Source organism: Ranitomeya imitator, chromosome 4 (assembly GCF_032444005.1).
Source record: "Ranitomeya imitator isolate aRanImi1 chromosome 4, aRanImi1.pri, whole genome shotgun sequence".
Lineage (NCBI taxonomy): Eukaryota > Metazoa > Chordata > Amphibia > Anura > Dendrobatidae > Ranitomeya > Ranitomeya imitator.
The window spans coordinates 718,952,805-719,507,364 of NC_091285.1; the positions used below are offsets into that span (position 1 = coordinate 718,952,805).

The 554,560-nt window shown below is 46.7% G+C and overlaps 3 protein-coding genes and 1 long non-coding RNA gene across 10 annotated transcripts; 3 read left to right on the forward strand and 1 right to left on the reverse strand.

Annotated features, from left to right (window-relative positions):
* The first annotated feature begins 3,620 nt into the window (after positions 1-3,620).
* ACTL6B (actin like 6B) lies at positions 3,621-93,924 on the forward strand. 2 transcript variants are annotated; one of them, XM_069767550.1, is made up of 14 exons: positions 3,621-3,726; positions 11,812-11,888; positions 12,053-12,215; positions 36,887-36,987; positions 37,322-37,419; positions 38,017-38,111; positions 38,187-38,293; positions 38,597-38,686; positions 62,878-62,939; positions 76,519-76,633; positions 76,718-76,798; positions 77,241-77,336; positions 93,350-93,436; positions 93,586-93,924. In XM_069767550.1, exons 1-14 carry the CDS (start codon positions 3,702-3,704, stop codon positions 93,664-93,666), a joined length of 1,278 nt encoding a protein of 425 aa, XP_069623651.1. In that variant the 5' UTR covers positions 3,621-3,701; the 3' UTR covers positions 93,667-93,924. The 2 variants fall into 2 exon arrangements, with proteins under 2 accessions (XP_069623651.1, XP_069623652.1); XM_069767551.1 differs by lacking the exon at positions 38,597-38,686 and having other exon boundaries at positions 3,637-3,726.
* A 1,972-nt stretch (positions 93,925-95,896) lies between these two features.
* On the forward strand, positions 95,897-317,168 carry TFR2 (transferrin receptor 2). Of its 5 annotated transcripts, none has more exons than XM_069767553.1 (19): positions 95,897-95,924; positions 189,094-189,134; positions 206,891-207,065; positions 207,179-207,365; positions 221,275-221,415; positions 240,350-240,461; positions 245,125-245,247; positions 245,322-245,399; positions 245,987-246,126; positions 272,189-272,349; positions 274,584-274,703; positions 274,777-274,859; positions 274,931-274,994; positions 275,170-275,237; positions 276,278-276,354; positions 314,660-314,744; positions 314,842-315,069; positions 315,439-315,579; positions 316,312-317,168. In XM_069767553.1, exons 2-19 carry the CDS (start codon positions 189,102-189,104, stop codon positions 316,543-316,545), a joined length of 2,250 nt encoding a protein of 749 aa, XP_069623654.1. In that variant the 5' UTR covers positions 95,897-95,924; positions 189,094-189,101; the 3' UTR covers positions 316,546-317,168. The 5 variants fall into 5 exon arrangements, with proteins under 5 accessions (XP_069623654.1, XP_069623653.1, XP_069623655.1 ...); XM_069767552.1 differs by lacking the exon at positions 95,897-95,924 and adding an exon at positions 95,944-96,090; XM_069767555.1 differs by lacking the exon at positions 95,897-95,924 and adding an exon at positions 243,106-243,163 and having other exon boundaries at positions 189,097-189,134.
* A 198,044-nt stretch (positions 317,169-515,212) lies between these two features.
* On the forward strand, positions 515,213-523,379 carry MEPCE (methylphosphate capping enzyme). 2 transcript variants are annotated; one of them, XM_069767559.1, is made up of 5 exons: positions 515,213-515,302; positions 515,548-517,035; positions 520,975-521,193; positions 521,917-522,043; positions 523,177-523,379. In XM_069767559.1, the coding sequence occupies exons 2-5, from the start codon at positions 515,764-515,766 to the stop codon at positions 523,257-523,259; spliced, it is 1,701 nt and encodes a 566-aa protein (XP_069623660.1). In that variant the 5' UTR covers positions 515,213-515,302; positions 515,548-515,763; the 3' UTR covers positions 523,260-523,379. The 2 variants fall into 2 exon arrangements, with proteins under 2 accessions (XP_069623660.1, XP_069623659.1); XM_069767558.1 differs by having other exon boundaries at positions 515,245-515,410.
* A 1,029-nt stretch (positions 523,380-524,408) lies between these two features.
* On the reverse strand, positions 524,409-529,762 carry LOC138674402 (uncharacterized). The gene is made up of 3 exons (XR_011320610.1): positions 529,636-529,762; positions 525,873-525,965; positions 524,409-524,604 (listed from the first exon to the last, which is right to left on the reverse strand). It is a non-coding gene; the product is annotated as an uncharacterized lncRNA (long non-coding RNA).
* Between the last annotated feature and the right edge of the window lie 24,798 nt (positions 529,763-554,560).

The window sequence follows — 554,560 nt, forward strand, 5'->3', positions numbered from 1 at the left end:
CGGTGTGACTCGCTACACTCATCAGGAGGGCGTTAAACTAGAAGAAGAGGGGACGGGAAGAAAAACATTAGACTCGAACAAAGAAGAACCAGGAAAACATACTCAGAAGGGAGGTAAGAACATTTCTAAAACAATCCACAGCAAGGTGATTGGAACAAAAAAAAATCCTCTAAACTGCATGCTCGCAAACGCCAGAAGCCTGACAAACAAGATGGAAGAACTAGAAGCAGAAATATCTACAGGTAACATTGACATAGTGGGAATAACCGAGACATGGTTAGATGAAAGCTATGACTGGGCAGTTAACTTACAGGGTTACAGTCTGTTTAGAAAGGGTCGTAAAAATCGGAGAGGAGGAGGGGTTTGTCTCTATGTAAAGTCTTGTCTAAAGTCCACTTTAAGGGAGGATATTAGCGAAGGAAATGAGGATGTCGAGTCCATATGGGTCGAAATTCATGGAGGGAAAAATGGTAACAAAATTCTCATTGGGGTCTGTTACAAACCCCCAAATATAACAGAAATCATGGAAAGTCTACTTCTAAAGCAGATAGATGAAGCTGCAACCCATAATGAGGTCCTGGTTATGGGGGACTTTAACTACCCGGATATTAACTGGGAAACAGAAACCTGTGAAACCCATAAAGGCAACAGGTTTCTGCTAATAACCAAGAAAAATTATCTTTCACAATTGGTGCAGAATCCAACCAGAGGAGCAGCACTTTTAGACCTAATACTATCTAATAGACCTGACAGAATAACAAATCTGCAGGTGGTCGGGCACCTAGGAAATAGCGACCACAATATTGTACAGTTTCACCTGTCTTTCACTAGGGGGACTTGTCAGGGAGTCACAAAAACACTGAACTTTAGGAAGGCAAAGTTTGACCAGCTTAAAGATGCCCTTAATCTGGTAGACTGGGACAATATCCTCAGAAATAAGAATACAGATAATAAATGGAAAATGTTTAAGAACATCCTAAATAGGCAGTGTAAGTGGTTTATACCTTGTGGGAATAAAAGGACTAGAAATAGGAAAAACCCAATGTGGCTAAACAAAAAAGTAAGACAGGCAATTAACAGTAAAAAGAAAGCATTTGCACTACTAAAGCAGGATGGCACCATTGAAGCTCTAAAAAACTATAGGGAGAAAAATACTTTATCTAAAAAACTAATTAAAGCTGCCAAAAAGGAAACAGAGAAGCACATTGCTAAGGAGAGTAAAACTAATCCCAAACTGTTCTTCAACTATATCAATAGTAAAAGAATAAAAACTGAAAATGTAGGCCCCTTAAAAAAATAGTGAGGAAAGAATGGTTGTAGATGACGAGGAAAAAGCTAACATATTAAACACCTTCTTCTCCACGGTATTCACGGTGGAAAATGAAATGCTAGGTGAAATCCCAAGAAACAATGAAAACCCTATATTAAGGGTCACCAATCTAACCCAAGAAGAGGTGCGAAACCGGCTAAATAAGATTAAAATAGATAAATCTCCGGGTCCGGATGGCATACACCCACGAGTACTAAGAGAACTAAGTAATGTAATAGATAAACCATTATTTCTTATTTTTAGGGACTCTATAGCGACGGGGTCTGTTCCGCAGGACTGGCGCATAGCAAATGTGGTGCCAATATTCAAAAAGGGCTCTAAAAGTGACCCTGGAAATTATAGGCCAGTAAGTCTAACCTCTATTGTTGGTAAAATATTTGAAGGGTTTCTGAGGGATGTTATTCTGGATTATCTCAATGAGAATAACTGTTTAACTCCATATCAGCATGGGTTTATGAGAAATCGCTCCTGTCAAACCAATCTAATCAGCTTTTATGAAGAGGTAAGCTATAGGCTGGACCACGGTGAGTCATTGGACGTGGTATATCTCGATTTTTCCAAAGCGTTTGATACCGTGCCGCACAAGAGGTTGGTACACAAAATGAGAATGCTTGGTCTGGGGGAAAATGTGTGTAAATGGGTTAGTAACTGGCTTAGTGATAGAAAGCAGAGGGTGGTTATAAATGGTATAGTCTCTAACTGGGTCGCTGTGACCAGTGGGGTACCGCAGGGGTCAGTATTGGGACCTGTTCTCTTCAACATATTCATTAATGATCTGGTAGAAGGTTTACACAGTAAAATATCGATATTTGCAGATGATACAAAACTATGTAAAGCAGTTAATACAAGAGAAGATAGTATTCTGCTACAGATGGATCTGGATAAGTTGGAAACTTGGGCTGAAAGGTGGCAGATGAGGTTTAACAATGATAAATGTAAGGTTATACACATGGGAAGAAGGAATCAATATCACCATTACACACTGAATGGGAAACCACTGGGTAAATCTGACAGTGAGAAGGACTTGGGGATCCTAGTTAATGATAAACTTACCTGGAGCAGCCAGTGCCAGGCAGCAGCTGCCAAGGCAAACAGGATCATGGGGTGCATTAAAAGAGGTCTGGATACACATGATGAGAGCATTATACTGCCTCTGTACAAATCCCTAGTTAGACCGCACATGGAGTACTGTGTCCAGTTTTGGGCACCGGTGCTCAGGAAGGATATAATGGAACTAGAGAGAGCACAAAGGAGGGCAACAAAATTAATAAAGGGGATGGGAGAACTACAATACCCAGATAGATTAGCGAAATTAGGATTATTTAGTCTAGAAAAAAGACGACTGAGGGGCGATCTAATAACCATGTATAAGTATATAAGGGGACAATACAAATATCTCGCTGAGGATCTGTTTATACCAAGGAAGGTGACGGGCACAAGGGGGCATTCTTTGCGTCTGGAGGAGAGAAGGTTTTTCCACCAACATAGAAGAGGATTCTTTACTGTTAGGGCAGTGAGAATCTGGAATTGCTTGCCTGAGGAGGTGGTGATGGCGAACTCAGTCGAGGGGTTCAAGAGAGGCCTGGATGTCTTCCTGGAGCAGAACAATATTGTATCGTACAATTATTAGGTTCTGTAGAAGGATGTAGATCTGGGGATTTATTATGATGGAATATAGGCTGAACTGGATGGACAAATGTCTTTTTTCGGCCTTACTATGTTACTATGCCGTGATGTGAAGAAAAGTGCTGCTCTGCTCATCCTGGGCCCTCCTGATGCATGACTAGAAGTCACAGCTGTGAATGCATCAGGCTGCGATGGTGGTCCTGTGAGGGGAATCTGAGAATCCATCGTTCTGCACAGAGGCAGGATAGCAGAAAACCAGCAGGCGGGCAGTGGGTGCATGCTGAGAGTTGTAGTTTTCTACTCAAGATCCCCAAGGTGGAGGAGGTGGAGCTGTAATGAGAAGACGCACAATCCTGATAACAATTCTAGAAAATGAATTAGAAAAGACTCATTGGCAGAACTCACTATTGTGCAGCTTCAGAGCTGAAATCTGACACTATACACTTTATATTCCTGCGTAGTACCCGATGCTGCACTATGTCAGCAGCAGTGTACAAATGGCACAGTGCCGCTTTAAGAGCTCCCTTCTCCTCTCCGAATTCTTTAAAATCAGCCGACACAATAGTTTCTTAAAGGGTTCATGAGTGGCATTCCTGTAAGCCAATGAGAATGCAGATATGTGTCAGGCCCCCTCTCTCATTGGATCCTCCCCAGAGCTGGCAGCAGCAGGCGGACTCCTGGTTAAAGGGGCAGGAGGTGATGATCAGAGCTGCCCAGACATCGTGTCCTCAGGTGTCCAGACAGGATGAGTGGAGGAGTGTATGGGGGAGGTAAAGCTGCACCGCACCCCACTGCATGCTGGGAGCAAAACCGGCTGTGTAGCATGAGCTGTGCCCCCACCTGCCAGAGCTGCCATCCCATGCCACAACCTGCTCCACCTGTGCAATGCACCCTGCTCCACCTGTGCAATGCACCCTGCTCCACCTGTGCAATGCATCCTGCTCCACCTGTGCAATGCATCCTGCTCCACCTGTGCAATGCATCCTGCTCCACCTGTGCAATGCACCCTGCTTCACCTGTGCAATGCATCCTGCTCCACCTGTGCAATGCACCCTGCTCCACCTGTGCAATGCACCCTGCTCCACCTGTGCAATGCACCCTGCTTCACCTGTGCAATGCATCCTGCTCCACCTGTGCAATGCACCCTGCTCCACCTGTGCAATGCACCCTGCTCCACCTGTGCAATGCACCCTGCTCCACCTGTGCAATGCACCCTGCTTCACCCGTGCAATGCACCCTGCTCCACCTGTACAGTGCATCCTGCTCCACCTGTACAATGCACCCTGCACCCTGCTCCACCTGTGCAATGCATCCTGCTCCACCTGTACAATGCATCCTGCTCCACCTGTGCAATGCACCCTGCTCCACCTGTGCAATGCATCCTGCTCCACCTGTGCAATGCACCCTGCTCCACCTGTGCAATGCACCCTGCTCCACCTGTGCAATGCATCCTGCTCCACCCATGCAATGCACCCTGTTCCACCCCTGCAATACATCCTGATCCACCTGTGCAATGCACCCTGCTCCACCCCTGCAATATATCCTGCTCCACCCATACAATGCATCCTGCTCCACCTGTGCAATGCACCCTGCTCCACCTGTGCAATGCACCCTGCTCCACCTGTACAATGCATCCTGCTCCACCTGTGCAATGCATCCTGCTCCACCTGTGCAATGCATCCTGCTCCACCTGTGCAATGCATCCTGCTCCACCTGTGCAATGCATCCTGCTCCACCTGTGCAATGCACCCTGCTTCACCTGTGCAATGCATCCTGCTCCACCTGTGCAATGCACCCTGCTCCACCTGTGCAATGCACCCTGCTCCACCTGTGCAATGCACCCTGCTTCACCTGTGCAATGCACCCTGCTCCACCTGTGCAATGCACCCTGCTCCACCTGTGCAATGCACCCTGCTCCACCTGTGCAATGCACCCTGCTCCACCTGTGCAATGCACCCTGCTCCACCTGTGCAATGCACCCTGCTCCACCTGTGCAATGCACCCTGCTCCACCTGTGCAATGCATCCTGCTCCAACTGCAATGCATCCTGCTCCACCCGTGCAATGCACCCTGCTCCACCCCTGCAATACATCCTGATCCACCTGTGCAATGCACCCTGCTCCACCCCTGCAATACATCCTGCTCCACCCATACAATGCATCCTGCTCCACCTGTGAAATGCACCCTGCTCCACCCCTGCAATATATCCTGCTCCACCCGTACAATGCACCCTGCTCCACCCCTGCAATATATCCTGCTCCACCTGTACAATGCACCCTGCTCCACATGTGCAATGCATCCTGCTCCACCTGTGCAATGCATCCTGCTCCACCTGTACAATGCATCCTGCTCCACCTGTACAATGCACCCTGCTCCACCTGTGCAATGCATCCTGCTTCACCTGTACAATGCACCCTGCTCTACCTGTGCAATGCATCCTGCTCCCCCTAGGCAATGCACCCTGCACCCTGCTCCACCTGTGCAATGCACCCTGCAACACCTGTACAATGCATCGTGCTCCACCTGTGCATTGCATACTGCTCCACCTGTGCAATGCACCCTGCTCCACCTGTACAATGCACCCTGCTTCACCTGTACAATGCACCCTGCTCCACCTGTACAATGCACCCTGCTTCACCTGTACAATGCATCCTGCTCTACCTGTACAATGCACCCTGCTCCACCCATACAATTCACCCTGATGGGTGGATGGGGTCTACAGACGCTGTGCGGTTAGGGGGTCTTCCCTTGTTTGTTTGGCTTTCACTTTATGAATATATTAATTATTTATTAACTTCCCTATAAAATCCTCATAAATCTCGGCGGCTTCATATCCGCCCCGACGCGCGTCAGAGGAAGAGGCTGAAATGCAGCATTAATCAGAGCAAATTGTTATTGTGGTTTGCTGATCCTGCAGTATTTACGCTCTGTGTGAACAGATTAGCGACCCCCATCCAGCCTCCAGGGACACCGGAAGGTGAGAGATTCACAGCCTCCCATCCAGCCTCCGGGGACTCTGGAAGGTGAGAGATTAGCGACCTCCCATCCAGCCTCCGGGGACTCTGGAAGGTGAGAGATTCACAGCCTCCCATCCAGCCTCCTTGGATACCGGAAGGTGAGAAATTCACAGCCTCCCATCCAGCTTCTGTGGATGCTGGAAGGTCAGAGATTCGCAGCCTCCTGTCCAGCCTCCGGGGATGCCAGAAGGTGAGAGATTCGCGGCCTCCCGTCCAGCCTCTGGAGACGTCGGAAGGTGAGAGATTCACAACCCCCCATCCAGCCTTCGGGGACACCGGAAGGTAAGAGATTCACAACCTCCTTCCAACCTTCGGGGATGCCAGAAGGTGAGAGATTCACGACCCCTCATCCAGCCTCCAGGATTAACGGAAGGTGAGAGATTCACTACCCCCCATCTAGCCTCCGGGGATGCCGGCAGGTGAGAGATTCACAGACCCCCATCCAGCCTCGTGGGGATGCCGGAAGGTGAGACATTCACAGCCTGACATCCAGCCTCTGGGGATGCCGGAAGGTGAGAGATTCACGACCCCCCATCCAGTCTCTGGGACACCAGAAGGTGAGCAATTCACGACATCCCAACCAGCCTCCGGGGATGCAGGAAGGTGAGAGATTCACGACCCCCCATCCAGCCTCCGGGGATGCAAGTAGGTGAGAGATTCACAGCCTCCCATCCAGCTTCTGGGAACACTGGAAGATGAGAGACTCACAACCTCCCATCCACCCTCTGGGATGCCGGAAGGTGAGAGATTCATGACACCATATCCAGCCTTCGGGGACGCCAGAAGGTGAGAGATTCACGAACCCCCATCCAGCCTCCGGGGACGCCTGAAGGTGAGAGATTCACAGCCTCTGAGGACTCAGGAAGTTAAGAGATTCACAGCTTCCCATCCAGCCTCTGGTGACGCCGGAAGGTGAGAGATTCACGAACCTCCATCCAGCCTCCAGGCAAGCCAGAAGGTGAGAGATTCACGTCCCCCCATCCAGCCTCCGGGGACGCTGTAAGGTGAGAGATTCACGACCCCCATCCAGCCTCCGGGGACGCTGTAAGGTGAGAGATTCACGGTCCCCAATCCAGCCTCTGGGGATGCCAGAAGGTGAGAGATTCACGGCCCCCCATCCAGCCTCCGGGGATGCCGGAAGGTGAGAGATTCACAACCAACATCCAGCCTCCGGGGACGCTGTCAGGTGAGAGATTCACGGCCCCCCATCCAGCCTCTGGTGATGCCAGAAGGTGAGAGATTCACAACCCCTGTTGTGGATTCTGTTTTTGGGCTCCCTCTGGTGGTTACAGATGGTACTGGGTGACTTGTGTTCTCTGCGGTCTCTGGTGTCCACCTGTTCTATCAGGATATGGGAGTTTCCTATTTAACCTGGCTTTCTTGTCATTTCCTCGCCGGCGATCAATGTAATCAGTGTGTCTTGTTACCTCTGCTTTCCGCTTCAGTAATCTTCAGGACAAGCTAAGTTTTTGATTTTCCTGTTCCACGTTTTGCTTTATTTTTGTTTTAGTCCAGCTTGCAGTTATGTGATTCCTTGTTGCTGGTTGCTCTAGTGGGCTGATATTACTCCTCATGTTCCATGAGTTGGCACATGAGTTCAAGTAATTTCAGGATGGTTTTTTGTAGGGTTTTTCGCTGACCGCGCAGTTCACTTTTGTATCCTCTGCTATCTAGTTTTAGCGGGCCTCATTTTGCTGAATCTGTTTTCATTACTACGTATGTGCTTTCCTCTCATTTCACCGTCATTACATGTGGGGGGCTGCTATTTCTGTGGGGTGTTTCTCTGGAGGCAAGAGAGGTCTTTGTTTCTTCTAATAGGGGAAGCTAGTCCTTCGGCTGGCGCGAGACGTCTAGAATCATCATAGGCACGTTCCCCGGCTACTGCTAGTGTTGTGAATTAGGTTCAGGATCGCGGTCAGCTCAGTTTCCATCACCCTAGAGCTTGTTCTGTTTTTTGTGTGCTTGTCCTTTTGTGATCCCCTGCCATTGGGATCATGACAGTATCGCCGGCCCGAAAAGTGGTAATCGTATTGGCTGAAGTAGGAGGAAAAGTAGTCTGAGGAAGTTTTTTTTTTTTTTTTTTTTCCTTCCCTCAGAGTTTGCTGCCTAGCCTTAATTGCAGCCTGGCTGCGTCTTACCTCCTCTTAATCCTTGAATGGCTCTGACCTCAGCTGTTTATCATGGACGTCCAGAGTTTGGCTTCCAGCCTGAATAATCTTGCTGCTAAGATGGGCATTGATTTGTCCTTTTCGTCTGCATTCCATCCTCAGACGAATGGCCAGACGGAACGAACTAATCAGACCTTGGAAACTTATTTAAGGTGTTTTGTTTCTGCTGATCAAGATGACTGGGTTACCTTTTTGCCGCTTGCCGAATTTGCCCTTAATAATCGGGCTAGTTCTGCTACCTTGGTTTCTCCTTTCTTTTGTAATTCGGGGTTTCATCCTCGTTTTTCCTCTGGTCAGGTGGAGCCTTCTGATTGTCCTGGAGTGGACATGGTGGTGGATAGGTTGCATCAGATTTGGAGTCATGTGGTGGACAATTTGAAGTTGTCCCAGGGGAGGGCTCAGCAGTTTGCTAATCGCCGTCGCCGCGTGGGTCCTCGACTTCGTGTTGGGGACTTGGTGTGGTTGTCTTCTCGTTTTGTTCCTATGAAGGTCTCTTCTCCTAAGTTCAAGCCTCGGTTCATCGGTCCCTATAGGATCTTGGAAATTCTTAACCCTGTGTCGTTTCGTTTGGATCTCCCGGCATCGTTTGCTATTCATAATGTGTTCCATCGGTCGTTGTTGCGGAAGTATGAGGTACCTGTTGTTCCTTCGCTTGAGCCTCCTGCTCCGGTGCTGGTGGAGGGAGAATTGGAGTATGTTGTGGAGAAGATCTTGGATTCTCGTGTTTCCAGACGGAAACTTCAGTATTTGGTCAAGTGGAAGGGTTATGGTCAGGAGGATAATTCTTGGGTGGTTGCCTCTGATGTTCATGCTGCTGATTTGGTCCGTGCATTTCATAGGGCTCATCCTGGTCGCCCTGGTGGTTCTCGTGAGGGTTCGGTGACCCCTCCTCAAGGGGGGGTACTGTTGTGGATTCTGTTTTTGGGCTCCCTCTGGTGGTTACAGATGGTACTGGGTGACTTGTGTTCTCTGCTGTCTCTGGTGTCCACCTGTTCTATCAGGATATGGGAGTTTCCTATTTAACCTGGCTTTCTTGTCATTTCCTCGCCGGCGATCAATGTAATCAGTGTGTCTTGTTACCTCTGCTTTCCGCTTCAGTAATCTTCAGGACAAGCTAAGTTTTTGATTTTCCTGTTCCACGTTTTGCTTTATTTTTGTTTTAGTCCAGCTTGCAGTTATCTGATTCCTTGTTGCTGGTTGCTCTAGTGGGCTGATATTACTCCTCATGTTCCATGAGTTGGCACATGAGTTCAAGTAATTTCAGGATGGTTTTTTGTAGGGTTTTTCACTGACCGCGCAGTTCACTTTTGTATCCTCTGCTATCTAGTTTTAGCGGGCCTCATTTTGCTGAATCTGTTTTCATTACTACGTATGTGCTTTCCTCTCATTTCACCGTCATTACATGTGGGGGGCTGCTATTTCTGTGGGGTGTTTCTCTGGAGGCAAGAGAGGTCTTTGTTTCTTCTAATAGGGGAAGCTAGTCCTTCGGCTGGCGCGAGACGTCTAGAATCATCGTAGGCACGTTCCCCGGCTACTGCTAGTGTTGTGAATTAGGTTCAGGATCGCGGTCAGCTCAGTTTCCATCACCCTAGAGCTTGTTCTGTTTTTTGTGTGCTTGTCCTTTTGTGATCCCCTGTCATTGGGATCATGACAGACCCCCCTCCAGCCTCTGGGGACACTGTAAGGTGAGAGATTCACGACTCCCTGTCTGGCCTCTGGGGATGCCAGAAGGTGAGAGATTTGTGGCCTCCCGTCCAGCTTCCGGGGACGCTGGAATGTGAGAGATACACGGCCTCCCATCCAGCCTCCGGGACGCTGGAAGATGAGAGATTCACAACTCCCCATCCAGCTTCCGGGGACATCGGAAGGTGAGACATTCATGACCCCCTGTCCAGTCTCTGGGGATGCCGGAAGGTGAGAGATTCACGACCCCCCGTCCAGCCTCCGAGGATGCCGGAAGGTGAGAGAGTCACGGCCTCCCCTCCAGCCTCCAGAGACTCCAAAATGTGAGAGATTCACGGCCTCCCATCCAGCCTCTGGGGATGTTGGAAGGTGAGAGATTTACAGCCTCCCATCCAGCTTCTAGGGATGCTGGAAGGTGAGAGATTTGCGGCCTCCCATACAGCCCCTTGGGACGCCGGAAGGTGAGAGATTCGCGACCTCCCGTCCTGCCTCCAGGGATGCCGGATGGTGAGAGATTCACGGCCTCCCATCCAGCTTCTGGGGACACTGGAAGGTGAGAGATTTGCGGCCTCCCGTCCAGCCCCTGGGGACGCCGGAAGGTGAGAGATTCGCGACCTCCCGTCCTGCCTCCAGGGATGCCGGATGGTGAGAGATTCACGGCCTCCCATCCAGCTTCTGGGGACACTGGAAGGTGAGAGATTTGCGGCCTCCCGTCCAGCCCCTGGGGACGCCGGAAGGTGAGAGATTCACAACCTCCCATCCAGCCTCCGGGATCATCTTTTACACCTCGTTTCTTCCATGGGGGCGCTTCGCCCTTGCAGGCTGCATGATGCTGGTGACTTGGCTGCTAGGACCAGGTGTTGAGAGGTCCAGTGACGGAGAGCACCTGCCATCAATAAACGTCTCCTTACTGAACGGCATCTCGGCGGATGATGAGGAGCAGATGGCGGTCACAACGTCACCAACGTTTCCTCCAGAACATGGAGCATATTCTGGCACGTTTTCTGCTCTCCTCGTGGAGGTCTTTTGCCTCAGCCGGCATCTGCACCGGTCTCTCAGGTCTCCAATAGCGGTACCACCATGCAGTAACAGAGTCCTATACTCATTCTCCAGCCCGGGGAACGCCCTCTCTTCAGCGCCCATTCTTGGCTCTGTCCTGGTCATTACATCTCTATCCCGTTCTGCAGGCGGCCCGTGCTGCTGTTGACTTGTACTGCGGTTGGGCTGTCCCACACCTGTCTCCAGTGCGTCTCTGTCTTTATGTTGCTTTTTCTCGTCCCTTTCCGGATCTCACCATCCGCTGCCTCGGTCTCCTCTCACATCGGGGATACCCAAGTAATGCTGCTCTGCTCAGTGATCAGATAGTAGGTCTGCCTCTATTGCAGGCTGGGCCCTATCTGATGGAAAACTGTCTCTGTCCCTTCACTTCAGCTCTTCCCACTCTGAGCTAGTCCCAACTATTAACCCTAATTGTACCTGTTTACTCCCTGCTGCTGGACAACATATAATCTATCACTAATAACGAACATTACTAAACACATTACACATCAAAATACACTACAACAATCCACGTGTCTTTCAGGGGGAATGTGGGCAGGATGTCCTTCTTATAGATTCACAACCTCTCGTCCAGCCGTCAGGGACCAATGATCTGGACCGGAGTCCTGGGAATCGATCCACTCCTCTCAAGTCCTGGATACAATGGACAGCCCAGATCCGGGTCTACGTCCTGCAGTCTTGGGCATCTGCAAAGCGTCATGCACAGCCATCGCCCTTCTGACATGTCCTCCCACCAGGGGAGGAAGACGTGGCTCTGGGTGTGGTGGGAATTTGCCACATTCCATGACTTCTGCTAGGTGGGCAGGTGTGCATGTCTGGCTTTAGCAGCAGCTGCATGGCACTGTGTCTCCTACATAATGGCCGCCGCCGATCTGTCTGGCAGGTGTATTATAACCCTATAATGGACCCTCTGCCTCCTCTCTTGCAGATGAGGTCGGGGCGCTGGTGTTTGACATCGGATCTTATTCGGTTCGGGCCGGTTACGCCGGTGAAGACTGCCCCAAGGTATCAACGTTCTCAGGGAGCTCTGGAGGTCCTTGGTGGGCATTTCACCAGTGGGTCCCACCTTGTATGGACTAAGACTGGCAGAGGGCATATCTCCACTGGTGACAAATGTGGCCCCTCACTGCACCTCCATTATGACCCATCTCTCTTCTCCCCCCATTCAGGCTGACTTCCCGACCACGCTAGGGGTCTTCTCTCCAGATGAGTCTCTGTCTTCGGAGCTGGAGAAGGATCGGAAGCTGAGTCGAGTGTATTACATCGACACAACATGTCTGCACGTCCCGAGGCCGCTCGCCGAGGTCACGTCGCCACTGAAGAACGGCATGAGTGAGATGCCAAAACTCAAGCAAGCCATGTGTTGTCTGCAGCTCCGCGCTCACCGTGTGCCATCTTGTGCTTCCCACTGCGCCCGGCCGTGCTGCAATCATTACCCATAATTCTTCATTATTAGGGGTGAGGGTGCGAGAGGCAAAATACCATAATTCTACACCAACCACCTCGCTGGGAGACATGACTGTTGCTGAGGCATTGCCATAATATCTGAGAATATAACTAATGAAAAAACAATATTCTAAACTCCAAATGCAAAAATCAAAAAAGAGGAAACTCGCAGTCAGGTTTAGTGGCCTGGAATGTGCCTCCCACAGCTCGGGCCACTGACCTGAGACCTCACCTACACAGAGCGTCCTCTAGTGGATGCAGACACCCTCGAAGCTCCCTCTACTGGAGGCTGTAGATAGTAGAGACCAATCCTCAGTGCTCCCTCTACTGGTGGCTGCAGATGCTAGAGACCCATCCTCAGTGCTCCCTCTAGTGGTGGCTGTAGATAGTAGAGACCTGTCCTCAGTGCTCCTTCTAGTGGCTGTAGATAATAGAGACTCATCCTCAGTGCTCCCTCTAGTGGTGGTTGTACATAGTAGAGACCAGTCCTCAGTGCTCCCTCTAGTGGTGGTTGTACATAGTAGAGACCAGTCCTCAGTGCTCCCTCTAGTGGTGGCTGTAGATAGTAGAGACCTGTCCTCAGTGCTCCCTCTAGTGGTGGCTGTAGATAATAGAGACTCATCCTCAGTGCTCCCTCTAGTGAAGGCTGTAGATAGTAGAGACCTGTCCATAGTGCTCCTTCTAGTGGCTGTAGATAGTACAGACCCGTCCTCAGTGCTCCCTCTAGTGGTGGTTGTACATAGTAGAGACCAGTCCTCAGTGCTCCCTCTAGTGGTCGCTGTAGATAGTAGAGACCTGTCTTCAGTGCTCCCTCTAGTGGTGGCTGTAGATAGCAGAGACCAGTCCTCAGTGCTCCCTCTAGTGGTGACTGTAGATGGTACAGACCCGTCCTCAGTGCTCCCTCTAGTGGTGGTTGTACATAGTAGAGACCAGTCCTCAGTGCTCCCTCTAGTGGTCGCTGTAGATAGTAGAGACCTGTCTTCAGTGCTCCCTCTAGTGGTGGCTGTAGATAGCAGAGACCAGTCCTCAGTGCTCCCTCTAGTGGTGACTGTAGATGGTACAGACCCGTCCTCAGTGCTCCCTCTAGTGGTGGCTGTAGATAGTATAGACCCGTCCTCAGTGCTCCCTCTAGTGGTCGCTGTAGATAGGAGAGACCTGTCTTCAGTGCTCCCTCTAGTGGTGGCTGTAGATAGTAGTGATCCTTCCTCAGTGCTCCCTCTAGTGGTGGCTGTAGATAGTATAGACCCGTCCTCAGTGCTCCCTCTAGTGGTCGCTGTAGATAGGAGAGACCTGTCTTCAGTGCTCCCTCTAGTGGTGGCTGTAGATAGTAGTGATCCTTCCTCAGTGCTCCCTCTAGTGGTGGCTGTAGATAGTATAGACCCATCCTCAGTGCTCCCTCTAGTGGTGGCTGTAGATAGTAGTGATCCTTCCTCAGTGTTCCCTCTAGTGGTGGCTGTAGATAGTATAGACCCATTCTCAGTGCTCCCTCTAGTGGTGGCTGTAGATAGTAGAGACCTGTCTTCAGTGCTCCCTCTAGTGGTGGCTGTAGATAGCAGAGACCAGTCCTCAGTGCTCCCTCTAGTGGTGACTGTAGATAGTATAGACCCGTCCTCAGTGCTCCCTCTAGTGGTGGCTGTAGATAGTATAGACCCATCCTCAGTGCTCCCTCTAGTGGTGGCTGTAGATAGCAGAGACCTGTCCTCAGTGCTCCCTCTAGTGGTGACTGTAGATAGTACAGACCCGTCCTCAGTGCTCCCTCTAGTGGTGGCTGTAGATAGTATAGACCCGTCCTCAGTGCTCCCTCTAGTGGTCGCTGTAGATAGTAGAGACCTGTCTTCAGTGCTCCCTCTAGTGGTGGCTGTAGATAGTATAGACCCGTTCTCAGTGCTCCCTCTAGTGGTGACTGTAGATAGTATAGACCCGTTCTCAGTGCTCCCTCTAGTGGTGACTGTAGATAGTATAGACCCGTCCTCAGTGCTCCCTCTAGTGGTGACTGTAGATGGTACAGACCCGTCCTCAGTGCTCCCTCTAGTGGTGGCTGTAGATAGTATAGACCCATCCTCAGTGCTCCCTCTAGTGGTGGCTGTAGATAGTAGTGATCCTTCCTCAGTGCTCCCTCTAGTGGTGGCTGAAGATAGTAGTGATCCTTTCTCAGTGCTCCCTCTAGTGGTGGCTGTAGATAGTATAGACCCATCCTCAGTGCTCCCTCTAGTGGTGGCTGTAGATAGTAGTGATCCTTCCTCAGTGTTCCCTCTAGTGGTGGCTGTAGATAGTATAGACCCATTCTCAGTGCTCCCTCTAGTGGTGGCTGTAGATAGTATAGACCCATTCTCAGTGCTCCCTCTAGTGGTGGCTGTAGATAGCAGAGACCAGTCCTCAGTGCTCCCTCTAGTGGTGACTGTAGATAGTATAGACCCGTCCTCAGTGCTCCCTCTAGTGGTGACTGTAGATGGTACAGACCCGTCCTCAGTGCTCCCTCTAGTGGTGGCTGTAGATAGTATAGACCCGTCCTCAGTGCTCCCTCTAGTGGTGGCTGTAGATAGCAGAGACCTGTCCTCAGTGCTCCCTCTAGTGGTGACTGTAGATAGTACAGACCCGTCCTCAGTGCTCCCTCTAGTGGTGGCTGTAGATAGTATAGACCCGTCCTCAGTGCTCCCTCTAGTGGTCGCTGTAGATAGTAGAGACCTGTCTTCAGTGCTCCCTCTAGTGGTGGCTGTAGATAGCAGAGACCTGTCCTCAGTGCTCCCTCTAGTGGTGGCTGTAGATAGTAGTGATCCTTCCTCAGTGCTCCCTCTAGTGGTGGCTGTAGATAGTATAGACCCATCCTCAGTGCTCCCTCTAGTGGTGGCTGTAGATAGTAGTGATCCTTCCTCAGTGCTCCCTCTAGTGGTGGCTGAAGATAGTAGTGATCCTTTCTCAGTGCACCCTCTAGTGGTGGCTGTAGATAGTATAGACCCATCCTCAGTGCTCCCTCTAGTGGTGGCTGTAGATAGTAGTGATCCTTCCTCAGTGTTCCCTCTAGTGGTGGCTGTAGATAGTATAGACCCGTTCTCAGTGCTCGCTCTAGTGGTCGCTGTAGATAGTAGAGACCTGTCTTCAGTGCTCCCTCTAGTGGTGGCTGTAGATAGCAGAGACCAGTCCTCAGTGCTCCCTCTAGTGGTGACTGTAGATAGTAGTGATCCTTTCTCAGTGCTCCCTTTAGTGGTGGCTGTAGATAGTATAGACCCGTTCTCAGTGCTCTCTCTAGTGGTGGCTGTAGATAGTAGTGATCCTTTCTCAGTGCTCCCTCTAGTGGTGGCTGTAGATAGTATAGACCCGTTCTCAGTGCTCCCTCTAGTGGTGGCTGTAGATAGTATAGACCCGTTCTCAGTGCTCGCTCTAGTGGTCGCTGTAGATAGTACAGACCCGTCCTCAGTGCTCCCTCTAGTGGTGGCTGTAGATAGTATAGACCCGTTCTCAGTGCTCCCTTTAGTGGTGGCTGTAGATAGTATAGACCCGTTCTCAGTGCTCCCTCTAGTGGTGGCTGTAGATAATAGTGACCCGTTCTCAGTGCTCTCTCTAGTGGTGGCTGTAGATAGTATAGACCCGTTCTCAGTGCTCCCTCTAGTGGTGGCTGTAGATAGTATAGACCCATTCTCAGTGCTCCCTCTAGTGGTGGCTGTAGATAGTAGTGATCCTTTCTCAGTGCTCCCTCTAGTGGTGGCTGTAGATAGTATAGACCCGTTCTCAGTGCTCCCTCTAGTGGTGGCTGTAGATAGTATAGACCCGTTCTCAGTGCTCCCTCTAGTGGTGGCTGTAGATAGTAGTGATCCTTTCTCAGTGCTCCCTCTAGTGGTCGCTGTAGATAGTAGAGACCTGTCTTCAGTGCTCCCTCTAGTGGTGGCTGTAGATAGCAGAGACCAGTCCTCAGTGCTCCCTCTAGTGGTGACTGTAGATAGCATAGACCCGTTCTCAGTGCTCCCTCTAGTGGTGGCTGTAGATAGTATAGACCCGTCCTCAGTGCTCCCTCTAGTGGTGGCTGTAGATAGTAGTGATCCTTTCTCAGTGCTCCCTCTAGTGGTGGCTGTAGATAGTAGTGATCCTTTCTCAGTGCTCCCTCTAGTGGTGGCTGTAGATAGTAGTGATCCTTTCTCAGTGCTCCCTCTAGTGGTGGCTGTAGATAGTAGTGATCCTTTCTCAGTGCTCCCTCTAGTGGTGGCTGTAGATAATAGTGACCCGTTCTCAGTGCTCCCTCTAGTGGTGGCTGTAGATAGTAGTGATCCTTTCTCAGTGCTCCCTCTAGTGGTGGCTGTAGATAGTAGTGATCCTTTCTCAGTGCTCCCTCTAGTGGTGGCTGTAGATAGTAGTGATCCTTTCTCAGTGCTCCCTCTAGTGGTGGCTGTAGATAATAGTGACCCGTTCTCAGTGCTCCCTCTAGTGGTGGCTGTAGATAGTAGTGATCCTTTCTCAGTGCTCCCTCTAGTGGTGGCTGTAGATAGTAGTGATCCTTTCTCAGTGCTCCCTCTAGTGGTGGCTGTAGATAGTAGTGATCCTTTCTCAGTGCTCCCTCTAGTGGTGGCTGTAGATAGTAGTGATCCTTTCTCAGTGCTCCCTCTAGTGGTGGCTGTAGATAGTAGTGATCCTTTCTCAGTGCTCCCTCTAGTGGTGGCTGTAGATAGTAGTGATCCTTTCTCAGTGCTCCCTCTAGTGGTGGCTGTAGATAATAGTGACCCGTTCTCAGTGCTCCCTCTAGTGGTGGCTGTAGATAGTAGTGATCCTTTCTCAGTGCTCCCTCTAGTGGTGGCTGTAGATAGTAGTGATCCTTTCTCAGTGCTCCCTCTAGTGGTGGCTGTAGATAATAGTGACCCGTTCTCAGTGCTCCCTCTAGTGGTGGCTGTAGATAGTAGTGATCCTTTCTCAGTGCTCCCTCTAGTGGTGGCTGTAGATAGTAGTGATCCTTTCTCAGTGCTCCCTCTAGTGGTGGCTGTAGATAATAGTGACCCGTTCTCAGTGCTCCCTCTAGTGGTGGCTGTAGATAGTAGTGATCCTTTCTCAGTGCTCCCTCTAGTGGTGGCTGTAGATAGTAGTGATCCTTTCTCAGTGCTCCCTCTAGTGGTGGCTGTAGATAGTAGTGATCCTTTCTCAGTGCTCCCTCTAGTGGTGGCTGTAGATAATAGTGACCCGTTCTCAGTGCTCCCTCTAGTGGTGGCTGTAGATAGTAGTGATCCTTTCTCAGTGCTCCCTCTAGTGGTGGCTGTAGATAGTAGTGATCCTTTCTCAGTGCTCCCTCTAGTGGTGGCTGTAGATAGTAGTGATCCTTTCTCAGTGCTCCCTCTAGTGGTGGCTGTAGATAGTAGTGATCCTTTCTCAGTGCTCCCTCTAGTGGTGGCTGTAGATAATAGTGACCCGTTCTCAGTGCTCCCTCTAGTGGTGGCTGTAGATAGTAGTGATCCTTTCTCAGTGCTCCCTCTAGTGGTGGCTGTAGATAGTAGTGATCCTTTCTCAGTGCTCCCTCTAGTGGTGGCTGTAGATAATAGTGACCCGTTCTCAGTGCTCCCTCTAGTGGTGACTGTAGATAGTAGAGACCTGTCCTCAGTGCTCCCTCTAGTGGTGGCTGTAGATAGTATAGACCCGTTCTCAGTGCTCCCTCTAGTGGTGGCTGTAGATAGTATAGACCCGTTCTCAGTGCTCCCTCTAGTGGTGGCTGTAGATAGTATAGACCCGTCCTCAGTGCTCCCTCTAGTGGTGGCTGTAGATAGTAGTGATCCTTTCTCAGTGCTCCCTCTAGTGGTGGCTGTAGATAATAGTGACCCGTTCTCAGTGCTCCCTCTAGTGGTGGCTGTAGATAATAGTGACCCGTTCTCAGTGCTCCCTCTAGTGGTGGCTGTAGATAGTAGTGATCCTTTCTCAGTGCTCCCTCTAGTGGTGGCTGTAGATAGTAGTGATCCTTTCTCAGTGCTCCCTCTAGTGGTGGCTGTAGATAATAGTGACCCGTTCTCAGTGCTCCCTCTAGTGGTGGCTGTAGATAGTAGTGATCCTTTCTCAGTGCTCCCTCTAGTGGTGGCTGTAGATAGTAGTGATCCTTTCTCAGTGCTCCCTCTAGTGGTGGCTGTAGATAGTAGTGATCCTTTCTCAGTGCTCCCTCTAGTGGTGGCTGTAGATAATAGTGACCCGTTCTCAGTGCTCCCTCTAGTGGTGGCTGTAGATAGTAGTGATCCTTTCTCAGTGCTCCCTCTAGTGGTGGCTGTAGATAGTAGTGACCCGTTCTCAGTGCTCCCTCTAGTGGTGGCTGTAGATAGTAGAGACCTGTCCTCGGTGCTCCCTCTAGTGGTGACTGTAGATAGTAGAGACCTGTCCTCAGTGCTCCCTCTAGTGGTGACTGTAGATAGTAGAGACCTGTCCTCAGTGCTCCCTCTAGTGGTGGCTGTAGATAGTAGAGACCTGTCCTCGGTGCTCCCTCTAGTGGTGACTATTAGAGTTGAGCGACCTTGACCTTTTTAGAGTCGAGCCGGGTTTTGCGAAACCCGACTATGTCCAAAGTCGGGTCGAGTGAAATCGGCCGATTATGACGTAAAGTCGGGATCGACCGAAACACGAAACCCAATGCAAGTCAATGGGGCAGCATAGTCGGCAGTGAGTGGGGGCCAGGAAAACACCTAGAGTGGCCATTTTAATGTCAAAACCATCCATTCTTCTTAATGAAGCTTGTCAAGCGTAATTTACCTTATAATAATTGGAAGGCATTTGAAATTGGGGGTCATTTGGCTAAAGTTGTGGGGGGTAGGGCTGGTTCAAGTAATTAGTGGGCCCAGGAAATCTGGACCACGTCACGGCAGTGGAGCAGGGAGAGGTAAGTATTTCAACTTTGCAAGTGCTGTGAACCTGAGCAAGCAGGGGGGGCCCACTCGTTGGCATTGGCACTGGCACAGGGCCCCTCAAAGTACAGCGGTGTGTTTGCACGGCGGGGGCGCCTCCCACCGGCAGCAACACTTTTGCGTACTATGAGAGGCCCTGTGCCAGTGACGTCGCCAACTAGTATTCCTCCCCCCACCTGATGAAGGAACCTGCACTTTCATCTGCACCTTCCTCTTTGTCCCCGTGTAAGGTGGTATGGTATGCGGGAAGAGCAACCTGACTTTCAGCAGGGTCACAATGTTGTTGTGTAGCGTGCACGGGGAATGTTGCGTTATGGGTCAATGTACCAGCAGACTCATCTATCACTGGCTGGGCAATGGGCACGATGAAGTGGAAACACAGATATAGGCCCAAAGAAGAAAGTGGGCTAAATGCAGTTCAAAATTGGTAACACAGGAATAACCAGGGGGCATTGCAGTGGAGGACAACTGGAATGAGAGGCTGACACAGAGAGTAGGGCCAAATCAGTAAGTAGTCGAAATGCAGTTCAAAATTGGCAACCGTAGTAAACAGGCGGCACAGCTTTGTTCAGTGGAGGAGAACAGCAAGGAGTGGCAGACACCGATAGTAGGCCCCAAACCAACTAGTACGCCAAATGCAGTTGTTCCATTTAACCACAATTTAATGAGAGCCTGAAGATAGAAGCTCAGGAAAGGCAACCTGGGGAACACCTTGGAGTGTAACACACCATCTCTCTCCACCCCATACCCATTTTGTATGGCCTAATGCAGTGTACTTTTCTACAACTACTAAACGAGAGTCGGAAGACCGAAGCAATGGCAAGGAAACCTGGGGAACACCTTAGAGTGTAACACACCCTCTCTCTACACCCCATACCCAATTTGAAGGCCTAATGCAGCGTAGTTTCCAACAACTACTAAACGAGAGCCGGAATATCGAAGCTCAGGAAAGGCAACCTGGGGAACACCTTGGAGTGTAACACACCCTCTCTCTACACCCCATACCCAATTTGAAGGCCTAATGCAGTGTAGTTTCCAAGAACTACTAAACGAGAGCCGGAAGATCGAAGCTCAGGAAAGGCAACCTGGGGAACACCTTGGAGTGTAACACACCCTCTCGCTACACCCCATACCCAATTTGAAGGCCTAATGCAGCGTAGTTTCCAACAACTACTAAACGAGAGCCGGAAGATCGAAGCTCAGGAAAGGCAACCTGGGGAACACCTTGGAGTGTAACACACCCTCTCGCTACACCCCATACCCAATTTGAAGGCCTAATGCAGCGTAGTTTCCAACAACTACTAAACGAGAGCCGGAAGATCGAAGCTCAGGAAAGGCAACCTGGGGAACACCTTGGAGTGTAACAAACCCTCTCTCTACACCCCATACCCAATTTGTAGGCCTAATGCAGCGTAGTTTCCGACAACTACTAAACGAGAGCATGAAGATCGAAGCTCAGGAAAGGCAACCTGGGGAACACCTTGGAGTGTAACACACCCTCTCTCTACACCCCATACCCAATTTGTAGGCCTAATGCAGCGTAGTTTCCGACAACTACTAAACGAGAGCCGGAATATCGAAGCTCAGGAAAGGCAACCTGGGGAACACCTTGGAGTGTAACACACCCTCTCTCTACGCCCCATACCCAATTTGTAGGCCTAATGCAGCGTAGTTTCCGACAACTACTAAACGAGAGCCGGAATATCGAAGCTCAGGAAAGGCAACCTGGGGAACACCTTGGAGTGTAACACACCCTCTCTCTACGCCCCATACCCAATTTGTAGGCCTAATGCAGCGTAGTTTCCGACAACTACTAAACGAGAGCCGGAATATCGAAGCTCAGGAAAGGCAACCTGGGGAACACCTTGGAGTGTAACACACCCTCTCTCTACACCCCATACCCAATTTGAAGGCCTAATGCAGTGTAGTTTCCAAGAACTACTAAACGAGAGCCGGAAGATCGAAGCTCAGGAAAGGCAACCTGGGGAACACCTTGGAGTGTAACACACCCTCTCGCTACACCCCATACCCAATTTGAAGGCCTAATGCAGCGTAGTTTCCAACAACTACTAAACGAGAGCCGGAAGATCGAAGCTCAGGAAAGGCAACCTGGGGAACACCTTGGAGTGGAACACACCATCTCTCTACACCCCATACCCAATTTGAAGGCCTAATGCAGAGTAGTTTCCAAGAACTACTAAACGAGAGCCGGAAGATCGAAGCTCAGGAAAGGCAACCTGGGGAACACCTTGGAGTGTAACACAACGTCTCTCTACACGACGGAAGGGCTGATTCTTAGGAAGGAAGGCTGTTGGAAATAAGCATTGCGCGTCCGAGGGTGATTATATTCTTATTAGGTATATACTCACCCTCGGACGCGCCCTGCTTCTTTATTTGGAATGAATGTTTATTTGCAATGTGGTGTTGACTTTCTCTATTATTTTGGTAATTAATGATTTTATTATTTTCATTATTTTGCATCTTCTCGGCAATAATATAAAGAAGACGCGACAGGACAACACTCGGTGGATGCCATATGTGTGTTTTCAATTTAAAAAAACTTTCAGTTAACTACTTGCAGGAGAAAGTAATTGTAGCTGGTGGCCATTTTTAGTACTGTACCAGATTAGAGTTGTGTGTTTGTTTTTAATGTTAAAATGTCTGCATTTGATATCTCACCAGTATTTTCTTTTTTATAAGCAAAATACTTATTTTTATATTTTCTGATGTTGGTTCCAGGGGTACACGGCCAGCAGTGCCCTGGTCAGTGTAGTAGTAGTTGAAAGAATGGACCGCAGACAGGCATCGAAGGCCTAAAATAATAACACATGGCTGTAGGCAATTTTAAATTGGTTCCAGGGGTACACGGACAGCAGTGGTGTGGTCAGTGGAGGCCTAGTGGAAGGAGTGACCGCAGACAGGCATCGAAGGCCTAAAATAATAACACATGGCTGTAGGCAATTTTAAATTGGTTCCAGGGGTACACGGGCAGCAGTGACCTGGTCAGTGTAGTAGTAGTTGAAAGAATGGACCGCAGACAGGCATCGAAGGCCTAAAATAAAAAAATTGGGCTGGCTGTAGGCAATTTTAAATTGGTTCCAGGGGTACACGGGCAGCAGTGACCTGGTCAGTGTAGTAGTAGTTGAAAGAATGGACCGCAGACAGGCATCGAAGGCCTAAAATAAAAAAATTGGGCTGGCTGTAGGCAATTTTAAATTGGTTCCAGGGGTACACGGGCAGCAGTGGTGTGGTCAGTGGAGGCCTAGTGGAAGGAGTGACCGCAGACAGGCATCGAAGGCCTAAAATAATAACACATGGCTGTAGGCACTTTTAAATTGGTTCCAGGGGTACACGGGCAGCAGTGGTCTGGTCAGTGGAAGTCTAGTGGAAGGAGTGACCGCAGACAGGCTTCGAAGGCCTAACATAACAAAATTGGGCTGGCTGTAGGCACTTTAAATTGGTTCCAGGGGTACATGGGCAGCAGTGTATGGTCAGTGGAAGTCTAGTGGAAGGAGTGACGGCAGACAGTCTTCGAAGGCCTAACATAACAAAATTGGGCTGACTGTAGGCACTTTTAAATTGGTTCCAGGGTAACACGGCCAGCAGTGGCCTGGTCAGTGTAGTAGTTGTAGAAAGAAGGGACCGCAGACAGGCTTCGAAGGCCTAACATAACAAAAATGTCAAAACAATGGTATTGTCAGTGCCAGGCATTGAAGGATGTCAGCGGCTAGACTACACATTGGTGAAGCTGTGAGAGATAATTTTGCTAGTGGTAGAGCACTGTTTGAGCTGGGGGGGGGAACTGTCTTGTGGCCGGCGGTACAGGCACAGGGCCCCTCATATTACAACGGTGTGTCTGACGTTGGGTGCGCACCACCACCGCCAGAGACACTTTATTGTACTATGAGGGACCCAGTGGCAGTGCCGTCGACCAAAAGCGGCCACACCCACCTCTTCAGACAAACAGCACTCTCAAGGGTCCAAGCGCAAAGTGGCGATAGCACGGCCCCGTGTGGGGAGTTTGGCCATTTCGTGAGGTGGAAACATGTCGTATGCTGGACAATCAGGTGAAGAAAATTACGAGATTGGAAAAGTCATTCAGAATAGTCCACAGGCAAGACCTTTTCATAGGAAAGCTAGGTGTCAGCCGGGCAGGGTGGGGCAAAAGATTTTGAAATCCAGTTGTGGTTCATTTTAATGAAGGTTAGATCATCTACATTTTGGGTAGCCAGACGAGTCCTTTTTTCTGTTAGTATTGAACCTGCAGCACTGAATACTCTTTCTGATAGGACACTAGCTGCCGGGCAAGCAAGCTCCTGCAATGCATATTCTGCCAATTCTGGCCAGGTGTCTAATTTGGATGCCCAGTAATCAAATGGGAATGACGGTTGAGGGAGAACGTCGATAAGGGATGAAAAATAGTTTGTAACCATACTGGACAAATGTTGTCTCCTGTCACTTTGAATTGATGCTGCAGTACCTGTCCTGTCTGCGGTCATAGAAAAATCACTCCACAACCTGGTCAGAAAACCCCTCTGTCCAACGCCACTTCTGATTTCTGCCCCTCTAACACCTCTGGTCTGCTGGCCCCTGGAGCTCGTGTGAGAACGATCACGGGCGCTGTGTGCAGGGAATGCCAGAAGCAAACGGTCAACAAGAGTTGATTGTTTTGTTGCTAATATTAGTTCCAAGTTCTCATGTGGCATAATATTTTGCAATTTGCCTTTATAGCGAGGATCAAGGAGGCAGGCCAACCAGTAATCGTCATCGTTCATCATTTTTGTAATGCGTGTGTCCCTTTTGAGGATACGCAAGGCATAATCCGCCATGTGGGCCAAAGTTCCCGTTGTCAAATCTGCGGTTGTGCTTGGTTGAGGGGCAGTTGCAGGCAAATCTACGTCACTTGTGTCCCTCAAAAAACCAGAACCCGGCCTTGCCACGCCACCAATTTCCCGTGCCCCCGGGAAAGCTTCCTCATTAAAAATATACTCATCCCCATCATCCTCCTCATCCTCCACCTCCTCTTCGCCCGGTACCTCGTCATGTACACTGCCCTGACCAGACAATCGCTGACTGTCATCAAGGCTTTCCTCTTCCTCTGGTGCAGACGCCTGATCCTTTATGTGCGTCAAACTTTGCATCAGCAGACGCATTAGGGGGATGCTCATGCTTATTATGGCGTTGTCTGCACTAACCAGCCGTGTGCATTCCTCAAAACACTGAAGGACTTGACACATGTCTTGAATCTTCGACCACTGCACACCTGACAACTCCATGTCTGCCATCCTACTGCCTGCCCGTGTATGTGTATCCTCCCACAAAAACATAACAGCCCGCCTCTGTTCGCACAGTCTCTGAAGCATGTGCAGTGTTGAGTTCCACCTTGTTGCAACGTCTATGATTAGGCGATGCTGGGGAAGGTTCAAAGAACGCTGATAGGTCTGCATACGGCTGGAGTGTACAGGCGAACGGCGGATATGTGCGCAAAGTCCACGCACTTTGAGGAGCAGGTCGGATAACCCCGGATAACTTTTCAGGAAGCACTGCACCACCAGGTTTAAGGTGTGAGCCAGGCAAGGAATGTGTTTCAGTTGGGAAAGGGAGATGGCAGCCATGAAATTCCTTCCGTTATCACTCACTACCTTGCCTGCCTCAAGATCTACAGTGCCCAGCCACGACTGCGTTTCTTGCTGCAAGAACTCGGACAGAACTTCCGCGGTGTGTCTATTGTCGCCCAAACACTTCATAGCCAATACAGCCTGCTGACGTATGCCAGTAGCTGCCCCATAATGGGAGACCTGGTGTGCAACAGTGGCAGGTGCGGATGGAGTGTTTGTGCGACTGCGGTCTGTGGACGAGCTCTTGCTTCTGCAGGAGGACGAGGAGGAGGAGGAGGAGGGGGTGCGAACGGCTACAGACAACTGTTTACTAGACCGTGGGCTAGGCAGAACTGTCCCAAACTTGCTGTCCCCTGTGGACCCTGAATCCACCACATTTACCCAGTGTGCCGTGATGGACACGTAACGTCCCTGGCCATGCCTACTGGTCCATGCATCTGTTGTCAGGTGCACCTTTGTGCTCACAGATTGCCTGAGTGCATGGACGATGCGCTCTTTAACATGCTGGTGGAGGGCTGGGATGGCTTTTCTGGAAAAAAAGTGTCGACTGGGTAGCTCGTAGCGTGGTACAGCGTAGTCCATCAGGTCTTTGAAAGCTTCGCTTTCAACTAACCGGTAGGGCATCATCTCTAACGAGATTAGTCTAGCTATGTGGGCGTTCAAACCCTGTGTACGCGGATGCGAGGCTAAGTATTTCCTTTTTCTAACCATAGTCTCATGTAGGGTGAGCTGGACTGGAGAGCTGGAGATCGTGGAACTAGCGGGGGTGCCGGTGGACATGGCAGACTGAGAGACGGTGGGAGATGGTATTGTTGCCGCCGGTGCCCTAGATGCAGTGTTTCCTACTACGAAACTGGTGATTCCCTGACCCTGACTGCTTTGGCCTGGCAAAGATACCTGCACAGATACAGCAGGTGGTGCGCTAAATGGTGGTCCTACACTGCCGGAAGGGATGTTGCGTTGATGACTAGCTTCATTGGCCGAGGGTGCAACAACCTTAAGGGACGTTTGGTAGTTAGTCCAAGCTTTCAAATGCATGGTGGTTAAATGTCTATGCATGCAACTAGTATTGAGACTTTTCAGATTCTGACCTCTGCTTAAGGAAGTAGAACATTTTTGACAGATGACTTTGCGCTGATCAATTGGATGTTGTTTAAAAAAATGCCAGACTGCACTCTTTCTAGCATCGGATACCTTTTCAGGCATTGCAGACTGAGCTTTAACCGGATGGCCACGCTGTCCTCCACCAGGTTTTGGCTTTGCCACGCGTTTTGGGCAAGATACGGGCCCGGCAGATGGAACCTGTGGCGATGTTGATGCCTGCTGCGGCCCCTCCTCCTCCTCTGCTTCAGAACTGCTGCCGCCTGCACCCTGTTCCCCCAATGGCTGCCAATCGGGGTCAAGAACTGGGTCATCTAATAACTCTTCTTGTACCTCCTGCGCAACTTCGTCTGTGTCACCGTGTCGTTCGGTGGTATAGCGTTCGTGATGGGGCAACATAGTCTCATCAGGGTCTGATTCTTGATCAGCACCCTGCGAGGGCAATGTTGTGGTCTGAGTCAAAGGACCAGCATAGTAGTCTGGCTGTGGCTGTGCGTCAGTGCACTCCATGTCAGATTCAATTTGTAATGGGCATGGACTGTTAACTGCTTCACTTTCTAAGCCAGGGACGGTATGTGTAAAGAGCTCCATGGAGTAACCCGTTGTGTCGCCTGCTGCATTCTTCTCTGTTGTTGTTTTTGCTGAAGAGGACAAGGAAGTGACTTGTCCCTGACCGTGAACATCCACTAACGACGCGCTGCTTTTACTTTTACCAGTTTCACGAGATGAGGCAAAAGAGCTAGAGGCTGAGTCAGCAAGATAAGCCAAAACTTGCTCTTGCTGCTCCGGCTTTAAAAGCGGTTTTCCTAATCCCAGAAAAGGGAGCGTTCGAGGCCTTGTGTAGCCGGACGACGAACCTGGCTCCACAGCTCCAGACTTAGGTGCAATATTTTTTCCCCCACGACCACCTGATGCTCCACCACTACCACTACCCTCATTACCAGCTGACAATGAACGCCCCCGGCCACGACCTCTTCCACTAGACTTCCTCATTGTTTTAAAAACGTAACCAAACTAACGTTATTTGTTGCAGTCACACAACTTACACGGTGAGCTATAACTTCTGTATGATTTAGCTACCCCTTTACAGGTTGGTGAGACCACAGCGAAAATCAGGCCCAATGTTACACACTCTTTTTTTGGTGGCTGCAAATTAGAGAGATGCCCCACACGCAGGACTGTCACTGAAGCACAAATGTTAATATTAATGTCACACTATTATTTTTTTTTTATTTTTATTTTTTTCAGGAACACTTTAGAAACCCCCCAAAAAAAAAAAAATAGATTTTTGCAGGGAGAATTTAGAAAACAAATGTAACAAACTATATGCTTTCTATGGGCCACTGAGTGAGAGATGACGCACACAGGAATCAGGAGTGGCACACAAGCCCAGAGGCCAATATTTTTCTACCAATGATTGATGGAGTTATTTTCTCTGGTAGATTTTGGAACCCAAATCAAGGAAAAAAAATGTAGGCTTTCTATGGACCACAATTGGAGAGAGAGAGAGAGAGAGATGGCACACCCAGGAGTCAAGACTGGCACACAAGCAGAAAGGCCAATATTAATCTCCCACTGTTTTTTTTGGTTGTTTTTTTTTTTTTTTTTTTTCAGGGAGACTTTAGAAAAAAAAATAATAAAAAAAATATGATTTTATCAGGAAGAATTTAGAAACCAAATAAAATAAAATGATTTTTTCAGGGAGAATTTAGAAAACAAATAAAACCAAAAATAGGCGTTCTATGGCCCACTGACTGAGAGATGACGCACACAGGAGTCAGGAGTGGCACACAAACCCAGAGGCCAATATTTTTCTACCAATGATTGATGTAGTTATTTTCTCTGGTAGATTTTAGAACCCAAATCAAGGAAAAAAAATATAGGCTTTCTATGGACCACAATTGGAGAGAGAGAGAGAGAGAGAGAGAGAGAGAGAGAGAGAGAGAGAGATGGCACACCCAGGAGTCAAGACTGGCACACAAGCAGAAAGGCCAATATTAATCTCCCACTGTTTTTTTGGTTGGTTTTTTTTTTTTTTTTTTTCAGGGAGACTTTAGAAATAAAAATAATAAAAAAAATATGATTTTATCAGGAAGAATTTAGAAACCAAATAAAATAAAATGATTTTTTCAGGGAGAATTTAGAAAACAAATAAAACCAAAAATATGCGTTCTATGGCCCACTGACTGAGAGAGAGAGAGAGATGGAACGCTTAGTACTGGCACACAAGCCCAAAGGGCAATATTAATCTCCCTTTTTTTTTCCAGGGAGAATTTCTGAAACCCAAAAAAAAAATAAAATAGGCTTTCTATGGCCCACTATTTGTGAGAGAGATGGGACGCTCAGGACTGGCACAGATGGCACGCTCAGGACTGGCACAGAAGCCCAGAGGCCAATATTAATCTCCCTTTTTTTCTGGGAGAATTTATAAAACCAAAAAAATATTTAAATAGGCTTTCTATGGCCCACTATTTGTGAGAGAGATGGCACGCTCAGGACTGGCACAGATGGCACGCTCACAACTGGCACACAAGCCCAGAGGCCAATATTAATCTCCCTTTTTTCAGGGAAAATTTATAAAACCAAAAAAAAAATTAAATAGGCTTTCTATGGCCCACTATTTGTGAGAGAGATGGCACGCTCAGGACTGGCACAGATGGCACGCTCACAACTGGCACACAAGCCCAGAGGCCAATATTAATCTCCCTTTTTTCAGGGAAAATTTATAAAACCAAAAAAAAAATTAAATAGGCTTTCTATGGCCCACTATTTGTGAGAGAGATGGCACGCTCAGGACTGGCACAGATGGCACGCTCACAACTGGCACACAAGCCCAGAGGCCAATATTAATCTCCCTTTTTTCAGGGAAAATTTATAAAACCAAAAAAAAAATTAAATAGGCTTTCTATGGCCCACTATTTGTGAGAGAGATGGGACGCTCAGGACTGGCACAGATGGCACGCTCAGGACTGGCACAGAAGCCCAGAGGCCAATATTAATCTCCCTTTTTTTCAGGGAGAATTTATAAAACCCAAAAAAAAAATTAAATAGGCTTTCTATGGCCCACTATTTGTGAGAGAGATGGGACGCTCAGGACTGGCACAGATGGCACGCTCAGGACTGGCACAGAAGCCCAGAGGCCAATATTAATCTCCCTTTTTTTCAGGGAGAATTTATAAAACCCAAAAAAAAATAAAATAGGCTTTCTATGGCCCACTATTTGTGAGAGAGATGGCACACTCAGGACTGGCACACAAGCCCAAAGGCCAATATTAATCTCCCACTGTATTTTTATCAGGGAGAATTTATACACCCCACAAAAAAAAATACAGAAAAATGAAAAGGCTTTCTATGGCCCACTATGTGAGAGAGATGGCACACACAGGGATGGCACTCTAGCAGAAATGCCAAATTGCCAATCTTAATCTCCCACCAAAAAAAAAAAAAAAAAAAAAACAGGGAATGTCCTACAATTACTATCTCCCTGCCTGCAGTAATCTCAGCCAGGTATGGCAGGCAGCTACTATCTCCCTGCCTGCAGTAATCTCAGCCAGGTATGGCAGGCAGCAATAAGGAGTGGACTGATGCACAAATGAAATAAAAAGTGTGGACAAACAAAAAAGATAGCTGTGCAGAAAGGAAGGAACAAGAGGATTTGTGCTTTGAAAAAAGCAGTTGGTTTGCACAGCGGCGTACACACAGCAATGCAGCTATCAGGGAGCCTTCTAGGGCAGCCCAATGAGCTACAGCGCTGAGGGGAAAAAAAAAAAAAAAAAAAATTCCACTGTCCCTGCACACCGAGGGTGGTGTTGGACAGTGCAAATCGCTGCAGCACAAGCGGTTTTGTGGTTAATGGACCCTGCCTAACGCTATCCCTGCTTCTGACAAAGCGGCAGCAACCTCTCCCTAAGCTCAGATCAGCAGCAGTAAGATGGCGGTCGGCGGGAACGCCTCTTTATAGCCCCTGTGACGTCGCAGACAGCAAGCCAATCACTGCAATGCCCTTCTCTAAGATGGTGGGGACCAGGACCTATGTCATCACGCTGCCCACACTCTGCGTTTACCTTCATTGGCTGAGAAATGGCGCTTTTCGCGTCATTGAAACGCGACTTTGGCGCGAAAGTCGCGTACCGCATGGCCGACCCCGCACAGGGGTCGGATCGGGTTTCATGAAACCCCGACTTAGCCAAAAGTCGGCGACTTTTGAAAATGTTCGACCCGTTTCGCTCAACCCTAGTGACTATAGATAGTAGAGACCTGTCCTCAGTGCTCCCTCTAGTGGTGACTGTAGATAGTAGAGACCTGTCCTCAGTGCTCCCTCTAGTGGTGGCTGTAGATAGTATAGACCCGTCCTCAGTGCTCCCTCTAGTGGTGGCTGTAGATAGTAGTGATCCTTTCTCAGTGCTCCCTCTAGTGGTGGCTGTAGACAGTAGTGATCCTTTCTCAGTGCTCCCTCTAGTGGTGGCTGTAGATACTAGTGATCCTTTCTCAGTGCTCCCTCTAGTGGTGGCTGTAGATAGTAGTGATCCTTTCTCAGTGCTCCCTCTAGTGGTGGCTGTAGATAATAGTGACCCGTTCTCAGTGCTCCCTCTAGTGGTGGCTGTAGATAGTAGTGATCCTTTCTCAGTGCTCCCTCTAGTGGTGGCTGTAGATAATAGTGACCCGTTCTCAGTGCTCCCTCTAGTGGTGGCTGTAGATAGTAGTGATCCTTTCTCAGTGCTCCCTCTAGTGGTGGCTGTAGACAGTAGTGATCCGTTCTCAGTGCTCCCTCTAGTGGTGGCTGTAGATAGTAGTGATCCTTTCTCAGTGCTCCCTCTAGTGGTGGCTGTAGATAATAGTGACCCGTTCTCAGTGCTCCCTCTAGTGGTGGCTGTAGATAGTAGTGATCCTTTCTCAGTGCTCCCTCTAGTGGTGGCTGTAGATAATAGTGACCCGTTCTCAGTGCTCCCTCTAGTGGTGGCTGTAGATAGTAGTGATCCTTTCTCAGTGCTCCCTCTAGTGGTGGCTGTAGACAGTAGTGATCCGTTCTCAGTGCTCCCTCTAGTGGTGGCTGTAGATAATAGTGACCCGTTCTCAGTGCTCCCTCTAGTGGTGGCTGTAGATAGTAGTGATCCTTTCTCAGTGCTCCCTCTAGTGGTGGCTGTAGACAGTAGTGATCCGTTCTCAGTGCTCCCTCTAGTGGTGGCTGTAGATAGTAGTGATCCTTTCTCAGTGCTCCCTCTAGTGGTGGCTGTAGATAGTAGTGATCCTTTCTCAGTGCTCCCTCTAGTGGTGGCTGTAGATAATAGTGACCCGTTCTCAGTGCTCCCTCTAGTGGTGGCTGTAGATAGTATAGACCCGTTCTCAGTGCTCCCTCTAGTGGTGGCTGTAGATAGTATAGACCCGTCCTCAGTGCTCCCTCTAGTGGTGGCTGTAGATAGTAGTGATCCTTTCTCAGTGCTCCCTCTAGTGGTGGCTGTAGACAGTAGTGATCCTTTCTCAGTGCTCCCTCTAGTGGTGGCTGTAGATAGTAGTGATCCTTTCTCAGTGCTCCCTCTAGTGGTGGCTGTAGATAATAGTGACCCGTTCTCAGTGCTCCCTCTAGTGGTGGCTGTAGATAGTAGTGATCCTTTCTCAGTGCTCCCTCTAGTGGTGGCTGTAGATAGTAGTGACCCGTTCTCAGTGCTCCCTCTAGTGGTGGCTGTAGATAGTAGTGATCCTTTCTCAGTGCTCCCTCTAGTGGTGGCTGTAGATAATAGTGACCCGTTCTCAGTGCTCCCTCTAGTGGTGGCTGTAGATAGTAGTGATCCTTTCTCAGTGCTCCCTCTAGTGGTGGCTGTAGATAGTAGTGATCCTTTCTCAGTGCTCCCTCTAGTGGTGGCTGTAGATAGTAGTGATCCTTTCTCAGTGCTCCCTCTAGTGGTGGCTGTAGATAATAGTGACCCGTTCTCAGTGCTCCCTCTAGTGGTGGCTGTAGATAGTAGTGATCCTTTCTCAGTGCTCCCTCTAGTGGTGGCTGTAGATAATAGTGACCCGTTCTCAGTGCTCCCTCTAGTGGTGGCTGTAGATAGTAGTGATCCTTTCTCAGTGCTCCCTCTAGTGGTGGCTGTAGATAATAGTGACCCGTTCTCAGTGCTCCCTCTAGTGGTGGCTGTAGATAGTAGTGATCCTTTCTCAGTGCTCCCTCTAGTGGTGGCTGTAGATAATAGTGATCCTTTCTCAGTGCTCCCTCTAGTGGTGGCTGTAGATAGTAGTGATCCTTTCTCAGTGCTCCCTCTAGTGGTGGCTGTAGATAATAGTGACCCGTTCTCAGTGCTCCCTCTAGTGGTGGCTGTAGATAGTAGTGATCCTTTCTCAGTGCTCCCTCTAGTGGTGGCTGTAGATAGTAGTGATCCTTTCTCAGTGCTCCCTCTAGTGGTGGCTGTAGATAATAGTGACCCGTTCTCAGTGCTCCCTCTAGTGGCGGCTGTTTGTGGCTGCAGGCTTCTGAGCACTTTTCAGTCTAGATAAAATTTGTGTCTCAATATTTGTGGACCCTTCAGGATTTTCCATATTTTCCATCAGATTTACAGAAGTCCTAACTGTAGAAAAAGAAGCAAACTAAAGAAATGAATCAGAAATCTGAGACTTTGTCATTTTATAATGAGGGAAATGCTCCAGTATCACCTTTGATAAAAGTATGTGACTCCTTGGCTCGGTGTCTGCTGTGTCCCTCGTACAGCAATGACGGCATCTTAACCTCCCCGGTAATGGCCGATTACTCCGGCCCTTTGGATGGAGGCGTTTTCGCCGCATTCTCCCTATAAATCAGCTTCTCCTCTGATGTTGGTGGTTTTCTCCCACGAACGTCTCTCTTCAGCTCTGGATGAAGGATGGGATGTGACTTGGCAGCTGCAGAACTTCTTCTTTATTCATCTGCAAAGTGACTTGTGTCTTTGCGTCGTTGTTTTGCTAAAAAACGGAAAAAGATGCGGTGTCACCAAGAGCAGGGGAGATACCAATGCAGCAGCAGAGGGCGACAGGCAGACCCCCGTGATACTGGCGGGGGCAGCACCGGTGCCACAAATTGATGCAGACAGTCATCAACCTCCGAATCCACAGAGGGGCGTCTTATTGTGGGGGGCACTTATATAGCGCTGGGCAGCTGGCTGATCTAACAGTAGTCTGTGAGCTGACACCGTGCACCACACATACCTGTGTGACTGGCGTCCAACACAAGCTCCATCCGGCCGCAGGTTTAATACTACTCAGCCCCTCCATGACTGGGGGGGGGGTGGCTGGACCGTCAGTATTTGGCATCAGTGCTGCCCCCACCTGTATCGTGGGGGTCTCACCTGGTGTTAGTCAGACCCCGGCACACATCCTGGTGATTCCTGCACCGGAGAAACCAGAACTGGATACGTTAGTGTGACGTCCGTGTGCTGTCCGTGTGACGTCCGTGTCAGTGTGACGTCCGTGTCCGTGTGATGTCTGTATGCTGTCAGTGTGCCGTCCGTGTCATTGTGACGTCCTTGTGCTGTCAGTGTGACGTCCGTGTCCGTGTGATGTCTGTATGCTGTCAGTGTGCCGTCCGTGTCATTGTGACATCCTTGTGATGTCAGCGTGACGTCCGTGTCCGTGTGACGTCCATGTCAGTGTGACGTCCGTGTCCGTGTGATGTCTGTATGCTGTCAGTGTGCCGTCCGTGTCAGTGTGACGTCCTTGTGCTGTCAGTGTGACGTCCGTGTCTGTGTGACGTCCGTGTCAGTGTGACGTCCATGTCCGTGTGATGTCTGTATGCTGTCAGTGTGCCGTCCGTGTCAGTGTGACGTCCTTGTGCTGTCAGTGTGACGTCCGTGTCTGTGTGACGTCCGTGTCAGTGTGACGTCCATGTCCGTGTGATGTCTGTATGCTGTCAGTGTGCCGTACGTGTCATTGTGACATCCTGCTGCTGTCAGTGTGACGTCCGTGTCCGTGTGACGTCCGTGTCAGTGTGACGTCCGTGTGATGTCTGTATGCTGTCAGTGTGCCGTACGTGTCATTGTGACGTCCTTGTGCTGTCAGTGTGACGTCCTTGTCCGTGTGACGTCCGTGTCAGTGTGACGTCCATGTCCGTGTGATGTCTGTATGCTGTCAGTGTGCCGTCCGTGTCATTGTGACGTCCTTGTGATGTCAGCGTGACGTCCGTGTCCGTATGATGTCCGTGTCAGTGTGACGTCCGTGTCCGTGTGATGTCTGTATGCTGTCAGTGTGCCGTCTGTGTCATTGTGACGTCCTTGTGCTGTCAGTGTGACGTCCGTGTCCGTATGATGTCCGTGTCAGTGTGACGTCCGTGTCCGTGTGATGTCTGTATGCTGTCAGTGTGCCGTCTGTGTCATTGTGACGTCCTTGTGCTGTCAGTGTGACGTCCGTGTCCGTGTGACGTTCGTGTCAGTGTGACGTCCGTGTCCGTGTGACGTCTGTATGCTGTCAGTGTGCCGTCCGTGTCATTGTGACGTCCTTGTGATGTCAGCGTGACGTCCGTGTCCGTATGATGTCCGTGTCAGTGTGACGTCCGTGTCCGTGTGATGTCTGTATGCTGTCAGTGTGCCGTCTGTGTCATTGTGACGTCCTTGTGCTGTGAGTGTGACGTCCGTGTCCGTGTGACGTCCGTGTCAGTGTGACGTCCGTGTCCGTGTGACGTCTGTATGCTGTCAGTGTGCCGTCCGTGTCATTGTGACGTCCTTGTGATGTCAGTGTGACGTCCGTGTCCGTATGATGTCCGTGTCATTGTGACGTCCGTGTCCGTGTGATGTCTGTATGCTGTCAGTGTGCCGTCTGTGTCATTGTGACGTCCTTGTGCTGTCAGTGTGACGTCCGTGTCCGTGTGACGTCCGTGTCCGTGTGATGTCTGTATGCTGTCAGTGTGCCGTCTGTGTCATTGTGACGTCCCTGTGATGTCAGTGTGACGTCCCTGTGATGTCAGTGTGACGTGCGTGTCCGTGTGACGTCCGTGTCAGTGTGACGTCTGTGTCATTGGGACGTCCCTGTGATGTCAGTGTGACGTCCCTGTGATGTCAGTGTGACGTGCGTGTCCGTGTGACGTCCGTGTCAGTGTGACGTCTGTGTCATTGGGACGTCCCTGTGATGTCAGTGTGACGTCCCTGTGATGTCAGTGTGACGTGCGTGTCCATGTGATGTCCGTGTCAGTGTGACGTCCGTGTTCGTGTGACGTCTGTATGCTGTCAGTGTGCCGTCTGTGTCATTGTGACGTCCCTGTGATGTCAGTGTGACGTCCCTGTGATGTCAGTGTGACGTGCGTGTCCGTGTGACGTCCGTGTCAGTGTGACGTCTGTGTCATTGGGACGTCCCTGTGATGTCAGTGTGACGTCCCTGTGATGTCAGTGTGACGTGCGTGTCCATGTGATGTCCGTGTCAGTGTGACGTCCGTGTTCGTGTGACGTCTGTATGCTGTCAGTGTGCCGTCCGTGTCATTGTGACGTCCTTGTGATGTCAGCGTGACGTCCGTGTCCATGTGACGTCCGTGTCAGTGTGACGTCCGTGTCAGTGTGACGTCCGTGTCCGTGTGACGTCTGTATGCTGTCAGTGTGCCGCCTGTGTCATTGTGACGTCCTTGTGATGTCAGCGTGACGTCCGTGTCCATGTGACGTCTGTGTCATTGGGACATCCCTGTGATGTCAGTGTGACGTCCGTGTCAGTGTCAAAAAAAGCGTGTGCACAGCTCCCAGGGGTGGTGCTCAGGTAGGTTCCAAAACCTTGGTAACATGTAACAAAAACCTGGCACTCAACTTGTAGTAAATGCAAGCGGTGTGTTTATTCCAAATGCAGTAACAGCAAAATGTTTCGGTCATAAACAGCGACCTTCATCAGTTACGTATTTTAAGTGAGGTAAATATCGTGGTGGAATCTGCGTCTGCAGCATCACCAAGGTCGGGCTGCGCTTTCATTAATGTCCTCATACCTGTGCCATCCTGAATTGGGCCGCACATTCCCTTGTCTGCTATTTAAGACTCATGGGCACAAGTCCGGACAATTTTCTTTACAACTTACTAATATAAATTCATCGACCATCCTGGCCCAGATCCAGTCCAGTCCTGATGCCACCATGACCATGAGTCACAGACGGAGGAGGTTGTATCCTGTAATGCGGTTTTCCTTTCTCCAGACATAACTTTCTTTTATACCAGAAGTTTCCATTTTGGTCTCGTCCACAGAACATTGGTCCTGGACCTTCTGACTTGTCCAGTGCAACAATGTTCTCATGGAGAGTAGCAGCTTTCACCTTGCAATCCTGCCTTGCACACCATTGTTGTCTTGTGTGCTCCTCATGAACATTGACACCAGCTGATGTCAGAGAGTCCTTTAGTTGCTTAGAGGTGACCTTGGGTTTCTTTGTGATCTCGTGGGTTACTATTCGCCTTCCCCCTGGAGTGATGTTTTTTGGTCGCCTGCTCCTGAGGAAGGTAATAATGGCCCCAAATTTCGACCATTTATACACAAACTGACTGTGGATTGTTGGAGTCCGAAATCTTCACAGATGGTTTTGTAGCCTTTTCCCCGGTGAGCACCAACATCTCTTCTATAGACGTCTCCTTGGTTTGTGCCATGGGACACTTCCACAAACATAGTGCCATAGTTATACAGGTTATAAACATCGGGCCGATAGATCCTGAGCTTTATATATAACAGGTCGCCCACTCTCACCCGACCGTCGTCCCATTGATTGAAAACAGCAGACTCCAATGTCACCTGCACATGACCAGCTAATCCTGAGGGTTCACATACTTTTGCCGCTCATAGACATGTTATATCCGGTCACTTAATGACAAAGTCTCAGATTTTTTGCTCATTTCTTTGATTTTGGTTAGGTTTTAGGTCAAATTTATGCAGAAATCTGGAGAATTCTGACGGGTTCACAAACGTTCAGTGGGTGCTGTAAAAATGCGCTGATGGTGACGGCTGTGTCTGTGCTGCATCACACGCCCTGTATCTGAGCCTCACCGCGTATCACCTCTGCCCTCCACAGTAGAAGACTGGGACGCCTTTCAGGCCATCCTGGACCACACCTTCACCAGGCACCTGAAGTCGGAGCCCGCGCTGCACCCCATCCTCATGTCTGAGGCCCCCGTGAGTAACTGGTGCTCCCTACATGTCACCCTGCAGGGGGCAGGGCCAGCTCCCAGTATCACTATCACCCTGCAGGGGGTGGAGCCGCCTCAGTATCACTGTCACCCTGCAGGGGGTGGAGCCGCCCCAGTATCACTGTCACCCTGCAGGGGGTGGAGCCGCCCCTGTATCACTATCTCCCTGCCGGGGGTGGGGCCGGCTCCCAGTATCACTATCACCCTGCAGGGGGTGGAGCCGACTCCCAGTATCACTATCACCCTTCAGGGGTGGAGCCGACCCTTCGGTATCACTATCACCCCACAGTGCGGTGCTTATTTTGTGTCTTGTTTTGCAGTGGAATGCCCGGGCGAAGCGTGAGAAGCTGACAGAGCTGATGTTTGAGCACTACAATATCCCCGCATTCTTCCTGTGTAAGACGGCCGTCCTCACCGCGTATCCTGCCCAGCGGATGCTGCACACTTGCCACATCTCGTGGGATATTGAGGGTGATGTCCTATGATGATGCTCTGGAGTGGGCTTCTCAGGGGCGATGCGCTGCAGGAGGCTTCTCAGGGGTGATGCTCAAGGGCGGTTCTCTGCAGGGTGATGCTCAAGGGCGGTTCTCTGCAGGGTGAAGCTCAAGAGCGGTGCTCTACAGGATGAAGTTTGGGGGCGGTGCTCTACAGGGTGAAGTTTGGGGGCGGTGCTCTACAGGATGAAGTTCGGGGGCGGTGCTCTACAGGATGAAGTTCGGGGGCGGTGCTCTACAGGGTGAAGTTCGGGGGCGGTGCTCTACAGGGTGAAGTTCGGGGGCGGTGCTCTGCAGGGTGAAGTTCGGGGGCGGTGCTCTACAGGATGAAGTTTGGGGGCGGTGCTCTACAGGATGAAGTTCGGGGGCGGTGCTCTACAGGATGAAGTTCGGGGGCGGTGCTCTACAGGGTGAAGTTCGGGGGCGGTGCTCTGCAGGGTGAAGTTCGGGGGCGGTGCTCTGCAGGGTGAAGCTCGGGGGCGGTGCTCTGCTCATTCTGGTTCCTTAACCTTTCTCTGTAGTTTTGCAAATGGCAGATCCACAGGTTTGGTACTAGACAGCGGAGCAACACACACCACTGCCCTGCCAGTGCATGATGGGTATGTTCTGCAGCAAGGTGAGTGACATGACACCCCCAGCACAGGCCGTGTGCCCCCCATCCCAGTGATCCGGACCCTCTTCTCTGCTGCAGGTATTGTGAAGTCGCCCCTGGCCGGAGACTTCATCACGATGCAATGCAGGGAGTTATTCCAGGACATGGGAGTGGAAATCATCCCCCCCTACATGATCGCATCCAAGGTGAGGCCAGGAGGGGGGCGCCACACCGCGGGTACAACAGAGGCACTGAGTGTATACAGCTAAAGGGGGCATACAGGGGCCACACTGTGGGTATAACGCTACAGGGGCCACACTGAGTGTATACAGCTACAGGGGCCAGACTGCGGGTATAACGCTACAGGGGGTATACAGGGGCCATACCGCGGGTATACAGCTACAGAGGCTATACCGCGGGTATACAGCTACAGGGGCTATACCGCGGGTATACAGCTACAGGGGGCATACAGGGGCCACACCGAGTGTATACAGCTTCTCTTTATCCAGGAACCAGTGCGGGAAGGATCACCCCCAAACTGGAGAAAGAAGGAGAAGCTGCCGGCTGTGACCAAATCCTGGCAAAACTACATGAGTAACGTGAGTGTGTGATTGTGAGTGAGTGTGTGATTGGATGTGTGGGTGTATGGTTGTAAGTGTTCATCTATGATTGAATGTGAGTGTATGGTTATATGTGTGCATGTATGGTTGTATGTGTGGGTGTATGATTGTATGTGGGTGTATGGTTGTATGTGTGGGTGTATGGTTGTATGTGTGGGTGTATGGTTACGTGTGAGCATGTATGATTGTATGTGGGTGTATTGTTGTATGTGTGGGTGTATGATTGTATGTGGGTGTATGGTTGTATGTGTGGGTGTATGAATGTGTCACAGTTCACGGGGAGGGTACCTTTATCATCCCCATCACTAACACTAATAATAATAATTATTATTTTATTTATATAGCGCCAACATATTCCGCAGTGCTTAATTTGTCATGAACCGGGGTTGTTTGGTTGCCTCTGGTTCTTTCTGAAGGGGATTTATCTATATCCCAGTTCTCAGTTCCGGTTTGGAACCTGCAGCTTTCTGGCGCCCCCCTTACCCTAAAATCAGACAGGGTACTGCACCTAGGATAGTTAGTAGCCAGAAAGGCTGCCTTACTTTGTACTGGCTAATGGGCACACTGCAGCAAGGGCAATATAACTACTCCCACTCAGGCGGGAACAGTAATTATAAATGCCGCCAGTCTCTACAAAGACTCCCAAACGCACAGGACAAATTCGCTGCCACCAGCTCCGATTTCTTCATTATTAATGGGTCAGGAGCAACCCAGATTAGTAGCGTAATTCACTTCAGAGGACGCGACAGTTCGTTATAGAGCAAGGAGAGATAAAGCTAGTAAATTTGATATATTTTACTCCAAAAAAGGTAGGCAGTGTTTACAGAAGTATAAAAATATATTATAAAGAAGACAAGTATAGTATGTACAGTACAATTACAAATAAAATGGGACTAAAGATGAAAAGAACACTTACATTGCGTTCAGATCATTTCATCTCATGGCTGACCATGTGCTGTGGGGGATGGGCGACACATCTAGATGCATATCACACATCTGTATAGCAGCTAGACCCCGGACAAAAGACACTGAAAAACTGCTGCTTCACTCACTTATTTCCCAGCCTAAAACCAAGACACTCCCCCTGTGATGACCTCACTCAGGGCTGAATCTTCCTCTTTCTTAGCGCTGTGTCAAACCATTTTTATGCCTAGCTCATTGTATGAACCTTGTATACGAATGACACAATGATCAGGAGGTGCACCACGTCAGGGGGATTCTTTTAAGTGTAAACACGGTGTAATTACATGACAGGAAAGAGAAGGAGATCCAGCTCAACGAAATCATGATTAAGGGTGCTTAGTCACCGGAAACACGTTGACCTTGGTTTTAATTTTTTTGTATGCTGATGTTTTGTCCTTTCACTATATTTTAAGTGAAATAAATTATGGATTTTTCACTATTTCGTTGAGCTGGATCTCCTTCTCTTTCCTGTTCGTCCACGCCCTGACACAGCGGTTCCGTGCTCCGAGCTCTTGGGAATGTCGGTATGGTGAGATGGATTTTGTTTTTTCCTGTAATTACATGACCCATTTACGGAGAAACCCACTCCTTGCACTCGTTGGGTTTTGCTCCTTGCGATTTCCGAGAGCTATATATCTCTCGATGGACATCCGGAATATATAATGCTTTTATCTCTAACCCGGATCGGTGCCAATATACATAACCTTAAAAGTACAATAGAGTCCCATGCTTGCTGTACCAATTTTAGCCAGTATCAGGTGGGAGGGGGGAAGAGAGGTTTTACATAGAGTCTGGCTTTCACAGCACCAAGCCATAAACATTCCTGAGGGAGGGGAAAATGAGGGGATTACGATTACACATGCAGGCACAGGAAACTGCACCTGAGAGCTCCGTATGTGTAATTGAAGTAATCAGAACTTTCCTATTTCCTTACAGGTTCATGTGTGGGTGTATGGTTGTATGTGTGGGTGTATGATTGTATGGTTATATGTGTGCATGTATAGTTGTATGTGTGGGTGTATTATTGTATATGGGTGTATGATTGTATGTGGGTGTATGGCTGTATGTATGCATGTTTGGTTGTATGTTATTTATTATAACTATTTATTTATATAGCACCATTGATTCCATGATGCTGTACATGAGAAGGGGTTATATACAAGTTACAGATATAGTTTACAGCAAACAGGTTTACAGTGACAGACTGGTACAGAGGGGAGAGGACCCTGTCCTTGCGGACTTACATTCTATGGGATAATGGGGAAGAGACAGAAGGTCAAGGGTGCAGCAGCTCTGGCGATGGTGAGGCGGTGGCTCGGGTGGTGGTGAGAAGGCAGAATGGTTATTGCAGGCTCTAGGCTTTCCTGAAATGATGGGTTTTCGGTTCCGTCTGAAGGATCCAAGGGTGGTGTTGCGTGGAATTCCAGAGGATGGGGATATTCGGGAGAAGCCTTGGAGGTGGTTGGGTGAGGAGAGGATAAGTGTGGTGGAGAGTAGGAGGTCTTGGGAGGATCGGAGATTACGTGAGGGAAGATATTGGGAGATTAGTTCAGAGATATATGGAGGAGACAGGTTGTGGATGGCTTTGGCTACTTTCACACATCAGTTTTTTGCCAACAGGCACAATCCGGCGAATTTTGAAAAAAATGGATCCGGCGCAAATTGTGAAAAACTGATGCGACGGATCAGTTTTTTTGCTGGATCCGTGTTTTTTTTTTTTTTAAAGCCGTTGATAGAGTTTGGACTTCCTGTTCCGGGGAGGAGACAGAGGAGAGAGAGACCAGAGAGACCAGAATGGAATATTCATGATTTGAATGGAAAATGCATGATTTGTGTAAAAAAAGCAGATTCGGTCGCCAGATTCGATCATATCATCTCACCTTTCATACGTTTTTCGCTGGATCCATCACTGGCCGTTTTTTTGCCAGACAAAGAAAACGTTCCTATGTACGTTTTCTCCGGCCGCCGGGAAAAGAATTTTCGACGGATCCGGCAAAAAACGGATGAAACCTGAGGCCATCCGGTGCAATCCAGCTCAAGCCTGACTCATCAGTAGCTCCAGTGAACACCATGTAGCCGCTTAGTCATGCTCCTCCAGGATATACCCGGTCCCATGGTGCAGTGGGTCCACACCCACCAATGCGACAAAAGTAAACAATGCCTGACCAATGTGTGGAAGTGAACAATTCCTGAGCTACTCAATGCGTGACCAATGTGTGGAAGCGAACAATTCCTGACCTACAGTGGGTACAGAAAGTATTGAGACTCCTTTAAATTTTTCACTCTTTGTGTCATTGCAGCCATTTGGTAAATTCAGTAAAGTTCATTTTTTTCTCATTAATGTCCACTCTGCCTCCATCTTCACTGAAATAAACAGAAATGTAGTAATTTTTGCAAATTTATAAAAAAAAAAGAAAAAACTGAAATCTCCCATGGTCATAAGTCTTCAGCCCCTTTGCTCAGTATTGGGTAGAAGCCCCTTTTGAGCTAGTACAGCCATGAGTTTTCTTGGGAATGAGGCAACAAGTTTCTCACCCCTGGATTTGAGGATCCTCGGCCATTCTTCCTTGCAGATCCCCTCCAGTTCCGTCAGGTTGGATGGTGAATGTTGGTGGACGCCATTTTCAGGTCTCTCCAGAAATGCTCAGTTGGGTTTAGGTCAGGGCTCTGGTTGGGCCGGTCAGGAATGGTCACAGAGTTGTTCTGAAGCCGCTCCTTAGTTATTTTAGCTGTGTGCTTAGGGTCATTGTCTTATTGAATTGAACATCTCTGCTACTCGCTGTTATCTGCCGCCCCTAATCCTGCACCCTTCCCTTTAATGGTACAAACATCTCTGCTACTCGCTGTTATCTGCCGCCCCTAATCCTGCACCCTTCCCTTTAATGGTACGAACATCTCTGCTACTCGCTGTTATCTGCCGCCCCTAATCCTGCACCCTTCCCTTTAATGGTACAAACATCTCTGCTACTCGCTGTTATCTGCCGCCCCTAATCCTGCACCCTTCCCTTTAATGGTACGAACATCTCTGCTACTCGCTGTTATCTGCCGCCCCTAATCCTGCACCCTTCCCTTTAATGGTACGAACATCTCTGCTACTCGCTGTTATCTGCCGCCCCTAATCCTGCACCCTTCCCTTTAATGGTACGAACATCTCTGCTACTCGCTGTTATCTGCCGCCCCTAATCCTGCACCCTTCCCTTTAATGGTACGAACATCTCTGCTACTCGCTATTATCTGCCGCCCCTAATCCTGCACCCTTCCCTTTAATGTCCCTGCTGACTGTATGCTAAATGCATTTGTTGCATTGTATTACTTACTGCTGTCCATCCATGCTGGGGTCACAGGAGATATTATTGTGTTCATGGTGTTAGAGCAAATGTTTGCAGCCAGGCTCAGTGCCTTTGATCTTGTAACTTCCCCCGGGGTGTTGGCCAATTGCTAATTTATCCCAAATAAGGACCCACAATCCCTCTCACCTGATCCTTCAGTCAGTCCAATAAATTTAGTAGCATCTTAAGGGGTGCACGTGTGTGGGGTCACGCGCATCTCTGCAGCAAAGCATCACGGCAGCTAAGCATACAGACGCCGCAGTTATTTCAACGGCAGTTAGTCACGGCAGGAGTCAGGACCCCACTCTATGTTCTGTTTCTTCTGGGTGTGTCTTCCGAGTAAGCACTTCTTATTACTTGAATCTAGCTTTCTATTAACCCATCTTACTTCTTCGCCATGTTTACCTGTGCCCCTACATTGTTTGCTCCACTAGTCCTCTCTCTCCTTCGCTATCACAAATCCCAGCACTCCCTAACCTAATAATCATCTCCCCTTCCCTCTTACCTCCCCACCTGTCCTCCTCTGCTGACCTGCTCCTCAACCTCAAATCTGTCCAACAAACACATAAAACAAGTCGGCCACTCTCTTTCTCCCACCTGCTCTCTCTCTCTCCTTCTCCTCACTGCTGGAGACATATCTCCCATCCCTGGACCCCCACATCTCATACCTCCCATTACTACTCCCTCCTATCACTCCCTATCCAACATGAACTTCCGCACTCTTTCCAACATAAAACCCGTGCCCCTGACGCCCACCCCCCTGCTCCCTCTCTCTGGAGCAGTCTGGAATGCCCGCTCAATCTGCAATAAGCTTCATGTGATTCACGACCTTTTTCTCTCCCGCAATCTTGCCTTCCTTGGCCTCACAGAAACATGGCTAACACCCTCTGACACAGCCTCCCCTGCTGCGCTGTGTTACGAAGGCCTCCACTTCACCCACACCCCTCGACCCGGCAACAAACATGGTGGAGGAGTGGGTCTTCTCCTTTCTTCAAACTGCACCTCTAACCCAATCCCACCTCTTCCCTCCCTTATCCGTCCCTCTTTTGAAGTCCATTCTGTCCGCATCTACTCTCCCTCCAACCTCCAAGTGGCCGTCATATACCGACCTCCGGGCCCGGCCACTGCCTTTATTGACCAATTCTCCACCTGGCTTCTTCACTTTCTCTCTGCTGACACTCCCACCATCATCATGGGTGACTTCAACATCCCCATTGATACCCTTCAGTCAACAGCCTCCAAACTTCTGTCCCTTACCTCATCCTTTGGACTTACTCAGTGGTCCTCCGCAGCCACCCACACGGATGGGCATACACTAGACCTGGTATTCACCCGTCTCTGCTCTCTATCTAACTTCACCACCTCCCCTCTCCCTCTATCCGACCACCATCTGCTCACCTTCTCATCCCTGTCCTCCTCACCAATCATCCATATCCAGCAACATGCGCACCCACGCAGAAACCTTGCACACCTAGACACCCACACACTCTCTGACTCCATCCTACCGCTGGCATCCATATCCTCACTCCACGACACAGACGGTGCTGCTGCTTTCTACAATGCCACTCTCGCATCAGCTATTGACACGGTTGCCCCTCTCGTCCATGGCAGAGCGCGACGTATCAATAGACAACCCTGGCATAATAACACCACCAAAAAGCTAAGGCAAGTGTTCAGGGTTGCGGAGCGGCGTTGGAAGAGAACACAATCGCAAGACGACTTCACTGTATTCAAACAAGCAACACTCGCTTTTAAATCTGCACTCACCTCTGCTAAACAGGCCTACTTCACAACCCTCGTATCTTCCCTATCCCACAACCCCAAACAGTTATTCAAAACATTTAACTCCCTCCTCCGCCCCCCACTGCCCCCTCCAACCTCCCTCATCTCTGCTGAGGACTTTGCCACACACTTTAAAAATAAGATCGACCAGACAAGGCAAGACTTAATTGTTCAACCACCACAACCCCTTTGTATACCAGACCAATGCCCAAACCCCATAACCTCCCTATCCAACATCACTGAAGGGGACTTAATTGTCTCCTCTCCAAATCGCACCTCACCACCTGTGTGCTCGACCCCATCCCATCCCACCTCCTCCCCAACCTCACCACCACACTTATCCCATCCCTAACCCACCTCTTCAACCTATCACTAACTTCTGGCACCTTCCCCTCTGCGTTCAAACATGCCACAATCACGCCTATCCTTAAAAAGCCAACCCTCGATCCAACTGCTATGTCCAGCTATCGCCCAATATCGCTGCTCCCATTTGCTTCCAAACTCCTGGAGCAGCACGTCCATGCTGAACTCTCCTCCCACCTCTCATCTAACTTGTTGTACGACAATCTACAATCTGGTTTCCGCCCCCATCACTCAACTGAGACTGCCCTGACCAAAATCACTAACGACCTACTTACCGCCAAAGCTACTGGACAATACTCTGTACTCCTCCTTCTAGACCTGTCCTCTGCTTTCGACACAGTTGACCACTGCCTCCTACTACAGATCCTCTCCTCCTTTGGCATCAAAGACGTTGCCCTTTCCTGGATCGCCTCGTACCTTTCCAACCGCACATTCAGCGTCTCCCACTCCCATACTACCTCCTCATCCCACCCTCTCTCTGTTGGAGTCCCCCAAGGCTCTGTTCTAGGACCCCTACTCTTCTCAATCTATACACTTGGCTTGGGACAACTCATAAAGTCCCATGGATTCCAGTACCACCTCTATGCTGACGACACTCAGATCTACCTCTCTGGCCCAGACGTCACCGCTCTGCTGTCCAGAATCCCAGAGTGCCTATCAGCCATATCCTCCTTCTTCTCCTCTCGCTTCCTCAAACTCAATGTGGACAAATCTGAACTCATCATCTTTCCTCCATCCCACAAATCTTCCTTACTTGACCTATCTATCGCAGTCAATGACATCATGCTTTCCCCTGTACCCGAAGTCCGCTGCCTCGGAGTAACCTTCGACTCTGCCCTGTCCTTCAAACCACACATCCAAGCTCTTTCCACCTCCTGTCGCCTCCAGCTCAAAAATATCTCCAGGATCCGTCCTTTCCTCAACCCCCAATCTACTAAAATGCTTGTGCACGCCCTCATCATTTCCCGCCTTGACTACTGCAACATCCTTTTCTGTGGCCTCCCTGCTAACACCCTTGCACCTCTCCAGTCCATCCTTAACTCTGCTGCCCGACTAATCCATCTCTCTCCTCGCTACTCCTCCGCTTCCCCCCTCTGCAAATCTCTTCACTGGCTCCCATTCCCTCAGCGTATCCAGTTCAAATTGCTAATACTGACCTACAAAGCCATCCACAACCTGTCTCCTCCATATATCTCTGAACTAATCTCTCGATATCTTCCCTCACGTGACCTCCGGTCCTCCCAAGACCTCCTTCTCCCTCCACACTTATTCGCTCCTCATCCAATCGCCTCCAAGACTTCTCCCGAATATCCCCCATCCTCTGGAACTCTCTGCCCCAACACGTCCGACTATCAACCACAGTCGGATCCTTCAGACGGAACCTGAAAACTCATCTCTTCAGGAAAGCCTACAGCCTGCACTGACCCCGCTGCTGCCTCATCACCAACGAAGCTACCGCCTCACCAACACCGGAGCTACTGCCTCACCAACACCGGAGCTCCTGCAACCCACAACCTACTGTCTCCTTCCCCATAATCCTGTAGAATGTAAGCCCGCAAGGGCAGGGTCCTCGCCCCTCTGTATCAGTCCATCATTGTTAGTTTGTTTACTGTATGTGATATTTGTAACTTGTATGTAACCCCTTCTCATGTACAGCACCATGGAATCAATGGTGCTATATAAATAAATAATAATAATAATAATAATAATAATATTGGAAGGTGAACCTTCGGCCAAGTCTGAGGTCCAGAGCACTCTGGAAGAGGTTGTCATCCAGGATATCTCTGTACTTGGCCGCATTCATGTTTCCTTCAATGACAACCAGTCGTCCTGTCCCTGCAGCTGAAGAACACCCCCATAGCATGATGCTGCCACCACCATGTTTCACTGTTGGGATTGTATTGGGCAGGTGATGAGCAGTGCCTGGTTTTCCCCACACATACCGCCTAGAATTATCACCAGAAAGGTCTATCTTCATCTCATCAGACAAGAGAATCTTATTTCTCATAGTCTGGGAGTCCTTCATGTGTTTTTTTAGTAACCTCTATGCGGCTTTCATATGTCTTGCACTGAGGAGAGGCTTCCGTCGGGCCACTCTGCCATAAAGGCCCGACTGGTGGAGGGCTGCAGTGATAGGTGACTTTGTGGAACTTTCTCCCATCTCCCTACTGCATCTCTGGAGCTCAGCCACAGTGATCTTTGGGTTGTTCTTTACCTCTCACCAAGGCTCTTTTACCACGATTGCTCAGTTTGGCTGGACAGCCAGGTCTAGGAGGACTTCGGGTGGTCCCAAACTTCTTCCATTTAAGGATTATGGAGGCCACTGTGCTCTTAGGAACCTTGAGAGCTGCAGAAATTCTGTTGTAACCTTGGCCAGATCTGAGCCACAATTCTGTCTCTGAGCTCTTTGGCCAGTTCCTTTGACCTCATGATTCTCATTTGGTCTGACATGCACTGTGAGCTGTGAGGTCTTATATAGACAGGTGTGCGCCTTTCCAAATCAAGTCCTATCAGTGTAATTACACACAGCTGGATTCCAATGAAGGAGTAGAACCATCTCAAGGAGGATCACAAGGAAATGGACAGCATGGGACCTAAATATGAGTGTCTGAGCAAAGGGGCTGAATACTTATGGCCATGTGATATTTCAGGTTTTTCTTTTTTATTAAATTTACAAAAATTTCTACATTTCTGTTTTTTTCCAGTCAAGATGGAGTGCAGAGTGTACATTAATGAGGTAAAAAAATGAACTTTTTTGAATTTACCAAATGGCTGCAATGAAACAAAGAGTGAAAAATTTAAAGGGGTTTGAATACTTTCCGCACCCACCGTAATCAATTCCTGACCAATGTGTGAAAGTGAACAATGCCTGACCTACTCAATGCCCAACCAATGTATGGAAGTAAACAATGCCTGATCTACTCAATGCTTGACTAATGTGTGGAAGTGAACAATGCCCTACCTACTCAATTGTTGACCAATGCCCAATCTACGCAATGCCCAACCAATGTGTGGAAGTAAACAATGCCTGACCTACTCAATGCCCAACCAATGTGTGGAAGTAAACAATGCCTGACCTACTCAATGCCCAACTAATGTGTGGAAGTAAACAATGCCTGATCTACTCAATGCTTGACCAATGTGTGAAGATGAACAATGCCCTACCTACTCAATGCCCGACCAATGTATAAAAGTGAACAATGCTTGACCAACTCAATGCCCGACCAATATGTGAAAGCGAACAATGCCTGACCTACTCAATGACCGACCAATGTTTAAAAGTGATCACTGCTTGAACTACTCAATACCTGACCAATGTGTGGAAGTGAACAATGCCCGACCTACTCAATGCTCGACCAATGTGTGGAAGTGAAAAATGCTCGACCTACTCGATACTTGACCAATGGGTGAAAGTGAACAATGCCCGACCTACTCGATGCCCGACCAATGTGTGAAAGTGAACAAGGGCTGACCTACTCAATGCCCGACCAATGTGTGAAAGTAAACAATATATGACCTACTCACTGCCCAACCAATGTGTGAAAGTGAACAATATATGACCTACTTAATGCCCAACCAATGTGTAAAAGTGAACAATGCCTGACCTACTCAATGCCCGACCAATGTGTGAAAGTAAACAATTCCCTACCAACTCAATGCCTGATCAATGTGTGAAAGTGAACAATGCATGACCTACTCAATGTGAAAGTGAATAATGCCTGACCTACTCAATGCCTGACCAATGTGTGAAAGTAAGCAATTCCCTACCAACTCAATGTCCGACCAATGTGTGAAAGAAAACAATTCCCTAACAACTCAATTCCTGACCAATGTGTGAAAGTAAGCACTTTCCTACCAACTCAATGCCTGACCAATGTGTGAAAGTAAACAATTCCCTAACAACTCAATGCCTGACCAATGTGTGAAAGTAAACAATTATCTAACAACTCAATGCCTGACCAATGTGTGAAAGTAAACAATTCCCTAACAACTCAATGCACTGCCATTATCTTAGGTAAACTATTCCAGATCAATTCTACTCCTCCACTGTTAAATTTTGTAATTGTGTATTAACTCATATGAACTTTTTTGTTCAGAATAGTCACTATTTCTTCCAGATGTAAAAATCTTTTTCCACTAAACAATTTGATCAATTTGCCCTCTTTTCCAAAAATGTTTCATGGGGTCACATACGTCTTGTATTGATGGCCGAACACCTTATATTATTCATGCTTGTATTGTGAAAGGAAAGCTGAACTGTAGGATCCTGAAAAACTCATCAAAAACAGAGCAAAAAAGCAGCAAAAAAAGGCAGGAAAACCTGGTTATTTACTGTAGAAATAAAAAGCAGCAAAAAAGCAACATGTGAACATATACTAGTAGTAGAGAAAGCACCAAATGAGTCAGAAATCTGAGATTTTGTCCTTTTTTATTGTGGAAAATGCTCTAATATCACTCCTGTGAGAGGCAAAAGAATGTGAACCCTTAATCTGTTGTTTGTAATAAATTAGATGAGAGTGGGGGACCTGATTTACTGAGCCACTTACAGACCGCCCTAGACTTTTGTGACCTGGGTGGTCCTGCTCCTACTCCTTACATAGAGGTCATGTGATCGCTGTGTGTAAGGAGAGAACAGGCAGACTCCGACAGGAGGTGGCATTTCTCCTGTAACTGGGGCTTATAATATACCAATCACAGTTACAGGGGAAGTAAAGAAATAAACAAAATCACTATTTGAAATGTGTAAAATAAATAAAAATAAATAATAATAGCAGGTAAAAAACAAATAAAAAGATAAAAGTTCCATTGTCAATCCGAGTCGCTGTTTTTAGCCCTGGAAAAAAGTGTCCGAGATATAAAATTATTAATTACAGACAGTGAAACCAATTCTCACATGTATTCTAGTGACCTGTGTACTTATAAAAAATAGGAAAATCTGACGCTTATTACCATTATTGTTTCACCCCTCCCTGTCATGAAAAGGGGTGGTGACCTTTGGCCGACACACGGCTATCACATGTGCAGGGGACTTATCTTAGTTATCCCTCCGCTGCTAACAATGTGATGAAACACAAACAAGGCTATTGACCTATCAATTTACCGTAGGGGCTGATTTTAGATATCCCATTGCTGCTACAATATGTCAGGAACTGCAGGGATTTATGTATATCCTGCTTTCCAGTTCCGCGTTGGAATTTGCAGCTCTCTGGCGACCCCCTTTACCTTCAGGTCTGGTTAGGTACTGCACCTAGGGTAATTAGTCGCCAGAAAGGCTGCCTGCTATGTACTGGCTATTGGACACGCTACAGCGAGGGCGATATAACTACTCCCACACAGGCGGAAACAATAATTATCAACTCAGCCGGTCGCTGCTAAGAAGCCCAATCGTACAAGACAAAGTCGCTGCCACCAGCTCCGATTTTCCCAAGGATTAACAGGTCCGGAGCCAACCCAAATTAGTAGCGTAATTAACTTCAGGCACGTGTAAATTCGCTATAGAGCATAGAGATGACAAGACTAATAAATTTAATATTTTACTCCAAAAAAGTTAGGCAGTGTTTACAAAAGGTATGAAAAGATTTTACACTATGAGACAACGTATGTACAAAGCAATTACAAAGAAAACAGGGATTAAAACAGAAATGAACACTCACATGTTGCTTAGATAATTCCAGGCTCACCATGCTGGTGGGAGGAGCCAGACATTACAATGCATTGAGGGTCTTGTTGCAGCAGCTGCCCAGGTAAAACTGAAGGCTGGGCTGAGTGCAGTGACTTATACTTCTGGGCTTGTGACATCACTAAAGGGGGTTGAGTTACCACCACCCTCCCCTTTTCTCAGAGTTACAGATTTGCTAGCAATACTTATAATTATCATAACTTGGCTTGAGAACCTAGCAGAATAACAGCACACACATCACTCATATTATATTGAAATTAGCTTTCTAATAATTACAAACTCGGACTAGCTATTCCACTCGCTTTCTCAGGTTCTTTTGGTGCTAGAATTTAGCAAAAGGCGCTGTAGCGAAGCTCTATCAAAGCACGTTCCAAATATTACCTGTCATATTTCTATCATACACTGGCATCACATTATGGCTTTTCTAATATTTCCCCCCCATACAGCAAGTACCATGGGCTTTTTAGACAAAGGACTGCTCTTTTGCTAATTAACATTCCTGAAGGAGGAGGGAAGAGGAAGGAGCGTAGAGTTACAGGCTGTGTGTGAAGAAGCTAGGGAGAACAGCCTGCTGGCGGGGGGGGGGGGTCTGGGAGGAATCCATCAGCCGCGCTGGGACCTGCGGCAGCAGTCGGGCCTTCTCCCCCATCACTTTGGGGGGCGGGGCCTACGCGACAAAGCCACCAACGGCCGGAGCGACGTTGTGGCGGGCCACCGCGGTGATGACCAGGCCGGGCGGCCTGCTTCCTGCGGCAGCACGAGACGGCGGGGGAGCATCCCAGCGGCAGCTGTTGTGAATTCTGTTATCAAACTCCCTCCTGTGGTCATGAATGGTACTTCGGCGAGTTCTGTCTATGGACTCCCTCTGGTGGCTGTGAGTGGAGCTGCTGCTTCTGAGGTTCCTTCCACAGGTGATGTGGTTTATCCTTTGGTTGGCTGCTCTATTTAACTCCACTCAGATCGTTACTCCATGCCAGCTGTCAATGTTCCTGCATTGGTTCAGTTCGCTCTTGGATCTTTCGGGTGACCTGTCTACTCCAGCAGAAGCTAAGTTCCTGCTAGTTATTATTTGTTCATTGTTTCCTTGTCCAGCTGGATATCATGATTTTGCCTTGCTAGCTGGAAGCTCTGGGATGCAGAGTGGCATCTCCGCACCGTTAGTTGGTGCGGAGTTCTTTTTGCACACTCTGCGTGGTCTTTTGTAGTTTTTTGTGCTGACCGCAAAGATACCTTTCCTATCCTCTGTCTGTTTAGTAAGTCTGGCCTCCCTTTGCTGAAACCTGTTTCATTTCTGCGTTTGTGACTTTCATCTTTACTCACAGTCAATACATGTGGGGGGCTGCCTTTTCCTTTGGGGAATTTCTCTGAGGCAAGGTAGGCTTTATTTTCTATCTCTAGGGCTAGTTAGCTCTTAGGCTGTGAAGAGGCGTCGAGGGAGTGTCAGGAACGCTCCACGGCTATTTCTAGTGTGTGTGATAGGATTAGGGGTTGCGGTCAGCAGAGCTCCCACATCCCAGAGCTTGTCCTGTGTGAGTTTAACTATCAGGTCGTGCCGGGTGCTCCTAACCACCAGGTCCATAACAGTACAGCTGGCCATAAGTATTAATGCATCTCAATAGAGGGATAAGAGAAGTTCTGAGACCATTTTTTTTTCTTTGCACTGTGTTTTGTCTTTCTTTTCCCCTTAACCTTTGGGTGGTTCAGGACACAGGTGTAGATATGGACATTCAAGGTCTGTCCTCTTGTGTGGATCATCTCACTGCAAGGGTACAAAACATTCAAGATTTTGTGGTTCAGAATCCGATGTTAGAGCCTAGAATTCCTATTCCTGATTTATTTTCTGGGGATAGATCTAAGTTCCTGAATTTGAAAAATAATTGTAAATTGTTTCTTGCTTTGAAACCTCGCTCCTCTGGTGACCCCGTTCAACAAGTGAAAATCATTATTTCTTTGTTGCGTGGTGACCCTCAAGACTGGGCATTTTCCCTTGCGCCAGGAGATCCGGCATTGCGTGATGTTGATGCGTTTTTTCTGGCGCTTGGATTGCTTTATGATGAACCTAATTCAGTGGATCAGGCAGAGAAAATCTTGCTGGCTCTGTGTCAGGGTCAGGATGAGGTAGAGATATATTGTCAGAAGTTTAGAAAGTGGTCTGTGCTTACTCAGTGGAATGAATGTGCCCTGGCGGCAATTTTCAGAAAGGGTCTTTCTGAAGCCCTTAAGGATGTCATGGTGGGATTTCCCACGCCTGCTGGTCTGAATGAGTCTATGTCCTTGGCCATTCAGATCGATCGGCGCTTGCGTGAGCGCAAAGCTGTGCACCATTTGGCGGTATTCTCTGAGCATAGGCCTGAGCCTATGCAATGTGATAGGACTTTGACCAGAGCTGAACGGCAAGAACACAGACGTCGGAATGGGCTATGTTTTTACTGTGGTGAATCCACTCATGCTATCTCCGATAGTCCTAAGCGCACTAAGCGGTTCGCTAGGTCTGCCACCATTGGTACGGTACAGTCTAAATTTCTTTTGTCCGTTACTCTGATTTGCTCTCTGTCGTCCTATTCTGTTATGGCATTTGTGGATTCGGGCGCTGCCCTGAATTTGATGGACTTGGAGTTTGCCAGGCGCTGTGGTTTTTTCTTGGAGCACTTGCAGTATCCTATTCCATTGAGAGGAATTGATGCTACGCCTTTGGCCAAGAATAAGCCTCAGTACTGGACTCAATTGACCATGTGCATGGCTCCTGCACATCAGGAGGATATTCGCTTTTTGGTGTTGCATAATCTGCATGATGTGGTCGTTTTGGGGTTGCCATGGCTACAGGTCCATAATCCAGTGTTGGATTGGAAATCTATGTCTGTGTCCGGCTGGGGTTGCCAGGGGGTACATGGTGATGTTCCATTTTTGTCTATTTCGTCTTCCACTCCTTCTGAAGTCCCTGAGTTTTTATCAGATTACCGGGATGTATTTGAAAAGCCCAAATCCGGTGCCCTACCTCCTCATAGGGATTGCGATTGTGCTATTAATTTGATTCCTGGTAGTAAGTTTCCTAGGGGCCGACTGTTTAATTTATCTGTGCCAGAGCACGCCGCTATGCGGAGTTATATAAAGGAATCCTTGGAGAAGGGTCATATTCGCCCGTCGTCGTCACCATTGGGAGCAGGGTTCTTTTTTGTGGCCAAGAAGGATGGCTCTTTGAGACCTTGTATTGATTACCGCCTTCTTAATAAGATCACAGTCAAATTTCAGTACTCTTTGCCGCTGCTGTCTGATTTGTTTGCTCGTATTAAGGGGGCTAGTTGGTTCACCAAGATAGATCTTCGAGGGGCGTATAATCTTGTGCGAATTAAACAGGGTGATGAATGGAAAACAGCATTTAATACGCCCGAGGGCCATTTTGAGTACCTGGTTATGCCATTCGGGCTTTCTAATGCTCCATCTGTATTTCAATCCTTTATGCACGACATCTTCCGAAAGTACCTGGATAGATTCATGATTGTATATTTGGATGACATTTTGGTCTCTTCGGATGATTGGGAGTCTCATGTGAAGCAGGTCAGAATGGTGTTCCAGGTCCTTCGTGCGAATTCCTTGTTTGTGAAGGGGTCAAAGTGTCTCTTTGGAGTTCAGAAGGTTTCATTTTTGGGTTTCATTTTTTCCCCTTCTACTATCGAGATGGACCTTGTTAAAGTTCAGGCCATTTATGATTGGACTCAGCCGACATCTGTGAAGAGCCTGCAGAAATTCCTGGGCTTTGCTAATTTTTACCGTCGCTTCATCGCTAATTTTTCTAGTATTGCTAAACCGTTGACTGATTTGACCAAGAAAGGTGCTGATGTGGTCAATTGGTCCTCTGCGGCCGTAGAGGCTTTTCAGGAGTTGAAGCGTCGTTTTTCTTCTGCCCCTGTGTTGTGCCAGCCAGATGTTTCGCTCCCGTTTCAGGTCGAGGTTGATGCTTCTGAGATTGGAGCAGGGGCTGTTTTGTCGCAAAGAAGTTCTGATGGCTCGGTGATGAAACCATGTGCCTTCTTTTCTAGAAAATTCTCGCCTGCTGAGCGCAATTATGATGTTGGCAATCGAGAGTTGTTGGCCATGAAGTGGGCATTCGAGGAGTGGCGACATTGGCTTGAAGGATCTAAACATCGCGTGGTGGTCTTGACGGATCACAAGAATTTGACTTATCTCGAGTCTGCCAAATGGTTGAATCCTAGACAGGCTCGATGGTCGCTCTTTTTCTCCCGTTTTGATTTTGTGGTTTCATACCTTCCGGGATCTAAGAATGTGAAGGTTGATGCCCTGTCAAGGAGTTTTGTATCTGACTCTCCGGGTGTTCCGGAGCTGGCTCGTATTCTCAAAGAGGGGGTAATTTTGTCTGCCATCTCCCCTGATTTGCGGCACGTGCTGCAGAAGTTTCAGGCTGATAGACCTGACCGTTGTCCAGCGGAGAAACTGTTTGTCCCTGATAGATGGACTAGTAGAGTTATCTCTGAGGTTGGCGGGTCATCCTGGAATCTTTGGTACCAGAGATTTGGTGGCTAGATCCTTTTGGTGGCCTTCTTTATCACGGGATGTGCGTTCTTTTGTGCAGTCCTGTGGGACTTGTGCTCGGGCTAAGCCCTGCTGTTCTCGTGCCAGTGGGTTGCTTTTGCCCTTGCCGGTCCCGAAGAGGCCCTGGACGCATATTTCCATGGATTTTATTTCTGATCTCCCTGTCTCTCAAAGGATGTCGGTCAGTTGGGTGGTTTGTGATCGCTTCTCTAAGATGGTCCATTTGGTACCCTTGTCTAAATTGCCTTCCTCCTCTGATTTGGTGCCATTGTTTTTCCAGCATGTGGTTCGTTTGCATGGCATTCCGGAGAACATAGTCTCGGACAGAGGTTCCCAGTTTGTTTCGAGGTTTTGGCGGTCCTTTTGTGCTAAGATGGGCATTGATTTGTCTTTTTCTTCGGCTTTCCATCCTCAGACTAATGGCCAAACCGAACGAACTAATCAGACTTTGGAAACATATCTGAGATGCTTTGTTTTGGCTGATCAGGATGATTGGGTGTCCTTCTTGCCTTTGGCTGAGTTCGCCCTTAATAATCGGGCCAGCTCGGCTACTTTGGTTTCTCCTTTTTTCTGTAATTCTGGTTTCCATCCTCATTTCTCTTCAGGGCAGGTTGAGCCTTCGGACTGTCCTGGTGTGGATACTGTGGTGGATAGGTTGCAGCAGATTTGGACTCATGTGGTGGACAATTTGACATTGTCCCAAGAGAGGGTTCAACGTTTCGCTAACCGCCGGCGTTGTCTTGGTCCCCGACTTCGTGTTGGGGATTTGGTTTGGTTGTCGTCTCGTTATGTTCCTATGAAGGTTTCCTCTCCTAAGTTTAAGCCTCGTTTCATTGGTCCGTATAAGATTTCTGAAGTTCTCAATCCTGTGTCATTTCGTTTGGCCCTTCCAGCTTCTTTTGCCATCCATAATGTGTTCCATAGGTCGTTATTGCGCAGATACGTGGCGCCTATGGCGCTTATGGTTCCCTCCGTGGTGCCTATGGTTCCCTCCGTTGATCCTCCTGCCCCGGTGTTGGTCGAGGGGGAGTTGGAGTATGTGGTGGAGAAGATTTTGGATTCTCGGGTTTTGAGACGGAAACTCCAGTACCTGGTCAAGTGGAAGGGTTATGGTCAGGAAGATAATTCCTGGGTTTTTGCCTCTGATGTTCATGCTGCCGATCTGGTTCGTGCCTTTCATTTGGCTCATCCTGATCGGCCATGGCTCATCCTGATAGTCCATGGACTCCATCTGGTGGCTGTGAGTGGAGCTGCTGCTTCTGAGGTTCCTTCCACAGGTGATGTGGTTTATCCTTTGGTTGGCTGCTCTTTTTAACTCCACTCAGATCGTTACTCCATGCCAGCTGTCAATGTTCCTGCATTGGTTCAGTTCGCTCTTGGATCTTTCGGGTGACCTGTCTACACCAGCAGAAGCTAAGTTCCTGCTAGTTATTATTTGTTCATTGTTTCCTTGTCCAGCTGGATATCATGATTTTGCCTTGCTAGCTGGAAGCTCTGGGATGCAGAGTGGCATCTCCGCACCGTTAGTCGGTGCGGAGGTCTTTTTGCACACTCTGCGTGGTCTTTTGTAGTTTTTTGTGCTGACCGCAAAGATACCTTTCCTATCCTCTGTCTGTTTAGTAAGTCTGGCCTCCCTTTGCTGAAACCTGTTTCATTTCTGCGTTTGTGACTTTCATCTTTACTCACAGTCAATACATGTGGGGGGCTGCCTTTTCCTTTGGGGAATTTCTCTGAGGCAAGGTAGGCTTTATTTTCTATCTCTAGGGCTAGTTAGCTCTTAGGCTGTGAAGAGGCGTCTAGGGAGTGTCAGGAACGCTCCACGGCTATTTCTAGTTGTTGTGATAGGATTAGGGGTTGCGGTCAGCAGAGCTCCCACATCCCAGAGCTTGTCCTGTGTGAGTTTAACTATCAGGTCGTGCCGGGTGCTCCTAACCACCAGGTCCATAACAGGCAGCGGCGGGCAGCACCCCAGATCCAGCGGGGCTGCTGGACACGGCCAGGGAGCACCATTCCCCTCCCACACCTGCGACCGGGCCTGCATCTTTTCGTGTGGCGGGGACAGACGGCAGCGTTTCGGATGGCGGGTCCGGGTCTGGGGCTACAGGACACCAGGCTGCCCCCTCGGCTGATGGGGTCATCACAGTCCCCTCTGCAGGGGTCAGGTCGGCTGGAGCTGCATTGAGGAGTGAAGTTCATGTCCCAGAGGGCCCAAGGACGGCTTCAGGATCGAGAGACGGCTGGATGGCGACAGCATCTGTGGCTGGGGGGATCACAGCTCCCCTGCAGCCTGGTGAGAACCCATCTATGTATCGTTTGTCCCCGGAATTTTCGACGCCTACTTCGATTTCTGTAGATTGGGTTGGGGGGTATGTAGAGTGGGGTGATGGAGTCGGTATGCGGGCGGATGGGAGTTGTGAGTGGGTGGGGGAGTTGTTGTCGGGTGTACGAGAGCTGTTGTAACGGTTGGGCAGTGGTAGGCCAGGGCCGTCCCCATTGTCAGCCTGGGTCGGATCGTCCGATGTGGGGTTGGCGTTGTCCGGCAGCGGTTCTACGGAGCGGGGCAGGTCGGCTGAGCCGGTTTTGGTATCCGTGCAGACAGAAAAAGAGAAAGAAGGGGGCATTCGGCTGGATGATAAGGCGCGTGGTGAGGTATATGTTTGTTTTGAGGGGCCGTTAGGGGCGCATTTGAAGGAGGTGCATGAAAAGATTTGATAAGACAAGTACGTGGAGATATTTTCGCTTTTGCCGCTGGAAAAATTTAACCTTGATAAGAGTAAGAAGGAGGATAGTAAGAAGGAGGATGAGGAAAAACGGCGATGGCGCCTTATTCCTCAGACTTTTGTGAATTGGCTTCAGGCATTCGGGATTTGGCGAGCATTATTGGCGAGAAGGCTCCTGAGAATTGCTCCGCTTTGTTTTGCTACATGGATTCTATAGATGAGGCGCATAGGGCCTATGGAGGTCAAGCATGGTTATGGTACGACGAGCAGTTTCGGCAGCGGAAGGCGGTTCGTCCTGCGATCTGGTGGGATCAGAAGGACATTGGTTTGTGGTTGTGCGTGATGGCACCAACGAAGTTTGGTCACTCCTTTCAAAGCGGGGCCGGAACTTCGCAAGCAAGGTAGCTCTTCAGGAACAGGGGGTCAATCGGGACAATCCGGCGGTCAGAAGCACGGTGTGTGCTGGCACTTCAATGAGGACCAGTGTAAGTTCGGAGCAACTTGTAAGTTCACGCATTTGTGCTCGCACTGCAACGGTGCTTCCCATGGACCTTCCAGAAAAAAGGGAAGCCAGAGAGTAATTCAAAAGGGGGTGACGCCGGTGAGGTTGGACGCGATGGCCCCTTATCTAAATAGGTTCCCCAACAGGGAGAGGGTGGAGTTGCTCCGGGCCGGTTTTAGTGTTGGTTTTTGCATACCTGCTCCGGCTTTTGTGGTACCACCGAGTTTGAAGAACCTTAGATCGGCCAAGTTGCAAGCATCGGTCGTGTCAGAAAAGTTAAGCAAAGTGGTTGCTTTAAGTAGGATGTCTGGACCTTTTCCCACTCCTCCTTTGGATTACTTGGTTGTGTTGCCTTTGGGCGTGGTCCCCAAGAAGGAGCCTAATAAATTTCGGCTCATTCAGCATCTGTCTTACCCAAAAGGGAGGTCTGTGAATGATGGGATTGATCCAGAGCTTTGTTCGGTAGTTTATACGTCGTTTGATGAGGCAGCCAGGTGGGTGCGCAGTTGTGGTAAGGGGGCATTGTTGGCTAAGACCGATATTGAGTCGGCCTTTCATTTATTGCCGGTTCACCCCGATAGCGTGAGGTTGTTAGGCTGTTATTGGGACGATGGGTTTTATGTTGACCGATGTTTGCCGATGGGCTGTTCGCTGTCGTGCGCTTATTTTGAGGCCTTTAGTTCCTTTTTGGAATGGGCGGTTCGGGATGTGTCCAGTTTGGATTCGGTGATTCATTATCTGGATGACTTCTTGTGCATAGGTCCTGATCAGTCTCAATGTTGCGAGGTCCTGTTGAGGACGGTTGTTTGGGTCGCTGAGCCATTTGGAGTCCCGCTAGCACCAGGCAAGATTGAGGGTCCGTGCACGAATCTGTCCTTCTTGGGTATTGTCATCGATTTAGTGAAGTGGGAATTTAGGTTGCCGGTTGACAAGGTGCTGGGCTTGAGAAATGAGGTGGCCCACGCTAGACGTTTGAAGAAATTGCCGCTGCGCAAAGTGCAGTCGCTCCTGGGAAAATTGAATTTTGCATGCAGAATTATCCCAATGGGGAGGGGTGTTTCACGCAGATTGGCTAGCGCTACGGCCGGGATTACCGCCCCACATCATTTTGTTCGTTTGTCGGCTGAACACAAGGCCGACTTGGAGGTTTGGGACCGTTTTTTGTTGATGGAGGAAGCAGTGGGTAACGCTGACTTGGATTTATTTACCGACGCGTCAGGCGGTATTGGCTTCGGGGCCTTTTTTGGGGGCCGTTGGTGTGCTGCTAGATGGCCGGAAGACAGGTTTGAAACAGGGTTGGTACGGAACATTACTTTGTTGGAGATTTTTCCGATTTTGTTGGCGGTGCATCTATGGGGCGACGATTTTCAAAATAAAAGGGTTCGTTTTATTTGTGATAACATGGCGGTTGTGTGTGCCATTAACAGTTTTACAACAGCTTCGCCCCCTGTGATCAGAGTTCTTCGGCAGTTGGTTTTGTCTTGTTTATCCTTGAATGCTTATTTTACGGCATCACATGTGCCCGGTGTTAATAATTGCATTGCCGACTCTTTGTCTCGTTTCCAGTTTTCGGTCGCTGGCTCCGGATGCCGAGGAGACGGGGCTGGAATGTCCGGCGGAGCTTTGGAGCGTGGTGTCTGGGCTGCAAAACCTTTAATTCAAGCGTCCTTGGCTCCTAGTACGTGGGCGGTTTATCGGTCGGTATGGAGCACTTGGGAGAGTTGGTTGGCATCATGTGAAGTTGCGGATACGGGTCGGGATCAAGTGGGGGCGTTGTTGTTATGGTTAAGACATGGGGCGGATCATGGATGGTCGGCAGCAAAGGTTGACAGGACAATAGCGGCTTTGGCTTTTGGTTTCAGGCTCCGGGTTCTACAGGATTTGACTAAGTCATTTTTGGTAAAGCAACCCGCGAAAGGGTTGAGAAGAGTAGGTGGCCAAGGCGATTGCAGGCGCCCGGTGTCTTTTGAGATGTTGGAGCAGTTGGAGTACGGCTGGGCGATATATGTGTTTCCAGTTTCGAGGCCGCGCTATTTCGCCTAGCCTTCTCATTGGCATTTTTTGGAGCTTTGAGGATTGGGGAGCTGGTGTCTCCTACTACTGTTCGTAAAGGGGGGCTTTGGGCTGGGGATGGTTTTGTTACCGGGGGGTCGCTGCAATTTTGGATTCGGAAGTGTAAGACCGATCAGGCGGGATGGGTTAAAAAGGTGGTTTTGGGCACTGTTCCGGGTTCCGTTATGTGTCCGGTCCGTTGTTGGCAGAATTTTGATAGGCTTCAACCGCGTGGTGATGGACCTTTGTTGCGTCACGAGGATGGGTCTTTTCTTTCTAAATACCCATTTGTAGCGGTTTTTCGGCAGTCTTTGGAGGCCATCGGTGTGGATTCTTCCAGGTTTGCCTCTCATTCTTTTCGGATTGGGGCTGCTACGGAGGCAGCGCTGAATGGTTTGGCTCCTGTGGTGGTACAGAGGATAGGTCGGTGGGAGTCCGGCCGTTATCTGAGTTATGTGAGGCCTTGAGAGGCGTGGGCAGATCGGTTAATTTATTTGTTGTTCGCACTTGTCTAAGTTGTTTATATTTTCCAGGTTCATCCTCGCTGTTGGTTTGGATTGTTGGCCACTCCTACATGTACTGGGGCGCAAAGCGGGCAGACGTCCAACAGGATGGAAGACAGCTCGGCTTTTCCAGGAATGTGGCCGTCATCAGGTGGCTGGGGTTTTGGGGCTTAGGTTGGAACACAGTCATGCAGGAAGTACACAATGGCGTTCGCTTGGACAGACCCCCCGATATTTTGGTTTTGCACATTGGGGGGAAACGACTTGGGTGTTTGCCCTTGTAGTGAGTTGATTTGGGACATTAAACATGACTTACTCAGGTTATGGGTTTCCTTTCGGGAAATGTCTGTTGTTGTGTTCGGAGATTTTTGGAGATTGTTCCCCGAAAATCCTGGAGGCATGCTAGGTCGGTGGAGATTAATATAGCCCGCATCAAGGTAAATCGGGCTGTGTCTGATTTTGTTGTGCGGAATGGGGGCTTGGCCGTGCGCCATTTTGAGTTGGAGCGTGGGGTGACGAATTTCTTTTGGGTGATGGCGTTCATCTGAACGCAGTGGGCATTGATTTGTGGGCCCTGGGGCTACAGTCTGGAATTGAACGAGCCATAGCGGTTAAGGTTGGTGGGATCTCAGATACTAGTGGTATCAAGTATCCTCGTTGTGGCAGGGGGAGGGGTCCTTGGAGTTGGTGCTAAATTGGCCTGGGGGGTCCGCCGGGATACGGATTCTCCAGTTGGTATAAGTTTTGGTTGCGGGTCTGGTGATTTGGGGGAATCTTGGTAACGGTGGGCCAGATTCCTAAGTTGGAAGTAGACAATGGTAACCCTCCGGGGTATTTTGGTGCTCTCGAACCTGTGGGGTAACGGCTGAGAGTAATCTACGGTTGGTTTTCCTGTCCACTTGTTCATACTATGGTTAACACCAGACTTTTAGCTTCAAGGACCCCTTCCCAGCTCATGTTACGGTTATATGTTTTGTTTGTTTATAATAAACGCCGCTGTGGCCAATTATATCCAACTTGAGACTCATGTCGTTATTCGGGTTGGGAAGAAGGGGGGTCGGAGACCCCATAGGGAGGCACTTACTGTATTCGACAATACCAATGTCAAGACCATGCTGGAGCGAGCTGCCCCACCCCCTCCCCCGGGCGGTGTACGTGAAAGCTGCCATGACAGGGGGTTTGGAGCAGGAATAAGGGGGCGTGGGGTTCGCTGTATGTGTGAGGGATCACTCTACGTGCGAGTGTGCGCGAGGGTACACTGTATTCGAGTGTAGAATGTGTGCGAGGGTAATCTGTATGTGCGAGATATGCTCTATGTGCGAGTGTGCGTGAGGGTACGCTGTATGTGCAAGTGTGCTTGAGTATACATTGTGTGCAAGGGTGCGCTGTGTGCGCGCTGTATGTGCAAATGTGCACTATGTGTGCGAGGGTGCTCGCTGTATGTGCGAGTGTGCACTGTGCACTGTGTGTGCGAGGGTGCGCGCTGTATGTGTGAGCATGCACTGTGTGCAAGTGAGGGTGCGCTGTATGTGTGAGTGTACACTGTGTGTGCGAGGGTGCGCGCTGTATGTGCGAGCATGCACTGTGTGCGAGCGTGCGCTGTGTCTGTGAGAGTGCGCTGTATTAGACTATATGGCAGTATGTCAGTGTATGATTGTGTATGTGGGATAATGAAGGCAGTAGTTGTCTGGGGATTTATGTAATGTCTCCTCCCACTTGTATCTTCAGGAGGTGATCCAGGACTTTCAGGCTTCCGTCCTACAAGTGTCTGACTCCCCCTATGATGAGCAGTAAGTGTATTCTTCATATCTATCACCCGCCTGGGCAGGACAAAACACTACATGCCGTTCATGATAGTATAAGTCCATATATACAGTGATCATCATAAATTAGTACACCCCAACCGATGTGTCGGAAAATTTTTAGTTTCCTTTCTGGATCACCATTGTCTATGGGACACTGTACTATAGAACACGCCACAAATGTCAGCCATTGGGACAAATAAGATTTGTTATTCTCCTAACAAATTAATTCCAGACCGTGTTGCAAAAGTGAGTACGTCCCAATCAACGCTAAAGTTTAGACTACAAAATTCAAATTAACAAGAATTCCCCCCAGGTCAGTCTGATCATTCATTACACCGGTGTCCAGCAGACGGGCAACTATAAAGCATGATACCTAACACAGAAACCCCCCCTGCCCATTACATGTGTCAGCAATGGCACCACATGGAAGAGAAATGTCATTAGACCAAGAAAGGTGAAGGCTTAAAGGAGATCAGCGAAGCTTTACTTATCAGTCAGATACTGGAGATAAAGTGATAGAAAATGGAAGAAAGATGGAAGTGCAGCATCTGACAGAGACGTCCAGCGACCATAGAAGCGTCCACCAAAATACAGTGTGTCCGTAAAGTCATGGTGCACTTTTGACCAGTGACTGGAAAGCAACAAAAAAACGACAGAAATGTGAAATCTGCTCCAAATAAAAGGCAAACTCTCCCAGTTTCATACCTATTGAGTGCAGTTCGATGTGGGCTCCAATTGTTGCCCTACACACATCCAAACGATAGTGAAGTTCTTGCCACACACGGGTGAGGACGTCTGGTGTAACACCGTGAATAACATCCGTGATTAAGTGATTAATGTAGTTGATACGTTAAATGTACACATGTTGCTTCACATAACCCCAAAAGTCTATGGGCGTCAGATCCGGGGATCGAGGTGGCCATGGCTTGACAGAACCCCTGCCTATCCACCGCCGGCGGAATGTTCTATCCAGAAACTCACAAACAATGGTGGCATAGTGTGGAAGAGTGCCGTCCTGTTGAAAGATGACACCTTCTGGAAATTGTGGCACTGCGTACAATTCCAACATGTCAGGATATATGTTTGCCGTCATAGACCGCTCCGCGAAAAAAAATGGGCCTATCACCCCGCATCAGGCCACACCACGCGTTCACGCTCAACGTAGGCATGAGGATGTTCAGCAGCCCATATTCGGACATTATGGCGATGAACGTGTCCACAGATAAACACAATCTTCTGCAAAAATCTTGCATCATTATCGATCTCATGAAGCATATCTGTAGCAAATGCGCATCATTTGTGTCTATCCGCCGGTTTGATAGCGTGCAACAGCCGCAACCCTGTAAAACAGAGACATTTCTTTAACAGCTTATGAACTGTAGTCTTGCTTAGGTGTAATTGTCGAGCACACGCACGCACGCACAGATTTTAAGCAGGTCTGATATGATTGGGCCAGAGAAAGGGCACCAAAATGTAAACTGTAAACAGATTCTGTGACTGGTCAAAAGTGCACCATGACTTTATGGACACACTGTAGGAGCGTCTTCTGATAAAAAGGGAAGAAAATCCACATGTAAGTTCCCTGCAGTCATCTAAAGAAAGCCGAACTTGTCCGATGCACACTGCAGAGGAGCTGCAGCATTGGGGGCATCCACGGAGGAATCACTCCTAAATCCCAAACGCAAAGAAGCCGCCCACAATGGCAGATACAAATTGTTCTATGAAGCCCAGAAAATGTGGAAAATCTTCTTATGTCCAGTGAGATAATGCTGAAAATTTTTCCTCTTCATAGGGGGTGTACTCACTTATGCGAGCACTGTGTGTTTGTGTGTGTGTGTGTGTATATATGTATATAAATATAGACATGATTGAAAGCGTTGGCACCCTTGAAATTGTCCCAGAAAATGAAGAATTTCTCCCAGAACATTATTACGATTACACACGTTTTGTTATGCACAGGTTTATTTCCTTTGTGTGTATTGGAACAACACAAAAAAAGAGAAAAAAAAGGCAAATTGGACACAATTTTGCACAAAAAAACTCCAAAAATGGGCTGGACAAAATTGTTGCCACCTTTTGTAAAAATTGTGATATACATCTTTGTTTCCTGCATGTGATGCTCATTCAGACTCACCTGTGGCAAGCAACAAGTGCGGGCAATATGAAAATCAAGTGCGGGCAATATGAAAATCAATCTGAAACCACATAATTAAGGGAGAAATTGCCTCAGTCTTTGCATTGTGTGTCTGTGCGTGCCACGCTAAGAATGTAGAACAGAAAAAAAGGAGAAGAGAACTGTCTGAGACATGAGAACTAACATTGTTCAAAAATATCAACAATCTCAAGGTTATAAGTCCACCTCCAGGGATCTTGAAGTTTCTTTGTCCACGGTGCGCAACATAATCAAGAAGTTTACAACCCATGGCACTGTAGCTGATCTCCCTGGGTATGGACGGCAGAGAAAAATTGACGAAAGGTTATAACTCAGGATAGTCCTGATGGTGGATGAACCGCCCCTGTCAAGGTCCAAAGAAATCCAAGCTGTCCTGCAGGTTCAGGGGCAACAGTGTCAGCGAGATCTATCTGTCCACATGTGAATGAAATTAAACGCTATGGCAGGATACCCTGGAGGACACCACTGCTTACACAGACATGAAAAAGCTAGACTGCAGTTTGCTAAAATGTACATAAGCCAAAATCCTTCTGGGAAAGTGTCTTGTGTACAGATGATACCAAGATAGAGCTATTTGGTAAAGCACATCAATCTACTGTTCACCAAAAAGAAATGAGGTCTACAAAGAGAAGAACACAGTACCTACAGTCAAATATGGTGGAGATTCAAAGAGGTTTTGCGGTTTTACTGCCTCTGGCACTGGTGGCTTTGACTGTGTGCAAGGCATCATGACATCTGAATATTATCAAAGGATTTGGGGTGACAATGTAGTGCCCAGTGTCAGGAAGCTGGATTTGTGTCCTATGTCATGGGTCTTCCAGCAGGACAATGACCCCGAAAATACTTCAAGAAGCCCCCCCCAAAAAATGGATGGAAACAAATCACTGGAGATTTCTGAAGTGAAAGCATCAATTCCGGATCAAAATACCATTGATCCCCTGTGGAGAGATCTTAAAATTGCTGTTGGGAGAAGACACCTTCACATATGAGAGGCCGGGAGCAGTTTGTAACAAGAGTCATCTGAAATTCCTGCTGAGATACACCTCATGTGAGGAATTGGCCACTTACTTAAGACTAATGGATGAATACCCGTAGCTTGGAGTTCACTGCTTTGCAGGATGCAGACTTTTCCAGCACGGAGCACCATTTGCGTCGATATTGTTGTCTTTTATTAGATTTTTGCTTGCGGTGTTTTATTAGTGATTTTCTTGCTCGTCAGTTCATCCTCCGGAATCAATGTTTACATTCATTGACAGTAAGCGGAAGAAGACATGAAGGTTGGATCTTATGTAAACCTAAGGCCAGACAGGAGGTTGCTAGAGGTAACTGTAATGGACAAGGCAACTGTTAGGTGAATTCATAACTGGCTTCATGATCGGACCCAAAGAGTGGTCGTAAATGGCTGCACATCCAGTTGGAAGAATGTCTCAAGTGGGGTACCACAGGGTTCTGTCCTGGGCCCTATATTATTCAACATCTTTATCAATGATTTAGATGAAGGAATTGAGGGTACACTGATTAAATTTGCTGATGACACAAAGCTAGGAGGGATAGCTAATACTAGAGAAGAGCGAGAGAGGATTCAAAAAGATATAAATAAACTGGAGCAGTGGGCAGCAACTAACAGAATGATTTTTAACAGGGAAAAATTCAAAGTACTAGATCTGGGCAATAAAAATGAAAAAAGCATATACAGAATGGGAGGAATAGGGCTAAGCAACAGCACATGTGAAAAAGACTTGGGTATACTAATAGATCACAGACTGAACATGAGTCAACAGTGTGATGCAGCAGCAAAGAGAACAAATACAATTCTGGGAAGAATTAACAGAAGCATAGAGTCTAGATCATGTGAAGTCATTATTGCCCTCTACTCCTCTTTGGTCAGACCTCGTCTGGAATACTGGGTCCAGTTTTGGGCACCACATTTTAAAAAAGACCTCAACAAACTGGAGCAAGTTCCGAGAAGAGCGACCAGAATGGTGACCGGTCTGCAAACCATGTCCTGTGAGGAACGGTTACAGGATCTGGGAATGTTTAGCTGCAAAAAAGAAGACTGAGAGGAAACTTAATAGCCGTCTACAAATATCTCAAGGGCTGTCACATTGTAGAAGGATCATCTTTATTCTCATTTGCACAAGGAAAGACTAGAAGCAATGGGATGAAACTGAATGGGAGGAGACATAGATTAGATATTAGAAAAAACTTTTTGACAGTTAGTGAGATCAATGAGTGGAACATAAAATAACATATATAATCACTGCACTCGTACAGGATAAGGATTGCTTCAAGTGAATAATTGTGATCAAAGCCACTGATTGGCCAAAACGTAAATTTTTTCTGTCGCCTTACTTTTCAGCAATAAATTATTCACTTGAAGCAAACCTTATCCTGTACGAGTGCAGTGATTATATATTCTATTATCGATGGGACTACTGGCTCCGATCACTAGCACCCTCACCTCCACAGAAGTCGAGTGCTAGCCTTCTTCTTCTCCTACAATGAGTGGAACAGGTGGCCACGAGAGGTGGTGAGTTCTCCTTCCATGGAAGTCTTCAAACAGAGGCTGGACAGTCATCTGTCTGAGATGATTTAGTGAATCCTGCTTTGAGCAGGGGGTTGGACCAGATGACCCAGGAGGTCCGTCCAAATCTAACATTCTATGATTCTAACGCAATCCTTCTATTAATCTCATCTGTATCTCAGCATCGTTCAGCCATTGTACTCCCAGCCCTAGGTCCATTGTGTGGATGGACATTGTAGACCCAGGGGAGCCGTCACCAGAGGGGGGTCTGTCACGGATCCCAGGGAGGAAACCTTTATCATCCCCACCGCTCACACCAATATGTCAGGAACCAGGGTTGTTTGGTTACCCAGTTCTTTTCTGAAGGGGATTTATCTATATCTCACTTCCCAGTTCCGGTTTGGAACTTGCAGCTCTCTGGCGCCCCCCCTTACCCAGAGGTCAGACAGGGTACTGCACCTAGGATAATTAGTCACCAGAAAGGCTGCCTTACTTTGTACTGGCTAATGGGCACACTGCTGCAAGGCCGATAAAACTACTCCCACTCAGGCGGGAGCAATAATTATCAACGTCGTCCATCGCTGCCAGTTTTCCCCTAAAATGCAGGACAATTTCTGCTGCCACCAGCTCTGATTTCTTAATTAGTAACGGGTCCGGAGCCAACCCAAATTAGTAGCATAATTCACTTGAGAGGATGTGACAGTACGTTATAGAGCAAGGAGAAACGAAGCTAGTAATTTTATATATTTTACTCCAAAAGATAGGCAGTGTTTACAAAAGGGTATAAAGATATTATACAATGAGACGATTATTTATATACAGACGATTACAAATAAAAAGGGATTAAAGTTGAAAAAAAACACTTACAGTTCTCTCATATCATTTCAGATCATGGCAAACCATGTGGCTGGGGGAGGGGTGATCATCATAATGCATCGGAGCAGCTTGCAGAGCTGCTGTTAGCTCTTTTCCTGGGCAAAGACTGACTCATAACCCAACAGGGTTAAGATATGCCCTCTGGTCGTGACATCACTGAGTGGGCGGAGCTATGGAAAGCACTCCTACTTTCTCAGAGGGAATCAGAGTTATAAAACATTCATATCCACCGTAGCTCCAGGATGCAACCTCGTATAGCGAGGATGGAATTACCATTGATCTTGTTTTGCGGTTAGCATTCTATTAAGACCAAACATGACCTGGCTATGTACTGTGAGTAAGCAGTAATTCGTTTCTCGGATACCAAGGGTACAGGAAATTGGAAAACGCACTGTGTGATAGCCCGGCCAATGCACATACCAAATATATAACTTTCACATCTCTGTCACTAATTGGGGTCAAGTTAGGCCTTACTATTAAGTTTGTACAAACATGAACAAAAGAGCACATGGTTTCAGACAGAAGACTGGTTTTCGGCACACTCCTGCTTCGAGAGGGAGGGGGGACAGAGTCCCACACTCAGTGGCGTAGGAAGGGGGGTGCGGGGGGGGCGGGCCGCCCCGGGCGGCACACTGCGGGGGGCGGGTCGGCCGGCGCTGCAGAAGGAGGAGAAAAAAAAAAAAACGTGGGCCCTTTAAGTCTTCGGGCGCCCGCCCCCTTCCCCCGGTGCCAGCGCTAATAATACTCACCTCTCCTGGTTCCTGCGGCTGCGCGGTAGCTGCAGCCAGCGTCTTCAGCGCCCTCTGACTCTGCGACGTCTCAGGGCAGAGGGTGCGATTGTATCATCACTGCGCGCTCAGCCTCTCTGTCCTGATCGTCGCAGAGCCGGAGAGACGCTGACTGCACCGGACCTGCACTGGGAACGGGAGAGGTGAGGATTTTACTTTTTTTTTTTTTTCTTTATGTCTGTCTGGGGGCAATGCTGGAGACCCTGGGGCAGATTTCTGGACACACTGGGCAATGCTGGACACTGGGGCAGATTTCTGGACAGACTGGGGCAGATTTATGGACACACTGGGCAATGCTGGACACTGGGGCAGATTTCTGGACAGACTGGGGCAGATTTATGGACACACTGGGCAATGCTGGACACTGGGGCAGATTTCTGGACAGACTGGGGCAGATTTCTGGACACACTGGGCAATGCTGGACACTGGGGCAGATTTCTGGACAGACTGGGGCAGATTTCTGGACACACTGGGCAATGCTGGACACTGGGGCAGATTTCTGGACAGACTGGGGCAGATTTATGGACACACTGGGCAATGCTGGACACTGGGGCAGATTTCTGGACAGACTGGGGCAGATTTCTGGACACACTGGGCAATGCTGGACACTGGGGCAGATTGCTGGACACACTGGCGGCAATGCTGGACACACTGGGACAATGCTGGACACACTGGGGCAGATTGCTGGACACACTGGGGCAGATTGCTGGACACACTGGGGCAGATTGCTGGACACACTGGGGCAGATTGCTGGACAACATGGGGGTAATATGCTGGACACACTGGGGGCAGGACTTGAGGCATGGGCAGAATGTAGATACGGGGCATGATTGGAGACACGGGGCAGAATGAAAGACATGGGGCAGGATGGATACGATGGAGACTGATGGGGCAGGATGGGGAGATCATATGGGGTAGAATGGATACTCATGAGGGCAGGATGGGAGAACATATGGCTGGAGCCAGGAATGAGATAAACGGGGCCAGGATGGGGGATATTACCATAGGGGCTAATTAAGGGATATTATTACTGCAGTGATGTATTTATTTTATTTTTTGAGTATACTGTTTTAAATGGGGGGCGGTCCTGTTACTGTGCAGAGTGACACTATATCGCCTTTTTTTCTTCGTGGTGTAATGTAGAAGTTGTTAAAAATTAAGTAATGTGTTCTACAAGCGGAGCTCGAGATAACTGTGTTATTTCCTGCAGAAACGAGTCCTGGCTAGAAGAAATGATGGCGGTCTGTGCTGGATAAAAGATGAAGGACTTCATCTAGAGACGTCACTGGTGAGTCAGTGTTACCTATACACTGACACTATATACTGTATACTATATACAAAGGTCCTGTGTACAATGTCACCAGTGATCACTGTACCTATACATTATATGCAGAGCTCCTGTGTATAATATCACCAGTGATCTCAGTATTACCTCTACACAGACACTGCATACTAAGTACAGATCTCCTGTGTATAATGGCACTTATGGTGATAGTATGGTGCTTTTTTTTTATTACTGATCAGTATTGTAGTATTCAGTCACTATGTGGTGGTAATATGTGGTCTGGAAATGGTGTTGTGGTATTTGTCCCTTGTATGTACTATTTGGTCACCAAGTGGTGGTAATATGTGATCTGGTCATGGTGAGGCGGTATTTGTCCCTTGTATATAGTATTATTTGGTCCCTATGTGGTCTGGTCATGGTGTGGTGGTGTTTCTTCCTGTATGTGATATTATTGGTCTTGGTATAGTGGATTCTGTTGTGTATGGCGGTCATTTGTTCTCTCTGATTTTAATTATTTAAAAGTCACAGGTTTGGCATGTGGGGGTGACACCATTAGGCCCAGTTTAAGTTCTACAAAACAGGAAAACTATTTTTGGTACCTTTGTGTGTATTGAGCAGGGGGGGGAGGGGGGGGGGGGGCGCCAAACTCGGGAGCAGCCCCGGGCGGCAAAAGCTCTAGCTACGCCTCTGCCCACACTGGAGTTTCATGTTACAGCTGTATTGTCAGCAGGGAGCAAGAGTTGGGAGGAATGGGGGTCGGAAAGCCCGCAGCGTGTGTCTGTGCTCAGCTTTAATGGATGTAGCAGAGCTCAGTGTGCGTGATCATAGACAATCAAATATATCATATTCCTGACAGGATCTCACATACAATACCAGGTGAAGGGGCTCAGGCTGAGTGAGACACCCCTACCAATGCACATTTAGCTTTGGGAGGAAAATGTTTCTTGAGGGCCGGGCTCAATTATGGGGGACGGCATGAGGACAGACGAGGAAATATTGTTGTTGGAGTGATGTTGAGAGAATGTTCTAGGCTGTGATCCTGGAGACATAGATGGATGTTCTGTGGAGTTTTGGAGATCAGTTGCTGGCTGGGCTGGATCCTCCTGCCACGGTAGAGGGATCTGCTGTCTGGATTTCGCAAATTTTCTGAAGGATGGTTGGTCCTGGAAACATAATAATAATAATAATAATAATAATAATTTTATTTATATAGCGCCAACATATTCCGCAGCGCTTTACAAATTTATAGAGGGGACTTGTACAGACAATAGACATTACAGCATAACAGAATTCACAATTCAAAATAGATACCAGGAGGAATGAGGGCCCCGACCACCAGATACAGGAGGAATGAGGGCCCCGATCACCAGATACAGGAGGAATGAGGACCCTGCTCACCAGATACAGGAGGAGTGAGGGCCCCGATCACCAGATACAAGAGGAATGAGGACCCTGCTCACCAGATACAAGAGGAATGAGGGCCCTGCTCACCAGATACAGGAGGAATGAGGGCCCCGCTCACCAGATACAGGAGGAATGAGGGCCCCGATCACCAGATACAGGAGGAATGAGGGCCCCGACCACCAGATACAGGAGGAGTGAGGGCCCCGCTCACCAGATACAGGAGGAATGAGGGCCCTCCTCACCAGATACAGGAGGAATGAGGGCCCCGCTCACCAGATACAGGAGGAATGAGCGCCCTGATCACCAGATACAGGAGGAATGAGGGCCCCGACCACCAGATACAGGAGGAATGAGGACCCTGCTCACCAGATACAGGAGGAGTGAGGGCCCCGATCACCAGATACAAGAGGAATGAGGACCCTGCTCACCAGATACAGGAGGAATGAGGGCCCCGATCACCAGATACAGGAGGAATGAGGGCCCCGATCACCAGATACAGGAGGAGTGAGGGCCCTGCTCACCAGATACAGGAGGAGTGAGGGCCCCGATCACCAGATACAGGAGGAATGAGGGCCCTGCTCACCAGATACAGGAGCAGTGAGGACCCTGCTCACCAGATACAGGAGGAGTGAGGGCCCCGATCACCAGATACAAGAGGAATGAGGACCCTGCTCACCAGATACAAGAGGAATGAGGGCCCTGCTCACCAGATACAAGAGGAATGAGGGCCCCGCTCACCAGATACAGGAGGAATGAGGGCCCCGATCACCAGATACAGGAGGAATGAGGGCCCCGATCACCAGATACAGGAGGAATGAGGGCCCCGATCACCAGATACAGGAGGAGTGAGGGCCCCGATCACCAGATACAGGAGGAGTGAGGGCCCTGCTCACCAGATACAGGAGGAATGAGGGCCCCGATCACCAGATACAGGAGGAATGAGGACCCTGCTCACCAGATACAGGAGGAGTGAGGGCCCCGATCACCAGATACAGGAGGAATGAGGGCCCCGATCACCAGATACAGGAGGAATGAGGGCCCCGATCACCAGATACAGGAGGAGTGAGGGCCCCGATCACCAGATACAGGAGGAATGAGGGCCCCGATCACCAGATACAGGAGGAATGAGGGCCCCGATCACCAGATACAGGAGGAGTGAGGGCCCTGCTCAACAGATACAGGAGGAATGAGGGCCCCGATCACCAGATACAGGAGGAATGAGGGCCCCGATCACCAGATACAGGAGGAATGAGGGCCCCGATCACCAGATACAGGAGGAATGAGGGCCCCGATCACCAGATACAGGAGGAATGAGGGCCCCGATCACCAGATACAGGAGGAATGAGGGCCCCGATCACCAGATACAGGAGGAGTGAGGGCCCCGATCACCAGATACAGGAGGAATGAGGGCCCCGATCACCAGATACAGGAGGAATGAGGGCCCCGATCACCAGATACAGGAGGAATGAGGGCCCCGATCACCAGATACAGGAGGAATGAGGGCCCCGATCACCAGATACAGGAGGAATGAGGGCCCCGATCACCAGATACAGGAGGAGTGAGGGCCCCGATCACCAGATACAGGAGGAATGAGGGCCCCGATCACCAGATACAGGAGGAATGAGGACCCCGCTCACCAGATACAGGAGGAATGAGGGCCCCGATCACCAGATACAGGAGGAATGAGGACCCTGCTCACCAGATACAGGAGGAATGAGGGCCCCGATCACCAGATACAGGAGGAGTGAGGGCCCCGCTCACCAGATACAAGAGGAATGAGGGCCCCGATCACCAGATACAGGAGGAATGAGGGCCCCGATCACCAGATACAGGAGGAATGAGGGCCCCGATCACCAGATACCAAGAGGAGTGAGGGCCCTGCTGCTCGCAAGCTACAAACTATGAGGAAAAGGGGAGACACGAGAGGTGGAGGGTAACAATTGCTTTAGTTATTCGGACCAGCCATAGTGTAAGGCTCGGGTGTTCATGTAAAGCTGCATGAACCAGTTAACTGCCTAAGTATGTAGCAGTACAGACACAGAGGGCTATTAACTGCATAAAGTGTATGAGAACATGATGCGAGGAACAATAATTTTTTTTTTTTTTTGAATGGGCCACACAGGGATAGTTCGGTTAATGTGATGAGGTGGTTGGCCAATCTGAACAAATGAGTTTTTAGGGCACGCTTAAAACTGTGGGGATTGGGGATTAATCGTATTAACCTAGGTAGTGCATTCCAAAGAATCGGCGCAGCACGTGTAAAGTCTTGGAGACGGGAGTGGGAGGTTCTGATTATTGAGGATACTAACCTGAGGTCATTAGCGGAGCGGAGGGCACGGGTAGGGTGGTAGACTGAGACCAGGGAGGAGATGTAGGGTGGTGCTGAGCCATGGAGGGCACGGGTAGGGTGGTGGACTGAGACCAGGGAGGATATGTAGGGTGGCGCTGAGCCATGGAGGGCACGGGTAGGGTGGTAGACTGAGACCAGGGAGGAGATGTAGGGTGGTGCTGAGCCATGGAGTGCTTTGTGGATGAGGGTAATAGTTTTGTGCTGGATTCTGGAGAGGATGGGTAGCCAGTGTAATGACTGGCACAGGGTAGAGGCATCGGTGTAACGGTTGGTGAGGAATATGATCCTGGCTGCAGCATTCAGGACAGATGGGAGCTCGGAGAGTTTGGTAAGAGGGAGGCCGATTAGTAGAGAGTTACAATAGTCCAGACGAGAATGAATAAGTGAAACAGTAAGAGTTTTTGCAGAGTCGAAAGTAAGAAAAGGGCGAATTCTAGAAATGTTTTTGAGATGCAGGTAAGAAGAGCGAGCCAGTGATCGGATGTGGGGGGTGAATGAAAGGTCAGAATCAAGGATGACCCCAAGGCAGCGGGCATGTTGCTTTGGAGTAATGGTGGAACCGCACACGGAGATGGTAATGTCAGGCAAAGGTAGGTTAGTAGAGGGAGAGAACACGAGGAGTTCAGTTTTTGACAGGTTCAGTTTCAGATAGAGGGAGGACATGATGTTAGAGACAGCGGTAAGACAATCACTGGTGTATAATTGGGTGTCGTCAGCATAGAGATGGTACTGAAAACCAAATCTACTGATTGTTTGTCCAATAGGGGCAGTATACAACGAGAAGAGGAGGGGGCCTAGGACTGATCCTTGAGGAACCCCAACAGTAAGGGGAAGGTGAGAGGAGGAGGAACCAGCAGAACATACAGTGAAGGATCGGTCAGAGAGATAGGAGGAGAACCAGGAGAGAACGGTGTCCTTGAGGCCGATGGAGCCGAGCATAGTGAGGAGGAGCTGATGATCCACAGTATCGAATGCTGCGGAGCGATCCAAGAGAATTAGCATGGAGTAGTGACCATTAGATTTAGCTGTTAGTAGGTCATTAGAGACTTTAGTGAGGGCAGTTTCAGTAGAGTGTAAAGAGCTCTACAACATGGATGTCGGTTGTGATATTTGTCATTTGGAGGCGCCTGGACTGTGACTACAGACTATACTGGCAGGAGATGCGAAATCTGTGGGTCAACCAAATGTTGGAGACAGTGAATATCGCCTGGTACAGGGGCAGTGGGACTATAGGCCCTGGGGAGATGATCTTGTGGACTGAGGACATTGTATTTTGGCTATCGACCTGGATTTGTTGTAAAACCATAGATGTAAGGAATCAAGAATAGCTGCATCGTTACCTGCCTAGCTGATTATTACAACCCACAACCTCAGATCTTCACAAAGAAGTTTGTGATGGTTATAGGAAGGGATTGATTGCAGTTATTTATTCCAAAGGGAGTGACCAAATATTAGGCTGTGTGCACACGTTGCCGAATTGCCACAGAAATTTCCTCGGCAATTCTGCAACTCTCTGCCGCGGGTATAACGCATGCAGAATTGGCATGCATATTCCCGCTAAACACTAGCGTTTTACAAGCGTAATTAGCTTGCAGAATTCTAGCATTTTCCGAGTGATCTGTTGCATCGCTTGGAAAACTGATTGACAGGTTGATAACACTTGTCAAACATAGTGTTTGACAAGTGTGACCAACTTTTCACTATTGATGCTGCCTATGCAGCGTTTTTTACAGAATGCGATTCCACCGCGGAAAAAACGCAGCATGTGCACAAAAAATGTGGAATGCATAAAAAATGATGGGATGCTTATGTAAGCTTTTTTTAGCGTTTTTTTCGGCAGAAAACAGACAAAAAAACTCTAAAAATCCTGAGCGTGCGCACATAGCCTTAAGGAAGGCGCCAACAATTTTGTCAGGCTCATTTTGGGGGTTTTGTGTGACCTTATATCCAATTTACATTTTTTCTATTTTTTGGTTTTTTTTTTTTCCAATAAACACAAAGGAAATAAACCTGAGTATAACAAAACATGGGGAATTGTAATAATGTTGTGGGAGAAATTCTTCATTTCCTGGGACAATTTCGAGGGTGCCAACACTTTTGGCCATGACTATGTCCTGGTGACACATAATTCAGTTTCATTACGACTCCTGTCTCCTCTCTGAAGAGTCGCTGCGCAGATGCCAACTGTCCATTATGAGATGCCCAACGGGTACAACACGGACTACGGAGCCGAGAGACTGCGCATCCCAGAGGGACTGTTCGACCCGTCCAATGTAAAGGTCTGTGATTACACCCATCGCCATAGCGTAGTACGGACCCCGTGTGATGTCGCACATATCATGCACAGCTGCTCTATTCTGCAGGGTCTCTCTGGGAATACAATGCTCGGCGTGGGACACGTGGTCACCAGTAGTATCGGCATGTGTGATATAGACATCAGGCCTGTAAGTGTCAGACACCATATATGCAATGTGTGTGTATATTTATATATATGGGGTAGGGGCTGTGCATTAGGGGCCACTAGGAGCAGGGCCGTATTTGCCACTAGGCACTCGAGGGCACGTGCCTAGGGCGGCGACATTGCGGGGGCGGCACCTGAGCTAGGGTTTTTTTTTTTTTTAGTCCTGGGTCACAAACCCGACCGACCGCCCCGCCCTCCCGCTCCCCCGCCTCCGAGTCCCACCCACCCTCCTTGAAGAGTCTAGGAGAGTCCTCGTCACAGATGATCAGACATGTCGCCTGCAGCTGTTTTTTCATCAGGTCCAGACAATATTATCCCACCTGCCCCAGATTGGGGCGTCTGCTGGAGGTGACAACCCGTGTGCTCACTGTTGGTGCTCTGAGGAGCATGGGAAAGTCAGCTAATGTCCTCATGTTGTTCCTCAGGGTCTGTACGGCAGCGTCATTGTTACTGGGGGGAACACTCTGCTCCAGGGCTTCAATGACCGGCTGAATCGGGAGCTGTCACAGAAGACCCCACCGGTAAGGTGATCAGATGATCAGGAATGTCTTGCTGATGGGCTCCCTGGGTCTCGGTACTCCTCGTACCTGCATGATTTCCACAAAGATTCTCTGCAACCTGAGAGCCACAGTCATCGCTGATCTGTATCCCTGATGACTTCTTCGTATCCCACGATGTACTGCTCAAGCCTCACATAGGTGGGGGTGAGCGGACCCCAACTATCAGTTCAGTCCACGTTACTGGCAGCTACATAATAGGAAGCAGAGTAAAAAAAAGGTAGCACTGACCAGTCTGAACAGCATCATAACCTGTAGGCATGGATCCCCCATAAAGCTGTGGATCACAAGGAGACTGCATGGGACATAGGGAACAGCAAGAAACACAGAGGTTATAATGTTCTTCACATTGCATTATGCTGACAGGACAACAATAAGGCAGATCATCAAGCTTCCTCAAGACTCTGAATCAGATGCATCCACACTTCGTAATTAAACCTTGATATCAATTATATCCGAGAGAAGGTTCATAAGAAAAAGAGGAAAAACCCATAAAATAAGACACAAAATAAATTTCAAAAACATTATTTATCATCTATTATCTATCTATCTATCTATCTATGCATCTTGTCATAAAAAATATAAAAATCTCTAAGCCCTTAGTGAAGGGGGCACTGATTCCTCTGCCTCCTCCGCTGTCACAATATGTAACGACCCAACAGGGGTCGGTGAGCGGACGGCACAACAAACACTCAACAGGATGGAAATGGGGAGAGGAAGGCCTTACCTATAGGGAATGAGGGATGGACACCTCCTGTGCTCCAACCTGAGTCTGTCCCTGCACTCCCCTAACGTCATAAGTGAGTTCTTCCCCCCCGCTGCTGTCACGAACCTCATCCCTCGCTGTCACCTTGCTCTGCCCTGGCTAGGTAACTGGCCGGCAAGGGCACTAGCCTCACCACTGCAGATGGTGCAACACAGGGGGTGTGGTGACAAGCACGAAACAGATAAAAACACCACACTTAGCTTCCAGACTCCACTGCCAAGGTCCACATCGCAGATGATACAGAAACAGGATTCCAAACTCCAGAAGTAGAATGTAAGTCCGCAAGGACAGGGTCCTCTCCCCTCTGTACCAGTCTGTCACTGTAAATTTGTTTACTGTAAACGATATCTATAACTCTGTATGTAACTCCTTTCTCATGTACAGCACCATGGAATTAATGGTGCTATATAAATAATAATAATAATAATAATAATAATAATAATAATAAAGTAGCTGACACCAGAGAACTGCAACTGCAAGGCTGGTCTCCATAGAGAAACTCTATCACTTACGGAATGACCTGGTTGTAGTAGTGATATTGCAATCACAAGGGGCAGTGCCGGGCAGGTAGTGCAGTCTGGAATAGCCAAGGAGTCAATACACAGGAACAGCAATGTAGTTTGAAGGAATAAGCAGGATTTGTAGTCATGGATAGCCAGAGGTTGTTTACCAGGAGCAGTAGTGTCATTTGAAAGAATAGCAGGTTGAAGGAGGATTGACTGAAGGCAGATAGCTCAATAATCACGCAAGGAATTGAGAGCAAGGCCAGGTTTAAATAGGGTGTGCAATCAGAATGAATCAATCAGGAACTCAGGGTGGTAACCATCAGGAAACTCAGGGAGGAGACATCAGCAACAATATAGGTTCAAGTATTTGGATAAGTATGGAACTGTCCAGCGAGCTGAATAGCTCAGAAGGAAGAGCTGCCGACTGGTGCACAGGAGCTGCTAGGTTCGAATCCTGACAATCACCATCAGTCAGCTGATGCATCAGGTGACCATTTAAAGGATGGTGGGAGTGGCCACGACCCACGTCAGCTGACCGAGCAGCTCTGCAGTGGCTGCCAGCAGAGGAAACTGACATTAACCCCCGCTGGCCTGAAAGGAAAAAAGCTACATTTAAATCATAGTGGAACCAGAGCTGCCATGAATCCATATATGGATCGTGAGTGGCACTATCCCCCTTTCAATGAGGAACCTCTGGACCTCACTGGAAAGGACGTACGGTGAGGTCACCTCAATCCACAAAGATTCACCTCCGCAGTCACCTGATCATCAGGTTTACGGCAAACGCAGCCCAATGGAGATGGCAATAACATAGGCTCCGGAGGCGCAACAAATCTCCAGTGCGCCGACCTGTGGAATACGTTGGGTACATGCATTACTGGGGGTAACTCCAGCTGGAAAGTTCCCAGGCTGAGAATGGCCGACATCTGATCACCCTACAACTCCAGGTCCTGGAAGCATACTTCCACCTGATATTTTGGTGGACACCCACACGTACTTATTCACACATTGGTCCGGACCTGCATGTTTATTTCCATGCATTCTTTTGCCAAAAGACGGTGAACTCTTTGAGGAACCGACAGCAGAGGCTTCCCTCTGTGTCGCCAAACTCATACCCTCACTACATACAGAGGGAACCACCACCCTCTCCTGATACCTCCTCAATCAAGGACTATGAGACTCAGGGTTTACTTGTGGTGAGGGTTGAGTCTTGCCCCAACTCCCTGGCAGCACCTCAGCTGCCCCCACCAGAGAAGAAGGGGTAGGTTCGAGAAGGATGGCAGAGATCGCAGCTCCCATGCAGCAGTCCTTACACGACTGGTCCCTACTGACTACTTCCCTGGACCGCCAATTTATGACCAGGTTGTGTCTCTTCAACAAAGGAATGCATGTAGAAAAGCCGCGGAGACACCATCACATGTCTCTCAACGCAGGCAATAAATAGCCAGGTCTTTCACCGGGAAGGAACAACCACGGGAAGGGCAGCATCCAAAAAGGAAAACCACCTATGCCAAAACATGGTATCCATCCACAGACAGCTGTTTTGGGGTATTTGCCCCTCATCAGTGTGGAGTAGGAAACTGGCTATTAGGAGCAGTGCCTAGTAAAAGGACTATAAACATAAGGATGAATGACCTCGGGGAGATCAAAACATCCAACACCACGGAGACACCATCACGTGTTTCTCAACGCAGTGATCCAGAACACTGCTCCCATCCCTTATGGGAAATATGCAAATGCATGTAGAAAAGCCACGGAGACACCATCACGTGTCTCTCAACGCAAGCAATAAATAGCCAGGTCTTTCACCGGGAAGGAACAACCACGGGAAGGGCAGCATCCAAAAAGGAAAACCACCTATGCCAAAACATGGTATCCATCCACAGACAGCTGTTTCGGGGTATTTGCCCCTCATCAGTGTGGAGTAGGAAACTGGCTATTAGGAGCAGTGCCTAGTAAAAGGACTATAAACATAAGGATGAATGACCTCAGGGAGACCAAAACATCCAACACTGTTGTTTATAATCTTCAACAAAGGAAGGCCTAAAACGATGGGAGTTGGCATACCCTCCAAGACGTAGCATGACAAGGACTCCTCATGAAGAGTCCCTATGCACAGGTTAATTGTTATGGCTGGCAATCAGGCAACACAGCGTGCAGTAATCAGCGCACATACAGAGATCTGGCAATAACCAAAAACAATAGGACGAGCTCTGAGACGTGGAATCTCTGTAGACTGCAGTACCTGATCTATCCTCACACAACTATAAAGCAGCAGTGGATTGCGCCTAACAACTACCTATGCAACTCGGCACTGCCTGAGGAGCTGACTAGCCTGAAGATAGAAATACAAGCCTGACTTACCTCAGAGAAATACCCCAAAGGAATAGGCAGCCCCCACATATAATGACTGTTAGCAAGATGAAAAGACAAACGTAGGAATGAAATAGATTCAGCAAAGTGAGGCCCGATATTCTAGACAGAGCGAGGATAGCAAAGAGAACTATGCAGTCTACAAAAAACCCTAAAACGAAAACCACGCAAAGGGGCAAAAAGACCCACCGTGCCGAACTAACAGCACGGCGGTGCACCCCTTTGCTTCTCAGAGCTTCCAGCAAAAGTTAATAGCAAGCTGGACAGAAAAAACAGAAAACAAACTAGAAGCACTTATCTAGCAGAGCAGCAGGCCCAAGGAAAGATGCAGTAGCTCAGATCCAACACTGGAACATTGACAAGGAGCAAGGAAGACAGACTCAGGTGGAGCTAAATAGCAAGGCAGCCAACGAGCTCACCAAAACACCTGAGGGAGGAAGCCCAGAGACTGCAATACCACTTGTGACCACAGAAGTGAACTCAGCCACAGAATTCACAACAGTACCCCCCCCTTGAGGAGGGGTCACCGAACCCTCACCAGAACCCCCAGGCCGACCAGGATGAGCCACATGAAAGGCACGAACAAGATCTGGGGCATGGACATCAGAGGCAAAAACCCAGGAATTATCTTCCTGAGCATAACCCTTCCATTTGACCAGATACTGGAGTTTCCGTCTAGAGACACGAGAATCCAAAATCTTCTCCACAATATACTCCAATTCCCCCTCCACCAAAACAGGGGCAGGAGGCTCCACAGATGGAACCATAGGTGCCACGTATCTCCTCAACAACGACCTATGGAATACATTATGTATGGAAAAGGAGTCTGGGAGGGTCAGACGAAAAGACACCGGATTGAGAATCTCAGAAATCCTATACGGACCAATAAAACGAGGTTTAAATTTAGGAGAGGAAACCTTCATAGGTATATGACGAGAAGATAACCAAACCAGATCCCCAACACGAAGTCGGGGTCCCACACGGCGTCTGCGATTAGCGAAAAGCTGAGCCTTCTCCTGGGACAAGGTCAAATTGTCCACTACCTGAGTCCAGATCTGCTGCAACCTGTCCACCACATAATCCACACCAGGACAGTCCGAAGACTCAACCTGTCCTGAAGAGAAACGAGGATGGAACCCAGAATTGCAGAAAAATGGAGAGACCAAGGTAGCCGAGCTGGCCCGATTATTAAGGGCGAACTCAGCCAACGGCAAAAATGACACCCAATCATCCTGGTCAGCGGAAACAAAACATCTCAGATATGTTTCCAAGGTCTGATTGGTTCGTTCGGTCTGGCCATTAGTCTGAGGATGGAAGGCCGAGGAAAAAGATAGGTCAATGCCCATCCTACCACAAAAGGCTCGCCAGAACCTCGAGACAAACTGGGAACCTCTGTCAGAAACAATATTCTCAGGAATGCCATGTAAACGAACCACATGCTGGAAGAACAAAGGCACCAAATCAGAGGAGGAAGGCAATTTAACCAAGGGCACCAGATGGACCATTTTAGAAAAGCGATCACAGACCACCCAAATGACCGACATTTTTTGAGAAACGGGAAGGTCAGAAATGAAATCCATCGAAATATGTGTCCAAGGCCTCTTCGGGACCGGCAAGGGCAAAAGCAACCCACTGGCACGTGAACAGCAGGGCTTAGCCCTAGCACAAATTCCACAGGACTGCACAAAAGCACGCACATCCCGTGACAGAGATGGCCACCAGAAGGATCTAGCAACCAACTCCCTGGTACCAAAGATTCCTGGATGACCGGCCAGCACCGAACAATGAAGTTCAGAGATAACTTTACTAGTCCACCTATCAGGGACGAACAGTTTCTCGGCCGGACAACGATCAGGTTTATTAGCCTGAAATTTCTGCAACACTCTCCGCAAATCAGGGGAGATGGCAGACACAATGACTCCTTCCTTGAGGATACTCGCCGGCTCAGATAACCCCGGAGAGTCGGGCACAAAACTCCTAGACAGAGCATCCGCCTTCACATTTTTAGAGCCCGGAAGGTATGAAATCACAAAATCAAAACGAGCAAAAAATAACGACCAACGGGCCTGTCTAGGATTCAAGCGCTTGGCAGACTCAAGATAAGTAAGGTTCTTATGATCAGTCAAAACCACCACGCGATGCTTAGCACCCTCAAGCCAATGACGCCACTCCTCGAATGCCCACTTCATGGCCAGCAACTCTCGGTTGCCCACATCATAATTACGCTCAGCAGCAGAAAATTTCCTGGAAAAGAAAGCACATGGTTTGAACACTGAGCAACCAGAACCTCTCTGTGACAAAACCGCCCCTGCACCAATCTCAGAAGCATCAACCTCGACCTGGAACGGAAGAGAAACATCAGGTTGACACAACACAGGGGCACAGCAAAAACGACGCTTCAACTCCTGAAAAGCTTCCACGGCAGCAGAAGACCAATTAACCAAATCAGCACCCTTCTTGGTCAAATCGGTCAATGGTCTGGCAATGCTAGAAAAATTACAGATGAAGCGACGATAAAAATTAGCAAAGCCCAGGAATTTCTGCAAACTTTTTAGAGATGTCGGCTGAGTCCAATCCTGGATGGCCTGAACCTTAACCGGATCCATCTCGATAGTAGAAGGGGAAAAGATGAACCCCAAAAATGAAACTTTCTGCACACCGAAGAGACACTTTGATCCCTTCACGAACAAGGAATTAGCACGCAGTACCTGGAAAACCATTCTGACTTGCTTCACATGAGACTCCCAATCATCTGAGAAGATCAAAATGTCATCCAAGTAAACAATCAAGAATTTATCCAGATACTCACGGAAAATGTCATGTATAAAAGACTGAAAAACAGATGGAGCATTGGCAAGTCCGAACGGCATCACCAGATATTCAAAATGACCCTCGGGCGTATTAAATGCCGTTTTCCATTCATCTCCCTGCCTGATTCTCACCAGATTATACGCACCACGAAGATCAATCTTAGTAAACCAACTAGCCCCCTTAATCCGAGCAAACAAGTCAGAAATCAATGGCAAGGGATACTGAAACTTAACAGTGATCTTATTAAGAAGGCGGTAATCAATACACGGTCTTAGCGAACCATCCTTCTTGGCTACAAAAAAGAACCCTGCTCCCAATGGTGACGACGATGGGCGAATATGTCCCTTCTCCAGGGACTCCTTCACATAACTGCGCATAGCGGTGTGTTCAGGTACGGACAAATTAAATAAACGACCCTTAGGGAATTTACTACCAGGAATCAAATCGATAGCATAATCACAATTCCTATGCGGAGGTAGGGCATCAGACTTGGACTCTTCAAATACATCCTGAAAGTCCGACAAGAACTCTGGGATGTCAGAAGGAATGGATGACGAAATAGACAAAAATGGAACATCACCATGTACTCCCTGACAACCCCAGCTGGTTACCGACATAGAGTTCCAATCCAATACTGGATTATGGGTTTGTAGCCATGGCAACCCCAACACGACCACATCATGCAAATTATGCAGTACCAAAAAGCGAATAACTTCCTGATGTGCAGGAGCCATGCACATGGTCAGCTGGGCCCAGTACTGAGGCTTATTCTTGGCCAAAGGTGTAGCATCAATTCCTCTCAACGGAATAGGACACCGCAAAGGCTCCAAGAAAAATCCACAACGTTTAGCATAATCCAAATCCATCAGATTCAGGGCAGCGCCTGAATCCACAAACGCCATGACAGAATATGATGACAAAGAGCACATTAAGGTAATGGACAAAAGGAATTTGGACTGTACAGTACCAATAACGGCAGAGCTATCGAACCGCCTAGTGCGTTTAGGACAATTAGAAATAGCATGAGTAGAATCACCACAATAGAAACACAGTCTGTTCAGACGTCTGTGTTCGTGCCGTTCTACTTTAGTCATAGTCCTGTCGCACTGCATAGGCTCAGGCTTACTCTCAGACAATACCGCCAGATGGTGCACAGATTTACGCTCGCGCAAGCGACGACCGATCTGAATGGCCAAGGACATAGACTCATTCAAACCAGCAGGCATAGGAAATCCCACCATTACATCCTTAAGAGCTTCAGAGAGACCCTTTCTGAACAAAGCCGCTAGTGCAGATTCATTCCACAGAGTGAGTACTGACCATTTCCTAAATTTCTGACAATATACTTCTACATCATCCTGACCCTGGCATAAAGCCAGCAGATTTTTCTCAGCTTGATCCACTGAATTAGGCTCATCGTAAAGCAATCCCAGCGCCTGGAAAAATGCATCAACATTACTCAATGCAGAATCTCCTGGTGCAAGAGAAAACGCCCAGTCCTGTGGGTCGCCGCGCAAAAAAGAAATAATAATCAAAACCTGTTGAATAGGATTACCAGAAGAATGAGGTTTCAAGGCCAAAAATAGCTTACAATTATTTCTGAAGCTCAGGAACTTAGTTCTGTCACCAAAAAACAAATCAGGAATCGGAATTCTTGGTTCTAGCATCGATTTCTGATCAATAGTATCTTGAATCTTTTGTACATTTACAACGAGATTATCCATTGAGGAGCACAGAGCCTGAATATCCATGTCCACAGCTGTGTCCTGAAGCACTCTAATGTCTAGGGGAAAAAAAAGACTGAAGACAGAGCTAAGAAAAAAAAATGATGTCAGGATTTCTTTTTTCCCTCTATTGGAAATCATTGAAGGGCTCCTTGTACTGTTATGGCCGGCAATCAGGCAACACAGTGTGCAGTAATCAGCGCACATACAGAGATCTGGCAATAACCAAAAACAATAGGACGAGCTCTGAGACGTGGAATCTCTGTAAACTGCAGTACCTGAACTATCCTCACACAACTGTAAGCAGCAGTGGATTGCGCCTAACAACTACCTATGCAACTCGGCACTGCCTGAGGAGCTGACTAGCCTGAAGATAGAAATACAAGCCTGACTTACCTCAGAGAAATACCCCAAAGGAATAGGCAGCCCCCACATATAATGACTGTTAGCAAGATGAAAAGACAAACGTAGGAATGAAATAGATTCAGCAAAGTGAGGCCCGATATTCTAGACAGAGCGAGGATAGCAAAGAGAACTATGCAGTCTACAAAAAACCCTAAAGCAAAACCACGCAAAGGGGGCAAAAAGACCCACCGTGCCGAACTAACAGCACGGCGGTGCACCCCTTTGCTTCTCAGAGCTTCCAGCAAAAGTTAATAGCAAGCTGGACAGAAAAAAACAGAAAACAAACTAGAAGCACTTATCTAGCAGAGCAGCAGGCCCAAGGAAAGATGCAGTAGCTCAGATCCAACACTGGAACATTGACAAGGAGCAAGGAAGACAGACTCAGGTGGAGCTAAATAGCAAGGCAGCCAACGAGCTCACCAAAACACCTGAGGGAGGAGGCCCAGAGACTGCACTACCACTTGTGACCACAGAAGTGAACTCGGCCACAGAATTCACAACAGTTAATATTATCTATGACTTTGGTCACTCTCTCCTAGCTGAAAGGAAAAGAGTCAGTTGCCTGAACGCTAAGGGGTCTCACCAGCATCCTGCTCATCAGACCATAGGTCTGAACAAAGCGAGAATACACCACATTGACTCCAGCTCCACTATCCACAAGCACCGATATATATATATATAATATATATAATATATATATAATATAATGCTCCATACTGTATAATGACAGCACATGATGCTCCATACTGTATAATGGCCACACATGATGCTCCATACTGTATAATGACCGCACATGATGCTCTATACTGTATAATGGCCACACATGATGCTCAATACTGTATAATGGCCCCACATGATGCTCAATACTGTATAATGACCCCACATGATGCTCAATACTGTATAATGACCACACATGATGCTCCATAGTGTATAATGACCGCACATGATGCTCCATACTGTATAATGACCGCACATGATGCTCCATACTGTATAATAGCCCCACATGATGCTCAATACTGTATAATGACCCCACATGATGCTCAATACTGTATAATGGCCACACATGATGCTCCATACTGTATAATGACCGCACATGATGCTCAATACTGTATAATGGCCACACATGATGCTCCATACTGTATAATAGCCACACATGATGCTCCATACTGTATAATGACCGCACATGATGCTCTATACTGTATAATGACCACACATGATGCTCCATATTGTATAATGACCGCACATGATGCTCCATAATGGCCACACATGATGCTCCATACTGTATAATGACCGCATATGATGCTCCATACTGTATAATAGCCGCACATGATGCTCCATACTGTGTAATGACTGCACATGATGCTCCATACTGTATGACAGCACATGATGCTCCATACTGTATAATGACTGCACATGATGCTCCATACTGTATAATGACAGCACATGATGCTCCATACTGTATAATGACAGCACATGATGCTCCATACTGTATAATGGCCACACATGATGCTCCATACTGTATAATGACCGCACATGATGCTCTATACTGTATAATGGCCACACATGATGCTCCATACTTTATAATGACCGCACATGAGGCTCCATACTGTATAATGGCCACACATGATGCTCCATACTGTATAATAGCCGCACATGATGCTCCATACTGTATAATGACCGCACATGATGCTCCATACTGTATAATGGCCCCACATGATGCTCAATACTGTATAATGACCCCACGTGATGCTCAATACTGTATAATGGCCGCACATGATGCTCAATACTGTATAATGACCCCACATGATGCTCAATACTGTATAATGACCCCACATGATGCTCAATACTGTATAATGACCCCACGTGATGCTCAATACTGTATAATGGCCACACATGATGCTCAATACTGTATAATGACCCCACATGATGCTCAATACTGTATAACGGCCCCACATGATGCTCAATACTGTATAATGACCCCACATGATGCTCAATACTGTATAATGGCCACACATGATGCTCCATACTGTATAATGGCCACACATGATGCTCCATACTGTATAATGGCCCCACATGATGCTCAATACTGTATAATGACCCCACGTGATGCTCAATACTGTATAATGGCCCCACATGATGCTCAATACTGTATAATGACCCCACATGATGCTCAATACTGTATAATGGCCCCACATGATGCTCAATACTGTATAATGACCCCACATGATGCTCAATACTGTATAATGGCCCCACATGATGCTCAATACTGTATAATGACCCCACATGATGCTCAATACTGTATAATGGCCACACATGATGCTCCATACTGTATAGTGACTGCACATGATGCTCCATACTGTATAATGACCGCACATGATGCTCAATACTGTATAATGGCCACACATGATGCTCCATACTGTATAATGGCCACACATGATGCTCCATACTGTATAATGACCGCACATGATGCTCTATACTGTATAATGACCACACATGATGCTCCATATTGTATAATGACCGCACATGATGCTCCATAATGGCCACACATGATGCTCCATACTGTATAATGACCGCATATGATGCTCCATACTGTATAATAGCCGCACATGATGCTCCATACTGTATAATGACTACACATGATGCTCCATACTGTATGACAGCACATGATGCTCCATACTGTATAATGACCGCATATGATGCTCCATACTGTATAATAGCCGCACATGATGCTCCATACTGTATAATGACTACACATGATGCTCCATACTGTATGACAGCACATGATGCTCCATACTGTATAATGACCGCATATGATGCTCCATACTGTATAATAGCCGCACATGATGCTCCATACTGTGTAATGACTGCACATGATGCTCCATACTGTATGACAGCACATGATGCTCCATACTGTATAATGGCCACACATGATGCTCCATACTGTATAATGACCGCACATGATGCTCTATACTGTATAATGGCCACACATGATGCTCCATACTGTATAATGACCGCACGTGATGCTCCATACTGTATAATGACCGCACATGATGCTCCATACTGTATAATGACCACACATGATGCTCCATAGTGTATAATGACCGCACATGATGCTCCATACTGTATAATGACCGCACATGATGCTCCATACTGTATAATGGCCACACATGATGCTCCATACTGTATAATGACCGCACATGATGCTCCATACTGTATAATGACCGCACATGATGCTCCATACTGTATAATGACCACACATGATGCTCCATAGTGTATAATGTCCGCACATGATGCTCCATACTGTATAATGACCGCACATGATGCTCCATACTGTATAATGGCCACACATGATTCTCCATACTGTATAATGACCGCACATGATGCTCAATAATACTGTATAATGACCGCACATGATGCTCCATACTGTATAATGGCCACACATGATGCTCCATACTGTATAATGGCCACACATGATAATGGCCACACATAGCTACTCCTACACACGCGGCTGCGCTCCGTAAACTTTGCATACACGGCTCCGCTCCGTACACACGGCTCCACTCCATACATCTCATACACACACGGCTCCGCTCCGTACACATTCAGCTCCGCTCCATACACCTCATACATGGCTCTGCTCCATACACCTCATACACACACGGCTCTGCTCCATACACCTCATACACGGCCCCGCTCCATACACCTCATACACACACGGCTCCGCTCCATACATCTCGTACACACGGCACTACTCCGTACACCTCATACACACACCGCTCCGCTCCATACACATTGCACACACTGCTCCGCATACCTTGCACACACACAGCTCCGCTGCATACACCTCATACACACACGGCTCCTCTCCATACATCTCGTACACACGGCACTACTCCGTACACCTCATACACACGTGGCTGTGCTCCGTACACCTCATACACACGCGGCTGTGCTCCGTACACCTCGTACACACGCGGCAGTGCTCCGTACACCTCGTACACACGGCTGTGCTCCGTACACCTCGTACACACGCGGCTGTGCTCCGTACACCTCGTACACATGGCTCCGTACACCTCTTACACACGACTCCGCTCCGTACACCTTGTACACATGCGGCTGTGCTCCGTACACCTCTTACACATGACTCCGCTCCGTACACACACGGCTGTGCTCCGTACACCTTGTACACATGGCTCCGTACACCTCTTACACACGACTCCGCTCCGTACACCTCGTACACACGCGGCTGCGCTCCGTACACCTCGTACACACGCGGCTGTGCTCCGTACACCTCATACACACGCGGCTGTGCTCCGTACACCTCGTACACACGACTCCGCTCCGTACACCTCTTACACACGACTCCGCTCCGTACACCTCGTACACACGCGGCTGCGCTCCGTACACCTCGTACACACGCGGCTGTGCTCCGTACACCTCGTACACACGACTCCACTCCGTACACCTTTCACATGCTGCTCCGCTCCGTACACCTCGTACACACGCGGCTGTGCTCCGTACACCTCTTACACACGCGGCTGTGCTCCGTACACCTTGTACACATCTTCTCTCCCCATTTCTCCTCTCCCGCATCTCCTCTCCTCATGTCTGGTCTTCCTCACTACTCCTCTTCCCATGTCTCCTCTCCCACATCTACTCTCCTCTTCTCCTTATGTCTCCTCTTCCCCATCGCCTCGCCCCCTCTCCCAGAATCACCTCTCCCCATGTCCCCTCTCCTCATTTCTCCTCTCTCCGCATCTCCTCTCTCAATGTCTGGTCTCCCCTCGTCTCCTCTCCCTGTGTCTCTTCTTCGTCTCATGATTCCTCTCCCTTGTGTCCGCTTTTTCTCCTCTCCCCGCATCTCCTCTTTCTACATCTCCTTTACCAGCATCTCCTCTTCTTCCCGAGTCTCAACTGCTACTTTCCCCTCATCTCTTTTCCTCATCTCCCCGCGTCTCCTTTCTTTACAGCTTGTCTCCTTTCCTTACGTCTTGTTGTCTCCTCTTCTCTGCACATGCCCTCTCTCTGCATCTCCTTGTCATGAATCATAGGGGGGATATTTTTATCATCCCCACCGCTCTCACCAATATGTCATGAACGAGAGTTGTTTGGCTGCCCCGGTTCTTTTCTGAAGGGTATATATCTATATCCCACTTCCCAGTTTCAGTTTGGAACTTGCAGCTCTCTGGTGCCCCCCTTACCTTCGGGTCAGATAGGGAACTGCACCTAGGATAACTAGTCGCCAGAAAGGCTGCCTTGCTATGTACTGGCTAATGGGCACACTGCAGCGAGGGCTATATAACTACTCCCACTCAGGCAGGAACAATAATTATCAATGCTGTCCATCACTCCCAGCGTTACCCAACAGCGCAGGACACTTCCACTGCCACAAGCTCCTATTTCTTAATTAATAACGGGTCAGGAGCCAACCCAATTAGTAGCGTAATTTACTTCAGAGGATGTACAAGTACGTTATAGAGCAAGGAGAAATGAAGCTACTAATTTTATATATTTTACTCCAAAAGGTAGGTAGTGTTTACAAAAGTATAAAAAGATATTATAAAATGAGACAATTATGTATATACAGACAGTTACAAAATAAAAAGGGATTAAATAAAGAAAAACACTTACAGTTCTTTCATATCATAGTTGGCCATGCGGCTGGGGGGAGGGGAGCATATGTCCCAATGCATTACAGAGTGTCTCAGCTAGTTCCCTGGACAAAAACTCAAGCAAAATGAGGTCTCACTGTCTTATACCTGTGGCCAAAACCAAGGCACTCCCCTGTGGTGACCTCACTGGGTGGCTGAATACTCCCCTTTCTGGAAGACATGAAAAGCCATCTCTAAACATATCTCAGCGTATGAACCTCGTAGGAGGATGACATCAGTGTTGCTATGCTCAGCAGGACATGGGGGTTCATTTAAGTATAAACACGAAGTGGATACATGACCTGCTTACAGAGAAATCCGTTGCTTGCATTTCGTTGGGTTTTTATCCTAGCGATTTCAGTGAGTTATAGATCTCTCGGTGGACATCCGGAATATGTAACTTTTATATCTCTATCACTAATTGAGGTCAAGTTATGCCCTAATAATAAGTTTTTACAGGAACAAAAGAGCACATTACCACAGCTGCCTTTAGCCAGCTTAAGGCCATAAGCTACTCAGTGGGGGCTGCTACACACTGGTATCAAGTTGAACAGAGTGTGTAGTGAGAAGAAGAGTTTCCTATGCAGTGTGAAGAGAGGGTTCAGAAAGCCCACAGCATGTGTCTGTAAAGCCATGGAACCTTCTGGAAGTAAACTCATAATATGGCATATTTATATTATCGTGACACTCCTCTCCCCGTGTCTCCTTGTTTCCTCTCCCCGCATCTCATCTCCTCCTTATGTCTCCACTCCTCCTCTCTCCATGTTTCCTCTCCCCATGTCACTTCTGCCTATGTCTGCCTCTGCCCGCCTCTGCCTCTTCCCGCGTTTTCTCTGCCCTTGCCCCATCTCTGAGCATCTCCTCTCCCCATGTCTCCTTCTCTCCATTTCTGGTTTCCCTCGCTTTTCCTCTCTTCCTCACCCCATGTCTCCTCTCCTTCTCTCCCTATGTCTCCTCTCCCCATGTCTCCTCAACCCCTCTTTCAGAATCTCCTCTCCCCATGTCTCCTGTCTTCCTCTCCCAGTTTCTCCTCTCCCGGCATCTCCTCTCCCCATGTCTGGACTCCAGTGCTTCTCATCTCTTCCTCTTCCCATGTATCTTCTTCCCTCGTCTCCTCTCCTCTACTTCCGATATCTCCTCTCCCCACATCTCCTCTCCCCACATCTCCTCTTCCTGTGTCTCCTTGTTTCCTCTCCTCTCCATGTCTCCACTCCTCCTCTCTCCATCTCTTATCTCCCCATTTTTCCTCTCCCTATGTCTCCTCTCCCCGTGTCTCCTCAACCTCTCTCCCAGAATCTTCTCTCCCCATGTCTCCTGTCTTCCTCTCCCAATTTCTCCTCTCCCGCATCTCCTCTCCCCATGTCTGGACTCCAGTGCTTCTCATCTCTTCCTCTTTCCATGTCTCCTCTTCCCTCGTCTCCTCTCCTCTTCCCTCGTCTCCTCTCCTCCTCTTCTGATATCTCTTCTCCTGTGTCTCCTTGTTTCCTCTCCTCCTCTCCCCTCCCCATGTCTCCACTCCTCCTCTCTCCATGTCTCCTCTCCCCATTTTTCCTCTCACAACGTCTCCTCTCCCCATGTCTCCACTCCTCCTCTCTCCATCTTATGTCCCCATTTTTCCTATCACCACGTCTCCTCTCCCTATGTCTGGCCTCCCCTGAGTCTCCTCTCCTCCTCTCCCTGCGTCTCTTCTCCTCACATCTCCTCTTCTTCCTGCTCCTGATCTCTTTGTGTCCTTCTACAGAGCATGCGGCTGAAGCTCATCACCAGTAACAGCTCCATTGAGCGCCGCTTCAGCTCCTGGATCGGGGGCTCCATCCTGGCCTCCCTGGTGAGTAATATATTGGATGAGGATCTCTGCTTGCTGTCAGTGAATGGAGGTGTGCATTGTTAGCTTACATCCTGCTCACACAGCTGTTGGTTTGTTGCAATGAGTTGCAGTGCAGGAAGTAGAATTTAACCCTTTGTCTCGTCTTCTAGGGAACGTTCCAGCAGATGTGGATATCCAAGCAGGAATATGAAGAGGGTGGGAAGCAGTGCGTGGAGCGGAAGTGTCCCTGACCCCGGACAGAAACCCAGTCACCGAGAGATATGACTCTCGCAACACCGAGACCCCCGGAATCATCCGCCCTGTCTGCTCACAAGAGAGCTGAGCGACAACCTGTCCGTCCACCATTCCGGCTCCCACATGGGTTGTCACCCATGTTTACCAGGAACAGATACAAATAGGTGACAACATAAAGGGAGACTCCCCACACAGTCAATACATCCCCCATGTATAAGACTCATCCTGGAAACATAATAAAACGACCAGAAATCAAAGCCTCCGCGGTGTGTGTAATATCAACGTCAGGCCTGACCACCGGCATCCTGTGTATCCGGGGTGAAAGGTTGTCACCTGGGGGTGTATGCCATCACGTCTGACACAGTCTAGTCAGAGCTGACAAATGGTGGACTCGCACCTGCAAATTGAGATTCTGGTTTGGCTTTTATCCTAAGTCATGTGACAAGGCTCGTTAAAGGGTTGACATTGACTTGTAGGATTGCTACTTCCAATAGGTGGCACTAGAGTTCTAGTTCGCTTCCTCTCTGAAGTGACAATTTGCATAATTAGCATATTTCCCAGAGGAGCATTGTGGCTTTAAGTCTCCTCATCTCGGCATGCTTAGCATGTCACTCTCTGCAAGGAGACACGATACTTCTTGGATACCTTTAACAAGAGGAATGGTAAATGCTTCCATTTCTAGGAGGAATAAAAGACGAACAGCCTGACACGGGATTATGTACTGAGAGCTCAGGGCCCTGACCTATCGGACATGGGCCTGACCTGCCGAACATAGGCCTGACCTACCCGACATGGGCCTAACCTACTCTACATCAATCTGACCTATCCGACACGAACCTGACCTACCCAACGCAGGCCTGACCTACCTGACACAGGCCTGAACTACACAACACAGACCTGACCTACCCGACACGGGCCTGACCTACCCAACATGGGCCTAACCTACTCTACATGAACCTGACCTACCCAACGCAGGCCTGGCCTACCCGACACGGGCCTGACCTACCCAACGCAGGCCTGACCTACCCAACATGGGCCTGACCTACCCAACATGGACCTAACCTACTCTACATGAACCTGACCTACCCAACGCAGGCCTGACCTACCTGACACAGGCCTGAACTACCCGACACGGGCCTGAACTACACAACACGGGCCTGACCTACCCGACACGGGCCTGACCTACCCAACATGGGTCTAACCTACTCTACATGAACCTGACCTACCCAACGCAGGCCTGACCTACCCAACACAGACCTGAACTACCCGACACGGGCCTGAACTACACAACACGGACCTGACCTACCCGACACGGGCCTGACCTACCCAACATGGGCCTAACCTACTCTACATGAACCTGACCTACCCAACGCAGGCCTGACCTACCTGACACGGACCTGATCTACCCAACACAAGCCTGACCTACCCGACACGGGCCTGACCTACCCAACGCAGGCCTGACCTACCCGACACGGGCCTGACCTACCCAACATGGACCTAACCTACTCTACATGAACCTGACCTACCCAACGCAGGCCTGACCTACCCGACACGGACCTCACCTACCCAACGCAGGCCTGACCTACTCGACACGGGTCTGACCCACCCAACACAGACCTGACCTACCCAACGCAGGCCTGACCTACCCGACACGGGCCTGACCTACCCAACATGGACCTAACCTACTCTACATGAACCTGACCTACCCAACGCAGGCCTGACCTACCCGACACGGACCTGACCTACCCAACGCAGGCCTGACCTACCCGACACGGACCTGACCTACCCAACGCAGGCCTGACCTACTCGACACGGGTCTGACCCACCCGACACGGGCCTGACCTATTGGACACGGGTTGACCTGCCGGACACGGACCTGACCTATCAGACATAGCATCACCAGTCCTGCCACGTGGTAGAAGATGCTGGACACATGCCCTGATGCCAGGCAGTGCCTGTCCCATCACCAGCATCATGTCCTGTCCACATGTAATCATATGATATCCCCAGCTATCACCCACACAGAGGGGAGCAGGGCGTCTGACCCATGGCGCCAGAAGGCTGCAGACAGGAGACGGGTTGCCAAGGCGGCACACTGAGCACGGGTCACTTGTTTACCAGGATGAGAGGACGACGGGCGACAGCCCAGGTGATTGCGGTAACTCCACTTACACAACATACTGAGGTCCGGGAGGCTGTGGCTCCCTCCTGCCTGGACTTTGCTTTATTTAGACATTGCAGGAGAGCTAGGAAGGTAAGGAGCAAAAATCGACATTGTGTCGGCACGGCTCTGGATATTGGTGGATGGGGCATGGATGTGGGGGACAGGGGGCACCACAACAAGCCTCTGTGAGGGCAACAAACTAGAATCCTGCCCCTGAGGAATGGGAGGTCTAACTACAGCTCCATGTATGAGCACGGTCTGTGTGTATCTATCTATCTATAAGTATGGAACATGTATAGAATATATAGCTATGTGTGTATATATTTATGTATTAGTACGGTGTGTATGTACTGTATATGTGTGTATATATTTATGTATTAGTATGACGTGCATGTATATGTGTGTATATATTTATGTATTAGTGCGGTGTGTATGTATATGTGTGTGTATTTATGTATTAGTACGGTGTGTATGTATATGTGTGTGTATTTATGTATTAGCATGGTGTGTATGTATGAGCATGTTATATATATATATATATATATATATATATATACAATGTGTGTGTGTGCTTATTACCATGGTGTGTGCATGTATGTGTATATATGTATATTATTATTTATTTATATAGCACCATTGATTCCATGGTGCTGTACATGAGAAGGGGTTACATACAAGTTACAGATATCACTTACAGTAAACAAACTAACAATCACAGACTGATACAGAGGGGCGAGGACCCTGCCCTTGCGGGCTCACATTCTACAGGATTATGGGGAAGGAGACAGGAGGTTGAGGGTTGCAGGAGCTCCGGTGTTGGTGAGGTGGTAGCTCCGGTGTTGGTGAGGCGGTAGCTCCGGTGTTGGTGAGGCGGTAGCTCCGGTGTTGGTGAGGCGGTAGCTCCGGTGTTGGTGAGGCGGTAGCTCCGGTGTTGGTGAGGCGGTAGCTCCGGTGGTGGTGAGGCGGTAGCTCCGGTGTTGGTGAGGCGGTAGCTCCGGTGGTGGTGAGGCGGTAGCTCCGGTGTTGGTGAGGTGGTAGCTCCGGTGTTGGTGAGGCGGTAGCTCCGGTGTTGGTGAGGTGGTAGCTCCGGTGTTGGTGAGGCGGTAGCTCCGGTGTTGGTGAGGCGGTAGCTCCGGTGTTGGTGAGGCGGTAGCTCCGGTGTTGGTGAGGCGGTAGCTCCGGTGGTGGTGAGGCGGTAGCTCCGGTGTTGGTGAGGCGGTAGCTCCGGTGTTGGTGAGGCGGTAGCTCCGGTGTTGGTGAGGCGGTAGCTCCGGTGTTGGTGAGGCGGTAGCTCCGGTGTTGGTGAGGCGGTAGCTCCGGTGGTGGTGAGGCGGTAGCTCCGGTGTTGGTGAGGGGGTAGCTCCGGTGTTGGTGAGGCGGTAGCTCCGGTGTTGGTGAGGCGGTAGCTCCGGTGGTGGTGAGGCGGTAGCTCTGGTGTTGGTGAGGCGGTAGCTCTGGTGTTGGTGATGGGGTAGCTCCGGTGTTGGTGAGGCGGTAGCTCCGGTGTTGGTGAGGCGGTAGCTCCGGTGTTGGTGAGGCGGGAGCTCCGGTGTTGCTGAGGCGGTAGCTCCGGTGTTGGTGAGGCGGTAGCTCCGGTGTTGGTGAGGCGGTAGCTCCGGTGTCGGTGAGGCGGTAGCTCCGGTGTCGGTGAGGCGGTAGCTCCGGTGTTGCTGAGGCGGTAGCTCCGGTGTTGGTGAGGCGGTAGCTCCGGTGTCGGTGAGGCGGTAGCTCCGGTGTTGGTGAGGCGGTAGCTCCGGTGTCGGTGAGGCGGTAGCTCCGGTGTCGGTGAGGCGGTAGCTCCGGTGTTGCTGAGGCGGTAGCTCCGGTGTTGGTGAGGCGGTAGCTCCGGTGTCGGTGAGGCGGTAGCTCCGGTGTCGGTGAGGCGGTAGCTTTGGTAGTGATGAGGCGGCAGCGGGGTCAGTGCAGGCTGTAGGCTTTCCTGAAGAGATGGGTTTTCAGGTTCTGTCTGAAGGATCTGAATGTGGTTGATAGTTGGATGTGTTGGGGCAAAGAATTCCAGAGGATGGGGGATATCCGGGAGAAGTCTTGGAGGCGGTTGGGTGAGGAGCTGATTAGTGTGGAGGAGAGAAGGAGGTCTGGGGAGGACCGGAGATCACTTGAGGGAAGATAATGTATTTAAGTATTAGCATGGTGCGTATGAATATGTGTGTATGTATTTATGCATTAGCACAGTTTGTGTATATGTGTTGTGTGTGTGTATTGCCATGGTGTGTGTATGTATATGTATATGTGTGGATGTATTAGCATGGTGTGTATGTATATGTGTATATATTTATGTATTAGCACGGTGTGTATGTATATGTGTATATATTTATGTATTAGTACGGTGTGTATGTATATGTGTATATATTTATGTATTAGCATGGTGTGTATGTATATGTGTATATATTTATGTATTAGCATGGTGTGCATATATTTATGTATTAGCATGGTGTGTATGTATATGTGTATATATTTATGTATTAGCATGGTGTGTATGTATATGTGTATATATTTATGTATTAGCATGGTGTGCATATATTTATGTATTAGCATGGTGTGTATGTATATGTGTATATATTTATGTATTAGCATGGTGTGTATGTATATGTGTATATATTTATGTATTAGTACGGTGTGTATGTATATGTGTATATATTTATGTATTAGTACGGTGTGCATGTATATGTGTATATATTTATGTATTAGTACGGTGTGTATGTATATGTGTATATGTTTATGTATTAGCAAGGTGTGTATGTATATGTGTATATATTTATGTATTAGCATGGTGTGCATATATTTATGTATTAGCATGGTGTGTATGTATATGTGTATATATTTATGTATTAGCAAGGTGTGTATGTATATGTGTATATATTTATGTATTAGTGCGGTGTGTATGTATATGTGTATATATTTATGTATTAGCATGGTGTGTATGTATTTATGTATTAGCACGGTGTGTATGTATATGTGTATATATTTATGTATTAGCAAGGTGTGTATGTATATGTGTATATATTTATGTATTAGCACGGTGTGTATGTATATGTGTATATATTTATGTATTAGCATGGTGTGTATGTATTTATGTATTAGCACGGTGTGTATGTATATGTGTATATATTTATGTATTAGTACGGTGTGTATGTATATGTGTATATATTTATGTATTAGCACGGTGTGTATATATTTATGTATTAGCATGGTGTGTATGTATATGTGTATATATTTATGTATTAGCACGGTGTGTATATATTTATGTATTAGCATGGTGTGTATGTATATGTGTATATATTTATGTATTAGCATGGTGTGTATATATTTATGTATTAGTACGGTGTGTATGTATATGTGTATATATTTATGTATTAGTACGGTGTGTATGTATATGTGTATATATTTATGTATTAGCACGGTGTGTATATATTTATGTATTAGCATGGTGTGTATGTATATGTGTATATATTTATGTATTAGCATGGTGTGTATGTATATGTGTATATATTTATGTATTAGTGCGGTGTGTATGTATATGTGTATATATTTATGTATTAGCATGGTGTGTATGTATATGTGTATATATTTATGTATTAGCACGGTGTGTATGTATATGTGTATATATTTATGTATTAGCATGGTGTGTATATATTTATGTATTAGCATGGTGTGTATGTATATGTGTATATATTTATGTATTAGTGCGGTGTGTATGTATATGTGTATATATTTATGTATTAGCATGGTGTGTATGTATATGTGCATATATTTATGTATTAGCATGGTGTGTATATATTTATGTATTAGCACGGTGTGTATGTATATGTGTATATATTTATGTATTAGCATGGTGTGTATATATTTATGTATTAGCATGGTGTGTATGTATATGTGTATATATTTATGTATTAGCACGGTGTGTATGTATATGTGTATATATTTATGTATTAGCATGGTGTGTATGTATATGTGTATATATTTATGTATTAGTACGGTGTGTATGTATATGTGTATATATTTATGTATTAGCATGGTGTGTATGTATATGTGTATATATTTATGTATTAGCATGGTGTGCATATATTTATGTATTAGCATGGTGTGTATGTATATGTGTATATATTTATGTATTAGCATGGTGTGCATATATTTATGTATTAGCATGGTGTGTATGTATATGTGCATATATTTATGTATTAGCATGGTGTGTATGTATATGTGTATATATTTATGTATTAGCATGGTGTGTATGTATATGTGCATATATTTATGTATTAGCATGGTGTGTATGTATATGTGTATATATTTATGTATTAGCATGGTGTGTATATATTTATGTATTAGCATGGTGTGTATGTATATGTGTATATATTTATGTATTAGCACGGTGTGTATGTATATGTGTATATATTTATGTATTAGCATGGTGTGTATGTATATGTGTATATATTTATGTATTAGCATGGTGTGTATGTATATGTGTATATATTTATGTATTAGTACGGTGTGTATGTATATGTGTATATATTTATGTATTAGCATGGTGTGTATATATTTATGTATTAGCATGGTGTGTATGTATATGTGTATATATTTATGTATTAGCATGGTGTGTATGTATATGTGTATATATTTATGTATTAGCACGGTGTGTATGTATATGTGTATATATTTATGTATTAGCACGGTGTGTATGTATATGTGTATATATTTATGTATTAGCATGGTGTGCATATATTTATGTATTAGCATGGTGTGTATGTATATGTGTATATATTTATGTATTAGCATGGTGTGTATGTATATGTGTATATATTTATGTATTAGCATGGTGTGTATCTATAGATTCAAGATTCAAAGAAGCTTTATTGGCAGGACCAAATACACATCAGTTTTGCCAAAGCAAGTGTATAGAGGCAATAGGGATAGGGACTGTGGGGATGTTGGGTAGGAGCTGTGAGGGGAGGTGGATGGGGCAGATCCAGGTTGGGGGCTATAGTCTATGGCATAGGGGAGGTGGATGGGGCAGGTCCATTGTGGGGGCTATAGTCCATGGCATAGGGGAGGTGGATGGGGCAGGTTCAGGTTGGGGGCTATAGTCCATGGCATAGGGGAGGTGGATGGGGCAGGTCCATTGTGGGGGCTATAGTCCATGGCATAGGAGAGGTGGATGGGGGCAGATCCAGGTTGGGGGCTATAGTCCATGGCATAGGGGAGGTGGATGGGGCAGATCCATTGTGGGGGCTATAGACCATGGCATAGGGGAGGTGGATGGGGCAGATCCAGGGTGGGGGCTATAGTCCATGGCATAGGGGAGGTGGATGGGGCAGGTCCATTGTGGGGGCTATAGTCCATGGCATAGGGGAGGTGGATGGGGCAGGTCCAGGTTGGGGGCTATAGTCCATGGCATAGGGGAGGTGGATGGGGCAGGTCCATTGTGGGGGCTATAGTCCATGGCATAGGGGAGGTGGATGGGGGCAGATCCAGGTTGGGGGCTATAGTCCATGGCATAGGGGAGGTGGATGGGGCAGATCCAGGGTGGGGGCTATAGTCCATGGCATAGGGGAGGTGGATGGGGCAGATCCATTGTGGGGGCTATAGTCCATGGCATAGGGGAGGTGGATGGGGCAGGTCCAGGGTGGGGGCTATAGTCCATGGCATAGGGGAGGTGGATGGGGCAGGTTCAGGTTGGGGGCTATAGTCCATGGCATAGGGGAGATGGATGGGGCAGATCCATTGTGGGGGCTATAGTCCATGGCATAGGGGAGGTGGATGGGGCAGGTCCAGGTTGGGGGCTATAGTCCATGGCATCATAGTTCTCTTTCTCGCAGTCTATGACATTCGCTCACATACCGCGCTGCTATCTCCACCGCTCTCTCTTCTTCCCCCAGCAGGATATATGTTTTCTCTTCCTCCTTCATGGTGATGAAGTCTGGGAAGAGATGTGAGAGTCTCCTGAAGTGAGTGTCCCTCACTGCTGAGTATTTGGAGCAGTGTAGCAGGAAGTGGGTTTCGTCCTCTATGGCCTCCTGGTCACAGTGTTGGCACAGTCTTTCCTCCCTGGGCTTGTAGCTCTGCCTGTGTCGGCCACATTCGATGGCCAGACTGTGGGCACTGAGTCTATATCGGCTCAGGATCTGGCGGTCTCTGGGGTCCGGGAGTTTCTCCAGATATGGGGCCAGTCTGTAATCTCTCTGTAGGCTCCGGTACATGATCAGTTTCTGTGAGCTGATGATATCATTCTTCCAGTCACTGACATACCTCTCCTGGCCTTCATCTGCCATCTTCCTGATTCCGGCTTTTGTCAGGTTGTTGTGATTGGTGTCTTGCTCCGGTTGGGTTTGGCTGGGCTGTTCCGGGGGTTCTGGTTTTTCTGTTTCACCTACATGTATCAGGGCTTTATGGTGATGGGAGCTTGGATTGCTCCTATGCAGGTGAGCCCGGAATGACAGCGCCCTCTTTAGAACTGTTAGGTGTAGAGGGAATCTGCCCAGCTCGGCCCGACAAGCACTGTTGGAGGTGCTCCGATGGACCTGGAGAAGGTGCTTGCAGAATTCCAGGTGGAATATTTCTGTTGGACTGGAGTCCCACTTTGACCAGTCTGGGTAGGTGTGAGGACCCCAGACTTCGCTGCCATACAGGAGGATTGGGGCGATGATGGAGTCGAAGATTTTTAGCCAGACCCTCACTGGTGGCTTCAGATGGTAGAGTGTCCTTCGGATGGCATAGAAGGTTTTGCAGGCCTTGTCTTTCAGGGTCTCTATGGCTTGTTTGAAGTTCCCTGACCGGTGAATCTCTAGGCCCAGGTAGGTATATTTGTCCGTTCCTGTGAGGTCGCAGTTGTTGAGGATAAATGATGGGTGCTGGTCTGATCTTCTCTTTCTCCTCTGGAACACCATGGTGTTGGTTTTCTTTAGGTTGACCGGTAGGGCCCAGGTGGAGCTGAATTTCTCTAGGATTTTCAGGTTGTCCTGGAGGCCTTTCTCGGTTGGTGACAGCAGCAGCAGGTCATCTGCATACAGCAGGAATTTCACCTGGGCGTCGTGGAGGGTGAGACCTGGTGCTGAGGAGGATTCCAGGGCGGTAGCCAGCTCGTTGATGTAGATGTTGAAGAGCGTTGGACTTAGGCTGCAGCCTTGTCTGACTCCACGGCTCTGCGGGAAAAAAGCCGTTCTTTTGCCGCTCACACTCACGCTGCAGCTGTTCTCGGTGTAGGAGCTTTTGATGACATCGTAGGTCTTTCCTCCTATTCCACTCTCCAGCAGTTTCAGGAATAAGCCCGGGTGCCACACTGAATCAAAGGCCTTTTTAAAGTCCACAAAGCAGGCGTATATCTTCCCATTCTTTGTATTGTAGACGTGTCTCTGAATGAGGCTGTGCAGAGTATAGATGTGGTCAGTGGTGCGGTGGTTCGGCATGAACCCTGCTTGGCTCTTGTTGAGGACGTTGTGCTCGGTGAGGAAGGTGAGGATCCTCTTGTTCAGGATACTGTTGAACAGTTTTCCCAGGTTGCTGCTGACGCATATGCCTCTGTAGTTGGCTGGGTCATACCTGTCCCCACTCTTGTGGATGGGTGTGATGAGGCCTTGGTTCCAGGTACGAGGGAAGTAGCCGGCACTCAGTACAATATTGAAGAGTTTAACCATTGCAGCCTGTATTTCTGGTGGGCTGTACTTCAGCATTTCTGGTAGGATTCCATCCAGGCCACCGGCTTTTCTACATCTTATGGAGGAGAGTCTCTCGGCTACTTCCTGTAGTGTTATAGGTGTATCCACCGGGTTTTGGAAGTTTTTGATTTTTTCCTCCATTGCTTTTAGTTTCGCCATTATGTTTTCCTGTTCTTGGTTTAGTCCTTCCTTTGGAATGTCCTTATAGAGGTCTCTGAAGTATTGGAGCCAGAGGTTGCCATTTTGGATATGGTTGTTGTTTTTCTTGTCTTTGGTGCCCATGTGGTTCCATAGTTCCCAGAAGGAGTGGTCTTGGAGGGCGTCTTGGAGTTGATTGAGCTTCGTAGAGATGTAACTCTGCTTCTTCCTCCTGAGGATGGTTTTGTACTGCTTTTGTATGGAATCATAGGCTTCCCTCAGACCCAGGTGGTTGGGGTCTCTGTGTTTCTTGTTGGAGGCTGTTCTCAGGGTCTTCCGTACAGCTTTACATTCTCTGTCAAACCAGCCATTGACCTGTGTTTCTTTTGGTCTCTTGTAGTCGACTTTTTTAAGGTCGGACAGTCTGGCCATTGCGTAGAATATATTGTTGAGGTCCTTTGCGGCTTGGCTCACTCCCTCTGGGTTTGGCATGTACTCAAATATATATGTGTATATATTTATGTATTAGCATGGTGTGTATGTATATGTGTATATATATATGTATTAGCACGGTGTGTATGTATATGTGTATATATTTATGTATTAGTGCGGTGTATATGTATATGTGTATATATTTATGTATTAGCATGGTGTGTATGTATATGTGTATATATTTATGTATTAGCATGGTGTGTATGTATATGTGTATATATTTATGTATTAGTACGGTGTGTATGTATATGTGTATATATTTATGTATTAGTACGGTGTGTATGTATATGTGTATATATTTATGTATTAGCATGGTGTGTATGTATATGTGTATATATTTATGTATTAGCATGGTGTGTATGTATATGTGTATATATATATGTATTAGCACGGTGTGTATGTATATGTGTATATATTTATGTATTAGTGCGGTGTATATGTATATGTGTATATATTTATGTATTAGCATGGTGTGTATGTATATGTGTATATATTTATGTATTAGTACGGTGTGTATGTATATGTGTATATATTTATGTATTAGCATGGTGTGTATGTATATGTGTATATATTTATGTATTAGTACGGTGTGTATGTATATGTGTATATATTTATGTATTAGCATGGTGTGTATGTATATGTGTATATATTTATGTATTAGCATGGTGTGTATGTATATGTGTATATATTTATGTATTAGCACGGTGTGTATGTATATGTGTATATATTTATGTATTAGCATGGTGTGTATGTATATGTGTATATATTTATGTATTAGCATGGTGTGTATGTATATGTGTATATATTTATGTATTAGTACGGTGTGTATGTATATGTGTATATATTTATGTATTAGCATGGTGTGTATGTATATGTGTATATATTTATGTATTAGTACGGTGTGTATGTATATGTGTATATATTTATGTATTAGCATGGTGTGTATGTATATGTGTATATATTTATGTATTAGTACGGTGTGTATGTATATGTGTATATATTTATGTATTAGCATGGTGTGTATGTATATGTGTATATATTTATGTATTAGCACGGTGTGTATGTATATGTGTATATATATATGTATTAGCACGGTGTGTATGTATATGTGTATATATTTATGTATTAGCATGGTGTGTATGTATATGTGTATATATTTATGTATTAGCATGGTGTGTATGTATATGTGTATATATTTATGTATTAGTACGGTGTGTATGTATATGTGTATATATTTATGTATTAGCATGGTGTGTATGTATATGTGTATATATTTATGTATTAGTACGGTGTGTATGTATATGTGTATATATTTATGTATTAGCATGGTGTGTATGTATATGTGTATATATTTATGTATTAGCATGGTGTGTATGTATATGTGTATATATATATGTATTAGCACGGTGTGTATGTATATGTGTATATATTTATGTATTAGCATGGTGTGTATGTATATGTGTATATATTTATGTATTAGCATGGTGTGTATGTATATGTGTATATATTTATGTATTAGTACGGTGTGTATGTATATGTGTATATATTTATGTATTAGCATGGTGTGTATGTATATGTGTATATATTTATGTATTAGTACGGTGTGTATGTATATGTGTATATATTTATGTATTAGCATGGTGTGTATGTATATGTGTATATATTTATGTATTAGTACGGTGTGTATGTATATGTGTATATATTTATGTATTAGCATGGTGTGTATGTATATGTGTATATATTTATGTATTAGCACGGTGTGTATGTATATGTGTATATATATATGTATTAGCACGGTGTGTATGTATATGTGTATATATTTATGTATTAGCATGGTGTGTATGTATATGTGTATATATTTATGTATTAGCATGGTGTGTATGTATATGTGTATATATTTATGTATTAGTACGGTGTGTATGTATATGTGTATATATTTATGTATTAGCATGGTGTGTATGTATATGTGTATATATTTATGTATTAGCATGGTGTGTATGTATATGTGTATATATTTATGTATTAGCATGGTGTGTATGTATATGTGTATATATTTATGTATTAGCACGGTGTGTATGTATATGTGTATATATTTATGTATTAGCACGGTGTGTATGTATATGTGTATATATTTATGTATTAGCATGGTGTGTATGTATATGTGTATATATTTATGTATTAGCATGGTGTGTATGTATATGTGCATATATTTATGTATTAGCATGGTGTGTATGTATATGTGTATATATTTATGTATTAGCACGGTGTGTATGTATATGTGTATATATTTATGTATTAGCATGGTGTGTATGTATATGTGTATATATTTATGTATTAGCACGGTGTGTATATATTTATGTATTAGCATGGTGTGTATGTATATGTGTATATATTTATGTATTAGCATGGTGTGTATGTATATGTGTATATATTTATGTATTAGCATGGTGTGTATGTATATGTGTATATATTTATGTATTAGCATGGTGTGTATATATTTATGTATTAGCATGGTGTGTATGTATATGTGTATATATTTATGTATTAGCATGGTGTGTATGTATATGTGTATATATTTATGTATTAGCATGGTGTGTATGTATATGTGTATATATTTATGTATTAGCACGGTGTGTATATATTTATGTATTAGCATGGTGTGTATGTACAGTGGGGCAAAAAAGTATTTAGTCAGTCAGCAATAGTGCAAGTTCCACCACTTAAAAAGATGAGAGGCGTCTGTAATTTACATCATAGGTAGACCTCAACTATGGGAGACAAACTGAGAAAAAAAAATCTAGAAAATCACATTGTCTGTTTTTTTAACATTTTATTTGCATATTATGGTGGAAAATAAGTATTTGGTCAGAAACAAAATTTCATCTCAATACTTTGTAATATATCCTTTGTTGGCAATGACAGAGGTCAAACGTTTTCTGTAAGTCTTCACAAGGTTGCCACACACTGTTGTTGGTATGTTGGCCCATTCCTCCATGCAGATCTCCTCTAGAGCAGTGATGTTTTTGGCTTTTCGCTTGGCAACACGGACTTTCAACTCCCTCCAAAGGTTTTCTATAGGGTTGAGATCTGGAGACTGGCTAGGCCACTCCAGGACCTTGAAATGCTTCTTACGAAGCCACTCCTTCGTTGCCCTGGCGGTGTGCTTTGGATCATTGTCATGTTGAAAGACCCAGCCACGTTTCATCTTCAATGCCCTTGCTGATGGAAGGAGGTTTGCACTCAAAATCTCACGATACATGGCCCCATTCATTCTTTCATGTACCCGGATCAGTCGTCCTGGCCCCTTTGCAGAGAAACAGCCCCAAAGCATGATGTTTCCACCACCATGCTTTACAGTAGGTATGGTGTTTGATGGATGCAACTCAGTATTCTTTTTCCTCCAAACACGACAAGTTGTGTTTCTACCAAACAGTTCCAGTTTGGTTTCATCAGACCATAGGACATTCTCCCAAAACTCCTCTGGATCCTCCAAATGCTCTCTAGCAAACTTCAGACGGGCCCGGACATGTACTGGCTTAAGCAGTGGGACACGTCTGACACTGCAGGATCTGAGTCCATGGTGGCACAGTGTGTTACTTATGGTAGGCCTTGTTACATTGGTCCCAGCTCTCTGCAGTTCATTCACTAGGTCCCCCCGCGTGGTTCTGGGATTTTTGCTCACCGTTCTTGTGATCATTCTGACCCCACAGGGTGGGATTTTGCGTGGAGCCCCAGATCGAGGGAGATTATCAGTGGTCTTGTATGTCTTCCATTTTCTAATTATTGCTCCCACTGTTGATTTCTTCACTCCAAGCTGGTTGGCTATTGCAGATTCACTCTTCCCAGCCTGGTGCAGGGCTACAATTTTGTTTCTGGTGTCCTTTGACAGCTCTTTGGTCTTCACCATAGTGGAGTTTGGAGTCAGACTGTTTGAGGGTGTGCACAGGTGTCTTTTTATACTGATAACAAGTTTAAACAGGTGCCATTACTACAGGTAATGAGTGGAGGAAAGAGGAGACTCTTAAAGAAGAAGTTACAGGTCTGTGAGAGCCAGAAATCTTGATTGTTTGTTTCTGACCAAATACTTATTTTCCACCATAATATGCAAATAAAATGTTAAAAAAACAGACAATGTGATTTTCTGGATTTTTTTTTCTCAGTTTGTCTCCCATAGTTGAGGTCTACCTATGATGTAAATTACAGACGCCTCTCATCTTTTTAAGTGGTGGAACTTGCACTATTGCTGACTGACTAAATACTTTTTTGCCCCACTGTATATGTGCATATATTTATGTATTAGTACGGTGTGTATATATTTATGTATTAGCATGGTGTGTATGTATATGTGTATATATTTATGTATTAGCACGGTGTGTATGTATATGTGTATATATTTATGTATTAGCATGGTGTGTATGTATATGTGTATATATTTATGTATTAGCATGGTGTGTATGTATATGTGTATATATTTATGTATTAGCATGGTGTGTATGTATATGTGTATATATTTATGTATTAGCATGGTGTGCATGTATATGTGTATATATTTATGTATTAGCATGGTGTGTATGTATATGTGTATATATTTATGTATTAGCATGGTGTGTATGTATATGTGTATATATTTATGTATTAGCATGGTGTGTATGTATATGTGTATATATTTATGTATTAGCATGGTGTGCATGTATATGTGTATATATTTATGTATTAGCATGGTGTGTATGTATATGTGTATATATTTATGTATTAGCATGGTGTGTATGTATATGTGTATATATTTATGTATTAGCATGGTGTGTATGTATATGTGTATATATTTATGTATTAGCATGGTGTGTATGTATATGTGTATATATTTATGTATTAGCACGGTGTGTATGTATATGTGTATATATTTATGTATTAGCACGGTGTGTATGTATATGTGTATATATTTATGTATTAGCACGGTGTGTATGTATATGTGTATATATTTATGTATTAGCATGGTGTGTATGTATATGTGTATATATTTATGTATTAGCATGGTGTGTATGTATATGTGTATATATTTATGTATTAGCATGGTGTGTATGTATATGTGTATATATTTATGTATTAGCATGGTGTGCATGTATATGTGTATATATTTATGTATTAGCATGGTGTGTATGTATATGTGTATATATTTATGTATTAGCATGGTGTGCATGTATATGTGTATATATTTATGTATTAGCACGGTGTGTATGTATATGTATATATATTTATGTATTAGCATGGTGTGTATGTATATGTGTATATATTTATGTATTAGTACAGTGTGTATATATTTATGTATTAGCATGGTGTGTATATATTTATGTATTAGTACGGTGTGTATGTATATGTGTATATATTTATGTATTAGCATGGTGTGTATGTATATGTGTATATATTTATGTATTAGCACGGTGTGTATATATTTATGTATTAGCATGGTGTGCATGTATATGTGTATATATTTATGTATTAGCATGGTGTGTATGTATATGTGTATATATTTATGTATTAGCATGGTGTGTATGTATATGTGTATATATTTATGTATTAGCACGGTGTGTATATATTTATGTATTAGCATGGTGTGCATGTATATGTGTATATATTTATGTATTAGCATGGTGTGTATGTATATGTGTATATATTTATGTATTAGCACGGTGTGTATATATTTATGTATTAGCATGGTGTGTATGTATATGTGTATATATTTATGTATTAGCATGGTGTGTATATATTTATGTATTAGTACGGTGTGCATGTATATGTGTATATATTTATGCATTAGCATGGTGTGTATGTATATGTGTATATATTTATGTATTAGCATGGTGTGTATGTATATGTGTATATATTTATGTATTAGCATGGTGTGTATGTATATGTGTATATATTTATGTATTAGCATGGTGTGTATATATTTATGTATTAGCATGGTGTGTATGTATATGTGTATATATTTATGTATTAGCATGGTGTGTATGTATATGTGTATATATTTATGTATTAGCATGGTGTGTATGTATATGTGTATATATTTATGTATTAGCATGGTGTGTATGTATATGTGTATATATTTATGTATTAGCATGGTGTGTATGTATATGTGTATATATTTATGTATTAGCATGGTGTGTATGTATATGTGTATATATTTATGTATTAGCATGGTGTGTATGTATATGTGTATATATTTATGTATTAGCATGGTGTGTATGTATATGTGTATATATTTATGTATTAGCACGGTGTGTATGTATATGTGTATATATTTATGTATTAGCATGGTGTGTATGTATATGTGTATATATTTATGTATTAGCATGGTGTGTATGTATATGTGTATATATTTATGTATTAGCATGGTGTGTATGTATATGTGTATATATTTATGTATTAGCATGGTGTGTATGTATATGTGTATATATTTATGTATTAGCATGGTGTGTATGTATATGTGTATATATTTATGTATTAGCACGGTGTGTATGTATATGTGTATATATTTATGTATTAGCATGGTGTGTATGTATATGTGTATATATTTATGTATTAGCATGGTGTGTATGTATATGTGTATGTATTTATGTATTAGCACGGTGTGTATGTATATGTGTATATATTTATGTATTAGCATGGTGTGTATATATTTATGTATTAGCATGGTGTGTATGTATATGTGTATATATTTATGTATTAGCATGGTGTGCATGTATATGTGTATATATTTATGTATTAGCATGGTGTGTATATATTTATGTATTAGCATGGTGTGTATGTATATGTGTATATATTTATGTATTAGCACGGTGTGTATATATTTATGTATTAGCACGGTGTGTATGTATATGTGTATATATTTATGTATTAGCATGGTGTGTATGTATATGTGTATGTATTTATGTATTAGCACGGTGTGTATGTATATGTGTATATATTTATGTATTAGCATGGTGTGTATATATTTATGTATTAGCATGGTGTGTATGTATATGTGTATATATTTATGTATTAGCATGGTGTGCATGTATATGTGTATATATTTATGTATTAGCATGGTGTGTATGTATATGTGTATATATTTATGTATTAGCACGGTGTGTATGTATATGTGTATATATTTATGTATTAGCATGGTGTGTATATATTTATGTATTAGCACGGTGTGTATGTATATGTGTATATATTTATGTATTAGCATGGTGTGTATGTATATGTGTATATATTTATGTATTAGCATGGTGTGTATGTATATGTGTATATATTTATGTATTAGCATGGTGTGTATGTATATGTGTATATATTTATGTATTAGCACGGTGTGTATATATTTATGTATTAGCATGGTGTGTATATATTTATGTATTAGCATGGTGTGTATGTATATGTGTATATATTTATGTATTAGCATGGTGTGTATGTATATGTGTATATATTTATGTATTAGTACGGTGTGTATGTATATGTGTATATATTTATGTATTAGCATGGTGTGTATGTATATGTGTATATATTTATGTATTAGCACGGTGTGTATATATTTATGTATTAGCATGGTGTGTATATATTTATGTATTAGCATGGTGTGTATGTATATGTATATATATTTATGTATTAGCATGGTGTGTATGTATATGTGTATATATTTATGTATTAGCACGGTGTGTATGTATATGTGTATATATTTATGTATTAGCACGGTGTGTATGTATATGTGTATATATTTATGTATTAGCACGGTGTGTATATATTTATGTATTAGCATGGTGTGTATATATTTATGTATTAGCATGGTGTGTATGTATATGTATATATATTTATGTATTAGCATGGTGTGTATGTATATGTGTATATATTTATGTATTAGCATGGTGTGTATGTATATGTGTATATATTTATGTATTAGTACGGTGTGTATGTATATGTATATATATTTATGTATTAGCATGGTGTGTATGTATATGTGTATATATTTATGTATTAGCATGGTGTGTATGTATATGTGTATATATATATGTATTAGCACGGTGTGTATGTATATGTGTATATATTTATGTATTAGCATGGTGTGTATGTATATGTGTATATATTTATGTATTAGCATGGTGTGTATGTATATGTGTATATATTTATGTATTAGCACGGCGTGTATGTATATGTGTATATATTTATGTATTAGCACGGTGTGTATGTATATGTGTATATATTTATGTATTAGCACGGCGTGTATGTATATGTGTATATATTTATGTATTAGTACGGTGTGTATGTATATGTGTATATATTTATGTATTAGTACGGTGTGTATGTATATGTGTATATGTTTATGTATTAGCACGGTGTGTATGTATATGTGTATATATTTATGTATTAGTACGGCGTGTATGTATATGTGTATATATTTATGTATTAGTACGGTGTGTATGTATATGTGTATATATTTATGTATTAGTACGGTGTGTATGTATATGTGTATATATTTATGTATTAGCACGGCGTGTATGTATATGTGTATATATTTATGTATTAGTACGGTGTGTATGTATATGTATATATATTTATGTATTAGCATGGTGTGTATGTATATGTGTATATATTTATGTATTAGCATGGTGTGTATGTATATGTGTATATATATATGTATTAGCACGGTGTGTATGTATATGTGTATATATTTATGTATTAGCATGGTGTGTATATATTTATGTATTAGCATGGTGTGTATATATTTATGTATTAGCACGGTGTGTATGTATATGTGTATATATTTATGTATTAGCATGGTGTGTATATATTTATGTATTAGCATGGTGTGTATGTATATGTGTATATATTTATGTATTAGCATGGTGTGTATGTATATGTGTATATGTTTATGTATTAGCACGGTGTGTATGTATATGTGTATATATTTATGTATTAGCACGGCGTGTATGTATATGTGTATATATTTATGTATTAGCACGGTGTGTATGTATATGTGTATATATTTATGTATTAGCATGGTGTGTATGTATATGTGTATATATTTATGTATTAGCATGGTGTGTATGTATATGTGTATATATTTATGTATTAGCATGGTGTGTATGTATATGTGTATATATTTATGTATTAGCATGGTGTGTATATATTTATGTATTAGCATGGTGTGTATGTATATGTGTATATATTTATGTATTAGCATGGTGTGTATGTATATGTGTATATATTTATGTATTAGCATGGTGTGTATATATTTATGTATTAGCATGGTGTGTATGTATATGTGTATATATTTATGTATTAGCACGGTGTGTATATATTTATGTATTAGCATGGTGTGCATATATTTATGTATTAGCATGGTGTGCATATATTTATGTATTAGTACGGTGTGTATGTATATGTGTATATATTTATGTATTAGCATGGTGTGTATATATTTATGTATTAGCATGGTGTGCATATATTTATGTATTAGTACGGTGTGTATGTATATGTGTATATATTTATGTATTAGCATGGTGTGTATGTATATGTGTATATATTTATGTATTAGCATGGTGTGCATATATTTATGTATTAGTACGGTGTGTATGTATATGTGTATATATTTATGTATTAGCATGGTGTGCATATATTTATGTATTAGCATGGTGTGCATATATTTATGTATTAGTACGGTGTGTATGTATATGTGTATATATTTATGTATTAGCATGGTGTGTATGTATATGTGTATATATTTATGTATTAGCATGGTGTGTATGTATATGTGTATATATTTATGTATTAGCATGGTGTGTATGTATATGTGTATATATTTATGTATTAGCATGGTGTGTATGTATATGTGCATATATTTATGTATTAGCATGGTGTGCATATATTTATGTATTAGTACGGTGTGTATGTATATGTGTATATATTTATGTATTAGCATGGTGTGTATATATTTATGTATTAGCATGGTGTGTATGTATATGTGTATATATTTATGTATTAGCATGGTGTGTATGTATATGTGTATATATTTATGTATTAGCATGGTGTGCATATATTTATGTATTAGCATGGTGTGCATATATTTATGTATTAGTACGGTGTGTATGTATATGTGTATATATTTATGTATTAGCATGGTGTGTATGTATATGTGTATATATTTATGTATTAGTACGGTGTGTATATATTTATGTATTAGCATGGTGTGTATGTATATGTGTATATATTTATGTATTAGCATGGTGTGTATGTATATGTGTATATATTTATGTATTAGTACGGTGTGTATGTATATGTGTATATATTTATGTATTAGTACGGTGTGTATGTATATGTGTATATATTTATGTATTAGCATGGTGTGTATATATTTATGTATTAGCATGGTGTGTATGTATATGTGTATATATTTATGTATTAGCATGGTGTGTATGTATATGTGTATATATTTATGTATTAGCATGGTGTGTATATATTTATGTATTAGCATGGTGTGTATGTATATGTGTATATATTTATGTATTAGCACGGCGTGTATGTATATGTGTATATATTTATGTATTAGCACGGTGTGTATGTATATGTGTATATATTTATGTATTAGCACGGTGTGTATGTATATGTGTATATATTTATGTATTAGCATGGTGTGTATGTATATGTGTATATATTTATGTATTAGCACGGCGTGTATGTATATGTGTATATATTTATGTATTAGCACGGTGTGTATGTATATGTGTATATATTTATGTATTAGCACGGCGTGTATGTATATGTGTATATATATATGTATTAGCACGGTGTGTATGTATATGTGTATATATTTATGTATTAGCACGGTGTGTATGTATATGTGTATATATTTATGTATTAGCATGGTGTGTATGTATATGTGTATATATTTATGTATTAGCATGGTGTGTATGTATATGTGTATATATTTATGTATTAGCATGGTGTGTATATATTTATGTATTAGCATGGTGTGTATGTATATGTGTATATATTTATGTATTAGCACGGTGTGTATATATTTATGTATTAGCACGGTGTGTATGTATATGTGTATATATTTATGTATTAGCATGGTGTGTATGTATATGTGTATATATTTATGTATTAGCATGGTGTGTATATATTTATGTATTAGCATGGTGTGTATGTATATGTGTATATATTTATGTATTAGCATGGTGTGCATATATTTATGTATTAGCATGGTGTGCATATATTTATGTATTAGTACGGTGTGTATGTATATGTGTATATATTTATGTATTAGCACGGTGTGTATGTATATGTGTATATATTTATGTATTAGCATGGTGTGTATGTATATGTGTATATATTTATGTATTAGCACGGTGTGTATATATTTATGTATTAGCATGGTGTGCATATATTTATGTATTAGTACGGTGTGTATGTATATGTGTATATATTTATGTATTAGCACGGTGTGTATGTATATGTGTATATATTTATGTATTAGCATGGTGTGTATGTATATGTGTATATATTTATGTATTAGCACGGTGTGTATATATTTATGTATTAGCATGGTGTGTATATATTTATGTATTAGCACGGTGTGTATGTATATGTGTATATATTTATGTATTAGCATGGTGTGTATGTATATGTGTATATATTTATGTATTAGCACGGTGTGTATATATTTATGTATTAGCATGGTGTGTATATATTTATGTATTAGCATGGTGTGTATGTATATGTGTATATATTTATGTATTAGCATGGTGTGTATGTATATGTGTATATATTTATGTATTAGCACGGTGTGTATGTATATGTGTATATATTTATGTATTAGCACGGTGTGTATGTATATGTGTATATATTTATGTATTAGCACGGTGTGTATGTATATGTGTATATATTTATGTATTAGCACGGTGTGTATATATTTATGTATTAGCATGGTGTGTATGTATATGTGTATATATTTATGTATTAGCATGGTGTGTATGTATATGTGTATATATTTATGTATTAGCATGGTGTGTATGTATATGTGTATATATTTATGTATTAGCACGGTGTGTATATATTTATGTATTAGCACGGTGTGTATGTATATGTGTATATATTTATGTATTAGCATGGTGTGTATGTATATGTGTATATATTTATGTATTAGCATGGTGTGTATGTATATGTGTATATATTTATGTATTAGCACGGTGTGTATATATTTATGTATTAGCACGGTGTGTATGTATATGTGTATATATTTATGTATTAGCATGGTGTGTATGTATATGTGTATATATTTATGTATTAGTACGGTGTGTATATATTTATGTATTAGCATGGTGTGTATATATTTATGTATTAGCATGGTGTGTATGTATATGTGTATATATTTATGTATTAGCACGGTGTGTATATATTTATGTATTAGCATGGTGTGTATATATTTATGTATTAGCACGGTGTGTATGTATATGTGTATATATTTATGTATTAGCACGGTGTGTATATATTTATGTATTAGCATGGTGTGTATGTATATGTGTATATATTTATGTATTAGTACGGTGTGTATATATTTATGTATTAGCATGGTGTGTATATATTTATGTATTAGCACGGTGTGTATGTATATGTGTATATATTTATGTATTAGCATGGTGTGTATGTATATGTGTATATATTTATGTATTAGTACGGTGTGTATATATTTATGTATTAGCATGGTGTGTATGTATATGTGTATATATTTATGTATTAGCACGGTGTGTATATATTTATGTATTAGCACGGTGTGTATGTATATGTGTATATATTTATGTATTAGCACGGTGTGTATATATTTATGTATTAGCATGGTGTGTATGTATATGTGTATATATTTATGTATTAGTACGGTGTGTATATATTTATGTATTAGCACGGTGTGTATGTATATGTGTATATATTTATGTATTAGCACGGTGTGTATATATTTATGTATTAGCACGGTGTGTATGTATATGTGTATATATTTATGTATTAGCATGGTGTGTATGTATATGTGTATATATTTATGTATTAGTACGGTGTGTATGTATATGTGTATATATTTATGTATTAGCATGGTGTGTATGTATATGTGTATATATTTATGTATTAGCACGGTGTGTATATATTTATGTATTAGTACGGTGTGCATGTATATGTGTATATATTTATGTATTAGCACGGTGTGTATGTATATGTGTATATATTTATGTATTAGTACGGTGTGTATATATTTATGTATTAGCATGGTGTGTATATATTTATGTATTAGCATGGTGTGTATGTATATGTGTATATATTTATGTATTAGCATGGTGTGTATGTATATGTGTATATATTTATGTATTAGTACGGTGTGTATATATTTATGTATTAGTACGGTGTGCATGTATATGTGTATATATTTATGTATTAGCACGGTGTGTATGTATATGTGTATATATTTATGTATTAGTACGGTGTGTATATATTTATGTATTAGTACGGTGTGCATGTATATGTGTATATATTTATGTATTAGCACGGTGTGTATGTATATGTGTATATATTTATGTATTAGTACGGTGTGTATATATTTATGTATTAGCATGGTGTGTATATATTTATGTATTAGCATGGTGTGTATGTATATGTGTATATATTTATGTATTAGCATGGTGTGTATGTATATGTGTATATATTTATGTATTAGTACGGTGTGTATATATTTATGTATTAGCACGGTGTGTATGTATATGTGTATATATTTATGTATTAGCACGGTGTGTATGTATATGTGTATATATTTATGTATTAGTACGGTGTGTATATATTTATGTATTAGCATGGTGTGTATATATTTATGTATTAGCATGGTGTGTATGTATATGTGTATATATTTATGTATTAGCATGGTGTGTATGTATATGTGTATATATTTATGTATTAGCACGGTGTGTATATATTTATGTATTAGCACGGTGTGTATGTATATGTGTATATATTTATGTATTAGCATGGTGTGTATGTATATGTGTATATATTTATGTATTAGTACGGTGTGTATGTATATGTGTATATATTTATGTATTAGCATGGTGTGTATGTATATGTGTATATATTTATGTATTAGCACGGTGTGTATATATTTATGTATTAGTACGGTGTGCATGTATATGTGTATATATTTATGTATTAGCACGGTGTGTATGTATATGTGTATATATTTATGTATTAGTACGGTGTGTATATATTTATGTATTAGCATGGTGTGTATATATTTATGTATTAGCATGGTGTGTATGTATATGTGTATATATTTATGTATTAGCATGGTGTGTATGTATATGTGTATATATTTATGTATTAGTACGGTGTGTATATATTTATGTATTAGCATGGTGTGTATATATTTATGTATTAGCATGGTGTGTATGTATATGTGTATATATTTATGTATTAGCACGGTGTGTATATATTTATGTATTAGCATGGTGTGTATATATTTATGTATTAGCACGGTGTGTATGTATATGTGTATATATTTATGTATTAGCACGGTGTGTATATATTTATGTATTAGCACGGTGTGTATGTATATGTGTATATATTTATGTATTAGCATGGTGTGTATGTATATGTGTATATATTTATGTATTAGTACGGTGTGTATGTATATGTGTATATATTTATGTATTAGCATGGTGTGTATGTATATGTGTATATATTTATGTATTAGCACGGTGTGTATATATTTATGTATTAGTACGGTGTGCATGTATATGTGTATATATTTATGTATTAGCACGGTGTGTATGTATATGTGTATATATTTATGTATTAGCATGGTGTGTATGTATATGTGTATATATTTATGTATTAGCATGGTGTGTATGTATATGTGTATATATTTATGTATTAGCACGGTGTGTATATATTTATGTATTAGCACGGTGTGTATGTATATGTGTATATATTTATGTATTAGCATGGTGTGTATGTATATGTGTATATATTTATGTATTAGTACGGTGTGTATATATTTATGTATTAGCATGGTGTGTATATATTTATGTATTAGCATGGTGTGTATGTATATGTGTATATATTTATGTATTAGCACGGTGTGTATATATTTATGTATTAGCATGGTGTGTATATATTTATGTATTAGCACGGTGTGTATGTATATGTGTATATATTTATGTATTAGCACGGTGTGTATATATTTATGTATTAGCATGGTGTGTATGTATATGTGTATATATTTATGTATTAGTACGGTGTGTATATATTTATGTATTAGCATGGTGTGTATATATTTATGTATTAGCACGGTGTGTATGTATATGTGTATATATTTATGTATTAGCATGGTGTGTATGTATATGTGTATATATTTATGTATTAGTACGGTGTGTATATATTTATGTATTAGCATGGTGTGTATATATTTATGTATTAGCATGGTGTGTATGTATATGTGTATATATTTATGTATTAGCATGGTGTGTATGTATATGTGTATATATTTATGTATTAGTACGGTGTGTATGTATATGTGTATATATTTATGTATTAGTACGGTGTGTATGTATATGTGTATATATTTATGTATTAGCATGGTGTGTATATATTTATGTATTAGTACGGTGTGCATGTATATGTGTATATATTTATGTATTAGCACGGTGTGTATGTATATGTGTATATATTTATGTATTAGCATGGTGTGTATATATTTATGTATTAGCATGGTGTGTATATATTTATGTATTAGCACGGTGTGTATGTATATGTGTATATATTTATGTATTAGCATGGTGTGTATATATTTATGTATTAGCATGGTGTGCATATATTTATGTATTAGCATGGTGTGTATGTATATGTGTATATATTTATGTATTAGCACGGCGTGTATGTATATGTGTATATATTTATGTATTAGCACGGTGTGTATGTATATGTGTATATATTTATGTATTAGCATGGTGTGTATGTATATGTGTATATATTTATGTATTAGCACGGTGTGTATATATTTATGTATTAGCATGGTGTGTATATATTTATGTATTAGCATGGTGTGTATGTATATGTGTATATATTTATGTATTAGCATGGTGTGTATGTATATGTGTATATATTTATGTATTAGCATGGTGTGTATGTATATGTGTATATATTTATGTATTAGCACGGTGTGTATGTATATGTGTATATATTTATGTATTAGCATGGTGTGTATGTATATGTGTATATATTTATGTATTAGCATGGTGTGTATGTATATGTGTATATATTTATGTATTAGCACGGTGTGTATGTATATGTGTATATATTTATGTATTAGCATGGTGTGCATATATTTATGTATTAGCATGGTGTGTATGTATATGTGTATATATTTATGTATTAGCACGGCGTGTATGTATATGTGTATATATTTATGTATTAGCACGGTGTGTATGTATATGTGTATATATTTATGTATTAGCATGGTGTGTATGTATATGTGTATATATTTATGTATTAGCATGGTGTGTATGTATATGTGTATATATTTATGTATTAGCATGGTGTGTATGTATATGTGTATATATTTATGTATTAGCACGGTGTGTATATATTTATGTATTAGCATGGTGTGTATGTATATGTGTATATATTTATGTATTAGCATGGTGTGTATATATTTATGTATTAGCATGGTGTGTATGTATATGTGTATATATTTATGTATTAGCATGGTGTGTATATATTTATGTATTAGCATGGTGTGTATGTATATGTGTATATATTTATGTATTAGCATGGTGTGTATGTATATGTGTATATATTTATGTATTAGCATGGTGTGTATGTATATGTGTATATATTTATGTATTAGCACGGTGTGTATGTATATGTGTATATATTTATGTATTAGCATGGTGTGTATGTATATGTGTATATATTTATGTATTAGCACGGTGTGTATATATTTATGTATTAGCATGGTGTGTATGTATATGTGTATATATTTATGTATTAGCATGGTGTGTATATATTTATGTATTAGCACGGTGTGTATATATTTATGTATTAGCATGGTGTGTATATATTTATGTATTAGCACGGTGTGTATATATTTATGTATTAGCATGGTGTGTATGTATATGTGTATATATTTATGTATTAGCATGGTGTGTATGTATATGTGTATATATTTATGTATTAGCATGGTGTGTATATATTTATGTATTAGCATGGTGTGTATGTATATGTGTATATATTTATGTATTAGCACGGTGTGTATATATTTATGTATTAGCATGGTGTGTATGTATATGTGTATATATTTATGTATTAGCATGGTGTGTATATATTTATGTATTAGCATGGTGTGTATATATTTATGTATTAGTACGGTGTGTATGTATATGTGTATATATTTATGTATTAGCATGGTGTGTATATATTTATGTATTAGCATGGTGTGTATGTATATGTGTATATATTTATGTATTAGCACGGTGTGTATATATTTATGTATTAGCATGGTGTGTATGTATATGTGTATATATTTATGTATTAGCATGGTGTGCATATATTTATGTATTAGCATGGTGTGTATATATTTATGTATTAGTACGGTGTGTATGTATATGTGTATATATTTATGTATTAGCATGGTGTGTATGTATATGTGTATATATTTATGTATTAGCATGGTGTGTATATATTTATGTATTAGCACGGTGTGTATATATTTATGTATTAGCATGGTGTGTATATATTTATGTATTAGCACGGTGTGTATATATTTATGTATTAGCATGGTGTGTATGTATATGTGTATATATTTATGTATTAGCATGGTGTGTATATATTTATGTATTAGCATGGTGTGTATGTATATGTGTATATATTTATGTATTAGCACGGTGTGTATATATTTATGTATTAGCATGGTGTGTATGTATATGTGTATATATTTATGTATTAGCATGGTGTGTATATATTTATGTATTAGCATGGTGTGTATGTATATGTGTATATATTTATGTATTAGCATGGTGTGCATATATTTATGTATTAGCATGGTGTGTATATATTTATGTATTAGTACGGTGTGTATGTATATGTGTATATATTTATGTATTAGCATGGTGTGTATGTATATGTGTATATATTTATGTATTAGCATGGTGTGCATATATTTATGTATTAGCATGGTGTGTATATATTTATGTATTAGCATGGTGTGTATGTATATGTGTATATATTTATGTATTAGCATGGTGTGTATGTATATGTGTATATATTTATGTATTAGCATGGTGTGTATGTATATGTGTATATATTTATGTATTAGCACGGTGTGTATGTATATGTGTATATATTTATGTATTAGCACGGTGTGTATGTATATGTGTATATATTTATGTATTAGCACGGTGTGTATGTATATGTGTATATATTTATGTATTAGCATGGTGTGTATGTATATGTGTATATATTTATGTATTAGCATGGTGTGTATATATTTATGTATTAGCATGGTGTGTATATATTTATGTATTAGCACGGTGTGCATATATTTATGTATTAGCATGGTGTGTATGTATATGTGTATATATTTATGTATTAGCATGGTGTGTATGTATATGTGTATATATTTATGTATTAGCACGGTGTGTATGTATATGTGTATATATTTATGTATTAGCATGGTGTGTATGTATATGTGTATATATTTATGTATTAGCATGGTGTGCATATATTTATGTATTAGCACGGTGTGCATGTATATGTGTATATATTTATGTATTAGCATGGTGTGTATGTATATGTGTATATAATTATGTATTAGCACGGTGTGTATGTATATGTGTATATATTTATGTATTAGCATGGTGTGTATGTATATGTGTATATATTTATGTATTAGCATGGTGTGTATGTATATGTGTATATATTTATGTATTAGCATGGTGTGTATATATTTATGTATTAGCATGGTGTGTATATATTTATGTATTAGCACGGTGTGCATATATTTATGTATTAGCATGGTGTGTATGTATATGTGTATATATTTATGTATTAGCATGGTGTGTATGTATATGTGTATATATTTATGTATTAGCACGGTGTGTATGTATATGTGTATATATTTATGTATTAGCACGGTGTGTATGTATATGTGTATATATTTATGTATTAGCACGGTGTGTATGTATATGTGTATATATTTATGTATTAGCACGGTGTGTATGTATATGTGTATATATTTATGTATTAGCATGGTGTGCATATATTTATGTATTAGCACGGTGTGCATGTATATGTGTATATATTTATGTATTAGCATGGTGTGTATGTATATGTGTATATAATTATGTATTAGCACGGTGTGTATGTATATGTGTATATATTTATGTATTAGCATGGTGTGTATGTATATGTGTATATATTTATGTATTAGCATGGTGTGTATGTATATGTGTATATATTTATGTATTAGCATGGTGTGTATGTATATGTGTATATATTTATGTATTAGCACGGTGTGTATGTATATGTGTATATATTTATGTATTAGCATGGTGTGTATGTATATGTGTATATATTTATGTATTAGCATCGTGTGTATGTATATGTGTATATATTTATGTATTAGCATGGTGTGCATATATTTATGTATTAGCATGGTGTGTATATATTTATGTATTAGTACGGTGTGTATGTATATGTGTATATATTTATGTATTAGCATGGTGTGTATGTATATGTGTATATATTTATGTATTAGCATGGTGTGTATATATTTATGTATTAGCACGGTGTGTATATATTTATGTATTAGCATGGTGTGTATATATTTATGTATTAGCACGGTGTGTATATATTTATGTATTAGCATGGTGTGTATGTATATGTGTATATATTTATGTATTAGCATGGTGTGTATGTATATGTGTATATATTTATGTATTAGCATGGTGTGTATATATTTATGTATTAGCATGGTGTGTATGTATATGTGTATATATTTATGTATTAGCACGGTGTGTATATATTTATGTATTAGCATGGTGTGTATGTATATGTGTATATATTTATGTATTAGCATGGTGTGTATATATTTATGTATTAGCATGGTGTGTATGTATATGTGTATATATTTATGTATTAGCATGGTGTGCATATATTTATGTATTAGCATGGTGTGTATATATTTATGTATTAGTACGGTGTGTATGTATATGTGTATATATTTATGTATTAGCATGGTGTGTATGTATATGTGTATATATTTATGTATTAGCATGGTGTGCATATATTTATGTATTAGCATGGTGTGTATATATTTATGTATTAGCATGGTGTGTATGTATATGTGTATATATTTATGTATTAGCATGGTGTGTATGTATATGTGTATATATTTATGTATTAGCATGGTGTGTATGTATATGTGTATATATTTATGTATTAGCACGGTGTGTATGTATATGTGTATATATTTATGTATTAGCACGGTGTGTATGTATATGTGTATATATTTATGTATTAGCATGGTGTGTATGTATATGTGTATATATTTATGTATTAGCATGGTGTGTATATATTTATGTATTAGCATGGTGTGTATATATTTATGTATTAGCACGGTGTGCATATATTTATGTATTAGCATGGTGTGTATGTATATGTGTATATATTTATGTATTAGCATGGTGTGTATGTATATGTGTATATATTTATGTATTAGCACGGTGTGTATGTATATGTGTATATATTTATGTATTAGCATGGTGTGTATGTATATGTGTATATATTTATGTATTAGTACGGTGTGTATGTATATGTGTATATATTTATGTATTAGCATGGTGTGTATGTATATGTGCATATATTTATGTATTAGCATGGTGTGTATGTATATGTGTATATATTTATGTATTAGCACGGTGTGCATGTATATGTGTATATATTTATGTATTAGCACGGTGTGTATGTATATGTGTATATATTTATGTATTAGCATGGTGTGCATGTATATGTGTATATATTTATGTATTAGCACGGTGTGCATGTATATGTGTATATATTTATGTATTAGCACGGTGTGTATGTATATGTGTATATATTTATGTATTGGCACGGTGTGTATGTATATGTGTATATATTTATGTATTAGCATGGTGTGTATGTATATGTGTATATATTTATGTATTAGCACGGTGTGTATGTATATGTGTATATATTTATGTATTAGCACGGTGTGTATGTATATGTGTATATATTTATGTATTGGCACGGTGTGTATGTATATGTGTATATATTTATGTATTAGCATGGTGTGTATGTATATGTGTATATATTTATGTATTAGCATGGTGTGTATGTATATGTGTATATATTTATGTATTAGCATGGTGTGCATATATTTATGTATTAGCATGGTGTGTATGTATATGTGTATATATTTATGTATTAGCATGGTGTGTATGTATATGTGTATATATTTATGTATTAGCACGGTGTGTATGTATATGTGTATATATTTATGTATTAGCATGGTGTGTATGTATATGTGTATATATTTATGTATTAGCATGGTGTGCATATATTTATGTATTAGCACGGTGTGCATGTATATGTGTGCGTATGTACTGTATGTTTGTATATGTTGTTGTCACTCACTACCTGGCAGCGCTTCACATACACACAAGCACCGGAATTTTGTCAAACAGGGTGGGACTTGTTAAACTTCATAAATGTTCCTGGCATGTGAACGGTAAAAAAACTGCACAAAATGAATAATCAGAAACAGTCCATCCAGTGGGAAGGCAAAGTATATCACAGCGGCCTCACCCTCCGGACTCTGGTCCAGCTCTCAGGATCTGCTCCTCGTACACTTAGGATCATCAGCCGGATTGACTGTATCTCCAACTACGCAGCTATATATATGAGCTGCAAAAGCTGAACTGGAGATATGGGAGCGCTCATTCCCACCCAGGCTCTTATGGCCGCTCCTAAAACCCAGACCCAAAATCCAATCGCATTAAAAACTTTTCAGCAATCTACCATTGCCGGAACCTTCATCTCCAGGATCTTCATCACCAAGTAGAGCCACCTCGGTGACACATATTTCCCATCCAAGACTTTAACAACTGCTTCTTTACCATATATATGTATGGAGCGCCCCCAGACACAGGGCCACAAGTCACTCGGTACCGGTCCTTTCTTCTCAGTTCTGCGGTTGTCACGGTGGCTGGACCCGGTCCGTGACCCTGCTAAGGGGCGTCCAATGAAGGTGGTAGTACAGTCTGTCAGGGGTTCGTGACGCCACCTGTGGTGTTCGGTCAGGGTGACCGACGCTGCTGTGGGGTCCGCTGGGGTGATGGAATGGCAGCTGGATGGTATACCTTCCCACAGGTGAAGTATGTCCCCAGGGCTTCCCAGTAAGGTAGATGGTGATGGTGTGAGGTGCAGGCAATAACGAGGACACAGGGTTGCAGTCTCTTTACCTTTTACTGAAGGCTTCAGTACACTCAATCCAGAGCACGTTCAACAGGGCTATCAGAGACCGGCCGGTCCGATGGGCACATCCAGAGTTTCCCTCGCAGATGGCAATCGTTGCCTACCACTAGCGCCTGTGTGTTGTAGTCCTACCCTGCTGAGCATGCGGAATAGTCCTCACAACTGCTGTTCTCTTTTATTCATCCTCTACAGCTCTCTCTCTCGTTCTTTGGTTCCAGATGTTGCTAGTTTCTAATGTCCCCCAGATATGTTATGGCTAGGACTCCACCCGTTTGACGGGAAGGCTTGGAGGTCTTCCGGGACCCTAGAGACGCCCCTCTCCCAATGTTGCCTCCTATGTATTCGTAGGTGTAGAAGGTAGACAGCCAACCTATAATCAACTGTCCAGCGGAGTTTGAAGTAATGTGTGAAGTCAGTTACTCCTACGGTGTTCCGGCCACCGACTACGCGCCTCAGTAAGATGTTGCCTTCCTCTCTCGGCACGACTCTTACTGGCTCTCCTTTGTGCTTGATCTCGTTTCTCACTGTTCCACAATATCCTTCCCTTCGTGTCTCTCTCCTGGATACCGCCGCAAGGTGTGCAGGCACGGTTCCGTTACGTTCTGTTCTGTTCGCTAGGCACCTGCCAGGTTCCCACGCCTGACAGGGACCCCCCTGTGCCTTCTCCCTGCAACACCCCCTGCCACGGGGTGTTGCCTGGTTCCAACCCAGTCAGCTTCTGACTAACTTCCTCCCCAGCCCCTAGTTTTACCAGTGTGAGGAGTGGCCCAATAAATAAAGCCTTTTTCTCCCCCTAGTGGCCGGAGTGTGAAGTGTAAAGTGTTCTGGTGATACCTGGTCAGGAGAACTCCTTAGTGCCATCGGACGTACCGCTACTCGCCTTGGGGCCATACTGCAACGACCAGGTCTCTGGGGCGCTGCATGTATATATGTTTGTATGTTTATGCGTAAATATATACATACAGTACAGACCAAAAGTTTGGACACACCTTCTCATTTAAAGATTTTTCTGCATTTTCATGACTATGAAAATTGTACATTCTCACTGAAGGCATCAAAACTATGAATTAACACATCTGGAATTATATACTTAAAGGGAACCTGTCACCCCGGTTTTTCAGTACGAGATAAAAATACTGTTAAATAGGGCCTGAGCTGTGCATTACTATAGTGTATTTTGTGTACCCTGATTCCACCCCTAAGCTGCCGAAATAACTTACCAAAGTCGCCGTTTTCGCCTGTTAATCAGGCTGGTCAGGTCAGATGGGCGTGGCGACATCGCTGTATCTTCCCCCAGATCTTGCATATATTTCCGTTGGTGGCGTAGTGGTTTGCACATGCCCATCTTCTGAATCCATTGGGCAGGAGAAGAAAAAACGCACGATCGGCGCTATTTCCCTGGTGATCTGTGGGGGCGGCCATCTTCCTGAGGCCGCGCGTGCGCATATGGAGTCCTCTGCTGCCCGGGGCTTCAGGAAAATGGCCGCGGGATGCCGCGCGTGCGCAGACGGAGATCGCGGCAGCCATTTTCCTTAAGCCGAGTTCGCATCTCAACTTCAGGAAAATGGCCGCCGCAATGTGTCTTTGCCTGAGCATGATGTGAGTCTATATAAATGAGTGTAGGGTGTTTGAATGTATGTATGTGTGTGTATATTTATCTTAGCGTGGTGTATATGTATGAACAAAGTGGGTATATAGATATATGTATACAATGGCTTGCAAAAGTATTCACCCCCTTGGCTTTTTATATATTTTGTGATATTACAACCATGTGTGTATGTATTCACCCACTTTGCTAAAGCCCCTAAAAATTTCTGGTGCAACCAATTCCCTTCATAAGTCCCAAGTTTAGTGACAGGATGTTCCCCTGTGAGCAGTCTAAGTGTCACACATAGGTCAGTATATACACTTTACCTTTACTGAAAGGCCACAGAGGCTGCAAAAACAAGAGGCACCACTAACCAAACACCATCAACAGGAGGCACCACTAACCAAACACCATGAAGACCAAGGAGATCTCTAAACAACACCATAAAGACCAAGGAGATCTCAAAACAACACCAAGAAGACCAAGGAGATCTCCAAACAACACCATGAAGACCAAGGAGATCTCCACACAACACCATGAAGACCAAGGAGATCTCCAAACAACACCATGAAGACCAAGGAGATCTCCAAACAACACCATGAAGACCAAGGAGATCTCCAAACAACACCATGAAGACCAAGGAGATCTCCACACAACACCATGAAGACCAAGGAGATCTCCACACAACACCATGAAGACCAAGGAGATCTCCAAACAACACCATGAAGACCAAGGAGATCTCCACACAACACCATGAAGACCAACGAGATCTCCAAACAACACCATGAAGACCAAGGAGATCTCCACACAACACCATGAAGACCAAGGAGATCTCCAAACAACACCATGAAGGCCAAGGAGATCTCCAAACAACACCATGAAGACCAAGGAGATCTCCAAACAACACCATGAAGACCAAGGAGATCTCCACACAACACCATGAAGACCAAGGAGATCTCCAAACAACACCATGAAGACCAAGGAGATCTCCAAACAACACCATGAAGACCAAGGAGATCTCCACACAACACCATGAAGACCAACGAGATCTCCAAACAACACCATGAAGACCAAGGAGATCTCCACACAAGTCAGGACAAAGTTGTTAAGAAGTACAAGTCAGGGTTGGGTTATAAACAAATCTCCCAATCTCTGATGATCCCCCGGAGCACCATCATATCCATTATCATCAAATGGAATGAACATGGTACCACAACAAACCTGCAAATAGAGGGCCACCCACCAAAACTATGAGCCCGGGCAAGAAGGGCATTAATCAGACTGGCAGCACAGAGACCAAAGGTGAATCTGAAGGAGCTGCAGAGTTCCTCAGAGACTGGAGTATCTGTCCACTTGACCACAATAAGCCGTACACTCCATAGAGGTGGCCTATATGGAACAGTGGACAGAAAAAAATCCTTTACTTACACATAGAAATTGTAAAGCTCGGTTTGAGTTTGCTAAAAGACATATGAGAGACTCCGCAAATGTATGGAGGAAGGTGCTGCAGTCAGTGTTGTGAGGACCTTATGCCCATGCAGGCCGCCAGTAGCCGATGGAGTTGGCTGGCCAGGACCACAAGTCCCTCAGATTCGTAACGGAGACTTCCTTTCAAACATGGGAGCTTTACTGAACTTGATGAGGGTTACGTACAAGGAACAGCGAGTACACAGTCTTAAGCACGTTTCATTCACAGCAAGAAGCTATCTCACTGGCACCTTTTCCTTCCACTGTCATCTGCATCAGGGCCGGTCAAGCAAACTGTTTCGCCTTACTTCGTCACAGCCTAGCAGGGACAGGGAAAATGGTCCATGTCGAGGAGAAGATGGATAGTGCGAAATACAGAGATATTCTTGAACAAAACCTGTTTCAATCTGTCTGGGATTTGAGCCTGGGACGGAGGATCACCTTCTAACAAGACAACAACCCAAAACATACTGCTAAAGCAACACTCGAGGGGTGTAAGGGGAAACGTGGAAATGTCCTGGAGTGGCCTAGAGAAAGTCCAGACCTTTATCCAATAGAGAATCTGTGGTCAGACTTGAAGATCGTTGTTCACCACAGGAAACATCTAACGTAAAGGAGCTGGACAGAGGTGTATCTAGGTTTTCTGGCACCCGGGGCAAAAATTCAGTTTGGCGCCCCCCCCAGCACATACGTGATTTGTACACTTAGCCACATGACAGCAAATATGAAAATCACATATGAGTGAAGTGGCCATGTGATGGTTGCTGGAACCTGAAAGCAGAGCTTAATCCTGACAGTTAGGATATTACATGTTGTTTGGACTGGCTACAGGGCTTCATTTTATAATTAAAGGGTGCGTCCAAGTTTGAGATGAAAGTCTGCAGTCATTCTGTGTGACTGCAGGCTTCTGAATTCTCACAGCGCAAGCACTGCACACTTTCAGGATTCTCCCTTGCCGGTGGCCAGAGTGGACGGTCATGACAGCACAAGTATGTGATTTGGATACTTCTGGCCACATTCTAACTAGACGTGTCCGGCCTCAGTCAATTCATTTTCATTGAATGAGGCCACACATGTCTAGTCAGCACGTGACCGCATGTATGTAAATCACCAACATCAGAGAATTATGATAGCAGTGTGCACTGTGAGAATTCAGAAGTCTGCAGTCACATAGTATGACTGCAGACTCATCACAACCTTGGACATCCCCTTTAATGTTCCTAACAAATAAAAATGAGAATTAGTATCACAAAAAAAACACATTTACATCCAGGTACCTGATAGATGACGTTGTTTGTGGAGTCGCCTCTTTCTTTTCATCTTCACCTTGTCCAGATGCCATGATGACTCTTCTCATCCACCGGCAGAGCTCGTTTCTGCAGACTTCCATCTTCTCCTGTCTTCTGCAGCACATCCCGACACAACACCCTTAAAGATAGCAGTGTTATTATAATGCTCCGGAATAACAATATCTGCCCCAGGCTGAGCCCCTGAGTAAATAATTGCCCCTCACTTTATTCCAAGCACATAATATGACCCTCACTGTCCCTCTTATGGTACATGCCATCCACACTTCACACTGCCTTCTCATACGGTGTCCCTCATAGAGAGCCCAGTCTCTCTACTGTGCCCCTTCATTACACTCCTCCTACTTGGCATACTGTCTCCTCCTGGCTGTTACCCTCACACTACTCAGTATCTATTATGTGTCCACTCACACTTTCATCCCCCCATACTGTCTGCACACATTTCTAATAGCCTCCTCATTGTCACGCATGCGCCCAGACTGGTTGGCGCGGGCGTACGGGGGTGTGGCCCCACTGGACCACAGACCAAACTTCCCTGGAAGGGGCGTAACTAAGTAGCTTCCTAGGTGTTCGCTGGAGCCTCTGATGGTGAGGTCAGACTTGTGCAATAGGAAGCTACCAGGTGCCACTCCAGGGTGATGTCTGGCTGTGGCTGCTGATCCCACTAAGGAACGGAGCGGGCACGGCTGGCACCCTGGCTGACAGGTGGGCACGGCTGGGACACAGGCAGGCAGACGGGTACAACAGAGACACTGGCGGGCAGGCGGACACGGCTGGCTCTCTGGTAGGCAGGCGGGTACGGCTGGAACATAGGAAGAACCGGTAGGGACCGGTCTGCAGGCAGGTATGTGAAACAGGTTGGAACCTGTTCAGACAGGAGGACTAAGTAACAAGTAGAGAAAGACCGCAAGAGCGGATGCAGAGCGAAAGCACAGGAGCTAGAACCAAGAACAGAAACGCAGGAGGCTGAGTACGAATAGAAGGTGGAGCAAAGAGAAGAGAAGAAGGCAGAGCCAAGGGCGGAGCTGCAAGAGGCGGAGCCAAGGGCGGAGATGCTGGAGGCGGAGCCAAGAGCGGAGACGCTGGAGGCGGAGCCAAGAGCGGAGACGCTGGAGGCGGAGCCAAGAGCGGAGATGCTGGAGGTAACGCCAAGAGCGGAGATGCTGGAGGCGGAGCCAAGAGCAGAGACGGAGCCAAGAGCGGAGACGCTGGAGGCGGAGCCAGATAGTACCGCAAAGAGCGGAGCCAGATAGAACCGCAAAGAGCGGAGCCACAGAGCAAAGCCAGAGAGTGCGAAGCAAGGTCTGAGTGCAGAGCCGCAAGAGTGCGGAGTGTAAGCAGACAGAAAACACAAGGAAAGACAAAGCAGGGAAGGAAGCCACAGAGAAGGAGACCGAGAAAAGACAAAGTACAGACAAGGCAATAGAACAAGACACAGGGACAAAGACACAGGGACCAGGATATTCTGCCTCCTGGAGGGCAGACTACAAGAACAAGGCAAAAGCACAGAGAAAAGCTCAGAGGGAGTAACTCAGAGCAAGGCCAGGCAAACTCAGCAGCTAAACACTAACTGAGCTAACACATTGCACAGGCCCAGACCACAGGGTGGAGCTGCACTATATACAGGAGGCCTCTTGGTAATTGGTCAGGAACTGATTAGACAGATGCACCTGATTCCTATAAGAACCAGAGAGTTCAGGCGCCGGCCCCCTATACACATAGCTATGAGGCATGCAGAGAGCAGAGACACAGAACATGGAGCTGGCATGAAACAGAAACCACATCATGGCCTGGAGCAGTGGGTAAGATTGTGTGAGAGATGTGAGGCCATGCTGTGATGCCAGCAGAGTTGTTACACTCATGTACATCCCCCCCTGCTAACATACCCCTTTGCTCTCCATATTTCCTCCTCACACATTCCCCCGACTCCCCATACTGTCCTCACACATCCCATCACCGTTGCTCCCAATACTGTGTCAGCACACATTTTTCCCCTCACTACTGTGTCCACCCCCATCTCCCCACTCACCCCCACAGAATATATCCACTCCCCTTCCGATAGAATAAATCCATCCCCTTCCACACAGAATAAATGCACCCTGCCCCACACATGCTAAATAAATTCCAGCCCCCCCACGTACACACTGAATAAATCCCACACACTGAATAAATCCCCCCCCACACACACTGAATAAATCCCCCACACACAAACTGAATAAACCCCCCCACACACACACTGAATAACCCCCCCACACACACACTGAATAACCCCCCCACACACACACTGAATAAATCCCCCCACACACACTGAATAAATCCCCCCCACACACACTGAATAACCCCCCCCGCACACACTGAATAAACCCCCCACACACACACACTGAATAAATCCCCCCACACACACTGAATAAACCCCCCACACACACACTGAATAAATCCCCCCACACACACTGAATAAATTCCCCCTGCACGCACTGAATAAATCCCCCCCACACACACTGAATAAATCTCCCCCACACACACTGAATAAACCCCCCCACACACTGAATAAACCCCCCCCACACACTGAATAAATCCCCCCACACACACTGAATAAACCCCCTCCACACACACTGAATAACCCCCCCACACACACTGAATAAATCCCCCCACACACACTGAATAAACCCCCACACACACACTGAATAAACCCCCCCACACACACTGAATAAACCCCCCCATACACACTGAATAAACCCCCCCCACACACTGAATAAACCCCCCCCACACACTGAATAAACCCCCCCATACACACTGAATAAACCCCCCCACACACACTGAATAAACCCCCTCCACACACACTGAATAACCCCCCCACACACACTGAATAAATCCCCCCACACACACTGAATAAACCCCCCCATACACACTGAATAAACCCCCCCATACACACTGAATAAACCCCCCCACACACACTGAATAAACCCCCCACACACACACTGAATAACCCCCCCACACACACACTGAATAAATCCCCCCACACACACTGAATAACCCCCCCCCATACACACTGAATAAACCCCCCCCACACACACTGAATAAACCCCCCCCACACACTGAATAAACCCCCCCATACACACTGAATAAACCCCCCCACACACACTGAATAAACCCCCCCACACACACTGAATAAACCCCCCCATACACACTGAATAAACCCCCCCACACACACTGAATAAACCCCCCCCACACACACTGAATAACCCCCCCACACACACACTGAATAAATCCCCCCACACACACTGAATAACCCCCCCCCATACACACTGAATAAACCCCCCCCACACACACTGAATAAACCCCCCCCACACACTGAATAAACCCCCCCACACACACTGAATAAACCCCCTCCACACACACTGAATAACCCCCCCACACACACACTGAATAAATCCCCCCACACACACTGAATAAACCCCCCCATACACACTGAATAAACCCCCCCCACACACACTGAATAAACCCCCCCACACACACTGAATAAACCCCCCACACACACTGAATAAACCCCCCCACACACACTGAATAAACCCCCCCACACACTGAATAAACCCCCCACACACACTGAATAAACCCCCCCACACACACTGAATAAACCCCCCCACACACTGAATAAACCCCCCCACACACACTGAATAAACCCCCCCATACACACTGAATAAACCCCCCCCTCACACACTGAATAAATCCCCCCCCCCACACTGAATAAATCCCCCCCACAAGCACTTAATAAATCCTCCCACGCTCTGAATAAATCCCCCCACACACAGTGAATAAATCCTGACTCCCCCAAACACTGAATAAATACTCCCCATAAACCCGCCCCACGCTGAATCTTCGGTGTCTTCAGCTCCACAGCACAGGAGCACTTACCACCAAGTGTCTTCTGTCTCCTGCGCGCCGGATAGTGACGTCGGCAGCGTGGTCACATGACTTGATCACGCTGCTGGCGTCGCTCTGACCCAGCGGTCAGAGCCTCAATTGTACTCGCAGCTGGTAGATGTCTGTGAGTACAATTGATCTCCGGGAGCTTGACAGTCGGCACAGAGAACAGCTGACTCCCAGTGCGGGGGCGGCAGAATGCAGCCGCCGGGGGAGACACTTTGGACCGCCGCATTAGGTGGCCCAACTGCTCCCCACCCTGCCGGCTGCGCCCGGGGCACATGCCTCAGCTGCCCCCCCTAGATACGCCACTGGAGCTGGAGCAGTTTTGCCCTGGGGAATGGAGGAAAATCCCAGTGGCAAGATGTGGAAAACTCATTGAGACTTATGCAAAGCGTCTTACTGCTTTAATTGCTTCAAAAATGAGGCTCTACAAAGTACTGACTTAAGGGGGATGAATAGTTCTGCACACTGACATTTTCTGTTATTTTGTCCTATTTGTTGCTTGCTTCATGATAACACAAAACCAAATGTTCTCAGTTGTCGGCATATTTTTTACATGAACTGATGCAACCCTAAAAAACAGTAGAATTCCAGGTTGCGAGGTAGCGAAACACATATAATACCAAGGGGGTGGGGGAGTGGAATTTTTTCGCAAGCCAATGTATATGTCGGTTTATGTATATCTGTATGAGCCTGGTATGAGCATCTGTGTGTGAATATGTATTAGCGTGATATTTATGTTCCATTCTATCTCTTCATGGGACAACACTGAAGATCTGACCCTGTGATACAATGTGCAGTACTCGGTGTACTTCTTGTATATCTGTAAAAATGTGGTGCTTCTATATGACAGCCATTAATGTCTAAACTGCTGGCAACAAAAGTGAGTACACCCCTAAGTGAAAATGGCCAAATTGTGCCCCAAGGGCGAATACTTTGTGTGTCCACCATTATTTTCTGCCTTACCTCACTTCGTCATAGAGGTAACTGAAGATTCTCCGGGTGCCTCTAGAATCCTTCTCCCTCCACCATGACAATATCAAGGAGTTGGTGGATGTTAGAGACATTGTGCTGCTCCACCTTCCGTTTGAGGAGGCCCCACAGATGCTGCATACTCGATAAGGCCTAAGTCTGGATACATACTTGGCCAGGCCAGCACCTTTATCAACATTTTCTTTACAAGGCAGTGTTGGTCTTGGAGGTGTTTGTGGTCAATATCATGTCTGAACACTGCATTGCAGCACAGTTTCCATAGAGAGAAGATCATGCTCTCATGCTCTGCTTCAGGATGTCACAGTACATGTTGGCATTCATGGTTCCCTCAGTGAACAATAGCCCCGCAAAGCCGTCAGCACTCACGTCGCCCCAAACCATGACACTTCACCACCATGCCTGACTGTAGGCAGGACACACTGGTCTTTGTCCTCCTCACGTGGTTGCCGCCACACACGCTTGACACCATCTGAACCTAATAACTTTCTCTTGGTCTCATCAGAGCACAGGATGCGGCTCCAGTAATCCCTTTCCTTAGTCGGGGGTCTTCAGTGTTGGCGGCTTTCTTGTGCATCATCTTTAGAAAAGGCTTCCTTCTGGAACGACGGACATGCAAACAATTTGTGATGCACTGTATTGTCTGAGCGCTGACAGGTGGACCCCCACCCCTATAACTTCTGCAGTAATGTGTATGGTCTGAGCACTGACAGGCGGACCCCCACCCCTATAACTTCTGCAGTAATGTGTATGGTCTGAGCACTGACAGGCGGACCCCCCACCCCTGTAACCTCTGCAGCAATGTGTATGGTCTGAGCACTGACAGGCGGACCCCCCACCCCTGTAACCTCTGCAGCAATGTGTATGGTCTGAACACTGACAGGCGGACCCCCCGCCCCTGTAACCTCTGCAGCAATGTGTATGGTCTGAGCATTTACAGGCAGACCCCCACCCCTGTAACCTCTGCAGTAATGTGTATGGTCTGAGCACTGACAGGCGGACCCCCACCCCTGTAACCTCTGCAGTAATGTGTATGGTCTGAGCACTCACAGGCGGACCCCCCGCCCCTGTAACCTCTGCAGTAATGTGTATGGTCTGAGCATTTACAGGCAGACCCCCCGCCCCTGTAACCTCTGCAGCAATGTGTATGATCTGAGCACTGACAGGCGGACCCCCCGCCCCTGTAACCTCTGCAGCAATGTGTATGGTCTGAGCATTTACAGGCAGACCCCCCGCCCCTGTAACCTCTGCAGCAATGTGTATGATCTGAGCACTGACAGGCGGACCCCCCACCCCTGTAACCTCTGCAGCAATGTGTATGGTCTGAGCATTTACAGGCAGACCCCCCGCCCCTGTAACCTCTGCAGCAATGTGTATGATCTGAGCACTGACAGCCGAACCCCCACTCCTGTAGCTTTTGCAGCAATGTATATGGTCTGAGCACTGACAGGCGGACCCCCCACACCTGTAACCTCTGCAGCAATGTGTATGGTCTCAGCACTGACAGGCGGACCCCAACCATGCAACTTCTGCAGCAAATGTGTATGGTCTGAGCACTGACAGGCGGACCCCCACCCCTGTAATCTCTGCAGCAAATGTGTATTGTCTGAGCACTGACAGGCGGACCCCAACCACTGTAACCTCTGCAGCAATGTGTATGGTCTCAGCCCTGACAGGCGGACCACCCCACCCCTGTAACCTCTGCAGCAATGTGTATGGTCTGAGCACTGACAGGCGGACCCCCCACTCCTGTAACCTCCGCAGCAAATGTGTATGGTCTGAGCACTGACAGGTGGACCCCCAACCCTGTAACCTCTGTAGCAAATGTGTATGGTCTGAGCACTGACAAGCGGACCCCCCACCCCTGTAACCTCTGCAGCAATGTGTATGGTCTGAGCGCTGACAGGCGGACCCCCACTCCTGTAGCTTTTGCAGCAATATATAGGGTCTGAGCACTGACAGGCGGACCCCCCACACCTGTAACCTCTGCAGCAATGTGTATGGTCTCAGCACTGACAGGCGGACCCCAACCATGCAACTTCTGCAGCAAATGTGTATGGTCTGAGCACTGACAGGCGGACCCCCACCCCTGTAATCTCTGCAGCAAATGTGTATTGTCTGAGCACTGACAGGCGGACCCCAACCACTGTAACCTCTGCAGCAATGTGTATGGTCTCAGCCCTGACAGGCGGACCACCCCACCCCTGTAACCTCTGCAGCAATGTGTATGGTCTGAGCACTGACAGGCGGACCCCCCACTCCTGTAACCTCCGCAGCAAATGTGTATGGTCTGAGCACTGACAGGTGGACCCCCAACCCTGTAACCTCTGTAGCAAATGTGTATGGTCTGAGCACTGACAAGCGGACCCCCCACCCCTGTAACCTCTGCAGCAATGTGTATGGTCTGAGCGCTGACAGGCGGACCCCAACCACTGTAACCTCTGCAGCCATGTGTATGGTCTCAGCACTGACAGGCGGACCACCCCACCCCTGTAACCTCTGCAGCAATGTGTATGGTCTGAACACTGACAGGCGGACCCCCCACCCTTGTAACCTCTGCAGCAATGTGTATGGTCTGAGCACTGACAGGCGGACCCCCCACTCCTGTAACCTCCGCAGCAAATGTGTATGGTCTGAGCACTGACAGGTGGACCCCCAACCCTGTAACCTCTGTAGCAAATGTGTATGGTCTGAGCACTGACAAGCGGACCCCCCACCCCTGTAACCTCTGCAGCAATGTGTATGGTCTGAGCGCTGACAGGCGGACCCCCAACCCTGTAACCTCTGTAGCAAATGTGTATGGTCTGAGCGCTGACAGGCGGACCCCCCACCCCTGTAACCTCCGCAGCAAATGTGTATGGTCTGAGCACTGACAGGTGGACCCCCAACCCTGTAACCTCTGTAGCAAATGTGTATGGTCTGAGCACTGACAGATGGACCCCCCACCCCTGTAACCTCTGCAGCAATGTGTATGGTCTGAGCACTGACAGGCGGACCACCCCACCCCTGTAACCTCTGCAACAATGTGTATGGTCTGAGCACTGAAAGGCGGACCCCCCACCCCTGTACCCTCTGCATCAATGTGTATGGTCTGAGCACTGACAGGCGGACCCCCACCCCTGTACCCTCTGCAGCAATGTGTATGGTCTGAGCACTGACAGGCGGACCACCCCACCCCTGTAACCTCTGCAACAATGTGTATGGTCTGAGCACTGAAAGGCGGACCCCCCACCCCTGTACCCTCTGCATCAATGTGTATGGTCTGAGCACTGAAAGGCGGACCCCCCACCCCTGTACCCTCTGCATCAATGTGTATGGTCTGAGCACTGACAGGCGGACCCCACACCCTTGTAACCTATGCAGCAATCTGTATGGTCTGAGCTCTGACAGGCGGACCCCCACCACTGTAACCTCTGCAGCAATGTGTATGGTCTGAGCACTGACAGGTGGACCCCCCACCCCTGTAACCTCTGCAACAATGTGTATGGTCTGAGCACTGAAAGGCGGACCCCCCACCCCTGTAACCTCTGCAGCAATGTGTATGGTCTGAGCACTGAAAGGCGGACCCCCCACCCCTGTACCCTCTGCATCAATGTGTATGGTCTGAGCACTGACAGGCGGACCCCACACCCTTGTAACCTATGCAGCAATCTGTATGGTCTGAGCTCTGACAGGCGGACCCCCACCACTGTAACCTCTGCAGCAATGTGTATGGTCTGAACACTGACAGGTGGACCCCCAACCCTGTAACCTCTGTAGCAAATGTGTATGGTCTGAGCACTGACCACCTTCTGTGGTTGTTCCTGGTGAGGCCGGTCCTGGGTGGACCCCGTCTTGTTATGTGGCACCCCATGACATTGGTATTGTCGACTACCATGATTAAGTGCCTTCCCAAGGGGTCACCGACCCCTTTTCCTTCCCAACCTCCGAATAACGACATGAGTCTCAAGTTGGATATAATTGGCCACAGCGGCCTTTATTATAAACAAACAAAACATATAACCATAAATGAGCTGGGAAGGGGTCCTTGAAGCTAAAAGTCTGGTGTCACCCATAGTATAAACAAGTGGACAAGAGACCAACCGTAGATTACTCTCAGCCGTTACCCCACAGGCTCGAGAGCACCAAAATACCCCGAAGGGTTACTATTGTCCACTTCCAACTTAGGAATCTGGCCCACCGTTACCAAGATTCCCCCAAATCACCAGACCCGCAACCAAAACTTATACCAACTGGAGAATCCGTATCCCGACGGATCCCCCAGGCCAATTTAGCACCAACTCCAAGGACCCCTCCCCCCGCCACCACGAGGATACTTGACCCCCTCAAGTACCCGAGACCCCACCAACCTTAACCGCTATGGCCCGCTCAATTCCAGACTGTAACCCCAGAGCCCACAAATCAATGGCCACTGCGTTCAGATGAACCCCATCACCCAAAAGAAATTGGTCACCGCCACGCTCCAACTCAAAATGACGCACGGCCATACCTCCGTTCCGCACAACAAAACCCGACACGGCCCGATTCACCTTAATTCGGGCTTTATTTATCTTGTCCACCAACCTGGCGTGCCTCCAAGATGTCCGAGGAACAATCTCCAACCACACTATGGACATCTCCCGAAACGAAACCCATAACCGGAGCATGTCGTGTTTAATGTCCCGGATCAACTCACGACAAGGACGAATTCCCAAGTCGTTTCCCCGACGTGCAGAACCAAGATATCAGGAGGCCTGTCCAGTCGTATGCCATTATGTACCTCCTCCAGGACTCTGTTCCAACCTAAGCCCCGAAACCCCAACCACCTGATGACGGCCACATCCCTGGAAAAACCGAGCTGTCTTCCATCCTGTCTGACGTCAGCCCGTCTCGCGCCCCAGTACACATACGAGTGGCCGACAATCCACACCAACAGCGAGGATGAACCTGAAAAAACATAAACAACTTAGACAATCGCCAAAACGAGTAAAAGATTGAACCGTCCCCAGCTGCTCAAGGCCTCACATAACTCCGATAACGGCCGGACTCCCACCGCCCAATCCTTTGCACCACCTCAGGAGCCAATCCGTTTCGTGCCCCGATCCGAAAAGAATGGGAGGCGAACCTGGCAGAATCTACCCCGATGGCCTTTAAACACTGCCGAAAAACCGCTACGAACTGATATTTAGACAGGAAAGACCCATCCTCATGACGCAACAAAGGCCCGTCACCACGCGGGTGAAACCTATCAAAAACCTGCCAGCAACGGACAGGACACATAACAGAACCGGGAACAGCGCCCAAAACTACTTTTTTACCCCGCCCCATCTGATCCGTCTTAGACTTCCGAATCCAAAACTGCAGTGACCCCTCGGAAGCAAAAACGTCCCCCGCCCACAGGCCCCCTTGACGAACCGTAGTGGGTGACACTAACTCCCCAATCCTCAAAGCTCCATAAAAGGCCAACGAAAAAGATAAGCGAAAAAGCGCAACCTCGAAGCTGGAAACGCATACGTCGCCCAAACGTACCCCCAACCGCTCCAACATCTCAAAGGACACCGGGCGCCTACAATCTCCTCGGCTGCATGATCTTCTCAGCCCCCTCGCAGCCTGCTTTACCAGAAAGGACTTTGTCACGTCCTGAAGGCCCCGTAGCCTAAAACCAAAGGCTAAAGCCGCTATCGTCCTATCCACCTTTGCTGCCGACCATCCCTGATCGGCCCAATGTCTCAACCACAACAACAATGCCCCCATCTGGTCCGAACCCGCACCCGCAACACCGCAAGCCGCCAGCCAACTCTCCCAATTGCTTCATACCGCCTGATAAACCGACCACGTACTCGGAGCCAAGGACGCTTGGATTAAAGGCTCTGCAGCCCGGACACCATGCTCCAGAGTTCCGCCGGGCATTTCAGGCCCGTCTCCTCGGCATCCGGCGCCAGCGACCGAAAACACTCCCACTGGAAACGAGACAAAGAATCAGCAATGCAGTTATTAACACCGGGCACATGCGAAGCTGTGAAATAAGCATTCAGGTGTAAGCAAGACAAAACCAACTGCCGAAGAACTCTGATCACCGGGGGAGACGCCGTCGTCAAACTGTTAATGGCGCACACAACCGCCATATTATCACAATTAAAACGCACCCTATTGTTCTGAAAATCGTCGCCCCAAAGCTGCACCGCCACCAAAATCGGGAAAATTTCCAACAACGTGATGTTCCGCACTAAACCTGTTTCAAACCAGGCTTCCGGCTATCTGGTCGCACACCAACGGCCCCCGAAAAAGGCCCCAAAACCAATACCGCCCGAGGCATCAGTAAACAAGTCCAAATCAGCGTTGCCCACTGCCTCCTCCATCAACAACGAACGCCTGTTGTAACAAGACAAAAAATGGTCCCAAACCTCCAAGTCAGCCTTGTGCTCGGCTGACAAACGCACAAAATGATGCGGGGCAGTAACCCCGGCCGTAGCACTGGCCAGCCTACGTGAAAAAATTCTCCCCATGGGAATAATTCGACACGCAAAGTTCAACTTCCCCAAGAGCGACTGCACTTCGCGCAGTGGCAATTTTTTCAAACGTCTAGCTCGGGCCACCTCGTCTCTCAAACCCAACACCTTGTCAACCGGCAACCTAAACTCCCACCTCACAGAATCGATGACAATACCCAAAAAGGACAAGCTCGTACACGGACCCTCCGTCTTGCCCGGTGCCAACGGGACCCCGAAGCGCTCAGCGACCTAAACAACCGTCCTTAACAGGACCTCTCAACATTGAGACTGATCGGGGCCTATGCACAAGAAGTCATCCAGATAATGAATTACCGAGTCCAAACCGGACACATCCCGCACCGCCCATTCCAAAAAGGAACTAAAGGCCTCAAAATAAGCGCACGACAGTGAACAGCCCATCGGCAAACATCGGTCAACGTAAAACCCGCCGTCCCAATAACAGCCTAACAACCTCACGCTATCGGGGTGAACCAGCAACAAACGAAAGGCTGACTCGATATCGGTCTTGGACCACAATGCTCCCTTACCGCAAATGCGCACCCACCTGGCTGCCTCATCAAACGACGTATAAACCACCGAACAGAGCTCCGGATCAATCCCATCATTAACCGACCTCCCCTTCGGGTATGACAAATGCTGAATGAGCCGGAACTTATTCGGCTCCTTCTTGGGCACTACGCCCAGAGGCGACACCACCAAATCATCCAAAGGGGGAGTGGGAAACGGACCTGACATACTACCCAACGCCACCTCTTTGCCTAACTTTTCAGACACTACTGATGCGTGCAACTCGACCGATCTAAGATTCTTCAACGTCGGAGGTACCGCAAAACCCGGGGCCGGTATACAAAAGCCAACATCAAACCCGGCCCGGAGTAACTCTGTGCTCTCCCTATCAGGGTACCTATCTAGATAGGGGGCCATCGCGTCCAACCTCACCGGAGTCGCCCCCTTTGGAATTACCCTCTGGCTTCCCTTTCTTCTTAAAACATTTGGAGGCTCCGTGTGAGGCGCCGTTGCAGTGCAAGCACAAATGCTTGAACTTGCAATTCGCCCCGAACTTACACTGGCCCTCATTGAACTGCCAACACACGCCATGCTTCTGACTGCCGGATTGTCCCGCCTGACCCCCGGCTCCTGAAGAGGAACCCTGCCCAGTGCCTTGGCCGGAAGTTCCGGCCCCGCCTTGAAAGGAGTGAGCAAACTTCGTCGGTGCCATTACACGCAACCACAAGCCGATGTCCTTCTGATCCCATCTGATCGCTGGACGAACTGCCTTCCGCTGCCGAAACTGCTCATCATATCATAACCATGCTTGACCACCATAGGCCCTATGCGCCTCCCCTATGGAATCCATATAACAAAACAAAGCTGAGCAATTCTCGGGAGCCTTCTCGCCAGTAACACTTGCCAAAATCGCAAATGCCTGAAGCCAGTTCACAAACGTCTGAGGAATAAGGCGCCATCGCCGCTTTTCCTCATCCTCCTTCTTACTATCCTCTTTTTTACTCTTATCCAGGTTAAATTTCTCCAGTGGTAACAGTGAAAATATCTCCACGTTCTCATCCTTCCAAATCTTCTCGCGCACTTCCTTCTTCAAATGCGCCCCCAACGGCCCTTCAAAGCACACATACACCTCACCACGCGCCTTATCATCTAGCCGAATGCCCCCTTCCTTCTCTTTCTCAGTCTGTACAGACACCGAGACCGGCTCGACCGACCTACCCTGGTCACCCGAACCGCTGCCTAACAACGCTAACCCCGAATCGGACGATCTGACCCAAGCTGACAAAGGGGACGGCCCTGGCCTACCACTGTTCAACCACGACAACAGCTCCCGCACCCCCGACAACAACTCGCCCACCCCTTCACGACTCATATCCGCCCGCACCGCAACTCCCTCACCCCGCTCTACATACCCCCCAACCCGATCCACCGAAGTCATAGTCGGCGTCGACAACGCTGGGGACAAACAAAACATAGAATGGTTCTCACCAGGCTGCAGGGGAGCTGCGGTCCCCCGAGCCGCAGACGCCATCGCCGTCCCGCCGTCTCTTGACCGCGAAGCCGTCTGTGCGTCCAGCCGGACGTGAACTTCGCTCCTCACTGCTCCAGCTGATCCGACCCCTGCAGAGGGGACCGTGCTGACCCCGTCACTCCAGGAGGCCGCCAGGAATCCGTCAGGCCCAGACCCGGACCCGCCGTCCGCAACGGCGCCATCTGCCGCCGTCCCAGGGAGAGGTGCGGGCCCGGTCGCAGATGCATGGGGGAATGGCGTACCCCGGCTGAGTCCAGCAGCCCCGCCGAGTCTGGGGCGCCGCCTGCCGCTGGGATGCTCCCCCGCCGTCTCATGGTGCCGCCGGAACCAGGCCACCCGGGACAGGCATAACTGCCGTGGCCCGCCGTGACAACACCGCGTCCTGCAGCCGCTCTCGCGCGCATGGGCCCAGACCCCCGGAGTGATGAGGGAGAAGGCCCGACTGCCGCCGCAGGCCCCAGCGCAGCAGGTTGATTCCTCCCGGACCGCGGCCTGCTGGGGCGCTTGTACGCAGGCACACGGCCCGGAGGGTCCCGTGAGGGGCTCCTGCGCCACCGCTGGGCCGCCGGGGCAGCATCAGGGGATAGGCGCTGAGGGGGGCGCACACGCCTAGATCGCCGCTCACCAGGCCCAGCCGCCGAAGGATCCGCACCGCTGCCGCCGCTGCTGGAACCGCCCAGGATGCCTGCTACTTGTGCCTCTAGCCAGCCGGGAGGCTGCGACGCTGCTGCCGCCCGCAGCTGTGCCAGCACCTGCTCAATGGCCGCCATGTTCAGCGCTGGTGAGTGCTCCCTGCTCACGAGTCCACAGAGCGGGAAGTGAACCGCTCCTCCCCCCCGCTCCCACCATACCCCTCACCAGCAAGTTAACCCTCCCCCAGGAATGAACCCCACGCCCCCCTTTCCCCTGCTCCAAACCCCCTGTCATGGCGGCTTCCACGTACGCCGCCCGGGGGAGGGGGGCGGGCGGCTCGCTCCAGCCTGTCTGGACTTCAGGTACCACAGTGATGCTGCCTTCCTCTCAGGGAGGGTAATGCCATGCCTGGACACAGGACGGATCCCTTTGGCAGGTAATCTCATATGCAACACTTTCTGACTCCAGGCCAGAAGAGGGAGCTCAAAACCTGGTTTTCAGGAGAACTTCCCTATTTTCCATCCTAGTCTGGAGGAGTTAGTCAGTCTGGAGCAGACAAGAGACAGGGAAAGAGCAGAGGAGTGATAGGAGCTTGAGGAGGGCGGTGATTGAGCCCCTCAGAGCTGAAGTGCAGAGGCCGGGCATCGGGAGCCCGAGGTTGTGGGCAACTGCAATTCCCACAGCAGAACTGGAGGGCAGAGAGCTGAAAGTAATCTGCCCACATTAAACCTGAGGTACAGCAGAATTCCAGGGCCCAGAGTCACTGTATACAGAGACCCCAGAGAAACAGCTCAAGTTGCCTACCGTACAGGTACTGTCCCAGGACAGGCGAGAACAAGGACCTTGTTAGGACACTACAGGCAGCAAGGGACTAATAGTCAGCGCAAAGTGGAAGGCTCCCAACCTGACCTGTCAAGGGGGTTTCCACCTGTCTTTAGGCTGCCTGGACTCCATGTACACCTGCTGCCGGTATCCTGGACTGTGGCCTGCTACCATCAGTAAACCAGGTAAAGACTGCAACCCTGCGTCATCCGTTTATTTACCGGCAACCCACCATCCTTGTCCACTCCACTGGGAGCCCTGGGGACCCCGCTTCACCTGTGGGAAGCGTCACCATCTAAGCTGCAGTAACATCACCCCAGGGAACCCCTTTAAGCAGCGTCGATCCCCTATGACCGAGAACCACAGGCGGCGTCACAAATACAAACTTTATTACAAAGCCCCCTTAAAAGACTTCCCTTTTAATTGAGTGCCCAGGGCCACAGACCGGGTCTCAGCCACTGTAACATTCCCTTTAAGTGCGACCCAGTACCGAGTAACCCCATTGCCCTGGTGGACGACTCAGTTACACTACTGTATGGTCTGGGCCTCGTGCTGTGGCTCAGTGTCGTGGTGTCGGCGTTCGTCTTATAGCCTCGGCCATCTTTATATAGAGTAACAAGTCTTTTTCTCAGATCCTCAGAGCGTTCTTTACCATGATGACTCCAGAGACCGGTGTGAGAATATGAGACCATGTGACCCTGAATGTTACACCCCTGCTCCCTCTTCACACCTGACACCTAGTAACACTAACGAGTCACATGCCACCAGGGAGGGAACACAGGTAATTGGGCACAATTTGGCCATGTTCACTGAGGGGTGTACTCACTTTTGTAGCCAGCGGTTTACACATTGATGGCTGTGTTGAGTTCTTTACACTGCTACACGAGCCACGCGATGACTACATTGTATCACAGACAGATCTCCAGTGTTATCCCAGTAAAAGATAGAATAAAATATTTACAAAAATGTCAGGGGTGTACTCACTTTTGTGATACATGCTGAGTATTTATATGTGTGTATATGAACAAATTTAAGAGCATGTTATGTATCTATGTGTACATGTATGTATGATGACCCCACAGTACCGCCAGCAAAGTATGATCTGTATAATAGCCACTCGGCATTAGAGCCCCCATTAGCCTTCAATCAGTATAAGGGCACCCACCAGCCCCCACTCACTATAAGGGCTCCCACCAGCCCCCCACTCAGTATAAGGGCTCCCACCAGCCCCCCACTCAGTATAAGGGCTCCCACCAGCCCCCCACTCAATATAAGGGCTAGTGGGAGTGATATTACCAGTGATATCATACACAGGAGCTCTGTATATAGTGCATAGTGTACAGGTAATACAGTGATTGTCACGATAATGTGAATATGCCATGTTTGAGTATCTACCTAACTTTACAAGAGACACGCTGTGGGCCATTCCGACCCCCACTCTTCTCTATCTGCCTGCTGCTTGTGTGTGTGCGTGCGCAAATCCTAAACCCCTCCCTGAAGAATTTTTATGGTTCTATGCTGGACAGACAATTCTCGGTAGACTCCTCATTCCCCCCTCCAATCAAATACTGGCCCAAACTGGTACTTTCTTTGTCGAGATTCTTTGTTCTATTAATGTGATATACAGTGGCACCAGTCCGGCCCAGAGATATAAGAATTATATATTTCGGATGTTCAGCGGTAGATCTATCACTCACTGAAAGCGATAGCAGCTAAACGCAACAAGAGCAAAGCATGGATTTCTCCTTAAGCGGTTCATGTAAGTACGCCGCCCTTACACTTAAAAGAATCACCCCGACGTGGTACACCTCGGGAACCTGGTGTATTTGGAATATGAGATTCATGCAGCGAGTTAGGTAGAAAAAATAGTTTTTATATTCTAAGTAAAGGGGAGTTGTCAGCCTCGAAGTTATGTCAAGCAGGGGGAGTGCCTGGGTTATGGGCTGAGAATGACTTAGTGAGACCGCATTCTTGCAGTGTCTTTTTGTCCGGGGACTAGTGGCTATACAGATGTGTGGCATGCATCTAGATGGCCCCTCCTCCTCCTCAGAACTCAGCCAGCCATGAGGATATGAAATGATCTGAATGACCTGTGTTCTTTTCAATTTTAATCCCATTTTATTTGTAATTTGTATTGTACATATAATATTGTCTCCTTTATAATATCTTTTTCTATTTTGTAAACACTGCCTACCTTTTTTTGTACTAAAATATAAAATTAGTAGCTTGTCTCTACATGCTCTAAATGAACTGTCGTGTTATCTGAAGTGAATTACGCTACTGATTTGGGTTAGCTCTGGACCCATTAATCCTTAGGAATTCGGAGCTGGTGGCAGCATACTTTGTTCTGTGCATTTGGGAGGCTTTGTAGCGACGGCGGCGTTGATAATTATTGTTCCCCCATGAGTAGTTATATCGCCCTCGCTGCAGCATGCCATTCGCCAGTACATAGCAGGGAGCCTTTCTGGCGACTAATTACCCTAGGGACAGTACCCAGACTGATCTGAGGGTAAACGGGGGCACCAGAGAACTGCAAGTTCCAAACTGGAGCTGAGAAGTGGGATATATATAAATCCCCTTCAGAAGGAACCAGGGGCAACCAAAACAACCCTGGTTCGTGACAAATTGGTGTGAGTGTTGGGGATGATAAAGGTAGATTCCCCGTGAACTGTGACATATTGGTGGGTTCACTGACATAGCATGGCAGGATCCGTGACATATTGGTGGCAGCACGGTGGTGGGATCACCGGTGACTTAATACACAAGAGCTCCCCCCCCCCCCATGGAAAACAGTACTGTATAAAGTAAATTATGTTACAGCAGTAATAATAACCCTAATTGACCCCTACAGTAATTATGTCTCCCACTTGCCACCATAAACTAATGTATGTTCCTCCTTTTGGCCTCCAGACAGTAATAAATTTCCTCTAACTGGCTCCTTTAATTAACAATGTCCCCCATCCTGGTACTCTATTTTGCCCCATCTTGAGCCTCTATATTCCTCTTCTTATCTCCTATGCCCACCATCCAGGGACCCTATGTTCCCCTATGTTGGGCCACTATGTCCATTGTCCTGGCCCCATATGTCCTTTGTCTTGGATCCCAAATGCCCCTTGTCCTGGGCCCCATATGTCTCTTGTCCTGATCCCCATATTTCTCTTCTCCTGAGCCCCATATGCCCCTTGTCATTGGTCCCATATGCCCCTTGTACTGGGCTCCATATGTCCCTGTCCTGGACCCCATATGCCCCTTGACCTGGGCCCCATATGTCACTTGTCCTGAGACCCATATGTCACTTGTCCTGAGACCCATAAATTTTCCACTCGTCCTGGGCCCCATATATATTCCGCTTGTCCTGAGTCCCATATGTCACTTGTACTGGGCCCAATATTTCCCTTGTCCTGCTGTCCTGGTCCCCATATGCCCCTTGTCCTGGGCCCTTTATGTCCTTTGTCTTGGATCCCAAATGCCCCTTGTACTGGGCCCCATATGTCTCATCCTGAGCCCCATACTTCTCTTGTCCTGAGCCCCATATGCCCCTTGTCCTAGATCTCATATGTGTTGTGAATTCTGTGGTCAAGCTCCCTCCTGTGGTCATGAGTGGTACTTCGGCTGGTTCTGTCCATGGGCTTCCTTTGGTGGATGTGAGTGGGGCTGCGGCTTCTGAGTTTCCTTCTTCAGGTGACGAGGTTAAGTCGTTAGGTGCTGCTCTATTTAACTCCACCTAGTTCTTTGCTCCTTGCCTCCTGTCAATGTTCCAGTATTGGTCTTGCTCTCTCCTGGATCGTTCTTGTGGCCTGTCTTCCCTGCATAAGCTAAGTTCTGCTTGTGTTTCTTTGTTTGCTATTTTTTGTCCAGCTTGCTATTTTTGGTTTGTCTTGCTTGCTGGAAGCTCTGGGACGCAGAGGAAGCACCTCCGTACCGTTAGTCGGTGCGAAGGGTCTTTTTGCGCCCTCTGCGTGGTTGTTTGTAGGTTTTTGTGCTGACCGCAAAGCTATCTTTCCTATCCTCGGTCTATTCAGTAAGTCGGGTGTTATGAACGCAATCCAGTGACACTGTGGATCAACAGTGTACCAGCGATCAGAGCACATATAGTGATCTGACAGTAACCCAAAAATATAAGAACGAGCTCTGAGACGTGGAATCTCTGTAGACTGCAATCCCTGAACCTATCCTACACACAACTAAAGATGGCAGTGGATTGCGCCTCAAATACTACCTATGCAACTCGGCACCGCCTGAGAAACTGACTTGCCTGAAGATAGAAACACAAGCCTGACTTGCCTCAGAGAAATACCCCAAAGGAAAGGGCAGCCCCCCACATGTAATGACTGTGAGTGAGATGAAAAGACAAACGTAGGGATGAAATAGATTCAGCAAAGTGAGGCCCGATATTCTAGACAGAGCGAAGATAGTAAAGAGAACTATGCAGTCTACAAAAAACCCTAAAGCAAAACCCACGCAAAGGGGGCAAAAAAGTCACACCGTGCCGAACTAACGGCACGGTGGTACACCCTTTGCCTCTCAGAGCTACCAGCAAAACCAAAAGACAAGCTGGACAGAAAATATAGCAACAAAAGCAAAAATGCACTTATCCAAGCAGAGCAGCAGTCCACAGGAAAGATCCAGAAGCTCAGATCCAAACAGGAACATTGATCAGGAGCAAGGAAAGCAGAATCATGTGGAGTTAAATAACGAAGCAGCCAACGAGCTCCCCGGAACACCTGAGGGAGGGAGCTCAGAAGCTGCAGTACCACTCGTGACCACAGGAGTGAATTCAGCCACAGAATTCACAACAGTACCCCCCCCTTGAGGAGGGGTCACCGAACCCTCACCAGAACCCCCAGGCCGACCAGGATGAGCCACATGAAAGGCACGAACAAGATCGGGAGCATGGACATCGGAGGCAAAAACCCAGGAATTATCTTCCTGAGCATAACCCTTCCATTTAACCAGATACTGGAGTTTCCGTCTAGAAACACGAGAATCCAAAATCTTCTCCACAATATACTCCAATTCCCCCTCCACCAAAACCGGGGCAGGAGGCTCAACAGAAGGAACCATAGGTGCCACGTATTTCCGCAACAATGACCTATGGAATACATTATGTATAGTAAAGGAGTCTGGGAGGGTCAGACGAAAAGACACAGGATTGAGAACCTCAGAAATCCTATACGGACCAATAAAACGAGGTTTAAATTTAGGAGAGGAAACCTTCATAGGAATATGACGAGAAGATAACCAAACCAGATCCCCAACACAAAGTCGGGGACCCACACGGCGTCTGCGATTAGCGAAAAGTTGAGCCTTCTCCTGGGACAAGGTCAAATTGTCCACTACCTGAGTCCAGATCTGCTGTAACCTGTCCACCACAGAATCCACACCAGGACAGTCCGAAGACTCAACCTGTCCTGAAGAGAAACGAGGATGGAACCCAGAATTACAAAAAAATGGAGAAACCAAGGTAGCCGAGCTGGCCCGATTATTAAGGGCGAACTCAGCCAATGGCAAAAAGGACACCCAATCATCCTGGTCTGCAGAAACAAAACATCTCAGATATGTTTCCAAGGTCTGATTGGTTCGTTCGGTCTGACCATTAGTCTGAGGATGGAAAGCCGAGGAAAAAGATAGGTCAATACCCATCCTACCACAAAAGGCTCGCCAAAACCTCGAAACAAACTGGGAACCTCTGTCCGAAACAATATTCTCAGGAATGCCATGTAAACGAACCACATGCTGGAAGAACAAAGGCACCAAATCAGAGGAGGAAGGCAATTTAGCCAAGGGCACCAGATGGACCATTTTAGAAAAGCGATCACAGACCACCCAAATGACTGACATCTTTTGAGAAACGGGAAGGTCAGAAATGAAATCCATCGAAATATGTGTCCAAGGCCTCTTTGGGACCGGCAAGGGCAAAAGCAACCCACTGGCACGAGAACAGCAGGGCTTAGCCCTAGCACAAATCCCACAGGACTGCACAAAAGTACGTACATCCCGTGACAGAGATGGCCACCAGAAGGATCTAGCCACTAACTCTCTGGTACCAAAGATTCCAGGATGACCAGCCAACACCGAACAATGAAGCTCAGAGATAACCTTATTAGTCCACCTATCAGGGACGAACAGTTTCTCCGCTGGACAACGATCAGGTTTATTCGCCTGAAATTTTTGCAGTACCCTCCGCAAATCAGGGGAGATAGCAGACACAATAACTCCTTCCTTGAGGATACCTGCCGGCTCAGATAACCCCGGGGAGTCGGGCACAAAACTCCTAGACAGAGCATCCGCCTTCACATTCTTAGAGCCCGGAAGGTACGAAATCACAAAGTCGAAGCGGGCAAAAAATAACGACCAACGGGCCTGTCTAGGATTCAAGCGCTTGGCAGACTCGAGATAAGTTAAGTTCTTATGATCAGTCAATACCACCACGCGATGCTTAGCTCCTTCAAGCCAATGACGCCACTCCTCGAATGCCCACTTCATGGCCAGCAACTCTCGGTTGCCCACATCATAATTACGCTCAGCGGGCGAAAACTTCCTGGAAAAGAAAGCACACGGCCTCATCACAGAGCAACCAGTACCTCTCTGTGACAAGACCGCCCCTGCTCCAATCTCAGAAGCATCAACCTCGACCTGGAACGGAAGAGAAACATCTGGCTGAGACAACACAGGGGCAGAACAAAAACGATGCTTTAACTCTTGAAAAGCTTCCACAGCAGCAGAAGACCAATTAACCAAATCAGCACCCTTCTTGGTCAAATCGGTCAATGGTTTGGCAATGCTAGAAAAATTACCGATGAAGCGACGATAAAAATTAGCAAAGCCCAGGAACTTTTGCAGACTTTTCAGAGATGTCGGCTGAGTCCAATCATGGATGGCTTGGACCTTAACCGGGTCCATCTCGATCGTAGAAGGGGAAAAGATGAACCCCAAGAATGAAACTTTCTGCACACCAAAGAGACACTTTGATCCCTTCACAAACAAGGAATTATCACGCAGGACCTGAAAAACTGTTCTGACCTGCTTTACATGAGACTCCCAATTATCCGAGAAGATCAAAATGTCATCCAAGTAAACAATCAGGAATTTATCCAGATACTCACGGAAGATGTCATGCATAAAAGACTGAAACACAGATGGAGCATTGGCAAGTCCGAACGGCATCACTAGATACTCAAAATGACCCTCGGGCGTATTGAATGCAGTTTTCCATTCATCTCCTTGTCTGATTCTCACCAGATTATACGCACCACGAAGATCTATCTTAGTGAACCAACTAGCCCCCTTAATCCGAGCAAACAAGTCAGATAACAATGGCAAGGGATACTGAAATTTAACAGTGATCTTATTAAGAAGGCGGTAATCAATACAAGGTCTCAGCGAACCATCCTTCTTGGCTACAAAGAAGAACCCTGCTCCCATTGGTGATGACGATGGGCGAATATGCCCCTTCTCCAGGGATTCCTTCACATAACTGCGCATAGCGGCGTGTTCAGGCACGGATAAATTAAATAATCGACCTTTAGGGAATTTACTTCCAGGAATCAAATTGATAGCACAATCACAATCCCTATGCGGAGGTAGGGCATCGGACTTGGGCTCTTCAAATACATCCTGATAATCAGACAAGAACTCTGGGACCTCAGAAGGGATGGATGATGAAATTGACACAAATGGAACATCACCATGTACCCCCTGACAACCCCAGCTGGATACCGACATGGAATTCCAATCCAATACTGGATTATGGGTTTGTAGCCATGGCAACCCCAACACGACCACATCATGCAGGTTATGTAGCACCAGAAAGCGAATAATCTCCTGATGAGCAGGAGCCATACACATGGTCAACTGGGCCCAGTACTGAGGTTTATTCTTGGCCAAAGGTGTAGCATCAATTCCTCTCAATGGAATAGGACACCGCAAAGGCTCCAAGAAAAACCCACAACGTTTAGCATAATCCAAATCCATCAGATTCAGGGCAGCGCCTGAATCCACAAATGCCATGACAGAATATGATGACAAAGCGCAAATCAAGGTAACGGACAGAAGGAATTTGGACTGTATAGTACCAATGACGGCAGACCTAGCGAACCGCTTAGTGCGCTTAGGACAATCAGAAATAACATGAGTGGAATCACCACAGTAGAAACACAGCCTATTCAGACGTCTGTGTTCCTGTCGTTCAACTCTGGTCATAGTCCTATCGCACTGCATAGGCTCAGGTTTAGTCTCAGGCAATACCGCCAAATGGTGCACAGATTTACGCTCGCGCAAGCGTCGACCGATCTGAATGGCCAAAGACATAGACTCATTCAAACCAGCCGGCATAGGAAAACCCACCATGACATCCTTAAGAGCCTCAGAGGGACCCTTTCTGAACAAAGCTGCCAGCGCAGACTCATTCCACTGAGTGAGTACTGACCACTTTCTAAATTTCTGGCAATATACTTCTATATCATCCTGACCCTGGCACAAAGCCAGCAAATTTTTCTCAGCCTGATCCACTGAATTAGGCTCATCGTACAGCAATCCGAGCGCCAGAAAAAACGCATCGACGCTACTCAGTGCAGAATCTCCTGGTGCAAGAGAGAATGCCCAGTCCTGCGGGTCGCCGCGCAAAAAAGAAATAATTATCAAAACTTGTTGAACAGGATTACCAGAAGAATGAGGTTTCAAGGCCAAAAATAGCTTACAATTATTTTTGAAGTTCAGAAACTTAGCTCTATTACCAAAAAACAAATCGGGAATCGGAATTCTTGGCTCTAGCATAGATTTCTGATCAATAGTATCTTGAATCTTTTGTACATTTATAACGAGATTATCCACCGAAGAGCACAGACCCTGAACATCCATGTCCACACCAGTGTCCTGAATTACCCTAATGTCTAGGGGAAAGAAAAAAAAAAGGCTGGACACAACAAAAAAAAAAAAAAAAGGTCAGAACTACTTTTTTTTTTTTTTTCCCTCTATTGAGAATCATTAGTTGGCTCCTGATACTGTTATGAACGCAATCCAGTGACACTGTGGATCAACAGTGTACCAGCGATCAGAGCACATATAGTGATCTGACAGTAACCCAAAAATATAAGAACGAGCTCTGAGACGTGGAATCTCTGTAGACTGCAATCCCTGAACCTATCCTACACACAACTAAAGATGGCAGTGGATTGCGCCTCAAATACTACCTATGCAACTCGGCACCGCCTGAGAAACTGACTTGCCTGAAGATAGAAACACAAGCCTGACTTGCCTCAGAGAAATACCCCAAAGGAAAGGGCAGCCCCCCACATGTAATGACTGTGAGTGAGATGAAAAGACAAACGTAGGGATGAAATAGATTCAGCAAAGTGAGGCCCGATATTCTAGACAGAGCGAAGATAGTAAAGAGAACTATGCAGTCTACAAAAAACCCTAAAGCAAAACCCACGCAAAGGGGGCAAAAAAGTCACACCGTGCCGAACTAACGGCACGGTGGTACACCCTTTGCCTCTCAGAGCTACCAGCAAAACCAAAAGACAAGCTGGACAGAAAATATAGCAACAAAAGCAAAAATGCACTTATCCAAGCAGAGCAGCAGTCCACAGGAAAGATCCAGAAGCTCAGATCCAAACAGGAACATTGATCAGGAGCAAGGAAAGCAGAATCATGTGGAGTTAAATAACGAAGCAGCCAACGAGCTCCCCGGAACACCTGAGGGAGGGAGCTCAGAAGCTGCAGTACCACTCGTGACCACAGGAGTGAATTCAGCCACAGAATTCACAACAGTCGGGCCTCACTTTGCTAAAATCTATTTCATCTCTGTGTTTGTATTTTCATCTTTACTCACAGTCATTATATGTGGGGGGCTGCCTTTTCCTTTGGGGAATTTCTCTGAGGCAAGGTAGGCTTATTTTTCTATCTTCAGGGCTAGCTAGTTTCTTAGGCTGTGCCGAGGCGCCTAGGTCTGGTCAGGAGCGCTCCACGGCTACTTTTAGAGTGGTGTGATAGGATTAGGGATTGCGGTCAGCAGAGTTCCCACGTCTCAGAGCTCGTCCTATGTTATTAGTAACTATCAGGTCATTTTTTGTGCTCTTAACAACCAGGTCCATTGTGGTTCTAAATCACCAGTTCATAACAGTACTGGAGGCCCAAAGTACTAATGCTTCTCAATAGAGGGAAAAGAGAAGTTCTGAGACCATTTTTTTTTCTCTGCACTGTGTTTTGTCTTTCTTTTCCCCTAGACATTTGGGTGGTTCAGGACACAGGTGTAGTGATGGACATTAAAGGTCTGTCTTCTTGTGTGGATCATCTCACTGCAAGAGTACAAAATATTCAAGACTTTGTGGTTCAGAATTCTATGTTAGAACCTAGAATTCCTATTCCTGATTTGTTTTCTGGAGATAGAGCTAAGTTTCTGAGTTTCAAAAATAATTGTAAACAGTTTCTGGCTTTGAAACCTACTCCTCTGGTGACCCAGTTCAACAAGTGAAGATCATTATTTCTTTATTACGTGGCGACCCTCAAGACTGGGCATTTTCCCTTGCGCCAGGAGATCCTGCATTATGTGATATTGATGCGTTTTTTCTGGCGCTCGGATTGCTCTATGATGAACCTAATTCAGTGGATCAGGCAGAGAAAATCTTGCTGGCTCTGTGTCAGGGTCAGGATGAGGTAGAGATATATTGTCAGAAGTTTAGGAAGTGGTCTGTGCTCACTCAATGGAATGAATGTGCTCTGGCAGCAATTTTCAGAAAGGGTCTCTCTGAAGCCCTTAAGGATGTCATGGTGGGATTTCCTATGCCTGCTGGTCTGAATGAGTCTATGTCTTTGGCCATTCAGATCGATCGACGCTTACGTGAGCGTAAAACTGTGCACCATTTGGCGGTATTATCTGAGCATAAACCTTAGCCTATGAAATGTGATAGGACTTTGACCAGAGATGAACGGCAAGAACACAGACGTCGGAATGGGCAGTGTTTTTACTGTGGTGATTCCACTCATGCTATCTCCGATTGTCCTAAGCGCACCAGGCGTTTCGCTAGGTCTGCCACCATTGGTACGGTACAGTCGAAATTTCTTTTGTCCGTTACTTTGATCTGCTCTTTGTCATCCTATTCTGTCATGGCATTTGTGGATTCAGGCGCTGCCCTGAATTTGATGGACTTGGAGTTTGCTAGGCGCTGTGGGTTTTTCTTGGAGCCCTTGCAGTATCCTATTCCATTGAGAGGAATTGATGCTACGCCTTTGGCCAAGAATAAGCCTCAGTACTGGACCCAACTGACCATGTGCATGGCTCCTGCGCATCAGGAGGATATTCGCTTTTTGGTGTTGCATAATCTGCACGATGTGGTCGTGTTGGGGTTGCCATGGCTACAGGTCCATAACCCAGTATTGGATTGGAAATCTATGTCTGTGTCCAGCTGGGGTTGTCAGAGGGTACATGGTGATGTTCCATTTCTGTCTATTTCATCATCCACCCCTTCTGAGGTCCCAGAGTTCTTGTCGGATTACCGGGATGTATTTGATGAGCCCAAATCCAGTGCCCTACCTCCTCATAGGGATTGCAATTGTGCTATCAATTTGATTCCTGGTAGTAAATTTCCTAAAGGTCGACTGTTTAATTTGTCTGTGCCTGAGCACGCCGCTATGCGGAGTTATGTACTGAGAGGCACTGAGAGGCACCGAAGCAGCCATCTGCAGACCGGACATAACTGCAAGAGAAGTATGCTGCCTTCCAGGTGCGATGATCAAGGATGTGACCGATAGGATACCAAAGCTCTTCAGCTCCAAGGACGTCCACCCATTTCTTCTGATACATGTTGGCACCAATGACACGGCAAGGAAGGACCTACCGACAATCTGCAAGGACTTTGAAGAGTTGGGGAAGAAAGTAAAGGAACTGGATGCACAGGTAGTTTTTTCTTCTATCCTTCCAGTAGACGGGCATGGCACCAGGAGATGGAACAGGATCCTTGATGCAAACAACTGGCTAAGACGATGGTGCAGACAACAAGGATTTGGATTCCTGGACCACGGTGTGAATTACTGGTATGATGGACTCCTCGCCAGAGACGGACTACACCTCAACAAACCTGGGAAACACACATTCACCAGAAGACTCGCTACACTCATCAGGAGGGCGTTAAACTAGAAGAAGAGGGGACGGGAAGAAAAACATTAGACTCGAACAAAGAAGATCCAGGAAAACATACTCAGAAGGAAGGTAAGAACATTTCTAAAACAATCCACAGTGAGGAGATTGGAACAAAACAAAATCCTCTAAACTGCATGCTCGCAAACGCCAGAAGCCTGACAAACAAGATGGAAGAACTAGAAGCAGAAATATCTACAGGTAACTTTGACATAGTGGGAATAACCGAGACATGGTTAGATGAAAGCTATGACTGGGCAGTTAACTTACAGGGTTACAGTCTGTTTAGAAAGGATCGTAAAAATCGGAGAGGAGGAGGGGTTTGTCTCTATGTAAAGTCTTGTCTAAAGTCCACTTTAAGGGAGGATATTAGCGAAGGGAATGAGGATGTCGAGTCCATATGGGTTGAAATTCATGGAGGGAAAAATGGTAACAAAATTCTCATTGGGGTCTGTTACAAACCCCCAAATATAACAGAAAGCATGGAAAGTCTACTTCTAAAGCAGATAGATGAAGCTGCAACCCATAATGAGGTCCTGGTTATGGGGGACTTTAACTACCCGGATATTAACTGGGAAACAGAAACCTGTGAAACCCATAAAGGCAACAGGTTTCTGCTAATAACCAAGAAAAATTATCTTTCACAATTGGTGCAGAATCCAACCAGAGGAGCAGCACTTTTAGACCTAATACTATCTAATAGACCTGACAGAATAACAAATCTGCAGGTGGTTGGGCATTTAGGAAATAGCGACCACAATATTGTGCAGTTTCACCTGTCTTTCACTAGGGGGACTTGTCAGGGAGTCACAAAAACACTGAACTTTAGGAAGGCAAAGTTTGAACAGCTTAGAGATGCCCTTAATCTGGTAGACTGGGACAATATCCTCAGAAATGAGAATACAGATAATAAATGGGAAATGTTTAAGAACATCCTAAATAGGCAGTGTAAGCGGTTTATACCTTGTGGGAATAAAAGGACTAGAAATAGGAAAAACCCAATGTGGCTAAACAAAGAAGTAAGACAGGCAATTAACAGTAAAAAGAAAGCATTTGCACTACTAAAGCAGGATGGCACCATTGAAGCTCTAAAAAACTATAGAGAGAAAAATACTTTATCTAAAAAACTAATTAAAGCTGCCAAAAAGGAAACAGAGAAGCACATTGCTAAGGAGAGTAAAACTAATCCCAAACTGTTCTTCAACTATATCAATAGTAAAAGAATAAAAACTGAAAATGTAGGCCCCTTAAAAAATAGTGAGGAAAGAATGGTTGTAGATGACGAGGAAAAAGCTAACATATTAAACACCTTCTTCTCCACGGTATTCACGGTGGAAAATGAAATGCTAGGTGAAATCCCAAGAAACAATGAAAACCCTATATTAAGGGTCACCAATCTAACCCAAGAAGAGGTGCGAAACCGGCTAAATAAGATTAAAATAGATAAATCTCCGGGTCCGGATGGCATACACCCACGAGTACTAAGAGAACTAAGTAATGTAATAGATAAACCATTATTTCTTATTTTTAGTGACTCTATAGCGACAGGGTCTGTTCCGCAGGACTGGCGCATAGCAAATGTGGTGCCAATATTCAAAAAGGGCTCTAAAAGTGAACCTGGAAATTATAGGCCAGTAAGTCTAACCTCTATTGTTGGTAAAATATTTGAAGGGTTTCTGAGGGATGTTATTCTGGATTATCTCAATGAGAATAACTGTTTAACTCCATATCAGCATGGGTTTATGAGAAATCGCTCCTGTCAAACCAATCTAATCAGTTTTTATGAAGAGGTAAGCTATAGACTGGACCACGGTGAGTCATTGGACGTGGTATATCTCGATTTTTCCAAAGCGTTTGATACCGTGCCGCACAAGAGGTTGGTACACAAAATGAGAATGCTTGGTCTGGGGGAAAATGTGTGTAAATGGGTTAGTAACTGGCTTAGTGATAGAAAGCAGAGGGTGGTTATAAATGGTATAGTCTCTAACTGGGTCGCTGTGACCAGTGGGGTACCGCAGGGGTCAATATTGGGACCTGTTCTCTTCAACATATTCATTAATGATCTGGTAGAAGGTTTACACAGTAAAATATCGATATTTGCAGATGATACAAAACTATGTAAAGCAGTTAATACAAGAGAAGATAGTATTCTGCTACAGATGGATCTGGATAAGTTGGAAACTTGGGCTGAAAGGTGGCAGATGAGGTTTAACAATGATAAATGTAAGGTTATACACATGGGAAGAGGGAATCAATATCACCATTACACACTGAACGGGAAACCACTGGGTAAATCTGACAGGGAGAAGGACTTGGGGATCCTAGTTAATGATAAACTTACCTGGAGCAGCCAGTGCCAGGCAGCAGCTGCCAAGGCAAACAGGATCATGGGGTGCATTAAAAGAGGTCTGGATACACATGATGAGAGCATTATACTGCCTCTGTACAAATCCCTAGTTAGACCGCACATGGAGTACTGTGTCCAGTTTTGGGCACCGGTGCTCAGGAAGGATATAATGGAACTAGAGAGAGTACAAAGGAGGGCAACAAAATTAATAAAGGGGATCGGAGAACTACAATACCCAGATAGATTAGCGAAATTAGGATTATTTAGTCTAGAAAAAAGACGACTGAGGGGCGATCTAATAACCATGTATAAGTATATAAGGGGACAATACAAATATCTCGCTGAGGATCTGTTTATACCAAGGAAGGTGACGGGCACAAGGGGGCATTCTTTGCGTCTGGAGGAGAGAAGGTTTTTCCACCAACATAGAAGAGGATTCTTTACTGTTAGGGCAGTGAGAATCTGGAATTGCTTGCCTGAGGAGGTGGTGATGGCGAACTCAGTCGAGGGGTTCAAGAGAGGCCTGGATGTCTTCCTGGAGCAGAACAATATTGTATCATACAATTATTAGGTTCTGTAGAAGGACGTAGATCTGGGGATTTATTATGATGGAATATAGGCTGAACTGGATGGACAAATGTCTTTTTTCGGCCTTACTAACTATGTTACTATGTTACTATGTTACTATGTAAAGGAATCCTTGGAGAAGGGTCATATTCGCCCGTCGTCGTCGCCATTAGGAGCGGGGCTCTTTTTTGTGGCCAAGAAGGATGGTTCGTTGAGACCTTGTATTGATTACCGCCTTCTTAATAAAATCACAGTCAAATTTCAGTACCCCTTGCCGCTGCTGTCTGATTTGTTTGCTCGGATTAAGGGGGCTAGTTGGTTCACCAAGATAGATCTTCGTGGTGCGTATAATCTTGTGCGTATTAAACAGGGCGATGAATGGAAAACAGCATTTAATACGCCCGAGGGCCATTTTGAGTACCTGGTTATGCCATTCGGGCTTTCCAATGCTCCATCAGTATTTCAGTCCTTTATGCATGACATCTTCCGAGAGTACCTGGATAAATTCCTGATTGTATACTTGGATGATATTTTGGTCTTCTCGGATGATTGGGAGTCTCACGTGAAGCAGGTTAGAATGGTGTTCCAGGTCCTGCGTGTGAATTCTTTGTTTGTAAAGGGGTCAAAGTGTCTCTTTGGTGTTCAGAAGGTTTCATTTTTGGGTTTCATTTTTTCCCCTTCTACTATCGAGATGGACCCTGTTAAAGTTCAGGCCATTTATGATTGGACTCAGCCGACATCTCTGAAGAGTCTGCAAAAGTTCCTGGGCTTTGCTAATTTTTATCGTCGCTTCATCAATAATTTTTCTAGTATTGCTAAACCATTGACCGATTTGACCAAGAAGGGTGCTGATGTGGTCAATTGGTCTTCTGCTGCTGTGGAAGCTTTTCAGGAGTTGAAGCGTCGTTTTTCTTCTGCCCCTGTGTTGTGCCAGCCAGATGTTTCGCTCCCGTTCCAGGTCGAGGTTGATGCTTCTGAGATTGGAGCAGGGGCTGTTTTGTCGCAAAGAAGTTCTGATGGCTAGGTGATGAAGCCATGTGCCTTCTTTTCTAGAAAGTTCTCGCCTGCTGAGCGTAATTATGATGTTGGCAATCGAGAGTTGCTGGCCATGAAGTGGGCATTCGAGGAGTGGCGTCATTGGCTTGAAGGAGCTAAGCATCGCGTGGTGGTCTTGACTGATCACAAGAATTTGACCTATCTCGAGTCTGCCAAACGGTTGAACCCTAGACAGGCTCGTTGGTCGCTGTTTTTCTCCCGTTTTGACTTTGTGGTTTCGTACCTTCCGGGCTCTAAGAATGTGAAGGCGGATGCCCTGTCTAGGAGTTTTGTGCCCGACTCTCCGGGTTTGCCTGAGCCGGCGGGTAATCTTAAAGAGGGGGTAATTTTGTCTGCCATCTCCCCTGATTTGCGGCGGGTGCTGCAAAAATTTCAGGCTAATAGACCTGACCGTTGCCCAGCGGAGAAACTGTTTGTTCCTGATAAATGGACGAGTAGAGTTATCTCTGAGGTTCATTGTTCGGTGTTGGCTGGTCATCCTGGAATCCTTGGTACCAGAGATTTGGTGGCTAGATCCTTTTGGTGGCCGTCTCTGTCGCAGGATGTGTGTTCGTTTGTGCAGTCCTGTGGGACTTGTGCTCGGGCTAAGCCCTGCTGTTCTTGTGCCAGTGGGTTGCTTTTGCCCTTGCCGGTCCCGAAGAGGCCCTGGACACATATCTCTATGGATTTTATTTCGGATCTCCCTGTCTCTCAAAAGATGTCGGTCATTTGGGTGGTTTGTGATCGCTTCTCTAAGATGGTCCATTTGGTACCCTTGTCTAAATTGCCTTCCTCCTCTGATTTGGTGCCATTGTTTTTCCAGCATGTGGTTCGTTTACATGGCATTCCGGAGAACATCGTTTCTGACAGAGGTTCCCAGTTTGTTTCGAGGTTTTGGCGAGCCTTTTGTGCTAGGATGGGCATTGATTTGTCTTTTTCCTCGGCTTTCCATCCTCAGACAAATGGCCAAACTGAACGAACCAATCAGACCTTGGAAACATATCTGAGATGCTTTGTTTCTGCTGATCAGGATGACTGGGTGTCCTTTTTGCCTTTGGCTGAGTTCGCCCTTAATAATCGGGCCAGCTCGGCTACTTTGGTTTCGCCGTTTTTCTGCAATTCTGGTTTCCATCCTCGTTTCTCTTCAGGGCAGGTTGAGTCTTCGGACTGTCCTGGTGTGGATACTGTGGTGGATAGGTTGCAGCAGATTTGGACTCATGTAGTGGACAATTTGACATTGTCCCAGGAGAAGGCTCAACGTTTCGCTAACCGCAGGCGCTGTGTGGGTCCCCGACTTCGTGTTGGGGATTTGGTTTGGTTGTCGTCTCGTTATATTCCTATGAAAGTTTCCTCTCCTAAATTTAAGCCTCGTTTCATTGGTCTGTATAGGATTTCTGAGGTTCTTAATTCTGTGTTGTTTCGTTTGACCCTTCCAGCTTCTTTTTCCATCCATAATGTATTCCATAGGTCATTGTTGCGGAGATACGTGGCACCTGTGGTTCCATCCGTTGATCCTCCTGCCCCAGTTTTGGTTGAGGGGGAGTTGGAGTATGTGGTGGAGAAGATTTTGGATTCTCGTATTTCGAGACGGAAACTCCAATACCTGGTTAAGTGGAAGGGTTATGGTCAGGAAGATAATTCTTGGGTCTTGGCCTCTGATGTTCATGCTGCCGATCTGGTTCGTGCCTTTCATTTGGCCCATCCTGGTCGGCCTGGGGGCTCTGGTGAGGGTTCGGTGACCCCTCCTCAAGGGGGAGGTACTGTTGTGAATTCTGTGGTCAAGCTCCCTCCTGTGGTCATGAGTGGTACTTCGGCTGGTTCTGTCCATGGGCTTCCTTTGGTGGATGTGAGTGGGGCTGCGGCTTCTGAGTTTCCTTCCTCAGGTGACGAGGTTACGTCGTTAGGTGCTGCTCTATTTAACTCCACCTAGTTCTTTGCTCCTTGCCTCCAGTCAATGTTCCAGTATTGGTCTTGCTCTCTCCTGGATCGTTCTTGTGGCCTGTCTTCCCTGCATAAGCTAAGTTCTGCTTGTGTTTCTTTGTTTGCTATTTTTTGTCCAGCTTGCTATTTTTGGTTTGTCTTGCTTGCTGGAAGCTCTCGGACGCAGAGGAAGCACCTCCGTACCGTTAGTCGGTGCGGAGGGTCTTTTTGCGCCCTCTGCGTGGTTGTTTGTAGGTTTTTGTGCTGACCGCAAAGCTATCTTTCCTATCCTCGGTCTATTCAGTAAGTCGGGCCTCACTTTGCTAAAATCTATTTAATCTCTGTGTTTGTATTTTCATCTTTACTCACAGTCATTATATGTGGGGGGCTGCCTTTTTTGGGGGGGAATTTCTCTGAGGCAAGGTAGGCTTATTTTTCTATCTTCAGGGCTAGCTAGTTTCTTAGGCTGTGCCGAGGCGCCTAGGTCTGGTCAGGAGCGCTCCACGGCTACTTCTAGTGTGGTGTGATAGGATTAGGGATTGCAGTCAGCAGAGTTCCCACGTCTCAGAGCTCGTCCTATGTTATTAGTAACTATCAGGTCATTTTTTGTGCTCTTAACCACCAGGTCCATTGTGGTTCTAAATCACCAGTTCATAACACATATGTCCTTGTCATTGGTCCCATATGCCCCTTGTACTGGGCTCCATATGTCCCTTGTCCTGGATCCCCTATATACCTTGCCCTTGGGCCCCATATGCCCCTTGTCCCAGGCCCCATATGTCCCTTGTCCTAAATTCCATATGCCCCTTGTCTTGGACCCCATATGTTCCTTGTATTGGATCCCAAATGCCACTTATGCAATATATGCCCCTTGTCATGGGACCTATAAGTCCCTTGTCATGAGCCCAATATTCCTCTTGTACTGGGTCCCATACGCCCCTTATACTGGGCCCCATATGCCCCTTTTCTGGGCAGCATATACCCCTTGTCCTGGGCCCCATATGTTCCTTTTATTGGATCCCAAATGCCCCTTGTCGTGGGCAACATATGCCCCTTGTCATGGGACCTATATGTCCCTTGTCATGAGCCCAATATTTCCCTTGTATTGGGTCCCATATGTCCCTTGTCTTGGATCTCAAATGCAACTTGTCCTGGGCCCCATATGTCCCTTGTCCTGACCCTATATTCCCCTTGTCATGAGTCCCATATACCCCTTGTTCTGGGCCACATATGTCTCTTGTTCTGGGCTCATTGCACTTGTCCTGAGCCTCATATGTCCTTGTCCTGGGCCCCATATGTCACTTGTCCTGAGATCCATAAATTTTCCACTCATCCTGGGCCCTATATATATTTTGCTTGTCCTGGGTGCCATATTGCACTTGTCCTGAACTCCATATGCCTTGTCCTATGAACCATATGCCCCTTGTCCTGGGCCCCATATGTCCATTGTCCTGCGCCCCATATGCCCCTTGTACTGGGTTCCATGTTTCTTGTCCTGAGCCCCATACGTCCCCTGTTGTGAATTCTGCTGTCCAACTCCCTCCTGTGGTCGTGAATGGTACTTCAGCGAGTTCTGTCTATGGGCTCCCTCTGGTGGCTATGAGTGAAGCTGCTGCTTCTGAGGTTCCTTACACAGGTGACGTGGTTTATCCTTTGGTTGGCTGCTCTATTTAACTCCTCTCAGATCGTTACTCCATGCCAGCTGTCAATGTTTTTGCATTGGTTCAGTTCGCTCCTGGATCTCTGGTGACCTGTCTTCTCCTGCAGAAGCTAAGTTCCTGATAGTTATTATTTGTTCACTGTTTTCTTGTCCAGCTGGTTATCATGATTTTGTCTTGCTAGCTGGAAGCTCTGGAATGCAGAGTGGCACCTCCGCACCGTGAGTCGGTGCGGAGGTCCTTTTTGCACACTCTGCGTGGTCTTTTGTAGGTTTTTGTGCTGATCGCAAAGTTACCTTTCCTATCCTCTGTCTATTTAGTAGTCTGGCCTCCCTTTGCTGAAACCTGTTTCATCTCTGCGTTTGTGACTTCCATCTTTACTCACAGTCAATATATGTGGGGGGCTTCCTTTACCTTTGGGGAATTTCTCTGAGGCAAGGTAGGCTTTATTTTTCTGTCTCTAGGGCTAGTTAGCTCTTAGGCTGTGAAGAGGCGTCTAGGCCGTGTTAGGTACGCTCCACGGCTATTTCTAGTTGTGTGATAGGATTAGGGGTTGCGGTCAGCAGAGCTCCCACATCCCAGAGCTCGTCCTGTATGAGGTTTAACTATCAGGTCATTCCGGGTGCTCCTAACCACCAGGTCATAACAGTACAGCTGGCCTAAAGTACTAATGATTCTCAATAGAGGGATAAGAGAACTTCTGAGACCATTATTTTTTCTTTGCACTGTGTTTTGTCTTTCTTTTCCCCTAGACCTTTGGGTGGTTCAGGACACAGGTGTAGATATGGACATTCAAGGTCTGTCCTCTTGTGTGGATCATCTCACTGCAAGGGTACAAAACATTCAAGATTTTGTGGTTCAGAATCCTATGTTAGAGCCTAGAATTCCTATTCCTGACTTACTTTCTGGGGATAGATCTAGGTTCTTGAATTTCAAAAATAATTGTAAACTGTTTCTAGCTTTGAAACCCCGCTCCTCTGGTGACCCCGTTCAACAGGTAAAAATCATTATTTCTTTGTTTTGCCTGGTGACCCTCAAGACCGGGCATTTTCCCTTGCGCCAGGAGATCCTGCATTGCGTGATGTTGATGCATTTTTTCTGGCGCTTGGATTGCTTTTTGATGAACCAAATTCAGTGGATCAGGCAGAGAAAATCTTGCTGGCTTTGTGTCAGGGACAGGATGAAGCGGAGGTGTACTGTCAGAAGTTTAGAAAGTGGTCTGTGCTTACTCAGTGGAATGAAGGTGCGCTCGCAGCTATTTTCAGAAAAGGTCTCTCTGAAGCCCTTAAGGATGTCATGGTGGGATTTCCTATGCCTGCTGGTCTGAATGAGTCTATGTCTTTGGCCATTCAGATCGGTCGAAGCTTGCGCGAGCGTAAATCTGTGCACCATTTGGCGGTATTACCTGAGCTTAAACCTGAGCCTATGCAGTGTGATAGGACTTTGACCAGAGTTGAACAGCAAGAACACAGACGTCTGAATGGGCTGTGTTTCTACTGTGGTGATTCCACTCATGCTATCTCTGATTGTCCTAAGCGCACTAAGCGGTTCGCTAGGTCTGCCACCATTGGTACGGTACAGTCAAAATTTCTTCTGTCTGTTACCTTGATCTGCTCTTTGTCATCATATTCTGTCATGGCATTTGTGGACTCAGGCGCTGCTCTGAATTTGATGGACTTGGAGTTTGCCAGGCGCTGTGGGTTTGTCTTGGAGCCCTTGCAGTGTCCTATTCCATTGAGAGGAATTGATGCTACGCCTTTGGCCAAGAATAAGCCTCAGTACTGGACCCAATTGACCATGTGCATGGCTCCTGCACATCAGGAGGATATTCGCTTTTTGGTGTTGCATAATCTGCATGATGTGGTCGTTTTGGGGTTGCCATGGCTACAGGTCCATAATCCAGTGTTGGATTGGAAATCTATGTCTGTGTCCAGCTGGGGTTGTCAGGGGGTACATGGTGATGTTCCATTGCTGTCAATTTCGCCTTCCACTCCTTCTGAAGTCCCTGAGTTTTTATCAGATTACCGGGATGTATTTGAAGAGCCCAAATCCGGTGCCCTACCTCCTCATAGGAATTGCGACTGTGCCATTAATTTGATTCCTGGTAGTAAGTTTCCTAAGGGCCGTCTGTTTAATTTATCCGTGCCAGAGCACACCGCTATGCGGAGTTATATAAAGGAATCCTTGGAGAAGGGTCATATTCGTCCGTCGTCGTCACCATTGGGAGCAGGGTTCTTTTTTGTGGCCAAGAAGGATGGTTCTTTGAGACCTTGTATTGATTACCGCCTTCTTAATAAGATCACAGTCAAATTTCAGTACCCTTTGCCGCTGCTGTCTGATTTATTTGCTCTGATTAAGGGGGATAGTTGGTTCGCCAAGATAGATCTTCGTGGTGCGTATAATCTTGTGCGAATTAAACAGGGTGATGAATGGAAAACGGCATTTAATACGCCCGAGGGCCATTTTGAGTACCTGGTTATGCCATTCGGGCTTTCCAATGCTCCATCAGTATTTCAGTCCTTTATGCATGACATCTTACGAGAGTACCTGGATAGATGTATGATTGTATATTTGGATGACATTTTGGTCTTTTCGGATGATTGGGAGTCTCATGTGAAGCAGGTCAGATTGGTGTTCCAGGTCCTTCGTGCGAATTCCTTGTTCGTGAAGAGGTCAAAGTGTCTCTTTGGAGTTCAGAAGGTTTCATTTTTGGGTTTCATTTTTTCCCCTTCTACTATCGAGATGGACCCTGTTAAAGTTCAGGCCATTTACGATTGGACTCAGCCGACATCTGTGAAGAGCTTGCAGAATTCCTGGGCTCTGCTAATTTTTATCGTCGCTTCATCGCTAATTTTTCCAGTGTTGCTAAACCATTGACTGATTTGACCAAGAAAGGTGCTGATGTGGTCAATTGGTCCTCTGCGGCTGTAGAGGCTTTTCAGGAGTTGAAGCGTCGTTTTGCTTCTGCCCCTGTGTTGTGCCAGCCAGATGTTTCGCTCCCTTTTCAGGTTGAGGTTGATGCTTCTGAAATTGGAGCAGGGGCTGTTTTGTCGCAAAGAAGTTCTGATGGCTCGGTGATGAAACCCTGTGCCTTCTTTTCTAGAAAATTCTCGCCTGCTGAGTGCAATTATGATGTGGGCAATCGGGAGTTGTTGGCCATGAAGTGGGCATTTGAGGAGTGGTGACATTGGCTTGAAGGAGCTAAACATCGCGTGGTGGTCTTGACGGATCACAAGAATTTGACTTATCTCGAGTCTGCCAAACGGTTGAATCCTAGACAGGCTCGATGGTCGCTCTTTTTCTCCCGTTTTGATTTTGTGGTTTCATACCTTCCGGGATCTAAGAATGTGAAGGCTGACGCCCTGTCGAGGAGTTTTGTGCCTGACTCTCCGGTTCTTCCGGAGCCAGCGGGTATTCTTAAAGAAGGGGTAATTTTGTCTGCCATTTCCCCTGATTTGCGGCGGGTGCTGCAAAAGTTTCAGGCTGATAGACCTGACCGTTGCCCTACGGAGAAACTGTTTGTCCCTGATAGATGGACTAGTAGAGTTATCTCTGAGATTCATTGTTCAGTGTTGGCTGGTCATCCTGGAATCTTTGGTACCAGAGATTTGGTGGCTAGATCCTTTTGGTGGCCTTCTTTGTCACGGGATGTGCGTTCTTTTGTGCAGTCCTGTGGGACTTGTGCTCGGGCTAAGCCCTGCTGTTCTCGTGCCAGTGGGTTGCTTTTGCCATTGCCGATCCCGAAGAGGCCCTGGACGCATATTTCCATGGATTTTATTTCTGATCTCCCTGTTTCTCAAAAGATGTCGGTCATTTGGGTGGTTTGTGATCGCTTCTCTAAGATGGTCCATTTGGTACCCTTGTCTAAATTGCCTTCCTCCTCTGATTTGGTGCCATTGTTTTTCCAGCATGTGGTTCGTTTACATGGCATTCCGGAGAACATCGTCTCGGACAGAGGTTCCCAGTTTGTTTCGAGGTTTTGGCGGTCCTTTTGCGCTAAGATGGGCATTGATTTGTCTTTTTCTTCGGCTTTCCATCCTCAGACTAATGGCCAAACCGAACGAACTAATCAGACTTTGGAGACATATCTGAGATGCTTTGTTTCTGCTGATCAGGATGATTGGGTGTCCTTCTTGCCTTTGGCTGAGTTCGCCCTTAATAATCGGGCCAGCTCGGCTACTTTAGTTTCTCCTTTTTTCTGTAATTCTGGTTTCCATCCTCGTTTTTCTTCAGGGCAGGTTGAGCCTTCGGACTGTCCTGGTGTGGATGCGGTGGTGGACAGGTTGCAGCAGATTTGGACTCATGTGGTGGACAATTTGACATTGTCCCAGGAGAAGGCTCAACGTTTCGCTAACCGCCGGCGTTGTGTTGGTCCCCGACTTCGTGTTGGGGATTTGGTTTGGTTGTCATCTCGTCACGTTCCTATGAAGGTTTCCTCTCCTAAGTTTAAGCCTCGTTTCATTGGGCCATATAAGATTTCTGAAGTTCTTAATCCTGTGTCATTTCGTTTGGACCTTCCAGCTTCTTTTGCCATCCATAATGTGTTCCATAGGTCGTTGTTACGGAGATACGTGGCGCCTATGGTTCCCTCAGTTGATCCTCCTGCCCCGGTGTTGGTCGAGGGGGAGTTGGAGTATGTGGTGGAGAAGATTTTGGATTCTCGTGTTTCGAGACGGAAACTCCAGTACCTGGTCAAGTGGAAGGGTTATGGTCAGGAAGATAATTCCTGAGCTTTTGCCTCTGATGTTCATGCTGCCGATCTTGTTCGTGCCTTTCATTTGGCTCATCCTGATCGGCCTGGGGGCTCTGGTGAGGGTTCGGTGACCCCTCCTCACGGGGGGGAAATGTTGTGAATTCTGTTGTCGAACTCCCTCCTGTGGTTGTGAATGGTACTTCGGCGAGTTCTGTCTATGGGCTCCCTCTGGTGGCTATGAGTGAAGCTGCTGCTTCTGAGGTTCCTTACACAGGTGACGTGGTTTATCCTTTGGTTGGCTGTTCTATTTAACTCCTCTCAGATCGTTACTCCATGCCAGCTGTCAATGTTTTTGCATTGGTTCAGTTCGCTCCTGGATCTCTCTGGTGACCTGCCTTCTCCTGCAGAAGCTAAGTTCCTGATAGTCATTATTTGTTCACTGTTTTCTTGTCCAGCTGGCTATCATGATTTTGTCTTGCTAGCTGGAAGCTCTGGGATACAGAGTGGCCCCTCCGCACCGTGAGTCGGTGCAGAGGTCCTTTTTGCACACTCTGCGTGGTCTTTTGTAGGTTTTTGTGCTGATCGCATAGTTACCTTTCCTATCCTCTGTCTATTTAGTAAGTCTGGCCTCCCTTTGCTGAAACCTGTTTCATTTCTGCGTTTGTGACTTTCATCTTTACTCACAGTCAATATATGTGGGGGGCTTCCTTTACCTTTGGGGAATTTCTCTGAGGCAAGGTAGGCTTTATTTTCTATCTCTAGGGCTAGATAGTTCTTAGGCTGTGAAGAGGCACCTAGGTCTGGTCAGGAGCGCTCCACGGCTATTTCTAGTGTGTGTGATAGGATTAGGGCTTGCGGTCAGCAGAGCTCCCACATCCCAGAGCTCGTCCTGTATGAGGTTTAACTATCAGGTCATTCCGGGTGCTCCTAACCACCAGGTCATAACAGTCCCCTGTCCTGGGTCCCATATGACCCTTGTCCTGCATCCTCTATGTCCCTTGTCCTGAGCCCCATATATATTCCCCTTGACCTGGACCACCTATGTCACTTGTACTGGGCCCAATATTTCCCTTGTCCTGGTCCCCATATGCCCCTTGTCCTGGGCCACATATGTCCTTTGTCCTGGGCCACATATGTCCCTTGTCTTGGATCCCAAATGCCCCATGTCCTGGGCCCCATATGCCCCTTGTACTGGGCCTCATATGACACTTGTCCTGAGCCCCAAAAATATTCCACTCGTCCTGGGCCCCATATGTCCCTTGTCCTGAGCCACATATATATTCCCCTGGTCCTGGATCATCTATGTCACTTGTCATGGGCCCAATATTCTCCTTGTCCTGAGCCCCATACGTCCATTGTCCTGTTGTCCTGGCCCCCATATGCTCATTGTCTTGGATCCCAAATGCCCCATATCCTAGGCTCCATATGCCCCTTGTCCTGGGCCTCACATGTCACTTGTGCTGGGCCCCAAAAATGTTCCGCTCATCCTGGGCCCCATATGCCCCTTTCCTGGGAACCATATGACTTGTCCTGGGCACTATATGTCCCTTGTCTTGGATCCCTAACGCCCCTTGTATTGGGCCCCATATGCCACTTGTCAAGGACCCAATATGTCCCTTGTCATGAGCCCCACATTCACCTTATCCAGGGACCCATATGCCCCTTATCCTGGGTCCCATATATCCCTTGTCTTGGATTCAAAATGCCCATTGTCCTGGGCCTCATATGCCCTTTGTCTTGAGCCCTATATTCTCCTTGTCATGGGTCCTGTATGCCCCTTGTCCTGGGCCCCATGTGTCCCTTATCCTGGGCCACATATGTCACTTTTTCTGGGTACCATATTGTAATTGTCCTGAGTCCCATATGCCACTTGTCCTGAGCCCCATAAATATTCCGCTTGTTCTGAGCCCCAAATATATTCAGCTTGTCCTGGGCCCTATATGTCCCTTTCCCTGGGTCCCATATGCCCCTTGTCCTGGGCACCATATGCCCTTTGTACTGGGTTCCATATGGCCCTTGTCCTGGGCCCCCTATGCCCTTTATCCTGGGCCACATAGGCCCCTTATCCTGGGCCCCATATGTCCATTGTCCTGGGTCCCATATGCCCCTTGTCCTGGGCCACATATTTCCATTGTCCTGGGTCCCCTATGTCATTTGTCCTGGGCCACATATGCCCCAGGTCCCGGGCTGTTGTGAATTCTGTGGCAGAGCTCCCTCCTGTGGTCACAAGTGGTACTTCGGCTGGTTCTCTCTGTGAGCTTCCGTTGGTGGAGGAAAGTGGTACTGCGGCTTCTGAGTTTCCTTCCTCAGGTGATGTGGTGAAGTCGTTAGGTGCTGCTCTATTTAACTCCACCTAGTGCTTTGATCCTGGCTTCCAGTCAATGTTCTAGTATTGGACCTGTTTCCTCCTGGATCGTTCCTGTGGCCTGCTGCTCTGCATAGCTAAGTTCCTCTTTGCTATTTGTTTGCTGTTTTTTTTCTGTCCAGCTTGTCAATTTGTTTTTTCCTGCTTGCTGGAAGCTCTGGGACGCAGAGGGTGTACCTCCGTGCCGTTAGTTCGGTATGGAGGGTCTTTTTGCCCCCTTTGCGTGGTTTTTGTAGGGTTTTGTGTTGACCGCAAAGTTACCTTTCCTATCCTCGCTCTGTTCAGAAAGTTGGGCCTCACTTTGCTAAATCTATTTCATATCTACGTTTGTCTTTTCATCTTAACTCACAGTCATTATATGTGGGGGCTGCCTTTTCCTTTGGGGAATTTCTCTGAGGCAAGGTAGGCTTATTTTCTATCTTCAGGCTAGCTTGTTTCTCAGGCCGTGCCGAGTTGCATAGGGAGCGTTAGGCGCAATCCACGGCTGCCTTTAGTGTGGTTTGAGAGGATTAGGGATTGCGGTCAACAGAGTTCCCACGTCTCAGAGCTCGTTCTTGTTTTTTGGGTTATTGCCAGGTCACTGTATGTGTGCTGACCTCTATGTCCATTGTGGTACTGAATTGCCTTTCATAACAGTACTGGAAGCCAAAAGTACTAATGATTCTCAATAGAGGGAAAAAAGACGTTCTGAGACCATTTTTTTTCTTTGCACTGTGTTTTGCCTTTTTTTTCCCCTAGACATTTGGGTGGTTCAGGACACAGGCGTAGCAATGGACATTAAAGGTCTGTCTTCATGTGTGGATCAGCTCACGGCAAGAGTACAAAGTATTCAAGACTTTGTGGTTCAGAATTCTATGTTAGAACCGAGAATTCCTATTCCTGATTTGTTTTTTTGGAGATAGAACTAAATTTCTGAGTTTCAAAAATAATTGTAAACTATTTCTGGCTTTGAAACCTCGCTGCTCTGGTGACCCAGTTCAACAAGTTAGGATCGTTATTTCTTTTTTGCGTGGCGACCCTCAGGACTGGGCATTTTCTCTTGCGTCAGGAGATCCTGCATTAAGTAATATCGATGCATTTTTCCTGGCGCTCGGATTGCTGTACGATGAGCCTAATTCTGTGGATCAGGCAGAGAAGAATTTGCTGGCTCTGTGTCAGGGTCAGGATGAGATAGAGGTATATTGTCAGAAATTTAGAAAGTGGTCCGTACTCACTCAATGGAATGAAGGTGCGCTCGCAGCTATTTTCAGAAAAGGTCTCTCTGAAGCCCTTAAGGATGTCATGGTGGGATTTCCTATGCCTGCTGGTCTGAATGAGTCTATGTCTTTGGCCAATCAGATCGGTCGACGCTTGCGCGAGTGTAAATCTGTGCACCATTTGGCGGTATTACCTGAGCTTAAACCTGAGCCTGTACAGTGCAATAGGACTTTGACCAGAGTTGAACGGCAAGAACACAGACGTCTGAATGGGCTGTGTTTCTACTGTGGTGATTCCACTCATGCTATCTCCGATTGTCCTAAGCGCACTAAGCGGTTCGCTAGGTCTGCCACCATTGGTACGGTACAGTCAAAATTTCTTCTGTCTGTTACCTTGATCTGCTCTTTGTCATCATATTCTGTCATGGCATTTGTGGACTCAGGCGCTGCTCTGAATTTGATGGACTTGGAGTTTGCCAGGCGCTGTGGGTTTGTCTTGGAGCCCTTGCAGTGTCCTATTCCATTGAGAGGAATTCATGCTACGCCTTTGGCCAAGAATAAGCCTCAATACTGGACCCAGCTGACCATGTGCATGGCTCCTGCACATCAGGAGGTTATTCGCTTTCTGGTGTTGCATAATTTGCATGATGTGGTCGTGTTGGGGTTGCCATGGCTACAAGTTCATAATCCAGTATTAGATTGGAAATCCATGTCTGTGTCCAGCTGGGGTTGTCAGGGGGTACATGGTGATGTTCCATTTCTGACTATTTCGTCATCCACCCTTTCTGAGGTTCCTGAATTCTTGTCTGATTACCGGGATTTATTTGATGAGCCCAAGTCCGATACCCTACCTCCGCATAGGGATTGTGATTGTGCTATCGATTTGATTCCTGGTAGTAAATTCCCAAAAGGTCGACTGTTTAATTTATCTGTGCCTGAGCACGCCGCTATGCAGAGTTATGTGAAGGAGTCTTTGGAGAAGGGGCATATTCGCCCGTCATCATCGCCATTAGGAGCAGGGTTCTTTTTTGTAGCCAAGAAGGATGGTTCACTGAGACCTTGTATAGATTACCGCCTTCTAAATAAGATCACGGTTAAATTTCAGTACCCCTTGCCATTGTTATCTGATTTGTTTGCTCGGATTAAGGGGGCTAGTTGGTTCACCAAGATAAATCTTCGTGGTGCGTATAATCTTGTGCGTATTAAGCGAGGCGATGAGTGGAAAACTGCATTTAATACGCCCGAGGGCCATTTTGAGTATCTAGTAATGCCTTTCGGACTTGCCAATGCTCCATCAGTGTTTCAGTCCTTTATGCATGACATCTTCCAAGAGTACCTGGATAAATTCCTGATTGTGTACTTGGATGACATTTTGATCTTCTCGGATGATTGGGAGTCTCATGTGAAGCAGGTCAGAACAGTGTTTCAGGTCCTGCGTGCTAATTCTTTGTTTGTGAAGGGATCAAAGTGTCTCTTTGGTGTTCAGAAGGTTTCATTTTTGGGGTTCATCTTTTCCCCTTCTACTATCGAGATGGACCCTGTTAAGGTCCAAGCCATCCATAATTGGACTCAGCCGACATCTCTGAAAAGTCTGCAAAAGTTCCTGGGCTTTGCTAATTTTTATCGTCGCTTCATCTGCAATTTTTCTAGTATTGCTAAACCATTGACCGATTTGACCAAGAAAGGTGCTGATTTGGTCAATTGGTCTTCTGCTGCGGTGGAAGCTTTTCAAGAGTTGAAGCGTCGTTTTTCTTCTGCCCCTGTGTTGTGTCAACCAGATGTTTCGCTTCCGTTCCAGGTCGAGGTTGATGCTTCTGAGATTGGAGCAGGGGCTGTTTTGTCGCAGAAAAGTTTTGATTGCTCGGTGATGAAACCATGCGCCTTCTTTTCCAGGAAGTTTTCGCCTGCTGAGCGAAATTATGATGTGGGCAATCGAAAGTTGCTGGCCATGAAGTGGGCATTCGAGGAGTGGCGTCATTGGCTTGAAGGAGCTAAGCATCGCGTGGTGGTCTTGACTGATCATAAGAACTTGACTTATCTCGAGTCCGCCAAGCGGTTGAATCCTAGACAAGCTCGTTGGTCGTTGTTTTTTGCCCGTTTTTACTTTGTGATTTCATACCTTCCGGGCTCTAAAAATGTGAAGGCGAATGCTCTGTCTAGGAGTTTTGTGCCCGACTCTCCGGGTGTATCTGAGCCGGCGGGTATCCTCAAAGAGGGAGTAATTGTGTCTGCCATCTCCCCTGATTTGCGGCGGGTGCTGCAAAAATTTCAGGCTAATAAACCTGATCGTTGCCCAGCGGAGAAACTGTTTGTCCCTGATAGGTGGACGAATAAAGTTATCTCTGAGGTTCATTGTTCGGTGTTGGCTGGTCATCCTGGAATCTTTGGTACCAGAGAGTTAGTGGCTAGATCCTTTTGGTGGCCATCTCTGTCGCGGGATGTGCGTACTTTTGTGCAGTCCTGCGGGATTTGTGCTCGGGCTAAGCCCTGCTGTTCTCGTGCCAGTGGGTTGCTTTTGCCCTTGCCGGTCCCAAAGAGGCCTTGGACACATATCTCTATGGATTTTATTTCAGATCTTCCCGTCTCTCAAAAGATGTCAGTCATTTGGGTGGTCTGTGATCGCTTCTCTAAGATGGTCCATTTGGTACCCTTGTCTAAATTGCCTTCCTCCTCTGATTTGGTGCCATTGTTTTTCCAGCATGTGGTTCGTTTACATGGCATTCCAGAGAATATCGTTTCTGACAGAGGTTCCCAGTTTGTTTCGAGGTTTTGGCGAGCCTTTTGTGGTAGGATGGGCATTGACTTGTCTTTTTCCGCGGCTTTCCATCCTCAGACTAATGGCCAGACCGAACGAACCAATCAGACCTTGGAAACGTATCTGAGATGCTTTGTTTCTGCTGATCAGGATGACTGGGTGTCCTTTTTGCCTTTGGCGGAGTTCGCCCTTAATAATCGGGCCAGCTCGGCTACCTTGGTTTCACCGTTTTTCTGCAACTCTGGGTTCCATCCTCGTTTCTCTTCAGGGCAGGTTGAGTCTTCGGACTGTCCTGGTGTGGATACTGTGGTGGACAGGTTGCAGCAGATTTGGACTCATGTAGTGGACAATTTGACTTTGTCCCAGGAGAAGGCTCAACGTTTCGCTAATCGCAGACGCTGTGTGGGTCCCCGACTTCGGGTTGGGGACTTGGTTTGGTTATCTTCTCGTCATATTCCTATGAAGGTTTCCTCTCCTAAGTTTAAACCTCGTTTTATTGGTCCGTATAGGATTTCTGAGGTTCTTAATCCTGTGTCTTTTCGTCTGACCCTTCCAGATTCTTTTTCCATACATAACGTATTCCATAGGTCATTGTTGCGGAGATACGTGGCACCTATGGTTCCATCTGTTGATCCTCCTGCCCCGGTTTTGGTGGAGGGGGAGTTGGAGTATATTGTGGAGAAGATTTTGGATTCTCGTGTTTCAAGGCGGAAACTCCAGTATCTGGTTAAGTGGAAGGGTTATGCTCAGGAAGATAATTCCTGGGTCTTTGCCTCTGATGTCCATGCTCCCGATCTTGTTCGTGCCTTTCATATGGCTCATCCTGGTTGTCCTGGGAGCTCTGGTGAGGGTTCGGTGACCCCTCCTCAAGGGGGGGTACTGTTGTGAATTCTGTGGCAGAGCTCCCTCCTGTGGTCACAAGTGGTACTTCGGCTGGTTCTCTCTGTGAGCTTCCGTTGGTGGAGGAAAGTGGTACTGCGGCTTCTGAGTTTCCTTCCTCAGGTGATGTGGTGAAGTCGTTAGGTGCTGCTCTATTTAACTCCACATAGTGCTTTGATCCTGGCTTCCAGTCAATGTTCTAGTATTGGACCTGTTTCCTCCTGGATCGTTCCTGTGGCCTGCTGCTCTGCATAGCTAAGTTCCTCTTTGCTATTTGTTTGCTGTTTTTTTTCTGTCCAGCTTGTCAATTTGTTTTTTCCTGCTTGCTGGAAGCTCTGGGACGCAGAGGGTGTACCTCCGTGCCGTTAGTTCGGTACGGAGGGTCTTTTTGCCCCCATTGCGTGGTTTTTGTAGGGTTTTGTGTTGACCACAAAGTTACCTTTCCTATCCTCGCTCTGTTCAGAAAGTTGGGCCTCACTTTGCTAAATCTATTTCATCTCTACGTTTGTCTTTTCATCTTAACTCACAGTCATTATATGTGGGGGCTGCCTTTTCCTTTGGGGAATTTCTCTGAGGCAAGGTAGGCTTATTTTCTATCTTCAGGCTAGCTAGTTTCTCAGGCCATGCCGAGTTGCATAGGGGGAGCGTTAGGCGCAATCCACGGCTGCCTTTAGTGTGGTTTGAGAGGATTAGGGATTGCGGTCAACAGAGTTCCCACGTCTCAGAGCTCGTTCTTGTTTTTTTGGGTTATTGCCAGGTCACTGTATGTGCGCTGACCTCTATGTCCATTGTGGTACTGAATTACCTTTCATAACACCGGGCCCCATATGTCCCTTGCCCTGTCCCCATATGCTCTTTGTCCTCAGTCTCTTATTCCCCTTGTCCTGCACCCTATATGTCCCTTGACCTGAGCTCCATATATATTACCCTTGTCCTGGGCCACCTATGTCACTTGTCCTGGGCCCAATATTCCCCTTGTCCTGAGCCCCATATTTCCCTTGTCCTGGTCTCCATATGCCCCTTGTCCTGGGACCCATATGTCCCTTGTCCTGTATCCCATATGCTTCTTGTCCTGGGCCCCATATGTCACTTGTTCTGGGCCCTATATTGCACTTGTTCTGAGCCCCATATGTCCCTTTTTCTGGGCCCCATATGCCCTTTGTCCTGGGTCCCCCATAGTCCCTTGTCCTGGGCCACAAATGTCCTTTGTTCTGAGCCCTATATATATTCCCCATGTCCTAGGCCCCATATGCCCTTTGTCCTGGGCCCAACATAATAAAATCTCCTTGTCCTGAGCCCCACATATATTGTCATTGTACTGGGCCCCATATGTCATTTGTCCTTGGCCCAATATTCCCCTTGTCCTGAGCCCCATATATCCATTGTCCTCTTGTTCTGGCACCCATTTGTCCCTTGTCCTGGGCCCCATATGTCCCTTGTCCTGGGACCCATATGTCCCTTGTGCTGAGCCCTATATACATTACCCTTGTCCTTGGCCTCATACTGTATGCCCCTTGTCCTCAGTCCAATATATATTGCCCTTGTCCTGGGTTACCTATGTCTCTTGCCCTGGGTCCCATATGTGAATTGTCCTGAGTCCCATCTGTACCTTGTCGTGGGCCCCATATGTCCTTTGCTCTGAGCCCCAAATATATTTCCCTTGTCGTGGGCCCCAGTGGGTACAGAAAGTATTCAGACCCTTTACATTTTTCACTCCTTGTTTCATTGCAGCCATTTGGTAAATTCAAAAAAGTTCATTTTTTTCTCATTAATGTACACTCGGCACCCCATCTTCACTGAAAACAAACCCAGAAATGTAGAAATTTCTGCAAAATTATTAAAAAAGAAAAACTAAAATATCACATGGTCATAAGTCTTCAGACCCTTGTCTGAAGTGCTCAGTATTGAGTAGAAGCACCCTTTTGAGCTAGTACAGCCATGAGACTTCCTTGCAGATCCTCTTCAGTTCCGTCAGGTTGGATGGTGAACGTTGGTGGACGCCATTTTCAGGTCTCTCCAGAGATGCTCCATTGGGTTTAGGTCAGGGCTCTGGCTAGGCTGGTCAGGAATGGTCACAGAGTTATACTTAAGTCACTCCTTTGTTATTTTAGCTGTGTGCTTAGGGTCATTGTCTTGTTGGAAGGTGAACCTTCGGCCAAGTCTGAGGTCCAGAGCTCTCTGGAAGAGGTTTTCATCCAGGTTATCTCTGCACTTGGCCACATTCATGTTTCCCTCAATGACAACCAGTCATCCTGTCCCTGCAGCTGAAAAACATCCCATAGCATGATGCTGCCACCACCATGTTTCACTGTTGGAACTGTATTGGGCAGGTGATGAGCAGTGCCTGGTTTTCTCCACACATAGAATTATCACCAGAAAGGTCTATCTTTGTCTCATCAGACCAGAGAATCTTATTTCTCATAGTCTGGGAGTCCTTCATGTGTTTTTTAGTAAACTCTATGCAGCTTTCATATGTCTTGCACTGAGGAGAGGCTTCCGTCGGATCACTCTGCCATAAAGGCCCGACTGGTGGAGGCTGCAGTGATGGGTGACTTTGTGGAACTTTCTCCCATCTCCCTACTGTATCTCTGGAGCTCAGCCACAGTGATCTTGGGGTTCTTCTTTACCTCTCTCACCAAGGCTCTTCTCCCACGATTGCTCAGTTTGGCTGGACGGCCAGGTCTAGGAAGACTTCTGGTGGGCACAAACTTCTTCCATGTAAGGATTACGGAGGCCACTGTTCTCTCAGGAACCTTGAGAGCTGCAGAAATTCTGTTGTACCCTTGGCCAGATCTGTGCCTTGCCACAATTGTCTCTGAGCTCCTTGGCCAGTTCCTTTGACCTCATGATTCTCATTTGGTCTGACATGCACTGTGAGCGGTGAGGTCTTATATAGACAGTGTGCGCCGCTCCAAATCAAGTCCTATCAGTTTAATTAAACATAGCTGGAAATGGACAGCATGTGACTTACATATGAGTGTCTGAGCAAAGGGTCTGAATACTTACGACCATGTGATATTTGAGTTTTTCCTTTTTAATAAATACGCAAAAATTTCTACATTTCTGTTTTTTTAGTCAAGATGGGGTGCAGAGTGAACATTAATGAGGAAAAAATTAACTTTTTTAAAATTACCAAATGGCTGTAATGAAACTATATACAGTATATACTAGATAGATAGATAGATAGATAGATAGATAGATAGATAGATAGATAAAAAAAAGACCACAGCAGCACATGTACATGAATCGGCCATGTGAAAACACAGACAAATATACATTTCACAAAAATATTTCTTCATAAAAAAAATTTCAAAATTTTTTTTTTCATAAAACTTACAGTTAAAATGGAGATTCTTAGCGCATAAATTGGCCAATTCATGTATGCCCATCAACCACGGCAAGGTGATCTCCCCCTGATGGGTCCTACTCTACTGTACATGCCACTCTTGGGCCACCAGCCTACAACTTCGGACAAACATGTCACTCTGGGCTAAACCTACAATTTATGGGCAGGTAGAGTTGATTACCGCCACCTGCAAGGTCAATGGGGGGAGTGCAAGATAAGTCTGGATGTTGCCACATCCATACAAATAGAGGAAAAAAACAAATCAGCACCCCCAATGTGAACACGTGCAAGCTGCAAACTGCAAGTTGTAGGCTGGTGGCCCAAGAGTGGCATGTACAGTAGAGAAGGACCCATCAGGGGGAGATCACCTTGCCGTGGTTGATGGGCATACATGAATTGGCCAATTTATGCGCTAAGAATCTCCATTTTAACTGTAAGTTTTATGAAAAAAAATGTTTGGAAATTTTTTTTATGAAAAAATATTTTTGTGAAATGTATATTTGTCTGTGTTTTCACATGGCCGATTCATGTACATGTGCTGCTGTGGTCTTTTTTATCTGTGTGTTGCAGTTTGCAGCTTGCACGTGTTCACATTGGGGGTGCTGATTTGTTTTTTTTCCTATATATATATATATATATATATATATATATATATATATATATATATATATATATATATATATATATACAGTGGGGCAAAAAAGTATTTAGTCAGTCAGCAATAGTGCAAGTTCCACCACTTAAAAAGATGAGAGGCGTCTGTAATTTACATCATAGGTAGACCTCAACTATGGGAGACAAACTGAGAAAAAAAAATCCAGAAAATCACATTGTCTGTTTTTTTAACATTTTATTTGCATATTATGGTGGAAAATAAGTATTTGGTGAGAAACAAAATTTCATCTCAATACTTTGTAATATATCCTTTGTTGGCAATGACAGAGGTCAAACGTTTTCTGTAAGTCTTCACAAGGTTGCCACATACTGTTGTTGGTATGTTGGCCCATTCCTCCATGCAGATCTCCTCTAGAGCAGTGATGTTTTTGGCTTTTCGCTTGGCAACACGGACTTTCAACTCCCTCCAAAGGTTTTCTATAGGGTTGAGATCTGGAGACTGGCTAGGCCACTCCAGGACCTTGAAATGCTTCTTACGAAGCCACTCCTTCGTTGCCCTGGCGGTGTGCTTTGGATCATAGTCATGTTGAAAGACCCAGCCACGTTTCATCTTCAATGCCCTTGCTGATGGAAGGAGGTTTGCACTCAAAATCTCACGATACATGGCCCCATTCATTCTTTCATGTACCCGGATCAATCGTCCTGGCCCCTTTGCAGAGAAACAGCCCCAAAGCATGATGTTTCCACCACCATGCTTTACAGTAGGTATGGTGTTTGATGGATGCAACTCAGTATTCTTTTTCCTCCAAACACGACAAGTTGTGTTTCTACCAAACAGTTCCAGTTTGGTTTCATCAGACCATAGGACATTCTCCCAAAACTCCTCTGGATCATCCAAATGCTCTCTAGCAAACTTCAGACGGGCCCGGACATGTACTGGCTTAAGCAGTGGGACACATCTGGCACTGCAGGATCTGAGTCCATGGTGGCGTAGTGTGTTACTTATGGTAGGCCTTGTTACATTGGTCCCAGCTCTCTGCAGTTCATTCACTAGGTCCCCCCGCGTGGTTCTGGGATTTTTGCTCACCGTTCTTGTGATCATTCTGACCCCACGGGGTGGGATTTTGCGTGGAGCCCCAGATCGAGGGAGATTATCAGTGGTCTTGTATGTCTTCCATTTTCTAATTATTGCTCCCACTGTTGATTTCTTCACTCCAAGCTGGTTGGCTATTGCAGATTCACTCTTCCCAGCCTGGTGCAGGGCTACAATTTTGTTTCTGGTGTCCTTTGACAGCTCTTTGGTCTTCACCATAGTGGAGTTTGGAGTCAGACTGTTTGGGGGTGTGCACAGGTGTCTTTTTATACTGATAACAAGTTTAAACAGGTGCCATTACTACAGGTAATGAGTGGAGGAAAGAGGAGACTCTTAAAGAAGAAGTTACAGGTCTGTGAGAGCCAGAAATCTTGATTGTTTGTTTCTGACCAAATACTTATTTTCCACCATAATATGCAAATAAAATGATAAAAAAACAGACAATGTGATTTTCTGGATTTTTTTTTCTCAGTTTGTCTCCCATAGTTGAGGTCTACCTATGATGTAAATTACAGACGCCTCTCATCTTTTTAAGTGGTGGAACTTGCACTATTGCTGACTGACTAAATACTTTTTTGCCCCACTGTATATATATTGGTGTGTGTATATTCGTAGAAGGTACAACCTGGCGAGAAGTTTATACAGATGAGAGGTCCACACTGGATTTAGACTTGTGACTATACAATATGCACTGGTGATTATATGAACTTGACTTTTAGCCACAAGATGTGGACTAACGCCTTATGATGAGGCTTTTTACATTTACTGCCTTTCTTGCTCTTTATTTCAGTAGCCTGATAATGTAGAGTTGCAGCAAGCTATTTGCTTCTGTCTTTAGCTTCAGGGGTGTGGGTGTGACCCCATTACGGTTCCACATTAAACACATGTTAATGGATAGATAGTCTTATCTTAGGCGTGTCATGACACCCCTCTGACTGATCACTGGTGAAGAGTTGCTACAATGAATTATCCATCGTCATCGCACATCGTACTCCAGAATTCTTATAATATCCAGTATATTACTGAGAACCCCTGCCCCTCCCCCCACCCCAGTGCATCTCCTGGTATTTGCTGACTCTGTAATATATCTCACCGGATAAAAACCTTATGATCTACACTGTAATATACTGTAACTCACACACAGGTATATATATATATGTAGGTGTGTGTGCATGTTTCCTTGGTTTGTTTAACAAAATGCAAAGACAATGAGCAAAGTGAAATCCATATTTTAGTGTGATCGTCCTTTTCCTTCATCATTCCTTCTATGTACGCTTCCAAAATGTCATGGCTTTTGTAGGACTATAGTCGGGTGTAAGGCTACGTTCACACTAGCATTGTGCGCCGCTGCGTCGGCGACGCAACGCACGCAAAAACGCAGCAAAACGCACGCAAAAACGCTGCGTTTTGCGACGCATGCGTCGGTTTTTGCCGAAATTTGGACGCAAGAAACATGCAACTTGTTGCGATTTCTTGGTCCGACGCTAGCGGCAAAAAAGACGCATGTGTCGCACAACGCAACAGAAAAAAACGCATGCGTCCCCCATGTTAAATATAGGGGCGCATGACGCATGCGTCGCCGCTGCGTCGCCCGACGCAAACGAGCATAACGCTAGTGTGAACGTTACCTAAGAGCAACAAATGGGTGAGCAGCAGTCAATCTCTGCCACGAAGATGAGGTTATAGAAGACAGTTTCATGTCACAGGTCATAAATCATGGCAACACTGAGCACAGCAACATGATACAAGGTCTCTCCCAAGCAAATATTTCTTCCCAGAGTGGGAGGTTTCATGATGTGCAGTTCAAGCTCTTTTGAAGAAACGCTAAGAAATGAGAAACATGGAGGACCGTAAAAGCATCAGTCAGCCAAGAAAACTTAGACCAGCAGATGAGACACATCCTGAAGATGTCCAGCAGTGCCATCAGCTCAGGGCTGGCAGCGACCAGTGGGATCAGAAACACCATGTACTGTGTGGTGATGTCTGGCCAGAAGTTGTCAACATGAAAGAAATGTGGCCAAAAAGCCCAAACCTTCTACATGGAAACAAGAGCAAGTTACGCACCTCTGCACAAAAACATAGGACCAGGGAACATATAATGGCAGCAGGTCTCCAGACTAAGGAGTACAATATTCACCTTTAGCAGATGTAGATTGTTCCTGAAGGTGCAGAGAGCAGCACAATAATGAGGATCTTCAGAGCAGTGACACCCAGTGGAGGATCCAACAGGTCTAGGGCTGCAGTTCATCAGATGGAGATGTGGTTTTAGCCAAAATTAATGTTGTCTTCAAAGCTGAGAAATCCCGGCAGACACTGACCCACCATGTGATACCATCGGGAGGTGTCTGATCACCTCCAATTACACTCTGCAGCCAGACAACAACCCCCAACATCCAGCCAATATCATTAGGAACCAGGAGTCCTGAGCCCCAATCTCACATCATTTAGTTTGCCAGGGATCACATGAAGAGACAGAAGGATCCACACAAACCTCATACACAGGAAATCTGAGGGAAGTTCTCCAAGATGTTTGGCCCAACCTCCTGCCGAGATCCTCCATAACCTGTGTGCAAGTGATGAGAAGAAGTGATGGAGGTGTAGAGCGGTCACCAGTACTGACAATGGAGGCGTAGGGCATTCACCAGATACTGATGATAATGGCAAAGAGCAGTCACCAGATACTGACAATGGAGGCAAAGGGTGGTCACCAGATACTGACGATGATGGCAAAGGGTGATCACCAGATACTGATGATGGAGGCATAGAGTGGTCACCAGATACTGTTGATGGTGGTGAATGGCAGTCACCAGATTCTGATGATGGAGGTGTACGGCAGTCACCAGATACTGACGATGGTGGCAAAGGGCAGTCACCAGATACTGGTGATGGTGGTGAATGGCGGTCACCAGATACTGACGACGGGCGGACACCAGATATTGATGATGGTGGTTAATGGCGGTCACCAGATACTGATGATGGTGGCGAACGGCAGTCACCAGATACTGATGATGGTGGCAAGGCTTAGGGCAGTCACCAGATACTGATGATGGAGGCAAAGGGTGATCACCAAATACTGACGGTGGTGAAGGGTGGTCACCAGATACTAATGATGGTGGCAAGGCATAGGGTGTCACCAGATGTTAACGATGGTGGCAAAGCGCAGGCACTAAATATTGACGATGGAGGCAAAGGGTGGTCACCGTATACTGACGATGTTGGCAAAGGACGGTCAACAGGTACTGTTGATGGTGGCAAAGGGCAGTCACCAGATATTGATGATGGAGGCAAAGGGCGGTCACCAGATACTGACGATGGAGGCAAAGAGCAGTCATCAGATACTGACGATGGGTGCAAAGGGTTGTCACCAGATATGGATGATGATGGTGAATGGCAGTCACCAGATACTGACGATGGGCAGACACCAGATACTGTTAATGGAAACAACAGACGGTAACCAGATACTGATAATGGAGGTGAAGGGTGGTCCCCGGATATTGATGGTGTCAAAAGACGGTCACCAGCTACTGATGATGGTGGCGAGGCATAGGGCGGTCACCAGATACTAATGATGGAGGCAAAGGGCGGTCACCAGATACTGACGATGGTGGCGAAGGGTGGTCACCAGATACTGATGATGGTGGAGAGTGAAAAGGGGGTCTGAATACTTTCTGTACCCACTGTATTTTAATGCACACCTGAAACACACTGTTTCTATGTGTAGCATCATGGAAAAGTCTCAAGAAATCAGCCAATATAACAGGAAGAGAATTGTGGACTTGCACAAGTCTGGCTCATCCTTGGGTACAATTTCATGATACCTGAAGGTGCCTCTTTCATCTGTACAAACAATTGTACACAAGTACAAATGATGGGAATGTCCAGCTATCATACCACTCAGGAAGGAGACGGGGTTGGTGTCCCAGAGATAAATGTGCTTTGGTCCGACATGTGCATATCAACCCAAGGACAAAAGCAAAAGACTTTGTGAAGATAATGGCGGAAGCTGGTAAGAGCATGTCAACATCCACAGTGAAACGAGTACTGTATCAACATGGGTTGAAAGGCCACTCGGCCAGGAAGAAGCCATTACTCCAAAAGAAACATAAAAAAGCCAGATTAATGTTTGCAAATGCACACGGGAACAAAGACCTTAATTTTTGGAGTCCTGTGGTCTGATCAAACTAAAATGGAACTTTGTGGGCATAATGACCATCGTTATGTTTGGAGGAAAAAGGGAAAAGCTTGGAACCCTAAGAACACCCCACTGTGAAGCATGGTGGTGGCAGCGTCATGTTATTATTATTATTTATTTATATAGTGCCATTAGTTCTATGGTGCTGTACATGAGATAAGGGGTTACAGATAACGTTTACAGTAAACAGGTTTACAATGACAGACTGGTGCAGAGAGGAGAGGACCCTGTCCTTGCGGACTTACATTCTATGTTGTGGGGTTGTTTTCCTGCCCGAGGGACTGGTGTACTTCACAAAATAGATGACATCAGGAGAAAAGAAGATTATGTGACAATACTGAAGCAACATCGCAAGACATTAGCCAGAAAGTTAAATCTTGGGTGATAATGGGTCTTCCAAATGGACAATGACCCAAAGCATACTGCCAAAATGGTAACAAAGGGGCTTTAGGATAGCAAAGTCAATGTGTTGGAGCGGCCATCACAAAGCCCTGATCTCAATCCTATTGAAAATTTATGAACAAAGCTGAAAAGGCCAGTGCGGGTAAGGTGACCAACAAACCCGGACCAGTTACACCAGTTATGTCAGGAGGAACGGGCCCAAATTCCGACCAACTATTGTGAGAAGCTTGTGGAAGGAGATCCCAAACGTCTAACCCAAGTCATTCAGTGTAAGGACAACTGTACTAATGTAATGGATGGAAACTTCTGACTTTGGAGTAAGTAATACAAATGCCTTAAAACACTCTCTCTCTTATTATTCTGGCATTTGGCAAATATTAATAAATATGGTAATCCTAATCTTCTGGTTTCAACTGCATGTATATTATATAGCGAAAGATGGGGTCATTTACTTACAGTAATGGTGTCATAAGCAGATGACGACAGTCAGATGCCAATATATAATTTGGTCACTTATCTCTTGGGTGAATACGGTATCACCTGTGATAAATTCCAACATGCCAAACCTTGTTTCCCCGTGGAGCAGACACCAGGGCACAGCGGGTACCCAGCACTGCGCCCCTGGACAAATATTATTATCAAGTCAGGTCAAAAACCTACCTGGAGGTTCCTTCCGCCGTGGCTTCCTATAGCAGCTCCGTAGAGTGCCCATCCTCACCACATCCAGCACTCCAATAATACCATCTCCAATAATACTATGACTGGCACCACCATGATCAATATTCCTACCACTGGCACTGCAATGATGGTGACTAAATTCACTGGCACCAGAATGATGACTTGGGGGTGTCAACTGATAAAGCCGCTATCGTGGATGATCCAGTGGTTGTGGAACTGATCATGGTGGTGCCAGTGCTGGATGCTGTTATTACCTCTTACGACTAACACCACCGTGATAGAAGCTTCACCACAGGCAGACCAGTGATCACTTCTACTGTGTCCAGTTCTAGGCTCCACATTTTAAAAAAAGACATTGAAAACCTGGCGCAAGTTGAGGGAAGAGCGAACAGGATGGTGAGCGGACTGGAAAGTATGTCCTACGAGGAACGGTTACAGGATCTGGGAATGTTTAGCTTGTAATGAAGAAGGCTGAGAGGAGACTTAATAGCCGTCTCCAAATATCTGAAGGGATGACGCAGTGTACAGGGATCATCATTATTCTCATTTGCACATGGAAACACGAGAAGCGATGGAAGGAAAGTGAAAGGGAGAAGATACAGATTAGATATTAGAAAAAAACTTTGAAAGTCAGAGAGATCAATGAGTGGAACAGGCGGCCACGAGAGGTGGTGAGTTATAATTCAATGGAAGTCTTCACACAGAGGCTGGACAGACATCAGCTCCACCACTGGCACCACCATCACCTACAGTTGTGACCAAAAGTATTGACACCCCTGCAATTCTGTCAGATAATACTCAGATTCTTCCTGAAAATGATTGCAAACACAAATTCTTTGTTATTATCTTTATTTAATTTGTCTTAATTGAAAAAACACAAAATAGAATGAAGCAAAACATTGATCATTTCACACAAAACTCCAAAAATGGTCCAGACAAAAGTATTGGCACCCTCAGCCTAATACTTGGTGGCACAACCTTTAGCCAAAATAACTGCGACCAACCGCTGCCGGTAACCATCAATGAACTGCAGGGGTGTCAATACTTTTGGCCACAACTGTGTATCTGGTTTCAGAGCCCTGGCTTAGACTATGTTCCCTTTTCAGGTTCCCTCCTCTCCCATCTCTAGACTGGTGGAGTTGCCACCTAACAGTCGGTGTTTCGGAGATCACACATATTGGCACCGTACAATGGGAGTGGACTTCAGCTGGGTGGATCTACATGTGGGACACTCTGATATCTGACTCTTCTCTTGCTCTCTGCAGGTCATAAGATGGAGTCAGTGAGAAAGATAATCCACACCGCGGTAAGTGCAAGCTCCATGCAATACTGATCCAATAATATGTATGTGATAACATGTGCAGCTAATAACCTGTATATAACATATCCTCCTCTATATTAGATGCATGTATGTAATAGCCCATGTAACATCACCTGTATATAATATATCCAAATAATCCTCTATATATGATACATGTAATAGCCCATGTAACATCACCTGTATATAATATATCCAAATAATCCTCTATATATGATACATGTAATAACCCATGTAATATTACCTGTATATAATATATCCAAATAATCCTCTATATATGATACATGTATGAAATAACCCATGTAACATCACCTGTATATAATATATCCAAATAATTCTCTATATATGATACATGTACAGTGGGGCAAAAAAGTATTTAGTCAGTCAGCAATAGTGCAAGTTCCACCACTTAAAAAGATGAGAGGCGTCTGTAATTTACATCATAGGTAGACCTCAACTATGGGAGACAAACTGAGAAAAAAAAATCCAGAAAATCACATTGTCTGTTTTTTTAACATTTTATTTGCATATTATGGTGGAAAATAAGTATTTGGTCAGAAACAAACAATCAAGATTTCTGGCTCTCACAGACCTGTAACTTCTTCTTTAAGAGGCTCCTCTGTCCTCCACTCATTACCTGTAGTAATGGCACCTGTTTAAACTTGTTATCAGTATAAAAAGACACCTGTGCACACCCTCAAACAGTCTGACTCCAAACTCCACTATGGTGAAGACCAAAGAGCTGTCAAAGGACACCAGAAACAAAATTGTAGCCCTGCACCAGGCTGGGAAGACTGAATCTGCAATAGCCAACCAGCTTGGAGTGAAGAAATCAACAGTGGGAGCAATAATTAGAAAATGGAAGACATACAAGACCACTGATAATCTCCCTCGATCTGGGGCTCCACGCAAAATCCCACCCCGTGGGGTCAGAATGATCACAAGAACGGTGAGCAAAAATCCCAGAACCAAGCGGGGGGACCTAGTGAATGAACTGCAGAGAGCTGGGACCAATGTAACAAGGCCTACCATAAGTAACACACTACGCCACCATGGACTCAGATCCTCCAGTGCCAGACGTGTCCCACTGCTTAAGCCAGTACATGTCCGGGCCCGTCTGAAGTTTGCTAGAGAGCATTTGGATGATCCAGAGGAGTTTTGGGAGAATGTCCTATGGTCTGATGAAACCAAACTGGAACTGTTTGGTAGAAACACAACTTGTCGTGTTTGGAGGAAAAAGAATACTGAGTTGCATCCATCAAACACCATACCTACTGTAAAGCATGGTGGTGGAAACATCATGCTTTGGGGCTGTTTCTCTGCAAAGGGGCCAGGACGACTGATCCGGGTACATGAAAGAATGAATGGGGCCATGTATCGTGAGATTTTGAGTGCAAACCTCCTTCCATCAGCAAGGGCATTGAAGATGAAACGTGGCTGGGTCTTTCAACATGACAATGATCCAAAGCACACCGCCAGGGCAACGAAGGAGTGGCTTCGTAAGAAGCATTTCAAGGTCCTGGAGTGGCCTAGCCAGTCTCCAGATCTCAACCCTATAGAAAACCTTTGGAGGGAGTTGAAAGTCCGTGTTGCCAAGCGAAAAGCCAAAAACATCACAGCTCTAGAGGAGATCTGCATGGAGGAATGGGCCAACATACCAACAACAGTGTGTGGCAACCTTGTGAAGACTTACAGAAAACGTTTGACCTCTGTCATTGCCAACAAAGGATATATTACAAAGTATTGAGATGAAATTTTGTTTCTGACCAAATACTTATTTTCCACCATAATATGCAAATAAAATGTTAAAAAAACAGACAATGTGATTTTCTGGATTTTTTTTTCTCAGTTTGTCTCCCATAGTTGAGGTCTACCTATGATGTAAATTACAGACGCCTCTCATCTTTTTAAGTGGTGGAACTTGCACTATTGCTGACTGACTAAATACTTTTTTGCCCCACTGTATGTAATAACCCACGTAACATCACCTGTATATAATATATCCAAATAATCCTCTATATATGATACATGTATGTAATAGCCCATGCAACATCACCTGTATATAATATATCCATATCCTCCTCTATATATGATACATGTATGTAATAACCCATGTAACATCACCTGTATATAATATATCCAAATAAACCTCTATATATGATACATGTATGTAATAACCCATGTAACATCACCTGTATATAATATATTCAAATAATCATCTATATATGATACATGTATGTAATAGCCCATGTAATATTACCTGTATATAATATATCCAAATAATCATCTATATGTGATATATGTATGTAATAACCCATGCAACATCACCTGTATATAATATATTCAAATAATCATCTATATATGATACATGTATGTAATAGCCCATGTAATATTACCTGTATATAATATATCCAAATAAACCTCTATATATGATACATGTATGTAATAACCCATGTAACATCACCTGTATATAATATATCCAAATAATCCTCTATATATGATACATGTATGTAATAGCCCATGCAACATCACCTGTATATAATATATCCATATCCTCCTCTATATATGATACATGTATGTAATAACCCATGTAACATCACCTGTATATAATATATCCAAATAATCATCTATATATGATACATGTATGTAATAGCCCATGTAATATTACCTGTATATAATATATCCAAATAATCATCTATATGTGATATATGTATGTAATAACCCATGCAACATCACCTGTATATAATATATCCAAATAATCCTCTATATATGATACATGTATGTAATAGCCCATGCAACATCACCTGTATATAATATATCCATATCCTCCTCTATATATGATACATATATGTAATAACCCACGTAACATCACCTGTATATAATATATCCAAATAATCCTCTATATATGATACATGTATGTAATAGCTCATGCAACATCACCTGTATATAATATATCCATATCCTCCTCTATATATGATACATGTATGTAATAACCCATGTAACATCACCTGTATATAATATATCCAAATAATCCTCTATATATGATACATGTACGTAATAACCCATGTAACATCACCTGTATATAATATATCCATATCCTCCTCTATATATGATACATGTATGTAATAACCCATGTAATATTACCTGTATATAATATATCCAAATAATCATCTATATGTGATATATGTAATAGCCCATGTAACATCACCTGTATACAATATATCCAAATAATCCTCTATATAGGATACATGTAATAACCCATGTAATATTACCTGTATATAATATATCCAAATAATCCTCTATATATGATACATGTAATAACCCATGTAATATTACCTGTATATAATATATCCATATCCTGCTCTATATATGAAACATGTATGTAATAACCCATGTAACATCGCCTGTATATAATATATCCAAATAATCCTCTATATATGATACATGTATGTAATAACCCATGTAACATCACCTGTATATAATATATTCAAATAATCATCTATATATGATACATGTATGTAATAACCCATGTAATATTACCTGTATATAGTATATCCAAATAATCATCTATATGTGATATATGTAATAGCCCATGTAACATCACCTGTATACAATATATCCAAATAATCCTCTATATAGGATACATGTAATAACCCATGTAATATTACCTGTATATAATATATCCAAATAATCCTCTATATATGATACATGTAATAACCCATGTAATATTACCTGTATATAATATATCCATATCCTGCTCTATATATGAAACATGTATGTAATAACCCATGTAACATCGCCTGTATATAATATATCCAAATAATCCTCTATATATGATACATGTATGTAATAACCCATGTAATATTACCTGTATATAATATATCCAAATAATCCTCTATATATGATACATGATGTAATAACCCATGTAACATCACCTGTATATAATATATCCATATCCTTCTCTATATATGATACATGTATGTAATAACCCATGTAACATCACCTGTATATAATATATCCAAATAATCCTCTATATATGATGCATGTATGTAATAACCCATGTAACATCACCTGTATATAATATATCCAAATAATCCTCTATATATGATACATGTATGTAATAACCCATGTAACATCACCTGTATATAATATATCCATATTCTCCTCTATTTATGATACATGTATGTAATAACCCACGTAATATTACCTATATATAATATATCCATATCCTCCCCTATATATGATACATGTATGTAATAACCCATGTAATATTTATTACCTGTATATAATATATTCATATCCTCCCCTATATATGATACATATATGTAATAACCCATGTAATATTACCTGTATATAATATATCCATGTTCTCCCCTATATATGATACATATATGTAATAATCCATGTACTATTACCTGTCTATAATATATCCATATCCTCCTCTATATATGATACATGTATGTAATAACCCACGTAACATCACCTGTATATAATATATCCAAATAATCCTCTATATATGATACATGTATGTAATAGCCCATGCAACATCACCTGTATATAATATATCCATATCCTCCTCTATATATGATACATGTATGTAATAACCCATGTAACATCACCTGTATATAATATATCCAAATAATCCTCTATATATGATACATGTACGTAATAACCCATGTAACATCACCTGTATATAATATATCCATATCCTCCTCTATATATAATACATGTATGTAATAACCCATGTAATATTACCTGTATATAATATATCCAAATAATCATCTATATGTGATATATGTAATAGCCCATGTAACATCACCTGTATACAATATATCCAAATAATCCTCTATATAGGATACATGTAATAACCCATGTAATATTACCTGTATATAATATATCCAAATAATCCTCTATATATGATACATGTAATAACCCATGTAATATTACCTGTATATAATATATCCATATCCTGCTCTATATATGAAACATGTATGTAATAACCCATGTAACATCGCCTGTATATAATATATCCAAATAATCCTCTATATATGATACATGTATGTAATAACCCATGTAACATCACCTGTATATAATATATTCAAATAATCATCTATATATGATACATGTATGTAATAGCCCATGTAATATTACCTGTATATAATATATCCAAATAATCCTCTATATATGATACATGTAATAACCCATGTAACATCACCTGTATATAATATATCCAAATAATCCTCTATATATGATACATGTATGTAATAGCCCATGCAACATCACCTGTATATAATATATCCATATCCTCCTCTATATATGATACATGTATGTAATAACCCATGTAACATCACCTGTATATAATATATCCAAATAATCCTCTATATATGATACATGTATGTAATAGCCCATGCAACATCACCTGTATATAATATATCCATATCCTCCTCTATATATGATACATGTATGTAATAACCCATGTAACATCACCTGTATATAATATATCCAAATAAACCTCTATATATGATACATGTATGTAATAACCCATGTAACATCACCTGTATATAATATATCCAAATAAACCTCTATATATGATACATGTATGTAATAACCCATGTAACATCACCTGTATATAATATATCCAAATAATCCTCTATGTATGATACATGTACGTAATAACCCATGTAACATCACCTGTATGTAATATATCCATATCCTCCTCTATATATGATACATGTATGTAATAACCCATGTAATATTACCTGTATATAATATATCCAAATAATCATCTATATGTGATATATGTAATAGCCCATGTAACATCACCTGTATACAATATATCCAAATAATCCTCTATATAGGATACATGTAATAACCCATGTAACATCACCTGTATATAATATATCCATATCCTGCTCTATATATGAAACATGTATGTAATAACCCATGTAACATCGCCTGTATATAATATATCCAAATAATCCTCTATATATGATACATGTATGTAATAACCCATGTAACATCACCTGTATATAATATATCCAAATAAACCTCTATATATGATACATGTATGTAATAACCCATGTAACATCACCTGTATATAATATATTCAAATAATCATCTATATATGATACATGTATGTAATAGCCCATGTAATATTACCTGTATATAATATATCCATATCCTTCTCTATATATGATACATGTATGTAATAACCCATGTAACATCACCTGTATATAATATATCCAAATAATCCTCTATATATGATGCATGTATGTAATAACCCATGTAACATCACCTGTATATAATATATCCAAATAATCCTCTATATATGATACATGTATGTAATAACCCATGTAACATCACCTGTATATAATATATCCATATTCTCCTCTATTTATGATACATATATGCAATAACCCATGTAATATTACCTGTATATAATATATCCTCACCTATATATGATACATGTATGTAATAACCCATGTAATATTACCTATATATAATATATTCATATCCTCCCCTATATATGATACATGTATGTAATAACCCATGTAATATTTATTACCTGTATATAATATATTCATATCCTCCCCTATATATGATACATGTATGTAATAACCCATGTAATATTTATTACCTGTATATAATATATTCATATCCTCCCCTATATATGATACATGTATGTAATAACCCATGTAACATCACCTGTATATAATATATCCAAATACGTGTTGCCCCCCCTTCCCATTATGTAGGATGTCCTGGGTACATTACAGTTATATATGTTCCTTATCCTGATATAGATATGTTTCCCCATCCTGGGCCCTTCCTGGTGTATATATCTCCCATCTTGGTATATATAGTATATACCAGGTAGACATATATATACCAGGAAGGGCCCAGGATGGGGAAACATATTTTCTGGAACAATTTCAACGATGCTAGCACTTTCAGCTATGACTGTATGTCCTCCATCCCGGGTCCTCGTTACCATCCTGTATACATGTCCTCTGTCCTGGGCCCCATCCTGGTATACATGTCCCCTGTCCTGGGCCCCATCCTGGTATACATGTCCCCTGTCCTGGGCCCCATCCTGTATACATGTCCCCAGTCCTGGGCCCCATCCTGTATACATGTCCCTTGTCCTGGGCCCCATCCTGTATACATGTCCCTTGTCCTGGGCCCCATCCTGGTATACATGTCCCCTGTCCTGGGCCCCATCCTGTATACATGTCCCCAGTCCTGGGCCCCATCCTGGTATACATGTCCCCAGTCCTGGGCCCCATCCTGTATACATGTCCCTTGTCCTGGGCCCCATCCTGTATACATGTCCCTTGTCCTGGGCCCCATCCTGGTATACATGTCCTCTGTCCTGGGCCCCATCCTGTATACATGTCCCTTGTCCTGGGCCCCATCCTGGTATACATGTCCTCTGTCCTGGGCCCCATCCTGTATACATGTCCCCTGTCCTGGGCCCCATCCTGGTATACTTGTCCCCAGTCCTGGGCCCCATCCTGGTATACATGTCCTCTGTCCTCGGTCCCATCCTGGTATACATGTCCCCTGTCCAGGGCCCCATCCTGGTATACATGTCCCTTGTCCTGGGCCCCATCCTGGTATACATGTCCCCTGTCCTGGGCCCCATCCTGTATACATGTCCCCAGTCCTGGGCCCCATCCTGTATACATGTCCCTTGTCCTGGGCCCCATCCTGGTATACATGTCCTCTGTCCTGGGCCCCATCCTGGTATACTTGTCCCCAGTCCTGGGCCCCATCCTGGTATACATGTCCTCTGTCCTCGGTCCCATCCTGGTATACATGTCCCCTGTCCAGGGCCCCATCCTGTATACATGTCCCCTGTCCTGGGCCCCATCCTGTATACATGTCCCTTGTCCTGGGCCCCATCCTGGTATACATGTCCCCTGTCCTGGGCCCCATCCTGGTATACATGTCCCTTGTCCTGGGCCCCATCCTGGTATACATGTCCCCTGTCCTGGGCCCCATCCTGTATGCATGTCCCCTGTCCTGGGCCCCATCCTGTATACATGTCCCTTGTCCTGGACCCCATCCTGGTATACATGTCCCCTGTCCTGGGCCCCATCCTGTATACATGTCCCCTGTCCTGGGCCCCATCCTGTATACATGTCCCCTGTCCTGGGCCCCATCCTGGTATACATGTCCCTTGTCCTGGGCCCCATCCTGGTATACATGTCCCCTGTCCTGGGCCCCATCCTGTATACATGTCCCTTGTCCTGGGCCCCATCCTGGTATACATGTCCCCTGTCCTGGGCCCCATCCTGGTATACATGTCCCTTGTCCTGGGCCCCATCCTGGTATACATGTCCCCTGTCCTGGGCCCCATCCTGTATACATGTCCCCTGTCCTGGGCCCCATCCTGGTATACATGTCCCTTGTCCTGGGCCCCATCCTGGTATACATGTCCTCTGTCCTGGGCCCCATCCTGGTATACATGTCCCCTGTCCTGGACCCCATCCTGGTATACATGTCCCTTGTCCTGGGCCCCATCCTGGTATACATGTCCCTTGTCCTGGGCCCCATCCTGTATACATGTCCCTTGTCCTGGGCCCCATCCTGGTATACATGTCCCTTGTCCTGGGCCCCATCCTGTATACATGTCCCCTGTCCTGGGCCCCATCCTGGTATACATGTCCCTTGTCCTGGGCCCCATCCTGGTATACATGTCCCCTGTCCTGGGCCCCATCCTGTATACATGTCCCTTGTCCTGGGCCCCATCCTGGTATACATGTCCTCTGTCCTGGGCCCCATCCTGGTATACATGTCCTCTGTCCTGGGCCCCATCCTGGTATACATTTCCCCTGTCCTGGGCCCCATCCTGGTATACATGTCCCCTGTCCTGGGCCCCATCCTCGTATACATGTCCTCTGTCCTGGGCCCCATCCTGGTATACATGTCCCTTGTCCTGGGCCCCATCCTGGTATACATGTCCTCTGTCCTGGGCCCCATCCTGGTATACATGTCCCCTGTCCTGGGACCCATCCTGTATACATGTCCCTTGTCCTGGGCCCCATCCTGGTATACATGTCCCTTGTCCTGGGCCCCATCCTGGTATACATGTCCCCTGTCCTGGGCCCCATCCTGGTATACATGTCCCTTGTCCTGGGCCCCATCCTGGTATACATGTCCCCTGTCCTGGGCCCCATCCTGTATACATGTCCCTTGTCCTGGGCCCCATCCTGGTATACATGTCCCCTGTCCTGGGCCCCATCCTGGTATACATGTCCCCTGTCCTGGGCCCCATCCTGTATACATGTCCCTTGTCCTGGGCCCCATCCTGGTATACATGTCCCTTGTCCTGGGCCCCATCCTGGTATACATGTCCCCAGTCCTGGGCTCCATCCTGGTATACATGTCCTCTGTCCTGGGCCCCATCCTGGTATACATGTTCCTTGTCCTGGGCCCCATCCTGGTATACATGTTCCTTGTCCTGGGCCCCATCCTGGTATACATGTCCCCAGTCCTGGGCTCCATCCTGGTATACATGTCCTCTGTCCTGGACCCCATCCTGGTATACATGTCCCCAGTCCTGGACCCCATCCTGGTATACATGTTCCTTGTCCTGGGCCCCATCCTGGTATACATGTTCCTTGTCCTGGACCCCATCCTGGTATACATGTTCCTTGTCCTGGGCCCCATCCTGGTATACATGTTCCTTGTCCTGGGCCCCATCCTGGTATACATGTTCCTTGTCCTGGGCCCCATCCTGGTATACATGTTCCTTGTCCTGGACCCCATCCTGGTATACGTGTCCCCAGTCCTGGGCTCCATCCTGGTATACATGTTCCTTGTCCTAGGCTCCATCCTGGTATACATGTTCCTTGTCCTGGGCCCCATCCTGGTATACATGTTCTTTGTCCTGGGCCCCATCCTGGTATACGTGTCCCCAGTCCTGGGCCCCATCCTGGTATACATGTCCTCTGTCCTGGACCCCATCCTGGTATACATGTCCCCAGTCCTGGGCTCCATCCTGGTATACATGTCCCCAGTCCTGGGCTCCATCCTGGTATACATGTCCCCAGTCCTGGGCTCCATCCTGGTATACATGTCCCCAGTCCTGGGCTCCATCCTGGTATACATGTTCCTTGTCCTAGGCTCCATCCTGGTATACATGTCACCCACCTTGGAATGTGTCCCCGTCCTGGCATACATGTCCCCGTCAGCTGATGTCAGTGTGCTAACCCTGGACAGCGCATGATGTCACTGCCATGAGCCACCAGTCACGTGCACACTGACATCAGCTGCTGCCCTCTGATTGGCCCGGTGGCGTGTATCAAGGTGTAGAGACCCGGCGGGGGAAGGATATAGATCCAGCTGAAATATGGGCTGGTGTCAGCAGCATGGGCCCGGTCGCTCCCTCTGTGACCGCAGTTGTTACGACCCTGCCTGTATATAAGATATCTATATCCTTCCCTAAATAACACATGTATGCAATAGCCTGTGTAACTTATTACAAGTTTATAAGATATATATAACAAAAATAAAACATCCGGTCCTTAGAAGTTCTTATCTTAAAATTATTTAACAAAAACTAGGTCAAAATGTAAAAGCTGTGTGTGAAAAATTAAGTACACCCTGCCTGCTTCCATGAGCATTATGAGGGCAAGCAGCAGTCAGGGGCAGTCAATCAGATGCCCTGGATTACCTGTTTGTAAGTCTGAGACCCTCTATAAAAGCCGAAGTTCTGGCAGTTTGATGGTCTGGAGCATTCATCTGTGTGTTACCACAATGCCAAAGAGGGAAGACATCGGCAATGATCTTAGAGAAGCGATTGTTGGTGCCTATCAGACCGGAGTCCATCAGTCCACAGTGAGAAAGATGGAAAACTTTCAAGAGAGCTGAAAATCTTCCCAGGTGCGGAAGATTCAGCTAAATCACCCAAGGTATGCTCACAGAAACAACAAAGAACCTAAGAACTGCAGCTCAGACTCCAAAGTCCCAGACTCGTTGTCCAGGGTTATGATGGTACAATTAGAGAAGACTGAACATGTATGGCTTGTTTGGAAGTGTTACTGTCATGGGGCTACCGCAACAGAGAGGTTCCAGAGAACCGCAGCACTCTGAGCCTCGTTCACACACCATGAACAGAAGCTCTTCTCCTGAGTTCTGACCTGGCTGTCTTGTGCCAGCAGGGCAGGAGTTAAACCTTGTTACTGAAGGTGCTGATAGCTAGGTCTCTCAGCTGATTTGGCTTTGGTAATCTCCGCTCCTATATATACTCAGCTTTGTCTTCAACTGTTGTCAGTGATCAGTTCTGCTGCCTGGCTTGGAGGTTGAAGGAGCGTGGTATTAGGAGCTTGGAGGTTTGTTTACAGAGATTGGTGTCTGCTGTTTTGGTTGCATGTTAAACCTGTTTTCCTTCCTAGTTTTTTCATTCTCTTCCCTTCTCTGTGTTACCTCTGTGGTTGTGTGAGCATTTGGTGAGTTTGAGTCTTTTAGTTACCTTGTCTGAATACCCTGTTTATTGTTGTATTTATACACTGGCGCAGTCTTCCTCCCTGGGGGGGAGAGGGGGCCACTATAGGGCCTGCACAGGAGACAGGGATACGCTTGCGGCTCAGGCCTCCTAACCATCATAGGGACCCCTGAGATAAGGGAAAGCCAGGGCCCCTTATAGTGGCAGGGACAGGTGCGGGTCCCCGTACGCCGTCCTGCCCCTTATCGCCGTTATCGGCGTGACAGTATCACTGACCTATAAAATTTTCTTGGTCCAACATGGACCCTATTGCTGCTTTAGCTGGACAATTACAGCAGCTCAGTCTAGAGGTGGCTGACCTCTGCTCGGCGGTTGTACAGCGCACTCCAGTGGCCACTGCAGGGGTTGCTACACCTCCACAAGCTTCTCTGGAGCCTAAGATTGCATTACCTGACAGGTTCTCTGGGGGGCGTAACAAGTTTGTTACATTCAGGGAAGCCTGTAAATTATACTTTAAGTTGCGTCCTCACACTTCAGGTTCAGAGGAGCAGAGGGTTGGAATTATAGTATCACTTTTACAGGGTGATCCCCAGACCTGGGCTTTTTCACTTCCCAATGACGCTTTGCCGTTTCGGACTGTTGAGGAGTTTTTTCGAGCCTTAGGTCAAGTGTATGATGATCCTGACCGCGTCTCTCTCGCTGAGTCCACAATACGCCATCTTACACAGGGAGACCGGCCAGTAGGGGAGTACTGCTCTGAGTTTCAGAGATGGGCTACTGACACATTGTGGAATGACCCTGCACTCCGCAGTCAATTTTATCAGGGCCTATCTGATAAAATAAAAGATGCCTTCGCCCTACAGGAGACACCAACCACACTGGAGGCAGCTATGTCTCTTGCGATCCGTGTGGACTGCCGCCTGCACCAGAGACTTAATGAATCGCCGCTATTCAAGGGAAATTCAGATTTGGACTCACCAGAATCTGAGTCTCTAGGAGATCCTATGCAGTTGGGTGGCGCTTCTTGTTCTAAGGGGGCTGCAGTAATACGGCGTAAGGGAGGTGCATGTTTTTTTTGTGGCAGAAAGGGTCATTATGCGAATGTGTGTCCATCTAGAAGACAACCGCCGGAAAACTATTGAGCCCGGGTTGCAGGGAGGTTGGCAACTCGGGTGTACTGGGTTCCTTCATAGGTAAACCACAATTTTTCCTACCAGCCGAGATTCGTCGTGGTGAAAGTAGGCTCAATATCTCTGCCTTTCTGGACTCTGGGGTAGGGTTTAATTTAATTGATGCTGGGTTTGTTCAGGCACACGGGCTGTACCTTCACACTGAGCAACTTTACAACGAGAACGACAACGATCCGTGACGTTGCAGCGTCCTGGATAGCGATCTCGTTGTGTTTGACACGCAGCAGCAATCTGGATCCCGCTGTGACATCGCTGGTCGTAGCTAGAAGTCCGGAACTTTATTTGGTCGTCAGGTCGGCGTGTATCGTCATGTTTGACAGCAAAAGCAACGATGCCAGCATTGTTTTAACATGGAGCTAACAACCGGCGAGAACGATAAGTACGTCACTGGATCGCTCCTGCATCGTTCTGTTGTTGCCGTGTTTGACGTCTCTACAGCGACCTAAACAGCGACGCTGCAGCGATCGGCTCGTTGTCTATATCGCTGCAGCGTCGCTTAGTGTAATGGTACCTTAAGACTCAAGAGTTGTCTAGACTCATACCTATAATTGCCATTGATTCTGCACCTTTGAGCCAGGGGACTTTCACTCAGATCGTCCATGGGGTGAGCCTACAAATAGGGGTGTTGCACTTCGAGTCATTAGATTGTTATGTGTTGGGGGGTTTGCCGTCGCCTGTAGTACTCGGTTTACCATGGCTCACGTTACACAACCCGGTGTTAGACTGGCAGACTCGGGAGATTACTAGGTGGAGTGAGTTTTGTCAGGAACATTGCCTGGGTACTCGGCTGGCCGGGTTGAGTTCTCAGGTTTTGCCAGAGTTCATCTCCGATTTTGAGGATGTATTCTCTGAGGAGAGGAGTCGAGAGCTACCTCCACACCGTCCTTATGATTGCGCCATACCTCTCATTCCTGGTGCTAAACTGCCTAAGAGTAGGCTATACAACATCTCTGCCCCAGAGAGACAGGCCATGAAGGACTATATCACGGAGAGTCTGGCCATGGGTCATATCAGACCCTCGTCATCACCCATTGCTGCCGGGTTCTTCTTTGTAAAGAAGGACGGGGGTTTACGCCCATGCTTAGACGTCCGTGAATTGAATCAAATTACGGTTCGGGATTCTTTCCCGCTCCCACTTATTCCGGACCTCTTTAATAATATCGTGGGGGCTAAGTGGTTCTCCAAATTAGACCTCAGGGGGGCATATAATCTCATTCGGATGAAGGAGGGGGATGAATGGAAAACGGCGTTTAATACTCCAGAGGGACATTACGAGAACTTGGTTATGCCTTTTGGATTGTGTGGTGCTCCTGCGGTGTTCCAACGCTTTGTCAATGATATACTTAGTCATCTAATAGGTAGGTTTGTGGTGGTATATCTCGATGACATCTTAATTTATTCCCCTGACCTCGAGTCCCATCAGGTTCATGTAAGGCAGGTCCTTCAGGTACTCAGGGACAATATACTATTTGCGAAACTTGAGAAATGCATGTTCGCGGTCAAAGAGATTCCGTTTCTGGGTTATTTCTTATCCTCCACAGGATTTCGTATGGATCCGGCTAAGGTCAAGGCGGTCCTGGAGTGGGAGCGTCCTGAGGACCTTAAGGCCTTACAGAGGTTTTTAGGTTTTGCAAACTACTATCGCAAATTTATTAAAGACTTTTCAGTAGTAGCCAAACCTTTAACAGATATGGCCAAGAGAGGCACGGACTTCTCTGCCTGGTCCAGTGCGGCCGGTCAGGCTTTTGAGACTTTGAAGAAGTGTTTTTCCACTGCACCCATACTAATACAGCCTGACATCACGCAGCCATTTGTGGTAGAGGTGGATGCCTCTGAGGTGGGGGTGGGAGCTGTATTGTCACAGGGAATTTCTCCGAGTAAGTGGCGTCCATGTGCATTTTTCTCTAAAAAATTATCTCTTACTGAGAGGAATTATGATATTGGTAACAGGGAGCTGTTGGCAATTAAATGGGCATTTGATCACAGATCACAAAAATTCTGTTGTATTTGGAATCTGCAAAGCGTCTCACACCTAGGCAAGCAAGGTGCTCTCTGTTCTTTGCCAGGTTCAATTTCTACATTACGTATAGGCCGGGAAGCAAGAATGTCAAGGCCGATGCGTTATCCCGTTGTTTTCCAGGGGGTGGGGATAACTGTGAGCCAGGTCCTATACTGCAGAAGGGTGTAATTGTCGCTGTAATGAATTCGGATCTTGAGAGAGAGGTGGTAGAGGCGCAGGGGGACGCCCCAGCAGCCTGTCCTTTAGGTAAACTGTACGTTCTTCCTAATCTTCATCTTAAGGTCATCAACGAACATCATGATTCGGTTCTGGCCGGACACCCTGGAAGTAAGGTTACCTCGGACCTTCTGGCTCGGCATTTTTGGTGGTCTGGGGTAAATCATGATGTACAGGAATATGTCGCTGCCTGCAGTGTGTGTGCGCGTTCCAAGACGCCTCGTACTCGCCCGTCTGGGTCTCTCCAACCTCTGGAGATTCCCAATAGACCTTGGACCCATTTGTCAATAGATTTCATCACTGACTTACCGGTTTCTGAGGGTAATACTGTTATTTTTGTTGTAGTTGACAGATTTAGCAAGATGTCACGTTTTATTGCTCCTCCCGCGTTACCTAATGCCAAGACTCTGGCACAGATCTTTATCAAGGAGGTTGTGAGATTGCATGGTGTTCCTTCAGATATTGTATCAGACCGTGGGGTGCAGTTTATTTCTAAGTTTTGGAGGGCTTTTTGCAGCCGGTTGGGGATTCATTTGTCATTTTCTTCAGCTTTTCATCCTCAATCCTATGATCAAACAGAACGTATAAATCAAAATCTTGAAACTTATCTCAGGTGTTTCATTTCAGAAAATAAGGAGGACTGGGTTAAGTACTTACCGTTGGCAGAGTTTGCTATAAACAATCATACTCATGAGTCCACTGGTAAGTCCCTGTTTTTCGGGGCATATGGTTTTCATCCTCAATTCAGTTCATTTAATAGGAAGGATTCCTCGGGGGTGCCTGAAGAGGAGAGGTTTTCTTCGTCCATCACGTCCGTTTGGCAAGGGGTTCTTGATAAGTTAAAGAGGATGGGTTCCAGATATAAGAATGCGGCTGATCGGAGACGTATGAAAGGTCCGGACCGGTGTGTGGGTGATTGCGTGTGGTTGTCCTCAAAGAATATTAAGCTGAGAGTTCCCTCGTGGAAATTGGGCCCTAGGTTTATTGGCCCTTATAGGATTGTGGCCGTCGTCAATCCTGTTGCATTTCGGCTGGCTTTACCTCAGTCATTTAAGATCCATAATGTTTTTCATCGCTCCTTACTCAAGAGCTTTGTGGCGTCACCTAATCCATCACCTTTACCTCCCTCTCCGGTCCTTGTTGATGGAAATCTCGAGTTCCAGGTAGCCAGAGTCATAGATTCTCGATTTGTTCGCCGGTCTCTACAATATCTAGTACATTGGAAAGGGTACGGTCCTGAGGAGAGGATGTGGGTACCTGCAGCCGATGTCCATGCGGTTAGGTTACTCCGGGCATTTCATACAGCTCATCCTGAGAAACCTGGTCCTGAGGTTCCGGAGGTCCCTCATAGAAGGGGGGGTGCTGTCACGGGGCTCCGCGACAGAGAGGTTCCAAAGAACTGCAGCGCTCTGAGCCTCATTCACACACGATGAACAGAAGCTCTTCTCCTGAGTTCTGACCTGGCTGTCTTGTGCCAGCAGGGCAGGAGTTAAATCTTATTACTGAAGGTGCTGAGAGCTACGTCTCTCAGCTGATTAGGTTTTGGTAATCTCCGCTTCTATATAGACTCAGCTTTGTCTTCAACTGTTGTCAGTGATCAGTTCTGCTGCCTGGCTTGGAGGTTGAAGGAGAGTGGTGTCTTGGAGCTTGGAGGTTTATTTATAGAGATTGGTGTCTGCTGTTTTGGTTGCATGTTAAACCTGTTTTCCTTCCTAGTTTTTTCATTCTCTTCCCTTCTCTGTGTTACCTCTGTGGTTGTGTGAGCATTTTGTGAGTTTGAGTCTTTTAGTTACCTTGTCTGTATACCCTGTTTATTGTTGTATTTATACACTGGTGCAGTCTTCCTCCCTGGGGGGGAGAGGGGGCCACTATAGGGCCTGCACATTAGACAGGGATACGCAGGATGCTCAGGCCTCCTAACCATCATAGTTACCCCTGAGATAAGGGAAAGCCAGGGCCCCTTATAGTGGCAGGGACAGGTGCGGGTCCCCGTACGCCGTCCTGCCCCTTATTGCCGTTATCGGCGTGACAGTTGCCATGGACAATGGAAATCGTAAGAAAGTGATTTTTTTAAAAGGTGGTTCTACAAGTTATAGACTCAAGAGGTGTGCTTACTTAGCCACACACTGCTCCTGCATTTTGGCTTAGGATTTGTTAAATAATGACTTGATGTAATTTATATCTTAGTAACATAGTAACATAGTAACATAGTTAGTAAGGCCGAAAAAAGACATTTGTCCATCCAGTTCAGCCTATATTCCATCATAATAAATCCCCAGATCTACGTCCTTCTACAGAACCTAATAATTGTATGATACAATATTGTTCTGCTCCAGGAAGACATCCAGGCCTCTCTTGAACCCCTCGACTGAGTTCGCCATCACCACCTCCTCAGGCAAGCAATTCCAGATTCTCACTGCCCTAACAGTAAAGAATCCTCTTCTATGTTGGTGGAAAAACCTTCTCTCCTCCAGACGCAAAGAATGCCCCCTTGTGCCCGTCACCTTCCTTGGTATAAACAGATCCTCAGCGAGATATTTGTATTGTCCCCTTATATACTTATACATGGTTATTAGATCGTTCTTGTAGTTACAGAAATGTCTGACCTTCTAAGATGATTATTACGTCCCGATGCGCAGCCAAAGAATTCACTGGGTGTACTCAGTTTTTCTCATGGCTGTAGGTGTCTGCCTGTACATATGATATATTTATGTAATGCCCCTTAACTCCTATGTGTTACGTGTCCACATTCTGACCTCCATCCAGAAATCATCAATAGACCCAAGGATTGGTATCTAGGGCACTGTTCGGTGCAGATACTTTTGCAATGCTCTGGTGCAGTATGTAATGTCTGTCCCTTGTACAGATGCCATCCCGGTCATATTCAGTCTATAGAGGGGTGGAAGAGGAAGACGAGGCTGAGCTTCATATAGAGAGCCCTCCATGTGACGACCAGAGGCCAAACCCAAAACTTCCCCGACTCTGGATCTCTCCCCAACACCAAAAACTCATCCTGGCCGTGATTCTGACAGCGTTCGTCGGTGAGTGATGTGTGCGGCGCATGCGCTCCCCTGGAGAGGGGGGGGCTGTCAAGGACGTCCACCGAGGACGCTGCACCCCGCATCTCACACCTTCTTTCTCGTCTCCTCCGCAGCTTTTCTCCTTGGATTTTTGGCCACTCGACGACCATGCGCAACGTGCGGCATCAATGGGGATGACTTCACGTCAGATGAGGCATCTCAGCAGGAAGAAAGTGAGCCCATAAAGATGGACTGGTCAGAGATCAAGGATCTATTCACCAAATATCTCACGGACGGGCAACAAATACAGCAGAAAATAAAGTGAGAACCAAGACCCCGCCCCCTGCAGGGTGATACATAGAGGAGGGGGCTGTGACCCCACCCCTCCAGGGTGATACAGAGAGGAAGGCACTGTGGCCCCGCCCCCTACAGGGTGATACAGAGAGGAAGGTGATGTGGCCCCGCCCCATACAGGGTGATACAGAGAGGAAGGCGCTGTGGCCCCGCCCCCTACAGGGTGATACAGAGAGGAAGGTGATGTGACCCCACCCTCTGCAGGGTGATACAGACAGGAAGGCGCTCTGACCCCACCCCCTGCAGGGTGATACAAAGAGGAAGGCACTGTGGCCCTGCCCCCTACAGGGTGATACAGAGAGGAAGGTGATGTGGCCCCGCCCCATACAGGGTTATACAGAGAGGAAGGCGCTGTGACCCCACCCTCTGCAGGGTGATACAGACAGGAAGGCGCTCTGACCCCACCCCCTGCAGGGTGATACAAAGAGGAAGGCACTGTGGCCCTGCCCCCTACAGGGTGATACAGAGAGGAAGGTGATGTGGCCCCGCCCCATACAGGGTTATACAGACAGGAAGGCGCTGTGACCCCACCCCCTGCAGGGTGATACAGAGAGGAAGGCGCTGTGGCCCCGCCCCCTACAGGGTGATACTGAGAGGAAGGTGATGTGACCCCACCCCCTGCAGGGTGATACAGAGAGGAAGGCGCTGTGGCCCCGCCCCCTGCAGTGTGATACAGAGAGGAAGGCGCTGTGACCCCGCCCCCTGCAGGGTGATACAGATAAGAGGGAGCTGTGACCCCACCCCCTGCAGGGTGATACAGAGAGGAAGGCACTGTGGCCCTGCCCTCTACAGGGTGATACAGATAAGAGGGAGCTGTGACCCCACCCCCTGCAGGGTGATACAGAGAGGAAGGCGCTGTGGCCCCGCCCCCTGCAGGGTGATACAGATAAGAGGGAGCTGTGACCCCACTCCCTGCAGGGTGATACAGATAAGAGGGAGCTGTGACCCCACCCTCTGCAGGGTAATACAGAGAGGAAGGCGCTGTGAACCCACCCCCTGCAGGGTGATACAGAGAGGAAGGCGCTGTGACCCCACCCTCTGCAGGGTGATAGAGAGGAAGGCGCTGTGAACCCACCCCCTGCAGGGTGATAGAGAGGAAAGCGCTGTGACCCCACCCCCTGCAGGGTGATACAGATAAGAGGGAGGTGTGACCCCGCCCCCTGCAGGGTGACAGAAGTAGAATCAGTATGTATGTGGCAGCGGTATGGCTGCAGTGTGGCCGTCTTCTCTCTCCTCACCCGCTGCTCTCAGTTTGGGCAGTGATCGCTCCCAGCTTTATAGCTGCTCCTCGTCTTCGGCTGTGCAGTCTCTGTAGCAGGCGTAGGCCGCTGGTCACACTCGGCCTCTTGTCACTCTTGCAGCCTCCTGTCTTCTGCGGCTCTGCTGCCATCCTCCACTAATAATTTCCATTGTGTCTTCTCTTTCTTGTCCCAGTCCTGATTCTTGCTCTGTGGCCTCGGTGCTTATCCCTCCCACTTGTCTCTGGACGGTCACATTCCCCTTTATTCCTCCAGAGCTGCTCATTATTGGTCATTATTCAGTGGCCGCCGTCAGTGGAAAGTGAAACCATTGTCTTTATTTCATCACCCAAGAAAACATGTGGAAATAAGAAACTGTACGAAATCTGATTTGAGAAATCCGCTGCCGTCTCCTCCCGGACTGAGAGATCACGCTCAATTCACAGCTAACATGCCTGTCTGCGTCTACCTCTAGCTCCTCCCTTCTGCCGGTGACTACCTCTAGCTCTTTCCATCTGTCCGTGTCTACCTATAGCTCCTCCCCTTTGTATGTATCTACCTCTAGCTCCTCCTCTCTGTGTATATAGCTCATCCTCTTTTTATCTACTTCTAGCTCCTCCCCGACTGTCTACCCCTAGCACCTCCCTTCTGACTGTTTTCCTTTTGCTCCTCTCTTCTGTCTCTAAATCTTGCCCCTCTCTCTTACCTGGTCTGTTTCTAGCTCCTCCCCTCTGTGTCTGCCTCTAGCTCCTCCCCTGTCTTGCTCTGACTCCTCCCCTGTCTCCCTCTAGCTACTCCCATCTGCCTTTTGCTCCTCCCCCTGACTGCCACTAGCTCCTCCCCTCTGTCTCCATCTAGCTGCTCCCCCTGACTGTCTGCCTCTAGCTCCTCCCTGCTGCCTCCATCTAGCTCCTCCCCCTGACTGTCTGCCTCTAGCCCCTCCCCTCTGTCTCTATCGGGGTCCTGCCCCTGACTGTCTGCCTCTGGCCCCTCCTATCTGTCTCAAGCTCGCTTCTCCCTCTGTCTGCCTCTAGCTTCTCCCCTCTGTCTCCATCTAGCTCCTCCCTGACTGCCTCTAGCTCCTCCCTTCTGTCTCCATCTAGCTTCTCCTCCTGACTGTCTGCCTCTAGCTCCTCCCCTCTGTCTTCATCTCACTCCTCCCCCTGACTGCCTCTAGCTCCTCCCCTCTGTCTCTATCTAGCTCCTCCCTCTGACTGTCTGCCTCTAGCTCCTCCCCTGACTGCCTCTAGCTCCTCCCCTCTGTCTCCATCTAGCTACTCCCCCGACTGTGCTTCTAGCTCCTCCCCTCTGTCTCCATCTAGCTCCTCCCCTCTGTCTGCCTCCAGCTCCTCCCCTCTGTCTCCATCTAGATCCTCCCCCTGACTGTCTGCCTCTAGCTCCTCCCCTCTGTCTCCATCTAGCTCCTCCCCCTGACTGTCTGCCTCTAGCTCCTCCCCTCTGTCTCCATCTAGATCCTCCCCCTGACTGTCTGCCTCTAGCCCCTCCCCTCTATCTCAATCTCGCTCCTCCCCCTGTCTGCCTCTAGCTCCTCCCCTCTGTCTCCATCTAGATCCTCCCCCTGACTGTCTGCCTCTAGCCCCTCCCCTCTATCTCAATCTCGCTCCTCCCCGTCTGCCTCTAGCTCCTCCCCTCTGTCTCCATCTAGCTCCTCCCCCTGACTGTCTGCCTCTAGCTCCTCCCCTCTGTCTCCATCTAGATCCTCCCCCTGACTTTCTGCCTCTAGCCCCTCCCCTCTGTCTCAATCTCGCTCCTCCCCCTGTCTGCCTCTAGCTTCTCCCCTCTGTCTCCATCTAGCTCTTCCCTGACTGCCTCTAGCTCCTCCCCTCTGTCTCCATCTAGCTCCTCCCCCTGACTGCCTCTAGCTCCTCCCCTCTGTCTCCATCTAGCTCCTCCCCCTGACTGTCTGCATCTAGCTCCTCCCCTCTGTCTTCATCTAGCTCCTCCCCCTGACTGTTTGCCTCTAGCTCCTCCCCTCTGTCTGCCTCCAGCTCCTCCCCCTGACTGTTAGCCTCTAGCTCCTCCCCTCTGTCTCCATCTAGATCCTCCCCCTGACTGTCTGCCTCTAGCTCCTCCCCTCTGTCTCCATCTAGCTCCTCCCCCTGACTGTCTGCCTCTAGCTCCTCCCCTCTGTCTCCATCTAGATCCTCCCCCTGACTTTCTGCCTCTAGCCCCTCCCCTCTATCTCAATCTCGCTCCTCCCCCTGTCTGCCTCTAGCTCCTCCCCTCTGTCTCCATCTAGATCCTCCCCCCCTGACTGTCTGCCTCTAGCCCCTCCCCTCTGTCTCAATCTCGCTCCTCCCCCTGTCTGCCTCTAGCTCCTCCCCTCTGTCTCCATCTAGCTCCTCCCCCTGACTGTCTGCCTCTAGCTCCTCCCCTCTTTCTCCATCTAGATCCTCCCCCTGACTGCCTCTAGCCCCTCCCCTCTATCTCAATCTCGCTCCTCCCCCTGTCTGCCTCTAGCTCCTCCCCTCTGTCTCCATCTAGATCCTCCCCCTGACTGTCTGCCTCTAGCCCCTCCCCTCTATCTCAATCTCGCTCCTCCCCCTGTCTGCCTCCAGCTCCTCCCCTCTGTCTCCATCTAGCTCCTCCCCCTGACTGTCTGCCTCTAGCTCTTCCCCTCTGTCTCCATCTAGATCCTCCCCCTGTCTGCCTCTAGCCCCTCCCCTCTGTCTCAATCTCGCTCCTCCCCGTCTGCCTCTAGCTCCTCCCCTCTGTCTCCATCTAGCTCCTCCCCCTGACTGCCTCTAGCTCCTCCTCTGTCTCCATCTAGCTCCTCCCCCTGACTGTCTGCATCTAGCTCCTCCCCTCTGTCTTCATCTAGCTCCTCCCCCTGACTGTCTGCCTCTAGCTTCTCCCCTCTGTCTCCATCTAGATCCTCCCCCTGACTGTCTGCTTCTAACTCCTCCCCTCTGTCTCCATCTAGCTCCTCCCCCTGACTGTCTGCCTCCAGCTCCTCCCCTCTGTCTCCATCTAGCTCCTCCCCCTGACTGTCTGCCTCTAGCTCCTCCCCTCTGCCTCCATCTAGCTCCTCCCCGACTGTGTGCCTCTAGCTCCTCCCCTCTGTCGCCATCTAGATCCTCCCCCTGACTGTCTGCCTCTAGCTCCTCCCCTCTGTCTCCATCTAGCTCCTCCCCCTGATTGTCTGCCTCTAGCTCCTCCCCTCTGTCTCCATCTAGCTCCTCCCCCTGACTGTCTGCCTTTTAGCTCCTCCCCTCTGTCTCCATCTAGATCCTCCCCCTGACTGTCTGCCTCTAGCTCCTCCCCTCTGTCTCCATCTAGCTCCTCCCCCTGACTGTCTGCCTCTAGCTCCTCCCCTCTGTCTCCATCTAGATCCTCCCCCTGACTGTCTGCCTCTAGCCCCTCCCCTCTATCTCAATCTCGCTCCTCCCCCTGACTGTCTGCCTCCAGCTCCTCCCCTCTGTCTCCATCTAGCTCCTCCCCCTGACTGTCTGCCTCTAGCTCCTCCCCTCTGTCTCCATCTCGCTCCTCCCCCTGTCTGCCTCTAGCTCCTCCCCTCTGTCTCCATCTAGATCCTCCCCCTGACTGTCTGCCTCTAGCCCCTCCCCTCTGTCTCAATCTCGCTCCTCCCCCTGTCTGCCTCTAGCTCCTCCCCTCTGTCTCCATCTAGATCCTCCCCCTGACTGTCTGCCTCTAGCCCCTCCCCTCTATCTCAATCTCGCTCCTCCCCCTGTCTGCCTCTAGCCCCTCCCCTCTGTCTCCATCTAGCTCCTCCCCCTGACTGTCTGCCTCTAGCTCCTCCCCTCTGTCTCCATCTAGATCCTCCCCCTGACTGTCTGCCTCTAGCCCCTCCCCTCTGTCTCAATCTCGCTCCTCCCCCTGTCTGCCTCTAGCTCCTCCCCTCTGTCTCCATCTAGATCCTCCCCCTGACTGTCTGCCTCTAGCCCCTCCCCTCTATCTCAATCTCGCTCCTCCCCCTGTCTGCCTCTAGCCCCTCCCCTCTGTCTCCATCTAGCTCCTCCCCCTGACTGTCTGCCTCTAGCCCCTCCCCTCTGTCTCAATCTCGCTCCTCCCCCTGTCTGCCTCTAGCTTCTCCCCTCTGTCTCCATCTAGCTCTTCCCTGACTGCCTCTAGCTCCTCCCCTCTGTCTCCATCTAGCTCCTCCCCCTGACTGTCTGCATCTAGCTCCTCCCCTCTGTCTTCATCTAGCTCCTCCCCCTGACTGTCTGCCTCTAGCTCCTCCCCTCTGTCTCCATCTAGATCCTCCCCCTGACTGTCTGCTTCTAACTCCTCCCCTCAGTCTCCATCTAGCTCCTCCCCCTGACTGTCTGCCTCCAGCTCCTCCCCTCTGTCTCCATCTAGCTCCTCCCCCTGACTGTCTGCCTCTAGCTCCTCCCCTCTGCCTCCATCTAGCTCCTCCCCCTGACTGTGTGCCTCTAGCTCCTCCCCTCTGTCTCCATCTAGCTCCTCCCCCTGACTGTCTGCCTCTAGCTCCTCCCCTCTGCCTCCATCTAGCTCCTCCCTTTGACTGTGTGCCTCTAGCTCCTCCCCTCTGTCTCCATCTAGATCCTCCCCCTGACTGTCTGCCTCTAACTCCTCCCCTCTGTCTCCATCTAGCTCCTCCCCCTGACTGTCTGCCTCTAGCTCCTCCCCTCTGTCTCCATCTAGCTCCTCCCCCTGACTGTGTGCCTCTAGCTCCTCCCCCCTGACTGTCTGCCTCTAGCTCCTCCCCTCTGCCTCCATCTAGCTCCTCCCCCTGACTGTGTGCCTCTAGCTCCTCCCCCCTGACTGTCTGCCTCTAGCTCCTCCCCTCTGCCTCCATCTAGCTCCTCCCCCTGACTGTCTGCCTCTAGCTCCTCCCCTCTGTCTCCATCTAGCTCCTCCCCCTGACTGTCTGCCTCCGGCTCCTCCTCAGTGACAGGGCAGGAGTAGGCAGACGCTGGTTTCTCTGATAATATTAGCAGTCCTCCTTCTCTTGGCTCCTGACTGGTGACTGGTGACAGGTTCCCTTTAAATATAAGGCTGCGGTCACACGCTCAGTATTTGGTCAGTATTTTACATCAGTATTTGTAGCCAAAACCAGGAGTGGGTGATAATACAGAAGTGGTGCAGATGTTTCTATTAGACTTTTCCTCTATTTGTTCCACTCCTGGTTTTGGCTACAAATACTGATGTAAAATACTGACCACATACTGCTAGTGTGAACGCAGCCTAAGAGTGCGCTTCAAATGCCCTCTGCATAAAAATATCTGTCCATACTGTGTCCTAAGTAATAGTATATGTTCTCCCACGGTCCGCCTTAATGATCTACAACCGCCATACTGTCTGACATTGTCAGGTTTAACCGCCACGCTAACCTTTCTATATACTGTGCCCCCATTTAACACTGCTCCCTCACACTGTGCACTCATACTGCCCACCACATTGTCATCTCAAAACTGTCTCCGTACACAGTATGACTATCACCACAGCCCCCAATACCGTATGATATCCCACACCCAGCCCCAAAAGACCCCCAATATATACTATGAAGTCCCCAACAGCCCTCCATTATATAGAATGGCCACCACCACAGTCCCCTATATAGTATGATGGCCCCCACAGCACCCCATGCAGCATTATGGCCCTCTGGCTACCGATATAGCGTAAGGGACCACACAACACTTTATATACAGTATAATGTCCCCCATGGCACCCCACACAGTATGAAATCCACAACAGCCCCCTAAACAATATGGTCACCGCAAACCCCTATACAGTATAATATCCCCCACAGCTCCCTATACAGAGTGGTCACCGCAAACCCCTATACGGTATAATGTCCCCCACAGCTCCCCATACAGAGTGGTCACCACAAACCCCTATACAGTATAATGTCCTCCACAGATCCCTATACAGAGTGGTCACCGCAAACCCCTATACGGTATAATGTCCCCCACAGCTCCCCATACAGAGTGGTCACCACAAACCCCTATACAGTATAATGTCCCCCACTGCTCCCCATACAGAGTGGTCACCACAAACCCCTATACAATATAATGTCCCCAACAGCTCCCTATACAGAGTGGCCACCACAAACCTCTATACAGTATAATGTCCCCCACAGCTCCGTATACAGAGTGGTCACCGCAAACCCCTATACGGGATAATGTCCCCCACAGCTCCCCATACAGAGTGGCCACCACAAACCCCTATACAGTATAATGTCCCCCACAGCTTCCTATACAGAGTGGCCACCGCAAACCTCTATACAGTATAATGTTTTCCACAGCTCCATATACGGAGTGGCCACCGCAAACCTCTATACAGTATAATGTCCCCCACAGCTCCCTATACAGAGTGGGCACCGCAAACCCCCGTACGGCATAATGTCCCCCACAGCTCCCCATACAGAGTGGCCACCGCAAACCCCCGTACGGCATAATGTCCCCTACAGCTCCCCATACAGAGTGGTCACCGCAAACCCCCGTACGGCATAATGTCCCCCACAGCTCCCTATACAGAGTGGTCACCGCAAACCCCCGTACGGCATAATGTCCCCCACAGCTCCCTATACAGAGTGGTCACCGCAAACCCCCGTACGGCATAATGTCCCCCACTGCTCCCCATACAGAGTGGTCACCACAAACCCCTATACAATATAATGTCCCCAACAGCTCCCTATACAGAGTGGCCACCACAAACCTCTATACAGTATAATGTCCCCCACAGCTCCGTATACAGAGTGGTCACCGCAAACCCCTATACGGGATAATGTCCCCCACAGCTCCCCATACAGAGTGGCCACCGCAAACCCCTATACAGTATAATGTCCCCCACAGCTTCCTATACAGAGTGGCCACCGCAAACCTCTATACAGTATAATGTTTTCCACAGCTCCATATACGGAGTGGCCACCGCAAACCTCTATACAGTATAATGTCCCCCACAGCTCCCTATACAGAGTGGGCACCGCAAACCCCCGTACGGCATAATGTCCCCCACAGCTCCCCATACAGAGTGGCCACCGCAAACCCCCGTACGGCATAATGTCCCCTACAGCTCCCCATACAGAGTGGTCACCGCAAACCCCCGTACGGCATAATGTCCCCCACAGCTCCCTATACAGAGTGGTCACCGCAAACCCCCGTACGGCATAATGTCCCCCACAGCTCCCCATACAGAGTGGTCATCGCAAACCCCTATGCGGCATAATGTCCCCCACAGCTCCCCATACAGAGTGGTCACCGCAAACCCCTATACGGTATAATATCCCCCACAGCTCCCCATACAGAGTGGTCACCGCAAACCCCTATACGGTATAATGTCCCCCACAGCTCCCCATACAGAGTGGTCACCGCAAACCCCTATACGGTATAATGTCCCCCACAGCTCCCTCCACAGAGTGGCCACCGCAAACCCCTATACAGTATAATGTCCTCCACAGCTCCTCATACAGAGTGGTCACCGCAAACCCCTATACAGTATAATGTCCTCCACAGCTCAATATACAGAGTGGCCACCGCAAACCCCTATACGGTATAATGTCCTCCACAGCTCCCTGTACAGAGTGGTCACCGCAAGCCCCTATACAGCATAATGTCCCCCACAGACCCCGATACAGAGTGGTCACCACAGACCCCAGTGTGTTCCCTAGAGCCCCCTATGCGGTATGGTCTTCAAAAACTGCTTTTATGTTCCCCACAGCCAGCCCCCAGAATCATGTTCCCCACAGCCAGCCCCCAGAATCATGTTCCCCACAGCCAGCCCCCAGAATCATGTTCCCCACAGCCAGCCCCCAGAATCATGTTCCCCACAGCCAGCCCCCAGAATCATGTTCCCCACAGCCAGCCCCCAGAATCATGTTCCCCACAGCCAGCCCCCAGAATCATGTTCCCCACAGCCAGCCCCCAGAATCATGTTCCCCACAGCCAGCCCCCAGAATCATGTTCCCCACAGCCAGCCCCCAGAATCATGTTCCCCACAGCCAGCCCCCAGAATCATGTTCCCCACAGCCAGCCCCCAGAATCATGTTCCCCACAGCCAGCCCCCAGAATCATGTTCCCCACAGCCAGCCCCCAGAATCATGTTCCCCACAGCCAGCCCCCAGAATCATGTTCCCCACAGCCAGCCCCCAGAATCATGTTCCCCACAGCCAGCCCCCAGAATCATGTTCCCCACAGCCAGCCCCCAGAATCATGTTCCCCACAGCCAGCCCCCAGAATCATGTTCCCCACAGCCAGCCCCCAGAATCATGTTCCCCACAGCCAGCCCCCAGAATCATGTTCCCCACAGCCAGCCCCCAGAATCATGTTCCCCACAGCCAGCCCCCAGAATCATGTTCCCCACAGCCAGCCCCCAGAATCATGTTCCCCACAGCCAGCCCCCAGAATCATGTTCCCCACAGCCAGCCCCCAGAATCATGTTCCCCACAGCCAGCCCCCAGAATCATGTACCCCACAACCTGCCCCTCTTTTGATGTTCCCCATTCAGTGTCAAAATAATGTAACAAAAATAAAAGCTTATACTTGCCTAATCCAGTCTCTCTTCTTCTACAGCAGTGGGCACACGATGGCACAATGATGTCATTCCATTGTGCCATCCAATGTCTGTGTGCGCTGTCTCCAACAGTGGGGAGATTACAGCTGCTCTACTCCTGTCCTGGGTGGTGCTCACACAGCGCCCCCCGCAAGCATTGACCTCACACAGCGCCCCCCGCAAGCATTGACCTCACACAGCGCCCCCCCGCAGCACTGACCTCACACAGCGCCCCCCCGCAAGCACTGACCTCACACAGCGCCCCCCCGCAGCACTGACCTCACACAGCGCCCCCCGCTGCACTGACCTCACACAGCGCCCCCCGCAAGCATTGACCTCACACAGCGCCCCCCGCAAGCATTGACCTCACACAGCGCCCCCCGCAAGCATTGACCTCACACAGCGCCCCTTGCAGCACTGACCCCACACAGCGCCCCCCCCCGCAGCACTGACCCCACACAGCGCCCCCCGCAGCACTGACCTCACACAGCGCCCCCCGCAGCACTGACCTCATACAGCGCCCCCCCGCAGCACTGACCTCACACAGCGCCCCCCGCAGCACTGACCTCATACAGCGCCCCCCCGCAGCACTGACCTCACACAGCGCCCCCCGCAAGCATTGACCTCACACAGCGCCCCCCGCAAGCACTGACCTCACACAGCGCCCCCCCGCAGCACTGACCTCACACAGCGCCCCCTGCAGCACTGACCTCACACAGCGCCCCCCCGCAGCACTGACCTCACACAGCGCCCCCCCGCAAGCACTGACCCCACACAGCGCCCCCCGCAGCACTGACCTCACACAGCGCCCCCCGCAGCACTGACCTCACACAGCGCCCCCCGCAGCACTGACCTCACACAGCGCCCCCCCGCAGCACTGACCTCACACAGCGCCCCCCGCAGCACTGACCTCACACAGCGCCCCCCCGCAGCACTGACCTCACACAGCGCCCCCCCCCCGCAGCACTGACCTCACACAGCGCCCCCCCGCAGCACTGACCTCACACAGCGCCCCCCCCCGCAGCACTGACCTCACACAGCGCCCCCCCCCGCAGCACTGACCTCACACAGCGCCCCCCCCCCGCAGCACTGACCTCACACAGCGCCCCCCCCGCAGCACTGACCTCACACAGCGCCCCCCGCAGCACTGACCTCACACAGCGCCCCCCCCGCAGCACTGACCTCACACAGCGCCCCCTGCAGCACTGACCTCACACAGCGCCCCGCACAGCACTGACCCCACACAGCGCCCCCCCCCGCAGCACTGACCTCACACAGCGCCCCCCCCGCAGCACTGACCTCACACAGCGCCCCCCGCAGCACTGACCTCACACAGCGCCCCCCCCCCCGCAGCACTGACCTCACACAGCGCCCCCCCCGCAGCACTGACCTCACACAGCGCCCCCTGCAGCACTGACCTCACACAGCGCCCCCCGCAGCACTGACCTCACACAGCGCCCCCCCCCGCAGCACTGACCTCACACAGCGCCCCCCCCGCAGCACTGACCTCACACAGCGCCCCCTGCAGCACTGACCTCACACTGCGCCCCCCGCAGCACTGACCTCACACAGCGCCCCCCCCCGCAGCACTGACCTCACACAGCGCCCCCCCCGCAGCACTGACCTCACACAGCGCCCCCCGCAGCACTGACCTCACACAGCGCCCCCCCCCGCAGCACTGACCTCACACAGCGCCCCCCGCAGCACTGACCTTACACAGCGCCCCCCGCAGCACTGACCTCACACAGCGCCCCCCCCAGCACTGACCTCACACAGCGCCCCCCCCAGCACTGACCCCACACAGCGCCCCCCCGCAGCACTGACCTCACACAGCGCCCCCCCCACAGCACTGACCTCACACAGCGCCCCCCCCCCGCAGCACTGACCTCACACAGCGCCCCCCGCAGCACTGACCTCACACAGCGCCCCCCGCAGCACTGACCTCACACAGCGCCCCCCACAGCACTGACCTCACACAGCGCCCCCTGCAGCACTGACCTCACACAGCGCCCCCCCGCAGCACTGACCTCACACAGCGCCCCCCGCAGCACTGACCTCACACAGCGCCCCCTGCAGCACTGACCTCACACAGCGCCCCCCCCCCCCGCAGCACTGACCTCACACAGCGCCCCCTGCAGCACTGACCTCACACAGCGCCCCCCCGCAGCACTGACCTCACACAGCGCCCCCCGCAGCACTGACCTCACACAGCGCCCCCCACAGCACTGACCCCACACAGCGCCCCCCCCGCAGCACTGACCTCACACAGCGCCCCCCGCAGCACTGACCTCACACAGCGCCCCCCGCAGCACTGACCTCACACAGCGCCCCCCGCAGCACTGACCTCACACAGCGCCCCCCGCAGCACTGACCTCACACAGCGCCCCCCGCAGCACTGACCTCACACAGCGCCCCCCACAGCACTGACCCCACACAGCGCCCCCCCCCGCAGCACTGACCTCACACAGCGCCCCCCGCAGCACTGACCTCACACAGCGCCCCCCGCAGCACTGACCTCACACAGCGCCCCCCGCAGCACTGACCTCACACAGCGCCCCCCGCAGCACTGACCTCACACAGCGCCCCCCGCAGCACTGACCTCACACAGCGCCCCCCGCAGCACTGACCTCACACAGCGCCCCCCACAGCACTGACCCCACACAGCGCCCCCCCCCGCAGCACTGACCTCACACAGCGCCCCCCGCAGCACTGACCTCACACAGCGCCCCCTGCAGCACTGACCTCACACAGCGCCCCCCGCAGCACTGACCTCACACAGCGCCCCCCGCAGCACTGACCTCACACAGCGCCCCCCGCAGCACTGACCTCACACAGCGCCCCCCGCAGCACTGACCTCACACAGCGCCCCCTGCAGCACTGACCTCACACAGCGCCCCCCGCAGCACTGACCTCACACAGCGCCCCCCGCAGCACTGACCCCGCACAGCGCCCCCTGCAGCACTGACCCCGCACAGCGCCCCCCCCCCGCAGCACTGACCTCACACAGCGCCCCCTGCAGCACTGACCTCACACAGCGCCCCCCACAGCACTGACCCCACACAGCGCCCCCCCCCGCAGCACTGACCTCACACAGCGCCCCCCGCAGCACTGACCTCACACAGCGCCCCCTGCAGCACTGACCTCACACAGCGCCCCCCGCAGCACTGACCCCGCACAGCGCCCCCTGCAGCACTGACCCCGCACAGCGCCCCCCCCCGCAGCACTGACCTCACACAGCGCCCCCTGCAGCACTGACCTCACACAGCGCCCCCCACAGCACTGACCCCGCACAGCGCCCCCTGCAGCACTGACCCCGCACAGCGCCCCCCCCCCGCAGCACTGACCTCACACAGCGCCCCCCACAGCACTGACCCCACACAGCGCCCCCCCCCCCCCGCAGCACTGACCCCACACAGCGCCCCCCCCCGCAGCACTGACCTCACACAGCGCCCCCCGCAGCACTGACCTCACACAGCGCCCCCTGCAGCACTGACCTCACACAGCGCCCCCTGCAGCACTGACCTCACACAGCGCCCCCTGCAGCACTGACCCCACACAGCGCCCCCTGCAGCACTGACCCCGCACAGCGCCCCCCGCAGCACTGACCTCACACAGCGCCCCCCGCAGCACTGACCCCGCACAGCGCCCCCCGCAGCACTGACCCCGCACAGCGCCCCCTGCAGCACTGACCTCACACAGCGCCCCCCACAGCACTGACCCCGCACAGCGCCCCCTGCAGCACTGACCCCGCACAGCGCCCCCCCCCGCAGCACTGACCTCACACAGCGCCCCCCACAGCACTGACCCCACACAGCGCCCCCCCCCCCCCGCAGCACTGACCCCACACAGCGCCCCCCCCCGCAGCACTGACCTCACACAGCGCCCCCCGCAGCACTGACCTCACACAGCGCCCCCTGCAGCACTGACCCCACACAGCGCCCCCTGCAGCACTGACCCCACACAGCGCCCCCTGCAGCACTGACCCCGCACAGCGCCCCCCGCAGCACTGACCCCGCACAGCGCCCCCTGCAGCACTGACCTCACACAGCGCCCCCCGCAGCACTGACCCCGCACAGCGCCCCCTGCAGCTCCTGTACTCTGCTCCTCTCACCACAGGGTATATAATGACTTCTGCCTTACAGGAAGATCTCTGGGGTGGCTCACCCGGCTGGATCGCAGGAGGATGGGGATCTGGCTGACTATGTCCTGCAGGCGTTCAGGAGCTACAATATGGACCACACCTGGGTGGAAAGTCATTTTGCTCAGCTGCAATTTCCTAACCGGTAAGAAAATGTCATAATCGCCCATCACCTGTGAGGAAACAGCCGGGAATCGCACAGATCCCACCGCTGCCTCCAATCATCAGGACAATTACACAACTGACTGACGAGTGGAGGCCGCGGCTGCTTCCACTACTAGGCCGGATATTGGGGGATTCACAGTGAGCATATGGTGTATAGACCGGAGTCCAACACATGGAATATATACATATATATACCCCCATATGGTCACTGCCAGCTCTGCACTAACTATAAAGAACTACTAGCTGCCACCAAGTGTTTACACAGAACGATTGGACGCCTGTTCCAGGCAGCGTATGGCTTCAGGGTGCTGTTACAGGGGTGTCAAACTCCTGAAAAGGAGGGCCACATCCACATTAGGGCTCGGAAAGGTGCCTCCCAGGTAGTGAGGTTTGGAGAGGCGTCCTCAGGTAGTGGGGTTAGGAGGGGTGCCCCCCGGGTAGTGGGGCTCGGAGAGGTGTCCCTGAATAGTGGGGCTCAGAGAGACCTCTCTGGGTAGTGGGGCTCGGATAGGCGTCGCTGAATAGTGGGGCTCGGAGGGGCCTCCCTGGGTAGTGGGGCTCGGAGAGGCGTCCCGGGGTAGTGGGGCTCGGAGAGGCGTCCCTGTGTAGTGGGGCTCGGAGAGGCGTCCCTGAATAGTGGGGCTCGGAGAGGCCTCCCTGGGTAGTGGGGTCGAAGAGGCGTCTCTGGGTAATGGGGCTCGGAGACGCGTCCATGAATAGTGGGGCTCGGAGAGGCCTCCCTGGGTAGTGGGGCTTGCAGAGGCGTCCCTGGGTAGTGGGGCTCGGAGAAGCATCCCTGAATAGTGGGGCTCGGAGAGACCTCCCAGGGTAGTGGGGCTCGGAGAGGCGTCGCTGAATAGTGGGGCTCGGAGAGGCCTCCCTGGGTAGTGGGGCTCGGAGAGGCGTCCCTGAAAAGTGGGGCTTGGAGAGGCGTCCCTGTGTAGTGGGGCTCGGAGAGGCGTCCCTGTGTAGTGGGGCTCAGAGAGGCCTCCCTGGGTAGTGGGGCTCGGAGAGGCGTCCCTGAATAGTGGGGCTCGGAGAGGCGTCCCTGAGTAGTGGGGCTCAGAGAGGCCTCCCTGGGTAGTGGGGCTCGGAGAGGCCTCCCTGGGTAGTGGGGCTCGGAGAGGCGTCGCTGAATAGTGGGGCTCGGAGAGGCCTCCCTGGGTAGTGGGGCTCGGAGAGGCGTCCCTGGGTAGTGGGGCTCGGAGAGGCGTCCCTGAATAGTGGGGCTCGGAGAGACCTCCCTGGGTAGTGGGGCTCGGAGAGGCGTCGCTGAATAGTGGGGCTCGGAGAGGCCTCCCTGGGTAGTGGGGCTCGGAGAGGCGTCGCTGAATGGTGGGGCTCGGAGAGGCCTCCCTGGGTAGTGGGGCTCGGAGAGGCGTCGCTGAATAGTGGGGCTCGGAGAGGCCTCCCTGGGTAGTGGGGCTCGGAGAGGCGTCCCTGAAAAGTGGGGCTCGGAGAGGCGTCCCTGTGTAGTGGGGCTCGGAGAGGCGTCCCTGTGTAGTGGGGCTCGGAGAGGCGTCCCTGAGTAGTGGGGCTCAGAGAAGCCTCCCTGGGTAGTGGGGCTCGGAGAGGCGTCCCCGAATAGTGGGGCTCGGAGAGGCCTCCCTGGGTAGTGGGGCTCGGAGAGGCATCCCTGAATAGTGGGGCTCGGAGAGGCCTCCCTGGGTAGTGGGGTCGGAGAGGCGTCTCTGGGTAGTGGGGCTTGGAGAGGTGTCCCTGAATAGTGGGGCTCGGAGAGGCCTCCCTGGGTAGTGGGGCTCGGAGAGGCGTCCCTGAATAGTGGGGCTCGGAGAGGCGTCCCTGAATAGTGGGGCTCGGAGAGGCCTCCCTGGGTAGTGGGGCTCGGAGAGGCCTCCCTGAATAGTGGGGCTCGGAGAGGCGTCCCTGAATAGTGGGGCTCGGAGAGGCGTCCCTGAATAGTGGGGCTCGGAGAGGCGTCCCTGGGTAGTGGGGCTCGGAGAGGCGTCCCTGAATAGTGGGGCTCGGAGAGGCCTCCCTGGGTAGTGGGGTCGGAGAGGCGTCTCTGGGTAGTGGGGCTCGGAGAGGCGTCCCTGAATAGTGGGGCTTGGAGAGGCCTCCCTGGGTAGTGGGGCTTGGAGAGGCGTCCCTGGGTAGTGGGGCTCGGAGAGGCATCCCTGAATAGTGGGGCTCAGAGAGACCTCTCTGGGTAGTGGGGCTCGGAGAGGCGTCGCTGAATAGTGGGGCTCGGAGATGCCTCTCTGGGTAGTGGGGCTCGGAGAGGCGTCGCTGAATAGTGGGGCTCGGAGATGCCTCCCTGGGTAGTGGGGCTCGGAGAGGCGTCGCTGAATAGTGGGGCTCGGAGAGGCCTCCCTGGGTAGTGGGGCTTGGAGAGGCATCCCTGAGTAGTGGGGCTCGGAGAGCCACCCCTCGGGTAGTACCCCACTTGTGCAGGCTGTACAATGATCACTCTGATAAAGATGGCGCCTGCTCCTTGTGCCAGCCCCTACTGGCTGCATCTACTCAGATTTGAAGATGGCAGCTGCCCCTTGTGCTGGCTCCTCTCCCCTCTTACAGCCAGCACATAGTGGGTGTCTCCGGCACAGGGGGCGGCTGCCATCTTAAATTTTGAGCTCCGCAGCTCACTTTAACACTGCTGTGACCGGCTCTCCACTTTTCCCCTATCAGAGCAGCGTTGAAGTGTCTTCTGACCTCGCAGACCACATAGAGCGACACGGCGGGCCGATCCAGTCCGCGGGGCTTGAGTTTGACACTAGTGATGAGCGAGCTTGGATATGGCGTTATAAAGTGTTATCTGAGCATGCTCGTGTGCTAAATGAGTGACTTTGGAGTGCTCGAATACTATGTTCGAGTCCCCACGGCTGTTCAACAGCCTCAACACATAAATGCAGCAATTGCCTGTTTTAGACATGCAGCCACGGGGACTCGAACATAGTCTTCGAGCGTGCAGACGTCACTCGGTTATCACCGAGCATGCTCAGATGACACCTTATCGCCATATCCAAGCATGCTCACTCACCACAATTCTACACCTTTCAGCAGAATATTTAATCTGAAACGTAGAAACCCACTTTAATTACCTGTTCACAGGAGGAGGCCATAGAGCAAGCAGGGTCAGATGGAGAATTAGCTGTTTCTTTCCATTTTACTTTATGATGACGGCGTGCTTTTATGCCCAGTATTAGGGTGACATCCGCTCTCAAGAAATGCTTTTATAAATCCGTCCTATATTGCCATTACATTATGACACTTTTTTTTTTTTTTTATTCAAATAAATTTTTATTAAGAATAACAAGATAAATTACATGTTACATTCTCATTTTCAATACAAAGCTTTTTTTCCCCCCTTCAAACATTCCCCTTCAATCCCACCACCCCCCAACCCCACCCAACAAAGCAGCTCACCTTGCTTAGCACTTCCATCATTAGACCATTACATTATGACACTTGCCCCTTTTAGAGATGGCAGGGGACAGTGATTTACATATGGTCTCCAGCACAACCTCCCTGGGTCCAGGAATACCCTCTCCTCTTGGATTCGGACATGGGCGGCTCTGCAGGGACCTGCAGTGGGTAAGGAACTGGTCCTGTTATCCTCCCTGGATGATGAGGGTCCAGAAGGCTGTCTTCATGGGGATAACAACACTTTCCCACCATCCTAACAGGCCAAGGATAACTAGACTTTCCCACTATCCTGACAGGCCAAGGATAACTACACTTTCCCACCATCCTGACAGGCCGAGGATAACTACACTTTCCCACTATCCTGACAGGCCAAGGATAACTACATTTTCCCGCTATCAGTAGATTTGGTTTCCAGTACCATCTCTATGCTGACGACACCCAATTATACACTTCTTCTCCTGATATCACGCCGACCTTTTTAGAAAACACCAGTGATTGTCTTACCGCTGTCTCTAACATCATGTCCTCCCTCTATCTGAAACTGAACCTGTCAAAAACTGAACTCCTCGTGTTCTCTCCCTCTACTAACCTACCTTTGCCTGACACTGCCATCTCCGTGTGCGGTTCCACCATTACTCCATAGCAACATGCCCGCTGCCTTGGGGTCATCCTTGATTCTGACCTTTCATTCACCCCCACATCCGATCACTGGCTCGCTCTTCATACCTGCATCTCAAAAACATTTCTAGAATTCGCCCTTTTCTTACTTTCGACTCTGCAAAAACTCTGACTGTTTCACTTATTCATTCTCGTCTGGACTATTGTAACTCTCTACTAATCGGCCTCCCTCTTACCAAACTCTCCCTGCTCCAATCTGTCCAGAATGCTGCAGCCAGGATCATATTCCTCACCAACCGTTACACCGATGCCTCTACCCTGTGCCAGTCATTACACTGGTTACCCATCCACTCCAGAATCCAGTACAAAACTACTACCCTCATCCACAAAGCACTCCATGGCTCAGCACCACCCTACATCTCCTCCCTGGTCTCAGTCTACCACCCTACCCGTGCCCTCCATGGCTCGGCACCACCCTACATCTCCTCCCTGGTCTCAGTCTACCACTCTACCCGTGCCCTCCATGGCTCAGCACCACCCTACATCTCCTCCCTGGTCTCAGTCTACCACCCTTCCCGTGCCCTCCGCTCCGCTAATGACCTCAGGTTAGCATCCTCAATAATCAGAACCTCCCACTCCCGTCTCCAAGACTTTACACGTGCTGCGCCGATTCTTTGGAATGCACTACCCAGGTTAATACGATTAATCCCCAATCCACACAGTTTTAAGCGTGCCCTAAAAACGTATTTGTTCAGATTGGCCTACCTCCTCAACACATTAACCTAATGATCCCGGTGTGGCCTATCATAAAAAAAAAAAAAAAAAGTTCCTCGTATCATGTTCCCATACACTTTATGCAGTTAATAGCCCTCTGTGTCTGTACTGCTACATACTTAGGCAGATAACCGGTTCATGCAGCTTTACATGAACACCCGATCCTTACACTCTGGCTGGTCCGAATAACTAAAGCAATTGTTACCCTCCACCTCTCGTGTCTCCCCTTTTCCTCATAGTTTGTAGCTTGCGAGCAGCAGGGCCCTCATTCCTCCTGTATCTGGTGAGCAGGGCCCTCACTCCTCCTGGTATCTGGTGAGCAGGGCCCTAACTCCTCTTGGTATCTGGTGATCGGGGCCCTCACTCCTCTTGGTATCTGGTGATCGGGGCCCTCATTCCTCTTGGTATCTGGTGGTCGGGGCCCTCATTCCTCCTGTATCTGGTGATTGGGGCCCTCACTCCTCTTTGTATCTGGTGATCGGGGCCCTCATTCCTCTTGGTATCTGGTGGTCGGGGCCCTCATTCCTCTTGGTATCTGGTGGTCGGGGCCCTCATTCCTCCTGTATCTGGTGATCGGGGCCCTCACTCCTCTTGGTATCTGGTGAGCAGGGCCCTCACTCCTCTTGGTATCTCGTGAGCAGGGCCCTCATTCCTCCTGTATCTGGTGAGCGGGGCCCTCACTCCTCTTGGTATCTGGTGAGCAGGGCCCTCATTCCTCTTGGTATCTGGAGATCGGGGCCCTCATTCCTCCTGTATCTGGTGAGCGGGGCCCTCATTCCTCCTGTATCTGGTGAGCAGGGCCCTCATTCCTCCTGTATCTGGTGAGCAGGGCCCTCATTCCTCCTGTATTTGGTGAGCAGGGCCCTCATTCCTCCTGTATCTGGTGAGCGGGGCCCTCATTCCTCCTGTATCTGGTGGTCGGGGCCCTCACTCCTCTTGGTATCTGGTGATCGGGGCCCTCATTCCTCTTGGTATCTGGTGGTCGGGGCCCTCACTCCTCCTGTATCTGGTGATCGGGGCCCTCACTCCTCCTGTATCTGGTGAGCAGGGCCCTCATTCCTCTTGGTATCTGGTGAGCAGGGCCCTCACTCCTCCTGTATCTGGTGAGCAGGGCCCTCACTCCTCCTGTATCTGGTGAGCAGGGCCCTCATTCCTCCTGTATCTGGTAACCAGGGCCCTCATTCCTCCTGTATCTGGTGAGCAGGCCCTCATTCCTCTTGGTATCTGATCGGGGCCCTCATTCCTCTTGGTATCTGGTGAGCAGGGCCCTCATTCCTCTTGGTATCTGGCGAGCAGGGCCCTCATTCCTCCTGTATCTGGTGAGCAGGGCCCTCACTCCTCTTGGTATCTGGTGATCGGGGCCCTCACTCCTCTTGTATCTGGTGATCGGGGCCCTCACTCCTCCTGTATCTGGTGATCGGTGTTGTGAATTCTGCTCTTGGTCTCCCTCCGGTGGTTATGAGTGGTAGTGCTGCTGTCTTTGGATCGCAGCATTTATCAGGTGTGTCCACTTATTGCAATTTGGACTGGGCTATTTAGTCTTGCTTGATCCTTTAGTCAGTGCCAGTTGTCCATTGTTTTTGGAGGATTCACATCCCTACCTGGTCTCTCCTGTTTTGCTGTGCTTTTCTACAAAGATAAGTTCTGGCTTTGTTTTTGCTGTCCACATGCTATGGACATTTTCTTGTTTTGTCTTGTCCTGCTTGGTCGGTGTAGGAATTTAGTCAGATGTGGAGATTTCTATTTTCTGTGGTGGATATTTTCTAGTGTTTTAATACTGACCGCATAGTACTCTGTCCTATTCTTTCTTTTTAGCTAGAAAGGCCTCCTTTGCTAAATCCTGATTTCAGTCTTCTCTCACAGTCAATATTTGTGGGGTGCTGTCTATCCTTTGGGGATTTTCTCTGAGGCAAGAGAGTTTTCCCGTTTCTATCTTTAGGGGAAGTTAGTGCTTAGGCTGTGACGAGGTGCCTTGGGAGAGTTAGGTACATCCCACGGCTACTTCTAGTTGCGGTGCTAAGTTCAGGGTCTGCGGTCAGTACAGGTACCACCTTCTCCAGAGTACATCTCATGCTGCTCCTAGGCCACCAGATCATAACAGATCGGGGCCCTCACTCCTCCTGTATCTGGTGATCGTGTAATGACCAGAGGTCCGAATAAGATCCAGTGAGTCACAAACCAAGACCAAGGCAGAAATCTCCAACGGTATTTACTCAAAGGCAAAATAATCAAGGTAATATGGAGAATATTAAGGCAGATGCACCCCAAAGATACACTAGCTCAGCAGCAGCTGAAATCACTGTGCCACTCCAAGGTCTCCTGAGAACTGTATACTACAACAGACTAGTAAGAAATTTACCTAACAGGCAACTAAAAACAGGAACAAGTGTAAATTGAATGTAGTGTTATCAAGGGAGCCCCTGGAATGGCACACTGAGTATAACTTACACAACTCTAATATAAGATACACCTCTAAAGTAACAATTTAACACTCTGAGCAGAGATACCCGGGTATCTATAACTATGGTACCGTATCCTGAGATAGATTTCCTCTCAGGCAGGAATCCGCACAGGCTGCAGCCAGTCCATATCTTCAGCGCCAATAAGTTACAGCAAGCTCCTCTTGTCTTGTCGGCCGATGCCGAGCCCAAACGCCGGGGACTTAGTTAGTGGTCTCACGATGTTGTCTCTGCTTCTGTAGCTCCTAGGAATGCTTCCACGACGATCCGTCCGTCTCTGTATCAGCAGTCTGTCCAGACTTGTTTCTCCACTCAATGCACAGGGAATCCACAGACTTCCAAATTCGTACTGGGTTCTTAGTAAAGTCTCAGTCTTTTCTTAGATAAAGGGTTAGTTCCTCTCCAGGAAACGTTAGCAACACAAGTCTCTCACAGAGTTAAACAAAAGGTTAGCTCTTCTCCAGGGGAACGTTAGCAACAAAAAGTCTCTCAAAAGCTTCTTTTCCTCCAAAAACACTTGCAGTAAATCCACACACAGTCTCTTTTTTTAAGATCTCACAGCAGCTTCTCCTTTGCTTCCCGCCTTTTCTCTCAGCTCTCACTTCCTAGTTTCACTTTACACACGAGACACTAGACCCCACCCCCCAGCACACATTGTCTCTGGGAGTTTTGCACGGTCTGTCTTCTGCTGCAACAGGCAAAAACCACAGGGTCCTAGTGCCCTCTCAGTGGGACTACAGTTCACCCTCTTACATGCCACCCCACTAGAGGTTGGCGTCCTCGACATACCTTCCCACTCAAATTCATCTTGAGCATATCGCTGAGGCGGTATTCCCGCCGTAGATCGTGTAGCTCTCCTGAGTCCTACATCAACAGGTGCGACCTTAGAGGGAGCTAGAGTCTCTTCCGTGGTCGTGTTAGTGGGCGTAAGTGGAGTTGTCTCCTCCTGCGGCTCGATGTCCTGTGATACAGCGTCAGGACCAAGCAGTTGACCTGATGCACTCTCCTCAACAACATCCTCCATATCCCCAACATTCTCATCACCCGAGGCCATATCGGTCACAGGGGGCAAATAAGCAGGCGCAGGAGTAAGCACACCATCAAACTCAAGATCATTCAGAGCTTCCGCCCCTTGAAACATGGCCTCTGGCTCTAGGGGGGTAGGCGCCGAATCTTCAAACCAGCACCGCTGTAACATGTTACGATGCAAATTACGGGTTGGCCCCCCTGTCCCGACCGGTTCGACCTCGTACACTGGAATCTCAGGGTTCACCTGTTTTTTTATCAGATACGGTATCGCCTCCCATCGGTCACTCAGCTTTCCTGACCGTCGTTTTGTCCTCACCAACACTCTGTCTCCCGGAGAGAACAGCTCTGTTTGTACAGGTCGCGTGTCCTTATGGACCACCTGGCGAAGGCGGTCGCCCACCACCTGATGCACCACCCTCAACCGCCGCCGATGCTCTCGTACCCACTCGGATGCAGTCCGAAGGGGGGCGGAGGAGGGATCTGGCATGTTCAAATCCTCAATGTCTCGGCCAGGTCTACCAAACATCAACATGTATGGTGAGTAACCAGTAGTACTGTGCACCCTGTTATTGTAAGCCCACATCAATTCGGGGAGATACTCAGGCCAGCATGTCTGTTGCTGACTCTCTAAGGACCTCAACATTTGCAACAGGGTCCAATTAAAACGCTCACATGCCCCGTTACCCTGAGGGTGGTAAGGCGTTGTTCTCGACTGCTCGATACCATAGAGCTGGTGCAACTCTTTCATCAGCGTCCCCTGAAAGCAGGCCCCTTGATCTGAATGTATTCTCTGCGGACACCCGAACACTTGGAAGAAATGTCGGCACACTGCCTCAGCCGCCGACTTGGCCGTCTGATCTCTTGTCGGCACCGCTACAGCATACTTGGTAAAGTGATCTGTCATCACCAGGCAATAGGAGTACCCTGACGTAGAGTACCCTATCAACACGTAGTCAATCATGAGTAGTTCCAGTGGAGCTGAAGTCTTAATAGACTGTGTGGGAGCCCGCTGCTCAGGGCTTTTGTTGAGCCCACAAATTCGGCACTGCCGACACGCGTCGGCCACCATCCCTCCCAACTCAGGGCAGTAGAGGACTCGCTGCAACCACTGAAGTGTCTTTTCACTTCCAAAATGGGCCCCCTTCTCATGCGCCTCACGAGCGACCACTGGCCCCATCCCCACAGGAATTATCAGTTGGTACCGATGCTGCAGCTCCGATGGCAGGTACACCTTACGATACAAAAGACCTTGTTCCACACACAATTTATCCCATTGTCGAAGGAGTTTCATTCCTTCCATGGACAACTGAGCCTTGTCCTCTGCACTGGGCCAGGCCTTGTTTTGTACCCAACGGCGCACAAGTGCAACGTCCGGACACTCATCCTGGACTCTTGTCCAATCTGAGGGTGTTTTACCCAGGACACAGGGCATCCCGGTGGCCACCCCACTTGAGTGTACCACACTTTGGAAGATAGATATTTGCCCCAAAGCTGGAGTTTCAGTATCCTCCAGTTGTTCGTCAACATCTTCCCCGGATGACCCAAGGGGCACTCTTGACAATGCATCTGCATTGCCGTTCTCTCGACCAGAGCGAAATTTAATGCGGTAATTGAACTTGGCCAGTCTGGCGACCCACCGCTGCTCCAACGCCCCCAGTTTTGCATTCTCTAAGTGAGCTAGCGGGTTGTTATCTGTCATGACTAGCACCTCAGCTCCTGTTAGATACTCGGCGAAGCGTTCTGTCATTGCCCACACCAGGGCCAGCAATTCCAGCCGGAATGAGCTGTAGTTAGCCGGATTTAGCTCGGAGTCTCTTAAAGATCTGCTGCCATAAGAAATCACTCGTTCTCGGCCGTCCTGCACCTGTGCTAGTACTGCCCCCAACCCATGAAGACTACCATCGGTATACAACAAAAAAGGGGTGTCAAACCGGGCGTAGGCCAGCAATGGGGCACTCGTTAGGACGGTTTTCACTCCATCAAATGCCTTTTTCTGTAGGGGCCCCCATGGAATGGGGCGATTTCGAGGACCCAGTGCTGTCCCTCTCAAAAGTTCATTCAAGGGACTCACCACTTGTGAGAATTTAGGCACAAACCGCCGATAGTATCCTGCTAGGCCCAGGAAGGCCCGCACTTCTCGCAGGTCACAAGGAGGTGGCCACTCTTGTACCGCCTTAATCTTACTGGCTAAAGGTAGTACCCTGTCCAGGGTCACCAGATGCCCCAAATATTCAATCTGGTTTCGTAACAGTTGACATTTTTTTGGCTTTATTTTCAGGCCGCAGCTCTTGAGCCGCCGGAGAACTTGACGCAGCTTCTCCAGATGATCTTCAAATGAGGTTCCGAACACCACAATGTCGTCTAGATATATCAGGACTGATTCAAAATTTAGATCGCCCAAGCAATGTTCCATCAGGCGTTGGAAGGTTCCCGGGGCGGTAGCGAGGCCAAAGGGCATCCGGTTGAACTCAAAGAGCCCCATTGGCAAGACAAACGCCGTCTTGGCCCGATCTTTTTCAGCCATTGGGACCTGCCAGTACCCGCTTGCCAAATCCAACGTTGAGAAATACTTGGCCCGACCCAGGGCCGACAGGGATTCTTCAATACGGGGTAAAGGATATGCGTCCCGTACGGTGTGGGCATTCAATTTCCGATAGTCCACACAAAATCGGAGTGACCCATCCTTCTTGCGGACCAAGACTACAGGGGCCGCCCAGGGACTCCGGCTCTCTCGGATCACTTGGTTGTCCAGCATACTGGCCACCATGCTCTTCACCTCTTGATAGAGCGCCGGAGGAATTTGACGATATCTTTCTCTAATGGGTGGAGTATCCCCCGTTGGAATCTCATGCTCAATCGTCTGGGTACACCCGAAGTCCTCTCCATGTCGGGAAAATGTCTCTTGATGTTACCACAAAACTCTCTCCAACTGCTCCAACTGCACGGGGGTCAGCTTCTCCCGATCCACTCCCATCTGCTCCATGATCACATGAACATTCCATTCCTCCGTAGGAGGTTCAGTCCGGCCTACCTCGACCGCGAATGTCCAGGATGACTGTTGGTCTGGTCGCAATTCGAACCCTGCATTTTCCGGCACCTTCTCTGCCGGCACGAACAGTTCAGCCAGTATGGTCCCAGCGGGAATTGCAACAGCTTCATCTAAAACATTGATGCATCGGACCGGCACTCGTCCATTCTTCACAATCGCCAAAGACCGGGCCACATGTACCTTGGCAAATGAGGAACCCTCTCGGGCGGGCTCAAGTAGCACTTCAAGCCCATTCAATCTCTGTGCAGCTCCCACAGGCAGCATTAAGAGTTCCTCTTGTCTGGGTCCCAGCAGGATCGGGGCCCTCGAAGTCACTCGGACCCGGCCCACCCGGCCACCTGGGACTGCACTTTTCAGCAAGTCGCAACTCAGCACTAGACGGTGTAGAATTCTCTGTGTGGGTTGGTGTCTTGTCGCACGGGCCCAGTATCGGGGTCCTTCACTGGCATACATCTATTGATTCAAATCTCGCAGCACGTTCATTCCGAGCATCACTTCCATCCCTCTTCTAGGGGGGTGATCCACCAGTACTACCCCTTTCTGCCCCAGCTCTTGACCAAACATTTTTAGTTGCATCCACACAATCCCTTTGACTGACAATTGACCATTATTTGCGGCGGTCAGTCGTATCACTCGGCCATCCTCTGGAATCACTAGTCGACTGAAGTAAGTGGTGATGGCGAACTCAGTCGAGGGGTTCAAGAGAGGCCTGGATGTCTTCCTGGAGCAGAACAATATTGTATCATACAATTATTAGGTTCTGTAGAAGGACGTAGATCTGGGTATTTATTATGATGGAATATAGGCTGAACTGGATGGACAAATGTCTTTTTTCGGCCTTACTAACTATGTTACTATGTTACTTCTAGAGGCATTATAGTACATTCGGATCCCGTGTCAACCAAGCACCTCATCTTCCGCCCTTCAAACTCTGCTTCTATCACTGGACTACATGCAAACAAATCTTGTTCATTCCGTCGAGGGCTTTGTGTGGGTGGGGCCGCTGCTGCTTGCCCTCTCATGGCAGCGGCCGGAAGTTTAAAGCCGGCGACGGGGTTTCTGGGGCTGTAAGCGCCCGGCAGTAACGCGAGATGTGTCCCTGGCGGCCACACTTCCAGCAGGTGATTGTTCCTCGTGGGCGAGGGCTTGACTCATTCTGATAGGACAACCTGGCCATTTGCGGGGTCACCGTTCCAGGGGGTGGGGCAGGAGGTTCCTGTGAGGGGGTAGAGGCGGGATCAATTGTCAGTTGAGAGAATTTCAACTTCAACTCCTTCACCTCAGCACGCAAAGCTTGTACTACGCTTACCAGCCCCTCTCCCCCCGACCCTGATGACACACCTTCCTCCAGCTGGGCACTGTTCACTGACCCCTCGGGAACATAGGCTGATTTCTCTTCCCTTTCCACTGCAGCTCGGTAAATCTGCCAGAAAGATAACTCTGGTGCAACCCGGGCCATTTCCAACAGTTTGTCCCGGAGAAGTCTATTGGCTAAACCGGTGATGAATTGGTCCTGGAGCAAGCGGTCTACCTCCCGGAACGCCCCCATGGCCCCCGGGTCTAGTCGCTGCATCTCATTCAATGTCTCTTGCAAGATATTAGAGTACTGCATCAGGGACTCACACTCTCTCTGGGGACAATTAAAGAATAGGGACCGAAGCTGGGCCACACGCGCTCGGCCCCCCAAACTCCCCTCTAACAGTTCCAAAATCTTTTCTAATGTATCCCTCTCTGATTCTGGGCGCACCATCACCATACGCCTAATATCACCCTCCAGTGCATTTAATGCCAGCTCAGCGCGTAACGCGGGGGTCAAATTACACATGCGCAGAATACTCCGGATTCTCTCAGCCCAATCTTGCAATGCCATATTGCGCCCATCGTATTTCGGCATGTGCTGAAGTAAAGCTCCTACAGGCACATACCCTCCCGGAGTCGCCGCGGCTGCCAGGGGAACCCCAACCCCCGAGGAGGATGCGGATACAGCGGGGTCATTTCCACCCTTGCCCCCGTCCATGACAAACACTGGATCCTGCCGATTACGCCAAAAATGTAATGACCAGAGGTCCGAATAAGATCCAGTGAGTCACAAACCAAGACCAATCTTGGCAGGCAGAAATCTCCAATGGTATTTACTCAAAGGCAAAATAATCAAGGTAATATGGAGAATATTAAGGCAGATGCACCCCAAAGATACACTAGCTCAGCAGCAGCTGAAATCACTGTGCCACTCCAAGGTCTCCTGAGAACTGTATACTACAACAGACTAGTAAGAAATTTACCTAACAGGCAACTAAAAACAGGAACAAGTGTAAATTGAATGTAGTGTTACCAAGGGAGCCCCTGGAATGGCACACTGAGTATAACTTACACAACTCTAATATAAGATACACCTCTAAAGTAACAATTTAACACTCTGAGCAGAGATACCCGGGTATCTATAACTATGGTACCGTATCCTGAGATAGATTTCCTCTCAGGCAGGAATCCGCACAGGCTGCAGCCAGTCCATATCTTCAGCGCCAATAAGTTACAGCAAGCTCCTCTTGTCTTGTCGGCCGATGCCGAGCCCAAACGCCGGGGACTTAGTTAGTGGTCTCACGATGTTGTCTCTACTTCTGTAGCTCCTAGGAATGCTTCCACGACAATCCGTCCGTCTCTGTATCAGCAGTCTGTCCAGACTTGTTTCTCCACTCAATGCACAGGGAATCCACAGACTTCCAAATTCGTACTGGGTTCTTAGTAAAGTCTCAGTCGTTTCTTAGATAAAGGGTTAGCTCCTCTCCAGGAAACGTTAGCAACACAAGTCTCTCACAGAGTTAAACAAAAGGTTAGCTCTTCTCCAGGGGAACGTTAGCAACAAAAAGTCTCTCAAAAGCTTCTTTTCCTCCAAAAACACTTGCAGTAAATCCACACACAGTCTCTTTTTTTAAGATCTCACAGCAGCTTCTCCTTTGCTTCCCGCCTTTTCTCTCTCAGCTCTCACTTCCTAGTTTCACTTTACACACGAGACACTAGACCCCACCCCCCAGCACACATTGTCTCTGGGAGTTTTGCACGGTCTGTCTTCTGCTGCAACAGGCAAAAACCACAGGGCCCTAGTGCCCTCTCAGTGGGACTACAGTTCACCCTCTTACAATTGGGGCCCTCACTCCTTCTGTATCTGGCGAGCAGGGCCCTCATTCCTCCTGTATCTGGTGAGCAGGGCCCTCATTCCTCCTGTATCTGGTGATCGGGGCCCTCATTCCTCTTGTATCTGGTGATCGGGGCCCTCATTCCTCCTGTATCTGGTGATCGGGGTCCTCACTCCTCTTGGTATCTGGTGATCGGGGCCCTCACTCCTCTTGGTATCTGGTGATCGGGGCCCTCACTCCTCCTGTATCTGGTGAGCAGGACCCTCATTCCTCTTGTATCTGGTGAGCAGGGCCCTCATTCCTCCTGTATCTGGTGAGCAGGGCCCTCATTCCTCCTGTATCTGGTGAGCAGGGCCCTCATTCCTCTTGGTATCTGGTGAGCAGGGCCCTCATTCCTCCTGTATCTGGTGAGCGGGGCCCTCATTCCTCCTGTATCTGGTGAGCAGGGCCCTCACTCCTCCTGTATCTGGTGAGCGGGGCCCTCACTCCTCCTGTATCTGGTGATCGGGGTCCTCACTCCTCCTGTATCTGGTGATCGGGGCCCTTATTCCTCCTGTATCTGGTGATCGGGGCCCTCATTCCTCCTGTATCTGGTGAACAAGGCCCTCATTCCTCCTGTATCTGGTGGTCGGGGCCCTCATTCCTCCTGTATCTGGTGGTCGGGGCCCTCATTCCTCTTGGTATCTATTTTCAACTGTGATTTCTGTTATGCTGTAATGTCTATTGTCTGTACAAGTCCCCTCTATAATTTGTAAAGCGCTGCAGAATATGTTGGCGCTATATAAATAAAATTATTATTATTATTATTATCCTCACAGGCCGAGGATAACAACACTTTCCCACCATCCTGACAGGCTGAGGATAACTACACTTTCTCACCATCCTGACAGGCTGGAGTTAATACTTTCCCATCCTCCCTCAGTAGCAGTGCTAGTCTGGGGGCAGCTACCAGTTGCCATGTCACTGTCCGTCGTGATACTAGCTAGATGCACGTGACCACCTTCCTCATGGTCCTCGTGCCTGCCCCCTTCAGCCTTAGCACTGATTCTCGCTCCCCTGATTGGATCATCACCTGTAGCGTGACATGCCTGAGCTCTCCTGTACAATGAGGCTCATCATCATGCTCATCTTCTTCGTCATCACCATGCCCGTCATCCTTCACCCATCCACATTTGTATCACATGAAGCAGCAGATCTGGGAGGGTTGTGAGGAACATATTGAGCCACCACAAGTCTCAGATTGGACCCCAATTACACATTTGTGGAGAGGTTCTTGGACACCTCCACTTCCCTCACTCCCTCCTGGCATCCCAGTCTAGCAAAACCTGGACCATCGGCGAACACCCCCAATCCTGGTGAGTCAGGGTCTTCCCAGGGTTGAGTTCTCCAGGGAATACAAACTCAGGGTGGATGAGGGTTGATCCAGCATCGGTGACCTGTGTCCACCATAGTAACCGGCTGAAAGTTGTCAGGGGCCCTCCCAACAACCCCAACCAACCTAAAGAAGGCCTGTATGAGGTCCCTGGGCCTTGGATGTCTGTTCCTCTCCTGCTCCTCCATGCAGGCGTTGCTGATGTGTCCAGTTCGGTTGTAGATAAAGCACTGGAGGGAATGGTGGACAGGTTTGCTGTAGGCAGTGTTGGCAGACCACATGCCTGCGCCTGTAGCAGAGGTGGAACGATGAGTGGTTGGCCATTCCAGGGATTTCTCCAGCGAGCACTGTCACTCTCTTGGGGTCACGGCTCTCGAAGAGGCCACATGAGAGTCTGCTAGGCTCACTGCCATGGCTGCCCCCTTTGGCTCCCTGTCCATCACAAAGTGTCGCACCTTCCCTGGGGAAAAGGTGCAGAAATTAGTCCTTCATCATCAGGTCCTTCAATCGCTTCAAAGTGGCAATCGGTAGCCCATGAACTCACTGCTCGAAGTTGGTTCTGAGTCTGTCCACCACATCGCCACAGCTGTTGTGAGGTCCATGTTGGAGGTCTGAATTTTTTTCGGGCACAACTGAGGAGTCAGCTGATATTTCTTTATCACGGCCTGTTTGATGGCCTCATTGTCTCTATCTCATTCTCAAGGGAGAGCAGCGAATATCTCCAGAGCTTTGCCTCGTAGTCCTGGGGTTAAGTATCAAGCCCACTGGTCATCAGGGCAACAGGGACTGCCTGCAAAACCCCTAAAAAATGTGTCCAAGTACCATCCTTTTCCATGACAGGACGGAGTTAAAGGTGTTAACATTACTGGACGCGTTGCTCGGAGGGGTGGAACGCCTAATCTGGAGTCTCTGCTTGGGCCTGTTGCTCTGCAGCATCTTTCTCGACTTGCGTCTGTCATGGCTTGATGCGCGGCCTGAGGCTCTGCTCGATCTAGGAATTGCTTGTTGAGCTTCACTAGTCCTTCACGATCGTCTGCGCTGAGTGGCAGTAGGGCCACCTGCCACTGGGGGGTCTACGCTACCCTTGATGCTAATGTGTCTCTGGTGAAGGACTTGTTCCACGTCCCATTGCAACAGTTCAGAGATCATAGGCTGCCTGTCTTTGGTAGTGGCGTCAATCTGTTCTGTAGTACAGAGAGCAGCAAGAACCTCCTTGATCTGTTGGTTGTACCCGGCCTCCCCAACTTCAGCCACGATTGCCAAAAACAAGATACGGCAGGAAAACAAGAGGGGAGGGGTGTAACTGCTACACATACAGTAATGTCCCAGGTATAATAAATACTGAGTCAAACACTTAAAACTCAGCACAGAATCCTCGCAGGGACCGGGCAAGCTTTTAGTGACAGGAATGCGTGCTCACCACAGATCACTAATGCCCTGTATCCCACTGCTTGCCACCGGTTTGTCAAAGTGAGGGCATCACGCAGAGCACAACGCTGCCACCAATTTCCCACGATAGAGCACTCCACCACTTCTATTCGTAAGGACAATTAAGTATTGGCTGACGAGTGATGGACGAGGCAGTGGCTGCTTCCACTACCAGACCGGTTATTGGGGAACTCGCAGCTAGCGTATGGTGTATACAGAGAACAACACATGGAATATATATATATATATATATATATATATATATATATATATATATATATATACATACACTCTGTTATGGTAACCACTAAGCTCCGCAATAACAAACAAAAAAACAACTATCTGGCACCACCAATTGTTTATACACCCGGTCTCATTTGCACATGGAAACACGAGAAGCATTGGGATGAAACTGAGAGGGAGGAGACACAGATTAGATATTAGAAAAAACTTTTTGATAGTGAGGGTGATCAATGAGTGGTACAGGCTACCACTAGAGGTGGTGAGTTCTCCTTCAAGGGAAGTCTTCACACAGAGGCTGGACAGACTGTCTGGGATGGTTTAGTGACTCCAGAATTGGACCAGATGACCCTGGAGGTCTCGATGACCCTGGAGATCCCTTCCAACTGGGACATTCTATGAATAAGATATAAACAGGTGCATAAAATAAAGAGGGGTAACAGGAGAAGAGTACCTGACCTGATGTCACAGAAATAGGGCCGCTCTTTGTGAAGGGAAGCTCTTTGTTCTCGAAATGATCCAGATCTTCAGCGAGTTGTATCTCCCAGCACTGAGCAATGATTATAGTTCAGAATCTGCTTTTATTAGATAAGTCTCGCCAACTTCCCTCCACTTGGTGACCTCAGCTGGTGGCAGGTAGAGGAGATGCTGTTCAGGTCCCCAAAAATGATCGGATCTCCAATCTTGAGTACGTCTGCCCCCCTGGAGGTCCCAGGCAGGAGATATTAATGCCTTATTCCCCATCCTGATATTAACTTTCTATATTTAGGAGACGTGGCGTAAACTGCCTTATCCATTGCAGACGGCACAGTGATGTAAGTAAATGCGTTCTGTCGGTCCCTTCATCACATCGCAGAATATATGTCTCCTATAACTGCAGAACTTACGCCTGTCACAAAAAAACAATAATCATAACTGAACTTCCGTGCCCGAGCATCTCGTATCATTGGCCTGCAAATTCTTCCTGTGCTGAAAGGCCTATGGATCAGTATTTTACCTTTCAGGATTCGCTGTGCCTTTAAACCCACGGAATCTTAATTATTTGTGCATTTTGACCCATTGAATGCACAGGAAAAAAAACCCATGCAAAACGCTGCAAATATTCCTCTTTACTGCAAAGACATGCCGAAATTTCTGCAAGTAAATACTCCGTGTTGTCCCACAGCCTTTAGTATAGACTTTGTGTCTGCTCTCCATCAGGAAACCCACTTTAATTACCTGTTTACAGCAGGAGGTCACAGAACAAGCGGGGTCAGGTGGAGTGTAAGTTGTTTTGTCCATTTCAATTTGTGATGAAGCCATGATGTAGTGCGCAACATGGGGGTGACGTCCGCTCTCGAGAGGTGGTCTACAGACTGGTCCGATTTACCATTGCATTATGACATCGCTCTGAGCACCCAGTATCATTGTTGTGTCCTCCGCAGATCTCGCCCCAACACCCTGGACATTATTGATGACAGCAGCGCGATTGTGCAGACGCTCGACATCGGTGACCCAGAAGTGTATTGTCCGTACAGCGCCACGGGGAAGGCGGAGGTAAGGTCCTGTTATTATGGGGGCACTGTGGATATCACTGTTATTATGGGGCACTGTACAATGCCTACAAGTAGTATTCAACCCCCTGCAGATTTAGCAGGTTTAATAAGATGCAAATAATAATAATAATAATCTTTATTTCTCTAGTAGCCTTCCACGACAGCCACCAGGAGGTTGTCTCCATTCCCTAATGGGGGACAGGAAGCACAAGAGGTTAAAAACACCTCCCACCTCCCATTAACCAGTGTCTTTCCTGTCCCCCATGGGGCATGGAGAGGTTCCTGGTGCGCTGCTGCGGCGGCTCTAAGCAGAGTACCTGTATTAATTTTCTTGCCGGGCACTTAAGGTCGGGCCCCCCTGCGGCTTCCTCCTGCGCTGTGCCTCCCGTCTCCTCGGGATTCTGGGACCGCATTCCCCGGCCTCCTGCGTCCTCTTGCGGGGATAAAGCTGGTCGGGGTGCCCGCCGGAGGCCTCCCTGAGCTCTCCGGCGTTTCCCCCTCCAGCGCGCGCTGTTCGGCGACCCGGAAGTCAGGTGACGCTCCACTTCCGGGTCGGCGCTCCTGTGCAGGAGCGATACAGGCCAGAGAGATGGATTACCGAACGGCGTGCGAGGCACGCTGCATCCTCGCACGCCTGCCTGGGACTCCGGAGGGGGAGGGGCGGCTAATTGCCACGCGCTGGTGCAGGCTTATTTTCTACATAAGCTGCGAAGACGTCTCAGGTAAGCTGCTGTAAGCGTGGATGCGTCTTGTCCTGCAGCTGCAGAGCCCAGCGCTCCCCAAGCCCTAGTAAGTACGGCAGAGGGGGTCCCATTTAAAGGCACATTTTTCAATATACCTTTTCTTACACGGCTTCCTCTCTCATTGCAGGGAGTCAAGCCTGGCCCTAAAAACATTACCAAGCGCAAATGTGCCACCTGTAATGTAAAAATGCCACCAGATTGGGAGAAAAAGTTATGCCAACCTTGTACAGATAAAATCGTCAGAGCGGAACACCCTTCTTTGATTGATGAAATTCGCTCCTTGGTTAGGCAGGAGGTTCAAACCTCTTTGGCCACACTCGCCCCACCTCCACCGCCACCACCATCCTCACCTGGTCCATCACTCCCTAAAAAGAGGAAAATCCAGGAGTACTCTGAGTCAGAGTCTGAGGGGTCTTATACGTCTTCCTCTGTCAAATGGGAAGATGCGTTACCCTGTAAATCTGCGGAAATTAGGAAATACCTTTTTTCCTCTGAATATATTGAGGAATTGGTATCTGCAGTGAGGAACACTATGGGGCTAAAAGAGGAATCAGTTCCTCAGTCTATACAAGACGAACTGTTCGGCATACATACTGAAAAACAACCCGGGTTCCCCGTCCATAAAAGCATAATTGATATGATTAATAATGAATGGGAATTGCCTGAGAAACGGCTAACAACGCCTCCAGACTTTAAGCATCGGTTCCCTCTTGAGGAGGACCTAATAAAATGGGACATTCCAAAAATTGATGTCCAGGTGGCTAGAGTGGCTAAAAAGACGGCTCTGCCGTTCGAGGATTCCTCCCAATTAAAAGACCCCTTGGATAGGAAGATTGAGAGCCTTCTCAAAAAATCCTGGGAAACGTCTACCTCAGCCCTCAGATATAATATAGCATCCACCTGCGTGGCCCGCTCTCTCTTCCGTTGGATACAAGAGTTAGAAAGCCACATCTCTCAGGGTACCCCAAGAGAGGAGGTACTGGACTCTTTGCCTATCTTACACAGGGCAACAGGTTTCCTTGCAGATGCCTCACTGGAATCTATCCGGGTGGCCGCCAGATCCTTGGTCCAGACAAATTCAGCCAGAAGAGCTCTCTGGTTAAAGATGTGGAGCGGAGACGTTACGTCAAAAATAAAACTGTGTTCTATTCCCTTTAAGGGTGACTACGTGTTTGGGCCCTCCTTAGATGATATCTTAGAGAAAGCCACAAACAGAAAGAAAACCCTTCCTGAACAGAGACCTCCCAGGAAGCGTTTTTTTCGACCCTCCCAGCCCCAGCCCTCCCAGGGTAAAGGGAAAGGAAAGACCGGGAGGTGGAGTTATGCTAAAGGGAAGCCTAAGAACATCCTTATTCCCCAACAAACACGACAAAGGCAAGAAGGTAGCGAAGAGTACCATTGCCAACTGGATAAAAAAGGCCATTTCTGAAGCATACTCAACTCAGAATATTGCTGTTCCTGCGGGCCTAAAAGCCCATTACACCAGATCTACTTCTGTCTCTTGGGCTGAAAGGGCTGGCGCTTCATCGGAGCAGATTTGCAGGGCAGCAACATGGTCTTCCCTACACACTTTTACTAAGCATTATAGATTGGACTTCTGGTCCAATCGGGATCTTGCTTTTGGCCGAAAGGTTCTTCAAGCTGTGGTCCCTCCCTAAATACAGAATTGGTTGGCATTCCTCCTGGTGGCTGTCGTGGAAGGCTACTAGAGAAAATAGAATTATTCTTACCGTTAATTCGGTTTCTAGGAGCCTTCCACGACAGCATTAATTCCCTCCCGATGTTCTTGGATATTTTTCTGAGAACCTAAAGGTAACCGGTGCTATGAGTTCTGTTGTAAGTCACTGGTTAATGGGAGGTGGGAGGGGTTTTTAACCTCTTGTGCTTCCTGTCCCCCATTAGGGAATGGAGACAACCTCCTGGTGGCTGTCGTGGAAGGCTCCTAGAAACCGAATTAACGGTAAGAATAATTCTATTTTTTATATAGCGCTAACATATTCCGCAGCGCTCTACAGTTTTGCACACATTATCATTACTGTCCCCAATGGGGCTCACAATCTAAATTCCCTATCAGTATGTCTTTGGAATGTGGGAGGAAACCGGAGTGCCTGGAGGAAACCCACGCAAACACGGAGAGAACATACAAACTCTTTGCAGATGTTGTCCTGGGTGGGATTAGAACCCAGGACCCCAGCGCTGCAAGGCTGCAGTGCTAACCACTGCGCCACCGTGCCGCCCGCATGCAAATAAGTTAGAGCCTTCAAACTTCAAACAAGAGCAGGATTTATTAACAAATGCATAAATCTTACAAACCAAAAAGTTTTGTTGCTCAGTTACATTTTTATAAATTTTAAACATAAAAGTGTGGGTCAATTATTATTCAACCCCTAGTTTTAATATTTTGTGGAATAACCTTTGTTTGCAATTACAGCTAATAATCGTCTTTTATAAGACCTGATCAGGCCGCCACAGGTCTCTGGAGTTATCTTGGCCCACTCCTCCATGCAGATCTTCTCCAAGTTATCTAGGTTCTTTGGGTGTCTCATGTGGACTTTAATCTTGAGCTCCTTCCACAAGTTTTCAATTGGGTTAAGGTCAGGAGACTGACTAGGCCACTACAACACCTTGATTTTTTGCCTTGAACCAGGCCTTGGTTTTCTTGGCTGTATGCTTTGGGTCGTTGTCTTGTTGGAAGATGAAATGACGACCCATCTTAAGATCCTTGATGGAGGAGCGGAGGTTCTTGGCCAAAATCTCCAGGTAGGCCGTGCTATCCATCTTCCCATGGATGCAGACCAGATGGCCAGGCCCCTTGGCTGAGAAACAGCCCCACAGCATGATGCTGCCACCACCATGCTTGACTGTAGGGATGGTATTCTTGGGGTCGTATGCAGTGCCATCCAGTCTCCAAACGTCACGTGTGTGGTTGGCACCAAAGATCTCGATCTTGGTCTCATCAGACCAGAGAATCTTGAACCAGTCAGTCTCAGAGTCCTCCAAGTGATCATGAGCAAACTGTAGACGAGCCTTGACATGACGCTTTGAAAGTAAAGGTACCTTACGGGCTCGTCTGGAACAGAGACCATTGCGGTGGAGTACGTTACTTATGGTATTGACTGAAACCAATGTCCCCACTGCCATGAGATCTTCCCGGAGCTCCTTCCTTGTTGTCCTTGGGTTAGCCTTGACTCTTCGGACAAGCCTGGCCTCGGCACGGGAGGAAACTTTCAAAGGCTGTCCAGGCCGTGGAAGGCTAACAGTAGTTCCATAAGCCTTCCACTTCCGGATGATGCTCCCAACAGTGGAGACAGGTAAGCCCAACTCCTTGGAAAGGGTTTTGTACCCCTTGCCAGCCTTGTGACCCTCCACGATCTTGTCTCTGATGGCCTTGGAATGCTCCTTTGTCTTTCCCATGTTGACCATGTTTGAGTGCTGTTCACAAGTTTGGGGAGGGTCTTAAATAGTCAGAAAAGGCTGGAAAAAGAGATAATTAATCCAAACATGTGAAGCTCATTGTTCTTTGTGCCTGAACTACTTCTTAATACTTTAGGGGAACCAAACAGAATTCTGGTGGGTTGAGGGGTTGAATAATAAATGACCCTCTGAAAAGACTTTTCACAATTTAAAAAAAAAAAAATAAATAAACAAAGAAATAACATTCTTTTTTTGCTGCAGTGCATTTCACACTTCCAGGCTGATCTACAGTCCAAATGTCACAATGCCAAGTTAATTCCAAATGTGTAAACCTGCTAAATCTGCAGGGGGTTGAATACTACTTGTAGGCACTGTAGATATCACTGTTATTATGGGGGCACAGTGGATTTCACTGTCATTATGGGGGCACTGTGGATATCACTGTTATTATGGGAGCACTGTGGATATCACTGTTATGGGGGCACTGTGGATGTTGTTGTATTACAGGGGGGTCTGTTTTATGTGAATTATGGACGTGTGGAAGATTTCCAGGTCCTGAGGTCTCAAGCTATTAATGTATCGGCCGCTCTGGTCATCGTCCGTGCCGGGCAGATCAGCTTCGCAGAGAAGGTGAGGGGCAGCAGGGGGTCGGGCCCCGGGGCCACTTGTAGCCTCCATCACTGCAGCATATTCATCCCCTGCAGGTCAACAATGCAGAGGAGGCTGGAGCTGTGGGGGTGTTAATATTCCCCGAAAACGTGGAGTCCCCGGTGTATGGACACGTGAGTAACGGTGACAGTCCTCCCGCTGTAGCCTGCATGCAGAGAGCATGGCTCCTCCCCCTGTAGCCTGCATGCAGAGAGCATGGCTCCTCCCCCTGTAGCCTGCCGGCAGAGAGCATGGCTCCTCCCCCTGTAGCCTGCCAGCAGAGAGCGCGGCTCCTCCCCCTGTAGCCTGCCCGCAGAGAGCGTGGCTCCTCCCCCTGTAGCCTGCCCACAGAGAGTGCAGCTCCTCCCCCTGTAGCCTGTCCGCAGAGAGCACGGCTCCTCCCCCTGTAGCCTGCCCACATAGAGCATGGCTCCTCCCCCTATAGCCTGCCCGCAGAGAGCGCAGCTCCTCCCCCTGTAGCCTGCCCGCAGAGAGCGCGGCTCCTCCCCCTGTAGCCTGCCCGCAGAGAGCGCAGCTCCTCCCCCTGTAGCCTGCCCGCAGAGAGCACGGCTCCTCCCCCTGTAGCCTGCCCGCAGAGAGCGCGGCTCCTCCCTCTGTAGCCTGCCCGCAGAGAGCATGGCTCCTCCCCTGTAGCCTGCCCGCAGACCGTGGCTCTCGTATCCCTTCCTCTGATGGGGTCTGTCTCCTTCTGTCCTTCCAGGTTCACTTTGGCACTGGAGACCCCAACACTCCCGGGTTCCCGTCCTTCAATCACACACAATTTCCTCCCTTCAGATCCTCCGGGCTCCCGAAAATGCTGGTGCAGGCTATCAGTCTGTCGTCTGCGCGCTCATTACTGGGGTAGGTACGAAGCTGCGGCAATCTCTGCCCTACAGTCACATCCAGAGCATCACGTGTCATGTGAGTGGGGCGTAAGACAGGATGTGTGAGTACACCCCTGTGTTATCAGTACATTCTATTCACAGAGCTCCATATAAGTGAGTACACCCCTGCATTAATAGCATAGTATATACACAGAGCTCAGTATAAGTGAGTACACCCCTGTATTATCAGTACATTATATATACAGTGCTCAGTATAAGTGAGTACACCCCTGTATTATCAGTACATTATATATACAGGGCTCAGTATAAGTGAGTACACCCCTGTATTATCAGTACATTATATATACAGGGCTCAGTATAAGTGAGTACACCCCTGTATTATCAGTATATTATATATACAGGGCTCAGAATAAGTGAGTACACCCCTGTATTATCAGTATATTATATATACAGGGCTCAGTATAAGTGAGTACACCCCTGTATTATCAGTACATTATATATACAGGGCTCAGTATAAGTGAGTACACCCCTGTATTATCAGTACATTATATATACAGGGCTCAGTATAAGTGAGTACACCCCTGTATTATCAGTACATTATATATACAGGGCTCAGTATAAGTGAGTACACCTCTGTATTATCAGTACATTATATATACAGGGCTCAGTATAAGTGCGTACACCCCTGTATTATCAGTACAGTGTATTTATACAGTGCTCAGTATAAGTGAGTACACCCCTGTATTATCAGTACATTATATATACAGGGCTCAGTATAAGTGAGTACACCCCTGTATTATCAGTACATTATATATACAGGGCTCAGTATAAGTGAGTACACCCCTGTATTATCAGTACATTATATATACAGTGCTCAGTATAAGTGAGTACACCCCTGTATTATCAGTACATTACAGTCATGGCCAAAAGTATTGACACCCCTGCAATTCTGTCAGATAATACTCAGTTTCTTCCTGAAAATGATTGCAAACACAAATTCTTTGGTATTATTATCTTCATTTAATTTGTCTTAAATGAAAAAAACACAAAAGAGAATGAAGCAAAAAGCAAAACATTGATCATTTCACACAAAACTCCAAAAATGGGCCACACAAAAGTATTGGCACCCTCAGCCTAATACTTGGTTGCACAACCTTTAGCCAAAATAACTGCGACCAACCGCTTCCGGTAACCATCAATGAGTTTCTTACAATGCTCTGCTGGAATTTTAGACCTTTCTTCTTTGGCAAACTGCTCCAGGTCCCTGATATTTGCAGGGCGCCTTCTCCAAACTGCCATTTTTAGATCTCTCCACAGGTGTTCTATGGGATTCAGCTCTGGACTCATTGCTGGCCACCTTAGAAGTCTCCAGTGCTTCCTCTCAAACCATTTTCTAGTGCTTTTTGAAGTGTGTTTTGGGTCATTGTCCTGGTGGAAGACCCATGACCTCTGAGGGAGACGCAGCTTTCTCTCACTGGGCCCTACATTATGCTGCAAAATTTGTTGGTAGCCTTCAGACTTCATAATGCCATGCACACGGTCAAGCAGTCCAGTGCCAGAGGCAGCAAAGCAACCCCAAAACATCAGAGAACCTCCGCCATGTTTGACTGTAGGGACCGTGTTCTTTTCTTTGAATGCCTCTTTTTTTCTCCTGTAAACTGTATGTTGATGCCTTTGCCCAAAAAGCTCTACTTTTGTCTCATCTGACCAGAGAACATTCTTCCAAAACGTTTTAGGCTTTTTCAGGTAAGTTTTGGCAAACTCCAGCCTGGCTTTTTTATGTCTCGGGGTAAGAAGTGGGGTCTTCCTGGGTCTCCTACCATACAGCCCCTTTTCATTCAGATGCTGACGGATAGTACGGGTTGTGTTGTGAATTCTGTGGCAGAGCTCCCTCTTGTGGTCACAAGTGGTACTTCGGCTGATTCTCTCTGTGAGCTTCCGTTGGTGGAGGAAAGTGGTACTGCGGCTTCTGAGTTTCCTTCCTCAGGTGATATGGTGAAGTCGTTAGGTGCTACCCTATTTAACTCCACCTAGTGCTTTGATCCTGGCTTCCAGTCAATGTTCTAGTATTGGACCTGTTTCCTCCTGGATCGTTCCTGTGGCCTGCTGCTCTGCATAGCTAAGTTCCTCTTTGCTATTTGTTTGCTGTTTTTTTTCTGTCCAGCTTGTCAATTTGTTTTTTCTGCTTGCTGGAAGCTCTGGGACGCAGAGGGTGTACCTCCGTGCCGTTAGTTCGGTACGGAGGGTCTTTTTGCCCCATTTGCGTGGTTTTTGTAGGGTTTTGTGTTGACCGCAAAGTTACCTTTCCTATCCTCGCTCTGTTCAGAAAGTTGGGCCTCACTTTGCTAAGTTTATTTCATCTCTACGTTTGTCTTTTCATCTTAACTCACAGTCATTATATGTGGGGGCTGCCTTTTCCTTTGGGGTATTTCTCTGAGGCAAGGTAGGCTTATTTTCTATCTTCAGGCTAGCTAGTTTCTCAGGCCGTGCCGAGTTGCATAGGCAGAGTTAGGTGCAATCCACGGCTGCCTCTAGTGTGGTTGGAGAGAATTAGGGATTGCGGTCAACAGAGTTCCCACGTCTCAGAGCTCGTTCTTGTTTTTTGGGTTATTGCCAGGTCACTGTATGTGCATTGACCTCTATGTCCATTGTGGTACTGAATTACCTTTCATAACAGTACTGGAAGTCAAAAGTACTAATGATTCTCAATAGAGGGAAAAAAGAAGTTCTGAGACCATTTTTCTTTCTTTGCACTGTGTTTTGCCTTTTTTTTCCCCTAGACATTTGGGTAGTTCAGGACACAGGTGTGGACATGGATATTCAGGGTCTGTGCTCTTCATTGGATAATCTCGTTATAAATGTACAAAACATTAAAGATTTGGTGGTTCAGAAGCCTATGTTCGAACCAAGAATTCCTATTCCTGATTTGTTTTATGGTGATAGAGCGAAGTTTGTGAATTTCAAAAATAATTGCAAACTGTTTCTGGCCTTGAAACCTCGCTCCTCTGGTGATCCAGTTCAACAAGTGAGAATTGTTATTTCTTTTTTGCGTGGCGATCCTCAGGACTGGGCATTTTCCCTTGCGCCAGGGGATCCTGCATTGAGTAATGTTGATGCGTTTTTTCTGGCGCTCGGATTGCTGTACGATGAGCCTAATTCTGTGGATCAGGCAGAGAAGAATTTGCTGGCTCTGTGTCAGGGTCAGGATGAAATAGAGGTATATTGTCAGAAATTTAGAAAGTGGTCTGTACTCACTCAGTGGAATGAAGGTGCGCTCGCAGCTATTTTCAGAAGAGGTCTCTCTGAAGCCCTTAAGGATGTCATGGTGGGATTTCCTATGCCTGCTGGTCTGAATGAGTCTATGTCTTTGGCCATTCAGATCGGTCGACGCTTGCGCGAGCGTAAATCTGTGCACCATTTGGCGGTATTATCTGAGCATAAACCTGAGCCTATGCAGTGCGATAGGACTTTGACCAGAGTTGAACGGCAAGAACACAGACGTCGGAATGGGCTGTGTTTCTACTGTGGTGATTCCACTCATGCTATCTCCGATTGTCCTAAGCGCACTAAGCGGTTCGCTAGGTCTGCCACCATTGGTACGGTACAGTCAAAATTTCTTCTGTCCGTTACCTTGATCTGCTCTTTGTCATCGTATTCTGTCATGGCATTTGTGGACTCAGGCGCTGCTCTGAATTTGATGGACTTGGAGTATGCTAGGCGTTGTGGGTTTTTCTTGGAGCCCTTGCAGTGTCCTATTCCATTGAGAGGAATTGATGCTACGCCTTTGGCCAAGAATAAGCCTCAGTACTGGACCCAGCTGACCATGTGCATGGCTCCTGCACATCAGGAGGTTATTCGCTTTCTGGTGTTGCATAATCTGCATGATGTGGTCGTGTTGGGGTTGCCATGGCTACAAGTCCATAATCCAGTATTAGATTGGAAATCCATGTCTGTGTCCAGCTGGGGTTGTCAGGGGGTACATGGTGATGTCCCATTTCTGACTATTTCGTCATCCACCCCTTCTGAGGTTCCTGAGTTCTTGTCTGATTACTGGGATATATTTGATGAGCCCAAGTCCGATACCCTACCTCCGCATAGGGATTGTGATTGTGCTATCGATTTGATTCCTGGTAGTAAATTCCCAAAAGGTCGACTGTTTAATTTATCTGTGCCTGAACACGCCGCTATGCGGAGTTATGTGAAGGAGTCTTTGGAGAAGGGGGATATTCGCCCGTCATCGTCGCCATTAGGAGCAGGGTTCTTTTTTGTAGCCAAGAAGGATGGTTCACTGAGACCTTGTATAGATTACCGCCTTCTAAATAAGATTACGGTTAAATTTCAGTACCCTTTGCCATTATTATCTGATTTGTTTGCTCGCATTAAGGGGGCTAGTTGGTTCACCAAGATAGATCTTCGTGGTGCGTATAATCTTGTGCGTATTAAGCGAGGCGATGAGTGGAAAACTGCATTTAATACGCCCGAGGGCCATTTTGAGTATCTTGTAATGCCATTCGGACTTGCCAATGCTCCATCAGTGTTTCAGTCCTTTATGCATGACATCTTCCGAGAGTACCTGGATAAATTCCTGATTGTGTACTTGGATGACATTTTGATCTTCTCGGATGATTGGGAGTCTCATGTGAAGCAGGTCAGAACAGTTTTTCAGGTCCTGCGTGCTAATTCTTTGTTTGTGAAGGGATCAAAGTGTCTCTTTGGTGTCCAGAAGGTTTCATTTTTGGGGTTCATCTTTTCCCCTTCTACTATCGAGATGGACCCTGTTAAGGTCCAAGCCATCCATAATTGGACTCAGCCGACATCTCTGAAAAGTCTGCAAAAGTTCCTGGGCTTTGCTAATTTTTATCGTCGCTTCATCTGCAATTTTTCTAGTATTGCTAAACCATTGACCGATTTGACCAAGAAAGGTGCTGATGTGGTCATTTGGTCTTCTGCTGCTGTGGAAGCTTTTCAAGAGTTGAAGCGTCGTTTTTCTTCTGCCCCTGTGTTGTGTCAACCAGATGTTTCGCTTCCGTTCCAGGTCGAGGTTGATGCTTCTGAAATTGGAGCGGGGGCCGTTTTGTCGCGGAGAAGTTCTGATTGCTCGGTGATGAAACCATGCGCCTTCTTTTCCAGGAAGTTTTCGCCTGCTGAGCGAAATTATGATGTGGGCAATCGAGAGTTGCTGGCCATGAAGTGGGCATTCGAGGAGTGGCGTCATTGGCTTGAAGGAGCTAAGCATCGCGTGGTGGTATTGACTGATCATAAGAACTTGACTTATCTCGAATCCGCCAAGCGCTTGAATCCTAGACAAGCTCGTTGGTCGTTGTTTTTTGCCCGTTTTGACTTTGTGATTTTATATCTTCCGGGCTCTAAAAATGTGAAGGCGGATGCTCTGTCTAGGAGTTTTGTGCCCGACTCTCCGGGTGTATCTGAGCCGGTGGGTATCCTCAAAGAGGGAGTAATTGTGTCTGCTATCTCCCCTGATTTGCGGCGGGTGCTGCAAAAATTTCAGGCTGATAAACCTGATCGTTGCCCAGTGGAGAAACTGTTTGTCCCTGATAGGTGGACGAATAAAGTTATCTCTGAGGTTCATTGTTCGGTGTTGGCTGGTCATCCTGGAATCTTTGGTACCAGAGAGTTAGTGGCTAGATCCTTTTGGTGGCCATCTCTGTCGCGGGATGTGCGTACTTTTCTGCAGTCCTGTGGGATTTGTGCTTGGGCTAAGCCCTGCTGTTCTCGTGCCAGTGGGTTGCTTTTGCCCTTGTCGGTCCCGAAGAGACCTTGGACACATATCTCTATGGATTTTATTTCAGATCTTCCCGTCTCTCAAAAGATGTCAGTCATTTGGGTGGTCTGTGATCGCTTCTCTAAGATGGTCCATTTGGTACCGTTGTCTAAATTGCCTTCCTCCTCTGATTTGGTGCCATTGTTTTTCCAGCATGTGGTTCGTTTACATGGCATTCCAGAGAATATCGTTTCTGACAGAGGTTCCCAGTTTGTTTCGAGGTTTTGGCGAGCCTTTTGTGGTAGGATGGGCATTGACTTTTCTTTTTCCTCGGCTTTCCATCCTCAGACTAATGGCCAGACCGAACGAACCAATCAGACCTTGGAAACATATCTGAGATGCTTTGTTTCTGCTGATCAGGATGACTGGGTGTCCTTTTTGCCTTTGGCTGAGTTCGCCCTTAATAATCGGGCCAGCTCGGCTACCTTGGTTTCACCGTTTTTCTGCAACTCTGGGTTCCATCCTCGTTTCTCTTCAGGGCAGGTTGAGTCTTCGGACTGTCCTGGTGTGGATACTGTGGTGGACAGGTTGCAACAGATTTGGACTCATGTAGTGGACAATTTGACCTTGTCCCAGTAGAAGGCTCAACGTTTCGCTAATCGCAGACGCTGTGTGGGTCCCCGACTTCGGGTTGGGGACATGGTTTGGTTATCTTCTCGTCATATTCCTATGAAGGTTTCCTCTCCTAAGTTTAAACCTCGTTTTATTGGTCCGTATAGGATTTCTGAGGTTCTTAATCCTGTGTCTTTTCGTCTGACCCTTCCAGATTCTTTTTCCATACATAACGTATTCCATAGGTCATTGTTGCGGAGATACGTGGCACCCGTGGTTCCATCTGTTGATCCTCCTGCCCCGGTTTTGGTGGAGGGGGAGTTGGAGTATATTGTGGAGAAGATTTTGGATTCTCGTGTTTCTAGACGGAAACTCCAGTATCTGGTTAAGTGGAAGGGTTATGCTCAGGAAGATAATTCCTGGATCTTTGTCTCTGATGTCCATGCTCCCGATCTTGTTCGTGCCTTTCATATGGCTCATCCTGGTCGTCCTGGGAGCTCTGGTGAGGGTTCGGTGACCCCTCCTCAAGGGGGGGGTACTGTTGTGAATTCTGTGGCAGAGCTCCCTCTTGTGGTTACAAGTGGTACTTCGGCTGATTCTCTCTGTGAGCTTCCGTTGGTGGAGGAAAGTGGTACTGCGGCTTCTGAGTTTCCTTCCTCAGGTGATATGGTGAAGTCGTTAGGTGCTACCCTATTTAACTCCACCTAGTGCTTTGATCCTGGCTTCCAGTCAATGTTCTAGTATTGGACCTGTTTCCTCCTGGATCGTTCCTGTGGCCTGCTGCTCTGCATAGCTAAGTTCCTCTTTGCTATTTGTTTGCTGTTTTTTTTCTGTCCAGCTTGTCAATTTGTTTTTTCTGCTTGCTGGAAGCTCTGGGACGCAGAGGGTGTACCTCCGTGCCGTTAGTTCGGTACGGAGGGTCTTTTTGCCCCATTTGCGTGGTTTTTGTAGGGTTTTGTGTTGACCGCAAAGTTACCTTTCCTATCCTCGCTCTGTTCAGAAAGTTGGGCCTCACTTTGCTAAGTCTAGTTCATCTCTACGTTTGTCTTTTCATCTTAACTCACAGTCATTATATGTGGGGGCTGCCTTTTCCTTTGGGGTATTTCTCTGAGGCAAGGTAGGCTTATTTTCTATCTTCAGGCTAGCTAGTTTCTCAGGCCGTGCTGAGTTGCATAGGCAGCGTTAGGCGCAATCCACGGCTGCCTCTAGTGTGGTTGGAGAGGATTAGAGATTGCGGTCAACAGAGTTCCCACGTCTCAGAGCTCGTTCTTGTTTTTTGGGGTATTGCCAGGTCACTGTATGTGCACTGACCTCTATGTCCATTGTGGTACTGAATTACCTTTCATAACAGGGTTGACACTGTTGTACCCTCGGACTGCAGGGCAGCTTGAACTTGTTTGGATGTTAGTCGAGGTTCTTTATCCAACATCCGCACAATCTTGCGTTGAAATCTCTTGTCAATTTTTCTTTTCCGTCCACATCTAGGGAGGTTAGCCACAGTGCCATGGGCTTTAAACTTCTTGATGACACTGCGCACGGTAGACACAGGAATATTCAGGTCTTTGGAGATTGCTCATGCTTCCTCACAATTTGGTTTCTCAAGTCCTCAGACAGTTCTTTGGTCTTCTTTCTTTTCTCCATGCTCAATGTGGTCACACAAGGACACAGGACAGAGGTTGAGTCAACTTTAATCCATGTCAACTGGCTGCAAGTGTGATTTAGTTATTGCCAACACCTGTTAGGTGCCACAGGTAAGTTACAGGTGCTGTTATTACACAAATTAGAGAAGCATCACATGATTTTTCGAACGGTGCCAATACTTTTGTCCACCCCCTTTTTTATGTTTGGTGTGGAATTATATCCAATTTGGCTTTAGGACAATTCTTTTTGTGTTTTTTTTCATTTAAGACAAATTAAATGAAGATAATAATAACAAAGAATTTGTGATTGCAATCATTTTCAGGAAGAAACTGAGTATTATCTGACCGAATTGCAGGGGTGTCAATACTTTTGGCCATGACTGTATATATACAGTGCACAGTATAAGTGAGTACACCCCTGTATTATCAGTACATTATATATACAGTGCTCAGTATAAAAGTGAGTACACCCCCTGTATTATCAGTACATTATATATACAGGGCTCAGTATAAGTGAGTACACCCCTGTATTATCAGTACATTATATATACAGGGCTCAGTATAAGTGAGTACACCCCTATATTATCAGTACATTATATACACAGTGCTCAGTATAAGTGAGTACACCCCTGTATTATCAGTACATTATATACACAGCGCTCAGTATAAGTGAGTACACCCCTGTATTATCAGTACAGTGTATTTATACAGTGCTCAGTATAAGTGAGTACACCTCTGTATTCGCAGTACATTATATACACAGTGCTCAGTATAAGTGAGTACACCCCTATATTATCAGTACATTATATACACAGTGCTCAGTATAAGTGAGTACACCCCTATATTATCAGTACATTATATACATAGGGCTCAGTATAAGTGAGTACACCCCTGTATTATCAGTACATTATATACACAGTGCTCAGTATAAGTGAGTACACCCCTGTGAAATGTACGATTTTTACCCAGTATCTCCCTGAACACGAGCAGTTTCCACTTTCTGACAATTCTCGGTTTCACAGAACGTTTCTCCCATTACAGGATACGGAGGTTATAATATAACTTATCACAGAATCTTCAGCTTTACTCCAATTAGCTGATGGAGAAATGAGTACACCCCCATCAGTTTCTCCTCCATCTAGTGTTGTGTATGGAGGCATCGCTTCTTCTCGGCCTGGGAGGAGCAAGGTGGCGACAAATTACAGCGTCCATCTTTTTCCATCTCCAGAACGAGCTGTAGAGCCGGGATGCCGGAGGGAGAGTGCTGACAACTTGTCTCCATGACTCCCCATAGGGGTTCGGTTGTCAGATCAGGAGACACTTGGCCCCTGAGTCACCGTCACTTGTTCTCTAGAAATGCAGCAGATGTGAGGGTGATATCATTGTCATGTGGAGAAGAAAAGCCGTCCACCGAGGGCCGGAGTGATGGCGGCATCTTCTGTCACTACAGAGCAGCACATCTGTGGCTTCACGACTCCGTGAGTGACATGAAGTCCGTCAACACCGGCAGCTCGTGTGCCCCTGTCACGATATTGTATGAAATATCATATAAGGTTAGTTTCTCTTGTTAGCCAGGCTGTGGGCCAACCCCCGCCCCCCCTTCCCTTTCACTCAGGCAAGAGCTGCCTTGCCAAATGTACATGGGGGAAGAGAGATTTTATTGCCTCTAGCTCTGAGAGCAAAGGAATTTATGACTAGGCTCAAATCTCCTCTAGCAGAGAACTGTTTAGAAGTGTCTAGGAGTTTCCAGAACCCATGAAAGTCCTTTGTTCTGTTTTTGTAAGATATTAGGCAAACCAATTAAGATAGGAACAGGAAAATTCATATTCTTAATCTCCCTCGGTGGATCTATCCATCACTCTAAACATGAGCTTCTAACGCCATCAGGTAAGAATATAGGGATTTCTCTGTAATGACGCATCACACATATGACATATTTGATCTCATTAGAATGCCAATGTTAAGACAAGATGAATGCTGGGTTTGTTATGTCTATGACATGTTTGGTAGTGGAGTTACAGGCATTACATAGAAGTTAGGGTAAAGTTAGTTAACTGAAGAGGTAGGAGGGACGAGGTGATCCAACCCCTTTCTGGGATGTCACAGGCTGCAGCTATAACTGTCTGGCCAGATCCCAGCAGTCAGTCTGCTGTTGGAAGAACATGTGAGTCTGATCTGAAGAGCTGTACTTCATGCATTGGGACTTTTGGGAACTCCGCCCACCAGCATGGTTTTTGCCTGAACTGATATGAACTGAGAACATGTGAGGTGTACTTTTTCTTATGTAATCCCTGTTTATGTTATAATTATCTTGTACATATTTGCAATTGTCTCATATTGTAACATCTTTATATAACCGTTTATAAACACTGCCTGAAACTTTTGATGGGGTATGTTATTTAATACTAGTTCGTTCATCCTGTTCTAAAACGTACCCTAAGTCTCCTGAAGGGAATTACGCTACTGTTTTGGGTTCGCTTCGGACCCGTTTAATCGAAGCTGGTGGCAGCCTACGTTTTGTACTGGGTAGTTGGGTGTCGTTGTAGCGACTGCGGCGTTGATAATTATGATTCGTGCCTGAGTGGGAGTAGTTATCGCGTTGCTGCAGCGTGCCCAATAGCCAGTACATAGCAGGCAGCCTTTCTGGCGACTAATTACCCCAGGTGCAGTACCTAATCTGACCTGAGAGTAAGGGGGGCGCCAGAGAGCTGCAAGTCTTAAGTGGAACTGTAAGCGGGATATACATAAATCCCTGCAGTTCGTGGTATATTGAAGAGCAGTGGGATACCTATAATAAGCCCCTGCTGTAAACTAAGAGGTCAATAGCCTTGTGTGTGTTTTTTTCATCACATTGTGGAGTGGAGGGATAACTAAGATAAGCCCCCTTGCACATGTTTGTTGTGAATTCTGTGGCAGAGCTCCCTCCTGTGGTCACAAGTGGTACTTTGGCTGATTCTCTCTGGGAGCTTCCGTTTGTGGAGGAAACTGGTACTGCGGCTTCTGAGTTTCCTCCCTCAGGTGATCTGGTGAGGTCGTTAGGTGCTTCTCTACTTAACTCCACCTAATGCTTTGATTCATGCTTCCTGTCAATGTTCCAGTGTTGGACTTGTTTTTCCCTGGATTATTCCTGTGGCCTGCTGCTCTGCATAGCTAAGTTCTTCTTTGCTATTTGTTTGCTTTTTTTTCTGTCCAGCTTGTCTATTTGTTTTGCTGGAAGCTCTGGGACGCAAAGGGTGTACCTCCGTGCCGTTAGTTCGGTACAGAGGGTCTTTTTGCCCCCTTTGCGTGGTTTTCTTTAGGGTTTTATGTAGACCGCAAAGTTATCTTTCCTATCCTCGCTCTGTTAAGAAAGTCGGGCCTCACTTTGCTGAATCTATTTCATCTCTACGTTTGTCTTTTCATCTTAACTCACAGTCATTATATGTGGGGGGCTGCCTTTTCCTTTGGGGTATTTCTCTGAGGCAAGGTAGGCTTATTTTTCTATCTTCAGGCTAGTTAGTTTCTCAGGCTGTGCCGAGTTGCATAGGCAGAGTTAGGCGCAATCCACGGCTGCCTCTAGTGTTGTTTGGAGAGGATTAGGGATTGCGGTCTGCAGAGTTCCCACGTCTCAGAGCTCGTTCTATTATTTTGGGTTATTGTCAGATCACTGTATGTGCTCTGACCTCCATGTCCATTGTGATATTGAATTGCCTTTCATAACAGTACAGGAAGCCAAAAGTACTAATGATTCTCAATAGAGGGGAAAAAAGAAGTTCTGAGGCCATTTTTCTTTCTTGGCACTGTGTTTTGTCTTTTTTTTCCCCTAGACATTTGGGTGGTTCAGGACACAGGTGTAGCGATGGACATTAGAAGTCTGTCTTCATTTGTGGATCAGCTCTCGGCAAGAGTACAAAAGATTCAAGACACTATTGATCAGAAATCTATGTTAGAACCAAGAATTCCTATTCCTGATTTGTTTTTTTTGGAGATAGAACTAAGTTTCTGAGTTTCAAAAATAATTGTAAGCTATTTCTGGCCTTGAAACCTCGTTCCTCTGGTGATCCAGTTCAACAGGTTTTGATTATTATTTCTTTTTTGCGTGGCGACCCTCAGGACTGGGCATTTTCTCTTGCGTCAGGAGATCCTGCATTAAGTAATATCAATGTGTTTTTTCCTGGCGCTCGGATTGCTGTACGATGAGCCTAATTCAGTGGATCAGGCAGAAAAGAATTTGCTGGCTCTTTGTCAGGGTCAGGATGAGATAGAGGTATATTGTCAGAAATTTAGAAAGTGGTCAGTGCTCACTCAATGGAATGAATCTGCGCTGGCAGCTATGTTCAGAAAGGGTCTCTCTGAAGCCCTTAAGGATGTCATGGTGGGATTTCCTATGCCTGCTGGTTTGAATGAGTCTATGTCTTTGGCTATTCAGATCGGTCGACGCTTGCGTGAGCGTAAATCTGTGCACCATTTGGCGGTATTACCTGAGCTAAAACCTGAGCCTATGCAGTGCGATAGGACTTTGACCAGAGTTGAACGGCAAGAACACAGACGTCTGAATGGGCTGTGTTTCTACTGTGGTGATTCCACTCATGCTATCTCTGATTGTCCTAAGCGCACTAAGCGGTCCGCTAGGTCTGCCATCATTGGTACGGTACAGTCAAAATTTCTTCTGTCCGTTACCTTGATATGCTCCTTGTCGTCGTATTCTGTCATGGCGTTTGTGGATTCAGGCGCTGCCCTGAATTTGATGGACTTGGAATATGCTAAGCGTTGTGGGTTTTTCTTGGAGCCTTGCAGTGTCCTATTCCATTAAGAGGAATTGATGCTACGCCTTTGGCCAAGAATAAGCCTCAATACTGGACCCAGCTGACCATGTGCATGGCTCCTGCACATCAGGAGGTTATTCGCTTTCTGGTGTTGCATAATCTGCATGATGTGGTCGTGTTGGGGTTGCCATGGCTACAAGCCCATAATCCAGTATTGGATTGGAAATCCATGTCGGTGTCCAGCTGGGGTTGTCAGGGGGTACATGGTGATGTTGCATTTTTGTCAATTTCGTCATCCACCTCTTCTGAGGTCCCAGAGTTCTTGTCTGATTACCGGGATGTATTTGATGAGCCCAAGTCCGATGCCCTGCCTCCGCATAGGGATTGTGATTGTGATTGTGCTATCAATTTGATTCCTGGTAGTAAATTCCCAAAAGGTCGACTGTTTAATTTATCTGTGCCTGAGCACACCGCTATGCGCAGTTATGTGAAGGAATCCCTGGAGAAGGGGCATATTCGCCCGTCATCGTCGCCATTAGCAGCAGGGTTCTTTTTTGTAGCCAAGAAGGATGGTTCGCTGAGACCTTGTATAGATTATCGCCTTCTTAATAAGATCACTGTTAAATTTCAGTAACCCTTGCCATTGTTATCTGATTTATTTGCTCGGATTAAGGGGGCTAGTTGGTTCACCAAGATAGATCTTCGTGGTGCGTATAATCTGGTGCGAATCAGGCGAGGCGATGAATGGAAAACTGCATTTAATACGCCCGAGGGTCATTTTGAGTATCTAGTGATGCCATTCGGACTTGCCAATGCTCCATCAGTGTTTCAGTCCTTTATGCATGACATCTTCCGAGAGTACCTGGATAAATTCCTGATTGTGTACTTGGATGACATTTTGATCTTCTCGGATGATTGGGAGTCTCATGTGAAACAGGTCAGAACGGTTTTTCAGGTCCTGCGTGCTAATTCTTTGTTTGTGAAGGGATCAAAGTGTCTCTTTGGTGTGCAGAAGGTTTCATTTTTGGGGTTCATCTTTTCCCCTTCTACTATCGAGATGGATCCTGTTAAGGTCCAAGCCATCTATGATTGGACTCAGCCGACATCTCTGAAAAGTCTGCAAAAGTTCCTGGGCTTTGCTAATTTTTATCGTCGCTTCATCTGCAATTTTTCTAGTATTGCCAAACCATTGACCGATTTGACCAAGAAGGGTGCTGATTTGGTCAATTGGTCTTCTGCTGCTGTGGAAGCTTTTCAAGAGTTGAAGCGTTGTTTTTCTTCTGCCCCTGTGTTGTGTCAACCAGATGTTTCTCTTCCGTTCCAGGTCGAGGTTGATGCTTCTGAGATTGGAGCAGGGGCTGTTTTGTCGCAGAGAAGTTCTGATTGCTCTGTGATGAAACCATGCGCTTTTTTTTCCAGGAAGTGTTCGCCTGCTGAGCGAAATTATGATGTAGGCAACCGAGAGTTGCTGGCCATGAAGTGGGCATTCGAGGAGTGGCGTCATTGGCTTGAAGGAGCTAAGCATCGCGTGGTGGTATTGACTGATCATAAGAACTTGACTTATCTCGAGTCTGCTAAGCGTTTGAATCCTAGACAGGCTCGTTGGTCGCTGTTTTACGCCCGTTTTGACTTTGTGATTTCGTACCTTCCGGGCTCTAAAAATGTGAAGGCGGTTGCTCTGTCTAGGAGTTTTGTGCCCGACTCTCCGGGTTTATCTGAGCCGGCGGGTATCCTCAAGGAAGGAGTAATTGTGTCTGCCATCTCCCCTGATTTGCGGCGGGTGCTGCAAAAATTTCAGGCTAATAAACCTGATCGTTGTCCAGCGGAGAAACTGTTTGTCCCGGATAGGTGGACGAATAAAGTTATCTCTGAGGTTCATTGTTCGGTGTTGGGTGGTCATCCTGGAATCTTTGGTACCAGAGAGTTAGTGGCTAGATCCTTTTGGTGGCCATCTCTGTCGCGGGATGTGCGTACTTTTGTGCAGTCCTGTGGGATTTGTGCTCGGGCTAAGCCCTGCTGTTCTCGTGCCAGTGGGTTGCTTTTGCCCTTGCCGGTCCCGAAGAGGCCTTGGACACATATCTCTATGGATTTTATTTCAGATCTTCCCGTCTCTCAAAAGATGTCAGTCATTTGGGTGGTCTGTGATCGCTTTTCTAAGATGGTCCATCTGGTACCCTTGTCCAAATTGCCTTCCTCCTCTGATTTGGTGCCATTGTTCTTCCAGCATGTGGTTCGTTTGCATGGCATTCCAGAGAATATCGTTTCTGATAGAGGTTCCCAGTTTGTTTAGAGGTTTTGGCGAGCCTTTTGTGGTAGGATGGGCATTGACTTGTCTTTTTCCTCGGCTTTTCATCCTCAGACTAATGGCCAGACCGAACGAACCAATCAGACCTTGGAAACCTATCTGAGATGCTTTGTTTCTGCCGATCAGGATGACTGGGTGTCCTTTTTGGCTTTGGCTGAGTTCACCCTTAATAATCGGGCCAGCTCGGCTACCTTGGTTTCGCCATTTTTCTGCAATTCTGGGTTCCATCCTCGTTTCTCTTCAGGACAGGTTGAGTCTTCGGACTGTCCTGGTGTGGATACTGTGGTGGACAGGTTGCAGCAGATTTGGACTCATGTAGTGGACAATTTGACCTTGTCCCAGGAAAAGGCTCAACGTTTCGCTAATCGCAGACGCCGTGTGGGTTTCCGACTTCGTGTTGGGATCTGGTTTGGTTATCTTCTCGTCATATTCCTATGAAGGTTTCCTCTCCTAAGTTTAAACCTCGTTTTATTGGTCCGTATAGGATTTCTGAGGTTCTTAATCCTGTGTCTTTTCGTCTGACCCTCCCAGATTCTTTTTCCATACATAACGTATTCCACAGGTCATTGTTGCGGAGATACGTGGCACCTATGGTTCCATCTGTTGACCCTCCTGCCCCGGTTTTGGTGGAGGGGGAATTGGAGTATATTGTGGAGAAGATTTTGGATTCTCGTGTTTCAAGACGGAAACTCCAGTATCTGGTTAAATGGAAGGGTTATGCTCAGGAAGATAATTCCTGGGTTTTTGCCTCTGATGTCCATGCTCCCGATCTTGTTCGTGCCTTTCATGTGGCTCATCCTGGTCGGCCTGGGGGCTCTGGTGAGGGTTTGGTGACCCCTCCTCAAGGGGGGGGGTACTGTTGTGAATTCTGTGGCAGAGCTCCCTCCTGTGGTCACAAGTGGTATTTCGGCTGATTCTCTCTGGGAGCTTCCGTTTGTGGAGGAAATTGGTACTGCGGCATCTGAGTTTCCTCCCTCAGGTGATCTGGTGAGCTCGTTAGGTGCTTCTCTACTTAACTCCACCTAATGCTTTGATTCATGCTTCCTGTCAATGTTCCAGTGTTGGACTTGTTTTTCCCTGGATCATTCCTGTGGCCTGCTGCTCTGCATAGCTAAGTTCTTCTTTGCTATTTGTTTGCTTTTTTTTCTGTCCAGCTTGTCTATTTGTTTTGCTGGAAGCTCTGGGACGCAAAGGGTGTACCTCCGTGCCGTTAGTTCGGTACGGAGGGTCTTTTTGCCCCCTTTGCGTGGTTTTCTATAGGGTTTTGTGTAGACCGCAAAGTTATCTTTCCTATCCTCGCTCTGTTAAGAAAGTCGGGCCTCACTTTGCTGAATCTATTTCATCTCTACGTTTGTCTTTTCATCTTAACTCACAGTCATTATATGTGGGGGGCTGCCTTTTCCTTTGGGGTATTTCTCTGAGGCAAGGTAGGCTTATTTTTCTATCTTCAGGCTAGTTAGTTTCTCAGGCTGTGCCGAGTTGCATAGGCAGAGTTAGGCGCAATCCACGGCTGCCTCTAGTGTTGTTTGGAGAGGATTAGGGATTGCGGTCTGCAGAGTTCCCACGTCTCAGAGCTCGTTCTATTATTTTGGGTTATTGTCAGATCACTGTATGTGCTCTGACCTCCATGTCCATTGTGATATTGAATTGCCTTTCATAACACATGTGATAGTCGTCTGTTGGCCTAAAGTCACCCCGATCCGTGACGTAGGGGTGACGGTCACGGTGTGAATGCTGACAAATTGGTGGCAAGGCGGTGGGATATTAGAGCATTAGTGACTTGGTTTGAGCAATCATTCCTCTCACTAAAAACTTGCAGAAAGTTCTTGCGAGGACTCTGCGCAAATAAGTTTGGAGAACGAACTCAGTGTTTATTAGTCTTGAGACAATTGTGTACTGGTAATTATCCCCTCCCTTTCTCTTCATTTTTCTGTCCTATCTTTTATTTGGCAACCATGGTTGTGCTGGGAGAAACCTTCTATGAGCAGCAGACCAGAGACACCCTTATTGCCTTATGCAAGTCACAGCACATTGACTTTGCGGGCAAAAACAAAGCCCAACTGTTCGCAGTTCTGGTGCAATGGGAAGCCGCTCTAGACCACTCCCAGAGCCCAGAGGCCGCAGAAGCCAGCACCAGCGAACGTGGTGCTGCAGCAGAGGTCCAACCACTGAATGCTGGCCCTGTTAGCAATCCGGGCGAATTGGACCCCCACCTGCAGGCGGCCTTGAAAGAATTCCCCACTGATGACCATGAGGGACGTCAGCAGCTGATTCAGCAATACCGGCAGGAGGCCCAGCAAGCCGAGAGAGAGTCCCGAGCCGAGCGGGAGGCTGAGAGAGCCGAGTGCCAAGCCCAGCGAGAACATGAACGGGAGATGCTCTGGCAGGGGGGGATGCCCTCCACCGCCCAGAGCCGTGAGCCCAACAGCGCTCGGATACCTAAGCCCCGGCCCGATCACTTTCCTGTTATGGAGAAGGACAGGGACTTGGACACGTTTCTGCGGGCCTTTGAGAAAGCCTGCAGACAGTACCGGCTGCCTACAGACCAATGGGCACGATACCTGACACCAGGGCTGAGAGGCAAAGCTCTGCAGGCGTTCACTGTCCTCCCTCAAGAACAAGATGGAGACTATGAGGCCATCAAGCAGGCCCTGATAGCCAAGTACCAGCTTACACCCGAGGTGTACCGTAGAAAGTTCCGGACCCTCCAACGTTGGCCACACGACAGTTACAGTGATGTGGCGCATGGACTGGGGACCCACTTTGACCAGTGGACCCAAGGACTGTCAGTGACCACCTTTGCACAGCTGCGAGACCTGATGATCAAAGACCAGTTCTTACATCTTTGCCCAGCTGAGGTGCGACAGTTCGTGATGGACAGAGAACCCAAAGACGTGATGAAAGCAGCGTAGATTGCCGATGCCTATGAGGCCAACCGTAGATCGGAAGCGCGGAAGCCAGTCACCACCAGCTGGAGGGGGGGGGTAAGCCTGCAACCAACGCCAGTACCCCTGCCAGCCAACACACCAAGGTCCTGGCCCTGTGGCCATAACACCAGACCTACCACCGAACCTCGCAAATGTTACTTCTGCAATCGGGCTGGTCATATCAGTCACTACTGTCCAGACAAGCAGAAGAACACCCCAGCCAAGGCCCCAGGGCCTAAATGCAGCAGTTCTTTTGGTGGGTAGTGTGGTTGGGAGGGTGTGTGACAATGTACAGCACGTCACGGTGGGAGGCCATGTTGCTACAGGCCTCAAGGACACCGGGGTGTTATGGTTTGGTGATTAAGGAGCGACATGCGACTAGCTCTGAGCAGGTGGTAACTATACTGACCGCAGTCCCTAAGCTCAACACAACACTAGAAGTAGCCGTGGGATGCGCCTAACTCTCCCTAGGCACCTAGTCACAGCCTAAGAGCTAACTACCCCTAAAGATAGAAGCAGGAAAACTATCTTGCCTCAGAGAAAATCCCCAAAGGATAGATTAGCCCCCCACAAATAATGACTGTGAGAGGAGAAGGAAATGACATACGCAGTATGAAACAAGATTTAGCACAGGAGGCCACTTCTAGCCAGATAGAAATAGTACAGGACAGAACGCTGTGCGGTCAGTAATAAAAACTAGAAAAAGTCCACCACAGAGAAATGCAAAAATCTCCACACCTGACTAAAGGTGTGGAGGGCAAACTCTGCTGCCCAGAGCTTCCAGCTCAGCTGAATAGATCCATACTGATAAGCTGGACAAATGAGCAAAAACATAGAAAGTGCTGAAGAACAAAGTCCACAACAAGTGAACTGCAAAAGGACAAGCAAGGACTTATCTTTGCTGAACTGGTCAGAGTGTCAGGGAAATCTGTTATGACCTGGTGGTTAGGAGCACCCGGAATGACCTGATAGTTAAACCTCATACAGGACGAGCTCTGGGATGTGGGAGCTCTGCTGACCGCAAGCCCTAATCCTATCACACACACTAAAAATAGCCGTGGAGCGCTCCTGACCAGACCTAGGCGCCTCTTCACAGCCTAAGAACTATCTAGCCCTAGAGATAGAAAATAAAGCCTACCTTGCCTCAGAGAAATTCCCCAAAGGTAAAGGAAGCCCCCCACATATAATGACTTTGAGTAAAGATGAAAGTCACAAACGCAGAAATTAAACAGGTTTCAGCAAAGGGAGGCCAGACTTACTAAATAGACAGAGGATAGGAAAGGTAACTTTGCGATCAGCACAAAAACCTACAAAAGACCACGCAGAGTGTGCAAAAAAGACCTCCGCACCGACTCACGGTGCGGAGGGGCCACTCTGCATCCCAGAGCTTCCAGCTAGCAAGACAAAATCATGAAAACCAGCTGGACAAGAAAACAGAGAACAAAATAAGACAATAAGGAACTTAGCTTCTGCAGGAGAAGGCAGGTCACTGGAGAGATCCAGGAGCAAACTGAACGAATGCAAAAACATTGACAGCTGGCATGGAGTAACGATCTGAGAGGAATTAAATAGAGCAGCCAACCAAAGGATAAATCACGTCACCTGTGTAAGGAACCTCAGAAGCAGCAGCTTCACTCATAGCCACCAGAGGGAGCCCATAGACAGAACTCGCCGAAGTACCATTCACGACCACAGGAGGGAGTTCGACAACAGAATTCACAACAGAAATCCTAAGAGCAATGACTCCAGGCAGGAACAATTGACAACTGGTATTCAATGAGGGATAAGGCCAGACTAATAAAGCCGAGCCAGAAAGACGATCAGTGAAAACAGCTGCTGAAGCTAAATCCAAGAAGCAGCCATACCACTCAAAACCACAGGAGGGAGCCCAAGAGCAGAACTCACAAAAATGCTGCTTACAACCACCGGAGGGAGCCCAAGAGCAGAATTCACAACAGCGGGGCTGAACGAACCCTCATCCGACCCAAACTGAGGGCCCCTGAAGAAATCATTCCGGGGAAAACCCTAACTGTCACTGGGATTGGGGGCATCAGCTGTCCCTTACCGATGGCTCGGGTTTATATTGATTGGGGTGCCGGGAGCAGGGTGAAGGAAGTGGGGCTGTCTGACAATTTGCCCACTGATGTTTTGTTGGGGACTGATTTGGGGAGGATGGTTGCATACTACGTCCCTGACACTCCTCCCCAATCTGCTAATAAGGGTAACGTTAACCCTGATGATGATGATGATGATGATGGGAAATCGCATGTGTTACCTGACCATGCTTTATCTTGTAATGATGCATCTGATAACCATTTTTTCCCTAGGATTGATGGTGAAAATGTTGTACCTGTGCCAACTGAACCCGATAATGATTTTTCTGAGAAGGTTAATGCGTCCATAGGTACAGGCGTGCCCAGCCACGTCGCTCTGTGGAGTGAGACGGCTGAGGAACCCCTAGCAGGGGCAAGTGTCGGTGCTACAGGAAATGGGGGGATGCATGGGAACCGTGAGGAAGGTGATGCCATGAAAGTGACCAGTGCCACAGAGGAAGGTAACTGGCCCATAAGTAGCACTGCCCCTGGAGTGTTGGGGGTGGATGGGGAGGTAGAGCCCATAGCAGCGCCGGCTGATGGGTCTGTAGAAACCCCCGGGGAGACAGCCTACGTAGCTGCTGTCACCCGCAGTCAGTGTGCCTGGAACGGAGATAACTGTCGGCCTTCCGGACCCTCCTCAGTCATCAGTGTGACTGAACCAGAGGTGGACCCAGAGCAGGTCCAAGAGGGTTCCCATGGGGAAGGGACCCTGACGTCGCTTTTGGCTTCCCCTAGCCAGGAGTTTCAGGCCGCTCTGCGCACAGATGCAAGCCTAGAGAGTTTGAGACAAATCGCCGAGACGCCCACATCCGTGACTGAGAAGGAGAGGGTGTTCTGGGAACGAGGAAGGTTGTACCGGGAGACAGTACCCGGAGAATCACAAAAGGAGTGGTTGAGGGAAAGACAGCTGGTCGTCCCGCAGCAATTCTGGGGTGAGTTGTTACGGATTGCCCATGAGATCCCACTAGCTGGACACTTGGGGATCAGCAAAACTAAGGCCCAGCTGTCTCAACACTTCTATTGGCCCAAGATGGGGACAGATGTGTCAAACTACTGCTGCTCTTGTATCACCTGCCAATGAGTGGGGAAGGCAGGGCCTGCCCTTAAGGCTCCCCTGATCCCTTTGCCAGTGATAGAGGAGCCTTTCCAGATGATCGCGGTGGACATCAGCTCTGGAAAGCAATACTTCCTCACTGTGGTAGACTGCGCTACCCGGTACCCAGAGGCAGTGGCTCTGTCCTCAACCAGGGCAGATAAGGTGGCGGATGCCCTGTTGGCCATCTTTTCACGTGTAGGATTTCCCAAGGAAGTGCTTACGGATCAAGGGACCCAATTTATGTCTCGCCTAATGGAGGCTCTCTGTAAGAGAATGCAGGTGAAGCACCTGGTATCGAGTTCGTATCACCCACAGACCAATAGCTTGTGTGAACGCTTCAATGGTACCCTCAAACAGATGCTACGCATGCTGGTTGAGACCCAAGGGTGAGACTGGGAGCGGTACCTCCCACACCTGCTATTTGCTTACCGAGAGGTTCCGCAGGGCTCAACGGGGTTCTCCCCCTTCGAGCTCCTGTACGGCAGGCAAGTCCGGGGATTGGGTTGGTAAGAGAATCCTGGGAAGAGGAGCCGAACCCTTCTGAAGTGTCCATAGTGGAGAATGTCATGCGCTTCCGTGACAAGATGCAGACCTTGACGCAGTTGGTGCATGACAACATGACGCAGGCTCAGGCTGACCAGAAGTACTGGTACGACCAGAACGCCCGAGAGCGGACCTACCACGTGGGTCAAAAGGTGTGGGTGCTGGTCCCCGTACCAAAGGATAAGCTTCAGGCAGCCTGGGAGGGCCCGTACGTCGTCCACCAACAGCTCAACCCGGTCACCTACGTGGTCACGCTTGACCACGCTCGGGTAGGCGAAGGGCCTTTCACGTCAACATGATGAAGGCTCATCACGAACGTGAACCTTTCGTCTTACCGGTCTGCAGCTTACCCGAGGACGGGGAGGAAGACAACCTCCTGGACATGCTGGCCCAAGCCAAGGCCGGTGGGTCCATCGAGGATGTGGAGGTAAGCGCCTCGTTAACTGAACCACAGCAGTTGCAGTTGCAAACCACACTGGAACCCTTCCGGGTCGTGTTCTCCAACCGACCTGGGAGGACTGAGTTAGTAGTCCACGAGGTGGACACCGGGAATCACGCCCCACTACGGCGAACACCTTATCGAGTCTCTGACCAGGTGCAGCAGATTATGCGCCAAGAGATCGATGAGATGTTACAGCTGGGGGTGATTCAACGGTCAAAGAGCGCGTGGGCCTCACCTGTAGTTCTCGTGCCAAAGAAAGACCGGACCACCCGATTCTGTGTGGACTACAGGGGGCTCAATGCCATCACAGCCTCTGACGCGCACCCAATACCGCGCATCGAGGAGCTGCTGGATAGGTTAGCTGGCGCAGATTACCTAACAATAATGGATCTGACTAGAGGATACTGGCAGATTCCCCTGAGCCCCGAGGCGCAGGAGAAGTCCGCCTTTATCACGCCCTTCGGACTGTACGAGTCCACGGTCATGCCCTTCGGCATGAAGAATGCCCCTGCCACTTTCCAGCGGATGGTCAACCTCCTGCTTCAGTGACTGGAGAAGTACGCCGTGGCGTACTTGGATGACATTGCCATCTTCAGTTCCTCCTGGGATGGACACCTGCAGCATCTCGAGGAGGTGCTCATGCGAATTCACCGAGCAGGACTGACTATCAAGCCGGGAAAGTGCCAGATGGGCATGAGGGAGGTCCACTACCTGGGGCACCGGGTAGGCGGAAACACCCTAAAGCCAGAGCCTGAGAAAGTGGGCGCGATCGTGAACTGGCCCACTCCCGTGACCAAGAAACAGATGATGTCCTTCCTGGGCACTGCAGGGTACTATAGGCGCTTTGTGCAGCACTATAGTAGCCTGGCAAAACCTTTGAAGGACCTTACCAGGAAGAAGCTACCCCACATCGTCAACTGGACAGATGGCTGTGATGGGGCCTTCCAGGCGTTGGAAACCGCACTGTGCAACGCCCCTGTGTTGAAAGCAGTCGACAGCAGTCGGCCGTTCTTGGTACAGACTGACGCCAGCGACTTTGGTCTTGGTGCTGTGCTCAGCCAGGTTGACTCAGAGGACCAAGAGCACCCCGTGTTATACCTGAGCCGGAAACTTTTGCCGAGGGAGGTGGCCTACTCCACTATCGAGAAGGAGTGCCTGGCCATAGTCTGGGCCCTGCAGCGCTTGCAGCTCTACTTGTACGGTCGCACCTTCACTGTGGTGACTGACCATGACCCTCTGCGCTGGCTAAACACCATGTGTGGAACGAACGGCAGGTTGCTACGCTGGAGCCTTGCCCTTCAGCAGTTTGATTTCACCATTGAACACAGAACGGGCAGGGAGCATGGGAATGCAGATGGACTGTCCCGCCAGGGTGAACCTACTGAGGTGCGCATGGAGGCATACCGTGGGGTTCTACCTCCCTAGCGCACACCAAAAGGGGGAGGTGCCACGATATTGTATGAAATATCATATATGGTTTCTCTTGTTAGCCAGGCTGTGGGCTAAACCCCCCCCCCCCTTCCCTTTCACTCAGTCAAGAGCTGCCTTGCCAAATGTACATGGGGGAAGAGAGATTTTATTGCCTCTAGCTCTGAGAGCAAAGGAATTTACGACTAGGCTCAAATCTCCTCTAGCAGAGAACTGTTTAGATGTGTCTAAAAGTTTCCAGAACCCATGAAAGTCCTTTGTTCTGTTTTTGTAAGATATTAGGCAAACCAATTAAGATAGGAACAGGAAAATGCATATTCTTAATCTCCCTCGGTGGATCTATCCATCACTCTAAACATGAGCTTCTAACGCCATCAGGTAAGAACATAGGGATTTCTCTGTAATGACGCATCACACATATGACATATTTGATCTCATTAGAATGCCAATGTTAAGACGAGATGATTGCTGGGTTTGCTATGTCTTTGACATGTTCGGTAGCGGAGTTACAGACATGAGATAGAAGTTAGGGTAAAGTTAGTTAACTGAAGAGGTAGGAGGGACGAGGTGATCCAACCCCTTTCTGGGATGTCACAGGCTGCAGCTATAACTGTCTGGCCAGATCCCAGCAGTCAGTCTGCTGTTGGAAGAACATGTGAGTCTGATCTGAAGAGCTGTACCTCATGCATTGGGACTTTTGGGAGCTCCGCCCACCAGCATGTTTTTTGCCTGAACTGATATGAACTGAGAACATGTGAGTTGTACCTTTTCTTATGTAATCCATTTTTATTTTGTAATTATCTTGTACATATTTGCAATTGTCTCATATTGTAACATCTTTATATAACCGTTTATAAACACTGCCTGAAACTTTTGATGGGGTATATTATTTAATACTAGTTAGTTCATCCTGTTCTAAAACGTACCCTAAGTCTCCTGAAGGGAATTACGCTACTGTTTTGGGTTAGCTTCGGACCCGTTTAATCGAGGCTGGTGGCAGCCTACGTTTTGTACTGGGTAGTTGGGTGTCGTTGTAGCGACTGCAGCGTTGATAATTATGGTTCCTGCCTGAGTGGGAGTAGTTATTGTGTCGCTGCAGCGTGCCCAATAGCCAGTACATAGCAGGCAGCCTTTCTGGCGTCTAATTACCCCAGGTGCAGTACCTAATCTGACCTGAGAGTAAGGTGGGCGCCAGAGAGCTGCAAGTCTTAAGTGGAACTGTAAAGTGGGATATACATAAATCCCTGCAGTTCGTGGTATATTGTAGAGCAGTGGGATACCTAGAATAAGCCCCTGCTGTAAACTAAGAGGTCAATAGCCTTGTGTGTGTTTTTTTCATCACATTGTGGAGTGGAGGGATAACTTAGATAAGCCCCCCTACACATGTGATAGCCGTCTGTTGGCCTAAAGTCACCCCGATCCGTGACGTAGGGGTGACGGTCACGGTGTGAATCGTGACAGCCCCCCTTCCCCGACACTGGAAGCTCATGTGCCCCCCTTCCCCGACACTGGCAGCTTATGTGCCCCCCCCGACACTGGCAGCTCATGTGCTCCCCCCCCCGCTCTGGTAGCTTGTGTTCCCCCCGACACTGGCAGCTCATGTGCCCCCCCGCCGACTCTGGCAGCTCATGTGTCCCCCCCGACACTGGCAGCTCATGTCCCCCCCCCCCCGACACTGGCAGCTCATGTGCCCCCCCCCCCAACTCTGGCAGCTCGTGTGCCCCCCCCGACACTGGCAGCTCATGTGCTCCCCCCCTACTCTGGCAGCTCATGTGCCCCCCCCCTGCTCTGGTAGCTTGTGTTCCCCCCGACACTGGCAGCTCATGTGTTCCCCCGCCGACTCTGGCAGCTCATGTGTCCCCCCCGACACTGGCAGCTCTTGTGCCCCCCCCCCCCCCCCCGACACTGGCAGCTCATGTGTTCCCCCCGACACTGGCAGATCATGTGTCCCCCCCGACACTGCCAGCTCATGTGCCCCCCCCCCAGACACTGGCAGCACATGTGTCCCACATAAGGACACTGCCCTCACCAGGTCTCACTGGAGTCTTGTGACATTTCTCTTCCATGTGGTGCCATTGCTGACACATGTATGGGGAGGGCTTCTGTATTGCCCTCTCATAGTCGCCCGTCTGCTGTCCACTGCTGTAATGAAGAATCAGACTGACCTCTGGGTTAATTCTTGTTCATTAGAATCTTTCTAAACTTTCATTGTTTCTAAGGCTTTCATTGGGGTGTACTCATTTTTGCAATATGGTCTTGAATGGATTTTTTAGGAAAATTAATTTTTTGGTGAAAAATAACAAATCTTGTTTGTCGTCAGCTGCCGACATTGGTGGAGTATTGTGTAGTGTGGTGTCCTATAAGAAACCAAAGGGGTCAGAGGAATTTGTTGGGGTGTACTCATTTATTCTGTGCACTGTAACTGTGCAGATGCAGCTTTGGCTGTCACAGGAGTATAATGTGGGATATTGGATGCAGCTCTGGCTGTGACTGGAGTATAATGCTCCTGTCCGTGTTTGCAGGACACTGTCCGGTGTCAGTGTCCCTGACAATTTCCTGCTCCACGGTTTGGGCCCCACACTGACCTCCAGGGGCCACAAGGTTCGGCTGCAGGTGCACAATGTTCCGAGGAGCGAAGAGCTGCACAATGTGTTTGGCAGCATCACTGGCCGCCATGAGCCTGGTGAGTAGACCGAACCTTGCCTGCATGCTTGCCTACACCCCTGCCTCCATGATCACCTCCACCCTTGCCTCCACCCTCGCGTGCACCCTCTCCTCCACGCTCACCTTCACCCTCGCCTCCACGCTTGCCTACACCCCTGCCTCCATGATCACCTGCACCCTTGCCTCCACCCTTGCGTGCACCCTCTCCTCCACGCTCACCTCCACCCTCGCCTACAGCCTTTCCTCCATGATCGCCTCCACGCTCACCTCCACCCTCGCCTCCACGCTTGCCTACACCCTCGCCTCCATGATCGCCTGCACCCTTGCCTCCACCCTCGCGTGTACCCTCTCCTCCACGCTCACCTCCACCCTCGCCTCCACGCTTGCCTACAGCCTTGCCTCCATGATCGCCTCCACGCTCACCTACACCCTTGCCTCCATGATCGCCTGCACCCTTGCCTCCACCCTTGCGTGCACCCTCTCCTCCACGCTCACCTCCACCCTCGCCTCCACGCTTGCCTACAGCCTTGCCTCCATGATCGCCTCCACGCTCACCTACACCCTTGCCTCCATGATCGCCTGCACCCTTGCCTCCACCCTTGCGTGCACCCTCTCCTCCACGCTCACCTCCACCCTCACCTCCACGCTTGCCTACAAACTTGTCTCCATGATCGCCTGCACCCTTGCCTCCACCCTTGCGTGCACCCTCTCCTCCACGCTCACTTCCACCCTCGCCTCCACGCTTGCCTACACCCTCGCCTCCATGATCGCCTGCACCCTTGCCTCCACCCTCGCGTGTACCCTCTCCTCCACGCTCACCTCCACCCTCGCCTCCACGCTTGCCTACAGCCTTGCCTCCATGATCGCCTCCACACTCACCTACACCCTTGAATCCATGATCGCCTGCACCCTTGCCTCCACCCTTGCGTGCACCCTCTCCTCCACGCTGGCCTACAGCCTTGACTCCATGATCGCCTCAACGCTCACCTACACCCTTGCCTCCATGATCGCCTGCACCCTTGCCTCCACCCTTGCGTGTACCCTCTCCTCCACGCTCACCTCCACCCTCGCCTCCACGCTTGCCTACAGCCTTGCCTCCATGATCGCCTCCACGCTCACCTACACCCTTGCCTCCATGATCGCCTGCACCCTTGCCTCCACCCTTGCGTGCACCCTCTCCTCCACGCTCACCTCCACCCTCACCTCCACGCTTGCCTACAAACTTGTCTCCATGATCGCCTGCACCCTTGCCTCCACCCTTGCGTGCACCCTCTCCTCCACGCTCACTTCCACCCTCGCCTCCACGCTTGCCTACACCCTCGCCTCCATGATCGCCTGCACCCTTGCCTCCACCCTCACGTGTACCCTCTCCTCCACGCTCACCTCCACCCTCGCCTCCACGCTTGCCTACAGCCTTGCCTCCATGATCACCTCCACACTCACTTACACCCTTGAATCCATGATCGCCTGCACCCTTGCCTCCACCCTTGCGTGCACCCTCTCCTCCACGCTTGCCTACAACCTTGACTCCATGATCGCTTCAACGCTCACCTACACCCTTGCCTCCATGATCACCTACACCCTTGCCTCCATGATCGCCTGCACCCTTGCCTCCACCCTTGCATGCACCCTCTCCTCCACGCTCACCTCCACCCTCACCTCCACGCTTGCCTACAAACTTGCCTCCATGATCGCCTGCACCCTTGCCTCCACCCTTGCGTTCACCCTCTCCTCCACGCTCACCTCCACCCTCGCCTCCACTCTTGCCTACACCCTCGCCTCCATGATCGCCTGCACCCTTGCCTCCACCCTCGCGTGTACCCTCTCCTCCACCCTCGCCTGCACCCTCGCCTCCACGCTTGCCCACAGCCTTGCCTCCATGATCGCCTCCACACTCACCTACACCCTTGCCTCCATGATCGCCTGCACCCTTGCCTCCACCCTTGCATGCACCCTCTCCTCCACGCTCACCTCCACGCTTGCCTACAAACTTGCCTCCATGATCGCCTGCACCCTTGCCTCCACCCTTGCGTGCACCCTCTCCTCCACGCTCACCTCCACGCTTGCCTACAAACTTGCCTCCATGATCGCCTGCACCCTTGCCTCCACCCTTGCGTGTACCCTCTCCTCCACGCTTGCCTACAGCCTTGCCTCCATGATCGCCTCCATGCTCACCTACACCCTTGCCTCCATGATCACCTACACCCTTTCCTCCACGCTCGCCTGCGCCCCACTAACCCTCTGTGTCCCCAGAGCACTACATTGTGGTCGGAGCCCAGCGCGATTCCTGGGGCCCCGGAGCAGCACGGTCTGGTGTGGGCACTGCCATCTTACTGGAGCTGGCCCGCACTATGGCCATGATGGTGCACAATGGTGAGTGAGGCCGGTGCGGGGCACAGCAGAACCGGCGGTGTGCAGTGGTGACGCTGCAGTGTCTGTGTTCCAGGTTTCCAGCCCCGCCGCACCATCCTGTTCGTCAGCTGGGACGGAGGAGACTTTGGCAGCATTGGAGCCACGGAGTGGTTGGAGGTATGACATGGGTACGATGGCCGTTCCCTTTTGGTGGTGCCCCCCACACTGACCGTGCTGCTGTATTTCAGGGGTACCTCAGCATGCTGCACCTGAAGGTGGCCGCCTACGTGAGCCTGGACACCCCAGTACTAGGTAACGCACCCCTGGGGCTCCCAGAGAGACGATGTTCCATCTGCAGTCAGCGCATCTCTATCAAATGGCGGCAAAAAGGGTTTCCATTCCCTGACAGAGAGCAGAGATAGAGCTGCAGCAGAGATGGAGTCACAGCCGCACAGCTCACACTGACCGCTTATTCTGACCTCTGTAGGTGATGAAAACTTTATCGCAAAAACGAGTCCTCTGTTCACAAGCCTGATAGAAAACATAATAAAGCAGGTATGCAGCTCCTCTCCTCACCACGGTTCCCGCACTCTGCTCCTCTCCTCACCACGGTTCCCCTGCTCCGCTGCTCTCCTCCCCTCAGGTCCCACGCTCCTCTCCTCCCCACAGGTCCCACGCTCCTCTCCTCACCACGGGTCCCACGCTCCTCTCCTCACCACGGTTCCCCTGCTCCTCTCCTCACCATGGGTCCCACGTCCCGCTCTCCTCTCCTCACCACAGCTCCTGCGCTCCGCTCTTCTCCTCACCACAGGTCCCACGCTCCTCTCCTCACCACGGGTCCCACGCTCCTCTCCTCACCACGGTTCCCCTGCTCCTCTCCTCACCATGGGTCCCACATCCCGCTCTCCTCTCCTCACCACAGCTCCTGCGCTCCGCTCTTCTCACCACGGGTCCCAGGCTCCTCTCCTCACCACGGGTCCCGCTCTCCTCACCACGGGTCCCGCTCTCCTCTCCTCACCACAGCTCCTACGCTCCGCTCTTCTCACCACAGGTCCTGCGCTCCGCTCTTCTCTTCACCACGGGTCCCACGCTCCGCTCCTCTCCTCACCACGAGTTCCGCTCTCCTCTCCTCACCACAGGCCCTGCGCTCCTCTCCTCACCACAGGCCCTGCGCTCCTCTCCTCACCACGGGCCCCGCTCTCCTCTCCTCACCACAGGTCCTGCGCTCCGCTCCTCTCCTCACCAGGGGTCCGGCTCTCCTCTCCTCGCCACAGGTCCTGCGCTCCGCTTTTCTCCTCACCACGGGTCCCGCTCTCCTCTCCTCACCACAGGTCCTGAGCTCCGCTCTTCTCCTCACCATGGGTCCTGCTCTCCTCTCCTCACCACAGGCCCTGCGCTCCTCTCCTCACCACGAGTCCCGCTCTCCTCTCGTCACCACAGACCCTGCGCTCCTCTCCTCACCACGAGTCCCGCTCTCCTCTCGTCACCACAGACCCTGCGCTCCTCTCCTCACCACGGGTCCCGCTCTCCTCTCCTCACCATGGGTCCCACGCTCCGCGCTCCTCTCCTCTCTGTGTCCCTCTTCCCTCTTTTAGGTGGAATATCCTCGTCAGAGTAAACAATCCATCTACGAACGTGTGAAGATGAAAAGTGGCAACTGGAAATCAGAAGTGTAAGTACACCAGGACCAGCAGTGCTCCACAGCGTTCCTCTGCCGACCACATGTGTTGTGAATTCTGTTGTCAAGCTCCCTCCTCTGGTCATGAATGGTACTTCGGCTGGTTCTGTCCATGGGCTTCCTCTGGTGGTTGTGAGTGGGGCTGCGGCTTCTGAGTTTCCTTCCACAGGTGACGAGGTTAATTCGTTAGCTGGCTGCTCTATTTAACTCCACTTAGATCATTGCTCCATGCCACCTGTCAATGTTCTAGTATTGGTCTAGTTCGCTCCTGGATCGTTCTGGTGACGTGTCTTCTCCAGCAGAAGCTAAGTTCCTGATTTTCTCTTGTTTGCTATTTTTCTGTCCAGCTTGCTATTTTGATTTTTGTCTTGCTTGCTGGAAGCTCTGGAATTCAGAGGGCGCGCCTCCGCACCGTGAGTCGGTGCGTAGGGTCTTTTTGCGCACTCTGTGTGGTTTTTTGTAGTTTTTGTGCTGACCGCAAAGTTACCTTTCCTATCCTCTGTCTGTTCAGTAAGTCTGGCCTCTCTTTGCTAAAATCTATTTCATCTCTGTGTTTGTGATTTTCATCTTAACTCACAGTCATTATATGTGGGGGGCTGCCTTTTCCTTTGGGGAATTTCTCTGAGGCAAGGTAGGCTTTATTTTTCTATCTTTAGGGCTAGCTAGTTCTTAGGCTGTGACGAATTGCATAGGGAGCGTTAGGAGCAATCCACGGCTATTTCTAGTGTGTGTGATAGGATTAGGGATTGCGGTCAGCAGAGTTCCCACGTCTCAGAGCTTGTCCTGTATTATTGTAACTATCAGGTCTTTCCGTGTGCTCTTAACCACCAGGTCCATTATTGTCCTAACCACCAGGTCATAACAGTACAGGTGGCCAAAAGTATTAATGCATCTCAATAGAGGGATAAGAGAAGTTCTGAGACCTTTTTTTTTTTTGCAGTGTGTTTTGTCTCTCTTTTCCCCTTTACCTCTGGGTGGTTCAGGATACAGGTGTACCTATGGACATTCAAGGTCTGTCCTCTTGGATGGATAATCTCACTGCAAGGGTACAAAACATTCAAGATTTTGTGGTTCAGAATCCGATGTTAGAGCCTAGGATTCCAATTCCTGATTTGTTTTTTGGGGATAGATCTAAGTTTCTGAATTTCAAAAATAATTGTAAATTGTTTCTTGCTTTGAAACCCCGCTCCTCAGGTGACCCTGTTCAACAAGTGAAAATCATTATTTCTTTGTTATGTGGCGACCCTCAAGACTGGGCATTTTCTCTTGCGCCAGGAGATCCGGCATTGCGTGATGTTGATGCGTTTTTTTCTGGCGCTTGGTTTGCTTTATGATGAACCTAATTCAGTGGATCAGGCAGAGAAAATCTTGCTGGCTCTGTCTCAGGGTCAGGATGAGGTAGAGATATATTGTCAGAAGTTTAGAAAGTGGTCTGTACTCACTCAGTGGAATGAGTGTTCCCTGGCAGCAAGTTTCAGAAAGGGTCTCTCTGAAGCCCTTAAAGATGTCATGGTGGGATTTCCTATGCCTGCTGGTCTGAATGAGTCTATGTCTTTGGCCATTCAGATCAATCGACGCTTGTGTGAGCGTAAAGCTGTGCACCATTTGGCGGTATTATCTGAGCATAGACCTGAGCCTATGCAATGTGATAGGACTTTGACCAGAGCTGAACGGCAAGAACACAGACGTCGGAATGGGCTGTGTTTTTACTGTGGTGATTCCACTCATGCTATCTCCGATTGCCCTAAGCGCACTAAGCGGTTCGCTAGGTCTGCCACCATTGGTACGGTACAGTCGAAATTTCTTTTGTCCGTTACTCTAATTTGCTCTTTGTCATCCTATTCTGTTATGGCATTTGTGGATTCAGGCGCTGCCCTGAATTTGATCGACTTGGAGTATGCTAGGCGCTGTGGTTTTTTCTTGGAGCCCTTGCAGTATCCTATTCCATTGAGAGGAATTGATGCTACGCCTTTGGCCAAGAATAAGCCTCAGTACTGGACCCAATTGACCATGTGCATGGCTCCTGCACATCAGGAGGATATTCGCTTTTTGGTGTTGCATAATCTGCATGATGTGGTCGTTTTGGGGTTGCCATGGCTACAGGTCCATAATCCAGTATTGGACTGGAAATCTATGTCTGTGTCCAGCTGGGGTTGTCAGGGGGTACATGGTGATGTTCCATTTTTGTCAATTTCGTCGTCCACTCTTTCTGAAGTCCCGGAGTTTTTGTCGGATTACCGGGATGTATTTGATGAGACCAAATCCAGTGCCCTACCTCCTCATAGGGATTGCGATTGTGCTATTAATTTGATTCCTCGTAGTAAGTTTCCTAAGGGCCGACTGTTTAATTTATCTGTGCCAGAACACGCCGCTATGCAGAGTTATATAAAGGAATCCTTGGAGAAAGGCCATATTCGCCCATCGTCATCACCGTTGGGAGCAGGGTTCTTTTTTGTGGCCAAGAAGGATGGTCCTTTGAGACCTTGTATTGATTACCGCCTTCTTAATAAAATTACAGTCAGGTTTCAGTATCCTTTGCCGCTGCTGTCTGATTTGTTTGCTCGTATTAAAGGGGCTAGTTGGTTCACCAAGATAGATCTTCGAGGGGCGTATAATCTTGTGCGTATTAAACAGGGCGATGAATGGAAAACAGCATTTAATACGCCCGAGGGCCATTTTGAGTACCTGGTTATGCCATTCGGGCTTTCTAATTCTCCATCTGTGTTTCAATCCTCTATGCATGACATCTTCCGAGAGTACCTGGATAAATTCCTGATTGTATATTTGGATGATATTTTGGTCTTTTCGGATGATTGGGAGTCTCACGTGAAGCAGGTCAGAATGGTGTTCCAGGTCCTTCGTGCGAATTCTTTGTTTGTGAAGGGGTCAAAGTGTCTCTTTGGAGTTCAGAAGGTTTCATTTTTGGGTTTCATTTTTTCCCCTTCTACTATCGAGATGGACCCTGTTAAAGTCCAGGCCATTTATGATTGGACTCAGCCGACATCTGTGAAGAGCCTGCAAAAGTTTCTGGGCTTTGCTAATTTTTATCGTCGCTTCATCAGTAATTTTTCTAGTGTTGCTAAACCATTGACTGATTTGACCAAGAAGGGTGCTGATGTGGTCAATTGGTCTTCTGCGGCTGTGGAAGCTTTTCAGGAGTTGAAGCGTCGTTTTTCTTCTGCCCCTGTGTTGTGCCAGCCAGATGTTTCGCTCCCGTTTCAGGTCGAGGTTGATGCTTCTAAGATTGGAGCAGGGGCTGTTTTGTCGCAAAGAAGTTCTGATGGCTCGGTGATGAAACCATGTGCCTTCTTTTCTAGAAAGTTTTCACCTGCTGAGCGTAATTATGATGTTGGCAATCGAGAGTTGTTGGCCATGAAGTGGGCATTCGAGGAGTGGCATCATTGGCTTGAAGGAGCCAAGCATCGCGTGGTGGTCTCGACGGATCACAAGAATTTGACTTATCTCGAGTCTGCCAATCGGTTGAATCCTAGACAGGCTCGATGGTCGCTATTTTTCTCCCGTTTTGATTTTGTGGTTTCGTACCTTCCGGGCTCTAAGAATGTGAAGGCTGATGCCCTGTCAAGGAGTTTTGTGCCCGACTCTCCGGGTGTTCCTGAGCCGGCGGGTATTCTCAAAGAGGGGGTAATTTTGTCTGCCATCTCCCCTGATTTGCGGCGGGTGCTGCAAAAATTTCAGGCTGATAGACCTGACCGTTGCCCAGCGGAGAGACTGTTTGTCCCTGATAAATGGACTAGTAGAGTTATCTCTGAGGTTCATTGTTCGGTGTTGGCTGGTCATCCTGGAATCTTTGGTACCAGAGATTTGGTGGCTAGATCCTTTTAGTGGCCGTCTTTGTCACGGGATGTGCGTTCTTTTGTGCAGTCCTGTGGGACTTGTGCTCGGGCTAAGCCCTGCTGTTCTCGTGCCAGTGGGTTGCTTTTGCCCTTGCCGGTCCCGAAGAGGCCCTGGACGCATATTTCTATGGATTTTATTTCGGATCTCCCTGTCTCTCAAAAGATGTCGGTCATTTGGGTGGTTTGTGATCGCTTCTCTAAGATGGTCCATTTGGTACCCTTGTCTAAATTGCCTTCCTCCTCTGATTTGGTGCCATTGTTTTTCCAGCATGTGGTTCGTTTACATGGCATTCCGGAGAACATCGTTTCGGACAGAGGTTCCCAGTTTGTTTCGAGGTTTTGGCGATCCTTTTGTGCTTTGTCTTTTTCCTTGGCTTTCCATCCTCAGACAAATGGCCAAACCGAACGAACTAATCAGACTTTGGAGAGATATCTGAGATGCTTTGTTTCTGCTGATCAGGATGATTGGGTGTCCTTTTTGCCTTTGGCTGAGTTCGCCCTTAATAATCGGGCCAGCTCGGCTACTTTGGTTTCGCCGTTTTTATGCAATTCTGGTTTCCATCCTCGTTTCTCTTCAGGGCAGGTTGAGCCTTCGGACTGTCCTGGTGTAGATACTGTGGTGGATAGGTTGCAGCAGATTTGGACTCATGTGGTGGACAATTTGACATTGTCCCAGGAGAAGGCTCAACGTTTCGCTAACTGCCGGCGCTGTGTGGGTCCCCGACTTCGTGTTAGGGATTTGGTTTGGTTGTCGTCTCGTTATGTTCCTATGAAGGTTTCCTCTCCTAAGTTTAAGCCTCGTTTCATTGGTCCGTATAAGATTTCTGAGGTTCTCAATCCTGTGTCATTTCGTTTGACCCTTTCAGCTTCTTTTGCCATCTAATGTGTTCCATAGGTCGTTGTTGCGGAGATACGTGGCGCCTGTGGTTCCATCCGTTGATCCTCCTGCCCCGGGGTTGGTTGAGGGGGAGTTGGAGTATGTGGTGGAGAAGATTTTGGATTCTCGTATTTCGAGACGGAAACTCCAGTACCTGGTCAAGTGGAAGGGTTATGGTCAGGAAGATAATTCCTGGGTCTTTGCCTCTGATGTTCATGCTGCCGATCTGGTTCGTGCCTTTCATTTGGCTCGTCCTGGTCGGCCTGGGGGCTCTGGTGAGGGTTCGTGACCCCTCCTCAAGGGGGGGGTACTGTTGTGAATTCTGTTGTCAAGCTCCCTCCTGTGGTCATGAATGGTACTTCGGCTGGTTCTGTCCATGGGCTTCCTCTGGTGGTTGTGAGTGGGGCTGCGGCTTCTGAGTTTCCTTCCACAGGTGACGAGGTTAATTCGTTAGCTGGCTGCTCTATTTAACTCCACTTAGATCATTGCTCCATGCCACCTGTCAATGTTCTAGTATTGGTCTAGTTCGCTCCTGGATCGTTCTGGTGACGTGTCTTCTCCAGCAGAAGCTAAGTTCCTGATTTTCTCTTGTTTGCTATTTTTCTGTCCAGCTTGCTATTTTGATTTTTGTCTTGCTTGCTGGAAGCTCTGGAATTCAGAGGGCGCGCCTCCGCACCGTGAGTCGGTGCGTAGGGTCTTTTTGCGCACTCTGCGTGGTTTTTTGTAGTTTTTGTGCTGACCGCAAAGTTACCTTTCCTATCCTCTGTCTGTTCAGTAAGTCGGGCCTCTCTTTGCTAAAATCTATTTCATCTCTGTGTTTGTGATTTTCATCTTAACTCACAGTCATTATATGTGGGGGGCTGCCTTTTCCTTTGGGGAATTTCTCTGAGGCAAGGTAGGCTTTATTTTTCTATCTTTAGGGCTAGCTAGTTCTTAGGCTGTGACGAGTTGCATAGGGAGCGTTAGGAGCAATCCACGGCTATTTCTAGTGTGTGTGATAGGATTAGGGATTGCGGTCAGCAGAGTTCCCACGTCCCAGAGCTTGTCCTGTATTATTGTAACTATCAGGTCTTTCCGTGTGCTCTTAACCACCAGGTCCATTATTGCCCTAACCACTAGGTCATAACACACAGGTTAGATGAATGTCCTCAGGCTCAGGGTTGACCTGTCGTTAGGCCGACACCGTGACATCTTGTACATATGGCCACCAGTCCGTGAACCACGCCGCGTACTTCTGTGCCCACAACCATCTGAAAATTTGGGAGTTTCACACAGGAGTCGATCTCAGGTCGTTATTATGACTTGGAAGAAATGAGAAGCTACGAGTGGCCTGATGGCTCCTAAGAGTGGTCTTATGGGTACGATCCCACCGCTGCCAGCAATCTGTCAAGAAACGCAGCTCAACTACCTCCAACTGTCATGACAATCATGCGATTGACTGATGCGTGATGGAGGAGGCCGCGGCTGCTTCCACCACTAGTTCGGTTATTGGGGTATGTATATATATATATATATATATATATATATATATATATATATATATATATATATATGATCCTTTGCTGATTTTGTACGTTTTCCACTGACAGACATGAACAGTCTGAAATTTTAAGGGAAGGTTAATTTTAACATTGAGAGATAGAATATCAAAATTAAAATCCAGAAAATCACATTGTATAAATTATATAAATTTATTTGCATTTTGCAGTGAGAAATAAGTATTTGATCCCTCTGGCAAACAAGTCCTGTGCCCTTAACAGAGAAACACCCCAAACCATAATGCTTCCACCTCCATGCTTGACAGTGGGGATGGTGTTCTTTGGGTCATATGTAGCATTTATCTTCCTCCAAACATGGTGAGTTGAGTTAATGCCAAAGAGCTCAATGTTTGTCTCATCTGACCACAGCACCTTCTCCAATCACTCACAGAATCATCCAGTTGTTCATTGTCAGACTTCAGACGGCCTGCACATGTGCCTTCGTGAGCAGGGGAACCTTATGGGCACTGCAGGATTGTAAACCTTTACGGCATAATGTGTTACCAATGGTTTTCTTGGTGACTGTGGTCCCAGTTGCCTTGAGATCATTAACAAGTTCCCCGTGTAGTTTTAGACTGATCTCTCACCTTCCTCATGATCAAGGATACCCCACGAGGTGAGATGTTACACGGTGCACCAGATCGATGTCGATTGACAGTCATTTTGTATTTCTTCCATTTTCTTACTATTGCACCAACAGTTGTCTCCTTCTCACCCACCATCTTACTTATGGTTTTGTAGCCCATTCCAGCTTTGTGCAGGTCTATGATCTTGTCCCTGACATCCTTAGAAAGCTCTTTGGTCTTGCCCATGTTGTAAAGGTTAGAGTCTGACTGATTGAGTCTGTGGACAGGAGTCTTTAAGGGTATGTGTCCACGTTCAGGATTGCATCAGGATTTGGTCAGGATTTTATGCAGGTAAAATCCTGACCAAATCTGCACCTGAGGTCACTGGCAGGTCACCTGCGTTGTCCTTGCGTTGTTTCTGCAATGTAAGGACATGCTGCGTTCTTAAAAGACGCGCCGCATGTGCGTTTTCGCGGGTCTGCCGCATGCGTCTTTTAATGCATAGTGGAGACAGGATTTCATGAAATCCCCTCCACTATGCTGTAACATCTGGACGCTGCGTTTTTGACGCTGCGGCTCAACGCGTCCAAAACGCAGCATTTCCTGAACGTGGAAACATACCCTTATAAAGGTGACTATGTAAGACAGCTGTCTAATGCAGGTAACGAGGTGATTAGGAGCGTCTAAGGCCGGCTTCACACTCAGCTTATGAAAATACGGTCCGTATATTACGGCCGTAATACGCTGAAAAGTCCCGAAAATAGTGGTCCATAGCTCCTCCGTAGGCAGGGTGTTTCAGCGTTTTTTGCACATGGCATCCTCCGTATGTAATCCGTATGGCAGCCGTATTGCGTGTTTTTATCGCAGGCTTGCAAAACCGACATACGGCTATACAAGGGATCCATGTTTCAAAAAAAAAAAAAAACATATATACTGTCTATATATATATATATATATATATATATATATATATATATATATATATATATATGTCAGTAGACACATATATGTATATATATATTAATATTTCATCCAGCACTGTTAGAGAGAAAAGCCGATAATTCAATTACAGGCTTTTTCTTTCTCCTTCCTAAACCCGACATGATTTGAGACATGGTTACATACAGTAAACCATCTCATATCCCCCTTTTTTTTTGCAGATTCCACACTACTAATGTTAGTAGTGTGTATCTGCAAAATTTGGCCGTTCTAGCTAGTAAATTAAAGGGTTAAATGGCGGAAAAAATTGGCGTGGGCTCCCGCACAATTTTCTCCGCCAGAGTAGTAAAGCCAGTGACTGAGGGCAGATATTAATAGCCTGGAGAGGGTCCATGGTTATTGCCCCCCCTGGCTAAAAACATCTGCCCCCAGCCACCCCAGAAAAGGCACATCTGGAAGATGCGCCTATTCTGGCACTTATCCTCTCTCTTCCCATTCCTGTGTAGCGGTGGGATATGGGGTAATGAAGGGTTAATGTCACCTTGCTATTGTAAGGTGACATTAAGCCTAATTAATAATGGAGAGGCGTCAATTCTGACACCTATCCTTTAATAATCCAATACTAGTAAAGGGTTAAAAAAAAAACCACACACACATTATTAAAAATTAATTTATTGAAAAAATCACAAAGGTTGTTGGAATAATTTATTCTACTCTCAATCCACTCACTGAAGACCCTCGATCTGTAAATAAAAAAAAAAATAAAAAACCAAAAATATACATACCTTCCGAGGATCTGTCACGTCCAACGATGTAGATCCATCTGAAGGGGTTAAAATATTTTGCAGCAAGGAGTTCTGCTAATGCAGCTGCTCATGGCTGCGATTTTCTACGGCCGTATAATACTGATCAGTAGGGTTGAGCGAAACGGGTCGTTCATTTTCAAAAGTCGCCGACTTTTGGCAAAGTCGGGTTTCATGAAACCCGATCCGACCCCTGTGCGGGGTCGGCCATGCGGTACGCGACTTTCGCGCCAAAGTCGTGTTTCAATGACGCGAAAAGCGCCATTTCTCAGCCAATGAAGGTAAACGCAGAGTGTGGGCAGCGTGATGACATAGGTCCTGGTCCCCACCATCTTAGAGAAGGGCATTGCAGTGATTGGCTTGCTGTCTGCGGCGTCACAGGGGCTATAAAGGGGCGTTCCCGCCGACCGCCATGTTACTGCTGCTGATCTGAGCTTAGGGAGAGGTTGCTGCCGCTTCGTCAGAAGCAGGGATAGCGTTAGGCAGGGTCCATTAACCACCAAACCGCTTGTGCTGTAGCGATTTCCACTGCCCAACACCACCTTCGGTGTGCAGGGACAGTGGAAGCTACATTTTTTTTTTTTTTCCTCAGCGCTGTAGCTCATTGGGCTGCCCTAGAAGGCTCCCTGATAGCTGCATTGCTGTGTGTACGCCGCTGTGCAAACCAACTGCTTTTTTCAAAGCACAAATCCTCTTGTTCCTTCCTTTCTGCACAGCTATCTTTTTTGTTTGTCCACACTTTTTATTTAATTTGTGCATCAGTCCACTCCTTATTGCTGCCTGCCATACCTGGCTGAGATTACTGCAGGGAGATAGGAATTGAAGGACAGTTCCTGTGTTTTTTTTTTTTTTTGTGGGAGATTAAGATTGACATTTCTGCTAGAGTGCCATCCCTGTGTGTGCCATCTCTCACTCAGTGGGCCATAGAAAGCCTATTCATTTTTTTGCTTGATTTGGGTTATAAAATCTACCTGAAAAAATCAATAAATCAATCAGTGGGAGAAAAATATTGGCCTCAGGGCTTGTGTGCCACTCCTGACTCCTCTGTGCATCATCACTCACTCAGTGGGCCATAGAAAGCCTATTTATTTATTTTTTTTGCTTTATTTGGGTTCTAAATTCTACCTGAAAAAATCAATAAATCAATCAGTGGGAGAAAAATATTGGCCTTTGGGCTTGTGTGCCAGTCCTAAGCGTGCCATCTCTCTCTCTCAGATAGTGGGCCATAGAAAGCCTATTTATTTATTTTTTTTTTGTTTTATAAATTCTCCCTTAAAAAAAAAGGGAGATTAATATTGGCCTTTGGGCTTGTGTGCCAGTCCTAAGCGTGCCATCTCTCTCTGTCTCTCAGATAGTGGGCCATAGAAAGCCTATTTATTATTTTTTTTATTGGGTTTATAAATTTTCCCTGGAACAAAAAAAAAAAAGTGGGAGATAAATATTGGCCTCTGGGCTTGTGTGCCACTCCTGACTCCTGTGTGCGTCATCTCTCACTCAGTGGGCCAGAGAAAGCCTTTTTTTGTTTTATTTGTTTTCTAAATTCTCCCTGAAAAAATCATTTTATTTTATTTGGTTTCTAAATTCTTCCTGAAAAAATCATTTTATTCTATTATTTTTTTTTCCTAAAGTCTCCCTGAAAAAAAAAAAAAAATCAGTGGGAGATTAATATTGCCCTTTCTGCTTGTGTGCCAGTCTTGACTCCTGGGTGTGCCATCTCTCTCTCTCTCTCCAATTGTGGGCCATAGAAAGCCTATTATTTTTTTAGCTTGATTTGGGTTCCAAAAAAAATCTACCTGAAAAAATCACTACATCAATCAGTGGGAGATAAATATTGGCCTCTGGGCTTGTGTGCCACTCCTGACTCCTGTGTGCGTCCTCTCTCACTCAGTGGGCCATAGAAAGCCTTTTTTTGTTTTATTTGTTTTCTAAATTCTCCCTGAAAAAATCATTTTATTCTATTTTTTTTTTTCCTAAAGTCTCCCTGAAAAAAAAAAAAAAAAACAAATCAGTGGGAGATTAATATTGCCCTTTCTGCTTGTGTGCCAGTCTTGACTCCTGGGTGTGCCATCTCTCTCTCTCTCTCCAATTGTGGGCCATATAAAGCCTATTATTTTTTTAGCTTGATTTGGGTTCCAAAATCTACCTGAAAAAATCACTACATCAATCAGTGGGAGATAAATATTGGCCTCTGGGCTTGTGTGCCACTCCTGACTCCTGTGTGCGTCATCTCTCACTCAGTGGGCCATAGAAAGCCTTTTTTTGTTTTATTTGTTTTCTAAATTCTCCCTGAAAAAATCATTTTATTTTATTTGGTTTCTAAATTCTTCCTGAAAAAATCATTTTATTCTATTTTTTTTTTTTCCTAAAGTCTCCCTGAAAAAAAAAAAAAAATCAAATCAGTGGGAGATTAATATTTACATTTGTGCTTCAGTGACAGTCCTGCGTGTGTGGCATCTCTCTCATTTGTTGCCACCAACAACAGAGTGTGTAACATTGTGCCTGATTTTCGTTGTGGTCTCACTCACATGTAAAGGGGTAGCTAAATCATACTGAAGTTATAGCTCACCGTGTAATTTGTGTGACAGCAACAAATACCGTTAGTTTGTTTACATTTTTAAAACAATGAGGAAGTATGGTGGAAGAGGTCGTGGCCGGGGGCGTTCATTGTCAGCTGGTAATGAGGGTAGTGGTAGTGGTGGAGCATCAGCTGGTCGTGGGAAAAAAAATATTGCACCTAAGTCTGGAGCTGTGGAGCCAGGTCCGTCGTCAGGCTACACAAGGCCTCGAACGCTCCCTTTTCTGGGAGTAGGAAAACCGCTTTTAAAGCCGGAGCAGCAAGAGCAAGTTTTGGCTTATCTTGCTGACTCAGCCTCTAGCTCTTTTGCCTCCTCTCGTGAAACTGGTAAATGTCAAAGCAGCGCGTCGTTAGTGGATGTTCACGGTCAGGGACAAGTCGCTTCCTTGTCCTCTTCAGCAAAAACAACAACAGAGAAGTATGCAGCAGGCGACACAACGGGTTACTCCATGGAGCTCTTTACACATACCGTCCCTGGCTTAGAAAGTGAAGCAGTTAACAGTCCATGCCCATTACAAGTTGAATCTGACATGGAGTGCACTGATGCACAGCCACAGCCAGACTACTATGCTGGTCCTTTGACTCAGACCACAACATTGCCCTCGCAGGGTAATGATCAAGAATCAGACCCTGATGAGACTATGTTGCCCCATCACGAACGCTATACCACCGACCGACACGGTGACACAGACGAAGTTGCACACGAGCTACAAGAAGAGGTAATAGATGACCCAGTTCTTGACCCCGATTGGCAGCCATTGGGGGAACAGGGTGCAGGCGGCAGCAGTTCTGAAGCGGAGGAGGAGGGGCCGCAGCAGGCATCAACATCGCAACAGGTTCCATCTGCCGGGCCCGTATCTTGCCCAAAACGCGTGGCAAAGCCAAAACCTGTTGGAGGACAGCGTGGCCATCCGGTTAAAGCTCAGTCTGCAATGCCTGAAAAGGTATCCGATGCTAGAAAGAGTGCAGTCTGGCATTTTTTTAAACAACATCCAATTGATCAGCGCAAAGTCATCTGTCAAAAATGTTCAACTACCTTAAGCAGAGGACAGAATCTGAAAAGTCTCAATACAAGTTGCATGCATAGACATTTAACCACCATGCATTTGCAAGCCTGGACTAACTGTAAGAGGGTGAACTGTAGTCCCACTGAGAGGGCACTAGGACCCTGTGGTTTTTGCCTGTTGCAGCAGAGGACAGACCTCCCAGAGACAATGTGTGCTGCGGGGTTGGGTCTAGTGTCTCGAGTGTAAAGTGAAAGTAGGAAGTGAGAGCTGAGAGAGAAAAGGCAGGAAGAAAAGGAGAAGCGGCTGTGAGATCTTAAAAAGAGACTGTGTGGATTTACTGCAAGTGTTTTTGGAGGAAAAGAAGCTTATGAGAGACTTTTTGTTGCTAACGTTCCCCTGGAGAAGAGCTAACCTTTTGTTTAACTCTGTGAGAGACTTGTGTTGCTAACGTTTCCTGGAGAGGCGCTAACCCTTTATCTAAGAAAAGACGGAGACTTTGCTAAGAACCCAGTACGAATTTGGAAGTCTGTGGATTCCCTGTGCATTGAGTGGAGGAACAAGTCTGGACAGACTGCTGATACAGAGACGGACGGATTGTCGTGGAACCATTCCTAGGAGCTACAGAAGCAGAGACTACATCGTGAGACCACTAACTAAGTCCCCGGCGTTTGGGCTCGGCATCGGCCGACAAGACAAGAGGAGCTTGCTGTAACTTATTGGCGCTGAAGATATGAACTGGCTACAGCCTCTGCGGATTCCTGCCTGAGAGGAAATCCATCTCAGGATACGGTACCATAGTTATAGATACCCGGGTATCTCTGCTCAGAGTGTTAAATTGTTACTTTAGAGGTGTATCTTATATTAGAGTTGTGTAAGTGATACTCAATGTGCCATTCCAGGGGCTCCCTTAATAACACTACATTCAATTTACACTTGTTCCTGTTTTTTAGTTGCCTGTTAGGTAAATTTCTTACTAGTCTGTTGTAGTATACAGTTCTCAGGAGACCTTTGAGTGGCACAGTGATTTCAGCTGCTGCTGAGCTAGTGTATCTTTGGGGTGCATCTGCCTTAATATTCTCCATATTACCTTGATTAATTTGCCTTTGAGTAAATACCGTTGGAGATTTCTGCCTTGGTCTTGGTTTGTGACTCACTGGATCTTATTCGGACCTCTGGTCATTACATTTTTGGCGTAGTCGGCAGGATCCAGTGTTTGTCATGGACGAGGGCGAGGGTGGAAATGACCCCGCTGTATCCGCATCCTCCTCGGGGGTTGGGGTTCCCCTGGCAGCCGCTGCGACTCCGGGAGGGTATGTGCCTGTAGGAGCTTTACTTCAGCACATGCCGAAATACGATGGGCGCAATATGGCGTTGCAAGATTGGGCTGAGAGAATCCGGAGTATTCTGCGCATGTGTAATTTGACCCCCGCGTTACGCGCTGAGCTGGCATTAAATGCACTGGAGGGTGATATTAGGCGTATGGTGATGGTGCGCCCAGAATCAGAGAGGGATACATTAGAAAAGATTTTGGAACTGTTAGAGGGGAGTTTGGGGGGCCGAGCGCGTGTGGCCCAGCTTCGGTCCCTATTCTTTAATCGTCCCCAGAGAGACTGTGAGTCCCTGATGCAGTACTCTAATATCTTGCAAGAGATGTTGAATGAGATGCAGCGACTAGACCCGGGGGCCATGGGGGCGTTCCGGGAGGTAGACCGCTTGCTCCGGGACCAATTCATCACCGGTTTAGCCCATAGACTTCTCCGGGACAAGCTGTTGGAAATGGCCCGGGTTGCACCAGAGTTATCTTTCTGGCAGATTTACCGAGCTGCAGTGGAAAGGGAAGAGAAATCAGCCTATGTTCCCGAGGGGTCAGTGAACAGTGCCCAGCTGGAGGAAGGTGTGTCATCAGGGTCGGGGAGAGAGGGGCTGGTAAGCGTGGTACAAGCTTTGCGTGCTGAGGTGAAGGAGTTGAAGCTGAAATTGTCTCAACTGACAGTTGATCCCGCCTCTATCCCCTCACGGGAACCTCCTGCCCCACCCCCTGGAACGGTGACCCCGCAAATGGCCAGGTCGTCCTATCAGAATGATTCAAGCCCTCGCCCACGAGGAACAATCACCTGCTGGAAGTGTGGCCGCCAGGGACACATCTCGCGTTACTGCCGGGCGCTTACAGCCCCAGAAACCCCGTCGCCGGCTTTAAACTTCCGGCCGCTGCCATGAGAGGGCAAGCAGCAGCGGCCCCACCCACACAAAGCCCTCGACGGAATGAACAAGATTTGTTTGCATGTAGTCCAGTGATAGAAGCAGAGTTTGAAGGGCGGAAGATGAGGTGCTTGGTTGACACGGGATCCGAATGTACTATAATGCCTCTAGAAGTATATGAGAGATACTTCAGTCGACTAGTGATTCCAGAGGATGGCCGAGTGATACGACTGACCGCCGCAAATAATGGTCAATTGTCAGTCAAAGGGATCGTGTGGATGCAACTAAAAATGTTTGGTCAAGAGCTGGGGCAGAAAGGGGTAGTACTGGTGGATCACCCCCTTAGAAGAGGGATGGAAGTGACGCTCGGAATGAACGTGCTGCGAGATTTGAATCACCAGATGTATGCCAGTGAAGGACCCCGATACTGGGCCCGTGCGACAAGACACCGACCCACACAGAGAATTCTACACCGTCTAGTGCTGAGTTGCGACTTGCTGAAAAGTGCGGTCCCAGGTGGCCGGGTGGGCCGGGTCCGAGTGACTTCGAGGGCCCCGATCCTGCTGGGACCCAGACAAGAGGAACTCTTAATGCTGCCTGTGGGAGCTGCACAGAGATTGAATGGGCTTGAAGTGCTACTTGAGCCCGCCCGAGAGGGTTCCTCATTTGCCAAGGTACATGTGGCCCGGTCTTTGGCGATTGTGAAGAATGGACGAGTGCCGGTCCGATGCATCAATGTTTTAGATGAAGCTGTTGCAATTCCCGCTGGGACCATACTGGCTGAACTGTTCGTGCCGGCAGAGAAGGTGCCGGAAAATGCAGGGTTCGAATTGCGACCAGACCAACAGTCATCCTGGACATTCGCGGTCGAGGTAGGCCGGACTGAACCTCCTACGGAGGAATGGAATGTTCATGTGATCATGGAGCAGATGGGAGTGGATCGGGAGAAGCTGACCCCCGTGCAGTTGGAGCAGTTGGAGAGAGTTTTGTGGTAACATCAAGAGACATTTTCCCGACATGGAGAGGACTTCGGGTGTACCCAGACGATTGAGCATGAGATTCCAACGGGGGATACTCCACCCATTAGAGAAAGATATCGTCAAATTCCTCCGGCGCTCTATCAAGAGGTGAAGAGCATGGTGGCCAGTATGCTGGACAACCAAGTGATCCGAGAGAGCCGGAGTCCCTGGGCGGCCCCTGTAGTCTTGGTCCTCAAGAAGGATGGGACACTCCGATTTTGTGTGGACTATCGGAAATTGAATGCCCACACCGTACGGGACGCATATCCTTTACCCCGTATTGAAGAATCCCTGTCGGCCCTGGGTCGGGCCAAGTATTTCTCAACGTTGGATTTGGCAAGCGGGTACTGGCAGGTCCCAATGGCTGAAAAAGATCGGGCCAAGACGGCGTTTGTCTTGCCAATGGGGCTCTTTGAGTTCAACCGGATGCCCTTTGGCCTCGCTACCGCCCCAGGAACCTTCCAACGCCTGATGGAACATTGCTTGGGCGATCTAAATTTTGAATCAGTCCTGATATATCTAGACGACATTGTGGTGTTCGGAACCTCATTTGAAGATCATCTGGAGAAGCTGCGTCAAGTTCTCCGGCGGCTCAAGAGCTACGGCCTGAAAATAAAGCCAAAAAAATGTCAACTGTTACGAAACCAGATTGAATATTTGGGGCATCTGGTGACCCCGGACGGGGTACTACCTTTAGCCAGTAAGATTAAGGCGGTACAAGAGTGGCCACCTCCTTGTGACCTGCGAGAAGTGCGGGCCTTCCTGGGCCTAGCAGGATACTATCGGCGGTTTGTGCCTAAATTCTCACAAGTGGTGAGTCCCTTGAATGAACTTTTGAGAGGGACAGCGCTGGGTCCTCGAAATCGCCCCATTCCATGGGGGCCCCTACAGAAAAAGGCATTTGATGGAGTGAAAACCGCCCTAACGAGTGCCCCATTGCTGGCCTACGCCCGGTTTGACACCCCTTTTTTGTTGTATACCGATGGTAGTCTTCATGGGTTGGGGGCAGTACTAGCACAGGTGCAGAACGGCCGAGAACGAGTGATTTCTTATGGCAGCAGATCTTTAAGAGACTCCGAGCGAAATCCGGCTAACTACAGCTCATTCCGGCTGGAATTGCTGGCCCTGGTGTGGGCAATGACAGAACGCTTCGCCGAGTATCTAACAGGGGCTGAGGTGCTAGTCATGACAGATAACAACCCGCTATCTCACTTAGAGAATGCAAAACTGGGGGCGTTGGAGCAGCGGTGGGTCGCCAGACTGGCCAAGTTCAATTACCGCATTAAATTTCGCTCTGGTCAAGAGAACGGCAATGCAGATGCATTGTCAAGAGTGCCCCTTGGGTCATCAGGGGAAGATGTTAACGAACAACTTGAGGATACTGAAACTCCAGCTTTGGGGCAGATACCTATCTTCCAAAGTGTGGTACACTCAAGTGGGGTGGCCACCGGGATGCCCTGTGTCTTGGGTAAAACACCCTCAGATTGGACAAGAGTCCAGGATGAGTGTCCGGACATTGCACTTGTGCGCCGTTGGGTACAAAACAAGGCCTGGCCCAGTGCAGAGGACAAGGCTCAGTTGTCCATGGAAGGAATGAAACTCCTTCGACAATGGGATAAATTGTGTGTGGAGCAAGGTCTTTTGTAACGTAAGGTGTACCTGCCATCGGAGCTGCAGCATCGGTACCAACTTATAATTCCTGTGGGGATGGGGCCAGTGGTCGCTCGTGAGGCGCATGAGAAGGGGGCCCATTTTGGAAGTGAAAAGACACTTCAGTGGTTGCAGCGAGTCCTCTACTGCCCTGAGTTGGGAGGGATGGTGGCCGACGCGTGTCGGCAGTGCCGAATTTGTGGGCTCAACAAAAGCCCTGAGCAGCGGGCTCCCACACAGTCTATTAAGACTTCAGCTCCACTGGAGCTACTCATGATTGACTACGTGTTGATAGGGTACTCTACGTCAGGGTACTCCTATTGCCTGGTGATGACAGATCACTTTACCAAGTATGCTGTAGCGGTGCCGACAAGAGATCAGACGGCCAAGTCGGCGGCTGAGGCAGTGTGCCGACATTTCTTTCAAGTGTTCGGGTGTCCGCAGAGAATACATTCAGATCAAGGGGCCTGCTTTCAGGGGACGCTGATGAAAGAGTTGCACCAGCTCTATGGTATCGAGCAGTCGAGAACAACGCCTTACCACCCTCAGGGTAACGGGGCGTGTGAGCGTTTTAATCGGACCCTGTTGCAAATGTTGAGGTCCTTAGAGAGTCAGCAACAGACATGCTGGCCTGAGTATCTCCCCGAATTGATGTGGGCTTACAATAACAGGGTGCACAGTACTACTGGTTACTCACCACACATGTTGATGTTTGGTAGACCTGGCCGAGACATTGAGGATTTGAACATGCCAGATCCCTCCTCCGCCCCCCTTCGGACTGCATCCGAGTGGGTACGAGAGCATCGGCGGCGGTTGAGGGTGGTGCATCAGGTGGTGGGCGACCGCCTTCGACAGGTGGTCCATAAGGACACGCGACCTGTACAAACAGAGCTGTTCTCTCCGGGGGACACAGTGTTGGTGAGGACAAAACGACGGTCAGGAAAGCTGAGTGACCAATGGGAGGCGATACCGTATCTGATAAAAAAACAGGTGAACCCTGAGATTCCAGTGTACGAGGTCGAACCGATGGGGACAGGGGGGCCAACCCGTAATTTGCATCGTAACATGTTACAACGGTGCTGGTTTGAAGATTCGGCGCCTACCCCACTAGAGCCAGAGGCCATGTTCCAAGGGGCGGAAGCTCTGAATGATCTTGAGTTTGATGGTGTGCTTACTCCTGCGCCTGCTTATTTGCCCCCTGTGACCGATCTGGCCTTGGGTGATGAGAATGTTGGGGATATGGAGGATGTTGTTGAGGAGAGTGCATCAGGTCAACTGCTTGGTCCTGACGCTGTATCACAGGACATCGAGCCGCAGGAGGAGACAACTCCACTTACGCCCACTAACACGACCATGGAAGAGACTCTAGCTCCCTCTAAGGTCGCACCTGTTGATGTAGGACTCAGGAGAACTACACGATCTACGGCAGGAATACCGCCTCAGCGATATGCTCAAGATGAATTTGAGTGGGAAGGTATGTCGAGGACGCCAACCTCTAGTGGGGTGGCATGTAAGAGGGTGAACTGTAGTCCCACTGAGAGGGCACTAGGACCCTGTGGTTTTTGCCTGTTGCAGCAGAGGACAGACCTCCCCGAGACAATGTGTGCTGCGGGGTGGGGTCTAGTGTCTCGAGTGTAAAGTGAAAGTAGGAAGTGAGAGCTGAGAGAGAAAAGGCGGGAAGAAAAGGAGAAGCTGCTGTGAGATCTTAAAAAGAGACTGTGTGGATTTACTGCAAGTGTTTTTGGAGGAAAAGAAGCTTTTGAGAGACTTTTTGTTGCTAACGTTCCCCTGGAGAAGAGCTAACCTTTTGTTTAACTCTGTGAGAGACTTGTGTTGCTAACGTTTCCTGGAGAGGAGCTAACCCTTTATCTAAGAAAAGACGGAGACTTTGCTAAGAACCCAGTACGAATTTGGAAGTCTGTGGATTCCCTGTGCATTGAGTGGAGGAACAAGTCTGGACAGACTGCTGATACAGAGACGGACGGATTGTCGTGGAACCATTCCTAGGAGCTACAGAAACAGAGACTACATCGTGAGACCACTAACTAAGTCCCCGGCGTTTGGGCTCGGCATCGGCCGACAAGACAAGAGGAGCTTGCTGTAACTTATTGGCGCTGAAGATATGAACTGGCTACAGCCTCTGCGGATTCCTGCCTGAGAGGAAATCCATCTCAGGATACGGTACCATAGTTATAGATACCCGGGTATCTCTGCTCAGAGTGTTAAATTGTTACTTTAGAGGTGTATCTTATATTAGAGTTGTGTAAGTGATACTCAATGTGCCATTCCAGGGGCTCCCTTAATAACACTACATTCAATTTACACTTGTTCCTGTTTTTTAGTTGCCTGTTAGGTAAATTTCTTACTAGTCTCTTGTAGTACACAGTTCTCAGGAGACCTTTGAGTGGCACAGTGATTTCAGCTGCTGCTGAATTAGTGTATCTTTGGGGTGCATCTGCCTTAATATTCTCCATATTACCTTGATTAATTTGCCTTTGAGTAAATACCGTTGGAGATTTCTGCCTTGGTCTTGGTTTGTGACTCACTGGATCTTATTCGGACCTCTGGTCATTACACTAACTACCAAACGTCCCTTAAGGTTGTAGCACCCTCGGCCAATGAAGCTAGTCAGCAACGCAACATCCCTTTCGGCAGTGTAGGGCCACCATTTTCCGCACCACCTGCAGTATCTGTGCAGGTTTCTTTGCCAGGCCAAAGCAGTCAGGGTCAGGGAATCACCAGTTTCGTAGTAGGAAACACTGCATCTAGGGCACCGGCGGCAACAATACCATCTCCCACCGTCTCTCAGTCTGCCATGTCCACCGGCACCCCCGCTAGTTCCACGATCTCCAGCTCTCCAGTCCAGCTCACCCTACATGAGACTATGGTTAGAAAAAGGAAGTACTTAGCCTCGCATCCGCGTACACAGGGTTTGAACGCACACATAGCTATACTAATCTCGTTAGAGATGATGCCCTACCGGTTAGTTGAAAGCAAAGCTTTTAAAGCCCTGATGGACTACGCTGTACCACGCTACGAGCTACCCAGTCGACACTTTTTTTCCAGAAAAGCCATCCCAGCCCTCCACCAGCATGTTAAAGAGCGCATCGTCCATGCACTCAGGCAATCTGTGAGCACAAAGGTGCACCTGACAACAGATGCATGGACCAGTAGGCATGGCCAGGGACGTTACGTGTCCATCACGGCACACTGGGTAAATGTGGTGGATGCAGGGTCCACAGGGGACAGCAAGTTTGGGACAGTTCTGCCTAGCCCACGGTCTAGGAAACAATTGGCTGTAGCCGTTCGCACCCCCTCCTCCTCCTCTTCGTCCTCCTGCAGAAGCGAGAGCTCGTCCACAGACCGCAGTCGCACAACCACTCCATCCGCAGCTGCCACTGTTGCACACCAGGTCTCCCATTATGGGGCAGCTACTGGCAAACGTCAGCAGGCTGTATTGGCTATGAAGTGTTTGGGCGACAACAGACACACCGCGGAAGTTCTGTCCGAGTTCTTGCAGAAAGAAACGCAGTCGTGGCTGGGCACTGTAGATCTTGAGGCAGGCAAGGTAGTGAGTGATAACGGAAGGCATTTCATGGCTGCCATCTCCCTTTCCCAACTGAAACACATTCCTTGCCTGGCTCACACCTTAAACCTGGTGGTGCAGTGCTTCCTGAAAAGTTATCCGGGGTTATCCGACCTGCTCCTCAAAGTGCGTGGACTTTGCTCACATATCCGCCGTTCGCCTGTACACTCCAGCCGTATGCAGACCTATCAGCGTTCTTTGAACCTTCCCCAGCATCGCCTAATCATAGACGTTGCAACAAGGTGGAACTCAACACTGCACATGCTTCAGAGACTGTGTGAACAGAGGCGGGCTGTTATGTTTTTGTGGGAGGATACACATACACGGGCAGGCAGTAGGATGGCAGACATGGAGTTGTCAGGTGTGCAGTGGTCGAAGATTCAAGACATGTGTCAAGTCCTTCAGTGTTTTGAGGAATGCACACGGCTGGTTAGTGCAGACAACGCCATAATAAGCATGAGCATCCCCCTAATGCGTCTGCTGATGCAAAGTTTGACGCACATAAAGGATCAGGCGTCTGCAGCTGAGGAAGAGGAAAGCCTTGATGACAGTCAGCCATTGTCTGGCCAGGGCAGTGTACAGGACGAGTTAGCGGGCGAAGAGGAGGAGGACGAGGAGGATGATGGGGATGATTATATTTTTAATGAGGAAGCTTTTCCGGGGCCACTGGAAATTGGTGGCGCGGCAAGGCCGGGTTCTGGTTTTTGGAGGGACACAAGTGACGTGGATTTGCCTGAAACTGCCCCTCAACCAAGCACAACCGCAGATTTGAGAACTGGAACTTTGGCCCACATGGCGGATTATGCCTTACGTATCCTCAAAAGGGACACACGCATAACTAAAATGATGAATGATGACGATTACTGGTTGGCCTGCCTCCTTGATCCTCGCTATAAAAGCAAATTGCAAAATATAATGCCACATGAGAACTTGGAACTAATATTAGCAACCAAACAATCAACTCTTGTTGACCGTTTGCTTCTGGCATTCCCTGCACACAGCGCCCGTGATCGTTCTCACACGAGCTGCAGGGGCCAGCAGACCAGAGGAGTTAGAGGGGCAGAAATCAGAAGTGGCGTTGGCCAGAGGGGTTTTCTGACCAGGTTGTGGAGTGATTTTGCTATGACCGCAGACAGGACAGGTTCTGCTGCATCAATTCAAAGTGACAGGAGACAACATTTGTCCAGTATGGTTACAAACTATTTTTCATCCCTTATCGATGTTCTCCCTCAACCGTCATTCCCATTTGATTACTGGTCATCAAAATTAGACACCTGGCCAGAATTGGCCGAATATGCATTGCAGGAGCTTGCTTGCCCGGCAGCTAGTGTCCTATCAGAAAGAGTATTCAGTGCTGCAGGTTCAATACTAACAGAAAAAAGGACTCGTCTGGCTACCCAAAATGTAGATGATCTAACCTTCATTAAAATGAACCACAACTGGATTTCGAAATCTTTTGGCCCACCTTGCCCGGCTGACACCTAGCTTTCCTATGAAAAGGTCTTGCCTGTGGACTATTCTGAATGCCTTTTCCAATCTCGTAATTTTCTGCACCTGATTGTCCAGCATACGACATGTTTACACCTCACTAAATGGCCAAACTCCCCACACGGGGCCGTGGTATCGACACTTGGCGACAGCACCCGTGAGAGTGCAGTTTGTCTGAAGAGGTGGGTGAGCCCGCTTTTGGTCGACGGCACTGCCACTGGGTCCCTCATAGTACAATAAAGTGTCTCTGGCGGTGGTGGTGCGCACCCAACGTCAGACACACCGTTGTAATATGAGGGGCCCTGGGCCTGTACCGCCGGCCACAAGACAGTTCCCCCCCCCCCCAGCTCAAACAGTGCTCTACCACTTGCAAAATTATCTCACAGCTCCACCAATGTTTAGTCTATGCGCTGACATCCTTCAATGCCTGCCACTGACAATACCATTGTATTGACATTTTTGTTATGTTAGGCCTTCGATGCCTGTCTGTGGTCACTCCTTCCACTAGGCCTCCACTGACCACACCACTGCTGCCCGTGTACCCCTGGAACCAATTTAAAATTGCCTACAGCCATGTGTTATTATTTTAGGCCTTCGATGCCTGTCTGCGGTCACTCCTTCCACTAGGCCTCCACTGACCACACCACTGCTGCCCGTGTACCCCTGGAACCAATTTAAAATTGCCTACAGCCATGTGTTATTATTTTAGGCCTTCGATGCCTGTCTGCGGTCACTCCTTCCACTAGGCCTCCACTGACCACACCACTGCTGCCCGTGTACCCCTGTAACCAATTTAAAATTGCCTACAGCCATGTGTTATTATTTTAGGCCTTCGATGCCTGTCTGCGGTCACTCCTTCCACTAGGCCTCCACTGACCACACCACTGCTGCCCGTGTACCCCTGTAACCAATTTAAAATTGCCTACAGCCATGTGTTATTATTTTAGGCCTTCGATGCCTGTCTGCGGTCACTCCTTCCACTAGGCCTCCACTGACCACACCACTGCTGCCCGTGTACCCCTGGAACCAATTTAAAATTGCCTACAGCCATGTGTTATTATTTTAGGCCTTCGATGCCTGTCTGCGGTCACTCCTTCCACTAGGCCTCCACTGACCACACCACTGCTGCCCGTGTACCCCTGGAACCAATTTAAAATTGCCTACAGCCATGTGTTATTATTTTAGGCCTTCGATGCCTGTCTGCGGTCACTCCTTCCACTAGGCCTCCACTGACCACACCACTGCTGCCCGTGTACCCCTGTAACCAATTTAAAATTGCCTACAGCCATGTGTTATTATTTTAGGCCTTCGATGCCTGTCTGCGGTCACTCCTTCCACTAGGCCTCCACTGACCACACCACTGCTGCCCGTGTACCCCTGGAACCAATTTAAAATTGCCTACAGCCATGTGTTATTATTTTAGGCCTTCGATGCCTGTCTGCGGTCACTCCTTCCACTAGGCCTCCACTGACCACACTGCTGCCCGTGTACCCCTGGAACCAATTTAAAATTGCCTACAGCCATGTGTTATTATTTTAGGCCTTCGATGCCTGTCTGCGGTCACTCCTTCCACTAGGCCTCCACTGACCACACCACTGCTGCCCGTGTACCCCTGGAACCAACATCAGAAAATATAAAAATAAGTATTTTGCTTATAAAAAAGAAAATACTGGAGAGATATCAAATGCAGACATTTTAACATTAAAAACAAACACATACAACAAAAATCTGGTACAGTACTAAAAATGGCCACCAGCTACAATAACCTTCTCCTGCAAGTAGTTAACTGAAAGGTTTTTTCAATTTTAAACACAGATATGGCATCCACCGAGTGTTGTCCTGTCGCGTCTTCTTTATATTATTGCCAAGAAGATGCAAAACAATGAAAATAATAAAATCATTATTTACCAAAAAAATAGAGTAAGTCAAAACCACATTGCAAATAAACATTCATTACAAATAAAGAAGCAGGGCACGTCCGAGGGTGAGTATATACCTAATAAGAATATAATCACCCTCGGACGCGCCCTGCTTCTTTCCGACAGCCTTCCTTCCTAAGAATCAGCCCTTCCGTGGTGTAGAGAGAGGGTTTGTTACACTCCAAGGTGTTCCCCAGGTTGCCTTTCCTGAGCTTCGATCTCCTGGCTCTCGTTTAGTAGTTGTTGGAAACTACGCTGCATTAGGCCTACAAATTGGGTATGGGGTGTAGAGAGATGGTGTGTTCCACTCCAAGGTGTTCTCCAGGTTGCCTTTCCTGAGCTTCGATCTTCCGGCTCTCGTTTAGTAGTTGTTGAAAACTACGCTGCATTAGGCCTACAAATTGGGTATGGGGTGTAGAGAGATGGTGTGTTCCACTCCAAGGTGTTCTCCAGGTTGCCTTTCCTGAGCTTCGATCTTCCGGCTCTCGTTTAGTAGTTGTTGGAAACTACGCTGCATTAGGCCTACAAATTGGGTATGGGGTGTAGAGAGATGGTGTGTTCCACTGTAGAGAGATGGTGTGTTCCACTCCAAGGTGTTCCCCAGGTTTCCTCGCCAATGCTTCGATCATCATGCTCTCGTTTAGTAGTTGTTGGAAACTACGCTGCATTAGGCCTACAAATTGGGTATGGGGTGTAGAGAGATGGTGTGTTCCACTCCAAGGTGTTCTCCAGGTTGCCTTTCCTGAGCTTCGATCTTCCGGCTCTCGTTTAGTAGTTGTTGGAAACTACGCTGCATTAGGCCTACAAATTGGGTATGGGGTGTAGAGAGATGGTGTGTTCCACTGTAGAGAGATGGTGTGTTCCACTCCAAGGTGTTCCCCAGGTTTCCTCGCCAATGCTTCGATCATCATGCTCTCGTTTAGTAGTTGTTGGAAACTACGCTGCATTAGGCCTACAAATTGGGTATGGGGTGTAGAGAGATGGTGTGTTCCACTCCAAGGTGTTCCCCAGGTTTCCTCGCCAATGCTTCGATCATCATGCTCTCGTTTAGTAGTTGTTGGAAACTACGCTGCATTAGGCCTACAAATTGGGTATGGGGTGTAGAGAGATGGTGTGTTCCACTCCAAGGTGTTCCCCAGGTTTCCTCGCCAATGCTTCGATCATCATGCTCTCGTTTAGTAGTTGTTGGAAACTACGCTGCATTGGGCCTACAAATTGGGTATGGGGTGTAGAGAGATGGTGTGTTCCACTCCAAGGTGTTCTCCAGGTTGCCTTTCCTGAGCTTCGATCTTCCGGCTCTCGTTTAGTAGTTGTTGGAAACTACGCTGCATTAGGCCTACAAATTGGGTATGGGGTGTAGAGAGATGGTGTGTTCCACTCCAAGGTGTTCCCCAGGTTTCCTCGCCAATGCTTCGATCATCATGCTCTCGTTTAGTAGTTGTTGGAAACTACGCTGCATTAGGCCTACAAATTGGGTATGGGGTGTAGAGAGATGGTGTGTTCCACTCCAAGGTGTTCTCCAGGTTGCCTTTCCTGAACTTCTATCTTCAGGCTCTCATTAAATTGTGGTTAAACGGAACAACTGCATTTGGCGTACTAGTTGGTTTGGGGCCTACTATCGGTGTCTGCCACTCCTTGCTGTTCTGCTGGTTTCCTGTCCTGAAATTCCGTTTTCAGGCGCTCGTTAAGTAGTTGTTAATGTTAGACTGCATTTGGCCTACTAGTTGGGTTGGGGCCTACTATCGGTGTCTGCCACTCCTTGCTGTTCTCCTCCACTGAACAAAGCTGTGCCGCCTGTTTACTACTGTTGCCAATTTTGAACTGCATTTCGACTACTTACTGATTTGGGCCTACTCTCTGTGTCAGCCTCTCATTCCAGTTGTCCTCCACTGCAATGCCCCCTGATTAGTCCTGTGTTACCAATTTTGAACTGCATTTAGCCCACTTTATTCTTTGGGCCTATATCTGTGTTTCCTCCTCATCCTGCCCATTGCCCAGCCAGTGATAGATGAGTCTGCTGGTACATTGACCCATAACGCAACATTTCCCGTGCACGCTACACTGCAAGATTGTGACCCTGCTGAAAGTCAGGTCCCCCTTCCCGCATACCATACCACCTTACACGGGGACAAACAGGAAGGTGCAGATGAAAGTGCAGGTTCCTTCATCAGGTGGGGGGAGGAATACTAGTTGGCGACGTCACTGGCACAGGGCCTCTCATAGTACGCAAAAGTGTTGCTGCCGGTGGGAGGCGCCCCCGCCGTGCAAACACACCGCTGTACTTTGAGGGGCCCTGTGCCAGTGCCAATGCCAACGAGTGGGCCCCCCCTGCTTGCTCAGGTTCACAGCACTTGCAAAGTTGAAATACTTACCTCTCCCTGCTCCACTGCCGTGACGTGGTCCAGATTTCCTGGGCCCACTAATTACTTGAACCAGCCCTACCCACCACAACTTTAGCCAAATGAACCCCAATTTCAAATGCCTTCCAATTATTATAAGGTAAATTACGCTTGACAAGCTTCATTAAGAAGAATGGATGGTTTTGACATTAAAATGGGCACTCTAGGTGTTTTCCTGGCCCCCACTCACTGCCGACTATGCTGCCCCATTGACTTGCATTGGGTTTCGTGTTTCGGTCGATCCCGACTTTACGTCATAATCGGCCGATTTCACTCGACCCGACTTTTGAGATAGTCGGGTTTCGCGAAACCCGGCTCGACTCTAAAAAGGTCAAGGTCGCTCAACTCTACTGATCAGTTTAATACGGCAGATAGGAGCAGGGGCATAGAGAATAATTGTGCCGTATGTTTTGCGAGTTTTACGGACGTATTTTCTGCGCTCTTACGTCCGTAAAACTCGCTAGTGTGACGCCGGCCTCACTCAGTGTTTCTCAACTCCAGTCCTCAAGAGCCACCATCAGGTCATGTTTTCAGGATTTCCTTAGTATTGCACAGGTGATAATTTCATCGTCTGCTGAAGCATTAATTCCATCACCTGTGCAATACTAAGGAAATCCTGAAAACATGACCTGATGGTGGCTCTTGAGGACTGGTCTGTAGGAGCCAGAACTCTTAATGGTTGATAGGGATCAAATACTTATTTCTCACCGCAAAATGCAAATAAATGTATATAATGTATACAATGTGATTTTCTGGATTTTATTTTTGATATTTATCTCTCAATTTTAAAATTAACCTTCCCTTAAAATTATAGACTGTTCATGTCTGTCAGTGGAAAACTACAAAATCAGCAAGGGATCAAATACTTATTACCCCCACTGTGTATATATATGTATGTGTGTATATATGTATACTAGATGGTGGCCCGATTCTAATGCATCGGGTATTCTAGAATCTACTATATAATTGTCTAAGGGTCACTTCCATCTGTCCTTCTCTCTGTCACAGATATTCATTGGTCGCGGCCTCTGCCTGTCATGGAAATCCAAGTCGCTGATTGGTCGCGGCAAAACAGCCATGACCAATCAGCGACGGGCACAGTCCAGAAGAAAATGGCCGCTCCTTCCTCCTCACAGTCAGTGCCCGCTCCGTACTCCCCTCCGGTCACCGCTCACACAGGGTTAATGGCAGCGTTGACCGCAGTGTAACGCACTTGGTTAACGCTGCTATTAACCCTGTGTGACCAACTTTTTACTATTGATGCTGCCTATGCAGCATCAATAGTAAAAAGATCTAATGTTAAAAATAATTTAAAAAATAAAAAATCGTTATATACTCACCGTCCGTCGGCCCCTCAGATCCACAACAGGCCTTTCTCGCTCGCGATGCTCCGGTAACCGGTCCATGCTGCAATCTCGCGAGATGATGACATAGCGGTCTCGAGAGATCGTTACGTCATCATCTCGCGAGACCGCAATGCACTTTTGGGACCGGAGCGCGCGAGGACCATCGGTAACCGGCCGCTTCGATCGGGAGGCTCCGGAAGGTGAGTATGTAACTATTTTTAATTTTAATTCTTTTTTTTTAACAGGGATATGGTGCATTCTACGCAGGGCTGCCACTAGAAATTTCGGGGCCCCATACTGGCAAAATTTTCGGGGCCCCCTTGAGACTCCGCCCAGGCTCCACCCCAGCCCCGCCTCCAGGCTCCACCCCTCGAACTGTCCACAGTCCCACCGCTCTCTCTTGGAAAAACTCCACTTCTCACCAATCACACATTAACAGTTCCCATCACCAGATCACACATATAGCAGGCAGCTTTTGTTTTGGCCAAAAGATTTTTTAAGCCGCCACCATAACACGGTAGACACTTTTGGCCGGGCCCTACTCTGCTGTAACCTATTAAATATTTGTTAAAATATGCAATACAATTTAGGTATATTTTTATTTATTTTTCAATTTTTAAAATGCCCAATAATATCACATAGAAGGAACAAATACCACAACACCATGACCAGATGACATATTACCACCACAGTGATCGAATAATATCACATACAAGGAACAAATACCACAACACCATGACCAGACCACATATTACCACCACAGTGATCGAATAATATCACATACAAGGAACAAATACCACAACACCATGTCCAGACCACATATTACCACCACATAGTGACTGAATACTACAATTCTGATCAGTAATTTTTAAAAAAGCACCATACTATCACCATAAGTGCCATTATACACAGGAGATCTGTACTTAGTATGCAGTGTCTGTGTACAGATAATATAGTGATCACTAGTGAAATTATACACAGGAGCTCTGTATACAGTGTATAGTGTCAGTGTATAGGTAACACTGACTCACCAGTGACGTCTCTAGGTGAAGTCCTTCATCTTTCATCCAGCACAGACCGCCATCATTTCATCCAGCCAGGACTTCTCTCTGCAGGAAATAACACAGTTATCTCGAGCTCCGCTTGCAGAACACATTACTTAATTTTTCACAACTTCTACATTACACCACATGAAGAAGGCGACATAGTATCACTCTATACAGTAACAGGACCGCCCCCCATTTAAAACAGTATACTCAAAAAATAAAATAAATACATCACTGCAGTAATAATATCCCTAAATTAGCCCCTATGGTATTAATAATATCACCCAGCCTGGCCCCGTGTGTCTCATTCCTGGCGTCAGCCAGATATTCTCCCATCCTGCCCTCATGAGTATCCATTCTGCCCCATATGATCTCCTTATCCTGCCCCATATGATCGCCCCATGTGATCTCTCCATCCTGCCCCATCTGTCTCCATCATATCCATCCTGCCCCATGATCCTGCACGATCTGTCTCCAATTCTGCCCCCAGTGTCTCCAATCATGCCCCATGTCTCCATTCTGCCCCCTATGTCTCCAACCATGCCCCCATGTCTGCAATCCTGACACTTGTCTCCAATCATGCCCCCTGTGTCTCCATTCTGCCCCATCTGTCTCCAATCCTGCCCCATCTGTCTCCAGTCATGCCCCCATGTCTTTCATCCTGCCCCGTGTCTCCAATCATGCCCCGTATCTCCATTCTGCCCCGTGTCTCGCATTCTGCCCCTGGGTCTCACAGTCTGCCCCTGTGTCCAGCATTCTGCACCTGTCACTGTGTCCAGCATTCTGCCCCTGTCACTGTGTCCAGCATTTCTGCCCCACTGTGTCCAGCATTCTGCCCCAATGTCCAGCATTCTGCCCCTGTCACTGTGTCCAGCATTTCTGCCCCTGTCTCCAGCATTCTGCCCCACTGTGTGTCCAGCATTCTGCCCCACTGTGTGTCCAGCATTCTGCCCCACTGTGTGTCCAGCATTCTGCCCCACTGTGTGTCCAGCATTCTGCCCCACTGTGTGTCCAGCATTTCTGCCCCTGTGTCCAGCATTTCTGCCCCTGTGTCCAGCATTTCTGCCCCTGTGTGTCCAGCATTCTGCCCCACTGTGTCCAGCATTCTGCCCCACTGTGTGTCCAGCATTTCTGCCCCTGTGTGTGTCCACCATTCTGTCCCACTGTGTCCAGCATTTCTGCCCCTGTGTCCAGCATTTTTGCCCCACTGTGTCCAGCATTTCTGCCCCACTGTGTCCAGCATTTCTGCCCCTGTGTGTCCAGCATTCTGCCCCACTGTGTCCAGCATTTCTGCCCCACTGTGTGTCCAGCATTTCTGCCCCTGTGTGTGTCCACCATTCTGTCCCACTGTGTCCAGCATTTCTGCCCCTGTGTCCAGCATTTTTGCCCCACTGTGTCCAGCATTTCTGCCCCACTGTGTCCAGCATCCTGCCCCCATTGTGTCCAGCATCCTGCCCCACTGTGTCCAGCATTTCTGCCCCACTGTGTCCAGCATTTCTGCCCCACTGTGTCCAGCATTTCTGCCCCACTGTGTCCAGCATTTCTGCCCCACTGTGTCCAGCATTTCTGCCCCTGTGTGTCCACATTTCTGCCCCACTGTGTCCAGCATTCTGCCCCACTGTGTCCACCATTCTGCCCCACTGTGTCCGGCATTTCTGCCCCTGTGTGTCCAGCATTCTGCCCCACTGTGTCCACCATTCTGCCCCTGTGTGTCCACCATTCTGCCCCTGTGTGTCCACCATTCTGCCCCACTGTGTCCAGCATTTCTGCCCCACTGTGTCCAGCATTTCTGCCCCTGTGTGTCCAGCATTCTGCCCCACTGTGTCCACCATACTGCCCCTGTGTGTCCACCATTCTGCCCCTGTGTGTCCACCATTCTGCCCCACTGTGTCCAGCATTTCTGCCCCTGTGTGTCCACCATTCTGCCCCACTGTGTCCACCATTCTGCCCCACTGTGTCCAGCATTTCTGCCCCTGTGTGTCCACCATTCTGCCCCACTGTGTCCACCATTCTGCCCCACTGTGTCCAGCATTTCTGCCCCTGTGTCCAGCATTTTTGCCCCACTGTGTCCAGCATTTCTGCCCCACTGTGTCCAGCATCCTGCCCCCATTGTGTCCAGCATCCTGCCCCACTGTGTCCAGCATTTCTGCCCCACTGTGTCCAGCATTTCTGCCCCACTGTGTCCAGCATTTCTGCCCCACTGTGTCCAGCATTTCTGCCCCACTGTGTCCAGCATTTCTGCCCCTGTGTGTCCACATTTCTGCCCCACTGTGTCCAGCATTCTGCCCCACTGTGTCCACCATTCTGCCCCACTGTGTCCGGCATTTCTGCCCCTGTGTGTCCAGCATTCTGCCCCACTGTGTCCACCATTCTGCCCCTGTGTGTCCACCATTCTGCCCCTGTGTGTCCACCATTCTGCCCCACTGTGTCCAGCATTTCTGCCCCACTGTGTCCAGCATTTCTGCCCCTGTGTGTCCAGCATTCTGCCCCACTGTGTCCACCATACTGCCCCTGTGTGTCCACCATTCTGCCCCTGTGTGTCCAGCATTTCTGCCCCTGTGTGTCCACCATTCTGCCCCACTGTGTCCACCATTCTGCCCCACTGTGTCCAGCATTTCTGCCCCTGTGTGTCCACCATTCTGCCCCATTGTGTCCACCATTCTGCCCCACTGTGTCCAGCATTTCTGCCCCTGTGTGTCCACCATTCTGCCCCTGTGTGTCCAGCATTTCTGCCCCTGTGTGTCCATCATCCTGCCCCCAGGGCCCCTCTGGATCGCAGCAGCTCTCAAAGAAAAAAAAAAAACACAACTTCTTACCTGGCCAAGCTCCAGCGCCGGGTGAAGCTCCCTCTCCAGGCTCCACACAGACGCGCTCGCCGCCGGGCCCGGCGGCTGACAATGACGTCAGACGCCGGCGGCGGTGAGTGCGCACTGCGGCCCTATTCAGCCGCCAGCCTCAGACTGGCTGGCGGCTGTTAACTATTGACGTGCGGGCGCGGGCCCGCACGTCAATAGTGTGCCGCTGCCGCAGCGCCTGCAGGGGGGGCCCGGTGACCAGATGAGACGGGGCCCGATGCGGGCCCCCTCTGCTCACCGGGCCCCATACGCCAGTCACGGCTGTCATGCCCTGATGGCGGCCCTGATTCTACGTGGCTGGGCAATATACTACGTGTCTGTGCTGTATACTACGTGGCTGGGCAATATACTATGTGGTCGGGCAATATACTATGTGGCTGGGAAATATACTACGTGGCTGGGCAATATACTACGTGACTGGGCAATATACTACGTGGCTGGGCAATATACTATGTGGTCGGGCAATATACTATGTGGCTGGGCAATATACTACGTGGCTGGGCAATATACTATGTGGTCGGGCAATATACTACGTGGCTGGGCAATATACTACGTGACTGGGCAATATACTACGTGGCTGGGCAATATACTATGTGGCTGGGCAATATACTATGTGGCTGATGTCACGATTCACACCGTGACCGTCACCCCCACGTCACAGATCGGGGTGACTTTAGGCCAACAGACGGCTATCACATGTGCAGGGGGCTTATCTTAGTTATCCCTCCACTCCACAATGTGATAAAAAAACACACACAAGGCTATTGACCTCTTAGTTTACAGCAGGGGCTTATTTTAGGTATCCCACTGCTCTTCAATATACCAGGAACTGCAGGGATTTATGTATATCCCACTTACAGTTCCACTTGAAACTTGCAACACTCTGGCACCCCCCTTACTCTCAGGTCAGATTAGGTACTTCACCCCGGGTAATTAGTCGCCAGACAGGTGCCTGCTATGTACTGGCTATTGGGCACGCTGCAGCGACGCGATAAACTACTCCCACTCAGGCAGGAACAATAATTATCAACGCCACAGTCGCTACAATGACACCCAAAGGCCTGCACATGGTATCACTACCACCAGCTTCGATTAAACGGGTCCAAAGCTAACCCAAAACAGTATCGTAATTCCCTTCAGAAGACTTAGGGTACATTTTAGAGCAGGAGAACGACTCTAGTATTAAATATTATACTCCGTCAAAAGTTTCAGGCAGTGTTTATAAAAAGTCATATACAGGTGTTACAATATGAGACAAATGAAAATATGTACAAGGTAATTTAAAAAAAACAGGAATTACATGAGAAATAACACTTACATGTGTTCAGAGCAATGCAGGCAACCAGACTAGTGGAGTTTCCATCTGTCCCAGTGCATTAGGACTGGCAGTCAGGGCTTCCCAGGTAAAACTCAGACTCACTCACATGGGCTCCAGCAGACAGACTTCCTGCTGGGGTCTGGCCAAAAAACTTATAGTTGCAGCCTGTGACATCACAGAAAGGGCTGGCTATCCCAGACCGTCCTACCTTTTCAGTCTTACTAGATTTAACACAAGTTTGTCTAATGCCTGTATCTCCGCTACAAAACACGTCATAGTCATAACAAATCCAGCATTCATCTCGTATTAACATTGGCATTCTAATGAGATCAAATATGTCCTATTTGTGATGCATAATTACAGAGAAATCCCTACTTTTTTTCCTGATAGAGTTAGAAGCTCATGTTTACCGTGATGGATAGATGCTCCGATGGACTTTAGCAATATCTATTTAATATTCTCTTAGCCCCAGTCGTTGGCCCAATATCTTACAATAATGGAACAAAGGACTTCCATGGATTTTGGAGCCATTTTTACCAGTTCCAGCTAGTGCAGTTGGAAGGGGGCGAGTGACTTTTGTCGAGCCTGGAATTTATGGCCCGGGCAATAAAACCCCCTTCTACCATACATTCCGAAGCGCATAGAGAAACAAAGAGAGCTAGAGAGAGAACGGGGGTTTTAGCCCCCAGCAAGAGCTGAAGGACAAAGCTACAACATCATATTATATTTCATACAATATCGTGACAGCTGGGCAATATACTACGTGGCTGGGCAGTATACTACGTGGCTGGGCAATATACTACGTGGCTGGGCAATATGCTACGTGGCTGGACAATATGCTACGTGGCTGGGCAATATACTATGTGGCTGGACAATATGCTATGTGGCTGGGCAATATGCTACGTGGCTGGGCAATATACTACATGGCTGGGCAATATACTACGTGGTTAGGCAATATACTACGTGGACATGCATATTCTAGAATACCCGATGCATTAGAATCAGACCACCATCTAGTATTTATATATGTATGTATATAGCAGCCACATAGTATATAGCTTAGGCCATGTAGTATATAGGAGCCATGTAGTATATAGCAGACACGCAGTATATAACACAGCCCACGCAGTATATAACACAGGCCACGTAGTATATAGCACAGGCCAAGTAGTATATAACACAGCCCACGCAGTATATAACACAGCCCACGTAGTATAAAACCGAGCCCACGTAATATATAGCACAGCCCACGCAGTATATAACACAGCCCACGCAGTATATAACACTGCCCACGCAGTATATAACACAGCACACATAGTATATAGCAGCCCACGCAGTATATAACACAGCCCACGCTGTATATAACACAGCCCACGTAGTGTATAGCAGTGTGGGCACCATATCCCTGTTAAAAAAAATAGTGAAAATAAAAAATAGTTATGTACTCACCTGCCGGCGTCCAGTGAAGCTGTCCCGATGCGCGCGCTGCTGCCGCCAGCTTCTGTTCCCAGCGATGCATTGCGAAACTACCCAGATGACTTAGGCTACGTTCACACTAGCGTTGTGCGCCGCTGCGTCGGCGACGCGACGCACAACGCACCGAAAAACGCGTGCAAACGCACGCAAAAACGCTGCGTTTTTCGACGCGTGCGTCGTTTTTTTGACGAAAATCGGACGCAAGAAAAATACAACTTGTTGCGTTTTCTTGGTCCGACGCTAGCGTCAAAAAAGACGCACGTGTCGGACAACGCAACAAGCAAAAACGCATGCGTCCCCCATGTTAAACATAGGGGCGCATGACGCGTGCGTTGCCGCTGCGTCGCCCGACGCTAGCGCGACGCACACTAGCCGAACGCTAGTGTGAACGTAGCCTTAGCGGTCTCGCAAGACCGCTAAGTCTTCTGGGTAATTTCGCAATGCATCTCTGGGAACGGAAGCTGGCGACAGCCGCTCACGCATCGGCGGATGACGGAAGGTGAGAATAGCAGGTTTTTTGTTTTTTTATTATTTTTACCATTAGATCTTTTTACTGTTGATGCTTCATAGGCAGCATCAATAGTAAAAAGTTGGTCACACAGGGTTAATAACACGGTCCGTTAACGCTGTCATTAACCCTGTGTGAGCGCTGACTGGAGGGGAGTAAGGAGCGGGTGCCGGGCAATGACTGGATGGGAGAAGGGAGGGACTAATTCTCGGCCGGACTGTGCCCGTCGACCGCGACCAATCAACGACGTGGGATTTCTGTTACAGACAGACAGACAGACGGAAGTAACCCTTAGACAATTATATATATAGATGTGTATATATGTGTGTTTGTGTGTATATGTATATGTATATATATATGTATATATATATACTGTATATATATGTAAACACAATCAGTACAGAGCAAAAGTTTGGACACACCTTCTCATTTAAAGATTTTTCTGTATTTTCATGACTGTGGAAATTGTACATTCACACTGAAGGCATCAAATCCACCAGACTTCTGCTCAACACAATGAGTGGTGTGACGTCCGGGACGAGTGGTGTGACACCTGCTACGAGTGGTGTGATGCCCGCGACGAGTGGTGTGACGCCTGCTACGAGTGGTGTGACGCCCGCTACGAGTGGTGGTGTGACATCCGGGACGAGTGGTGTGACGCCTGCTACGAGTGGTGTGACGTCTGGGACGAGTGGTGTGACGTCTGGGACGAGTGGTGTGACGCCTGCTACGAGTGGTGTGACGCCTGCTATGAGTGGTGTGACGCCTGCTACGAGTGGTGTGACGCCTGCTATGAGTGGTGTGACGCCCGTGATGAGTGGTGTGACGCCTGCTGAGAGTGGTGTGAAGCCCGCTACGGTATACCCTTATCAGAGCAGTCCTAACTAATGTATGCAATCCCTATCTGATGTATTTAAAAACCTGATCATCTGTATATTACCTGTGTGAACAGGGTTCAGAGAGGAAAAATCCATGTGTGCATACAGAGTAGAACAGCTTTTGTGCAGATATATATATGTAACGGGGAAACGGGGTCAGTGGGTGCTCTCGTTCACTGGCCCTGCTGTCTTTAGCAAGACTGCATGGACCACGGCTCATACCACTGAACGCCCGCTCTATCTCCCAGTGGGCAATACACTACACAGACAACACAGGGTTAAGGTAAAACAGTGTGGCAATACTTTATTGAACCACAGCACACAATAGCAAACAGAACAATCCCAACATGGCTGCAATTGCTTGATTACATGGGCGCATATAAAATATCACTGCGTCTCCACGTATTTCCAGTATGACATGATGTCAGAGCTCCCAGGGTCGCTACTCCATCTGTGGATGCACGCACAGAGAAGGGGTAACGACAAACATAGGGAGATGACCAAGATCTGTCCATAGAGTCCATACAAGGTCCAAAGCCAGTTGACAGTTACATGGGTGCATATAAAAGATCACTGCGTCTCCACGTATTTCCAGTATGACCTGATGTCAGAGCTCCCAGGGTCGCTACTCCATCTGTGGATGCACGCACAGAGAAGGGGTAACGACAAACATAGGGAGATGACCAAGATCTGTCCATAGAGTCCATACAAGGTCCAAAGCCAGTTGACAGTTACATGGGTGCATATAAAAGATCACTGCGTCTCCACGTATTTCCAGTATGACCTGATGTCAGAGCTCCCAGGGTCGCTATTCCACCTGTGATACACACACAGAGAAGAGGTAACGACAAGCATAGGGAGATGACCAAGAACTGTCTATAGAGTCCATACAATGTCCAAAGCCAGTTGACAGTTACATGGGTGCATATAAAAGATCACTGCGTCTCCACATATTTCCAGTATGACATGATGTCAGAGGTCCCAGGGTCGCTACTTCATCCGTGGATGCACGCACCGAGAAGAGGTAACGACAAGCATAGGGAGATGACCAAGAACTGTCCATAGAGTCCATAGAAGGTCCAAAGCCAGTTGACACGAGAGTCACCACCTGGCTTATCTGACCATCTCCATGGAACCAGGCGACCAACGGGTCCCAAACCTGGCTTTCTCCAAACATATCCATGGTTCAGAGATGGTCACTGGATCAGATCTGTGTCCTTCCAACCGGAGCCGAAAACCCCTAGCTTGTTTCCTATAGAATCATTGATCAGTGTCCCTCGTGATGGTGCCATGATGAATTGGCTGCAGTCCTTTCTCTTGTCTGTTGGGTGGTTTGCAGAATGTCCGGCTGGTAGCTCTGTGTTACTTCCATCTCCCCCAGGATGTGATCTCTGATTCTTTTTATACCCAAGGCATGTAAGCTATTTTTAGAATTACCCAGTGTCCTTTAGTTCAACATTTATATATGGCAAACAATGGTGATGTGATGAGATTACATAGTACTACTTGACCATTCAATCTATTTGCACAGTCTTTCCTTCTCTGCTTTAGAAGTCACCAAGCTAGTTCTGGAATTCAATGCACAATTAGCATATCAGCACACATCAATAAACAAAGATAAACACACACTATGTACAAGTCACTATTACAGACTTACACTGTATGTTAAATGGTATCAGTTTGCAAGTCTGTCTTCTTGAACCACCAGACATAAACACTTACATGCACAAGCCAATATACAAATGAAAAGTCAGTTCTTATTGGTTTGCAAAAAGGTAGCTGTCTGGGTAATTAAGATACAATCTGGTTTCTTCACATATATATATGTATATATATGTACACACAATCAGTACAGAGCAAAAGTTTGAACACCTTCTGATTTAAAGATTTTTCTGTATTTTCATGACTATGGAAATTGTACATTCACACTGAAGGCATCAAATCCACCAGACTTCTGCTCAACGCAACGAGTGGTGTGACGCCTGCTACGAGTGGTGTGATGCTCGCTACGAGTGGTGTGATGCCCGCGACGAGTGGTGTGACGCCTGCCACGAGTGGTGGTGTGACGTCCGGGACGAGTGGTGTGACGCCTGCTACGAGTGGTGTGATGTCCGGGACGAGTGGTGTGACGTCTGGGATGAGTGGTATGATGCCTGCTACGAGTGGTGTGACGCCTGCTACGAGTGGTGTGACGCCCGCTACGAGTGGTGCGACGCCCGTGACGAGTGGTGTGACGTCCGGGATGAGTGGTGTGACGCCTGCTACGAGTGGTGTGACGCCCGCTACGAGTGGTGGTGTGACGTCTGGGACGAGTGGTGTGACGCCCGCTATGAGTGGTGTGACGCCCGCTACGAGTGGCGTGACGCCCGCTACAGGTCATCAGTAGGCGGTCTCTTTTCCTTGCATCCTGGGATAATCCCTCTCGATGTTGAGGACTTCTCTTCTTTCTGCAGAATCGTTCCTCTGGTGAAGGACAGCAGCGCCTTTGCGTTTACTGCATTTGCTGGGGTTCCCGCGCTGGAGTTTTCATTTCTTGAGGTGACGCCTCCATTCTCTCTCTTCCCATCCCTGCAGTTGTCCTTGCACGGCTCCACACCACTTCACCACCTAATGGTTATGCTCACATATCTTCTAGAACTTGCAGCCATATAAATACCTGGACACGAAACAAGATACATATGAGAGCCTGGACCAGGTAACGAATGGCCGCCTTCCAACGGTCGCGCTCAGTGTGGCAGAAGTCGCTGGACTTTCTCTGATCAAGCTTTCCCATGATCACATCCTTCCTCTGGATTACACGGCGTACAATGATGTTCTGCTGAAGCATCTGGTCAAGCTGCAAGGTTATCAGAAGAAGCTGAAGGTGAGGGTTCAAGCTGATGGTCCCCTCTGTAGTGTGTAGAACGGTGGGCCCCCAAACACTGCCTTGCCCCACGACAAGTGGTTCAGAGGGCATAAACCCCATAGGTCTCTTTTAGGGGTGTCCTACAGATAGTCACGTGGGCTTACGGGATAATTCAGAAATCTTCCTACTATTAGTAGTCCATTACTGGACATAGTCCACGAAGCAGTAAGACCCCATACACTTCGGAAACAATGGAGATTGAGAGGATGAACTCTGTCTATGACCTCAGCCGTACATGACTAAGTACTAATGCTCAGATTCACTTCAAAATCGGGAGGGAGGCAGTCAGAAGGGCATAAAAATAACTTGTGTCCGGATTTCATACAGTCGCGGGGTCTCACTCTTGACTGGCTGTACTCTGCCCGAGGCGATTACACACGAGCTACACAAAGACTGAAGAAGGCCATCAGCCAGTCCGATATCCACAATGAAAGGGTCATCCAGTTCTTCAATGTGCGCATTATGAGGGTGAGTGTCCTCTGTGGGTGTATTCTGAGGGTGGGTGTATTTTGAGGGTGCATTGAGAGAGCAGGTGCCTTCTATGGGTGCACTGTGAGGATGGGTGCATTGTGGCAGCAGTTGTCCTCTGTGGGTGCACTGTGAGGGTGGGTGCATTTTGAGCATAGGTGTCCTTTTTTGGGTGGATGCTTTCTGTCGGTGCACTGTGAGGGTGGTTGTCCTCTGTGGGTGCACTGCGAGGGTAGGTGCCATCTGTGGGTGCATTGTGATGAAAGGTGACCTCTGAGGATGCATCGCGAGGATGGGTGACCTCTATTGGTGCACTGTCAGGGTGGGTGTCAATTGTGGGTACCTTCTGTGGGTGCACTGTGAGGGTGGGTGTCTGTTGTGGGTGCACTGTGAGGGTGGGTGCATTCTCAGGGCAGGTGCCTTTTGTGCGAGCGCTATGACGGTGATTATCGTTTGTGGGAGCATCATGAGGGCAGGTGCCTTCTGTGGGAGCACTGTGAGTGTGGCTGTCTGTTGTGGGTGCACTGTGAGGGTGGGTTGAATCTCAGGGTGGGTGCATTGTGAGGGTGATTATCGTTTGTGGGAGCACCATGAGGGTGGGTGCCGTCTGTGGAGCGCCGTGATTGTAGGTGAGCTCAGTTGCATGATATGTCCCACTTCTTGGATGAGATTTCTTGCTGACATTTTTTTCTGATCTAGGTCTGAATGCTTCTTCTTTCTCATCTTCTACAGGTGGAGTTTTACTTCCTCTCCCAGTATGTGTCGGCCATTAGTTCTCCGTACCGCCACATCCTCCTCGGTCGGGGTGAGCACACCCTGGAGGCTTTGATGGAACATCTTGGGCAGGACAAGGATACTATTAATGACAATGAACTTCGCAAGCAGATCGCACTCTTCACGTGGACACTGGAGGGGGCTGCCAATGCTTTGAGCGGAGAAGTGTGGGAGGTCCAAAGAAGTTTCTAGACCCCAGAAACGTTTGACCTTACAATGACCACTCTATAGCCTTGTGTTTCATGTTGACCGCGTGAACGTGCCCGCTCCGGCAGGTGCCAGTAATGATGAAGTAATGTCTATCAGCGACAGGGCTCGCTATAAACTACTGTTACAACTTCATTATCTGGTGCCATTTAGAGGGGAAATCTATGTTCATTTATCTTCTCCATGAAGTCCGGTAGAATTTTGGAGAGGACCCATGTCCCTACTCGGAAATCTCTGACCTTGATTTTTCATGAGTCTGGGTTCTCCTTGTCGCTCCAGCGACCTTCACTATGGAAGATGGTGGATGGCCGAGCTCATGGCCTCCTACCAGTGTTTTCTGACATGTCTATATGGTGTGAAGAGGAGGGATTCCCAACTAAAATCAACTTGTGGCTTCTACTAATGCAGATTTGGTTTGCGCTTTGGTCTTGCTGCTTGTGCTCCATGTGAAGCTGATCTTATGGTTCCTGATGTGCAGAAATCAGCCGTTATTACGGTTTATCACTGACAGTGCTCAGTAGAACTGTACCTTGTCGTGTGGCTGATGTCTCCAGTGTTCCTGTGTGAGTCTCTGAAGGGTTTGGTTTTCTATTAAAGGTCGAACGTGTCTTGAGATTGTTATTTCTACGTAGGATTTGATCCATGATAAAGTCCCTGTATGTGACTCAGTGGCCATCTAGCATGAGGCTGGACCAACAATTGCCCCTCAGCTAGCTTGCATTGTTCTTGACCTTGAATCTCCAGGTTGTAGACCCAAAAACGGACTAGATGAAACCTCAGATGAAATGAGGTCCTGTGTATTGATTTGTCATCGCTACTCTTCAGATATTTCCCATCATTTCTCCTTCCTGACAGGTTATATATATATATATATATATATATATATATATAGCTCTATCACCATCCTAAATCCTAAGGGCCACCAAAGGAAGGAAACAAAATGTTCAAACAGTGGAGAAGCTATTCAATGATCGAATCGGTGAATACTGAAGAGCGTCAAAATGGAGGCGATTTACATTTAAAAACTAATCCACCTCCTTCCTCTCGTTGAATCCCAAAAGTGGTAAAAACTGAATAGTACATTAAATACAGAAATGTGACAGCAGGTAAATAACGCAAGTACATCCACACGACTATCGGCAAGAAGCTGTCTGTCACCGCAGCCTCCTCCTCCTCCTGCAATCTCCCTTTATCTTCTCCTGAGTAGACCATCATAGGAGCAGGCTCAGGTGAAGAAGTGTGTGGGCTGTGTTACAACACAGCATCTACTGTTAACCCCTTAAGCCATGCGATCCTGCCCGTCTCTTCCAGGCGACCTCGTGACGTGATCGCAGAGTGCCGATGATTGTCACCAACAAGCCGCTCTCCATAGGAGCGCAATTTGTCCTTTACACTGCACCACCATTTAAATAAATAATTAAAAAAAACAGCGTGGGGTCCCCCCCCATTTTTGACAACCAGCCTTGCTGAAGCTGACAGCTGATGGTTGCAGCCCTCAGCTGTAAGTTTTGCCTGGCTGGTTATAGAAAATACAGGAGAACCCTGGATTTTTTATTTATTTATAGCGCAGGCGGTGGGTGATGAATACTCCCATCAGCCACTCCTGCTCTCACTTGTTAGCGGCGGCAGGTGTAGGCTGATGAGACTATCACTTGAGTATAACTCTCATCATTCTCCCTTGCTTGTGCTGATCACTGGCAAAGCAGGGGAGAATGATGAGAGCCGTCTTCAGCACCCGGCGCTGGGGAACAGTGCTTACTGTACCGCTGCTTCTCAGGCACCGGGACGTGTCACACGGATGACATCTCAGTGTGTCATCCATGTACGGGACATTTTCCGGCTCGTGGTGCAGGTAAAAAACAGACATGTCTACGTGTGGGTCACACGGAATATCAATGTGTCTACTTGTGTAAGTGTCTCCGGTACATGTGAAAACGGTCACCACACCTACCGGAGACACTGACGTGTGAAAGAACTTTCAAAGAGAAATGTAAAAAATAAGAGCACATAATGTATCACTGAGTCCATAAAATACCGCTGCATAAAAATATTTCATCCACACTTTAAATGTCGTAAAGAAAAATACAAGTTTGGTGATGACGCCATTGCTCTGACCGGGAGAATCACGCGACCGAGTCATTTTTACCCCACAAAGAACAATGGTTGAATCGCAGCTTTTTCACCATTTCATTTCAGTTGGAGTTCTGATTGACGTAATTGAAAACTCGTTCCTCAAATAACAAGCCGACATATAGATATGTAAATATAAAAGTTAAGGGTCCTAGAAAAAGGGGGAAAAACACGAAAATTGTCTGTGTTTTTAGCAACTCACCCCAATAGGGCGTACATTTATGTCATACTGCGGCTCCATGACTTAGATGCGGGCTCATAAGCCGAGCCCGCATCTTTCCCAGCAGGTGATTGCTGTGCCCGCATCTTTCCCAGCAGGTGATTGCTGTGACATTCCGCCATCATCTGCTTCTAGCAGACAGGCATGGAGTGGCAATCCACCCGCAGCTGTCATGACAGCAGCATTTACAGCGAGTCAGCAGGGGAGCATGGGGTTCTAACAGCCCATTGGGGCCCCTGTGATGCGATCGCACAGCGCTGATGTGTTTCCATTATGGCTAAAGGTCTTATGAAGATCATATCTACCAAAAAACGGTATCCATAAAAAAAAGTCAGCCCAGGGCACAAAAATGAGGAATCACGCAGCCCATATCCTGACAACTGCAAACGTGTAACAAATGGAGGCGGGGGCACAGGTGATGAAGTTCACATTTGTTTTTTATTTTTTTTTTAGTGGGACCTCGGTCCGGGGGGCTCTGAAGGGGGCGTAACTAGTGAGCCCCAGGTATCCGTAGTAAGATCCCTCAAACAGGACCAGAATGGAATACCTGGGGGATACAGGTGCTAACTCCAGTTAGACCCCGGACACGTGGCAGCTGTCCCAGCGGGACAAACGGATAAACAGATAACAAATATGATGGAGCTGACCGGCGGACACCGGGTATGAGATATGAAGCCGGCTCTGGTGAGGGAAGTCAGATTCCAGGTAGATGGGAGGAAGCCGGCTCCAGCACCTTTAGCGTTGTCCGGGGTTTGGATGATGGCGAGTGGCGGAACGGGATGGCACTGGAGTATAAAGGTACAGGTGTCGTCTTAGGCCGAACCACTGGTCACTGATATTCTGCGGAAAGAAACAGTATAAGCAGAGTGCAAAACGGAATGTTGTATCAGCGCAGACAGAACAGGAACAAAACCGGAAATAGCAAGAGTAGATACCTATTGCTCCGCCACCCTCCCTATGACGGAGGGGCCAGAAGTAGTAATCAATGCACTGCAATTGGATAATTGGAATTTTCAAAAAATGCGCGCTGTCCCTTTAAGAGACCGGAGGTAAAGGTACCTTCACACTAAACGATATCGCTAGCAATCCGTGACGTTGCAGCGTCCTCGCTAGCGATATCGTTTAGTTTGACACACAGCAGCGATCAGAATCCTGCTGTGATGTCGCTGGTCGGGGATAGAGGGCCAGACCTTTCTTTGGTCGCTGGCTCTCCCGCTGACATCGCTGAATCGGCGTGTGTGACACGTCACCGCTCTGCTTTCCGGCTGACCGACGCTCACAGCCAGTACAGGAGGAGTGCAGAGCACAGCGCTGGAGGACAGACAGCGGTAGGTAAGTATGTACTGTTTGTTTTTTTTTACTTTTAGGATGGTAACCAGGGTAAACATCGGGTTACTAAGCGCGGCCCTGCGCTTAGTTACCCGATGTTTACCCTGGTTACCTGCATCGTTGGTCGCTGGAGAGCTGTCTGTGTGACAGCTCTCCAGCGACCAAACAGCGACGCTGCAGCGATCCGGATCGTTGTCGGAATCGCTGCAGCGTCGCTTAATGTGAAGGGGCCTTTAGTGAGCTTGTCATAAGCACTCTCCCTGGAGGGCTGCTGGCAGTGTGCCAGGAAGTGGGGGAGAGAGAAGCAGCAGGACCCCCAGGAACAGACAGAGAGTGAGGATCCAGACAGGGACCTTGCAGAGGAACAGGGGCAGCCTCGGGAGCAGGAGCGGGTGAGGGACCAGAACTGTGGGCAGCACCAGAACCAGGTGCAGGGCCAGAACCGGGTGTAACTATCCCCCTCTTTTTCAAGCCTGAAATCTTTTAAGAAGGAGAGGAGCCTGGATGTTTTCTTTAGGCTCCCTAGTCCTCTCCTCCAAAGCCCTTCCAGTCCACCAGGTAATAGGTCTTACCCCTTACATTCTTAGTGGCCAAAATATGTTTTACCTCAAAAACATCATCCTCAGAGGCAGGATCTGACGTGGTATCCAGGTCCTTAAAGAAGGAACTCAAAACAACTTTGGTAACAATTCCTCTTGGTATCTGGTGAGCAGGGCCCTCATTCCTCCTGTATCTGGTGAGCGAGGCCCTCACTTCTCCTGTATCTGGTGATCAGGGCCCTCATTCCTCCTGTATCTGGTGAGCGAGGCCCTCACTCCTCCTGTATCTGGTGATCGGGGCCCTCATTCCTCCTGTATCTGGTGATCGGGGCCCTCACTCCTCCTGTATCTGGTGAGCAGGGCCCTCATTCCTCCTGTATCTGGTGATCGGGGCCCTCACTCCTCCTGTATCTGGTGAGCAGGGCCCTCATTCCTCCTGTATCTGGTGATCGGGGCCCTCATTCCTCCTGTATCTGGTGAGCGAGGCCCTCACTCCTCCTGTATCTGGTGAGCGGGGCCCTCATTCCGCCTGTATCTGGTGAGCAGGGCGCTCATTCCTCCTATATCTGGTGAGCGGGGCCCTCACTCCTCCTGTATCTGGTGATCGGGGCCCTCACTCCTCTTGTATCTGGTGATCGGGGCCCTCATTCCTCCTGTATCTGGTGAGCAGGGCCCTCATTCCTCCTGTATCTGGTGATCGGGGCCCTCATTCCTCCTGTATCTGGTGATCGGGGCCCTCATTCCTCTTGTATCTGGTGAGCGGGGCCCTCACTCCTCCTGTATCTGGTGAGCAGGGCCCTCATTCCTCCTGTATCTGGTGAGCGAGGCCCTCACTCCTCCTGTATCTGGTGATCGGGGCCCTCACTCCTCCTGTATCTGGTGAGCAGGGCCCTCATTCCTCCTGTATCTGGTGAGCGAGGCCCTCACTCCTCCTGTATCTGGTGATCGGGGCCCTCATTCCTCCTGTATCTGGTGAGCAGGGCCCTCATTCCTCCTGTATCTGGTGAGCAGGGCCCTCATTCCAACTGTATCTGGTAATCGGGGCCCTCATTCCTCTTGTATCTGGTGATCAGGGTCCTCATTCCTCCATCTGGTGAGCAGGGCCCTCATTCCTCCTGTATCTGGTAAGCAGGGCCCTCATTCCTCGTGTATCTGGTGAGCAAGGCCCTCATTCCTCCATCTGGTGAGCAGGGCCCTCATTCCTCCTGTATCTGGTGAGCGGGGCCCTCATTCCTCCTGTATCTGGTGATCGGGGCCCTCATTCCTCCTGTATCTGGTGAGCAGGGCCCTCATTCCTCTTGGTATCTGGTGAGCGGGGCCCTCACTCCTCTTGTATCTGGTGAGTGGGGCCCTCATTCCTCTTGTATCTGGTGAGCAGGGTGTCATGATTCACACCGTGACCGTCACCCCTATGTCACGGATCGGGATGACTCTAGGCCAACAGACGGCTATCACATGTGCAGGGGGGCTTATCTTAGTTATCCCTCCACTCCACAATGTGATGAAAAAACACACACAAGGCTATTGACCTCTTAGTCTACAGCAGGGGCTTATTCTAGGTATACCACTGCTCTTCAATATACCACGAACTGCAGGGATTTATGTATATCCCGCTTACAGTTCCACTTAAAACCTGCAGCTCTCTGGCGCCCACCTTACTCTCAGGTCAGATTCGGTACTGCACCTGGGGTAATTAGTCGCCAGAAAGGCTGCCTGCTATGTACTGGCTATTGGGCACGCTGCAGCGACGCGATAAACTACTCCCACTCACGCAGGAACAATAATTATCAACGCCGCAGTCGCTACAACAACACCCATCTACCCAGTACAAAGGTATGCTGCCACCAGCTTCGATTAAACGGGTCCGAAGCTAACCCAAAACAATAGCGTAATTCCCTTCAGGAGACAATCTGCAAGGACTTTGAAGAGTTGGGGAAGAAAGTAAAGGAACTGGATGCACAGGTAGTTTTTTCTTCTATCCTTCCAGTAGACGGGCATGGCACCAGGAGATGGAACAGGATCCTTGATGCAAACAACTGGCTAAGACGATGGTGCAGACAACAAGGATTTGGATTCCTGGACCACGGTGTGAATTACTGGTATGATGGACTCCTCGCCAGAGACGGACTACACCTCAACAAACCTGGGAAACACACATTCGCCAGAAGACTCGCTACACTCATCAGGAGGGCGTTAAACTAGAAGAAGAGGGGACGGGAAGAAAAACATTAGACTCGAACAAAGACGACCCAGGAAAACATACTCAGAAGGGAGGTAAGAACATTTCTAAAACAATCCACAGTGAGGAGATTGGAACAAAACAAAATCCTCTAAACTGCATGCTCGCAAACGCCAGAAGCCTGACAAACAAGATGGAAGAACTAGAAGCAGAAATATCTACAGGTAACTTTGACATAGTGGGAATAACCGAGACATGGTTAGATGAAAGCTATGACTGGGCAGTTAACTTACAGGGTTACAGTCTGTTTAGAAAGGATCGTAAAAATCGGAGAGGAGGAGGGGTTTGTCTCTATGTAAAGTCTTGTCTAAAGTCCACTTTAAGGGAGGATATTAGCGAAGGGAATGAGGATGTCGAGTCCATATGGGTTGAAATTCATGGAGGGAAAAATGGTAACAAAATTCTCATTGGGGTCTGTTACAAACCCCCAAATATAACAGAAAGCATGGAAAGTCTACTTCTAAAGCAGATAGATGAAGCTGCAACCCATAATGAGGTCCTGGTTATGGGGGACTTTAACTACCCGGATATTAACTGGGAAACAGAAACCTGTGAAACCCATAAAGGCAACAGGTTTCTGCTAATAACCAAGAAAAATTATCTTTCACAATTGGTGCAGAATCCAACCAGAGGAGCAGCACTTTTAGACCTAATACTATCTAATAGACCTGACAGAATAACAAATCTGCAGGTGGTTGGGCATTTAGGAAATAGCGACCACAATATTGTGCAGTTTCACCTGTCTTTCACTAGGGGGACTTGTCAGGGAGTCACAAAAACATTGAACTTTAGGAAGGCAAAGTTTGAACAGCTTAGAGATGCCCTTAATCTGGTAGACTGGGACAATATCCTCAGAAATAAGAATACAGATAATAAATGGGAAATGTTTAAGAACATCCTAAATAGGCAGTGTAAGCGGTTTATACCTTGTGGGAATAAAAGGACTAGAAATAGGAAAAACCCAATGTGGCTAAACAAAGAAGTAAGACAGGCAATTAACAGTAAAAAGAAAGCATTTGCACTACTAAAGCAGGATGGCACCATTGAAGCTCTAAAAAACTATAGGGAGAAAAATACTTTATCTAAAAAACTAATTAAAGCTGCCAAAAAGGAAACAGAGAAGCACATTGCTAAGGAGAGTAAAACTAATCCCAAACTGTTCTTCAACTATATCAATAGTAAAAGAATAAAAACTGAAAATGTAGGCCCCTTAAAAAATAGTGAGGAAAGAATGGTTGTAGATGACGAGGAAAAAGCTAACATATTAAACACCTTCTTCTCCACGGTATTCACGGTGGAAAATGAAATGCTAGGTGAAATCCCAAGAAACAATGAAAACCCTATATTAAGGGTCACCAATCTAACCCAAGAAGAGGTGCGAAACCGGCTAAATAAGATTAAAATAGATAAATCTCCGGGTCCGGATGGCATACACCCACGAGTACTAAGAGAACTAAGTAATGTAATAGATAAACCATTATTTCTTATTTTTAGTGACTCTATAGCGACAGGGTCTGTTCCGCAGGACTGGCGCATAGCAAATGTGGTGCCAATATTCAAAAAGGGCTCTAAAAGTGAACCTGGAAATTATAGGCCAGTAAGTCTAACCTCTATTGTTGGTAAAATATTTGAAGGGTTTCTGAGGGATGTTATTCTGGATTATCTCAATGAGAATAACTGTTTAACTCCATATCAGCATGGGTTTATGAGAAATCGCTCCTGTCAAACCAATCTAATCAGTTTTTATGAAGAGGTAAGCTATAGACTGGACCACGGTGAGTCATTGGACGTGGTATATCTCGATTTTTCCAAAGCGTTTGATACCGTGCCGCACAAGAGGTTGGTACACAAAATGAGAATGCTTGGTCTGGGGGAAAATGTGTGTAAATGGGTTAGTAACTGGCTTAGTGATAGAAAGCAGAGGGTGGTTATAAATGGTATAGTCTCTAACTGGGTCGCTGTGACCAGTGGGGTACCGCAGGGGTCAGTATTGGGACCTGTTCTCTTCAACATATTCATTAATGATCTGGTAGAAGGTTTACACAGTAAAATATCGATATTTGCAGATGATACAAAACTATGTAAAGCAGTTAATACAAGAGAAGATAGTATTCTGCTACAGATGGATCAGGATAAGTTGGAAACTTGGGCTGAAAGGTGGCAGATGAGGTTTAACAATGATAAATGTAAGGATATACACATGGGAAGAGGGAATCAATATCACCATTACACACTGAACGGGAAACCACTGGGTAAATCTGACAGGGAGAAGGACTTGGGGATCCTAGTTAATGATAAACTTACCTGGAGCAGCCAGTGCCAGGCAGCAGCTGCCAAGGCAAACAGGATCATGGGGTGCATTAAAAGAGGTCTGGATACACATGATGAGAGCATTATACTGCCTCTGTACAAATCCCTAGTTAGACCGCACATGGAGTACTGTGTCCAGTTTTGGGCACCGGTGCTCAGGAAGGATATAATGGAACTAGAGAGAGTACAAAGGAGGGCAACAAAATTAATAAAGGGGATGGGAGAACTACAATACCCAGATAGATTAGCGAAATTAGGATTATTTAGTCTAGAAAAAAGAGGGGCGATCTAATAACCATGTATAAGTATATAAGGGGACAATACAAATATCTCGCTGAGGATCTGTTTATACCAAGGAAGGTGACGGGCACAAGGGGGCATTCTTTGCGTCTGGAGGAGAGAAGGTTTTTCCACCAACATAGAAGAGGATTCTTTACTGTTAGGGCAGTGAGAATCTGGAATTGCTTGCCTGAGGAGGTGGTGATGGCGAACTCAGTCGAGGGGTTCAAGAGAGGCCTGGATGTCTTCCTGGAGCAGAACAATATTGTATCATACAATTATTAGGTTCTGTAGAAGGACGTAGATCTGGGTATTTATTATGATGGAATATAGGCTGAACTGGATGGACAAATGTCTTTTTTCGGCCTTACTAACTATGTTACTATGTTACTATGTTACAGGGTACGTTTTAGAGCAGAAGAACGACTCTAGTATTAAATATTATACTCCGTCAAAAGTTTCAGGCAGTGTTTATAAACGGTCATATAAAGATGTTACAATAAGAGACAATTGAAAATATGTACAAGGTAATTATAAAATAAAGGGATTAAATAAGAAAAGGTACAACTCACATGTTCTCAGTTCATATCAGGCAAAATAACATGCTGCATGCACAGCCCAGATGTCCCAATGCATGGGGACTGGCAGTCAAGGCTTCCCAGGTAAAACTCAGACTCACATAGGCTCCAGCAGATAGACTGACTGCTGGAGTCTGGCAAAAAGAGCTGGCTTAAGATCGCCCTCCTCTTTCTTCAGTCCTAGTAATTCAACCTTAAATTTGTCTAATTTCTATAACTCCGCTCCAGAACATGTCATAGTCATAACAAACCCAGCATTCATCTCGTATTAACGTTGGCATTCTAATGAGATCAAATATGTCCTATGTGTGATGCGTCATTACAGAGAAATCCCTACTTTTTTACCTGATGGAATTAGAAGCTCAGGTGGATTTTAGCAATATCTAATTAATATTCTCTTACGCCCAGTAGTTGGCCCAATATCTTATCATATTGGAACAAAGGACTCTCATGGATTTCTGGAAACATCTAGACACTTCTAAACAGTTCTCTGCTAGAGGAAGATTTGAGCCTAGTCGTAAATACCTTTCGGCAATAAAACTCTCTTCCCCCATACATTCCAACACCAAGAGACAAAGAGAGCCACAGAGAGGAGGGGGGTTTAGCCCCCATCATGAGCTGAAGGACAATGCTACAACATCATATTATATTTCATGCAATATCGTGACAATATCGTGACACAAGGCCCTCATTCCTCCTGTATCTGGTGAGCAGGGCCCTCTTGGTATCTGGTGAGCAGGGCCCTCATTCCTCTTGTATCTGGCGAGCGGGGCCCTCATTCCTCCTGTATCTGGTGATCGGGGCCCTCATTCCTCCTGTATCTGGGGAGCGGGGCCCTCATTCCTCTTGGTATCTGGTGAGCAGGGCCCTCATTCCTCCTGTATCTGGTGAGCGGGGCCCTCATTCCTCTTGGTATCTGGTGAGCGGGGCCCTCATTCCTCCTGTATCTGGTGAGCAGGGCCCTCATTCCTCCTGTATCTGGTGATCGGGGCCCTCATTCCTCCTGTATCTGGTGATCGGGGCTCTCACTCCTCTTGTATCTGGTGAGCAGGGCCCTCATTCCTCTTGGTATCTGGTGAGCAGATCCCTCATTCCTCTTGGTATCTGGTGAGCAAGGCCCACATTCCTCTTGGTATCTGGTGATCGGGGCCCTCATTCCTCCTGTATCTGGCGAGCAGGGCCCTCATTCCTCCTGTATCTGGTGAGCAGGGCCCTCACTCCTCTTGGTATCTGGTGAGCAGGGCCCTCACTCCTCTTGGTATCTGGTGAGCAGGGCCCTCACTCCTCTTGGTATCTGGTGAGCGGGGCCCTCATTCCTCCTGTATCTGGTGATCGGGGCCCTCACTCCTCTTGGTATCTGGTGAGCAGGGCCCTCACTCCTCCTGTATCTGGTGAGCGGGGCCCTCATTCCTCCTGTATCTGGTGAGCAGGGCCCTCACTCCTCTTGGTATCTGGTGAGCGGGGCCCTCACTCCTCTTGGTATCTGGTGAGCAGGGCCCTCACTCCTCTTGTATCTGGTGAGCGGGGCCCTCATTCCTCCTGTATCTAGTGAGCGGGGCCCTCATTCCTCCTGTATCTGGTGAGCGGGGCCCTCACTCCTCCTGTATCTGGTGATCGGGGCCCTCATTCCTCCTGTATCTGGGGAGCGGGGCCCTCATTCCTCCTGTATCTGGTGAGCGGGGCCCTCATTCCTCCTGTATCTGGTGAGCGGGGCCCTCATTCCTCTTGTATCTGGTGATCGGGGCCCTCATTCCTCCTGTATCTGGTGAGCAGGGCCCTCATTCCTCCTGTATCTGGTGATCGGGGCCCTCATTCCTCTTGGTATCGGGTGAGCAGGGCCCTCATTCCTCTTGGTATCTGGTGAGCTGGGCCCTCATTCCTCCTGTATCTGGTGATCGGGGCCCTCATTTCTCCTGTATCTGGTGAGCGGGGCCCTCATTCCTCTTGGTATCGGGTGAGCAGGGCCCTCATTCCTCCTGTATCTGGTGAGCGGGGCCTTCACTCCTCCTGTATCTGGTGAGCAGGCCCCTCATTCCTCCTGTGTCTGGTGATCGGGGCCCTCATTCCTCCTGTATCTGGTGAGCGGGGCCCTCATTCTGTTATGCTGTGCTATCAGGCAACACAGTGTGCAGTAATCAGCGCACATACAGTGATATGGCAATAACCCAAAAACAATATAACAAGCTCTGAGACGTGGAATCTCTGCAGACTGCAATACCTGAACCTATCCTCACACAACTAAAAGCAGCAGTGGATTGCGCCTAACACTACCTATGCAACTCGGCACTGCCTGAGGAGCTGACTAGCCTGAAGATAGAAATACAAGCCTGACTTGCCTCAGAGAAATACCCCAAAGGAATAGGCAGCCCCCCACATATAATGACTGTTAGCAAGATGAAAAGACAAAACGTAGGAATGAAATAGATTCAGCAAAGTGAGGCCCGATATTCTAGACAGAGCGAGGATAGCAAAGAGAACTATGCAGTCTACAAAAAACCCTAAAGCAGAACCACGCAAAGGGGGGCAAAAAGACCCACCGTGCCGAACTAACGGCACGGCGGTGCACCCTTTGCGTCTCAGAGCTTCCAGCAAAAGAGAATAGCACAGCTGGACAGAAAAAACGGAAACAAAAACAAAGTAACACTTATCTAGCAGAGCAGCAGGCCACAGGAACGATCCAGGAGCTCAGATCCAACACTGGAACATTGACAAGGAGCAAGGAAGACAGACTCAGGTGGAGTTAAATAACAAGGCAGCCAACGAGCTCACCAAAACACCTGAAGGAGGAAGCCCAGAGGCTGCAATACCACTTGTGACCACAGGATTGAATTCAGCCACAGAATTCACAACAGTACCCCCCCTTGAGGAGGGGTCACTGAACCCTCACAAGAACCCCCAGGCCGACCAGGATGAGCCACATGAAAGGCACGAACAAGATCTGGGGCATGGACATCAGAGGCAAAAACCCAGGAATTCTCCTCCTGAGCATAACCCTTCCATTTGACCAGATACTGGAGTTTCCGTCTAGAGACACGAGAATCCAAAATTTTCTCCACAATATACTCCAATTCCCCCTCCACCAAAACAGGGGCAGGAGGCTCCACAGATGGAACCATAGGTGCCACGTATCTTCTCAACAACGACCTATGGAATACATTATGTATGGAAAAGGAGTCTGGGAGGGTCAGACGAAAAGACACCGGATTGAGAATCTCAGAAATCCTATACGGACCAATAAAACGAGGTTTAAATTTAGGAGAGGAAACCTTCATAGGAATATGACGAGAAGATAACCAAACCAGATCCCCAACACGAAGTCGGGGACCCACACGGCGTCTACGATTAGCGAAAAGCTGAGCCTTCTCCTGGGACAAGGTCAAATTGTCCACTACCTGAGTCCAGATCTGCTGCAACCTGTCCACCACAGAATCCACACCAGGACAGTCCGAAGACTCAACCTGTCCTGAAGAGAAACGAGGATGGAACCCAGAATTGCAGAAAAATGGAGAGACCAAGGTAGCCGAGCTGGCCCGATTATTAAGGGCGAACTCAGCCAACGGCAAAAATGACACCCAATCATCCTGGTCAGCAGAAACAAAACATCTCAGATATGTTTCCAAGGTCTGATTGGTTCGTTCGGTCTGGCCATTAGTCTGAGGATGGAAGGCCGAGGAAAAAGATAGGTCAATGCCCATCCTACCACAAAAGGCTCGCCAGAACCTCGAGACAAACTGGGAACCTCTGTCAGAAACAATATTCTCAGGAATGCCATGCAAACGAACCACATGCTGGAAGAACAAAGGCACAAAATCAGAGGAGGAAGGCAATTTAGCCAAGGGCACCAGATGGACCATTTTAGAAAAGCGATCACAGACCACCCAAATGACCGACATCTTTTGAGAAACGGGAAGGTCAGAAATGAAATCCATCGAAATATGTGTCCAAGGCCTCTTCGGGACCGGCAAGGGCAAAAGCAACCCACTGGCACGTGAACAGCAGGGCTTAGCCCTAGCACAAATCCCACAGGACTGCACAAAAGCACGCACATCCCGTGACAGAGATGGCCACCAGAAGGATCTAGCCACTAACTCTCTGGTACCAAAGATTCCTGGATGACCAGCCAGCACCGAACAATGAAGTTCAGAGATAACTTTACTAGTCCACCTATCAGGGACGAACAGTTTCTCGGCCGGACAACGATCAGGTTTATTAGCCTGAAATTTCTGCAACACTCTCCGCAAATCAGGAGAGATGGCAGACACAATGACTCCTTCCTTGAGGATACTCGCCGGCTCAGATAACCCCGGAGAGTCGGGCACAAAACTCCTAGACAGAGCATCCGCCTTCACATTTTTAGAGCCCGGAAGGTACGAAATCACAAAATCAAAACGAGCAAAAAATAACGACCAACGGGCCTGTCTAGGATTCAAGCGCTTGGCAGACTCGAGATAAGTAAGATTCTTATGATCAGTCAATACCACCACGCGATGCTTAGCTCCCTCAAGCCAATGATGCCACTCCTCGAATGCCCACTTCATGGCCAGCAACTCTCGGTTGCCCACATCATAATTACGCTCAGCAGCAGAAAATTTCCTGGAAAAGAAAGCACATGGTTTCAACACTGAGCAACCAGAACCTCTCTGTGACAAAACCGCCCCTGCTCCAATCTCAGAAGCATCAACCTCGACCTGGAACGGAAGAGAAACATCTGGTTGACACAACACAGGGGCACAGCAAAAACGACGCTTCAACTCCAGAAAAGCTTCCACGGCAGCAGAAGACCAATTAACCAAATCAGCACCCTTCTTGGTCAAATCGGTCAATGGTCTGGCAATGCTAGAAAAATTACAGATGAAGCGACGATAAAAATTAGCAAAGCCCAGGAATTTCTGCAGACTTTTCAGAGATGTCGGCTGAGTCCAATCCTGGATGGCCTGGACCTTAACCGGATCCATCTCGATAGTAGAAGGGGAAAAGATGAACCCCAAAAATGAAACTTTCTGCACACCGAAGAGACACTTTGATCCCTTCACGAACAAGGAATTAGCACGCAGTACCTGGAAAACCATTCTGACTTGCTTCACATGAGACTCCCAATCATCAGGGAAGATCAAAATGTCATCCAAGTAAACAATCAGGAATTTATCCAGATACTCACGGAAAATGTCATGCATAAAAGACTGAAAAACAGATGGAGCATTGGCAAGTCCGAACGGCATCACCAGATACTCAAAATGACCCTCGGGCGTATTAAATGCCGTTTTCCATTCATCTCCCTGCCTGATTCTCACCAGATTATACGCACCACGAAGATCAATCTTAGTAAACCAACTAGCCCCCTTAATCCGAGCAAACAAGTCAGATATCAATGGCAAGGGATACTGAAACTTAACAGTGATCTTATTAAGAAGGCGGTAATCAATACACGGTCTTAGCGAACCATCCTTTTTGGCTACAAAAAAGAACCCTGCTCCCAATGGTGATGACGATGGGCGAATATGTCCCTTCTCCAAGGATTCTTTCACATAACTGCGCATAGCGGTGTGTTCAGGCACGGACAAATTAAATAAACGACCCTTAGGGAATTTACTACCAGGAATCAAATTGATAGCACAATCACAATTCCTATGCGGAGGTAGGGCATCAGACTTGGGCTCTTCAAATACATCCTGAAAGTCAGACAAGAACTCTGGGATGTCAGAAGGAATGAATGACGAAATAGACAAAAATGGAACATCACCATGTACCCCCTGACAACCCCAGCTGGTTACCGACATAGAATTCCAATCTAATACTGGATTATGGGTTTGTAGCCATGGCAACCCCAACACGACCACATCATGCAGATTATGCAGTACCAGAAAGCGAATAACTTCCTGATGTGCAGGAGCCATGCACATGGTCAGCTGGGCCCAGTACTGAGGCTTATTCTTGGCCAAAGGTGAAGCATCAATTCCTCTCAACGGAATAGGACACCGCAAAGGCTCCAAGAAAAATCCACAACGTTTAGCATAATCCAAATCCATCAGATTCAGGGCAGCGCCTGAATCCACAAACGCCATGACAGAATACGATGACAAAGAGCATATCAAGGTAATGGACAGAAGGAATTTGGACTGTACAGTACCAATGACGGCAGAGCTATCGAACCGCCTAGTGCGCTTAGGACAATTAGAAATAGCATGAGTGGAATCACCACAGTAGAAACACAGCCTGTTCAGACGTCTGTGTTCTTGCCGTTCAACTTTAGTCATAGTCCTGTCGCACTGCATAGGCTCAGGTTTACTCTCAGACAATACCGCCAGATGGTGCACAGATTTACGCTCGCGCAAGCGACGACCGATCTGAATGGCCAAGGACATAGACTCATTCAAACCAGCAGGCATAGGAAATCCCACCATGACATCCTTAAGAGCCTCAGAGAGACCCTTTCTGAACAAAGCTGCCAGCGCAGATTCATTCCACTGAGTGAGTACTGACCACTTCCTAAATTTCTGACAATATACTTCTACATCATCCTGACCCTGGCATAAAGCCAGCAAATTTTTCTCAGCCTGATCCACTGAATTAGGCTCATCGTAAAGCAATCCAAGCGCCTGGAAAAACGCATCAACATTACTCAATGCAGGGTCTCCTGGCGCAAGAGAAAATGCCCAGTCCTGTGGGTCGCCGCGCAAAAAAGAAATAATAATCAAAACCTGTTGAATAGGATTACCAGAAGAATGAGGTTTCAAGGCCAGAAATAGCTTACAATTATTTTTGAAGCTCAGGAACTTAGTTCTGTCACCAAAAAACAAATCAGGAATAGGAATTCTTGGTTCTAGCATAGATTTCTGATCAATTGTATCTTGAATCTTTTGTACATTTATAACGAGATTATCCATTGAGGAGCACAGAGCCTGAATATCCATGTCCACAGCTGTGTCCTGAAGCACTCTAATGTCTAGGGGAAAAAAAAAAAAAAAAACTGAAGACAGATTTGAGGAGAAAAAAAATGATGTCAGGACTTCTTTTTTCCCTCTATTGAGAATCATTGGTTTGGGCTCCTTGTACTGTTATGCTGTGCTATCAGGCAACACAGTGTGCAGTAATCAGCGCACATACAGTGATATGGCAATAACCCAAAAACAATAGAACAAGCTCTGAGACGTGGAATCTCTGTAGACCGCAATACCTGAACCTATCCTCACACAACTAAAAGCAGCAGTGGATTGCGCCTAACACTACCTATGCAACTCGGCACTGCCTGAGGAGCTGACTAGCCTGAAGATAGAAATACAAGCCTGACTTGCCTCAGAGAAATACCCCAAAGGAATAGGCAGCCCCCCACATATAATGACTGTTAGCAAGATGAAAAGACAAAACGTAGGAATGAAATAGATTCAGCAAAGTGAGGCCCAATATTCTAGACAGAGCGAGGATAGCAAAGAGAACTATGCAGTCTACAAAAAACCCTAAAGCAGAACCACGCAAAGGGGGGCAAAAAGACCCACCGTGCCGAACTAACGGCACGGCGGTGCACCCTTTGCGTCTCAGAGCTTCCAGCAAAAGAGAATAGCACAGCTGGACAGAAAAAACGGAAACAAAAACAAAGTAATACTTATCTAGCAGAGCAGCAGGCCACAGGAAAGATGCAGTAGCTCAGATCCAACACTGGAACATTGACAAGGAGCAAGGAAGACAGACTCAGGTGGAGTTAAATAACAAGGCAGCCAACGAGCTCACCAAAACACCTGAGGGAGGAAGCCCAGAGGCTGCAATACCACTTGTGACCACAGAAGTGAATTCAGCCACAGAATTCACAACACATTCCTCCTGTATCTGGTGAGCGGGGCCCTCATTCCTCCTGTATCTGGTGATCGGGGCCCTCATTCCTCCTGTATCTGGTGAGCAGGACCCTCACTCCTCCTGTATATGGTGATCGGGGCCCTCATTCCTCCTGTATCTGGTGATCGGGGCCCTCATTCCTCCTGTACCTGGTGATCGGGGTCCTCATTCCTCCTGTATCTGGTGAGCGGGGCCCTCATTCCTCTTGTATCTGGCGAGCGGGGCCCTCATTCCTCCTGTATCTGGTGATCGGGGCCCTCATTCCTCTTGTATCTGGCGAGCGAGGCCCTCACTCCTCCTGTATCTGGTGAGCAGGGCCCTCATTCCTCTTGGTATCGGGTGATCGGGGCCCTCATTCCTCCTGTATCTGGTGAGCAGGGCTCTCATTCCTCTTGTATCTGGTGAGCGGGGCCCTCATTCCTCCTGTATCTGGTGATCGGGGCCCTCACTCCTCCTGTATCTGGTGAGCGGGGCCCTCATTCCTCCTGTATCTGGTGAGCGGGGCCCTCACTCCTCTTGTATCTGGTGAGCGGGGCCCTCATTCCTCCTGTATCTGGTGAGCAGGGCCCTCATTCCTCCTGTATCTGGTGAGCAGGGTCCTCATTCCTCCTGTATCTGGTTAGCGGGGCGCTCATTCCTCCTATATCTGGTGATCGGGGCCCTCATTCCTCCTGTATCTGGTGAGCAGGGCCCTCATTCCTCCTGTATCTGGTGATCAGGGCCCTCATTCCTCCTGTATCTGGTGAGCGGGGCCCTCATTCCTCTTGGTATCTGGTGAGCGGGGCCCTCATTCCTCCTGTATCTGGTGAGCAGGGCCCTCATTCCTCCTGTATCTGGTGAGCAGGGCCCTCATTCCTCCTGTATCTGGTGAGCAGGGCCCTCATTCCTCCTGTATCTGGTGATCGGGGCCCTCACTCGTCTTACATAGTAACATAGTAACATAGTAACGCCAAAAAAAGACATTTGTCCATCCAGTTCAGCCTATATTCCATCATAATAAATACCCAGATCTACGTCCTTCTACAGAACCTAATAATTGTATGATACAATATTGTTCTGCTCCAGGAAGACATCCAGGCCTCTCTTGAACCCCTCAACTGAGTTCGCCATCACCACCTCCTCAGGCAAGCAATTCCAGATTCTCACTGCCCTAACAGTAAAGAATCCTCTTCTATGTTGGTGGAAAAACCTTCTCTCCTCCAGACGCAAAGAATGCCCCCTTGTGCCCGTCACCTTCCTTGGTATAAACAGATCCTCAGCGAGATATTTGTATTGTCCCCTTATATACTTATACATGGTTATTAGATCGCCCCTCAGTCGTCTTTTTTCTAGACTAAATAATCCTAATTTCGCTAATCTATCTGGGTATTGTAGTTCTCCCATCCCCTTTATTAATTTTGTTGCCCTCCTTTGTACTCTCTCTAGTTCCATTATATCCTTCCTGAGCACCGGTGCCCAAAACTGGACACAGTACTCCATGTGCGGTCTAACTAGGGATTTGTACAGAGGCAGTATAATGCTCTCATCATGTGTATCCAGACCTCTTTTAATGCACCCCATGATCCTGTTTGCCTTGGCAGCTGCTGCCTGGCACTGGCTGCTCCAGGTAAGTTTATCATTAACTAGGATCCCCAAGTCCTTCTCCCTGTCAGATTTACCCAGTGGTTTCCCGTTCAGTGTGTAATGGTGATATTGATTCCCTCTTCCCATGTGTATAACCTTACATTTATCATTGCTAAACCTCATCTGCCACCTTTCAGCCCAAGTTTCCAACTTATCCAGATCCATCTGTAGCAGAATACTATCTTCTCTTGTATTAACTGCTTTACATAGTTTTGTATCATCTGCAAATATCGATATTTTACTGTGTAAACCTTCTACCAGATCATTAATGAATATGTTGAAGAGAACAGGTCCCAATACTGACCCCTGCGGTACCCCACTGGTCACAGCGACCCAGTTAGAGACTATACCATTTATAACCACCCTCTGCTTTCTATCACTAAGCCAGTTACTAACCCATTTACACACATTTTCCCCCAGACCAAGCATTCTCATTTTGTGTAGCAACCTCTTGTGCGGCACGGTATCAAACGCTTTGGAAAAATCGAGATATACCACGTCCAATGACTCACCGTGGTCCAGTCTATAGCTTACCTCTTCATAAAAACTGATTAGATTGGTTTGACAGGAGCGATTTCTCATAAACCCATGCTGATATGGAGTTAAACAGTTATTCTCATTGAGATAATCCAGAATAACATCCCTCAGAAACCCTTCAAATATTTTACCAACAATAGAGGTTAGACTTACTGGCCTATAATTTCCAGGTTCACTTTTAGAGCCCTTTTTGAATATTGGCACCACATTTGCTATGCGCCAGTCCTGCGGAACAGATCCTGTCGCTATAGAGTCACTAAAAATAAGAAATAATGGTTTATCTATTACATTACTTAGTTCTCTTAGTACTCGTGGGTGTATGCCATCCGGACCCGGAGATTTATCTATTTTAATCTTATTTAGCCGGTTTCGCACCTCTTCTTGGGTTAGATTGGTGACCCTTAATATAGGGTTTTCATTGTTTCTTGGGATTTCACCTAGCATTTCATTTTCCACCGTGAATACCGTGGAGAAGAAGGTGTTTAATATGTTAGCTTTTTCCTCGTCATCTACAACCATTCTTTCCTCACTATTTTTTAAGGGGCCTACATTTTCAGTTTTTATTCTTTTACTATTGATATAGTTGAAGAACAGTTTGGGATTAGTTTTACTCTCCTTAGCAATGTGCTTCTCTGTTTCCTTTTTGGCAGCTTTAATTAGTTTTTTAGATAAAGTATTTTTCTCCCTATAGTTTTTTAGAGCTTCAATGGTGCCATCCTGCTTTAGTAGTGCAAATGCTTTCTTTTTACTGTTAATTGCCTGTCTTACTTCTTTGTTTAGCCACATTGGGTTTTTCCTATTTCTAGTCCTTTTATTCCCACAAGGTATAAACCGCTTACACTGCCTATTTAGGATGTTCTTAAACATTTCCCATTTATTATCTGTATTCTTATTTCTGAGGATATTGTCCCAGTCTACCAGATTGAGGGCATCTCTAAGCTGGTCAAACTTTGCCTTCCTAAAGTTCAATGTTTTTGTGACTCCCTGACAAGTCCCCCTAGTGAAAGACAGGTGAAACTGCACAATATTGTGGTCGCTATTTCCTAAATGCCCAACCACCTGCAGATTTGTTATTCTGTCAGGTCTATTAGATAGTATTAGGTCTAAAAGTGCTGCTCCTCTGGTTGGATTCTGCACCAATTGTGAAAGATAATTTTTCTTGGTTATTAGCAGAAACCTGTTGCCTTTATGGGTTTCACAGGTTTCTGTTTCCCAGTTAATATCCGGGTAGTTAAAGTCCCCCATAACCAGGACCTCATTATGGGTTGCAGCTTCATCTATCTGCTTTAGAAGTAGACTTTCCATGCTTTCTGTTATATTTGGGGGTTTGTAACAGACCCCAATGAGAATTTTGTTACCATTTTTCCCTCCATGAATTTCAACCCATATGGACTCGACATCCTCATTCCCTTCGCTAATATCCTCCCTTAAAGTGGACTTTAGACAAGACTTTACATAGAGACAAACCCCTCCTCCTCTCCGATTTTTACGATCCTTTCTAAACAGACTGTAACCCTGTAAGTTAACTGCCCAGTCATAGCTTTCATCTAACCATGTCTCGGTTATTCCCACTATGTCAAAGTTACCTGTAGATATTTCTGCTTCTAGTTCTTCCATCTTGTTTGTCAGGCTTCTGGCGTTTGCGAGCATGCAGTTTAGAGGATTTTGTTTTGTTCCAATCTCCTCACTGTGAATTGTTTTAGAAATGTTCTTACCTCCCTTCTGAGTATGTTTTCCTGGGTCGTCTTTGTTCGAGTCTAATGTTTTTCTTCCCGTCCCCTCTTCTTCTAGTTTAACGCCCTCCTGATGAGTGTAGTCTTGTATCTGGTGAGTAGGGCCCTCATTCCTCTTGGTATCTAGTGAGCAGGGCCCTCATTCCTCCTGTATCTGGTGATCGGGGCCCTCATTCCTCCTGTATCTGGTGATCGGGGCTCTCACTCCTCTTGTATCTGGTGAGCAGGGCCCTCATTCCTCTTGGTATCTGGTGAGCAGATCCCTCATTCCTCTTGGTATCTGGTGAGCAAGGCCCACATTCCTCTTGGTATCTGGTGATCGGGGCCCTCATTCCTCCTGTATCTGGCGAGCAGGGCCCTCATTCCTCCTGTATCTGGTGAGCAGGGCCCTCACTCCTCTTGGTATCTGGTGAGCAGGGCCCTCACTCCTCTTGGTATCTGGTGAGCGGGGCCCTCATTCCTCCTGTATCTGGTGATCGGGGCCCTCACTCCTCTTGGTATCTGGTGAGCAGGGCCCTCACTCCTCCTGTATCTGGTGAGCGGGGCCCTCATTCCTCCTGTATCTGGTGAGCAGGGCCCTCACTCCTCTTGGTATCTGGTGAGCGGGGCCCTCACTCCTCTTGGTATCTGGTGAGCAGGGCCCTCACTCCTCCTGTATCTGGTGAGCGGGGCCCTCATTCCTCCTGTATCTAGTGAGCGGGGCCCTCATTCCTCCTGTATCTGGTGAGCGGGGCCCTCACTCCTCCTGTATCTGGTGATCGGGGCCCTCATTCCTCCTGTATCTGGTGATCGGGGCCCTCATTCCTCCTGTATCTGGTGAGCGGGGCCCTCATTCCTCCTGTATCTGGTGAGCGGGACCCTCATTCCTCTTGTATCTGGTGATCGGGGCCCTCATTCCTCCTGTATCTGGTGAGCAGGGCCGTCATTCCTCCTGTATCTGGTGATCGGGGCCCTCATTCCTCTTGGTATCTGGTGATCAGGGCCCTCACTCCTCCTGTATCTGGTGATCGGGGCCCTCATTCCTCTTGGTATCGGGTGAGCAGGGCCCTCATTCCTCTTGGTATCTGGTGAGCTGGGCCCTCATTCCTCCTGTATCTGGTGATCGGGGCCCTCATTTCTCCTGTATCTGGTGAGCGGGGCCCTCATTCCTCTTGGTATCGGGTGAGCGGGGCCCTCATTCCTCCTGTATCTGGTGAGCGGGGCCTTCACTCCTCCTGTATCTGGTGAGCAGGCCCCTCATTCCTCCTGTGTCTGGTGATCGGGGCCCTCATTCCTCCTGTATCTGGTGAGCGGGGCCCTCATTCCTCCTGTATCTGGTGAGCGGGGCTTTCACTCCTCCTGTATCTGGTGATCGGAGCCCTCATTCCTCTTGTATCTGGTGATCGGGGTCCTCATTCCTCCTGTATCTGGTGAGCGGGGCCCTCATTCCTCTTGTATCTGGCGAGCGGGGCCCTCACTCCTCCTGTATCTGGTGAGCAGGGCCCTCATTCCTCTTGGTATCGGGTGAGCGGGGCCCTCATTCCTCCTGTATCTGGTGATCGGGGCCCTCATTCCTCTTGTATCTGGCGAGCGGGGCCCTCATTCCTCCTGTATCTGGTGAGCAGGGCCCTCATTCCTCTTGGTATCGGGTGAGCGGGGCCCTCATTCCTCCTGTATCTGGTGAGCAGGGCCCTCATTCCTCCTGTATCTGGTGAGCAGGGCTCTCATTCCTCCTGTATCTGGTGAGCAGGGCCCTCATTCCTCCTGTATCTGGTGAGCAGGGCCCTCATTCCTCTTGGTATCTGGTGAGCGGGGCCCTCATTCCTCTTGGTATCGGGTGAGCGGGGCCCTCATTCCTCCTGTATCTGGTGAGCAGGGCCCTCATTCCTCCTGTATCTGGTGAGCGGGGCTCTCATTCCTCTTGTATCTGGTGAGCGGGGCCCTCATTCCTCCTGTATCTGGTGATCGGGGCCCTCACTCCTCCTGTATCTGGTGAGCGGGGCCCTCATTCCTCCTGTATCTGGTGAGCGGGGCCCTCATTCCTCCTGTATCTGGTGAGCGGGGCCCTCACTCCTCTTGTATCTGGTGAGCGGGGCCCTCATTCCTCCTGTATCTGGTGAGCAGGGCCCTCATTCCTCCTGTATCTGGTGAGCAGGGTCCTCATTCCTCCTGTATCTGGTGAGCAGGGCGCTCATTCCTCCTATATCTGGTGATCGGGGCCCTCATTCCTCCTGTATCTGGTGATCGGGGCCCTCATTCCTCCTGTATCTGGTGATCGGGGCCCTCACTCCTCCTGTATCTGGTGATCGGGGCCCTCATTCCTCTTGGTATCTGGTGAGCACGGCCCTCATTCCTCTTGTATCTAGTGAGCAGGGCCCTCACTCCTCCTGTATCTGGTGATCGGGGCCCTCATTCCTCCTGTATCTGGTGAGCAGGGTCCTCATTCCTCCTGTATCTGGTGAGCAGGGCGCTCATTCCTCCTGTATCTGGTGATCGGGGCCCTCATTCCTCCTGTATCTGGTGAGCGGGGCCCTCACTCCTCCTGTATCTGGTGATCGGGGCCCTCATTCCTCCTTTATCTGGTGATCGGGGCCCTCATTCCTCCTGTATCTGGTGATCCGGGCCCTCACTCCTCCTGTATCTGGTGAGCGGGGCCCTCATTCCTCCTGTATCTGGTGAGCGGGGCCCTCATTCCTCCTGTATCTGGTGATCGGGGCCCTCATTCCTCCTGTATCTGGTGAGCGGGGCCCTCATTCCTCCTGTATCTGGTGAGCGGGGCCCTCACTCCTCCTGTATCTGGTGATCGGGGCCCTCATTCCTCCTGTATCTGGTGAGCAGGGCCCTCACTCCTCTTGGTATCTGGTGATCGGGGCCCTCATTCCTCCTGTATCTGGTGATCGGGGCCCTCATTCCTCCTGTATCTGGTGATCGGGGTCCTCATTCCTCCTGTATCTGGTGGTCGGGGCCCTCATTCCTCTTGGTATCTGGTGAGCAGGGCCCTCATTCCTCTTGTATCTGGTGAGCAGGGCCCTCATTCCTCCTGTATCTGGTGATCGGGGCCCTCATTCCTCTTGGTATCTGGTGAGCAGGGCCCTCATTCCTCTTGTATCTGGTGAGCAGGGCCCTCACTCCTCCTGTATCTGGTGATCGGGGCCCTCATTCCTCCTGTATCTCGTGAGCAGGGTCCTCATTCCTCCTGTATCTGGTGAGCAGGGCGCTCATTCCTCCTGTATCTGGTGATCGGGGCCCTCATTCCTCCTGTATCTGGTGAGCGGGGCCCTCACTCCTCTTGTATCTGGTGAGCAGGGCCCTCATTCCTCCTGTATCTGGTGATCGGGGCCCTCATTCCTCTTGATATCTGGTGAGCGGGGCCCTCATTCCTCCTGTATCTGGTGATCAGGGCCCTCATTCCTCCTGTATCTGGTGAGCGGGGCCCTCACTCCTCTTGTATCTGGTGAGCAGGGCCCTCATTCCTCCTGTATCTGGTGATCGGGGCCCTCATTCCTCTTGATATCTGGTGAGCGGGGCCCTCATTCCTCCTGTATCTGGTGATCGGGGCCCTCATTCCTCTTGATATCTGGTGAGCGGGGCCCTCATTCCTCCTGTATCTGGTGAGCAGGGCCCTCATTCCTCCTGTATCTGGTGAGCAGGGTCCTCATTCCTCCTGTATCTGGTGAGCGGGGCGCTCATTCCTCCTATATCTGGTGATCGGGGCCCTCATTCCTCCTGTATCTGGTGATCAGGGCCCTCATTCCTCCTGTATCTGGTGATCGGGGCCCTCATTCCTCTTGTATCTGGTGATCGGGGCCCTCATTCCTCCTGTATCTGGTGATCGGGGCCCTCATTCCTCCTGTATCTGGTGAGCGGGGCCCTCATTCCTCCTGTATCTGGTGAGCAGGGCCCTCATTCCTCCTGTATCTGGTGATCGGGGCCCTCACTCCTCCTGTATCTGGTGATCGGGGCCCTCATTCCTCCTGTATCTGGTGAGCAGGGTCCTCATTCCTCCTGTATCTGGTGAGCAGGGCGCTCATTCCTCCTGTATCTGGTGATCAGGGCCCTCATTCCTCCTGTATCTGGTGAGCAGGGCCCTCACTCCTCTTGGTATCTGGTGATCAGGGCCCTCATTCCTCCTGTATCTGGTGAGCAGGGCCCTCACTCCTCTTGGTATCTGGTGAGCAGGGCCCTCATTCCTCCTGTATCTGGTGATCGGGGCCCTCATTCCTCCTGTATCTGGTGATCGGGGCCCTCACTCCTCCTGTATCTGGTGATCGGGGCCCTCATTCCTCCTTTATCTGGTGATCGGGGCCCTCATTCCTCCTGTATCTGGTGATCGGGGCCCTCATTCCTCCTGTATCTGGTGAGCGGGGCCCTCATTCCTCCTGTATCTGGTGAGCGGGGCCCTCATTCCTCCTGTATCTGGTGAGCGGGGCCCTCATTCCTCCTGTATCTGGTGAGCGGGGCCCTCATTCCTCCTGTATCTGGTGAGCGGGGCCCTCATTCCTCCTGTATCTGGTGAGCGGGGCCCTCATTCCTCCTGTATCTGGTGAGCGGGGCCCTCATTCCTCCTGTATCTGGTGAGCGGGGCCCTCATTCCTCCTGTATCTGGTGAGCGGGGCCCTCATTCCTCCTGTATCTGGTGAGCGGGGCCCTCACTCCTCCTGTATCTGGTGATCGGGGCCCTCATTCCTCCTGTATCTGGTGATCGGGGCCCTCATTCCTCCTGTATCTGGTGATCGGGACCCTCATTCCTCCTGTATCTGGTGATCGGGGTCCTCACTTCTCTTGGTATCTGGTGATCGGGGCCCTCATTCCTCCTGTATCTGGTGATCGGGGCCCTCACTCCTCTTGTATCTGGTGAGCAGGGCCCTCATAATAATAATAATAATAATCTTTATTTATATAGCGCCAACATATTCCGCAGCGCTTTACAGTTTAACAGTTTCAAACACAAAAGTCATAAGTAACAACGTTAACAATACAATAATTAAAGCACAATAAGCCGCCCCTGCTGGTGAGAGCTTACAATCTACAATGAGGTGGGGGAGATACAAAGTACAGGTGTGTATTTACAATGATGTATTTACAATGATGGTCCGGCCATCTTCAGGGGTGGGGGGTAGATGGGGATAGTGAATGGGCTACACACACACAAACACAACATAACTTTGATTAGTGAACGTGAAAGGCCGCTCTGAACAAATGTGTTTTGAGCGAGCGCCTAAAACTATGCAAATTGTGGATGGTCCTAATATCTTGGGGTAGAGCATTCCAGAGGATTGGTGCAGCACGGGAGAAGTCTTGTAGTCGGGAGTGGGAGGTACGGATTAGGGCAGAGGTTAGTCGGAGGTCATTAGCAGAGCGCAGAGGTCGGTTAGGCCGATAGACAGAAATGAGGGAGGAGATGTAAGGGGGGCCGCACTGTGGAGAGCTTTGTGGGTGAGAACAAGTACTTTGAATTGTATCCTGTAATGAATGGGTAGCCAGTGTAACGACTGGCGAAGAGCGGACACGTCCGAGTAACGATTAGCCAGATGGACGACCCTGGCTGCCGCATTAAGGATGGACTGGAGAGGGGAAAGTCGAGTTAGGGGGAGGCCAATTAATAGAGCATTGCAGTAGTCCAGGCGGGAGTGGATCAGGGCGACAGTGAGGGTTTTAGTTGTTTCCATGGTGAGAAAAGGGCGGATTGTAGAGATGTTCTTTAGGTGTAAGCGGCACGAGCGGGCACGAGATTGTATATGGGAGGTGAAGGAGAGATCGGAGTCAAACATAACACCCAGACAGCGTGCCTGCTGCCAGGGTGTTATTATGGTGCCACCCACGGAGAGGGAAATGTCAGATTTAGGCAGGTTAGTAGATGGTGGGAGCAGAAGAAGTTCAGTTTTGGAGAGGTTGAGTTTCAGATAGAGAGCGGACATCATGTTGGAGACTGCGGACAGACAGTAAGTGGCGTTCTGTAGTACAGCGGGGGTAAGGTCAGGGGATGACGTGTATAGTTGTGTGTCGTTGGCATAAAGATGGTACTGAAAGCCATTGTCTGTACAAATCCCCTCTATAATGTAAAGCGCTGCGGAATATGTTGGCACTATTTAAATAAAATTATTATTATTATTGCTCCAAATATAATGGGCCCCATATAATGCTCCATACAATATATGATGGGCCCCATATATTGCTCAATTGGCCCCATATAATGCTCCATACAGAATAATGAGCCCCCTATATTGCTCCATACAGAATAATGAGCCCCATATAATGCTCCATACAGAATAATAAGCCCCGTATATTGCTTCATACAGTATATAATGGGCCCTAAATATTGCTCCATACAGTATATGTTGGGCCCCATATATAATGAACCCCATATAATGCTCCATATATAGTGGCCCCATATATTGCTTCATATATAATGGGCCCCATATATTGCTCCATATGTAATTGCCCCATATAATCCTCCATACAGTATATGATTGGCCCTATATATTGATCCATATATAAGGGTCCCCATAAAATGCCCCATATATAATTGGCCCCATATAATGCTCCATACAGTATATGATGGGCCCCATATATTGGCAGGCACGGTACTAATTAAGGAACGTGCCTCTGACTGCGGAGCGCCTATGGGAAAGCTAGAAGTAAACTCTGCAGTGCCCAATTCCCTCTCCCACTACTCCCCAGGTGATGCCATAATTGGGACGCCCAACTGACCAACAGTAGGAAAGAGGAAGGGGCGTCTAGCCACACTCTCAGGGGTTAAATTCAGGTGCCCGGGGTCACTGCCTTCCTCTTTCTCCCCAGCTGACCCTTGGAAGCTATTGTGGATCACAGAGCCCTGCTACAATGTCTGACCCCATGATCGAGGCCCTGCGGCCATGTCAGATCCCCTGGTGGAGGCCCAGCGGCAGAGAGCAGCACAGGAAGGTGACTAATGGTTACAAGCCCTTATAGCTGGCCTCTGTGCTCACCTCCCTGTACCCTCTCACGATCCCCTAACAGGGCCACGGGCTTCCCATTCACCCCCGGGGAACCATGGATCTCTACCCCTCCCGAACTCCCCTTAGGCCCCATGGCTTCCTCCCAGAGGGACCCACCGCCTTCATCCTCTGGCTCCTCGGGCCCCACAGCTTCCTCCCTGTCGGTCTCCCCGATGGACCCACCTCCTTTGTCCTCCTCGACTCCTGGTCCATCGTTGGCCCCCTCCACCTCTGGCTACGCTTCCCACATCGATGCTGCGGTGGGGCGGGCAGATGCTCCATGCGGTTCTCCCGCCCGCCAGAGCATCTTCCTGTCGGTGATGGAGAGGCGTGCTCGGGTACCTGTACTCGCATTGCCTCGTCCTGCGTCCCCGGGTGTGCGGCAGGGGCCGCGGGTCTCAGCCATCACCGCTGCTCCAATGCCGCAGCCCCAGACGGCCTGGGCCTGGACCCCTGCGGCTTCTGCTTACCTCACAGCGAGTTCTGGACATGCCCCACCCACTTCTGCCCCGAGTGGCGGCAGGCCGGGAACAGTCAGTCCCGCGCCCCATCAGCCAACACATCAGTGGCGCTTTCCTCCTCCCGCCCCCCGGGCTCAGGCAGGGATGCGCAGGGCCCAGGCACGTCATAACCAGGCCCAGCCTACCTTCACACATGACTTCCGGCCATCGTCACAGCATTTCCGGTGCTCCAACACTGACTGACAGCTGGAGTGAATCTTCACCCAGGGCTACCAGCCAACCCAGCCACCAGATCAACCCCAGAGTTCCCCCGTCAACGGGGTCAGTTGGGCTCGGGCACATGACAGAGATCAAACGTCACGTGCACCATCACTGGCTGTCACCCTTCACCCATGATGGTCAGCCGGAGGGAACCATCGACACCCCCCATCATCGACCATGCGAGAGCCGGAGTTCCACCATCAACGGTAGCTTCTCGGCCTCGGGCACATGACAGATCTCATCCATCACGTGCTCCGTCCTTGGATGCCGAACAGGGAGACCCACCTATATTTCACTGGCCAGCACCGAACCATCGAGGCACCAATCACGTGCCATGGCATCGGTCACCGGCCAGGGAGTCCCATCACCATCTCCCTGGGCTTCCTGCCAGCTTCAAGTCATCGCCACGGTGGGAGGCAGAGTCACTCCATCCCTGGGAGACATGCAGCCTACACCTGACAGCTGCCTTCGAAGTCTTTCTCCCCAACGCGCAGCCATCGGGCATACAGTGTACTCCTTCCCTTTGGGACACGGTGGCCAATCACTGATGCCATTAATGCGCGCTTCAGTGATACCTGGCAGGTTTATGGTAAGGCGTGGGAAGAGCGGTGCTCTCTAATTCCAGGAAGACCAGTCAATAGGTGCGATCAGGCGAGAACTCTTGAATCGTCTCTAGTGTAGAGGCGCGTTAGGCATATCAGCACAACGGCATTTACCAGGAACAGCCTTTTTCTTTCAGCTGATGGGATGGGCAGATGTAACTAAATATTTTTTCATCAAGCAAGGTGTTAAAGGCTGGAAAAGGCTTCCACTTAGTCAGGAGTGTCGTCTCCCCATTTCATTGAGTCTATTGCACAATATTATCGCAATTTGTTCATCAGTGTGCAAGTCCCAATACGAGTCAATCCTAGTATCTGCAGCGTTCGCTATCGCCTTTTTCGGGGCACTTTGCATTTGCGAACTGGCGCCGCAGTCAAAAACAGCATCTGAAGGCGGGTTAATCAACGAAGACCTCGTCATATGCAGCGACGCTCTGTGCATTAGAGTGCAGAAATCTAAATGCGATCCCACTGGTAGAGGGACGTGGGTCAAGGCGTCAGACAGCCCTATATGCCCCATAAAAATAGTCATATGTTATACGGTAATAAGACACGGGGGTAGATTCTTTCTCTGACGTACGGACGGGTCCCCTCTTACTAAATATCAGTTTCACGCAATTTTTAAACAGTGCTTAGAGGCAGTATGCGTCAACCCAAAGGAATACGGGACACATTCCTTCCGGATAAGAGCCACCACCGAAGCAGCTAGGGCCAGTGTATCGGAAGTCGAAGTACAGAGAATGGGTCGTTGGAAATCCACATGTTTTGCCAGATATACAAGACCCGATCTGCTCTAACAAATCTTGTTTCTTATACAGTTAGGGCCAGAAATATTTGGACAGTGACACAAGTTTTGTTATTTTAGCTGTTTACAAAAACATGTTCAGAAATACAATTATATATATAATATGGGCTGAAAGTGCACACTCCCAGCTGCAATATGATAGTTTCCACATCCAAATCGGAGAAAGGGTTTAGGAATCATAGCTCTGTAATGCATAGCGTCCTCTTTTTCAAGGGACCAAAAGTAATTGGACAATGGACTCTAAGGGCTGCAATTAACTCTGAAGGCGTCTCCCTCGTTAACCTGTAATCAATGAAGTAGTTAAAAGGTCAGGGGTGGATTCCAGGTGTGTGGTTTTGCATTTGGAAGCTGTTGCTGTGAGCAGACAACATGCGGTCAAAGGAACTCTCAATTGAGGTGAAGCAGAACATCCTGAGGCTGAAAAAAAAGAAAAAATCCTTCAGAGAGATAGCAAACATGCTTGGAGTAGCAAAATCAACAGTTGGGTACATTCTGAGAAAAAAGGAATTGACTGGTGAGCTTGGGAACTCAAAAAGGCCTGGGCGTCCACGGATGACAACAGTGGTGGATGATCGCCGCATACTTAATTTGGTGAAGAAGAACCCGTTCACAACATCAACTGAAGTCCAGAACACTCTCAGTGAAGTAGGTGTATCTGTCTCTAAGTCAACAGTAAAGAGAAGACTCCATGACAGTAAATACAAAGGGTTCACATCTAGATGCAAACCATTCATCAATACCAAAAATAGACAGAAAAACACCTCAAGAAGCCAGCTCAGTTCTGGAAAAGTATTCTATGGACAGATGAGACAAAGATCAACCTGTACCAGAATGATGGGAAGAAAAAAGTTTGGAGAAGAAAGGGAACGGTACATGATCCAAGGCACACCACATCCTCTGTAAAACATGGTGGAGGCAACGTGATGGCATGGGCATGCATGGCTTTCAATGGCACTGGGTCACTTGTGTTTATTGATGACATAAGAGCAGACAAGAGTAGCCGGATGAATTCTGAAGTGTACCGGGATATACTTTCAGCCCAGATTCAGCCAAATGCTGCAAAGTTGATTGGACGGCGCTTTATAGTACAGATGGACAATGACCCCAAGCATACAGCCAAAGCTACCCAGGAGTTCATGAGTGCCAAAAAGTGGAACATTCTGCAATGGCCAAGTCAATCTCCAGATCTAAACCCAATTGAGCATGCATTTCACTTGCTCAAATCCAGACTTAAGACGGAAAGACCCACAAACAAGCAAGACCTGAAGGCTGCGGCTGTAAAGGCCTGGCAAAGCATTAAGAAGGAGGAAACCCAGCGTTTGGTGATGTCCATGGGTTCCAGACTTAAGGCAGTGATTGCCTCCAAAGGATTTGCAACAAAATATTGAAAATAAAAATATTTTGTTTGGGTTATGTTTATTTGTCCAATTACTTTTGACCTCCTAAAATGTGGAGTGTTTGTAAAGAAATGTGTACAATTCCTACATTTTCTATCAGATATTTTTGTTCAACCCTTCAAACTAAACGTTACAATCTGCACTTGACTTCTGTTGTAGAGGTTTCATTTCAAATCCAATGTGGTGGCATGCAGAGCCCAACTCGCGCAAATTGTGTCACTGTCCAAATATTTCTGGCCCTAACTGTAGATGGCTGTAAGGCCCACAGTTAGTGTAGTGGGACAGTTTTTGTCTATTGGGCGAGCAAAAGGGCCAAACTATGACTTGGCGGTAAAAATCTAGGCTTTCCAAAACTGGAGGTCAACTGGAGAGGCATCAGAAGGCTCCGGTGGCATCAGATCTTCCCGGAAGTGGTTAACATCGGTAAGAGGGCCAAAGGGCTGGTAATACTGGTGCTACATGCCGGCGATAACGATTTGGGCAAACGAAAAGATGCCGAGCTCTATAGAGTGATGTCAACAGACATAGAGCGTTTTTCCTGTTTTTTATCGGATATAGTGGTGGTGTGGACGGAGATAGTGCCATGAACCGTCTGGCATGGAGCTAAGGATGCAAAAGCCATAGAGAAATCAAGAAGAAGGATCAACACAAGGATGGCGAAATTTGTGAAAGGAAAATACAGCATTGTGGTTCGCCACCACGAGCTGGAAGGAGATAATTAAGCACTACAGAGACGGCATTCACCTCATGGACATTGGGCTCGACATATTTTTGTCCGGCTTGCAGGATGGAGTTGAACAGGCCCTAAAGATGATGGGCGGGGGTCGGAGTTCTGTGTAGGTCATACACATGATCCTCCGTGGCCGAAGTGTAGAGAGGGGCAAAGGTTCGTAACCTTCCATTGGCTTGCTCGCCTGGGGGTCACAGACGGGGCCTTCAGCGATGAGTCCGTTGCGAAATGTAATTGGCCCTTTCTGCTTATCAAATAAATACACTGTGACCGACCTGTTCAACCCATCCAGGCCTATCGGTGTTTTCATTACGGGATTGGCGGGAGGGGGGAAGGCACTGTTTACGACACACTGGTCTCCGCAGTCTGCTCCATACAGTATATGATGGGCCCCACATATTGCTCCATATATAATGGGCCCCATGTAATGCTATCTAATATATAATTGCCTAGAATACTACTTCCTGCAATTTGTGCCAACTTCCTGTCCGGAGCTAATGTCCGGAGCTAATGTGCGGAGCTAATGTCCGGAGCTAATGTCCGGAGCTAATGTCCGGAGCTAATGTCCGGAGCTAATGTCCGGAGCTAATGTCCGGAGATAAGTGACGTCAACAGTGTCCAGTGTCTGATTGGTTGCCGCCTGCTGCGAGCGACCAATCAGAAACGTGCCGTACTGTGACACACTCCGCCCGCCATTTTGGTGTGATTTTTTAATTTTTACCTCACAGCAAGTTTCTACTGCGTGGAGGCGGGCCCAGTGACGTTGCTCTTCAAGCTCCTGCCGAATTTCGTCAAAAAAATGATAATACCATTTACCAAAACTATATATATTTAGTTGTGAAGTGGTTCAGTGACATTTTCACACCAATTTTGAACTTTTGTTTGGTGTTTTCTCCATATACTGCCTATTATTCACTGACTGTTATACTGAGAGACTGCCGTTTATTAACCTCTTCTTTGCCACATTGGGTATATTGCTCTATTATTTGCCACATAAGGACATTGTCCATTATTGCCCAGCAATTTCTCTGCAATGTAAACTGCCTATTTATTAATATCTGCATTCCTGCAAAGAACTATTGCCTATTATTAACTGGCTATTTTCCTACTACCTGACACTGCCTCTTATTAACCTGTTGTTTGCCACCACCACGCTTAAAGCTGTTTAGCTTAGCCAACATGAGCTCTAATAGTAAGGATACTAATGACACAGAGCCCAAAGCTGCTGATGGCGCACATAAGATTAGGTCTGATAGAAAGTATACTAATAATGCAGAGCAAAAAGACGCCGATGCCGCACGTAAGCGCAAACAGCGTGCTAACAAGAGTACAGAGGATAGATGCAAGCGCATGGACACTGTTAAGTATACTAATGACACAGAGTCCAAAGCTTATGATGGCGCATGTAAGATCAGGTCTGATATAAAGTATGGTAATGATGCAGAGCGAAAAGCCGCCGATGCCGGACGTAAGCGCAAACAGCGCGTTAACAAGAGTACAGAGGATAGATGCAAGTGCCTGGATACTGTTAAGTATACTAATGACACAGAGCCCAAAACTGCTGATGGCGCACGTAAGATCAGGTCTGATATAAAGTATGGTAATGATGCAGAGCGAAAAGCCGCCGATGCCGCACGTAAGCGCAAACAGCGTGCTAACAAGAGTACAGAGGAGAGATGCAAGCGCCTGGACACTGTTAAGTATACTAATGACACAGAGCCCAAAGCTGCTGATGGCGCACGTAACATCAGGTCTGATAATAAGTATACCAATGACGCTGAGCGAAAAGCCGCCGATGCCGCACGTAAGCACAAACAGCGTGCTAACGAGACTACAGAGGACAGACATAAGCGCCTGGACACTGTTAATGCTGCTTGCAATAAACGCATTACTAATGAGTCTTTTGAGGACAAAACTAATCGATTAAGTAATAAAGCTGCTGCTGCACGCTCTCAACGTTGCAAACATAATATTTCCACGTCCTCAGTCATAGATTCTGCCCACAATACAGCTTCTTTGTCTCCATTCATAGAATGTGTGCAGCTTGAAGCTCCTTTAACCGTTGGTAAATCTGCACGTAAGCGCAAACACTGTCCTACTTACACTCCAAATGATAAACGCCGTCGCCTGCACACTGTTAAGTCTGCTTATAAGACATGCTTCACACCTGACTCTTCTAAGGCAACAAACAAACCATTACCAAATGCAGCTGGTGCACGCCGTGAATGGCACAAAAAAACCACTTGCACCTCCATATTAATAAACTCTGACCACGATACACCTTCCAACTCCTCAGTGATTGAATCTGTGGACAGTGAAGATCCTCTACCAGGTCCACGCTTTATATATGTTGGCTTACAGAAACATTCCAATGCTCCGTTATCACAACCTGTACCTCAACATCCTACAGGTTTTACTAATGATGACAGTACCATAGTAGAACACTCCTGTGGTCCTATGAACTATTTATGTGAACATTGTCAAGCATTACATTTTAATGCTGAGATACCAGCAGATAAAAATTTTACTCTGTGTTGTCACAAGAGTAAAGTGCATATACCTATACCCCAATATCCCGAGGTCTTTAAACGATTGCTGACAGGGGAGAGTGAGTTCAGTAAGAATCTCATGGAAAATATTCGTAGTATTAACAGCTCATTTGCTTTCGCCTCCATGGGTGCCAATATATCCCCTCCACCTGGACATGGCCCTTACTGTTTCCGTATACATGGACAAATATATCATCGTACTGGAACTCTACATCCCAGTGATGATCAAGTTCCAGCTTATGCCCAACTGTCAAGAGCTGGTGAGTGCAGCCATTTTTTGTTCTTTCTTACTATTATTTATTAATTGTATTATTCTTACATTTGAATAAATAAAGTATATATGGATTCTAGACTCCCGATTCTTTAGAATCGGGCTGCCATCTAGTAGTATATAATGGGCCCCATATAATGCTCCATATATAATGGTCCCCATGTAATGCTACATATAGTATATAATGGGCCCCATATAATGCTCCATATATAATGGTCCCCATGTAATGCTACATATAGTATATAATGGGCCCCATATAATGCTACATATAGTATATAATGGGCCCCATATAATGCTCCATATATAATGGTCCCCATATAATGCTCCATACAGTATATAATGAGCCCCATCTATTGCTCCATACAGTGTATGATGAGCCCCATATAATGCTACATATATAATGGGCCCCATATAATGCTCCATACAGTATATAATGAGCCCCATCTATTGCTCCATACAGTGTATGATGAGCCCCATATAATGCTACATATATAATGGGCCCCATATAATGCTCCATACAGTATATAATGAGCCCCATCTATTGCTCCATACAGTGTATGATGGCCCCATATAATGCCTCATACAGTATATAAAGACCCCATATAATGCTCCATACAGTGTATGATGGGCCCCATATATTGCTCCATACAGTGTATGATGGCTCCATATAATGCTCCATACAGTGTATGATGACCCCATATAATTCTCCATACAGTGTATGATGGGCCCCATGTAATGCTACATATAGTATATAATGGGCCCATATAATGCTCCATACAGTGTATGATGGCCCCATATAATGCCCCATACAGTATATAAAGACCCAATATAATGCTCCATACAGTGTATGATGGGCCCCATATATTGCTCCATACAGTGTATGATGGCTCCATATAATGATCCATACAGTGTATGATGGCCCCATATAATGCTCCATACAGGATAACATGTGCACCACATATTGCTCCATATATAATGGGCCCCATATAATGCTCCATACAGTGTATGAGGGGCCCCATATATTGCTCCATACAGTGTATGATGGCCCCATATAATGCTCCATACAGTGTATGATGGGCCCCATATATTGCTCCATACAGTGTATGATGGGCCCCATATAATGCTCGATACAGTGTATGATGGGCCCCATATAATGCTCCATACAGTGTATGATGGGCCCCATATAATGCTCCATACAGTGTATGATGGCCCCATATAATGCTCCATACAGTGTATGATGGGCCCCATATAATGCTCCATACAGTGTATGATGGCCCCATATAATGCTCCATACAGTGTATGATGGGCCCCATATATTGCTCCATACAGTGTATGATGGGCCCCATATAATGCTCCATACAGTGTATGATGGGCCCCATATATTGCTCCATACAGTGTATGATGGGCCCCATATAATGCTCCATACAGTGTATGATGGGCCCCATATAATGCTCCATACAGTGTATGATGGCCCCATATAATGCTCCATACAGTGTATGATGGGCCCCATATAATGCTCCATACAGTGTATGATGGCCCCATATAATGCTCCATACAGTGTATGATAGGCCCCATATATTGCTCCATACAGTGTATGATGGGCCCCATATAATGCTCCATACAGTGTATGATGGGCCCCATATATTGCTCCATACAGTGTATGATGGGCCCCATATAATGATCCATACAGTGTATGATGGCCCCATATAATGCTCCATACAGGATAAGATGTGCCCCATATATTGCTCCATATATAATGGGCCCCATATAATGCTCCATACAGTGTATGATGGGCCCCATATATTGCTCCATACAGTGTATGATGGCCCCATATAATGCTCCATACAGTGTATGATGGGCCCCATATAATGCTCCATACAGTGTATGATGGCCCCATATAATGCTCCATACAGTGTATGATGGGCCCCATATAATGCTCCATACAGTGTATGATGGCCCCATATAATGCTCCATACAGTGTATGATGGGCCCCATATATTGCTCCATACAGTGTATGATGGGCCCCATATAATGCTCCATACAGTGTATGATGGGCCCCATATATTGCTCCATACAGTGTATGATGGGCCCCATATAATGATCCATACAGTGTATGATGGCCCCATATAATGCTCCATACAGGATAAGATGTGCCCCATATATTGCTCCATATATAATGGGCCCCATATAATGCTCCATACAGTGTATGATGGGCCCCATATATTGCTCCATACAGTGTATGATGGCCCCATATAATGCTCCATACAGTGTATGATGGGCCCCATATATTGCTCCATACAGTGTATGATGGGCCCCATATAATGCTCCATACAGTGTATGATGAGCCCCATATAATGCTCCATACAGTGTATGATGGGCCCCATATAATGATCCATACAGTGTATGATGGCCCCATATAATGCTCCATACAGGATAAGATGTGCCCCACATATTGCTCCATATATAATGGGCCCCATATAATGCTCCATACAGTGTATGATGGGCCCCATATATTGCTCCATACAGTGTATGATGGGCCCCATATAATGCTCCATACAGTGTATGATGGGCCCCATATAATGCTCCATACAGTGTATGATGGGCCCCATATATTGCTCCATACAGTGTATGATGGCCCCATATAATGCTCCATACAGTGTATGATGGGCCCCATATATTGCGGGGAGAGGTGTTACAAGTACCGGGGCCCTGAGGTGGCAGTGGGGTCCACTCGCGGGCGCTGGCACCGAGCCCCCATGGTGTGCCTGTGTTCCCAATTGCGAGTGGGCCCCCCACCAGCTCAGGGCCCGACACTTGCCTGTGTGCGTCGGGAGCTGACGCCAGCCCTTGAGTAGTACTGGCCCCCTTCGGGTCTTCTCTGGGGTCTACCATGGACCATGTAATGAGGAGGAAAGAGTGAGGGTGTAGAGGGAGATAAAGAGTTGGAAGTGTTGGTGAACAAGGCAGCCATGACGTATCCTGCCCCAAAGAGAACTTGCCAGTATGGACTCATCCACAGTTCTTCGGAGGAATGAATCCTTCCAGGAATGGTGGGCAGAAGGATGACGTGTTTAGGGTCCCTGATGAGGGAAACTGGAAGTCGTCAGATCTAGTGTGGAGTAAAGAGATATAGTAAGGGGATATAGTGAAGCTGATGAAGACCTTCCAGACTGAGGGATGAGGAGATGGTCAACTGATGGCCGGCCTAGAACATCGATCTTGGTTCTGCTCCTTACTGAGGTAATAAGTTAAGCCTTTTCTCGGGCCTGGAGGGCCTCCCCTATAACAAGATGCAGAGGGGTCCATTCTTGTAATGGGTCACATTGGCCACGCTTTTGCGGACTTCCTCTGGCGTCCATCAGGCTTTTCCTTTGAAAGATTACGAGGAAGATTTTTGGCTGCTTTGCAGGAATCTTGCATTTTCCATTTCGGCCACTAGATGTCAGCAGATCTTGCATAAAGCGCAAATGTGTGTCACAAAACCATCCTCAGGAGGAAGAAGCAGAGTTACATCTCTACCAACCTCAATCAACTCCAAGACGCCCTCCAAGACAACTCCTTCTGGGAACTTTGGAACCACATGGGCACCAAAGACAAGAAAAACAACAACCATATCCAAAATGGCAACCTCTGGCTCCAATACTTCAGAGACCTCTATAAAGACATTCCAAAGGAAGGACTAAGCCAAGAACAGGAAAACATAATGGCGAAACTAAAAGCAATGGAGGAAAAAATCAAAAACTTCCAAAACCCGGTGGATACACCTATAACACTACAGGAAGTAGCCGAGAGACTCTCCTCCATAAGATGTAGAAAAGCCGGTGGCCTGGATGGAATCCTACCAGAAATGCTGAAGTACAGCCCACCAGAAATACAGGCTGCAATGGTTAAACTCTTCAATATTGTACTGAGTGCCGGCTACTTCCCTCGTACCTGGAACCAAGGCCTCATCACACCCATCCACAAGAGTGGGGACAGGTATGACCCAGCCAACTACAGAGGCATATGCGTCAGCAGCAACCAGGAAAAACTGTTCAACAGTATCCTGAACAAGAGGATCCTCACCTTCCTCACCGAGCACAACGTCCTCAGCAAGAGCCAAGCAGGGTTCATGCCGAACCACCGCACCACTGACCACATCTATACTCTGCACAGCCTCATTCAGAGACACGTCTACAATACAAAGAATGGGAAGATATACGCCTGCTTTGTGGACTTTAAAAAGGCCTTTGATTCAGTGTGGCACCCGGGCTTATTCCTGAAACTGCTGGAGAGTGGAATAGGAGGAAAGACCTACGATGTCATCAAAAGCTCCTACACCGAGAACAGCTGCAGCGTGAGTGTGAACGGCAAAAGAACGGCTTATTTCCAGCAGAGCCGCGGAGTCAGACAAGGCTGCAGCCTAAGTCCAACACTCTTCAACATCTACATCAACGAGCTGGCTACCGCCCTGGAATCCTCCTCAGCACCAGGTCTCACCCTCCACGACGCCCAGGTGAAATTCCTGCTGTATGCAGATGACCTGCTGCTGCTGTCACCAACCGAGAAAGGCCTCCAGGACAACCTGAAAATCCTAGAGAAATTCAGCTCCACCTGGGCCCTACCGGTCAACCTAAAGAAAACCAACACCATGGTGTTCCAGAGGAGAAAGAGAAGATCAGACCAGCACCCATCATTTATCCTCAACAACTGCGACCTCACAGGAACAGACAAATATACCTACCTGGGCCTAGAGATTCACCGGTCAGGGAGCTTCAAACAAGCCATAGAGACCCTGAAAGACAAGGCCTGCAAAACCTTCTATGCCATCCGAAGGACACTCTACCATCTGAAGCCACCAGTGAGGGTCTGGCTAAAAATCTTCGACTCCATCATCGCCCCAATCCTCCTGTATGGCAGCGAAGTCTAGGGTCCTCACACCTACCCAGACTGGTCAAGGTGGGATTCCAGTCCAACAGAAATATTCCACCTGGAATTCTGCAAGCACCTTCTCCAGGTCCATCGGAGCACCTCCAACAGTGCATGTCGGGCCGAGCTGGGCAGATTCCCTCTACACCTAACAGTTCTAAAGAGGGCGCTGTCATTCCGGGCTCACCTGCATAGGAGCAATCCAAGCTCCCATCACCATAAAGCCCTGATACATGAAGGTGAAACAGAAAAACCAGAACCCTCGGAACAGCCCAGCCAAACCCAACCGGACCAGAACACCAATCACAACAACCTGACAAAAGCCGGAATCAGGAAGATGGCAGATGAAGGCCAGGAGAGGTATGTCAGTGACTGGAAGAATGATATCATCAGCTCACAGAAACTGATCATGTACCGGAGCCTACAGAGAGACTACAGACTGGCCCCATATCTGGAGAAACTCCCGGACCCCAGAGACCGCCAGATCCTGAGCCGATATAGACTCAGTGCCCACAGTCTGGCCATCGAATGTGGCCGACACAGGCAGACCTACAAGCCGAGGGAGGAAAGACTGTGCCAACACTGTGACCAGGAGGCCATAGAGGACGAAACCCACTTCCTGCTACACTGCTCCAAATACTCAGCAGTGAGGGACACTCACTTCAGGAGACTCTCACATCTCTTCCCAGACTTCATCACCATGAAGGAGGAAGAGGAAACCTATATCCTGCTGGGAGAAGAAGAGAGAGCAGTGGAGATAGCAGCTCGGTATGTGAGCGAATGTCATAGACTGCGAGAAAGAGAACTATGATGCCATGGACTATAGCCCCACCCTGGATCTGCCCCATCCACCTCCCCTATGCCATGGACTATAGCCCCCACCCTGGATCTGCCCCCATCCACCACCCCTATGCCATGTGTTATGATCCGGTGACCTTGGAGCTGCATGAGAACTTTCACTGGAGAAAGTGGCCACTATACTGACCGCAACCCTGAACTTAACACCGCAACTAGAAGTAGCCGTGGAATGTACCTAACACACCTAGACACCTCGTCACAGCCGGAGGACTAAATACCCCTAAAGATGGAAATCGGAATACTATCTTGCCTCAGAGAAAATCCCCAAAGGATAGACAGCCCCCCACAAATATTGGCGGTGAGTCGGAGAGGAAAAAACATACACAGGCAGAAAAAACAGGATTTAGCACAGGAGGCCACTCTAGCTAGATAGGACAGAATAGGACAGAGTTCTGTGCGGTCAGTATTAAAACCATTCAAAAAATCCACAGCAGAATATACAAAAAACTTCCTACATCCAACTAAAGATGTAGGAGCGTATATCTGCAACTCCAGTGAAACCAACCAGACTGAGAAAACACAGACACAGTCTAATCTGGACAAAAGAAAAACAAACGAACAGTACTGAAAATAAGCACACTGCATGTGTGACACAGGAAAAGAAACAGACACTTATCTTTGCTGAAATGGCAGATAAGCAGGAGAAGCCAGGCAGAGATCCAACACTTCCAGAGAAACATTGACAACTGGCAAGGGCTAAAGGATCCTGCACACCTAAATATCCCACTCAGAATTGTAATTATCTGATACACCTGGCCAGGACTGCGAGTCAGAGACAACTGCATTCCCACCAACAACCACTGGAGGGAACCCAAGAGCAGAATTCACAACAGCCATGGACTATAGCCACCACAATGGATCTGCCCCCATCCACCTCCCCTATGCCATGGACTATAGCCCCCACAATGGATCTGCCCCAATCCACCTCCCCTATGCCATGGACTATAGCCCCCATAATGGATCTGCCCCATCCACCTTCCCTATGCCATGGACTATAGCCCCCACCCTGGATCTGCCCCCATCCACCTCCCCTATGCCATGGACTATAGCCCCCACCCTGGATCTGCCCCCATCCACCTCCCCTATGCCATGGACTATAGCCCCCACCCTGGATCTGCCCCATCCACCTCCCCTATGCCATGGACTATAGCCCCCACAATGGATCTGCCCCAATCCACCTCCCCTATGCCATGGACTATAGCCCCCACAATGGATCTGCCCTCATCCACCTTCCCTATGCCATGGACTATAGCCCCCACCCTGGATCTGCCCCCATCCACCTCCCCTATGCCATGGACTATAGCCCCTACCCTGGATCTGCCCCATCCACCTCCCCTATGCCATGGACTATAGCCCCCACCCTGGATCTGCCCCCATCCACCTTCCCTATGCCATGGACTATAGCCCCCACAATGGATCTGCCCCCATCCACCTCCCCTATGCCATGGACTATAGCCCCCACAATGGATCTGCCCCCATCCACCTTCCCTATGCCATGGACTATAGCCCCCACAATGGATCTGCCCCCATCCACCTTCCCTATGCCATGGACTATAGCCCCCATCCTGGATCTGCCCCCATCCACCTCCCATATGCCATGGACTATAGCCCCCACCCTGGATCTGCCCCCATCCACCTTCCCTATGCCATGGACTATAGCCCCCACCCTGGATCTGCCCCATCCACCTTCCCTATGCCATGGACTATAGCCCCCACCCTGGATCTGCCCCCATCCACCTTCCCTATGCCATGTACTATAGCCCCCACAATGGATCTGCCCCCATCCACCTTCCATATGCCATGGACTATACCCCCCACAATGGATCTGCCCCCATCCACCTTCCATATGCCATGGACTATAGCCCCCACCCTGGATCTGCCCCCATCTGTTGTGAATTCTGCTCTTGGGTTCCCTCCAGTGGTTGTTGGTGGGAATGCAGTTGTCTCTGACTCGCAGTCCTGGCCAGGTGTATCGGATAATTACAATTCTAACTGGGATATTTAGGTGTGCAGGATCCTCAGCCCTTGCCAGTTGTCAATGTTTCTTTGGAAGTGTTGGATCTCTGCCTGGCCTCTCCTGCTTATCTGCCAGTTCAGCAAAGATAAGTGTCTGTTTCTTTTCCTGTGGCACACATGCAGTGTGCTTATTTTCAGTACTGTTTGTTTGTTTTTCTTTTGTCCAGATTAGACTGTGTCTGTGTTTTCTCAGTCTGGTTGGTTTCACTGGAGTTGCAGATATACGCTCCTACATCTTTAGTTGGATGTAGGAAGTTTTTTGTATATTCTGCTGTGGATTTTTTGAAGGGTTTTAATACTGACCGCACAGAACTCTGTCCTATTCTGTCTTATCTAGCTAGAGTGGCCTCCTGTGCTAAATCCTGTTTTTTCTGCCTGTGTATGTTTTTTCCTCTCCGACTCACCGCCAATATTTGTGGGGGGCTGTCTATCCTTTGGGGATTTTCTCTGAGGCAAGATAGTATTCCGATTTCCATCTTTAGGGGTATTTAGTCCTCCGGCTGTGACGAGGTGTCTAGGTGTGTTAGGTACACTCCACGGCTACTTCTAGTTGCGGTGTTAAGTTTAGGGTTGCGGTCAGTATAGTGGCCACTTTCTCCAGTGAAAGTTCTCATGCAGCTCCAAGGTCACCGGATCATAACAGTACAACTGGCCAACAATGAGTTAAATGCATCTCAGAAGAAGGGAAGGAAGCTCTTGAGCCATTTTTTTTTTCTCCAGTCTGTTTTGTGTTCTCTTCCCTCTTAATATCTGGGTGGCTGAGGAGCCTGGTGCAAGCATGAATGTTCAGGAATTAGCTTCTCGTGTAGACCAGCTTGCTCTTAGGGTGCAAGGTATTTCTGATTATATTGTTCAGACTCCTGCTTTAGAACCGAAGATTCCTACTCCTGATTTGTTTTCTGGTGACAGGTCTAAATTTTTGAGTTTTAAAAACAACTGTAAACTGTTTTTTGACCTGAGACCTCGATCCTCTGGTGATTCCATTCAGCAGGTAAAAATCGTAATCTCCCTGCTGCGTGGCGACCCGCAGGAATTGGGCGTTTTCCCTGGAATCTGGGAATCCGGCTTTGCTTAATATTGACTCCTTTTTTCAGGCTTTAGGACTATTATATGATGAACCTAATTCTGTGGATCAAGCTGAGAAGACCTTGTTGGCCCTGTCTCAGGGTCAAGAGGCGGCAGAATTGTATTGTCAGAAATTCAGAAAATGGTCTGTATTGACTAAATGGAATAATGATGCTTTGGCGGCAATTTTCAGAAGGGGGCTTTCTGAATCCGTTAAAGATGTAAGCGCCGGAGCGCAGAACTGTGCGCGCTGTGGCGTTATCCTCAGAGCAAATTTCTGAGCCTATGCAATGTGATAGAATTCTGTCTAGAATGGAACGACAAGGCTACAGACGTCAAAATAGGTTGTGTTATTATTGTGGCGACGCTTCTCATGTCATTTCTGTCTGCCCTAAGCGGACAAAGAGGATCGCCAGTTCAATTACCATCAATACTGTACAACCTAAATTTCTGTTATCTGTGTCCTTGATCTGCTCATTGTCATCATTTTCTGTCATGGCGTTTGTGGATTCAGGCGCCGCCTTGAATTTAATGGATTTTGAGTTTGCCAAGCGTTGTGGTTTTCCCTTGCAGCCTTTGCAGAACCCTATTCCTTTGAGGGGCATTGATGCTACACCCTTGGCTAGAAATAAGCCCCAGTTTTGGACACAGGTAACCATGCGCATGGCGCTAGCCCATCAGGAAGATTGTCGATTTCTGGTGTTGCATAACTTGCATGATGTTATCGTGCTGGGTTTTCCATGGTTGCATTTACATAATCCTGTGTTGGACTGGAAGTCCATGTCTGTGACTAGTTGGGGTTGTCAGGGGGTTCATAATGATGTTCCTTTGATGTCAATCTCCTCTTCTTCACCTTCTGAGATTCCAGAGTTTTTGTCTGATTTTCAGGATGTATTCGATGAGCCCAAGTCCAGTTTTCTTCCACCGCACAGGGACTGTGATTGTGCTATTGACTTGATTCCAGGCTGTAAGTTTCCTAAGGGTCGACTTTTTAATCTACCTGTGCCTGAACATACCGCCATGCGGAGCTATATTAAGGAGTCTTTGAAGAAAGGGCATATTCGGCCATCTTCTTCACCGTTGGGAGCGGGGTTTTTTTTTTGTTGCTAAAAAAGATGGTTCCTTGAGACCCTGTATAGATTATCGCCTCTTGAATAAAATCACGGTCAAGTTTCAATACCCTTTACCTTTGCTTTCCGATTTGTTTGCTAGGCTTAAGGGAGCTAGTTGGTTTACCAAGATTGACCTTCGAGGGGCATATAATCTTGTTCGTATTAAGCAGGGTGATGAATGGAAAACTGCGTTTAACACGCCCGAAGGCCATTTTGAATACCTTGTGATGCCATTCGGACTCTCTAATGCTCCATCTGTTTTTCAGTCCTTCATGCATGATATCTTTCGGAATTATCTTGATAAATTCTTGATTGTATATTTGGACGATATTTTGATTTTTTCCGATGATTGGGAGTCTCATATGCAACAGGTCAGGTTGGTATTTCAGATCCTTCGTGACAATGCCCTGTTTGTGAAAGGGTCTAAGTGTCTCTTTGGGGTGCAGAAAGTCTCTTTTTTGGGCTTCATTTTTTCTCCTTCGTCTATAGAGATGGATCCGGTTAAGGTTCAGGCCATTCAAGATTGGATTCAGCCCACATCCGTGAAGAGCCTTCAGAAATTTTTGGGTTTTGCTAATTTTTATCGCCGTTTCATTGCTAATTTTTCCAGCGTGGTTAAACCCTTGACCGATTTGACGAAGAAAGGCGCTGATGTGGCGAATTGGTCCTCTGCGGCTGTCTCTGCCTTTCAGGAGCTTAAACGTCGATTTACTTCTGCTCCAGTGTTGCGCCAACCGGATGTTTCTCTTCTGTTTCAGGTTGAGGTTGACGCTTCTGAGATTGGGGCAGGGGCCGTTTTGTCTCAGAGGGATCCTGTTGGTTCCTTAATGAAACCGTGTGCCTTCTTTTCCCGTAAGTTTCCGCCTGCTAAACGCAATTATGATGTCGGCAATCGGGAGTTGTTTTTGCTATGAAGTGGGCGTTTGAGGAGTGGCGACATTGGCTTGAGGGAGCTAAGCACTGTATTGTGGTCTTGACCGATCATAAGAATTTGATTTACCTCGAGTCTGCTAAACGGCTGAATCCTAGACAGGCTCGATGGTCCTTGTTTTTTTCCCATTTTGATTTCGTGGTCTCGTACCTTCCGGGTTCTAAGAATATTAAGGCTGATGCCCTCTCTAGGAGTTTTTTGCCTGATTCTCCTGAGGTCTTAGAGCCGGTTGGTATTCTGAAAGAGGGGGTGGTCCTTTCTGCCATTTCCCCTGATTTACGACGGGTTCTTCAGGAATTTCAGGTTGACAAACCTAACCGCTCTCCTGTGGGGAAATTGTTTGTTCCTGACAGATGGACTAGTAGAGTGATTTCTGAGGTTCACTGTTCCGTGTTTGCCGGTCATCCTGGCATTTTTGGTACCAGAGATTTGGTTGGTAGGTCCTTTTGGTGGCCTTCATTGTCACGTGATGTGCGTTCTTTTGTGCAGTCTTGTGGGACTTGTGCGCGGTCCAAGCCTTGTTGCTCCCGTGCTAGTGGGTTGCTTTTGCCATTGCCAGTCCCTGAGAGGCCCTGGACGCATATTTCGATGGATTTTATTTCTGATCTTCCGGTCTACCAGAAGATGTCTGTTGTCTGGGTTGTTTGTGACCGGTTCTCTAAGATGGTTCATTTGGTGCCCTTACCTAAATTGCCTTCCTCTTCTGATTTGGTTCCATTGTTCTTTCAGCATGTGGTTCGTTTGCATGGTATTCCGGAGAATATTGTTTCCGACAGAGGTTCCCAGTTTGTTTCTAGGTTTTGGTGGGCCTTTTGTGCTAGACTGGGCATTGATTTGTCTTTTTCTTCTGCATTTTATCCTCAGACAAATGGCCCGACTGAGCGAACTAATCAGACCTTGGAGACTTATTTGAGATGCTTTGTGTCTGCTGATCAGGATGATTGGGTGGCCTTCTTGCCATTGGCCGAGTTTGCCCTTAATAATCGGGCTAGTTCTGCTACCTTGGTTTCGCCTTTCTTTTGTAATTTTGGTTTTCATCCTCGTCTTTCTTCTGGGCAGGTTGAGCCTTCTGACTGTCCTGGTGTGGATTCTGTGGTGGACAGGTTGCAGCAGATTTGGGCTCATGTGGTGGACAAGTTGGTGTTGTCTCAAGAGGAGGCTCAACGTTTTGCTAATCGTCGTCGGTGTGTTGGTTCCCGGCTTCGGGTTGGGGATCTGGTCTGGTTGTCTTCCCGTCATGTTCCTATGAAGGTTTCTTCTCCTAAGTTCAAACCTTGGTTTACTGGTCCTTATAGGATTTCTGAGATTATTAATCCGGTGTCTTTTCGACTGGCGCTTCCGGCCTCTTTTGCTATCCATAATGTCTTCCATAGATCTTTGTTGCGGAAATATGTGGAGCCCGTTGTTCCCTCTGCTGATCCTCCGGCCCCTGTGTTGGTTGATGGGGAGTTGGAATATGTTGTTGAGAAGATTTTGGATTCCCGTTTTTCAAGGCGGAAGCTTCAGTACCTGGTCAAATGGAAGGGTTATGGCCAGGAGGATAATTCTTGGGTTTTTGCCTCTGATGTCCATGCTGCTGATTTGGTCCGTGCCTTTCATCTGTCTCGTCCTGATCGTCCTGGGGGCCCTGGTGAGGGTTTGGTGACCCCTCCTCAAGGGGGGGGGGTACTGTTGTGAATTCTGCTCTTGGGTTCCCTCCAGTGGTTGTTGGTGGGAATGCAGTTGTCTCTGACTTGCAGTCCTGGCCAGGTGTATCGGATAATTACAATTCTGACTGGGATATTTAGGTGTGCAGGATCCTTTAGCCCTTTCCAGTTGTCAATGTTTCTTTGGAAGTGTTGGATCTCTGCCTGGCCTCTCCTGCTTATCTGCCAGTTCAGCAAAGATAAGTGTCTGTTTCTTTTCCTGTGGCACACATGCAGTGTGCTTATTTTCAGTACTGTTCGTTTGTTTTTCTTTTGTCCAGATTAGACTGTGTCTGTGTTTTCTCAGTCTGGTTGGTTTCACTGGAGTTGCAGATATACGCTCCTACATCTTTAGTTAGATGTAGGAAGTTTTTTGTATATTCTGCTGTGGATTTTTTGAAGGGTTTTAATACTGACCGCACAGAACTCTGTCCTATCCTGTCCTATCTAGCTAGAGTGGCCTCCTGTGCTAAATCCTGTTTTTTCTGCCTGTGTATGTTTTTTCCTCTCTGACTCATCGCCAATATTTGTGGGGGGCTGTCTATCCTTTGGGGATTTTCTCTGAGGCAAGATAGTATTCCGATTTCCATCTTTAGGGGTATTTAGTCCTCCGGCTGTGACGAGGTGTCTAGGTGTGTTAGGTACACTCCACGGCTACGTCTAGTTGCGGTGTTAAGTTCAGGGTTGCGGTCAGTATAGTGGCCACTTTCTCCAGTGAAAGTTGTCATGCAGCTCCAAGGTCACCGGATCATAACACCCATCCACCTTCCATATGCCATGGCCTATAGCCCCCACCCTGGATCTGCCCCATTCACCTCCCCTATGCCATGGACTATAGCCCCTACCCTGGATCTGCCCCCATCCACCTTCCCTATGCCATGGACTATAGCCCCCACCCTGGATCTGCCCCCATCCACCTTCCATATGCCATGGACTATAGCCCCTACCCTGGATCTGCCCCCATCCACCTTCCCTACAGCTCCTACCCAACATCCCCACAGTCCCTATCCCTATTGCCTTTATACACTTGCTTTGGCAAAACTGATGTGTATTTGGTCTTGCCAATAAAGCTTCTTTGAATCTTGAATCTACTGGGTGTATATAGGGGGATATACTGGGTGTATGTATGGGGGGGACATACTGGGTGTATATAGGGGAAAATACTGGGTGTATATATGGGGGGATAGACTGGGTGTATATAGGGGGATATACTGGGTGTGTATAGGGGGATATACTGGGTGCATATAATGGGATATACTGGGTGTATATATGCGAGGGATATACTGGGTGTATATATGGGGAGATATACTGGGTGTATATAGGGGATATGCTGAGTATTAAGGGGAAATACTGGGTGTATATAGGGGGATATACTGGGTGTATATAATGGGATATACTGGGTGTATATATGGGGGATACACTGGGTGTATATATGGGGGGACATACTGTGTGTATATATGGGGGGATATACTGGGTGTATATAGAGGGATATACTAAGTGTATCTAGGGGGATATACTGGGTGTATATATGGGGGGATATACTGGGTGTATATAGGAGATATACTGGGTGTATATATGGGGGATATATTGGGTGTATATAGGGGGATATACTGGGTGTATATATGGGGATATACTGGGTGTATATATGGGGGATATACTGGGTGTATATAGGGGGGAAATACTGGGTGTAAATATGTGGGATAGACAGGGTGTATATAGGGGGATATACTCGGTGTATATATATGCGAGGGATATACTGGGTGTATATATGGAGGATATACTGGGTGTATATAATGGGATATACTGGGTGTATAAAGGGGGAAATACTGGGTGTATATATGGGTGATATACTGGGTGTATATAGGGGGATATGCTGGGTGTATATATGGGGGATATACGGGGTGTATATATGGGGGATGTACTGAGTGTATATAGGGGGATATACTGAGTGTATATAAGGGGATATACTGGGTGTGTATAGGGGGATATACTGGGTGTATAAATGGGGGATATACTGAGTGTATATAGGGGGGATATACTGTGTATATAGGGTGGATATACTGGGTGTGTATAGGGAGATATACTGGGTGTGTATAGGGTGATATACTGGGTGTGTATAGGGAGATATACTGGGTGTGTATAGGGGGATATACTGTACTGGGTGTATATAGGGGGATATACTGGGTGTGTATAGGGGGATATACTGGGTGTATATAGGGGGATATGTGGGGTGTATATACGGGGGATATACTGAATGTATATAGGGGGATATACTGAGTGTATATAGGGGGATATACTGAGTGTATATAGGGGGATATACTGAGAGTATATAGGGGGATATACTGACTGTATGTAGGGGGATATACTGGGTGTATATAGGGGATATACTAAGTGTATATAGGGGATATACTAAGTGTATATAGGGGATATACTGAGTGTATATAGAGGGGATATACTGGGTGTATATGGGGGGATATACTGAGTGTATATAGATGGGATATACTGGGTGTATATAGGGGGATATACTGAGTGTATATAGAGGGGATATACTGGGTGTATATAGGGGATATACTGGGTGTATATAGGGGGATATACTGGGTGTATATAGAGGGGATATACTGAATGTATATAGGGGGATATACTGAGTCTATATAGGGGGATATACTGGGTGTATATAGGGGGATATACTGAGTGTATATAGGGGGATATACGGGGTGTATATAGGGGATATACTGGGTGTATATAGAGGGGATATACTGAGTGTATATAGGGGGATATACTGGGTGTATATACGGGGGATATACTGGGTGTATATAGAGTAGATATACTGGGTGTATATAGAGGGGATATACTGAGTGTATATAGGGGGATATACTGGGTGTATATACGGGGGATATACGGGGTCTATATATGGGGGATATACTGGGTGTATATAGAGGAGATATACTGGGTGTCTATAGAGGGGATATACTGAGTGTATATAGGGGGATTTACTGGGTGTATATACGGGGGATATACGGGGTGTATATATGGGGGATATACTGGGTGTATATAGAGGGGATATTCTGGGTGTATATAGAGGGATATACTGGGTGTATATAGAAGGGATATGCGGGGTGTATATAGGGGGATATACTGAGTGTATATAGCGGAATATACTGAGTGTATATGGGGGATATACTGAGTGTATATAGGGGATATACTGAGTGTATATAGGGGGATATACTGGGTGTATATAGGGGATATACTAAGTGTATATAGGGGATATACTGAGTGTATATAGGGGGATATACTGAGTGTATATAGGGGGGATATACTGTGTATATAGGGTGGATATACTGGGTGTGTATAGGGAGATATACTGGGTGTGTATAGGGGGATATACTGGGTGTGTATAGGGAGATATACTGGGTGTGTATAGGGGGATATACTGTACTGGGTGTATATAGGGGGATATACTGGGTGTGTATAGGGGGATATACTGGGTGTATATAGGGGGATATGCGGGGTGTATACACGGGGGATATACTGAATGTATATAGGGGGATATACTGAGTGTATATAGGGGGATATACTGAGTGTATATAGGGGGATATACTTAGTGTATATAGGGGGATATACTGAGTGTATTTAGGGGGGATATACTGGGTGTATATAGGGGATATACTAAGTGTATATAGGGGATATACTGAGTGTATATAGAGGGGATATACTGGGTGTATATGGGGGGATATACTGAGTGTATATAGATGGGATATACTGGGTGTATATAGGGGGATATACAGAGTGTATATAGAGGGGATATACTGGGTGTATATAGGGGATATACTGGGTGTATATAGGGGGATATACTGGGTGTATATAGAGGGGATATACTGAATGTATATAGGGGATATACTGAGTGTATATAGGGGGATATACTGGGTGTATATAGGGGATATACTGAGTGTATATAGGGGGATATATGGGGTGTATATAAGGAGGATATACTGGGTGTATATAAGGGGATATACTGAGTGTATATAGGGGGATATACAGGGTGTATATACGGGCGATATACGGGGTGTATATAGAGGGGATGTACTGAGTGTATATAGGGTGATATATGGGGTGTATATAAGGGGGATATACTGGGTGTATATAGGGGGATATACTGAGTGTATATAGGGGGATATACAGGGTGAATATATGGGCGATATACAGGGTGTATATAGAGGGGATGTACTGTGTGTATATAGGAGGATATACAGGGTGTATATACGGGCAATATACGGGGTGTATATAGAGGGGATGTACTGAGTGTATATAGGAGGATATACTGTGTGTATATAGGGGGATATACTGGGTGTATATAGAGGGGATATACTGGGTGTATATAGGGGATATACTGAGTGTATATAGGGGGATATATTGGGTGTATATAGGGGATATACTGAGTGTATATAGGGGGATATACTGGGTGTATATAGGGGATCTACTGAGTGTATATAGGGGGATATACTGTGTATATAGAGGGGATATACTGGGTGTATATAGGGGGATATACTGGGTGTATATAGTGGATATACTGGGTGTATATAGTGGGATATACTGGGTGTATATAGGGGGATATACTGAGTGTATATAGGGGGATATATGGGGTGTATATAGGGGGATATACTGGGTGTATATAGAGGATATACGGGGTGTATATAGGGGGATATACTGAGTGTAAATAGGGGGATATACTGGGTGTATATAGGGGATATACTGAGTGTATATAGGGGATATACTGAGTGTATATAGGGGGATATACTGGGTGTATATAGGGGATATGCTGGGTGTATATATGGGATATACTGAGTGTATATAGGGGGATATACTGGGTGTATATAGGGGGATATACTGGGTATATATAGGGGGATATACTGGGTGTATATAGTGGGATATACTGGGTGTATATAGGGGGATATACTGAGTGTATATAGGGGAATATATGGGGTGTATATAGGGGGATATACTGGGTGTATATAGAGGATATACGGGGTGTATATAGGGGATATACTGTGTGTATATAGGGGGATATACAGGGTGTATATACGGGCGATATACGGGGTGTATATAGGGGATATACTGAGTTTATATAGGGGGATATACTGGGTGTATATAGAGGGGATATACTGGGTGTATATAGGGGGATATACTGGGTGTATATAGGGGGATATACTGGGTGTATATAGGGGGATATACTGAGTGTATATAGGGGGATATATGGGGTGTATATAAGGGGGATATACTGGGTGTATATAGGGGATATACTGAGTGTATATAGGGGGATATATATAGCGTGTATATACGGGCGATATATGGGGTGTATATAGAGGGGATGTACTGTGTGTATATAAAGGGATATACAGGGTGTATATACGGGGTGTATATAGAGGGGATATACGGGGTGTATATAGGGGGATATATGGGGTATATATGGGGTGTATATACGGGCGATATACGGGGTGTATATAGGGGATATACGGGGTATATATAGAGGGGATGTACTGAGTGTATATAGGGGGATATATGGGGGTAAATACAGGCGATATACGGGGTGTATATGGGGATATACGGGGTGTATATACGGGCAATATACGGGGTGTATATAGAGGGGATATACTGGGTGTATATAGGGGATATAGTGAGTGTATATAGGGGGATATACGGGGTGTATATACGGGCGATATACTGTGTGTATATAGGGGGATATACTGTGTGTATATAGGGGGATATACTGGGTGTATATATGAGCGATATACTGGGTGTATATAGGGGATATACTGTGTGTATATAGGGGGATATACTGGGTGTATATATGGGGGATATACTGGGTGTGTATAGGGGGATATACGGGTGTATATAGGGGGATATATGGGGTGTACATAGGGGTATATACTGGGTGTATATAGGGGATATAATGAGTGTATATGGGGGATATACTGGGTGTATATAGGGGGATATAATGAGTATATAGGGGGATATAATGAGTGTATATGGGGGGATAGACGGGATGTATATAGGGGGATATACTGAGGATATATGGGGTGTATATAGAGGGGATATATGGGTTGTATATAGGGGGATATATGGGGTGTATATAGAGGTATATATGGGGTGTATATATGGGCGATATACGGGGTGTATATAGGGGATATACGGTGTATATATAGAGGGGATGTACTGAGTGTATATAGGGAGATATACGGGGATATATACGGGCGATATACGGGGTGTATATGGGGATATACGGGGTGTATATACGGGCAATATACGGGGTGTATATTGAGGGGTTTTACTGGGTGTATATAGGGGGATATAGTGAGTGTATATAAGGGGATATACTGGGTGTATATAGGGGATATACTGAGTGTATATAGGGGGATATATGGGGTGTATATAAGGAGGATATACTGGGTGTATATAAGGGGATATACTGAGTGTATATAGGGGGATATACAGGGTGTATATACGGGCGATATACGGGGTGTATATAGAGGGGATGTACTGAGTGTATATAGGGGGATATATGGGGTGTATATAAGGGGGATATACTGGGTGTATATAGGGGGATATACTGAGTGTATATAGGGGGATATACAGGGTGAATATACGGGCGATATACAGGGTGTATATAGAGGGGATGTACTGTGTGTATATAGGAGGATATACAGGGTGTATATACGGGTGATATACGGGGTGTATATAGAGGGGATGTACTGAGTGTATATAGGAGGATATACTGTGTGTATATAGGGGGATATACTGGGTGTATATAGAGGGGATATACTGGGTGTATATAGGGGATATACTGAGTGTATATAGGGGGATATATTGGGTGTATATAGGGGATATACTGAGTGTATATAGGGGTATATACTGGGTGTATATAGGGGATCTACTGAGTGTATATAGGGGGATATACTGTGTATATAGAGGGGATATACTGGGTGTATATAGGGGGATATACTGGGTGTATATAGTGGATATACTGGGTGTATATAGTGGGATATACTGGGTGTATATAGGGGGATATACTGAGTGTATATAGGGGGATATATGGGGTGTATATAGGGGGATATACTGGGTGTATATAGAGGATATACGGGGTGTATATAGGGGGATATACTGAGTGTATATAGGGGGATATACTGGGTGTATATAGGGGATATACTGAGTGTATATAGGGGATATACTGAGTGTATATAGGGGGATATACTGGGTGTATATAGGGGATATGCTGGGTGTATATATGGGATATACTGAGTGTATATAGGGGGATATACTGGGTGTATATAGGGGGATATACTGGGTATATATAGGGGGATATACTGGGTGTATATAGTGGGATATACTGGGTGTATATAGGGGGATATACTGAGTGTATATAGGGGAATATATGGGGTGTATATAGGGGGATATACTGGGTGTATATAGAGGATATACGGGGTGTATATAGGGGATATACTGTGTGTATATAGGGGGATATACAGGGTGTATATACGGGCGATATACGGGGTGTATATAGGGGATATACTGAGTTTATATAGGGGGATATACTGGGTGTATATAGAGGGGATATACTGGGTGTATATAGGGGGATATACTGGGTGTATATAGGGGGATATACTGGGTGTATATAGGGGGATATACTGAGTGTATATAGGGGGATATATGGGGTGTATATAAGGGGGATATACTGGGTGTATATAGGGGATATACTGAGTGTATATAGGGGGATATATATAGCGTGTATATACGGGCGATATATGGGGTGTATATAGAGGGGATGTACTGTGTGTATATAGGGGGATATACAGGGTGTATATACGGGGTGTATATAGAGGGGATATACGGGGTGTATATAGGGGGATATATGGGGTATATATGGGGTGTATATACGGGCGATATATGGGGTGTATATAGGGGATATACGGGGTATATATAGAGGGGATGTACTGAGTGTATATAGGGGGATATATGGGGGTAAATACAGGCGATATACGGGGTGTATATGGGGATATACGGGGTGTATATACGGGCAATATACGGGGTGTATATAGAGGGGATATACTGGGTGTATATAGGGGATATAGTGAGTGTATATAGGGGGATATACGGGGTGTATATACGGGCGATATACTGTGTGTATATAGGGGGATATACTGTGTGTATATAGGGGGATATACTGGGTGTATATATGAGCGATATACTGGGTGTATATAGGGGATATACTGTGTGTATATAGGGGGATATACTGGGTGTATATATGGGGGATATACTGGGTGTGTATAGGGGGATATACGGGTGTATATAGGGGGATATATGGGGTGTACATAGGGGTATATACTGGGTGTATATAGGGGATATAATGAGTGTATATGGGGGATATACTGGGTGTATATAGGGGGATATAATGAGTATATAGGGGGATATAATGAGTGTATATGGGGGGATAGACGGGATGTATATAGGGGGATATACTGAGGATATATGGGGTGTATATAGAGGGGATATATGGGTTGTATATAGGGGGATATATGGGGTGTATATAGAGGTATATATGGGGTGTATATATGGGCGATATACGGGGTGTATATAGGGGATATACGGGGTATATATAGAGGGGATGTACTGAGTGTATATAGGGAGATATACGGGGATATATACGGGCGATATACGGGGTGTATATGGGGATATACGGGGTGTATATACGGGCAATATACGGGGTGTATATTGAGGGGTTTTACTGGGTGTATATAGGGGGATATAGTGAGTGTATATAAGGGGATATACGGGGTGTATATATGGGCGATATACTGTGTGTATATAGGGGGATATACTGTGTGTGTATATAGGGGGATATACTGGGTGTATATATGAGCGATATACTGGGTGTATATAGGGGATATACTGGGTGTATATAGGGGGATATACTGGGTGTATATAGAGGGGATATACTGGGTGTATATAGGGGGATATACTGGGTGTATATAGGGGGATATACTGTGTATATAAAGGGGATATACTGAGTGTATATAGGGTGATATACTGGGTGTATACAGGGGGATATACTGGGTGTATATAGGGTGATATACTGGGTGTATATAGGGGGATATACTGGGTGTATATAGTGGGATATACTGGGTGTATATAGGGGATATACTGAGTGTATATAGGGGGATATATGGGGTGTATATAAGGAGGATATACTGGGTGTATATAAGGGGATATACTGAGTGTATATAGGGGGATATACAGGGTGTATATACGGGCGATATACGGGGTGTATATAGAGGGGATGTACTGAGTGTATATAGGGGGATATATGGGGTGTATATAAGGGGGATATACTGGGTGTATATAGGGGGATATACTGAGTGTATATAGGGGGATATACAGGGTGAATATACGGGCGATATACAGGGTGTATATAGAGGGGATGTACTGTGTGTATATAGGAGGATATACAGGGTGTATATACGGGCGATATACGGGGTGTATATAGAGGGGATGTACTGAGTGTATATAGGAGGATATACTGTGTGTATATAGGGGGATATACTGGGTGTATATAGAGGGGATATACTGGGTGTATATAGGGGATATACTGAGTGTATATAGGGGGATATATTGGGTGTATATAGGGGATATACTGAGTGTATATAGGGGGATATACTGGGTGTATATAGGGGATCTACTGAGTGTATATAGGGGGATATACTGTGTATATAGAGGGGATATACTGGGTGTATATAGGGGGATATACTGGGTGTATATAGTGGATATACTGGGTGTATATAGTGGGATATACTGGGTGTATATAGGGGGATATACTGAGTGTATATAGGGGGATATATGGGGTGTATATAGGGGGATATACTGGGTGTATATAGAGGATATACGGGGTGTATATAGGGGGATATACTGAGTGTATATAGGGGGATATACTGGGTGTATATAGGGGATATACTGAGTGTATATAGGGGATATACTGAGTGTATATAGGGGGATATACTGGGTGTATATAGGGGATATGCTGGGTGTATATAGGGGATATACTGAGTGTATATAGGGGGATATACTGGGTGTATATAGGGGGATATACTGGGTATATATAGGGGGATATACTGGGTGTATATAGTGGGATATACTGGGTGTATATAGGGGGATATACTGAGTGTATATAGGGGAATATATGGGGTGTATATAGGGGGATATACTGGGTGTATATAGAGGATATACGGGGTGTATATAGGGGATATACTGTGTGTATATAGGGGGATATACAGGGTGTATATACGGGCGATATACGGGGTGTATATAGGGGATATACTGAGTTTATATAGGGGGATATACTGGGTGTATATAGAGGGGATATATTGGGTGTATATAGGGGGATATACTGGGTGTATATAGGGGGATATACTGGGTGTATATAGGGGGATATACTGAGTGTATATAGGGGGATATATGGGGTGTATATAAGGGGGATATACTGGGTGTATATAGGGGATATACTGAGTGTATATAGGGGGATATATATAGCGTGTATATACGGGCGATATATGGGGTGTATATAGAGGGGATGTACTGTGTGTATATAGGGGGATATACAGGGTGTATATACGGGGTGTATATAGAGGGGATATACGGGGTGTATATAGGGGTATATATGGGGTATATATGGGGTGTATATACGGGCGATATACAGGGTGTATATAGGGGATATACGGGGTATATATAGAGGGGATGTACTGAGTGTATATAGGGGGATATATGGGGGTAAATACAGGCGATATACGGGGTGTATATGGGGATATACGGGGTGTATATAGGGGCAATATACGGGGTGTATATAGAGGGGATATACTGGGTGTATATAGGGGATATAGTGAGTGTATATAGGGGGATATACGGGGTGTATATACGGGCGATATACTGTGTGTATATAGGGGGATATACTGTGTGTATATAGGGGGATATACTGGGTGTATATATGAGCGATATACTGGGTGTATATAGGGGATATACTGTGTGTATATAGGGGGATATACTGGGTGTATATAGAGGGGATATACTGAGTGTATATAGGGGGATATACTGAGTGTATATAGGGGGATATACTGAGTGTATATAGAGGGGATATACTGGTTGTATATACGGGGGATATATGGGGTGTATATATGGGGGATACACTGAGTGTGTATAGGGGATATACTAAGTGTATATAGAGGGGATATACTGAGTGTATATAGAGGGGATATACTGGGTGTATATAGAGGGGATATACTGGGTGTATATAGGGGGATATACTGGGTGTATATAGGGGGATATACTGGGTGTATATAGGGGGATATACTGAGTGTATATAGGGGAATATACTGAATGTATATAGGGGGATATACTGGGTGTATATAGGGGGATATACTGGGTGTATAAAGGGGATATACTGGGTGTATATAGGGGGATATACTGGGTGTATATAGGGGATATACTTGGTGCATATAGGGGGATATACTGGGTGTATATAGGGGGATATAGGGGGTGTATATAGGGGGATATACGGGGTGTATATAGGGGGATATACTGGGTGTATATAGGGGGATATACCGGGTGTATATACTGGGTGTATATAGGTGGATATACTGGATGTATATAGGGGGATATACTGGGTGTATATAGGGGGATATACTGAGTGTATATAGGGGAATATACTGAATGTATATAGGGGGATATACTGGGTGTATATAGGGGGATATACTGGGTGTATAAAGGGGATATACTGGGTGTATATAGGGGGATATACTGGGTGTATATAGGGGATATACTTGGTGCATATAGGGGGATATACTGGGTGTATATAGGGGGATATAGGGGGTGTATATAGGGGGATATACGGGGTGTATATAGGGGGATATACTGGGTGTATATAGGGGGATATACTGGGTGTATATAGGGGGGATATATTGGGTGTATATAGAGGGGATATACTGGGTGTATATTAGGGGGATATACTGGGTGTATATAGGGGGATATACTGGGTGTATATAGAATGGATATGCAGTGTGTATATAGGGGGATATACGGGGTGTATATAGGGGGATATACGGGGTGTATATAGAGGGGATATACGGGGTGTATATAGGGGACATACTGGGTGTATATATGGGGGGATATACTGGGTGTATATAGGGGGATATACTGGGTGCATATATGGGGGATATACTGGGTGTGTATAGGGGGATATATGGGGTGTATATAGGGGTATATACTGGGTGTATATAGGGGATATAATGAGTGTATATAGGGGGATATACTGGGTGTATATAGGGGGATATACGGGTGTATATAGGGGGATATATGGGGTGTACATAGGGATATATACTGGGTGTATATAGGGGATATAATGAGTGTATATGGGGGATATACTGGGTGTATATAGGGGGATATAATGAGTATATAGGGGGATATAATGAGTGTATATGGGGGGATATACGGGTGTATATAGGGGGATATACTGAGTGTATATAGGGGATATATGGGGTGTATATAGAGGGGATATACGGGGTGTATATAGGGGGATATATGGGGTGTATATAGAGGTATATATGGGGTGTTAATATGGGCGATATACGGGGTGTATATAGGGGATATACGGGGTATATATAGAGGGGATGTACTGAATGTATATAGGGGGATATACGGGGGTATATACGGGCGATATACGGGGTGTATATGTGGATATACGGGGTGTATATACGGGCAATATACGGGGTGTATATAGAGGGGATATACAGGGTGTATATAGGGGGATATAGTGAGTGTATATAGGGGGATATACGGGGTGTATATATGGGCGATATACTGTGTGTATATAGGGGGATATACTGTGTGTATATAGGGGATATACTGGGTGTATATATGAGCGATATTCTGGGTGTATATAGGGGATATACTGAGTGTATATAGGGGGATATACTGGGTGTATATAGGGGATATACTGAGTGTATATAGGGGGATATACTGTGTATATAGAGGGGATATACTGGGTGTATATAGGGGGATATACTGGGTGTATATAGGGGATATACTGGGTGTATATAGGGGATATACTGGGTGTATATAGTGGTATATACTGGGTGTATATAGGGGGATATAATGAGTATATAGGGGGATATAATGAGTGTATATGGGGGGATATACGGGGTGTATATAGGGGGATATACTGAGTGTATATAGGGGATATATGGGGTGTATATAGAGGGGATATACAGGTTGTATATAGGGGGATATATGGGGTGTATATAGAGGTATATATGGGGTGTATATATGGGCGATATACGGGGTGTATATAGGGGATATACGGGGTATATATAGAGGGGATGTACTGAGTGTATATAGGGGGATATACGGGGGTATATACGGGCGATATACGGGGTGTATATGGGGATATACGGGGTGTATATACGGGCAATATACGGGGTGTATATTGAGGGGATATACTGGGTGTATATAGGGGGATATAGTGAGTGTATATAGGGGGATATACGGGGTGTATATATGGGCGATATACTGTGTGTATATAGGGGGATATACTGTGTGTATATAGGGGGATATACTGGGTGTATATATGAGCGATATACTGGGTGTATATAGGGGATATACTGTGTGTATATAGGGGGATATACTGGGTGTATATAGAGGGGATATACTGGGTGTATATAGGGGGATATACTGGGTGTATATAGGGGGATATACTGTGTATATAGAGGGGATATACTGAGTGTATATAGGGGGATATACTGGGTGTATATAGGGGGATATACTGGGTGTATATAGGGGGATATACTGGGTGTATATAGGGGGATATACTGGGTGTATATAGTGGGATATACTGGGTGTATATAGGGGATATACTCAGTGTATATAGGGGGATATACTGGGTGTATATAGGGGATATACTGGGTGTATATAGGGGATATACTGGGTGTATATAGTGGTATATACTGGGTGTATATAGGGGGATATAATGAGTATATAGGGGGATATAATGAGTGTATATGGGGGATATACGGGGTGTATATAGGGGGATATACTGAGTGTATATAGGGGATATATGGGGTGTATATAGAGGGGATATACGGGTTGTATATAGGGGGATATATGGGGTGTATATAGAGGTATATATGGGGTGTATATATGGGCGATATACGGGGTGTATATAGGGGATATACGGGGTATATATAGAGGGGATGTACTGATTATATATAGGGGGATATACGGGGGTATATACGGGCGATATACGGGGTGTATATGGGGATATACGGGGTGTATATACGGGCAATATACGGGGTGTATATTGAGGGGATATACTGGGTGTATATAGGGGGATATAGTGAGTGTATATAGGGGGATATACGGGGTGTATATATGGGCGATATACTGTGTGTATATAGGGGGATATACTGTGTGTATATAGGGGGATATACTGGGTGTATATATGGGGGATATACTGGGTGTGTATAGGGGGATATACGGGTGTATATAGGGGGATATATGGGGTGTACATAGGGGTATATACTGGGTGTATATAGGGGATATAATGAGTGTATATGGGGGATATACTGGGTGTATATAGGGGGATATAATGAGTATATAGGGGGATATAATGAGTGTATATGGGGGGATAGACGGGATGTATATAGGGGGATATACTGAGTGTATATAGGGGATATATGGGGTGTATATAGAGGGGATATATGGGTTGTATATAGGGGGATATATGGGGTATATATAGAGGTATATATGGGGTGTATATATGGGCGATATACGGGGTGTATATAGGGTATATACGGGGTATATATAGAGGGGATGTACTGAGTGTATATAGGGAGATATACGGGGATATATACGGGCGATATACGGGGTGTATATGGGGATATACGGGGTGTATATACGGGCAATATACGGGGTGTATATTGAGGGGTTTTACTGGGTGTATATAGGGGGATATAGTGAGTGTATATAAGGGGATATACGGGGTGTATATATGGGCGATATACTGTGTGTATATAGGGGGATATACTGTGTGTATATAGGGGGATATACTGGGTGTATATATGAGCGATATACTGGGTGTATATAGGGGATATACTGGGTGTATATAGGGGGATATACTGGGTGTATATAGAGGGGATATACTGGGTGTATATAGGGGGATATACTGGGTGTATATAGGGGGATATACTGTGTATATAAAGGGGATATACTGAGTGTATATAGGGTGATATACTGGGTGTATATAGGGGGATATACTGGGTGTATATAGGGTGATATACTGGGTGTATATAGGGGGATATACTGGGTGTATATAGTGGGATATACTGGGTGTATATAGGGGATATACTGAGTGTATATAGGGGGATATATGGGGTGTATATAAGGAGGATATACTGGGTGTATATAAGGGGATATACTGAGTGTATATAGGGGGATATACAGGGTGTATATACGGGCGATATACGGGGTGTATATAGAGGGGATGTACTGAGTGTATATAGGGGGATATATGGGGTGTATATAAGGGGGATATACTGGGTGTATATAGGGGGATATACTGAGTGTATATAGGGGGATATACAGGGTGAATATACGGGCGATATACAGGGTGTATATAGAGGGGATGTACTGTGTGTATATAGGAGGATATACAGGGTGTATATACGGGCGATATACGGGGTGTATATAGAGGGGATGTACTGAGTGTATATAGGAGGATATACTGTGTGTATATAGGGGGATATACTGGGTGTATATAGAGGGGATATACTGGGTGTATATAGGGGATATACTGAGTGTATATAGGGGGATATATTGGGTGTATATAGGGGATATACTGAGTGTATATAGGGGGATATACTGGGTGTATATAGGGGATCTACTGAGTGTATATAGGGGGATATACTGTGTATATAGAGGGGATATACTGGGTGTATATAGGGGGATATACTGGGTGTATATAATGGATATACTGGGTGTATATAGTGGGATATACTGGGTGTATATAGGGGGATATACTGAGTGTATATAGGGGGATATATGGGGTGTATATAGGGGGATATACTGGGTGTATATAGAGGATATACGGGGTGTATATAGGGGGATATACTGAGTGTATATAGGGGGATATACTGGGTGTATATAGGGGATATACTGAGTGTATATAGGGGATATACTGAGTGTATATAGGGGGATATACTGGGTGTATATAGGGGATATGCTGGGTGTATATAGGGGATATACTGAGTGTATATAGGGGGATATACTGGGTGTATATAGGGGGATATACTGGGTGTATATAGGGGATATACTGGGTGTATATAGTGGGATATACTGGGTGTATATAGGGGGATATACTGAGTGTATATAGGGGAATATATGGGGTGTATATAGGGGGATATACTGGGTGTATATAGAGGATATACGGGGTGTATATAGGGGATATACTGTGTGTATATAGGGGGATATACAGGGTGTATATACGGGCGATATACGGGGTGTATATAGGGGATATACTGAGTTTATATAGGGGGATATACTGGGTGTATATAGGGGGATATACTGAGTGTATATAGGGGGATATATGGGGTGTATATAAGGGGGATATACTGGGTGTATATAGGGGATATACTGAGTGTATATAGGGGGATATATATAGCGTGTATATACGGGCGATATATGGGGTGTATATAGAGGGGATGTACTGTGTGTATATAGGGGGATATACAGGGTGTATATACGGGGTGTATATAGAGGGGATATACGGGGTGTATATAGGGGGATATATGGGGTATATATGGGGTGTATATACGGGCGATATACGGGGTGTATATAGGGGATATACGGGGTATATATAGAGGGGATGTACTGAGTGTATATAGGGGGATATATGGGGGTATATACAGGCGATATACGGGGTGTATATGGGGATATACGGGGTGTATATACGGGCAATATACGGGGTGTATATAGAGGAGATATACTGGGTGTATATAGGGGATATAGTGAGTGTATATAGGGGGATATACGGGGTGTATATACGGGCGATATACTGTGTGTATATAGGGGGATATACTGTGTGTATATAGGGGGATATACTGGGTGTATATATGAGCGATATACTGGGTGTATATAGGGGATATACTGTGTGTATATAGGGGGATATACTGGGTGTATATAGAGGGGATATACTGAGTGTATATAGGGGGATATACTGAGTGTATATAGGGGGATATACTGAGTGTATATAGAGGGGATATACTGGTTGTATATACGGGGGATATATGGGGTGTATATATGGGGGATACACTGAGTGTGTATAGGGGATATACTAAGTGTATATAGAGGGGATATACTGAGTGTATATAGAGGGGATATACTGGGTGTATATAGAGGGGATATACTGGGTGTATATAGGGGGATATACTGGGTGTATATAGGGGGATATACTGTGTATATAGAGGGGATATACTGTGTATATAGGTGGATATACTGGATGTATATAGGGGGATATACTGGGTGTATATAGGGGGATATACTGAGTGTATATAGGGGAATATACTGAATGTATATAGGGGGATATACTGGGTGTATATAGGGGGATATACTGGGTGTATAAAGGGGATATACTGGGTGTATATAGGGGGATATACTGGGTGGATATAGGGGATATACTTGGTGCATATAGGGGGATATACTGGGTGTATGTCGAGGGGATATACTGGGTGTATATAGGGGGATATAGTGGGTGTATATAGGGGGATATACGGGGTGTATATAGGGGATATACTGGGTGTATATACGGGGATATACCGGGTGTATATACTGGGTGTATATAGGGGGATATACTGGGTGTATATAGAGGGGATATACGGGGTGTATATAGAGGGGATATATGGGGTGTATATAGGTGATATACTGGGTGTATATAGAGGGATATACTGGGTGTATATAGGGGGGATATATTGGGTGTATATAGAGGGGATATACTGGGTGTATATTAGGGGGATATACTGGGTGTATATAGGGGGATATACTGGGTGTATATAGAATGGATATGCAGTGTGTATATAGGGGGATATACGGGGTGTATATAGGGGGATATACAGGGTGTATATAGAGGGGATATACGGGGTGTATATAGGGGACATACTGGGTGTATATATGGGGGGATATACTGGGTGTATATAGGGGGATATACTGGGTGCATATATGGGGGATATACTGGGTGTGTATAGGGGGATATACGGGGTGTATATAGGGGTATATACTGGGTGTATATAGGGGATATAATGAGTGTATATAGGGGGATATACTGGGTGTATATAGGGGGATATACGGGTGTATATAGGGGGATATATGGGGTGTACATAGGGATATATACTGGGTGTATATAGGGGATATAATGAGTGTATATTGGGGATATACTGGGTGTATATAGGGGGATATAATGAGTATATAGGGGATATAATGAGTGTATATGGGGGGATATACGGGGTGTATATAGGGGGATATACTGAGTGTATATAGGGGATATATGGGGTGTATATAGAGGGGATATACGGGGTGTATATAGGGGGATATATGGGGTGTATATAGAGGTATATATGGGGTGTTAATATGGGCGATATACGGGGTGTATATAGGGGATATACGGGGTATATATAGAGGGGATGTACTGAATGTATATAGGGGGATATACGGGGGTATATACGGGCGATATACGGGGTGTATATGTGGATATACGGGGTGTATATACGGGCAATATACGGGGTGTATATAGAGGGGATATACTGGGTGTATATAGGGGGATATAGTGAGTGTATATAGTGGGATATACGGGGTGTATATATGGGCGATATACTGTGTGTATATAGGGGGATATACTGTGTGTATTTAGGGGATATACTGGGTGTATATATGAGCAATATACTGGGTGTATATAGGGGATATACTGAGTGTATATAGGGGGATATACTGGGTGTATATAGGGGATATACTGAGTGTATATAAGGGGATATACTGTGTATATAGAGGGGATATACTGGGTGTATATAGGGGGATATACTGGGTGTATATAGGGGATATACTGGGTGTATATAGGGGATATACTGGGTGTATATAGTGGTATATACTGGGTGTATATAGGGGGATATAATGAGTATATAGGGGGATATAATGAGTGTATATGGGGGGATATACGGGGTGTATATAGGGGGATATACTGAGTGTATATAGGGGATATATGGGGTGTATATAGAGGGGATATACGGGTTGTATATAGGGGGATATATGGGGTGTATATAGAGGTATATATGGGGTGTATATATGGGCAATATACGGGGTGTATATAGGGGATATACGGGGTATATATAGAGGGGATGTACTGAGTGTATATAGGGGGATATACGGGGGTATATACGGGCGATATACGGGGTGTATATGGGGATATACGGGGTGTATATACGGGCAATATACGGGGTGTATATTGAGGGGATATACTGGGTGTATATAGGGGGATATAGTGAGTGTATATAGGGGGATATACGGGGTGTATATATGGGCGATATACTGTGTGTATATAGGGGGATATACTGTGTGTATATAGGGGGATATACTGGGTGTATATATGAGCGATATACTGGGTGTATATAGGGGATATACTGTGTGTATATAGGGGGATATACTGGGTGTATATAGAGGGGATATACTGGGTGTATATAGGGGGATATACTGGGTGTATATAGGGGGATATACTGGGTGTATATAGGGGGATATACTGGGTGTATATAGTGGGATATACTGGGTGTATATAGGGGATATACTCAGTGTATATAGGGGGATATACTGGGTGTATATAGAGGGATATACTGGGTGTATATAGGGGATATACTGGGTGTATATAGTGGTATATACTGGGTGTATATAGGGGGATATAATGAGTATATAGGGGGATATAATGAGTGTATATGGGGGGATATACAGGGTGTATATAGGGGGATATACTGAGTGTATATAGGGGATATATGGGGTGTATATAGAGGGGATATACGGGTTGTATATAGGGGGATATATGGGGTGTATATAGAGGTATATATGGGGTGTATATATGGGCGATATACGGGGTGTATATAGGGGATATACGGGGTATATATAGAGGGGATGTACTGAGTGTATATAGGGGGATATACGGGGGTATATACGGGCGATATACGGGGTGTATATGGGGATATACGGGGTGTATATACGGGCAATATACGGGGTGTATATTGAGGGGATATACTGGGTGTATATAGGGGGATATAGTGAGTGTATATAGGGGGATATACGGGGTGTATATATGGGCGATATACTGTGTGTATATAGGGGGATATACTGTGTGTATATAGGGGGATATACTGGGTGTATATATGAGCGATATACTGGGTGTATATAGGGGATATACTGTGTGTATATAGGGGGATATACTGGGTGTATATAGAGGGGATATACTGGGTGTATATAGGGGGATATACTGGGTGTATATAGGGGGATATACTGTGTATATAGAGGAGATATACTGAGTGTATATAGGGGGATATACTGGGTGTATATAGGGGGATATACTGGGTGTATATAGGGGGATATACTGGGTGTATATAGGGGGATATACTGGGTGTATATAGTGGGATATACTGGGTGTATATAGGGGATATACTCAGTGTATATAGGGGGATATATGGGGTGTATATTAGGAGGATATACTGGGTGTATATAAGGGGATATACTGAGTGTATATAGGGGGATATACAGGGTGTATATACGGGCGATATACGGGGTGTATATAGAGGGGATGTACTGTTTGTATATAGGGGGATATACAGGGTGTATATACGGGCGATATACGGGGTGTATATAGAGGGGATATGCTGAGTGTATATAGGAGGATATACTGTGTGTATATAGGGGGATATACTGGGTGTATATAGAGGGGATATACTGGGTGTATATAGGGGATATACTGAGTGTATATAGGGGGATATACTGGGTGTATATAGGGGATATACTGAGTGTATATAGGGGGATATACTGGGTGTATATAGGGGATATACTGAGTGTATATAGGGGGATATACTATGTATATAGAGGGGATATACTGGGTGTATATAGGGGGATATACTGGGTGTATATAGTGGATATACTGGGTGTATATAGTGGGATATACTGGGTGTATATAGGGGGACATACTGAGTGTATAGAGGGGGATATATGGGGTGTATATAGGGGGATATACTGGGTGTATATAGAGGATATACGGGGTGTATATAGGGGGATATACTGAGTGTATATAGGGGGATATACTGGGTGTATATAGGGGATATACTGAGTGTATATAGGGGGATATACTGGGTGTATATAGGGGATATACTCAGTGTATATAGGGGGATATACTGGGTGTATATAGGGGATATGCTGGGTGTATATAGGGGATATACTGAGTGTATATAGGGGGATATACTGGGTGTATATAGGTTGATATACTGGGTGTATATAGGGGGATATACTGGGTGTATATAGTGGGATATACTGGGTGTATATAGGGGGATATACTGAGTGTATATAGGGGAATATATGGGGTGTATATAGGGGGATATACTGGGTGTATATAGAGGATATACGGGGTGTATATAGGGGGATATACTGTGTGTATATAGGGGGATATACAGGGTGTATATACGGGCGATATACGGGGTGTATATAGGGGATATACTGAGTGTATATAGGGGGATATACTGGGTGTATATAGAGGGGATATACTGGGTGTATATAGGGGGATATACTGGGTGTATATAGGGGGATATACTGAGTGTATATAGGGGGATATATGGGGTGTATATAAGGGGGATATACTGGGTGTATATAGGGGATATACTGAGTGTATATAGGGGGATATATATAGGGTGTATATACGGGCGATATATGGGGTGTATATAGAGGGGATGTACTGTGTGTATATAGGGGGATATACAGGGTGTATATACGGCCGATATACGGGGTGTATATAGAGGGGATATACGGGGTGTATATAGGGGGATATATGGGGTGTATATGGGGTGTATATACGGGCGATATACGGGGTGTATATAGGGGATATACGGGGTATATATAGAGGGGATGTACTGAGTGTATATAGGGGGATATATGGGGGTATATACAGGCGATATACGGGTTGTATATGGGGATATACGGGGTGTATATACGGGCAATATATGGGGTGTATATAGAGGGGATATACTGGGTGTATATAGGGGATATAGTGAGTGTATATAGGGGGATATACGGGGTGTATATACGGGCGATATACTGTGTGTATATAGGGGGATATACTGTGTGTATATAGGGGGATATACTGGGTGTATATATGAGCGATATACTGGGTGTATATAGGGGATATACTGTGTGTATATAGGGGGATATACTGGGTGTATATAGAGGGGATATACTGAGTGTATATAGGGGGATATACTGAGTGTATATAGGGGGATATACTGAGTGTATATAGAGGGGATATACTGGTTGTATATATGGGGGATATATGGGGTGTATATATGGGGGATACACTGAGTGTGTATAGGGGATATACTAAGTGTATATAGAGGGGATATACTGAGTGTATATAGAGGGGATATACTGGGTGTATATAGAGGGGATATACTGGGTGTATAAAGGGGGATATACTGGGTGTATATAGGGGGATATACTGTGTATATAGAGGGGATATACTGTGTATATAGGTGGATATACTGGATGTATATAGGGGGATATACTGGGTGTATATAGGGGGATATACTGAGTGTATATAGGGGAATATACTGAATGTATATAGGGGGATATACTGGGTGTATATAGGGGGATATACTGGGTGTATAAAGGGGATATACTGGGTGTATATAAGAGGATATACTGGGTGTATATAGGGGATATACTTGGTGCATATAGGGGGATATACTGGGTGTATGTCTAGGGGATATACTGGGTGTATATAGGGGGATATAGTGGGTGTATATAGGGGGATATACGGGGTGTATATAGGGGGATATACTGGGTGTATATAGGGGGATATCCCGGGTGTATATACTGGGTGTATATAGGGGGATATACTGGGTGTATATAGAGTGGATATACTGGGTGTATATAGAGGGGATATACGGGGTGTATATAGAGGGGATATATGGGGTGTATATAGGTGATATACTGGGTGTATATAGGGGGATATACTGGGTGTATATAGGGGGGATATATTGGGTGTATATAGAGGGGATATACTGGGTGTATATTAGGGGGATATACTGGGTGTATATAGGGGGATATACTGGGTGTATATAGAATGGATATGCAGTGTGTATATAGGGGGATATACGGGGTGTATATAGGGGGATATACGGGGTGTATATAGAGGGGATATACGGGGTGTATATAGGGGACATACTGGGTGTATATATGGGGGATATACTGGGTGTATATAGGGGGATAAACTGGGTGTATATATGGGGGATATACTGGGTGTGTATAGGGGGATATACGGGGTGTATATAGGGGTATATACTGGGTGTATATAGGGGATATACTGAGTGTATATAGGGGGATATACTGTGTATATAGAGGGGATATACTGGGTGTATATAGGGGGATATAGTGAGTGTATATAGGGGGATATACGGGGTGTATATATGGGCGATATACTGTGTGTATATAGGGGGATATACTGTGTGTATATAGGGGATATACTGGGTGTATATATGAGCGATATACTGGGTGTATATAGGGGATATACTGAGTGTATATAGGGGGATATACTGGGTGTATATAGGGGATATACTGAGTGTATATAGGGGGATATACTGTGTATATAGAGGGGATATACTGGGTGTATATAGGGGGATATACTGGGTGTATATAGGGGATATACTGGGTGTATATAGTGGTATATACTGGGTGTATATAGGGGGATATACTGAGTGTATATAGGGGGAAATATGGGGTGTATATAGGGGGATATACTGGGTGTATATAGAGGATATACGGGGTGTATATAGGGGGATATACTGGGTGTATATAGGGGATATACTGGGTGTATATAGGGGATATACTGAGTGTATATAGGGGGATATACTGGGTGTATATAGGGGATATACTGAGTGTATATAGGGGGATATACTGGGTGTATATAGGGGATATACTGGGTGTATATAGGGGATATACTGGGTGTATATAGGGGGATATACTGGGTGTATAGAGGGGATATACTGGGTGTATATATGAGCGATATACTGTGTGTATAGAGGGGATATACTGGGTGTATATAGGGGGATATACTGGGTGTATATAGTGGGATATACTGGGTGTATATAGTGGGATATACTGGGTGTATATAGGGGGATATACTGAGTGTATATAGGGGAATATATGGGGTGTATATAGGGGGATATACTGGGTGTATATAGAGGATATACGGGGTGTATATAGGGGGATATACTGTGTGTATATAGGGGGATATACAGGGTGTATATACGGGCGATATACGGGGTGTATATAGGGGATATACTGAGTGTATATAGGGGATATACTGGGTGTATATAGAGGGGATATACTGGGTGTATATAGGGGGATATACTGGGTGTATATAGGGGGATATACTGGTTGTATATAGGGGGATATACTGGGTGTATGTCTAGGGGATATACTGGGTGTATATAGGGGGATATAGTGGGTGTATATAGGGGGATATACGGGGTGTATATAGGGGGATATACTGGGTGTATATAGGGGGATATACCGGGTGTATATACTGGGTGTATATAGGGGGATATACTGGGTGTATATAGAGTGGATATACTGGGTGTATATAGAGGGGATATACGGGGTGTATATAGAGGGGATATATGGGGTGTATATAGGTGATATACTGGGTGTATATAGGGGGATATACTGGGTGTATATAGGGGGGATATGTTGGGTGTATATAGAGGGGATATACTGGGTGTATATTAGGGGGATATACTGGGTGTATATAGGGGGATATACTGGGTGTATATAGAATGGATATGCAGTGTGTATATAGGGGGATATACGGGGTGTATATAGGGGGATATACGGGGTGTATATAGAGGGGATATACGGGGTGTATATAGGGGACATACTGGGTGTATATATGGGGGATATACTGGGTGTATATAGGGGGATAAACTGGGTGTATATATGGGGGATATACTGGGTGTGTATAGGGGGATATACGGGGTGTATATAGGGGTATATACTGGGTGTATATAGGGGATATACTGAGTGTATATAGGGGGATATACTGTGTCTATAGAGGGGATATACTGGGTGTATATAGGGGGATATAGTGAGTGTATATAGGGGGATATACGGGGTGTATATATGGGCGATATACTGTGTGTATATAGGGGGATATACTGTGTGTATATAGGGGATATACTGGGTGTATATATGAGCGATATACTGGGTGTATATAGGGGATATACTGAGTGTATATAGGGGGATATACTGGGTGTATATAGGGGATATACTGAGTGTATATAGGGGGATATACTGTGTATATAGAGGGGATATACTGGGTGTATATAGGGGGATATACTGGGTGTATATAGGGGATATACTGGGTGTATATAGTGGTATATACTGGGTGTATATAGGGGGATATACTGAGTGTATATAGGGGGAAATATGAGGTGTATATAGGGGGATATACTGGGTGTATATAGAGGATATACGGGGTGTATATAGGGGGATATACTGGGTGTATATAGGGGATATACTGGGTGTATATAGGGGATATACTGAGTGTATATAGGGGGATATACTGGGTGTATATAGGGGATATACTGAGTGTATATAGGGGGATATACTGGGTGTATATAGGGGATATACTGGGTGTATATAGGGGATATACTGGGTGTATATAGTGGGATATACTGGGTGTATAGAGGGGATATACTGGGTGTATATAGGGGGATATAGTGAGTGTATATAGGGGGATATACGGGGTGTATATATGGGCGATATACTGTGTGTATATAGGGGGATATACTGTGTGTATATAGGGGATATACTGGGTGTATATATGAGCGATATACTGTGTGTATAGAGGGGATATACTGGGTGTATATAGGGGGATATACTGGGTGTATATAGTGGGATATACTGGGTGTATATAGGGGGATATACTGAGTGTATATAGGGGAATATATGGGGTGTATATAGGGGGATATACTGGGTGTATATAGAGGATATACGGGGTGTATATAGGGGGATATACTGTGTGTATATAGGGGGATATACAGGGTGTATATACGGGCGATATACGGGGTGTATATAGGGGATATACTGAGTGTATATAGGGGGATATACTGGGTGTATATAGAGGGGATATACTGGGTGTATATAGGGGGATATACTGGGTGTATATAGGGGGATATACTGGTTGTATATAGGGGGATATACTGAGTGTATATAGGGGGATATATGGGGTGTATATAAGGGGGATATACTGGGTGTATATAGGGGATATACTGAGTGTATATAGGGGGATATACAGGGTGTATATACGGGCGATATATGGGGTGTATATAGAGGGGATGTACTGTGTGTATATAGGGGGATATACAGGGTGTATATACGGGCGATATACGGGGTGTATATAGAGGGGATATACGGGGTGTATATAGGGGGATATATGGGGTATATATGGGGTGTATATACGGGCGATATACGGGGTGTATATAGGGGATATACGGGGTATATATAGAGGGGATGTACTGAGTGTATATAGGGGGATATATGGGGGTATATACAGGCGATATACGGGGTGTATATGGGGATATACGGGGTGTATATACGGGCAATATACGGGGTGTATATAGAGGGGATATACTGGGTGTATATAGGGGATATAGTGAGTGTATATAGGGGGATATACGGGGTGTATATATGAGCGATATACTGGGTGTATATAGGGGATATACTGTGTATATAGGGGGATATACTGGGTGTATATAGAGGGGATATACTGGGTGTATATATGGGCGATATACTGGGTGTATATAGGGGATATACTGAGTGTATATAGGGGGATATACTGTGTGTATAGAGGGGATATACTGAGTGTATATAGGGGGATATACTGGGTGTATATAGGGGAATATACTGGGTGTATATATAGGGATATACTGGGTGTATATAGTGGTATATACTGGGTGTATATAGGGGGATATACTGAGTGTATATAGGGGGATATATGGGGTGTATATAAGGGGGATATACTGGGTGTATATAGGGGGATAAACTGAGTGTATATAGGGGGATATACAGGGTGTATATACGGGCGATATACCGGGTGTATATAGAGGGGATGTACTGTGTGTATATAGGGGGATATACAGGGTGTATATACGGGCGATATACGGGGTGTATATAGAGGGGATGTACTGAGTGTATATAGGGGGATATATGGGGTGTACATAAGGGGGATATACTGGGTGTGTATAGGGGGATATACTGAGTGTATATAGGGGGATATACAGGGTGTATATACGGGCAATATACGGGGTGTATATAGAGGGGATGTACTGTGTGTATATAGCAAGATATACAGGGTGTATATACGGGCGATATACGGGGTGTATATAGAAGGGATGTACTGAGTGTATATAGGGGATATACTGTGTGTATATAGGGGGATATACTGGGTGTATATAGAGGGGATATACTGGGTGTATATAGGGGATATACTGAGTGTATATAGGGGGATATACTGGGTGTATATATCGGATATACTGAGTTTATATAGGGGGATATACTAGGTGTATATAGGGGATAAACTGAGTGTATATAGGGGGATATACTGTGTATATAGAGGGGAAATACTGGGTGTATATAGGGCGATATACTGGGTGTATATAGGGGGATATACTGGGTGTATATAGTGGGATATACTGGGTGTATATAGGGGGATATACTGAGTGTATATAGGGGGATATATGGGGTGTATATAGGGGGATATACTGGGTGTATATAGAGGATACATGGGGTGTTTATAGGGGGATATACTGAGTATATAGAGGGGGATATACTGGGTGTATATAGAGGATACATGGGGTGTATATAGGGGGATATACGGGGTGTATATAGGGGGATATACTGGGTGTATATAGGGGGATATCCCGGGTGTATATACTGGGTGTATATAGGGGGATATACTGGGTGTATATAGAGTGGATATACTGGGTGTATATAGAGGGGATATACGGGGTGTATATAGAGGGGATATATGGGGTGTATATAGGTGATATACTGGGTGTATATAGGGGGATATACTGGGTGTATATAGGGGGGATATATTGGGTGTATATAGAGGGGATATACTGGGTGTATATTAGGGGGATATACTGGGTGTATATAGGGGGATATACTGGGTGTATATAGAATGGATATGCAGTGTGTATATAGGGGGATATACGGGGTGTATATAGGGGGATATACGGGGTGTATATAGAGGGGATATACGGGGTGTATATAGGGGACATACTGGGTGTATATATGGGGGATATACTGGGTGTATATAGGGGGATAAACTGGGTGTATATATGGGGGATATACTGGGTGTGTATAGGGGGATATACGGGGTGTATATAGGGGTATATACTGGGTGTATATAGGGGATATACTGAGTGTATATAGGGGGATATACTGTGTATATAGAGGGGATATACTGGGTGTATATAGGGGGATATAGTGAGTGTATATAGGGGGATATACGGGGTGTATATATGGGCGATATACTGTGTGTATATAGGGGGATATACTGTGTGTATATAGGGGATATACTGGGTGTATATATGAGCGATATACTGGGTGTATATAGGGGATATACTGAGTGTATATAGGGGGATATACTGGGTGTATATAGGGGATATACTGAGTGTATATAGGGGGATATACTGTGTATATAGAGGGGATATACTGGGTGTATATAGGGGGATATACTGGGTGTATATAGGGGATATACTGGGTGTATATAGTGGTATATACTGGGTGTATATAGGGGGATATACTGAGTGTATATAGGGGGAAATATGGGGTGTATATAGGGGGATATACTGGGTGTATATAGAGGATATACGGGGTGTATATAGGGGGATATACTGGGTGTATATAGGGGATATACTGGGTGTATATAGGGGATATACTGAGTGTATATAGGGGGATATACTGGGTGTATATAGGGGATATACTGAGTGTATATAGGGGGATATACTGGGTGTATATAGGGGATATACTGGGTGTATATAGGGGATATACTGGGTGTATATAGGGGGATATACTGGGTGTATAGAGGGGATATACTGGGTGTATATATGAGCGATATACTGTGTGTATAGAGGGGATATACTGGGTGTATATAGGGGGATATACTGGGTGTATATAGTGGGATATACTGGGTGTATATAGTGGGATATACTGGGTGTATATAGGGGGATATACTGAGTGTATATAGGGGAATATATGGGGTGTATATAGGGGATATACTGGGTGTATATAGAGGATATACGGGGTGTATATAGGGGGATATACTGTGTGTATATAGGGGGATATACAGGGTGTATATACGGGCGATATACGGGGTGTATATAGGGGATATACTGAGTGTATATAGGGGATATACTGGGTGTATATAGAGGGGATATACTGGGTGTATATAGGGGGATATACTGGGTGTATATAGGGGGATATACTGGTTGTATATAGGGGGATATACTGGGTGTATGTCTAGGGGATATACTGGGTGTATATAGGGGGATATAGTGGGTGTATATAGGGGGATATACGGGGTGTATATAGGGGGATATACTGGGTGTATATAGGGGGATATACCGGGTGTATATACTGGGTGTATATAGGGGGATATACTGGGTGTATATAGAGTGGATATACTGGGTGTATATAGAGGGGATATACGGGGTGTATATAGAGGGGATATATGGGGTGTATATAGGTGATATACTGGGTGTATATAGGGGGATATACTGGGTGTATATAGGGGGGATATGTTGGGTGTATATAGAGGGGATATACTGGGTGTATATTAGGGGGATATACTGGGTGTATATAGGGGGATATACTGGGTGTATATAGAATGGATATGCAGTGTGTATATAGGGGGATATACGGGGTGTATATAGGGGGATATACGGGGTGTATATAGAGGGGATATACGGGGTGTATATAGGGGACATACTGGGTGTATATATGGGGGATATACTGGGTGTATATAGGGGGATAAACTGGGTGTATATATGGGGGATATACTGGGTGTGTATAGGGGGATATACGGGGTGTATATAGGGGTATATACTGGGTGTATATAGGGGATATACTGAGTGTATATAGGGGGATATACTGTGTCTATAGAGGGGATATACTGGGTGTATATAGGGGGATATAGTGAGTGTATATAGGGGGATATACGGGGTGTATATATGGGCGATATACTGTGTGTATATAGGGGGATATACTGTGTGTATATAGGGGATATACTGGGTGTATATATGAGCGATATACTGGGTGTATATAGGGGATATACTGAGTGTATATAGGGGGATATACTGGGTGTATATAGGGGATATACTGAGTGTATATAGGGGGATATACTGTGTATATAGAGGGGATATACTGGGTGTATATAGGGGGATATACTGGGTGTATATAGGGGATATACTGGGTGTATATAGTGGTATATACTGGGTGTATATAGGGGGATATACTGAGTGTATATAGGGGGAAATATGAGGTGTATATAGGGGGATATACTGGGTGTATATAGAGGATATACGGGGTGTATATAGGGGGATATACTGGGTGTATATAGGGGATATACTGGGTGTATATAGGGGATATACTGAGTGTATATAGGGGGATATACTGGGTGTATATAGGGGATATACTGAGTGTATATAGGGGGATATACTGGGTGTATATAGGGGATATACTGGGTGTATATAGGGGATATACTGGGTGTATATAGTGGGATATACTGGGTGTATAGAGGGGATATACTGGGTGTATATAGGGGGATATAGTGAGTGTATATAGGGGGATATACGGGGTGTATATATGGGCGATATACTGTGTGTATATAGGGGGATATACTGTGTGTATATAGGGGATATACTGGGTGTATATATGAGCGATATACTGTGTGTATAGAGGGGATATACTGGGTGTATATAGGGGGATATACTGGGTGTATATAGTGGGATATACTGGGTGTATATAGGGGGATATACTGAGTGTATATAGGGGAATATATGGGGTGTATATAGGGGGATATACTGGGTGTATATAGAGGATATACGGGGTGTATATAGGGGGATATACTGTGTGTATATAGGGGGATATACAGGGTGTATATACGGGCGATATACGGGGTGTATATAGGGGATATACTGAGTGTATATAGGGGGATATACTGGGTGTATATAGAGGGGATATACTGGGTGTATATAGGGGGATATACTGGGTGTATATAGGGGGATATACTGGTTGTATATAGGGGGATATACTGAGTGTATATAGGGGGATATATGGGGTGTATATAAGGGGGATATACTGGGTGTATATAGGGGATATACTGAGTGTATATAGGGGGATATACAGGGTGTATATACGGGCGATATATGGGGTGTATATAGAGGGGATGTACTGTGTGTATATAGGGGGATATACAGGGTGTATATACGGGCGATATACGGGGTGTATATAGAGGGGATATACGGGGTGTATATAGGGGGATATATGGGGTATATATGGGGTGTATATACGGGCGATATACGGGGTGTATATAGGGGATATACGGGGTATATATAGAGGGGATGTACTGAGTGTATATAGGGGGATATATGGGGGTATATACAGGCGATATACGGGGTGTATATGGGGATATACGGGGTGTATATACGGGCAATATACGGGGTGTATATAGAGGGGATATACTGGGTGTATATAGGGGATATAGTGAGTGTATATAGGGGGATATACGGGGTGTATATATGAGCGATATACTGGGTGTATATAGGGGATATACTGTGTATATAGGGGGATATACTGGGTGTATATAGAGGGGATATACTGGGTGTATATATGGGCGATATACTGGGTGTATATAGGGGATATACTGAGTGTATATAGGGGGATATACTGTGTGTATAGAGGGGATATACTGAGTGTATATAGGGGGATATACTGGGTGTATATAGGGGAATATACTGGGTGTATATATAGGGATATACTGGGTGTATATAGTGGTATATACTGGGTGTATATAGGGGGATATACTGAGTGTATATAGGGGGATATATGGGGTGTATATAAGGGGGATATACTGGGTGTATATAGGGGGATAAACTGAGTGTATATAGGGGGATATACAGGGTGTATATACGGGCGATATACCGGGTGTATATAGAGGGGATGTACTGTGTGTATATAGGGGGATATACAGGGTGTATATACGGGCGATATACGGGGTGTATATAGAGGGGATGTACTGAGTGTATATAGGGGGATATATGGGGTGTACATAAGGGGGATATACTGGGTGTGTATAGGGGGATATACTGAGTGTATATAGGGGGATATACAGGGTGTATATACGGGCAATATACGGGGTGTATATAGAGGGGATGTACTGTGTGTATATAGCAAGATATACAGGGTGTATATACGGGCGATATACGGGGTGTATATAGAAGGGATGTACTGAGTGTATATAGGGGATATACTGTGTGTATATAGGGGGATATACTGGGTGTATATAGAGGGGATATACTGGGTGTATATAGGGGATATACTGAGTGTATATAGGGGGATATACTGGGTGTATATATCGGATATACTGAGTTTATATAGGGGGATATACTAGGTGTATATAGGGGATAAACTGAGTGTATATAGGGGGATATACTGTGTATATAGAGGGGAAATACTGGGTGTATATAGGGCGATATACTGGGTGTATATAGGGGGATATACTGGGTGTATATAGTGGGATATACTGGGTGTATATAGGGGGATATACTGAGTGTATATAGGGGGATATATGGGGTGTATATAGGGGGATATACTGGGTGTATATAGAGGATACATGGGGTGTTTATAGGGGGATATACTGAGTATATAGAGGGGGATATACTGGGTGTATATAGGGGATATACTGAGTGTATATAGGGGGATATACTGGGTGTATATAGGGGATATACTGGGTGTATATAGGGGATATACTGAGTGTATATAGGGGGATATACTGGGTGTATATAGGGGATATACTGGGTGTATATAGGGGGATATACTGGGTGTATATAGTGGGATATACTGGGTGTATATACGGGGGATATACGGGGTCTATATATGGGGGATATACTGGGTGTATATAGAGGAGATATACTGGGTGTCTATAGAGGGGATATACTGAGTGTATATAGGGGGATATACTGGGTGTATATACGGGGTGTATATATGGTGGATATACTGGGTGTATATAGAGGGGATATTCTGGGTGTATATAGAGGGGATATACTGGGTGTATATAAAAGGGATATGCGGGGTGTATATAGGGGGATATACTGAGTGTATATAGCGGGATATACTGAGTGTATATAGGGGGATATACTGAGTGTATATAGGGGATATACTGAGTGTATATATGGGGATATACTGGGTGTATATAGGGGATATACTAAGTGTATATAGGGGGATATACTGAGTGTATATAGGGGGATATACTGAGTGTATATAGCAGGATATACTGAGTGTATATAGGGGGATATACTGGGTGTATATAGGGGATATACTAAGTGTATATAGGGGATATACTGAGTGTATATAGAGGGGATATACTGAGTGTATATAGGGGGATATACTGGGTGTATATAGGGTGATATACTGAGTGTATATAAAGGGGATATACTGGGTGTATATAGGGGGATATACGGGGTGTATATAGGGGGATATATGGGGTGTATATAGGGGGATATACTGAGTGTATATAGAGGGATATACTGAGTGTATATAAAGGGGATATACTGGGTGTATATACGGAGGATATACGGGGTGTATATAGAGGGGATATACTGAGTGTATATAGGGGATATACTGGGTGTATATATGGGGGGATATACTGGGTATATATATGGAGATACACTGAGTGTGTATAGGGGGATATACTAGGTGTATATAGGGGGATATACTGAGTGTATATAGAGGGATATACTGAGTGTATATAAAGGGGATATACTGGGTGTATATATGGAGGATATATGGGGTGTATATAGAGGGGATATACTGAGTGTATATAGGGGATATACTGGGTGTATATACGGGGATATACGGGGTGTATATATGGGGATATACTGAGTGTGTATAGGGGGATATACTAGGTGTATATAGAGGGGATATACTGGGTGTATATAGAGGGGATATACTGAGTGTATATAGGGGGATATACTGAGTGTATATAGGGGGATATACTGAGTGTATATAGAGGGGATATAATGGTTGTATATACGGAGGATATATGGGGTGTATATATGGGGGATACACTGAGTGTGTATAGGGGGATATACTAAGTGTATATAGAGGGGATATACTGAGTGTATATAGAGGGAATATACTGGGTGTATATAGAGGGGATATACTGGGTGTATATAGGGGATATACTGGGTGTATATAGGGGGATATACTGTGTATATAGAGGGGATATACTGTGTATATAGGTGGATATACTGGGTGTATATAGGGGATATACGGGGTGTATATAGGGGGATATATGAGGTGTATATAGGGGGATATACTGAGTGTATATAGAGGGATATACTGAGTGTATATAAAGGGGATATACTGGGTGTATATACGGAGGATATACGGGGTGTATATAGAGGGGATATACTGAGTGTATATAGGGGATATACTGGGTGTATATATGGGGGGATATACTGGGTATATATATGGAGATATACTGAGTGTGTATAGGGGGATATACTAGGTGTATATAGGGGGATATACTGAGTGTATATAGAGGGATATACTGAGTGTATATAAAGGGGATATACTGGGTGTATATACGGAGGATATATGGGGTGTATATAGAGGGGATATACTGAGTGTATATAGGGGATATACTGGGTGTATATACGGGGATATACGGGGTGTATATATGGGGATATACTGAGTGTGTATAGGGGGATATACTAGGTGTATATAGAGGGGATATACTGGGTGTATATAGAGGGGATATACTGAGTGTATATAGGGGGATATACTGAGTGTATATAAGGGGATATACTGAGTGTATTTAGAGGGGATATACTGGTTGTATATACGGGGGATATATGGGGTGTATATATGGGGGATACACTGAGTGTGTATAGGGGGATATACTAAGTGTATATAGAGGGGATATACTGAGTGTATATAGAGGGGATATACTGGGTGTATATAGAGGGGATATACTGGGTGTATATAGTGGGATATACTGGGTGTATATGGGGGGATATACTGTGTATATAGAGGGGATATACTGTGTATATAGGTGGATAGACTGGATGTATATAGGGGGATTTACTGGGTGTATATAGGGGGATATACTGAGTGTATATAGGGGGATATACTGAATGTATATAGGGGATATACTGGGTGTATATAGGGGGATATACTGGGTGTATAAAGGGGATATACTGGGTGTATATAGGGGGATATACTGGGTGTATATAGGGGATATACTTGGTGCATATAGGGGGATATACTGGGTGTATATCGAGGGGATATACTGGGTGTATATAGGGGGATATAGTGGGTGTATATAGGAGGATATACGGGTTGTATATAGGGGGATATACTGGGTGTATATAGGGGGATATACCGGGTGTATATACTGGGTGTATATGGGGGGATATACTGGGTGTTTATAGAGTGGATATACTGGGTGTATATAGAGGGGATATACGGGGTGTATATAGAGGGGATATATGGGGTGTATATAGGTGATATACTAGGTGTATATAGGGGGATATACTGGGTGTATATAGAGTGGATATACTGGGTGTATATAGAGGGGATATATTGGGTGTATATAGAAGGGATATACTGGGTGTATATAGGGGGATATACTGGGTGTATATAGGGGGATATACTGGGTGTATATAGGAGGATATACTGAGTGTATATAGAATGGATATGCAGTGTGTATATAGGGGGGATATACGGGGTGTATATAGGGGGATATACGGGGTGTATATAGAGGGGATATACAGGGTGTATATATGGGGGATATACTGGGTGTGTATAGGGGGATATACGGGGTGTATATAGGGGTATATACTGGGTGTATATAGGGGCTATTATGAGTGTATATAGGGGGATATACTGGGTGTATATAGGGGAATATACGGGTGTATATAGGGGGATATATGGGGTGTACATAGGGGTATATACTGGGTGTATATAGGGGATATAATGAGTGTATATGGGGGATATACTGGGTGTATATAGGGGGATATAATGAGTATATAGGGGGATATAATGAGTGTATATGGGGGATATACGGGGTGTATATAGGGGGATATACTGAGTGCATATAGGGGATATATGGGGTGTATATAGAGGGGATATACGGGGTGTATATAGGGGGATATATGGGGTGTATATAGGGGTATATATGGGATGTATATACGGGCGATATACGGCGTGTATATAGGGAATATACGGGGTATATATAGAGGGGATGTACTGAGTGTATATAGGGGGATATACGGGGGTATATAGGGGCGATATACGGGGTGTATATGGGGATATACGGTGTGTATATACGGGCAATATACGGGGTGTATATAGAGGGGATATACTGGGTGTATATAGGGGGATATAGTGAGTGTATATAGGGGGATATACGGGGTGTATATACGGGCGATATACTGTGTGTATATAGGGGGATATACTGTGTGTATATAGGGGGATATACTGGGTGTATATATGGGCGATATACTGGGTGTATATAGGGGATATACTGTGTGTATATAGGGGGATATACTGGGTGTATATAGAGGGGATATACTGGGTGTATATATGGGCGATATACTGGGTGTATATAGGGGATATACTGGGTGTATATAGAGGGGATATACTGGGTGTATATAGGGGGATTTACTGGGTGTATATAGGGGGATATACTGTGTATATAGAGGGGATATACTGAGTGTATATAGGGGATATACTGGGTGTATATAGGGGGATATACTGGGTGTATATAGGGGGATATACTGGGTGTATATAGGGGGATATACTGAGTGTATATAGGGGGATATATGGGGTGTATATAGGAGTATATATGGGGTGTATATACGGGTGATATACGGGGTGTATATAGGGGATATACGGGGTATATATAGAGGGGATGTACTGAGTGTATATAGGGGGATATATGGGGGTATATACAGGCAATATACGGGGTGTATATGGGGATATACGGGGTGTATATACGGGCAATATACGGGGTGTATATAGAGGGGATATACTGGGTGTATATAGGGGATATAGTGAGTATATAGGGGGATATACGGGGTGTATATACGGGCGATATACTGTGTGTATATAGGGGGATATACTGTGTGTATATAGGGGGATATACTGGGTGTATATATGAGCGATATACTGGGTGTATATAGGGGATATACTGTGTGTATATAGGGGGATATACTGGGTGTATATAGAGGGGATAATTTTTTTTCAAGATTCCAGATTCAAAGAAGCTTTATTGGCAGGACCAAATACACATCAGTTTTGCCAAAGCAAGTGTATAGAGGCAATAGGGATAGGGACTGAGGGGATGTTGGGTAGGAGCTGTGGGGGGAGGTGGATGGGGCAGATCCAGGTTGGGGGCTATAGTCCATGGCATAGGGGAGGTGGATGGGGCAGATCCAGGTTGGGGGCTATAGTCCATGGCATAGGGGAGGTGGATGGGGCAGGTTCAGGTTGGGGGCTATAGTCCATGGCATAGGGGAGGTGGATGGGGCAGGTCCATTGTGGGGGCTATAGTCCATGGCATAGGGGAGGTGGATGGGGCAGATCCAGGTTGGGGGCTATAGTCCATGGCATCATAGTTCTCTTTCTCGCAGTCTATGGCATTCGCTCACATACCGCGCTGCTATCTCCACCGCTCTCTCTTCTTCTCCCAGCAAGATATATGTTTTCTCTTCCTCCTTCATGGTGATGAAGTCTGGGAAGAGATGTGAGAGTCTCCTGAAGTGAGTGTCCCTCACTGCTGAGTATTTGGAGCAGTGTAGCAGGAAGTGGGTTTCGTCCTCTATGGCCTCCTGGTCACAGTGTTGGCACAGTCTTTCCTCCCTGGGCTTGTAGCTCTGCCTGTGTCGGCCACATTCGATGGCCAGACTGTGGGCACTGAGTCTATATCGGCTCAGGATCTGGCGGTCTCTGGGGTCCGGGAGTTTCTCCAGATATGGGGCCAGTCTGTAGTCTCTCTGTAGGCTCCGGTACATGGTCAGTTTCTGTGAGCTGATGATATCATTCTTCCAGTCACTGACATACCTCTCCTGGCCTTCATCTGCCATCTTCCTAATTCCGGCTTTTGTCAGGTTGTTGTGATTGGTGTTCTGCTCCGGTTGGGTTTGGCTGGGCTGTTCCGGGGGTTCTGGTTTTTCTGTTTCACCTTCATGTATCAGGGCTTTATGGTGATGGGAGCTTGGATTGCTCCTATGCAGGTGAGCCCGGAATGACAGCGCCCTCTTTAGAACTGTCAGGTGTAGAGGGAATCTGCCCAGCTCGGCCCGACAAGCACTGTTGGAGGTGCTCCGATGGACCTGGAGAAGGTGCTTGCAGAATTCCAGGTGGAATATTTCTGTTGGACTGGAGTCCCACTTTGACCAGTCTGGGTAGGTGTGAGGACCCCAGACTTCGCTGCCATACAGGAGGATTGGGGCGATGATGGAGTCGAAGATTTTTAGCCAGACCCTCACTGGTGGCTTCAGATGGTAGAGTGTCCTTCGGATGGCATAGAAGGTTTTGCAGGCCTTGTCTTTCAGGGTCTCTATGGCTTGTTTGAAGTTCCCTGACCGGTGAATCTCTAGGCCCAGGTAGGTATATTTGTCCGTTCCTGTGAGGTCGCAGTTGTTGAGGATAAATGATGGGTGTTGGTCTGATCTTCTCTTTCTCCTCTGGAACACCATGGTGTTGGTTTTCTTTAGGTTGACCGGTAGGGCCCAGGTGGAGCTGAATTTCTCTAGGATTTTCAGGTTGTCCTGGAGGCCTTTCTCGGTTGGTGACAGCAGCAGCAGGTCATCTGCATACAGCAGGAATTTCACCTGAGCATCGTGGAGGGTGAGTCCTGGTGCTGAGGAGGATTCCAGGGCGGTAGCCAGCTCGTTGATGTAGATGTTGAAGAGCGTTGGGCTTAGGCTGCAGCCTTGTCTGACTCCGCGGCTCTGCTGGAAAAAAGCCGTTCTTTTGCCGCTCACACTCACGCTGCAGCTGCTCTCGGTGTAGGAGCTTTTGATGACATCGTAGGTCTTTCCTCCTATTCCACTCTCCAGCAGTTTCAGGAATAAGCCCGGGTGCCACACTGAATCAAAGGCCTTTTTAAAGTCCACAAAGCAGGCGTATATCTTCCCATTCTTTGTATTGTAGATGTGTCTCTGAATGAGGCTGTGCAGAGTATAGATGTGGTCAGTGGTGCGGTGGTTCGGCATGAACCCTGCTTGGCTCTTGTTGAGGACGTTGTGCTCGGTGAGGAAGGTGAGGATCCTCTTGTTCAGGATACTGTTGAACAGTTTTCCCAGGTTGCTGCTGACGCATATGCCTCTGTAGTTGGCTGGGTCATACCTGTCCCCACTCTTGTGGATGGGTGTGATGAGGCCTTGGTTCCAGGTACGAGGGAAGTAGCCGGCACTCAGTACAATATTGAAGATTTTAACCATTGCAGCCTGTATTTCTGGTGGGCTGTACTTCAGCATTTCTGGTAGGATTCCATCTAGGCCACCGGCTTTTCTACTTCTTATGGAGGAGAGTCTCTCGGTTACTTCCTGTAGTGTTATAGGTGTATCCACCGGGTTTTGGAAGTTTTTGATTTTTTCCTCCATTGCTTTTAGTTTCGCCATTATGTTTTCCTGTTCTTGGCTTAGTCCTTCCTTTGGAATGTCTTTATAGAGGTCTCTGAAGTATTGGAGCCAGAGGTTGCCATTTTGGATATGGTTGTTGTTTTTCTTGTCTTTGGTGTCCATGTGGTTCCATAGTTCCCAGAAGGAGTGGTCTTGGAGGGCGTCTTGGAGTTGATTGAGCTTCGTAGAGATGTAACTCTGCTTCTTCCTCCTGAGGATGGTTTTGTACTGCTTTTGTATGGAGTCATAGGCTTCCCTCAGACCCAGGTGGTTGGGGTCTCTGTGTTTCTTGTTGGAGGCTGTTCTCAGGGTCTTCCGTACAGCTTTACATTCTCTGTCAAACCAGCCATTGACCTGTGTTTCTTTTGGTCTCTTGTAGTCGACTTTTTTAAGGTCGGACAGTCTGGCCATTGCGTAGAATATATTGTTGAGGTCCTTTGCTGCTTGGTTCACTCCCTCTGGGTTTGGCATGTACTCAAGGTTGTAGAAGTGGTGGAGCATCCGCTGTATTTCAGGTCTTCTGGAAGCTTCTTTATATCTTAGTGCCGATATTTTGGACCATTTATAGGATGGAGGCCGGGTGAAGAGGCCGCTCTGCTGTGGTTTCTGAGTGGATGGTTTCTCTGTAGATTTCATGTACAGAAGAAGTTGGCTGTGGTCTGACAGGTGCGTTTGTGGGGTGACTATGAAGGCGCTGACATCTGCCAGGTTCATGTCTGTAATGGCGTAATCAACTACACTCCTCCCTACATGGGATTTTAGTGTATACCTTCCTAAGGAGTCACCCTTGCATCATCCATTAAGGATATGAAGTCCTAAACTTTTACATACGTTCAGGAGCTTTCTGCCACTTTTGTTGACTGTACTGTCATAGCTGTTTCTCTCAGTGTGTACAGGGTCTTGGCCGTCATTCTCTGCTCCAAGTATGTAGATGTTTCCATCCGTGGTCAGGAAGTCTCTCTCTCTCCCTGTTCTTGCATTGAGGTCTCCAAAGATGAGAACTTTGCCCAGGGCCTGATAATGGGCGGCTTCTCTTTGTAAGATCTCGAAGCAGTCTGGATTGAAGTAGGGGGACTCTGGCGGTGGTATATAGGTGGCACAGAGGTGGACATCAGACTGACAGGTGAGGATGATGTATACTGAGTGTATATAGGGGGATATACTGAGTGTATATAGGGGGATATACTGAGTGTATATAGAGGGGATATACTGGTTGAATATACGGGGGATATATGGGGTGTATATATGGGGGATACACTGAGTGTGTATAGGGGATATACTAAGTGTATATAGAGGGGATATACTGAGTGTATATAGAGGGGATATACTGGGTGTATATAGAGGGGATATACTGGGTGTATAAAGGGGGATATACTGGGTGTATATAGGGGGATATACTGTTTATATAGAGGGGATATACTGTGTATATAGGTGGATATACTGGATGTATATAGGGGGATATACTGGGTGTATATAGGGGGATATACTGAGTGTATATAGGGGAATATACTGAATGTATATAGGGGGATATACTGGGTGTATATAGGGGGATATACTGGGTGTATAAAGGGGATATACTGGGTGTATATAGGGGGATATACTGGGTCTATATAGGGGATATACTTGGTGCATATAGGGGGATATACTGGGTGTATGTCGAGGGGATATACTGGGTGTATATAGGGGGATATAGTGGGTGTATATAGGGAGATATACGGGGTGTATATAGGGGGATATACTGGGTGTATATAGGGGGATATACCAGGTGTATATACTGGGTGTATATAGGGGGATATACTGGGTGTATATAGAGTGGATATACTGGGTGTATATAGAGGGGATATACGGGGTGTATATAGAGGGGATATATGGGGTGTATATAGGTGATATACTGGGTGTATATAGGGGGATATACTGGGTGTATATAGGGGGGATATATTGGGTGTATATAGAGGGGATATACTGGGTGTATATTAGGGGGATATACTGGGTGTATATAGGGGGATATACTGGGTGTATATAGAATGGATATGCAGTGTGTATATAGGGGGATATACGGGGTGTATATAGGGGGATATACGGGGTGTATATAGAGGGGATATACGGGGTGTATATAGGGGACATACTGGGTGTATATATGGGGGATATACTGGGTGTATATAGGGGGATAAACTGGGTGTATATATGGGGGATATACTGGGTGTGTATAGGGGGATATACGGGGTGTATATAGGGGTATATACTGGGTGTATATAGGGGATATAATGAGTGTATATAGGGGGATATACTGGGTGTATATAGGGGGATATACGGGTGTATATAGGGGGATATATGGGGTGTACATAGGGGTATATACTGGGTGTATATAGGGGATATAATGAGTGTATATGGGGGATATACTGGGTGTATATAGGGGGATATAATGAGTATATAGGGGGATATAATGAGTGTATATGGGGGGATATACGGGGTGTATATAGGGGGATATACTGAGTGTATATAGGGGATATATGGGGTGTATATAGAGGGGATATACGGGGTGTATATAGGGGGATATATGGGGTGTATATAGAGGTATATATGGGGTGTATATATGGGCGATATACGGGGTGTATATAGGGGATATACGGGGTATATATAGAGGGGATGTACTGAGTGTATATAGGGGGATATACGGGGGTATATACGGGCGATATACGGGGTGTATATGGGGATATACGGGGTGTATATACGGGCAATATACGGGGTGTATATAGAGGGGATATACTGGGTGTATATAGGGGGATATAGTGAGTGTATATAGGGGGATATACGGGGTGTATATATGGGTGATATACTGTGTGTATATAGGGGGATATACTGTGTGTATATAGGGGATATACTGGGTGTATATATGAGCGATATACTGAGTGTATATAGGGGGATATACTGGGTGTATATAGGGGATATACTGAGTGTATATAGGGGGATATACTGTGTATATAGAGGGGATATACTGGGTGTATATAGGGGGATATACTGGGTGTATATAGGGGATATACTGGGTGTATATAGTGGTATATACTGGGTGTATATAGGGGGATATACTGAGTGTATATAGGGGGATATATGGGGTGTATATAGGGGGATATACTGGGTGTATATAGAGGATATACGGGGTGTATATAGGGGGATATACTGGGTGTATATAGGGGATATACTGAGTGTATATAGGGGGATATACTGGGTGTATATAGGGGATATACTGAGTGTATATAGGGGGATATACTGGGTGTATATAGGGGATATACTGGGTGTATATAGGGGATATACTGGGTGTATATAGGGGGATATACTGGGTGTATATAGGAGGATATACTGGGTGTATATAGGGGGATATACTGTGTGTATATAGTGGGAAATACTGAGTGTATATAGGGGAATATATGGGGTGTATATAGGGGGATATACTGGGTGTATATAGAGGATATACGGGGTGTATATAGGGGGATATACTGTGTGTATATAGGGGGATATACAGGGTGTATATACGGGCGATATACGGGGTGTATATAGGGGATATACTGAGTGTATATAGGGGGATATACTGGGTGTATATAGAGGGGATATACTGGGTGTATATAGGGGGATATACTGGGTGTATATAGGGGGATATACTGGTTGTATATAGGGGGATATACTGAGTGTATATAGGGGGATATATGGGGTGTATATAAGGGGGATATACTGGGTGTATATAGGGGATATACTGAGTGTATATAGGGGGATATACAGGGTGTATATACGGGCGATATATGGGGTGTATATAGAGGGGATGTACTGTGTGTATATAGGGGGATATACAGGGTGTATATACGGGCGATATACGGGGTGTATATAGAGGGGATATACGGGGTGTATATAGGGGGATATATGGGGTATATATGGGGTGTATATACGGGCGATATACGGGTGTATATAGGGGATATACGGGGTATATATAGAGGGGATGTACTGAGTGTATATAGGGGGATATATGGGGGTATATACAGGCGATATACGGGGTGTATATGGGGATATATGGGGTGTATATACGGGCAATATACGGGGTGTATATAGAGGGGATATACTGGGTGTATATAGGGGATATAGTGAGTGTATATAGGGGGATATACGGGGTGTATATATGAGCGATATACTGGGTGTATATAGGGGATATACTGTGTGTATATAGGGGGATATACTGGGTGTATATAGAGGGGATATACTGGGTGTATATATGGGCGATATACTGGGTGTATATAGGGGATATACTGAGTGTATATAGGGGGATATACTGTGTGTATAGAGGGGATATACTGTGTGTATATAGGGGGATATACTGGGTGTATATATGGGGATATACTGGGTGTATATATGGGGATATACTGGGTGTATATAGTGGGATATACTGGGTGTATATAGGGGGATATACTGAGTGTATATAGGGGTATATATGGGGTGTATATAAGGGGGATATACTGGGTGTATATAGGGGGATATACTGAGTGTATATAGGGGGATATACAGGGTGTATATACGGGCGATATACGGGGTGTATATAGAGGGGATGTACTGTGTGTATATAGGGGGATATATAGGGTGTATATACGGGCGATATGCGGGGTGTATATAGAGGGGATGTACTGAGTGTATATAGGGGGATATATGGGGTGTACATAAGGGGGAAATACTGGGTGTGTATAGGGGGATATACTGAGTGTATATAGGGGGATATACAGGGTGTATATACGGGCAATATACGGGGTGTATATAGAGGGGATGTACTGTGTGTATATAGCAGGATATACAGGGTGTATATACGGGCGATATACGGGGTGTATATAGAAGGGATGTACTGAGTGTATATAGGGGACATACTGTGTGTATATAGGGGGATATACTGGGTGTATATAGAGGGGATATACTGGGTGTATATAGGGGATATACTGAGTGTATATAGGGGGATATACTGGGTGTATATAGGGGATATACTGAGTGTATATAGGGGATATACTAGGTGTATATAGGGGATAAACTGAGTGTATATAGGGGGATATACTGTGTATATAGAGGGGATATACTGGGTGTATATAGGGGGATATACTGGGTGTATATAGGGGGATATACTGGGTGTATATAGTGGGATATACTGGGTGTATATAGGGGGATATACTGAGTGTATATAGGGGGATATATGGGGTGTATATAGGGGGATATACTGGGTGTATATAGAGGATACATGGGGTGTATATAGGGGGATATACTGAGTGTATATAGCGGGATATACTGGGTGTATATAGGGGATATACTGAGTGTATATAGGGGGATATACTGGGTGTATATAGGGGATATACTGGGTGTATATAGGGGATATACTGAGTGTATATAGGGGGATATACTGGGTGTATATAGGGGGATATACTGGGTGTATATAGGAGGATATACTGGGTGTATATAGTGGGATATACTGGGTGTATATAGGGGGATATACTGAGTGTATATAGGGGGATATACTGGGTGTATATACGGGGATATACTGGGTGTATATAGAGGAGATATACTGGGTGTATATAGAGGGGATATACTGAGTGTATATAGGGGGATATACTGGGTGTATATACGAGGGATATACGGGGTCTATATATGGGGGATATACTGGGTGTATATAGAGGAGATATACTGGGTGTCTATAGAGAGGATATACTGAGTGTATATAGGGGGATATACTGGGTGTATATACGGGGTGTATATATGGGGGATATACTGGGTGTATATAGAGGGGATATTCTGGGTGTATATAGAGGGGATATACTGGGTGTATATAGAAGGGATATGCGGGGTGTATATAGGGGGATGTACTGAGTGTATATAGCGGGATATACTGAGTGTATATAGGGGGATATACTGAGTGTATATAGGGGATATACTGAGTGTATATAAAGGGGATATACTGGGTGTATATACGGAGGATATACGGGGTGTATATAGAGGGGATATACTGAGTGTATATATGGGGGGATATACTGGGTATATATATGGAGATACACTGAGTGTGTATAGGGGATATACTAGCTGTATATAGGGGGATATACTGAGTGTATATAGAGGGATATACTGAGTGTATATAAAGGGGATATACTGGGTGTATATACGGAGGATATACGGGGTGTATATAGAGGGGATATACTGAGTGTATATATGGGGGGATATACTGGGTATATATATGGAGATACACTGAGTGTGTATAGGGGATATACTAGCTGTATATAGGGGGATATACTGAGTGTATATAGAGGGATATACTGAGTGTATATAAAGGGGATATACTGGGTGTATATATGGAGGATATATGGGGTGTATATAGAGGGGATATACTGAATGTATATAGGGGATATACTGGGTGTATATACGGGGATATACGGGGTGTATATATGGGGATATACTGAGTGTGTATAGGGGGATATACTAGGTGTATATAGAGGGGATATACTGGGTGTATATAGAGGGGATATACTGAGTGTATATAGGGGGATATACTGAGTGTATATAGGGGGATATACTGAGTGTATATAGAGGGGATATACTGGTTGTATATACGGGGGATATATGGGGTGTATATATGGGGGATACACTGAGTGTGTATAGGGGGATATACTAAGTGTATATAGAGGGGATATACTGAGTGTATATAGAGGGAATATACTGGGTGTATATAGAGGGGATATACTGGGTGTATATAGGGGGATATACTGGGTGTATATAGGGGGATATACTGTGTATTTAGAGGGGATATACTGTGTATATAGGTGGATATACTGGGTGTATATAGGGGATATACGGGGTGTATATAGGGGGATATATGAGGTGTATATAGGGGGATATACTGAGTGTATATAGAGGGATATACTGAGTGTATATAAAGGGGATATACTGGGTGTATATACGGAGGATATACGGGGTGTATATAGAGGGGATATACTGAGTGTATATAGGGGATATACTGGGTGTATATATGGGGGGATATACTGGGTATATATATGGAGATATACTGAGTGTGTATAGGGGGATATACTAGGTGTATATAGGGGGATATACTGAGTGTATATAGAGGGATATACTGAGTGTATATAAAGGGGATATACTGGGTGTATATACGGAGGATATATGGGGTGTATATAGAGGGGATATACTGAGTGTATATAGGGGATATACTGGGTGTATATACGGGGATATACGGGGTGTATATATGGGGATATACTGAGTGTGTATAGGGGGATATACTAGTTGTATATAGAGGGGATATACTGGGTGTATATAGAGGGGATATACTGAGTGTATATAGGGGGATATACTGAGTGTATATAAGGGGATATACTGAGTGTATATAGAGGGGATATACTGGTTGTAGATACGGGGGATATATGGGGTGTATATATGGGGGATACACTGAGTGTGTATAGGGGGATATACTAAGTGTATATAGAGGGGATATACTGAGTGTATATAGAGGGGATATACTGGGTGTATATAGAGGGGATATACTGGGTGTATATAGTGGGATATACTGGGTGTATATGGGGGATATACTGTGTATATAGAGGGGATATACTGTGTATATAGGTGGATAGACTGGATGTATATAGGGGGATTTACTGGGTGTATATAGGGGGATATACTGAGTGTATATAGGGGGATATACTGAATGTATATAGGGGGATATACTGGGTGTATATAGGGGGATATACTGGGTGTATAAAGGGGATATACTGGGTGTATATAGGGGGATATACTGGGTGTATATAGGGGATATACTTGGTGCATATAGGGGGATATACTGGGTGTATATCGAGGGGATATACTGGGTGTATATAGGGGGATATAGTGGGTTATATAGGGGGATATACGGGTTGTATATAGGGGGATATACTGGGTGTATATAGGGGGATATACCGGGTGTATATACTGGGTGTATATGGGGGGATATACTGGGTGTTTATAGAGTGGATATACTGGGTGTATATAGAGGGGATATACGGGGTGTATATAGAGGGGATATATGGGGTGTATATAGGTGATATACTGGGTGTATATAGGGGGATATACTGGGTGTATATAGAGTGGATATACTGGGTGTATATAGAGGGGATATATTGGGTGTATATAGAAGGGATATACTGGGTGTATATAGGGGGATATACTGGGTGTATATAGGGGGATATACTGGGTGTATATAGGAGGATATACTGGGTGTATATAGAATGGATATGCAGTGTGTATATAGGGGGGATATACGGGGTGTATATAGGGGGATATACGGGGTGTATATAGAGGGGATATACAGGGTGTATATATGGGGGATATACTGGGTGTGTATAGGGGGATATACGGGGTGTATATAGGGGTATATACTGGGTGTATATAGGGGCTATAATGAGTGTATATAGGGGGATATTCTGGGTGTATATAGGGGGATATACGGGTGTATATAGGGGGATATATGGGGTGTACATAGGGGTATATACTGGGTGTATATAGGGGATATAATGAGTGTATATGGGGGATATACTGGGTGTATATAGGGGGATATAATGAGTATATAGGGGGAAATAATGAGTGTATATGGGGGATATACGGGGTGTATATAGGGGGATATAATGAGTGTATATAGGGGATATATGGGGTGTATATAGAGGGGATATACGGGGTGTATATAGGCGGATATATGGGGTGTATATAGGGGTATATATGGGATGTATATATGGGCGATATACGGCGTGTATATAGGGGATATACGGGGTATATATAGAGGGGATGTACTGAGTGTATATAGGGGGATATACGGGGGTATATAGGGGCGATATACGGGGTGTATATGGGGATATACGGGGTGTATATACGGGCAATATACGGGGTGTATATAGAGGGGATATACTGGGTGTATATAGGGGGATATAGTGAGTGTATATAGGGGGATATACGGGGTGTATATACGGGCGATATACTGTGTGTATATAGGGGGATATACTGTGTGTATATAGGGGGATATACTGGGTGTATATATGGGCGATATACTGGGTGTATATAGGGGATATACTGTGTGTATATAGGGGATATACTGGGTGTATATAGAGGGGATATACTGGGTGTATATATGGGCGATATACTGGGTGTATATAGGGGATATACTGGGTGTATATAGAGGGGATATACTGGGTGTATATAGGGGGATATACTGGGTGTATATAGGGGGATATACTGTGTATATAGAGGGGATATACTGAGTGTATATAGGGGATATACTGGGTGTATATATGGAGGATATATGGGGTGTATATAGAGGGGATATACTGAGTGTATATAGGGGATATACTGGGTGTATATACGGGGATATACGGGTGTATATATGGGGATATACTGAGTGTGTATAGGGGGATATACTAGGTGTATATAGAGGGGATATACTGGGTGTATATAGAGGGGATATACTGAGTGTATATAGGGGGATATACTGAGTGTATATAGGGGGATATACTGAGTGTATATAGAGGGGATATACTGGTTGTATATACGGGGGATATATGGGGTGTATATATGGGGGATACACTTAGTGTGTATAGGGGGATATACTAAGTGTATATAGAGGGGATATACTGAGTGTATATAGAGGGAATATACTGGGTGTATATAGAGGGGATATACTGGGTGTATATAGGGGGATATACTGGGTGTATATAGGGGGATATACTGTGTATATAGAGGGGATATACTGTGTATATAGGTGGATATACTGGGTGTATATAGGGGATATACGGGGTGTATATAGGGGGATATATGAGGTGTATATAGGGGGATATACTGAGTGTATATAGAGGGATATACTGAGTGTATATAAAGGGGATATACTGGGTGTATATACGGAGGATATACGGGGTGTATATAGAGGGGATATACTGAGTGTATATAGGGGATATACTGGGTGTATATATGGGGGGATATACTGGGTATATATATGGAGATATACTGAGTGTGTATAGGGGGATATACTAGGTGTATATAGGGGGATATACTGAGTGTATATAGAGGGATATACTGAGTGTATATAAAGGGGATATACTGGGTGTATATACGGAGGATATATGGGGTGTATATAGAGGGGATATACTGAGTGTATATAGGGGATATACTGGGTGTATATACGGGGATATACGGGGTGTATATATGGGGATATACTGAGTGTGTATAGGGGGATATACTAGGTGTATATAGAGGGGATATACTGGGTGTATATAGAGGGGATATACTGAGTGTATATAGGGGGATATACTGAGTGTATATAAGGGGATATACTGAGTGTATAGAGAGGGGATATACTGGTTGTATATACGGGGGATATATGGGGTGTATATATGGGGGATACACTGAGTGTGTATAGGGGGATATACTAAGTGTATATAGAGGGGATATACTGAGTCTATATAGAGGGGATATACTGGGTGTATATAGAGGGGATATACTGGGTGTATATAGTGGGATATACTGGGTGTATATGGGGGGATATACTGTGTATATAGAGGGGATATACTGTGTATATAGGTGGATAGACTGGATGTATATAGGGGGATTTACTGGGTATATATAGGGGGATATACTGAGTGTATATAGGGGGATATACTGAATGTATATAGGGGGATATACTGGGTGTATATAGGGGGATATACTGGGTGTATAAAGGGGATATACTGGGTGTATATAGGGGGATATACTGGGTGTATATAGGGGATATCCCTGGTGCATATAGGGGGATATACTGGGTGTATATCGAGGGGATATACTGGGTGTATATAGGGGGATATAGTGGGTGTATATAGGGGGATATACGGGTTGTATATAGGGGGATATACTGGGTGTATATAGGGGGATATACCGGGTGTATATACTGGGTGTATATGGGGGGATATACTGGGTGTTTATAGAGTGGATATACTGGGTGTATATTGAGGGGATATACGGGGTGTATATAGAGGGGATATATGGGGTGTATATAGGTGATATACTGGGTGTATATAGGGGGATATACTGGGTGTATATAGAGTGGATATACTGGGTGTATATAGAGGGGATATATTGGGTGTATATAGAAGGGATATACTGGGTGTATATAGGGGGATATACTGGGTGTATATAGGGGGATATACTGGGTGTATATAGGAGGATATACTGGGTGTATATAGAATGGATATGCAGTGTGTATATAGGGGGGATATACGGGGTGTATATAGGGGGATATACGGGGTGTATATAGAGGGGATATACAGGGTGTATATATGGGGGATATACTGGGTGTGTATAGGGGGATATACGGGGTGTATATAGGGGTATATACTGGGTGTATATAGGGGCTATAATGAGTGTATATAGGGGGATATACTGGGTGTATATAGGGGGATATACGGGTGTATATAGGGGGATATATGGGGTGTACATAGGGGTATATACTGGGTGTATATAGGGGATATAATGAGTGTATATGGGGGATATACTGGGTGTATATAGGGGGATATAATGAGTATATAGGGGGATATAATGAGTGTATATGGGGGATATACGGGGTGTATATAGGGGGATATACTGAGTGTATATAGGGGATATATGGGGTGTATATAGAGGGGATATACGGGGTGTATATAGGGGGATATATGGGGTGTATATAGGGGTATATATGGGATGTATATACGGGCGATATACGGCGTGTATATAGGGGATATACGGGGTATATATAGAGGGGATGTACTGAGTGTATATAGGGGGATATACGGGGGTATATAGGGGCGATATACGAGGTGTATATGGGGATATACGGGGTGTATATACGGGCAATATACGGGGTGTATATAGAGGGGATATACTGGGTGTATATAGGGGGATATAGTGAGTGTATATAGGGAGATATACGGGGTGTATATACGGGCGATATACTGTGTGTATATAGGGGGATATACTGTGTGTATATAGGGGGATATACTGGGTGTATATATGGGCGATATACTGGGTGTATATAGGGGATATACTGTGTGTATATAGGGTATATTCTGGGTGTATATAGAGGGGATATACTGGGTGTATATATGGGCGATATACTGGGTGTATATAGGGGATATACTGGGTGTATATAGAGGGGATATACTGGGTGTATATAGGGGGATATACTGGGTGTATATAGGGGGATATACTGTGTATATAGAGGGGATATACTGAGTGTATATAGGGGATATACTGGGTGTATATAGGGGGATATACTGGGTGTATATAGGGGGATATACTGGGTGTATATAGGGGGATATACTGGCTGTATATAGTGGGATATACTGGGTGTATATAGGGGGATATACTGAGTGTATATAGGGGGATATATGGGGTGTATATAAGGGGGATATACAGGGTGTATATAGGGGGATATACTGTGTGTATAGAGGGGATATACGGGGTGTATATAGGGGGATATATGGGGTGTATATGGGGTGTATATATGGGTGATATACGGGGTGTATATAGGGGATATACGGGGTATATATAGAGGGGATGTACTGAGTGTATATAGGGGGATATATGGGGGTATATACAGGCGATATACGGGGTGTATATGGGGATATACGGGGTGTATATACGGGCAATATGCAGGGTGTATATAGAGGGGATATACTGGGTGTATATAGGGGATATAGTGAGTGTATATAGGGGGATATACGGGGTGTATATACGGGCGATATACTGTGTGTATATAGGGGGATATACTGTGTGTATATAGGGGGATATACTGGGTGTATATATGAGCGATATACTGGGTGTATATAGGGGATATACTGTGTGTATATAGGGGGATATACTGGGTGTATATAGAGGGGATATATTGAGTGTATATAGGGGGATATACTGAGTGTATATAGGGGGATATATTGAGTGTATATAGAGGGGATATACTGGTTGTATATACGGGGGATATATGGGGTGTATATATGGGGGATACACTGAGTGTGTATAGGGGATATACTAAGTGTATATAGAGGGGATATACTGAGTGTATATAGAGGGGATATACTGGGTGTATATAGAGGGGATATACTGGGTGTATAAAGGGTGATATACTGGGTGTATATAGGGGGATATACTGTGTATATAGAGGGGATATACTGTGTATATAGGTGGATATACTGGATGTATATAGGGGGATATACTGGGTGTATATAGGGGGATATACTGAGTGTATATAGGGGAATATACTGAATGTATATAGGGGGATATACTGGGTGTATATAGGGGGATATACTGGGTGTATAAAGGGGATATACTGGGTGTATATAGGGGGATATACTGGGTGTATATAGGGGATATACTTGGTGCATATAGGGGGATATACTGGGTGTATGTCGAGGGGATATACTGGGTGTATATAGGGGGATATAGTGGGTGTATATAGGGGGATATATGGGGTGTATATAGGGGGATATACTGGGTGTATATAGGGGGATATACCGGGTGTATATACTGGGTGTATATAGGGGGATATACTGGGTGTATATAGAGTGGATATACTGGGTGTATATAGAGGGGATATACGGGGTGTATATAGAGGGGATATATGGGGTGTATATAGGTGATATACTGGGTGTATATAGGGGGATATACTGGGTGTATATAGGGGGGATATATTGGGTGTATATAGAGGGGATATACTGGGTGTATATTAGGGGGATATACTGGGTGTATATAGGGGGATATACTGGGTGTATATAGAATGGATATGCAGTGTGTATATAGGGGGATATACGGGGTGTATATAGGGGGATATACGGGGTGTATATAGAGGGGATATACGGGGTGTATATAGGGGACATACTGGGTGTATATATGGGGGATATACTGGGTGTATATAGGGGGATAAACTGGGTGTATATATGGGGGATATACTGGGTGTGTATAGGGGGATATACGGGGTGTATATTGGGGTATATACTGGGTGTATATAGGGGATATAATGAGTGTATATAGGGGGATATACTGGGTGTATATAGGGGGATATACGGGTGTATATAGGGGGATATATGGGGTGTACATAGGGGTATATACTGGGTGTATATAGGGGATATAATGAGTGTATATGGGGGATATACTGGGTGTATATAGGGGGATATAATGAGTATATAGGGGGATATAATGAGTGTATATGGGGGGATATACGGGGTGTATATAGGGGGATATACTGAGTGTATATAGGGGATATATGGGGTGTATATAGAGGGGATATATGGGGTGTATATAGGGGGATATATGGGGTGTATATAGATGTATATATGGGGTGTATATATGGGCGATATACGGGGTGTATATAGGGGATATACGGGGTATATATAGAGGGGATGTACTGAGTGTATATAGGGGGATATACGGGGGTATATACGGGCGATATACGGGGTGTATATGGGGATATACAGGGTGTATATACGGGCAATATACGGGGTGTATATAGAGGGGATATACTGGGTGTATATAGGGGGATATAGTGAGTGTATATAGGGGGATATACGGGGATATACGGGGTGTATATATGGGCGATATACTGTGTGTATATAGGGGGATATACTGTGTGTATATAGGGGATATACTGGGTGTATATATGAGCGATATACTGGGTGTATATAGGGGATATACTGGGTGTATATAGGGGGATATACTGGGTGTATATAGGGGATATACTGAGTGTATATAGGGGGATATACTGTGTATATAGAGGGGATATACTGGGTGTATATAGGGGGATATACTGGGTGTATATAGGGGATATACTGGGTGTATATAGTGTGTAGCATGGCTAAAGGGTGTGTAGTCGATGGGAGGTATGTGCCACATAAGTGCCTTGTTGCTGTAATGTAGCCCGGAATATTGCGTTGTTTTATATAACCATATGTTTGTGTTTCAGGACCTGTGGTGATGTCAGACCACATGGCTAATCATGTGATAGATTACTGGGTGTGGTTAGTCCTATATAAGACTGGCTAATCCTTTACACAGGAGATATGTGTGGAGGTGAAACCCTCCTGAGTGTGTTCGGCTTCAGGACTGAGCCGGATGAACTGGACACTTGTTTTCCTTTGCCTGAACCAAAGGCTATTTTGCTTTCTGTTGTTATGCCCCATGGTTTATGAAGCAATAAACCCAGTGAACTTTAAAGGAACACGTCTCCTGAGTGTCAGCCGTCGCAGCTGAGTGAGTGAAATCGCTACAATTGGTGGAGACCTGCGAGCAGCGTTCCCAGCGGAGACAAGACGTGAGTTTATTTTTGAATGTCCTGGGTCAAGGCTGTTGCAAGCCAGCAAGCATTGCCGGAGAAAATGGAGGACCTGCTGAAACACTTGGTCCAGCAGGAGCAAAGGCAGCAAGAGACCAACAGGCTGTTGATGCAGCAGATACAACAGAGCCAGCAGCAGATACAACAGAGCCAGCAGGAGCAACGGCAGCAGATGCAGCAAAGCCAGCAGGAGCAACGGCAGCAGTTACAACAGAGCCAGCAGGAGCATCAGCAGCAGATGCAGCTTCTGGCAACCGCCATCCAGGGCAAGGCGAGCGCCCCAACCCCAGGTTTGGCTGATGACACCCATGTCCGGAAGACGGTAAGACGTGCATTGCAGAAAATGACTCCCGGGGATGATGTTGAGGCCTTCCTGACGGTGTTTGAGAGGGTCGCTGAGAGGGAAAAACTTCCGCCAGAGCAGTGGGCAGAGGTACTTGCGCCATACCTGACGGGAGAACCCCAGAAGGCGTACTATGATTTGACCTTGCAGGATGCCAAAGAGTATCACAAATTGAAAGCCGAGATTCTCGCACGTCTGGGGGTGACACTGACTGTCAGGGCACAGCGAGTTCACTCCTGGGGCTATCACCGGGACAAACCACCTCGTTCCCAAATGTTTGATCTGTTGCACCTGGTCCAGAAATGGCTGCAGCCAGAATCCTCTGCGCCTGCACAGATGGTGGAACGAGTGATGATGGATCGGTTTGTCCATTCCCTCCCGAGGCCTATACAGTCTTGGGTTGCCCAGGGTGATCCCCAGAATGCCGACGAGCTGATCGGACTGGTTGAGAGATACCAAGGGTTGGAAGGCTCCTTCGGGAGGCAGCCCATGCCGTACTGGGGGTCCCAGAGGGCAGCTGAGTCCCAAAAAGGGGTGGTGCGTCCAAGGTCACAAAGGGCGGGGGAGGTGGTGCCCAAGGTCCCCACGGGTGATGTTATTTGTTGGAGGTGCCACAAGCCAGGACATATAGCTGCCCGTTGTTCCCAAGCCACTGAGCAGATGGACTGCAGCATGGGACGCCGTTGTTCATACTATGCGTATCCAGTCTGTAGTGTGAACTCTCCATCCAACGAGGGACCTCAAGCGTGTCCCGTAAAGGTGAACGGTCGAGCAGTAACGGCACTGTTAGACTCGGGGAGCCTAGTGACCCTGGTGAGGGCCACTTTTCCTCTTCATCTGCTCCCAGGAAAGAAGGTCGGAGTGCGGTGCATACATGGTGATGCAAAGGACTACCCTATGGCCAGGGTGGACATTGAAACGGCATGTGGCACTGAATCCCACATAGTCGGCGTAGTTCAGGACTTGTTGCACCTTATAATTATTGGCCGGGATTTCTGTTTGTTTTGGGATTTGTGGGGAAAGGGTTCTGAGCTCCCTGGCAGGGAACCAGTGAACCCTGGAACGGTATCGCCACACCCAGAGGCAGACAGCTTTCCTTTTTGTGTTCTGGTTGGGGATGAGGAGGAAGTATCCCCTACATCTGACATTCTGGAGTTAGAGGTTACCGGTGAAAATTTTGGGACTGCCCAACATAGGGACCCCACTCTGAGGGAAGCCTTTAATAATGTTACAGTTATTGACGGGGTGGTACAGGAGCCGGGGGCAGACAAAAGATTTCCCCATTTTCTGTTGAGGGGGGAATTGTTGTACCGGGTCACGAAAATAAGGGAGGAGTTGGTAGAGCAGTTGATAGTGCCGGGTCCGTATAGACGGAAAGTGTTGGACATGGCCCATTCACACATCTTGGGTGGACACCTAGGGGTGGAAAAAACGCAGGAACGGGTTGTGCAGAGGTTCTATTGGCCTGGGTGTCACCGGGAAATAGTGAACTATTGCAGGTCCTGCCCTACATGTCAGCTAACTGCTCCTACTCCTCATTTCCGGAACCCCCTTGTGCCACTGCCCATTATTGAGGTACCGTTCGAGAGAATTGCCATGGACTTGGTCGGTCCCTTAGTTAAATCAGCTCGGGGCCATCAGTATATATTAGTCATCCTGGACTATGCCACACGCTATCCTGAGGCAATTCCCTTGAGGAATTCTTCCTCAAAGAGCATAGCCCGCGAGTTGGTCCATGTCTTTTCCCGGACAGGTCTGCCAAAGGAGATCCTGACTGACCAGGGTACACCTTTCATGAGCAAGGTGATGAGGGAGTTATGCAAAGCCCTGAAGATCTCCCAGTTGAGGACCTCGGTGTACCATCCCCAGTCAGATGGTCTTGTTGAGAGGTTTAACAAGACTCTAAAGAGCATGCTGAGAAAAGCTATAGAGAAAGACGGTAGAGACTGGGATTGTCTCTTACCCTATCTGATGTTTTCCATTCGTGAAGTTCCACAGGCCTCCACAGGGTTCTCACCATTTGAGCTTCTATATGGCCGACATCCACGAGGACTCCTGGATATAGCCAAGGAGACCTGGGAAGCCGAAGTCACGCCCCACAGAAGCGTCATTGAGCATGTGGCCCTGATGCAGCAGAGGATTGCAAAGGTGATGCCTATCGTGAAAGAACACCTTCTCCAAGCACAAGAAGCTCAAGCCAGGGTCTACAACCGGTCTGCAAGAGTGAGGCAGTTCAATTCGGGAGACCGAGTTCTGGTGTTAGTTCCAACGGTGGAAAGCAAGTTCTTGGCCAAATGGCAAGGGCCATATGAGGTTGTCGAGAAACTTGGTGAGGTAAATTATAAAATTCACCAACCAGGAAGACGGAAACCATTCCAAGTTTACCATGTCAACCTCATCAAGCCATGGCAAGATAGAGAGCCGACAGTTACTCCGTCATTGTTAAGCAACCCAGAAGGTGAGGTTGGAGCGGTTACTATAGCAGAGACGCTATCGAAAACCCAGAAGCAGCAGTGCCGGGAGTTACTCCAGAAAAACAGGGACCTGTTTTCAGAATTGCCAGGATACACGAAGGTCATAGAGCACGAGGTCCTAACAGAGCCCCATGTGCGGGTGAATGTGAAACCTTATCGTATTCCTGAGGCTCGTCGAGAAGTTATCTCCAAGGAAGTGGAGCGTATGTTGAGGCTTGGAGTCATTGAGGAATCCAAGAGCGGTTGGTCAAGCCCAATTGTCCTGGTCCCAAAACCTGATGGAGAGTGGAGGTTTTGCAACGACTATCGGAAGTTGAATGAGGTCTCCAAGTTCGACGCTTATCCCATGCCCCGTATTGATGAGCTCATCGAAAGGCTTGGGCACGCCAGATATATATCCACCTTGGATCTGACAAAGGGGTATTGGCAGATCCCCATGGCGCAGGAAGCCAAGGAGAAGACAGCCTTTTCGACACCTGATGGATGCTTCCAGTATGCCCGGATGCCGTTTGGCCTACAGGGAGCTCCGGCGACCTTCCAGAGGGCTATGGATAGAGTTCTTGCACCCCATAAGGCCTACGCTGCTGCGTACCTAGATGATATCGTCATCTTTAGCCCGGACTGGGAGAGTCATCTGGAGAAAGTCCAAGCGGTGTTGGATGCTATAAGAGAGGCCGGATTTACTATAAACCCAAAGAAGTGTGCCTTGGGTAAAGAAGAAGCTAAGTACCTTGGATACATAGTGGGTCACGGAGAAATAAAACCCCAAATCAGTAAAGTGGAGGCAATTCAAACGTGGCCAAAACCAGTTTCCAAGAAGCAAGTTAAAGCCTTCCTGGGAATCGTGGGATATTACAGGAGGTTCATCCCAAACTTCGCCACGATGGCTGCGCCTCTGACTGACCTGCTAAAAGGGACAAAACCAGTAATGGTTAAGTGGTCCGAAGAAACAGAGTCAGCCTTCCAAGAAATGAAAAACGCTTTGTGTAAGCAACCCGTTCTGATGGCCCCAAACTTCAAGAAAGAGTTTATTCTTCAGACAGATGCCTCAGATGTTGGGGTGGGAGCAGTCCTTTCCCAAGAACTACATGGAGAGGAGCATCCTGTTCTCTATCTGAGTAGGAAGCTGTCCTCATCTGAAAAGAACTACTCAGTCGTTGAGAAGGAGTGCTTGGCCATAAAATGGGCAGTGGACACATTACGGTACTATCTGCTAGGACGTAAATTTAGACTGATATCCGACCATGCCCCACTTAGGTGGATGAGGGAAACGAAGGGTAGCAATGCTAGGGTCACCCGTTGGTTCTTATCCCTGCAGGACTTCAGTTTCCATGTGGAACATCGGGCCGGTAAGCTGCACGGTAATGCGGATGCCCTATCAAGAATCCCTTGTTTAGTGGGAGAAAGTGCCAAGCCCCACGGCTTTAGGCAGAGGGGGGAGGTATGTAGCATGGCTAAAGGGTGTGTAGTCGATGGGAGGTATGTGCCACATAAGTGCCTTGTTGCTGTAATGTAGCCCGGAATATTGCGTTGTTTTATATAACCATATGTTTGTGTTTCAGGACCTGTGGTGATGTCAGCCCACATGGCTAATCATGTGATAGATTACTGGGTGTGGTTAGTCCTATATAAGACTGGCTAATCCTTTACACAGGAGATATGTGTGGAGGTGAAACCCTCCTGAGTGTGTTCGGCTTCAGGACTGAGCCGGATGAACTGGACAATTGTTTTCCTTTGCCTGAACCAAAGGCTATTTTGCTTTCTGTTGTTATGCCCCATGGTTTATGAAGCAATAAACCCAGTGAACTTTAAAGGAACACGTCTCCTGAGTGTCAGCCGTCGCAGCTGAGTGAGTGAAATCGCTACAAGTGGTATATACTGGGTGTATATAGGGGGATATACTGAGTGTATATAGGGGGATATATGGGGTGTATATAGGGGGATATACTGGGTGTATATAGAGGATACACGGGGTGTATATAGGGGGATATACTGGGTGTATATAGGGGATATACTGGGTGTATATAGGGGATATACTGAGTGTATATAGGGGGATATACTGGGTGTATATAGGGGATATACTGAGTGTATATAGGGGGATATACTGGGTGTATATAGGGGATATACTGGGTGTATATAGGGGATATACTGGGTGTATATAGAGGATATACGGGGTGTATATAGGGGGATATACTGTGTGTATATAGGGGGATATACTGGGTGTATATAGGGGATATACTGAGTGTATATAGGGGGATATACTGGGTGTATATAGGGGATATACTGGGTGAATATAGGGGGATATACTGGGTGTATATAGAGGATATACGGGGTGTATATAGGGAAATATACTGTGTGTATATAGGGGGATATACTGGGTGTATATAGGGGATATACTGAGTGTATATAGGGGGATATACTGGGTGTATATAGGGGATATACTGGGTGAATATAGGGGGATATACTGGGTGTATATAGAGGATATACGGGGTGTATATAGGGGGATATACTGTGTGTATATAGGGGGATATACAGGGTGTATATACGGGCGATATACGGGGTGTATATAGGGGATATACTGAGTGTATATAGGGGGATATACTGAGTGTATATAGGGGGATATACTGGGTGTATATAGAGGGGATATACTGGGTGTATATAGGGGGATATACTGGGTGTATATAGGGGGATATACTGGTTGTATATAGGGGGATATACTGAGTGTATATAGGGGGATATATGGGGTGTATATAAGGGGGATATACTGGGTGTATATAGGGGATATACTGAGTGTATATAGGGGGATATACAGGGTGTATATACGGGCGATATATGGGGTGTATATAGAGGGGATGTACTGTGTGTATATAGGGGGATATACAGGGTGTATATACGGGCGATATACGGGGTGTATATAGAGGGGATATACGGCGTGTATATAGGGGGATATATGGGGTATATATGGGGTGTATATACGGGCGATATACGGGGTGTATATAGGGGATATACGGGGTATATATAGAGGGGATGTACTGAGTGTATATAGGGGATATATGGGGGTATATACAGGCGATATACGGGGTGTATATGGGGATATACGGGGTGTATATACGGGCAATATACGGGGTGTATATAGAGGGGATATACTGGGTGTATATAGGGGATATAGTGAGTGTATATAGTGGGATATACGGGGTGTATATATGAGCGATATACTGGGTGTATATAGGGGATATACTGTGTGTATATAGGGGGATATACTGGGTGTATATAGAGGGGATATACTGGGTGTATATATGGGCGATATACTGGGTGTATATGGGGGATATACTGTGTGTATAGAGGGGATATACTGAGTGTATATAGGGGGATATACTGGGTGTATATAGGGGGATATACTGGGTGTATATATGGGGATATACTGGGTGTATATAGTGGGATATACTGGGTGTATATAGGGGGATATACTGAGTGTATATAGGGGGATATATGGGGTGTATATAAGGGGGATATACTGGGTGTATATAGGGGGATATACTGAGTGTATATAGGGGGATATACAGGGTGTATATACGGGCGATATACGGGGTGTATATAGAGGGGATGTACTGTGTGTATATAGGGGGATATACAGGGTGTATATACGGGCGATATACGGGGTGTATATAGAGGGGATGTACTGAGTGTATATAGGGGGATATATGGGGTGTACATAAGGGGGATATACTGGGTGTGTATAGGGGGATATACTGAGTGTATATAGGGGGATATACAGGGTGTATATACGGGCAATATACGGGGTGTATATAGAGGGGATGTACTGTGTGTATATAGCGGGATATACAGGGTGTATATACGGGCGATATACGGGGTGTATATAGAAGGGATGTACTGAGTGTATATAGGGGATATACTGTGTGTATATAGGGGGATATACTGGGTGTATATAGAGGGGATATACTGGGTGTATATAGGGGATATACTGAGTGTATATAGGGGGATATACTGGGTGTATATAGGGGATATACTGAGTGTATATAGGGGGATATACTAGGTGTATATAGGGGATAAACTGATTGTATATAGGGGGATATACTGTGTATATAGAGGGGATATACTGGGTGTATATAGGGGGATATACTGGGTGTATATAGGGGGATATACTGGGTGTATATAGTGGGATATACTGGGTGTATATAGGGGGATATACTGAGTGTATATAGGGGGATATATGGGGTGTATATAGGGGGATATACTGGGTGTATATAGAGGATACATGGGGTGTATATAGGGGGATATACTGAGTGTATATAGCGGGATATACTGGGTGTATATAGGGGATATACTGAGTGTATATAGGGGGATATACTGGGTGTATATAGGGGATATACTGAGTGTATATAGGGGGATATACTGTGTATATAGAGGGGATATACTGGGTGTATATAGGGGATATACTGAGTGTATATAGGGGGATATACTGGGTGTATATAGGGGATATACTGAGTGTATATAGGGGATATACTAGGTGTATATAGGGGATAAACTGAGTGTATATAGGGGGATATACTGTGTATATAGAGGGGATATACTGGGTGTATATAGGGGGATATACTGGGTGTATATAGGGGGATATACTGGGTGTATATAGTGGGATATACTGGGTGTATATAGGGGGATATACTGAGTGTATATAGGGGGATATATGGGGTGTATATAGGGGGATATACTGGGTGTATATAGAGGATACATGGGGTGTATATAGGGGGATATACTGAGTGTATATAGCGGGATATACTGGGTGTATATAGGGGATATACTGAGTGTATATAGGGGGATATACTGGGTGTATATAGGGGATATACTGGGTGTATATAGGGGATATACTGAGTGTATATAGGGGGATATAATGGGTGTATATAGGGGGATATACTGGGTGTATATAGTGGGATATACTGGGTGTATATAGGGGGATATACTGAGTGTATATAGGGGGATATACTGGGTGTATATACGGGGATATACTGGGTGTATATAGAGGAGATATACTGGGTGTATATAGAGGGGATATACTGAGTGTATATAGGGGGATATACTGGGTGTATATACGGGGGATATACGGGGTCTATATATGGGGGATATACTGGGTGTATATAGAGGAGATATACTGGGTGTCTATAGAGGGGATATACTGAGTGTATATAGGGGGATATACTGGGTGTATATACGGGGTGTATATATGGGGGATATACTGGGTGTATATAGAGGGGATATTCTGGGTGTATATAGAGGGGATATACTGGGTGTATATAGAAGGGATATGCGGGGTGTATATAGCGGGATATACTGAGTGTATATAGGGGGATATACTGAGTGTATATAGGGGATATACTGAGTGTATATATGGGGATATACTGGGTGTATATAGGGGATATACTAAGTGTATATAGGGGGATATACTGAGTGTATATAGAGGGGATATACTGAGTGTATATAGGGGGATATACTGGTTGTATATAGGGGGATATACTGAGTGTATATAAAGGGGATATACTGGGTGTATATAGGGGGATATACGGGGTGTATATAGGGGGATATATGGGGTGTATATAGGGGGATATACTGAGTGTATATAGAGGGATATACTGAGTGTATATAAAGGGGATATACTGGGTGTATATACGGAGGATATACGGGGTGTATATAGAGGGGATATACTGAGTGTATATAGGGGATATACTGGGTGTATATATGGGGGGATATACTGGGTATATATATGGAGATACACTGAGTGTGTATAGGGGGATATACTAGGTGTATATAGGGGATATACTGAGTGTATATAGAGGGATATACTGAGTGTATATAAAGGGGATATACTGGGTGTATATATGGAGGATATATGGGGTGTATATAGAGGGGATATACTGAGTGTATATAGGGGATATACTGGGTGTATATACGAGGATATACGGGATGTATATATGGGGATATACTGAGTGTGTATAGGGGGATATACTAGGTGTATATAGAGGGGATATACTGGGTGTATATAGAGGGGATATACTGAGTGTATATAGGGGGATATACTGAGTGTATATAGGGGGATATACTGAGTGTATATAGAGGGGATATACTGGTTGTATATACGGGGGATATATGGGGTGTATATATGGGGGATACACTGAGTGTGTATAGGGGGATATACTAAGTGTATATAGAGGGGATATACTGAGTGTATATAGAGGGAATATACTGGGTGTATATAGAGGGGATATACTGGGTGTATATAGGGGGATAAACTGGGTGTATATAGGGGGATATACTGTGTATATAGAGGGGATATACTGTGTATATAGGTGGATATACTGGGTGTATATAGGGGATATACGGGGTGTATATAGGGGGATATATGAGGTGTATATAGGGGGATATACTGAGTGTATATAGAGGGATATACTGAGTGTATATAGGGGATATACTGGGTGTATATACGGGGATATACGGGGTGTATATATGGGGATATACTGAGTGTGTATAGGGGGATATACTAGGTGTATATAGAGGGGATATACTGGGTGTATATAGAGGGTATATACTGAGTGTATATAGGGGGATATACTGAGTGTATATAAGGGGATATACTGAGTGTATATAAGGGGATATACTGAGTGTATATAGAGGGGATATACTGGTTGTATATACGAGGGATATATGGGGTGTATATATGGGGGATACACTGAGTGTGTATAGGGGGATATACTAAGTGTATATAGAGGGGATATACTGAGTGTATATAGAGGGGATATACTGGGTGTATATAGAGGGGATATACTGGGTGTATATAGTGGGATATACTGGGTGTATATGGGGGGATATACTGTGTATATAGAGGGGATATACTGGATGTATATAGGGGGATTTACTGGGTGTATATAGGGGGATATACTGAGTGTATATAGGCGGATATACTGAATGTATATAGGGGGATATACTGGGTGTATATAGGGGGATATACTGGGTGTATAAAGGGGATATACTGGGTGTATATAGGGGGATATACTGGGTGTATATAGGGGATATACTTGGTGCATATAGGGGGATATACTGGGTGTATATCGAGGGGATATACTGGGTGTATATAGGGGGATATAGTGGGTGTATATAGGGGGATATACGGGTTGTATATAGGGGGATATACTGGGTGTATATAGGGGGATATACTGGGTGTATATACTGGGTGTATATGGGGGGATATACTGGGTGTTTATAGAGTGGATATACTGGGTGTATATAGAGGGGATATATGGGGTGTATATAGAGGGGATATATGGGGTGTATATAGGTGATATACTGGGTGTATATAGGGGGATATACTGGGTGTATATAGAGTGGATATACTGGGTGTATATAGAGGGGATATATTGGGTGTATATAGAAGGGATATACTGGGTGTATATAGGGGGATATACTGGGTGTATATAGGGGGATATACTGGGTGTATATAGGAGGATATACTGGGTGTATATAGAATGGATATGCAGTGTGTATATAGGGGGGATATACGGGGTGTATATAGGGGGATATACGGGGTGTATATAGAGGGGATATACAGGGTGTATATATGGGGGATATACTGGGTGTGTATAGGGGGATATACGGGGTGTATATAGGGGTATATACTGGGTGTATATAGGGGCTATAATGAGTGTATATAGGGGGATATACTGGGTGTATATAGGGGGATATACGGGTGTATATAGGGGGATATATGGGGTGTACATAGGGGTATATACTGGGTGTATATAGGGGATATAATGAGTGTATATGGGGGATATACTGGGTGTATATAGGAGGATATAATGAGTATATAGGGGGATATAATGAGTGTATATGGGGGATATACGGGGTGTATATAGGGGGATATACTGAGTGTATATAGGGGATATATGGGGTGTATATAGAGGGGATATACGGGGTGTATATAGGGGGATATATGGGGTGTATATAGGGGTATATATGGGATGTATATACGGGCGATATACGGCGTGTATATAGGGGATATACGGGGTATATATAGAGGGGATGTACTGAGTGTATATAGGGGGATATATGGGGGTATATAGGGGCGATATACGGGGTGTATATGGGGATATACGGGGTGTATATACGGGCAATATACGGGGTGTATATAGAGGGGATATACTGGGTGTATATAGGGGGATATAGTGAGTGTATATAGGGGGATATACGGGGTGTATATACGGGCGATATACTGTGTGTATATAGGGGGATATACTGTGTGTATATAGGGGGATATACTGGGTGTATATATGGGCGATATACTGGGTGTATATAGGGGATATACTGTGTGTATATAGGGGGATATACTGGGTGTATATAGAGGGGATATACTGGGGGTATATATGGGCGATATACTGGGTGTATATAGGGGATATACTGGGTGTATATAGAGGGGATATACTGGGTGTATATAGGGGGATATACTGGGTGTATATAGGGGGATATACTGTGTATATAGAGGGGATATACTGAGTGTATATAGGGGATATACTGGGTGTATATAGGGGGATATACTGGGTGTATATAGGGGGATATACTGGGTGTATATAGGGGGATATACTCGCTGTATATAGTGGGATATACTGGGTGTATATAGGGGGATATACTGAGTGTATATAGGGGGATATATGGGGTGTATATAAGGGGGATATACAAGGTGTATATAGGGGGATATACTGAGTGTATATAGGGGGATATACAGGGTGTATATACGGGCGATATACGGGGTGTATATAGAGGGGATGTACTGTGTGTATATAGGGGGATATACAGGGTGTATACGGGCGATATACGGGGTGTATATAGAGTGGATGTATTGAGTATATATAGGGGGATATATGGGTTATATATAAGGGGGATATACTGGATGTATATAGGGGGATATACTGATTGTATATAGGGGGATATACAGGGTGTATATACGGGCGATATATGGGGTGTATATAGAGGGGATGTACTGTGTGTATATAGGGGGATATACAGGGTGTATATACGGGCGATATACGGGGTGTATATAGAGGGGATGTACTGAGTGTATATAGGGGGATATACTGTGTGCATATAGGGGGATATACTGGGTGTATATCGAGGGGATATACTGGGTGTATATAGGGGATATACTGAGTGTATATAGGGGGATATACGGGGTGTATATAGGGGATATACTGAGTGTATATAGGGGATATACTGGGTGTATATAGGGGATATGCTGAGTGTATATAGGGGGATATACTGTGTATATAGAGGGGATATACTGGGTGTATATAGGGGGATATACTGGGTGTATATAGGGGGATATACTGGGTGTATATAGTGGGATATACTGTGTTTATATAGGGAGATATACTGAGTGTATATAGGGGGATATACTGGGTGTATATAGGGGGATATACTGGGTGTATATAGAGGATATACGGGGTGGATATAGGGGGATATACTGAGTGTATATAGCGGGATATACTGGGTGTATATAGGGGGATATACGGGGTGTATATAGAGGGGATATACGGGGTGTATATAGGGGGATATATGGGGTGTATATAGGATTATATATGGGGTGTATATACGGGTGATATACGGGGTGTATATAGAGGGGATATACTGGGTGTATATAGGGGGATATAGTGAGTGTATATAGGGGGATATACTGGGTGTATATAGGGGATATACTGGGTGTATATAGGGGATATACTGAGTGTATATAGGGGGATATACTGGGTGTATATAGGGGGATATACTGGGTGTATATAGGGGGATATACTGGGTGTATATAGTGGGATATACTGGGTGTATATAGGGGGATATACTGAGTGTATATAGGGGGATATATGGGGTGTATATAGGGGGATATACTGGGTGTATATAGAGGATATACGGGGTGTATATAGGGGGATGTACTGTGTGTATATAGGGGGATATACAGGGTGTATATACGGGCGATATACGGGGTGTATATAGGGGATATACTGAGTGTATATAGGGGGATATACTGGGTGTATATAGAGGGGATATACTGGGTGTATATAGGGGGATATACTGGGTGTATATAGGGAGATATACTGAGTGTATAAAGGGGGATATATGGAGTGTATATAAGGGGGATATACTGGGTGTATATAGGGGGATATACTGAGTGTATATAGGGGGATATACAGGGTGTATATACGGGCGATATATGGGGTGTATATAGAGGGGATGTACTGTGTGTATATAGGGGGATATACAGGGTGTATATACGGGCGATATACGGGGTGTATATAGAGGGGATATACAGGGTGTATATAGGGGGATATATGGGGTGTATATAGGAGTATATATGGGGTGTATATACGGGTGATATACGGGGTGTATATAGGGGATATACGGGGTATATATAGAGGGGATGTACTGAGTGTATATAGGGCGATATACGGGGTGTATATACGGGCAATATACGGGGTGTATATAGAGGGGATATACTGGGTGTATATAGGGGGATATAGTGAGTGTTTATAGGGGGATATACGGGGTGTATATACGGGCGATATACTGTGTGTATATAGGGGGATATACTGTGTGTATATAGGGGGATATACTGGGTGTATATAGGGGATATACTGTGTGTATATAGGGGGATATACTGGGTGTATATAGAGGAGATATACTGGGTGTATATATGGGCGATATACTGGGTGTATATAGGGGGATATACTGAGTGTATATAGGGGGATATCCTGGGTGTATATAGAGGGGATATACTGGGTGTATATAGGGGGATATACTGGGTGTATATAGGGGGATATACTGTGTATATAGAGGGGATATACTGAGTGTATATAGGGGGATATACTGGGTGTATATAGGGGGATATACTGGGTGTATATAGGGGGATATACTGGGTGTATATAGGGGGATATACTGGGTGTATATAGGGGGATATACTGGGTGTATATAGTGGGATATACTGGGTGTATATAGGGGGATATACTGAGTGTATATAGGGGGATATACAGGGTGTATATACGGGCGATATACGGGGTGTATATAGAGGGGATGTACTGTGTGTATATAGGGGGATATACAGGGTGTATATACGGGCGATATATGGGGTGTATATAGAGGGGATGTACTGAGTGTATATAGGGGATATATGGGGTGTATATAAGGGGGATATACTGGGTGTATATAGGGGGATATTCTGAGTGTATATAGGGGGATATACAGGGTGTATATACGGGCGATATACGGGGTGTAACATAGTAACATAGTAAGGCCGAAAAAAGACATTTGTCCATCCAGTTCAGCCTATATTCCATCATAATAAATCCCCAGATCTACGTCCTTCTACAGAACCTAATAATTGTATGATACAATATTGTTCTGCTCCAGGAAGACATCCAGGCCTCTCTTGAACCCCTCGACTGAGTTCGCCATCACCACCTCCTCAGGCAAGCAATTCCAGATTCTCACTGCCCTAACAGTAAAGAATCCTCTTCTATGTTGGTGGAAAAACCGTCTCTCCTCCAGACGCAAAGAATGCCCCCTTGTGCCCGTCACCTTCCTTGGTATAAACAGATCCTCAGCGAGATATTTGTATTGTCCCCTTATATACTTATACATGGTTATTAGATCGCCCCTCAGTCGTCTTTTTTCTAGACTAAATAATCCTAATTTCGCTAATCTATCTGGGTATTGTAGTTCTCCCATCCCCTTTATTAATTTTGTTGCCCTCCTTTGTACTCTCTCTAGTTCCATTATATCCTTCCTGAGCACCGGTGCCCAAAACTGGACACAGTACTCCATGTGCGGTCTAACTAGGGATTTGTACAGAGGCAGTATAATGCTCTCATCATGTGTATCCAGACCTCTTTTAATGCACCCCATGATCCTGTTTGCCTTGGCAGCTGCTGCCTGGCACTGGCTGCTCCAGGTAAGTTTATCATTAACTAGGATCCCCAAGTCCTTCTCCCTGTCAGATTTACCCAGTGGTTTCCCGTTCAGTGTGTAATGGTGATATTGATTCCTTCTTCCCATGTGTATAACCTTACATTTATCATTGTTAAACCTCATCTGCCACCTTTCAGCCCAAGTTTCCAACCTATCCAGATCCATCTGTAGCAGAATACTATCTTCTCTTGTATTAACTGCTTTACATAGTATTGTATCATCTGCAAATATCGATATTTTACTGTGTAAACCTTCTACCAGATCATTAATGAATATGTTGAAGAGAACAGGTCCCAATACCGACCCCTGCGGTACCCCACTGGTCACAGTGACCCAGTTAGAGACTATACCATTTATAACCACCCTCTGCTTTCTATCACTAAGCCAGTTACTAACCCATTTACACACATTTTCCCCCAGACCAAGCATTCTCATTTTGTGTACCAACCTCTTGTGCGGCACGGTATCAAACGCTTTGGAAAAATCGAGATATACCACGTCCAATGACTCACCGTGGTCCAGTCTATAGCTTACCTCTTCATAAAAACTGATTAGATTGGTTTGACAGGAGCGATTTCTCATAAACCCATGCTGATATGGAGTGAAACAGTTATTCTCATTGAGATAATCCAGAATAACATCCCTCAGAAACCCTTCAAATATTTTACCAACAATAGAGGTTAGACTTACTGGCCTATAATTTCCAGGTTCACTTTTAGAGCCCTTTTTGAATATTGGCACCACATTTGCTATGCGCCAATCCTGCGGAACAGACCCTGTCGCTATAGAGTCCCTAAAAATAAGAAATAATGGTTTATCTATTACATTACTTAGTTCTCTTAGTACTCGTGGGTGTATGCCATCCGGACCCGGAGATTTATCTATTTTAATCTTATTTAGCCGGTTTCGCACCTCTTCTTGGGTTAGATTGGTGACCCTTAATATAGGGTTTTCATTGTTTCTTGGGATTTCACCTAGCATTTCATTTTCCACCGTGAATACCGTGGAGAAGAAGGTGTTTAATATGTTAGCTTTTTCCTCGTCATCTACAACCATTCTTTCCTCACTATTTTTTAAGGGGCCTACATTTTCAGTTTTTATTCTTTTACTATTGATATAGTTGAAGAACAGTTTGGGATTAGTTTTACTCTCCTTAGCAATGTGCTTCTCTGTTTCCTTTTTGGCAGCTTTAATTAGTTTTTTATATAAAGTATTTTTCTCCCTATAGTTTTTTAGAGCTTCAATGGTGCCATCCTGCTTTAGTAGTGCAAATGCTTTCTTTTTACTGTTAATTGCCTGTCTTACTTCTTTGTTTAGCCACATTGGGTTTTTCCTATTTCTAGTCCTTTTATTCCCACAAGGTATAAACCGCTTACACTGCCTATTTAGGATGTTCTTAAACATTTCCCATTTATTATCTGTATTCTTATTTCTGAGGATATTGTCCCAGTCTACCAGATTGAGGGCATCTCTAAGCTGGTCAAACTTTGCCTTCCTAAAGTTCAGTGTTTTTGTGACTCCCTGACAAGTCCCCCTAGTGAAAGACAGGTGAAACTGTACAATATTGTGGTCGCTATTTCCTAGATGCCCGACCACCTGCAGATTTGTTATTCTGTCAGGTCTATTAGATAGTATTAGGTCTAAAAGTGCTGCTCCTCTGGTTGGATTCTGCACCAATTGTGAAAGATAATTTTTCTTGGTTATTAGCAGAAACCTGTTGCCTTTATGGGTTTCACAGGTTTCTGTTTCCCAGTTAATATCCGGGTAGTTAAAGTCCCCCATAACCAGGACCTCATTATGGGTTGCAGCTTCATCTATCTGCTTTAGAAGTAGACTTTCCATGGTTTCTGTTATATTTGGGGGTTTGTAACAGACCCCAATGAGAATTTTGTTACCATTTTTCCCTCCATGAATTTCAACCCATATGGACTCGACATCCTCATTTCCTTCGCTAATATCCTCCCTTAAAGTGGACTTTAGACAAGACTTTACATAGAGACAAACCCCTCATCCTCTCCGATTTTTACGATCCTTTCTAAACAGACTGTAACCCTGTAAGTTAACTGCCCAGTCATAGCTTTCATCTAACCATGTCTCGGTTATTCCCACTATGTCAAAGTTACCTGTAGATATTTCTGCTTCTAGTTCTTCCATCTTGTTTGTCAGGCTTCTGGCGTTTGCGAGCATGCAGTTTAGAGGATTTTGTTTTGTTCCAATCTCCTCACTGTGGATTGTTTTAGAAATGTTCTTACCTCCCTTCTGAGTCTGTTTTCCTGGATCTTCTTTGTTCAAGTCTAATGTTTTTCTTCCCGTCCCCTCTTCTTCTAGTTTAACGCCCTCCTGATGAGTGTAGCGAGTCTTCTGGCGAATGTGTGTTTCCCAGGTTTGTTGAGGTGTAGTCCGTCTCTGGCGAGGAGTCCATCGTACAAGTAATTCACACCGTGGTCCAGGAATCCAAATCCTTGTTGTCTGCACCATCGTCTTAGCCAGTTGTTTGCATCAAGGATCCTGTTCCATCTCCTGGTGCCATGCCCGTCTACTGGAAGGATAGAAGAAAAAACTACCTGTGCATCCAGTTCCTTTACTTTCTTCCCCAACTCTTCAAAGTCTTTGCAGATTGTCGGTAGGTCCTTCCTTGCCGTGTCATTGGTGCCAACATGTATCAGAAGAAATGGGTGGACGTCCTTGGAGTTGAAGAGCTTTGGTATCCTATCGGTCACATCCTTGATCATCGCACCTGGAAGGCAGCATACTTCTCTTGCAGTTATGTCCGGTCTGCAGATGGCTGCTTCTGTGCCTCTCAGTAGTGAGTCTCCCACCACCACCACTCTTCGTTGCTTCTTGGCTGTACTTTTTGCTGTCACTTGTTGCTGTGTGCCCTTTTCTTTTTTGCTTGCTGGTATTGCTTCATCCTTAGGTGTGCCATCTTCATCCTCTACAAAGATTTGATATCGGTTCTTCAGTTGTGTGGTTGGTGATTTCTCCATGGTCTTCTTGCTTCTTTTGGTCACATGCTTCCACTCATCTGCTTTTGGAGGTTCTCTGACACTTTTTGCACCTTCTGTGACCAGTAGAGATGCTTCTGTTCTGTCTAGAAAGTCTTCATTCTCTTTGATGAGTTTCAAAGTTGCTATTCTTTCTTCCAGACCCCGCACCTTTTCTTCTAAAAGGGCCACTAGTCTACACTTCTGACAGGTGAAATTTAATTCTTCTTCTGGTCGATCTGTGAACATGTAGCACATGCTGCAGCTCACCATGTAGGTTGTCACATCTGCCATGTTGCTCCTAGATCCTGCTGACTTGCTGTGTGTTTTCCTTCTTGTGCAATCTACTCAGCCAAGCTCTCTTGCAATAATGTCCTACAGGCAAAAATTCTTTCCAAGCAGCTGGTCCCGGCTGTACCCAACGATCTTCTAGCTTAGGGAGACTCTTTGCTTTTCCCAGAAGGCACCTGGAATATGCAAATTAGCCTCCTCAAGCTTGAATACCTGGTGTGGTGATTCTTTCCAAGCAGCTGGTCCCGGCTGTACCCAACGATCTTCTAGCTTAGGGAGACTCTTTGCTTTTCCCAGAAGGCACCTGGAATATGCAAATTAGCCTCCTCAAGCTTGAATCCCTGGTGTATATAGAGGGGATGTATATAGAGGGGATGTACTGTGTGTATATAGGGGGATATACAGGGTGTATATACGGGCGATATACGGGGTGTATATAGAGGAGATGTACTGAGTGTATATAGGGGGATATATGGGGTGTATATAAGGGGGATATACTGGGTGTATATAGGGGATATACTGAGTATATAGGGGGATATACAGGGTGTATATACGGGCGATATACGGGGTGTATATAGAGGGGATGTACTGAGTGTATATAGGGGGATATACTGTGTGTATATAGGGGGATATACTGGGTGTATATAGAGGGGATATACTGGGTGTATATAGGGGATATACTGAGTGTATATAGGGGGATATACTGGGTGTATATAGGGGATATACTGAGTGTATATAGGGGGATATACTGGGTGTATATAGGGGATATACTGAGTGTATATAGGGGGATATACTATGTATATAGAGGGGATATACTGGGTGTATATAGGGGGATATACTGGGTGTATATAGGGGGATATACTGGGTGTATATAGTGGGATATACTGGGTGTATATAGGGGGATATACTGAGTGTATATAGTGGATATATGGGGTGTATATAGGGGATATACTGGGTGTATATAGAGGATATACGGGGTGTATATAGGGGGATATACTGAGTGTATATAGGGGGATATACTGGGTGTATATAGGGGATATACTGAGTGTATATAGGGGATATACTGGGTGTATATAGGGGATATACTGAGTGTATATAGGGGATATACTGGGTGTATATAGGGGATATACTGGGTGTATATAGGGGATATACTGAGAGTATATAGGGGATATACTGGGTGTATATAGGGGGATATACTGGGTGTATATAGGGGGATATACTGGGTGTATATAGTGGGATATACTGGGTGTATATAGGGGGATATACTGGGTGTATATAGAGGATATACTGGGTGTATATAGTGGGATATACTGTGTGTATATAGGGGGATATACAGGGTGTATATACGGGCGATATACGGGGTGTATATAGGGGATATACTGAGTGTATATAGGGGATATACTGGGTGTATATAGAGGGGATATACTGGGTGTATATAGGGGGATATACTGAGTGTATATAGGGGGATATACTGAGTGTATATAGGGGGATATATGGGGTGTATATAAGTATATAAGGGGGATATACTGGGTGTATATAGGGGGATATACTGAGTGTATATAGGGGGATATACAGAGTGTATATACGGGCGATATATGGGGTGTATATAGAGGGGATGTACTGTGTGTATATAGGGGGATATACAGGGTGTATATATACGGGCGATATACGGGGTGTATATAGAGGGGATGTACTGAGTGTATATAGGGGGATATATGGGGTGTATATAAGGGGGATATACTGGGTGTATATAGGGGGATATACTGAGTGTATATAGGGGGATATACAGGGTGTATATACGGGCGATATACGGGGTATATATAGAGGGGATGTACTGTGTGTATATAGGGGGATATACAGGGTGTATATACGGGCGATATACGGGGTGTATATAGAGGGGATGTACTGAGTGTATATAGGGGGATATACTGGGTGTATATAGAGGGGATATACTGGGTGTATATAGAGGGGATATACTGGGTGTATATAGGGGATATACTGAGTGTATATAGGGGGATATACTGGGTGTATATAGGGGATATACTGGGTGTATATAGAGGGGATATACTGAGTGTATAAAGGGGATATACTGTGTGTATATAGGGGGATATACTGGGTATATATAGGGGATATACTGAGTGTATATACAGTGCCTACAAGTAGTATTCAACCCCCTGCAGATTTAGCAGGTTTAATAAGATGCAAATAAGTTAGAGCCTTCAAACTTCAAACAAGAGCAGGATTTATTAACAGATGCATAAATCTTACAAACCAAAAAGTTTTGTTGCTCAGTTAATTTTTTATAAATTTTAAACATAAAAGTGTGGGTCAATTATTATTCAACCCCTAGGTTTAATATTTTGTGGAATAACCTTTGTTTGCAATTACAGCTAATAATCGTCTTTTATAAGACCTGATCAGGCCGGCACATGTCTCTGGAGTTATCTTGGCCCACTCCTCCATGCAGATCTTCTCCAAGTTATCTAGGTTCTTTGGGTGTCTCATGTGGACTTTAATCTTGAGCTCCTTCCACAAGTTTTCAATTGGGTTAAGGTCAGGAGACTGACTAGGCCACTGCAACACCTTGATTTTTTGCCTCTTGAACCAGGCCTTGGTTTTCTTGGCTGTGTGCTTTGGGTCGTTGTCTTGTTGGAAGATGAAATGACGACCCATCTTAAGATCCTTGATGGAGGAGCGGAGGTTCTTGGCCAAAATCTCCAGGTAGGCCGTGCTATCCATCTTCCCATGGATGCGGACCAGATGGCTAGGCCCCTTGGCTGAGAAACAGCCCCACAGCATGATGCTGCCACCACCATGCTTGACTGTAGGGATGGTATTCTTGGGGCCGTATGCAGTGCCATCCAGTCTCCAAACGTCACGTGTGTGGTTGGCACCAAAGATCTCGATCTTGGTCTCATCAGACCAGAGAACCTTGAACCGGTCAGTCTCAGAGTCCTCCAAGTGATCATGAGCAAACTGTAGACGAGCCTTGACATGACGCTTTGAAAGTAAAGGTACCTTACGGGCTCGTCTGGAACGGAGACCATTGCGGTGGAGTACGTTACTTATGGTATTGACTGAAACCAATGTTGTTATGTTTGCTAATGACAGGTGTTATGAAGGCAATCCAGAAACACAGTGTGCTTAGCGATCAGAGCGCACACAGTGATCTGACAAATACCCAAAAATACAAGAACGAGCTCTGAGACGTGGAAACTCTGTAGACTGCACACCTGATCCTATCCTAAACACAACTAAAAGCGGCTGTGGATTGCGCCTAACAACTACCTAGGCAACTCGGCACAGCCTAAGAAACTAGCTAGCCTGAAGATAGAAAAATAGGCCTGACTTGCCCCAGAGAAATTCCCCAAAGGAAAAGGCAGCCCCCCACATATAATGACTGTGAGTAAGATGAAAAGACAAAACGTAGGGATGAAATAGATTCAGCAAAGTGGGGCCCGATATTCTAGGACAGAGCGAGGACAGTAAAGTGAACTTTGCAGTCTACAAAAAACCCTAAAGCAAAACCACGCAAAGGGGGCAAAAAAAAACCCACCGTGCCGAACTAACGGCACGGCGGTACACCCTTTGCGTCTCAGAGCTTCCAGCAAAACAAAAGACAAGCTGGACAGAAAAAAGGCAACAAAAAAGCAAAAAGCACTTAGCTATACAGAGCAGCAGGTCACAGGAACAATCAGGAGAAGCTCAGATCCAACACTGAAACATTGACAAGGAGCAAGGATAGCAGCATCAGGCGGAGTTAAGTAATGAAGCAGTTAACGAGCTCACCAGAACACCTGATGGAGGAAGCTCAGAGGCTGCAGTACCACTTGTGACCACAGGAGTGAATTCAGCCACAGAATTCACAACAGTACCCCCCCCCTTGAGGAGGGGTCACCGAACCCTCACCAGAGCCCCCAGGCCGACCAGGATGAGCCGCATGAAAGGCACGAACAAGATCGGAAGCATGAACATCAGAGGCAAAAACCCAGGAATTATCTTCCTGAGCATAACCCTTCCATTTAACCAGATACTGGAGTTTCCGTCTAGAAACACGAGAATCCAAAATCTTCTCCACAATATACTCCAATTCCCCCTCCACCAAAACCGGGGCAGGAGGCTCAACAGATGGAACCATAGGTGCCACGTATCTCCGCAACAACGACCTATGGAATACATTATGTATGGAAAAGGAGTCTGGGAGGGTCAAACGAAAAGACACAGGATTGAGAACCTCAGAAATCCTATACGGACCAATAAAACGAGGTTTAAATTTAGGAGAGGAAACCTTCATAGGAATATGACGAGAAGATAACCAAACCAGATCCCCAACACGAAGTCGGGGACCCACACGGCGTCTGCGATTAACGAAAAGTTGAGCTTTCTCCTGGGACAAGATCAAATTGTCCACTACCTGAGTCCAGATCTGCTGCAACCTATCCACCACAGAATCCACACCCGGACAGTCCGAAGACTCAACCTGTCCTGAAGAGAAACGAGGATGGAACCCAGAATTGCAAAAAAATGGAGAAACCAAGGTAGCCGAGCTGGCCCGATTATTAAGGGCGAACTCAGCCAACGGCAAAAAGGACACCCAATCATCCTGGTCTGCAGAAACAAAACATCTCAGATATGTTTCCAAGGTCTGATTGGTTCGTTCAGTCTGGCCATTAGTCTGAGGATGGAAAGCCGAGGAAAAGGATAGGTCAATGCCCATCCTACCACAAAAGGCTCGCCAAAACCTTGAAACAAACTGGGAACCTCTGTCAGAAACAATATTCTCAGGAATGCCATGCAACCGAACCACATGCTGAAAGAACAAAGGTACCAAATCAGAGGAGGAAGGCAATTTAGCCAAGGGCACCAGATGGACCATTTTAGAAAAGCGATCACAGACCACCCAAATGACTGACATCTTTTGAGAAACGGGAAGGTCAGAAATGAAATCCATCGAAATATGTGTCCAAGGCCTCTTTGGGACCGGCAAGGGCAAAAGCAACCCACTGGCACGAGAACAGCAGGGCTTAGCCCTAGCACAAATCCCACAGGACTGCACAAAAGTACGTACATCCCGTGACAGAGATGGCCACCAGAAGGATCTAGCCACTAACTCTCTGGTACCAAAGATTCCAGGATGACCAGCCAACACCGAACAATGAAGTTCAGAGATAAGTTTATTAGTCCACCTATCAGGGACGAACAGTTTCTCTGCTGGACAACAATCAGGTTTATTCGCCTGAAATTTTTGCAGCACCCGCCGCAAATCAGGGGAGATGGCAGACACAATGACTCCTTCCTTGAGGATACCCGCTGGCTCAGATAAACCCGGAGAGTCGGGCACAAAACTCCTAGACAGAGCATCCGCCTTCACATTTTTAGAGCCCGGAAGGTACGAAATCACAAAGTCGAAGCGGGCAAAAAATAACGACCAACGGGCCTGTCTAGGATTCAAGCGCTTGGCAGACTCGAGATAAGTCAAGTTCTTATGATCAGTCAATACCACCACGCGATGCTTAGCTCCTTCAAGCCAATGACGCCACTCCTCGAATGCCCACTTCATGGCCAGCAACTCTCGATTGCCCACATCATAATTACGCTCAGCGGGCGAAAACTTCCTGGAAAAGAAAGCACATGGTTTCATCACTGAGCAATCAGAACCTCTCTGTGACAAAACCGCCCCTGCTCCAATCTCAGAAGCATCAACCTTGACCTGGAACGGAAGAGAAACATCTGGCTGACACAACACAGGGGCAGAACAAAAACGACGCTTCAACTCCTGAAAAGCTTCCACAGCAGCAGAAGACCAATTAACCAAATCAGCACCCTTCTTGGTCAAATCGGTCAATGGTTTGGCAATGCTAGAAAAATTACAGATGAAGCGACGATAAAAATTAGCAAAGCCCAGGAACTTTTGCAGACTTTTCAGAGATGTCGGCTGAATCCAATCCTGGATGGCTTGGACCTTAACTGGATCCATCTCGATAGTAGAAGGGGTAAAGATGAACCCCAAAAATGAAACTTTCTGCACACCGAAGAGACACTTTGATCCCTTCACAAACAAAGAGTTAGCACGCAGGACCTGAAAAACCATTCTGACCTGCTTCACATGAGACTCCCAATCATCTGAGAAGATCAAAATGTCATCCAAGTAAACAATCAGGAATTTATCCAGATACTCACGGAAGATGTCATGCATAAAAGACTGAAACACAGATGGAGCATTGGCAAGTCCGAACGGCATCACTAGATACTCAAAATGGCCCTCGGGCGTATTGAATGCAGTTTTCCATTCATCTCCTTGCCTGATTCTCAGCAGATTATACGCACCACGAAGATCTATCTTAGTGAACCAACTAGCCCCCTTAATCCGAGCAAACAAGTCAGATAACAATGGCAAGGGATACTGAAATTTAACAGTGATCTTATTAAGAAGGCGGTAATCAATACACGGTCTCAGCGAACCATCCTTCTTGGCTACAAAGAAGAACCCTGCTCCCAGTGGTGATGACGATGGGCGAATATGTCCCTTCTCCAGGGATTCCTTCACATAACTGCGCATAGCGGCGTGTTCGGGCACGGATAAATTAAATAATCGACCTTTAGGGAATTTACTACCAGGAATCAAATTGATAGCACAATCACAATCCCTATGCGGAGGTAGAGCATCGGACTTGGGCTCTTCAAATACATCCTGATAATCAGACAAGAACTCTGGGACCTCAGAAGGGGTGGATGACGAAATCGACAAAAATGGAACATCACCATGTACCCCCTGATAACCCCAGCTGGATACCGACATGGAATTCCAATCCAATACTGGATTATGGGTTTGTAGCCATGGCAACCCCAACACGACCACATCATGCAGATTATGTAGCACCAGAAAGCGAATAACTTCCTGATGTGCAGGAGCCATGCACATGGTCAGCTGGGCCCAGTATTGAGGTTTATTCTTGGCCAAAGGTGTAGCATCAATTCCTCTCAATGGAATAGGACACCGCAAAGGCTCCAAGAAAAACCCACAACGTTTAGCATAATCCAAATCCATCAGATTCAGGGCAGCGCCCGAATCCACAAACGCCATGACAGAAAACGACAACAAAGAGCATATCAGGGTAATGGACAGAAGGAATTTGGACTGTACAGTACCAATGACGGCAGACCTAGCGGACCGCCTAGTGCGCTTAGGACAATCAGAAATAGCATGAGTGGAATCACCACAGTAGAAACACAGACCATTCAGACGTCTGTATTCCTGCCGTTCAACTCCAGTCATAGTCCTATCGCACTGCATAGGCTCAGGTTTAATCTCAGACAATACCGCCAAATGGTGCACAGATTTACGCTCGCGCAAGCGTCGACCGATCTGAATGGCCAAAGACATAGACTCATTCAAACCAGCAGGCATAGGAAATCCCACCATGACATCCTTAAGAGCCTCAGAGAGACCCTTTCTGAACAAAGCTGCCAGCGCAGATTCATTCCACTGAGTGAGTACTGACCATTTCCTAAATTTCTGACAATATACTTCGATATCATCCTGACCCTGGCACAAAGCCAGCAAATTTTTCTCAGCCTGATCCACTGAATTAGGCTCATCGTACAGCAATCCGAGCGCCAGGAAAAACGCATCGACACTACTCAATGCAGGGTCTCCTGGCGCAAGAGAAAATGCCCAGTCTTGAGGGTCGCCGCGCAAAAAAGAAATAATAATCAAAACCTGTTGAATAGGATTACCAGAAGAATGAGGTTTCAAGGCCAGAAATAGCTTACAATTATTTTTGAAACTTAGAAACTTAGTTCTATCTCCAAAAAACAAATCAGGAATAGGAATTCTTGGTTCTAACATAGATTTCTGATCAATAGTATCTTGAATTTTTTGTACATTTATAACGAGATTATCCATTGAAGAGCACAGACCCTGAATATCCATGTCCACACCTGTGTCCAGAATCACCCAAATGTCTAGGGGAAAAAAAAAAAGTGAACACAGAGCAGAAAAAAAAAAAAAATGATGTCAGAACTTTTTCTTTCCCTCTATTGAGAATCATTAGTTGGCTCCTTGTACTGTTATGTTTGCTAATGACAGGTGTTATGAAGGCAATCCAGAAACACAGTGTGCTTAGCGATCAGAGCGCACACAGTGATCTGACAAATACCCAAAAATACAAGAACGAGCTCTGAGACGTGGAAACTCTGTAGACTGCACACCTGATCCTATCCTAAACACAACTAAAAGCGGCTGTGGATTGCGCCTAACAACTACCTAGGCAACTCGGCACAGCCTAAGAAACTAGCTAGCCTGAAGATAGAAAAATAGGCCTGACTTGCCCCAGAGAAATTCCCCAAAGGAAAAGGCAGCCCCCCACATATAATGACTGTGAGTAAGATGAAAAGACAAAACGTAGGGATGAAATAGATTCAGCAAAGTGGGGCCCGATATTCTAGGACAGAGCGAGGACAGTAAAGTGAACTTTGCAGTCTACAAAAAACCCTAAAGCAAAACCACGCAAAGGGGGCAAAAAGAAACCCACCGTGCCGAACTAACGGCATCTCAGAGCTTCCAGCAAAACAAAAGACAAGCTGGACAGAAAAAAGGCAACAAAAAAGCAAAAAGCACTTAGCTATACAGAGCAGCAGGTCACAGGAACAATCAGGAGAAGCTCAGATCCAACACTGAAACATTGACAAGGAGCAAGGATAGCAGCATCAGGCGGAGTTAAGTAATGAAGCAGTTAACGAGCTCACCAGAACACCTGAGGGAGGAAGCTCAGAGGCTGCAGTACCACTTGTGACCACAGGAGTGAATTCAGCCACAGAATTCACAACACAATGTCCCCACTGCCATGAGATCTTCCCGGAGCTCCTTCCTTGTTGTCCTTGGGTTAGCCTTGACTCTTCGGACAAGCCTGGCCTCGGCACGGGAGGAAACTTTCAAAGGTTGTCCAGGCCGTGGAAGGCTAACAGTAGTTCCATAAGCCTTCCACTTCCGGATGATGCTCCCAACAGTGGAGACAGGTAAGCCCAACTCCTTGGAAAGGGTTTTGTACCCCTTGCCAGCCTTGTGACCCTCCACGATCTTGTCTCTGATGGCCTTGGAATGCTCCTTTGTCTTTCCCATGTTGACCATGTTTGAGTGCTGTTCACAAGTTTGGGGAGGGTCTTAAATAGTCAGAAAAGGCTGGAAAAAGAGATAATTAATCCAAACATGTGAAGCTCATTGTTCTTTGTGCCTGAACTACTTCTTAATACTTTTGAGGAACCAAACAGAATTCTGGTGGGTTGAGGGGTTGAATAATAAATGACCCTCTGAAAAGACTTTTCACAGTTTAAAAAAAAAATAAACAAAGAAATAACATTCTTTTTTGCTGCAGTGCATTTCACACTTCCAGGCTGATCTACAGTCCAAATGTCACAATGCCAAGTTTATTCCAAATGTGTAAACCTGCTAAATCTGCAGGGGGTTGAATACTACTTGTAGGCACTGTAGGGGGATATACTGGGTGTATATAGAGGGGATATACTGAGTATATATAGGGGGATATACTGGGTGTATATAGGGGATATACTGAGTGTATATAGGGGGATATACTGGGTGTATATAGGGGATATACTGAGTGTATATAGGGGGATATACTGGGTGTATATAGGGGATATACTGAGTGTATATAGGGGGATATACTGTGTATATAGAGGGGATATACTGAGTATATAGAGGGGGATATACTGGGTGTATATAGGGGGATATACTGGGTGTATATAGTGGGATATACTGGGTGTATATAGGGGGATATACTGAGTGTATATAGGGGATATACTGTGTATATAGAGGGGATATACTGAGTATATATAGGGGGATATACTGGGTGTATATAGGGGGATATACTGGGTGTATATAGGGGGATATACTGAGTATATATAGGGGAATATACTGGGTGTATATAGAGGGATATACTGGGTGTATATAGTGGGATATACTGGGTGTATATAGGGGGATATACTGAGTGTATATAGGGGATATATGGGGTGTATATAGGGGGATATACTGTGTGTATATAGAGGGGATGTACTGTGTATATAGGGGATATACTGAGTGTATATAGGGGGATATACTGGGTGTATATAGGGGATATACTGAGTGTATATAGGGGGATATACTGGGTGTATATAGGGGATATACTGAGTGTATATAGGGGGATATACTGTGTATATAGAGGGGATATACTGAGTATATAGAGGGGGATATACTGGGTGTATATAGGGGGATATACTGGGTGTATATAGTGGGATATACTGGGTGTATATAGGGGGATATACTGAGTGTATATAGGGGATATACTGTGTATATAGAGGGGATATACTGAGTATATATAGGGGGATATACTGGGTGTATATAGGGGGATATACTGGGTGTATATAGGGGATACACTGTGTATATAGAGGGGATATACTGAGTATATATAGGGGGATATACTGGGTGTATATAGGGGGATATACTGGGTGTATATAGGGGGATATACTGAGTATATATAGGGGAATATACTGGGTGTATATAGGGGGATATACTGGGTGTATATAGTGGGATATACTGGGTGTATATAGGGGGATATACTGAGTGTTTATAGGGGATATATGGGGTGTATATAGGGGGATATACTGTGTGTATATAGAGGGGATGTACTGTGTGTATATAGGGGGATATACTGGGTGTATATAGGGGGATATACTGGGTGTATATAGGGGGATATACGGGGTGTATATAGAGGATATATGGGGTGTATATAGGGTGATATACTGTGTGTGTATATAGAGGGGATATACAGGGTGTATATAGGGGTATATACGGGGAGTATATAGGGGGATATACTGTGTGTATATAGGGGGATATACAGGGTGTATATACGGGCGATATACGGGGTGTATATAGGGGGATATACTGGGTGTATATAGGGGGATATACGGGGTGTATATAGGGGGATATACTGACTATATATAGGGGGATATACTGGGTGTATATAGGGGATATACTGAGTGTATATAGGGGGATATACTGGGTGTATATAGGGGGATATACTGAGTGTATATAGGGGATATATGGGGTGTATATAGGGGGATATACTGTGTGTATATAGACGGGATGTACTGTGTGTATATAGGGGATATACTGAGTGTATATAGGGGGATATACTGGGTGTATATAGGGGATATACTGAGTGTATATATGGGGATATACTGGGTGTATATAGGGGATATACTGAGTGTATATAGGGGGATATACTGTGTATATAGAGGGGATATACTGAGTATATAGATGGGGATATACTGGGTGTATATAGGGGGATATACTGGGTGTATATAGTGGGATATACTGGGTGTATATAGGGGGATATACTGAGTGTATATAGGGGATATACTGTGTATATAGAGGGGATATACTGAGTATATATAGGGGGATATACTGGGTGTATATAGGGGGATATACTGGGTGTATATAGGGGATACACTGTGTATATAGAGGGGATATACTGAGTATATATAGGGGGATATACTGGGTGTATATAGGGGGATATACTGGGTGTATATAGGGGATATACTGAGTATATATAGGGGAATATACTGGGTGTATATAGGGGGATATACTGGGTGTATATAGTGGGATATACTGGGTGTATATAGGGGGATATACTGAGTGTATATAGGGGATATATAGGGTGTATATAGGGGGATATACTGTGTGTATATAGAGGGGATGTACTGTGTGTATATAGGGGGATATACTGGGTGTATATAGGGGATATACTGGGTGTATATAGGGGGATATATGGGGTGTATATAGAGGATATATGGGGTGTATATAGGGTGATATACTGTGTGTATATAGAGGGGATATACAGGGTGTATATAGGGGTATATACGGGGTGTATATAGAGGATATATGGGTGTATATAGGGGGATATACTGTGTGTATATAGGGGGATATACAGGGTGTATATACGGGCGATATACGGGGTGTATATAGGGGGATATACTGGGTGTATATAGGGGGATATACGGGGTGTATATAGGGGGATATACTGAGTGTATAGAGTGTATATAGGGGGATATACTGAGTGTATATAAAGGGGATATACTGGGTGTATATAGGGGGATATACTGGGTGTATATAGGGGGACATACTGAGTGTATATAGGGGGATATACTGAGTGTATATAAAGGGGATATACTGGGTGTATATAGGGGGATATACGGGGTGTATATAGGGGGATATATGGGGTGTATATAGGGGGATATACTGAGTGTATATAGAGGGATATACTGAGTGTATATAAAGGGGATATACTGAGTGTATATACGGAGGATATACGGGGTGTATATACAGGGGATATACTGAGTGTATATAGGGGATATACTGGGTGTATATATGGGGGGATATACTGGGTATATATATGGAGATATACTGAGTGTGTATAGGGGGATATACTAGGTGTATATAGGGGGATATACTGAGTGTATATAGAGGGATATACTGAGTGTATATAAAGGGGATATACTGGGTGTATATACGGAGGATATATGGGGTGTATATAGAGGGGATATAATGAGTGTATATAGGGGATATACTGGGTGTATATACGGGGATATACGGGTGTATATATGGGGATATACTGAGTGTGTATAGGGGGATATACTAGGTGTATATAGAGGGGATATACTGGGTGTATATAGAGGGGATATACTGAGTGTATTTAGGGGGATATACTGAGTGTATATAGGGGGATATACTGAGTGTATATAGAGGGGATATACTGGTTGTATATACGGGGGATATATGGGGTGTATATATGGGGGATACACTGAGTGTGTATAGGGGATATACTAAGTGTATATAGAGGGGATATACTGAGTGTATATAGAGGGGATATACTGGGTGTATATAGAGGGGATATACTGGGTGTATATAGAGGGGATATACTGGGTGTATATAGGGGGATATACTGTGTATATAGAGGGGATATACTGTGTATATAGGTGGATATACTGGATGTATATAGGGGGATATTCTGGGTGTATATAGGGGGATATACTGAGTGTATATAGGGGGATATACTGAATGTATATAGGGGGATATACTGGGTGTATATAGGGAAATATACTGGGTGTATAAAGGGGATATACTGGGTGTATATAGGGGGATATACTGGGTGTATATAGGGGATATACTTGGTGCATATAGGGGGATATACTGGGTGTATATCGAGGGGATATACGGGGTGTATATAGGGGGATATACTGGGTGTATATAGGGGGATATACCGGGTGTATATACTGGGTGTATATAGGGGGATATACTGGGTGTATATAGAGTGGATATACTGGGTGTATATAGAGGGGATATACGGGGTGTATATAGAGGGGATATATGGGGTGTATATAGGTGATATACTGGGTGTATATAGGGGGATATACTGGGTGTATATAGGGGGGATATATTGGGTGTATATAGAGGGGATATACTGGGTGTATATAGGGGGATATACTGGGTGTATATAGGGGGATATACTGGGTGTATATAGGAGGATATACTGGGTGTATATAGAATGGATATGCAGTGTGTATATAGGGGGATATACGGGGTGTATATAGGGGGATATACGGGGTGTATATAGAGGGGATATTCGGGTTGTATATGGGGGACATACTGGGTGTATATATGGGGGGATATACTGGGTGTATATAGGGGGATATACTGGGTGTATATATGGGGGATGTACTGGGTGTGTATAGGGGGATATACGGGGTGTATATAGGGGTATATACTGGGTGTATATAGGGGATATAATGAGTGTATATAGGGGGATATACTGGGTGTATATAGGGGGATATACGGGTGTATATAGGGGGATATATGGGGTGTACATAGGGGTATATACTGGGTGTATATAGGGGATATAATGAGTGTATATGGGGGATATACTGGGTGTATATAGGGGGATATAATGAGTATATAGGGGGATATAATGAGTGTATATGGGGGATATACGGGGTGTATATAGGGGGATATACTGAGTGTATATAGGGGATATATGGGGTGTATATAGAGGGGATATACGGGGTGTATATAGGGGGATATATGGGGTGTATATAGGGGTAGATATGGGGTGTATATACGGGCAATATACGGGGTGTATATAGGGGATATATGGGGTATATATAGAGGGGATGTACTGAGTGTATATAGGGGGATATACGGGGGTATATACGGGCGATATACGGGGTGTATATGGGGATATATGGGGTGTATATACGGGCAATATACGGGGTGTATATAGAGGGGATATACTGAGTGTATATAGGGGGATATACTGAGTGTATATAGAGGGGATATACTGGTTGTATATACGGGGGATATATGGGGTGTATATATGGGGGATACACTGAGTGTGTATAGGGGATATACTAAGTGTATATAGAGGGGATAAACTGAGTGTATATAGAGGGGATATACTGGGTGTATATAGAGGGGATATACTGGGTGTATATAGGGGGATATACTGGGTGTATATAGGGGGATATACTGTGTATATAGAGGGGATATACTGTGTATATAGGTGGATATACTGGATGTATATAGGGGGATATTCTGGGTGTATATAGGGGGATATACTGAGTGTATATAGGGGGATATACTGAATGTATATAGGGGGATATACTGGGTGTATATAGGGGGATATACTGGGTGTATAAAGGGGATATACTGGGTGTATATAGGGGGATATACTGGGTGTATATAGGGGATATACTTGGTGCATATAGGGGGATATACTGGGTGTATATCGAGGGGATATACGGGGTGTATATAGGGGGATATACTGGGTGTATATAGGGGGATATACCGGGTGTATATACTGGGTGTATATAGGGGGATATACTGGGTGTATATAGAGTGGATATACTGGGTGTATATAGAGGGGATATACGGGGTGTATATAGAGGGGATATATGGGGTGTATATAGGTGATATACTGGGTGTATATAGGGGGATATACTGGGTGTATATAGGGGGGATATATTGGGTGTATATAGAGGGGATATACTGGGTGTATATAGGGGGATATACTGGGTGTATATAGAATGGATATGCAGTGTGTATATAGGGGGATATACGGGGTGTATATAGGGGGATATACGGGGTGTATATAGAGGGGATATTCGGGGTGTATATAGGGGACATACTGGGTGTATATATGGGGGATATACTGGGTTTATATAGGGGGATATACTGGGTGTATATATGGGGGATGTACTGGGTGTGTATAGGGGGATATACGGGGTGTATATAGGGGTATATACTGGGTGTATATAGGGGATATAATGAGTGTATATAGGGTGATATACTGGGTGTATATAGGGGGATATACGGGTGTATATAGGGGGATATATGGGGTGTACATAGGGGTATATACTGGGTGTATATAGGGGATATAATGAGTGTATATGGGGGATATACTGGGTGTATATAGGGGGATATAATGAGTATATAGGGGGATATAATGAGTGTATATGGAGGATATACGGGGTGTATATAGGGGGATATACTGAGTGTATATAGGGGATATATGGGGTGTATATAGAGGGGATATACGGGGTGTATATAGGGGGATATATGGGGTGTATATAGGGGTATATATGGGGTGTATATACGGGCAATATACGGGGTGTATATAGGGGATATATGGGGTATATATAGAGGGGATGTACTGAGTGTATATAGGGGGATATACGGGGGTATATACGGGCGATATACGGGGTGTATATGGGGATATATGGGGTGTATATACGGGCAATATACGGGGTGTATATAGAGGGGATATACTGGGTGTATATAGGGGGATATAGTGAGTGTATATAGGGGGATATATGGGGTGTATATACGGGCGATATACTATGTGTATATAGGGGGATATACTGTGTGTATATAGGGGGATATACTGGGTGTATATATGGGCGATATACTGGGTGTATATAGGGGATTTACTGTGTGTATATAGGGGGATATACTGGGTGTATATAGAGGGGATATACTGGGTGTATATATGGGCGATATACTGGGTGTATATAGGGGATATACTGAGTGTATATAGGGGGATATACTGGGTGTATATAGAGGGGATATACTGGGTCTATATAGGGGGATATACTGGGTGTATATAGGGGGATATACTGTGTATATAGAGGGGATATACTGAGTGTATATAGGGGAAATACTGGGTGTATATAGGGGGATATACTGGGTGTATATAGGGGGATATACTGGGTGTATATAGTGGGATATACTGGGTGTATATAGGGGGATATACTGAGTGTATATATGGGGTGTATATAAGGGGGATATACTGGGTGTATATAGGGGGATATACTGAGTGTATATAGGGGGATATACAGGGTGTATATACGGGCGATATACGGGGTGTATATAGAGGGGATGTACTGTGTGTATATAGGGGGATATACAGGGTGTATATATGGGCGATATACGGGGTGTATATAGAGGGGATGTACTGAGTGTATATAGGGGGATATATGGGGTGTATATAAGGGGGATATACTGGGTGTATATAGGGGGATATACTGAGTGTATATAGGGGGATATACAGGGTGTATATACGGGCGATATACGGGGTGTATATAGAGGGGATGTACTGTGTGTATATAGGGGGATATACAGGGTGTATATACGGGCGATATACGGGGTGTATATAGAGGGGATGTACTGAGTGTATATAGGGGGATATACTGTGTGTATATAGGGGGATATACTGGGTGTATATAGAGGGGATATACTGGGTGTATATAGGGGATATACTGAGTGTATATAGGGGGATATACGGGGTGTATATTGGGGATATACTGAGTGTATATAAGGGATATACTGGGTGTATATAGGGGATATACTGAGTGTATATAGGGGGATATACTGTGTATATAGAGGGGATATACTGGCTATATATAGGGGGATATACTGGGTGTATATAGGGGGATATACTGGGTGTATATAGTGGGATATACTGGGTGTATATAGGGGGATATACTGAGTGTATATAGGGGGATATATGGGGTGTATATAGGGGGATATACTGGGTGTATATAGAGGATATACGGGGTGTATATAGGGGGATATACTGAGTGTATATAGGGGGATATACTGGGTTTATATAGGGGATATACTGAGTGTATATAGGGGGATATACTGGGTGTATATAGGGGATATACTGAGTGTATATAGGGGGATATACTGGGTGTATATAGGGGATATACTGGGTGTATATAGGGGATATACTGAGTGTATATAGGGGGATATACTGGGTGTATATAGGGGGATATACTGGGTGTATATAGGGGGATATACTGGGTGTATATAGTGGGATATACTGGGTGTATATAGGGGATATACTGAGTGTATATAGGGGGATATATGGGGTGTATATAGGGGATATACTGGGTGTATATAGAGGATATACGGGGTGTATATAGGGGGATATACTGTGTGTATATAGGGGGATATACAGGGTGTATATACGGGCGATATACGGGGTGTATATATGGGATATACTGGGTGTATATAGGGGGATATACTGGGTGTATATAGAGGGGATATACTGGGTGTATATAGGGGGATATACTGGGTGTATATAGGGAGATATACTGAATTTATATAGGGGGATATATGGGGTGTATATAAGGGGGATATACTGGGTGTATATAGGGGGATATACTGAGTGTATATGGGGGGATATACAGGGTGTATATACGGGCGATATATGGGGTGTATATAGAGGGGATGTACTGTGTGTATATAGGGGGATATACAGGGTGTATATACGGGCGATATACGGGGTGTATATAGAGGGGATATACGGGGTGTATATAGGGGGATATATGGGGTGTATATAGGAGTATATATGGGGTGTATATACGGGCGATATTCGGGGTGTATATAGGGGATATACGGGGTATATATAGAGGGGATGTACTGAGTGTATATAGGGGGATATACGGGGGTATATACGGGCGATATACGGGGTGTATATGGGGATATACGTGGGGTATATACGGGCAATATACGGGGTGTATATAGAAGGGATATACTGGGTGTATATAGGGGGATATACTGGGTGTATATAGGGGGATATACTGGGTGTATATAGGGGGATATACTGGGTGTATATAGTGGGATATACTGGGTGTATATAGGGGATATACTGAGTGTATATAGGGGGATATATGGGGTGTATATAGGGGATATACTGGGTGTATATAGAGGATATACGGGGTGTATATAGGGGGATATACTGTGTGTATATAGGGGGATATACAGGGTGTATATACGGGCGATATACGGGGTGTATATAGGGGATATACTGGGTGTATATAGGGGGATATACTGGGTGTATATAGAGGGGATATACTGGGTGTATATAGGGGGATATACTGGGTGTATATAGGGGGATATACTGAGTGTATATAGGGGGATATACTGAGTGTATATAGGGGGATATATGGGGTGTATATAAGGGGGATATACTGGGTGTATATAAGGGGGATATACTGGGTGTATATAGGGGGATATACTGAGTGTATATAGGGGGATATACTGAGTGTATATAGGGGGATATATGGGGTGTATATAAGGGGGATATACTGGGTGTATATAGGGGGATATACTGAGTGTATATAGGGGGATATACAGGGTGTATATACGGGCGATATACGGGGTGTATATAGAGGGGATGTACTGTGTGTATATAGGGGGATATACAGGGTGTATATACGGGCGATATATGGGGTGTATATAGAGAGGATGTACTGAGTGTATATAGTGGGATATATGGGGTGTATATAAGGGGGATATACTGGGTGTATATAGGGGGATATACTGAGTGTATATAGGGGGATATACAGGGTGTATATACGGGCGATATACGGGGTGTATATAGAGGGGATGTACTGTGTGTATATAGGGGGATATACAGGGTGTATATACGTGCGATATACGGGGTGTATATAGAGGGGATGTACTGAGTGTATATAGGGGGATATACTGTGTGTATATAGGGGGATATACTGGGTGTATATAGAGGGGATATACTGGGTGTATATAGGGGATATACTGAGTGTATATAGCGGGATATACTGGGTGTATATAGGGGATATACTGAGTGTATATAGGGGGATATACTGGGTGTATATAGGGGATAAACTGAGTGTATATAGGGGGATATACTGTGTATATAGAGGGGATATACTGGGTGTATATAGGGGGATATACTGGGTGTATATAGGGGGATATACTGGGTGTATATAGTGGGATATACTGGGTGTATATAGGGGGATATACTGAGTGTATATAGGGGGATATATGGGGTGTATATAGGGGGATATACTGGGTGTATATAGAGGATATACGGGGTGTATGTAGGGGGATATACTGAGTGTATATAGGGGGATATACTGGGTGTATATAGGGGATATACTGAGTGTATATAGGGGGATATACTGGGTGTATATAGGAGGATATAATGGGTGTATATAGTGGGATATACTGGGTGTATATAGGGGGATATACTGAGTGTATATAGGGGGATATATGGGGTGTATATAGGGGGATATACTGGGTGTATATAGAGGATATACGGGGTGTATATAGGCGGATATACTGTGTGTATATAGGGGGATATACAGGGTGTATATATGGGCGATATACGGGGTGTATATAGGGGATATACTGAGTGTATATAGGGGGATATACTGGGTGTATATAGAGGGGATATACTGGGTGTATATAGGGGGATATACTGGGTGTATATAGGGGGATATACTGGGTGTATATAGAGGGGATATACTGGGTGTATATATGGGTGATATACTGGGTGTATATAGGGGATATACTGAGTGTATATAGGGGGATATACTGGGTGTATATAGAGGGGATATACTGGGTGTATATAGGGGGATATACTGTGTATATAGAGGGGATATACTGAGTGTATATAGGGGATATACTGGGTGTATATAGGGGGATATACTGGGTGTATATAGGGGGATATACTGGGTGTATATAGGGGGATATACTGGGTGTATATAGTGGGATATACTGGGTGTATATAGGGAGATATACTGAGTGTATATAGGGGGATATATGGGGTGTATATAAGGGGGATATACTGGGTGTATATAGGGGGATATACTGAGTGTATATAGGGGGATATACAGGGTGTATATACGGGCGATATACGGGGTGTATATAGAGGGGATGTACTGTGTGTATATAGGGGGATATACAGGGTGTATATACGGGCGATATACGGGGTGTATATAGAGGGGATGTACTGAGTGTATATAGGGGGATATATGGGGTGTATATAAGGGGGATATACTGGGTGTATATAGGGGGATATAATGAGTGTATATAGGGGGATATACAGGGTGTATATACGGGCGATATACGGGGTGTATATAGAGGGGATGTACTGTGTGTATATAGGGGGATATACAGGGTGTATATACGGGCGATATATACGGGGTGTATATAGAGGGGATGTACTGAGTGTATATAGGGGGATATACTGTGTGTATATAGGGGGATATACTGAGTGTGTATAGAGGGGATATACTGGGTGTATATAGGGGATATACTGAGTGTATATAGGGGGATATACGGGGTGTATATAGGGGATATACTGAGTGTATATAAGGGATATACTGGGTGTATATAGGGGATATACTGGGTGTATATAGGGGGATATACTGTGTATATAGAGGGGATATACTGGCTATATATAGGGGGATATACTGGGTGTATATAGGGGGATATACTGGGTGTATATAGTGGGATATACTGGGTGTATATAGGGGGATATACTGAGTGTATATAGGGGGATATATGGGGTGTATATAGGGGGATATACTGGGTGTATATAGAGGATATACGGCGTGTATATAGGGGGATATACTGAGTGTATATAGGGGGATATACTGGGTGTATATAGGGGATATACTGAGTGTATATAGGGGGATATACTGGGTGTATATAGGGGATATACTGAGTGTATATAGGGGGATATACTGGGTGTATATAGGGGATATACTGAGTGTATATAGGGGGATATACTGGGTGTATATAGGGGGATATACTGGGTGTATATAGGGGGATATACTGGGTGTATATAGTGGGATATACTGGGTGTATATAGGGGATATACTGAGTGTATATAGGGGGATATATGGGGTGTATATAGGGGATATACTGGGTGTATATAGAGGATATACGGGGTGTATATAGGGGGATATACTGTGTGTATATAGGGGGATATACAGGGTGTATATACGGGCGATATACGGGGTGTATATAGGGGATATACTGGGTGTATATAGGGGGATATACTGGATGTATATAGAGGGGATATACTGGGTGTATATAGGGGGATATACTGGGTGTATATAGGGAGATATACTGAGTGTATATAGAGGGATATATGGGGTGTATATAAGGGGGATATACTGGGTGTATATAGGGGGATATACTGAGTGTATATATGGGGATATACAGGGTGTATATACGGGCGATATATGGGGTGTATATAGAGGGGATGTACTGTGTGTATATAGGGGGATATACAGGGTGTATATACGGGCGATATACGGGGTGTATATAGAGGGGACATACGGGGTGTATATAGGGGGATATATGGGGTGTATATAGGAGTATATATGGGGTGGATATATGGGCGATATATGGGGTGTATATAGGGGATATACGGGGTATATTTAGAGGGGATGTACTGAGTGTATATAGGGGGATATACGGGGGTATATACGGGCGATATACGGGTTATATATGGGGATATACGGGGTGTATATACGGGCAATATACGGGGTGTATATAGAAGGGATATACTGGGTGTATATAGGGGGATATAGTGAGTGTATATAGGGAGATATACGGGGTGTATATATGGGCGATATACTGTGTGTATATAGGGGGATATACTGTGTGTATATAGGGGGATATACTGGGTGTATATATGAGCGATATACTGGGTGTATATAGGGGATATACTGTGTGTATATAGGGGGATATACTGGGTGTATATAGAGGGGATATACTGGGTGTATATATGGGCGATATACTGGGTGTATATAGGGGATATACTGAGTGTATATAGGGGGATATACTGGGTGTATATAGAGGGGATATACTGGGTGTATATAGGGGGATATACTGGTTGTATATAGGGGGATATACTGTGTATATAGAGGGGATATACTGAGTGTATATAGGGGGATATACTGGGTGTATATAGGGGGATATACTGGGTGTATATAGGGGATATACTGGGTGTATATAGGGGGATATACTGGGTGTATATAGTGGGATATACTGGGTGTATATAGGGGGATATACTGAGTGTATATAGGGGGATATATGGGGTGTATATAAGGGGGATATACTGGGTGTATATAGGGGGATATACTGAGTGTATATAGGGGGATATACAGGGTGTATATACTGGCGATATACGGGGTGTATATAGAGGGGATGTACTGTGTGTATATAGGGGGATATACAGGGTGTATATACGGGCGATATACGGGGTGTATATAGAGGGGATGTACTGAGTGTATATAGGGGGATATATGGGGTGTATATAAGGGGGATATACTGGGTGTATATAGGGGGATATACTGAGTGTATATAGGGGGATATACAGGGTGTATATACGGGCGATATACGGGGTGTATATAGAGGGGATGTACTGTGTGTATATAGGGGGATATACAGGGTGTATATACGGGCGATATACGGGGTGTATATAGAGGGGATGTACTGAGTGTATATAGGGGGATATACTGTGTGTATATAGGGGGATATACTGGGTGTATATAGGGGATATACTGAGTGTACATAGGGGGATATACTGGGTGTATATAGGGGATATACTGACTGTATATAGGGGGATATACTGTGTATATAGAGGGGATATACTGGGTGTATATAGGGGGATATACTGGGTGTATATAGGGGGATATACTGGGTGTATATAGTGGGATATACTGGGTGTATATCGGGAGATATACTGAGTGTATATAGGGGGATATATGGGGTGTATATAGGGGGATATACTGGGTGTATATAGAGGATATACGGGGTGTATATAGGGGGATATACTGAGTGTATATAGGGGATATACTGTGTGTATATAGGGGGATATACTGGGTGTATATAGGGGATATACTGAGTGTATATAGGGGGATATACTGGGTGTATATAGGGGATATACTGTGTGTATATAGGGGGATATACTGGGTGTATATAGGGGATATACTGGGTGTATATAGGGGATATACTGAGTGTATATAGGGGGATATACTGGGTGTATATAGGGGGATATACTGGGTGTATATAGGGGGATATACTGGGTGTATATAGGGGGATATACTGGGTGTATGTAGTGGGATATACTGGGTGTATATAGGGGGATATACTGAGTGTATATAGGTGGATATACAGGGTGTATATACGGGCGATATACGGGGTGTATATAGGGGATATACTGGGTGTATATAGGGGGATATACTGGATGTATATAGAGGGGATATACTGGGTGTATATAGGGGGATATACTGGGTGTATATAGGGAGATATACTGAGTGTATATAGGGGGATATATGGGGTGTATATAAGGGGGATATACTGGGTGTATATAGGGGGATATACTGAGTGTATATAGGGGGATATACAGGGTGTATATACGGTCGATATATGGGGTGTATATAGAGGGGATGTACTGTGTGTATATAGGGGGATATACAGGGTGTATATACGGGCGATATACGGGGTGTATATAGAGGGGATATACGGGGTGTATATAGGGGGATATATGGGGTGTATATAGGAGTATATATTGGGTGGATATATGGGCGATATATGGGGTGTATATAGGGGATATACGGGGTATATTTAGAGGGGATGTACTGAGTGTATATAGGGGGATATACGGGGTTATATACGGGCGATATACGGGGTGTATATGGGGATATACGGGGTGTATATACGGGCAATATACGGGGTGTATATAGAAGAGATATACTGGGTGTATATAGGGGGATATAGTGAGTGTATATAGGGAGATATACGGGGTGTATATACGGGCGATATACTGTGTGTATATAGGGGGATATACTGTGTGTATATAGGGGGATATACTGGGTGTATATATGAGCGATATACAGGTCCTTCTCAAAAAATTAGCATATAGTGTTAAATTTCATTATTTACCATAATGTAATGATTACAATTAAACTTTCATATATTATAGATTCATTATCCACCAACTGAAATTTGTCAGGTCTTTTATTGTTTTAATACTGATGATTTTGGCATACAACTCCTGATAACCCAAAAAACCTGTCTCAATAAATTAGCATATCAAGAAAAGGTTCTCTAAACGACCTATTACCCTAATCTTCTGAATCAACTAATTAACTCTAAACACATGCAAAAGATACCTGAGGCTTTTATAAACTCCCTGCCTGGTTCATTACTCAAAACCCCCATCATGGGTAAGACTAGCGACCTGACAGATGTCAAGAAGGCCATCATTGACACCCTCAAGCAAGAGGGTAAGACCTAGAAAGAAATTTCTCAACAAATAGGCTGTTCCCAGAGTGCTGTATCAAGGCACCTCAATGGTAAGTCTGTTGGAAGGAAACAATGTGGCAGAAAACGCTGTACAACGAGGAGACCGGACCCTGAGGAAGATTGTGGAGAAGGACCGATTCCAGACCTTGGGGAACCTGAGGAAGCAGTGGACTGAGTCTGGTGTGGACACATCCAGAGCCACCGTGCACAGGCGTGTGCAGGAAATGGGCTACAGGTGCCGCATTCCCCAGGTAAAGCCACTTTTGAGCTACAGAGAAGCAGCACTGGACTGTTGCTAAGTGGTCCCAAGTACTTTTTTCTGATGAAAGCAAATTTTGCATGTAATTCGGAAATCAAGGTGCCAGAGTCTGGAGGAAGACTGGGGAGAAGGAAATGCCAAAATGCCTGAAGTCCAGTGTCAAGTACCCACAGTCAGTGATGGTGTGGGGTGCCATGTCAGCTGCTGGTGTTGGTCCACTGTGTTTCATCAAGGGCAGGGTCAATGCAGCTAGCTATCAGGAGATTTTGGAGCACTTCATGCTTCCATCGGCTGAAATGCTTTATGGAGATGAAGATTTCATTTTTCAGCACGACCTGGCACCTGCTCACAGTGCCAAAACCACTGGTAAATGGTTTACTGACCATGGTATTACTGTGCTCAATTGGCCTGCCAACTCTCCTGACCTGAACCCCATAGAGAATCTGTGGGATATTGTGAAGAGAAAGTTGAGAGACGCAAGACCCAACACTCTGGATGAGCTTAAGGCCGCTATTGAAGCATCCTGGGCCTCCATAACATCTCAGCAGTGTCACAGGCTGATTGCCTCCATGCCACGCCGCATTGAAGCAGTCATTTCTGCCAAAGGATTCCCGACCAAGTATTGAGTGCATAACTGAACATTATTATTTGATGGTTTTTTTGTTTGTTATTAAAAAACACTTTTATTTGATTGGATGGGTGAAATATGCTAATTTATTGAGACAGGTTTTTTGGGTTATCAGGAGTTGTATGCCAAAATCATCAGTATTAAAACAATAAAAGACCTGACAAATTTCAGTTGGTGGATAATGAATCTATAATATATGAAAGTTTAATTGTAATCATTACATTATGGTAAATAATGAAATTTAACACTATATGCTAATTTTTTGAGAAGGACCTGTACTGGGTGTATATAGGGGATATACTGTGTTTATAGGGGGATATACTGGGTGTATATAGAGGGGATATACTGGGTGTATATATGGGCGATATACTGGGTGTATATAGGGGATATACTGAGTGTATATAGGGGGATATACTGGGTGTATATAGAGGGGATATACTGGGTGTATATAGGGGGATATACTGGTTGTATATAGGGGGATATACTGTGTATATAGAGGGGATATACTGAGTGTATATAGGGGGATATACTGGGTGTATATAGGGGGATATACTGGGTGTATATAGGGGATATACTGGGTGTATATAGGGGGATATACTGGGTGTATATAGTGGGATATACTGGGTGTATATAGGGGGATATACTGAGTGTATATAGGGGGATATATGGGGTGTATATAAGGGGGATATACTGGGTGTATATAGGGGGATATACTGAGTGTATATAGGGGGATATACAGGGTGTATATACGGGCGATATACGGGGTGTATATAGAGGGGATGTACTGTGTGTATATAGGGGGATATACAGGGTGTATATACGGGCGATATACGGGGTGTATATAGAGGGGATGTACTGAGTGTATATAGGGGGATATACTGTGTGTATATACGGGGATATACTGGGTGTATATAGAGGGGATATACTGGGTGTATATAGGGGATATACTGAGTGTATATAGGGGGATATACTGGGTGTATATAGGGGATATACTGAGTGTATATAGGGGGATATACTGGGTGTATATAGGGGATATACTGAGTGTATATAGGGGGATATACTGTGTATATAGAGGGGATATACTGGGTGTATATAGGGGGATATACTGGGTGTATATAGGGGGATATACTGGGTGTATATAGTGGGATATACTGGGTGTATATAGGGAGATATACTGAGTGTATATAGGGGGATATATGGGGTGTATATAGGGGGATATACTGGGTGTATATAGAGGATATACGGGGTGTATATAGGGGGATATACTGAGTGTATATAGGGGGATATACTGGGTGTATATAGGGGATATACTGAGTGTATATAGGGGGATATACTGGGTGTATATAGGGGATATACTGAGTGTATATAGGGGGATATACTGGGTGTATATAGGGGATATACTGGGTGTATATAGGGGATATACTGAGTGTATATAGGGGGATATACTGGGTGTATATAGGGGGATATACTGGGTGTATGTAGTGGGATATACTGGGTGTATATAGGGGGATATACTGAGTGTATATAGGGGGATATATGGGGTGTATATAGGGGGATATACTGGGTGTATATAGAGGATATACGGGGTGTATTTAGGGGGATATACTGTGTGTATATAGGGGGATATACTGGGTGTATATACGGGCGATATACGGGGTGTATATAGGGGATATACTGAGTGTATATAGGGGGATATACTGGGTGTATATAGAGGGGATATACTGGGTGTATATAGGGGATATACTGGGTGTATATAGGGGGATATACTGAGTGTATATAGGGGGATATATGGGGTGTATATAAGGGGGATATACTGGGTGTATATAGGGGGATATACTGAGTGTATATAGGGGGATATACAGGGTGTATATACGGGCGATATATGGGGTGTATATAGAGGGGATGTACTGTGTGTATATAGGGGGATATACAGGGTGTATATATACGGGCGATATATGGGGTGTATATAAAGGGGATGTACTGAGTGTATATAGGGGGATATATGGGGTGTATATAAGGGGGATATACTGGGTGTATATAGGGGGATATACTGTGTGTATATAGGGGGATATACAGGGTGTATATACGGGCGATATACGGGGTGTATATAGAGGGGATGTACTGAGTGTATATAGGTGGATATACTGGGTGTATATAGAGGGGATATACTGGGTGTATATAGAGGGGATATACTGGGTGTATATAGGGGATATACTGAGTGTATATAGGGGGATATACTGGGTGTATATAGGGGATATACTGAGTGTATATAGGGGGATATACTGGGTGTATATAGGGGATAAACTGAGTGTATATAGGGGGATATACTGTGTATATAGAGGGGATATACTGGGTGTATATAGGGGGATATACTGGGTGTATATAGGGGGATATACTGGGTGTATATAGTGGGATATACTGGGTGTATATAGGGGGATATACTGAGTGTATATAGGGGGATATATGGGGTGTATATAGGGGGATATACTGGGTGTATATAGAGGATATACGGGGTGTATGTAGGGGGATATACTGAGTGTATATAGGGGGATATACTGGGTGTATATAGGGGATATACTGAGTGTATATAGGGGGATATACTGGGTTTATATAGGGGGATATACTGGGTGTATATAGGAGGATATAATGGGTGTATTTAGTGGGATATACTGGGTGTATATAGGCGGATATACTGAGTGTATATAGGGGGATATATGGGGTGTATATAGGGGGATATACTGGGTGTATATAGAGGATATACGGGGTGTATATAGGCGGATATACTGTGTGTATATAGGGGGATATACAGGGTGTATATATGGGCGATATACGGGGTGTATATAGGGGATATACTGAGTGTATATAGGGGGATATACTGGGTGTATATAGAGGGGATATACTGGGTGTATATAGGGGGATATACTGGGTGTATATAGGGGGATATACTGGGTGTATATAGAGGGGATATACTGGGTGTATATATGGGTGATATACTGGGTGTATATAGGGGATATACTGAGTGTATATAGGGGATATACTGGGTGTATATAGAGGGGATATACTGGGTGTATATAGGGGGATATACTGTGTATATAGAGGGGATATACTGAGTGTATATAGGGGATATACTGGGTGTATATAGGGGATATACTGGGTGTATATAGGGGGATATACTGGGTGTATATAGGGGGATATACTGGGTGTATATAGTGGGATATACTGGGTGTATATAGGGAGATATACTGAGTGTATATAGGGGGATATATGGGGTGTATATAAGGGGGATATACTGGGTGTATATAGGGGGATATACTGAGTGTATATAGGGGGATATACAGGGTGTATATACGGGCGATATACGGGGTGTATATAGAGGGGATGTACTGTGTGTATATAGGGGGATATACAGGGTGTATATACGGGCGATATACGGGGTGTATATAGAGGGGATGTACTGAGTGTATATAGGGGGATATACTGTGTGTATATAGGGGGATATACTGAGTGTGTATAGAGGGGATATACTGGGTGTATATAGGGGATATACTGAGTGTATATAGGGGGATATACGGGGTGTATATAGGGGATATACTGAGTGTATATAAGGGATATACTGGGTGTATATAGGGGATATACTGGGTGTATATAGGGGGATATACTGTGTATATAGAGGGGATATACTGGCTATATATAGGGGGATATACTGGGTGTATATAGGGGGATATACTGGGTGTATATAGTGGGATATACTGGGTGTATATAGGGGGATATACTGAGTGTATATAGGGGGATATATGGGGTGTATATAGGGGGATATACTGGGTGTATATAGAGGATATACGGGGTGTATATAGGGGGATATACTGAGTGTATATAGGGGGATATACTGGGTGTATATAGGGGATATACTGAGTGTATATAGGGGGATATACTGGGTGTATATAGGGGATATACTGAGTGTATATAGGGGGATATACTGGGTGTATATAGGGGATATACTGAGTGTATATAGGGGGATATACTGGGTGTATATAGGGGATATACTGAGTGTATATAGGGGGATATACTGGGTGTATATAGGGGGATATACTGGGTGTATATAGCGGGATATACTGGGTGTATATAGGGGGATATACTGGGTGTATATAGTGGGATATACTGGGTGTATATAGGGGATATACTGAGTGTATATAGGGGGATATATGGGGTGTATATAGGGGATATACTGGGTGTATATAGAGGATATACGGGGTGTATATAGGGGGATATACTGTGTGTATATAGGGGGATATACAGGGTGTATATACGGGCGATATACGGGGTGTATATAGGGGATATACTGGGTGTATATAGGGGGATATACTGGATGTATATAGAGGGGATATACTGGGTGTATATAGGGGGATATACTGGGTGTATATAGGGAGATATACTGAGTGTATATAGAGGGATATATGGGGTGTATATAAGGGGGATATACTGGGTGTATATAGGGGGATATACTGAGTGTATATATGGGGATATACAGGGTGTATATACGGGCGATATATGGGGTGTATATAGAGGGGATGTACTGTGTGTATATAGGGGGATATACAGGGTGTATATACGGGCGATATACAGGGTGTATATAGAGGGGACATACGGGGTGTATATAGGGGGATATATGGGGTGTATATAGGAGTATATATGGGGTGGATATATGGGCGATATATGGGGTGTATATAGGGGATATACGGGGTATATTTAGAGGGGATGTACTGAGTGTATATAGGGGGATATACGGGGGTATATACGGGCGATATACGGGTTATATATGGGGATATACGGGGTGTATATACGGGCAATATACGGGGTGTATATAGAAGGGATATACTGGGTGTATATAGGGGGATATAGTGAGTGTATATAGGGAGATATACGGGGTGTATATATGGGCGATATACTGTGTGTATATAGGGGGATATACTGTGTGTATATAGGGGGATATACTGGGTGTATATATGAGCGATATACTGGGTGTATATAGGGGATATACTGTGTGTATATAGGGGGATATACTGGGTGTATATAGAGGGGATATACTGGGTGTATATATGGGCGATATACTGGGTGTATATAGGGGATATACTGAGTGTATATAGGGGGATATACTGGGTGTATATAGAGGGGATATACTGGGTGTATATAGGGGGATATACTGGTTGTATATAGGGGGATATACTGTGTATATAGAGGGGATATACTGAGTGTATATAGGGGGATATACTGGGTGTATATAGGGGGATATACTGGGTGTATATAGGGGATATACTGGGTGTATATAGGGGGATATACTGGGTGTATATAGTGGGATATACTGGGTGTATATAGGGGGATATACTGAGCGTATATAGGGGGATATATGGGGTGTATATAAGGGGGATATACTGGGTGTATATAGGGGGATATACTGAGTGTATATAGGGGGATATACAGGGTGTATATACGGGCGATATACGGGGTGTATATAGAGGGGATGTACTGTGTGTATATAGGGGGATATACAGGGTGTATATACGGGCGATATACGGGGTGTATATAGAGGGGATGTACTGAGTGTATATAGGGGGATATATGGGGTGTATATAAGGGGGATATACTGGGTGTATATAGAGGGGATGTACTGAGTGTATATAGGGGGATATACTGTGTGTATATAGGGGGATATACTGGGTGTATATAGGGGATATACTGAGTGTACATAGGGGGATATACTGGGTGTATATAGGGGATATACTGACTGTATATAGGGGGATATACTGTGTATATAGAGGGGATATACTGGGTGTATATAGTGGGATATACTGGGTGTATATAGGGGGATATACTGGGTGTATATAGTGGGATATACTGGGTGTATATCGGGAGATATACTGAGTGTATATAGGGGGATATATGGGGTGTATATAGGGGGATATACTGGGTGTATATAGAGAATATACGGGGTGTATATAGGGGGATATACTGAGTGTATATAGGGGGATATACTGGGTGTATATAGGGGATATACTGAGTGTATATAGGGGGATATACTGGGTGTATATAGGGGATATACTGAGTGTATATAGGGGGATATACTGGGTGTATATAGGGGATATACTGGGTGTATATAGGGGATATACTGAGTGTATATAGGGGGATATACTGGGTGTATATAGGGGGATATACTGGGTGTATATAGGGGGATATACTGGGTGTATATAGGGGGATATACTGGGTGTATGTAGTGGGATATACTGGGTGTATATAGGGGGATATACTGAGTGTATATAGGTGGATATACAGGGTGTATATACGGGCGATATACGGGGTGTATATAGGGGATATACTGGGTGTATATAGGGGGATATACTGGATGTATATAGAGGGGATATACTGGGTGTATATAGGGGGATATACTGGGTGTATATAGGGAGATATACTGAGTGTATAAAGGGGGATATATGGGGTGTATATAAGGGGGATATACTGGGTGTATATAGGGGGATATACTGAGTGTATATAGGGGGATATACAGGGTGTATATACGGGCGATATACGGGGTGTATATAGAGGGGATATACGGGGTGTATATAGGGGGATATATGGGGTGTATATAGGAGTATATATGGGGTGGATATATGGGCGATATATGGGGTGTATATAGGGGATATACGGGGTATATTTAGAGGGGATGTACTGAGTGTATATAGGGGGATATACGGGGTTATATACGGGCGATATACGGGGTGTATATGGGGATATACGGGGTGTATATAAGGGCAATATACGGGGTGTATATAGAAGAGATATACTGGGTGTATATAGGGGGATATAGTGAGTGTATATAGGGAGATATACGGGGTGTATATACGGGCGATATACTGTGTGTATATAGGGGGATATACTGTGTGTATATAGGGGGATATACTGGGTGTATATATGAGCGATATACTGGGTGTATATAGGGGATATACTGTGTATATAGGGGGATATACTGGGTGTATATAGAGGGGATATACTGGGTGTATATATGGGCGATATACTGGGTGTATATAGGGGATATACTGAGTGTATATAGGGGGATATACTGGGTGTATATAGAGGGGATATACTGGGTGTATATAGGGGGATATACTGGTTGTATATAGGGGGATATACTGTGTATATAGAGGGGATATACTGAGTGTATATAGGGGGATATACTGGGTGTATATAGGGGGATATACTGGGTGTATATAGGGGATATACTGGGTGTATATAGGGGGATATACTGGGTGTATATAGTGGGATATACTGGGTGTATATAGGGGGATATACTGAGTGTATATAGGGGGATATATGGGGTGTATATAAGGGGGATATACTGGGTGTATATAGGGGGATATACTGAGTGTATATAGGGGGATATACAGGGTGTATATACGGGCGATATACGGGGTGTATATAGAGGGGATGTACTGTGTGTATATAGGGGGATATACAGGGTGTATATACGGGCGATATACGGGGTGTATATAGAGGGGATGTACTGAGTGTATATAGGGGGATATACTGTGTGTATATAGGGGGATATACTGGGTGTATATAGAGGGGATATACTGGGTGTATATAGGGGATATACTGAGTGTATATAGGGGGATATACTGGGTGTATATAGGGGATATACTGAGTGTATATAGGGGGATATACTGGGTGTATATAGGGGATATACTGAGTGTATATAGGGGGATATACTGTGTATATAGAGGGGATATACTGGGTGTATATAGGGGGATATACTGGGTGTATATAGGGGGATATACTGGGTGTATATAGTGGGATATACTGGGTGTATATAGGGAGATATACTGAGTGTATATAGGGGGATATATGGGGTGTATATAGGGGGATATACTGGGTGTATATAGAGGATATACGGGGTGTATATAGGGGGATATACTGAGTGTATATAGGGGGATATACTGGGTGTATATAGGGGATATACTGAGTGTATATAGGGGGATATACTGGGTGTATATAGGGGATATACTGAGTGTATATAGGGGGATATACTGGGTGTATATAGGGGATATACTGGGTGTATATAGGGGATATACTGAGTGTATATAGGGGGATATACTGGGTGTATATAGGGGGATATACTGGGTGTATATAGGGGGATATACTGGGTGTATGTAGTGGGATATACTGGGTGTATATAGGGGGATATACTGAGTGTATATAGGGGGATATATGGGGTGTATATAGGGGGATATACTGGGTGTATATAGAGGATATACGGGGTGTATTTAGGGGGATATACTGTGTGTATATAGGGGGATATACTGGGTGTATATACGGGCGATATACGGGGTGTATATAGGGGATATACTGAGTGTATATAGGGGGATATACTGGGTGTATATAGAGGGGATATACTGGGTGTATATAGGGGATATACTGGGTGTATATAGGGGGATATACTGAGTGTATATAGGGGGATATATGGGGTGTATATAAGGGGGATATACTGGGTGTATATAGGGGGATATACTGAGTGTATATAGGGGGATATACAGGGTGTATATACGGGCGATATATGGGGTGTATATAGAGGGGATGTACTGTGTGTATATAGGGGGATATACAGGGTGTATATATACGGGCGATATACGGGGTGTATATAAAGGGGATGTACTGAGTGTATATAGGGGGATATATGGGGTGTATATAAGGGGGATATACTGGGTGTATATAGGGGGATATACTGAGTGTATATAGGGGGATATACAGGGTGTATATACGGGCGATATACGGGGTGTATATAGAGGGGATGTACTGTGTGTATATAGGGGGATATACAGGGTGTATATACGGGCGATATACGGGGTGTATATAGAGGGGATGTACTGAGTGTATATAGGGGGATATACTGGGTGTATATAGAGGGGATATACTGGGTGTATATAGAGGGGATATACTGAGTGTATATAGGGGATATACTGAGTGTATATAGGGGGATATACTGGGTGTATATAGGGGATATACTGGGTGTATATAGGGGATATACTGAGTGTATATAGGGGGATATACTGGGTGTATATAGGGGGATATACTGGGTGTATATAGGGGGATATACTGGGTGTATGTAGTGGGATATACTGGGTGTATATAGGGGGATATACTGAGTGTATATAGGGGGATATATGGGGTGTATATAGGGGGATATACTGGGTGTATATAGAGGATATACGGGGTGTATTTAGGGGGATATACTGTGTGTATATAGGGGGATATACTGGGTGTATATACGGGCGATATACGGGGTGTATATAGGGGATATACTGAGTGTATATAGGGGGATATACTGGGTGTATATAGAGGGGATATACTGGGTGTATATAGGGGATATACTGGGTGTATATAGGGGGATATACTGAGTGTATATAGGGGGATATATGGGGTGTATATAAGGGGGATATACTGGGTGTATATAGGGGGATATACTGAGTGTATATAGGGGGATATACAGGGTGTATATACGGGCGATATATGGGGTGTATATAGAGGGGATGTACTGTGTGTATATAGGGGGATATACAGGGTGTATATATACGGGCGATATACGGGGTGTATATAAAGGGGATGTACTGAGTGTATATAGGGGGATATATGGGGTGTATATAAGGGGGATATACTGGGTGTATATAGGGGGATATACTGAGTGTATATAGGGGGATATACAGGGTGTATATACGGGCGATATACGGGGTGTATATAGAGGGGATGTACTGTGTGTATATAGGGGGATATACAGGGTGTATATACGGGCGATATACGGGGTGTATATAGAGGGGATGTACTGAGTGTATATAGGGGGATATACTGGGTGTATATAGAGGGGATATACTGGGTGTATATAGAGGGGATATACTGAGTGTATATAGGGGATATACTGAGTGTATATAGGGGGATATACTGGGTGTATATAGGGGATATACTGGGTGTATATAGGGGATATACTGAGTGTATATAGGGGGATATACTGGGTGTATATAGGGGGATATACTGGGTGTATATAGGGGGATATACTGGGTGTATGTAGTGGGATATACTGGGTGTATATAGGGGGATATACTGAGTGTATATAGGGGGATATATGGGGTGTATATAGGGGGATATACTGGGTGTATATAGAGGATATACGGGGTGTATTTAGGGGGATATACTGTGTGTATATAGGGGGATATACTGGGTGTATATACGGGCGATATACGGGGTGTATATAGGGGATATACTGAGTGTATATAGGGGGATATACTGGGTGTATATAGAGGGGATATACTGGGTGTATATAGGGGATATACTGGGTGTATATAGGGGGATATACTGAGTGTATATAGGGGGATATATGGGGTGTATATAAGGGGGATATACTGGGTGTATATAGGGGATATACTGAGTGTATATAGGGGGATATACAGGGTGTATATACGGGCGATATATGGGGTGTATATAGAGGGGATGTACTGTGTGTATATAGGGGGATATACAGGGTGTATATATACGGGCGATATACGGGGTGTATATAAAGGGGATGTACTGAGTGTATATAGGGGGATATATGGGGTGTATATAAGGGGGATATACTGGGTGTATATAGGGGGATATACTGAGTGTATATAGGGGGATATACAGGGTGTATATACGGGCGATATACGGGGTGTATATAGAGGGGATGTACTGTGTGTATATAGGGGGATATACAGGGTGTATATACGGGCGATATACGGGGTGTATATAGAGGGGATGTACTGAGTGTATATAGGGGGATATACTGGGTGTATATAGAGGGGATATACTGGGTGTATATAGAGGGGATATACTGAGTGTATATAGGGGATATACTGAGTGTATATAGGGGGATATACTGGGTGTATATAGGGGATATACTGAGTGTGTATATAGGGGGATATACTGGGTGTATACAGGGGATAAACTGAGTGTATATAGGGGGATATACTGTGTATATAGAGGGGATATACTGGGTGTATATAGGGGGATATACTGGGTGTATATAGGGGGATATACTGGGTGTATATAGTGGGATATACTGGGTGTATATAGGGGGATATACTGAGTGTATATAGGGGGATTTATTGGATGTATATAGGGGGATATACTGGGTGTATATAGAGGATATACGGGGTGTATGTAGGGGGATATACTGAGTGTATATAGGGGGATATACTGGGTGTATATAGGGGATATACTGAGTGTATATAGGGGGATATACTGGGTTTATATAGGGGGATATACTGGGTGTATATAGGAGGATATAATGGGTGTATATAGTGGGATATACTGGGTGTATATAGGCGGATATACTGAGTGTATATAGGGGGATATATGGGGTGTATATAGGGGGATATACTGGGTGTATATAGAGGATATACGGGGTGTATATAGGCGGATATACTGTGTGTATATAGGGGGATATACAGGGTGTATATATGGGCGATATACGGGGTGTATATAGGGGATATACTGAGTGTATATAGGGGGATATACTGGGTGTATATAGAGGGGATATACTGGGTGTATATAGGGGGATATACTGGGTGTATATAGGGGGATATACTGGGTGTATATAGAGGGGATATACTGGGTGTATATATGGGTGATATACTGGGTGTATATAGGGGATATACTGAGTGTATATAGGGGGATATACTGGGTGTATATAGAGGGGATATACTGGGTGTATATAGGGGGATATACTGTGTATATAGAGGGGATATACTGAGTGTATATAGGGGATATACTGGGTGTATATAGGGGGATATACTGGGTGTATATAGGGGGATATACTGGGTGTATATAGGGGGATATACTGGGTGTATATAGTGGGATATACTGGGTGTATATAGGGAGATATACTGAGTGTATATAGGGGGATATATGGGGTGTATATAAGGGGGATATACTGGGTGTATATAGGGGGATATACTGAGTGTATATAGGGGGATATACAGGGTGTATATACGGGCGATATACGGGGTGTATATAGAGGGGATGTACTGAGTGTATATAGGGGGATATATGGGGTGTATATAAGGGGGATATACTGGGTGTATATAGGGGGATATAATGAGTGTATATAGGGGGATATACAGGGTGTATATACGGGCGATATACGGGGTGTATATAGAGGGGATGTACTGTGTGTATATAGGGGGATATACAGGGTGTATATACGGGCGATATACGGGGTGTATATAGAGGGGATGTACTGAGTGTATATAGGGGGATATACTGTGTCTATATAGGGGGATATACTGAGTGTGTATAGAGGGGATATACTGGGTGTATATAGGGGATATACTGAGTGTATATAGGGGGATATACGGGGTGTATATAGGGGATATACTGAGTGTATATAAGGGATATACTGGGTGTATATAGGGGATATACTGGGTGTATATAGGGGGATATACTGTGTATATAGAGGGGATATACTGGCTATATATAGGGGGATATACTGGGTGTATATAGGGGGATATACTGGGTGTATATAGTGGGATATACTGGGTGTATATAGGGGGATATACTGAGTGTATATAGGGGGATATATGGGGTGTATATAGGGGGATATACTGGGTGTATATAGAGGATATACGGGGTGTATATAGGGGGATATACTGAGTGTATATAGGGGGATATACTGGGTGTATATAGGGGATATACTGAGTGTATATAGGGGGATATACTGGGTGTATATAGGGGATATACTGAGTGTATATAGGGGGATATACTGGGTGTATATAGGGGATATACTGAGTGTATATAGGGGGATATACTGGGTGTATATAGGGGGATATACTGGGTGTATATAGGGGGATATACTGGGTGTATATAGTGGGATATACTGGGTGTATATAGGGGATATACTGAGTGTATATAGGGGGATATATGGGGTGTATATAGGGGATATACTGGGTGTATATAGAGGATATACGGGGTGTATATAGGGGGATATACTGTGTGTATATAGGGGGATATACAGGGTGTATATACGGGCGATATACGGGGTGTATATAGGGGATATACTGGGTGTATATAGGGGGATATACTGGATGTATATAGAGGGGATATACTGGGTGTATATAGGGGGATATACTGGGTGTATATAGGGAGATATACTGAGTGTATATAGAGGGATATATGGGGTGTATATAGGGGGATATACTGAGTGTATATATGGGGATATACAGGGTGTATATACGGGCGATATATGGGGTGTATATAGAGGGGATGTACTGTGTGTATATAGGGGGATATACAGGGTGTATATACGGGCGATATACGGGGTGTATATAGAGGGGACATACGGGGTGTATATAGGGGGATATATGGGGTGTATATAGGAGTATATATGGGGTGGATATATGGGCGATATATGGGGTGTATATAGGGGATATACGGGGTATATTTAGAGGGGATGTACTGAGTGTATATAGGGGGATATACGGGGGTATATACGGGCGATATACGGGTTATATATGGGGATATACGGGGTGTATATACGGGCAATATACGGGGTGTATATAGAAGGGATATACTGGGTGTATATAGGGGGATATAGTGAGTGTATATAGGGAGATATACGGGGTGTATATATGGGCGATATACTGGGTGTATATAGGGGGATATACTGTGTGTATATAGGGGGATATACTGGGTGTATATATGAGCGATATACTGGGTGTATATAGGGGATATACTGTGTGTATATAGGGGGATATACTGGGTGTATATAGAGGGGATATACTGGGTGTATATATGGGCGATATACTGGGTGTATATAGGGGATATACTGAGTGTATATAGGGGGATATACTGGGTGTATATAGAGGGGATATACTGGGTGTATATAGGGGGATATACTGGTTGTATATAGGGGGATATACTGTGTATATAGAGGGGATATACTGAGTGTATATAGGGGGATATACTGGGTGTATATAGGGGGATATACTGGGTGTATATAGGGGGATATATGGGGTGTATATAAGGGGGATATACTGGGTGTATATAGGGGGATATACTGAGTGTATATAGGGGGATATACAGGGTGTATATACGGGCGATATACGGGGTGTATATAGAGGGGATGTACTGTGTGTATATAGGGGGATATACAGGGTGTATATACGGGCGATATACGGGGTGTATATAGAGGGGATATACTGGGTGTATATAGGGGGATATACTGGTTGTATATAGGGGGATATACTGTGTATATAGGGGGATATACAGGGTGTATATACGGGCGATATACGGGGTGTATATAGAGGGGATGTACTGAGTGTATATAGGGGGATATATGGGGTGTATATAAGGGGGATATACTGGGTGTATATAGGGGGATATACTGAGTGTATATAGGGGGATATACAGGGTGTATATACGGGCGATATACGGGGTGTATATAGAGGGGATGTACTGTGTGTATATAGGGGGATATACAGGGTGTATATACGGGCGATATACGGGGTGTATATAGAGGGGATGTACTGAGTGTATATAGGGGGATATACTGTGTGTATATAGGGGGATATACTGGGTGTATATAGGGGATATACTGAGTGTACATAGGGGGATATACTGGGTGTATATAGGGGATATACTGACTGTATATAGGGGGATATACTGTGTATATAGAGGGGATATACTGGGTGTATATAGGGGGATATACTGGGTGTATATAGGGGGATATACTGGGTGTATATAGTGGGATATACTGGGTGTATATCGGGAGATATACTGAGTGTATATAGGGGGATATATGGGGTGTATATAGGGGGATATACTGGGTGTATATAGAGGATATACGGGGTGTATATAGGGGGATATACTGAGTGTATATAGGGGGATATACTGGGTGTATATAGGGGATATACTGAGTGTAAATAGGGGGATATACTGGGTGTATATAGGGGATATACTAAGTGTATATAGGGGGATATACTGGGTGTATATAGGGGATATACTGGGTGTATATAGGGGATATACTGAGTGTATATAGGGGGATATACTGGGTGTATATAGGGGGATATACTGGGTGTATATAGGGGGATATACTGGGTGTATATAGGGGGATATACTGGGTGTATATAGGGGGATATACTGGGTGTATGTAGTGGGATATACTGGGTGTATATAGGGGGATATACTGAGTGTATATAGGTGGATATACAGGGTGTATATACGGGCGATATACGGGGTGTATATAGGGGATATACTGGGTGTATATAGGGGGATATACTGGATGTATATAGAGGGGATATACTGGGTGTATATAGGGGGATATACTGGGTGTATATAGGGAGATATACTGAGTGTATATAGGGGGATATATGGGGTGTATATAAGGGGGATATACTGGGTGTATATAGGGGGATATACTGAGTGTATATAGGGGGATATACAGGGTGTATATACGGGCGATATATGGGGTGTATATAGAGGGGATGTACTGTGTGTATATAGGGGGATATACAGGGTGTATATATGGGCGATATACGGGGTGTATATAGAGGGGATATACGGGGTGTATATAGGGGGATATATGGGGTGTATATAGGAGTATATATGGGGTGGATATATGGGCGATATATGGGGTGTATATAGGGGATATACGGGGTATATTTAGAGGGGATGTACTGAGTGTATATAGGGGGATATACGGGGTTATATACGGGCGATATACGGGGTGTATATGGGGATATACGGGGTGTATATACGGGCAATATACGGGGTGTATATAGAAGAGATATACTGGGTGTATATAGGGGGATATAGTGAGTGTATATAGGGAGATATACGGGGTGTATATACGGGCGATATACTGTGTGTATATAGGGGGATATACTGTGTGTATATAGGGGGATATACTGGGTGTATATATGAGCGATATACTGGGTGTATATAGGGGATATACTGTGTATATAGGGGGATATACTGGGTGTATATAGAGGGGATATACTGGGTGTATATATGGGCGATATACTGGGTGTATATAGGGGATATACTGAGTGTATATAGGGGGATATACTGGGTGTATATAGAGGGGATATACTGGGTGTATATAGGGGGATATACTGGTTGTATATAGGGGGATATACTGGGTGTATATAGAGGGGATATACTGGGTGTATATATGGGCGATATACTGGGTGTATATAGGGGATATACTGAGTGTATATAGGGGGATATACTGGGTGTATATAGAGGGGATATACTGGGTGTATATAGGGGGATATACTGGGTGTATATAGAGGGGATATACTGGGTGTATATATGGGCGATATACTGGGTGTATATAGGGGATATACTGAGTGTATATAGGGGGATATACTGGGTGTATATAGAGGGGATATACTGGGTGTATATAGGGGGATATACTGGGTGTATATAGAGGGGATATACTGAGTGTATATAGGGGGATATACTTGGTGTATATAGGGGGATATACTGGGTGTATATAGGGGATATACTGGGTGTATATAGGGGGATATACTGGGTGTATATAGTGGGATATACTGGGTGTATATAGGGGGATATACTGAGTGTATATAGGGGGATATATGGGGTGTATATAAGGGGGATATACTGGGTGTATATAGGGGGATATACTGAGTGTATATAGGGGGATATACAGGGTGTATATACGGGCGATATACGGGGTGTATATAGAGGGGATGTACTGTGTGTATATAGGGGGATATACAGGGTGTATATACGGGCGATATACAGGGTGTATATAGAGGGGATGTACTGAGTGTATATAGGGGGATATACTGTGTGTATATAGGGGGATATACTGGGTGTATATAGAGGGGATATACTGGGTGTATATAGGGGATATACTGAGTGTATATAGGGGGATATACTGGGTGTATATAGGGGATATACTGAGTGTATATAGGGGGATATACTGGGTGTATATAGGGGATATACTGAGTGTATATAGGGGGATATACTGTGTATATAGAGGGGATATACTGGGTGTATATAGGGGGATATACTGGGTGTATATAGGGGATATACTGGGTGTATATAGTGGGATATACTGGGTGTATATAGGGAGATATACTGTGTATATAGGGGGATATATGGGGTGTATATAGGGGGATATACTGGGTGTATATAGAGGATATACGGGGTGTATATAGGGGGATATACTGAGTGTATATAGGGGGATATACTGGGTGTATATAGGGGATATACTGAGTGTATATAGGGGGATATACTGGGTGTATATAGGGGATATACTGAGTGTATATAGGGGGATATACTGGGTGTATATAGGGGATATACTGGGTGTATATAGGGGATATACTGAGTGTATATAGGGGGATATACTGGGTGTATATAGGGGGATATACTGGGTGTATATAGGGGGATATACTGGGTGTATGTAGTGGGATACACTGGGTGTATATAGGGGGATATACTGAGTGTATATAGGGGGATATATGGGGTGTATATAGGGGGATATACTGGGTGTATATAGAGGATATACGGGGTGTATTTAGGGGGATATACTGTGTGTATATAGGGGGATATACTGGGTGTATATACGGGCGATATACGGGGTGTATATAGGGGATATACTGAGTGTATATAGGGGGATATACTGGGTGTATATAGGGGGATATATGGGGTGTATATAAGGGGGATATACTGGGTGTATATAGGGGGATATACTGAGTGTATATAGGGGGATATACAGGGTGTATATACGGGCGATATATGGGGTGTATATAGAGGGGATGTACTGTGTGTATATAGGGGGATATACAGGGTGTATATATACGGGCGATATACGGGGTGTATATAAAGGGGATGTACTGAGTGTATATAGGGGGATATATGGGGTGTATATAAGGGGGATATACTGGGTGTATATAGGGGGATATACTGAGTGTATATAGGGGGATATACAGGGTGTATATACGGGCGATATACGGGGTGTATATAGAGGGGATGTACTGTGTGTATATAGGGGGATATACAGGGTGTATATACGGGCGATATACGGGGTGTATATAGAGGGGATGTACTGAGTGTATATAGGGGGATATACTGGGTGTATATAGAGGGGATATACTGGGTGTATATAGAGGGGATATACTGGGTGTATATAGGGGATATACTGAGTGTATATAGGGGGATATACTGGGTGTATATAGGGGATATACTGGGTGTATATAGAGGGGATATACTGAGTGTATAAAGGGGACATACTGTGTGTATATAGGGGGATATACTGGGTGTATATAGGGGATATACTGAGTGTATATACAGTGCCTACAAGCAGTATTCAACCCCCTGCAGATTTAGCAGGTTTAATAAGATGCAAATAAGTTAGAGCCTTCAAACTTCAAACAAGAGCAGGATTTATTAACAGATGCATAAATCTTACAAACCAAAAAGTTTTGTTGCTCAGTTAAATTTTTATAAATTTTAAACATAAAAGTGTGGGTCAATTATTATTCAACCCCTAGGTTTAATATTTTGTGGAATAACCTTTGTTTGCAATTACAGCTAATAATCGTCTTTTATAAGACCTGATCAGGCCGGCACAGGTCTCTGGAGTTATCTTGGCCCACTCCTCCATGCAGATCTTCTCCAAGTTATCTAGGTTCTTTGGGTGTCTCATGTGGACTTTAATCTTGAGCTCCTTCCACAAGTTTTCAATTGGGTTAAGGTCAGGAGACTGACTAGGCCACTGCAACACCTTGATTTTTTGCCTCTTGAACCAGGCCTTGGTTTTCTTGGCTGTGTGCTTTGGGTCGTTGTCTTGTTGGAAGATGAAATGACGACCCATCTTAAGATCCTTGATGGAGGAGCGGAGGTTCTTGGCCAAAATCTCCAGGTAGTCCGTGCTATCCATCTTCCCATGGATGCGGACCAGATGGCTAGGCCCCTTGGCTGAGAAACAGCCCCACAGCATGATGCTGCCACCACCATGCTTGACTGTAGGGATGGTATTCTTGGGGCCGTATGCAGTGCCATCCAGTCTCCAAACGTCACGTGTGTGGTTGGCACCAAAGATCTCGATCTTGGTCTCATCAGACCAGAGAACCTTGAACCGGTCAGTCTCAGAGTCCTCCAAGTGATCATGAGCAAACTGTAGACGAGCCTTGACATGACGCTTTGAAAGTAAAGGTACCTTACGGGCTCGTCTGGAACAGAGACCATTGCGGTGGAGTACGTTACTTATGGTATTGACTGAAACCAATGTCCCCACTGCCATGAGATCTTCCCGGAGCTCCTTCCTTGTTGTCCTTGGGTTAGCCTTGACTCTTCGGACAAGCCTGGCCTCGGCACGGGAGGAAACTTTCAAAGGTTGTCCAGGCCGTGGAAGGCTAACAGTAGTTCCATAAGCCTTCCACTTCCGGATGATGCTCCCAACAGTGGAGACAGGTAAGCCCAACTCCTTGGAAAGGGTTTTGTACCCCTTGCCAGCCTTGTGACCCTCCACGATCTTGTCTCTGATGGCCTTGGAATGCTCCTTTGTCTTTCCCATGTTGACCATGTTTGAGTGCTGTTCACAAGTTTGGGGAGGGTCTTAAATAGTCAGAAAAGGCTGGAAAAAGAGATAATTAATCCAAACATGTGAAGCTCATTGTTCTTTGTGCCTGAACTACTTCTTAATACTTTTGAGGAACCAAACAGAATTCTGGTGGGTTGAGGGGTTGAATAATAAATGACCCTCTGAAAAGACTTTTCACAGTTTAAAAAAAAAATAAACAAAGAAATAACATTCTTTTTTGCTGCAGTGCATTTCACACTTCCAGGCTGATCTACAGTCCAAATGTCACAATGCCAAGTTTATTCCAAATGTGTAAACCTGCTAAATCTGCAGGGGGTTGAATACTACTTGTAGGCACTGTAGGGGGATATACTGGGTGTATATAGAGGGGATATACTGAGTATATATAGGGGGATATACTGGGTGTATATAGGGGATATACTGAGTGTATATAGAGGGGATATACTGAGTATATATAGGGGGATATACTGGGTGTATATAGGGGATATACTGAGTGTATATAGGGGGATATACTGGGTGTATATAGGGGATATACTGAGTGTATATAGGGGATATACTGGGTGTATATAGGGGATATACTGAGTGTATATAGGGGGATATACTGTGTATATAGAGGGGATATACTGAGTATATATAGGGGGATATACTGGGTGTATATAGGGGGATATACTGGGTGTATATAGGGGGATATACTGAGTGTATATAGGGGATATACTGTGTATATAGAGGGGATATACTGTGTATATAGAGGGGATATACTGAGTATATATAGGGGGATATACTGGGTGTATATAGGGGGATATACTGGGTGTATATAGGGGATATACTGTGTATATAGAGGGGATATACTGGGTGTATATAGGGGGATATACTGGGTGTATATAGGGGGATATACTGAGTATATATAGGGGAATATACTGGGTGTATATAGGGGGATATACTGGGTGTATATAGTGGGATATACTGGGTGTATATAGGGGGATATACTGAGTGTATATAGGGGATATATGGGGTGTATATAGGGGGATATACTGTGTGTATATAGAGGGGATGTACTGTGTGTATATAGGGGGATATACTGGGTGTATATAGGGGGATATACTGGGTGTATATAGGGGGATATACGGGGTGTATATAGGGTGATATACTGTGTGTATATAGAGGGGATATACAGGGTGTATATAGGGGGATATACGGGGTGTATATAGAGGATATACGGGGTGTATATAGGGGGATATACTGTGTGTATATAGGGGGATATACAGGGTGTATATACGGGCGATATACGGGGTGTATATAGGGGGATATACTGGGTGTATATAGGGGGATATACGGGGTGTATATAGGGGGATATACTGAGTGTATATAGGGGGATATACTGAGTGTATATAAAGGGGATATACTGGGTGTATATAGGGGGATATACTGGGTGTATATAGGGGGATATACTGAGTGTATATAGGGGGATATACTGAGTGTATATAAAGGGGATATACTGGGTGTATATAGGGGGATATACGGGGTGTATATAGGGGGATATATGGGGTGTATATAGGGGGATATACTGAGTGTATATAGAGGGATATACTGAGTGTATATAAAGGGGATATACTGGGTGTATATACAGAGGATATACGGGGTGTATATACAGGGGATATACTGAGTGTATATAGGGGATATACTGGGTGTATATATGGGGGGATATACTGGGTATATATATGGAGATATACTGAGTGTGTATAGGGGGATATACTAGGTGTATATAGGGGGATTGTTGTGAATTCTGTGGCTGAATTCACTCCTGTGGTCACAAGTGGTACTGCAGCTTCTGAGCTTCCTCCCTCAGGTGTTCTGGTGAGCTCGTTAACTGCTTCATTACTTAACTCCGCCTGATGCTGCTATCCTTGCTCCTTGTCAATGTTTCAGTGTTGGATCTGAGCTTCTCCTGATTGTTCCTGTGACCTGCTGCTCTGTATAGCTAAGTGCCTTTTGCTTTTTTGTTGTTTTTTTTCTGTCCAGCTTGTCTTTTGTTTTGCTGGAAGCTCTGAGACGCAAAGGGTGTACCGCCGTGCCGTTAGTTCGGCACGGTGGGTTTTTTTTGCCCCCTTTGCGTGGTTTTGCTTTAGGGTTTTTTGTAGACTGCAAAGTTCGCTTTACTGTCCTCGCTCTGTCCTAGAATATCGTGCCCCACTTTGCTGAATCTATTTCATCCCTACGTTTTGTCTTTTCATCTTACTCACAGTCATTATATGTGGGGGGCTGCCTTTTCCTTTGGGGAATTTCTCTGGGGCAAGTCAGGCCTATTTTTCTATCTTCAGGCTAGCTAGTTTCTTAGGCTGTGCCGAGTTGCCTAGGTAGTTGTTAGGCGCAATCCACAGCCGCTTTTAGTTGTGTTTAGGATAGGATCAGGTGTGCAGTGTACAGAGTTTCCACGTCTCAGAGCTCGTTCTTGTATTTTTGGGTATTTGTCAGATCACTGTGTGCGCTCTGATCGCTAAGCACACTGTGTTTCTGGATTGCCTTCATAACACCTGTCATTAGCAATCATAACAGTACAAGGAGCCTAACTAATGATTCTCAATAGAGGGAAAGAAAAAGTTCTGACATCATTTTTTTTTTTTTTTTTTTTCCTGCTCTGTGTTCACTTTTTTTTTTCCCCCTAGACATTTGGGTGATTCTGGACACAGGTGTGGACATGGATATTCAGGGTCTGTGCTCTTCAATGGATAATCTCGTTATAAATGTACAAAAAATTCAAGATACTATTGATCAGAAATCTATGTTAGAACCAAGAATTCCTATTCCTGATTTGTTTTTTGGAGATAGAACTAAGTTTCTAAATTTCAAAAATAATTTTAAGCTATTTCTGGCCTTGAAACCTCATTCTTCTGGTAATCCTATTCAACAGGTTTTGATTATTATTTCTTTTTTGCGCGGCGACCCTCAAGACTGGGCATTTTCTCTTGCGCCAGGAGACCCTGCATTGAGTAGTGTCGATGCGTTTTTCCTGGCGCTCGGATTGCTGTACGATGAGCCTAATTCAGTGGATCAGGCTGAGAAAAATTTGCTGGCTTTGTGCCAGGGTCAGGATGATATAGAAGTATATTGTCAGAAATTTAGGAAATGGTCAGTACTCACTCAGTGGAATGAATCTGCGCTGGCAGCTTTGTTCAGAAAGGGTCTCTCTGAGGCTCTTAAGGATGTCATGGTGGGATTTCCTATGCCTGCTGGTTTGAATGAGTCTTTGTCTTTGGCCATTCAGATCGGTCGACGCTTGCGCGAGCGTAAATCTGTGCACCATTTGGCGGTACTGCCTGAGGTTAAACCTGAGCCTATGCAGTGCGATAGGACTATGACTAGAGTTGAACGGCAAGAACACAGACGTCTGAATGGTCTGTGTTTCTACTGTGGTGATTCCACTCATGCTATTTCTGATTGTCCTAAGCGCACTAAGCGGTCCGCTAGGTCTGCCGTCATTGGTACTGTACAGTCCAAATTTCTTCTGTCCATTACCTTGATATGCTCTTTGTCGTCGTTTTCTGTCATGGCGTTTGTGGATTCAGGCGCTGCCCTGAATCTGATGGATTTGGATTATGCTAAACGTTGTGGGTTTTTCTTGGAGCCTTTGCGGTGTCCTATTCCATTGAGAGGAATTGATGCTACACCTTTGGCCAAGAATAAACCTCAATACAGGGCCCAGCTGACCATGTGCATGGCTCCTGCACATCAGGAAGTTATTCGCTTTCTGGTGTTGCATAATCTGCATGATGTGGTCGTGTTGGGGTTGCCATGGCTACAAACCCATAATCCAGTATTGGATTGGAATTCCATGTCGGTATCCAGCTGGGGTTGTCAGCGGGTACATGGTGATGTTCCATTTTTGTCGATTTCGTCATCCACCCCTTCTGAGGTCCCAGAGTTCTTGTCTGATTATCAGGATGTATTTGAAGAGCCCAAGTCCGATGCTCTACCTCCGCATAGGGATTGTGATTGTGCTATCAATTTGATTCCTGGTAGTAAATTCCCTAAAGGTCGATTATTTAATTTATCTGTGCCCGAACACACCGCTATGCGCAGTTATGTGAAGGAGTCCCTGGAGAAGGGACATATTCGCCCATCGTCATCACCACTGGGAGCAGGGTTCTTCTTTGTAGCCAAGAAGGATGGTTCGCTGAGACCGTGTATTGATTACCGCCTTCTTAATAAGATCACTGTTAAATTTCAGTATCCCTTGCCATTGTTATCTGACTTGTTTGCTCGGATTAAGGGGGCTAGTTGGTTAACTAAGATAGATCTTCGTGGTGCGTATAATCTGGTGAGAATCAGGCAAGGAGATGAATGGAAAACTGCATTCAATACGCCCGAGGGTCATTTTGAGTATCTAGTGATGCCGTTCGGACTTGCCAATGCTCCATCAGTGTTTCAGTCTTTTATGCATGACATCTTCCGTGAGTATCTGGATAAATTCCTGATTGTTTACTTGGATGACATTTTGATCTTCTCAGATGATTGGGAGTCTCATGTGAAGCAGGTCAGAATGGTTTTTCAGGTCCTGCGTGCTAACTCTTTGTTTGTGAAGGGATCAAAGTGTCTCTTCGGTGTGCAGAAAGTTTCATTTTTGGGGTTCATCTTTACCCCTTCTACTATCGAGATGGATCCAGTTAAGGTCCAAGCCATCCAGGATTGGATTCAGCCGACATCTCTGAAAAGTCTGCAAAAGTTCCTGGGCTTTGCTAATTTTTATCGTCGCTTCATCTGTAATTTTTCTAGCATTGCCAAACCATTGACCGATTTGACCAAGAAGGGTGCTGATTTGGTTAATTGGTCTTCTGCTGCTGTGGAAGCTTTTCAGGAGTTGAAGCGTCGTTTTTGTTCTGCCCCTGTGTTGTGTCAGCCAGATGTTTCTCTTCCGTTCCAGGTCGAGGTTGATGCTTCTGAGATTGGAGCAGGGGCGGTTTTGTCACAGAGAGGTTCTGATTGCTCAGTGATGAAACCATGTGCTTTCTTTTCCAGGAAGTTTTCGCCCACTGAGCGTAATTATGATGTGGGCAATCGAGAGTTGCTGGCCATGAAGTGGGCATTCGAGGAGTGGCGTCATTGGCTTGAAGGAGCTAAGCATCGCGTGGTGGTATTGACTGATCATAAGAACTTGACTTATCTCGAGTCTGCCAAGCGCTTGAATCCTAGACAGGCCCGTTGGTCGTTATTTTTTGCCCGCTTCGACTTTGTGATTTCGTACCTTCCGGGCTCTAAAAATGTGAAGGCGGATGCTCTGTCTAGGAGTTTTGTGCCCGACTCTCCGGGTTTATCTGAGCCAGCGGGTATCCTCAAGGAAGGAGTCATTGTGTCTGCCATCTCCCCTGATTTGCGGCGGGTGCTGCAAAAATTTCAGGCGAATAAACCTGATCGTTGTCCAGCAGAGAAACTGTTCGTCCCTGATAGGTGGACTAATAAACTTATCTCTGAACTTCATTGTTCGGTGTTGGCTGGTCATCCTGGAATCTTTGGTACCAGAGAGTTAGTGGCTAGATCCTTCTGGTGGCCATCTCTGTCACAGGATGTACGTACTTTTGTGCAGTCCTGTGGGATTTGTGCTAGGGCTAAGCCCTGCTGTTCTCGTGCCAGTGGGTTGCTTTTGCCCTTGCCGGTCCCAAAGAGGCCTTGGACACATATTTCGATGGATTTCATTTCTGACCTTCCCGTTTCTCAAAAGATGTCAGTCATTTGGGTGGTCTGTGATCGCTTTTCTAAAATGGTCCATCTGGTGCCCTTGGCTAAATTGCCTTCCTCCTCTGATTTGGTACCTTTGTTCTTTCAGCATGTGGTTCGGTTGCATGGCATTCCTGAGAATATTGTTTCTGACAGAGGTTCCCAGTTTGTTTCAAGGTTTTGGCGAGCCTTTTGTGGTAGGATGGGCATTGACCTATCCTTTTCCTCGGCTTTCCATCCTCAGACTAATGGCCAGACCGAACGAACCAATCAGACCTTGGAAACATATCTGAGATGTTTTGTTTCTGCAGACCAGGATGATTGGGTGTCCTTTTTGCCGTTGGCTGAGTTCGCCCTTAATGATCGGGCCAGCTCGGCTACCTTGGTTTCTCCATTTTTTTGCAATTCTGGGTTCCATCCTCGTTTCTCTTCAGGACAGGTTGAGTCTTCGGACTGTCCTGGTGTGGATTCTGTGGTGGATAGGTTGCAGCAGATCTGGACTCAGGTAGTGGACAATTTGATCTTGTCCCAGGAGAAAGCTCAACTTTTCGCTAATCGCAGACGCCGTGTGGGCCCCCGACTTCGTGTTGGGGATCTGGTTTGGTTATCTTCTCGTCATATTCCTATGAAGGTTTCCTCTCCTAAATTTAAACCTCGTTTTATTGGTCCGTATAGGATTTCTGAGGTTCTCAATCCTGTGTCTTTTCGTTTGACCCTCCCAGACTCCTTTTCCATACATAATGTATTCCATAGGTCGTTGTTGCGGAGATACGTGGCACCTATGGTTCCATCTGTTGAGCCTCCTGCCCCGGTTTTGGTGGAGGGGGAATTGGAGTATATTGTGGAGAAGATTTTGGATTCTCGTGTTTCTAGACGGAAACTCCAGTATCTGGTTAAATGGAAGGGTTATGCTCAGGAAGATAATTCCTGGGTTTTTGCCTCTGATGTTCATGCTTCCGATCTTGTTCGTGCCTTTCATGCGGCTCATCCTGGTCGGCCTGGGGGCTCTGGTGAGGGTTCGGTGACCCCTCCTCAAGGGGGGGGTACTGTTGTGAATTCTGTGGCTGAATTCACTCCTGTGGTCACAAGTGGTACTGCAGCTTCTGAGCTTCCTCCCTCAGGTGTTCTGGTGAGCTCGTTAACTGCTTCATTACTTAACTCCGCCTGATGCTGCTATCCTTGCTCCTTGTCAATGTTTCAGTGTTGGATCTGAGCTTCTCCTGATTGTTCCTGTGACCTGCTGCTCTGTATAGCTAAGTGCCTTTTGCTTTTTTGTTGTTTTTTTTCTGTCCAGCTTGTCTTTTGTTTTGCTGGAAGCTCTGAGACGCAAAGGGTGTACCGCCGTGCCGTTAGTTCGGCACGGTGGGTTTTTTTTGCCCCCTTTGCGTGGTTTTGCTTTAGGGTTTTTTGTAGACTGCAAAGTTCGCTTTACTGTCCTCGCTCTGTCCTAGAATATCGGGCCCCACTTTGCTGAATCTATTTCATCCCTACGTTTTGTCTTTTCATCTTACTCACAGTCATTATATGTGGGGGGCTGCCTTTTCCTTTGGGGAATTTCTCTGGGGCAAGTCAGGCCTATTTTTCTATCTTCAGGCTAGCTAGTTTCTTAGGCTGTGCCGAGTTGCCTAGGTAGTTGTTAGGCGCAATCCACAGCCGCTTTTAGTTGTGTTTAGGATAGGATCAGGTGTGCAGTCTACAGAGTTTCCACGTCTCAGAGCTCGTTCTTGTATTTTTGGGTATTTGTCAGATCACTGTGTGCGCTCTGATCGCTAAGCACACTGTGTTTCTGGATTGCCTTCATAACACCTGTCATTAGCAATCATAACAGGGGATATACTGAGTGTATATAGAGGGATATACTGAGTGTATATAAAGGGGATATACTGGGTGTACATACGGAGGATATATGGGGTGTATATAGAGAGGATATACTGAGTGTATATAGGGGATATACTGGGTGTATATACGGGGATATACGGGGTGTACAGTGGGGCAAAAAAGTATTTAGTCAGTCAGCAATAGTGCAAGTTCCACCACTTAAAAAGATGAGAGGCGTCTGTAATTTACATCATAGGTAGACCTCAACTATGGGAGACAAACTGAGAAAAAAAAAATCCAGAAAATCACATTGTCTGTTTTTTTAACATTTTATTTGCATATTATGGTGGAAAATAAGTATTTGGTCAGAAACAAACAATCAAGATTTCTGGCTCTCACAGACCTGTAACTTCTTCTTTAAGAGTCTCCTCTTTCCTCCACTCATTACCTGTAGTAATGGCACCTGTTTAAACTTGTTATCTGTATAAAAAGACACCTGTGCACACCCTCAAACAGTCTGACTCCAAACTCCACTATGGTGAAGACCAAAGAGCTGTCAAAGGACACCAGAAACAAAATTGTAGCCCTGCACCAGGCTGGGAAGACTGAATCTGCAATAGCCAACCAGCTTGGAGTGAAGAAATCAACAGTGGGAGCAATAATTAGAAAATGGAAGACATACAAGACCACTGATAATCTCCCTCGATCTGGAGCTCCATGCAAAATCCCACCCTGTGGGGTCAGAATGATCACAAGAACGGTGAGCAAAAATCCCAGAACCGTGCGGGGGGACCTAGTGAATGAACTGCAGAGAGCTGGGACCAATGTAACAAGGCCTACCATAAGTAACACACTACGCCACCATGGACTCAGATCCTGCAGTGCCAGACGTGTCCCACTGCTTAAGCCAGTACATGTCCGGGCCCATCTGAAGTTTGCTAGAGAGCATTTGGATGATCCAGAGGAGTTTTGGGAGAATGTCCTATGGTCTGATGAAACCAAACTGGAACTGTTTGGTAGAAACACAACTTGTCGTGTTTGGAGGAAAAAGAATGCTGAGTTGCATCCATCAAACACCGTACCTACTGTAAAGCATGGTGGTGGAAATATTATGCTTTGGGGCTGTTTCTCTGCAAAGGGGCCAGGACGACTGATCCGGGTACATGAAAGAATGAATGGGGCCATGTATCGTGAGATTTTGAGTGCAAACCTCCTTCCATCAGCAAGGGCATTGAAGATGAAACGTGGCTGGGTCTTTCAACATGACAATGATCCAAAGCACACCGCCAGGGCAACGAAGGAGTGGCTTCGTAAGAAGCATTTCAAGGTCCTGGAGTGGCCTAGCCAGTCTCCAGATCTCAACCCTATAGAAAACCTTTGGAGGGAGTTGAAAGTCCATGTTTCCAAGCGAAAAGCCAAAAACATCACTGCTCTAGAGGAGGAATGGGCCAACATACCAACAACAGTGTGTGGCAACCTTGTGAAGACTTACAGAAAACGTTTGACCTCTGTCATTGCCAACAAAGGATATATTACAAAGTATTGAGATGAAATTTTGTTTCTGACCAAATACTTATTTTCCACCATAATATGCAAATAAAATGTTAAAAAAACAGACAATGTGATTTTCTGGATTTTTTTTTCTCAGTTTGTCTCCCATAGTTGAGGTCTACCTATGATGTAAATTACAGACGCCTCTCATCTTTTTAAGTGGTGGAACTTGCACTATTGCTGACTGACTAAATACTTTTTTGCCCCACTGTATATATGGGGATATACTGAGTGTGTATAGGGGGATATACTAGGTGTATATAGAGGGGATATACTGGGTGTATATAGAGGGGATATACTGAGTGTATATAGGGGGATATACTGAGTGTATATAGGGGGATATACTGAGTGTATATAGAGGGGATATACTGGTTGTATATACGGGGGATATATGGGGTGTATATATGGGGGATACACTGAGTGTGTATAGGGGATATACTAAGTGTATATAGAGGGGATATACTGAGTGTATATAGAGGGGATATACTGGGTGTATATAGAGGGGATATACTGGGTGTATATAGGGGGATATACTGGGTGTATATAGGGGGATATACTGTGTATATAGAGGGGATATACTGGGTGTATATAGAGGGGATATACTGGATGTATATAGGGGGATATACTGGGTGTATATAGGGGAATATACTGAGTGTATATAGGGGGATATACTGAATGTATATAGGGGGATATACTGGGTGTATATAGGGGGATATACTGGGTGTATAAAGGGGATATACTGGGTGTATATAGGGGGATATACTGGGTGTATATAGGGGATATACTTGGTGCATATAGGGGATATACTGGGTGTATATCGAGGGGATATACTGGGTGTATATAGGGGGATATAGTGGGTGTATATAGGGGGATATAGTGGGTGTATATAGGGGGATATACGGGGTGTATATAGGGGGATATACTGGGTGTATATAGGGGGATATACCGGGTGTATATACTGGGTGTATATAGGGGGGATATATTGGGTGTATATAGAGTGGATATACTGGGTGTATATAGAGGGGATTGTTATGTTTGCTAATGACAGGTGTTATGAAGGCAATCCAGAAACACAGTGTGCTTAGCGATCAGAGCGCACACAGTGATCTGACAAATACCCAAAAATACAAGAACGAGCTCTGAGACGTGGAAACTCTGTAGACTGCACACCTGATCCTATCCTAAACACAACTAAAAGCGGCTGTGGATTGCGCCTAACAACTACCTAGGCAACTCGGCACAGCCTGAGAAACTAGCTAGCCTGAAGATAGAAAAATAGGCCTGACTTGCCCCAGAGAAATTCCCCAAAGGAAAAGGCAGCCCCCCACATATAATAACTGTGAGTAAGATGAAAAGACAAAACGTAGGGATGAAATAGATTCAGCAAAGTGGGGCCCGATATTCTAGGACAGAGCGAGGACAGTAAAGCGAACTTTGCAGTCTACAAAAAACCCTAAAGCAAAACCACGCAAAGGGGGCAAAAAAAAACCACCGTGCCGAACTAACGGCACGGCGGTACACCCTTTGCGTCTCAGAGCTTCCAGCAAAACAAAAGACAAGCTGGACAGAAGAAAAGCAACAAAAAAGCAAAAAGCACTTAGCTATACAGAGCAGCAGGTCACAGGAACAATCAGGAGAAGCTCAGATCCAACACTGAAACATTGACAAGGAGCAAGGATAGCAGCATCAGGCGGAGTTAAGTAATGAAGCAGTTAACGAGCTCACCAGAACACCTGAGGGAGGAAGCTCAGAAGCTGCAGTACCACTTGTGACCACAGGAGTGAATTCAGCCACAGAATTCACAACAGTACCCCCCCCCCTTGAGGAGGGGTCACCGAACCCTCACCAGAGCCCCCAGGCCGACCAGGATGAGCCGCATGAAAGGCACGAACAAGATCGGAAGCATGAACATCAGAGGCAAAAACCCAGGAATTATCTTCCTGAGCATAACCCTTCCATTTAACCAGATACTGGAGTTTCCGTCTAGAAACACAAGAATCCAAAATCTTCTCCCCAATATACTCCAATTCCCCCTCCACCAAAACCGGGGCAGGAGGCTCAACAGATGGAACCATAGGTGCCACGTATCTCCGCAACAACGACCTATGGAATACATTATGTATGGAAAAGGAGTCTGGGAGGGTCAAACGAAAAGACACAGGATTGAGAACCTCAGAAATCCTATACGGACCAATAAAACGAGGTTTAAATTTAGGAGAGGAAACCTTCATAGGAATATGATGAGAAGATAACCAAACCAGATCCCCAACACGAAGTCGGGGACCCACACGGCGTCTGCGATTAGCGAAAAGTTGAGCTTTCTCCTGGGACAAGATCAAATTGTCCACTACCTGAGTCCAGATCTGCTGCAACCTATCCACCACAGAATCCACACCAGGACAGTCCGAAGACTCAACCTGTCCTGAAGAGAAACGAGGATGGAACCCAGAATTGCAAAAAAATGGAGAAACCAAGGTAGCCGAGCTGGCCCGATTATTAAGGGCGAACTCAGCCAACGGCAAAAAGGACACCCAATCATCCTGGTCTGCAGAAACAAAACATCTCAGATATGTTTCCAAGGTCTGATTGGTTCGTTCGGTCTGGCCATTAGTCTGAGGATGGAAAGCCGAGGAAAAGGATAGGTCAATGCCCATCCTACCACAAAAGGCTCGCCAAAACCTTGAAACAAACTGGGAACCTCTGTCAGAAACAATATTCTCAGGAATGCCATGCAACCGAACCACATGCTGAAAGAACAAAGGTACCAAATCAGAGGAGGAAGGCAATTTAGCCAAGGGCACCAGATGGACCATTTTAGAAAAGCGATCACAGACCACCCAAATGACTGACATCTTTTGAGAAACGGGAAGGTCAGAAATGAAATCCATCAAAATATGTGTCCAAGGCCTCTTTGGGACCGGCAAGGGCAAAAGCAACCCACTGGCACGAGAACAGCAGGGCTTAGCCCTAGCACAAATCCCACAGGACTGCACAAAAGTACGTACATCCCGTGACAGAGATGGCCACCAGAAGGATCTAGCCACTAACTCTCTGGTACCAAAGATTCCAGGATGACCAGCCAACACCGAACAATGAAGTTCAGAGATAAGTTTATTCGTCCACCTATCAGGGACGAACAGTTTCTCTGCTGGACAACGATCAGGTTTATTCGCCTGAAATTTTTGCAGCACCCGCCGCAAATCAGGGGAGATGGCAGACACAATGACTCCTTCCTTGAGGATACCCGCTGGCTCAGATAAACCCGGAGAGTCGGGCACAAAACTCCTAGACAGAGCATCCGCCTTCACATTTTTAGAGCCCGGAAGGTACGAAATCACAAAGTCGAAGCGGGCAAAAAATAACGACCAACGGGCCTGTCTAGGATTCAAGCGCTTGGCAGACTCGAGATAAGTCAAGTTCTTATGATCAGTCAATACCACCACGCGATGCTTAGCTCCTTCAAGCCAATGACGCCACTCCTTGAATGCCCACTTCATGGCCAGCAACTCTCGATTGCCCACATCATAATTACGCTCAGCGGGCGAAAACTTCCTGGAAAAGAAAGCACATGGTTTCATCACTGAGCAATCAGAACCTCTCTGTGACAAAACCGCCCCTGCTCCAATCTCAGAAGCATCAACCTCGACCTGGAACGGAAGAGAAACATCTGGCTGACACAACACAGGGGCAGAACAAAAACGACGCTTCAACTCCTGAAAAGCTTCCACAGCAGCAGAAGACCAATTAACCAAATCAGCACCCTTCTTGGTCAAATCGGTCAATGGTTTGGCAATGCTAGAAAAATTACAGATGAAGCGACGATAAAAATTAGCAAAGCCCAGGAACTTTTGCAGACTTTTCAGAGATGTCGGCTGAATCCAATCCTGGATGGCTTGGACCTTAACTGGATCCATCTCGATAGTAGAAGGGGTAAAGATGAACCCCAAAAATGAAACTTTCTGCACACCGAAGAGACACTTTGATCCCTTCACAAACAAAGAATTAGCACGCAGGACCTGAAAAACCATTCTGACCTGCTTCACATGAGACTCCCAATCATCTGAGAAGATCAAAATGTCATCCAAGTAAACAATCAGGAATTTATCCAGATACTCACGGAAGATGTCATGCATAAAAGACTGAAACACAGATGGAGCATTGGCAAGTCCGAACGGCATCACTAGATACTTAAAATGACCCTCGGGCGTATTGAATGCAGTTTTCCATTCATCTCCTTGCCTGATTCTCACCAGATTATACGCACCACGAAGATCTATCTTAGTGAACCAACTAGCCCCCTTAATCCGAGCAAACAAGTCAGATAACAATGGCAAGGGATACTGAAATTTAACAGTGATCTTATTAAGAAGGCGGTAATCAATACACGGTCTCAACGAACCATCCTTCTTGGCTACAAAGAAGAACCCTGCTCCCAGTGGTGATGACGATGGGCGAATATGTCCCTTCTCCAGGGATTCCTTCACATAACTGCGCATAGCGGCGTGTTCGGGCACGGATAAATTAAATAATCGACCTTTAGGGAATTTACTACCAGGAATCAAATTGATAGCACAATCACAATCCCTATGCGGAGGTAGAGCATCGGACTTGGGCTCTTCAAATACATCCTGATAATCAGACAAGAACTCTGGGACCTCAGAAGGGGTGGATGACGAAATCGACAAAAATGGAACATCACCATGTACCCCCTGACAACCCCAGCTGGATACCGACATGGAATTCCAATCCAATACTGGATTATGGGTTTGTAGCCATGGCAACCCCAACACGACCACATCATGCAGATTATGTAGCACCAGAAAGCGAATAACTTCCTGATGTGCAGGAGCCATGCACATGGTCAGCTGGGCCCAGTATTGAGGTTTATTCTTGGCCAAAGGTGTAGCATCAATTCCTCTCAATGGAATAGGACACCGCAAAGGCTCCAAGAAAAACCCACAACGTTTAGCATAATCCAAATCCATCAGATTCAGGGCAGCGCCCGAATCCACAAACGCCATGACAGAAAACGACGACAAAGAGCATATCAAGGTAATGGACAGAAGGAATTTGGACTGTACAGTACCAATGACGGCAGACCTAGCGGACCGCTTAGTGCGCTTAGGACAATCAGAAATAGCATGAGTGGAATCACCACAGTAGAAACATAGCCCATTCAGACGTCTGTATTCCTGCCGTTCAACTCTAGTCATAGTCCTATCGCACTGCATAGGCTCAGGTTTAACCTCAGGCAGTAGCGCCAAATGGTGCGCAGATTTACGCTCGCGCAAGCGTCGACCGATCTGAATGGCCAAAGACAAAGACTCATTCAAACCAGCAGGCATAGGAAATCCCACCATGACATCCTTAAGAGCCTCAGAGAGACCCTTTCTGAACAAAGCTGCCAGCGCAGATTCATTCCACTGAGTGAGTACTGACCATTTCCTAAATTTCTGACAATATACTTCTATATCATCCTGACCCTGGCACAAAGCCAGCAAATTTTTCTCAGCCTGATCCACTGAATTAGGCTCATCGTACAGCAATCCGAGCGCCAGGAAAAACGCATCGACACTACTCAATGCAGGGTCTCCTGGCGCAAGAGAAAATGCCCAGTCTTGAGGGTCGCCGCGCAAAAAAGAAATAATAATCAAAACCTGTTGAATAGAATTACCAGAAGAATGAGGTTTCAAGGCCAGAAATAGCTTACAATTATTTTTGAAACATAGAAACTTAGTTCTATCTCCAAAAAACAAATCAGGAATAGGAATTCTTGGTTCTAACATAGATTTCTGATCAATAGTATCTTGAATTTTTTGTACATTTATAACGAGATTATCCATTGAAGAGCACAGACCCTGAATATCCATGTCCACACCTGTGTCCAGGATCACCCAAATGTCTAGGGGAAAAAAAAAAAGTGAACACAGAGCAGAAAAAAAAAAAAAAAAAAAAATGATGTCAGAACTTTTTCTTTCCCTCTATTGAGAATCATTAGTTTTGGCTCCTTGTACTGTTATGTTTGCTAATGACAGGTGTTATGAAGGCAATCCAGAAACACAGTGTGCTTAGCGATCAGAGCGCACACAGTGATCTGACAAATACCCAAAAATACAAGAACGAGCTCTGAGACATGGAAACTCTGTAGACTGCACACCTGATCCTATCCTAAACACAACTAAAAGCGGCTGTGGATTGCGCCTAACAACTACCTAGGCAACTCGGCACAGCCTAAGAAACTAGCTAGCCTGAAGATAGAAAATAGGCCTGACTTGCCCCAGAGAAATTCCCCAAAGGAAAAGGCAGCCCCCCACATATAATGACTGTGAGTAAGATGAAAAGACAAAACGTAGGGATGAAATAGATTCAGCAAAGTGGGGCCCGATATTCTAGGACAGAGCGAGGACAGTAAAGCGAACTTTGCAGTCTACAAAAAACCCTAAAGCAAAACCACGCAAAGGGGGCAAAAAAAAACCCACCGTGCCGAACTAACGGCACGGCGGTACACCCTTTGCGTCTCAGAGCTTCCAGCAAAACAAAAGACAAGCTGGACAGAAGAAAAGCAACAAAAAAGCAAAAAGCACTTAGCTATACAGAGCAGCAGGTCACAGGAACAATCAGGAGAAGCTCAGATCCAACACTGAAACATTGACAAGGAGCAAGGATAGCAGCATCAGGCGGAGTTAAGTAATGAAGCAGTTAACGAGCTCACCAGAACACCTGAGGGAGGAAGCTCAGAAGCTGCAGTACCACTTGTGACCACAGGAGTGAATTCAGCCACAGAATTCACAACAGGGGATATACGGGAAGTATATAGAGGGGATATATGGGGTGTATATAGGTGATATACTGGGTGTATATAGGGGGATATACTGGGTGTATATAGGGGGATATATTGGGTGTATATAGAGGGGATATACTGGGTGTATATAGGGGGATATACTGGGTGTATATAGGGGGATATACTGGGTGTATATAGGAGGATATACTGGGTGTATATAGAATGGATATGCAGTGTGTATATAGGGGGATATACGGGGTGTATATAGGGGGATATACGGGGTGTATATAGAGGGGATATACGGGGTGTATATAGGGGACATACTGGGTGTATATATGGGGGGATAAACTGGGTGTATATAGGGGGATATACTGGGTGTATATATGGGGATATACTGGGTGTGTATAGGGGGATATACGGGGTGTATATAGGGGTATATACTGGGTGTATATAGGGGATATAATGAGTGTATATAGGGGGATATACTGGGTGTATATAGGGGGATATACGGGTGTATATAGGGGGATATATGGGGTGTACATAGGGGTATATACTGGGTGTATATAGGGGATATAATGAGTGTATATGGGGGATATACTGGGTGTATATAGGGGGATATAATGAGTATATAGGGGGATATAATGAGTGTATATGGGGGGATATACGGGGTGTATATAGGGGGATATACTGAGTGTATATAGGGGATATATGGGGTGTATATAGAGGGGATATACGGGGTGTATATAGGGGGATATATGGGGTGTATATAGGGGTATGTATGGGGTGTATATACGGGCGATATACGGGGTGTATATAGGGGATATACGGGGTATATATAGAGGGGATGTACTGAGTGTATATAGGGGTATATATGGGGTGTATATACGGGCAATATACGAGGTGTATATAGAGGGGATATACTGGGTGTATATAGGGGGATATAGTGAGTGTATATAGGGGGATATACGGGGTGTATATACGGGCGATATACTGTGTGTATATAGGGGGATGTACTGTGTGTATATAGGGGGATATACTGGGTGTATATATGGGCGATATACTGGGTGTATATAGGGGATATACTGTGTATATATAGGGGGATATACTGGGTGTATATAGAGGGGATATACTGGGTGTATATATGGGCGATATACTGGGTGTATATAGGGGATATACTGAGTGTATATAGGGGGATATACTGGGTGTATATAGAGGGGATATACTGGGTGTATATAGCGGGATATACTGGGTGTATATAGGGGGATATACTGTGTATATAGAGGGGATATACTGAGTGTATTTAGGGGACATACTGGGTGTATATAGGGGGATATACTGGGTGTATATAGGGGGATATACTGGGTGTATATAGGGGGATATACTGGGTGTATATAGTGGGATATACTGGGTGTATATAGGGGGATATACTGAGTGTATATAGGGGGATATATGGGGTGTATATAAGGGGGATATACTGGGTGTATATAGGGGGATATACTGAGTGTATATAGGGGGATATACAGGGTGTATATACGGGCGATATACGGGGTGTATATAGAGGGGATGTACTCTGTATATAGGGGGATATACAGGGTGTATATACGGGCGATGTACGGGGTGTATATAGAGGGGATGTACTGAGTGTATATAGGGGGATATATGGGGTGTATATAAGGGGGATATACTGGGTGTATATAGGGGGATATACTGAGTGTATATAGGGGGATATACAGGGTGTATATACGGGCGATATACGGGGTGTATATAGAGGGGATGTACTGTGTGTATATAGGGGGATATACAGGGTGTATATACGGGTGATATACGGGGTGTATATAGAGGGGGGGTGTACTGAGTGTATATAAGGGGATATACTGTGTGTATATAGGGGGATATACTGGGTGTATATAGAGGGGATATACTGGGTGTATATAGGGGATATACTGAGTGTATATAGGGGATATATACGGGGTGTATATAGGGGATATACTGAGTGTATATAGGGGATATACTGGGTGTATATAGGGGATATACTGAGTGTATATAGGGGGATATACTGTGTATATAGAGGGGATATACTGGCTGTATATAGGGGGATATACTGGGTGTATATAGGGGGATATACTGGGTGTATATAGTGGGATATACTGGGTGTATATAGGGGGATATACTGAGTGTATTTAGGGGGATATATGGGGTGTATATAGGGGGATATACTGGGTGTATATAGAGGATATACGGGGTGTATATAGGGGGATATACTGAGTGTATATAGGGGGATATACTGGGTGTTTATAGGGGATATACTGAGTGTATATAGTGGGATATACTGGGTGTATATAGGGGATATACTGAGTGTATATAGGGGGATATACTGGGTGTATATAGGGGATATACTGGGTGTATATAGGGGATATACTGAGTGTATATAGGGGGATATACTGGGTGTATATAGGGGGATATACAGGGTGTATATACGGGCGATATATGGGGTGTATATAGAGGGGATGTACTGTGTGTATATAGGGGGATATACAGGGTGTATATATGGGCGATATATGGGGTGTATATAGAGGGGATATACGGGGTGTATATAGGGGGATATATGGGGTGTATATAGGAGTATACATGGGGTGTATATACGGGGGATATACGGGGTGTATATAGGGGATATACTGTGTATATATAGAGGGGATGTACTGAGTGTATATAGGGGGATATACGGGGGTATATACGGGCGATATACGGGGTGTATATGGGGATATACGGGGTGTATATACGGGCAATATACGGGGTGTATATAGAGGGGATATACTGGGTGTATATAGGGGGATATAGTGAGTGTATATAGGGGGATATACGGGGTGTATATACTGGCGATATACTGTGTGTATATAGGGGGATATACTGTGTGTATATAGGGGGATATACTGGGTGTATATATGAGCGATATACTGGGTGTATATAGGGGATATACTGTGTGTATATAGGGGGATATACTGGGTGTATATAGAGGGGATATACTGGGTGTATATATGGGCGATATACTGGGTGTATATAGGGGATATACTGAGTGTATATGGGGGATATACTGGGTGTATATAGAGGGGATATACTGGGTGTATATAGGGGGATATACTGGTTGTATATAGGGGGATATACTGTGTATAAAGAGGGGATATACTGAGTGTATATAGGGGGATATACTGGGTGTATATAGGGGGATATACTGGGTGTATATAGGGGGATATACTGGGTGTATATAGGGGGATATACTGGGTGTATATAGTGGGATATACTGGGTGTATATAGTGGGATATACTGAGTGTATATAAGGGGATATATGGGGTGTATATAAGGGGGATATACTGGGTGTATATAGGGGGATATACTGAGTGTATATAGGGGGATATACGGGGTGTATATAGAGGGGATGTACTGTGTGTATATAGGGGGATATACAGGGTGTATATACGGGCGATATACGGGGTGTATATAGAGGGGATGTACTGAGTGTATATAGGGGGATATATGGGGTGTATATAAGGGGGATATACTGGGTGTATATAGGGGGATATACTGAGTGTATATAGGGGGATATACAGGGTGTATATACGGGCGATATACGGGGTGTATATAGAGGGGATGTACTGTGTGTATATAGGGGGATATACTGGGTGTATATAGAGGGGATACACTGGGTGTATATAGGGGATATACTGAGTGTATATAGGGGGATATACAGGGTGTATATAGGGGATATACTGAGTGTATATAGGGGATATACTGGGTGTATATAGGGGATATACTGAGTGTATATAGGGGGATATACTGTGTATATAGAGGGGATATACTGGCTGTATATAGGGGGATATACTGGGTGTATATAGGGGGATATACTGGGTGTATATAGTGGGATATACTGGGTGTATATAGGGGGATATACTGAGTGTATATAGGGGATATATGGGGTGTATATAGGGGGATATACTGGGTGTATATAGAGGATATACGGGGTGTATATAGGGGGATATACTGATTGTATATAGGGGGATATACTGGGTGTATATAGGGGATATACTGAGTGTATATAGGGGGATATACTGGGTGTATATAGGGGATATACTGAGTGTATATAGGGGGATATACTGGGTGTATATAGTGGGATATACTGGGTGTATATAGGGGGATATACTGAGTGTATATAGGGGGATATATGGGGTGTATATAGGGGGATATACTGGGTGTATATAGAGGATATACGGGGTGTATATAGGGGGATATACTGTGTGTATATAGGGGGATATACAGGGTGTACAGTGGGGCAAAAAAAGTATTTAGTCAGTCAGCAATAGTGCAAGTTCCACCACTTAAAAAGATGAGAGGCGTCTGTAATTTACATCATAGGTAGACCTCAACTATGGGAGACAAACTGAGAAAAAAAAAATCCAGAAAATCACATTGTCTGTTTTTTTAACATTTTATTTGCATATTATGGTGGAAAATAAGTATTCGGTCAGAAACAAAATTTCATCTCAATACTTTGTAATATATCCTTTGTTGGCAATGACAGAGGTCAAATGTTTTCTGTAAGTCTTCACAAGGTTGCCACACACTGTTGTTGGTATGTTGGCCCATTCCTCCATGCAGATCTCCGCTAGAGCAGTGATGTTTTTGGCTTTTCGCTTGGCAACACGGACTTTCAACTCCCTCCAAAGGTTTTCTATAGGGTTGAGATCTGGAGACTGGCTAGGCCACTCCAGGACCTTGAAATGTTTCTTACAAAGCCACTCCTTCGTTGCCCTGGCGGTGTGCTTTGGATCTTTGTCATGTTGAAAGACCCAGCCACGTTTCATCTTCAATGCCCTTGCTGATGGAAGGAGGTTTGCACTCAAAATCTCACGATACATGGCCCCATTCATTCTTTCATGTACCCGGATCAGTCGTCCTGGCCCCTTTGCAGAGAAACAGCCCCAAAGCATGATGTTTCCACCACCATGCTTTACAGTAGGTATGGTGTTTGATGGATGCAACTCAGTATTCTTTTTCCTCCAAACACGACAAGTTGTGTTTCTACCAAACAGTTCCAGTTTGGTTTCATGAGACCCTAGGACATTCTCCCAAAACTCCTCTGGATCATCCAAATGCTCTCTAGCAAACTTCAGACGGGCCCGGACATGTACTGGCTTAAGACTGGCTTAAGCAGTGGGACACGTCTGGCACTGCAGGATCTGAGTCCATGGTGGCACAGTGTGTTACTTATGGTAGGCCTTGTTACATTGGTCCCAGCTCTCTGCAGTTCATTCACTAGGTTCCCCCGCGTGGTTCTGGGATTTTTGCTCACCGTTCTTGTGATCATTCTGACCCCACGGGGTGGGATTTTGCGTGGAGCCCCAGATCGAGGGAGATTATCAGTGGTCTTGTATGTCTTCCATTTTCTAATTATTGCTCCCACTGTTGATTTCTTCACTCCAAGCTGGTTGGCTATTGCAGATTCAGTCTTCCCAGCCTGGTGCAGGGCTACAATTTTGTTTCTGGTGTCCTTTGACAGCTCTTTGGTCTTCACCATAGTGGAGTTTGGAGTCAGACTGTTTGAGGGTGTGCACAGGTGTCTTTTTATACTGATAACAAGTTTAAACAGGTGCCATTACTACAGGTAATGAGTGGAGGAAAGAGGAGACTCTTAAAGAAGAAGTTACAGGTCTGTGAGAGCCAGAAATCTTGATTGTTTTTTTCTGACCAAATACTTATTTTCCACCATCATATGCAAAAAAAATGATAAAAAAACAGACAATGTGATTTTCTGGATTTTTTTTTCTCAGTTTGTCTCCCATAGTTGAGGTCTACCTATGATGTAAATTACAGACGCCTCTCATCTTTTTAAGTGGTGGAACTTGCACTATTGCTGACTGACTAAATACTTTTTTGCCCCACTGTATATACGGGCGATATACGGGGTGTATATAGGGGATATACTGAGTGTATATAGGGGGATATACTGGTTGTATATAGAGGGGATATACTGGGTGTATATAGGGGGATATACTGGGTGTATATAGGGAGATATACTGAGTGTATATAGGGGGATATATGGGGTGTATATAAGGGGGATATACTGGGTGTATATAGGGGGATATACTGAGCGTATATAGGGGATATACAGGGTGTATATACGGGCGATATATGGGGTGTATATAGAGGGGATCTACTGTGTGTATATAGGGGGATATACAGGGTGTATATACGGGCGATATACGGTGTATATATAGAGAGTATATACGGGGTGTATATAGGGGGATATATAAGGTGTATATAGGAGTATATATGGGGTGTATATACGGGCGATATACGGGGTATATAGGGGATATACGGGGTATATATAGAGGGGATGTACTGAGTGTATATAGGGGGATATACGGGGGTATATACGGGCGATATACGGGGTGTATATGGGGATATACGGGGTGTATATACGGGCAATATACGGGGTGTATATAGAGGGGATATACTGGGTGTATATAGGGGGATATAGTGAGTGTATATAGGGGGATATACGGGGTGTATATACGGGCGATATACTGTGTGTATATAGGGGATATACTGTGTGTATATAGGGGGATATACTGGGTGTATATATGAGCGATATACTGGGTGTATATAGGGGATATACTGTGTGTATATAGGGGGATATACTGGGTGTATATAGAGGGGATATACTGGGTGTATATATGGGCGATATACTGGGTGTATATAGGGGGATATACTGTGTGTATATAGGGGGATATACTGAGTGTATATAGGGGGATATACAGGGTGTATATACGGGCGATATACGGGGTGTATATAGAGGGGATGTACTGTGTGTATATAGGGGGATATACAGGGTGTATATACGGGCGATATACGGGGTGTATATAGAGGGGATGTACTGAGTGTATATAGGGGGATATATGGGGTATATATAAGGGGGATATACTGGGTGTATATAGGGGGATATACTGAGTGTATATAGGGGGATATACAGGGTGTATATACGGGCGATATACGGGGTGTATATAGAGGGGATGTACTGTGTGTATATAGGGGGATATACAGGGTGTATATACGGGCGATATACGGGGTGTATATAGAGGGGATGTACTGTGTGTATATAGGGGGATATACAGGGTGTATATACGGGCGATATACGGGGTGCATATAGAGGGGATGTACTGAGTGTATATAGGGGGATATACTGTGTGTATATAGGGGGATATACTGGGTGTATATAGAGGGGATATACTGGGTGTATATAGGGGATATACTGAGTGTATATAGGGGGATATACTGGGTGTATATAGGGGATATACTGAGTGTATATAGGGGGATATACTGGGTGTATATAGGGGATATACTGAGTGTATGTAGGGGGATATACTGTGTATAAAGAGGGGATATACTGGGTGTATATAGGAGGATATACTGAGTGTATATAGAGAGATATATGGGGTGTATGTAGGGGGATATACTGGGTGTATATAGAGGATATACGGGGTGTATATAGGGGGATATACTGGGTGTATATAGTGGGATATACTGGGTGTATATAGGGGGATATGCTGAGTGTATATAGAGAGATATATGGGGTGTATGTAGGGGGATATACTGGGTGTATATAGAGGATATACGGGGTGTATATAGGGGGATATACTGAGTGTATATAGGGGATATACTGGGTGTATATAGGGGATATACTGAGTGTATATAGGGGGATATACTGGGTGTATATAGGGGATATACTGAGTGTTTATAAGGGGATATACTGGGTGTATATAGGGGATATACTGGGTGTATATAGGGGATATACTGAGTGTATATAGGGGGATATACTGGGTGTATATAGGGGGATATACTGGGTGTATATAGGGGGATATACTGGGTGTATATAGTGGGATATACTGGGTGTATATAGGGGGATATACTGAGTGTATATAGGGGGATATATGTGGTGTATATAGGGGGATATACTGGGTGTATATAGAGGATATACGGGGTGTATATAGGGGGATATACTGTGTGTATATAGGGGGATATACAGGGTGTATATACGGGCTATATACGGGGTGTATATAGAGGATATACTGAGTGTATATAGGGGGATATACTGGGTGTATATAGAGGGGATATACTGGGTGTATATAGGGGGATATACTGGGTGTATATAGGGGGATATACTGAGTGTATATAGGGGGATATATGGGGTGTATATAAGGGGGATATACTGGGTGTATATAGGGGGATATACTGAGTGTATATAGGGGGATATACAGGGTGTATATACGGGCGATATATGGGGTGTATATAGAGGGGATGTACTGTGTGTATATAGGGGGATATACAGGGTGTATATACGGGCGATATACGGGGTGTATATAGAGGGGATGCACTGAGTGTATATAGGGGGATATACTGGGTGTATATAGAGGGGATATACTGGGTGTATATATAGGGGATATACTGGGTGTATATAGGGGATATACTGAGTGTATATAGGGGGATATACTGGGTGTATATAGGGTATATACTGGGTGTATATAGAGGGGATATACTGAGTGTATAAAGGGGATATACTGTGTGTATATAGGGGGATATACTGGGTGTATATAGGGGATATACTGAGTGTATATACTGTAGGGGGATATACTGGGTGTATATAGGGGGATATACTGGGTGTATATAGGGGATATACTGAGTGTATATAGGGGATATACTGGGTGTATATAGGGGATATACTGAGTGTATATAGGGGGATATACTGTGTATATAGAGGGGATATACTGAGTATATATAGGGGGATATACTGGGTGTATATAGGGGGATATACTGGGTGTATATAGTGGGATATACTGGGTGTATATAGGGGATATACTGTGTATATAGAGGGGATATACTGAGTATATATAGGGGGATATACTGGGTGTATATAGGGGGATATACTGGGTGTATATAGGGGATATACTGTGTATATAGAGGGGATATACTGAGTATATATAGGGGGATATACTGGGTGTATATAGAGGGGATATACTGAGTATATATAGGGGGATATACTGGGTGTATATAGGGGATATACTGAGCGTATATAGGGGGATATACAGGGTGTATATAGGGGATATACTGAGTGTATATAGGGGGATATACTGGGTGTATATAGGGGATATACTGAGTGTATATAGGGGGATATACTGGGTGTATATAGGGGATATACTGAGTATATATAGGGGGATATACTGGGTGTATATAGGGGGATATACTGGGTGTATATAGTGGGATATACTGGGTGTATATAGGGGGATATACTGAGTGTATATAGGGGGATATACTGTGTATATAGAGGGGATATACTGAGTATATATAGGGGGATATACTGGGTGTATATAGGGGGATATACTGGGTGTATATAGGGGATATACTGAGTATATATAGGGGGATATACTGGGTGTATATAGGGGGATATACTGGGTGTATATAGGGGATATACTGAGTATATATAGGGGAATATACTGGGTGTATATAGGGGGATATACTGGGTGTATATAGTGGGATATACTGGGTGTATATAGGGGGATATACTGAGTGTATATAGGGGGATATATGGGGTGTATATAGGGGGATATACTGTGTGTATATAGAGGGGATGTACTGTGTGTATATAGGGGGATATACTGGGTGTATATAGGGGATATACTGGGTGTATATAGGGGGATATACGGGGTGTATATAGAGGATATACGGGGTGTATATAGGGTGATATACTGTGTGTATATAGAGGGGATATACAGGGTGTATATAGGGGGATATACGGGGTGTATATAGAGGATATACGGGGTGTATATAGGGGGATATACTGTGTGTATATAGGGGGATATACAGGGTGTATATACGGGCGATATACGGGGTGTATATAGGGGGATATACTGGGTGTATATAGGGGGATATACGGGGTGTATATAGGGGGATATACGGGGTGTATATAGGGGGATATACTGGGTGTATATACGGGGTGTATATAGGGGGATACACGGGGTGTATATAGGGGGATATACGGGGTGTATAGGGGGATATACAGAGTGTATATAGGTGGGTATACTGGGTGTATATAGGGGAATATACGGGGGGTATATACTGTGTGTATATAGGAGGATACACAGGGTGTATATACGGGCGATATACGGGGTGTATATAGGGGGATATACTGGGTGTATATAGGGGGATATACGGGGTGTATATAGGGGGATATACTGGGTGTATATACTGGGTGTATATACTGGGTGTATAAAGGGGGTGTATATAGGGGGATACACGGGGTGTATATAGGGGGATATACGGGGTGTATATAGGTGGGTATACTGGGTGTATATAGGGGAATATACGGGGGTATATACTGGGTGTATATAGGGGGATATACGGGGTGTATATACGGGCAATATACGGGGTGTATATAGGGGGATATACTGGGTGTATACACTGGGTGAATATACGGGGTGTATATAGGGGGATATACTGGGTGTATATACTGGGTGTATATACTGGGTGTATATAAGCGGTGTATATAGGGGGATACACGGGTGTATATAGGGGGATATACGGGGTGTATATAGGGGGTGTATAGGAGGATATACAGGGTGTATATAGGTGGGTATACTGGGTGTATATAGGGGAATATATGGGGGGTATATACTGTGTGTATATACAGGGTGTATTTACGGGCGATATACGGGGTGTATATAGGGGGATATACTGGGTGTATATAGGGGATATACGGGGTGTATATAGGGGGATATATGGGGTGTATATAGGTGGGTATACTGGGTGTATATAGGGGAATATATGGGGGTATATACTGGGTGTATATAGGGGGATATACAGGGTGTATATACGGGCGATATACGGGGTGTATATAGGGGGATATACTGGGTGTATATACTGGGTGTATATACTGGGTGTATATACGGGGTGTATATAGGGGGATACACGGGGTGTGTATATAGGGGGATATACGGGGTGTATATAGGGGGATATACAGGGTGTATATAGGTGGGTATACTGGGTGTATATAGGGGTGTATATACGGGCGATATACGGGGGTATATACTGGGTGTATATAGGGGAATATACGGGGGGTATATACTGGGTGTATATAGAGGGGATATACAGGGTGTATATACAGGGTGTATATACGGGCGATATACGGGGTGTATATAGGGGGATATACTGGGTGTATATACGAGCGATATACTGGGTGTATATAGGGGTGTATATACGGGCGATATACTGGGTGTATATACTGGGTGTATATAGGGCGATATACTGGGTGTATATAGGGCGATATACTGGGTGTATATAGGGGTGTATATAGGGCGATATACGGGGTGTATATACTGGGTGTATATAGGGGTGTATATAGGGCGATATACTGGGTGTATATACTGGGTGTATATAGGGGTGTATATACGGGCGATATACGGGGTGTATATACTGGGTATAGGGGTGTATATACGGGCGATATACGGGGTGTATATAGGGGATATACTGGGTGTATATACTGGGTGTATATAGGGGATATACTGGGTGTATATACAGGGTGTATATAGGGGTGTATATACGGGCGATATACTGGGTGTATATACTGGGTATAGGGGTGTATATACGGGCGATATACGGGGTGTATATAGGGGATATACTGGGTGTATATACTGGGTGTATATAGGGGATATACTGGGTGTATATACAGGGTGTATATAGGGGTGTATATACGGGCGATATACGGGGTGTATATACTGGGTATAGGGGTGTATATACGGGCGATATACTGGGTGTATATAGGGGATATACTGGGTGTATATACTGGGTGTATATAGGGGATATACTGGGTGTATATACAGGGTGTATATAGGGGTGTATATACGGGCGATATACGGGGTGTATATAGGGGATATACTGGGTGTATATACTGGGTGTATATAGGGGGATATACTGGGTGTATAAAGGGGATATACTGGGTGTATATAGGGGGATGTACTGGGTGTATATAGGGGATATACTGGGTGTATATATGGGCGATATACGGGGTGTATATAGGGGATATACTGGGTGTATATACTGGGTGTATATAGGGGTGATATACGGGGTGTATATAGGGGATATACTGGGTGTATATACTGGGTGTATATAGGGGATATACTGGGTGTATATACAGGGTGTATATACGGGTGTATATACGGGCGATATACGGGGTGTATATACTGGGTGTATATAAGCCCTGATACATGAAGGTGAAACAGAAAAACCAGAACCCCCGGAACAGCCCAGCCAAACCCAACCGGAGCAGAACACCAATCACAACAACCTGACAAAAGCCGGAATTAGGAAGATGGCAGATGAAGGCCAGGAGAGGAATGTCAGTGACTGGAAGAATGATATCATCAGCTCACAGAAACTGACCATGTACCGGAGCCTACAGAGAGACTACAGACTGGCCCCATATCTGGAGAAACTCCCGGACCCCAGAGACCGCCAGATCCTGAGCCGATATAGACTCAGCGCCCACAGTCTGGCCATCGAATGTGGCCGACACAGGCAGAGCTACAAGCCCAGGGAGGAAAGACTGTGCCAACACTGTGACCAGGAGGCCATAGAGGACGAAACCCACTTCCTGCTACACTGCTCCAAATACTCAGCAGTGAGGGACACTCACTTCAGGAGACTCTCACATCTCTTCCCAGACTTCATCACCATGAAGGAGGAAGAGAAAACATATATCTTGCTGGGAGAAGAAGAGAGAGCGGTGGAGATAGCAGCGCGGTATGTGAGCGAATGCCATAGACTGCGAGAAAGAGAACTATGATGCCATGGACTATAGCCCCCAACCTGGATCTGCCCCATCCACCTCCCCTATACCATGGACTATAGCCCCCACAATGGACCTGCCCCATCCACCTCCCCTATGCCATGGACTATAGCCCCAACCTGAACCTGCCCCATCCACCTCCCCTATGCCATGGACTATAGCCCCCAACCTGGATCTGCCCCATCCACCTCCCCTATGCCATGGACTATAGCCCCCAACCTGGATCTGCCCCATCCACCTCCCCCCACAGCTTCTACCCAACATCCCCTCAGTCCCTATCCCTATTGCCTCTATACACTTGCTTTGGCAAAACTGATGTGTATTTGGTCCTGCCAATAAAGCTTCTTTGAATCTTGAATCTTGAATCTATAGGGGGATATACTGGGTGTATAAAGGGGATATACTGGGTGTATATAGGGGGATGTACTGGGTGTATATAGGGGGATATACTGGGTGTATATAGGGGGATGTACTGGGTGTATATAGGGGGATATACTGGGTGTATATAGGGGGATATACTGGGTGTATATAGGGGGATATACTGGGTGTATATAGGGGGATGTACTGGGTGTATATAGGGGGATATACTGGGTGTATATAGGGGGATATACTGTGTATATAGGGGGATATACTGGGTGTATATAGGGGGATGTACTGTGTATATAGGGGGATATACTGTGTATATAGGGGGATATACTGGGTGTATATAGGGGGATGTACTGGGTGTATATAGGGGGATGTACTGGGTGTATATAGGGGGATGTACTGGGTGTATATAGGGGGATATACTGGGTGTATATAGGGGTGTATATGGGGGATATACTGGGTGTATATACAGGGTGAATATAGGGGTGTATATACAGGGTGAATATAGGGGTGTATATACAGGGTGAATATAGGGGTGTATATACAGGGTGAATATAGGGGTGTATATATGGGCAATATACGGGGTGTATATAGGGGGATATACGGGGTGTATATAGGTGGATATACTGGGTGTATATAGGGGTGTATATGGGGGATATACTGGGTGTATATACTGGGTGAATACAGGGGTGTATATAGGGGTGTATATACGGGCGATATACTGGGTGAATATAGGGGTGTATATAGGGGTGTATATAGAGGGGATGTACTGAGTGTATATAGGTGGGTATACGGGGTGTATATAGGGGGATATAAGGGGTGTATATACTGGGTGTATATAGGGGTGTATATGGGGGATATACTGGGTGTATATAGGGGGATATACGGGGTGTATATAGAGGGGATATACTGGGTGTATATAGGGGTGTATATAGGGGGATATACGGGGTGTATATACTGGGTGTATATACGGGCGATATACGGGGTGTATATAGGGGTGTATATAGGGGTGTATATAGGGGGGATGTACTGAGTGTATATAGGTGGGTATACGGGGTGTATATAGGGGTGTATATAGGGGGATATACGGGGTGTATATACTGGGTGTATATACGGGCGATATACGGGGTGTATATAGGGGGGATGTACTGAGTGTATATAGGTGGGTATACGGGGTGTATATAGGGGTGTATATAGGGGGATATACGGGGTGTATATACTGGGTGTATATACGGGCGATATACGGGGTGTATATAGGGGTGTATATAGGGGGGATGTACTGAGTGTATATAGGTGGGTATACGGGGTGTATATAGGGGTGTATATAGGGGGATATACGGGGTGTATATACTGGGTGTATATACGGGCGATATACGGGGTGTATATAGGGGGGATGTACTGAGTGTATATAGGTGGGTATACGGGGTGTATATAGGGGGATATACCGGGTGTATATACTGGGTGTATATAGGGGTGTATATGGGGGATATACTGGGTGTATATAGGGGGATATACGGGGTGTATATAGAGGGGATATACTGGGTGTATATAGGGGTGTATATAGGGGGATATACGGGGTGTATATAGGGGTGTATATGGGGATATACTGAGTGTATATAGGGGGATATACGGGGTGTATATAGGGGGATATACTGGGTGTATATAGGGGTGTATATGGGGGATATACTGGGTGTATATAGGGGGATATACGGGGTGTATATAGGGGGATATACGGGGTGTATATAGAGGGGACATACTGGGTGTATATAGGGGGATATACGGGGTGTATATAGGGGTGTATATACGGGCGATATACGGGGTGTATATAGGGGGATATACGGGGTGTATATAGAGGGGATATACTGGGTGTATATAGGGGTGTATATGGGGGATATACTGGGTGTATATACGGGGTGTATATAGAGTGGATATACTGGGTGTATATAGGGGTGTATATGGGGGATATACTGGGTGTATATACGGGGTGTATATAGAGGGGATATACTGGGTGTATATAGGGGTGTATATACGGGGTGCACACTGTGTCCCTCCCGCCCTGTCAGCAGCCGTGTACGGGGCGGCCCGGCCTCTCGTGCAGGGCTCAGGCCTCACTCTCTCTGTCGCCATTTTAATTCCCCTCACGGAAGAGAATGCGGAGACGACATTAGAACGTAGGGAGAGAGGGCGGGGAGCTGAGACTACAACTCCCGGCATGCCACGGACACGCCGGAGGACCCTTCAGGCACACGGGAGGCGTCCAGCCTGCGCCTGACGCGACATCTCCGCTCGATCCCAATTATCGGGAGGACTGAGCCTTGTATCCCGACGTCCCGGAGGTAAGGACTGAGGCGCTCATTTTTACGGTGCGGGCGTCTTCGTGCCGGTCCTGGAGAGCCGACCACACTGCTGGATAACGCGGGCGACGCCTGGGGCAACCTGCACAATGTTTACGTTTCTGATTGGCCTAACTCTGGGGGCGGATCCTCTTAGCTCAGGTTATTATTGGCTACTTCTGTCCTTCAGTCTTTATCACGTGATGAAAACTCAGCAGGAACGGGGGCTTGGGTTGTCGTGACGTCGGGGCTGTGGGCGGAGTAAAGGTCGCCTATATAAGTGCGCGCACGACGCGTCTTCGCACACAGACTCGCTTGCTCTCTTCCCGAGGTTTTGGAGCGCTTAGGGGCGTGGTCAGCGGTACGCATGCGCTGTGCGGCAGTTAGAGCGAGGCTTCGCGATTGGGCTGAGGTGGTGGGGCGTGTCCAGCGGAGGGAGTATAAATAAGGAGGCTCCCCCACCATTTCGGTCAGTAGTCCGCGGCCGCTGCGGGTCGGGGAGGTTGTGGGTGTTTGGCGTCGCTGTAGTTTTACCTCACACCGTGCCGCATCGTGTTCTGAGCCAGGGAACTACCTGAAGGATAATTTCTCCCTCTTTTCTTCTAGGCTCCGCTGACATCTTGTTGTAGGAGGGAGTTACTCGGGGGCGTGTCTTGTAGTGGGCGTGGTCTGTGCATAGCCCACCTCCTAGGAGCCTGCTGTGGAGGACAGATGGGCCCCTGCGGAGCCCTGGGGTGTGACGCTGCGCAGTGAGTGTTGACCGAACCTTCTCCTCCCGCCCCATATCTGGACGCTGGAAGTTTCCTGGCCCCGGATGCACCCATGCAGGTTCTGCTAGAGATGGCGTCCTCCTCCCAGACCTTGCAGCAGGCTGTGGCTATTGAAGTTGGCGGACATGATGCTGAAAAGACTTTTTTGGCTCCTGCTCCTCCCCCGCCGGCTGATTCCCAGAGCCGAGGTGTTAAACAGGGTCTGGAGCAGCTGCCACCGCGGGGCCCACGAAATGGTTTCCAAGGCAAGAGACGCAACAGCTTCAACGTTGGCTTCAAGCACCCCACCCCGTTCAAGCGTCGCAGACGGGTCAACTCGGACTGTGACCCCGTCCTTCCCTCCAACTTCCTCCTGGGCGGGAACATCTTCGACCCCCTGAACCTGAACAGCCTCCTGGACGAAGAGGTGAACCGGGTGCAGAACGCCGAGACGCCAAAGTCCTCTCCGCTGCCGTCCCGCAATCGTGATCCAGTGGAGATTCTGATCCCCAAGGATCTGACGGACCCGCTGAGCCTTAACACTGGCTCAGGAGACGTAGAGCTGCTGCTGTCCCCGCTGAAAAGTGGCCGGAAGCGGCACCGGAACCGCCATCACGGCCCCACCGACGGGGCCAACAAGGCAGAGGCCGAGCCTGTGCCGGAGGACCTGCGACCGTATGAGCTGAACACCACCATAAACTGCCGGGACGAAGTGGTGCCGCTGCCTGCCCTGGAGAGCGAGGCTGCAGAGGGGTCCGCGCCAGCCGCCTCAGCTGCGCCAGCATCCCGCCCCCGCAAGAGGAGGAGAACCTCCAGCAAATCCGAGGGAAGGCACGGCAGCCCTGAAAAGGCCAAGAACTTGGCAAGTGTGGTGACGGCCGTGAGGGCACAGGGTGGCACCGAGGGCCCCAAGGTCTCTTGTCGGGGGTCCCGCAGTAAGGGCAAGGACAAAAAACGTTTCCAGTTTGGTAACTACTGCCGTTATTACGGCTACCGGAACCCGTCGCACTCTGATGACCCGCGGCTTCGGGCTCTGAGGCCGGAGTGGTTCCGGGGGAAGGCCGTGCTGGACATTGGGTGCAACGTGGGGCACCTGACGCTGAGCGTGGCCCTGAAGCTGGAGCCGGCGCGGATCGTGGGACTGGACATTGATGGCTCGCTGATCCAGGCCGCCCGGCAGAACATCCGATATTACGTGTCGCAGTCCTCCAGGGACGGGGCTGGCTTTCCCGCAGCACTGGCTGCCACCCGAGGGCCCATAGCGGCCCCGAGCATTCCCCCCTCCGCCGGGCAGAAGAGCCAGGATGAGAGCCACGTGTTTCCACACAATGTTGTGTTCGTGAAGGTGAGAGCTCCGACAGAAGGGTCCGTGCTATGGGGTGAGGGGATAAACATGGCGCTCGCAGACCCCCGGGGGCGGACACCTAAAGTCAACTGCAGCTGAGCGCGGCCTCAACAGCCCTGCCCCCCCCCCCCAAATGTCTGCAATCCTGCCCCCCCATACCTGGTTAATCCTGCCTCTCCCATCATATACCCTGTAATCCTGCCTCTCCCATCATATACCCTGTAATCCTGCCTCTCGCCCATATACCTGTAATCTCTCCCCCTATATCCCTGTAATCCTGCCCCCTATATCCCTGTAACCCTCTCTCCCCTATACCCGTATTCCTGTAATACTGCCCCATATCCCTGTAAGCCTGCCCCCCATATACCCATATCCCTGTAATCCTGCCTCCCCTATACCCATATCCCTGTAATCCTGCCCCCTATATCCCTGTAATCCTGCCCCCTATGTCCCTGTAATCCTCTCTCCCCTATACCCGTATTCCTGTAATACTGCCCCCATATCCCTGTAATCCTGCCCCCCATATACCCATATCCCTGTAATCCTGCCCCCCATATACCCATATCCCTGTAATCCTGCCCCCCATATACCCATATCCCTGTAATCCTGCCCCCCATATCCCTGTAATCCTGCCCCCATATACCCATATCCCTGTAATCCTGCCCCCATATACCAATATAGCTACGTTCACACTAGCGTTGTGCGTCGGTGACGCAACGCACGCAAAAACGTGGCAAAACGCACGCAAAAACGCTGCGTTTTGCGACGCATGCGTCGTTTTTTGCCAAAAATCGGACGCAAGAAAAATGCAACTTGTTGCGTTTTCTTGGTCCGACGCTTGCGGCAAAAAAGACGCATGCGTCGCACAACGCAACAAACAAAAACGCATGCGTCCCCCATGTTAAATATAGGGGCGCATGACGCGTGCGTCGCCGCTGCGTCGCCCGACGCTAACCCCACGCACACTAGCATAACGCTAGTGTGAACGTAGCCTATCCCTGTAATCCTGCCCCCATATACCAATATCCCTGTAATCCTGCCCCCCGTATACCAATATCCCTGTAATCCTGCCCCCCGTATACCAATATCCCTGTAATCCTGCCCCCCGTATACCAATATCCCTGTAATCCTGCCCCCCGTATACCAATATCCCTGTAATCCTGCCCCCCGTATACCAATATCCCTGTAATCCTGCCCCCCGTATACCAATATCCCTGTAATCCTGCCCCCCGTATACCAATATCCCTGTAATCCTGCCCCCGTATACCAATATCCCTGTAATCCCCCCCAATATCCCTGCAATCCTGCCCCCCATATACCCATATCCCTGTAATCCTGCCCCCATATACCCATATCCCTGTAATCCTGCCCCCCATATCCCTGTAATCCTGCCCCCCATATACCAATATCCCTGTAATCCTGCCCCCATATCCCTGTAATCCTGCCCCCATATACCAATATCTCTGTAATCCTGCCCCCATATACCAATATCTCTGTAATCCTGCCCCCATATACCAATATCCCTGTAATCCTGCCCCCATATACCAATATCCCTGTAATCCTGCCCCCATATACCAATATCCCTGTAATCCTGCCCCCCATATACCAATATCCCTGTAATCCTGCCCCCATATACCAATATCCCTGTAATCCTGCCCCCCATATCTCTGTAATCCTGCCCCCATATACCAATATCCTGTAATCCTGCCCCCCATATACCAATATCCCTGTAATCCTGCCCCCCATATACCAATATCCCTGTAATCCTGCCCCCCATATCCCTGTAATCCTGCCCCCCATATACCCATATCCCTGTAATCCTGCCCCCCATATCCCTGTAATCCTGCCCCCATATACCAATATCCCTGTAATCCTGCCCCCATATACCAATATCCCTGTAATCCTGCCCCCCATATACCCATATCCCTGTAATCCTGCCCCCATATACCAATATCCCTGTAATCCTGCCCCCCATATACCAATATCCCTGTAATCCTGCCCCCCATATACCAATATCCCTGTAATCCTGCCCCCCATATACCAATATCCCTGTAATCCTGCCCCCCATATACCAATATCCCTGTAATCCTGCCCCCCATATACCAATATCCCTGTAATCCTGCCCCCATATACCAATATCCCTGTAATCCTGCCCCCCATATGCCAATATCCCTGTAATCCTGCCCCCCATATCCCTGTAATCCTGCCCCCCATATCCCTGTAATCCTGCCCCCCATATCCCTGTAATCCTGCCCCCCATATCCCTGTAATCCTGCCCCCCATATCCCTGTAATCCTGCCCCCATATACCAATATCCCTGTAATCCTGCCCCCCATATACCAATATCCCTGTAATCCTGCCCCCCATATACCAATATCCCTGTAATCCTGCCCCCATATACCAATATCCCTGTAATCCTGCCCCCCATATACCAATATCCCTGTAATCCTGCCCCCATATACCCATATCCCTGTAATCCTGCCCCCCATATACCAATATCCCTGTAATCCCCCCCCCATATCCCTGTAATCCTGCCCCCCATATACCAATATCCCTGTAATCCTGCCCCCCATATCCCTGTAATCCCCCCCCATATACCAATATCCCTGTAATCCTGCCCCCCATATACCAATATCCCTGTAATCCTGCCCCCATATACCAATATCCCTGTAATCCTGCCCCCATATACCAATATCCCTGTAATCCTGCCCCCATATACCAATATCCCTGTAATCCTGCCCCCATATACCAATATCCCTGTAATCCTGCCCCCCATATACCCATATCCCTGTAATCCTGCCCCCCATATACCCATATCCCTGTAATCCTGCCCCCATATACCCATATCCCTGTAATCCTGCCCCCCATATACCGATATCCCTGTAATCCTGCCCCCCATATACCGATATCCCTGTAATCCCCCCCCCCAATATCCCTGTAATCCTGCCCCCATATCCCTGTAATCCTGCCTCCCATATTCCTGTAATCCTGCCCCCCATATCCCTGTAATCCCCCCCCAATATCCCTGTAATCCCCCCCAATATCCCTGTAATCCTGCCCCCCATATACCCATATCCCTGTAATCCCCCCCCAATATCCCTGTAATCCTGCCCCCCAATATCCCTGTAATCCTGCCTCCCATATTCCTGTAATCCTGCCCCCCATATACCAATATCCCTGTAATCCTGTCCCCATATACCAATATCCCTGTAATCCTGCCCCCCATATACCAATATCCCTGTAATCCTGTCCCCATATACCAATATCCCTGTAATCCTGCCCCCCATATACCAATATCCCTGTAATCCTGCCCCCATATTCCTGTAATCCCCCCCCCCCAATATCCCTGTAATCCTGCCCCCCATATACCCATATCCCTGTAATCCTGCCCCCATATCCCTGTAATCCCCCCCCCCCCCAATATCCCTGTAATCCTGCCCCCCATATACCCATATCCCTGTAATCCTGCCCCCATATCCCTGTAATCCCCCCCCCAATATCCCTGTAATCCTGCCCCTTCGTGCCTAGAGGGTGGGCGGTGGCTCCGGACTCCACTGATCCCGCTCATCTTCATCTGTTGGGGGGGGGGGTTGTTGTCTCCTGTACATGATATGAAGCCCCAGAGCGGGGACGACGGCTGGGACTTGTGGTCCCTGGTTCCTCTCCAGAGGCTGGGCTCAGGGTCTGCCTGATAGATGTAGGAGACGCAGCCCCCCATCCCACTATTCCATAGGAGCGGTGGGGGGATATGGAGGCGGCCGTTACACAGGGTTTGCTCGGGGTCATGGGGGGGTGCTGATTTCTTAGATTGGGGTCATATAGGAGGGGGCTCTTCTATTACACGGAGCAGTGGGCGGGGGTCCAAAGGGGACACGGCTTGATTACTTGGTGGGAGGACTGCGTCCTCTGTTCTGACCCCATGACTGCTCTTCCTGGCAGGCTAATTACGTGCTGGAGCGGGAGGACCTGCTGGAGGTGCAGAGGCCGGAGTACGACGTCATCCTGTGCCTGAGCGTCACCAAATGGATCCACCTGAACTGGGGGGACGACGGCCTTAAGAGAATGTTCCGGAGAATGTACCGACACCTGCGGCCCGGGGGCGTCCTGATCCTGGAGCCACAGCCCTGGTCCTCCTACGGCAAGAGGAAGAAGCTGACGGTGAGTGAGGTGCCGGGGAGGAAGGGGCAAGTGATGGGGAGGAAGGGGCGGGTGCCGGGGAGGAAGGGGCGGGTGCCGGGGAGGAAGGGGCAAGTGACGGGGAGGAAGGGGCGGGTGCCGGGGAGGAAGGGGCGGGTGACGGGGAGGAAGGGGCAAGTGACGGGGAGGAAGGGGCAAGTGACGGGGAGGAAGGGGCAAGTGACGGGGAGGAAGGGGCAAGTGACGGGGAGGAAGGGGCAAGTGACGGGGAGGAAGGGGCAAGTGACGGGGAGGAAGGGGCAAGTGACGGGGAGGAAGGGGCGGGTGCCGGGGAGGAAGGAGCAAGTGATGGGGAGGAAGGGGCAAGTGATGGGGAGGAAGGGGCGGGTGCCGGGGAGGAAGGGGCAAGTGACGGGGAGGAAGGGGCGGGTGCCGGGGAGGAAGGGGCAAGTGACGGGGAGGAAGGGGCGGGTGCCGGGGAGGAAGGGGCAAGTGATGGGGAGGAAGGGGCAAGTGATGGGGGGAGGAAGGGGCAAGTGATGGGGGGAGGAAGGGGCAAGTGATGGGGGGAGGAAGGGGCAAGTGATGGGGGAGGAAGGGGCAAGTGATGGGGGAGGAAGGGGCAAGTGATGGGGGAGGAAGGGGCAAGTGACGGGGAGGAAGGGGCAAGTGACGGGGAGGATGGGGCGGGTAACGCAGGCTGGGGGTGGTAGTCCCGGCAGTAACCCGCGCCTTCTTTTGCAGGAGGCCATCTACAGGAACTACTGTAAGATCTCGCTGAGGCCGGAGCTCTTCACCTCGTACCTCATGTCCTCCGAGGTCGGATTCTCCAGCTATGAACTTCTCGCCACACCGTGCACCTCCGCTAAAGGTAAACTATGCACAGCCCCTGACCGCTGCGGCCCCCACATACCCGGGGGATGGACCCTCGTATATTGGCAGCTGTTACATTGTGCATTGTGTTAATTGATTAAAATTATGTTTAAGATAGAAATGTATAATCCCACCAGTGTCTGGTACTGGGGTGGGGGGTCCCTGTGTCCTGGGGGAGGGGCTGCGGCAGGTTTCGAGGGGGAGGTGTGGTCCCTGTGTCCTGGGGGAAGGGCTGCGGCAGGTTTCGAGGGGGAGGTGTGGTCCCTGTGTCCTGGGGGAGGGGCTGCGGCAGGTTTCGAGGGGGAGGTGTGGTCCCTGTGTCCTGGGGGAGGGGCTGTGGCAGGTACTGGGGGGTCACTGGGTACTGATGGGATTTACACTTCTCCTTATGCGATTAGTTTTTAACCCTTCTGTTCCCGGCAGTGTTTATTCCGTGCCTGCCTAACACTTCTGCACAGTCCTGTGCGGACCGTCCTCTGATCCTCTGCACAATATCTACTCCTCCGGAGCGGTGGTCCTGGGGCTGTCTCTGGCGCTGCGTTTCCTGGGGGGTCTCGGCTGGGGGGGTGCTGTCCCGGGGCTGACTCTGGCGCCGCTCTTACTGGGGGTCTCGGCTGGGGGGGGTGCTGTTCTGGGGCTGACTCTGGCGCCGCTTTTCCTGAGGGTCTCGGCTGGGGGGGGTGCTGTCCCGGGGCTGACTCTGGCGCCGCTTTTCCTGAGGGTCTCGGCTGGGGGGGTGCTGTTCTGGGGCTGACTCTGGCGCCGCATTTCCTGGGGGTCTCAGCTGGGGGGGGGTGCTGTCCCGGGGCTGACTGGCGCCGCTCTTACTGGGGGGTCTCGGCTGGGGGGGTGCTGTCCGGCGCCACTCTCACTGGGGGGGGGGTGCTGTCCCGGGGCTGACTGGCGCCACTCTTACTGGGGGGGTGCTGTCCCGGGGCTGACCCTGGCGCTGCTCTTCCTGCTGGTCTCGGCTGAGGGGGCTGACCCTGGTGCTGCTCTTACTGGGGGTCTCGGCTAGGGTGGTGCTGTCCCGGGGCTGAGCCTGGCGCTGCTCCTTGGGGTCTCGGCTGTCCTGCGGCAGCAGCGTTACAATGTATCAGTGCGTCTCATGTCCCGCTTTCCTTCCTGCAGGGTTCCGGCGGTCCGTCTATGCTTTCCACAAGTCGGGGGTCCAGCAGGAGCCGCCCCCCACCTCCGCTGCTGTCCAGGGTTAGGAGATTTCTATGGAGCCTTCTTTTGTATTGTTTTTGGGGGGGAGGGGAGAGTTTATTTTTTAATCTTCACTGTTTTGGGGGTTTCTTTGCTGTTGCAGAATATAAATCTGTTCTATGACGCGTCTCGTGCCTCATTGTCTTAGTCCTGTCGGATTCTACACTGTCAATAAAGTTTCTTGAAGAGTCCTGCCCTGGAGGGGTTCAGCCTCTCATGAAACTTTAAGGGTATGTGTCCACGTTCAGGATTGCATCAGGATTTGGTCAGGATTTTACATCAGTATTTGTAGCCAAAACCACGAGTGGAACAAATAGAGGAAAAGTATAATAGAAACATCTGCTCCACTTCTGTATTATCAGCCACTCCTGGTTTTGGCTACAAATACTGACATAAAATCCTGACCAAATCCTGATGCAATCCTGAACGTGGACACATACCCTAACACGATGCAAAAAGTCACTGAGGCATGCTGGGAAAGAGCACAGGGCGGCGGCTGACGCTGCACGGGTGGCACCACAACTCCCAGCATGGTGACCTCATCCCAGGGGTCACAGCTGCTGCCTCCCCGTCACTGCGAGAATGTCCTCCAGGGGGCGTCTGTCTGTCAGAATGGAGTGAGGACTAGCGCCACCTGCAGGCCACACGCGGCACATCAGCAAGGGCGTGCGAAGCAATATCGCAGCATGTAGTAAAGTGAGGATGTGGTGCTGCCACCTAGTGACCAACAGCAAAACAGGAGGAAGACGATCACTTATTCTCAGCCTGCGGAGGAGCAGAGACCCCAGACAGAGGGTGTGACCACCGCCTGCATCCCTGTCCCCAACGGCTGAGACACCGCCTGCGTCCCCTTCCAGACGGCCGAGCCACTGCCTGCATCCCCATCCAGACGGCTGTACCACCGCCTGTGTCCATGTCCCCCTGACGGCCCAGCCACCGCCTGCATCACCCCTCCAGACGGCTGTACCACCGCCTGTGTCTGTCCCCCCGACAGCTGAGCCACCGCCTGTGTCCCCGTCCCCCCCAATGGCCCAGCCACCACCTGAAACCCCCTCCCCCTCCCCGTCCAGATGACCGAGCCACCGTCTACATCCCTCCCAACCGGCCGAGCCACCGCCTGCTACACATGACAGCTGAAGTAAGTGACCCCCAGACGTGAATAGGAATGAGCTTTATTACTGGAGGCAGCGGCTGCTGAAATCGCCTCCTACAGAAGCCCCGCCCTCTTCATCCACCGATACCGAGGGAGAAAGACCACGATATCCACAGCAGAAGACCACAGCGTCACTGACGGCTCCCCGCAAAGGCCTCCGCGAGGTGGACGAAGCGCTGGCGGAACTGCAACCAAACCTGAGGAGAGAAACAACTGGTGATAGCGCACCATGCTGCTGGGGGCGGGGCCGCAGCTGTAATATCACCCTGCCGGGGGCGGAGCCACGGCTCTAATATCAGTCATGGTTCACAGGGAGGATACCTTTATCATCCCCACCACTCACACCAATTTGTCATGACCCGGGTTGTTTGGTTGCCCCTGGTTCTTTCTGAAGGGGATTTATCTATATCCCACTTCCAGTTTGGAACTTGCAGCTCTCTGGCACCCCCCTTACCCTCAGGTCGGACAGGGTACTGCACCTAGGATAATTAGTCACCAGAAGGGCTGCCTTACTCTGGACTGGCTATTGGGCACACTGCAGAGTGTGTGATATGACTACTCCCACTCAGGTGGGAACGATAATTATCAACGCTGTCCGTCGCTATAAAGCCTCCCAAACGCACAGGACAAATCCACTGCCACCAGATCCGATTTATTACTTAGTAACGGGTCCGGAGCCAACCCAGATTAGTAGCGCAATTGACCTTAGAGGACGTGACAGTAAGTTAAAGACCATGGAGAGATAAAGCTACTAATTTTATATATTTTACTCCAAAAAGGTAGGCAGTGTTTACAAAAGTATGAAAAGATATTATAAAGAAGAAAAGTATTGTATGTACAATACAATTACAAATAAAATGGGTTTAAAGTTGAAGAGAACACTTACATGGTGTTCAGATCATTTCATCTCATAGCTGATCGTGTGCTGTGGGGGATGGGCAACATATCTAGATGCATATCACACATCTGTATAGCAGCTAGACTCCGGACAAAAGACACTGGAAGACTGATGTCCCATTCAGTTATCTCCCAGCTCAAAAACAAGCCCCTGCCCCTGTGGTGACCTCACTCAGAGGCTGAATCCTCCCCTTTTAGAGCTGAGACAAACCATTTTTATACATAGCTCACTGTATGAATCTCATATGCAAACGACACAATGATCAGGAGGTGCACACCGTCTGGGGGATTCTTTTAAGTGTAAACACGGTGTAGTTACACGACCTGCAGGCACAGGAAACTGCAGCTGAGACCTCTGTATGTGTAACTGATGTAATCAGAACTTTCCTATATCCTGACAAACACCCTGCCGGGGGTAGAGCCACAGCTATAATATCACCCTGCCGGGGGCGGAGCCGCAGCTCTAATACCACCCTGCTGGGGGCGGAGCTGCAGCTCTAATATCACTGCAGTGGGTGAGGCCACAGCTCCCGTATCTCTGTAACACCCTGCTGGGGGTGGGGCTTACCTCAGCCAGCACTGCACTCTCGCCTGGCCGCCCCCTCCATTGCTCCATGTTCCGGTTTAGTGCAGACATCAGGTTAGTGGCTTCTAATAATCGCTGAGAAAGAAGAAAACAGAAATAGAGCGGCGATGTATCGTACAGGTGGGGTGGCGTGCAGTGTTTATTGTACAGGTGGGGGCATGCAGTGCAGTGTACAGGTGGGGGGCATGCAGTGCAGTGTACAGGTGGGGGGCATGCAGTGCAGTGTATTGTACAGGTGGGGGCATGCAGTGTATTGTACAGGTGGGGGCATGCAGTGTATTGTACAGGTGGGGGCATGCAGTGCAGTGTACAGGTGGGGGGGCGTGCAGTGTATTGTACAGGTGGGGGGGCATGCAGTGTATTGTACAGGTGGGGGGCATGCAGTGTATTGTACAGGTGGGGGGGCATGCAGTGTATTGTACAGGTGGGGGGCATGCAGTGCAGTGTATTATACAGGTGGGGGGCATGCAGTGTATTGTACAGGTGGGCATGCAGTGTATTGTACGGGTGGGGGGGCATGCAGTGTATTATACAGGTGGGGGGGCATGCAGTGTATTATACAGGTGGGGGGGCGTGCAGTGTTTATTGTACAGGTGGGGGCATGCAGTGCAGTGTACAGGTGGGGGGCATGCAGTGCAGTGTATTGTACAGGTGGGGGCATGCAGTGTATTGTACAGGTGGGGGCATGCAGTGCAGTGTACAGGTGGGGGGGCGTGCAGTGTATTGTACAGGTGGGGGGGCATGCAGTGTATTGTACAGGTGGGGGGCATGCAGTGTATTGTACAGGTGGGGGGCATGCAGTGCAGTGTATTATACAGGTGGGGGGCATGCAGTGTATTGTACAGGTGGGCATGCAGTGTATTGTACGGGTGGGGGGGCATGCAGTATATTGTACGGGTGGGGGGGCATGCAGTGTATTATACAGGTGGGGGGGCATGCAGTGTATTATACAGGTGGGGGGCATGCAGTGTGTTGTATAGGTGGGTGGGGGGGGCATATGCAGTGCAGTGTACAGGTGGGGGGGCATGCAGTGTGTTGTACAGGTGGGGGGGCATGCAGTGTATTGTACAGGTGGGGGCATCCAGTGTATTGTACAGGTGGGGCATGCAGTGTATTATACAGGTGGGGGGCATGCAGTGTATTGTACAGGTGGGGGGGCATGCAGTGTATTGTACAGGTGGGGGGCATGCAGTGTATTGTACAGGTGGGGGGCATGCAGTGTATTGTACAGGTGGGGGGCATGCAGTGTATTGTACAGGTGGGGGGCATGCAGTGTATTGTACAGGTGGGGGGGCATGCAGTGTATTATACAGGTGGGGGGCATGCAGTGTATTATACAGGTGGGGGGGCATGCAGTGTATTGTACAGGTGGGGGGGCATGCAGTGTATTGTACAGGTGGGGGGGCATGCAGTGTATTGTACAGGTGGGGGGCATGCAGTGTATTGTACAGGTGGGGGGGCATGCAGTGTATTATACAGGTGGGGGGCATGCAGTGTGTTGTATAGGTGGGGGGGGGCATATGCAGTGCAGTGTACAGGTGGGGGGGCATGCAGTGTATTATACAGGTGGGGGGGCATGCAGTGTATTATACAGGTGGGGGGGCATGCAGTGTATTATACAGGTGGGGGCATGCAGTGTGTTGTATAGGTGGGGGGGGGATATGCAGTGCAGTGTACAGGTGGGGGGGCATGCAGTGTATTATACAGGTGGGGGGGCATGCAGTGTATTGTACAGGTGGGGGGGGCATGCAGTGTATTGTACAGGTGGGGGGCATGCAGTGTATTGTACAGGTGGGGGGGCATGCAGTGTATTGTACAGGTGGGGGGCATGCAGTGTATTATACAGGTGGGGGGCATGCAGTGTATTATACAGGTGGGGGGGCATGCAGTGTATTATACAGGTGGGGGGGCATGCAGTGTATTGTACAGGTGGGGGGGCATGCAGTGCAGTGTATTATACAGGTGGGGGGGCATGCAGTGTATTATACAGGTGGGGGGGCATGCAGTGTATTGTACAGGTGGGGGGGCATGCAGTGTATTGTACAGGTGGGGGGCATGCAGTGTATTATACAGGTGGGGGGCATGCAGTGTGTTGTATAGGTGGGGGGGGCATATGCAGTGCAGTGTACAGGTGGGGGGGCATGCAGTGTGTTGTACAGGTGGGGGGCATGCAGTGTATTATACAGGTGGGGGGGCATGCAGTGTATTATACAGGTGGGGGGGCATGCAGTGTATTATACAGGTGGGGGGCATGCAGTGTGTTGTATAGGTGGGGGGGGCATATGCAGTGCAGTGTACAGGTGGGGGGGCATGCAGTGTATTGTACAGGTGGGGGGGCATGCAGTGTATTGTACAGGTGGGGGGCATGCAGTGTATTGTACAGGTGGGCATGCAGTGTATTGTACAGGTGGGGGGCATGCACTGTATTATACAGGTGGGGGGCATGCAGTGTATTATACAGGTGGGGGGCATGCAGTGTATTATACAGGTGGGGGGCATGCAGTGTATTGTACAGGTGGGGGGCATGCAGTGTATTGTACAGGTGGGGGGGCATGCAGTGTATTGTACAGGTGGGGGGGGCATGCAGTGTATTGTACAGGTGGGGGGGCATGCAGTGTATTATACAGGTGGGGGGCATGCAGTGTATTATACAGGTGGGGGGCATGCAGTGTATTGTACAGGTGGGGGGCATGCAGTGTATTATACAGGTGGGGGGCATGCAGTGTATTGTACAGGTGGGGGGGCATGCAGTGTATTGTACAGGTGGGGGGGCATGCAGTGTATTGTACAGGTGGGGGGGCATGCAGTGTATTATACAGGTGGGGGGCATGCAGTGTATTGTACAGGTGGGGGGCATGCAGTGTATTGTACAGGTGGGGGGCATGCAGTGTATTATACAGGTGGGGGGCATGCAGTGTATTGTACAGGTGGGGGGCATGCAGTGTATTGTACAGGTGGGGGGCATGCAGTGTATTGTACAGGTGGGGGGGCATGCAGTGTATTGTACAGGTGGGGGGGCATGCAGTGTATTGTACAGGTGGGGGGCATGCATTGTATTGTACAGGTGGGGGGCATGCAGTGTATTGTACAGGTGGGGGGCATGCAGTGTATTGTACAGGTGGGGGGCATGCAGTGTATTGTACAGGTGGGGGGCATGCAGTGTATTATACAGGTGGGGGGCATGCAGTGTATTATACAGGTGGGGGGCATGCATTGTATTGTACAGGTGGGGGGCATGCAGTGTATTATACAGGTGGGGGGGCATGCAGTGTATTGTACAGGTGGGGGGCATGCAGTGTATTGTACAGGTGGGGGGGCATGCAGTGTATTGTACAGGTGGGGGGGCATGCAGTGTATTATACAGGTGGGGGGGCATGCAGTGTATTATACAGGTGGGGGGGCATGCAGTGTATTGTACAGGTGGGGGGCATGCAGTGTATTGTACAGGTGGGGGGCATGCAGTGTATTATACAGGTGGGGGGGCATGCAGTGTATTATACAGGTGGGGGGGCATGCAGTGTATTGTACAGGTGGGGGGCATGCAGTGTATTGTACAGGTGGGGGGCATGCAGTGTATTGTACAGGTGGGGGGCATGCAGTGTATTATACAGGTGGGGGGGCATGCAGTGTATTATACAGGTGGGGGGGCATGCAGTGTATTATACAGGTGGGGGGGCATGCAGTGTGTTGTATAGGTGGGTGGGGGGGGCATATGCAGTGCAGCAGGGTCAGTCACGTGATTCACCTCCTGGATTTTCTCCACATGAGCTTCTCGCTGTTTCTCAAACTCGGATCGCTCCATTTTTCCCGCCAAACTACAATTCCCAGCATCCCGCGCCCAACGTCAGCTGCTCCTTGTGCGCAGGCGCATTCGCTCTGAGGTCCCGTAATTTATTCTTCGTCAACTCCTCATTTATGAGCGGTTGCCAGTACTGCAGTCTGTGCTGCCCTGACATCTAGTGGTCAGTACTGGTACAGCAGCCTCCTGTTACCTGATCTGTGCTGCCCTGACATCTAGTGGTCAGTGCTGGTACTGCAGCCTTCTGTTACCTGATCTGTGCTGCCCTGACATCTAGTGGTCAGTACTGGCACTGCAGCCTCCTGTCACATGATCTGTGCTGCCCTGACATCTAGTGACCATTGCTGGTATTGCAGCCTCCTGTCACATGATCTGTGCTGCCCTGACATCTAGTGGTCAGTACTGGCACTGCAGCCTCCTGTTACCTGATCTGTGCTGCCCTGACATCTAGTGGTCAGTACTGGTACTGCAGCCTTCTGTTACCTGATCTCTGCTGCCCTGACATCTAGTGGTCAGTGCTGGTACTGCAGCCTCCTGTTAACTGATCTGTGCTGCCCTGACATCTAGTGGCCAGTGCTGGCACTGCAGCCTCCTGTCACATCAATAGTAAAAGAATGAAAACTGAAAATGTAGGCCCCTTAAAAAATAGTGAGGAAAGAATGGTTGTAGATGACAAGGAAAAAGCTAACATATTAAACACCTTCTTCTCCACGGTATTCACGGTGGAAAATGAAATGCTAGGTGAAATCCCAAGAAACAATGAAAACCCTATATTAAGGGTCACCAATCTAACCCAAGAAGAGGTGCGAAACCGGCTAAATAAGATTAAAATAGATAAATCTCCGGGTCCGGATGGCATACACCCACGAGTACTAAGAGAACTAAGTAATGTAATAGATAAACCATTATTTCTTATTTTTAGGGACTCTATAGCGACAGGGTCTGTTCCGCAGGACTGGCGCATAGCAAATGTGGTGCCAATATTCAAAAAGGGCTCTAAAAGTGAACCTGGAAATTATAGGCCAGTAAGTCTAACCTCTATTGTTGGTAAAATATTTGAAGGGTTTCTGAGGGATGTTATTCTGGATTATCTCAATGAGAATAACTGTTTAACTCCATATCAGCATGGGTTTATGAGAAATCGCTCCTGTCAAACCAATCTAATCAGTTTTTATGAAGAGGTAAGCTATAGACTGGACCACGGTGAGTCATTGGACGTGGTATATCTCGATTTTTCCAAAGCGTTTGATACCGTGCCGCACAAGAGGTTGGTACACAAAATGAGAATGCTTGGTCTGGGGGAAAATGTGTGTAAATGGGTTAGTAACTGGCTTAGTGATAGAAAGCAGAGGGTGGTTATAAATGGTATAGTCTCTAACTGGGTCGCTGTGACCAGTGGGGTACCGCAGGGGTCAGTATTGGGACCTGTTCTCTTCAACATATTCATTAATGATCTGGTAGAAGGTTTACACAGTAAAATATCGATATTTGCAGATGATACAAAACTATGTAAAGCAGTTAATACAAGAGAAGATAGTATTCTGCTACAGATGGATCTGGATAAGTTGGAAACTTGGGCTGAAAGGTGGCAGATGAGGTTTAACAATGATAAATGTAAGGTTATACACATGGGAAGAGGGAATCAATATCACCATTACACACTGAACGGGAAACCACTGGGTAAATCTGACAGGGAGAAGGACTTGGGGATCCTAGTTAATGATAAACTTACCTGGAGCAGCCAGTGCCAGGCAGCAGCTGCCAAGGCAAACAGGATCATGGGGTGCATTAAAAGAGGTCTGGATACACATGATGAGAGCATTATACTGCCTCTGTACAAATCCCTAGTTAGACCGCACATGGAGTACTGTGTCCAGTTTTGGGCACCGGTGCTCAGGAAGGATATAATGGAACTAGAGAGAGTACAAAGGAGGGCAACAAAATTAATAAAGGGGATGGGAGAACTACAATACCCAGATAGATTAGCGAAATTAGGATTATTTAGTCTAGAAAAAAGACGACTGAGGGGCGATCTAATAACCATGTATAAGTATATAAGGGGACAATACAAATATCTCGCTGAGGATCTGTTTATACCAAGGAAGGTGACGGGCACAAGGGGGCATTCTTTGCGTCTGGAGGAGAGAAGGTTTTTCCACCAACATAGAAGAGGATTCTTTACTGTTAGGGCAGTGAGAATCTGGAATTGCTTGCCTGAGGAGGTGGTGGTGGCGAACTCAGTCGAGGGGTTCAAGAGAGGCCTGGATGTCTTCCTGGAGCAGAACAATATTGTATCATACAATTATTAGGTTCTGTAGAAGGACGTAGATCTGGGTATTTATTATGATGGAATATAGGCTGAACTGGATGGACAAATGTCTTTTTTCGGCCTTACTAACTATGTAACTATGTTTACGGTAAGAACACGAAAATATATATTCGTATTCCCACTCGGTGTAGGTACCCATCCCTTTAAACTCGGGCTTCTAACTCCGTCTGGTAAAGAAGTAGGGTTTTCGCTGTAAATATGTATCCCAGATAGGACATATTTGATCTCATTAGAATGCTCACGTTAACCCGAGATGATTGATGGGTTTGTTAGAACTATGACGTGTTTTGTAGTGAAGTTATAGAAATTAGAGAGAATAGTTTAAAGTTTAGGCAGAATGTAGAGAGAGGAGGGTCTGGATAAGCCAGCCTTTCTGTGATGTCACAGCCTTAAGGGTTTAAGTGTCTGGCAGGCTCTGAGGAGGCACTCTTCTGCTGATGTCTCCTTCTGGACTGCTTGTCTTCTGAAGCCAGCAGCACGTCCAAATGAGCTGGGACATATGGAAAAACTCCACTAGCCTGGTTGCCTGTCATGCTTTGAACATGTAAGTGTTGCTTTTTCTCTTTTATTCCCTTTATGTTATAATTACCCATGTACATATTTGCAATTGTCTCATTTGTAACTTCTTTATAAAATATTTTTGATAAAGCACTGCCTAATTTTTAATGGGATATACTATTATATGTTAGTTCTTCTCCATGCTCTAAAAACCGTACCCTAAGTCTTCTGAAGGGAAAACGCTACTGTTACTGTTGAGTTGGGTTAGCTTCGGACCCGTTTAATCGAAGCTGGTGGCAGCGAAAGTGTGCTGACTGTTGGATTATGCTGAAGCAACTGCGGGTTTGATAATTATTGTTCCTGCCTGAGTGGGAGTAGTTTACCGCGTCGCTGCAGCGTGCCCAATAGCCAGTACATAGCAGGCAGCCTTCCTGGCGACTAATTACCCAGGGTGCAGTACCTAATCTGACCTGAGAGTAAGGGGGCGCCAGAGAGCTGCAAGTGTTAAGTGGAACTGTAAGCGGGATATACATAAATCCCTGCAGTTCGTGGTATATAGAAAAGCAGTGGGATACCTAGAATAAGCCCCTGCTGTAAGCAAGAGGTCAATAGCCTTGTGTGTGGTTTTTCATCACATCGTTAGCAGTGGAGGGATAACTAAGATAAGCCCCCCTGCACATGTGATAGCCGTCTGTTGGCCTAAAGTCACCCTGATCCGTGACGTAGGGGTGACGGTCACGGTGTGAATCCTGACCCAGTGGTGACAGCGGTCAGGGGAATCGTGACAATTGGTGGCAAGGCGGTGGGATATCTTAGAGCATTAGTGATTTGGTTTGAGTAATCATTCCTCTCACTAAAAACTTGCAGAAAGTTCTTGCGAGGACTCTGCGCAAATAAGTTTGGAGAACGAACTCAGTGCTTTTTAGTTGTGAGACAATTGCGTACTGGTAATTATCCCTTCCCTTTCTCTTCGTTTTTCTATCCTATCTTTTATTTGGCAACCATGGTTGTGCTGGGAGAAACCTTCTATGAGCAGCAGACCAGAGACACCCTTGTCGCCTTATGCAAGACACAACACATTGACTTTGCGGGCAAAAACAAAGCCCAACTGGTCGCAGATCTGGTGCAATGGGAAGCCGCTCTAGACCAATCTCAGAGCTCAGAGGCCGCAGAAGCCAGCACCAGCGAACATGGTGCTGCAGCAGAGGTCCACCCACTGAATGCTGGCCCTGTTAGCAATCCGGGCGAATTGGACCCCCACCTGCAGGCGGCCTTGGAAGAACTCCCCACTGATGACCATGAGGGACGCCTACGGCTGATTCAGCAGTATCGGCAGGAGGCCCGAGCCGAACGAGAGGCCCAGGCCCAGCGAGCCAAGCGGGAGGCTGAGAGAGCCGAGCGCCAAGCCCAGCGAGAACATGAACTGGAGATGCTCCGGCAAGGGGGGATGCCCTCCACCGCCCAGAGACGTGAGCCCAGCAGCGCTCAGATACCGAAGCCCCGGCCCGATCACTTTCCTGTTATGGAGAAGGACGGGGACTTGGACACTTTTCTGCGGGCCTTTGAGAAAGCCTGCAGACAGTACCAGCTGCCTACAGATGAATTGGCCCGATACCTGACACCAGGGCTGAGAGGTAAAGCTCTGGAGGCGTTTGCTGCCCTCCCTCAAGAACAAGATGGAGACTATGAGGCCATCAAGCAGGCTCTGATAGCAAAGTACCAGCTTACACCCGAGGTGTACCGTAGAAAGTTCCGGACCCTCCAACGTGGCCCACACGACAGTTACAGTGATGTGGTGCATGGACTGGGGACCCACTTTGACCAGTGGACCCAAGGACTGTCAGTGACCACCTTTGCACAGCTGCGAGACCTGATGATCAAAGACCAGTTCTTTCATCTTTGCCCAGCTGAGGTGCGACAGTTCGTGATGGACAGAGAACCCAAAGACGTGACGAAAGCAGCGCAGATTGCCGATGCCTATGAGGCCAACCGTAGATCGGAAGTGCGGAAGCCAGTCACCACCAGCTGGAGAGGGGGTAAGCCTGCAACCAACACCAGTACCCCTGCCAGCCAGCACACCAGAGGTCCTGGCCCTGTGGCCAACAGCACCAGACCTACCACCGAACCTCGCGCGTGTTACACCTGCCATCAGACTGGTCATATCAGTCCCTCCTGCCCAACCAAGCAGAAGAACACCCCAGCCAAGGCCCCAGGGCCTAATGCAGCAGTTCTTTTGGTGGGGGTGTGGTTGGGAGGGTGTGTGACAACGTACAGCCCGTCACTGTGGGAGGCCATGTTGCTACAGGCCTCAAAGACACCGGGGCTGAACGAACCCTCATCCGACCCGAACTGGCGGCCCCTGAAGAAATCATTCCGGGGAAAACCCTAACTGTCACTGGGATTGGGGGCATCAGCTGTCCCTTACCGATGGCCCTGGTTTATCTTGATTGGGGTGCTGGGAGCGGGGTGAAGGAAGTGGAGCTGTCTGATAATTTGCCCACTGATGTTTTGTTGGGGACTGATTTGGGGAGGATGGTTGCATACTATGTCCCTGACGCCCCTCCCCAATCTACTAATAAGGGTAAAGTTAACCCTGATGATGATGATGATGGGAAATCGCATGTGTTACCTGACCATGCTTTATCTTGTAATGATGCATCTAATAACCATTTTTTTCCTAGGATTGATGGTGAAAATGTTGTACCTGTGCCAACTGAACCTGATAATGATTTTTCTGTGAAGGTTAATGTGTCCATAGGTACAGGCGTGCCCAGCCACGTCGCTCTGCGGAGTGAGACGGCTGAGGAACCCCTAACAGGGGCAAGTGTCGGTGCTACAGGAAATGGGGAGATGCATGGGAACCGTGAGGAAGGTAATGCCATGAAAGTGACCAATGCCACCGAGGAAGGTAACTGGCCCATAAGTAGCACTGCCCCTGAAGTGTTGGGGGTGGATGGGGAGGTAGAGCCCATAGCAGCGCCGGCTGATGGGACTGTAGAAACCCCCGGGGAGACAGCCTACGTAGCTGCTGTCACCCGCATTCAGAGTGCCCGGAACGCAGATAACTGCCTGCCTTCCGGACCCTCCTCAGTCATCACTGTGACTGAACCAGAGGTGGACCCAGAGCAGGTCCAAGAGGGTTCCCGTGGGGAAGGGACCTTGACATCGCTTCTGGCTTCCCCTAGCCAGGAGTTTCAGGCCGCTCTGCACACAGATGCGAGCCTAGAGAGTTTGAGACAACTCGCCGAGACGCCCACATCCGTGACTGATAAGGAGAAGGTGTTCTGGGAACAAGGAAGGTTGTACCGGGAGACAGTACCCGGAGAATCACAAAAGAAAAAGCACCACTCTATATTAAATCGCACACCACTAGTAAATAGTGAAAAAGGAAAACTTTTATTGATGCACAATTTAAAAAACAATTAAAATGGCATAATGCCATAATCCCCACACTGACCCGCCACAAAAAATCTACAAATAAGCACGGGCACATACAGCAAATAACATAGCCAAGTCAATCGTATAATACACAGCAGTGCCACGTGCCCACAGTCTTAATAATAAAACGGCGCAGTCAGTACATAAAGATCCCCCCGGAGGAACAAAATAATAAATAGCACCTGATGTAGGAACAGGGTATGTCCGCATGCACAGTGGTCTGAATAGGACATAGAAGATAAAGTGTGCTGAATACCAGGGCCGGCTGCCAGCATAGCACAGGGGTATGGAGTGACTGGGTGAAGTGGCAGTAAATATACACCACAAAATGACCCCAGTAGTGGTATAATAACCCAAGGGAAGAAAGCACAACCAAGACCTAGGTCCTAGGTACAGCCAAATAGAACCCTACAGGCACTATAACAAAGAGTCCAACGGAGGGGACTAGGCGCCAAGGGCAGGGCACAGCGTGGGGAGCGAACCCAACGCGTTTCGCCGTCACAAGGACGGCTTCGTCAGGGGAAGATGCAAGGAGGCAAACAATGCCAGTTTAAATACCTTATCCAAAGGCAAGGTGATGAGCCGGGCACGCCAGGAAACTGGAACCGGAAACGACACAAATAGGGCGGAAGCACGCATACTGGCAGACGTCTCTGCCAATACTACACAGTGCGCATGCGCCGGAGGTATTCGGCGCTGCGCATAGTGTAAGAACCTAGATGGAATATACAGCGCTGCGCAAGTACTAAGCATGCATGGAGGACGAGGGAACAAAGTGGAGTACAAAAACTAACTGACTAACTAAATAAATGAATATATGGTCAGCTGGAACCGGCCTGATGGAGTTGAACAGGGGAAAGATGGTGTAGACCGAGCACACATGACATACAGAAAAGCACACAAGAGGGAAAGGAGACCAAACGAAACACAGGATTGTAGACAGTCAGTGAATACGTAACCAGGCAAGGTAAACATATAAGACCTGCCTGAGTATACAGAACATACATAGGTATGTGCCTAGGCATAGACCTAAAGAAAAAGGGGGAAACACAAGCATAAATGAATGCAAATAGTAAAGATTTATTACGTAACGTGGCATGGTAACTTATATGCCCACTTGTCAAAAAGAGCTACCAATCACAGGTAGGATAGCAAAGACATGCTAGACCAAATCAATATAAGGTAGACCATAGGATGTTGGTGGCAAAAGACATGATGGACCAAATCAATATAAAGTAGATCATAGGATGTCGGTGGCGAAAGATGATCAATCACCCAAACATAAATAACTAGCACCAAGGGGCCCCTTGATGAAACCTATGAGTAGGGTGATGTAGATAGTGTTCCCCTAAGAGAAGGAGAAACAAATACTCCTATTGCATACAAAAATGTCCAAAGAGCAAGGTAAGACCCAGGCAGCTCGCCCGTGTAACCTAGAACATATGATCGGAGCATAAGTACAGATATGTAAAGATTATATAAAATAGCAATCATGCCAGAGACCATAGGCATATTGATCCAACCGAGGTGATTTGCTTGAATATATCATCTGCTGATTATTAGTATCTCGCTGGTCCTCCAAAGAATGCTTTATATAGAGAAAGAGGACGTATCAAACAAGCTTTGCTTGAGAAGATGTAGACATCAAACCATGGTCGACAAGGAAATGGGAGCTAGTCCCGATGACATCTGGTGAGAACATCTGGAACAAAGAAATGACTGGTTAGACTTAACCCAGAAAGCCCGTAAAAAGAAGATCCTCATTTATACCAGAGGGGACTGTAGATCGTAATGAGAAAATCCAACGGGCCTCTACTTGTAGGAGCCTGTTTTCAAGTGATCCACCTCTGCCCGAGCCATAAACACATTCCAAACCCACTACTCTGGCACCCGAATATTTGCCCGCATGGTGCAATAAAAAATGGGCTGCCACTGTGGTGAGTGTTTGTCCTTACGGGAGTCGGCTGCTGCGGTACTTATTGTGGAGAAATGTTTTTGTATACGTCGGCGCAACTCCTGGGACGTTTGCCCCACGTATACAAGTGGGCAGGGGCAAATGAGGGCATAGATGACATTAGTTGTTTTACAATTGACATAGTTCTTAAGTACATGTTTGCTCTGGTCAGTGGGATTGCAAAAATTATCCCTCACCGGATGCATGTACTGGCAAATGTTACAGTCACCGCAAGGAAAAGAGCCCTTTAACGAAACGCCCCTGTTCAATTTCACCGTAGGCCTCGCATAGTGACTCCTTGTAAGGATGTCTCGTAAGTTGGGCGCTCTTCTCGCGGTTATCAGTGGACGCTGTCTTCTATACCATCTCTTTCGCACCCCTTTATATTATTTGATTATTGGTAGTGCGCTGGTTACTTTTTGTATACAGTACCCGGAGAATCACAAAAGGAGTGGTTGAGGGAAAGACAGCTGGTCGTCCCACAGCAATTCCGGGGTGAGTTGTTGCGGATTGCCCATGAGATCCCGCTAGCTGGACACTTGGGGATCAGCAAAACTATGGCCCGGCTGTCTCAACACTTCTATTGGCCTAAGATGGGGACAGATGTGTCAAACTACTGCCGCTCCTGTATCACTTGTCAAAGGGTGGGGAAAGCGGGGCCTGCTCTTAAGGCTCCCCTGATCCCTCTACCAGTGATAGAGGAGCCTTTCCAGAGGATCGCGGTGGACATTGTGGGCCCGCTGGCCGTCCCCAGCAGCTCTGGAAAGCAATACATCCTTACTGTGGTAGACTACGCTACCCGGTACCCAGAGGCAGTAGCTCTGTCGTCAACTAGGGCAGATAAGGTGGCGGATGCCCTGTTGGCCATCTTTTCTCGTGTAGGGTTTCCCAGGGAAATGCTTACTGATCAAGGGACCCAATTTATGTCTCGCCTAATGGAGGCTCTCTGTAAGAGAATGCAGGTGAAGCACCTGGTATCGAGTGCGTATCACCCACAGACCAATGGCTTGTGTGAACGCTTCAATGGTACCCTCAAACAGATGCTACGCATGCTGGTTGAGACTCAAGGGCGCGACTGGGAGCAGTACCTCCCCCACCTGCTGTTCGCTTACCGAGAGGTTCCGCAGGCCTCGACGGGGTTCTCACCCTTCGAGCTCCTGTACGGCAGGCGAGTTCGGGGACCCCTTGGGTTGGTAAGAGAATCCTGGGAAGAGGAGCCGAACCCTTCTGAAGTGTCCATGGTGGAGTATGTCATGCGCTTCCATGACGAGATGCAGACCTTGACGCAGTTGGTGCATGACAACATGACGCAGGCTCAGGCTGATCAGAAGCACTGGTACGACCAGAACGCCCGGGAGCGGACCTACCACGTGGGTCAAAAGGTGTGGGTGCTGGTCCCCGTACCAACGGATAAGCTTCAGGCAGCCTGGGAGGGCCCGTACGTCGTCCACCAACAGCTCAACCCGGTCACGTACGTGGTCACGCTTGACCAAGCTCGGGGTAGGCGAAAGGCCTTTCACGTCAACATGATGAAGGCTCATCACGAACGTGAACCTTTCGTCCTACCGAAGCTTACCCGAAGACTGGGAGGAAGACACCCTCCTGGACTTGCTGGCCCAAGCCAAGGCCAATGGGTCCATCGAGGATGTGGAGGTAAGCGCCTCGTTAACTGAACCCCAGCGGTTGCAGTTGCAAACCACACTGGAACCCTTCCGGGTCGTATTCTCCAACCAACCTGGGAGGACTGAGTTAGCAGTCCACGAGGTGGACACCGGGAATCACGCCCCACTACGGCGATCACCCTATCGAATCTCTGACCAGGTGCAGCAGACTATGCGCCAAGAGATCGATGAGATGTTACAGCTGGGGGTGATTCGACGGTCAAAGAGTGCGTGGGCATCACCTGTAGTTCTCGTGCCAAAGAAAGACCGGACCACCCGGTTCTGCGTGGACTACAGGGGGCTCAACGCCAACACAGCCTCGGATGCGCACCCAATGCCGCGCATGGAGGAGCTGCTTGAGAAGTTAGCTGGCGCAGATTACCTAACAATAATGGATCTGAGTCGAGGATACTGGCAGATTCCCCTGAGCCCCGAGGCGCAGGAAAAGTCCGCCTTTATCACACCCTTTGGACTGTACGAGTCCACGGTCATGCCCTTCGGCATGAAGAATGCCCCTGCCACTTTCCAGCGGATGGTCAACCTCCTGCTTCAGGGACTGGAGACGTACGCCGTGGCGTACTTGGATGACATTGCCATCTTCAGTCCCTCCTGGAAGGAACACCTGCAGCATCTCGAGGAGGTGCTCAGGCGAATTCACCAAGCAGGACTGACTATCAAGCCGGGAAAGTGTCAGATGGGCATGAGGGAGGTTCACTACCTGGGGCACCGGGTAGGCGGGAACACCCTGAAGCCAGAGCCTGACAAAGTGGGAGTGATCGTGAACTGGCCCACTCCCGTGACCAAGAAACAGGTGATGTCCTTCTTGGGCACTGCAGGGTACTATAGGTGCTTCGTACAGCACTATAGTAGCCTGGCAAAACCTTTGACGGACCTCACCAGGAAGAAGCTACCTCACATTGTCAACTGGACAGATGGCTGTGAGGGGGCCTTCCAGGCGTTGAAAACCGCACTGTGCAATGCCCCTGTGTTGAAAGCAGTCGACATCAGTCGACCGTTCTTGGTGCAGACCGACGCCAGCGAGTTTGGCCTTGGTGCTGTACTCAGCCAGGTTGACTCGGAGGACCAAGAGCACCCCGTGTTATACCTGAGCCGGAAACTTTTGCCGAGGGAAGTGGCCTACTCCACAATTGAGAAGGAGTGCCTGGCCATAGTCTGGGCCCTGCAGCGCTTGCAGCCCTACTTGTATGGTCACACTTTCACTGTGGTGACCGACCACAACCCTCTGCGCTGGCTAAACGCCATGTGTGGAACCAACGGCAGGTTGCTACGCTGGAGCCTTGCCCTTCAGCAGTTTGACTTCACCATTGAACATAAAACGGTCTAAGAGCATGGGAATGCAGATGGACTCTCCCACCAGGGTGAACCTACTGAGGTGCCCATGGAGGCATACCGTGGGGTACTGCCTCCCTAGCGCACACCAAAAGGGGGAGGTGTCACGATATGGTATGAAATATCATATAAGTTTAGTTGCTCGTCAGCTCATGAGGTGGGCTAAACCCCCCCTTCACTAGCTGACTCTACTTGTTTCTCTCTGGGCTACGGACTGTATGCTAGAAGGGGGTTTTATTGTCCTTGGGTCGTAAATTCCAGGCTCAGAGGAAAGTCCCTCACCCCTCCCACCTGCACCAGCTAGAACAGGAAAAATGGCTCCAAAATTCATGAAAGATCCTTTGTTTGGTTTTGGTACGATATTATGCACCATGTTTACGGTAAGAACACGAAAATATATATTCGTATTCCCACTCGGTGTAGGTACCCATCCCTTTAAACTCGGGCTTCTAACTCCGTCTGGTAAAGAAGTAGGGTTTTCTCTGTAAATATGTATCCCAGATAGGACATATTTGATCTCATTAGAATGCTCACGTTAACCCGAGATGATTGATGGGTTTGTTAGAACTATGACGTGTTTTGTAGTGAAGTTATAGAAATTAGAGAGAATAGTTTAAAGTTTAGGCAGAATGTAGAGAGAGGAGGGTCTGGATAAGCCAGCCTTTCTGTGATGTCACAGCCTTAAGGGTTTAAGTGTCTGGCAGGCTCTGAGGAGGCACTCTTCTGCTGATGTCTCCTTCTGGACTGCTTGTCTTCTGAAGCCAGCAGCACGTCCAAATGAGCTGGGACATATGGAAAAACTCCACTAGCCTGGATGCCTGTCATGCTTTAAACATGTGAGTGTTGCTTTTCTCATTTATTCCCTTTATGTTATAATTACCCATGTACATATTTGCAATTGTCTCATTTGTAACTTCTTTATAAAATATTTTTGATAACGCACTGCCTAATTTTTAATGGGATATACTATTATATGTTAGTTCTTCTCAATGCTCTAAAAATCGTACCCTAAGTCTTCTGAAGGGAAAACGCTACTGTTACTGTTGAGTTGGGTTAGCTTCGGACCCGTTTAATCGAAGCTGGTGGCAGCGAAAGTGCGCTGACTGTTGGATTATGCTGAAGCAACTGCGGGTTTGATAATTATTGTTCCTGCCTGAGTGGGAGTAGTTATCGCGTCGCTGCAGCGTGCCCAATAGCCAGTACATAGCAGGCAGCCTTCCTGGCGACTAATTACCCAGGGTGCAGTACCTAATCTGACCTGAAAGTAAGGGGGCGCCAGAGAGCTGCAAGGGTTAAGTGGAACTGTAAGCGGGATATACATAAATCCCTGCAGTTTGTGGTATATTGAAAGCAGTGGGATACCTAGAATAAGCCCCTGCTGTAAGCAAGAGGTCAATAGCCTTGTGTGTGGTTTTTCATCACATCGTGGAGTGGAGGGATAACTAAGATAAGCCCCCGTGCACATGTGATAGCCGTCTGTTGGCCTGAAGTCACCTCAATCCGTGACGTAGGGGTGACGGTCACGGTGGGAATCCTGAAACATTGGTGACAGCGGTCAGGGGAATCGTGACAGTCAGTACTGGCACTGCAGCCTCCTGTTACCTGATCTGTGCTGCTCTGACATCTAGTGGTCAGTGCTGGTACTGCAGCCTCCTGTCACATGATCTGTGCTGCCCTGACATCTAATGGTCAGTGCTGGTACTGCAGCCTTCTGTCACATGATCTGTGCTGCCCTGTCATCTAGTGGCCAGTACTGGCACTGCAGCCTCCTGTTATCTGATGTGTGCTGCCCTGACATCTAGTGGTCAGTGCTGGTACTGCAGCCTCCTGTTACCTGATCTGTGCTGCCCTGTCATCTAGTGGCCAGTACTGGCACTGCAGCCTCCTGTTACCTGATCTGTGCTGCCCTGACATCTAGTGGCCAGTACTGGCACTGCAGCCGCAGCCTCCTGTTACCTGATCTGTGCTGCCCTGACATCTAGTGGCCAGTACTGGCACTGCAGCCTCCTGTCACATGATCTGTGCTGCCCTGACATCTAGTGGCCAGTACTGGCACTGCAGCCTCCTGTTACCTGATCTGTGCTGCCCTGACATCTAGTGGCCAGTACTGGCACTGCAGCCTCCTGTTACCTGATCTGTGCTGCCCTGACATCTAGTGGCCAGTACTGGCACTGCAGCCTCCTGTCACATGATCTGTGCTGCCCTGACATCTAGTGACCAGTACTGGCACTGCAGCCTCCTGTTACCTGATCTGTGCTGCCCTGACATCTAGTGGCCAGTGCTGGTACTGCAGCCTCCTGTTACCTGATATGTGCTGCCCTGACATCTAGTGGTCAGTGCTGGTACTGCAGCCTCCTGTTACCTGATCTGTGCTGCCCTGACATCTAGTGGCCAGTACTGGCACTGCAGCCTCCTGTCACATGATCTGTGCTGCCCTGACATCTAGTGGCCAGTACTGGCACTGCAGCCTCCTGTTACCTGATCTGTGCTGCCCTGACATCTAGTGGCCAGTGCTGGTACTGCAGCCTCCTGTCACATGATCTGTGCTGCCCTGACATCTAGTGGCCAGTGCTAGTGCTGCAGCCTCCTGTCACATGATCTGTGCTGCCCTGACATCTAGTGGCCATTCGTGGCACTGCAGCCCCTGTCACATGATCTGTACTGCCCTGACATCTAGTGGCCAGTACTGGTATTGCAGCCTCCTGTCACATGATCTGTGCTGCCCTGACATCTAGTGGCCAGTACTGGTACTCTAGCCTCTTGTTACCTGATCGGTGCTGCCCTGACATCTAGTGGCCATTCGTGGCACTGCAGCCGCAGCCTCCTGTTACCTGATCTGTGCTGCCCTGACATCTAGTGGCCGGTACTGGTACTGCAGCCTCCTGTCACATGATCTGTGCTGCCCTCACATCTAGTGTCTAGTATCGGTACTGCAGCCCCCTGTTTCCAGATTTGTGCTTTCCTGACATCTAGTGGCTAGTACTGGTACTGCAGCCTCCTGTTTCCAGAGCTGTGCTGCCCTGACATCTAGTGGCCAGTACTGCTACTGCAGCCTTCTGTCATGTTATCTGTTTTATCCTACCATCTAGTGGCCAGTATTGGTGCTGCAGCCTCCTGTTACCTGATCTGTGCTGCCCTGTCACGATAATATGAATATGCCATGTTTTGAGTATACACCTAAAAGGTCCATGGCTTTTCACACGCTGTAGGCTTTTCCGACCCCCCTCTTCACTCTGCCTAGTATGTTCTGCTCTCTTAGCCTGCAGACAACTCCCTCCCCCTACTATATGGCTGTAATGCGAGCCCAGTGTGCCAACACTGGGTTCGCTGAGGAATTCATATGGCTCTGTGTTGTGAAAGCCAGTCTCTTTGTAAACCTTTCATTCCCCCCTCCCGCCTGATACTAGCTGAAACTGGCACAGCCTGTTCCAGAAGGCATGGGACTCTTTTAAAGTTATGTATACTGGCACCGATCCGCGCTAGAGATATAAGGATTATATATTCCGGCTATAGATCTATAGCTCACTGAAATCGCTAGGACCTAAACCCAATGAGTTGCAAGGAGCGGATTTCTCCGTAAGTGGGTCATGTACCTACATCGTGTTTATACTTTAAAGAACCCCCCTGACGCGGTGAACATCCTGATCATTGAGTCATACTTAAACGAGGTTCATACAATGCGTTATGTATAGAAATAGTTTGTCATAACTCTAAGAAAGAGGAGGATTTAGCTTTTGACTGAGGTCACCACAGGGGGGTGCCTTGATTTTAAGCTGGGAGATAAGTGAGACAGCAGTCTTCAGTGTATTTGTGATATGTATCTAGATGTGTGCCCCTCCTCCACAGGACATGGTCTGCCATGAAATGAGATGTTATGAATGAAATATAAGTGTTTTTTCAACTTTAATCCCATTTTATTTGTAATTGTACTGTACATATGATTCTTGTCTACTTTTATAATATCTTTTTATACTTCTGTAAACACTGCCTACCTTTTTGGAGTAAAGTATAAAATTACTAGTTTTGTTTCTCCTTGCTCTATAACGAACTGTCACGTCCTCTGAAGTGAACTACACTACTAATCTGAGTTGGCTCCGGACCCGTTATTAAGTAAGAAATCAGAGCAGGTGGCAGCGAATTTGTCCTGTGCGTTTGGGAGTCTTTGTAGCGACGACGGCGGCGTTGATAATTATTGTTCCCGCCTGAGTGGAAGTAGTTATATCGCCCTCGTTGCAGCAAGCCCAATAGCCAGTACAAAGCAGGCAGCCTTTCTGGCGACTAATTATCCTAGGTGCAGTACCCTGACTGACCTGAGGGTAAGGGGGGCGCCAGAGAGCTGCAAGTTCCAAACCGGAACTGGGAAGTGAAATATAGATAAATCCCCTTCAGAAAGAACCAGGTGCGACCAAACCACCTAGGTTCATGACAAATTGGTGTGAGTGGTGGGGATGATAAAGTTATTCTCCCCGTGAACTGTGACATATTGGTGGGATAATAGAGCATTCTCGATCGGGTTTGAGCAATCATTCCTCTCACCAAAAACTTGCACATTTCTTGCGAGGACTTGGTGCAAAAAAGTTTTGGAGAACGAGCTCAGTGTTTACTAGTCCTGAGACAATTGTGTGTTCTTGCGATTACCCCCTCCCATCTCTTTGTTTTTCTATCCTATCTTTTATATGGCAATGATGGCTGCAAAAGGAGAAGGCTAGTGATGAGCGAGTGAACTCGTTGCTCGGGTGACCTCTGAGTATTTATGACTGCTCGGAGATTTAGTTTTCATTGCGGCAGCTGAAGGATTTACAGCTACTAGCCAGCCTGAGTACATGTGGGGGTTGCCGAGCAGTCATAAATACTCAGAGGTCACCCGAGCGTGCTCGGGAAAACCCAAGCAACGAGTACATCACTAGAAAAGGCTGGTTCACCCAGCAGAAGGACACTCTTGTTGGGATATGCACGTACCATGGCCTGGACCCCAGGGCAAAACCAAGGCTCAATTGGTCACGGAACTGGTGCAATTTGAAGCGGACCAAGCCCGGCCTCAGAGCGCAGTGGATGCAGAAGCCAGCACCCGCGCAGGTGGTGCTGCTGCCGAGGTCCGCCGGCCCTACTTGCAACCAGGGAAGCGTGGACCTTCGTCTGCAGCTGGCTCTGCAACAATGCTCCGCAGATGACACAGAGACGTCTGCAGCTGGTCCTGCAATTCCAAGAGGCTGAGAGAGCTGAGTGGCAAGCAGAGTGGGAGCACCGACTCCAGGGGCCAAGGTCGTCCCAGTTCAGCGGCGAGCTCAGCAGCACTCAGACCCCGAAACCCCGGCCAGAGCACTTTCCTGTGATGGAAAAGGACGGGGACTTGGACACTTTTCTGCGGGCCTTTGAGAAAGCTTGCAGACAGTACCAGCTGCCGCATGACCAATGGACCAGATACCTGACCCCAGGGCTAAAAGGCAAAGCTCTGGGGGCATCAGCTGTCCCTTACCGATGGCCCGGGTTTTTATTGATTGGGGTGCTGGGAGCGCGGTGAAGGAATTGGGGCTGTCTGATAATTTGCCCACTGATGTTTTGTTGGGGACTGATTTGGGGAGGATGGTTGCATACTACGTCCCTGACTTCCTTCCCCGATCGAATGCTGATGATAGCGATGGGAAATTGCATGTGTTACCTGATAATCATTATTCTGAAAATGCTGAGGGTAATACTGATGATGATGTAAATGTGCATGTGTTATCTGCTATCAATTTATTTCCTAAGGCTATGTGCACATGTTCAGGTTTTCTCGCGTTTTTTTTCGCAGTAAAAACACTATAAAAACTCATTAAAAACGCATACATTATGAATCCTATCATTTAGAATGCATTCTGCATGTTTTGTGCGCATGATGCGTTTTTTTCCGCGAAAAAAACGCATCGCGGTAAAAAAAAAGCAGCATGTTCATTAATTTTGCGGATTTTCTGCGTTTTTCCCGCTATTCTATGCATTTGAGAACAAACGCACCAAAAACGCACGAAAAAACGCGAACAAAACGCATGCGGATTTCTGGCAGAAATGTCCATTTTTTGTCAGGAAAATTTCTGCAAGAAATCCTGACGTGTGCACATACCCTAAGAATGATGTGTTCACAGGTGCAGGAGTGCCCAGCCACGTCACTCTGCAGGGTGGGATGGCTGAGGAACCCCTAGCAGGAGCAAGCGATGGTGCTATGGGAAATGGGGAGATGCATGGGAACCGTGAGGAAGGTGATGCCATGAAAGTGACCAGTGCCACCGAGGAAGGTAACTGGCCCATAAGTAGCACTGCCCCTGGAGTGTTGGGGCTGGATGGGGAGGTAGAGCCCATAGCAGCGCCGGCTGATGGGTCTGTAGCAACCCCCGGGGAGACAGCCTACGTAGCTGCTGTCACCCGCAGTCAGAGTGCCCGGAACGCAGGTAACTGTCAGCCTTCCGGACCCTCCTCAGTCACTACTGTGACTGAACCAGAGGTGGACCCAGAGCAGGTCCAAGAGAGTTCCCGTGGGGAAGGGACCCTGACGTCGCTTCTGGCTTCCCCTAGCCAGGAGTTTCAGGCCGCTCTGCACACAGATGCGAGCCTAGAGAGTTTGAGACAACTTGCCGGGACGCTCTTCTCCGAGACTGATAAGGAGAAGGTGTTCTGGGAACGAGGAAGGTTATACCGGGAGACAGTACCCGGAGAATCACAAAAGGAGTGGTTGAGGGAAAGACAGCTGGTCGTCCCGCAGCAATTCCGGGGTGAGTTGTTGCGGATTGCCCATGAGATCCCGCTAGCTGGACACTTGGGGATCAGCAAAACTAAGGCCCGGCTGTCTCAACACTTCTATTGGCCTAAGATGGGGACAGATGTGTCAAACTACTGCCGCTCCTGTGTCACCTGTCAAAGAGTGGGGAAGGCGGGACCTGCTATTAAGGCTCCCCTGATCCCTTTGCCAGTGATAGAGGAGCCTTTCCAGAGGATCGCGGTGGACATTGTGGGCCCGCTGGCCGTCCCCAGCAGCTCTGGAAAGCAATACATCCTTACTGTGGTAGACTACGCTACCCGGTACCCAGAGGCAGTAGCTCTGTCGTCAACTAGGGCAGATAAGGTGGCGGATGCCCTGTTGGCCATCTTTTCACGTGTAGGATTTCCCAGGGAAATGCTTACTTATCAAGGGACCCATTTTATGTCCCACCTAATGGAGGCTCTCTGTAAAGGTACCGTCACACTAAGCGACGCTGCAGTGATACCGACAACGATCCGGATCGCTGCAGCGTCGCTGTTTGGTCGCTGGAGAGCTGTCACACAGACAGCTCTCCAGGGACCAACGATGCCGGTAACCAGGGTAAACATCGGGTTACTAAGCGCAGGGCCGCGCTTAGTAACCCGATGTTTACCCTGGTTACCAGCGTAAAAGTAAAAAAAAAAAACACTACATACTTACCTTCCGCTGTCTGTCCCCGGCGCTGTGCTTTCCTGCACTGACTGTGAGCACAGCGGCCGGAAGGCAGAGCGGTGACGTCACCGCTGTGCTTTCCGGCTGGCCTGCGCTCACAGCCAGTGCAGAGAAGCACAGCGCCGAGGACAGACAGTGGAAGGTAAGTATGTAGTGTTTGTTTTTTTTTACTTTTACGCTGGTAACCAGGGTAAACATCGGGTTACTAAGCGCGGCCCTGCGCTTAGTAACCCGATGTTTACCCTGGTTACCAGTGAAGACATCGCTGAATCGGCGTCACACACGCCGATTCAGCGATGTCTGCAGGAGGTCCAGCGACGAAATATAGTGCTGGACTTTCAGCAGCGACCAACGACATCACAGCAGGATCCTGATCGCTGCTGCGTGTCAAACTGAACGATATCGCTAGCCAGGACGCTGTAACGTCACGGATCGCTAGCGATATCGTTCAGTGTGACGGTACCTTAAGAGAATGCAGGTGAAGCACCTGGTATCGAGTGCGTATCACCCACAGACCAATGGCTTGTGTGAACGCTTCAATGGTACCCTCAAACAGATGCTACGCATGCTGGTTGAGACTCAAGGGCGCGACTGGGAGCGGTACCTCCCACACCTGCTGTTCGCTTACCGAGAGGTTCCGCAGGCCTCGACGGGGTTCTCCCCCTTCGAGCTCCTGTACGGCAGGTGAGTCCGGGGACCTCTTGGGCTGGTAAGGGAATCCTGGGAAGAGGAGCCGAACCCTTCTGAAGTGTCCATAGTGGAGTATGTCATGCGCTTCCGTGACAAGATGCAGACCTTGACGCAGTTGGTGCATGACAACATGACGCAGGCTCAGGCTGATCAGAAGCACTGGTATGACCAGAACGCCCGGGAGTGGACCTACCAGGTGGGTCAAAAGGTATGGGTGCTTGTTCCTGTACCAAAGGATAAGCTTCAAGCAGCCTGGGAAGGCCCGTACGTCATCCACCAACAGCTCAACCCGGTCACCTACGTGGTCACGCTTGACCACGCTCGGGGTAGGCGAAAGGTCTTTCACGTCAATATGATGAAGGCTCATCACAAACGTGAACCTTTCGTCCTACCGGTCTGCAGCTTGCCCGAAGACGGGGAGGAAGACCCACTCCTGGACATGCTGGCCCAAGCCAAGGCCGGTGGGTCCATAGAGGACATGGAGGTAAGCACCTTAATCAAACCCCAGCAGTCGCAGACCACGCTGGAACCCTTCCAGGCCATGTTCTTCATCCGACCTGGAAGGACTGAGATAGCGGTCCACGAGGTGGACTCCAGAGATCATGCCCCACTACGGCGAACACCTTATGGGATCTCTGACGAGGTGCACAGGTTATGCGCCAGGAGATCGATGAGATGTTACAGCTGGGGGTGATTCAATGGTCAAAGAGCGCGTGGGCATCACCTGTAGTTCTCGTGTCCAAGAAGGATCGGACCACCCGGTTCTGCGTGGACTACAGGGGGTTCAACGCCATCACGGCCTCTGACGCGCACCCAATGCCGTGAATTGAGGAGCTGCTTGAGTGGTTAGCTGGCACAAACTACCTGACCATAATGGATCTGAGTCGAGGATGCTGGCAGATTCCCCTGAGCCCCGAGGCGCAGAAGAAGTCCACCTTTATCACACCCTTCGGACTGTACGAGTCCACGGTCATGCCCCTCAGCATGAAGAATGCCCCTGCCACTTTCCAGTGGATGGTCATCTCCTGGCGCATAACCTGCTGCACCTCGTCGGAGATTCGATAGGGTGTTTGCCATAGTGGGGCACGATTCCCAGTGTCCACCTCGTGGACCGCTAACTCAGTCCTTCCAGGTCGATTGGAGAACACGGCACGGAAGGGTTCCAGCATGGTCTGCAACTGCTGGGGTTCTGTTAACAAGGCGTTTACCTCCACGTCCTCGATGGACCCATCGGCCTTGGTTTGGGCCAGCATGTCCAGGAGGTCGTCTTCCTCCCCGTCTTCGGGCAGGCTGCAGACCGGTTGGACATAAGGTTCACGTTCGTGATTAGCCTTCATCATATTGACGTGAAAGGCCTTTCGCTTGCCCCGAGCATGGTCAAGCGTGACCACGTAGGTGACCGGGTTGAGCTGTTGGTTGACAATGCACAGGCCTTCCCAGGCTGCCTGAAGATTATCCGTTGGTATGGGGACCAGCACCCACACCTTTTGACCCACGTGGTAGGTCCGTTCCCGGGCGTTCTGGTCGTACCAGTGCTTCGGATCAGCCTGAGCCTGCGTCATGTTGTCAAGCACTAACTGCGTCAAGGTCTGCATCTTGTCACGGAAGCGCATGACATACTCCACTATGGACACTTCAGAAGGGTTCGACTCCTCTTCCCAGGATTCCCTTACCAAACCAAGGGGTCCCCGGACTCACCTGACGTACAGGAGCTCGAAGGGGGAGAACCCCGTCGAGGCCTGCGGAACCTCTCGTTAAGCGAATAGCAGGTGTGGGAGGTACCGCTCCCAGTCGCGTCCTAGGGTCTCAACCAGCATGCGTAGTATCTGTTTGAGGGTACCATTGAAGCGTTCACACAAGCCATTGGTCTGTGGGTAATACGCACTTGATACCAGGTGCTTCACCTGCATTCTCTTACAGAGAGCCTCCATTAGGCGAGACATAAATTGGATCCCTTGATCAGTAAGCATCTCTCTGGGAAATCCTACACGTGAAAAGATGGCCAACAGGGCATCCGCCACCTTATCTGCCCTAGTTGACGACAGAGCTACTGCCTCTGGGTACCGGGTAGCGCAGTCTACCACAGTGAGGAAGTATTGATTTCCAGAGCTGATGTCCACCGCGATCCTCTGGAAAGGCTCCTCTATCACTGGCATAGGGATCAGGGGAGCCTTAAGAGCCGGCCCTGCCTTCCCCACTCTTTGACAGGTGATACAGGAGCGGCAGTAGTTTGACACATCTGTCCCCATCTTAGGCCAATAGAAGTGTTGAGACAGCCGGGCCTTAGTTTCGCTGATCCCCAAGTGTCCAGCTAGCGGGATCTCATGGGCAATCCGCAACTCACCCCGGAATTGCTGCGGGACGACCAGCTGTCTTTCCCTCAACCACTCCTTTTGGGATTCTCCGGGTACTGTCTCCCGGTACAACCTCCCTCGTTCCCAGAACATCTTCTCCTTATCAGTCACGGAGGTGGGCGTCTCGGCAAGTTGTCTCAAACTCTCTAGGCTCGCATCTGTGTGCAGAGCGGCCTGAAACTCCTGGCTAGGGGAAGCCAGAAGCAACGTCAGGGTCCTTTCCCCACGGGAACCCTCTGGGACCTGCTCTGGTTCAGTCACGCCTGTGACTGAGGAGAGTCCAGAAGGCAGAACGTTATCTGCATTCCGGGCACTCTGAGCGTGACAGCAGCTATGTAGGCTGCCTTCCCGGGGATTTCCTCAGATGCATCAGCTGACGCTGCTATGGGTACTACCTCCCCATCCAGCCCCAACATCTCAGGGGCAGTGCTACTCATGGGGCAGTTACCTTCCTCTGTGGCACTGATCAGTTGCACGGCCTCACCTTCCTCACGGTTCCCATGCATCTCCCCATTTCCCATAGCACCATCGCTTGCTTCTATTAGGGGTTCCTCAGCCATCCATCCCGCAGAGTGACGTGGCCGAGCACTCCTGCACCTGTGAACACATAATTCCTAGGATACAAATGGTTATCAGGTAAAACATGCATATTATCATCATCCGCATCTTCAGTATTACACTCGGCATTTTCAGAAAAAAATGATTATCAGGTACATCATTAACCGGTAAAGTATTGTCAGGTAACACATGCAATTTCCCATCGCTATCATCAGCATTCGATCGGGGATGGTAGTCAGGGACGTAGTATGCAACCATCCGCCCCAAATCAGTCCCCAACAAAACATCAGTGGGCAAGTTATCAGACAGCCCCACTTCCTTCACTCCGCACCCGGCACCCCAATCTATATAAACCCGGGCCATTGGCAAGAGACAGCTGATGCCCCCAATTCCGGCGACAGTCAGGGTTTTTCCCAGCCTGAATGATCTCTTCAGGGGCAGTTCGGGTCGGATGAGGGTTCGTTCAGCCCCAGTGTCCTTGAGGCCTATAGCGACATGGCCCCCATGGTGACGTTGTCACACACCCTCCCAACCACCCCACCCACCAAAAGAAATGATGCATTAGGCCCTGGCTGGGGGATTCTTCCACTTCTCTGGACAGTGGGTGCTGATATGAACAGTCCGCTTGCAGAAAAAACACTGGCGAGGTTCGGTGGTAGGCCTGAACATGTGCACATAGCCTTAGGAAATAAATTGATAGCAGATAACACATACACATTTACATCATCATCAATATTACCCTCGGCATTTTGTGGTAGGTCTGGTGCTGTTGGCCACGGGGCCAGGACCTCTGGTGTGTTGGCTGGCAGGGGTACTGGCGTTGGTTGCAGGCTTACCCCCTCTCCAGCTGGTGGTGACTGGCTTCCGCACTTCCGATCTACAGTTGGCCTCATAGGCATCGGCAATCTGTGCTGCTTTCGTCACGTCTTTGGGTTCTCTGTCCATCACGAACTGCCGCACCTCAGCTGGGCAAAGATGAAAGAACTGGTCTTTGATCATCAGGTCTCGCAGCTGTGCAAAGGTGGTCACTGACAGTCCTTGGGTCCACTGGTCAAAGTGGATCCCCAGTCCATGCACCACATCACTGTTACTGTTGTGTGATCCATGTTGGTGGTTCCGGAACCTTCTACGGTAAACCTCAGGTGTCACCTGGTAGTTGGTTACGAGGGCCTGCTTGATGGCCTCATAGTTACCATGTTGTTCTTGAGGGAGGGCAGCAAACGCCTCCAGAGCTTTGCCTCTTAGTCCTGGGGTCAGGTATCGGGCCCATTTGTTCCCAGGCAGCCAGTACTGTCTGTAGGCTTTCTCAGCTTGGGCCTCCTGCTGGTATTGCTGGATCAACTGCAGACATTCATTACGGTCTTCAGCGAGGAGTAGTTCCAAGGCTGCCAGCAGATTGGGGTTCAATCCGCCCTGGTTGCTAGTAGGGCCGACATTCAGTGGTTGGACCTCTGCTGCAGCACCGTTGTCGCTTGTGCTGGCTTCTGTGGCCACTGGGCTCTGAGGCCCGGGCTTGGTCTGCTTCAAATTACACCAGTTCCGTGACCATTTGGCTTTGCCATGGGGGTCCAGGCCGTGGTACATGCATACTCCCAACAAGTCTTCTTCTGCTGGCTTTACCAGGCTTCTCCTTTTGCGGCGATCATTGCCAAATAAAAGATAGGATAAAAAAACAAAGAGAAGGGTAGGGGGTAATCGCAGGTACACACTATTGTCTCAGGACTAGTAAACACTGAGCTTGTTCTCTAATACTTTTTTGCACAAAGTCCTCGCAAGAACTGTGCAAGTTTTTAGTGAGAGGCACGATTGCTCACACCAGATCACTAATGCTCTATCCCACCGCTCTGCCAGCAGTATGTCATGGATCCCACCGTGCTGCCACCAATCTGTCACGGTTCACGGGGAGGATACCTTTATCACCCCCACCACTCACACCAATTTGTCATGAACTGGGGTGGTTTGGTTGTCCCTGGTTCCTTCTGAAGGGGATTTATCTATATCCCACTTCCGGTTTGGAACTTGCAGCTCTCTCGCACCCCCTTACCCTCCGGTCAGATTATGTACTGCTCCTAGGGTAATTAGTCACCAGAAAGGCTGCCTGCTATGTACTGGCTATTGGGCACGCTGCAGCGAGGGCGATATAACTACACCCATGCAGGCGGGAACAATAACTATCAACATCACCGTCACTACGCTTCCCAAACACACAGGACAAAGTCGCTGCCACCAGCTCCGATTTTCAAAAGTATTAACAGGTCCGGATCCAACCCAAATCAGTAGCGTAATTCACCTCCGAGTACGCACGGTTTGTTATAGAGCAGGGGGAGACAAGCTAGTAATTTATATTTTACTCCAAAAAAAAAAAGGTAGGAAGTGTTTACAAAGTATAAAAGATATTATAAAGACGACAAAATCATGTATAAAATACAAATTACAAATAAAATGGGATTAAAATTGAAAAGAACACTTACAGGTCGTTATGTCATGGTATCATCTTGGCTGGCCATGTGCTGGAGGGGTGGGGCGGGTGAGCATATATCCATATGCATAGCACCCCTCTGTACAGCAGCAGGACCCCGAACAAAAGATACTCCCAAA

What these genes read in the sequence shown, in the direction of transcription:
- ACTL6B (XM_069767550.1), top strand. Translation starts at nt 3,702, where the DNA reads ATGAGTGGAGGAGTGTATGGGGGAG. An exon ending in GCCACTGAAGAACGGCATGA is followed by an intron (nt 12,216 to 36,886) that starts GTGAGATGCCAA and finishes TGCCCTCCACAG; the next exon opens with TAGAAGACTGGGACGCCTTT. An exon ending in GTGATATAGACATCAGGCCT is followed by an intron (nt 76,799 to 77,240) that starts GTAAGTGTCAGA and finishes GTTGTTCCTCAG; the next exon opens with GGTCTGTACGGCAGCGTCAT.
- TFR2 (XM_069767552.1), top strand. An exon ending in AGTCCCCGGTGTATGGACAC is followed by an intron (nt 245,400 to 245,986) that starts GTGAGTAACGGT and finishes CTGTCCTTCCAG; the next exon opens with GTTCACTTTGGCACTGGAGA. An exon ending in TCAATGTGCGCATTATGAGG is followed by an intron (nt 315,580 to 316,311) that starts GTGAGTGTCCTC and finishes CATCTTCTACAG; the next exon opens with GTGGAGTTTTACTTCCTCTC.
- MEPCE (XM_069767559.1), top strand. Translation starts at nt 515,764, where the DNA reads ATGCAGGTTCTGCTAGAGATGGCGTCCTCCTCCCAGACCTTGCAGCAG. An exon ending in GCAAGAGGAAGAAGCTGACG is followed by an intron (nt 521,194 to 521,916) that starts GTGAGTGAGGTG and finishes CTTCTTTTGCAG; the next exon opens with GAGGCCATCTACAGGAACTA. An exon ending in ACCGTGCACCTCCGCTAAAG is followed by an intron (nt 522,044 to 523,176) that starts GTAAACTATGCA and finishes TCCTTCCTGCAG; the next exon opens with GGTTCCGGCGGTCCGTCTAT.